This window comes from Canis lupus, chromosome 17 (assembly GCF_003254725.2).
Source record: "Canis lupus dingo isolate Sandy chromosome 17, ASM325472v2, whole genome shotgun sequence".
Classification (NCBI taxonomy): domain Eukaryota; kingdom Metazoa; phylum Chordata; class Mammalia; order Carnivora; family Canidae; genus Canis; species Canis lupus.
This window is the reverse complement of record NC_064259.1, coordinates 22,356,518-22,844,104: the sequence shown is the minus strand read 5'-3', so window position 1 is coordinate 22,844,104 and position 487,587 is coordinate 22,356,518. Positions and strand designations below refer to the sequence as shown.

The following is a 487,587-nucleotide window of genomic DNA, read 5'->3' as shown; positions in this document are numbered from 1 at the left end:
AAACCCTCCTACCTCTCAGTGTTTCTTGGATGTGTCCCTTGGGGTTTCTCTTCTTATTCTGATGCTGGAGCATGAGACCTGGGTGTCCGTACATTCACTCCATGGGAAGCTCATGCAGTCTCGTGGCTTTATTGTCACATACCTGTCAATACCAAATCTCCATTCTCCCCTTCTTCCTGTTTGTCTCATTGACATCTCACTACAACAATCACTGGCATGTGCTGGCCACAGGACCTTTGCTTCGGCGCTTTCCTTGCCTAGAACACTCTTCCAGATACCCACTTGCTAAGTTCTTCACCCCTCTTAGTCTATGATCAAATCTCACCTTCTCAATAAACCCTAACCTGATCATGTATTTAATTCTACAACCTACACTCCCCCATGCAGGCTCCCCATTTCCTTACTCCACTTTCCAACCCCTGTAAGTTACCACCCTCTAACATACTACACAGAATTTACTTATTCTTTATACATCGTTTTTGCCTGTATCTTTTAGAACATCAGCTCCTCAGGACAGAATTCAGTGATATATATAACAAGGAACTACATATCCCCTGGCACAGAGTTGGCAATCAATCAATATTTGTTAAATGAATGAATGTACCATGCTAAGAGACAACTTCCACAGAAAAGTGTTCTCACTACCAAGATCCAGTTTCTGACCCTCAAGCACCCCTCTGCACTACAACTTCCATTCAGAAACCTAAAAACTTGACCTCTACATATGTCAAAACACTTATAACCAATATAGTCATCTGTACTGAAAGAACTTTTTACAAATTAATCTCAAATACCACTATTTAGTATTCTTGCCCCAAAAGAAGAAAATTTAAGCCAGAATCTAATCATAAGAAAACAGACAAATCCAGATTGTAAAACATTCTACAATACAGCATAATACATGTGGAATCATTTAAATATCAAAATCATGAAACACAAAGGGAGAATTCCGATTAATATAGCAGTAACACAACCAAATACAATGTGTAATCCTTGATGATGAACGGAAAGTGAACTTTTCAAAATAAAAGGTTGGGGGTGAAAAACTAATCTCAGAAAAGATGACCTCAGCCACACACTGTTGTTGCCTGGACTAGTTGTTGAACAACATTGTGAAAAACACCCTGAACCAGAAATGTCTTTGGAACAAGCCTAATTAAGCCCTCGATGTCTAACCCAAAAAGTAATTAGGAAGCAATCACTACACCCTACAGCCTTCTACTCCTTCAGGGAGAGTAAGGTATAGTGAAATCAGACTCCCAGACCACAAGGCAGGATGCAGTACATGAGCATGTAGGTCCTGGAGACTGCCACTGCAGCCTCGGGCTGTGGAAACACCACCCAGCCAGTGGAGCTGCATCGAAATTCAAAGTTCTTGGTTCATTCACTACACTACCAAGTCTAGGGTTTCCAACAAATCCTGAGCACATTTACTTTTTAATGCTAGTGGAATAAAATTGCTTTTCTTGATATATTCACACAAGCCCAACCATATGGGCTGTGTTCCTCTACATATATCACAAGACAAGCACTGGGTAAAGATGAATATTTATTCACTTTACAAAGAGAATGGTATTAAATTGTCATAAACAGTTCCATTTATAGACAAATATAACTGTACATTACACCAGTAGCTGGCTCAAACTTACTTTCCCAAGATGCTTGTGTGGCTCCAGCTCTATGAGTAGAGCACAGAAATCTCTGTTCTGCCACTGATGTTAAAAAGTCCCTCAGAGATAATGGTTTTTGTGTTTTACATATTCACAGGTGGTAAAAATAAACCCATCTCCCCTGCCCTCCCTTAGAGTTGAGCTTCCATCTGCATGTTCCCTAGTGAGCACTAAACAAATACTGGCTCATTTAAAAAAAAACTGATAATATGAGGCTTTTGTAGCACACCAAAATACTTATTTATACATACATAAAAAATCTTGAGTCAGATTTATTATTTTAAAGGTAAACAGATATCCTAACACTGCCAAGAGTGGATAATGAAAAGGAAAACATTAAATTACTGAATTATAAAAATATTTTCTTTGGAAAAAAATTCCAACAAGGTTATCATTAATATCTAAAACCAAAGAGAAAAAATAAACAATTGTTCTTTGATCCATTAGTAATTTAAATAAAAATGAAAACCTCTTCAAAAGCAGCTATAACTGAATTCTTTAAAAAGTTGCAGGTAATGAGTACTTCTAAATCTATACACTGATGATTCTTTACAGGCAACTTGCAGTCAAGAAAAATCCTTAATATGGCTAATTCTTTAGTTTTTTAATTACCATAATTTTTTGTGTGTTTTAAAAAAATATTCCACATGACAGGTTAAAAAATAAGTGGCTGTTTGGGGGAAGCACTCCAAATATTCAACCTGACTCAAATCAGATCACCTCCATTAATAGATAAGCTAGGGATACTGATATTTAACTCTTAAATCCCAACCTTTTTTTACTCCAAATCTTTAGTTACCCTTTCATATTTTATGAAAATGTACTAAATTAAAAATTTTCACTAGTGCTGCTTCATATCTGGATCTGATGAAAGATACCAACCTGAGATAAGAGCTGACTCCTTCACAAAAGTCCAGTTCTTGAAACCCTACATGGGAAATGTGTGTCTTCACTTATGTCAATTCTTGCTAGAACCAACCATACTGGGATATTATATTATAAAAATATACCAAATATTGGACACTCATGTCAGTACATTGCAGAAAATGTGTCTATTTGCTGTGTAAAGTTTATTAACATTTGAAGGAAACACTCTTATTTACACAGTGAAGTCTGGGGTGCTCAGGACAGCGAGACGGCATAGGGACCAGCACGAGGAATCTGGATATGTGCAACAGTCCCTGGCGCCTGTCCCAGAGACAACCCTTCCCAGGAGAAGTCGGCAGCATGGGGGAAGGCGCGTGCCAGAAGTGACAGAGGTCCATCAGCTTGTTCTCCATCCTCATTCTTCTTCACTTTCATTTTCAGGATCTAAGTCAGAATCTCCATTTAATTCTTTCTCACTGGCCACATCCCTGTCCTCCCCATTCTCCTCATCTTTTTCCTCAGCATCTTCCTCTTCTTCTTCGTTCTCTTCATCAACATCCTCATCTTTTTCACTTTCATTCTCCTCCTCATCTTCATCCCAGTTATCCTGTTAGAAAGAGATGAAGCATAGAAAACATTCATGAAGCCCTTGTTCATACAGACTAGAAGGGTATAAAGGCAGATTTATGGACCAAAAAACAAGGTACTCACATCAGAGTCCTTCTCTGCAATTTCATCATCTGACTCCTCTTCAGAAGATTCTGCAAGGGGAAAAACTCAGCCTTAAGTATGTGATCTACTCTGCAGAGGGCAGAGCCCTAAAAACTAAATAAACAGAGTCAGATTCTTGAATTTACTTTTAGAAATATTACATTCAGTGATCATCCATTTAAGCAGTAACATTAATAATCTTATCTGCATAAAAGTCCATTAATTATTCCACCAAGATCTCACTGGGTAGGACAAAGTACCAAAACCCTAACAAAATCATCTTAAAAAACTAAGCCAAGGATGTGGAGAAAAGGGAACCCTCATGTGCTCTTGGTAGAAATGTAATTGGTGCAGGCATTACTGAAAACAGTATGGAGTTCCCCAAGAAATTAAAAATAAAGCTATCAGATGATCTGTCAATACCATTGCCGGACATATGTCAAAGGAAACAAAATCAGGATCTCAAAGAGATCCCTGCACCGCCCCCATGTTCACTGCAGCATTATTTACAACAACCAAGACATGGAAACAACCTAGGAGTTCATTGATGGGCTGGATGGATGGTTAAAGAAAATGTGATATACATTCAGCCATTAAATTCCATTCAGCTATTAAAAAAAAGGAAATCCTCCTATTTGTGACAACACAGATGGTGAGGGGACTGTACTAGGTGCAATAACTCTGGAGAACAATACTGTATGATCATACTCATGTGTGCAGTCTAACAACACCAAGCTTGTAAGACACAAAGAACAGACTGGTAGTCACCAGAGGTATGGAGAGTGTAGTAAAGGAGTGAAAAGCAGAAGGTACCAAGTTCTGGGGTACCTGGGTGGCTCAGTGGTTGAGCACCTATCTTCGGCTCAAGGTCATGATCTCAGGGTTCTGGAGTCCCATATCGGGTTCCCATGGGGAGCCTGCTTCTCCCTCTGCCTATGTCTCTGCCTCTCACTCTGGCTCTCTCATGAATAAATAAAATCTTTTTTTAAAAAAAGGTACAAACTTCCAATTACAGGTCAGTCCTGGGGATATAATGTACAGCATGGTAACCACACTTAACAATACCATACTGTGTACTGGAAGCTGTTAAGAGAGTAAAAAAAGTTCTCAGCATAAGAAAATAACCGCAACAATGAGTGGTGATGAATGTTGATTAAACATATTATGGTAATCATTTCACAATATATATACAGAGATCAAATAATTATGTTGTATACCTAAAACAGTACAATATTATATATAATTATATCTCAATAAAACTGGAAAAAGTCTAAGTAATTAATAATAAAGTCTAATTTAGGTATGCTTTTATGTCCTTCAGTTATGTTTTATCATGTTCTCTATAAAGGTTTTGTTTCACTTATATTTCTAGGTACTTCTAGTTTTGATTGCTGCTGTGAATGAAATCTTTTTTCCTAATATATTTTCTGTAATACATTACTGAGACAATCATACTACTGACTCCTTTTTGTGATCTTGGGATTCCAGTAAACTTGTTTATTTTCATCTCATTAATGATGGTGTAACTAGATTCTGCTTCATTTTCTAAGTTGAGAAGGATAACTGCCAAGTCCAATGTTCTAGGATTCACTTCTTTCATACAATACTAGGCAGGATATGCAAAAGTAATAAAAGGTGCATTATTGTCTAGTTCCTGACTTTGTGGGAATACTTTTAAACTCTGATAAGACTAAGGAAATTCCTTTAAATTCCTAAGTTGCTTGGATTATCAATAATAAGATGATGAAAGGCTGAATTTTATTGAATTCTTTTTCTGTATCTACTAACGTATATTGTTCCCTGTTAATTTGTTAATGTGGTAACTATATTTAATAGATTTCCTGCTAATTTGCCTTAGAATCTTTAAATAAATTCTCCTTGGTAATGACATATTCTTTTACACAAGCATTTCTATAATAATCAACTTACTATTCAGGATATTTGAAGATGACCTAAAATCTTATTTCCTTAACTATCATTCTTATTTGGTTTGACTCATAAAATGCATGAGTTGTTTATACAGGACAAAAATGAATTGTTCGTTGAAAGATTGACAAAATATACCTATAAAAACTCTGTGCCTGCTAAGGAGGGGACTTGATGGGACGAGCAATGGGTGTTACACTATATGTTGACAAACTGAATTTAAATAAAAAATTTTAAATAAAACTCTGTGCCTGACATCTCTGAGCAAAGGTTTTGATTAAATCAATTTAAGGCCACTGGCTTATTCTACGTTTCTATTTCTTTTTTCTTTTTTTTTTGGTTTCTATTTCTTTTTAAGTCACTTTTGGTCATTACTGTTTCCTAAGAAATTACTTATTCTCATCTAGGATTTTAATGTGCAATGTGCTGGCATAGAAGTTTATTCATAGTGTCTTCCTATTTAAATATCTTCCACACCTAGTGTGCCTTCTTATTTACTGTACATTTGCACCTTCTCTTTTACTGGATCATATTTTTGCCACAGGTTTGCCCATTTTCTTAGAAAAAGCATGCCATAGCATGATCTTACTCACATTCATATTCTACAAAATAAAGGTAACAGAACTCAACATTAAATAATGAATGTTCCAATTCTAAATTCCACACTCCCTTCAAGCCTCACCTTCCTCATACACCAATTTTGCCTTTTGCGCAGGACAAGTCATTTCCTTTGTTTTTTCTGATGCTGTAACCTGAAAGGTAATCAAGTGTTGTTAGGAAGAGTACAAGGTTATCTCAAGGATGGCAGCCACCACCATGCTCGCTCCACCTTCCCAAACAGTGAACTTGCCCTCAAACACTACGATGGATGACCTCAATAGGAATACAGACCAAATACAGGGCAAAAAATAAATTTGTCAAATACAAGAATAAAGAATTATTCTGTAAAAGTTGAACCTCTTAAGGTGATCAGAATTTTTCTGTGCCAAAACTGTAACTGAATAAATACCCTGTAACTTGCTATTCATAGTAGCACAACCATCCTAACTCTATCAAAAACTAAAATAGGATGCTGAGGGATCCCTGGGTGGCGCAGCGGTTTGGCGCCTGCCTTTGGCCCAGGGCGCGATCCTGGAGACCCGGGATCGAATCCCACATCGGGCTCCCGGTGCATGGAGCCTGCTTCTCCCTCTGCCTGTGTCTCTGCCTCTCTCTTTCTCTCTGTGACTATCATAAATAAATAAATAAATCTTAATAAAATAAGATAAGATAAGATAAGATAAGATAAGATAAAATAAAATAAAATAAAATAAAATAGGATGCTGAGAACCTTTGAGGAAAAGCTGAATCAGGCATAAGTTTACTTACTATCAAATATATAACATTTCCAAGTTAAAGACTGGATCCTGATTTATCAATTTTTTGCTGAAACATGGGGCTTTCAATGATCAGGTAAACATTCCTTATTCCTCACTCTATTCCTATCACATTCAAAGCTTAGCACAAAACAATCTGATTTACTCACTTGAGTGATTAGAAGAATAAGCTTTCCGTGAAGATGTGAGAGTTTCTGAAAAGTTTTTACTCTGCTTTCCATTAATTGGTATAGTGTTCCCAGCTGGGGTACCAGATCAGGCAACTGAGGGGAGAAAAGATATCTCATACTATCATGACAAAGTACAGATAACAACATACAAATCATGCTCAGATACACTCAAGTACTGAGTCACTGCATCACAAGCATCTATCTGCTACAGCTCCAGTGGCAGTGGCTGCTTGGCACATTACCTAGCAACATTTCAAATTTTTCATAGCCTATGTCCTAAAGGCAAAAAATAGTTTTTAAAAAATAATGATGGAGGGGGCACCTGGGTACCTGTTAGGCTGATCTAAGCCTGGTGAGTTCAAGCCCTGAGTTGGGCTCTACACTGGGCATGAAGCTTACTAAAAGAATAAAAAATAAAAATAAAAAATAAGGGAGCCTGCATGGCTCAGTGGTTGAGCATCTGCCTTTGGCTCAGGTCATGGGCCCGGGATCCTGGGATCAAGATCCCTATAGGGTTCCCTGAGGGAGCCTGCTTCTCTCTTGGCCGATGTCTCTGCCTTTCTCTGTGTGTTTCTCACGAATAAATAAAAAATCTTTAAAATAATAATTTTTTAAAGATTTTTTTTTATTCATGACAGAGAGAGACACAGACAGAGGGAGAAACAGGCTCCATGCAGGGAGCCCAACGTGGGACTGGATCCTGGGTCTCCAGGATCACGCCCCAGGCCAAAGGCGGTGCTAAACCACTGGGCCACCGGGGCTGCCCTAAAATAATTTTTAAAAATTAAAAATAAAATATTGAGGGAAGGCCAATGTAATTGAGACAAAAAAAAAAAAAAAAACCCACCACATATCTCTGGGCTTTCCTCTGAAATTTACTCTGATAATATCACATTATCTACCTTCTACCATAAGACCCTATCAAACTAAAGGAACGTTTTCACAGCTTCCAGAGAACAGCACTGACAGACCGACAGAGTACAAAGCTGACCTTAGAGTATTTCAAATATACTCCCTATTAAAGAACCCTCTGAACTATGCTTAAACAAGGAAGCCTGGGTGGCTCAGAGGTTTAGCACCACCTTCAGTCCAGGGCTGGATCCTGGAGACCCAGGATAGAGTCCCACGTCAGGCTCCCTGCATGAAGCCTGCTTCTCCCTCTGCCTGTGTCTGTCTGTCTGTCTCTCATAAATAAATAAACAAACATCTTAAAAATAAATAAAACAGCATACAGGCACAAAATGATTAAAACAAAGTTTAACATGATCACATTCCAATTGTCATTCATCTCTTTCTTTATCTGTCCCTACAGGGACAATAAGCTCCAGAAACAGGGATTAAGGCATCTGTCCATTACTTAAGCCTCAGGTTTAGCACCGTCCCTTAGCTTAGAAAAGGTAACACCAGATAAAGAGGAGGAAAGGAAGGGAAAGCACTGTCTGAGGAGAGAGAATTGCCCACCCACTCCCCCAATGGAGCCCTCTTCATAACATGCTTCTTTGATCTGTTCTGCCAGTATTGAATGTTTATACTACTACTACTCCAGCAGTTCACCCTTAGCAGTTGGTTCCAGAAGGGATTTCATTACAAGGCCTCCTTAGGCTCTTTTTTACTTGTAAGCATGTAAATGAGTTTACAAAAAAAAAAAAGTTTTGTCCTGTTTCCCACAAATCCGGATGCCTAGGGGAATTTCCTGTGCCCACCACCCACCACTCAGCCACTGCACTCACAGTTGCCTTCACCTCATCTCCCAAGATTCTGTAAGCGGGGAAACCCAGCAGCCATTCTGACCATCTTGTGTACCTCCCCCAATTCTAACATCTTGACGGAATTCCCTCCAGACTCATAGAACTGCTGGCCTCAAAGCAGGTTATCCATTTGTTTTCCCTATTTCAAACTACTGAAGGCAAAAGAAGTCTGAGAAAGAACAAGGAACAGTGACCAGGCTGAGCTGGATAAATGAAACTGTGTTAAGAAAGGAAGAGCAATTAAGAATTTTCTCCAACTGTTCACTATAACCTTTTAAGAAAATCTACTATAAGGTCCTAGGTAATAAAATTAAAGAAAAAGGAAAAAGGAAATTGTGTAATTTTATTTCTAGCTTAAAATATAACTGACTTAGTGGGCAAAGAGCCCAATTCATATTATGACATATAACACTGTGTTTTCTGGTGTTGCTTTAAAACTGTTTCCTCCTTTCCATTTGCATAGATAACAAAGAGCGACACAAGCCCCACAAAATGACATGTATTAAATATTTTAACTTCATTTTTACCACAAGCTATCTTTCATTGTCCTGGGACAAGATAGAAGAATGGGGAGATACATATTATATAAAAATAATTTTGCTAAACAGGTTATATATTTTTTAAAACACCTAAAGACTAGTATGCCAATGTTACTTTTCTCCTTTCTGTATTTCTCAACGTTTTCTATAGAATATATATTACTTCTAAAATCCAGAGCAAAAAAAAAAAAAAGGCCAATTTCCAAAGTCAACAATGGTGACATTACATTGCACCTGGGGTAAAAGAAAACCTTTCAAAGCAGTAGCTGACGGTTGAAGGGCAGGTGGAGGGAAGATGCTTTCATTAACACATCAGTTTCTAATCCTTATCAGAGCCACTGAGCAACAACAGCTGAAGACTTACTGTGGATAGATAGGATGCATGGACCGTTAACACACATTTGAGCCACTGAACCATTAACACAGCACTGAAAAAAAGAAAAAAAAAATCCAAGTAAACGAATATTCATGAATTCAAAATTAAATACAACAGAGCTGTAATATTAGAAAACTCAGGCCAAGTGAAGATCTATAAATTGTGCCTCGTGAAAAACAACACTACTAAATAAATCATTGACTTTGACAGTCTTCTCATCCCTTTATGAGTCTGAGATCTGTGAAAACAGACTCATCTCATGGGGAGGAGAGGGGGGTAATATGGACTGAACATAACTACCTTCCTCTAAAACAATTCAAGAATAAAACCCATGCTTTACTTCATAATTAACTGATACCAAGGCAATAAACTGAGGTCAAATCACTTGGCATTTTATGCCCACCATCTACTCACCATCAGGTACAAATAGCAAAAGATTTCCATGCCATGTTAAAAGACAAATATAGACCAAAATATGTGTAAGGAGGGCCTAATCAATGAATTCTCTGGCTTTTCTCTGTGAGTTCCAAACACAAATGGAGTCTATCAGGGGAAAAAACTTAGAAAAGAAAAACTAGGGGGGCCTAAGTGGTTTAGTTGGTTTAAGCATCTGCCTTCAGCTCAAGCCATGATCTCAGGATCCTGGGATGAGCATAGGGCTCCCTGCTCAGCAGGGAGTCAGCTTCTTCCTCTCCCTGTGCCCTTCCAAGTACAACCCCCACCCCATGTGCGTTCTCTCAAATAAATAACATCTTTTAAAAAAAAGAGAAAAAACAACTATATACTGTAGCACTGATAAAACTACACTGTCAGCTTAGGATCCATGAGATACCAACCCCCTATTCAAATACTTCATCATCAAAGTATTAATAAAAACACAAAATTCAGTCCTATAAAATATTTCCTTACAGTGTCTTAGCAACTACCAGAGGTTGGGGAAGTTCTACAAATGGCAATTTTACATCTGATTAGGACTAAATCATTAAGACTAATTCATTACACAACCTGATAATGAAAATGAAAAATTACACAGGAGTTTTCTTTAAAAAAAAAAAAAAAGAAGAAAGAAGAAAGAAGAAAGAAGAAAGAAGAAAGAAGAAAGAAGAAGAAGAAGAAGAAGAAGAAGAAGAAGAAGAAGAAGAAAGAAAAAAAAACTATAAAATCTTAGGATTAAGAGTTATTCACTCTTGGGCAGCCCCGGTGGCTCAGCAGTTTAGTGCCACCTTTGGCCCAGGGCCTGATCCTGGAGACCTGGGATCAAATCCCAAGTCAGGCTCCCTGCATGGAGCCTGCTTCTCCCTCTTGCCTGTGTCTCTGCCTCTCTCTCTCTGTCTCTCATTAACAAATAAATAAAATCTTAAAAAAAAAATAAAAGAGTTATTCAATCTACAGTAAGTGTGGGGAAAGCAGTATCTGACCCTTCTAGAGTTTTACCAATTAAGTGTGGAGCTATCCACTATGTAATTTCATGCTGTCAGAAAATGTTTTTAACAATCACCTCTAAAATATTAATAAAATCAAAGCAATATAAGTCCCCTAAATATCTTACCTATTAGGATGTCCCTGCAATCTCTTCGTAAGCTGAGGAGGAGAAAAACCGTATTAGTGACAGCACTTCAGAGACAGCCAATGTGCATCAATTCCCACAATACACACATCCAGGAGAACAAAAAACAGAAAAGAATATTAACAGGGCGTGCCTGGACATCCAACTCTTGATTTCAGCTCAGATCTTAATTTCAGGAGAAGATCGAGCCCCAGAATAAGGGGGCAGGGCAGAGAAAACCTGCTTAAGATTCTCTCTCCCTCTCCCCCATCCAAAAAAGACTATTAGGAAATCAATATTCCTAAAGAATTCCTAAATTTCCTAATTCCTCACTGTTCAAGGAACGTAACATAACCTAGGAACACATTCTCACAATAAGAGTAATTACCACCTGATAAAAATCTAAGCTACAAGTTATATAAATGAATGTTCAAAACAGGCAAACCCAGGGACAGAAAATAATCTGTGGCTGCCAGAAACTGGGAGTAAGGGAGAATGGTGAACGGCTAACTGGCACACAAATTTTTGGGTGTGACAACTGCACAACCTGTAGATTATTAAAGAAAAACACAGCACAATGCATATACATACTAAGAGTATATATTATGGTATATGAATTATATCTCAATAAAAAATACACTAAAAAATGTGGACTAGGTAAATTTTGAATAGATCTATTATCTACTCTAAGTACCCTGCTTGCTTACATATTACAAATCCATTTCTCTAAACACTAGATTTTCTCCTAACTCACAGTGTTAGGACCTTAAAATGAAAAGAGTACAGTTACCTCTTGTAACAATGGAATAACAGCATGCAGGGGCATCCTTAATACAGTCCTCTTAATTAGGTTTAAATTCCTAGTTTGAAGTACTTTCTGTGAGAAAATAAAAGAAACATAAAGATAAGTATATGCAGAAGCTAAAGACACTAAAGGAAAAACAGTAAAAATGGTATTTTTTCTTTTTTAAATTCAATTTAATGAACATACAGTGTACTATTAGTTTCAGGGAAAGAATTCAGCGATTCCTCAGTAGCATAGAACACCCAGTGCTCATTACATCAAATGCTCTTAATGCTCATCACCCGATTATCCCATCCTCCACCCACCTTCCCTTCAGCAACCCTCAGTTTGTTTTCCATAGTTAGAGTCTCTTATGGTTTGCCTCCCTGTTGTCTTATTTTCCTTCCCTTCTCCTATGTTGATTTGTTTTGTTTCTTAAATTCCACATAGGAGTGAAATCATATGGTTGTCTTTTTCTGACTTATTTCACTTAGCATAATACCCTCTAGTTCCATCTACGTCACTGCAAATGGCAAGACTTCATTCTTTATGGTTGAGTAATACTCCAGTGCATGTGTAAAACACTCCATTGTATGTGTCTATATATATGTATATACACATACATCTATAACACATCTTCATTATCCATTCATGTATCAATGGACATTTGAGCTCTTTCCACATTTTCGCCACTGTGGACATGCTTCCATAAACATTGGGGTGCATGTGCCCCTTCAAATCACTACGTTTGTATCCTCTGGATAAATATCTAGTAGTACAATTGCTAGGTGGTAAGGTAGTTCTATTTTTAACTTTTTGTGGAACCTCCATACTGTTTTTAGGAGTGGCTGCACCCATTTGTATTCCCATCAACAGTGCAAGAAGGTTCCCCTTTCTCCTTATCCTTGCCAACGGCTGCTGTTTCCTGACTTGTTCATTTTAATCATTTTGAGCAGTGTGAAGTGGTAGCTCACTGTGATTTTGATTTGTATTTCCCTGATGCCGAGCGATGTTGAGCATTTTTCTTGTGTCTGTTTTAACAACCAAACAATAAAATACCAACTGAATTTTAGTGAATGAAGATTGGAAGGGCTGACTGGAGAATGTTATGTTATGGTCTTTGGCTATCAAGAAAGAATAATCTTCAGGAATCAAGACATTTACTTTGATGAATGGAGTTTCTTCTCTACAGATTCTAAACTTTATGAAATTTTTACATAAAATAGAACACCTCTAGACATTTGCAGATATATGCCACTTTAGAGAAGCTATCAAACTGTCATTTTATGAAATCAGAGATATATCCACATAAGATTGAGCAAAACATACTAAAACCACACTTAGAAAGCAACAAATCTTTTAAAATTATCAACTTTTGATAAACTTTTAAGATAATTAAAAGATCATACATAACGAATGCTTGAATCAAAACCCTGGGAGAGTACATCAACTGGAGAAACCCAGTCTCCGCTACAGGGTACAGAAAATGAGAGAGAGAGAGTAGTCCTAATCCTGGCAGGCTTTTCAATGTCTCCAAACCCCAGATGCTTCATCTATAGGCAAGAGTGTGAAATACAAGTCCTTTCAGGTTCTCAAAATCTTCAGTCTCCCCTTCCTCTTGAACTTTTCTATGTATTTATTCTTTCCAAAGAGTTTAATTCCCAGAGGAACTTCCCTGATGATGGATGCATGCTGTTTTGGTGATGATTGGTACTCTAAAGGCCATGCTTAAAATATAAACAGAAGTACCAAAGGGCAAAATATAGAAGACTGATTATAGCCTATTTTAACAGCACCTTTTCAGAATTCCCTATGAATTTTATTTACTTATAAAAATATCTTTACACCAAGCCCTTTCAAATCCATCAAAAACTATACAAAAACTACCACTGGAATAATTGCATAGTTCCTCATACAAAAGAAAACTTTTTATAAAAGTGAGGAATGGACTGTCCTGATTAAACAGTTTCAATTAACCTAAATTTATATTTTCAAATAATCAGAATACAAGATTCAAAACAAAATATGTTGATCAGAACTTCAACAGTAATTCAGAAGATGCGTGATGATACTAAACATACCTCAAATCATGTTATTATAAATACCAGTTATCACAAAGTTTGAACGATGTACAGGTTATAGGGAACAATCTATCTGAACTAGTCTACAAATTACTATTTGAAATAAGACCCACTCTTGTTAAGGTCCTCAATTTTCACAAGATGTTCACCAAACTATCAGGTTTCATGGTCTTAACTGGCCAAGTAGGGTAGTAGCCCTTCAAGTCACGGGATATAAACTTGAATCTATTGTTGCACATTATTTATACCAAAAGCTTAGTTAAAAACAATATAGGAATGAGGGTTTAAAAAATATGTAGTTTGTGTAATCTCCTGGTGTTCTAAAATATAAAGTGATCATATAATTTGTTGTCTAAACTAGGACACATGACAATGAAAGTCACTATTAATTATTATACCAAGATAAGAGGTATAAACTAGAACTGTCAAAGGCCAACAAGAGTACATATGGCTTAGAGCACTTGGTGGCTCAATTGGTTAAGTGTCCATCTTGACTTTGTCTCAGGTCAAGATCTCAACAGGATTGTGAGAAGGAGCCCCACCTAATTAAGATTATCTCCCTCTCATCTTCTCTCCTTCTCTCTTAAAAAAAAAAAAAGAGTACGTATGGCCTAGCTGTTTAGAAGTTATATCAAACTGCTGGACAGAAGAATTTTTAACAAGCTCTCAAGTAATTCTTATGCTAACAAGAGGGTCTATGATAATTTTACAAATTAAGAGAAGTAAAAGCAAGTTACCCTAAACCAAAGTAAAGTGTTAATGGATATAGAAGTTAGCATTAACTTCCACTGAAAATATATTTAAAGAGACAACCCTATAAACCACAGTTGTAACTAGCCAAGAAAATATTGAAGGTTTTCTTTTACAAGTTTGCTACACTATAACTGAAGCATAATTAACAGTACACACTTAAATATACTATTTAATCAGTATGACATAAACCTTTACCAATGAAGCAAACACTATGATAAACATTCCATCACCTTCAAGCTTCCTTGGGCCCCTTAACATTCTAATCGTCCACCCTCACCCCCAGGTAACCACTGAACTATATATATTGGTCTGCATTTCCTAGAATTTTTATATAAATAGAATCATAAAGAGCATGTACTCTTTGGCTTCTTTCTCACAGCCTAAGTTTGAGATTCATCCATGTTGCTAATGTATCAATAATATATTCCTAACAGTGCTAGATAAAGAATTTGTTTATTTGTTCATATGTTGAGGAACATATGTGTTCTCTCAAGGTTACAATTATTTAAAAAATATAAAGTTGCTAGCATCATTCATGTACAAGTCTTTATATGAACATGTTTTTGATTCTCCAGGTAAATACCCATCAGTAGAATATGGCTGGGTCTTATGGGAGATGAATCTTTAACTTTTAAGAAACTGCCTAATTCTTTTCCAAAGTAGCTGTACCATTTTATATTCCCACCAGCAAGATATGAGATTCCAACTGTACCACATTCTCACCAACAGAAGGATCTTTTAAATTTTAATCAACCCACTGCAGGTATGTAGTGTTAGCTCACTGCCATGCTAATTTGCATTGGTGGTGATCCATGATATGTAACACTTTTAAATGCACTTACTGGCCATTTAACTTCTTTTGTGAAGTATCTGTTCACACCTTTACCAGATTTTTATTTGAGTTGAGTCTCATTATTGAGTCTTTTATATTTTCTGGATAGAACCCTTGTCTGATGTAAGGATTGCAAATATTCTGCCAGCCCACAGCTTACCTTTCCTTTCTCTTAACAGTGTCAAGTCATTTCAAGAGTAAAAGATTTTAACTTTCATTAAGTCCAAATGACCGTTTTTCATTAAGTCCAAATGACCGCTTTTTTCCTAGAGTGTGTAATGCTTTTTGTGATGCCATCAAGACTCTGTCCACTAATGTTTGCATATATTTTATCCTATCTTCTAGAAGTTTTGTAGATTTCGGTTTTACATTTATCTATTTTGAGTCAACTTTTGTGAAATAAGAGCTGAGATGTATTTTTTTTTCCAGATGGATATTTGGTTGGTACAGGATTAATTGTTGGAAAGATTTTACTTTCTCCATTAACTCAACTAATTCTGTATGGTCTATTTCTGGACTATTTTGGTTCCTTAATCTGTATTTATTTTTCACCATTATCAAACTATATTGATTACTATACTTTATCTTGAAATTGAGTAGGCTTGGGACGCCTGGATGTTTCAGTGGTTGAGCGTCTGCCTTCCGCTCAGGGCGTGATTCCGGAGTCCAGGATCGAGTCCTACATCGGGTTCCTTATGGGAACCTACTTCTCCCTCTACCTATGTCTCTGCCTCTTTCTCTGTATCTCTCGTGAATTAATAAATAAAATCTTAAAAAAAAAAAAAAGGAAGGAAGGGAAGGAGGGAAAAGGAAAAGGAAAAGGAAAAGGAAAAGGAAAAGGAAAAGGAAAAGGAAAAGGAAAAGGAAAAGGAAAGGAAAGGAAAGGAAAGAAAAGAAAGAAAGAAAAGAAAAGAAAAGAAAAGAAAAGAAAAGAAAAGAAAAGAAAAGAAAAGAAAAGAAATTGAGTAGGCTAAGTCCTCCAATTTTACCTGGAGATGCTGCTGAAATTTAATTGGGAATGTACTGAATACACAGAGAAGTATGGGGGGGGGGGGGGAATTCCTCGTTTAACAGTATTAAATCTTTCAATCATAAACATCACTACTCAAATCTTTCTTAATTTCTCTCAATTTTTGTAATGCAGAGGTAGAGGCATCTTTTATAGTGTATTTTACAGTAGAATTTATCCTACTGTAAATGGCACAAAATTATTTACATACATTTTTAAAAATCTAAAAATAGCTGTCGTCTGTGGATGCCATGAATTATATAAATGACTAGGCTTCTCTTCTCATAAGCTATAGACATTTTCTTTGAGTCAAATTTCCACCTTTCTAAAGCCACGAATTTAATGTCAAGTTTTCTATGGTAGGGATTCTTCTCACTTCTAGTCATATGATACATTCCTGCCACTGCTCATTGCCTTCTTTCATTTTTATTGTCCTCCTCCTATATTTCGTGTATAATCATAAGGTAACTTTTGGGATTAGAGTATTTTTAGGAGAAAAAAAAATATTGGGGGGCATAGTCTGGGTGGCTTAGTCAGCTAAGTATCTGCCTTTGGCTGAGGTCATAACCTCAGGGTCCTGTTCAACGGAGTCTCTTTCTCCCTCTCACTCTGCCTCTTCCCCTCCTCCCTGCTTGTGTTCTCCGCTCTCAAATAAATAAAATCTTTAAAAAAATTATATATATATTTTACTTATCTCTTTTTTTAAAGGGTTATTTTAAAAGAAGCTCTTCACTCTAACTTTTACAGGTCTTTTCCAGCACACAATGTTTCAGGATTCTAGTTTCCAATTACTTCTACTTAATACAATGTATCACCTAAAGACCTCTAATAATGAAAAAATCTTATGTGTACAACCCTTCACAATTTAAAAAGTGCTTCCAAAAAGGTCATATTGTTTCCTCAACAACTCTGTGATGTCTGATAAATACACTGTCACCTTTGAAGTGCCAAAAGATTTTAACCTGAATCTCTACAAGCTTTTAGATCCAACTACCAGTGTACAAGTAGTATGTTAGAGGAACATGTTAAATGATATCATTTACTGGATTAAATGACACAACAAAATGGAGTTTTACAGAAGGCAAAAATCCAGAATGTGAGAATCTCTTCAGGGCAAATAACATAGCTTCCCCAAAAACTTAACTGCAAGACACAGAAGAGGCATTATCTCCCCAATACTTTGTGTACTTCATGGGGATCCCATTTTGAAGAAAGCAAATATAAAAACTTACGAAGTTCATGAGACAATCAAGGAAATATAAACCTACTAACTGAATATTTGATGATTTCAAAGAATTGCTGTTTACTTTTTTAAGGTGTAATAATGGATTGTGGTTGTTTTTAAAAGGAGTTGTTACTGTCAGAGTTGAACAAGGATGTATTTACAGATAAAATGTCGTCTCTATGCTTCACTATAACCTAGGGGAGGCCTGTGGGCAGATACATGACACAATGACAAATAGATTGGCTAGTGCTGATAATTTCTGAAACTCAGTGATGAGTGCGTGGGGGGTCCAATGTAATAATTCTAAATGTTTTGAAATGTTTCTTTAAAAAAAATCGGTAGCTGATTTACTTGTATTACTGAGAAAGGTTTCAAAGTATAGTTAAGGAGACAACAGTGGCAGATAAATTACGTTACATTTTAAAAACATTGTCCATTGTTTTCTACAGCTTATTTTCATCTAGGTTTCTATACCATATAACTAAAATCCACCTTTCAAATTACATACACTCACAAACTATTTTACAAGTAATTTTACAAAAAATTTTAGGATGTGATTTCCCCTCGTTTTGTAAAATCACCTTAGACATAAACGATATTCACATTTAGATCAAAATATAAATCAGAAAGACGCTATTCATAGGTTACATGATTAAAGTAACCTATGAATAAAGTCACATCAATACTAAGTGGCACCATAATATTGAATCACTAAGAAAATGTAAACTGATTTTATCTAATCAGGCAGTGCTTAAATCCAATCTTTACATTAAAATGTCTCTACAGACCACTATTAAATTCTAGAATTTAAGAGGACCTAATTATGTAACTTCATACAAGCAGTCACCAACTTACAAACACAGAAATAATAAATACCTCCCTTATATAAATTTCTAGTACTTTTACCTCTAAATACTTCAAACATAACCCCCAACCCTCTTGAATTTTTCCCCCAAACCTCCTACCCATTGCCAAGGTTCCACCTCACCGCCCCCTCTCACGGCCAGGGGGAAATAAGTTTCTGGAATCCAGAGTAAAAACTCAGGAACGCATTTTCCTACAGAAAAAAATATAAATTGTGATCTAGAATGCTGAGTATTATAGTTCAGCTACACTATGTTTATAAAAGGCTTTTGTGAACTAAAGCCTAAGACCTAATAACAAGTCAGAACAATATTTCTATGAGAAAATGCATTCCAGGTTCAAAATAATTTAACACAATGCCTTTGTAGGTTGGTGACTGTCTGTATAGTGCCACCAAGTGATCTATACTTGACTACAGTCAGAAAATATTAAATTCAAAATAGCTATATCACAGGTCTATTCACTTGAGTGTGCTAGGTCAATCACTTTCTAAGAAAAATTAACTGTCTTAATTCATTTTAAAAACTGCTATAATACTTACATTTAGCATTTCGAAATCATTACTTTCTAAACCCTGTGTGAGAAGAACTGGAAAGCTATTTGTCTGTGGAAGGTCAACCTTTTCTTTCTTTGTATCTATATCCAGTGCTCCCAGGCGTTCTTCAATGCTAACCTGCAGAACAGAAATGATCTATTAATGTGAAACCAGACAAGGCCTAAAGTAGCTTGGTCCAGGGGCAAATGAGTGGCTCAGTCAGTTAAGTGTCTGCCTTTGACTCAGGTCATGATCACAGGGTCCTGAGACCAAGTCCTGCATATGGCTCCCTGCTCAGCAGGGAATCTGCTTCTCCCTCTCCCCCACCACCCACTCATGGCTCGCTTACTCTCTCAAATAAATAAAAATCTTAAGGAAAAAAAAAAAAAGCTGCAGAGACAAGTACAATAACCACAGGAAGGAAGGTCTAGGGAGCTGAGAAAAAATGAAATTTTATAAGTTAAGAGGTTAAAATGATGACCAACTATCACTAAACTAGCCAGGACTGCTCAGACAGCCAAGAGAAGAGGCATCACTGGAAGTCAGCAACATGCGAAACCCAATGGAAATCATCACAGCAAGTCCTGGCTTGATGTATTCAATTATGTGACCCAGCTGACCACTAACAAAGGCCAAAACAGCACCTTCTGTAGTTAGTACAATGTCTTCTCCATTAACAGTGGCCAAGTAAACATCTCACAGTCTACAATCTGGAATTTCAGGAACCTGTGCTGCTGGGGATGAGAGAGAGAGTTAACAGCAGCAATCTCAGTTCCTCAAGTTCCAAGTCTGGCTCTATCCGATATATGTGCTACAGTCTCAAGAGGAATCTCAAAAATCATCAGAGTGCGAATCTCAAACATCGTCAGAGTGCCTCTATTACCTCATTTTCCCCCAATTTCCTCTTGCTCTCTACTTCCTCAGTTTGTGGAGGAGCAGGCTTGATGGCTGCATGATGACCAGGCACCCCTGGCACCAAAACTTTTGCTTCAGAATTCATCACTGGTGTTCTCACCTGTTGAATAGGAACAGCAGGGACGTGACAAAAGAAATGGTGCCTTTGTCCTAGCAAGATTTAGCCCCAATGAGAAAACGAACTAAAAGATTCGTTTGCAAAAATCTAACATAACTAACTTAATATATGAATTAAAGATAAATTTTAACTGAATGTTGGCAAATATGTTTTTAAATTATAATCTGAAAGTTCAGTTTTACAGTTTTCAATACCACATTAGAGTAAAAACCAGGAACAATGTTTATAGATTACAGTTTACTTAAAAACATTAGACTATGTTTTGCAACCATCTCCAGTAATCGAACTTTGCCAGAAATGCTCAGACAGCCAAGAGAAAGGTGTCATCTCTGGAACTCAGCCAGAAGCGAAACCATATATGGATGTCATCATAGCATGTATTGGCTTTCCCTTTCTCATTAAACTGCCAAACATATGATATCTACATATAGACGCCATGTTATATTCAAAATAAAGCATGATGATGATGATTAGTGTATATACAGTGTTCAATTCCAGACCCATCATTTTAGGCTTTATTCCACCTTTAAATGTAAGATTCTTCTCAAAGTTATGCTCCTTTAAATATTGACATTGGTAAAATAATTTGATAAATATGATGTTTATTTAATGATCATACATGGGGGCAGAGGCTAACTCCCAGGTCTTCAACTTCTAGTTATCTATTCACTCATGCACTTAACAAATCAAGAGCACAAGAGTTTTATAATCTTGTTATCGGAGACCTAATCCCACAAACTTGTTAAAACAAAATCATAAAGAGATGGTATCAAAGAGTCTAAACATAGTATTACGTAACAATTCGACTCACCTAAATCTCATTTTTCTCAATTTCTAATATAAAATGCACTCACCTTTGTTATAGCCGTTTCTACTTTGGGGGCCCAGCAGTTTGAAATATCTCTTATTAAACACATATGAGGTTCTTTGGAACTTAAAGCCTGGGAATATAATTTTAAAGAGGAGAGGGTATGATGGAGAAAAAAAAAAAGTGTCAAATAAAGGAATTGGGAATAAAACATGAAAAGCAAATGCCTACTTGTGCATTTTTTATAAAAATACAAAAAAGCACAGAAAGCTTCCCCACAAAACTGAGCCACTCAGACTGATGACCATTCAGATTGACAGCAGCATAGAAAAGTGGGTCAGTATTAAGCATAATGTGTACTTTCTTCAGTTAGGAACTGCTCGAATTTTTCATGTGTATAGTTTTAAAAGACCAACTGGTTTTGTTGTTTTTTTTTTTTTTTTAAATTTATTCATGAAAGACACACACAGAGAGAGGCAGAGACATAGGCAGAGGGAGAAGCAAGCTCCCTGCAGGGGATCCTAGGACTCAATCCTAGGACCCCAGGATAACCTCCTGGGCCAAAGGCAGATGCTCAACCACTGGGCCACCCAGGTACCCCAGATCAACAGGTTTTGTGTTTTTTTGGGGTTTTTTCCCCCCATGAGAAACACAGGAAAGAGAGAGAGAGGGGGGCAGAGACACAAGCAGAGGGAGAAGCAGGCTCCATGCAGGGAGCCTGACATGGGATTCGATCCTGGGTCCTCAGGATCACGCCCTGGGCTGAAGGCAGTGCTAAACTGCTGAGCCACCCGGGCTGCCCGATCAACAGGTTTTTAAGTGTAACAGATTTTAAAGAAAACATTCCAGTTTGTCACCCCTATAAAGAATAGTATAGGCTAAAAAAGAATATTTCTATCCTAAAAAAGAATGTTTTTATCCTAAAATTTCCTACTGCTATATTTCCCACAACCAAGTCAAAGACAGCACTGCTGATGAACAAAAATGCTCTAGGGTCCACATCCTTGATGTGGTATCAAACGGTGGGAATAATCAGATGCTGCAAAGTACAGGTTACCCATAAGGTGTTACGGTTATATGTAATCCTCTATAACCACAGAACCAATTAGTATCCAGAAAGACCCCAAACAAGCAGAAACAATGGCTTTATCTGCAGAGAAGGGTTAGGGGGTCCACATACAGCAAGAAGACTTAGGTTTACAGCTTAACACCTTTCTCCTTTCATTAAACCATATCCATGTGTTAAGTTTTTAAAAAGCAAAGAATTAAATAAACTCAAGAGCTTAAATTTAAGCTTAAAATAAACTCAGCCGGAGTTTGCTTGGGCATGTAATATTCCACTCATCATCTCCCAGGGGGCCTTACTGAATAAAAGCAGTATAGGGACACCTCGGTGGCTCAGTAGTTGAGCATCTGCCTTCAGCTCAGGGTGTGATCCCAGGGTCCTGGGATCGAATCTCATATCAGGCTCCCCATGAGAAGCCTGCTTCTCCTTCTGCCTAGGTCTCTGGACAGAGACAAAGAAGGAATCCCTCTCTCTGTCTCTCATGAATAAGTAAAATCTTAAAAAAAAATAGCAGTATAAATGCAAGCTGAAGAAATCACCTATTGGACATGCTCATCACTTACCAAAAGTCTCCAAAGAAACTTCTATAATCAAAAGTTAAGTAACTGTACCACTCATTAAATTTCCACTGAGAAAATTCAGTGAATACTATTACCAAGGGCTCCTTTATTAAGATTTAGCTTTGGGAGAATTGGGCAAAATTCACTCATACCTATGCTGACCAAAATATTACCTACTAGGGACATGGAGGTACTTAGCATTTGAAATGAGGCTATTCCAAACTGAGATGTGTTTGTAAGTGAAAATATACACCAAACATCAAAGACATACTATTAAATAAAGGAGGAAAGAGAATAAACTATCTCAAATAATTTTCATATTGACTAAGGATTAAAATATTTTTGATATGCTGGGTTAAGTAAAATTATATCCATAGCTCTCACGAACTAAAATAAACCACCCAGTGAAAGGTCCTTCAGTTAAGGGAAAATATGTGACTTCTTTTTAAGTATTCCAATAAGCAGACCAATGAATCATTTCAAAATCATTTTCTTCCATGGCCATATTGATGTTGTATTGCTCTACCCCAGAGTAGCATCTACGTACCACTCGCTCAATGATGGGCTGAAACCAATTCCCATATACAAGCAACAATGACATTTTGTCTGAGCAAAAACCAGCTGCTAGAATAGGGATGGGTTTTGGTGTTGATTTCTTGCCTTTCCCAGGTGTTGCTATCTGAATTGTGCAGTTTGAAGTCAAAGGCTTTTTGCAGTATCTAGAAGTGAAAAAAAATTAATTAGAAAATTTGAGATAACATCTCATACGAATGCTTTGAAGTTGGCATTGAGTCAGAAAATGCAACCCTCCTGTGGCCTCCACACTACAACTGCAGTGACCAGGGTCCCCAACAGCACTAGTGTTGCTGTCAAGACCTTATCTATCATCTAGTAAGACTTCACCATCAAAATTTGCCTGGAGACCCATGTGCCCTCCTATCCCACTGTCAAGCTCCACAAGGGGCCCAAGCTCCCAGGTACTCTCTCACTGCCTTGAGCTTCAGCACCAGATTACTGACTATATCTGCTCCAATCAGCTCCATCTCCAATTGTTTCCAACCCCCAAAAGCCTCACTAGGATCTCTCAACACAGTTCCAGGAGCAAAATTTCAGCAAAATTTTATCAAAAGAATCCCATCCTCAATTTCTTCTCTCAGGACTTTCTTCACCTTCTTGCTCTATGCTGGCTCATAAGGACAGATCTCCCAGGTCATACCTGTTTTGCCTCCATAGCCTTTGTGTCAGCAGCCCTGGACAGGATTTAAGTGTGCTTCCTGTTTGTCACAAACATTTCAAAACAAGTAGTCTCTCCCTCTTTCACCTCTAAAACCTTGCAAAGTGTTGTCACCAGATACCAGCTACCTCCGTCTCCTGCTGTCATCCATTCATTTCTGGGTCACTCCCCTTTATTTCTTAAATATTTTAGTGGCTCCACTGTCAATCCATCCAACACTTTCTTAGTGGTCTCCATATTCACCACACAGCCTGATAATCTGACACATGGTCCTCTCAGTTCCATACCCTTGCCACCTCCAACAACCGTACCTCTACTGTGTCTCAGTCACTTACTCCTCACATCACAGACATCTTATCACCCACAAGTATACCACACTGCTCCTATCTTTCCAACTCACTCCCCCTAGTTATCTGGACTCCACAATCATCTGTCCAGGACTTCTGGTCTCTGCTTTGGCCTTTCACCCCTCCGTAGGCTATTCTCAACATATCAGACAGAATGGCTTAAAGCTTAATGTCTTAACACTTAGGTCAAACCTCATCAATCTTCTGCATAAAAGCCAATGGCTTACTATATTGCCCAAGGAGAAGTGCCCAAGTCCTCATTGCTGCCCACTACTTCCAGGCCCTCAATTATAATTTTTATTTATTTATGATAGTCACACAGAGAGAGAGAGAGAGAGAGAGAGAGGCAGAGACACAGGCAGAGGGAGAAGCAGGCTCCATGCACCGGGAGCCCGACGTGGGACTCAATCCCGGGTCTCCAGGATTGCGCCAAAGGCAGGCGCCAAACCGCTGCGCCACCCAGGGATCCCCTAGGCCCTCAATTATATATTCCACGTACATGCATGACTGTAAATAAAGGCCTCAAGTGTTACACAAAAAATGTTAACAGTTACCTCTAGGGAATAGAACTCAGTGGAGGGAGAATTATGCTTAATAATCAATTGTCTATATATCCTAAATAATGTTTTATGCTTTCATACACTATTTTATATTTAAATAAAGTCCTACACCAGGATTATAAAAGGAAAGACCAACTGACAAAAAGTTGAAATAACTTTAAAGTTTACATGACTGAGTTTTAGACCATGTCTATAGAGTATGGGTAAAGGTTGGCAAACTTTCTATAAAGAGCAGATAATATTTTAGTTTTGGGCACCACATATGATCATACTGATTTGACCCACAGGTCATAATTTACTGACCCTTGGTCTATGACTACTACACATCCCACCAGCCTCACTCCCCTCTACTCACCAAAACATTAGCATTGCCATGTTTCACTGACCCACGTATGTATTATCTAAGTTAGAAATTAAGGTTTTACCAAGTTCACAAGCAAAGTTTTCCAACCGAACCACTTTCTTTTAAAATAGATTATCAGAACTACTAACATTTACTAAGCATATTATTATAAAACTACTTTACTAACCACATATACGAAGAAATGGTCCATGATTCTAAAAACTTTTGAGTTCTCACTAAGAATATATGTAGTCATATGGATAAATAATAATGCTTTCAAAATAATCTAACTGAAAAGTAATCAAAATGCAAAGAATATTGAAGTGGGAATAAAAAAGAATAACAAATCAGGGAAAGAAAATAAACTTGAGAAATTTCTTACCCATTTAATATGTGTTCAAAAAGATGAACTTCACCATCTCTGCAAACAACAGCTAACTTGACAGGCTAAAAGAAAAATTTACTGATTATTCTAAGGGGTTAATACTTCAGTCTACTCTAATGGATAATTGCTTTAATACACTTATCAAATTTAAGCTGTTCTCCCCCAAACCCAACCCTTTAAATAACCAGAGAAGTTAGAACACCAAGGTTACACAATTGCTGCATTTAAAAATCATTACTGTCATCAAAATGACAATTGGAGTTTTTGTAAAGTTTAGAAATGAAAGTTTAGGGGAAGAAGTTATTAGTCAAGGAGAATACAGCCTGGAAGTCAAAGGAGCGAAGTCACCACTACCAAGTGCAGAGACTGGCAAAAGGGAACAGGTAGGCCTTGCATGTAAGAGCAGTAGGGATTGCTGAAAACACCTCTGCCTACAGTCCCCATCCCCCATCCATAAGCATTCACCACAGTGATTTACCTTGAACAGTCTAAGCTTACTTCAACAGTCTAAGATTTTTGTTGTATTTTGTTCTTCCTCCCTTGTGTCCCCCTCTTTGCCAAATCATTAAATCATCAATACACTAATTTTAAAAATACAATTTGCAAAACCCAAAAACAAATTCTCAAAAATCAGGCCATTTACCTCTTCTTTATTTTCTGACAAAGCCAAATCAATATACACAGGTTCATCTGTAACTGTAAAAGACATCACTGCATTCTTTTCTTTGTTTTCTGACCGGACCTGCCTAGATAACAAAACCAATGATTAGATAAAAAGAAATTTAAAAAACAAACAAAAAATCATGAGCACCTATGGGGAATCACAACATTAGATTCCCCACAGCTTTTGCATCTTTTCTACAGATCACACTCAGGGACACATCTGTGTCACTGCCATTTACCATGGATGATGCAAGGAAGAGAAAAAGCACTAATGCACTTACGGAGATTTAAACAATGAGTAATATTCTCTATTCTTTTCCACTATTATTTGCCTATCTTGATGCCAGTACCACATTGTATCAATTATTATAGCTTAACAACTCAGGAGATTAGGCAATGTGAGCTCTCCAACTTTTTCTGCTTTTTCAACATTGTTTTGCTCCTCTATGTCCTCTGTATTTTCATTTGAATTTTAAAATCAGACTGTCAATTTCTATAAAAGTTTCTTCTAAGATTTTGACTGGGTTCACACTAAAGCTACAGATTAATCTGAGAATTTTATCACACCACTACGAAGAAGAGAAGAGTCCGGAAACAGACCTATATGTGTATTCACCCAAATGATCCTTATTAATTGTTGATTCCTTGTTTAAGAATTTGCCTACTTGCTAAAATTTATTTATAAACCCCCAAATCAGTACTTGTGGAACTTCCATGGTCTTAACAGGGTATGCTCATAGCAGTGAAAAATAAGAATTGCTGACAATGTTAAACAAGGCTATCCTCTGACTTACATCAGGTCTCATACGACAAACTAGTATTATTAGTATTATTTAGAATACTAAAAAGATTTTTTAGTGCCATGTTTTTTGCTTTTATGCTTTTTTTGTTGGTGATTTTTTTAAGATATATTTATTTATGATAGACATGGAGAGAAAGAGAGGCAGAGACACAGGAGGAGGGAGAAGCAGGCTCCATGCCGGGAGCCTGACGTGGGACTCGATCCCGGGACTCCAGGATCGCGCCCTGGGCCAAAGGCAGGCACTAAACCGCTGAGCCACCCAGGGATCCCCTTGCTGGTGATTTTGCTTTTAAAATGTCCCCTATGAATGTACCTAAGAGGAAAAAAAGCTGATATTCCTTATGGAAAAAAATATTTGTGCTAGGTAAACTCTGTTCTGGCATGAATTAATCAACTGTGTGTCTGTATAATAAAGTATTATTAAATAGAAACACATAAGACAAGGTTATGTATTGATTAAATGACAAAGATGTGACCAACGAGGCTTGCAGAAACCTAGCCTTGTATTTCCCAGAGAAATAATAATTCAATCTCACCAATTCAGTGCTCATGAGGACTTATTATAACATAACAACTGCAAATAACCAGAACTGACTGTATGTGTATACCCATGTATATGTGCAAACACAGTTCACTGGAAATACTCTTTTCAACAAATGGTACTGGGACACTGAATATTTCCAATACAGAAACATAAATTTCCATCCATTCCTTGGGAATGCAAACTGGTGCAGCCATACTGGAAAACAGCATGCAAGTTCTTCAAAAAAGTGATCCAGCAATCGCATTACTAGGTATTTACCCAAAGAATACAAAACTACTAATTCAAAGGGATACATGCACCCTGATGTTTCTGCAGTAATAAATATCTACAAGAGTCAAATTATGGAAACAGCCCACATGTCCGTCAATTGATGAATAAAGATGATGTGATTCATACATACACACACACACACACACACACACACAAATGTTGTATTCAATTAAAAAAAATGAAAACTTGCCATTTGCAGAGATATGGGTGGAGCTAGGCATTGTGCCTGCAATTCTCTCCATCTCCCTCTGCCCCCCACATTGCTCTTAAAAAAAAAAAAAAAAAGGCATGCCCTTGTAATGAGCACCAGGTGCTATGTGGAAGCACTGAATCAGCATATTGTAATATTGTACACCAGAAACTAATATTATGCTGTATGTTAACTAACTGGAATTTAAATGAAAACTTTTTTAAGGGATGCCTGGGTGGCTCAACGGTTGAGTGTCTGCTTTTGGCTCAGGGCATGATCCCTGGGTCCTGGGATTGAGTCCCACATCAGCCTCTCCACAGGGAGCCTACTTCTCCCTCTGCCTATTTCTCTGCCTCTCTGTGTCTATCATGAATAAATTAAAATAACAAAACACAAAATTTTCCATAAATGGCCCTCTGGGGCAGCCTTTTAATGTGGGTTTTTAATTTTTCAAGTTTACTCCTCTGTTACCAGGAAGTCCTCAGACCTACACATACAATTTGAGGGATGTTAAAACAAAAATCAACTTCTCTTTTATAGAAGAAATTTTGTGCTAGAGACTTTTAGGTCTAGGGAGCCAAAGAGGTGAAGCATTTTTAAGACTAAGGAGGTTTTGGTGGCAGATTTTAACTTTTTGGCATTACTAATTTCTTAAGTAAGTTTTGAATCTTATGAAACTAAAAGAATTATCCCAATTGGCATGCCTCAAAAACTAGAAACAGGAGAGAAAACCAACACAATGTGATTATAAGAGACATAAACTATGGCTCAGCCAAAAGTTTGAAGGTGAACAGAAGTCCACATTAGGCCTTATGAACCTGTCTCCACCCAACTATGTCAAGATAACATATGTGATAAGGCCCACTTGTATCTGAATATTATGTAGCATAAATTCATAATAACTTGATATGATAGAAGAACACATTCAACTAATTTATTACTAGGATGAGAAAATAGTTTTTTTAAATCTCCACTTATTCTATCCATGAATAGCAGCTTTAAAAAAAAATTAAAAAAAGGTTCACTCTCAGATCTCATAAAATCCAAGAAAACTCTTATTTTCTTCAAATTAAAAATTGCCCGATGGCTATTTAATACCAAATTAACTTTTACTTTTTAAAGTAGTTCCAGGGGGCACCTAGCTGGCTCAGTCAGTAGAGCACATCAATTCTTGATCTCCGGGTTGTAAATTCAAGCCCCACATTGGTTCTAGAGATTACTTAAAAATAAAATCTTAAAAAAAAAAAAATTACGAAAAAAAAGGGGAGAGTTCAAAGGAAAGTTAATAACAGCAACTATTGCAAAAAAGGGGGTGGGGGAGCTACCTGGAGATTTCCAGACAAAGCCAAAGAATTAAATGTCCTCAGTGAAACATCCATAAATAGACATTACTGCACTAACCTAGAAGTCCTATTTCAACAAAATCAGAGATTAGCCCAAATTTTTAAAAGGTTATTTATAACTTGCCCAGTCACAAAAATATTTAGACCACTCTACCTCTAAACAAGCAAGGAGGAGGTTCTATTAAATGCTCTTAAGGTTTTCTTATACCTGTTTTTTTAGGCAGGCTCTATTCTTCGTTACAAGTAAACCTAACATTAAGTACAATCAAATAAGTCTCATATTTATCACTTATATGAACCGTACAGGCTGTGACATATTCTTTCAAGGCAATGCTACCTCCCAGATCCAAAAGACTACATACCAGACGTTGAGTAACCGGTCATGCACTGCTCCAGACAAGAAATAAAGACCTGTGATTCCATCAAACGGCTGGCTCTCATTAGGAGGTCTGATAGTAGTGAAGGTAAGTGATGAAACTGGCGTTGCATGGCCTGTGAAGTGCTAGAGAAAGTCAAATCTCATTTAGGAGAGGGCACAGAGCAGCAACAAAAATTAAGAGTCCATGTGGACGGACCATAAGCAATATATATGATCCATATCTGAAATCAGAACTCCAGGATAAAGGTAACAGCTAAATTGAATTCTAAGTAAGTGAGGTTATTTGTGCTGCATTCCTCTCACTTTTAAAAACTCCATCTGAAAATACTGAAAAATCACAATGTCCTTCTAACTCTCATGGCCCTACTCTTTCTTCCATTTTTGCATTAAAAATCCACTTAATTCTATGCATGTTTAAAGGGATGCCTGGGTGCTCAGACACAGCCAAGGAATTGTAGGTCCTCATTTTACTCTCAGTGAGTCGAAACCACAATTTTAAGGCATCATCACAGCACCAAAAGTACACCCCTGAGCACACTCAAAATGCAGTATTATATCGCTATAGTAAATTCTGCAAATGTACTAAATGCTGGATGTAAGCTAGAAATAAAACTATCATTCTATAGCAGAATAAAAAATTTTTAATTCAAACTCTACTTATTTGCTCATTTTTCAAATGCATTTGAAATTGACACATCTAACCTATTTAATATCAACAAACCAGATTTGGAAGTAACTGCTGTCTACAGATTCTACTATCTGATATGTGTGAAAACAACAAATCTATATTCTTAAAACAATATGCTATGGCTCAGACTTTCTGCCCTTCTCCACACTTACTCTAGATGACTATGAGGCTTACAACTAATTTGATTCACTCACTCTGTAGATTTCTTTGGTCTCCAAAACCCACAGTTTGATTGTTCGGCCAGCTGAAAGCAACATCTTTCCATCTGGGCTAATACACAGGGAGCTGACACTGCTATTGTCGCCTTTCCATTTGCTGTATTGTGAAGAGAAACAAAAACATCTCAATGAATTTGGAGAAAACAGAGCAAAAAGATAACAAAAAACAAATCAGGCATTAAAATATTACTTAAGGTTCAATGCCACATTGCATTCCCTAAAAACCTGTGTCAAGTGACTAACCACAGAAGTACACTAAGGTAAAGCCTGGCCAATAAAACAAATTCTCAAGAAGTAACCAGAAAATGTAAGAGTAAGAGTTTTAAAAATGTAAAATGAGAAGTTGTGCCCCCTGTGATCTATGAAGTAGATTTTGTGAATGTCCAGGAAACTCTATCAGGCTGACTGGACCACAAGTCCATCCTATCCCCACCATGGTTCCTGCACTCTGTGGAAGGGTGGCCTTTAGTTTACTTAGCAACACAAATTATTTCTCAAGCTACAGTCCAAAAAAGTTATTTCTATCCCAAATCAACATAGATATACCCCAATCTGACAGAGCAAAATAAATTAGGTCTAGATGATCCCCTTCCAATACTTTAAACATGAGTAGCAACATGAATCTTTGCAGGTTGTCACACACATTAATATATTTATACACAACAAGGAGCTTGGCTATTCACTTATAAAATCAAGAAACAACAGTAGCAATCTTCTCCCAAAAAAGGTTAGTTATAAAGTAAAAGAAAACATACTGCTCTGCCAGTCACATTGGAATATGTCAAATTACTCATTTGGAAAAACAAAAGTAGATTCCTCTCTTACACTACACACAAAAAAAAACTGATTAAACTAAAACTGATGAAAATTAAGTATTAAAAAATGTATAGGAGAGTGTTTTTACAATCCTGGCTTAGGAAAGACCTTCCAAAGCAGTTACAAACCATAAATCATAATGGGAAAAATAATCTGATTTAAATAAATAAAACTTCTGTACTACAAATCATATATTTAAAAGCAAAAGGCTAGAAAATATCAAAAATATAAACTATGAGAAAAGGATTAATATTCAAAATACATGAATAGCTCTTTATATTAAAAAAAATAACTCAAGTCCAAAAAAAGAACTCAAAATAAAAACACATGAAAGAAATAAACAGACAATTCATACAAGAAATACAAATTGTCAATAAACATGAAAATACTCAACTTTACTAGTAATCAAGGAGAGACAGCAGTAACATAGGAGACCTTTTCCTTTATCCTTTTCAGCTAACACTTTCAACAATTTCTCAGGAATTCCCACAGCTTCAACATTTTATATTCATTATTCCACACATATTCACTTAATATACATATTTAAAAAAAGACAGGGTCACCACCTGACAAGCTTCCTTGAATCTACCTTCCCACTCAGCACTGAAACAGTCACAGAACTACCAATGCCACAGCTCCCCCCTTCCACCACCAAACCCCACCCCCCCCATTAAGAGCTGTGCAACTCAGAAAGTAACCTCCTACACATCAGTATCACCTGAGAACTTATTAGAATTTGACTCCCAAACCCCACCTGGACCTACTGAATCAGCTGTCTGCGCAAGTAATTAACATGCACATCACAGCACTAAAAGATTTCTCTGTAGAAAATGTGACTGAGGGCAAAGTAATAACCCACACAATCTGACATTTGAAGGCTTCCTCATCACTCTACAAATGAAGCCCACAATTGGGCCACCCACCCACACAGGCCTTCCAATCGGCTTTTTAATATTTTATTTTCAAATAACAGGCAGCCAAGGATCCTCAGTCATTTGAAGAATGCCTTTAACATAGAAGAAGCTAAAATAAAAAATCACAACACATCTTTAAGAGGGAGATGATATAAGGAATAAAAGAAAAATACTTTAAATCCTGTAATTATTATCTTCAGAGAGTTAGAAAATATTATATCCATGAAGGAAACATGAAGCAACCAAAAGAAATATTAAAAGAACAAAAACAAAGCTCCCAGAAGGTAAAAGTATGGGTAGAGAAATTTAAAAATTGGCTACAAGATTGAAAGATGAAATAGGGGAAATCTCCTCCGTAACAAAAGAAAAGGACAAAAGGGAAAATAAGAATAAATTTAAGGGATTAGTCCAGGAGATAACATCTATGTAAGGGTAGGTTACACTAGAGAAAGGTCAAAGACAACAGAGGGATGAAATTGTCAAATAAACTGTACAAGGAAAAATGAAGAACATGAATACTCCCAGGGGAAATGGTCCCTTGAGTAATTCACTAATTAACTAAAAACACACTGGATATTTTAGAACATAAAGATAATTAATACTGAAAACTAAAAACCAATGAACCATAAATAAACAAATCAATGAACCAATGCTTCAAAATCCTGAGTTATTTCCAACCTAAAATTCTCTCTTCACACTAAGTCAACTGTGAGGATACAATAAAGTCGTCGGTAGATGCACAAAATCTCAGTAAATTTACTGTCCACATACTTGTCTTAGGAAGCTACCAATTAGTGGATTTCACAAAAAAGAGAAGAGTAATCCAACGAAGAGAAAATGGGATCCAAGAAATAGAGGTTCCATCTGACAAAGAGAATTCTCAGGATAATAATGAAAGAAAATCCCAGGATCATCACTGATCAGCAGAACCTGGAAGAAAGCTGAGAAGTCCTCCAAGAAATAGATGAACCTGGAGGGAAGCCTTCAGAAATAAATATAACTGGTATAACTGGTATGTCTGGGTGGCTCAGCAGTTGAGGGTCTGCCTTCAACTCAAGGTGTGATCCTAGGGGTCCTAGGATGGAGTCGGAGCCTGCTTCTCCCTCTGCCTATGTCTCTACTTCTCTCTCAGTGTCTCTCATGAATAAAATCTTTAAAATAAATAAATAAAAATAAATAAATATAACTGATTAACTGATGTGTCCCCCAAATAACATCCTACTGTGAAAGTGAAAATGAGCAAATAATAGGTATATACAAAACTAAGCAAACGAACAGTAAGGCAACTCTATGACCTAAGAAAAGCAGTTTCATGCCAAAAAATAATATAAACCTGGTAGAGTACAAGGCTTATCTGTAATATTTAATGCAAACAATGAACAGCCCTTCATCAAAAAGCTGTGATGTAACAATACTGAGAGAATGAAAAGAGGAGAGGCTAGAGGCTAAGAGCTAAATTCTCATCTTGCATAGTAGGAAGTCAACACATAATAACTAAAATGGAACACGGAATCTATTAACAGTAGCCTAAGAATGCCAATAATGAAGGTAGAAACACGGTATCGTATGGGACATAGTGGGGATGAGAGTTCAGGCTCAGATCCAACCTATTTCTGGGATTAAACCCAACACTGTAGAATGTGAACAAGAGCCTTGAACATTAGTAGCCCTTATGTGAAGCACATACAGTTGCAGGGGCCCCACCCAGACATAGTAGAGAATCTCCACAGGTATTTCTGACAGTCATCAGTGGGGAAAATACTGCCACAGATAAATGGAGGTACAATATTTATGGAACCTCCAGGCAGATGACCTGTTCATCTGCACCTCCTGCCCCAAGCCCTCCTTCAAATTCTAAGCCTCTATCACCACTCCACCTGCTTGACTTTCATGTATTATTTCAAATTCAACTTGTCTGAAAACTCAAAACCATTTTGCTCTTCTGGCTGTAATTTCCATGAACTGAACCACTACTCCCCTGGTAAATTCACAAAGCTGAAAAGTTAAGAGTTACATTTAACTTCTTTCTGTTACTTAATACCCCCTTCCATGTTACCCAAATGTTCTTAGTTAGTATCTTTTCCATTTTCACCTCTCACTTAACCATCCCACTCTTGAACTACTACAACCACCTGGAATCTGGCTCCTTTGCCTTTGAACCAGATCTTTTCCATTTATTCTACACAATGCTGGCAGATCACCTTTTCCTAAAGTATCATCTTGGTAACTTTATTCTTAAGACATGAAGTTCAGGGATGCCTGGGTGGCTCAGAGGGTGAGTGTCTGCCTTTGGCTCAGGTTGTGATCCTGGAGTGCCGAGATGGAGTCCCACATCAGGCTTCCTGCATGGAGCCTGCTTCTCCCTTTGCCTGTGTCTCTGCCTCTCTCCCTCTATGTCTCTCATGTATAAAGAAATAAAATCTTTAAAAAAAAAAAAAACAAAAAAACCCATGACGTTCAGTGGCACTCTCTCCTGCTTATGACATAGAATCTAGAACTCCAAGAAAACAACTTTAAAACAGCAGGAAAACACTGGGCCAGAATCCAAGACAGCAGGATAAGAACTTCTTTCCTGCCACTTACTAGCTAGAAGACCACAGGCTTCATTATCGTTCCTAGGGTCCTCATCTGCTTAAGCTGAACTAATTCAACATTTACTAAACATCTACTATAAAGCCTATCATAGGATTAGGTGCTTGAACTAGAAAAGTTGTCGGAGACTTTTATGTATGACAGGTAAGGCCAGACTCTTAAGATACTTTGGCCCATATCCTCTACCAGCCATTATTCCCTAGTATGTAAATCCTCTAAATCTTTCACGTCCCTTTCTCCTAGCCTTGGTCTTGCCATCTCCCCACCTTCCTCCCCTGCCCCCCAAAGGATTCTTCTACCCTCCTCATTTCAAATCTTACCTCTCCTAAAGGCCAAATCAAATCCCTTCTCTACCACCAGGCCTTGCCAACACTATCCAACTCATGGATATGTCTTATGGTACGTCTTGTGCAATTATTTTACTCTCATCTAACATTAATGTATTAAAATCTTACAAGCCTGATTAAAAAGTTCTTTGACAGCCTATAACCTCATTAGTATTTATCTACATTCTGTGTGTCCAAAATCAAACTTGACCTACAGCCAAGAACAGTCTTTGATTGGTCAACTCTAATGCATTTTCAACAATAACCAAGTTACCCCTCCAATAGCATGGAACCATCAACATTACTCACCACTTTACTTTGCATGTCTGTGTATTCCATTCCACAATATATTTATCATCTGAACAACTATACAAACAACCATTATCTTGATGCCACTGTATGCAGTTGACCTTGTTGTCATGTCCACCACTCTACAGATTAAAAAAAAAAAAGATTAAAAGAAAAAAAACACACCTGATATAATTACACATCCTGGAATAATTAATAACAGCCAATAAAAAAGACAGGCTTTAATGTAACTAAAAACACCCTAACCTACATCTACCCATTTCCAAAATCAAAAAAGAGATAAATCACCTATAAATACATCAAGTGTCAACTTTCCCTTTTTTTCTGGAAAAATATACTTCCACATCATAAGTCAAAGGATTCTAGTTCTAAATGCCACTTGCTTGACAGGAATGCCATCACTAAGACAAGATAAAATACTTTGTGTACAGTGGCAGTTTGTGACAATTGAGTGAATAGTCAAATCTCAGATTTTAAAGTCCGTATTTAAGATAAAAGGCATGTCTAGCCAAAACTATCCTTGAAAATTCTTTTTTAAAAAAACTACCAAAACCATCTCTCAATAAAGAAATCAGTTTCTTCAGGTAAACATTAAATATTTCCTCATGTTATGGAAGATACCATACCAACGATACTTTAAACATTCAACACAGCTAGATGATCACTCACTCAGCAGCAAACAGGAATGGAGACATCAACAGGGGAAGGGCAAGTTCAACTCTCCCACCAACCTCACACACATTCCAGGACAAACTCATTCAGTAGAATAAGGTTGTTACATCATCTAAACTGTGAGCAATTATGATTTTCACTTTTCTACTTAAATTCACATTACAATTAAATGAATACATGAATCACCATCATGTACTTATGTAAGCTAAGAATAAAACTCAAAATCACTACTTCTATTACATAGATTGCTCCAACCTCAAAAGAAAAATACTTCTATATATCAAGTTCAGCTATGTCCTTTCCCGAGAATGAGCTATCGACTCAAGGAACTAAGTCCTGTATCACTGACACAAAGAACTGAATAAAGGATATAAACAGGTAAATTCTGTAGAAAAAATTTAGTAAGAAAATAAGATTTTCCAAGTTAGTATACTATGCATAAAAAGCCTTAACATTTTGACTCATTAATTACAGATTAGTAATTCTGGGAATCCATGTAAACAGCAAACAAAATATTTAACAACAAAAAACTGGAAGACACTTTAATTCTCAGTAATTATTAAATCACCAAGGGATTATCTAATTTAGTAGGATTTTAGGCAGTCATTGAAACTAGTCCTTGGCATATATGAAAACTGCTCATGTTGTAATTTAATGGGAAATACCAGGAAATGAAATAGATGAGTAGAACTATACTGCTTAAACACATGCATAAAGAAACACACAATCTATTAAACATCTCTCAGTGATAGAACAATTTTTTTCCCTTTTCAACATTATGTAGTTCCAAATTATCTATGGAGAATGTTACTTAAAATAGAAAACACTTTAATTCATACATACATAAAGCATTCCTATATAAAACAGAAGCTCAGGGAACACCAAAAACATAATGTAATAGATAACGTCTGAAACAAATTATGCTACATTAAATCACTGCCCTGTAGTGCCAAACTCTCACTTTGTTCTGTGATGCTGAGGCTGGAACTCCAGACCACATTCCTGCTTCGCCAGCTAGGTGGCCAGGAGGCTCCACCAATAAGGCGTGCTAGAGGGAGATAAGGCTGAAAGAGGAACAAGGAACTTGTTCTATCCTGTCTACTAGTGTGCATCAGCCAGGTGTTTCTTTACCCTAGCAGAGAAATCCTTTCAGTAGCGGCTGAACCCAATATGCAATTGTTCTAATATCTGAGGAACTAGTCTCCTCTCCTCTCTTCAGAGACCCCCGCAGTCAGCTAGAGCTCTGTCCTCAGAGGTCTGGACCGCAAACCCACGGGGTCACTCCTCCACAAGAGACAGCAGCAAAGAGAGCAACACCTGCTCCTCAAAGGTCTGCATTTCAGCAGTGATCCCAACTGCCTCCTTTGTCCCCCAGCCCAAAAGGTGGTAAGCGCTTTCCTGCAGTCACAATTTGTGGTACCTAGAATTCTTTTTACCCTTTATTTTAAACCTCGTCATATAAATAAATAAATAAACAAAGCTCGTCAACAGTTCTTCATATTCTAGCCTATAATAAAGATTATGTTACCTATTATAGCTATTAACAAACATTACCACAATTTTAAAGGTGGGGGCAGAAAAATGCCCCATGGTGTAGATCCTGTAACATTATTCTGTTGTTTTTAATAAATCTCTAATAATCAGTTTCTTCATCATTTCTTTTATATACAATACACATACACACACACACATATCTATACTTACTATCAATTTACTGTGTAATTCTCCTTTCACTGTACTGTATAATAAAATACTACCAACTGCTGTACCAAGGGCCAACAAGTCAATCTGGTTACTCGTTCCTATAGCTTCTGATTTCCTTTTTTTCCTCTGGGGACTTTCCTAGGGGGGGAAAAAACAAATGGTTCATTTTGTATTTCAAACACAAGACATCATTAACACATAAATGTAAATGCCCACTAACCCACAAATGAAATGACCGCTACCAAAAGACACTTACCATAGAGGGGGAATGGACAACTCTGAAATGCTTTCTCACTATGGGGGGGGGGGGGGGGGGAGAGACACACTCCAATGGGAAGAAGAGCTTACAATTCTTTGTCCCTGTCTCCTACCTCTCTGGAAGGAACGGGACAAATAAGACATGCTCTTGGTATTCTCTTAAAAGGTCCAAGCAGTCTCCTTGATGCTTCTACTTCTCAGAAATGAACCACTCGTGACAGTTCCAAGTGAAGCCTCCACTCTCAAGCAGAGATGACAGATGCATACCAGAGCAATCAACACTTCCTTTTTGTGTTCCCTCCTCATCTTTGTGTTCTAGCTTCATTCTCAGGAAAGGGTACTCAAATGTTTTTATAAACATACATTTACTTCAGTTTCAGTCAAAAAATAGTTGTAACTAGTAGAGTACACTAAAGTTGCTATATCATGTGACAATTAAGGGTGGTGAGTCTGAGTGTTCCTCGTGGTCTTGGTGATCCCAATGACTTACGAGGCACAAGTTCCAACCTAGTGTCATAATGCCACAAAACTACTTTTGATTTACTTCAAAAATAATACTAACAACTCCTGTCTGTCCAAAGATAATCAAGATCACAACTTCAGAGTATTACATCAGAGTTTACAACGCTGAAAATTTGTAATTTCAGAACTTCTCTTACATATGATGTTTTTTAAATTAAAGCTTGCCAGCCTTTGCTTTAGCATAAAGCTCTAAGAAATCCGTTCTTTTAACATAAAACAGACCACTACCTCAGGAAAAAGAACATTCTCTCAATAGTGCAAGATCTTTGTTCTATAGTACAAAGCAGCAGCCCAGCCAGGATACATAAAAATTTGCCCAACCCAAAAATCGCCAATGAAAACTACGATGTTTCAGGTGTGTAAAGAATATCAAGAGTAGATTTTAAAGTACTCTCCATTTTTTTTCTCTTAGTTATAGGGATGTTGCATTTGAAGAACTGTATTCACTAGACACACTTAGGTCAACAAAAGTAAAAAGATTTAACAATAGTAACTTTTTACACATATAGAAAATACACATTTTGCAAGTCCAAAGAAATGTATCTACATTAATAATAAACCCCAAAGAAAAGTTACAATTAAAAGCCAAGTATAAAACTATCTGATGGTCTTATCAGCAACATTTAATTTACTTGAAACATTGAAACTTTAGCACAAGCAATGTCCTAGGTCCCACCTTCATTCAGTTCAATGAATGTTTAAATCTACCTCTGAATGATCCCACCAGGCAGATGAGGTTTCTGCACAAGGTTATGAATACAAACAACTATTTCAGGCAACAGCAGTGGGGGAAAGCATACCAACCTCCTACTATACTTCATCAGGTTCTAGAAATTACTTCTCCAACTCTTGGTTTTCCCAAATCAAGTTAAAAATGATCTCACACTGAGGTTTCTAATGTGTGAAACACAGGCTGGTCCAAATACGTGTGTTTTTCTACAGATATGAATTTGCATTAAAAAGCACATAAAGGGGTGTCTTCCAACTTCCTCAGTTGGAAGAGCACACAACTTGATCTTAGGTTGTGAGTTCAAACCTCATGCTGGGTGTAGAGATTTTTTTTAACAAGACAAAAAAATTAAATAAAAAGCACCAAGAAATTTTAGATATTAAACATTAACATATTCAAATCCTAATTTCCCTATCAACAAAATCTGTGTATTTTGGGAGAAGCAAGCAGAGGCAATTGGAAGAGCATCCACAGAACCTATGCTCAATTTTGAGGATCACTGGTCTAAGCGAACAATGCATCTCAAAGAACTACTGACATATTTTCTCAGAGTTGGACGATCTTTTTAAAAATCACTTTCCAGTTAGCAGGATGAGCATGTCTGAACAGGTCAACCAAGTAAGTTTATAAAAGCAATGTGCATTTTTTTAAAAAGATTTTATGTATTTATTCATGAGAGACATATAGAAAGAGAGAGAGGCAGAGACACAGGCAGAGGGAGAAGCAGGCTCCATGCAAGGAGCCCGACATGGGACTTGATCCCAGGTCTCCAGGATCACACCCTGGGCTGCAGGCGGCGCTAAACCGCTGCACCACTGGGGCTGCCTAGCAATGTGCATTTTAGTAAATCTACTATTTTAAATATTACCAAGAATATAGTGCTGACGATTATAGATTATGACAGACCTTTGCTGGCATTTTCTTTCTGAACTTGTTGGTCCTATGATCAGAAAGTTCAGTGACTCCCCAGAGAAGAATGAATCAATACAAGCAACTGTCTGGTATTCAAAAGCATCTGCAATTTGCCTCCAGACCACCTTTTCCAATCTTCTTTCCAATTCCATCTTTATATTACACTCCCTAATCACTAATACTTTCCCATTTTGCTTCTGCTTTTCCCTCAACTTGGAGGGACCTTTTCCTGCTCACTTCAATTTTATTTTGGTTAAAGATCTAGTATCCATGCCTCAAGGTCCACTGTCTCATCCCTCCACAAAAACTTCTTTCTCTTAAGGTATACATCATACTGTGCTTCTCACTACAGACACAGTATATCTGAATTGTCTATTTCTTCCCTAATGTGTCTCAGTCACATGCAATTTTACTTCCTCTGAAGTACCTAGCACAATGTCATGTACACACTCATTACACATGTAAATACATAAAGTAATGAAAAGGGTAAGCTAAAACTTTAGTTTACATTTGTGACTGGAAAATCTGGAGTTCCTAGAGGTACCAGGAGTGAAGACCCAAAAGTTGTGATTTCTCTCTTTTTTAAAAGATTTTATTTATTTGAGAGAGGGAGAAAGAGTGAATGAATAGGGGAGAGGGGAAAAGAGAGAAGCAGGCTCCCCCACTGAGCAGGGAGCCAAACTTGGGGCTTGATCCCAGGGCCCTGGGATTATGACCCAAGCCCAAGACAGACACTTAACCAACTGAGCCACCCAGGCGCCCAGAAATGTGATTTCTTAAAGAGTCTTTTTCAATGTGAAGAGTCTGACTAGGTTACGCAATAAAGAGTAGCACCAGTCTGAAAAAGTTTATCAGCACGTGATCCAGAAGGCAGTAAGAAGGCTGAGTGAGAATCTCAAGGGGCTAAGTGCATGATTTACAAAAGCAAGACATAGGGCAGATGTGGTGAAGACAGGAGGAAAAAAAAAAAAAAACCCAAGTGATAAATCTGAGTTTGATCAATTAGGCAATGAGTTTTTAGACTGAGTTCCCAGAGTAAGAAGAGTTTACATGGAGAGCCAATACACACACTCATAAAAACATATGTATATATAATTGAAACAGGCTCCACAAAAAACTTACTCTTTCCCATGCTAAATACACCATTTTTTTAACTCTATCACAAGCCACTAAATCTGTTTCATAATCTACTAATAGATCAAAACCTATTTTTGAAAAATCCTGACCTCTAGACACTGAAAATTATGCCCAAGTTTCAAGTTCCATTCTGCAATTAGTCTCCTACCCCTTTTCTTGGCCTACCTTACTGTCACTTCTCTGGCAAATGTTTAAGTTTCATGGATAACTGTGAACAAAATGTGTGCATTTTACATGTAATTACACAGTATTTATATTGAAAACAAATTCTGATAACCAGGAACTTCTATTCCTGCCAACAGGATCTCATCTGCAAATTTTCCCTTGTTTTGAGGTTTAAATACTAGGAAGACCCTAAGATAAAGCATCATATATTCACAAACACAACTGGACTGTACTATATCTCCTAGGGATGGGAATAGGAATACTCAACTCAGATTCCTCCTAGAAACATTCTTAACGCTACTGTGCTTGCCCTGTCTCATGTCTGAAATGCCATGTGCTTCGTTCAACAAGCACTAAGCTGTGTGAGATCATTTTAACTGCAGTGACAGCAAAGCAGCATAAATACATTTACTGTGGTAGCTGATAGTAGACAAGGTCTGTTTCTTCAGGGCTATAGCCCAGCTAGGAAAGGAAAAGTAGAAAAGTTTGATAGATTTCAGGGGGTGATGAAATAGCAGGGTCAGTGACAGGTGGCTCAGGCACTTACTGTGTGTGGCTTTGGCATATCAATTAACATCTCAGCCTCAGTTTACACACACACACCTGAAGAGCTTTAAAAACAGCATCCATCTATATAGTCCATCAATCTGTTTCCTTGCACTTTTCTTATCATCATTAGAGGTCCTCTCTTCCCAGGTTCCATCAACCAAATGATATGCTCATCTATATGATATGTACAAAAACCCTCTAAACACTATTATGGCATATATAATCATTCTTGGCCAAGAACAAGAAAGAGCAATTTGATTCTTCTAAACATTTAAGAACCATTGCTTTAACTCTTGTAACCCAAGCAACTCAGTACCAACTCCTTTTTCTCCACTCACAGGAGTGATGTCATCAAACTTTGTCCTTGGGTGGCAACTTGCCAATTACTGAACTAGATATAGGATACTCTTACAAAATGATTTACACTGAGGATTGTAGCAGTAAATTATAAAATGAGCCCATAGGGAATGGTCAATGAATCATTCAATAACAACATTTACTGAGCACTTACTACATCAATGATATACACTGCCTCATTTAATTATCTGAGAAGCCTGAAAGGTGGGTAGCATAATCTCCACTTCATGTTTGTTTGTTTTTAAATATTTTATTTATTTATTCATGAGAGACACAGAGAGAAGGTAGAGACATAGGTAGAGGGAGAAGCAGACCCCTCACAGGAGCCCGAGGTGAGACTCACCCCGGAACTCCAAGATCACATCCTGAGCCAAAAGCAGATACTTAACCACTGTGCCACCCAGATATCCCTCCACTTCATGTTTGAGTAACAAAAATCTTAAGGTGTTGGGAATACAGGATAAAATCCTTTCCAAGCCTGAAACTCTAATCCTCAAAGATGTAAAATAAAAGGGTTTAATAAAATGAGAGCATCTTAACATTTCAGTGGCAAGGATCATAACCCAGGGACCTGGGAACAGAGATGAAGCAGCTGCTACAAATCACTCACTTTCTAGCTTTAAAAAAGTCATGTGACTTTATAATTGTATGCCATAATATATGTGTACATTTAAGAGAACCACTTCTCTCTCTAATCTTCAAGTAAAATTAATGCTCTAGGATACATCCCCAATATGATGAAGACTGGATGTTCTTCCTACATTCCCCCCAACTCTCAATTCTATGACTCAAGATCTAGAGTTACAGTGTTAAGAACAGTAGACCAGAAGTCAGGAGACCTTACCCCTGGTGGTCACAGTGTCTTTATTGGTTATTAAAGCTTTGATGAAGTCACTTTGAACTTCCCTAGTGCTGATTCTCAGTTTTTAAAAATTTTATTTCAGGGTATTTCTTAGAGCTGTGTGGCTAAAATGAAAGCATCCAGATAAAATGATACTGAAACCTATACAAACCTTTTTTTTAAGTCAAACTCCTTTTTCAATGAGGCCCTTCAATGAGTGACTTGCTCAATGTGACAAAAGCAAGTGTGAATTGAGTTCTGGATATGAAACCAAATCCAGATATTTTTCTACTATTTCAGAGTGGTACATAATCCAAAACTATGACTTTCAAAAAGAAACTTAAGACGAAGCCAAAGTTTTGTTCTTGAGGCATATAATGTGACATAAGTCAACAGAAAGGCAAAGGGGGACAGGGCAACAAATTTTTGCCAGCCTAATATTAACTATTATTTGTTGTAGGTAATGGAGAACGAAGCTCTAAATACCCGGGTTCTACTCCTGGTTCTATTTTTGGGTTTTTTTTTTTGCAAGTTGCTTAATTTTCCAGAGGCTCAGCTTCTTCTTCAGAAGCAAGGCAAAAAGTTAGTCTTTATCTACCTTCCAGGACTAACCATACAAATACAAGACATTAATTTAAAAAATAAAAAATAAAATAAAAAACCTTGCAGCACTTACATACACCAATCTAAATGTTTCTGCATTATTAAACAAGTTCACCTTCACAACCACTCTATGAGGTGGGTTCTGTTACTCCCATTTTACAAATGAGGAACTAGAGGCACAATTACTACTATGAAGCCAAACCTAGATTTAAATGTAAGTGGTAGAGCTTGGATCCATGTATCTAATCATTGCTCCAGGTTTTCCCTCAGCATCAGTATCACCATCTCTTTACAGGACTGTTAAAACAGAAACATAGAAAACAACTTTAAAAAGGAAAAATATGCAGACTGCTGCAACTAACAATGACGACTATTTTTTTTAAGCCCAAGTTTGCCTTAAGAACCCTGAAAAGGTTAATTTATCAACTAAAGTCACTTCATCTAGAAACTAGGAAAATCTATCTTAACATCTGAAAAATACCTAAACATACTCATCCAAAGCATAGTTAGGTATACCCCTACTTTCAACCTAAAAATTTAGCAGTTCCCCTACGGTAGTCAGATGGGAGTTAAAAATCTGTCTTAAATACTAGCCTCTGAAGTTTTACACACGGTGTCAGCTAAACACTCACAATACCTGATGCTTCCGAATCACATTAGACTGATTCGGTGTGACTACCCTATACCTGCAGCCCCACGTGCATGTGAGTTAGAGCAGACGTGGTCGAGTGACTCAACAGCGAACGGCATCTTACCTGAGATGGGGCCCTAAGAGAGAAGCCTTCCCTAACTTGGCAACGTCCCATCTAAGAGAAACTTCACCTGGATTCACATTCATTACATTAAACCAGCTACTTCGCTTTACCCCCACATCCAAAAGCGGACTTCAGACTTAACGAGGGGGTGCATAAAGGAGGAGCTGAGCAGATGTTAAAAATGAAAAAGCATGAAGTTTCAAATGACTGAGACTGGAAACGAGTCTGAGAAATCAAGAGTTTCAAGAGTGAGAGTCCTACACACTGGACGTGGAAGACAACACGTGGTGAGCCTGCACCCAAGGGTTCTGGGGTGGGGTGGGGGGGTTGGGGGGGCTGTCCGGAAGCAAGGAAACAGGCTTAATTCATTGCAACCGCCTTAGGGAAAGTTGGTGAGCTAGAGAAATCGGAAAAGAGTAGTACAGCCCCAAGGAGGGGCTCTGTCAAAATCCAGGACACCGAAGAGCACATGTTGCTGCGCGAGGACTGGCAGAAGGAAGCCGCCCTGGGGAACCGGGGGCCTACGCGAACATGGCGGCCCCGGCGACAGCGGGGCGCGGGGCTCCGAGCGCAAGGAGCCCGTCGGCGGGGCTCCAGCCTACAGTCCCTCGCATCGGGCCGCGCCCTCTTTCGCTACTCTGCGGGCAGGCCGCACGCGGGACTCGCGAAGTGGACGAGTCCGCGCCGCCGCCGCCGCCGCCGCGCTCCGTGCCTCCTCGCCCCGGGCCTCGGAGGGCCGCGCGACACGCCGGGCCACGCGCCGTCGGGCCGGGGGTGCCGAGGGGCCGCGCCCGGGCGGACGCCCACCCCCCGCCGGCCCGCCCGCTCTACCTTGGCCTGCAGCCGCGCTGGCGCCCAGGCCAGGCAGGTGCAGGTACCGCTGAGGTGCGCGGAAGGCACGTACTCCTGGTGCAGCCTATTGTTGGCGGTCTCCCACACTCGCAGCTGACCGTCGGCAGACGCCAAGGCGAAGTAGGCCTGGTTCAGCGGGGAGAAGGCGCAGGGAACCCCTGCCGGGGACAGGGGGTCGGCAACTCGGCCGCCACCCGCCGCCATTGCTGCCCTGGCTCCGCGGCAGCCACGTGTTCGCCTGTGCGCATGCGCACCGGCACGGGGCGGGGCCTGGAGGGAGGAAGTGGGGCGGGGGGAGCGCAGGGAGCCGAGGGAGTGGCTCTTCGCTGCTCCAGCTCGCGTTGGGTGGGCCCGGCCTGTGGACGGTGGCCCGGAGGACCCAATGCTAGCTTGTTCTGGTTGGTTGGGGGAGGGGACGTGCGGAGGGACTGGACTGCAGGCTGGAGTGCAGGCCAGGTCCTTGAAGAAAAAAAAAAAAAAAAAGGTTTGGTGTTTTGTTTTGTTTTTTAATAACATGATTGAACGAAATGTTTAAAAAAAATAACCACTTATAACTTCATGATTGTAGCAATTGTTTGCATTTTTTCTCATCCACTTCCAGGCTATAACCATGTGTGTATGTGTGTATACATATATACACATAACAGTCTATTCAGTCATAATTGTGTAAAAGTAACGGTAGGATCTGCCATTCACCCCCTCCCTTATTTGGTCAGGATCAATCCCATGTTACTACATCAAATAGACCATTTGTAATGACGCGGTAATATTTCACTAAATCTATGCATTGTGATTCAAGAAATGCCAGCTAGCTATTAATATCAATACAAAATGTTCTGCTCATAGAATAATTATACATATATATATATGATAATATAATAATATTCAGCTCACAGTTTGTTGCCCAGCAGGAAAGACAAAAAAACACTACCCTCAGGAAGGGCTTTTACAGCCAGGGGGTGCCATGGTGACGTTTGCGCTTTAGATTATTTATAATGATAAACATTTACATTTTTTAGAAAGCTTCCTGGATTCCAACGGAGATGGTAAAAGGGTAAGAAGGAAAACCCACACGTGATGTAGCACAATAGTGAGTCAGACTCACATGAAAGCAGCAAAGGTCAGGACCCCTGGGTGGCTGTGGATGAGCATCTGCCTTCCACTCAGGATGTGATTCCGGGGTCCTGGGATCCAGTCCCCCATCCGGCTCTCCGCAGAGATCCTGCTTCTCCCTCTACCTGTCTCTGCCTCTCTGTGTCTCTCATGAATAAATAAATAAAATCTTAAAAAAAAAAAAAAAAAAGAAAAAGAAAGCAGTAAAGGTGAGGAGAAGTGCTCAGATTCCAGATAGAATCTGAAGTTAGAGTCAACAAGGCTTGCTAAATGATTGCACAGGGTGAAAAAAAGACAAATGAAGGGAGGACACTGAGGCCTGAGCAAACTAGTGAATGGTGATTCCATCAGCTAGATTGGGGAAACGAGTTTGACTGGAGTGACGATCAACTGTTTTGGACAGTTGAATATGATATGCCTACTGTACCTCCAAATTGAGTTGCTCAGCAGGAGTTGGCTACAGGAGAATAAGATCACAGAGATCACAGAGATCTAGTTTGGATGCACTAGCATACAGATAGATGTTATTTAAAACTGTAGGACTAGTCAGATCATGTTGGGCACAAGTATGGATAGAAAAGAAAACTTAGGGCAGCCTGGGTGGCTCAGTGGTTTAGCGCCGCCTTCAGCCCAGGGCACGATCCTGGAGTCCCAGGAACCAGTCCCACATCAGGCTCACTGCTTGGAGTCTGCTTCTCCCTCTGCCTGTGTCTCTGCCTCTCTCTCTCTCTCTCTCATAAATAAATAAAATCTTTAAAAAAAGAAAAGAAAACTTAGCCCAAACTGTGCAATATTAGAGGTCAGAAAGAGGAGGAAGATCCAGCAAAGAAGATTAAGAATGGGTAGGATGAATGCCCAGGAGAATGAGATGTCCTGGAAACCAAATCTTTTTTTTATATATATTTTATTTATTTATTAATGAGAGACACACAGAGAGAGGCAGAGACATAGGCAGAGAGAGGAGCAGGCTCCATGCAGGGAGCCCAATGTGGGACTCGATCCTGGAACTCTGGGATCATGCCCTGGGCATGAAGGCAGGCACTCAATCACTGAGCCACCCAGGCTCCTGAAACCAAATCTTTATAAGGATTTAGGAACCTGGACGCCTGGGTGGCCCAGCAGTTGTGTGCCTCCCTTTGGCCCAGGGCATGATCCCAGAGTCCCAGGATCGAGTCCCACATTGGGTTCCCTGCATGGAGCCTGCTCCTCTCTCTGCCTATGTCTCTGCCTCTCTCTGTGTGTCTCTCATTAATAAATGAATAAAATCTTTGAAAAAAAGAAAGAAAAGGATTTAGGAACCAAGACTTGATCAGAGCCATGTCAAATATTGCAAGATGAAGACTGAGAATGAACCAGATTTGGCAAGATGAGATCGTTGATTTAAAAGCATTTGAGGGATGCCTAACTGGCTCAGAAGGTGGAGCATGCAACTCTTGATCTCAGGATTATAGGTTTAAGCCCCATGTTGGATGTGGAGATTAATTACAAATAAAATCTTTTATAAAAAGAAAACACAAAAAAGCAAAACAAAAGCAGTTAGGGCGGGGGATTTACTTTAGAGAGGGGAAGAGAAAAAGAGATATGAGAAAGAGTAGAAAAGCGATTTTCAGAAAAGTTTTCAAGGGTTTTTGTTATAAAGGAACATATATGAGCCTGTATGAAGAAAAGTCTGAGCTATATAGATCAGTTAGTCATAAATATACAAATAAAAATAAAATCTTATTGTGCACTCACTGTATTTCCAGTACTGTTGTCAGTGCTTTATGTGCATTAATACATTTAGTCCTCACAACGGCCCTAGGATGTAGAAACTTTGAGTATCTCCATTTTTCAGATAACAAAACTGGAGTGTGGAGCTGAGCAGTGGAGGAGGAGCTGGATTTCTGACCTAAGTCATCTCTGCATATGAACAACTTGACCCAATGAGACTACATAGAGTTCACATAGATGACCCTTCAATACCCAAAACATCATTCCTTAACCTCCTCCCTTTCAATGATCTTGGCCTCTATACTACACCAGCCACTTCCTCCCATGGTCATGGCTTATTACAACAGCTGCTCCACCTTCATAATCTCGATTTTCACACACCATTCTCTAACCACTGACTTCTATCTTTCCAGCTTGCTCTCACTAAATTCCAAACTTTAGGCAATCTTATCCCACTTGACTGTCAAGCCACTGATCCTACAATGTTTTCACATGCCCTCACCCCTCCTCCTAGATGACTGCTATTCCCTTTTAATTTATCTTAAACTCAGGCAGCCCGGGTGGCTCAGCGGTTTAGTGCCGCCTTCAGCCCAGGGCCTGATCCTGGGGACCTGGGATCGAGTCCCACGTTGGCTCCCTGAGTGGAGCCTGCTTCTTTCTCTGCCTCTCTCTCTCTATCTCTCATGAATAGATAAATAAAATATTAAAAAAATAATAATTTATCTTGAACTCTATCATTACAACTCTCAAATCCCTTGCCTCTTTCCCACATCATCATCCCTTCCATGGTTAAACTTCAAGCCTGGTAAAATCTAACTTTCTGCCCAAAAGCAGCTGAAAGTAACAAGAGAAAAGTCACAGCCGCCTGTTCTGACTCTTACCCACCTTAAATTTATGGTCACAAACTTCACATGGGAAGTCAATGCTACCAAGTTATCAATTGTTCCTAGTATATTCATACTTTCACTCTCCAACACACTAATTTATATCTTTCTTCTCCTCCCACTTCAAATCTACCCCTCCTTTTTTGCTCTCAGTGAATGACTTTGATACCTATTTATTCAGAAAATAGAAGTAATCCCAAGAGAACTTCCACAAGCTCCCAGTACACAAACTCTAATCAACCTGTCCTCCATCACTCCTGGAACTACAGGTGAAAAGGCCACCCAGAAAAGGCCACCCCTCCACATAAGTTCTAGATTACATTATTCCAAAAAGTCTTTCCTCTCTCTACTGGCATCAATTTTACTTCTCAGCTTAATCCCTCTCATCAACACATAAATATACTGTTCTTTCTTCCTAAAACATAAAATTCCCTTTACCTTACTTCCTCCTACAGTCCCAGTCCCAGTATTTTCTTTCCTTAAAACAAAACAAAACAAAACAAAACAAAACAAAAACAGAAAAACAGGCTGTGGGACTCCTGGGTGGCTCAGTGGTTGAGTGTCTGCCTTTGGCTCAGGGTGTGATCCTGGAGTCCTGGGATCGAATCCCACATCTGGCTCCCTGCATGGAGCCTGCTTCTCCCTCTGTCTATGTCTCTGCCTCTCTCTGTGTCTCTCATGAATAAATAAATAAAATCTTTAAAAAAAAAGAGGTAGTTTAATTTTCTTAATCTCTCTCCTCTAATTTATCTCCTCCAATGGAACCTTCGTCCCAACCTACTACTACACCAAAATTCTCAGCAAGGCCACCAGTAACCTCCACATTGCTAAATATGTGTCCATCCTAAGTCTGCATCTCCTGTGACTTGTCATTAGCACACTTGTATTCCATGACATCATACTTCCCTGGCTTCTCTCTTACTTCTCTGGCTCCCCTTCTCAGTCTCCTCTCCTGGATCTTTCTTATCTCTCACTTTCTAACACCAGGGTTCTTGGGACACTTCTTTACCTGGGCATGTGACATTCCAGAATAAAAACTACAAAAAAAAAAAAAAAAACAAACTACATTTTCCATCTTTCTTTGCAAACTGTGAGGCCATGAGACTACTAGCCAGCACAAAAATATCCTTAAAGTGACAGGGTGTACTACTCTTCATTGCTTTTTTCTTAATTCCTAGAACTCAAATGTGATGGCCAAAAGTTAGAGCATCCACGATGGACTCTGAGGAGAAAATAATATGCTAAGAATAGCAGATAGAAGGATCTAGAGACACAAGCATGATGTATGACCTGGACCAACTTCTTGACCCTCTTTTACACAAAAGAAAATAAACTTCTCTTCTGTTTAAAACTACAGTATTTTAGGTTATGTTACATGCAGCTGAACCAGATTGTGCTCATTCTTTTATAACCTTTGCCCCAGTTGGTGATACTCTCAGCCATCCAGTTAGCCATTGGAGAAAGCCAGAAACCAGCCCTGCTTATTAGCCAATCCCACATCTTATTTCTGCCCAAACACATATGCACATTTGATCAATCATTAGATCCTATTTTATCTCTTATATAATTCTCTATTCAATTTCCTCACCTCCATCCAATTCTACCACTCTGTCTTTATCGGAGAGCCTTATCTCTCTCACTGGAGATAAGTGTCACCACTGTTTATATTGGACTCTCTTTCTCCATGCTTGCCCCGTAGTATGATCCTTGCAAATTATTAATCTGACCATTCCACTTCTCTACTTAAAACCCTTCACATGGGGCACCTGGGTGACACAGTTGTTTAAGTGTATGACTCCCGGTTTTGGCTCAGGTCCTGATCTCAGGGTTCTGAGATCAAGCCCCTAGTTGGGCTCCATGCTCAGCAGGCAGTCTGCTTAAGACTCTTTCTCCCTCTGCTCCTCCCCGTGTGCGCTCTCTCTCTCAAATAAATAAATGAATAAATCTTAAAAAAAAAAAAAAAACCACAAGCACAAGCTTTCTGGCACCTACAGAAGAGACTCTATGCTGCTCAATATATTTGGATTACAAAACAATCTGTAATCTGGTCCCTGTCAGCCTCCGCAACAACACTAATTAAAGCCTCATCTGCTTCTGGTTTCTTGTCCTTGTCATCCTTGTTATGGGTCCTGCTCTTTTGCTCTGCCTTTAATTTAAGCTCATCCAGTTCTCTCTCTGCCCCAATGCTAGCTCTTCATCAAACCTACTAACAATTCAACTGTTAACTAATTCTTTTTATCATAAAGTGATAGATCCTACAATCTCTAATCCTTAACAAAATATTTCAAAATCATGTATATATATATATATATATATATATATATATATATATATATACAAAAGATTAAAATCAAATGGGATTTCTTCCAGGAATACAAGGTTGGTTTAACATTAAAAAATAAAAAATTATAATATACCATGTTAACAGGATAAAGGATCAAAAATACATGATATTCTTGAAAGATAAAGAAAAAGATTTTAACAAAATCCAACACGCATTCATAATTTAAAAAAAAAAAACACAAATTTTGGGGGCACCTGAGTGGCTCAGATCATGATCTCAAGGTCCTGAGCTCAAGCTCCGTATCAGGCTCCAGACTCAGCAGGGCGTATCTTGAGATTCTTCCTCCCCTTGCTCTCCCTCCCTCTCTGTTCCTCTCCTCAGTTGCTCTCTTTCAAATAAATTCATGAGAGACACGGAGAAAGAGAGGCAGAGACACAGGTAGAGGGAGAAGCAGGCTCCATGCAGGAAGCCCGATGTGGGACTCGATCCTGGGACTCTGGGATCACACCCCGAGCCAAAGGCAGATGCTCAACCGCTGAGTCACCCAGGTGTCCCAAATCTTTTAATAAATAAATAAATAAGTATATTTTTAACAATGTAGGGACTTCGTTAAGAGAATATCCTCAACCTGATAAAGAGAATCTACAAAAAGCTCACATCTCACTTCATACTTAATGGCGAAAGATTGATGCCTTCCTCCTAAGACTTAAATGCTGTCCACTCTCATCAATTCTATTTAATATTTTACTGAAGTTCTAGCTAGTGCAATAAAGTAAACAATAATAATAATAATAATAATAATAGCATCCAAATTGGAGAGAAAGGAGTAAAAGTATTTTTATTCACAGATGACTTATAGAAAATTTCAAGGAACTCACACAAAAAAATCTAAAACTAACAAATTACCAACATCTCAAGATACAAGATAAACATTCAAAACCAATGGTATTTCTGCATTCTATTGGTGGACAATCAAAATTAAATTGAGAATGATTCCATTTTCAATAGCACCAGAAAGAATAAAATAATTGGGAAAAAATTAACAAAAGTTCGAGACTTGTTTTCTAAAAAGTTTAAAATATTGCTGAGAGAACTCAAAGGAGAAGTAAATAAATGAAAAGACATTGAGTGTTCATTAATTGATGAAGTTAATATTTTCAAGACAGCAATGCTACTCAATTTGTTCTGTAAATTCAATATAAATCATATCAGAATCTTAGCAGAACTTTTTGTAGAAATTGATTCTTAAATTAATCCTTATGCTAAGTGAAACAATCATCTAAAAGAAAAACAAGTTGATATACTCATACTACCTGATTTCAAAACTAACAATGAAGCAACAGTATCAAGACAGTGTAAGAACTTTTAAGATGTACTTTCCTAGCAACTTTCAAATATGCAACACAATATTATTAACTATTGTCAGCATGTTGTACATTACATCCTCAGGACTTACTTATTTTATTTTATTTATTTATTTTTTATTTATTTGTGATAGTCACAGAGAGAGAGAGAGAGGCAGAGACATAGGCAGAGGGAGAAGCAGGCTCCATGCACTGGGAGCCCGACGTGGGATTCGATCCCGGGTCTCCAGGATCGCGCCCTGGGCCAAAGGCAGGCGCCAAACCACTGCGCCACCCAGGGATCCCAAGGACTTACTTATTTTATAACTAGAGGTTTGTGCCTTTTCACATCCTTCAGTTGATTCCTCCAATTTCTAATACACAACAGTAAATCCTGGAGGAGTTCTACAGAATCCAGATTCAAGTTCAGTAGCAACTGGGGAAACAAATGAAAAGGCAAGAGAAAAGCAGTTATATTCTCAGATTTGGTTACTTTATCTTTCACTGAAATTCTAAAACCATTATGAACTCGGGCATCTGGGTGGCTCAGTCGTTAATGTCTGTCTGGCTTCAGTTCATTCAGGTCATGATCCTGGGATTGAGTCCCAAGTCAGGTTCCCTGCTGAGCAGGGGAGTCTGCTTCTTCCTCTCTGCCCCTGCTCATGCTCTCTTTCTTGCTCATCCCCTCTCTCAAATAAATAAAGAAAAAAAATTAAAAAATTAAAAATTATGAACGTCAACAGTTCTATTAAATTAATTAATTAATTAATTAATTAATTAATTTTTTATTGGAGTTCAATTTGCCAACATATAGCATAACACCCAGTGCTCATCCCACCAAGTTCTATTAAATTCTAAATACCTAGGGCGCCTGGGTAGCTCAGTGGGCTAAGGATCTATCTGCCTTCAGCTCAGGTCATGATCTCAGGGTCCTGGAATTGGAGCATTGGGTTTTCTCTCTCTGCTCCTTCCCCTGCTTGTGTGTGTTCTCTCACTCTCTCAAGTAAATAATATCTTCAAAAAAAATAAAATAAATTCTAAATACATGTAAAGATACACAATAAAATACACAACTATTAAATATATTTGAACTGTACTTGCACGCTGAATTATTCAGTAGAGGCACCTACATATCAGGACTGCTGGTTTTCTCATTTCCTGCTTTCTTCATTCATTTATTCAACAAATATATTTTGAGGATATATATGGTTCCAGGCACTATGACAAGTACTGGAATTATAATGATGAATTAAATACAGTCCTCTCTACAATTTTATCCTACTTGGGAATTGGTAAATAAACAACGATTTCATGTAATCTGACATGCACCGTCGGGGGTTGGTCTAAAAACAGGATATGTCAGGAGCACAAAGGAGAGGCATTTCTCTCATTTTCACCATTCTGGCAAAGCTGATACCTGAAGGATGAGGGGAAAGTATACAAAACAGTAGAAAGAAACACACACACACACACACACACTCACACACACGCACAAATAGGTAAAGGACAACATTTGTGGAATTAGAACTAGTGATCTACTTTTACTGGAGATTTTTAGATGGCAGCCATCAGCCATAGTACTTCTTGATAGCTATTTGGACTTTAAAGTAATTGCTTGACTAAATGCTACTAGAAGACAGTGTCTTTCTGGCCTTATAACAAATGTGACAAGTTGATGATGTCTCATATCCTCAGGTAATAGTTTCAGAGTGTAGGCTGACAGTTTCATAGGGGAGACAGAAGGAAAAGGAAAAGTATAACCAAAAATAAAAAGGCACACATAGTGACTTTTTTTTTTAGCTTAAATGCTTTGAAAGATCATGAATAAGGAATAATTATATTTTTCAACACATATTAATGTATTTCATTAGATGTGTATATAACAAAATATTTATAACCCCATGTCTTATTCAGAAATAAAATGGGATGCCATTTACTCCTTACAGTTTATCTTAGAAATCAAAGATATGTAAATTTATTTCCCATATTATCAATATATCTTCTCTTCGAGTCCTACTCCTTCTTAAATAACAGCCAAAAATCATTTAATCGTTTTTTTTTCTTTTTTTTTCATTTAATCGTTTTTAAGAGATAACAAATTAGGAATGCTAAATTTTAAAACCATTAGTAGGGCCTAGGAATCAGAAAGTTCCAACATGGGACGCCTGGGTGGCTCAGCAGTTGAGCATCTGGCTCAGGGTGTGATCCTGGATTCCTGGGATCGAGTCCCCCATGGGGCTCCTTGCATGGAGCCTGCTTTTCCTCCCTCTGCTATATTCTTGCCTCTCTTCCTGTGTCTCTCAAATAAATAAATAAAATCTTTAAAAGAAACCCCAACTCTGGCCCTTATTTGACAGTAATAATAAAAATGTTGGTCATAAAAACTTTCTTAAAAAAACAAATCGAGGGACGCCTGAGTGGCTCAGTGGTGGAGCGCCTGCCTTCGGCTCAGGTCTTGATCCCAGGGTCCTGGATCGAGTCCTGCATTGGGCTCCCTGCAGGGAAACTGCTTCTCTCTCTACTTGTGTCTTAACTTCTCTCTGGGCCTCTCGTGAATAAATAAAATCTTAAATAAAAATCAAAACCAGAAGTGAGACGTAAAGTCTGGGTGGAAGGAGAGCAGTTTGTTCACTTCTAGGCCTGAGAGAGAGAAATCCTGATAACGGAGTTTGTGGTGGCTGATGGTTTAGAAAGCACAGTTCAGAAAGCATTACTTTATGTCTTCAAAAGTAATAACAAGACTTATTTTTATCAAATTTAAACTAAGTTCATAGCCCTTTGAGCATATTTAGACTTTAAATTCAATTGTACTGTTGACTGGCCTTTGAGAAGGGGTGCTACAGTACAAAGAACATGGACTGCTGAACCAGACTGACCTAGGTCAGAAACCCTGCCATGCCACTTGTCAACTACCAGATGGTGCCAAAATCATTTACTCTCCCCGTGTCAGTTTTCTTATGCATAAAGCAGGAATACTTATTTCTAACACAGGGGTGTCGTAAACTTAAGTGAAGTAAATATCTAATGTGCTTGGTATTGTCAAACCCTCAATAAACTTTTGCCAAGTGAACTAATATTAAACATGTTTGTGATATTTAACGTCGGCTCTTTTGTAGTCCAAAGTCCTTTTTTCTGGTTTCGTTTTTAGAATGAAAGAAATGTATTTCTATTTAATTCTTTTGGGGTGGGGTGCCAAAACCTAGAGTAAATTATTTAAAAAAATATTATTTATTTGAGGGGGGTGGAGAAGGATTGCAGGGAGAGGAGCAGAGGGAGAGGGAGAAGGAGAAGGGGAGATCTATGTGGGCTCCATCCCAGGACCCTGAGATCATGACCAGGGCAGAAACCAAGAGGCATATGCTCAACCAACTGAGCCACCCAGGTGCTCCTAGAATAAAAGATTTTTTTAAGCAATCCAATAAAAAAAGAATCAGGGGTCCCCTGGGTGGCTCAGTCATTGAGCGTCTGCCTTCCTCTGATCCCTGCTTAGGTCCTGATCCCTGCTTAGCTGGGAGTCTGCTTCTCCCTCTCTGTCTCTGCCCCTCCTCCTGTTCGTGCTCTCTCTCTCAAATAAAATAAATAAAAATCCTTAATAATAAAAAAAAAAATCAGAAAATACAGGCAATGTATTTTTTTTTCCCTTCTTACACAACAAATTTATTTTTTCGCAGTTCTGGAGCATGTAAGTCCAACATCAAGCTGCCGGCAGGTTTGGTTTCTTCCGAGGCCACTCTGCTTGGCTTGTAGCTGGACATCTGCAGGTCCTCCCGGCGTGCCTGTGTTCTAATCGCCTTTCCTCCTAAGCACGCTCCTCACAGTGAATTTAGTCCCACGCTAATGACTTCATTTTAACTTAGTTATCTCTTTAACCCTATCCCCAACGGACGTACTGGGAATTGGGACTTCAAGGCATGAATCTTGAGGGGATTAAATTCAGCCCCTCCCTTTGCCCTGCAACCGTTTTAGCAAGGGCCGTGGCTCCCCACCCCCCCACCCCCGCCTTCAAGATGATTCTATTTAGTTTTAGGGGGTAGTAGATTAACCGTTACGTTTTATTTTAAATATCTTATTTATTTATTTATTCATGAGAGAGAGAGAGAGAGAGAGAGAGAGAGAGAGGAGCAGAAGCAGGCTCCCTGCAGGGAGCCCGACGTGGGACTCGATCCCCGGTCCCCAGGATCAGGCCCTGGGCTGCAGGCGGCGCCACCCCGCTGCGCCACCCGGGCTGCCCCAACCGCTGTTTTAACTGACTCAGAAACGACCGTGCTACGCAAGCCCCCCACGAGCCCTGTCACTCCCCGGGGCCCGTGCAGCCGGGCAGAGGCTTGCCAGGGCGGGCAGGGGAGGACTGCGCGGTCAGCGGGCAAGGGACGCGGGCTGCGGGCGGCCTGCGCACACGGCGAGGCTCAGGCGCATCCCGTGGCCTTCTCACCCGCGCATCTCGGGGGTGGCCACGTGCCGCTCGCGTTCCCGAGGAGCCGCGGGCCGGCCGGGGCCCGGAGCTGCAGTTTGTTCCGCGCTCGGGCCGGCCTTGCCCCTCCCGCGCCTCCCGTCCCCGGGCCGAGGCGGGTGGATCTGTCGGCGGCCGCTGGCTTCTCTGCCCACATTCCGAGGAGAAAACGTGCCGGTGCCGGGGAGAGGGGCTCGCTCTCGGGGTCCCGAGCGGCACCCCGCAGCCCCCGAGCCCCGAGCCCCCCGCGCGCACTGCCCCGCCCCTCCGCGCACGCGCACGCGCCGCTGCCGAGCTCCTCCGGCGGAAAAGCCTGCGGGTGCCCGAGGCGGCTGCGTCAGCGCGTCCCGCGGGGAGGGGGCCTCGCCGGGCTCACGTCACTCGTGTGCGACGTCGCGGGCGCCGCACACCATGCTGTCCGCCGGGCGGCGAGGTCCGGCCTTCCTGCGGCTGCGGCACCTCCGGAGGTGGCTGGGGCGCGGGGCTCCTCCGGCCCTGCGCGGCCTTGGGCAAGAGCCCCTGGAGACAGCGCGGGCGCTGTGCGGCGAACCCTCGGCTGCGCACGAGCCGGACGGGGAGGGACGGCGCGGACCGCCACGGAGGAAGGCTCCCGGCATAGAGTCGCCTCCGAGTCTCGGTCCGCGCGCGCCAGGCCCCGGGATCGGATGTCTCTCCTCCGGGGAAAGCCTCGGGCTGCCGACGCCGCAGGAGGAGCCACCCTCCCGGGAGCGCGAGGACTCGAGCGGGGGCCCAGGCCAGCCCGGCCCCGCCCCCCGGGGGCCCCGGGGGCCCTTGCCGCCCTCTCCGCCCTCTCCGGCCCAGGCCGTGCCCCAGGTGGAAGGGCTCCCGGGCCCCTCTCCCTGCTCCGCAGCTTGCAGAGAGGGGCCCTTTCGCGTCGGGGAGCTCATCTTGGCGGAGACTGGGAAGCGGGAAACACAGTTTAGGAAATTATTTAGGCTGAGTAACGCCGGACACTTAAATAGTAGCTGGGGAGCGGTCCCGTTCAGCGAGATCGTGGGGCGGCTTCCCGGCCAGAGGCTGAGGAGCTCCTCTGGTAAGCACTTCACGCTGAGGAGGCCGGCTTTGGAGGACTACGTATTGCTGATGAAAAGAGGCCCGGCCATAACGTACCCTAAGGTAATGCTACCTTACCTTAGGGAACTAGCTACGGACTGGCTCCGGAGCGGAACTGCAGTCTGAAGCGCATCTCAGAACGTTTAAGGTTCTTACTGCCCTCAGACTTAAAAAACAAACACAGTGCATGGGAGTTTTTACGTATTTTGTGATTGCTGATTTTAGGAGGAAAGAGCCACCTCTCATTTTTAGTTTGGGAGCGTAGATTCTTTCATCTGTAAAGTGAAGACACTGTTGACCTGCTGCATAGAGTTATGTGGAGCAACTAGGCACGTGAGTGCTCCTGTTTGTTCCCCATGACCCTTAAGTTTGCAAATTCAGGACTGGAGGATGTTCAACTCTTTTGGTACCGTTATGGAGATATTATCATCATCGTTTAATAATAAGGCATGTTGGGATCCCTGGGTGGCGCAGCGGTTTGGCGCCTGCCTTTGGCCCAGGGCGCGGTCCTGGAGACCCGGGATCGAATCCCACGTCGGGCTCCCGGTGCATGGAGCCTGCTTCTCCCTCTGCCTGTGTCTCTGCCTCTCTCTCTCTCACTGTGTGCCTATCATAAAAAAAAAAAAAAAAAAAAAAAAAAGTTTAAAAAAATATTTAAAAAAAAAAAATAATAAGGCATGTTGCTAGGGGTATATCTTGTCAATGATAGATATGTTACTGTGCTTTAATCTTTAGGGGAAAAATAGAGTTTTGTATTAAAACAGCTAACAACAACAAAAAAAAGCTAACATTAAACACGAAGCATAAGAGAATTCTTTATAATAAATTAACTGCCTAGTTCTTGTTACTACTTTATACTAATTGTCCATTGCTACTGGTTTATTTCACTTCTTAATCATAGTCAAGGTCCTTGAGTAGAGTGTTCCTTTGTAATTGTAACGACTCCTTCTATCCCCGGATGAGGAGTCGTTCATCATTTATTCAGCTAATAACTGCCTATCCTCTATATTCAGGGAAGGTATGGTGATGAGCCACAGTCCTCACTCTTTTTTTTTTTTTTTTTTAAGATTTTATTTATTTATTCATGAGAGACAGAGAGAGAGAGGCAGAGACACAGGCAGAGGGAGAAGCAGGCTCCGTGCAGGGAGCCCGATGTGGGACTCCATCCCAGGTCTCCAGGATCACGCCCTGGGCTGAAGGCGGCACTAAACCACTGAGCCACCGGGGCTGCCCCCATTCCTCACTCTCTACCTAGATGTTACACCCTAGAGAGGATGACAACACACAAGTAAATGAAAGAATAATTTCAGGTAGTGCTAAGTGCCAGGAAGACAAATAGATTCATAAAGACAAATAGGTTAACAACAACATGCTGGGTGACCTGGGGGAGAATACTTTGTCAGATGGTTAGAGAAGGTGTCATACTACCTTTCATACTGTCATACTACCTTTCATACAAAACCTAATTAAGGAAAAGCCAGCCATGCAAAGATCCAGGAGCCCAGTATTGTCGCACAGGGAAGAGTAGTGCAGATATTTTCCTATTAGGGCCTGAGTGAGGTGAGGGAGAGAGTGGTATGAGATGTGGTTATTCCATGTGCCTTGGGGCCTTGGAATGTTCTAAGTGGGAATCCAATTTATATTTTACGAGGTCCACCTAGGAACCAAGAAAACCTTTTTGGAGACATTAGACCAATGGGGTATCATAAACTCTTGACGGAAACTTTATCTTTTCTGACTGTTCAGTCTAGCCACAAAAAAAATTTTTTTTTTGTAATTTCATCTTGCTTCCCCACATCTTTTTCCTCCCACTAGACAAAACTGTAAGAGAATAGTTATATTTTATAAAGTTATAAAGATAAATCTTTAGTGCACTTTCTGCCTTTCCATTTGTCACAGATAAAAGTCCTAGTGCTCCATCTTAAGGAGGAATTTAAATACTGGATATGCTAACTGTTCATTTCTTTTTTCATTTCCCAAATGGTGGCTGCAGGAAATTTGACTTCAACCTTTACAACTTTGAAGTGCTTTTTAAGGTACCTCAATTGATTTGAAAGCTGGTCTCCGTGTTAGAATTACATAGTTTGTCTTAACAGTAAAAGTGGGTCTGTGGGATAATTTTATTTTATTTGTTTTTTTGTGGGAGTGATTTTAAATAAACTTCCTAACAGTTACTTGTGAAGAGTTGATATTTCACATTGGTCAGTATCAAGCACTTTTAGGTTTGGAGTAGAAATATAAAATGGAAAACACTCCCCCAATTTTTATTTTTTAGTTTTTTAAAAGGTTTTATTTATTTTAAGAGAGAGAGAGCAGGGGGCAGAGGACTCTGTGCTGAGTGTGGAGCCTGACTTGGGGCTTGATCTCATGGCTTGATCTCACGATCCTGAGATCATGCCCTGGGCTGAAACCAAGAGTCAGATGCTTAACCAACAGCCACTCAGGTGCTCCCACTCTCCAATTTTTAAATTAATCTTTTCTGCTGATGTCCATGATTGTAGCACTTAGAGAAGAACAACTGGGGAGTAGAAATTGTTGCAATTTAATGAACCCTAAAGTGCAGCCCACTTATCGAAACTTAGGGTGAGGATTAGATTTATATTAGTGTATTAATCTGGAAAGAGATTGGAATTCATGTTGAGAAAAAAATGTAAGTTTAAAAGGGTTGTTCTTTCATGAGATTCTAAAATGTGCAGAAAACTCAATAGTAGAATGATAGTCATAACTTTGGAGGACTCTCCCCATAGCTTTAAATCCCTTTTGGGAAGAGGCAGGGAAATGAATTAAGTGCTAATGTCCCACTCAAGTTTTGAACTGAAATTGCTAGGATGTATATAGTGAAATCCAATCTAGAAAACTCATCCCCTTGAGACCATCTAACATAAATGGCAGGAAGCAAAAGCTAAAGCATGCTAAAGTTTTTTATTTCGTGGTAGTAAGATTCTTTATCTTATGTGAATAATTCAAGAAAATAGAACTGCCTTCTGCAGGACATTTCAGTGATATGACTACTGAAGCTGCTTCCACTTCTGTATGAAGTTGTACTCCTCCCTGCTCTACCCTCAGGTGCCTGGCATGTAGGAGAGTATGTATGTGTGCAAGACTCAGTATTTGTGAATGAAACTTTTGGACTAATACAGCTTAAAAGTTGTGTGTCTGTGCATCATCCGGTCCAAGCCTTAGTCCTGCATTTCAGAAATACATTTTGGTTTCTAATTAGACAACTGTACCTGTTAAAATTCTTGTGCAATGAAACTTATATTTAATATAGAAGTTTCCGTGACTTGAAAGGGTTCTAGAAACCCTCCTCTTGAAGAATTTTCACAACAGCTTTTCCCAAAGAAGGAAAAGCTAGTAAAAACTTCCTAGATGTGCTGCTTATTTCTTAGCAGCTTTGAAAGGTTGGTTGCGGAGTGTTGAAATAAATCCTAATGTTAAAAATTCTCTGTATCACATCGTGGTCTTTTTGCGTTCGACATCTGTTCTTCTTCTGACTTGCCCACTTAATTCCTGGCTTTGTGACTTTGGGGAAATTACTTAACCTCTTTGATTTGTCTATATAATGGGAGTGATGATACTTTTCTTATATTATTATCCTGATTAAACAAGACTATGAAAGCAATTTGCATATTTAACCCTGGCACATACATGATAAAGTTTCAATAAATAGCCCTTATTACTATCATCCATGATATTCCTGTTAACAATTCTTTAATTATAGCATTTGTGAGATAGGTCCTCCTATATATTACTGGTATCCTAATCCTAAATAAGAAGTTCGTTTCCTTTCATGCAGAGATTATGTAATAACTTCCTAACTGGTCTTCCACTGGCCTCTAATTTTTCTCTTCTCTAGTATATCCTGCATTTCCCTGTCAGATTAATCTTCATAAAATGCCATTTATTACCTTTGTGACATGCTCCAGTTACTGACCAGGTCAAGTTCAAATGCTTTAGCCTGGCATTCAGTTTTCTCCTTTTCTCTTCTTCTGAGATGGGCAGACTGTGCTTATTGTACCTCTTTTAACACTGTTCAGGCCTTCTGCTGATATCTCTATTCTCTGAACTATTGCCACTTATTGTCTATAATTTTGGTATTTTGCTGTAGTGCTGCTTTGCTAATTGATTCTTGAATCTCTTATTTCACCAAGTAAAAGATCAACTCTTGGTAGGGCAGGCCAGATTTTAATCCTTTTTTTTTCACTCGTTTCTTCTCCGACTCCAATGTAGTGTTTGATAAGAGTCTGTACTTAGTACATATTTATTGGTCACTGAGTCACTCATACTCTCTTTCAATTATAGGATGTGAGTATGATACTGTTGATGATGGATATCCACCCAGGTGATACTGTTTTGGAAGCTGGCTCAGGCTCTGGTGGAATGAGCTTATTTTTATCCAAAGCAGGTAAGAGATTGGGAGAAATGAGCTGAATTTAGATGGGCAAAGAAAACACTCATAACAACAGAAAGTTAAGTGGATAAAGATGTTTTAGAAAATATTTACATAACTTTGTAATAGCATTCTCCTTGAAATCAAATGCAAGCAACTATTTATCCACCTTGTACGTTTATTCTAGTCATTCTCTCTATTCATCTCCATTTTCGGTGCTTTCTCTTGCTCCCTCCAGGTTTTTTAAAGCTGCTTCTTCTTCTTCTTTTTTTTTTTTTAAGCTAAACTTATTTGGACCTAACACAGCTATAGTTCACAGATCATAAGTATTTAGAACTCAGAGAATTTTTAACATAGTGACCATACTCAAGTAGTTATCACCCAGATCAAGACAGGGAATATTGTTGCTTTACAGAAACCTCCTCATTCTCCTTAGTCATAATCCTCCCCAAAGATAACCACTATTTTGCCTTTTATCATCATTGATTAGTTTTGCCTGCTTTGAGCATTGTATAAAAGGAACATACAGTATGTACTCTTTTGAATGTGGCTCCTTTCATTCAAAAATCTGTTTGTGAGAGTCAGCTATTGCATATAACAGTAGTTCTTTCATTTTAGTGGCTGTGTAGTTACTCCATTTTGTAAACAAATCACAGCTTATCCATTCTGTTAATGGGCATTTGAGTTGAATATTATAACAGTGCTGCTCTGAACATTCTTATATTTGTTTTTTGGTGCATATGTGTGCATATTTTTGTTAATAATAATTCCAGATGAATATTCAGTATGAGAGAAATAGAAGGTAGAGGGTGGTCAGCTGCTGGGAAAGAATCATATACTATTAAGGGCAAAGAATGATAGTTGGTGTTTATAAATAATCATAATATAGAACTATTAAAGCTAGATCATATAGAGTCTTCCTTTCTTTAAGAAAGTCTCAAAATTGTCAGTTGGTAAAAGTCTTGCTTGATTGAGGGTAGCACCTAACCAAAAATCAAGAGATGAACAGTAAACATAAATATCTGTTCATGTTCCCATCACTTGATTTCTGGTTACTTTTAATTTATTATTGCTCTCTTCCTTTGCCTACTTAATTCCTGTATGTGTTAAGGTTGCTTTGGCTGCTCTGGCTGCCTGTGAAATTGTCCTTCCTCAGCTAATGATAGACTGCTGAATAGTGACTGCACTCTCTTTGGGTACATTTTTTTTCTTTTTGGATCATATTGTTCTTTATTAGTGCATTATTTCTTAAATAATCAGCTTTGCTAGAGCTGTTGTATGTGTATATGGGTAGATTTTATAAAGAATACAAATAGAAGTATACCGAACTGAACTTAAACCTTTTGTTCTTTCACCTAATGCCATCACATACAAACATAATCCAGTTTATGCTAGGTCAGAAATTCATTCTGGCCTCCTCAAATCTTTTTTTTTTTTTTTTTCTTTTCTGTACATAGTTAAAGGCAGTCATTTCTTCACAATCAATGACTGAATCCTAAATACATTTAAGAGTGAATTTATAAAAATTTGTGTGAGCAGAGGAGTGCCCATATTTCTAATATCTGTAGTATCAGTGGTGTCATGGCATGAATAGTCCCAAACTATGAGTGATCAAGAAATTATTGCTATTTACCTTTGGGATGGATTTTTTTTCTCCATAATTTTCTTTTCCAATTATTTAGCTTATGCTATTGTTAACATTAATTTCTCTGCCTTGAGAACATGGTGAATTGCAGCTGGAGTTATATTTCAAAAGACATCCTAGAATTTAAACTTTTCATGAGTAAATAATAGATTTATTGATCTAGAACAGCTCCCAAATGATATCAAATCACCTCAAATAGAGGTGGCTGGAGAATTAATTGCCTTTAACTAAAATGCAAGTAGTCTTTTTTTTTTTTTCTTTTTTTAAAGATTTTATTTATTTATTCATGAGAGACACACAGAGAGAGAAGCAGAGACACAGGCAGAGGGAGAAGCAGGCTCCACACAGGGAGCCTGACATGGGACTCGATCCCAGGTCTCCGGGATCATGCCCTGGGCTGAAGGTGGCACTAAACCACTGAGCCATCAGGGCTGCCCTGTAAGTAGTCTTCTGTAGAAACTGCACTATTACTATGCTAAACAGTTTTTCTTTAGGCATATACAAAAATGCAAATATCTTTTAAATATATGAAATGACTAACTTCATCTGTAACAAAAGAAATGTAAATTACAACTAAATGATAAACTATTTTCAGTTTTTAGATTGACAGAGATAAAAAGTTTGAAAACTCTTTGTTGGAGAAAGTATGGAGAAATAGGTGCTTTACTACCTTGTTGGTAGAGTGTAAATTGGTATTATTCTTTGGGAGGAGAATTTGGTAATAATTTTCAAAATAAAAAATTCACATACCTCTTGAACTGGTAATTTCATTTTATTTTTTTTTTTTTTTTTTTTTTTTTTTTTTAATTTATTTTTTTATTGGTGTTCAATTTACTAACATACAGAATAACACCCAGTGCCCGTCACCCATTCACTCCCACCCCCCGCCCTCCTCCCCTTCTACCACCCCTAGTTCGTTTCCCAGAGTTAGCAGTCTTTATGTTCTGTCTCCCTTTCTGATATTTCCCACACATTTCTTCTCCCTTCCCTTATTTTCCCTTTCACTATTATTTATATTCCCCAAATGAATGAGAACATATAATGTTTGTCCTTCTCTGACTGACTTACTTCACTCAGCATAATACCCTCCAGGGTAATTTCATTTTAAAGACTTTGTCTTTTCATTGATAAAAAGGTTTAGGCAACATAATTTTCATTGCAATATTGTTTAAGACTAAAAACAAGCTAAATGTTCATCCGTAGGTGACTGGTTAAATAAACTATGACATAGCCATACAATGGAACATAATAGTTTTTTTTTTTTTTAATTTTTATTTATTTATGATAGTAACAGAGGGAGAGAGAGAGGCAGAGACACAGGCAGAGGGAGAAGCAGGCTCCATGCACCGAGAGCCTGACATGGGATTCGATCCGGGGTCTCCAGGATCGCGCCCTGGGCCAAAGGCAGGCGCCAAACCGCAGCGCCACCCAGGGATCCCACATAATAGCTCTTAAAAAGAACATAGTAGATCATTAATCACTGAAGTAACATTAGTAAGTATAAGGAAAGTGTATGGGATAGTATATATAACACATGTATGTTTTAAAGTATGTTAAAAATAGGGAGAGACACTTTGCACACTTATATAGGCACCAACTATCTTGTGAAGGGTAAATAACTGGTGATATGGTTGCCTCTGAAGAGGAAGATTGATTAAGGATCTGGGATGGGATAGTTTTGTAACCCTGAAGTATTTGAATTATTTTTTCACATCAGTGTAATACCTTTGTATTATAGTTTTTTACATTCTTTTACTTTTGTGAAATGAATCAATAAAATATCATAAATTCTTTTAATTAAGTTGGAGCACAAGGACGAGTCATAAGCTTTGAAATACGAAAAGACCACCATGAATTGGCTAAGAAGAATTATAAAAATTGGTGTGATTCATGGAAAATGAGTCATGTAGAAGAGTGGCCAGACAATGTGAATTTTATTCATAAGGATATTTCAGGAGCAACTGAAGATGTAAAATCTTTAATATTTGATGCGGTAAGTTTTCTAAAGTGGGTCCTATGGTATTATCTAATACTGACTACATAGAAAACAAGGATTGCACTTCTTTTGTATGGAAAAGGCTCTTCCTTCATTATTTGCCCTGTTTCTATTTGTAGAAGTAGGGAGGAATATTTTCCTTTAATATTATGGTAGAATTTAGAGCAGAGAGACATACTGAATCAGGTGCCAAAGCTGTTACTAAGTCTGGAGTAATGACCAGATAGTAAGAGGAATAGTTGAACATCATGAACCTCACCATTTCTAGGATAAAGGAATAATAATTTAGGAGCAGCATTGGGAGCATATTGATTGATCCCAGAGCCTGACCTCACGTTGTGAGATTTGGGGGAATAAATGGCCCTCATTTGTGAGGGAACCAGGCCACAGGCATCTTAAGACAGTTAACATGAAGATGTCGATGAGTGTTCATTTAAAATATTGAGGTTAGAGGCATTTACTATGAACATAGCTTCAGAAAGTGGAGTAGATGGATTTGTGAGGTGCAGGAATGGTGAAAGATTGAGCTGGGGAGAAGCAGCAGAGAAATATGAAGATAAAAGGATAGATGATGAAGGGATATTTTAGGCTGTGACCAATGATGGTAGAGATGTGGGACATGGAGGTATTAGTTGGCTTCAGAGTTTCAGAATTCTAGTGTAAGTTACCTTATCCTTGATGATTTCATTATCATTTCATAGCTTGGCACCAGAGACTGAGGTCTAGGTTGTCTTTGCTTTTTTTAATTGGCTGTTTGGAAAGTTGAATTACTTTAGGACATTTATGAGGGAAACTAGTTGAAAAATGAAGAAAGAGGAGACTTTTTTAAAATCAGGACTGGTTCCCATCTCTAATATTAAAGTCTGTAGTTTTGGTGACACAGATTCCTGGACACAAAGACCACAGTTCTTTTTCCTTATCCTTGTTTGGCTTGCATATTACAGCTCAGTAAGGGCCAGAAGAAAAGAAATTTTTCTACATAGGCCATCCATAAGACTGTTAGAATGTTACAGATCCCTGAGAGGTTAATTGATCATCTGAAATTTGCTTGATGATCATGAAGGACAAAAGAGGATTTTAATGATATTGTTGGAGCTTTGTAGAAACCTGCTGAATCATCCCTGATCTAAAAGAAAGAATGTGGGCAGCCCCTGGGGGGGGGGGGGGGGGGTGCCTCAGCAGTTTAGCGCCACCTTCAGCCCAGGGCGTGATCCTGGAGACCCAGGATTGAGTCCTGTGTTGGGCTCCCTTGTATGGAGCCTGCTTCTCCCTCTGCCTGTGTGTCTGCCTCTCTCTCTCTCTGTGTGTGTCTCGTGAATAAATAAATAAAATCTTTAAAACAATTAAAAGAATGTTCCTTACTAGATTTATTTGGGTGAACTCTCTTGAGTAATAGTGCCAAATAGTTACACATGGTTCTCAGTATGAGAAAACATAGGAGGATCCATACCCCTGCAATCCAAAATGATGGTGAACATAAAAGGTATTAAACCACAAAGGAGAACAAAAGGAGAAAAAAATGGCTAATAAAATATTTTTAACAAATTTTTAAAAGCCTAACCATCAGAAGATGAATGGACACGTGGAATACTAAAAATAGTATTATTTAACATAGTGAAATAAATGTACTGTATTTATATCAGTAAATCTCAAAGACATGGTGCTTAGTGGAAAAAAGCATTATAAAAGAGTATGTATGGAATGGCCATATATATCTAAAATTTAAAACTATGCAAAACAGTACCATGGTACTGTTTATAGCTATAGACATATGTCATAAAAGTATAAATTATTTGGGAACATTACCAACTTCAGGACAGTGATTATCTGAGGAGAGAAAGGGAGAGGGGAAGAGGGAACTAAGTTTTGTGGTCCATTCAGCCTGGTTCCCATAATAGCCAAGAAGATCTTGGATAAGTTACTTAAACTTTCTGTGCCCAGGCCCCTCACATATTAAACAGGAATGATGATAATATTTCATAGAGGTGTTGAGGATTAAATAAGATATTTCATATAAAGTGCATAGAACAGTACCTGGTATATAGTAAGCATTAAAGAAATATTAGCTATGATTTTCATCATTATTTCCTTCCTTCTCTCTACCTGTTTAAATTCTGTTTTCTCTTTAAAGTTTAGATCAAAGGTCATGATCTCTTTCATGAAATGTACCCTACTCATCTACCTGCTGGATTATCATCTATCTCTGAATTATTGAACTACTGTTTCTAATTCAATAAACATTTATTAAAGACCTGCCATGTGCCATGTACTATGCTAAGACGAAAGTGAATTTATACATTTAGCATTCTAGAAGATAGACACGTAAACAATTACTGGAAAGACTCAGAAGCATGGAACACCATGGCTGTAGAAATTGGGTATCATGAGATGAAGCTGTAAATGCAGTCTTAATCGTCTAGATAATGAAGGATATTTGTATGTATATTAAGCTAGGGCATAGAGACATTCATTATCTTACAGATAATGGGAACTGTTGATGAGTTCCTAAGTAGAGGAGCAGAATGTTTTAGATTCCTGTTTTAGATTCTTAGCAGATTCCTATTTTAAAGTAATTTTTTTTTAATTCCACTATCGTTAACATACCACAATTCATTTCAGGTATACAATGTAGTGATTCAGCAATTCCAAATGTTACTCAGTACTCCTCAAGATAAGTATATTCTTCCATTTTAGAGTAATTCTGGTGGAAGAATGAGGCTGAGTCTATGTAGAAAGCTATTGTAATGTTACAACAGGTTACAACAGGTTACAATGTTACAACAATGAGGTTCTGATCTAAGGCATTAACAGCCCGATGAATTTGAGAAATGCCAAATAGATAAGGTTTCTGGGGCTGGATAATTTTCCAGACAGAAACATCAAAACCCCAATGATTCTCAAAAGAGAATTTGAGGTAAAGAAAATGATGACCCCAACAAGTGAGGTTTGAGTGACTGGATGAACGGAAATGTTGAGAATATTCAAGAGGATTGGCAGGTTTCTTGGTTTTCTGATTTGTGGTCCTTATCAATAACATAGGCAAACTCTGTAGTTACAGCCAAAGAAGCCCATTTATGTTTATCATGTTAACCCTTTGATTCAGTCATTGAGATCTTTCCTTGAGATCTGATAAACATTTTAAACTCCTGTCCAAACCTGAATTCTTGATTATTTCTGCTAAGCCTGCCCCTCCCATAGTCTTTACCATTTCCCTCATTCTTTCAGTGGCTTAGGCTAAAAACACTGGATTCATCCTGACTCCTCTTTCTCTTTATCCTACAACCAATCCTAATTCTAATTGGTTCTACCTTTTCAAAATATATACTTATCACATCCAGTGCTATTTGCTATACCAGGTCACCATCATCCTTCCTCGCCTTCTCTCAGTCTTTTCTTTGTTTACATCTAAAAATTAAGTCAGAATGTACTTAATGCCACTGAATTGTACACTCAGAATTCATCTCTTATTACAATTTTCCCCCTTTTGTCTCCACTGCAGCGACAGTGGCCTTCTCAGACTCACCAAGTATCCTACAACCTCAGAGTATTTGTATTTGCTGTTCTGTCCATCTGGAGTATACTTCCCCCCTAAATTTCCACAGGGTAAGCTTAATCATCATCTTCAGGTCTTTTCACTGACTACCCTATGTATAATAAAATAGCACTTCCTTCCATTAGTTTCTATCCCTCATATTCTGTTTTATAATTCTATACTTGATGTCACTTATCCTCCAGTGACTTACATACTTCTTGGATTTTTGTTTAATGGTTGTCCCTTCATTAGAATATATGTTCCCTTGAAACAAAATGGAATGAAAGCTCCTGTTACATCCTTACTACTTAGCAAAATGCTTGGCACATGGAAGGTGCTCAGTAAATATTTGGTGAATGGATTAATAATTAATGATTACCCATTAATACTATTTTTAAAAACATAATGGAATAATTTCTAATTTAGTAATATGTTGATGTGCCAACTACTCTTAGCTTTTCAGAGTTATCCATCAATAAAAGCAACTTTATTTTCTATTTTGGGCATATTTGTTTTTGTTTTAAATGAATTAAAAAAATTTCACATACTCATTGTATTCATTTGACATCTTTGTGAATACACAGCCTGTATTCTGCAATTGGATGAAGAATAAAGAACTAAAGGTCAGGATTCTTGCATTTTAGAATCTCTCAAATTAATAACTTTCCTTTTGAACATAAAAATACATATTTGAAAAAATTTGAATTTCTGTTGCCAAAAGCTGAACTCTATCATTAAAATTTTATATATATGTATGCATTTGTGTATATTAGATGTAGCTGTAGAAAGATTCCTGTAGTGTTGATATTGCCAAGTGCACGACAAACCATTATGATTTTCCTGTAGTCAAGTACTGTGACATTTTGTATAATAATAAATACATCTTTTTGAGAGAGCAAAATGATGGTTAATAGTATTAGAGTTTAAAAATGAGAACTTTAACTGGGTAATTGCTTTCTAAAAGTTTTATAATAGTAAGAAAGAAGACCTGTGCTTTGTTTAAACAAAACTCTGCCTGATTTGCTTCCCCCTGACAGGTAGTTTTGGACATGTTGAATCCTCAAGTTGCTTTGCCTGTTTTATACCCAAATCTTAAACAGGGCGGTGTGTGTGCTGTATATCTAGCAAAGTGAGTAATGTGGCTATTTTTCTTTGTAATGTGATTTTAAACATACTTTTATTTTGACTTAAGGACTTGGCTACAGTGTTCATTTTATAATCGAATTAGGTGTATATGTCAATTTGTAAAACTTAAGAACCAATATATATCACAACAAATTTATATTGCTGTTTAAACCACTCTTTACCTGAATGATAAGATGGACGTTTCTTCTGACAGTTTAGAAGAAAAGTTTTAAAAGTATAATTTGAACAGTAATGTAAAATCTGCATTTTTTTACTTAGTATTCTATGAAATTGCATATTATGTGCTCGAACTTGCATGTGTATTTTCCCCCCTTGGTTTAACTATAGCATTTAAATTTGGGTTAAGAGGGCAGCCCTGGTGGCTCAGCAGTTTAGCATTGCCTTCAGCCCAGGGTGTGATCCTGGAGACCCGGGATCGAGTCCCACGTTGGGCTCCTGGCATGGAGCCTGTTTCTCCCTCTGCCTGTGTCTCTGCCTCTCTCTCTCTCTCTCTGTGTATCTCATGAATAAATAAATAAAATCTTTAAATAAATAAATAAATAAATTTGGGTTGAGAGGTATAGTGAACTTAAGTATCAAGTTATTATTTTAGTAGAAATTTAGAGTACTTTTTTTCACTTTTTCTAAAAGCATCACACAGGTTATTGAACTGTTAGATGGAATTCGCATCTGTGAACTTGCTCTCTCATGTGAAAAGATAAGTGAAGTCATTGTCAGAGATTGGTTGGTTTGCCTTGCAAAACAGAAAAATGGAATTTTAGCTCAAAAAGTAGAACCTAAAATCAACACAGATTTACAATTACATTCTCAAAAGAAAATTAGAATTGAAGGTGAGATGTTTCAAGAGGATGACCATGGTGAGTTTCAATTTTATTTCATATGTGTTTGCAATAATAAATGGAGAATAGCTTCGTGAGTGTATTGAACAATAATTATAAAACTATTTCTCAGGGATTTGTTCTCTTAGAGATATTGAAATATGGTATTTCTTCTGTGAAATTAAAATCTCTAAAGGACAGAATAATGACTTTTTTTGCCTTTTATGTAAAAGTTTGATACCTTTGAAGAATTGAGCTTTGTATGATATTCATATTTTGCTTGTATCAAAGCAGTTGGCTTATGCAATACTTTAAATATATTACAGGATATTTTAAATTTAGGTCAGTGATTATTACTGAAGGGAAAGAATTTAATAGGACTTGATATGCAAATAGCTAATATTCTAAAAAGCAACTGGAATTCCTCAGAGAACTAAATTTAGGTCCTTGTTGTATGTACTCATTATTTAGGATATGAACAAGTTTTCAAATATCCATTAATTGATGATATATGGGCTTATCCATTTAGTTATAAAACCATATATGTTTATCATTTAATCCTTGACAAATTGTTTCTGTAAGATAACTGGCAGAGTAGTTTCAAAACAAATGCTGAAAAAATGAGTTCTGAGAGAAAACCATAAAAGGGCAGTAATTTGTATTTTAACAGTTTTGTCAACAAAATATAAAATATTTTATGTAGCTTATAATATATATTTTGTTCTACAACAGAAGAATCGCATTCTGATTTTCCATATGGATCATCTCCTTATATTGCTAGACCTATACACTGGCAAACTGGTCATACAGGTGAGTGATGTTTTCAGGCCATAGTAAGTGATGTTTTTTTCTGGTTATTGTAATAACTTTACCTTTTTCTTTCCTTAAATTAGCTTTTCTTGTCAAGCTGAGGAAGTTTAAACCACAACCTGAGTAGTACCTCAGATGACAGCAACTGATTGGAAGATGAAAAAATATCAAAACAGAACTTTATATTGTGAATCACTACTTCCATAGATTGGAATTGTTAGCTTTTACTATGATTTGTATAACTTTTACGTATAATTTTGAAAAATAATAAAAGCTAAAGTAAGATGTGTAACATTTCAAAACTGTTTAAATGTCTCATTTTGACACTTGTCTTGTAGTTATTTTGACATGTTGTAGTTAATGATTCCAAATTGGTTTAGTTGAGCCATCTCACTCTTCACTTCCTGTAAACCACTCCATAGATTTGTCTTTCTTCATAAAATTAGTTTTCTTTTCTTTGTTTGATTGATGGTCATTGGCTACCAAAATAAAAAATGATTTTAAGACAAATTTTATATATCTGTTTATTTTAAGTACATATTTTAATGGCTTGTATGTATTTTAAGAAGTAAAGTAATCTAGATTATAGTAAATAATACGAAGAAAACTGATAATGATATAACCATCTTAAAAATTACAACAAAAGGTGTAATTCTTGAATCTCTTTTATCCTTCTCAAAATCATTTTAACTAATTTGAAAGAATATCAGAATTAGAGGTTTATTCATAGGCACCAATTACTTAGCATCTACCCTACATTGTTTTAAGAACTTATTATAATGTTTTTTCATTTAATATGTATACCTCATGTTTAAGGTTATCCATATTTTACAGATAAACAAAAACTTAAGAGTAGTTATTGTTTAAATAGATGTTTTATAGGTTTTAAAGGGTTATACCTGGGAGAATAAATGCTGCTATTCCTGAGTTTCTCTCTTAGGCTAGAGCTATTTAAAATAATATATATATTCTAAATAACACTTTACATATTTTTCAGTATGTGGAAACTTTTAACATAAAATCTCTGCTTTTTTATACTATCATCTAAAAAGAAAGTCTAATTAGACATTGAGTCATAACACAAATAGAAAACTAAAATTGTTATGAATGCTCCAAAGAAGGACAGAGTACTATAATCCAGGGTTTTACTTTGGTTAAGTAATTACCTATGCAAGTGACAATTGAGCTGTGATCTGAGTGCTAAGTAGAAGTTGATTATATGAGGGAAAATGAGAACAAAAAAGGCCAGTGATGCTGGGGTTGAGTGAAAGACTGGAAAAATAGGTAGGGGTCAGGCCATGCAGGACCTTATAGACCTCTTAAGGAGTTTGTCTATCCTAAGTAAAATAGGGTCTCACTAAAGGATTTAGTGAAGTGAGGGGTAACATGTCCAGATCTGTGTTTTGAAAAAAAAAAAAAAAAATCACTCTGGTTGCATTTTTAGGAACTGATGGAATCACAAGCAGAGTAGTCTTCTGGTGTCCTTTTTCTTTATGGTAACTATCTGAACACTCTTATAGTAATAATGGTTTTATTTTTCATAACATTGCCAGATATATAGAAGCTCTGAAGTATATTTTTAAGTTCTGTCCAGAACTACTTCTCTTTCTTCTGCTGTTCTATTTAACCAATAGTAAAATACTGTCCTTCATGTATTGTTTTGAATGCAAGCTCTAATTGTATTACTTGGAAAAAGAGCTGGTTTAAGAGCAAAGAAAAGTTGTACCTCCTACTCCTGTTTCTTTCTTTTTTTTTTTTTTTTAAGTAGGCACCATGCTAGGCATGGAGCCAAATATGAGTCCTGAATTCAGGACCCTGAGATCAATAACCTGAGCTGAGACTGAGTCAGACACTTAACTGACTGAGCCACCCAGGTGCCTCATTCTATTCCTATTTCATGTAGAAATTTAGTTTCTGTTCAGTCCACTGTCAATAGATGTTGAATTGAACAAAACTTGTTTAACAGTGTCCCTTCTAATATTAAGCTGAAATGAAAACCAAACTACATAAGCAAGTAAGCATTTATTTATATAGTTAAAGTCCAGCTTAAGCCTTTCTCCATGTCTCCACTGACCATTAAGCATATTTACAATCTTACTTATGGGACAGATGTGTTCTTCTAAATTTAGCTTTCTAAATTCACATCTGGCTCTCATCTACTATGCTGTAAACTTACAGATTTGTGACTGACTCAACTGTCAGTACCTTCCAGAAGTCCCACCTTTTTCACCTAGTAAATGGTCAATAAAATTGTGCTGATGGCTACAAGGCTACACTTGATCTGTATCTACACTACATCCATATTTGTATCTATACTACACTATATCTGTATATATCCTATTGACTTGGTTGTTCTAAGGAGAAATTTAGGCATGGACTCTGAGAGAATTGGAGTTAGAATTCTACTTCAGAGGCAGTAGGGACTCCTGAAGGTTCTATGGTCATGTAAAAGGAGGTATTTTTTTTTAAATTAGTGTGTAAATATGAATATTTAAAGGAAGTATCTATGAGTATTTAAAGGAAGGAAAAACAATTGAATCAGAAATTTCACAGTTAACACACGGTATACATTATGAGTTGATTGGTAGTAATATACAACTATTAGGTGAGGAAAAGGGGCAGATGTAAAAAATACTGTGAAGGAATAACCACATGAGCTGGTAATTCACTGAATATAGATTAAGATTTTAAGTTCTGCTACTGTATGATTAGAACAGTTGTAGAGACAAATAAATTCAGAAGAGGATCTTTTTTTGAGAAAAAATTATCTTAGATTATATAATAGTTGCAATGTCCCAGGCTTGCTCATGTGAATCAGTAATAAGGTTTGCTATATTGCTTTTTGCCTTTGGCTTTGCTCTAAAATCTGAGGCGTCCTCTGCATATTCATGTTTCAGAGGGATTAACTTAGGTGTCATAAGGCTTAAAACAGCATAAGGTACAGAGAGACTGTGTGGTTTAGTATAAAAATAGGCTATACATTCAGATAGAACTGAGTCCCATTTTGCTGTTTTTATTGTTGGTGTTGTTTTACCTTTCAACTGTAACTTTCCTTTGTCACTAAAATGTGTGTCATGATGCCACTTAAAGATTGCTTGGGGGGAGGGTCAAGTGTTAAATGAGGCTACCTTTATAATATGCCTAGAACATGACTGGTGACTGTGATGTATATAAATTCGTAAAGAATGCCTCATTTATTTCCCAGCCTTGTCAAAATGACAACTATTTTATTCCTAATAAATATCATAAACATGTTTATCTGAAACTTGTTTTTTGAATATGTTTTGAGAATTTTTAATGGTAGAAAAATAGGTTTTTTGTTTTGTTTTTTTGTAGGCCCCTAAGAAAACCATGTTTACTTCTCCAAGACCAATGTCCAGTCTACATCCATATAAGCACATACTTTTACATGGCAGTAATAACAGCAAATCTTCTATTTTATGCCTCTTTAATTGTTGTTATTGTCTGCCGTATTATAAGCATTTTCAAGTGGTAATAACACTTTCATAATTATGGTTCAGCATGACTGCATAAAACAAAATAGAAATTTTACCTGAAAAGCAAGAAGTTGCTTGTGTATGAAGACAGAAGCATTGAAAAGCATCTACTGCTATATTTTAGCATAAAAGCCTGGAGTAGAGCATCAGCTCTTTGTGTTTCTTATAGAATGATGAATTGAGTTTTCTGCAACCATAAACCATTAAGTGATTCCAACCACTTTATGTGGACTGAAGGAAGAAAATTTTGCTAGCAGAGGTCACTACTGGGAATCAGCAGCTGCTGAGGCAGTAAGACTCTGACCCCTGCTCCTGATAACCTTGTGTTACCTTTAAATGCTCTCACACCCCCAATTAGCTCACTTTCAATTAAGCCTACTGAGGGAAAATGAATGTATAAGTTTATTGGTCAAGTGTTTTTTTCCAACATATTGCCTACCCTCTGTCATCCTGAAACAAAAGGTTTTACATTTAACTTTAATACTCTTTAGTTCAGAGTAATGAATAAATACTTGTTCCTTCCTGTAGAGAATCTGTGTATATCCTAAACCAGGGATGGGATGAAAGCACAGTTTCATTTACAACTCCCTTAAGTGCTCCACTTCTCATCCACAGTCCCTCAAAGTCATGCTTTTTTTCAAAGCAAACTGGCAGAGCCCCTTCGTCCCTGGACGTACTGTGTTTTCTTGAGATATCAAAGTCTAAAATACAGTGTACTTGTTACAGGCGCTAGTATGAGTACAGGCGCTACAGGCGCTACAGGCGCTAGTATGAGTAAAACATAACTACTTGTGTTCTGCTTTCTATAAATATCTGTTCAAATTGTAGTTGGAATTCTCTCCCAATTCACTCCATACAATCTTTCATCAGGAACTTGGTTCTTAATACTTTCACCACCTCCTTAGTCCTCAGTAGTCTACTAAAAAGACTTCTGTGGCAGCTTTTTTTTCACCACCAATGGTAGGATTTCATCAAAGGGGGCAGTAGAGCATAATAGGAATTCAGGCTGTAGTCTAGAGTCAGACAGACCTGGGTTCAAATGTCGCTCCACCACTTTGAGCAAATGATTTAACCTCTCTAAGCCTCAGTCTCCTTATCTGCAAAGTAGAGATAATAGTATTTATCATAGGGTTGGCTGTGAACATTAAGTGAGATTATCAATGCAAAATGTTTAACACATTGCATGGAACATTTTAAACATCTAGTAAATCTTAACCTATTACAAGAATCAAAGAATGTAGGTAAAAGTTGCTGGGATAGAAAGGAGGGATGCTAAAAGGCAATTTTTATAATTTAGCCTAAGGTAGATCCTACTTACCTTCAGATGCAAGAGAACGAATAAAAACTATGGAGGTGTTGCAAGGGAAGAGACTATACTGTTAGTCAAATTTGTTTAGTGATTACTAAGGCCAGGGAATGGAACAATGACTGAAATGTGACTCCTACCTTGAAGAGTCTTAAGAGTTTAATTTCTCTTTTATTTTTTTTTCTCTTTTAATAAAACTTCAGTAGTCACTGTTAATCTCATAAGGATATAGCAAAAATAAATGCGATATTCTGAAATAATACAGATCTCATTGTGGAACTGAGGAAGAACCATAAGAAATCTGGCAGTCCTAAAGGCTTTTTAAGAAGTAAAAAGGATCACTGCTAGCAGAATATTACTGAGAATTGAGAAGTGTCAGAGATACCCTATCTTTATAATTTGAATGAAAATTAGAGTGGTTGACTAAAAGCATTTCCAGTTCATGATTGGTTACCATTTTTCAAAGTCCTCAAATCCCAACAAAAGTGAAATGTGCAAGTAAATTATGATACTTATACCATATCATGATTAAAAATCAGATTTCCAAAGACTACTAACATGGGGAAATGCTTTATGGTAGTGAAAAAAAGCAGGCCTAGACATAGTACGCTTCTATTTTTTTTTAAGTAGAAGATAGAAAAGTATATAGTATTACAAGATTATAGTAATCAAAAACAGTATGGTATTTGCATAAAACTGACCCATAGAGAAGTGGAACAGCATACAGAGCCCAGAAGTAAACTCAACGCATATAGGGTCAATTAATTTATGACAAAAGAGCCAACAGGTGGAACCAATAGCCTCTTCAATAAATGGTGTTGTAAAAACTGGACAGTATCATGCAAAAGAAATGAAGAGCGCTATCTTATACCATGCATAAAAAAAATAAACTCACAAAAGATTAAAGGCTTGAATTTAAGACCTGAAACCATAAAACTAGAACAAAGTGGGAAGACACTCATCTTGCCAATGGCTTTTTGGATTGGACATCAAAAATAAAGGTAACAAAGCAAAAATGAACAGTGGAATTACATCAAATTTAAAAACTTCTGTGTAGCAAAGAAAGCCATCAACAAAATGAAAAGGCAACCTATGGAATGGGAGAAAATATTTACTAATCATATATGATAAGGGGTTCATATCCAAAATATGTAAAAAAAAAAAAAAAAAACAAAACTACAGCTCAATAGGAAAAAATCCAATTAAAAAATGTGCAGGGAAATGAACAGACATTTTTTCAAAGAAGACAAGTAGCTAACAGTTACACAAAAAGGTGTTCAACATCACCAATTATCAGGGAAATGCAAATCAAAACCACAATGAGGTGTCATTTCATACTTATTAGAATGGCTATTATCAAAAAGATAAATAATAAGTGTTAGTGAGGAGTTGGAGAAAAAAGGAACCCTTGTACACTATTGGTGGTAATTTAAGTTGCTGCAGCCACTGTGGAAAAACAATATGGAGGTTCCTCAAAAAATTAAAGATAGAACTACTATATGATCCAGCAATTCTGTATCTGGTATCTATCCTAAAGAACAAATTCACTATGTCAAAAAGGTATCTGCACCCCTTTGTTCATTGTAGCATTTACAATAGTCAAAACATGGAACAATGTTAAGTGCTCAACTGATGAATGGATAAAGAAAATGTGGGCTGTTTGTGTAAGCATGTGTGTACAGACTATCATTCAGCTATATAATATCACAGGAATGGAGTATTAGTCAAAAATAAGGAAATCCTGCCATCTGTGACAACACGGATGATCTTGAGGGCATTATGCTAAGTGAAATACTTTAGACAGAAAAATAAAAATACTGTGTAACCTTACTTATATGTGGAATCTAAAAACAAAACAAGACAGAAAAAAATCCTCACAGATACAGAGAGCAGACTGGTGTTTGCCAGAGGCGGGGATACACAGTGGGCATAATGGGTGAAGGTGATCAAAAGATACAAACTTCCATTTATAAATCAGTCCTGGGGTGCAATGAACAACATGGTGACTATAGTTCACAATACTGTATTGTATATTTGAAGGTTGTGAAGAATATATCTTTTTTTAAATTTTTATTTATTTATGATAGTCACAGAGAGAGAGAGAGAGAGAGAGAGAGAGGCAGAGACATAGGCAGAGGGAGAAGCAGGCTCCATGCACCGGGAGCCCGACGTGGGATTCGATCCCGGGTCTCCAGGATCGCACCCTGGGCCAAAGGCAGGCGCCAAACCGCTGCGCCACCCAGGGATCCCGTGAAGAATATATCTTAAACGTTCCCATCACATAAAAATACATGTGGTGAGAGATGTTAACTTATTGTGGTAACAATTACACAATGTATCAAATCATTATGTTGTACATCTAAAACTAATACAATGTTATATGTCAATTATATCTGAATTTTTAAAAAGTGTATATAATAAAACCAGTACTTAATCACTGATAAAACTGGGGAGATCAGTATATTTATTTTCTTTTTTGAAATGTCTATTGAATAAAACATTTCAAAGAAAATGATTCAGGTTCTTCACATGCTTAATACTTTAAAATACTTGAAACCCATGGTATATTAGGTTTCAGTTTAACATAAGTCACACTAAAAATCTTTTAGTTTAGTTAAGCTACCACAAAGCCAGGTACTGACACAAGACAAATAGTAACTGAAAAGAAAACTTTCGATAGTAATTTAACTAATATTGTTCTAGTATATAAAATTAGTATGTACCCCTGCCTGTAAGGACTTACTACAGTTCAATAAATAACTCAGATTTAATAGCTTGCATAAATCTAATTGCTACATATTACTAAATCATACCTTGAGAATAGCTATAAGCTTGAGAACGATCAACTACTATGTCCATGGAGTTATGTGATTCCTGAGAATGTTTCTCCATCACCTCTACTGTATCACTGGATGAAGATGATGAAGATAATCCCAGTCTAACATATCTTCCTTTTTTACCACAGAGTGAACAATCTACTGGTGTGGCACTAGGTCCCCGGGGCAGTTGAACTTCATCTCTGTTGTAGTTTCTAACAGCTCCACTGTGATGCACAGAGCGTTCCCGTTGCCATATATAATGAGTTGGAGCAATAGCCATAACCTATGGTGGAAAGCTTTCTTTTAGAATTTTCGTAAGATTTTAAAATTTGGTAAGATTAAGTAAAAGAATTATGACTCACAGACAGCTATCTCTAAAACTAGACCTAAAAGCCTAAGTTACTGATGTTTAAAAAAAAGTAGGCCTCTCCAGATAAGACAGTATTACCTATAAAGTGATTCACTGCTTGGATTCTTAAGATAATAACTAACAAAGTACTGAAGTTACTTCAAATATTTCAACCTTCCAAGTTTTTCAATTCAGAATATTCTAAGTTTGGGATAGATAACACAATTAGTCCAGAACAACACATAATTCTTAACTTTGGAATGTATTGCGTTGAAAATAACATTGTTGAGGTTTCTAACTACGTTGTTAGGCTAATTTTAACATGCTTGCAATTATGGCAAGGGAAGTGGTGAGTAAGAAGATGGGTAAATTACCTAACCTCTCTGTGCCTCAGTTTCTTTATCTGTAATATGAAGAGAATAATAGAGTCTCCTTTAGAGGATTTTGCAAGGATTAGATGAGGAATTAATTATAAAACACTTAAGATTCCTTGTTACATGGTGGGTATTGTTCTCGAAGGTTAAATAAAATACTTCCTTTGGAGTCAGGATAGACTTAGTTTTTTATTTTTTTAACCTGGCTTTGCCACTTGCTAGCTGTATGATATTGGGCAACTTAACCTTTCTGAGGCTTAACTTCCTCATATTTAAAATGGGGATATTATCTGCATCATAGGAGGGTTAGATATGTATAAAATCCTTATCACAAAGTAAGCAGATGATAGTCACTGAAGAAGTCAAAGTAGGGAAATATACCTATATATGTTGACCCTATGATGTCTAAAATTTCTAAGCAGTGTTGGAATATTGCTTCAAAGCAAAAAATGTTTAGTTGCAGTTATCAATGACCAAAGTAAATAAGAATTATAGAATTTGAGAGTTAAGCAATTATTAATGCTTAAACGAATGATTTTCAACTTGTTTCAGGAGCTCTGTGTTTTCATAGATTATATTAGGTGTCCCAGAATGGGATATGGGAAGACCAATCAAGAAAAGAACCTCAATTTAGAGGATTATGTATAAAATTTTGCTTGGAAAGGTACTTTTGTGGTTAAAAATGAAAACTTAAAAACCCCAGACTGAGACCAGTCCACTTAGAAAACAGGGAACCTATGGCTTCTTCCAAAATGATATAAAGAATGCTAGCTATGCTAATTTTTTAAAGTATATTTTAGGATTGAATTTATTTTATAATCCACCTTTTAAATTCTCAAAAAAAGTTTTCAACAAACATGTAATAAAGTTACATATCTTCTAAAAAGTAGATGTAAAGATATTAATTCTAACAATAAATATTTTCATAACAATGTAAAACTAGGTTCAGAGCTATGTAAAGTGAGGAAATAGAATACAGAATTTCTTATTCCTTCCATATTTTTCTATTTCTTCCTCAACATTTGTACATCCTTATTTCCATTTCTGGAATGTCCTCTCCCTTTTGTCTTGGTATTGCTTTTCCTTCAGTGCTGAGCATAAGTCCCACCTTTCTAAAACTCCAGTTTTTAGATTGTACTGTTTTATTTTTAATGCTACGTAAGGACTTTTAGCATGTATCTAAAACTCAGATATATCTCTTTTTATGAATGCAATCTATTGAAAACTCTCTGTGCAGGAATATTCTCTCATATACCTCTCTATCAAATGCCTTCCACACAATATTATGTAGTCACTGTATATTTCTTATTGATAGATGAAAATAATTAAGAATTAGAGGCCACTGACATTATAAACTTCCAACAACATGATTTTTTTAAGGATCCTGTAGCAAATTCTAGTGAGAAGATCAGAGAAAAATAGGAAGCAAAAGGCACAAGATAGGTTTAGTAAACTGTTCTTTCTACAACAAACTAGCATCAGTCTCTCTACATACTAACCCAGCTAGAAAAATGCATGCACACATACTTGTGTACTTTTAAATATGTTTGCACATATTTTACAGATATTATTAGAATGTTATTATGATAACAACAGAGAATTACAAAAATTTTAAGAGGGTCAAGGAAGCAGGATTTTGGTCTTCTATTAGTTCTATGACCTTGGGCAAATTACATAACCTTCTGGGCTACAAGGTATCTTTTGCATATGAGAAAACAGGTCATTTACAGTCCTCAAACTCTATGACTTATGAAAGTAACTTCTTTGAAGCATTAGTAGCACTTGATCTACTAGAAATATTATGCTACATTTTATTTTACTCGTCATTTTTAGTGATTATTTTTGGTGCCTTTGATGGGTATCCCAAAATTTAATACTTGGCCCTATTTTTCTCTATATATTCTACTTCTCTGTGATCTCAAGATGGTATAGAGTAGGTGTTAAAAACAAGGACCCTGGAATCAGACTTCCTAGGTTTGAATACTAGCGTGCTGCTTGACTAATTCTGTGACCTTAGAGAAATTATTTAGCCTTTTTGTGCCTGTTTCCTCTTCTGGGATTACCTAGCTAGCTATAAGAACTGTTGTGAGAGTTAACACATATGCAGTACTTAGAACAGTGCCTGACAAGTGTCCCAAAAGTATTAACATTACGTTCACCTTGACTCTTATCTACTCTACCAAGCTTTAAATATCACTTGCATATGATGACTCATTTTATATTCATGCCTCACTTAATTATCCAAATATACCTTAAATTCATGTCTAATACCAAATTACTTATTTTTTCCAATAAATCAATTTGTTTCTTTAGTGTTTCCTATTTCCATTATGGAACACATTACGCTTTCTGTTCTATAGATTTGAAACTCTGAAAGCTCACTCTCCCATACGCCCTATGTCCAACTGGTCACCAAGTAATGACAACTATAATTTTATAACATTGACTTTTCTTTGGCATTGCTATCTTCAGCACTGTTTACACCTTCCTTCTGAACTATAGGAAGTTTAACACTTTCCAGTACCTTCCCTATATTGGGTCTCTGCTGCATTTAGTCATTGGATTGTTTTGTCCAAAACTGTTTATGTCACATCTCTGCTTTCTAAATTCTAATCTCGAATCAAGTAGTAGCTGACAGACAAATCAGCTATGATGATACTGTGCCATCTAGGCCAGAGTACATAACAAGAACAGAGAAAAGCTTCCTTTTGATAAAATTGCTATCGTCTATCATGTATAAAGGGACTGGAATTGGAGTCTAACTCTTTCTCATCAGATTGGCATTTTCCATAATCTGTAAAACAATCTAGAAATTAAGTTATCATCAACCTAAATAAATTCCACCTCAGAGGAGCTGATATCCAAAAAAGGTAAACTCATTATAAGATACTAAGATCAGAATAAATACGGAAATTGTCTTTACTCTTTTCTAGAGAAGCTCTGTATTTTTCAATATAATCATACCTCATCTCTTTCCAAAAAAGGATTTGAGGCAGCTGACAAAAAGTAAAAACAACAACAAAAATTTTCTAGGATCCAGAAGGGAAAATTAGGCTAAAGGAAGAAAGCAGACAGGCTGGTAGTAAAAGGTGATATAATTAATGTAGTTAGGGATAAAACTTGGCTCTTAGTTTCTTTGCAGCAACCAAGGTTAAAAAAGAGACAAATTTTTAAAATTCATACTATCTGAAAGGAGAGAGTAAGTTTTTTGACAGTGGTATGTAATGGAAAGAGTGCTAAGTTTAAGAACTAGCTGGTTCTACCATTTATTAACGACCATGGACAAGTTACAACCCTTCAAAGCCCCAGTTTGTCAGAAAAATGGACAAAATACTTATGCTACTTAATTCCTTTTTAAAATGCTTTTTAATTCCTGAGATAAAATAACATAACAGATATAAATTTGATTTCCAAATTAACCAATATAACCAGTGGAAGGTAGCTGTCAGAGAAAAAAAGAGAAAACAGAAAACACTGGGAAGTTATTAGATATGAAGTTCTGGGTTTAACACTTAATTGATGTATGGTCTTGAGTAAACCTCAATCTCCTTGGTTCTCAGTTTCATCAGATGTAAAATGAGAATTCTACAACCCTCATAGGTACTTTTATTGAGGATAAGATAATTTATATGAAAATATTTATGAATTTGTTAGAGCATAATGCAAATGTAAAGTATTATTATTGTAAACCAACTTGTAAATGCTATCATAACTTGGGTTTACTCTAGGATGAGACTAAAGAAATGGACTTGGCAGTATGTCAATACTGGGTTCTCAATAACAAATGCATAGAATATTTAAATTTCTAACATGTTTTGCCACTTAAATGCATCAAACTTCAGGGCAAGGATAATATAATCACTTCTTTATAACAACCCCCATAGCATTGAAGTTAAATGTCTTACTCATAAGTTAGCTATTGAATGAATAGTTAACAGAATAAAGTCTAGATAATTTCTGTTCCTATATACCACCATGATTCAACTGTTCCTGGCTGCAACAGTCCTAAGAAAGACTATCTATGTCCCCCTATTGTAAAAGGCAGTGCCAAGTCAGCTCAGTAAAGAAATTTTATAGTTTATTCTTTTTCTACTACATAGATAAGAAGGTATGAAAAAAAAATCGCAAGCTTTAAGTTCCATTCACTTTGTCAGTCAGCAGTATTTACTGAGTACTCTGTGTCACGCACTATTCTGGGATAAAAATAAAGATCATGGCCTCTTGGAATTTATACTCTAGCAGGGGGAAATAGACATTAGCAAGATAGGCAAAACAATATATTATATGATGGTTAAATGCTATGAAGAAAACTTGTTAAAGGAATACAAAGGAATAGTGGGAGGTACTACTTGTTATTTTAGCAGCTTTATTGGGGTATAACTCAAATACTATACAATTCACCCACTTATACAATGGCTTTAGTATATTCAGTTGTACAACCATTACCACAGTCAATTTTAGAACATTTTTATCACTCCATAAAAAATGAAATCATGCCCCATTTTCTCCCTCCCCTCAGCCTCTGGCAACTTCTAATCTACTTTATTATATTTTTGGATGTCTCTTTAGACAGTTCATTTAAATGGAATCATAAAATGTGTGATCCTTTCATAACTGACTTTTCACTTAGCATAATGTTTTCAGGTTCATCCATGTTGTAGCATGTTATCAGTACTTCATTCCTTTTAATTGCCAAGTAATCTATCATTGTATAGATATACTGTATTATTTATCCATTCGTTCACTGGACATTTGGGTTTTCACTTTTTGACTACTACAAATGTTGCTGCTATGAATATTCATGTACAAGTTATTGTGTGGATATAGCTTTCATTTCCTTTGTGTATATAACTAGAACTGGAATTGCTGGGTTGTAATGATAACTCTACGTTTAGCCTTTTGAGGAACTGCTACAGTTTTCCAAAACAACCACTATTTTAAATTCCTACCAGAAGTGTATGAGGGTTCCATTTCCTCCACATCCTTACCAATACTTGTTATATTTGTCTTTTTCACGATAACCATCCTAGTGGGTGTGAAGTGATATCTCATTGTTGTTTTGATTTTGCATTTCTCTGATGGCTAATGATGTTGAGCATCTTTCCATGTGCTTTTTTGCCCATTTGTATACCTTCTTTTGAAAAGCCTTTTCAGATCCTTACCCTTTTAAAAATTGAGTAGTCTTTTTATTGCTGAGTTGTAAGAGCTCTTTATCTACTCTAGATTCAAGTCCCTTATTGGACAGATAATCGGCAAGAATTTTCTCCCACTTGTATTTTGTCTCTTCACTTTCATGGTGTTCTTTGAAGGGCAATTTTTCAATTTTGATGATGATCTCTATTTTCTTTTGTTGCTTGTGCTTTTGGCATCATCTCTAAGAAACTTAATTCAAGGTAATGAAGATTTACCCCTATGTATAAAGAGTTTTATAGTTTTTAGCTCTTATATTTGGGTCTTTGATCCATTTTGAGTTCGTTTTTATATATGATATGAAATAGGAGTCCAATGGCATTCATTTGCATGTAGATACACAGTTGTCCTAGCATCATTTGTTGAAAAGACTCATTTCTCCATTGAATTTTCTTGGTACCCTTGTCAAAATTCAATTGAACATAAAAATGAAGGTTTATTTCTGGACTCTTCAATTTTATTCCATTCCAGGAGATACTACTAGATACAGGGTGGTAAGGAAAGGTTTCTCTGAGATTATAAATTTAGGTAGAGTCCTGAATAAAGTAAGGAAGTGAAGCATACTGATATCTGGGGGGAAAGCATTCCAGGTAAAAAAAAATCCTGAGGTGGGAATGTTCTTATTGTGTTTGAAGAACTGCAAGGAGGCCAGTGTACTTGGAGGGAAGTGAGACAAAGTAAAAAAGATTAGAGTTGGCAGACCAGTTAGAACCAGGGTAAGATTTTGCCTTAAAAAAAAAAAAATAAATAAAACTTTTATTTATTTGAGAGAGAGCTAGAGATAGCAAGAGAGAGCAGAGCAGGAGGGAAAGGCAGAGAGAGAAAAGCAGGTTACCCACTGAGCAGGAAGCCTGACTCAGGGCTTGGTCATAACCTGGGATCATAAGCTGAGCCGAAGGCAGAGGCTTAACCAATTGAACCACCCAGGCACCCCAGGGTTTTGCCTTTTATTCTATGTGAGATGGGAAGCTGTTGGGGACTTGTGAGTAGAGGAATCATGATTTGACTTACTTCTGAAAGATTTACTCTGGCTAGTGTATGAAAATAGACTACAGGATAGAGAGATTATGAGACTACTTGGAAAGTTATGGCAATAACTGAGGCACAAGGGGACAATCAAAGTAGGGCTTAGTAGTAGAGGAGGTGAGAAATGGTAGGGTGCTATATATTTTTTTTAAGGTATGGCTATAAGACAAGTATAGGGCAACAGTTTTTTGGCTTGAACAATTAGAATGATGAAGTTACCATTTATTAACATGTAGAAGATTGCAGGAGGAGTTAAGTTTGGAGTTCTATGTGAGGGAATCAGAAACTGGATTTTCAGCATGTTAAATTTGAGGTATCTATTAGACAATGAAATAGGATAGGAAATTTGATAAGCACATCTAGAATTAGGGGAGAGATCTGTTGTCAGTGTTGAAGCCTTGAGAGACTCAACTTTTCTATAAATCCCATTACATAACTGAGTTTACAGCTATCTAAAACTTTTTAGTCTTTTACATATACACCATTAAGCCATACCATTCTCTGGCTGCTTAAAAGTCTGATGCCAGTAACTGAAGTAATCCCAGCTCCAATTGTGTAAATTAAATTGCTGCAGTTATAACACTAGTTGTTCTATCTTAGGAATGGGTGGGGGGGGGAGACGGGCAATCTGCCATGAGGTGAGCATTACCTATCCCCGCCTCTTGCCTCTGGTACCCACTCCATGCTCTTAGCTAAATGCCGTGGGGCTTGAAGTGTTTACTTTGAAAAAAAATCAGAGTGTTCAAATAAGGCCTACTATCATGTCCAAGGATGGCATGGGTTCACAAATTACCCACTCCTGACCTGGGGAGGGAATGATAAAAAATAGCAATGCAGGGCTCTTCCAATGCCCTGTTAATTTAGAATGAATTGTTTAAATCCTTTAATGAGGATCCATTAATTTGGGGAAGGTGAGATACATAATCAATTTTTCGTATTTTCCTAATGAATTCAATCCTGAAAAAAACCTCACCTGCTATTCAGTCTTCTAAGTTGTTTTTGAATCCTTTCATTTCCCCAACATTCTACAGTCCTCTTAATTTAATCTACAATTATGCATGCTTTCTAATATCTTCATCTTATTAATAAATATAATTAACAAGTTTAATTCTGGGCATACCTTCAAAATATTTCCTGAAGTTTGACACTAATCCATTAATTGGCTTTTGGCCTATCATCATTTACTAGCTATGACTTTATTTTCATTACAGCATTATCTAATTCACATTTTACCAAACTTTACTAAACTAGTATTGGCTTACAATGATCACTGCCCACTATTTAATTTTCTTCTTTTTTCTTTTTTTTAATATTTAATTTTCTACTCTAGAATATTTCTTTAGATTGCACCATTAACATTTTTCTTTATTGGAAACCAGAACATTAGATAAAATAACCCATCTTTTGTTTCATAATTTTGATTTAAACTCAATTAACATATAGTGTATTATTAGTTTCAGAGGTAGAGTTTAGTGATTCATCAATTATATAAAACACCTAAAAAAAAAAAAAAAAAAAAAAAACACCTAGTGCTTATTACATCACATGCCCTCCTTAAAGCCTATCACAGTTACCACCCCGCCCCCTAACCCCTCTCCCCTCCAGCAACCTTCAGTTTGGTTCCTAGTTAAGAGTCTCTTATGGTTTCTTTCCCTCCCTGATTTTGTCTTATTTTTCCCTCCCTTCCCCTATGATCCTGTTTTGTTTCTTAATTCCACATGAATGAAATCAGATGATAATTGGCTTTCTCTGATTGAGTTATTTCACTTAGCACAATACCCTCATTCTATTCATGTCATTGCAAATGGTAAGATTTCATTTTTTTAGATGGCTAATATTCCATTGTGTGTATATATATGTGTGTGTGTGTGTATATATATATATATAGATGTGTGATATATATATATATATCACATCTTCTTTATCCATTCATATGTTGATGAAAATCTAGATGTTCCATAGTTTGGCTATTGTGGACATAGTTTGGCTATTGCGGACATTGCTGCTATAAACATTGGGGTGCACCAATGTTTGTATCTTTGGGGATCACCATGTTTGTATCTTTGGGGTAAATAACCAGTAGTGCAATTGCCGGGTTGTAGGGTAGTTCTATTTTTAAGTTTTGAGGAACCTTTACACTGTTTTCCAGAGTGGTTGTACCAGCTTGCATTCCCACTAGCAGTATAAGAGTGTTCCCTTTTTTCCACATCCTCACCAATATTTGTTGTTTCCTGACTTGTTAATTTTAGCCATTCTGACTTGTGTGAGGTGGTAACTCATTGTGGTTTTGATGTGTATTTTCCTGATGCCAAATGATATGGAGCATTTTTTCATGTCTGTTGGCCATTTGTATGTCTTCTTTGGAGAGAAGTCTGTTCATGTCTTCTGCCCATTTCCTGACCAGATTATTTGTTCTTTGGGTGTTGAGTTTAAGTTCTTTATAGATTTTGGATACTAGCCCTTTATCTGATAAGACATTTGCAAATATATTCTCCCATTCTGTAGGTTGTCTTTTGGTTTGGTTGATTGTTTCCTTTGCTGTGCAAAGGTTTTTTATCTTGATTAAGTCCCAATAGTTCATTTTTGCTTTTATTTCCCAAAATAACCTATTTTTTATTTTTAGTGTCTTTCTGTTTTATCTTAATAGAATCTGGCATCAAGAAAACTTACCTTATATATTATTCTATGTGAAAAGAGGTACCATTTTTAACATATTTAAAATTATTTAAATTTTATAGCATACAGTTTGCATTTCAATCTTGGGAACTTGAAATTTCACATACTTTGTTTAATGGAAATTATTATTCAGCTCCAAATGTTATTAACATATTTTGGAATATGCACACTGTCCTTTCCCAATTTATTTCTGATCTCTTAGACCAGAGAAACATACTAAAGTAGAAATACTTACTATAGAAGTAGGCTGCTCTGAAAAACAGAAATGACAATTTTAAATTATTGTGGTATATTAAAACATCAACATTGCAGTATACAAGTTGTATTCATGGTAACCATCAGGGTTAATAGTCTACCCTTACATATATAAAAAATGAAATATCAGAAGCACATTAAAAACAAGACAAGAGAAATTACATAAAGAGAAAACAGAGATTACCTATATAAAGTATTTAAAAAATCTTACCTCCTCACAGCATCGCCTGCTTACAATAGCCCTATAGTCAATTCTATCCCAGAGTTGGTCCCTTAACTTTAAGAAATTAGGGAACAATTTTCTCCAGTTTTTCCCTAAAGCCCATGGAAAAATTTCATATTTGGATTCTTCTTCATCTTCTTCAACTGTGTTAGCCAGATACCTAACAAAAAAGACCAATAACTCAAAAAAGAAATAGGAAAAGGACAGGAACAGGCAGTTCACACACACATACATACACAGAAAATCACTTGTAAACACATAAAAGATGTTCAACCTTACTCATAATTAAGGAAATGTAGATAAAAAATAGAAATACAGTGAATTTTACCTTGTTGAGTTCTGGATATTTTTGTATTCCTATAAATCTTGAACTTTGTTCTGAGATGCAGTTAAGTTACTTGGAAACAGTGTGATCCTTTCAGGTCTTGCTTTTATGATTTGTTAGGAGGATCTGGAGCAATGTTCAGACTGGGGCTAATTATTCCCCACTACTGATGTAAGACATTCCTGAGTACTGTACTCAATATCCTGTGAATTATGAGTTTTTTTCAGTCTGGCTAGTGAGAACAAGCACTATTTCCAGTCCTGGGGAAATGTTAAGCATTGTTCCCTCTAATCCTTTCTTATGATCTTTCCCCTCACCCAAGTAGTTTCCTTATAGATATATGGAAATCCATATCCTCCTAAACACTTGAGGGGGATTGGGCATATACAGAAGCAGGAAAACATGACCCAAAATAAAAAGAATCCTCAATCAAAACTGATACATGTTAGAAATAACAGACATTAAACAGACAAGGACATTAAAACAGTTGTATTTATTCCAGATGTTCAAAAAGATAAGGAGACACATTCAAAGTGTACTTCTAGAGATGAAAACTACATGTACAATGAAAAATACATAGAGTAGGATTAATAGACTAAATATTGCAGAAGAAAAGATTTGTGCACTGAAGGCAGCAATATAAACTATCCAAAATGAAACACACACACACGAAAAGAAACAAAAATAATAGAGCATGGTGAAACTGGAGTCCCTAATGAACGTTGGGTGGACAAAAAAATTTGAAGAAACAATGGCTGAAAAATTTTGAAATTTGATTAAAACTATAAAAATACTAAGAAGCTCAATGAAAAAAAATATGCTCAAAGCACAAAATATAAATAAAATTACACCAATGCACATCATAATCAAATTCTTCAGAACCAGTGATGAAAAAAATCTTAAGAGCAGCCAGGCAAAAAAAAAAAAAAAAAAGGAAAGAAAGAAAAAAAGTTAGATAACACAGAAACACAGATACAGATAGAAATTTTCCACTAGAAACAATGAAAACCCTATAGATGACTTTCCAAGAAAAATAGACAACTTACAATAAAAAAATTACAAAACACCTAAAAGAACAAGGCACCATCAACAGAAATAGACCCTGAAGTGTGAAGAAACTGAAGTAGACAGACATTAAAGGATAAAAGATCGTAAAAGCATAATAAAGGAAGGCAAATGATCCTAAGTGGAAAGTTTGAGATGCAAGAAGGAATAGTAAGCAAAGATACAAATATGTGGGTAAATCTAAATAAATATTTGATGTATAAAACAATGACAATAATATGTCTCTAACTTTTTGGAGGGCTTCCTGTAGGGCTTCCTGTAGAACTACAGAATTGTAAAACAAGAGAATATAAGTTGAGAAGGGGGTGACTGGAGTTAAAATACTTAAAGTTCTTGATTAAAAAATAACTGGGATAGAGCTTCCTGGTGGATGAACACATGGAGATCAGATACACTGAGAGGGTATGGAAGCTCTATGCCCTTTCCCCATACACTGCCCTATGCATCTTCAATCTGGCTGTTCTTGAGTTATATCCTTTTATAACAAAACTGGTTATCTAGTAAGTTAAAAAAATAAGTAATTGGGATAACTGCTAAAAAAACAGATATAGACTGCATAATTTCCAAACAAGTAGAGGAAAAAAGAATAAAAAAATAAAAATTTAAAAAAATCTCAATGAAAAAGATAAAAATGGAGTGGGAAAGAAGAAACAGAAAAAGTGGGACATAAAGACAAGATAGCAAGATAGTAAAAAAAAAAAAAGGAAAAAGAAAAAGAAAATATGTAAGCAATAATAGAATATTATTCTGCAGTGAAAATGAACCAGACCTACACACGTCAATATTAACAAATTTCAAAATCATAAAGCAAAAGAAGGAAGTTACAGGAGAACAGTGCATATGATTATTTTACATACAGATTAAAAACAGGAAAAACTAAACAATATATTATTTAGAGGTTTATACATAAAATATAGAAAATCAAGAAAATTACTATCTGTGGGAAGAAGCGGGACTAACTGGGAAACTGTACTGTGAGCTTCTAAGATTCTGGCAATGTTCTATTCTTAAGCTGAGTCATGGGTACACGAATATTTGTTTTGCCTTTTTCTTCAACAAACATACATATACATACTCCATACACTCCCTTTGTAGATTTCACATTAGAAATTTTTAAAAGGCACAGAAGTATATAGTACACTTCTATTCAGGTAATATATACACTAGGTCATGTACACAAAGTTATTTCTAGACAGATACATGTGAAACGTTAATGGTCCTCGAAGAAGGATGCTAAGGCCTTGAGATATGAGGGAGACTTACTTTAAATTGTATACTCACTTATGTCCTTTAAAAAAACTATATGCATATTCAATTTAGTTATATTAATATAAACTTAGCACCTATTACTTTAACTTCCCTTAAAATATCTGTACATATTTTAATATTACCTTAATATAAAGCACCTCATTGCTTAACCCATTCAGTTACATGAATTATATAATGTCCTCTGTGAAATTACATCAAGTAATTTCTTACTTTATTATCCCTGATGGGGCTTAGTTAAGGGTAGACAGAAGCCAGAGGTTGGCCTTTTAGCATGCCTGTTGACTAAGGGAAACATAGAAAATCTATAATCAGAACTCCATTGTGATTCTATTCTAGATTAACAATTTTTCAGGATCAGTGTGATAAAATATCTATATTGTATACATATAAGTCAACTTCTAATCTGAAATAGATTTTCTTGGAGCAGAGTCCATTTTTTTTTTGGTGTAATAGTTAATTATGTTTATCCAAATAAAGAATTAAGAACATCCATATGTTAAAGGGTGCAAAAAAAAAAAGTTAGAGACACATTCCTTGCTTTTAAGAAGCCTACAGTCAAGTAGAAGAGGCAACTAAGTATGGAACAAACAACTGTGCAAGAGAATATGGAATAATAACAATAAAAGTTCAGAGTGTTATAAGAATATATAGGAGAGAAAAGGACCTGAGTGAGAATTGTGGCTGAGAAAATACTTAATAAGAACTATTGAGTCAGGCTATAAAAAAAGTATGACTAGATACAAAATGGAAGTTATAATCCATGTTATTTTTAACACGGAATTTATTATACCATTTGCAATACAACTGCACATACTACTATATAGTGTAAGCTGACATAGTGCTTCACTGGTAATAACATTACTAAAACATCAAATAAATCCAATTTCGGGAATCTGGTAAGAATTAAAACTAAAGCTTCCTTTGGTTTGTTTTTAATTTTCAAGTGGGGAAAAAACTACAAAATAGATATTGCATGAACATTCAGATACAATATAATACTAAAGAGACATGTAAACAGCAATGTAACTTAGTGGTTAATCACTGAATTTGGCCATTGGCAAGTCACACCTGAATTTGCATCCCAGCTCTGCCACTACTAACTTTTGTAAGATTGAGAAGTACTTTTCTTCCTAAGTCTCAATTTCCCCAACTGTAAAATGAAGATAATTAAATAATGTATCTCATAGAGAAGATTTAAGGAGCTTATTTAAAAAAACATTTTTGTGGTGTCTTGCATATAACATTCAATATTAGCTATTACTATTATATTCTCCCAATTTATCAATCATCACCAAATTTTATAGAGTTCATTTTTCCTCCAGCATGGGGAAATGTGTCTTCTGAATAAAATTAGGGATCAGTTTCTTCCAGTCCTATTCCTTGAATCACACTTTGAGTCTGAATTAAAGACTGAGTTAAAACTCATTCATCACTACGAACAGTTGTGCTATTCACCTTATTTTTATATGTAGTTCCCTAGTTAAGTACTTAAAATTATATTCATACATTCCCAACTGCAGTTTTTTATCTAGGTAGTAGGTAGAAAAAGTTTCGAGATTGAGATAGATTTTCTTAAACTACATTGCTTCTAGTAGAATAGATCACAAAGCTAATATGAACTGTCTAACACAAAGTCAATACAAGAACTGGAAAACAAAACTATCTTCCTTGGTCAAAGTTCAGTGTGTTAAGTAAGAGTCAGTCGTTACTAAAGGTATCAGTTATGAATAACTTCTATGTTATAGGCATAAACCTACAATCAGTATGTCTACAGCATTTTCCACAAACCGTTTAATGTAAAAGGGCAATGATGATGATTTTTACTATAAATTTACTGGAAGTTTCAGAGAGACTATTTTGGCTTTTAAAACATATCTAAGTTCAAAAGGAGAGAATCTGAGATAATTTATATGGAGCACTTTGAAAAATGAAAAAGTACAATACAAACTTAAGTGGAATACTTAATAACAAATCTTAAGCATACAGCAAGATCAGGTCAATGAAAAGAACATAAAAATACCATATTAAATTAAAAACACTATATCTTCTACATATAAAGGCCTATACAAAGATATATATCAGGTTTTAAAAAGTCTGTTTTATTTTTTTATGAGTCGCAATGTTAACTTTATTTACTTATTTCTTTAAGTAGGCTCTATGCCCAATGTGGGGCCCAAACTCACCACCCCAGAGATCTAGAGTTACATGCTCTACCAACCAAGCCAGCCAGGCGCCCCAAAATAGCCTCTGTTTTAAATTAGATATCATACATATATTATGAATAAGTACCACAAAAATCACTTATAGAAAGCATACTTACAGAGCAATAAAGAAATTTATCCTGGTATGCTCATTTATAGTAAATTTAGCTCTCTTGAAATAAACAAAGGTCATAGCCAAAAGATACTATAGGGAAAAAAGTAAAAGTTAATATTAATGTTTTGTTTTCATAAGTAAAACTGCTTTAAAATAGTTATCTTTAAGATGAAGAATAAACTAAAAATAATACAGCATTATTTATCTTTATTACAGAATTACCTATTTATTTGGGTCCTTATTTTTTGACTTCCTATATGATACAGTGAGAAATAGTTCTGAACCATTTAACATGATTAAGATTAGAATGAACTCCTAAGTTTTATTATTGCCAATATTTTTTGAACCAAAATCTCAATTTTTTCTATCTTAAATTTCAAATCCAAAGAGAAGTTGAAATAATAATTACAAAAACCATACATCCTTGTCCTAGATTCACCAATTGTTAGTATGTTGCCACATTGATTTGATGTATATATCTCTACAAAATTTTTTTCCTGACTCATTAATTGTAGATATCCATACTCACTATTGATTGACTGATTGAAGGGGGAGCAATTTTTAAGTCGAGGTAAAACCGACAAAGTTGCTTATATTTAAAGTTCACAATGTGATGATTTGATATACATATATATTGTGAAATGAACATCAAAATCATAACACATCCATCATCACACAGAATTATCTTTTTTTCTTTTAAGACAACGTAGGATCTAGTCTCTAGCAATTTCATATACTTACTTTTTAAAATAATCTTTTAAAAATAACTTCTAGTCAGAAATTATAACATGGCTCTATTTTCATTGGAAAAAAATTGTTTTAAATGTGTTATTAGAAAGATTTATCAAGTTTGGTATTAGGACCCTATGCCAGGTTCTATCTGTCCAAATTAAAAAGGACTTATAGTACTGATGTATTTGTTTCCCTCTCATAAAATACCTATTTATTCTACCTTCATAGGATTGACTACAAAGGTGAGTCCAAGTTTTCAAGGTAACTTTCAGTAGAGAACTCTTGAAATAGTGTTTTAAGGTATGGTATGCTTGTTAGCTACTTTAAAAGCACTGCCCCCTGCTGTCCAGCAACTTTAATTACCGTAATGCACTTCAAGTTGAAAACTACAACTCCACATGCACTTAATCTGCATAGACAGATATTTTATATGACGGTGTTACTGTTAATTTTTTAAAATGTGACTTTGTGAATATATTTTATTTTATTTTATTTTTTATTTTTATTTATGATAGTCACACAGACTGTGAGAGAGAGAGAGAGAGGCAGAGACATAGGCAGAGGGAGAAGCAGGCTCCATGCACCGGGAGCCCGACGTGGGATTCGATCCTGGGTCTCCAGGATAGCGCCCTGGGCCAAAGGCAGGCGCTAAACCGCTGCACCACCCAGGGATCCCTGTGAATATATTTTAAAAGATCTCATATTTTAGAAGTATATCATGAAAAATTTACGGATAAAATGTTAGGATGTCTGAGATTTGCTTCAAAATAACCCAGTTTTGGGAAGAATTAGAAGAAACAAGCGGAGCCATGAATTGATGTTTATAGTAGCTACATGATAGACACATGGAGGGTATTTGTTCTATTTTCTCTACCTCAAGGTATATATATTTGAAATTTTCCAGAATTAGATTTCCAAAATCCGAAATTAAGAAAACCAAACTCTGATTTTATCTTTGTTACCTTAACTTGAAATAAAAAAGTTCCTATCAATATTAACTTGATGGGTATTTAATCATAAACTAGTCTTCTATTCATCCCTAGCCCATTGGTTGGCACATTAAATTTAAGCGTGATGTGAATTCATGCTGAATCTTCTGATATGACTACCTGGTCTAAGATAGCATTTGCAAAGCTGAAATCATAACTGTCCAGCCAAATCTAAAGAGAATGGAAATACCATGGTCCCTAGTATGTACATGAGCATCAAGATGATCTTTTATGAAACACTGATTCCTAAATAAAGAATATAATAAACTAATTTTACTCTACAAAATTATTGGAATTTGTTTTATCTAAGTTACCTACAAAATATTAAAATGTATAATAGACTTCCTTAGCAGAATGAATGTCAGAATGTTCAGAATATTCTTTCTCTACAGGCTGATAAAAGGTAGTAATTCTGATCAAAACATAGTAAGTCTATACTGATTCTTGTTTTCAATCAAACAAATATAGACTTAAGGTCATTTAAATCTAATAAATAATACTCTACAATTCCTCAAGTATAAAAATGAATCTCTAATGTATGCTAATTTCAAAAATTAATGTGTAAGGATTTCACTTGGAAGGAGCAACACAGGCTAGTTCTTTTCCTAACCTTAATTGATATGACCGAAAATTCTATAAGGTTTTTTAAAAGTTCTGATGGTCTAGTAACATAATAATGCTGTTTAATGATTACATTGTTATCTAATTTACCTTGTCTGCAATTTTACAGCAGCAGTCCATCCACAAGAAATCTTGAATTAAATCGTCATCTACAACAAAAGATAGCTATGACTTGTTTTTTAAAAATAGAATGTTTCCTTTTGAAGAATCAATTTCTAGATAGATTATAAATGATGCTTAGAAAGCAAACAAAAATGGCTGAGTAGTGTTATTTAAAACGCAGTTTGCATTTCTTTGGTGTATTTACCATTGCAAGCATTGCACAAAGAGCTACTGCTTTACTCAGGTTTCCCATCTGATTTGCTCAGAGTGAAGGGGATATGGTGGAATGGTTTGGTTTCCTGACGATCCCAATAGCTCTTAGAGAAAAATATCTTGGGTAATTCTAGATTAGCTCTTTATTACTTTCAAAAATCAACCTTTACTGGTGGAAATGGAACCTGATAAAAGATAATGCAGTTTTTAGTAAATAATGGCTTAATGAATATTATTTGTTTTCTAAAGATGTTTTACTCTTGGGACGCCTGGGTGGCTCAGTAGTTGAGTGTCTTGCCTTTGGTTCAGGTTATGATCTGGAGGCCATGGGATTGAGTCCTGCATGGAGCCTGCTTCTCCTTCTGGCTATGTCTTTGCCTCTCTCTCTCTCATAAATAAATATAAATAAAATCTTTGAAAAAAATATATGTTTTACTCTTTCTACTACTTTCTCCTGATAGCCTCTTATTTATCTCTGTCCAATTATCTATTATCCAAACGTCAATAAAAATGTCTATATAGGGATCCCTGGGTGGCGCAGCGGTTTGGCGCCTGCCTTTGGCCCAGGGCGCGATCCCGGAGACCCGGGATCGAATCCCACATCGGGTTCCCGGTGCCATGGAGCCTGCTTCTCCCTCTGCCTATGTCTCTGCCTCTCTCTCTCTCTCTCTCTCTGTGACTATCATAAATAAATAAAAATTTTAAAAAAAAGTCTATATAAAGAAGATTCACAATTTATTAGCTATTTATAATTAACATTTAATTTTAGAAAAACAGTATTGACAAAAGATCAACAAAAATATTTTTAAAATATGTAAAAAGTAGGTCAAAAATACTTATTCAATTTTAAAAGGCTAAAATATATAATCCCTAAATATGAGTAGTTGTCAGAATATAATCTGAGAAAATCTGCTTTTGCCCATTCCCCTCTTCAAGTTATATAACAAACAAAACATACTTCTTTACACTGATTTTTACATCCTAGAAATATCATCAATATGGTCAAATATATGGAAGGTTCCAAGAATAAGTACTCATTTTCTTAGACTAATTAATTTCTGCCTTAATTCTATTCTTAAAAAGAAAACTCTATGTCAAACGTGGGGTTGTAACTCACAATTCCAAGAGTCAGATGCATGCCCTGATTGAGCCAGCCAGGCACCCAACTATTTCTTAAATTACACACGGTAGAGCCAGGTATTTTCTCTTATTTCTCATGATCAGTTATGAACAATAAAAATGTTCATGGGTAATAGTTTTGCACTAGTCTTTTTTTTTTTAAAGATTTTATTTATTCATGAGAAACAGAGAAAGAGGCAGAGACACAGGCAGACAGAGAAGCAGGCTCCATGCAGTGAGCCTGACTAGGGACTCCATCCCGGGACTCCAGGATCATGCCCTGGGCCGAAGGCGGTGCTAAACCGTTGACTACCCAGGCTGCCCAGTTTTGCACTAGTCTTAAAGAGAAAAGGGAAACTTATATTAACAGCATTCTAGATCCTGACAGGAAACATCCTGGTAGTTCAACATTTTCCTACTTATACTACTTACATTTTTTTCTTCTCATCTCATGCTCTTATTTTGCTTTTCTTTAAATCTTAACCAGCTTGTTCTCCTTTTCCTTCTTTCTTTCTCTCTCCCCCCCCCCCCACCTTTTTTTTTTTTTTTAAGATTTTTGTCTTTTAAGCAGGGTAAACACTCTTGTCCCCAACTCTCTTTTTTTTTTTTTAATTATTTATTCATGAGAGACACAGAGAGAAAGACAGAGACACAGGCAGAGGGAAAAGCAGGCTCCTTGCGGGGAGCCTGACATGGGACCTGATCCCAGGACCCTGGGATCACCTCCTGAGCCAAAGGCAGATGCTCAACTATTCAGCCACCCAAGCATATCATGTCCCCAACTCTCTTAGACACTAATGCCTGTTACCTGGATCTAACAGACTATGATATCTGTTTGACTGGATTCATTCCTATGGATATATACCAGAATTCGTCTACCCACTCTTTAATCTGTCTACCTTACCTTAAAAAAAAAATCTAAAAAAAAAACCTTCCCTTTCTTGGCTAATGGAAGTAATATAAAGGGGAGCCTGGGTGGCTCAGTTAGTTAAGCATCTGCCTTTGGCTCAGGTCATGATCCCAGGATCCTGCGGTTGAGCCTGGTATTGGGCTTCCTGCTGAGTGGGGAATCTGCTTGTTGAAGTTTGTTAAGAATTTTTTTTTTTAAGATTTTATTTATTTATTCATGAGAGACACAGAGAGAGAGAGAGAGAGAGGCACAGACACAGGCAGAAGGAGTAGCAGGCTCCATGGAGGGAGCCTGACATGGGGCTGGATCCCGGTTCTCCAGGATCGTATCCCGGGCTGAAGGTGGCACTAAACCCCTGGGCCACCAGGGCTGCCCTTGTTAAGAAATTTGTCAGCAATGTCTTATGATGCTGTCTTACTGACATTCCAAATCACTGCTTATTATCTGAACAAATAAATTTAAGATCATTTTCATTATAGGAACATGATGATAAAGGGTAATTTTTAACAATATTCCCCATATGTGGAGTGCCTGGCTGGCTCAATTGGAAGAGCACGCAACTCCTGATCTTGGGGTCAGGTCATGATCCCGTAGTCCCAGGACTGAGCCCCACATGAGGCTCCCTGCTCAGCGGGGAACTGGGCTCCCTGCTCAAAGGGAGTCAGCTTCTTCCTCTGACCCTCCCTTCTCTTGTGTTCTCTTTCAAATAAATAAATAAAATATTTAAAAAAACAAAAAGCAACCCAAATAAAACAAAAACAAATTGGTTGGAGACAGAGAATCTAACATAGAAAATAACATGCTCTTAGATTATTATGAAAAGAATAAAGTAGATCTTTGGATTCTCTTATTTTTTAAGTACTTTACAATTACCACTATTAAAATATTTTAAACCTACCAAATAATTTAAAGAAAGCAGTCATTTCCTGACGCTGTATAACTAGACAGGGTCCTTTGGGGCGTTTAGACTTGTTGGTATTATGTGCATTTTTTTCAGATGCTGGCCAACTATCTTTAAAAATAGGACGCTTCAGGTTAATGGGTTTTTTAGGCTGATGTGATCTATTTGACCCTGATTTTACATGAACAGTGACAGTAGGTGGTGTCTTACAACACAGCTGATTATGTCTCATTTTGCTTTCCCAAGATTCCTGTAAAAACAAAACATGTAATTATTTACCACACTCTTATTCATTTTTATATAAAAACAACTAATTGGATGACATTACCAGATGCATTCATATAAAATGTTACTGAACTTGCTACTAAAATGTTATTTGTTACAGTGACCCACATAAGAAATTGCTTTTAGAATTCAGTGCTAAGAAATGCTGTTTCCTTTGGATAATTGATATACCTTCGCTTCCCAATAATAAGATCCTGTATACCATTTTGCTTTGACTAGGGACTCCTAAATCAAATTTGAAAGTTAATTATAGGAACTATGCTGAGTCTATAATATATTTGTGATATTCTTTTTTCCTAATATGTTTAATTTTGCTTCCATTGACATAGTTTTGTCTTATGGTTATTATATGCCACTTCAAATTTTTTATAGAACAAGGCAAACTATTTCCAGAACTAAATTATTATCATATCAAGTCTTATATTGAAAGCAATCCCCCCACCACACACAAAACATTTTTTTACTGGGTAATTCCTTGATATGTTACAAAATTCACTTATTCAACAAGCATTTACTGGTATTTACTGAAAAATCAAAGACATTTTTAGCAAAGAAATGTAGGGTATATGTCCTTTGAGAGATTCTTGTAAATTGATCACTCTAATTTTTAAAGTTGTGAGTATATGACCATATTATCTGAGTGACTGATTATAAGTGTATATGAATGTACAGTGTTATAATCCAATAAAATCAGAAACAAAATTAATTCATCAATATTTAACAATATGCACGATCACTACCATTTGGTGGTAATTAGTTCACATAATTACTAGTTAGTATTACTTTTGTGGTCAAAGTACTTACAGGTGACAGGAAATGGAGGCATGCATAGACAAAGCATGAAACTACTCTAAGACCCTAATGAGAACCTCTGAATCCATAACTCACAGTGACCCAGGCAGCCATGCCTCCCTTGGTGTTCAAGGAGTTAGGTACAGATTCTCCTTCCTGACCCTCAGAAACTTCCCTGCTGAAGGAAGGAATGGAAAGTAAGATTGGATATATAAGGGCTAGATCAGCAATGTCCAATATAGTGTGAGCCACATATGTAATTTTATATTTTTAAAGCTTCATTACAGAAGTACAAATAAGCAAAATGAACTGAATTTTAGTAATATATTTTATGTAATCTAGTATACCTAAAATATCATTTTAATGTGTAATCAACATAAGAATTAATGATATTTTACATACTTTATTTTTCACACTAAGTTTTTGAAATCTGGTGTGTATTTACATTTACAGTATATCTCAATTCAGCTGCTAAATTTCTAACAGAGTGAAATGTAGTCTTTTTTTTTTTTTTTAGTGAAATGTAGTCTTACCAAAACAGTAGTAAGTAAAAATATTTTACACTCTTTCAGTACTTTAAGTAAAAATTCTTCAGTTGCACCATCCACATTTCAATTGCTCATCAGCCACATGTAGCTAGTTGCTACCATATGAGACAGCAGAGGGCTAGATACTGAAGAACTAGGCAGAGGAAATTATATTCAATCAATTCTATAATTGCTTCTCCTCCGTTTCACTTCCCTCCCTCATCTTTCTTCTTAGATCCTAAGGTCCAACCAAACTGAAGACAGTTCTGGAGTCGGAGTTGGTGGTGTTACAAACTCCAGAGAAAAAGGAATGGGTGATAACTGAACCTTGAGACTTCTATAAAAACTTTCTGCTATTTCCAACCCACCTCCTCAGGGAGACAGCTCGAGGTCTCATCTGCATCTTCCCTCCCCCCCACCCCAAAGTAAGAGCAGCCTTATGATCTAGACGGAAAAAATTGATATCAGGCTTCTCAAACTGGGGTGAGGTGTCTAAGCTCGGGGGTGGGAAGTACCAGAATACAGAAGAACTATGGCATATCTCCCAGGAGGTAAGTTTTATTCAATATTAAGTAAATAACTTAAAAGTGTTATTTTAGACAACCATGGATATACTGTGAAATAAAATGCAAATATTATCATATAAATAGATATATATGTTCACAGTATAGGCATTACACTATTACACTAAACCCTTATGTGTTGGGATAGTTCACATAAAATTTGAAGAGATAAAGAACTGCTGAAATTCCCCAAATAGAGAGATTCATTGAAGTTAATCAGCAAACACTGGCAGGAAAGTTACAGAGGAACTTAAGGAGAGAAGCTATCAATGCTCTACTCTTGGTCATATTCTACCTTGAGGTAGTTTTAAATTTTGCTCTTTATTTAGATATACTGAGAGAATAGAGTTCTCATAGCAAGAGGAAAAGAATGCAAGGCAAATAAAAAATTATAAGCCATTACAAGAGGCACCTGGGTGGCTAAGTCAGTTAAACATCTGCCTTTGGCTCAGGCTGGATCCCCAGGGTCCTGGGATCCAGCCGTTCTTTCGGCTCCTGCCTCAGCCAGGAGGAGTCTGCTTCTCCCTCTCCTGCTGCAGCTCCCCCTGCTTGTTCTCTGTCTCAAGCACTCTCTCTCTCTCAGATAAATAAATAAATAAATAAATAGCCATTTCAGGAAAAGGTAAGAGAGAAGGGGAAACTAGGAGAAACTATGCTTATATGGCAAAATCCTTTAATGAGTTTTTACATGGGTTCCACCGACATGAAAAAAAATCATAACAGAATTCACACTTCAATAGGATGTCTGGGATTTTTTGTTTTTGTTTGTAAATAGACCACAGCCAATCTAGAAGCATCTGAAATAATTTCTTTTCTCTAGAGATAGTAACATAAAGAGTTTTAGGGGTGGTGGTCCACAGAATCATACAATAGAAGTAGTATTTGGGGACTCATCTGCCTATATGAAATATCTAATTGCAATATCCAATGGCAATTCAGGGCAGGAAGGGAAACCTTAAATTCCTTATAATTTTAGTCTCATAATGAGCACTTAATATATGCCAGACATTGTGCTAAAAGTTTTACATATTTTCTCATTTAATCCTCAGAATATTTCTATAAAAGAGGCATTATCTTATCCTTATTTTCTAGATGAGAAATTTGAGGTTTAGGGAAGAAGAAATTTGCCTGTGGACACATAATTAGCGAGTGATAAAGTTAGGACTTGATCTGGTATTGTTTGACACTAAAGTCCCATATACTCTAACCACCATTTTAAAATCAGGTTTGTTTTTTTTTATTTAAGATTTTATTTATTTATTCATGAGAGACAGAGAGAGAAGCAGAGACACAGGCAGAGGGAAAAGCAGACTTGCTGCACAGACCCCAGGACCCCAGGATCATGACCTGAGCCAAAGGCAGATGCTTAACTACTGAGCCACCCAGGTGCCCTTAAAAACCAGTTATAAAAATTAAGTGAATTCATGCGTAAAATACATGACACATGGTGAGCAGTCCAATATTACTGTCATCTTGCCAGGAAAACAAAGCCAGTTCATGAGCTTACGCTTTATAAAAATTTAAGTCTAGCATTTGCATTGTAAATGTGCACAATACATTGTGACTTAATGGTTAAATAAGCCATTGTTTTAGGGAAGACGGATGGGCTTATCACCTTTTTACTAAAATAAAATGACTCTTAAAAAAGGATCCTTATATTTTTAAATGACTACAGCATTTTTCTCTATCAGAACCACAAAATTTAAGTTGTTAAAAGAACAAGATAGCAAATTTAAGAAAAATATTCTGGCAAAATTGCTGGAAGCTTTGATGGGCTATTATCAAATCTCGATTATTTTGATGTTTTAGTTTTTTCTGACTTAATTTATCATCTAATGGTTATAGTATACTTTTAGTCTCAGCCAAGTACTAGGTGCTACAGCATTTGTAAAATTGTACGGCACAGCTGTTTTAACAAGAAATCCAAATCTAATTATAAATCCAACCCAGGGTGCCTAGGTGGCTCAGTCAGTGGCTCCCTTTGGAACAGGTCATGAGCCTCAGGGTCCTGGGATCAAGCCTTGCATCTGTCTCCCTGCTTAGGGAGGAGCCTGCTTCTCTCCCTCTGCCTGCTGCTCTTCCTGCTTATGCTCTTTTTCTCTCTTGTCAAATAAATAAACACAATATATTAAAAAAAGTTAAATAAATCCAACCCATTAGTGAATAAACCAAGTAGTTCAATGAAATGGTGGGAGTAAATGGAAACTAGATTGAACAGAATTATAGGAGTGATATGTTACAAAAGGATGTGCAGGAGGTGTGAACATACCCCCCCTCACCTCTTTTCTAAATGTGGTGACCATTAGAAGAAAATGAACAGCAGCTAAAAGGGACAACAGTCAAAGGACAATTTGTTTTCCTCTTTTCTTTTTTTTTTTAATTTTGTTTTTCTTTTAAAGACAGGATTCTTAAGTGTTCCTGAAGGCAGAAAAGAAGCCAGTTGGTAGCATATGTTAAAATACTGGAGAATAGACCTTTATTAAGACCTAATTCTGTCTAGCTATATGACCCTAGGCTATTCAAGTCCTGGGAGCACCCATTTCCTTACTTAGGATATTAAGATAATAGAAACACCTGTTTTCTTAGAACCTGGTGCATATTAGTATTCAATAAAATGACCTATTATTAGATGTTAATAATGCATATTTAGGGCAGTCCGGGTGGCTCAGAGGTTTAGCGCCGCCTTCAGCCCAGAGCCCGATCCTGGAGTCCCGGGATCGAGTTCCGCGTTGGGCTCCCTGCGAGGAGCCTGCTTCTCCCTCTGCCTGTGTGTCTCTGCCTCTCTCTCTGTCTCTGTGTCTCTCATCAATAAATAAAATCTTTTGAAAAATAATGCATATTTAGTAGAGTTAATGAGTAATGCCTCGCATAGTGCTGAATCCTTAGCAAAAACTCGATATACAGCAGCACTGTTACTGTATCTCTTACAGGTAAGAGAATCTTTCAAGCAAAGAAGAGTCAGAATATGATGGCCACATTTCATCTCCACCTAATAAATATCATTTAAGTGTTAAACTTTTATTGGTAACAGATCATAAGCACTTCAAGATGGGCTTTTTTTTTTTTTTTTTGTCAGAGAATAAAATTCGTTAACAGGCAGGACCTCAGTTTTAACGTAGCATGGGTGTTTTGGTCTATAAGCGTTCAATCCCTTCACAAGTTTCTTTTTTTTTTTTTTTTAAATCGAAGCTAAAAAAAAAATAAAAAGGTAAAATAAAAAAATAAAATAAAAAATCGAAGCTGGCTGGCCTGCAGCGGTGGTGGACGTGGAAGGGAAGGACACCTGGAAACTGAGGGAGAAGGGCTCAGGGCCGGGCACTGAGATGCACCAGCTCGGACCTCGGGACCTCGTGACTCTGGGGAAGGCGACGCGCTGAAGCGGATCCACGTGCAAGGGGCGGCCTCCCTCGAGATCCGACCGCGGCACGGCGCCGGCACCGGGAGGATAACGGCGGGCGGGTCGCCGAGTCCCCCGACCCAGCCCCACCCCCACCCCCACCCCCACCCCCACGCCGGCGCCTCTGCTGCCCGCAATGACCAGCCGCCCAGGCCCGCGGCCGACCCCGCGCCCTCGAGGCCCCCAGAGCGAGAGCGGCGGACTGAGGGGGCCGCGCCGGCTGCCACCACAGCCGCGCGTCGCCGTCGCCGTCGCCGTCGCCGTCGCCCCGGGCCGCCGGGCTCCCATCTCCAGGCCCCGGGCACCGCGAGGGCGGGCTCGCGTCGCGGCAGGGGCGCCTGAGGGGACTCACGGGCGGAAGCGTGTGGGCAAGGGGCCGCGACGGCCGCCACACCCTCACACACGGTGGGCGACGCGGCCCGCCGCCAGAGCGAGGGAGGGACCGGGCGCAGCCCCAGCTGGAGGGTGGCCGGCGAGGCCCCAGGCCGGGGCGCGAGCGGAAGATACCTGCGGAAACGTGGGGCTGGGGAGCGGGGGCAGGGCCGGCGGCAGCCTCCCTCGGGCGCTCCGGGGCCTTAGGCGGTTGCTCGCCACTCGCTCAGCCGCGCTACCGGCTCAGAGGCCTCCCGCCCACCCCATCGCGGGCCAATCAGCGTACAGAGCCGCCGCCGGGGGCGGGGCCTGCCCGCGTCTGCGCGCGCCGCCCCCCCGCCCCCAGCTCCAGCTCCAGCTCCAGCTCCAGCTCCAGCTCCAGCTCCAGCTCCAGCTCCAGCTCCAGCTCCAGCTCCAGCTCCAGCTCCAGCTCCAGCGCTCCTGCGCCTGCGCGCCGCCTGCGTGCCGAGCTCCCGCTACCTGCGGACCTTCTACCTGGCCTTGCTGACCCTCCGGGCCGGGTCCTGGAAGAACGCCACCACCCTCGCAGACCTCGCTGGCCCGCCAATTTAGCCCCTTTCCCTTGGACACTCTTGGGTTAGAGCCATTTATTTACGTTCCCGGGTTAGATGGAGTTAGATGGAGACGTCCTGCGGGGCTGGGACTTGAGGTCTTCCCTAAGTCACGTCCACCTCGCAGCACAAGCAGGACACCTTGCACACACGCTGGCAGGTACTAGATAGAGAGACGTCAATCGTACGATGACAAAGAATCAGAAGTGAACTTTGCAGCAGCCATTATAATGCCCATACAATTACTGCTATGTTTAACTATATAATCAGAAGAAGAGACCACTTAAACTAAAAAAGGTGTGAATACCGTGTTAAGGGTGATGTTACACTATTCCATTGAATCTGCTGTTCTAAGCAGTACATTTTTCTACAGGAACCTTTCCATTTTGGTCTCATCGAAGCCCTCGGCCAGGTGCCCGGGATGTAGTGGATGCTTAGTTAACACTTACTGAATGAATAAAAGGATTCTTCATAGCTTTTTTCCCCCTCCTGTGACATCCTTTCTTCACTTCCCTTCCACCACCTGTGGAAGCACGCCAGTATGACAAGATTCATCGGAGCAAGAAATTCTATTTGAAAGATGGTGTTATGTGTTTTGGAGGGAAGGACTATGTATTTGCAAAAGCCGCTGGTGATGCAGAGTGGTAAAATATAAGCTCGGTACACCATAAACATCAGTGGACTATATTACATATTGTGGAACATTTTTATTTTAAATATAGTCCAATACAGAGATGCTCAAATTTTAGTTCACTGTATGGAATTTTAAAAAATTAGAATTCTGATGTAGAAAAAAAAAAAAGCAAACATGCTTCCTCTCCCCCCACACCATTAACATATCATGGCCTTTTTTCCACGTTGCTGCCCTCTTTCTAAAGTCAGTTTTATTGACTGGGCAATACTCCAGAGTGGGATGGACCAAATTTAAATCATTTTGATATCTGGGTTGCTTCCAATTTTTCAGCTCCTACGGTTATTACACTTAAAAACAAATTTGGTAAAAAAAAAAAAAAAAAATTTGGTTTTGCCAATTTGTGGTATTTCCTAGCACTTAGTTACTCAGCAACCCGGAAGTATGACTTTGTTAGGTCCCTTCTTTCTTGGGCTCTCACACAGCAAGATCTGAGAGATGAGGGTGGTGTAGTCTGGGAACTCATTTTCCTTAGGAATGCCACCTTTCCCCTTGGCCCTTACATGGTGGAATGGACCAAGAAAATATCAACTGGTCATGAGAACCTGCAACATTTATGCTCCTAGGAAAATAACTGCGTTAAGCCTCATTCCTCTGGTTTCCCTGGATTCCTCTTTTATCCTCCAATATATTGGAGTCACTGTGATTATTACTTTCCAGCTTTGTGTATAGAACGTTTACAGGACTGTAAATGTTCACTATATGGAAATACAGACACAACTAAAATGTAAGGCACAAGGAGTTGTGCAACTTGAGATGCATATATAATGCAAAGATAAAGTAGTTAGTAGAGGGTACTCTCTAGGACCCCAAAATCTTCACACATTTTCTTAAGTAAAATGTATATGGAAAAGTCAGCAAATACACATAGATGTTAATAAAGCTACTGGGGAAGAGGCTTACCACTTAAAGTTTTGGCTTCAATTTGAGAGTTATGACCAGGCCTTCATGAGTGTTCTTGTTCTTGGGTTTTTCTATGTTGGGTCCATGATACAGAGGAAAGAAAATCACAGGTCTCGTTTGAATTCAAGTACTTTCACTTTTCCAGCTATATGAATGTGGGCAAATTCTTTTTATGCTTCAGTTAAGAGTAAATGTGGGATGTAAGTGTATGGGACAGAGTTGATACTGTGGTAAGCTGTTGAGCAGTGGACTAGCATACACAGTAGGTGGTTAGTTCTGTTCTTGCCTCCTCCATTTGATCTGGCACTTGGCTGATAATTCAATAAGCATTTCATAAGAGCCTTCATATTATTGCTTAGTCCTTTTCCTCTTTACATCCATTCTGTCCACCATCTCTAGTGCACAGCTTTGTTATCCCCTCACTAAAATGTTATTGATGATTGCCCACAGCCTGATCATTCCCTGTGCTGTCTGCATTGCCCTGGTTTGTTCTCATTCTACTAAATATATCTCCCTCCTATATCCAGACTTACTAACTAATATGCTTGCTTTTCTCAAAGCATGTCTTGAACTTTCTTCTTTGAGCTGGCATATAATGTGCTTTTTTTCATTTAAATTTTCTAATATCCATCCTTTAAAACCCAACTTAGGTCATCAACCCATCCTCTGAGTACTTAATAAGTGCAAGACTCTGTGCCATTCCTGAATTCCTGCAGCACTTTCTGAAGTTCTGATTTTTGCAATCTTATTAACCAGCTATCTTTTTAAATAAAAAATTATTTTTATTATGTGTACATATAGATACAATTTTACATAAATGGCATTGCATACATACTTTAAAAATGGAATGTTTGCTATGTACAAAAGAATATATATATAGTAACATATATGCAGGCAGAGCGTAATAAAAGTCGAGAAGCCTTGACCCACCAAAAAAGCATGAACCTAACACCCAAGAAACTACATAAGCAATTTTTTTGAGATCCTATATGTTCCTCCTCCTCCCCTTACTTTCCAAAAGAGGTGACTTTTGTTTTTCCCATTCCCTTTCCTTAAGATTTACTGTAAGTATCCTTAAACATAGGTTTTATTTGTAAATTTAATATTTTGTATTTTTCATAGTTTAAGATTTTAACATGCTAATGCTGAACACTGTAAATCTTTTGCATCGTTGTATAGAATTCTGTTCTACGAATATACTGTGATTGCTCCTGTGAATGGTCATTTGGATCAATTTTTGCTCCTGTGCATGTTATAGGCCATCTTGTACACAGACTTGATTATCAGCGGCTGTGCCTCTGTAAGACCGTATTAGTTATAGTTGGAAAGGTTCTGGTTAGTTGGGTGGTCTGATTGCTCAGTGCCCACGTTTCAAATATTCAAGTACTACTTCTGCTTGTATATGCCCCATGGTGCACACATGTAGTTTTCCTATAAATGCTTTTAAGTGAAAATGATGAGTTTTAGGATATGTAATTTACAGGATTATTAATTGTTGTACTAACTTTATCTATATGCTCAATGTAGGGCTCAAACTCACAACCCTGGGATCAAGAGTCACATGCTCTATTAATGGAGCAAGCCAGGCACCCCTAGTTGTACCAAATTTAAGAGTTCCCATTAGTCTACATCTTCCCAACTTTGTATTTTCAGACTTTTTGTGACCAGATTATCTTTTGAAGTATGCCATAAAGAACCTTTGGATTTTCTTTTTAGTACCCCTTTTCTGGGAAATATTCTACTCAACCTCCCAAGCCTTTTGGGGCAGGATAGCAGCTATATTCATACAGTATCATCTCTTTTCTTCCCTTGTTGGGAGTCATAAGGGCCTTTGATCCAAGCTAGGCCAAATTCTCTTCTTGGAATTTTTGTACTAGGACCCAAGAATTCAGCATGGTGGACTGCTTTATTATTTTAAAAAATATTTTACTTGACAGCACAAGCAGGGGGAGTGGAGGGAGAGGGAGAAGCAGGCTCCCCACTCAGCAGGGAGCCTGATGTGGGGCTCAATTTCAGGACCCTGGAATCATGACCTGAGCCAAAGGCAGACATTTTAACCAATTAAGCCACCCAGGCGTCCCTGACTGCTCTTTTATATGGAAGCAATAAAAACTCCTGAGAAGTATCAGGATAGAATCATCAATCTAACAAGATAAAAGGAGTGCATTAAATTTCTCTCTAGAATAGTTTTCTTCACTGTACCTTATTCTTTTGTTCCTTACTGAAAATATCTTGGTTATCTTCCTCCATACTTGCTTCTGCTTATGATATATCCTTATTTGTAAAATCAAGGTGAGAGTTTCTCTAATTTCAAGTTGAGATTCCTAATTTTAAATGCTCATAAATACTAGGCAACTTTTGAAAGACAAAATGTTACATATGTATCACTTTTCTAAAAATGTTTGTAGTAGCTCACAACAAAGGTTACCTTAAGGTCAATTAAACAAAGAACCATGGGGCACGTGGGTGGCTAAGTGGTTGAGTGTCTGCCTTTGGCTCAGGTCATGATCCTGGGGCCCTGAGATTGAATCTGGCATTAGGGTCCTGGTGGGGATCCTGCTTCTCCCTCTGCCTATGTCTCTGCTTCTTTCTCTGTGTTTCTCATGAATAAATAAGTAAAATAAAAAAGCAACAACAAAACAAACAAACAAACCAAAAAAAGAAAACCCAGAGAACCAGACTAAAGAAAGGGGGGGATCAACAAGGAAGGAATCATAACTTAGAAAGTTTGATTCTGAACAAGAGACAATTTCCCTAGTATGTTGTCAGGTGCTAGCTATGAAATCTTTCCTTAAGTAACTGGACACACTTCTCATATTTTTAAAATTAAATAAAAAAATTTTTGAGAGAGAGTAAGTTGTGAGTTGTGGGGAGGGGAGGAAGGAGAGAAAAAATCTTAAGCAGGCTCCACGTTTATTGCAGAGCCCCCCCTCCCCCCCCCCCCACCCTGAGCCAAAGGCAGACACTCAACCTCTGAGCCACCCAGGCGTCCCATGAAGAAACAGTTTAAAGAGAATAAACATAATAAAACTCTGCATGTATATTTACACTTAATCAGTTTATGTCTTATTTAACTCTTGTTCATTTTGCAAGGTATGCGGTCACTTTAAAATCCTTTTAACCGCTTCTTAGCTGTTTAAGGAAATTATAAAACACTGAAAACTATTTGCAAAGGGGACATAGTATTTCTAAGGGGATGCCACTGGTATAGTCAGGCTTTTTAGTGTCTTCTCAGGCACAGCTTTGATTAAGGGATGGATGCATAAGGAAACACAGAAGTGGATTAGGTCAAGGTAGCAAAAGCAGAGTAAACCTATTTTCCTTCCCTAAACACATTTTTAGTGTAAAGATGTGAAAGAAAATAACTGTTCTTTGGTTCAAGAATTATAGTTGCCAAGGAAACAAAGGAACATACCTGAACTTATACTATTTCAATTCCTTGGCTCAATAAATACACTTTCATATTCTTAAGGAACACATCTCAAGATGTTCCTGGCTTTCCCTCAGATGAATTATTTTTTTGAAAGGCATATATATTCTCTGAACACTTTCAATTAACCGACCACCTTTTTAAGCTTTAAAATTCCTCTTGCTGGTATTCTGACTCAACATTTGGCACAAACCAGGCTTGATGATCATGATTAAATTTGTCCTGAGGCAAAATTAAAACAATGAATGTTAAAGTTTCAAACACAAGGGTAGCACACTGTAGTTGATTCTTTCCATTCAGGAACAAATAAAAACGTAACCCAATACTCTGTGATCCATCACATCAGCATGTTTGATTTTAAACGTCATGACATTTGGATTAAACATAAATTTGAATATAGAAATCATTAAAAATCAGAGAGGAAGAATGATATAAACTAGTGACACTAGAATCACAGGATAATTTTCTCCTAAGAAATGAAGTTTTATTTACCTGAAGTAGCAGTGTTACCAACTAAGTAGTATTTGTAACACATTATATGACAAAAACTTTAAAGTAGTTTTAAGATCACCTGAATGTTTGTTTATTTATTTTAGTAATCTCTACATCCAACGCGGGGCTCAAACTCACAACCCTGAGGATCAAGGGTCATATACTCTCCCAACTGAGCCAGCCAGGAGTCCCACAGCTTGAATAATGTTTAAACATGATAAATTTCTACCCTTCAAATTTAGTGACCAGTACTAATTTGCTTAGTGATTATTTTTTCATATTCAACACTGACCTGGATGAATTATTATAAAAAAACCACAGTAAGTTAAATCCAAATTAATGTTCTAACACTGAGATTAATAAGACTGCCCTGTCTCTTACCAAAGGTTTATTTTTCTAGACTTCTTCCTATGACTACTAAGAGTACATCTAAAATTCTATTAGAAATTGCTCAACTTACACTCAGATTAAGAAAATATTTAAATCACATCACATAAAAGCCTGTGTAACCTAATACATCACATGTAGTACATGAACACTTCCAGAAAAGAATCAACTCAATGTATGTCAAAGACATTAAAATCTGTTTGAACAGAATGTGTTTAAATGTCTCATTGTAAAAGGAAAAAAAAAAAAAAAGGAATAAAGTGACCAGTCAGGCTTCATATCAATTAGACAACTTTTACTAAATGAGAAAACTACATTTAAAATGTGCTTTAAAACAAAATGGAATTAGAAAAAAAAAAAAAAAAAAGACATATGCATTTGAAAGAACTTTTGCACTGTGCTGAAAATCAAATCTCTTGCAGTAATACAATACGCCAATTCATAAAATGTAAGTTAACAGAATTCTCAATTGAACATTTTCAAAGACAATATTAAGGTCAAGAATTTCACATCAATGGTAGCACATATAGAAGGGCATTATAAATATGATGTCCATCTCTATGAAGCTTACAAATTTGACAATACTCAATAAAAGCTTTTAGAATCACATTCAAAAGGGTCTCATCCAAAGAATCACAAATCTGTGTCCTATAAGTTCTCCTTCTAAAATCTTTATGTTGACTCTTCTACTCCTTGTCATTTGTTAATACTAACCCTTTAAAAAAAGAGAACAGGAAAAGAAATGCTGCAATAAACCCTTGATCATGTACAGAAATTATTGCTACTATAGTTCACTACAAAGCATGTCTATACAATATTGTATGAACTTTGATCATGAAAAATCAGAATAAAAATCTTTAGTGACATAAGCCTTACAATCGTATACAACATTCACATGGCAATATTAGACAGTTAAGCACCCAATAACCATTTTGACAAAATGTCCCACTGACCAGCATTCATTTAAATACATCCTTCGTACAGAGGGAGGAAAAAAGAGATAGTGTCAGCTTTCCAAGGCTTGTCAAAAAAGGATTCTCATGTTCTGTGGGTCTAAAAACAAATAGCAACAACAACAACAACAAAAAAAACCCCAAAAAAACAAAACCAATGCAGGTGAGGGTGTTACCAGAAAGTTAAGCATGCCAAAAGGTGTTTCGTGCGAATTAAAACCTAAAGCCAAGGTACCACATAATCACATTACCAACTAGTTGGGTAATACTATATGAGCCTTATCTTAAAGTTAAATGAAATGCTACTGCACAATAGAGCATCAATAAGTTAAAAATTAGAGTGCACAAATCCAAATCAGTGGCAATTTCTGTAATAAAGCAAAATATTCACTATCAGCTGTAAAGTTTGCCCAAACTGTTTGATTCAATCACTGGATTGGATAGTTTGCCTGTTTTTTAAAAAATATCGATCTCTAAAATTCCTTTTTATTGTAATGAGGCATTAAGTTTTCTTAGTAAGATCAAACAGGTACATAAGTAAATAAGCAAGGGAAAATAATAGTTGGTGAATGTCTTTAAAGCTCTTCCCACATTTCACTTGTAAAAATGTTCAGGGAAAAAAATGTGAAATATTTGCCATTATTCTAGCAAAAACAAAACAAAACAAAACAAGCTCAAAATAATTAAACAACCAAGCAACACTAAAACCACATTACACAGATGGATCATCATGCTTTCATCTGGTTTAACTATCACATCTAGTTTAACTGGGATGCTTTCAACTTTAAAAACTGTGATACGTGAAGATGTAACTTTAATGGGTAATTTTGAATTTGGATTTAACTTTGCTGAATATTATAACAGGTATACTTATTAGAATACAGTGTAGCACATCTTTCTATTAGAAAAAAATTTAAGATCCTTTACCCGTCTCCTTAAGTTAAAGGTGTGACATCATAAAGGGTGTCAAATGGCTGGATGGTTTTACAGTGCACACTTATATATTATGAAGTATGTCCTTAACAAATCTGATGGTTTCTTTACAGAGTTCCTTTCTTCACCTTTTCTTCGGCGGATTAGCTGTTCGAGGTGGAGTGACAGGACGTCCTGAATTCAGTCCACCATACTGGTACTTAGCTTTCTTTTCAGATGGTTTCAATATCTTAAAGCAAATAATTTATTAATAGTGTTATTCTTTCAAGTGCAGTAAATTTAAGAAAATCATTATAAAAGTGGGCTTTTCAAGAAATAACAAATTATAAATATTTACATAATTACATAAATTGCAATTAAAATATAGAAAAAAACCCCAGAAAAGTTCCAAGCACATTTATCACATTTAAAGTGTGCAAATGACTAAATATTTGAATACTGTTATTATTTGTCATTCCCGATAATTAACAAAAGCTCAAGCACACAAATCCTATCAACTATCCAATCCTTTAAGTAAAAAGAAAAAATTATTTTCATTTAGTTAAATAATTTCTTTATTTTGAAAGAGAGAGAGGGTGTGTACATGGGGGTTGGGTAAAGGGAGAGAGAGAATCTTAAGCGAGGCTCCACTCCCAGCATGCCAGTTCAATCTCACGACCCTGAAGAGTTGGACACTTAAACGACTGAGCCACCCAGGAATCCCCAGGTGAAAAAAAAAAGTCTTAATTAATGTACCTCTGTGGTGAGGAAAGAACACTCAGTTTATAAGTCAAAAGACTAAGCTGGATAGACACATAAGATGCTCAACATCACTTATCATCAGAGAAATACAAATCAAAACTACGATATCTCACACCTGTCAGAATGGCTAAATTTAACATAGGAAACAACAGATGTTGGCGAGGATGCGGAGAAAGGGGAACCTTCTTACACCGTTGGTGGGAATGCAAAGTGGTGCAGCCAGTCCAGAGGTCCCTCAGAAAGTTAACAATAGAACTACCCTAAGACTCGGGATCCCTGGGTGGCGCAGCGGTTTAGCGCCTGCCTTTGGCCCAGGGCATGATCCTGGAGACCCGGGATCGAATCCCACGTCGGGCTCCCGGTGCATGGAGCCTGCTTCTCCCTCTGCCTATGTCTCTGCCTCTCTTTCTCTCTCTGTGACTATCATAAAAAAAAAAAAAAAAAAAAAGAACTACCCTAAGACTCAGCAATTGCACGACTAGGTATTTACCCAAAAGGTACAAAAATACTGAATCAAAGGAAGACATGCACCCTGATATTTTCAGCAGCATTATCAACAAGAGCCAAATTATGGCAAGAGATCAAATGTCCATTGACTGATGAATAAAGATGTGGTATAGATATACAATGGAGTACTACTCTAACCATAGAAAAGAGTGAAATCTTGCCACTTCCACATGAATGGAACTAGAGTGTATTATGCTAAGTGAAATAAGTCAGTCTGAAAAGGACAAGTATCATACAAAAAAAGAGAGAAGCATAGGGGCAAAAAGGGAGAGAAGCAAACCATAAACCGTAAAATAGATTCTTAACTATAGGAACAAACTGAGGGTTGATGGAGGGAGGTAAGCAGGGGTAGAGGTTAAATGAGTGGTGTGTATTAAGGAGGGCACTGGTTATGATGAGCACTAAGTGTTACACCTAAGTGACCAATCACTAAATCCTACTCCTGAAACTATTATTACACTGTATGTTAACAAACTTTGCCACTATTTATTTAGAGGGTAGTCACAACCTCTTTCGCCTTACTTTTTTACATGTAGATCTTTAAAAAAATTTTTTTTTAAGATTTTTTTATTTATTTGAGACACAGAGAGAGGGAGAGGGAGAGGCAAAGACACAGACAGGCAGAGGAAGAAGCAGGCTCCATGCAGGGAGCCCGATGTGGGACTCGATCCTGGGTCTCTAGGATCATGCCCTGGGCCAAAGGCAGGCGCTAAACCGCTAAGCCACTGGGACTGCCCCTTAAAAAATTTTTTAAATATATTTTATATTAAAGTCCAACTGTTTAAACAATGTACAAGTTGACGATTTTTAAAGTATTTACAGAATGTACAACCACTGCTATAATTAATTTTAGAGTTTTTGTCACCCCAAAAGAAATCTCTCCCATAAGCAATCACTCCCCATTTTCATTCTCTACTACTCTAACTCCCTTGAACTCCAAGGAAACACTAATCTTTTTCTATTGATTTGTCTTTTCTGGCTATTTCACATAAATCAAATCATACAATATGTGGTCTTTTGTGACTGGCTCTTTTCACAGAGATAATATTCTTCAGGTTCATTCATGTTGTAGTATGTATCAGTACTTCATTACTGTTAATTATCAAATAATATGTCATTTAATGGATATTCCACATTTTGTTTTCTTTCTTTTTTTTTTTTAAACTTTTTTATTTATTTATGATTGTCACAGAGAGAGAGAGAGGCAGAGACACAGGCAGAGGGAGAAGCAGGCTCCATGCACCAAGAGCCCGATGTGGGATTCGATCCCGGGTCTCCAGGATCGCGCCCTGGGCCAAAGGCAGGCGCCAAACCGCTGCGCCACCAAGGGATCCCACACATTTTGTTTTCATTTTTACTTAATGGACATCTGCGTTGTTTCCACTTTTTGGCATTATAAACAATGATCCTATGAATATGCACATACCTGTATTTGAATACCTGCCCTTCAATTCTTTTGGGCATACCCAGGAGTTGGATTGCTGGGCCATATAAAAACTTAATGTTTAAATTAACCTTTTGAGGAACTACCATACTGTTTCCAAAAGCATTTTACATTCCCATCATCAATGTTATGAAGGTTCCAACTTCTCTACATCCTCACCAATACTTGTTATTGTCTGACTTTATTGTATTTGTTCTGGTGGGTGTAAATTGAGTTTTAACATACATTATAGACAGAAAATTTCAATATTTACACAAAATGTGTAAAAAAGATTCATGAAGCATCTCTTAAAACTATTCAGAGCATCATAGTATCTCAGTGAAAAAGAAATTAATCTAATCCCACTATGTTAAAAGTTGAAGGATAAGGTCAAGTTCCTGTGCTTGTGAACAAGAATGATTTTAAATAGCACACTATAAAACCAGAGTTGGTATATTTCTTGCAAAAGGAAACAAAATTTAAGCTATTCGTTGAATTCACATTCTTTTAGTAGGTAAGCCCCTAAAGAAGTCATATAGGAATTTAACAATTTAAACACCTGCATCAAGAATGACTAACTTAGGGATCCCTGGGTGGCGCAGCGGTTTAGCGCCTGCCTTTGGCCCAGGGCGTGATCCTGGAGACCCGGGATCGAATCCCACGTCGGGCTCCCAGTGCATAGAGCCTGCTTCTCCCTCTGCCTGTGTCTCTGCCTCTCTCTCTCTCTCTCTCTGTGACTATCATAAATAAATAAAAATTTAAAAAAAAAAAAAAAAAAAAGAATGACTATCTTAGGTTCTCCCAAACTCTTAATATTTGATATGTACCAAAAAGTCTAGAATCTTTGTGAATAAAAACAGAAATCTCTAACAAATCTGTGATAATCACTTTTAAATAAAACTGATTTATATATAAATATAAACAAATATAAATAAATTATAAATAATTATATCATACCTGAAATGAACACATCAAAGTTTCATCCACACTCATCATTCCACCAGCATTATCAAACTCGCCACAGTAATTTGGGGCTGAAAATAGGGTTACCAATTGTCGTTTAGCAAAAAATTCATATCCATCTTCTACTACCTGTAAAAGGAAAGGTCAAAAGAAAAAACACACCTAATTATAGCTAATTCTCAACTGTCTATATTATTGAGATTAATATGACAAAAAAAAAGACCTAAAAATATACACTACTTTATTTTTAAACTTGTCTAAAAATATTAAAATTGGTAAGCCTTTTCTATAATGGTAAGGACTTAGCTTAAATGAAGTAACAGTATATTTGTGATAACTGAATATCTAAAACCATACCATACCATTTCCAAGGCATTACATATGCTAATCAGTATAGTATCTCCAGGAACCTTGGACATCAAATACTTCTTAGATGATGGCATTATATCACAACTATAGAATCCTTAATTCTTTAATGATTTAACATGATTTCTAGAATCTAGATAGCCAATTTCTGAGTGATTTAAACAATTTATGTTTCTCAGCTCTACAAATCTGAGAGATAGAGGCAATGACACAAACATTATATATTTATTCACGGTAGGCAATAATAATTTTTTGAAGTCTTTAAGCCATCCTTTGATTCAGCAAAATTATCTTAACAATACTTGCTAATAAGAAAGCACCTTCAGGGGCGCCTGAGTGGCTTGGTCAGTTAAGCACTGAATCTTTATTTCAGCTCAGGTCATGATCTCAGGGTCCAGAGACTTGAGCCGCGCGTCAGACTCTGCGCTCAGCTCAGTCTGTCCCTCTCCTCCCCCCCACTCATGTTCACGCTCTCTCTGAAAGAATTTTTAAAAAATAAAAAAAAGAAAGGACCTCCAAAATAATTTACCTTTATTATTAATTTATATATATATTTAAAGATTTTATTTACGAGACAGAGCATGTACATGTGCAGGGGGAGGAGCAGAGGGAGAGGGACAAGCAGACTCTGTATAGAGGCCCACATGGGCTTGATCTCAGGATCCTCAGATCATGACCTGAGCTGAAAGCAAGAATTAGACTCTTAACTGGGCCACTTAGGCTCCTCGAAATATTGACATTTTTAAATAATTCCTACCTTAGTTATCAGGCACACACTTCTAGGATTTAGATATTAACCTTTTCCGCTATGATCTTGGTCACCTTAGCTACCCCAGCTCAGCCATACATAATGTTTGGCACTCATATTCTTTGAATTCTTCAACAAGTTTGCTTGTTCATTTATTCATTCACACATTTACTAAATGAACAGGTTTATTTTAAAAGGATGTATTTGTAGTTTGTGGTGTTTCCCAGCATAAGTCTCTTAATTTTAGAGATAATATGTTTGAAAATAAGCAGAATAAGATTTTGCAAGTGTCTGGAAAAAGACTGTCCAAATAAACACAGTTCAACAACAACTTTTTTAAAAAATCATTGTCCATTCTTGAAAAGATCAGTGAATGGAAACCTAAGCTAAATCAATGGGTACCTTATTAGGAAACTTAGCAACTCTGCACTGTTACCTAGTAGTAGGTACTATATTAATTAGTTAAATCATAAACACAGTTATTTACCAAAGAAAACTTTGCCAAAAGCAGAGGATTTGGGGATGTGACTTCATTTCAACTCAACTAGGGAACTCTGTTAGGAAAAAGGCATGTGACACACAACATATGCAAAAAATGAGAAGCTAGTCATCTTTGTTTACCCACAGGATTACACAAAGTAGTAATCAAGTGCCATGGGTAATAAAGCCCCGTTCAAAAGGGAAGTGTTGTAGAATAGCATATACTTAATAAACCCTGCTTTAACAAAGAAATAAAACAAGGAATCTTTAAAAGTATTATACTTACAAATTTCAAACTTTTAGTACTCTCAAAAGTAGTGAGAAAAAAATTTATAAAGATACCTTTCAGTGAATTTACTTCATACCAGTTTTGTTTTAGGGAACAAGAGGACTTGATATGTTAAATCATTAAAATAAGCTTTGTTAATTCATTTATTTAAACACTAAACACACACAGTATATAAGTTTAAAAGGCAATAGATATTTAAAAGTCAACAAGTCTCAATCTCCTCCCTAAAGATTATACAATATAGTAGTGGTGGTAGGCATTAAAAACAAAACAAAACCAAAAACAAAAAAACCCAACGCAACCAAATATGTAAACCTAAACTGTATATAGAAGGTAGAGTCCAATAAACTCTCATTTACTTACCACCTTGATTTAGTAATTACCAGGATTCTGCTACATTTGTTTCATTTATCCTCCTTTTCTTTCTGCTGAGGTGTTTTTGTTTTTTTTTTTAAGTAATCTCAACACCAAACCTGAGGCTTGAACTCAACAGGCTGAGATCAAGAGTCGCATGGTCTACTGACTGAGCTAGCCAGGTGCCCTGCTGATATGTTTTAAAGCAAATCCTAGACATGTCATCTTACCTCTATATACCGGAGTATGCATTTCTAAAAATATGGATGTCCTTCTTACATAATAATACTATTCTCACAAGGTTAAAATAACAAACAATAACTCCTTAATATCTAATGCCCAGTCTATAACAATTTTTCCAATTGTCTCAAGTGTCCTTTAACACTATTGTCATTGGATTCTTATCTAAAATACATAAACATCATATTAAAACGGGATCAAATATTTCTAGAGAGCTTCAGACAAGCACCAAACAAATCTGTCAGCGTTGCAATATACTACAAAAATGTATTGGCTTGAAACATTTCCTCTCAGAGGGTGAGAAGGGTTAACAGCTCATTAGATTGTTAATTGTGAGATCAAGGTATAGGCATCATCTCACCTACTACTTTCCTTGTAGAATTAGCTTTCTTGGGTCTCATTTTCCTCAAAAACAAAAAAAGCAGATTTGTGTGATGTTAATAAATACTAAAATATTCAAAATTTTTATATTTCGTACCTGATGAGCTCGACAAATCAAGTCTAAATCATGACGATTCAGAAATTTACTGACTACATCAGCTCCAAAAGTGAAGGAAACACCACGATCATTTTCTCCCCAGCCTTGCACATCCTTATCTGGGTCAGACCACAGCAAATCACAGAGCAAACCTTTAAAGAATAAAAACATAGCAATGAAAAAACAAAGTTTGTAAACTGTATCACAATTTTTCTCATGCTCCCTAGTATCCCAGTCTGCCAAATTTAGCCACTCTTTGCTAACCCAATCATGTAACTGTAACTTCGCCTGGCTGAAAGTAGCACTTTCCAACTTTCCACATAGAGGAAATACATGTATGGCACACTCTAAGCACACAATACATAGAAAAGGCTGTTCACATTTTTTTTAAAAGATTTTATTCATTTATTCATGAGAGACAGAGAGAGAGAGGCAGAGACACAGACAGAGAGAGAAGCAGGCCCCATGCAGGGAGCCCGATGTGGGACTTGATCCCAGGACTTCTGGATTACGCCCTGGGCCGAAGGCAGGCGCTCAACCGCTGAGCCACCCAGGCATCTTGGCTATTCACCTTTTGTACAGTTTCTCCATATGGATAAGCAATTGACCCAGCAGCATTTCCAGAATAGAGGTTACTTACACTATTTCTAGGTGCCAATCTATTCAATTAATCTATTTCGTTTATTCCTAAGCCAAATAATATACTAAGGCTTTTAAATAATCTTTATATCTGGTAGGGGTAATATCCCAACTTAGTTTTCTTCAGGATTGTCTTGGTTAATTTCAATCCTTTGTTCTTCCACATACGTATTTCCCCAACAGTTTGTGTAATTTTGTGAACCCAACTGAGATTTCAAATGAAACTGTATTTAACCTAATGACCAATTTGAGGGAAGAAAACATTTTCTACAAAGACCTAGAAGATTTAAATGAAATATGGATGAACAAAATCAGAACAGATCCTTGGCTTTAGTTCCAGGCAAAAGAAAAGAGGTCAGAGCTAAAAATATTTATGAGTATCTTTGTCATACTCACTGTTGTATAAACCTTAGGAGGGACTCAGACTGCCTTGGGAATGTCAAGTGACAAGACCAGTACATGAATTCTGAGGAAGCAAATATTTAATAGAGGCAGAGGAAGGAGAAAGGGGAGTGAGCAAAAAAATATTGAGAAGGAATAACCAAAACAAAAGGAAGAGATTAATTAGAACAGCAGAGATCTCCTTAAAGGGGTAAAAATTATCCAGACATAGGAAATGGTTAAGATTCAGGTACAATGAATAAGTGGAACAGGACAAAAGGCAAAAAATGTGGCACTTAGAAGTATATCATCAAATCTTTACGAAAGTAGTTTCTTGATGGATGAGAAGAAAATGGTTAGAAGTCAAACTGTAGTGAGATGAAGAGGGGTGGATGTTGAGATGGTGATATTAAGTACTTTGGTAAGAGCTATGGTGCCAAGGAAAGGAGAAATCAGCATTAAGGGATGATTTGTTTTTAAAATGAGCCAGTTTTTTTTTTTTTTTTTTGACGATTCATAAACTTCATAATACAGGTTCTATCAGGAAAGGAGAACTTCGAGTCATGATATAGTCTGTCTTAATAGGAGAATTCTCGGGATCCCTGGGTGGCACAGCGGTTTGGCGCCTGCCTTTGGCCCAGGGCACGATCCTGGAGACCCGGGATCGAATCCCATGTCGGGCTCCCGGTGCATGGAGCCTGCTTCTCCCTCTGCCTGTGTCTCTGCCTCTCTCTCTCTCTCTCTCTCTGTGTGACTATCATAAATAAATAAAAAAAATAAAAAAAAATAGGAGAATTCTCTAAAAACACCTTGTAGAATTGGTGGTAATGTACTCTTAATTTCTATCACTATTTCCTACGCTCCTGCTATGATGATTTAAGAAGTCCACCAGCATACAAAATCCAATGAGATAGTCTCAATTTACAAGCTCTTTCTGATTTCTCAAGAACCACAAACTGATTTTTTAAAACACACACAGGCTAACCCCGACACACCACCAGTGCTCTATAATGCTATTTTCTAGTTTGTTTTCTAAAGTGAAGCAATGAGCAGGAAACCAAGATATTAATCTCCAATTTTAAGGTGACAATAAAACTAGAATACAGTTGCTTTCAGAATTATTTGGGAAATATGACAGTCTACATGCATATAAGATAAAATAATGGTAACAACAATGTGGATTTTTCAAACATAATGGAATCAAGGTAATCTTAGAGTCAAGATTTGGATATTTTATAATTCAAGTCCTAATGAACAAATATCACAATCATTTGGTTGTTTTTAAAAAAAAGTATGAATTTATAAATTAAACTTCTAAAGATTATAAATACCAAAGCCTAAAAGACCATTTTCAACATTTCAAAAACTTGCTTCACCCTTGAAACTGACTTATGTCTGAACTATACTAACAGAACCTGATGACTTGAAATATACATTTATATCATACCTTATTTAAAATATAAATTTTAAATAAATGGCCCATTATTTATTTCTTAATTCCATTATAGTTAACTTACAGTGTTATATTAGTTTCAAGTGTACAATATAGTGATACACATGCCCTATTATTTAAATACTAGTTTCTATTAAGTTTAGTCAAATTTATTCTAGAATTATAATCAAAATCTGGTAAAATCCATGCTTTTTTTCCCCTTTTGTACTCAATGTACTTGCACAAGTAAGTTATGAGACAACTTAACTACTATATGCAGTATGTTAGTGGCTTACTGACAAGTGGATCTCTATACCTGTTTATAATGGTTGATGTTTAATCATTAGTAGCATTTTGACGCGTAACATTATCAAGCTTTCAATACACTGAGCAAAACAATCCAAACACACTTGAAATAAAATAACCAAATGCATGTTCCTAACAGTTCAATTTAAAGGTTTAGCCATGTTTTGCTTACGTATTGGTTCATGAAGATTTTTTAATGACTATATTTTTAGGGATCCCTGGGTGGCGCAACAGTTTGGCGCCTGCTTTTGGCCCAGGGCGCGATCCAGGAGACCCGGGATCGAATCCCACGTCGGGCTCCCGGCATGGAGACTGCTTCTGCCTCTGCCTGTGTCTCTGCCCCCCTTTCTCTCTCTCTGTGTGTGACTATCATAAATAAATACAAATTTATAAAAAATTTAAAAAAGACTATATTTTTATAGACTCTTTAGATCTTATGAGTAGAAAATGGAGAAAAAAATAGGGAATAAACTTAGTAATCCATCTAGTCCAGCCCTATTTATGAATAATCAACTCCCTTTACAAAATTACCAATAAATAATTCTATCAGTAAGCTATAAGACCTCTGGTTTTTCATTTACAGGATGTTCTTAATATAGAAGGATTTCTAGACCTTATGGCAGTCTAAACAATCCTCATTTTGAAGATTTTCAAGTTTGTTGAGAACTGATGACTATAACACACAAAAGGTGGGTCTGATTACACAAATGATAATGAGATAATTAATCAAATAATGTAAATCTGTTTTAAAAAAAAAAAAAACCTGGTAGAAATTGAGAGAAAGGACAGTTTTGCTTATGTTAATGCCTTTTTTTCTCTTAAAAGTAGGCTCCATTTCCAGAGTGGAGCCCTACTTGGAGCTTGAACTCAGGACCCTGTGATCAAGACCTGGCTGACTAACTAAGCCACCCAGGTGCCCCTGTTAATGCTTTTAATAGTAAGACAGCTTGATATAATAAAGATACATTTGTTCTTTGTTCCCATTCCTGGCACAGAGCTCCTAATAACACCTTTGGAATTTCCTGAGTGACAGGGATATCTTTTGTTATTCATAAAGAGCCCCTTTCTACTAAACCTGAGTTTATGCTAATAAAGTGATCTAGGGGCTCCTAGAGCCCTTCAGGTTTGGGCCAGTCAACAGAAAGACCAAACACATGTTTAGAGGATTTGAACTTTCAGCTGCCCTCTCCCTCTGGAGAGGAGGGCTGGAAATTGAGCTCTATAAAAAAAAAATCTCTTAAATAAAAAAAATTTTTTAATAAATTCAATTTGCAAACATATAGTATAACACCCAGTGCTCATCACATCACATGCTCTATAAAAACTCTTGAACAATTAGACTTGGGAAGCTTCTGGTTGTTGAACACACTGATACCAAAGGATGTGGGAGCTATTCACCAACCAGTATACCCTCCTCTACAAATCTCTTCCATTTGGCAGTTCCGAGGTTGTATCCCTTTATGAAAAACTGACAAATATAAGTAAAGCATCTGAAGATGTGGTTGTGGGAATCCTAGAATTTTGGGCAGTAGTGTGGGTCTCCAGAGAACCCCACTGGAGGCTGAAAACCTAAGTGCGGGCGGTCTTGTGGAATGGACCCCTTAACCTGTGGAGTTCCAGCTAACTCCATGAGTTAGTGTCAGAATCAAATTAAAATGTTAAACACTCACTTAGGTGTTGGGAAAATGGGGTATGTTGTGGAAAAACCACATACACTCAGAGTCAGAAAATGCCATAAAGGAAGGTACTGATAGGCTTCAGCAAAAGGTGAACTAAAAAGCAGACCTTTACTGCATTTAATTCATAGGTTATCATAGCATTTTATGGTATGAATGCCAAGATTAGTATAGGTCTTAGTACACACACTGGCACTCGACTATGAATAATTACCGTTTAAAAGCCAATAGAAAACTAAGGCAACTGTGCCCAGAATTTATTTATAAAATTAAATTATCATTTGTTAATCAACAAAGAAATTTATCCTCAACTGGAATTTATTTACTTTTGCTTTGACTTGTTTTACTTACCTAGGAGTTATTTTAAATGTCTGAATAATTTTCATTATTCTTTCACAAATTTTTCACAAAACTCACCATGTATCTCTACAGCTTTCTGAGCTCTACAAATTTGAAATACAGAAGAGGCAAAAAAATAACAGAAAACTACTAGATAATTTTTAAAAAGTATTTTCAGCTAAGAAAGATTATTTTAATCAAAACACGTATCAATTTTTTTTAAAACCCGTCAAAAAAATTTTTTAAATTTATCTATTCTTTTTAAGTAGGCTCCATGCCCAACGTAGGATTTGAATTCATGACCTGGAGATGAAGAGTTGCATGCTCTAAGCCAACCAGGGGTCTTCTTTTTGACTAATTTTTAAGTTTTTGAAGGACATAACCAATATTGATATGAATGAAGTAATGCCAGGAAAGTAAGGAGGATCAATAACAAGATCTTTTGTGATAAGTTTAACAGTAACATACTACAGCTATATATGAAATGTAAAAGTATTGCACCTTGGGAAATAATTAGCGGGAAGTGAAATATATTACTCCAAATAATCTGTAGTTAGCTTATTCATGATTAAAAAAGCTCTATTATTTATTACATAAACCAATTCTACTTCTACTAAGTATATAATTAAGTTCAAACATGTCAACATTTTACATAAATCAACTAAGTTTCTCTATATACTCAACCTGTATCAGGGACATCAGTGGGTCTCATAATTCTCCGAATCTGTTCCATAGATTGCAGATCTGGTGACAGTCCTATAAATAAAAGAGAAGTTATAATACTGACATCTAAACAATATTCACTCAAATAAAGAAGCGTTTAGTCAAAGTATATTCACTACATAAAATTAAACATACTTAAGGTATCCTTTTTAATGTCACTTTTAATATACTGAGTTATTAAATAGAATCCCACTTTGATGTAACAGAACATTGTGATTATGAATTTGCCACTCTTCCCTACAAGGGAAATAAAATTCCCTTTTATTTCAAAAGATTTCTCCAGGAAAGAAATCTTACCACTCTTCTTTCTTTCCAATCATTCCCTGCCCTTCTACAGGAACATACCCAATTCCAATACTTCCTACCACTCTTTCCACTTTTTACCACCCAATCTTAAACATGTTTACTTCCATGTTTAATTGCCTCACTCTGTCTCATAAGGCCTTCCTACACCCTACTCCAACATGTTCATGACCTTCTTAAAAGCGTAAGTGTTGATCAGAAGGATGAGAAAAAATGAAAATACTCCGCAATCTTTAAAGTAGTACATAAATATAAGCTAGCATTTCTCTTTTATAAATTTAGAGTACCATCACATACTTTTTATATACATTTCTAATTTTAGTTAATGTTCAAAAACTATTTCCTAAATGTTTAGTATCTACTATAAAATATTTCAATTAGTATAGTGATATATGTTCTATCAGAGAATAAATCATTTTTTACCTCAGGCTTAGACAAATACATCTATCTTTTCAATACTTTTTTACCTTAATTCTTACTGTATATTGATAAAAATTAATTTTCTTAAAGTATTTTCATTAAATTACTTCCCTGTACAAAAATCCAATATGGCTTTTAAACCATTCAACAAACTCCTTTGCTCAGTACTCAAATCTCCATAATTTGATACCTATCATTCCCCAACATGTACTTGACATTCTAGTCAGGCCAGTCTTCACACATTCCTTGAACTAGAAACATAAAAAAACCTGTCTCAAATTCTTTTTTACCTCTCCAAAGTCTACTCATCCTCCAAAACCCACGCTTCCATAAACATTTGTCTAACAATTCTCTCCCTTTCCAGGCTTCATAAAAATCACTCCCTCTACAAGTACTTTGACAGAATTAAATCCCATTCATTACACAGTATGTTTTGAAATATACTTTTTAAAAAAAGATGTATTGATTTTAGAGAAAGCACACATGGGAGGGGGCAGGGAGGAGAAGAGGGAGAGAAGCAGATTCCCTGCTAAGTGTGGAGCCCCACATGGGGCTTGATCCCAGGATCCCAAGATCAAAACCCAAGCCAAAACCAAAAGTCAGACACAACAGACTGAGCCACCCAGGCACCCCTGAAATATACTTTATCTTACTTTTTTTGGAAATATACATTTTGTCAATAGGTTTTTAATTTCTCAAGACATCAGTTCATATACAATCTAGCAAGCTCAATTACACTTCGATTCTGATGAAAAGTATTTATAGTATAGGCAGGAATATAAACATGATCCTCTCATTTTTACCAATAGTAGGGCTATCTTTCTGTCAAAACTGAGGTAAAGGAAAGACGTTTATTGAAACAGAACTCTGGCTATCCTCTTCACACATGAAATTCTTTAAAGGTAAGTACTATATTTTCATTCTGTATAAATAATCATAAATTTCCAGTTACTAAAAGAGATTTTAATCCAATCATGAAATGGGCAAAAGACATGAACAGAAATCTCACAGAGGAAGACATAGACATGGCCAACACACACATGAGAAAATGCTCTGCATCACTTGCCATCAGGGAAATACAAATCAAAACCACAATGAGATACCACCTCACACCAGTGAGAATGGGGAAAATTAACAAGGCAGGAAACCACAAATGTTGGAGAGGATGCGGAGAAAAGGGAACCCTCTTGCACTGTTGGTGGAAATGTGAACTGGTACAGCCACTCTAGAAAACTGTGTGGAGGTTCCTCAAAGAGTTAAAAATAGATCTGCCCTACGACCCAGCAATTGCACTGTTGGGGATTTACCCCAAAGATTCAGATGCAATGAAACGCCGGGACACCTGCACCCCGATGTTTCTAGCAGCAATGTCCACAATAGCCAAACTGTGGAAGGAGCCTCGGTGTCCATCGAAAGATGAATGGATAAAGAAGATGTGGTTTATGTATACAATGGAATATTACTCAGCTATTAGAAATGACAAATACCCACCATTTGCTTCGACGTGGATGGAACTGGAGGGTATTATGCTGAGTGAAATAAGTCAATCGGAGAAGGACAAACATATGGTCTCATTCATTTGGGGAATATAAATAATAGCGAAAGGGAATAGAGGGGAAGGGAGAAGAAATGGGTAGGAAATATCAGAAATGGAGACAGAACATGGAAGACTCCTAACTCTGGGAAACGAACTGGGGGTGGTGGAAGGGGAGGAGGGCAGGGGGTGGGGGTGACTGGGTGGCGGGCACTGAGGGGGGCACTTGACGGGATAAGCACTGGATGTTATTCTGTATGTTGGCAAATTGAACACCAATAAAAAATAAATTTATTATTAAAAAAAAAAGATTTTATCTATGTTTAAAACAGTTTTAATGATCTGAGTTTTCAAACAAGCACTGCTTTGTTTTCCCATGGTGTGCATCTTAGTTACTATAGGTCTTTTCTAAACAATGGAAGGATAGTAAGAAAAACCCATAAAGCAAATTTATTAGTCTACCTCCATGACAACAGAAGATCTTTTCATCCACAATGGCAGCTATAGGCAGACAATTAAAACAATCGGTGAAGGTCTTCCACAATTTAATATTAAACCTTCGTTTGCCTATAAAAAGAATAAGCAAATAAATAAGTCTAAAACTATTTTCAGTTCTTATCTCAAAAACAGGATTATGGGTAACTTCATACAGCACTTTGTTTTTTCTGTATTATTTCTTGAACACTTTTAAAAAGGCAGTAAATTTAATAAACATTCAGCACCTTTCCATAAAGTTAAAAAAAACCCTGAAAGACTGTGTTATGTATTTTATGGAAAAATATATCAAACACTTTGTCTTTTATTAAAAATTTTTTTGACGTTTTTGTCTTTTAAGATCACTATAATAAAGCAACTTTGAAATAGTCTAACAGACTATTAGTTTATCTTTTGCATTCAACATGCACATTAAATACCTAGCCAAATATGCAGAAGTGAAAGGGGTGTCTCTAGAGACTGTCCATTTTGACTCTAATGCATTGAGTAACATAGCATAAATTTACTGCCAAGAAAGGACAATTTCCAAGTGCTTGACTGGTACTCACTTTTGAGTGAATTACAACTTGGCATTACAGCAAGTATAAATAGAGACACAAAGGCTATAATTTTCCTGTGGTCTAGCATAAAGAGCTACAACAAAGACAACCTCAAGCATATGTTCACCTTTTCAGAGTTACTTGATTTTCCTGAATTGGGCAGGAAGTTCTAAACAACTAACCCAAGGGAGGGAGGAAAGACATAAGCACTAATTTCCTATGCCATAACTTGTCTCTCAATGAAAAAGATTAACTCAAAGCAGTGTTTACAAGCTGTTCTCACATGCATTATTTCATTTCATGTCATTTCTATCCTTTAGGATATTCAAGCTCATGTTTTATCCTTAAGAATACATCTCTACTGATAGAGCTTTAGAAAAGTGGTTATGGCTAGATGTACTATAATCCACTTCTCGTCTACTGGTCTGATTTAAACAGTTGAAACCATACATTACACCTCAGAAATAAAAATGCAACATAAAATCAAATGTGGCATCATTCCTATTAGAACAGAGCTCCACAAGAACAGAGATCTGTCTTGTGGATAGCTGAATCCCTAGTGTTTAAAGTAGTTCCGGGTATATAACACTTCCTTATAAACACTTGTCAAATAAATGATCATATAAACCAAGGAGACAGGAGTTTGAAAAAGATTACCAAATTTAAGGTTGGAAAAAAAGCAAAAATAGATTCTAATGGAGAATTCAGCTCAAAAACCGGTAAATTCAATTTGAAAATCATTGTAACTGGTTCTAAATTATAATTAACCAAACATATGTTCTTTCCCATGCTCTAACAAAAGCAAAAGACCAAATTCGAATATAGTAATTTAGTAGTAACACTTGGAAACACTACTATAAAACACAAATCTGTGATTTCTTACTGATGAAAAAGTACAATAAGACATACCAGAGTAGTCAGTATCCTTATCTCTGTAGGTTTATAGGCATAGATTAAAATTCTAATAATAAACTTGAATTTTTAAATAATTTCATACTTCTCAGTATTTCTTGTGACACAGGGCCAATGAGAATTTCCATTATATCACAAGAACACTGAGAACTAAAACCTTAATGGACACTAGAAAACTAGAGGATACTATCTATAGTGACCTGTTTTATGTGGATATTTTACTCTGTAAACTAATTACAAGAGGAGCTTTCAGTTGAGTAAGCTGCAGTCAACCTGAAATAACACAACCAAGGAGATTCTAAGGAACCAGCTTAATTAGTAACATGTGTCCCAGTTTCAGGGCCCTCCTCCATGAAAGACTCTTCTTGGTCCTATGCTTCATATTATATTTTTTTAAAAACTTAAAGGAACTCCTTTGAACTAGAAAATTATATTAGGGAATATTAGGGAATTTTCCCATTAACAAAAAATAACTTATTTTTTACTTACATTCATCATAGAACCCATAAATGCGATTGATGCTAGCACACTCATGGTTTCCTCTTAAAAGAAAGAAGTTCTCTGGATATTTGATTTTATAAGCCAATAACAAACAAATGGTTTCCAAAGACTGCTTTCCTCTGTCCACATAATCTCCTAAGAAAAGATAGTTGGCTTCCGGTGGGAAACCTCCATATTCAAATAATCGCAGTAAATCTGTATACTGTCCATGAATATCTCCTGAAAACAGAAAAAGCCAATTTTAGAACATTTGGTTACTGTGGGAAGCAGCTTCAAATGATTTGCAATGTTTACACTCTTGTGTAATCCTCTCCCCTTGAATGTAGGCTGGAGCTGGTGACTAGCTTCTAACAGGGATGGGCTGTCACTTCTGAGATTAGGTTACAAAAGATCATGACTTCCATTCTGCTCGTATTCTCTTGCCTTTTCCCATTCTTGATGCTGAAGCCAGCTGCCTTATGGAGAAGCACACATGGCAAGTAACTGAAAGAGGCCTCTGGCCAACATCTCATTAGGAACCAAGCCCTCAGTCCATCAGCTCATAAGGAATGGAATCCTTTCATGCTGAACCTTGAGATGAATGCAGTACCTAGGTCACAACCTTGTGAGACCCAGAACCAGAGGACCCAGCTAAGCTGTGCTTGAATCCCTGATGCACAGAAACTGTGAGGTGATAAATTCATGCTATTTTAAGCCATACAGTTTTGGAGTAATATGTTATACAATAGATACCGAACATGATAACTATAAGCCGGTAACTTAACATTAGGTAACTTGTTATACCAAACAGTAAGACAAATAGCCAGAATTTAGAAATATTTAGTACAACTAACTTATACTACCCTCAAATTATTTCTATATCAAAGCATTTTAAAGAGTACCTTAGAGAGAATTTGAATCATCTTAAGATGTTATAAATAACTACATTTGATTTAGAGTCACAGAAGAGATTGATCATTTCCAAAAAAATGTTTTTAAAAAAATTTATTTTCAAGTAATCTCTACACCCAACATGGGACTCAAACTCACAACTCTGACATCAAGAGTTGCATGTTCTACCAACTGAGCCAGCCAGGCTCCACAAAATTTCATGCTACCTCTTGTTACACTAAGCTAATTAACTAATGAATTCAACAAACATTTTCTTAGCTAATACCTTTTATTAGCTAGGTACTGTACCAAGGAGCACCAAGCACATGACTTAATAAACACAAGAAAGAGAAAAAATTGTTTAAAGAGCACCCTAAGGGCAACCTGGGTGGCTAGTTTGGCGCCTGCCTTCAGCCCAGGGCATGATCCTGGAGTCCCGGGACCCATATCCGGCTCCCTGCGTGGAGCCTGCTTCTCCCTCTGCCTGTGTCTCTGCCTCTCTCTCTCCCTGTGTCTCTCATGAATAAATAAAATCTTAAAAAAAAAAAAAAAAAAAAAAAAGAGCACCCTAAACACCTAGAGTTTACAGGTATGAATGTGAATCACTAAGAAACATGCACACAGGACAATGAAAATTTTACATACAGAAATAATCCTTGATTGAGCAAAAGATGACAATTAAGTCCATAAAAGCTGTCATAATAACAGCCACTACAAGTTATCAAACCAAAAGCATTACTTTTGGATATTACTTACACTATTTCCCACTGTTATGTAAACTATGAAAAAATGCTTTCTGTACGATTTTTAAAAATATTTTCTTTATACACAAGAGAAAGAGAGAGGCAGAAGGAGAAGCAGGCTTCCCTGCAGGAAGCCTGATGCAGGACTCGATCCAGGACCCTGAGATCATGAGTTGAGCCAAAGGCAGATGCTCAACCACTGAGCCACCCAGGTGCCCCTTTCTGTACAATTTTTGTGGCTATGACGTGATTCACTCAACCTAAAGTTGTAAGTTTTTGTTTTGGGCCAAAAGCCACTATAAGACTTTTAAAAGAATATAAACTGTAATGTAATATAATCTTCAAAATAAACTCACAACAAAGGTAGAACACCATGGATAGTGCCAAACTGACCCCTAAAACTCGATTCTTGTTTTTTGTTACTGGTGTATCAGAATGCCTATTTCTCCACAACCTTGACAATACTGGATTATCAGTTTCTGACATTTTTTTCCCCTCCCAATCTCACTACATTTGGGATTTGTTTTTAAATTGCATTTCATTGATTTACTAGTGAAGCTAAGGATCTTACGTTTACTGGCCATTTGAATTTCTTCTAAAATCTGGCTTCAAAAAAAAAAAAAAACTTTCTCTTAGTCTTTCTTATTTGTTTCTAAGAACTAAAAAATATGAACAGTGATCTTTTTATCTGATGTATATGTAACAATCATTTTCTTCTTGTAACTTACCATTTTATGAAAGTTGCAATTTCCATATTTTATGTAAATCAACCTACCAATCCCTCTTATACATAAATATTAATATTAAAATGTTTTCTCTAGATCTACCTTCAATGTAAATAGGGGAGAAAAACTGATATTTAAAATAGAGCTTCCAACTTTACTCATTTACATACCACAAATTTTCAGGGGTGCTTCCAACTCCAAAAGAATAGGCTGGCTGAGAAAGATCTCCCGAGACTTGATACATAAGCCCCGAACTTCTGCTTCAGTCATCTGCACAATCTTTCCTGGACGACATCCTCGTACTGTTAAACAATAAATAAAATGGTCAGTTTTTAAAAATTTATCTATAAAATAATAATCCTTAAAAAAAAAAGTCATACCCATATTTTGGAGATCAGGAAAGTCACACTGTCAGTAAACTACCAGATACCCTGTTGGGTCCTATGACTAACAGTAAGATTATTCCAGGGATCTCTGGGTTCTATCTATATTGTTGCTGGTTCCTGATGATGCTCCTAAAGGCTACTGCCACAGAAACGCAGTCCTCTTTGCTCTCCAGTGGCCAACCTTGAAGCCCAAGAGACCCAACAGTTGCAGAGACAGCACCTTTGAGGACAGCCTACCCTCTCAGCAAGTCTTATATTTAGGAAAAGGCCAAAATACCATAATTAAAAACCAGTGGTTATGAAGAAAGGAAATTAAACAAAAAGTAGCTGTCAGCAGGTGATTTAGTTTCACACACTTCCTCAGAATATTATGAGCAGTCCTATGAATTAAAAACCTTCCTCTCCATTTTCTGATCAAAACGAAACAAAATTTAAAAGGTGCCAGATAGTTATTAAATTTTAGTGATTATGTTCATAGTAGAGCAGTAGCCAGTTTCCCAAAGTGGTTATAATCAATTTATAACCCACCAACAATGTTGCTCTACTTCTTTACCAACACTGAGTATTATTAGTGTTAAATTTTAGCCATTTTGTTGGGTGTATGGTGGTATTTGATGATATTTCAATTTGCTTTTCCCTGATGATTAATGTTGATTACCTTTTCATGTGCTTAAAGGGCTATTTGGATATCATTTTTTGGGAAGTTCATTTGTTAACTGTCTTTTAAAAAACGGATTTGTAGAAATTCTTTATATATACCAGATGAATCTTTTGTTGGATCCATGTATTTTAAGTATCTTTTCCCAGTTTATGGCTTGCCTTTTCTCTAATGCTTTTTTTGATGAACAGAAGTTCCTTAAAGACTTATTTATTTGAAGGAGGAAGGAATGCGCATGGGAGAGGGAGGTGCTGAGGGAGAAGGAAAGGGAGAATCTTCAGCAGACTCCCCACTGAGCAAGGAGCCCAACAACTGCTAGGCTCTATCTCATGACCCTGAGATCATGACCTGAGCTGAAATAAAGAGTGGACATTCAACCAAGTGAGCCACCCAGGAACCAAGAAGTTCTTTATTTTAATGCATTTAAATCCATCTTAATTAATTTTAATCAATCTTTTTTGGTGTGTTTTACATCTAGTTCAAAAAATTTTTTCTCCTCTAAAGGTATTTCATTGTGTTTCCTTCTAGATTTTTTACTGTGTTCACCTACCTTATATTTGATAATCCATCTCAATTGTGTGTCTGGTTTGAGGTAAAGGTCAAGTTTCATTTTTACCCACACAAATATCCAACTGATTCAGCATCTTTTATTGTAAAGATCACCTTTTCTCCATAGAATTGTAGGGGTAGTGTTGTAGAAAAATCAGATGACCATACATGAATGGGCCTATTTCTGGAAACTCTATATAGTCCCATTAATTAACACAATTTGTTTTTACATCAGTACTTAATCTAGGTTTTTACATTTTCAAGTATGTTTTAAAATTGGCTTTTCTATTTTCTGACACCCCAACCTATGGAAGTTTTAATTGGGAATGAGTATAGTCCAGGAAGAATTACCTTAATCAATAAACATCATATTTTGAGTCTTCCAATCCATAAACATCATATTTCTCCTTTTATTTAGATTGTCATTTGTTTCTCTCAGCAATGTTTTGTAGCATCTAGGTGGCAGTCTTGCACATTTTCATTAAATGGAGTTGAGGGGGCACTGCTTTGTAAATGTGTTTTCTTTTTCATTTTCCAGTTGTTCAGTATTAGCATACAAAAATATAACTGATTTTTGAATACTGACTTTGCTTCCTATTCTAACAGTCTGAAGATCCCTTTGGACTTTCCAAGTATACAATCATATCATCTCTGAAGACAGTTTTACTTCTCTTCCAATCTTTGTATCTCTTTATTTTTCTTCTTCAATGAATTGGCTAAGACCTCTACAACAATGTTGAAAAAAATGTGCTAATGATCTTGTCTTGTTTCTCAACTTAGAGGAAAAAGCATTCAATATTTCACCATTATGATAACTATAGTTTTACACATACTCACCTAGTTTGCTAAGAATTTTTATTATGAAGGGTACTAAAATCTATCAAATACTATATCTCATCTATTGAGATAATCATGTAATCCCACCTTAATCTGTTAATATGATTTATATCGAGTGTTCACCTTACCTTGGATTCCTAGAATAAACCCCACCAAATTTGACATTATCTTTCTTATTGTAAGATTCAATTTGCTAATAATATGCTCACAATTTCTGTGGCTATATTTATGAAAGATATTGGCCAGTAATTTCCTTTCCTTGGTATCTGCCAGATTTGGGTATTTAGGGTTCGGCTTTAAAAACCACCACCACCACCAAGTTGGGAAGTGTTCTCTTTTTCTGTTTTCTGTGAGAGACTGTATAAAATTGGCCTAATTTCTTCTTTAAATATTTAGGTTGCCAGTGGAACCAAATGGTCTTGGAATTTCTTTTTGAGAAATACTTCAAGTACAAATGTATTTTCTTGAACACATATAAGACTATTCAGATTTTCTATTTCTTGTGTCAGTTTTGCCAAAACAATTTTTCATCTAAATTATAAAATTTATTAGCATTATTTATAAAATTTTGTTGTCCTTCAAAATACATATTTTGAAGTGATTTTCTCTGGATCACTTGAGAATACATTGTATATATCATGCTCCTTTACCAGGATATTATTTCATAAGAATTATTCTCTTATATATAGCACAGTATAAAATAACAAGATTCAGGGAATTTATTTTTTAAAGATTTTATTTATTCATTCATGAGAGACACACAGAGAGAGGCAGAGACATAGGCAGAGGGAGAAGCAGGCTCCATGCAGGGAGCCCGATGTGGGACTCCATCCCGGGACCACAGGATCACACCCTGAGCTGAACGCAGATGCTCAACCACTGAGCCACCCAGGTGCCCCAAGATTCAGGGAATTTAACATTGATATAAATATTTAATGTTAAGAATATACTGTAATTTTAGTAATTCTCCTAATCATGTCCTTTATAGTATTTTCTTCCCCTCTCATACAGAATTCAAGCCAGGATTACATTACTGCTTTTATTTGTTCCATAACTTTATTCTCCATTACTAGTTATGTCTCCTGTATCTTTTTGATATTGGGAATTTGTTTCCTATTTCTACATTATTAGTCTTTCTAGGGGGGTTTTCATTAATCTTTTCAACAACTTTATTTTAAAAAATCATACATTTCCTTTTTATTGGATTTCTGCTTTTTATCATATCTTATATCTTTCCTTCTACTTTTTTTAAAAGATTTTATTTATTTATTCATGAGAGGCAGAGGAAGAGTCAGAGACATAGGCAGAGGGAGAAGCAGGCTCCTCGCAGGGAGCTCAATGTGCAACTTGATCCCTGGACCAGGATCACACCCTGAGTCGAAGGCAGAGGCTCAACCACTGAGCTACCCAGGCATTCCTTTCCTTCTACTTTTTTGAGGGTTATAATTTGCTTATTCTTCTCTTGTCTGAAATAGAAGTTTAATGTTCAGGCTCCCGACCCCTACACTAAAATATATAAAGTTCTACATCTCCCTCTAAGCATTGCCTTTTGCTACAATTGCACAAGTTTGACATGTATTTTCCATTATTGTTCAGGTCAACATATTTTTTATAATTTTCACTATTTCCTCATTAACCAGTAAGATATGTAAAAATACACTGCTTATTTCTAAATATTTGAGAATTTTCCAATTATATGCTACTGGTTTCTAGTTTATCATTACTGAAATCAGAGAATCTGAGGTCTCAGATTTACTGAGATTTGCTTTGTGGTACATCATATGGCCTATTTTAGTAAATGTTCATTCCATACTATTTGAAAAGTATCGTTGCTGGGTGAAGTGCTCTGTGTGTGTCAATTAGGTCAAGTTTACTGTGTTGTTTAAATTTTCTAGACCCTTACTGATTTTTTTCTTTGTTCTATAAGTTATTGAGAAAGGTCCATTAATTAATCTATATGATTGTGGTTTTGCCTATTTTAACCTTTGATTCTATCAACTTTTCCTTTTTGTGCTTTAGACCTATATTAAATATCTAAAAACTTTAAGATTGTTCTATTTTCCTGTTGAATTCATCTTTCAACATTATGCAATACTCTTCTTTACCTCTAGTAATACTTCTTGCCTTATTTTTTTAAGTAAGTTTATTTACTTTTTAAAAGATTTTGAGAGAGAGCGAGCGAGAGCATGTGCGACTGTATGCACAAACAGGGGAAGCAGCAGAGGGAGAGGGAAAAGCAGGTTCTCCACTGAGCAGGGAGCCCAACCCGGAGCTTGATCCCAAGATCTGGAGATTATCACCTGAGCCAAGGCAGACACTTAACTGATCGAGCCACCCAGGCACCCCTTAACTACTATTTCTGACATACAGAGCCAACCAGGTTTCTTTTGGTTAATATGTGCATGATGTATTTTTCCCATTCTTGTACTTACCCATCTGTGCCCTTAAAATTAAAATATGTCCCTTGTAAACAGTAGTTAGGTCTTCGGAGCTTTGCCTTGAGTTTTTACTTCTTTGATATTTACTATAATTATAGACAAAGTTAAGGTCTTCCATCCTGTCATTTGCTTTGTTATCACATTCTCATTCCTTTACTTTTCTTACATTTCTTTGAAATAATATTATTCCATTTTCTCCTCTATTGGCTTTTTAGTTATATATTCTTTTTCTTTTGGCAGTTACTCAAGAGATAATGCACTTTTGACTTAGGTACCGCTTTCTGGCCTTTTGTTCTATAGTCATATACCGCTTCCACACATTTTAAACCCTATGAGCCATAATTACTATTTTAAATAGTATTAATTTATATTTACACACATTTATCCTTATTGTTCATTTATTTCTGCCGTTCTGTTCTGAGATCATTTTCTTTCAACATGAACTTTAATATCTTCTAGTACCAGTCTATACCAATAAATTTTCTCAGCTTTTGTGTCTTTATTTTTTCTTCACTTTTGAAGGACATGTTTACTGGATTTAGAATTCTAGGTTAGCATTCTTTCTCTTCTTTCAGCAGGTGAAGAGACTTTTCTATTGTTTTTCTGGTGTCTGTAGTTCTAGGTGATGTATGTATCGACCATCACTGTTCTTCTCTGGCAGCTTTTAAGATTTTCGTTTTATTTTCAGTGGTTAACTCTATGATGGGTCTCAATATGGTTTTATTTGTATTTTCCTACCTGGAGTCCACTGAGCTTATTTAATCTGTATTTTGGTATCTTTCTCAGTTTTGGAAAAACTGGTCAGTATTCTTGGTCAGTATTTCCTCTACCTGTATTTCCTCTCCACCTGGGACACCCATTATGCATGTTAAACCTTTCCACTGTCTCCTGCTTTCTCTATTTCCCCCTCTATTTTTTCCCCTCAGCACCGCATAATTTCTACAACATTTTTTGTAGCTTACTACAACTCCTTCTGTTTCTAATGTCCTAGTAATAAGCCCAACTCTCAAATTCTCTTTTTTAGTTGTAAAGTTTCCAGGTCTTTGATAAATTTTTCCATCACTTATTTATCTTGAGCATATATATCTAATCCGTTAAAGTCTCTGTGATCATTCTAATATCCGAATTGTCTATGGATTTGTTCCCTTTTTTCCTCTTGATTTTTGGTCAATTAAGCCTGCTATTATTTCACTGAATGAAATATCTGATTATGGATGAAAATTGTGTAAGTTCTAGATGACATCTTCCTCTGTAAAGTGTTGTTTCCTTTTAGCAGCAGGGAGAATAACAATGACTTACATCTTCTTGAGGACTGCAGTCTACTTCAGTTTTGCTCTCCATCTTAGGGAGTGGCCATGATGGAATATCAGTGGAAAACTCACAGTGTAATACAGCCCCTCTCACTTGGCAGGCTTCGACGTTTGCCTCTCTGGCACTAAGGTGATGCTGGAATCTCTGCTTGGATTTTTAGCTTTCCAGCTTACCGTTTTCTTCTGGGTTTTCCTAGGATCTTGTCTTGCACATGTGTACCTTAGAAGTGAGTCAATGAGAAATGTGTGGGAAATAACAGAAAGGGAGACAGAACATAAAGACTCCTAACTCTGGGAAACGAACTAGGGGTGGTGGAAGGGGAGGAGGGCGGGGGGTGGGGGTGAATGGGTGACGGGCACTAAGGGGGGCACTTGACAGGATGAGCACTGGGTGTTATTCTGTATGTTGGTACTAAGGGGGGCACTTGACGGGATGAGCACTGGGTGTTATTCTGTATGTTGCTAAATTGAACACCAATAAAAAATAAATGTATTATAAAAAAAAAAGTGAGTCAATGACTTTAGGGGGACCTAATTCTGGGGTTAGAGTCTATGTGGTTCTCTCTTCTTTGGGATTCAAGTTTCAACTGTTTTAATCGCCTCAGACTTCCATCTTTCCTTTAGTCCAGTTAAGACTGCCACTTTTTGTTTGGGATCTATTATTCCTCTGTACCTCCAGGAAAAAAGCCAGTGATTGGTGAGCTTACTGGTGCTTCCCTTTTTACAGAGATCAAAACCCTCAAAAATTTTGTGTTGGTTGCTCAAGTAAATATAGAAAAGGACACAAAATATGATTATAATTAGCCATACATTATTCAGATAATTACATATAAAGAAATTTGAGGAATAATTTGCAAATGCCTAGATACTAATGGGTCATAACCCCCTATTTAACCAATTCTGACAGTATCAGTCACATAACTTTGGTGAAAGCACCAAAGTCTCCTACTCCTGATAGGTAATCTTTCTGCACAAACATGTCTACATCAGGAAAGGCGGAAAACATGGAGCTCTGAGGGTCAAATCTGGCCCAACTCCTGCTATTGTGAATTTTTATTTTTTAAAAAATTAGGGGGAAAAAAAGACACATAAAAATTATATAACTCTTCATACATAGTGTTCTTCTACCAGAACACAACTACTCTTGTTATTTATTTTCTTCCTCTCACCCCCATTAAATTATGTATTATCTATGGGTACTTTCATCATACAATAGCAGAGTACATTAGTTGCAACAGAGAGACACAGGGCACTCCCATCACTTCACACTGCTTCTCATGGTACTACAAATTGCAGAGATACCCTTATAACTCAACAGCATCTTGAGTGTCATGCTTGTTGCTGTACTGCAACAGTTCATTCTACTTTTATTACAGTGCATACTCATCATTTCAAAGCAGAAAAACAGAATGCAAATGTTATATTTTTAAAGCACAGTGCAGTGTGGATTATTATTCTGTTACTGAATCAGATGGCTAGGCATTGTAACATTACAGCTGTGCTCAAAAAATATGTATATATGTGTGTACACACAGGGGCGCATATATATTTACAGTACCAGACTAAGCACTCATCACAACATTCCCATCTCACCAGAATCAATAGAAAAATTTGAAAATTTTAAATGGAATTTCATCATAGAAGAATTTCTTCACAAAGATAAAATGAGACTGCAACCAAAGTTAAGTTTCTAACTGGCTTGTGTGTTAGCAAGAAACACCATTCACTAATGGTGAGTTAATGAAATCATGTTTGATTAGAAAAGCCAAAGAAGTATGTTCCAAGAAAATAAACTTGTTTAAGACTATTAACCTTCCTGTAAAAACTGTTCTTGAAGTGTTGAGGACAATGGGAACATCAATAATCAATCAAAAAACAAGACAAAATGATTTTGAGTGGTCTTCCTTGGCTCTTGGTGAGTTCACAAATATCACTGATACTTACTTAACTGTTGGCTTATTTGAGGAGCCAATATGAATTAATTGACCGAAGAGTTAATCTCTATGAACCATCGATGTGGAACTACAAACAAAAATATTTTCCAGAAGTTGAGAAAAACAAAACAAAAAATGATAGTGGCAAAAATACATATGGAGTGCAAAAAAATCTAGTTAGACAATTATACAAAGCTTGTGAAAATTTAACGTGTTTATACTGTATGGAGCAATTGCTCAGCAGAGAGGCATTTTATTTTTAAATTTTATTTATTTAAGGGGAGAGGGGCACAGGGAGAAAAAGAATCTTAAGCAGGCTCCTCATCCGGCTCAGGGCTTGGATCTCATGATCCTGAGATCATAACCTGAGGTGAAATCAAGGGTCAGATGCTTAACCAACTGAGCCACCTAGGAGACCCAACAGAAAGATATATTAATCTATCACATATTGTTGAGCCCCTGGTATCAATAGTGAACATCATTAGTGTTCATGAACTTAACCACTGCCCATTCCATGAGTATTAGAAATAAAAGCTAAATATCTCGAATTACACTACCACACAGTTTAACGGCCCAGTTGTGACAGTTTTATTGTGTTTTTTTGAGCTCAGAGCCAATACTGAAATTTTTATGAATGACAGCAATCATTATCACTATTATGGGGAGTTTTATAAATTAGATTTTGGGGCAAACCTGAGTTTCTTAATGATCCAATCTAAAATTCTAAGGCAAAAAAATACTTAAACACAAAACGTATACTGTGGTGTCATTTTGATAACTAATGCTGCTTGAATCACAAGCAAATGTCAAAGCTGCTTTATATACTCCCAGTGTTGCCAAAAGTTAAAGCAAGATCTTCATTTCCTCACAGATTTGCACTGGAGATATTTTCAAAGATCAAGCCACAATTCCAACAACATTCTTTAGATCTCAATGCTAGTACAAAATATATCAAAATCTACTTAACTGTGTAAGCTGAGTAGTTTCCACCTAGCCCTCTACCGGAATTGATTAGTGTGCAATGTGATGACACACTAAAAGGCAAATATCAAGAGAGGAGTAATAGAATTCTATAAACGCTTTCCAAATGCCTAAAATCATTAACTAAAATCATATGCTTGTGGACTGATATCAGTATTTGGCAGCACCTATCTGTGTTAAGATACCTTCCCAAGATGAAATACAGAAGACCTCATTATAGATCAGCTTTAAGAGGTTAACTCTTGCAACTGAGCTTCAATTAAACAATATGTTATCTTCTCCCCAAAGAAATCCCCTCTTCTCATGATTACACAATTGTATTCACTCATTATAGTTCAAATTTCATATTAACTTAAAAAAATTTTAAATGCAGGTTTGTCTTTTAAATTACAAACAGCATGTGAAATGCAGGTATTTTTGTGCATATGGTGTACATACTAATTTTGTTTCAATAACCACCTGTTTTCTCCAGCAAGTTTTTACTAGTAACTGCCTTCTCTAAAACAAAAGATGCCAAGAAAAAAGAAGCAACTCCACTATCATGTTTGCCCCGTGAAATCTTAGTAATCCTCATTAACCTTTAATATTTTAATTCACACTTACTCTACTCTATCCTACCCACCCCCAAACTCACTCAAAGTTATATATGAATCAATAGCAAAGTTAACTTAAATCCAGACTTCCTAAATTTCCTAATTTTTTTCTGTAGGATAAAATGGCAATTTTTCCATATTTAGCACATAAGTCTCCCTTTAAGCCACATAAAGTAATAAATAAATAAAAATCTTACAAGTGGCTAAAATGTGTAATTTTTGTTTTAAGTGAAACAATTAGGGAGCTGTCATACTTTCCATTTATCTTAAATCTGCTAATAGGAATAATTAATGTGGCCTTCAGGAGGTCTGTGTAATACCTCAAACCATAATAGTGTGTATTTATGTGAACATACATATTTTTCTGAGAAGGCCTATGGCTTTCATGAATTCTCAATGGGCCCTGTGAATAACCATAAGTCAAAAACTGATTCCAGATACACTAGTAAGCAATTAATGAGAAAACAGTAAGGAAGAAAAATAGCAGATACAAGTAAGACCCAGATGTTTCAGGAACAGAAGAAAAGTCCCCTAGTTCTGTGATTATCAAAGTGTGATCCCCTTCTCCACTATGTTGACATCTGCATGGTACAAAAGCAATAGTGGGCAAAACTGCTATCACCATAGCACAAACCAAATCAGTGGCACCAAGCTGTACTGGTAGTCACTGATGGCATTCACTGCCATGCACTTAAAGTGAAACACAAAAAAGTTAAGTGTCACTTAAGAATGCCCTCGAGTAGTAAAAATTATCAATTTTATTAGATTTCCATCGTTGAGTATATACCTTTTTAATATTTTGTGTAGTGAAGTGGAAAGTGTCCATTTCTGTATACCAAAGCACAATGGTTATCTTCAAGAACAGCACTCGTGTGACTGTTTTACCCACAAGCTCAACGAGGCACATTTTTCACAGAACATCTTTTTTACTGGAAAGCACAACTGACAAACTATAGTTATTTACAATTAGGTATTTAACAGATACTGTTGAAAATGAACAAAGTGAGTCTGTCATTTCATAGAAAACAACTGACAGCATTTGTGCTAATGATAAAACCCAAGCTTTCAAGTGAAAGTTAAAATTTTGGAAACCTTGTATCCAGCACACGAACTTGACAGCTTCTCCATACTTAAAAAAACTTCTGAAATCTTGTAGTACTAACAAGTATGATTTTTCTGAAATCTTACAGTATTAAAAAATACAATTTTTAAAAAAGATTTTATTTATTTATTCATGAGAGACACAGAGAGAAAGAGAGAGAGAGAGGGAGGGAAAGAAGGAGAGTCAGAGACACAGGCAGAGGGAGAAGCAGGCTCCAGGCAAGGAGCCTGATGTGGGACTCGATCCCCAGTCTCCAGGATCAGGCCCTGGGCTGAAGGTGGTGCTAAACCACTGAGCCACCCGGGCTGCCCAATATGATTTTTTTAAATATTGTGTAAGATGTGTTCAACATTTGAACATCCGCATAACTCAGTTTAACCAATATTTTCCAAATGGCCAATGCATGTTGCCAAGAATGTGTAAGATACATTTAAAGTGCAAGATCAATGCATTTTCTTGAAAAGTAACAAAAAAACTGATATTTCAGATTCCATATTACAACTAACGTTTATACTCCTTCATTTTCCAAATACCTATCTGTATGATTAACTTCTATAAAACCAGACATTACAGGGATTTACTTATCACATTTTTTGTTGCTTTAGAAAGCATTATTTATGCTAACATGTAATGGGTCATTATTATTTTTAAATGAACTAAAATTTTTTTAATTGTTTAATTTCTAACACAGTACCAGTAACACACATAAATAAAAGCTCTTATCCTCTATTCTTTTGAGGAATATAAAGTGGTCCCAAGACTCAAAAAGTTTGAAACCCACTGCTCCAGTGCCTAGCCAAAAGAAGGCATACAACAAATCTCCTTAAATTACCTTTCACCATGTTGTTCTGCCTAGAAATATCTGCCTCTCAACACCAACACTAGCATGTCAAACCAGATTACAAACTCTGGATGATGGAAATACGAAAGAAGTCTTTTACACATACATACACATATATGAGAAGAGTGGGAAAAAGAAAAGAGAAGAGTGGTTGTATGCGATTAATACAATGTGAGGAGGACACAATATGTTAGATCTTCACAAGGAATAGCCATCTCAAAAATTACTATGGGGAGTGAGAGCTCAGCAGCATAAAAAGTCCTCTATTACAGTTCAGATTTATATTAAATATTAATAGCAGCTAACATTTTCTGAGCTTTTATTATGTATTAAGAATTGTTCAAAGTGTTTTATCTCTTCAATCTTTACAGATGCATTATGAAGTATATATACTTAGTATCACCCCCAACATGCAGAAGAAATTGGGCCAGAGCTGAAATTAAAAACATGCGGAACCTGTACCTTAAACCAGTATAAACATCACCTCCCACTGTATCAATACTGATGAATCTTAAGTAAATACATTAACTGAGTAAACATCTGATTATCATTCAGGATTAATGTAACGCATAACTACGGAGTTTAGGCCTGATGTTCATAAAACACAGTCCTCCTTTCTGTCACTGTGTAATTTAGATCTGTCTCTCACTCAGAAGGCTGGGTATTTTCTCTGATTACTTTGGCTCAAATATCTGATAAATATTCAAATAACATAGATGAAACCTACAAATACCTATGAAGTTTCCTTTTCAATTTACTAACTGAAATAAAAAGTCATTATAGCCATAAAATATAACATTAAAGAAAGCTATATAATAGATGTCCTTAAACTTCTTTTTTTTTTTTTTTCCCTTAAACTTCTTTTATTATGAAAAGTAACTTTTGATTTCTCTCATCTTGAAATGGGAGGTAAAATTAGGGGAAAAGTCAAAGTAGTGTTAGATAAATACTCAGAGCAAGAAAATGCTTTGGTCAACCTGTAATGACTAGATGGGAATTTAGTAATATTCTGATGAATATTCTGGGGACAAAATTCCTTTACAGTGAAACAACCGTGTCAAAACCTCCAAATTACATAGTGTTGGCATATATCAGAACCCAAAGGCAATGCTCCAACTATTACTTAAAGACCTCTTGCCCTTGCACAGACACAGGTAAATCTGGGAAGGCAGAAAGAGTCCTGAGGCCAGGGATTTTGGGAAAGGAGATATATTTATCTGTCTGTCTATCTGATCTCATAAATCACTCTGCTACACATGTGAATAGAGGCAGAATAAAGGCCAACTGCCACTGTCCTTGTATTACTTTTTCTACTGCATTACAGATACCCACCTAGTGCAGGGACTGAATTCTCCATCACTAGGAAAAGACTGGCTACTGGTTATTTATACTTGCTTAACTTCAGAATGAGTTTCTGCATTTTTAGTCTTCCACCTCTAGCTGTAGAATAAAGACTAATTTCCATTAAAGCATTTTCAATTTTATTAACAGATGGAAAGTCCCTGTTGCATGGTGTATCTCAGAGAATGAGATGTAAAAAAAATTGCATTCCACCTACTAATAACCAAGACTTCAAAGGTAATCCAATTCAATCCTGGGGAAAAGTAGAGTTGTACAAGAGATGTGACCCTGATCACTTTCTCCTTCCTATATTCACTGATCCTCTATTTTTCCAGGAAAAGTAAGTCTTAAAATGGCTACTTAGAGCTGCTAGAAGGGAACGGATTGCTGCATAAGGGTATAAATTTGTATCCACTCAAAATTAAATCCTAGAAGATTCAATTGGGAATTCCCATCCTCCACCAGCAGCACTGCATTTACAAACCATTTCTTCTCTTAGCATCCCTATATCCCAAGTCTTCCAGAATAAGCTTTGTTTCAGAAGTACTTAATGATTTTAGTTATTGTTTCTAGAGATCTTGACATTCTTATTTACCTGTTAGAATTGAGAACACATGCCACACTAATGAATACTGTTAAACAGTAAGCATGGAAAATAAAAGAAAAAAAGCCTACTAGATACAATTTGCTATCTTCCCCATTAAACCTAAGTATTAATATAATCCTGTCTCTAGATTCAGATAGAAACAGATTTCTAAATCCCAATGAATTCTAATCTTGGATTTAAATATTTACCAGAAAATCTCTAGCTCCACATTCAAATAACAAAACAAAAACACTTATGGACTACTTCAAACTTTTCTCTCACTTACTGGAATGAATTAAGAGAAAAACAAACTTTATTTCTGAATCAGTTAAAAAAATATACCATACCTTTATATATCCTCTAGCTTCTCATTCAGGAAGAAGTTAGGAAAGTATCCCTCAGATGATCATCCCTATTCCTCAACCTGCTTTTTCCTAACAAATCTGGTTTTGAATCTATACACACTTTCCCTGCGGAAGCTGAGGTCGAAGCCGAGGTCACCAGGAGCACCTAGACTACTAAGCACTTCCTTCAAACTGCTTAACCTTTAGACTTTTGGGTCATAATTAAACAACTGAAATTGGGGTGGGGGGGAGAGGCTTTAAACAGTCTGGCAGTTTCTCAAAAGGTTAAACATATAGACTCACCATATGACACGACTGAGTTCCTAGCTGTATACCCAAGAGAAGTAAGTGCCCACACAAAAGCTTGTACATGAATGTTTATAGTGGTATTATTCGTAATATCCAAAAGGGGAAACTACCCTAATATTCTCAAGCGATGAATAAATAAAATGGGGTATATTCATACAATGGAATATTATTCATTCACAAAAGGAATGAAATACTGAGACATGACACAATATGCATAAATTTTTGAAACATCAAAAAAAGCCAATCACCAAAGACCACATATTATATGTTTTTATTTATATGAAATGTCTGTAACAGGCAGAATCCATAGAGACAGAAAGAATAGTGGTTACCTAGTGCTGGGAGAGGGATGAAAGGAAAAAGAGTGACGGCTAATGGGAACAGGGTTGTGTTTTGAGGGTGGGTGGTGGTGGTAAGAATGTCCGAAAATTGATTGTGGTGATGGCTGTACAACTGTGAATATACTAAAAACCATTGAATTATACACTTCAAATAGGTAAATTACACAGTATGTGAATTATATCTCAATAAGGCTTTTATTTAAAAAGAGAGCTTTAATGTGTTTTTATTAATCTACTTCATTTTCTCAAATCCGTTCTTTTTTAATCTTCAAAAGGACATATAAGAAAACTTCCTATAGGCTTAGTCTGTCTTAGCCTAACTGAATCTTTAGAGTACATAATCCACAAGAAAGGAAATGATCACAGAAGGTTCACAAATTTCAGGCATATATATACACATATAATATACACAATAAAATATGACATATATAATAAGCATGTATTCATTATCAACAGGTACAACCCAGTTTTTAAACACCTGGATCAAGTCTAGTTGGGAACAGAGCTAATGGGAAGCAATTTTTCACCCTATCCTCTTCACAAACACATCAATCTACTCATTTCACTTTACCTCCTCCCAAAATAAAGCAACATTTATAATTTGAATAAAGTTTGCAAGGGGATTATGCTATACTCCCACTGCCATTCTAACTCCTTTTGGAACTAATGATCAAAGTAAAAAGCCTTCGCTGGGTTTTCCAGGACATCCACAGAAACTAGATTTAATTTAAACAGTCAAGAGCACTATTATAAGCTACAAGAATGTGGTAACAGGGTCACCACAGGGGACAGCATGGTAGGTGTCTTTGGCTTTTAGTTCTAAGTAAAACTTAACCCAATATACTGGAGGGATATGCACTATTCACACAAAAAATTAGTATATGGCTTTGTATTAAATAAATTTTTAAATGTTCTAAAAGCGCTTTGAAAATATTATCAGTCATATGCCCACTCCAAAAAAGAAAAAACACAAAATAACTCATAAAATGTAGTTACTAAAAGCTGATTGGTAATTTGATATAATAAAGAAAAAATTGAGAACATGTTTTGGAATTATGATCAACATTTTAAAATGGGACGAAGTCCTAATTTCTCCCCCTAATGTGGACATTCTGACCAAATTTTAACTTATATGTTCATTTAATACTTAAAAAAAACCTAACTATAGTTATTCTGCTAGGCAGCTTTACAAAGTACCATCATTTGAATCTGAGTTAAATTTAACGAGCAAGTAATTATTACTGAAAACCAAGGCAGACAAAAACATTTTCTTTCGCTTAAATACTAAAAATAATTACTTTTTAGAAAATCCAAAACAAACAAACAAACAAAAAAAGAAAGAAAATCCAAGTCTGTCTGGATGTCTCTGCACAGGTCTAGATTTTGGAAAGGGAAAAGAGAAGGAAGCTGCAGAACCTAAGAATCCCAAGAAGGTACTGTCAAACTAAATATATTTCCGGGATTAAGAAGCAAGTAATGAGGGGATCCCTGGGTGGCTCAGCAGTATAGCGCCTGCCTTAGGCCCAGGGTGTGATCCTGGAGACACGGGATCGAATCGCTGCATGGAGCCTGCTTCTCCCTCCGCCTGTGTCTCTGTCTCTCATGAATAAATAAATAAAATCTTAAAAAAAAAAAAATGAAACTCTACTGATGGGAGGGTGTTGAATATATTAACTGAGAGGAGGGTGGAAAAGCCCAGAAATCACTTTAGACTGGGATCTCTTTTGGATAAAGAGCCTGTATTTTCTCTTTGGATTCCTGGTGACTAACCTAAAGCAAGTCAATAAATTCTTGTTAACTTAAAAGAGGAAAAATGTCTAGACTAGATTTCTCTCCAAAAAAAAAAAAAAAAAAAAAGGCGGGGGGAGGGTAAGGTGGGAGAGAAAGAAAGATGGTCCAAAGCCAGAACCGAACATTTAATTTGAATTCACAAAACTAATGGAATCACTCAGCCTTTTTCCTTCCATATCTTTCTTCCAATAAACTTGAACAAGCTTCTATTGAAGCTACTGATTATCTTTAAAAAAAAAAAAAGTGCATCTGACTTAAAAGGTTCAAGCTTAAACACTTAAAAACACATAAACCTACTGTTCTATGCCTATAAAGTATACAAATACGTAAGTGTATGAAAAGTAGAAATGAAGAAGCTGAGATACAAACATCAGGTTTTAAAAACAGTTAAATTTACAAACCAACTCTAAAATGGATAAAAAAAAAAAACTAGTGAGCCTGGGCTTCCCCAAAAAGTTAATGAGACATTAAAATGTCCTAAGTTCCCTCTTAGAACAATGCACAATTACAAACTACAATTCTTTTTTTCCAAAGTTAAGTATCTCATATACCCAGCAAGATAGTTCACATCTGTTAAAAAGTCCACCAAGTCTTAAGCAGTGAACGCTGACTACAGGCACCAGGGGGCCTCCCAGGAATAACTTGGTAGTAAAGGAAAAGGTAAGTAAGCGTTCCTGGTAAAACTTTACTCTTAAAAGACTGCTGGAAAGCTTTCACATCTGGAGCAAATAAACCGTAGTTTGTTACACAACGGGCACACACACAACGGATGAGATACCGACTGGGAAAGGGAACTAGCCCGCCCCCTCCCCGACCGTCCCCCAAAATACAAACTTCTTTGATGGTTTTCCAAACCTAAGTATGCACTGCGCTTCACCGTAGTAAACAGTTACCTTCAGGTGATCTGAAAGCAAGAAGTCAGCCAGTGCCGTATGCACTCCGACGTTTCCAACAGAGAAGACTAAATTTTTTTAAAAAGCCTGTAGCTTGTTTTCTACACACTTACAAAGCGACTAGCGGTGATGTAAATTTTAGGGGTAAAGGGATTCACAAACAGAAGACTTGCGATTAACTCTGAATATCATCCTGGCCTCTCCCATCTCTTTCTTCCCTTTCCCTCAATCCTCCATCCATAGAACTCTTCAATAAAAACAGAAGCACCCGGAAACTTCAAAGACTTGCCAATACCTTTTAAACACAGGAGAGGCGTCACCTCAGACCTTTCCTAAGTTTGTGCAGAATTTAAATCCTGCTCAAACCTGTTCGTGAATTCTCAGACCCGAAAGCCAATCCCGTCAGCAAACGCGTCTACCTATTTCTTTCCTGGGTGCACCTTCAGCTCGATCAGAGACTTCTATTTCACTATGTCAAAAAAAAAAAATTTTTTTTTAAATAAAAATAAATAAATAAGAGGTTCTCCACTCCCGCTAATGTTATCCTCTCTTTAATCAGAGTTCGTCCCGTAGGTAGCATCGTGTTAAAAGCGCCGAGGAGATCCAACAATGGTCTCAACGAGAAGGTTCTCATAAAATTCACTCCCCGGAACAAGAATCAGAGGCAGCCAAGGGCAATGCACAAAGAGAACAGAGAAGAAATACACGTTCCACGGGCACACAATGCACAGAAGCCCGCATCCCCGCGCCCTCGCACCCTCCTCGGGAAGGGAAGGGTCACCCGGCGCCCCTGGCTCGCCCCCCCCCCCCGCGGCCGGCGCGAGGCCGTGACGGTGCCCGAGGGCCGGCGGGGGCACCGCCCGCGGAGACGGCCCCTCTCGCACCGCCTCCCCCCGACCGTGTTCCCGGAGGCCGCTCCCCCCTCAGCCCCCGGCCCAGCAGCCTCCCGGCCCCCCTCTGCGGCCGCCGCGGGGCGGGAACCGGGGGCCCCTACGGGCTTGGGCGGCGGAGGGGACACGAGCGCTGAAGGGGGCGCCCCCTCCCCGCGGCCGGCCGGGCCCCGCACTCACCCTCCAGCAGTCGGGTGATGAGACTGTCCACGTTCAGCTCCCCGTCCGCCATCTTGTCGGCACCAGACGCTCCTTCCCGGCCGCGGGAACAAGGGCTTCACGGCGGCGGAGGCTGCGGCGACGGCTCGGCGCTCCCTCACCTACAAGTCACGCGGCGTTTCGACCCCGGCTCCAACTCCCCCTTTTCCCCCGGGCCCTCCCCCCCACCCCCTCCCCGCCAACTAGTGGAGCGCGCGTACCCTCGGAGGCACACAAGGTAAATAAATAAATAAACAAGTGGGGCCCCACGAACCGGGCCGCGTCAGACCCAGCCGCCACCTCCTCCTCCTCGGCACCGCCCAACTCCGCAAAGCTCACCAGCGCCGCCGACGGCCCCACCCGCAGCGCCACTCACTGCGCACCGCCCTTCCCCGCCACCGCGCCACGCAGCCCTCCGCGCAGGCGCACGGCGCACGCCTCCGCGGCCTCCCCCCGCCGCCCCCCCCCCCCCAGCCCAGGCCTTCGCGCAATCGCACTGGACTCGGTTCTCCCGCCGCCGCCGCCGCCGCCGCCGCCGCGCAGGTGCGTCGCGCTCCCTCGCCGCGGCCGCTGCGCCGAATCGCCGCGGCCACTGCGCAGGCGCCCCGAGGCTGGCGGGGTTCGCTGCGGCCCGGGAAGCTCCCTTTCCGCGGAGCGCGCGGGGGCAGCGCTGACCTTCCCGCTTCCCGGCTGCTCGGGCCGGGGCGCCCCGCACGCAGCGTTGTTGGGCCCTTCCCGCCTCGCTTTTCTCTTCTTGGCTTCCTTCCCTAGTGTTGCAAGCAAGTCACGTTTCCGTTCACCGGAAAACGTGGACCACACTACCCGTGGTGGAATCCCAAGTTTGCGCGTTTGGGGAGCCAGAAGGGGTTATACTATGCTGGAAAAGTTTGACATTGCAAATAAGGGCTATCGTACCCTATCGTTCCACAAGGCTAGTTGCCCAAGTGTCCCTGGATGAAATATGTGTTAAAGTGGGCCCTGGAACGGTCAGCAATAATATTTTACGTGGGAACCGCTCCCTACCTTCTGTACTCTGTTCCACACATCTTATATTTCTGTCCACTTTGTGCATACTATTTTTTTTTTATGATTTTATTTATTTGAGAGACGGGGGGGGGGGGCGGGAAGCAGAGGGAGAGGGAGAAGCAGATTCCCTGCTGAGCAGGGAGCCTGATATGGGGCTTCCCATCCTCCCAGATCATGACCTAAGCTGAAGGCAGGTGCTTCCGGTGACTGTGCCACCCAGGTGCCTCGTGCATACTATTTTTTCCCCAATGCTTTCCTTGTTCATACCTCCATTATATTGCTTAATCATCCTGCCTTGCAATTGTTTATGCATTTATCTCCTGCAATCGACTGTAAGCTTCTGCAAGGTAGACCCACCAATTATCTAGCATATAGAAGAGAGGGGCAAAGAAACATGGAAGTTCAGAAAGGTTGGTTGCCCAGGTGTTCTTTCTAACACATAATTCTGCCTCTAGAGAGGTAGAGGAAGAGTAGCCGTGCAAAGGATCCAGGCAAGCCAGAGTTTTTGGCCTGTTCTAAGAGGGTGGTCAGATCAGAGGTCTTTACTCATTCCTAAGGCGTTTGTCCAGAAACTCAAGACAGAATACTATCCCAAGCTCAAGCCAGTGCTTTTTCTTCTCACGTATCATTAATTCTAGCTAACATCGGGATTCCTGTATGTGCTCTGGCACTATTTTACATCTTCTACGTTATCTTATTTAATCTTTAAACTAGTCCTATGAGGTAGGTACTATTATCTCTGCTTTACAGATGGGATTAATTGAGGTACAGAATGATTAGATAGGTAGCCCCAAATTACACAAGTAACTGACAGATCTGGGATTCAAAGCTAGTCATCTAATGCCAGAGTTCGCATTCTTAACAATTGTGATATACTCCCTTTCAGTATATGTAAACTGAGATGCTTAAATATGCATGTACCATCTCACAAACTTGGAAAGTAGAAACCATAGGTTTTTTGTTGTTGTTGTTTGGTTGGTTTTTTTTTTTTTTTTTTTTTTTGAGGGGCAAGGAGGAAGCATTGTCCAATCAAGTGCTTTATAATGGCCCAGTTGACTTATTAGGGCTAAAACTTCCTAATGCCTTTTTCCCCCCTAACTTTTTCTTCATTTTGGGATTTTGCTTGTACGTAGAACAAGTGACAAGCTATAATGGTGATCCATTATAGAGTAGTTTTCACAGACTCTTATTTCCAGTTTGTCTCGGGGCTTTTAGGGGTAAAGAAATGGCTCATCACGCTCTTGTTCTATTAAAGAACACTTTTATATCAAAAGAAGGGATTTAAGATAGCTTATGAAAATACATGCAGTAGGATAAATTAAAAATAAGTACAGAGAAAAATAGAACAAAAGAAAACAAAGTGGGAAAGATAAAATAAAGCCACTAGTTTTGTATGCAAAGTGCATGGCATAAGGAACCCTTGGCTTGCTAGGGATAGGCCACAAATATGATTCTAAACTCTTTAGCAACCAGGGAAAAGATCAGTTGCAGTGGAGTAAATATACTAGATGAGTTGGAACTGGAATTTGAATACACCAGCTGTGGAGTTGGATCCCACTTTCGTAGATCTCTTCCATGAACCTCTTAAAGAGTAACAGGATGCTGGGAACAGTTAAATAAGTGACTGCTTATCTTCCATTTTTTTATGGGGCCCGTGAATCCTATGAAAAAAAAACCAAAACAACTTTGAGCCTTGTCCACGATTAGGGTTTAAATACATGCAAACATTTAATGAACAAGGGACGCCCAGAGGAAAATCTATTACACAAGGAGAAAGTAAGCATCTTGAGGGAAATCACCACAAGTGGTTCAGAGAGAAGCTAGTCTCAGCAGAGTTGTGGGAGTCAGAAGGGATTGAAGAGTGGTCCTGAGTACTGCACAGACATCCCCTTCTCCAGGTTTTCTAGTGCTTTGGAATCCTGAGAAAAAAAGGGCAATTATAAAAATGAAAGAGCTATATCATTAGAGGCCCAGCCAACTTTTCTACAGGATCTCTTTCCAAAAGAATTATATAAGAATTCAGATTCAGAATTCCTCAGATTTTGAAGTTTAACTGGTTCATATACTATATATTACTTAACACCCCAGCAGCTTCTGGGGCATCTCACTATAATCTGAAACACTATTTTTTTAAAGAAAATCATATGAATATTCACATCATGTAAGATAAGACTATATTATGTCTTATATCAGTACAAGTCAGATTTGCCATTAAAGCAGCTCCCTTTTCTTCCAGAATATAATGTAGTCATTGAAGGATACAAAGACAAAATATAAAAATCAGCTATAATTTCACCAACTATGGAACTTTCCTGTCTTATACCTGAATATAATCCTATTTAATAAAATTGGAAAAATAAAATAAAATAGGGATAATATCTCCTTTCCATTTTATCCTACTTTGTTAAGTGAGTTTTGGTGCCACATTTATGTGAAACTCAGTTTTCAAAGTTTATTTGGATTTTAAAATGTGGATAAGAGGGTCTCCTGGGTGGCTTGGTCAGTTAAACATCTGACTCTTGATTTCAGTTCAGGTCATGATCTCAAGGTCGTGGGATGGAGCCCCACATAGGACTCCATGCCCAGTGGAGAGTCTGCTTGAGATTCTTTCTCTTTTCCTGCCTCTCCCCATCCCCATTCATGTGCACACATGTGTGCTCTCTCTTTCAAATAAATAAATCTTTAAACAATGTAGGTAAGGTATTGAGGACAGAAGAAGAGGTAAGAGTTGGAGATCTGCAGGCTGGAAAAGACAATGTTACAGGCAGTAGCAACAGAGGCAGTTGGAGCCACCATGAGGTTCAAGGGTAGGTGGGTACCAAGAAGAGAGAAACGCCACTTGGCAGCTATTGACACTAAGGAGACTCTTGACCTGAATGTGAGCAGTGTCCTATTGGCAGAGTGGAGATCATCAGTTAGGGAAGCCAGCAGCTTGGAAGCAGAGACATGAGAAGGCTGCCAGTGGTGTAATAGACATTGGTTGGACCAGGCACTGTGGTTGGCAGCAGCCCTGTAGAGCACCCATACCTGGAAACCAGAAGACTTTAGAGCAGCGGACTGACAGGTAGTGGTTCTGATTGCATATAGGAAATTGCCTCTTTGTCTTTATGAATATGTGGCAAGAGTCAGGAAAGGGATTACCATGGTAAGGCCCTGTTCCTTGTTAGACTAGTGTTGTTAATCTCAGACCAAAGGGCAAACTGTTAAGTGGGACTCCCAGCCCAGTGGGACTTTAGATAGTGGTATGCTGGAACCAGCTTACTCTGACTCATGGGAGTCCATTGTTAATCTTTCAGGAATTCTGCAAGCCAGCTGTTAAACAGGGCCATTATTTAAAAATTATATAGACTTACAAATAAATTACTAGAAACAAAGGCAATGGTTATTCAAAACTCATCATATCCTATTTAGTTTGCTACGTTTTACTGTACTGTATAGCCTAGAGATTGTTTATATCTGTTGTATCTGTATGGGGGAAATACTATATGATACTGTATCTCTTTTCCAACTCCATGTTCAGTGATGTCATATTGGCCATGGGAGGAATATTTACATTAAGGAAATTAGCAAATGCTGTAAATCTAAAACTATTTCTGCTACATAGCTTGTTGTTAAACATTTACCAGTAAAAAAAAAAAAAAAAAAAAAAAAAAAAAACATTTACCAGTATACCACTGGGCTTAAGGAGACATTTGGGTTACACATGCCAATATCCTTGAGTAATCTCAGAAATGTCTGTGGAGGAAAGTTAGACTTCCTGATATCAAGGGACCTGGAGAATTATAATTTGGGGTATTTATAACATCATGATCTTATATGTACTTACTAACAGAAAATGTCTGGAACCCATCAGTGCCCATTAGACAAAGGCAGACCAGTGCTCAAAGGACTCCAACCATAACTCTACTGAGATCAGAGAGATGTCCCTATGGACTGTCCTCACAGGAGGAACTCTGGAACATAGTAAACAGCAGCCTCATTATTCCTTTTAGTTAACACAGCATGGACTTTCATAACAATGTTTTTATATGCCTTTCAAAATTGGCCAATAGCAAATAAGATGTGAAAATAAACAGATTTAGGTAGCAAAATGTGGAGACTGTGATAGTGATGTACAGCTCTTTGCTGCCCTGACTAACCCACACTAGCTTACAAATGAATGAATTGACATTCATTGGGCTGTCCTTCCATATTATGATTCCTCTTAATCAAGTCTTTAATAAGTCTAAAGTGGCAGCAAGTTCTAATTTTACTAGATATAGCTTGAGGGTATCGATTCTGTATATCAAATATTATAGGCTTTTGTAGTCAACTCAATTGAAGGATATTGAGAAACTATACAAGGACACCGGCATCAGAAGAGGAGCCACTCCTCAAAATACAGAGCCAGGCTGAGGTGGTACAGCAAGTCAGAGCCAAGATTTTTTTTAAGATTTACTTTTGGTTTCATGTCAAGACACGTAAGAGAGAATAAACAAGCCCCAAAGTTATCAGCGAAGTCATAAGGCATGTCCTCTCCTCAAATTATAAAGCCAGATATAACCAAATGCCTCTTCCCCTGCCCTTGGCCAATAACTGCACCCCTTCCAATTCTGACCCCCCCCCAACACACACATATGAACTCTCAGTGGAGCATCATCTCCTAAACTAAGTTTCTAGTATAACTTTCATGATAAAATGATTGAAAATAAATGCCTAGTAATTAAAGAAGTTAGCTGACTACATAGAACTGTTAACTGTAAGAGAGCTACCACAAAGGAAGACTATTTAATTTTTGAACAGTTGATCTGTGATCCTTATTTTTCTCTTGTAATTAGATTACAGGGCCAGCTGTCTATTTAGGTCACTCCTAGCTTGTTACAATAAAACCATGTCATCTGCATGTATGAAATTTTTTCTCTTTAGGGAAAGAGATCTCCCATCCTGCTTATTCAAGATACCAGGGAATAACAAAATGTGTTTGTAGGTGAAGAAAAGTATACAACATGTAAAATTTTGTTTCAAAGGAAACGATTTAAATGTTTTGTTTCTAATGATGGCTGCTCTTCTCATACAGCAAATCCCAATTATGTGTGAGTCAGCTTTTCAGTTGGAGAAGGTTTACAATTCTGAATGGATTCACAAGTCTGTTTCAGTTGGTAAATAAAACAAAGCATTATTAAGTTTTCTACTGTAGTTATAAAATGAGTAGCTCTTCTCTAAGACCATGTTAAAATTAATGGCATATATCTCCTAAAGCTAAACCTAAATGTGTCTGCGAGCTGTAAAAAAATTGATTGAACACTGATAGGTCCTGTTATGTAGGAAACACGGTTTAAATAGGACGTTAACGAGTTATTATTCAAATCTTTATTGAAACCAAATATGGTCTCTTATAAATACTATATATTCATGATTGAAATCTCCTAATGGTACTTGTTATTTAAGGAAATCTTACAGTGAGTGGACCTCTAAAGCAAAGTGAATAATGAACTAATTAAATATTTATTAAACATTTAGTGTATTTTATTTTCTGCCAAAGACATGATCTTCCCAACTTTGAAGTAGTTTACTGACTATGTGGGGGAATGACCACAAAATGATTTTGATAGTGGGAAAATCGTTGGCTTGGAGGTGGGTGACCAAAGTAGCTGAATAACCTGAGACAAATCTTTCTCTTTCTGAATCTTGGCTTTGTTACCTACAGAGTTAGTTAATTAATAGATGATCAGCAAAATTTGTTCCAGCTCTAACAAGTCTTTGATTCTAAGACACACAAATGAAACCAAAAATGTAACATAATATTGTACAGGCTGTCCCCAACTTAGGAACTGGATCAACTCCAAAAGGTCAATTGTTTGGAACACAGAATATATTTTCCCACAGAGATTGTGGTACAAATGGTGGTTAAATTCCCAGATCAGTCTGCAAAATCAATTTAATCCTTAATGTAACTGTAGGAAAGTATCCATGGTAATACAGAATCTAACCACCAATTATAACAAAGTTTATGGGGAAAAGCCACTGAGGATTCTAATTTGGCATGGCAGGAAACATCTATCAGTGTTTTCCACTATCCTGTGCAATAGGCATGAAGACAGTTCCAGTTGTAATTCGCAGGCAGCATGGAGAATGAAGGAAGCTGGGGTACCTCTGATCCCATAAGGGGGATGGATACCTCATAATGTCTAGGGGTTTGGTTGCCAGGAAGGAGTTGGTTCCAAACCAAAGGACAGGGAATGTAAGGGCAGGAGGAAAAAAGGGAATGAACATATGTGCTGGGAACTTTTTAAAAAATAAACTATTATTTTTTATCTCATTCACTTTGTGGTTGAGGAAGTTGAGCTCTGGAAGGTTAAATTACATTGTCTTAATAATGAAACTAAAACTTGAATCTGAAACTTATGATTTTTAGCCAAAATAGCTATCTATCTCTCCCTTCCCTCCCTTCCTTTCTCCCCCTCCCCACCTCCCTCCTTCTCTTGCTTTCTCTTTCTTTCTCTCTCTCTCCCCCACCCCCACTCTCTCTAACTTTTACTTGAAAGCAATAATGGCATTGTGCAAGGACCTACTCTCTTCATCCCCTCCTTCCTGTGTAGGAATCGCCTAGGACCATGTGCCTCCATGCCCATTCTCATTTAAGTGTTCATCCTCTGGTCTTCCAAGGCAGCCTGGTCAACAGTCAGCACAGCAGTTTTCTATTTTGCCCCAACAGTGCCACCAGCTCAAAGAATGACTTTTTAGTTGCTAAAAAAAAAAAAAAAAAAAAAAGTTGTTCTGGCCCTTATACATTTCAGGCCAGATAATGTGATTGAATAAATCTAAATCCTAAATTCTGATAACATTAGGATACTTCTAATAGTGATGCTTCTGTTACTGACAGAACCCAGACTGGCTGGGAGAGCCAGGTTCCCAATGCCCAGCTGACAGGCATGACTCCTTTGTCAGAAAGAAGGCTTCTGATTGGCAGTTCCTACCATGTGCTGGGAATTTTTACTGGCCTTATCATATTTAGTCCTCCTGAAAACCCTGTGAAGGAAGTATTTTCCTTTATAGATGTGAGGATGAAGGCTCAGAGGCTTTGGACAACTAGGCAGTGGGACTTAGAGGTTGGGGCTAGTTAGGGACCACCTCTGGTACACTGTTGTGACAGGAAGTGGGAAGACAGGAATGGAGGGATGGGCTGGGTCATTGGCTGCAATCTGCTTCTATAGCAGGGTGGGTTAGCTCATAGCAGGTTAGGCTTGAGCAGAAGGTAGATGATTTCACAATGGGTGGGAGTCTTCAGGGATGAGAAGGAAGGAGGAGTCATTCTCGGCCAGAGCCAGGGGAAGGTTAGAATGCCTGCCCTGCACACCTGAGAGGGCTCCCATAAGCAACCCTGATGTGTCCATACTCTTATGCCAGGCCTGAAGGCCTAGGGCTCAGAAGTGTGGTCCAGATCCTAAGCCTTTTAGAATTCCAAAGAGAAAGAGGGTCTTTGAGGTCATTTAAGGACTTTATAGGACAACCAGGGGACTGTGAACAGGGTGTGAAGTATTATGGGGAGTATTATGGAGTTAACTTCAGTGCCTTTCAAATAAAGTGACTATGTGCTTATTGTCAGGATCATCTGGGAAGCTTTTGCAAAATACCACTGCTGTTTGATTCCCCTCCTCCCAGCAAGGATGTCCTATTTAATTCTCAGCATTGGCAGCAGTGGGATACATATTTTGAAACAATGGCCTGGGAAATTCTGATAGGAAACCATGCATACCTCCTCCACTATTCATTTGTATAGATCTCAAAAAATAAAACAAAACATATCAAAGAGACCAACTCAGAAGAGCCAGGGGAGGGTTCTTCAGGCAAAGGAAATATTTCTGGTAAATTTTGTGAAAGTGTAGGGAGGCTGGAGTGCCTGGGGCAGGGGGGTGCCCCAACATAGTGGTAGGAATCAGTGTGGGGTAATTAAGATGGGCCAGCAAGAAGGAACTGGAATGCTGGGCCAGAGAGTTTAAACCAGAAGCTGTTTGAAAAAGGAAATGATTTATGTATTTACTTGTTCAATAAATATCTATTGAGCACACCTACTCTGTGCCAAGCACTGAGTTATATGCTATATAGCAGAGAACAAAAGAAAGTCTTTTCCTCATCAAGTTTATATTCTGGTACGGGCGGTATAGGGTAATCCATCCATCCTAGTTTACTTGGGATTTTCTGGATTCTGGCACTGAAAGTTTCTTGACCCAGGAATGCCCTGGGCAAACCAGGAGGGTTGGTTCTCTAGAAGATGGATTGGGGGGGGGGGGCGGCGGAGGGGCGGGGGTTGATGTTAAGGGTCAGGAAGAAAAACAAAGCAGGGAAAGAGGCTGGGAACAAAGAAGAATGCTACTTTACATAAGGCAGTCAGGGAGGATCTGTCTGTAGATGTAACAAATGAGCAGCAGTCTGAATACAATGAGAGAGAGAACCATGTACAGATTTCAGGGTGGGTGGCAGAGGGGTGATTATTTCTAGCAGAAAGAAGCACCGTGTAAGGGCCCTGTGGTGGAGATGTGCTTGGCTTAGATGAAGAACAGCAAGTTGGCAGAGAGGTTGAGAAGAAGAGTCAGATGCAGAGAAGGGCTGGATAGAGGGAGTCATGTCAAGGACCCAGGATTATATTCCAAATGTAATGGGGAGCCACTGGGTATTGAGAGCAGCGGTATGACCTAATCACTCTGAAGGTAGGGATACAAGAACAGAAACAGAAGGAGCATTTAGAAATCTTGAAGAGTTCCTTCTCAAAATGTTTGATTAGAGAAAGAGAAGGATACAATGCCATTTAAGTAAATTAGCCTGCTATCAGACCAGCCTGGGCAGGATTGGGCTGACCCAGACTACCCTACAGTGATGGCACTGGAAATGAAGAGGAGGAAGCATCTAGAGTTCCCTTAGAGATGGGATTAGCAGAAATTGGTAGTGTAGGATTTATAGGGGGATGAAGGAGAGTGGTAGATCAAAGATGATCACTAGCTAATCTTTCCCATGGTAGTTTTCCAGGTTTGCATTTCTCCCTCAGTTGTCCAGAGCCAAACTTCATGGAAGAAAAGAATGTGTTACACTCTTGTCTTTCAGAATGAGGAAGGTTCCAGATAGAGCAGCAAGAGCAGGCACTTGGGATCATACAGACCAGGGCTTACACCCCAGCTCCACCATAGTCGAGCCACACTGCTCAGGCAGCTCATCTAAGTTGCCTCAGTGTCCTCACTAGTAAAATAGGAATAACGATGTCCACCTTGCAGAACTAGTGAGGCGCACTGAATGAGGTCACACTCATAAAGAACCTAGATCAGGACTTGGCAAGCCCTCAATCTGGGTTCCTCCTCTCCCCTTGTCTACACCCTTGGAGTTCAATATGTATGCCTGCACACTTCTAGAAGTGATCAGTATTTTATATGCCATTTTGTGCTCTTTGCCCCCTTCCCCTTTCCCCAGCCCACTTATTCCATAAACACATCTCTGTGTATTGGCAGGGCCCAGCCCACATCATTTGGTCCCTCTTCTTCATCCTCACTGATACTGCCTCTGTGCAGATTGGCCTTTCTTTCCACTTGGGCAGCTGTAGAAACATCCCGGTCTCACCCCCCCACACACCCACACACTTTCACATCCTTTCGGCCCTGCACATCATCTTCAAGGTACAAGCTAAACAATAAGCAACACCTTGCACAATCCACTTGCTTCTGCCCACTTTGCCATATTCTGTCCTCCCTGATCGACTCCCACCTTTGGCCCACCCTCCATCCTCCACCCCTGCCAAATGCACATGTTCATTCTCAGTGCTCCTGTGGTACTTTGCACCTACTGCTACTTATCTCTCCATTATTTCTGTTTAAAAGGGCAATGATAAAAAAATAAAATAAAATAAAATAAAATAAAATAAAATGGTATTTTGTGCAGGGGTTCAGAGTTCATGCTCTGCAGCCACCCAATCTCCATCTCATTCCCAGACCTGTTACTTATCAGCTGGGCCTAATGAGCAGAGATTAAATTGAAAGACAATGATATTTCCCTATGCTGGAATACTAGAGCAAGTTGTTTCATCATTGTGCTTCAGGGATAATAATACCCACCTCACAGGTTGTTGTGAATAGTAAGAGTTAATACATCTAAAGCACTTAAATAGTACCTCCTACATAGTAAGCCCTCAAGACACATTGCCTATAATTATTACATCTATCTCTCTGAGTTTGAGTTCTATAAAGGATGAGACTAGATGTAATTCTCTTTTTAAAGAAATAATCTATCTCTTCTTAATAGTCATTTAAATGTTTGTTGAACAAAGACATAAGCAAATCTTTGAAAGACTTTTCCCCCCTTTACTTAGCTGTTTCTTGATGGCAACATTTGGGCTATGTCCAAACTTTTGTTAATAAAAAATGCAGTTGTTAATATTTGTGTAAATTTTTCATTTTCATTTCATTTCCCTGTAGTGTATTTCCCTAAGTGGAATTATCAGTTAATGAAAGGAGCAATTTTATTTATTTTTTATTTTTTATTTTTTTTTGAAAGGAGCAATTTTATAGCTCTTATACGTATTTACAGATTGTTCTTCAGTAAGACTTGTCCAGTGACAACGTAAATAGGAAACTAGTGAAACAGTGGTTTTATTTTTCTGTACAGAATATTATGCAGCAAAAATAAGAATGTTATGCAGCCATTAAATAACGTATTTCTCCACAATTTAACCTCACTGGGTTTTTATCATTTCCATTTATTTTTGTAAGTTTAATAGGTGGGCAGTGGTATATTAATATCATTTTATTTTGCATTTTTAATGAGCCTCTTCATTTTTCCAGGTGGTGATTTACTGGAATCAAATGTGCAAACTTTTTATTCATTCCCCTAGATTACTTAGGGAATATAATTACATATTGGTCATCCCTATATGTTATGTTCTGATGTATTGTGTTTTTTAACTTCATCTATTTTGTTTCTATCAGTGGCATCAATTAAATAAAACTTTAGAATATTAGGGCTTGGAGGAACTTTACTGTCATGGTTCTTATTCTTTCTATGGAGAGTATAGGAGACTATCTTAATGACCTTAGGGCAGTCAAAAACATCTTAAACAGGATATAGGGAAGCCTGGTTGGCTCAGTAGTTGAGCATCTGCCTTGGCTCAGGGCATGATCCTGGGGTCCTGGGATTGAGTCCTGCATCAGGCTCTGTGCAAGGAGCCTGCTTCTCCCTCTGCTTGTGTCCCTGACTCTCTGTCTCTCTCTGTCTCTCATAAATAAATAAATAAAATCTTTTAAATAAATAAATAAGATACAAAAAACATTAACCATAAAAGGAAAGATCAATTAAGCTGCACGTTATCAAAATTAAAAAGTTTTGTGAAAGGGTAGGTCATAGACTCAGAAGATATACATATATATATGCATATACAATATATAAGCATATACAATATATAAATATATATATATGTATCCAACAAAGAACTAGAATTCTACAAACCAATAAGAAAAAGACAAACAACCCAACTTAAAAATGGGCAAAAGACTTGAACAGGCATTTCATGGAGGAGGATGTCCCATAACATCTGAAAAAGCACTCAACATCATTAGACATCAGAGAAATGTAAATAAAATCCACAATAAGATATCAACGCATACTCTTTAGAATTAAAATTAAAAAGACTAAGAATATCAGGTGTTGGGGAGGATAAATATTAGAACTCTCCCACATTGGTGATAGGGACTGTAAAATGGTACAACCAGTTTGGAAAACTGGCACATCTACAAAAGCCAGATCTGAATACCCTATGACTTAGCAATTCCACTCCTAGGTGTATTCCCAACAGAAGTGAGTGCACATGATCACTAAAAAGATGAACAAAATGTTCATGGCAGTTTTATTTTTAATAGTAAAAATTTAGAAACAAGCTAAATATCTTTCAACAGGAGAACAGATTAATAAATTGCAGAGTATTAACATATTGGAATTTTAGACAGCAAAAACGAACAAAAACCCAACCCACTGCTACATGTAACAATATGGATGAACATCACAGACATCCTAATGAATGAAAAAAGGAAGACATGAAAAGTATTTACTGTATGATTCCATTTATATGAAACTCAAAAACAGATAAAACTAATCAAGAGTAATACAAGTCAATATGGAATTTACTTGTGGGGTACAGGGATACTGACTGGGAAGTGGGAAGTAAGAATTTTCTGGAGGGTTCTTTATGATGTCTAGATGGTGGTTAAACAAGATTATACTTAAATAAAAGTGCATCAGTATGTATATGTAAGATTAGTACACCTCATTCTCTCTTTCTCTGTATATTACACTTCAATGAAGAGTATTACAGGACATTTTCACTTTTTTCTTTTTGCTATGTGTTCTAAATGTTCTCACCTTTTCCTCAGCTATATTTTCCAAAAAATCTAAAATGAAGACATGATAAATTTTAACAAGTGAAAAATAGAAGTTATTTTTAAAAGCTAGAAGTGAATCTCAGCTACCTATCCAGATTTAGTGCCTCAAGCCCTGGACCCAGCTAAAAATAGCTCAGGGCCTCGCCAGCCTGTGACCCGCTAGCTAGCCAATGTTTAGCAGTCGCAGCACGCCAGTGAAACGGAGTGAGGCCAGGCAGAGCCTCCTGGGTCTGCAAGCGTGGCTCTCAGCAGGCTGTTTAGGTCATACCTTCCATCAGTTAACTACACCTGCTTCTTCTACTGAAGACCAACAGCTAGGCTCCCAGTTTACTGCAAAGCGGAGAGGAGAGGGAGGAACAAGAATCCATGCTAATTAGAAGGGGGAAAAGGTCCAGCGCTGTAAGCAGATTGGACATAAAGGAAGTCAGGGTAGCTAACCCAAGGTATACCGGCCTTGGCTCTTCCCCAGGTTAGACTTTTAACTTTTGTTTTTGCAAACGTGTTCATTTTTCTATGACTTGGTTTTAAATGTTATGCTTGAGTTTGAGGAAATTAATTGCAGAACTATTTAGATTGCTATGATGAGAGAAGCTCCCTGAGTGGTTTTGCTGCTGAATCAGCTTAACCTGAAGAATTGATTCCATTTAACCCCTTCCTTCACTGTGCCCATTTCAAATGCAGGAACAACTAGTAATTATCTGTTTCACAGGGATATTTTGAGGATTAATTAGTGTTTATAACCCGCTTTCAAGTATTCAGATGAAGAGAGAGTTGATAGGAATGGTGCTATTCTAAGTTCCATTTACAAACTCTGACAAGTTGCAAAAGTGGTGTATGATACTGTGCTTCCAAGTGTGCCAGTGTGGTGTCTCCAAGATCCCACCTTGTGTAATGAGAATCCTTATCACTCGGCCCATATGATTCCGGAGGACTTTATTTCTTTAATTCATATCAAGTGACAACATTTAGGGAAATGACTTTAAACAAGTTGGTATGTTGCTGTTGTCAGTAGACAGAAATTTAAGCCCCAAAGTAAAATGCAATCGAACTTTCAAGACAGAGCTAGGATGTACCAAACTCTGAGATCACATAGAAGTTTTAAGTCAAACACTGTAGATACCATTAGAAGCCTTCCCCCAAATAAATCCATCCTGCTGCATGATTTGAAATGACTTAAGGTGCTATCTTTTTCATTCTTAAAGAGCAGAAACCCTGATCCTGGGATTGAGCCCCATGTTCGGTTCCCTGCTCAGTGGGGAATCTGCTTCTCCCTCTCCCTGCTGCTCTGCCTGTTTGTGCTCTCTCTCTCTCTCTCTCTCTTCAAATAAATAAATAAACTCTTTAAAAATTTTTCAAAAAAGAAGCAGAAACCCTGAAATCTCATCAATGAAAAACAGTTTTGGAGAGGCTAATAAGAGTCTGTCAAGAGCACACTGTTCCTTATGACAGTAGTCAGTAAACTTGGCTTTGCTTGATAAAAAAAAAAAAATTAAATCTGTGATCAACCAGGAATGTAGTGGGCTGAATAATGACAGTGAAGATGGGAACAATAATGTTGGTGGTAATAATAACAGCAAGTATGTGTTGAGGGCTTACCAGGTGCCAGACACTGTTCTAAAACCTTTGCGTGTCTAAACTCACTTGATCCTGGCAATAATACTAGAAGATAAGACCTATTATCATCCCTGTTTTACAGACAAACTGAGGCTTGGAGAAGTTAAGTAACTAATTTAACCTGAATTATATAGCTGAATTATATAGCAAAAAGCGGTGTTTTTTTTGTTTTTGTTTTTTTTTTTTTTGCGGTGTTTTTAAAATATCAGTGTGCTTATGGTTTCCCAGAAAACTAGTTAAAACTAGCCCTGGGTCATCTAGGTCATGTTCCTAGCCCAAAACCAGAGACCAGAGATTTTGATTCAGAAGTGTGGGATGGGACCTAGAAAAATGCATTTCTTTTTTAAAAAAGATTTTATTTATTTATTCATGAGGGACATAGAGAAAGAGGTAGAGACATAGGCAAAGGAAGAGGCAGGCTCCTCGAGTGGAGCCCCCGTGTGGGACTCGATCCTGGGACTCCAGGATGAAGCCCTGAGCTGAAGGCAGAAGCTCAACTGCTGAGCCACCCAGGCGTCTAATGAACACACAAGGCAAATTTACTGAAGGTGGCCTTTTGACTAACCTTTGAGAAACAGTGGCCCAGACTTAGAGAAATGAGACACTGGGAGTCAAACTTTGCCAGTGCTGGAGAAACACTGTCCAGCTGAATAGTAGATCATTTGCCCAGCTGGGACTGTGTGTCCTCATAGTGAAAAAAGGCTATGTTAGGCTGCCATTCAAAACATCCAACTTGATTTGTTCAGCTTCCATATTTAACATTTAACCTTCTGACTTTAATTTGATTTCTTAATAGATTTTCCTACTAGGAAGAGTATGTACCGACCAACAGACATGAATTTCAGCTGATGGTTCTAGCTCTTACAGGTAATGAATAAATGGCATTGTGCCTTATTAATCAATCTATTATAACTGGTTAATGTGAATCAATTCCTGAATGAGCCAAGAACAATGGGTTTATGAACCTGCAAACCTCAGAGCCAACATACATTTTGAGGCCTGATTTATCCTTTCCTTAGCACACACACACATCACTAAGCTGGAAGGCACATTTTGAGAATGAGAATGTTGATACCAACATCTCCCCAAAAGGGTAAGTTTATCAAGTTGAATAAAACAATTCATAAAAAGTCATTCCCATGGTTTTTGTCTTGCAATTCATCAAAAATCATTCACATATCCTTCTATCCTTGGCTTTTAAACATCTGATCACTGAGATATTGAAGGCACGTGATGATGAATGTTCTACATCCTTGCCCTTTTGCTCTTCTCAAATGTCATTTGTCTGATTTGTAACAAGTATCACCTGGTAAATCTGGAAAAGATACACAAATGAGAATCAACCTGTATCACACCCACTTTTCCTTCTGATATATTTTTAAAATAGAGCAAAAACATGAGGCAGTGTAAAGCAGTTATAGTTTCCATGGTCGCTCTCCATGAGGAAATTATCAAGGTATTTGCCACACATTCCACATCCTATACTCTGGATAAGATGGTATTCCACTCTCCTCCTTGCTGGCCACGCTCCAGTTGCACTACCCTTTCCTTCCCGCACTCACCAAACCTGCTCCACCCCTTTGTCCCAGGCCTCTTTTACCTGTAATGTTCTTTACCCATATCTTGCTGTGATTGGCTCCTCAGTCTCTGAGGTCTCAGCTTAAACATTACCCTTCAGAGAGGACTTCAGTGATGCCCCATCTAAAGTAGTCACTATTACATTATTCAGTCTTATTCTCTGTATAGCACTTAGTGGTTGCTAATATTTTTCATTTATTTATTTATTTTTATAGTCTGTCTCCAACTAAAATGTAAGCCTCATTGGGTCAAGGATCTTCTGTTAGGGGCACTGGGGTGGCTCAGTCCATTAAACATCCAACTCTTGATTTCAGCTCAGGTCAGGGTCATGAGATGAAGCCCTGGGTCAGGCTCTGAGCTCAGTGCAGAGTCTGCTTGTCCCTCTCCCTCTGCTTCTCCTCTTGTTCTCTTTCTCTCTCTTAAATAAATGAATACAATCTTAAAAAAAAAAAGAATCTTCTATTAGATATTTTCACTCTTACATCTATAGTGCCCCAAACCATGCCTAACACGGGGAAAATATTTGGGAAGGAAAAAAGGGAAGACAGTGGGGAAAGTCACTTCTGATCTGAGGCTGATTCTGATTGTCAGAGACATCCAATTGGCTCTTTCTTTGCAAAATATTTTTACCCACCTCCTTTGGAAACAAATTAGAGATCTTAAAAATGTATTGACTTCATTGTGTAAGACTGTTTAACAAAAGTTTAAAAACCATGAGTTATGTTGAGAATCTTTGCTAGATATTTGTCATCATTAGCTCCATCTCAATAGTTATTAAAATATGAAATAAGGCAAAACTGTTTAGGTGCTTGAATTCAGGTAGTTAAGAGTCAAGACATAATAAAAACTGTTATACTATAAGGCTTTCTATAAGGCTTTCTTTCCAAAGAGCTCAAAGATACCTTGTTGGCAATCAATGGGATAATAGTAAAGTATCTTCCCCTAGAAATAGGAAATGAGAGTGCATCTAAGAGTTAAATCAGTAAGACACACACACACACACACACTCACATACACTCACACAGATTATGAGTCTGAAGGAGTAAACTGATAGGCAACCTGTGTATAACTGAAGACTTTGGAAACACCTATAACTTCAGCCAAGGTGACCTGAGGGTAATTTTAGGATGGCAAGCACCAGAATGTGACTAATTTAATTTAAAAAGTGTAAAATTAAAAAAAAATAAAATAAAAAGTGTAAAATTAATCAGTTGTTTGGAGAAAGCCTGGATGAATAGATGTGGTGGGCTGAGGTGCTGTCAGCCTAACATGGAAAACCTAAGCCTAAGAAGCCAGAAGCTGAGAGCACCTTCCCAAATACTGTTTAGGGGAGAGGGGACCTTGGCCCAAGGACTTGAGCTCTCAGGTCTCTGTGGCAAATAATAAGCCATCCATCTACCTCTCCTCACTCAGATTTCATGCTCTAAGTACAGAATTTAAATCATTTTGTTCCCTGTCTATAGGGAGAAAATGCTCCCCTCCACCCCTCCCCTCCAGTCTGCTGATATGAGGATCCATCTTTTTTTTTTTAAGATTTTATTGGGACACCTGGGTGGCTCCATGGTTGAGTGTCTGCCTTCGGCTCAGGGTATGACCATGGGGTTTGGGATTGGATCCCGCATCTGGCTCTTTGCGGGGAGCCTGCTTTTGCCTATGTTTCTGCCTCTTTCTCTCTTTCTGTCTCTCATGAATAAATAAACAAAATATTTTTTTTTTAAAAAAAAGAAAGATTGATTCTCTCTCTCTCTCTCCCTCTCTCTTCCCTTCCCCGCTTCACACACATGCTCTCTGTCTAAACAAAAAAAGTAAATAAATACAATTTAAAAATATTTTATTTATTTATTCATGAGAGACACAGAGAGAGAGAGAGGCAGAGACACAGGCAGAGGGAGAAGCAGGCTCCCTGCAGGGAGCCCAATGCAGGACTTGATCCCAGGACCCTGGGATCATGACTTGAGCCAAAGGCAGATGCTCAACCACTGAGCCATCCAGGCACCCCCTATGAGGATCCATCTGCTAGCTGGTTGCATTTATCATTAAAATGGAATACATTTTTATTTATTTATTATTATTTTTAAAGTAAGCACTAGGCCCAATGCAGAACTAGAACTCACAACCTTGAGATCAAGGGTCCTATGCTCTACCAACTAAGCTGGCCAGGCATCCCCAAAATGGAAATTTCTTTGGCTATACAGAATTTTCTGTGAACTTGGGTTAGTGTGAAGTTACTCCTGAGATAGGGTTTGAGAGCAAAGTGACTTGTGTTGGCTCCATGCTGCATGGCAGAGAGTGAACCAGAATTTATATTGCCTGTGACAGGCTGGCTCTGAGGAGATGAGGGCTGACCTAAGCTCAGTTCCTTCTCTCAAATTCACCAATCCTATACTTCACATGACTTTCTGAAGAGACACTGAGTGAGGGAAAGATGAGAGGCCAGGAGTATATTCCAGCTGGAGCATCCTCAAGAACTGCAAGTTCTCAATGGAGGAGCTACAAGTACTTTAGTCTATTGGGTCACAAACTTTTTCTGAAAAGGACCAGATAATGGACACATTGGGCTTTCCTCCTTGAGGAGACAGATGAGCCCAGAAAGGAAATACAGACTGGAGGGGCTGGGCAAGAGGTATCGCCTAGAGTACTCAGGAGAACTAGGGTTATCAGAACTAAAGTTGGGGGTTGGGCAGGGCAAGACTAGGCTTTCTAGAGAATGCTGAAGAGAGAATACCCTTGGCCAGAATGAGATGAGCTCAGGAAATTAATTGGTGGAAAGTATCAAATCCAAGGGATCTTTGAGACTTCTCATAGAGATCTCCAAAGCTACCCACTCACCCTGCTATGGGTCTGTAACTGATTGGTTCTGCTGGGTTGTCAGGTCTCTACCATTTATCTGGGGAAAGGGATCTTCCCCCAAAGCTTGGATAACACACCTAAAATGCACCCCAATGAATAGATGGACCTCATTTTGAAACAGGAGCCTCCAGCTACAAATGACTATCTGTTTCCTTGAGGGGGGAGCCAAGACTTAATTAACCAGCTTTGCTGTTTGGGTAAGTATAGAGACAGCCTAAATATATTTTTTTCCATGATAGCTTTTTCATTATATATTTTATTCTTTGGAATTTAAAGCATTTTTTTTTTAAAAAAGTTCTCTATGCTGTACTTTCTATCCCTGTGACTTATTCATTCCATAACTGGAAGCCTGAACCTCCCACTCCCCTTCACCCATTTTGCCCACTTCCCTACCCACCTCCCCTCTGGAATCTATAAATAAATTCTGCATTTAGAGCATGAAATCTGAGTAAGAAGAGGTAGGTAGATGATTTATCAAATTCAAAATATGCAGCTGAACGTATAAGCATAATTGACCAGAGGGGAAACTGGGATCATAGAGCAGTTGGGGAGTTGATGGCAGAAATGTAAATGGAGCCTGGGTTCCAGCTTCTAATCTTCTCTTGTCACTCTGCTACAGTGATTCTCAGATACTGCAATGGACAAGGATGGGTGGAAGCAGTTTTTCAAGCTGTGTAGTTTGAAAAAGCTCTTATGCCTTTTTACCCGCAGTTGACATTCACTGATCTACAATTCATCTTATGTTGCTTTGGATCTTCTTGAAACCTCTTCAAATAAAATTTAAAAAGCCAAACCAAAACAAAACAAACATGAGTTTTATAACTTGAGCTGGAGAATGGTTCTCCTTATTTAGAAGCAGCCAACAGAAGAGCTATAAAGAACAAAATGATTCCTGAATCAGCAAACCCCACAAGTTTGGATGATGCAAAACCAAGAGACTGTGGCTGGGATCAGTCTCATTCACTGGCAAGAAGCCACTCAATAGATCACAAGATAGAACCATTTTAAGGCCTCTCTCTTCTAAAATAGAAGAGGGGAGTGTGTCAGACTTGTATTTATTCCGAAAAGAATAAAGACAAGTAAATTCTTTTAGAATTTCAATCTGTGGCAAGTAAGTCACTCGAGTAAGATGACGAAACCATTCTCCACCAGATGAGGATAAACTGAAGGTGTACCGCACCTGCAAAACACACCTATATCAACACCCCTCCCACCAAGTGTCAGAGGTAACTGTGGGGCTTTAGGTACGGTAGTAACATCAGCAAAACGTTAAGAGGAGCCTGGAGTAGACTAAGACTGATCCTGGCATCAGCAGTATATAAATATTGTGGCTGCATTGGTGTAGCTATCAAACACCTTATCTGAAATAATAGGAAACCTAGAGTGGTCAAGTAGAATCATGTACATTTTGAGCTTGAATGGACCCTAGAGAAGTTGTCCAGATGGAGAAACTGAGTCCTTCCTCTAAACTCAAAGTATTCCCATTGAGTAGCCCCATTGTTTGAATCCTCTAGACAGGGCTCCTAGACCACAGGGACTATATTTTTTAATCTTTGAATTCCTAATGCCTAGCACAGTGTCTAGCACTTCCTAAGTGTCCAATTAACATTTGTTAAACCGATCAGAAGAAGCAAAAGTGTAAATTCTCAGGCAACAGGATAAAAAAATATAGAGGAAAATTGCTTCTCTGATCTCCTAGGGCAGAATCACCCAAAAAAGCAAAAATAAGCTTGACCTCAATGTATCTTTTTTTAGGTGAACACCTCAAGTCACACGAGCATTTGCTAGACCACCCAGAGCTATCACTTCTATCATTGCTACTAACAACATGGCTTGCTTGTCTTATTTGAGTATCAAAATGAGTTCATTCACAATGAGGTGCCCTGCTGTTATTATATCAGAAATAAAAATTGGGCAGACAGGTGATTTCCATTCAAGGATCCCAGAAATGTTTCACTTTTGGAACTGAAATATTAAGGGAACATCAAAACAGCATTGTTTGAAGTTAAAAGTACAGGTTACCTCCTCATGGAAACAAGATTAAGTGTAATTCTATCTGCCTTATGATTATAATCATTCATCAGATTTAGTAACTGTTCGGAAACAATCATATCTTTTCTGTATCTAAATTATTTGGTTCTTTTCTCTGAAAAGACTGAAAACACTATGAACCCTTAATTTCAATAGCACAAAGAATTGCATATTTATAAGGACAAAGGGAAGCCATAAAGAATTAAACATTACATACTCTTTAAGAAATACTTTTTCCAGTATTATATAAATATCTTTGCACTTTCCCATTTTCTCTTTGAAACCAAGTAACCCTTTGACATTTCAAACTGAAATAACTACACATGCAATTTTTATATAGAAGCTAGGATGACTTTTTTTAGAACCAAGTGTAATTAACCACACACAGCATATTATTCATTGTCCTATGACCTTTGTTATTTAATTTCATATTCTGAAAATGTTTGTTTCTAAATTTAGTCAGGAAGATGAGAGACTGTCATGGTTGCTTTGTCAGCTGTACGTTACAGTGGATTATACATAGAATTTTCAAGTGTGGATGTTTAGAAAATACATATCGTTTGCCTGCTTTGTCATGTGAAAGGTTTAATAAAACCTGGTAATTTGGATTTACAAGGGGACTCCTCATCCAAGGTCCAAAAACAATTCTAAGTAACTGTAAAGGACAGTGCCTAGTAAGGTCAAGGAGAGGAGGAGCAAGTCTGTTGCCATAGGGGCCAAGAGCCAGTGGCTCTTAATGTCCTTGAAAAGCACCATGGCAGCCCTCATGGTTTCTCTTCTCCCATTGCCTCCAGAGATCATGATGTGGCTGATCCAGATCTAGAGTTCAAAAAAAAATTTTTTTTAAAGTTGTACAATCCCTTCTTCTTCTTCTTTTTTTTTTTTTTTTAAGATTTTATTTATTTATTCATGAGAGGCACAGAGAGAGAGAGAAAGGCAGAGACAGAGGCAGAGGGAGAAGCAGGCTCCATGCAGGGAGCCCAATGTGGGACTTGATCCCAGGTTTCCAGGATCACGCCCTGGGCTGAAGGCAGCGCTAAATCGCTGGGCCACTGGGGCTGCCCAGTGTACAATCCCTTCTTTCAAACAAAAACAAAGCTAAGAACACAATCTACACTCCACATCAGGTGATGGGGAGCTACTGTGGCTAACCTGTGGTTTTGGGGTGGGAGTCAGACACACTTCAGTGGAACCCAGGGATACACGGATTGGAATTTTGGGATCACTGCTCCAGTGTGCGGCCACCAAAAGTCAGGTCACCTTTCCTGCTCTAGGGTGGGGGCCTCTGTCCAGGCCAGAGCCATATGAATGGTGGGACAAGTTGTGCCCTGTGCTTGGTGCCAGGACAAGGGGGCTGCTGAAGGCTATGATCCAGCCCTGGCTCCTCTTGCCACATCCAGTTCCCTGGCTCAGAGCTGCTTTGACAGGCAGGAAAGGGTACCTTTCCTGTTTCATTTGCCTGAAGGGAATTACGGTTTTCTTCCTAGCACAAGAGTCTTAGGAGTTAGCAAGGCTAAGATTTTTCTTGTGAGAGCTTCTGACCTATTCCTGTCCTGATCTTTCTGGCCTGCCTGTCCTTGGGGCTGTAGTTCTCCCATTAGGGTGAGGAGCTCCCAGATCAGCACCAAAGAGCAGTATCTCCTTGGCTGTCAAGTCCTGAGCGGGAGATTGTCTCTCAGCTCAGCAGCTTGGCCTCTGGGGCCCTGGGAAGTGGGATGGGAGGCTCTAAATTGGCCTTGCCACCAGCATTGGGAAGTGTGAGTGCCTGGGGTGCTTTCCTGCTTTGGGTTTTTTCCCTGCTTCTCCTCTCCCTCCTTTTCCCTCCTCTCTGCTTCTTCATTCTAAAGGAAAAGACTCCCTTTCCCATCTCTAAGGGTGTGGGGCATGGTTCATTTTTCCTTTAAGGTGAATTTTAAGTGTGCTCAGAGAATTACAACCATGCAGAGGAATTCCTGAAATTTTTGTTTTTGGAGAGAAAGGCATAGATTTGGGCCATTCCTCAAATTCCCCAGCTCATCCCTTATATTTGCTTGGATAACCCACTCAGGAGACAGGCCCAGCAAGGGCACAGACTGAGACCCACATACCCTATATCCACACATTGAAAAGTTGTACAGAAAGCTAAAAGATGTGGGCAGCCTGGGTGGCTCAGCGGTTTAGCGCCACCTTCGGCCCAGGGCATGATCCTGGAGACCCAGGTTCGAGTCCCACATTGGGCTCCCTGCATGGAACCTGCTTCTCCCTCTGCCTGTGTCTCTGCTTCTCTCTCTGTGTCTCTCATGAATAAATAAATAAATACAATCTTTAAAAAAAAAAAGAAAGCTAAACGATGTTAATTAAAATGTGTCATATTTTTCTGTCTTGACAAATCAATGACGAAATCCAAAAACATTTACAAAGCTATGGTCTTTATATGCTGAAAGTTGGCAATATGAGTTGTACCAAAGATGAGTACATTTATTTTGCACATGTCTGAATGAGCTAGCAATGTATTGTATGAGTAACAAAAGACAAATAATTCACAATCATTCACTTATTGTACAACATCTATTTTATTTTCTTCACTTCAGCAAAACTGCTAAATGTGTTGTTACATAAAGATTTTCATGTAATTAGTATTCAAATGATAGCGATAACAGATTACAAATAAAGTGTAATTGTTTAGAAAACATTTAAAAATTGAGTATATTTTTATTAAAATGTAAACTCAGGTGAATGGCATTTTCAAAATTATAGTTACTTTGTATATTTTCAAAAGTTACTATTTAAAAATATTTATATTATCTATTACAATTAAAAGACAAAAAAAATAATACATGAATGCACCAACATTTTTTTTTGCACCAACATTTTAAGTAAAAATTATTTAAATATGGCTGAACTGTTAAATCGAACTCTGAATATTTGGTGAAATCTTATTTATATACAAATTAAATTATCTCCATCCTAGTGTTTAACATCCATCTGGTTGTCAATATAAAGAATCAGCCTTATGGTTCATGTGGGCTACAGGTACATTTATGTATTTATATTTGAAGAGTAATATGAATTGTTTGCTATTGCAAAATATCCTCAATCACTGCATACAACTGTTGTGAATTTCATCTCATTCTCTAGTACCTACAGGACTCTGAGATGGAATACAAAGAGAAGCAAGAATAGGGGTGCTCAGCACTCTCAGATAATGATACTTCACTATGCAAGGGTATATTGCATTCATTCTCTTTGAGACAAAGGATTTGATAACTTAATTAATTTGTCTTTTCTTACCTAGGAGCTTCCACCACTCAAATTTTTCTAAAGCGGTTTTTATTTCTAATATCATCAGCAACACAGCCCATGAACCTTCTTTCATTTTGAAGACATAGGGCAAGAGAGGTCCAGCAGTGTTTCTGAGTCCTGGACGGTGTTATCTCAAGAAGACACGTTTAGGGTCATGAGGTGCACTGGGCCAGTGCAGGGCAGGAGTCTCTGTGGTCTGCATATCGGAGTGGTACTATTGAGAGGTTTGGGAGAAATCATCTTAAAAACCCCTCCAGGGTCAAAATTCAGAAGCAGATACACTTACGTGGTACAAATCCTGCCATCACAAGGAAAATATAGGGGTCACTGGGTGGCTCAGTCGGTTAAGCGTCTGACTCTTGGTTTCTGCTCAGGTCATAATGCCAGGGTTGTGAGATCCAGCCCCACTGTGGGCTCCACACTGGGCATGCAGCCTGTTTAAGATTCTCTCTCTCCTCTTCCTCTGCCCCTTCCCTCCCCCCACTTTGCTTGTGTGCTCTCTCTCTCAAAAAAACAAATTAAAAATAACAGTTATACTACAATTTTACTTCCCATTTTGCTGTGACAGTTCTTTTCTTTTTATTTTCCTTTCCTTTTCTTTTTTAATCTTCTCTTCCCTTCTGTTCTTTCTTTCTTTCTCTGTCTTCCCTCGATACATGGCTTCCTGTGAGCATGTATTGCCAGCACAAATCTAAACTCCTCTGGGATCTATCAATCAATTTGCATTCTGACCTTGGTACCAGATTCCTTCCTTCCTTCCTTCCTTCCTTCCTTCCTTCCTTCCTTCCTTCCTTCCTTCCTTCCTTTTTTCTTTTTTTACATTTTTATTTATTTATGATAGTCACACAGAGAGAGAGAGAGAGAGGCAGAGACACAGGCAGAGGGAGAAGCAGGCTCCATGCACCGGGAGCCCGACGTGGGACTTGATCCCGGGTCTCCAGGATAGCGCCCTGGGCCAAAGGCAGGCGCTAAACCGCTGCGCCACCCAGGGATCCCCCTTTTTTCTTTTTGGTTAATAGTCTTATTGAGATATAATTCACATATTATACACTTTATCCATTTCAAATATACATATCAGTTTTTTTGTATGTTCACTGAATTGTGCAACCATCATCACAATCAACTTTAGAACATTTTCATCATCCCAAAAGAATGATAGTCATAGCGATTACTAGACATTCTGTCTCCCCTTGAATGCCTCCCTGCTCTTTCCCCTCCCCTCCTTGATCCCAGGTAATCACTAAGCTACTTTTGTTTTTATACATTTGGCTATTATGGACATTTCATATCACTGGCATCCTCCAATATATGGTCTTTTGTGACTGGCTTCTTTCACTTATAATGTTTCCAAAGTTTACCCATGTTACAGCAGGTGTCAGGACTCAATTCCTTTTTGTTGCTGAATAATAATCCACTGTGTGGATAGACCACATTTTACTTATCCATTTATTCATCAGTTGATGGATATCTGAATTGTATCTACTTTTGGGCTCTTATGAATAATGCTGCTATGAACACTCATGTGTAAGTTTTGGTGTAGGCATACATTTTTTTTTTCCTTGGGTGAATACCTAGAAGTAGAATTGCTAGGTAATATGATAACTCTGTGTTGAAATCTTGAGGAATTGCCAGACTGTTTCCAGAGAGGCTGTGCCATTTTACATCCCCACCGGCAATGTATGAAGGTTCTAATTTCTCTGTATCCTTGCAAACACTTGTTATTGTCTGTCTTTTTTATTTTAGCCATCCTTGTTGGTGGAAAGTGTATCATATTGTGAGTTTGATTTATATTTCTCTAAAGGCTAATGACATTGATAGTTCTTTTTAAGTGGGTATTCCTGATGAGAAAGAATAAGTCTTTGTCAATGCCCTCACTCGGTGCCTTGCTTGTGGTGTTTAGAAATAAATCACCTCATAGGACAAACGTATTGGAGGGGACCTGGGACCCAGGGCAGGTTCCTGCTTTATAACACAGCTCACTTGCAGTGCTGGGTGTTTGCTACTTCCACTGTCAGAAAGTCCAGATCTTTCGTGAGAACTGCTTTTTTTTTTTTTTTTTTTTTTAATCTGAAACTTTAAGTCACTGAGTCTCTAGCTTTGCTCTCTCAAGCAAGGCAAACTTTCTCTTCACCCTAGCACCCTTCTCCTTCACTTGACTAAATCCATCTACATATTTGTAAAGACAAAGTGTTGGCAGTTCACTAAGTTGTTAACTTTTTCCTTTCCCTTTTGAGTTAATGAATGCAGCCGAGGGTGGTATGCAAATGTGACCACACTGCTAGGCTATAGCCACTCCATAGGGGTTCTCAAGGAAAGTCTTGCAAGACAGAGGGTCCAGACTAAATGGGAGGAAGGAGTGAGTAGAAGTCACTTGAAGAAACATCCTGAAATCACCTTGCTGTGTTTTTAGTTACTATATTGATTTTGAAATTCCAAATAACTTTACAAGAGGGCATGTGGATTTTGTGTTTACTGAAAGGGAACAAATGTGAAGAAGGTGCTAGAATGCAGTCTATAAAAACAGGCTTGGCCATCCTGTTTCCTGGATTAAAAAAGACATGGTTAGCTCATTTCCCTCAACCTGGCACACTTTGAAAAGGCAGCCACTGTGGTTGTGCTAGTGCCTGTGTATGTGAGTGAGGGCCAGCCCACCCGTCTCTTCCTCTCCTCCATAAACCTGATGCTCGTGCTCTACATTCTGTCCAGTTCTTCCTTCTCTCTCCTCAGACATCTCACAAGGATTCTCTCTCCTGTTTCTCCTCAAACTCTGGAACTCTGTGGGCAAAATACCCTAATTTCTCCTGTTTCAGATTTCCAAACCCCTGTACTTCCTCACCTAAACTAATGACATTCACTTAAGGACACTGTGTCCCATTCCCCTTTCTTAGAGAGACCCCATCCTGGAATCACAGGCCCTCCCTCCCCACAGAATTAGGGGTACTTTTTTTTTTAAGTTTTAATTTATTTATTCATGAGACATGAGGCAGAGACATGGGCAGTTCCCTCCCTGCAGGGAACCTGATATAGGACTCCAGCACAGGACCCAGGATCAGGCCCTGAGCCAAAGGCAGACACTCAACCACTGAGCCACCCAGGTGTCCCTTGCAAGGTACTACTTGTTTTGGTTCTAGCCCAGCGACCTAGCAACTTCAAGTGGCCTTCATGTGTGAGTGACTAGGTCCTAGCAAAGGCTCACAAAATTCCTTTCTTTTCCTGGAATGCACAGAGCTAATGCTCCACTGATAGCCTTTGCACTGGGCTGTTCCCTCTGGCTGGAACACCCTTCCAGGTGTTTTCCCCTGGGCTCACTCCTTCCACTACTCAGATTTCGGCTCAGAAAACAATTCCTCTGGACTTCTTCCCTGACGGCCCTCATGTAACTCAGCGACAGAGGGATTTCTGTCTGCTTTGTTCACGGCCATACTCCTAGCACCTAGAACAGTGCTGGCACATGGGAGGCACTTGATAAATACCTACTGAGTTACTAGAACAAAGCAGCTTCTACAGAAAGTATTGGGTTGCGTAAGTTCTGCCATTTTGTGGGCAAGACAAGGACTGAGGAATGAACAGAGAAGGGAGGAGCAAAGAAGAGAAGAGAGGATAGGAGCTCTTGCAGTGCAGAGGACAAACATGGATGGCTGGAGACAAAACAGGGCACTGGTTTTGAGACGCAGTCTCCACTTTCTCTGATGTGGAAAATAACCCCTGTTGTGATTAAATCCAAGTCCAGGTTTCACTTGCAGACAAGGACATTTCTGAAGATATCTGAAAAGGAGACAATCTCTCCTCCCATCCCTCCAGCCTCTCCTCCTCAGTTTCCAGGTTTTATCACCAAAATAAAAAAAAAAGGGGGGGGGGTGATGAGTGTCGATTCCCACTGCATCTTAGGTGAATCCCTAGCTAAAAATGTTAGTAAAAATGGGATCTGCGTTCAAAGGATGCACATTGTCTAAATGGTCTGAAATTTTAAAAAGCAGCTTCTTCTAAAGTGCATATTATTTTGTAAGACTCTTTAACCACCCGCTAAAAAACATCACAGTGTTTTTGATCGTACCTGAGCAAGTTACTTGTCATGGTAGAAACTGACAGTAAATAAAGGACGCTCCCAACCCAGAACCCTATTGTGCAATTATGCTTGATCTTTTTTTGTCAAACTGGATCTTCTGCTTCCTTTGCCAGCTGAAATCAAATGGATGCATTAGGTCATGGCATTAATATGAACATTTTCACACTTGTTTTTCTTTCTCCTTTCTTATCCACTTTTTATTACGTGGCACAAGTCACATTGTAATTATGAAAGTGAGGAACTCCAGCAGCTTGTAGCACACAGAGACTGAGCAATGTGGCCCATCTTGTTTCCATCTCTCTTGGTGAGAGCCTAAGGGTGTTAGTCATGTGGCTGTTTAGGATGTGCAACCAACCAAGCCTCAAATGACATCACCAGAATGAATTACTCTGGGGTTTTGCAAATCTACAATGCAGGATTTGCCAGAGAAAATGAAACCATCAGCTCTTTTTACTCCTCCCATCCCAATCCCCCAAATCCCCAAGCATGTATGTAGCATTCTTTTTCTAGTGGCTTTGCTTTTATGCCAAAGAGGAACTGGGTCCGTTTTTTCTTTCTGGTACATGAGAAGTCTTATAGAAACTAAGGCTTCATAGATGTGCCATCATTGCCACTTCAAATGCTTTACTTTTGTGTTTCATTGTAATTATCCGGGGCTTTAGACATCTGTGTGTGTGATGTATTCCCATGTCTCTGGATTTGGGTGTGTGATGCTTCCTGTCTGTCATGACCTTCTCCCTGGCTTTCATTTCAAATGACTCTTGCTACATGAATTTTGTTTATTTATTTATTTGGTTTTATTTTTAAGTATTCTCTACACCCAACATTGGGCTTGAACTCACAACCCTGAGATCAAGAGTTCCACGCTCCACTGACTGGGCCAGCCAGGTGCCCCTCCTCCTATGTGACTTTAAGTACATATATTTAGAGTTGTCACATTATCTCTGATGAAATAAAACCCTCATCAAAATGTAATGACTCACTTTCTCTCTAACAGTGCTTTTTTGTCTTAAACTCATTTGTCTGATATTAATAGTAACCACATTAGCTTTTCTTTTTTTTTTTTTTTGATGTTTGCCAGCTCTGTCTTTTTACATTACTTCTGTTTTCTGCCTTTTGCATCCTTAGAGTCCAGTAAATCTCTTATAAAAAAGGACACCTGGATTTGTAATGTTTTTTAATCTAATATTTTCTGTATTTTTAATAGACCAGTTTTTCCCATTTACATTTATTGTAATTACTGATAATTGATTATTTGGACTTATTGCTATAATCTCTTATTTGTACTGCTTTTTCTCTGTTTCCTTCTCTCCCACTTTTTCTAATGTAATAAATTTCAAATTGTGATTTTTTCATTTTTGTAAACAAGTTGGATGTGCTACTCATATGGGATGATTGAACTGGCAGGTTTGTCTTCTTGTTTCTTAGAATTTCTCCTTTGAACTAGGAAAGTAAGAAAATTCTAGAAGATATTTATGACTACTCATTGTATTATCAGGAAAGAATAGCTAAGACCTGGAGAAAAACTTTATCTCTTAACAATTCTCACTGGGGACTAAAGCAGTTTAACAGCCAGGTTGCTGGTTCTCAAAATGAGGAGTCCACATGGTATGTAATGCTGTATACAGAAAGATGGAATCCATGTAATGTGTCTGCTTCCAATGTGAGGATGGTACCTAGGGGCAATCCTTGAGAGTTTGGCATGCCTGTACTATCTGCTGTGTGACTGCATGAAGAAACAATTCTCCCATAATTTGTCTCTGTTGAATCTACTGCAAAACCCTCATTTATTCAGTATGCCATAATGGTATTTGGTCTTCTCTTGGCTAGAAATGCATCATAAACAAACAGAAAAGGGAGACATTAAATTGTGACAGGAGCCATTAAATTGTGTTATAACTGAATTGCTCAATGATCCGCGATATGCTTACATCGCTTTTTAAGATTATCATTTAAATATGAATACATATTTTTAACATACTTATGGCAAACTTTGCTTTATGGGTTTTTTTTTCTGGAAAAACAAATATATCATAGTAATTTAGTAGCCTGGAGCCTAGGGTTGGTTTTTCTTTTTTTAAAAAATATTTTATTTAAATTCAATTTGCCTGAAGTCTGGGGTTTTATCCTGATTCTTCCACAGACTAGCCATATGATCTAAGGCAAGTTACTTGGTCATGCTAAACCTCATTGTTCTTATATTCCCTGTGAAGTTAATAATGAAGCTACACATAGGATTGTTATGAGAATCTGATAAATTAAAACATAATAAATTATGAGGCCTTTGGCATAAAGTTAGTACTATAAATAGTAGCCATTATGATTTTTTTAAATAAATAAGGAACTTCTTGGAATCACTTCTTCTTCAAACCCCTGTCCCTCAGCATGAAATAATATATTTTGGGTTGAAGCTGGAACTGGGAGATGATTGATCTCTTTCCTTCAGGGATTTACCAGGCTGAGTATGGTGGAAATCTCTTTGAAGTTTAAGATGCTCTGAAGGAGGTCAATAGTGTGACTTATACCCTCATGTGTGCTATCCTGAGCCAACAAATATCAGGGGTGTTGGTAAACTCTGTTTCAGCAGATGTGTCCTCTTTGTTTTTTTTTTTTCTTTTTTTTTAAATTTTTATTTATGATAGTCACACAGAGAGAGAGAGAGAGAGAGAGAGGCAGAGACACAGGCAGAGGGAGAAGCAGGCTCCATGCACCGGGAGCCTGACGTGGGATTCGATCCCGGGTCTCCAGGATCGTGCCCTGGGCCAAAGGCAGGCGCCAAACCGCTGCGCCACCCAGGGATCCCAGATGTGTCCTCTTTGATAAGGCTGGCATGACCTTATACCCTCAATTCTTGATTTCCTCTCCAAATCCACTTAGAAAGCTATAAGGTACCACATTGCCACCAACCTTCTCATTCTCAGGAATCCCTATTTCAAGGGCTAGAGGGAGTCCTGTCCTAGAATACTGAGGTAGAATTAGGAATTCATTTTCCCATTGCATGTGATTATTTGCAGGTGATGTGTGCTATCAGACTCAGTACTATTAATAATGGGTAGAAAAAGACTTTTAGGACCTACCTGAGATTCTAACCTCCTTAAATAACATGTTTCCCGATAGCAAATGTGTTTTCAGTTCCAAATAACAGATTTACAAATAAAATATTGAAACATAAGCCATTAGGAAAATGGGGCCACAATCCTGTACATCTTTTTTTTTTAAGATTTTATTTATTTATTTATTTATTTATTTATTTATTTATTTATTTATGAGAGAGCATGCATGAGTGGGGGAGGGGCAGGGGGAGAAAGAGAAGCAGAGTCCTTTACTGAGTAGGGAACCTGATGTAGGGCTTGATCCCAAGACCCTGGGATCATGACCTGAGCCAAAGGTAGGTGCTCAAATGACTGAGTCCCCCAGGTGCCCCAGTGCTACACATCTTTAGTGCAGGAAAAGGAAGGAAAATTCTGCCAATAATCTGAAGTATAGGAGCACTGTGCATTTTTCTAAACTATAATTTAGACAGAATAGCAGATGAGAAGTTTGTTGCAAAGAGCAAGACTGGCTCCCTGGTGACTACCAATGATGAGGACATTGAATTAGGTTTCGTCCCATAGCCAATCCTGTTGTGCCCCTGGTATATCTGAATGCCTTATTATTCCTTGGAGAATCTTCCTTGGAGGAGAGAAGGCCACTCTCCTTCCCAAGGTTTTCTGGAAGTTTCTGAATATTGTCTATAGGGAGCCTCTGTGTTTATACTCCTTTACCCAAAATTGCCCTAGCTCTAAGCAGCTCCCTAAACTCTTTTTGCAAGATCATTCTGTATCCTTCTGTCACTCTTATCTCTGGTGTTTGACTGCCCTGGGCATGGATCTCTCACCAGTCAGTTAGCAGGTAGATGCCAAGAGTCCTCTAGTGCTCAGGATTCCTCTAGGCTCTGTGAAAGTACAGAAAGAAAAAGACAAGATCTCTGCTCTTAAGGAACTCATAAACTAATTCAGAAAGTAGAATATCCTAGATCTTAAAACACAGGCTTCAAATCAGGCAGCCCTGATCTGAGTCCCGGGTCTACCATTTCTTAGCTGTGCACTTAGGGTCTCAATTTTTTTTTTCACCTGTACAATGAGGATGGTAAAAGTAGCTCTCCCACAGTATTGTCATGAGGACTGTGCTGCAAGATAAAGCACTTAGGGATGCCTGCATAAAGGAAGAACTCAATGAACAATGTCATCATCATTGTTATTATCATTTAGAAAGTCTGAGATGGGGCATAGACTAGTCTGAGCTATGTAGAAACCTAATAACATTTTCCTTAGTGCCCTCCTTAGTCTTCCCACACCTGGGGGAGGAAATACTGCTTTGTGGCTTACAGAAATGGACAGAGATGGATTGGTGGGAGAGGGGCCTTGGGGACACAGTGAGGACTGCTGTTGACTTCCTGGCAAAGGTGGTCTGCCTGTCTTGGCTCAGTTCTGCACTGGGCATCTTGTTGGGCTTGGAAACTAAACAGGTGGAACTTCCTCTGCCTTTGAAGAATTTGCCAGCCAGGTGGAGATTGAAGATGTACATGCAAGATGCATATTTAGCATAATAATGAAGCAGCACCTTAATTAACAAGATATAATAGTTATGATAAATGTTTAAGGCAAGAAGGCTTATTGGTGAGTCTAAATTCTGGACATCTGGGTAAAGTTTTCTGAACATGTTAATACCACCCATAGCTCTGTGGCAAGCACAGCAGAGATACCCTTTTCTTCCTGTCCCCTCCCTCCAGAACCCTGCCTCTTTGTCCCCTGTGTTTGTGTTTCTCTCCCCAAACTATGATCTGGATCAGCTGTGAAACACAATTCTGAATCTTGCCCCCAGCTTTTGGTGTTTTTGGATGAAAGGCTGGCATGATATGCTAGGGTCCACCCTCATGTCTGCTTTCATTTTGACAGCAGGGACTGGAAGAGTGATGAATGATTAAAGCTCTTCCTTTCAAGGAGTATCATTGACTTTAGATGACTGCTAACTCTAGCCTTTGCAGAGGATAATGTTTGCTCTGCAGACTTAAGGACAGGGCTGGCTTTCTGGGAGTGTTGCAATGAAGAGATTCAAACAGAGGCCTCTGTGGACCTCCTCCCTAGCAAAGCGGCTCCAGCCGCCACAGTGAGGGTAGTTCCACTGAGTTTAGGGTTTGGGTGTGAGAGCCCTTTCTGAAGGTTTTTAGCCAAATGTCTGTGTGGTTTTGCTTTCTGGAGAGATGAGTGTGTTCAGCAGGAACCGTATCTCCTGGACTCATTCTCTTAGTGTTTATGAGATGGTGAGAAGAAAACAAAAATAAAATGAAAAACACAATTGTGATTCTCTAGTGATTAACAATATCCTTTGGAAATTTGAAGGCACCACAGAAATCATCTGCAGACAGGTAGAACTGAAGCCCAGAGAAGGGAAGTGTCTTCTTCAAAGTCACACAGCGAATGGATCAAGAGCAAACCCTGAAACCCAGGTTTTTGGCCCCTGATTCTGTTCTCTTTTTATTATTCTACTTCTGTTGACAACCATGGAGAGTTTGTTCTTCCTTTTGTTGGACTCTTCTTCCTTCCCAAACCCCAAAAAGAGCCAAGATGGTCCAGGAAATCCTAACTCACTTCCAAAGGCACTTTACTGTCTGTTGGCCATGCTGTATGGCTTGCTGTTTCAATTAAGGTTTTCGACATTTCATAGGAAAGTATGCAAATTACCACTGACTCTAAATAAGTCAGGGTTTATTCAGGGTTTATAAATACGGACAATCTCGCTTTCCTCTCATTTGCTCCTTTTCCTTGGCTTTATTCCCTCAACTCGCCTCCGTTAAGATACTTTCCTTTTTTAAGGCTTTTTAGTTGGGATACATATTTGGTGTAATCTTTAACTTTTCCCTTCCAACCCATCTTTATACAACCATCATTAATAATGACCAATGTTATAATAATACATATTTTGCAGAATGTTTTAGTATATTAATTTTGCGGTGTAACTCTCAACTTTTCTAATGAGGAGGAGGGTGTAGATAGGACTAGGTAGAGAGACTTTTGAAAATGTGGGCAGGGTGTTTGTGAATGTCTGGGCAGTGGAATATTTTTGTGGCATGGTGGGTGTTTTGAACTCTCTGGAAACTAACAAGCAAGCTCCACACATACACTTGATGGAAATCCTCCAGGCTTTGGATAACACGGGAGCCTTTCAGAAGTCTGAATTGAGTCCAAGTCAAATTACAGCCCAGTGTGCTTGTGAAAATGGGAGGCAGAGCCGATCAGAGGAAATGACACTGGTCCAGGACCCCCAGGAGCCCGGTGCTGGTTCTACCACCAACTCTAGTTTCCCTGTCTATAAAAAAGGATAATAATAGCTCTTAACCTCATGGAGTTCCTTTGACAATAAAAATATAATAATGTATATAAAGTGCTGAGCACAATGCCTGGCATGTAATAAGCATTTGTTACTTGTATGAAGTGCCAATGGGCTTCTGGGGAACTGACAGTCATCTAGAGAAGGCCCCCATTTAGGTGGGAGGCTCCAGGGCTGCGGCCAAAGGCTTTGAAGTTCGACAGCTGGGTTTAGATCTCAGCTCCAGCATTTTCCAGCTGTGCCATTCGGGACAAGTTACCTAACTTCTTTGGGCCTCACTACCCATCTCATTATATTATTGGATGGATTAGTGACACAGGCCACATGAAGCCCTTGGCTTAGCGCCTTGCACGTAGTAGATACCGAATAAATGGTGGTTATTGTTCCAGGTCCTTAGAGAAAGGGGCCAAGAGAAACTGAAGGCATGAGGCAAATAAGACAGTTGTCAAACTGGGAGGGGGGCAGTGTTAAAAGGAACCAGGAGAGCAAGATCAACTTCTTGGGGCCTCTATTAATCTTCCTGGCTGCCGCAACAGATTGCCACAAACTTGGTGGCTTGAAACAATAGAAGTGGATTCTCTCCCAGTTCTGGAGACCAGAAGTCCGAAATCCATCTCCCTGGGCTGAAACCAAGATGTTGGCTCCAGAGGCTCTAGGGGAGAATCCTTCCTTGCATCTTCCAGCTTCTGGTGACTGTTGACATTGCTCAGTCTGTGGCTACATCGCTCCAGCCTTTGCCTCTGGCTTCACACGGCTGTCTCTCCCTCTCTCTGTGTGAAATCTCTCTCTGATTCTCCTCACAGGAACCCTACAGTAGCATTTAGGGCCCACTTGGAGAATCTGGGATAACCTCTCCACTTTTGGATCATTAATTTAATCACACCTGCAAAGACTCCCCCCCCCCCTTTTTTTTCTTAGAAAGTAACATTAAGTTCTAGGGACGAAGACCTGATATCTGTGGGGAGCCATTATTCCGCCTCCACAGAGTCCAAAGCACCAGTGGCTAGGCAAGGATTCCAGCTTGCCTTTCCCTGGAGTGATGTAGCAGGGACTGGAGTGTGATGGGGAGGGGAGGAGAGCTGTCACCAGGGCAGAGGCAAGATGAAACAGGGCAGAACAGAGACGTGGGAGAGGCTGGTGGGGATCACATGGCCACAGGCAGGCTGACATCAGCCAAGCCATGGGGCAGAGTGGAGCTCAGCACCAGCATCTGTGCAGGGGCATGTTAATAGCCTCCAGGAAAAGGCATGAGTCACTTGGACACCCGGCCAAGGGAAGGAGGAGGCCAAGGCCTGCCTGATTGCACTGGTGGGCTCAGGGCCATGGTGGACTGCACTGGGAGCTGGGGCTCCTTGCCCAACCTCCCTCAACTGGGCCCAGCTGGACCACGTTGACCAAGACACAGTCCCTGTCTTTGACAAGCTCGCATCCTAATGGGGGAGGCAGGCATATCTCCATTTTCATAGGGCTCCACAGGCCTTCCCTTTGTGTTTTCTCTCCCTTCTTCCATGTGAATCTCTTTTATGGACATTTCTTGGATTTAGAGCCCACTCAAATAATCCAGGATGATCTCATCTCTGGATCCTTGACTTGATTACATTTGCAGAGACTCTTTTTTCCAAATAAGTCATATTCATAGGTTCCGGATGTTGGCATATCTTTTAGAGGTCATCATTTGATCCACTACACTTACTCCGTCAAAATTTACCTGCCCTCTGCTTCATTCCTTCAGGTTCCAGGGAAATGTTAAATATTCTGAGCAACAATGTTAATGACTTCATTTGTTACTTCTTTGCCTTATCAGAGAACTGGTGGAGACTTAATGCCTTTGTCAGGAGAATGGCTTTCTAGGAGCTGGAATATCAGGTTCCATTTGAGCCTCTGAAAAAGATGGCTCTGGGAAAAGCCTCATGTATCACCTACCTTCCCTGGGACAACTCACTGGATTTGCCCCTCTGCCCCAATCACAAGAAATCATGGGAGAGTGGGAAGCATGGTATCACCATCCCCTCTCCAACTTTCTTTCTTTCTTTCTTTCTTTCTTTCTTTCTTTCTTTCTTTCTTTCTTTCTTCTTTCTTCTTTCTTCTTTCTTTCTTTCTTTCTTTCTTCTTTCTTTTTTCTACTGGTTTTCTAAAAACATTTGCTTCTTTCTGTTCCTAATCCTTCCCATCAGCCCAGTTAATAGTAGCCCTGCACTGTCCTGCATAATTTGCAAGTATCTTTTTTGGGTTCTCTTATTTATTTATTTGAGAGAGAGAGAGAGTAAGTGTGCATGCACAAGCCAGGGTGTGGGGTAAGTAGGGTGGGAGCAGAGGGAGAGAGAGTATCTTAAGCAGGCTCCACATTCAGTGTGAAGCCCAATGCAGGGCTCAATCTCACAACCCTGTGTGACCTGAGCCGAAATCAAGAATCAGACGCTAACCAACTGAGCCACCCTGATGCCCTCAATTTATAAGTATCTTATTTATTCGTTACAACATTCCTGTGAGTGTCCCTATGAGTATCAGTATTGCACTTTGCAGAAGAAGACACTGAGGCTTTGAGGTTTAATGGATGAGCCAAGACTTAAACCCAGGCTCTAAATTCCATGCTCTTAGCTTCTCCCCTGAGGAAGCTCCTGCAGCCCTTTTAATGGTGCTGCTCTTGAAATTGGGCTGTCAGAAGCATGATGGCGTGGTCAAGGGAACTATGGTAGAGGGCAATGGCCCTGCTTCCAAGAAGTCAGGGTGCCAGACTGTGATAGTTGATGCTTGAGGCCAAGAGTGTGTGTGTTTATTTATTAACACCACCATGACTGAGAGACCCCCTGCTTTTTAGGAGGGAGCAGTCCCAAATCAGCAAAATCGAGAGGGACAAATGTGTGAAAGGACCACGCAGGATCCTCCCTAGTGGTTTCCTGTGAGCATGGATGAAGGCAAGAATGGGGAAGAAAATACAACTGAGAAAACAAGTCTGAGTTCATGGTAAGGTGGGATGCCTTCAATGCCCATAAAGATATTCAGTAACCCCACTGTCCCAGCCCAAGCAGGAAGAGCATTTGCCCCAGTAATGGTCTACTGGGCTTAACTACTTTACCTCTCAGGAGGGAAGGAAACTACATTTATTTGATTTTCAGACTCTTTCTCTTGCATTATTTCACTTAATCCTGAAATGATCCCCTGAGGAAGATGTTACTGCCCTCATCTTATAGGTAGTGCAACGGGCCTCAGAGGTTATTTGTGGTTTGCCCAAGTCACTTGATGAGTCAATGGCAAAACCACAATTTGAGCTTATGTCTTCTCACTCTAATTCCAGAATTCTGTTTTATATTTCAGCTTCACAGTGATTATAAAACCCTGGCAATGCTTGATTGCCTGTTTAGATGTGAGGAAGGAACCACTTGTTTATAGGAAGGTGAAATCAGAAAACATGCAAAGTCATGATTGGTTTCCCCAGCTGCCATGTGCTTCTTATCTCCCCACTGGACTTTGTCCACCTCTGCCTAGGAGACTCCTTCTGGAACTTTCAGTCTCATCTCTTTGAAACTTTCTAAATTTACCACTCTTTGGCCCCAAGTAGAATAACTGTTCTTTTTATATGCATTCCCTCAGACCCATATAGATATGTGTGCATTACTAATAGGCACTTTTTATATGCCAGCCTCCCCCACTAGGATGCGAGCTTATCAAAGACAGGGACTGTGTCTTGGTCAACATAGTCCAGCTGGGTCCAGTTGAGGGAGGTTGGGCAAGGGCCCCCAACTCCCAGTGCAGTCCACCATGGCCCTGAGCCCACCAGTGCAATCAGGCAGGCCTTGGCCTCCTCCTTCCCTTGGCCGGGTGTCCAAGTGACTCATGCCTTTTCCTGGAGGCTATTAACATGCCCCCGCCCAGATGCTGGTGCTGAGCTCCACTCTGCCCCATGGCTTGGCTGATGTCAGCCTGCCTGTGGCCATGTGATCCCCACCAGCCTCTCCCACGTCTCTGTTCTGCCCTGTTTCATCTTGCCTCTGCCCTGGTGACAGCTCTCCTCCCCTCCCCATCACACTCCAGTCCCTGCTACATCACTCCAGGGAAAGGCAAGCTGGAATCCTTGCCTAGCCACTGGTGCTTTGGACTCTGTGGAGGCGGAATAATGGCTCCCCAACAGATATCAGGTCTTCGTCCCTAGAACTTAATGTTACTTTCTAAGAAAAAAGGGGGGGGGGGGAGTCTTTGCAGGCGTGATTAAATTAATGATCTAGAAGTGGAGAGGTTATCCCAGATTCTCCAAGTGGGCCCTAAATGCTACTGTAGGGTCCCTGTGAGGAGAATCAGAGAGAGATTTCACACAGAGAGAGGGAGAGACAGCCGTGTGAAGCCAGAGGCAAAGGCTGGAGCGATGTAGCCACAGACTGAGCAATGTCAACAGTCACCAGAAGCTGGAAGATGCAAGGAAGGATTCTCCCCTAGAGCCTCTGGAGCCAACACCTTGGTTTCAGCCCAGGGAGATGGATTTCGGACTTCTTTATTCTCTCCAGAACTGGGAAAGAATAAATTTCAACTGTTATAAGCTTCCAAATATGTCATAATTCCTTATGGCGACTGCAGAAACTAGGCCAGGACAAGGCTTAGGGAAAACACAGGGAGGCACAGAGGGAAGGTCTGAGGCATATCCAGCTACAGGTTTTGAGCACCAGCTCCTGGAGATGGAGAGAGGTGCCCCTGGAGAAAGGCCCTCTTTCAGATGCTGTAGCCTCAATTTACTCCATCTCTGGGTGTTCTCACCCGGTTCATTCATGAGCTTCTGCTAATTTTGGCAATGGCAAGGACAAGTAGTATTTATGTAGCTCTTACTGGGGGCCTGCCAAAGGCTCTGAGCTCAAGGCCATGAACCAGGCAGGCGGGACCCCTGCTCTCGCATCATTCCCAGTCTGGTAGAAGTGCACCAGCGCCGGGCACGAGTCTTGGACTCTGTTCTTGCCGTGGCTCACACTTGGATTTGGCACTGGGGTTACAGACATTGAGTTCTGACCTTAACCTGTTGCTCTACTTGTTTTCAGCTTCTGCTATTTCCTGGTCCCTGCTCCTCCTCCACCGGCTCCTTTTCCTTTCCAGGATTGGCACTGGGCTCCTGCAGTATGCCTGGCCTAGCCTGGCACTTCCAGATCAGATGGCACTGACCGCTCCAGCCAGCCAGCACCCCATCCTGGACCCATCCACAGTTTGTGATTCTGTTTTCTGGCCTCATCTCCTAACTTCTTGCTTCGCCTTCTGAATGTAACTTCATAGTCGGTCTTTGGATTAAGTCACCACTCTTGCTCTCCTTATTCTGACCCTGAATCAAAAGGGTGTTAGTCATTTGTAGTTATTGACCTGCCTCACCTCCCCAGATCTAGGATGGTGGGGCACCCACCACAGTTAAAAGAAGGTCAAAACGAACTGAACAAGATTTTTATGTTATTGTGATTGTGATGACAGTTAAATTGTCAGGGTGCTTCCCAAGGAAGGAACACTCGACTATTTCTTCCTTGTGCATCACAGCTTAGCTCAGGTTAATAGCTTCACTTTGTAGATAATGATCTCCTTGTTCAAGGCAATCTGTTTATTTTGGTGCGTCTAACACAATGACCAGCACATATAGCTCTTTCCAACTTTCTCTTCAATTCATGCTTTACTCTTTCTTCTCTCTGTTTTTTTTTTAAATTTAATTTTATTATTTATTTATTTATTTATTTATTTATTTATTTATTTATTTATTCATGAGAGACACAGAGAGAGAGAGAGAGAGTGAGGCAGAGACACAGGCAGAAGGAGAAGCAGGCTGCCTGTGGGGAACCCGATGCAGGACTCAGTAACAGGGCCCCGGGATCATGACTTGAGCCAAAGACAGATGCACAACCACTGAGCCATTCAGGCATCCCCCTCTTTCTCCTTTTTAAAGATTTATCTATTTGAAAGAGAGAAAGAGAGAGTATCTCAAACAGACTCTCTCATGACCCTGAGATCACAACTCTGAGATCACGACTCAGATCATGACTTGAGCCGCAACCAAGAGTCAGGAGCCCCTCTTTCTTCTTTTTCTTAGCAAAGGGCAAGAAAGGGTGAAAGTGAACTTGTGAAGTCTTAAACAAAGCAATGTGGGTCTGGGGTTTTTAATAATCAAACTCTACCTCTTTTTAGAACACATGGATCTGAATGTGTCCTTCTGTTTATTTTTCTGCAGCCTCTGTGGCAAGGGATTGGGAATGTGGGGAGGGACAGAGTGGGGAACTGACTCTTACTAGCACCTGTAAGTACCAGGCACCTAGGTAGGTACTTTCTAGATATTATCTGACTGAAGGCTCACAATAATCTCCAGAGATAGGCATTATCATCTCATTTTATAGAGAAGGAAATTGAGGCAGAAAGCTCCCAAGACTTGCTGAAAAGGTCATGAGCTGGGATTGGGAGCTGGAACTTGAACTCATACACTGATGCAATTGCCTTAACACAACAAGAGTCATGATAGCAAAATGATTTTGAGTAATCAGCTGGGAACATAACTAAAACTGTAGTCCAAAACACTCAGGGCATGTTATCTCTTTGCTGAAAGGAGGGCTGACATGGGTTTCAGAAACCTTGAATTCTTTCTTAATGGAGGCTTTTAAGTATAAAAGGAACTGCAGTTGTAGCTGGAGGTTGCCGCCTGCAAGTCTGCTTTTTTAGACTGTGTCTTGCATTAATTAACATTCCCAGAGCTCTTCGAGATACACAGATAAGAGACATCATAGACATGACAAGCATGACTACAATACTGCCCTCAAAGCGAGGAAACATTCCAGAGACATTGCCAGGGCCTGGCCTATGTGTAGGTGGGTCCCACTGGCCTGCACAAATGGGGGAAGGCCCGTGCTTGGAATCAAACATCTTTGGAGGTGCACGAAAGGAAAATTCTGCAGGGAGAATTTCAGTGCTTGGGCAGTGGCTTCTGACCCTCGTTAAAATATAAATGCTCTTTGGCAGGTATTAGTGCTTATCTGTTACTTTCATTTGAGTGGGAAGGAATTTCGGATTCTGTCCAGACATCAGGTTAGGTGAGAAGGAGAGAAAAGCCAAAGACTTCATGCTGGGGCTGGGCAGAGGAAGGCTCTAGCAGGCTGAACAGACACAACACAATGAAGTGGAAAACCAGCTGTACCCAATCCTGTATTTTGCTCTGGGTTGGTCCTTGGAGGGAGGCAGTTGAGGGCCTGCATGCAGGCACAGATTGACGCACTAACTGCAAACAAAGGTTAGAAACTCAAAAGTAGTTGGAAACTTCCAGAGAAGGAAAATAGAAGCACAGAGAATGAGTGAAGGGCAGAAAGGTATTTCAGAAGTTGTGGTTGGAATGATTTCCCTGGGGGCGCAGGAGGTCAAGACAGGGGGTCAAAGCAATGAGAGACCCACATGTGGTGAGAAGAAGGTTTAGAAACATCTAACATTTCTTGTCTATGACAAGACACAGAAAATGGCTCCGTATTGGTGCGTTCGCCATGGTAGCTTTACCCTCCTGACAACACCCCTCAGGGACACTACTGTTATCCATTTCACCTGGGGAAACTGAGGTCCAGAGAGGGAAAGCAACATGTCCCAGGTCACCCAGGTAGCGAGTAGGACCCTGGATCCAGGTGTTCTGTCTCCCCAGCTGTGCCCTTCCCACCAGGCTGCTTCTCAGCCCCACTTCCCACATAGGTCATTAACAAAGTTGGGAGGAACCAAGAGACATGAATGGACACAGTGGAAAGAACCTGAGCTGTGCAGCCAGCACACCTGAGTCTGTACCTTGACTCTAACGCTCATTTGTTGCATGGCCTTAGCAAGCATTTGACCTCTGCCTTCTTTTCCCTAGTTGCTGAATGGGCCAGGAGCTCCTGCCTCCTCCATTTTTGGTGCCCTGTTCCTCTCACGCTGAAAATACAAAGCAGATGATGATAAAAAGCATAGTAGTTCACATGCATTGAGTAGTTACCGTGTGCCAGCCACTGTAGTAAGCACGATCCATATATTAACTGTTTTAACCCTTCCCATAACTCTGTGTGATCGAGATTACTTTTGTCCCCATTTTGCAGGTGAGGAAACTGACGCACGCTGAAGTTACTTTGCAGAACGCCCCATCGGAGTAAGTGCAAACAGAGAAACCTCTGAGACCGGGGATAGAGGGATCTGTGAGGACCAGGGAAGTGATGGCCTTGTGCCACTGGGGCCCCTCCAGCCTTTGCTCAAGTGGGAGCTCAGCGGGTCATGCCATCAGTGATCCGTTTCTTCTGCCAGATGCTCCCTGCCCTCATCATTTCCTCCAGCCTATTTCTACTCCATGCCGTTTGTCATCTGCAGACCTCGTGACTCAGTTTACCTCTCCTGTTAGGCTTTCTTTCCTCAATGGGTCTTGACTCCATCATCCCTCAACAATCCCCACCCCCACAAGACTCCCAGTTTCCTGTCTTTTGCTCCTCTGGTGTCTCTAGTTCCACGCACTCCATCACTTCCCTACCCTGGCTGCTTAGAGTCTGATCCTGGGAGGCAGCTTACACTGGCTTCTGCTCCCTGAACTTTGACCTCCAGGAGAACCACCTCCCTTTCCCCTCCTTCCCCCCAGTAGAGGCTCTAGGGACATCTGTATGCTAGAGTAGAAGAGGGAGGTTGGGTGTGATTGACCTTGACCTTTCAGAGAATTCTGCCTATAGGCAACTATTATTACCAAGGAACCCAGAGTTGGCATGTGCTGTTCCTGGCACAAGGAAGCAGAGTCCAAGGGATGAGTCCCTGGAGCTCCTGGTCACACGTAGCCCCCAGACCCAATAAGCTATGTGGCTTCAAGGTTGAATTCCAGGGGCAAAGCCGTCAATCTAAGGCCATACAAGGTAAACAGCCCTTATTGTTGGCTGTCTTGTTCCAATGCAGCTCTCTCCACTCCACACCAACCCCCGTCTCAGAATTGGTTTAAGAAGCTGCAGGTGGTGGGCACCTGGGTGGCTCAGTGGTTGAGCGTCTGCCTTCAGCTCAGGGCATGATCCTGGGGTCCTGGGATGAAGTCCCACATTGGGCTCCGTGCATGGAGCCTGCTTCTCCCTCTGCCTAGGTCTCTGCCCCTCTCTGTCTCATCAATCAATAAATAAAATCTTTAAAAAAGAAAAAAGAAGCTACAGGTGGTGGAAGTCAAGTCATTGGATGAAGTTAACAAAAAAAGCCATTTCAGTTACGCGGGACAAACCTAGAAAAGCAGAGATCCAGAAAGGCCACATGCCAGGGCCTTAGGACAAGATGAAAGAGTGACAGGAGCTCGGGGCACTGCCAATGTACCCAGCGCACAGCCACGGTGAGTGAGGACAGGTGCACGGCCAGCTCCCCCTCGGAAGCGGCCCAGGCCCTGAAGCCTCCCCTCCCTGCTGTGCTGCAGCCCTCGGACCCCCGGGGGCTTCCTGGAGGCGGAGGAGCGCCCCTCCCGGAGCCGCGGGGCAGGGCGGCCGAGGCTCGGTGCTCTGGGCGGGAGGGGGTAGCGACCTGCCTGGTCACGCCCACCTCCCCCAAAGCTCCTTTTAGCGCGGGCTGTTCCACTTTCCCTGTAGCTTAGCAACCTGAGCCTCTGACAGCTGATTTACTGGCAAACAGCTTGACTTTCTCGGAGCAGGTTCTCTTCCCTTCCCTTCCCTTCCCTTCCCTTCCCTTCCCTTCCCTTCCCTTCCCTTCCCTTCCCTTCCCTTCCCTTCCCTTCCCTTCCCTTCCCTTCCCTCCCTTCCCCTCCCGTCCCCTCCCGTCCCCTCCCGCTTCTTTCCTTCCTTGGTTCTTTTTTACGATAATCAAAACCTTGATTATAACAAGGTCTTTGTGAATTCCTTCCAGTGATGCTGACTTCGTTTACTTACTTACGTACTTACTTACAGGCGTGGATTCCTGCATGGACACCAGCTTTCTCCCTGGCCTTCCAACCTCACGTCCCACCGGAGTCCCTTCTCCACACTGCAGCCAGATTGATCTTTCTCCAGCTCAGTTCTGACAGGCTTCCTCTCTTACTTAAAAGCTTTCGATAGATCCCAGGAGAGATATTCTTGTGTGGCCCTCCAGCAGCCAGCCCTGTCTATCTATTTGATGCAACCCCATCATCTCACTGTCATACCCTCCGCCCCACCAGATTATAATTCTCTTTCTTGCCTCCATGTCTTTGCATATGCTGTTCCCTCTTACTGGAAAGCCCTATGTGGGCTTACTTAGCTGTGAGATCTTCTTTAAGATTCATCTTGAACATGGGCTCCTCTGTGAACCTTTCCTGACCACCCCCCACGGCAGCATGACCATCCCTTCCTCCACTTTAGTGGGTTACATATGGACCTGCACTACAATTGTCTCTCTCTCTCTCTCTCTTTGTATGGAATTGTCACTAGACTATTAGCTCCTGGATGGTAGGGATTAATTCTCATTGTCCAATATGTCCCCAGTGCCCAGCACAGGGCCTGACATATAGCCAGTTATTCATACATGATCAGATGAGTGAGTGAGGAAGGAAGGAGGGAAGGATGAAAAGAAGGAAAGAAGGAAGGATGGAGGAAGGACTATATGGTAGAAACAAATGGCTGAGAATCCAGAAACACCGTCCAAGGGGTTGGAAGAATGAAGCCCGGAATGGCATCTGGCCACTAGAATGAAGAAGCTGTTAGGTGGCTTCTCTTTGATTCCCAGGCCCCAGCCTTGTAGATCAAAGGCAAAGCAAAGTGGGCTTCTGGGGGCCTGGCTCAGGTAAATGGTAGGAGAAAATGAAAGGCCAAACCAGCCCATTTGCTCCCAGATCTGTTCCTTGCCTGTCTCTTGCTCTGAATCACAGGGAGCCTGACCACAGGAGGCTGCATGTCAGTGGCTTCTGGCTCTGCTTGACCACTGGACCAGGTCGTTGGGTAACTAGAGGGTGAGACGGGGCGGGGGCGGGGGGAAGTGAGGGTATTCTGATACTCTTTCAGCTTCGTAGCATTTCTTGCAGCAACTTTTTTTTTTAATTTATTTTTTATTGGTGTTCAATTTACTAACATACAGAATAACCCCCAGTGCCGTCACCCATTTTTGAGTCTCTGGTTCCTTCCTCTTTTTGTCCTTTGGGTCCTCAGGGATGGGAGTCACTTCCAGCTGCTAGGGGATGCTTCATCATCCTTTGGCAGATCCTCAGCTCCTCTGTCATTCAGGTAACTAAGTCCTCTCATTAAACACTCTTGAAAATATTAAGTGGTTTCTCTTGTTTGGACCCTAATTACCAGTTTTGTTTAGTGACCACTGTAGGGGGTTAGGTCAATGATATTACCTTGGAGGAAGTGGTATATTTACTTTTGTCTTTTTCTAGTCGATTATGAAATAAGGTTGTATGGTGTATATTTGTGTTTTTTTTTAAGATTTTATTTATCTATTCATGAGAGACACACACACAGAAAGGCAGCAACATAGGCCGAGGGAGAAGCAGGAACTTGATCCCAGGACCCCAGGATCATGCCCTGAGCCAAAGGCAGATGCTCAATCACTGAGCCACCCAGGTGGTGGCTATATACCCCTATGGTATATATGTTTAAAGCAGATGAGGGGAGCTCAGTACATTTATTTGGTCTGCCAGACCACATGCTGCTCAGTTTGAGGCTCAGAGGGCCCCTGAAGAAGTTCTGTATAGGTAACGGGCCCTTGGGCTTCAGTGACTCTGCGAGGGCCCTGCCTCCAGTCCCCTGCCCCTGGGGAGAAGATGGGTGTGGGGCCTCAGCTCCTGAGTTCCCTTTGGAATGGATCATAAAGAGGATGTCAGGGAAGCAAGGAGCTGGTGAAAAAATGAGAGATTAGGAGAGGGAGGAAAGGAAAGGGAAAGATGGGGAAGAGAGAGTAGAACAGGTGTATTTGTGTTTAGCACATTGTCTGTACATAGCAGGACTCAAATGATGTTTGTTGAACGAATGAAAGAATATAGAAGTGGAAGAACAAGTGGAGAGTGTGGGTAGTATTGGCAAAGATCTTTGGACCTTTATCTCCATTCCCAGTGTCCCCTTGCTTCAGGGCTTCCAAATAGCTCCCCTATGACAACAGCCTCCCAACTGGTTTCCTGGCCTCCAGTCTTCCTGACCACTGCTTCAGGGGACTTTTCCAAAATCACAATCATCGTTGCCTGAGCCAAAATGCATTAGTGGTGTTTTAGACAGGTAGTGATGAAATTCTGTTGAATACTTCCAAGCCTCACCTTCTAGTACCTACTTTCAGCCTGGACTCTTCACACATTCCCTACCCCTAGAGCATGTGGGAGCCCATTTACTTATAAGGGATGATCCTTATCTTCAGTCCTATTCCTTAAACCTGCTTCCTCAGTTTCTGTTTTTGTTCCCCCCCCCTTTTTAAAAAAGATTTTACTTACTTATTCATGAGAGAGAGAGAGAGAGAGAGGCAGAGACACAGGCAGAGGGAGAAGCAGGCTCCATGCAGGGAGCCCGACGGGGGACTTGATCCCGGGTCTCCAGGATCAGGCCCTGGGTCAAAGGTGGTGCTAAACCGCTGAGCCACCCAGGCTACCCCCCTACCTTTTTTTTTTTTTTTTTTTTAAGATTTATTTATTCATTTGAGAGAGAGAGAGAGAGAGAGAAGCCCCATGCGAGGTCAGTCTCAGGACTCATAAGACCATAACCTGAGCCAAAACCAAGAGTCAGATGTTCAACCAACTGAGCCACCCAGGTGTCCCACTATCTTTGTCCTTTTAAGGCGTGGGATCTAACTATGATTTGAGAAAGGGTTGGAGAAAATTGGAGAAAGGCAAGTTGGGTAACTGGGCTCAGATCTGGCCCTTGACTCTACTTCCTGCTCTTCCTCCTTCTGTAAATTCTTTTTGGCTCTTGAAAAGTCTGGAATGGTGGACCCAAGCCATCAGCATGGAGGTCACTCACAGTGGTTCCTACTCTCTGGGCTCCTGAGGGAGAGTGTTTGGGAAGCTTGTTTCTTAGTGCACAAAAGGGCCAAACATCCTCTACCTCTAACCAGCCCCCTCCCACCCCAGCAGGCTTTGTTCATGCTCAGAGTGGTTTCAGGATGCCTACTGCCAAGCTGGGTGTGTCAGAGCAGATGTGATGTCTGGCTCTGGGCAAGTGAAGAGAAGACAAATGAGCAACACGTGCTTCTCTGCTACCAGGTGGGGTAGCTTGTGACTGTGCGGGAGGCCACGTTGGGACTTGAAGATCCTTTTGCTGACTTTGCTGGGAGAGCTAGAAGATACCTAACTCAGCCATACCACTCAAATTCAATCCAATTAAGGTTTTCCAGTGCGTGTAGTGTGGCATGGGGGTTTTCCTACACACAGGCCTGGGAGTGAATCTCTGCTCTCCTACTGACCAGCTATGCAGATAAATTATTGAATCCCTCATTTTCTTCATTTGTGAAATAGAATGATAAATACCCACCTTACAGAGTTCTGAGTATTTTGCATCTGATAGGGCTTCAATAAAAGGACACTACTACTACTATATGTGCTATTTATTAGTTTATGAATTATATAGGACCTTTTGGGGCTGGACTCTGGGCTTGGCCTCAGGGCCGCAAGTGAAGGCTCAGAGGTAAATAAAATCTTGTTAGTACTTTAGGAAACTGACAGTATGGAGCAGGGATGGGCAGACTATGGCCTGTGGGTCAATTCTGTTCTCATGTCTGTTTTTGTAAAAGTTTTATTAAAACACAGCCATGCCCATTCATTTGCATATTGTCTATGACTGCTTTCATGCTATGAGAGCAGAATCAAGTAGTTGCAATAGAGACCATATGACCCACAAAGTCTAAAGTAGTTATTTAAAACATTTTTTTATTTGAGGGATGTCTGGGTGGCTCAGTGATTGAGCGTCTGCCTTTGGCTTGGGGCATGATCCCATGGTCCTGGGATTGAGTCCCACACATTGGGCTTTCTAAATGGAGCCTGCTTCTCCCTCTGCCTATGTCTCTGCCTCTCTCTGTGTGTCTTTTGTGAATAAATAAAATCTTAAAAAAAAGTATATAAAATTTTTTTTATTTGAGAAAGTGTGCATGTGCATGAGTGGGGGGAGGGGCAAAGGGAGACGGAGAGAATCCCAAGCTGACTCAGCTCTAAGCACAGAGCCCAAGGCAGGACTCAATCTCATGACATTGAGATCATGAGCCAAAACCAAGAGTTGGCTGCTCAACTGACTGAGCCACCCAGGCACCCCCAAAATCATTATTATCTGGACCTTTTATAGAAAAAGGTTGCTGACCTTTGGTCTGGAGGAGAAGACAGATATATAATCAGAATGAAGCCAGTTGCAGGTAAGGCGTGAATCATCTAAACTGAAGGCCCAAAAAAAGAAAGCATTCATTCTACTTGCGTAGGCATCAGGATTCTTAAGCCAGGCTCAGAGCCTTGGAGTGGGGAGGGGTGGGAAAGCATGTCAAGTTGGACCACAGAAATTTTATGGGAAGAGCATGCATATGACAATGGAAGAGACTAGAAGTTAAATGGCTAGTCCAAAGTCATACAGCTTTGAAGTCAGGGCCTGAACCCAGTTCAGGGCCTTGGAGAGTTTATATTACCTTATATTTAGATAGAATTTCATAGAATACAAAATGCATTTACCCATATTGTCTTATTAATTCTCACACACCCCATTAAGAGTAGGTATTACTAGTTGGGTTTTTCAGATGAAGGATGCTTAAAGGGATTAAGAATCACTCAGCTAAGAAGTGGCATTGCTCGGTCTTTGTTTTGTTTTTTAAAGATTTTATTTATTTATGAGAAATGCAGAGAGAGAGGCAGAGACATAGACAGAGGGAGAAGCAGGCTCCCTGCGGCGAGCCTGATGTGGGACTCGATCTTAGGACTCTGGGATCACAACCTGAGCCAAAGGTAGCTCAACCACTGAGCCAGCCAGGTGTCCCTGGTTGGCCTACGGGGTCTATGACTGTAGCAAGGGTACAAAGCTCACGCAGGCTGGAACTCTGTCACAGGAATGTATCCTGGTTCATTGGTGTATGGTATAAAGATTGACCTAAAAATACAGAGAAGGTAACCTTAGCGCCTACAGACCCTGTAGGTTATTAAAAATTCAGTGTCTTTATTAAAGATCTCTTATGTTTATGTACAGAACTAGATGCTGAGAGAGGAACCCAGAGATGTAGGATACAAGACCATACTGGCCTCCAGGAGTTGTGGGTTTAGTTGAGGACACAACCCTCAAAATCCCGCAATATCATGAGGCTGCATATGCCAGGTGACCAATGTGTGGTGCAAATAAGGGCACTGGAGTTAGAGGGTATATCAGGAAGGCTCCATAAAGGGTGTGGGGCTGAAGTGGAGCCAAAGGATGTTTGGCTGATCCTATGCCATGGGTTTACTCAGGTAGCCATCTTCTCACATCACAGAATCCTCATAAAAACCACAGAGCTTCAGAGCTGGAAGGGACCCCAGTTCTATCAATTTACAGATGGAAAAACTGAGTACCCAAGAAAGGATTGAGTTGCCTGAATCAGTACTGAGATGGAATTCAAATTCAGATTTCACTTGGAAGTTCAGGGCTCTTTCTCAGCATTGTTTTGCCTTTTGCTTCTCAATCAACCCCATAGACTTGGGTTTTCCCTTTCAAATTTAAACTATAGAGTGCTTGTAGAGGAACACTCCAACTTCCTGTGGGTCCGTGACACCCTTCTTTCTCTCCACTTCCTGCCTGCCCATTTTTAATATCTCCATGCTTCGTCAGGATAAAGACCAAGTCTTATCATCCCAAGAGGCTATTGAAGATAACAGATAAGAGTGAGATCTCTGGCCTCAAACGCTTTGGGTTTGAACTCCTGCTCTACCACTTAATCACTATGTGACTCTGGCAAGTAATATGACCATTCTGTGCCTTTGTTTCCTCATCTGTATAATGGGTATCATCACAGAAATTACCTCAGAAGGTAGTAAGGAATAAATGAGATAATTTGGGAACAAAACAGAGATTAGTCTAGTAGTTACTCAATAAAAGTTAGCTAAATTATTGTTATCAGCCTGTATTTATCCACCTCTGCAGTTGGACTCCAGCCCATTTCTCTGTCCTGGCTTCCCCAAACAGGTCTACTTACTGTCTTTTATTAGCCTTGTGCCATTTTGCCTCCTCAACTGTCCTTTCTGTTCTCCTTCTCTTCTCTGCATTAACCTCATACTCTTTCTACCTACTGTTTTATTGGATGCCTTTGAAGCCCCAGTCTCTGGTCATCTCTTCTCTCTTAGAAGTCCTACAGCCCTCAGTCTGAAGCTCTCCCTTGGTGTCCTGCTGCTGTTACTCATCTTGTAGGTCCATATTCAGCCATTTTAAGAGGACAGGTGTTCTGGGTTCACCTGGTACTTCACTTCTGACTTAGCACACGGCTGGTGGGCAGGCAGCCATTTAGGATGTCTTCATTAACTGAGCACTTATCGTATGAAAAGACCATTGTAGAACACTCGGGACACAAGACTGATGAGTCCCATCTCCAGCTTCACAGTGTGGAGGGAGATACAGACTCAAGGCTAAGTGCTCAGTGCTGGAATGGAAGTGGGAGCATAGCTCAGGGGAGCCTGTGGAGGGAGGAAATAATCATGGGATGGATGTTTGAGGCTGATAATGAACAAGGGTGCTACGACTGAAGAGGGAGATGCCAGAGTCATTGTACCAGAAGAGAGATTGGGTTGGACCCTGAGGGACAGGGAGGGGTTACAGCTGGTCCAGGGTGTTTCCAGTTAGGAACACTGATGGTGTCAGTCTGAGATGTACCCGAGCCTGGCCAGGGGTGCTGTGAGTGGTGAGCGGTGTGAGGACGTAGGACCTGGCTGAAGGGCAGTCTGCTACTCCATTGTCAGCCTACAGACATACTTGGAAAAGGAGGGAACCCATGCCTTGCTGGGACACAGGAAGAAGTTGGACAGGCAGGGAAGGGGTGCATCTGTGCATGGTGCTGGGGGAGGTGGCCCGAAGAAGAGGGAGGAGTGGCAGCAGCCAGGCCGGAGGGGAAACAGGCACAGTCAGGTGAAAGGGTGGCTCAGGAGTGGATTTGGAGAGTGCTCACTTCTGAGAGCACTTGAGGACAGGGGTGGGGTTTCCAGGGCCCACTCACACTGGAAAACAAGAAAATATAGGAGGAGGAGGAGAAAGAGTTCAGTTTGGATTGGGGTATTTGGGGCAACAGCATGCTGAGTCTGCGATGCTCTCTGCATGTACCAGCACCAATGCCCGAAGGCTGTTGGGAGATAGGAACTTGAGTTTTGGAGGTTTTGAGGACCACAACCTGGAAGAGATGGCCAACGCTGAAGGAATGGGTCCATCCTCGGAGGGAGAGACCATCAGGAAGGGAAGAGGGCTGAGGACCAAGGGGACTTGGAGGCTGGAGGGAGAGGGCCCTGGAGAGAAGTCAGAGTGGTAGGATGAGAACCAGAGGAGTTGTCTGGGAAGAAAAGCTGGGGTAAGACACAGCTTCCTTGGTTCAGGAGTGGGCCGATGTCCTGTGGAAGTTCTGAGCCAGAAGTCAACACGGGAGGAATGCCCGGCCAGTCCCTAATCAATTCACTTTATACCAAATGATAAACCAAGCTATTCAAGGTGAGGAGAGGTAGGAGGGGCCCATTAGGACTTGATAGCATTTTCATTCTATGCAAAGGTCAAAGCTGACCCACAGCAACATCACCAATAAAGAATCTCCCCAGTCTTTCAGTGGCCTTGACCCCTTGCTTTGTGAGAGGGAACAGGTGTGGATGGAACACGGATAGCAAGAGACTCGAGGCAATAAAAGCACCTTTACTGCCTGCAGATCTGGGCCTCAGAGAGAGAGAACTGGCCTCAGGGAGCTTCCAAAAGAGTGGAGTAAGTAAGGGAGGCCCCATACCAGGTCGAGTGGGACAGGTGACACCAGACAGGTATAAAATATCAGGTCATTTCAGGAGGTGGGGGGAGGGGGCGAGAGGGGGGGAGGGGTGGGCCAGGGAAGCCCCTTGGGGCATTTGAGACTGGCTCTGAGAGTGAGGGTAGGATTTCAACAGGTGCAGCCAGGGGAGAATGTTGTAGGCCGGGGACCAGCCTGAGTGAGGGGTGAAGCTGGAAAGGTAAACTTCAGTCACATGGTAAAGGGCACTAGATATAGGGCTGAGGAGTTCAAATAGGAGCTTGGCAGTGGGAAGCAGCCACTGAAGGTTCAGGGCAGGGGACACACTGACAATGACATGATTCAAATTGGCTTTTAGAGTTCAGAATGGAAGTCCTATCTACTGTGGATTGAGGTAGGGAGTGCCTGGCACCACGGAGGCCTTCTAGAAGGCTGTTGTTGCTACAGCCTAGTGATAGCCTGAACTTTAACATTTTCCTGAAAAGGACCTGGAGCCAGCTTGCTACCCTCCTTGCTGTGCTGACCCTCACTTGCTGTGCCAGACAGGGCTCCTGATAAGGTGGCCGGGTTATACAGGTGGGTCGGGCAGCCACAGTGATGGGGAGGATGTGTCATAGATAAGCAGGATCCTTTCTCGTGCCCTGACCTTATCCAGTCACTTTGGGGGGGTGGGGGGAGTATCAAATAGCCACACTTGGCTTGTCCCTTTCCAGTTAGCCCTCTACTTCAAAACTCAGGCTTTTTATGAGTGCCTGATGATAAGGGGGTCACCTTCCTTTCACATTACTTGTTCCTTTTTCCTAAAGCCCATGATATTCACGAAGTGACTTGTTCCTTTTTATTCACCAGGATTTGTTTACTTTCTTGTATTAGGAATTCTTGAAGTCAAGAATTTCATCTTATCCAACCTTGTATACCTCACACCATGCTTTGTACATAGCAGGCATGCAACACTAAACCCAGTTAAACAAACTCTCTTTAACTCCCCTCCCACCCCCCAGATTATTCAGTCCTGTCCCTAAGTACTCAGACAGATCCTCGCTTTGGGTAGCTCACACTACAGGATCTCATCAAGAGGAGATGGGATGATAATCAAATAAAAAATGTTCTCTTGGCATCAGCATTTTCTGAGGATAGTGGAGAAATTGTTCTCCCTTTGTGGGGTTTTGTAAAGGTATGTAAAGAGTTAATGGAATCTCTCCCCTGGGACCTGGCCATATAAAGGCATTCCACCCAGAAGGAATGTGGGAGTCGTGCTGGGAAGCAGGTTTCTCTCCAGGCTCTGGGGCCTGGAGTACTTGAGCCAAGGTTAATGTCTGGGGCCCTGGGCTGCAGACACAGGGAGACTTCAGGCCCCCGGGGGCCACTGAGAGTGAGGTGGTGTGCCTGGCTTCCTCTGCCTGGCCTCTGCCTACAGCAGGGGTGTCCCTGTGACCCCAAACTGTGATGTGGCTCCTGAGTAGGGAAGATTCAAAATCGGGATAATCATTATAGCAGCTGCTGTCTGCGGAGCACTCACTGTGAGCTGGCACGCTTCCAGGAGCTTTTCGTCTGCGGCCTCACGGCTACCCATCACTCTGGGGGCTAGTGGCTTTGAGGACATATGGCCATAACATCCACCTGGAATGCTGGCCCTGTTGGCCTGTCACCAGTCCTGGGCCTGCTCCACATCTATCTTTCTTTCTTTCTTTCTTTCTTTCTTTCTTTCTTTCTTTCTTTCTTTCTTTCTTTCTTTTTTTTTATTTTATTTATTTATTCATGAGAGACACACAGAGAGAGACAGAGACATAGGCAGAGGGAGAAGCAGGCTCCATGCAGGGAGCCCAACGTGGGACTGGATCCTAGGATCCTGGGATCACACCCTGAGCCAAAGGCAGATGCTCAGCCACTGAGCCACCCAGGTGCCCCTGCTGCACATCTTCTGTGTTATGTCATTCTCAACTGCATCCCCAGGACCAGGCCCATAGCAGGTACTTGTGAATGACAAATGTTCGGAGTCTTGTCTTGGCTCTGATTTGAGCATATAGGATAAAATCCCTTCAATTTCTCTGGCTCTGTGAGGACTGGTACCCCTTGGCTTGCCAGGAAGAAATATTTGTCTTTCTTCTCCTCTCTGTTGATGGATGCTTAGTTGCTATACTACTGCCCTTAAAAACATTTATTCTGTGAAGCATTCTGAAGTTCACTCTCTCAGATCTCCCTCACTATGTTTGTTTTTTTTGTTTTGTTTTTTGTATCACTCAAAGTTTTCTGTTTTTGTTTTTCTGCTCTCCAATCATTTCCATCTCCTGCTATAACGCCCACACCACCCCCAGGCAGCCTGGCCTTTCTGAACCTCCCACCCCAGGGAGGGATGTACATGGCAGGGCAAAAGAAGACACAAAGGCATCTTCTTGTTTTGGGACAGGATAAACTTTAGGATACCAGGGGGGACTCTGGGCACAGCCAGAAGGTCAGGAGGAAACATCTATGTGAGTACAAGAGAACTGAGCCGGGGTGGTAGAGAGGGCTGCTGAGAGCAGCAGGCCCAGAGAAAAGGAACCCCAGGCAGGTGGCAAGGCCCCCTAAGGGGACAATTTTGTGGTAAATCATTCAAGGCCTCACAGAACTTCCTTGGGCCTGCATGGCACAGAATAGGGAAATGAGTCCCCTGCCCCAAGGATGGAACACTCTGAAGGAGGACAGGAGCAGAGACAAGCTGGGGCACTTGCATGAGACACGTGGATTGTGGTCTAGATGTGTCAGTGAACCCCAGACCAACCCGAGCATGAGATGCCCCTTGGCGCTTTGCAAGCCCCCCAGACCTTCTAGACACCTCAGAGAAAGGCAAGAGGAATCACAAATTGACAGAACTTAGTTTTCTGCTCCTCAAGGAGGGGGACTCGGTGGAGAAATTAAGTCCTTTTGGGGGAAGAGAAGGGTGGTTAAGTACTGAGCCTCTGGAGCCAGACTGTGTGGGTTCAAATCCCGGCTGGCTGTGTGACCTCGGGCAAGCCATTCCACTTCATTTCTCTGCCCGTTGTTTTTATTTTTTAATCTCTAAAATGGCCAGCTCTAAAATGGTGGTTCATATAATTGGTAAGACAGACATGGGTTCACATCCTGACTCAGCCACTAACTAGCTGTGGGACTCGGGGGGTAGTCACTTAACTACTCTGTGACCACTCTTTCCTCACCATGATCCCTACTGAACTCATAGGCTTGTCATGAAGATCACATGAGAGGTATGATATTCCTTTGCCGGTGCCCTGTTGGGGAGTTAATGTCTAAACTCTAATATATTTTATAAATAAACGCTGATTATGATGATGATTCATGTGACTTGTAAGTAGATTATAAATAACTCGAGGGCCATACTGATTTTCAGCTGTGCTAAGAAATGGATGTGCCACTCCTGTGTCCCATCCTGTCCCAGTCTACCTCAGGACCCCATCACAGGGCAGTTCAGTAAATGCCTATTATTAATGGCATTATTAATGGGGGTTCTTAAGAAATAGATGTCATTTCATTTACAAAGAAGCCGAACACCAGGTTTGGTTCTGAGGGTCAGAAGAGGGGATCTGGTCAGGGATTGCTTGGTGGGGGCCAATAGAACTTACAGTTTTGACTTTGCTCTGTGCTGTGGCTAGTTTTCTAAGTGGGCCCGACCCTAGGGATTTCTCCCCTCTCTCAGTTCCCATATCCTGAGTGGTGTTTGCAGAAGCACATGGATTTTAGATGCAGATCTAAATCTCGACTCCACCCTGGAAAAATGTGATCTTGGTTGAGTTGCCTACTTAATCCCCTTCTATCTCAGTGCCTTCATCTATAAACTATAGCCAGGACCACCTACTTTATAGGGTTCCTGTGGGAAATTGAATCTGATCGTGCATGCCTGGCCCTTTGTCTGGTGCTGGGCACAGAGGAGGTGCTTCCAACATTACTTTTCATCTTCTCATCCCTTCTTGGGGAGCTGGGTTAGCCGAAAAACCTAAAAGCAGCAGTGGAGCTTTCATCCTGCCCTGAAAGGGATGGCACACATGATGTTTGCCCCTGATGATTTACTAGATTGGCAGCCACTTAAGGGATTTAAAAAGCTCTCACCCTCCTCTGGGGTCAGAGAAGGTCAGGCTTCTGTTTGAGAAGCAGCGTATTGTGTTCAGAAGACCTGATACACTGCGTCAATATTTGATGAGGCCTCAGGACGTGCTGTGTGCTTGGCTGGCTGATGGCTGTGTGACTACAAGCTGTCCTGTGCCTGACATGACATGCCCAAGACCTATGTCCTACAGGAAGGGGTGGCCCATTTGTCCTCTAGGGAAGACAGCAAGGATGATTGGTCTCCATAAAGGCTGCCTCTCATTTTCTTGCTCCCATTTGAGAGGAAAATAATAGTAATACCTACCAATTACTGACCACTTCTGTGTCAGGCACTAACAGGTCTTCTCTAGTCATCAGAAGGCTCATTTTACAGTTGAGAAAACTGAGGGCTGAACAAGTAAGAAACTTGCTCAAGGTCAAATAGCCATGATCCGAGGAGGGCAAGCTAACTAAAGAGAAATGGAGTATGGGCCAACTTGCCCTCAAGAACAGAGGCCTTCCGGGGCACCTGGGTGGCTCAGTCAGTTAAGCATCTGACTTCGGTTCAGGTCATGATCCTGGGCTTCAGTCCTGCATCAGGCTCCCTGCTCCTTGGGAAGCCTGTTTCTCCCTCTGTCTGCCACTCACTCTGTGCTCTCTCTCTCTCTCTGTCAAATAAATAAGTAAAATCTTAAAAAAAAAAAAAAAAAAAAAAAAAAGAACAGGGGCCTTTCAAAGAGATGTTTTCACATGCTTGTGGCTGTGAGGAGCTAGAGAAGCTGCAAAAAACAGAAAAGGGGTGGAGAAGCCTTGTTCCAAACACATGTAGGCCTGCCTCAGTCTTCCCACAAGGATCGTGGGATTGACCTTTATGCCTCCTTCAGTTTTAGCTTCCTTTTCCCCACTACTACTCTTGGCCTGGCCCAGATCTTTACCTTCGGGAGCTAATATGACACAGGAATTTTTTATTGTTTTTTGTGAGCTTGGAATTGTGTCTGAACTGCAGCCCTGAGCAGCTGCTCCCCACCTGTAGCCTGGCCTGGAGGCACTCACTGTCCCCTGGGGCTCTTAGGAAGTGTCTGCCTCTCTGCCCTGCCCCTTGGGACTGCTGCAGGTGGACTGTATGTCTGTTCGCATTGTGGATGTTCCCTGGTGAGGCCCATACACTTAGCGTGGCATCGTGTTTAGTCTGGCCATCTGTGGGATCTCTAGTCTGGGCAGAGCACTAGCCTGGCTGGGAAGGGGGCTGTGGAGTGATGGAATCATGTATGAAACAGGATCACGGGTGCAGGAGCACTCACCAGTGCTTGGCCTATGGCAGGTCCTCCATCTGCGTTATTGGAACTCACTTTAGAATGGAAGTATAGGATTTTATTCTGTAAAGGAACTTAAAACTTCTTGACTTGAAACCCACATTTTACAGATGAAGAAATTGGGCCCCAGAGGGTTGAGGTGGCATGCCCAAAGTCAGGGGGTGACTGGGTGAGCACCCTGGGTTCCTAGATTAAGAAGGCTTTACATAACAATAATGCCCTCCTTTTTGATTTGAGGTGTAATCAACATACATTATATTCATTTCAGGTGTATAACATAATGATGAGATATTTGCATGTAGTCCTAATGATTACCACAATAACTCTAGTTACATCATCTGTCACCATCCATAATTATAGAATCTTTTTTTCTTATGAGAACTTTTAAGATTTATTCTCTTAGTGACTTTCAGATATGCAATGCGGTGTTACTTAGAATAGTCACTGTGCCGTACGTTACATCCCCATGACTTATTTATTTCATGACTGGAAGTTTGCAGCCTTCTGACTCCCTTGTCCCATTTCACCCACCTCAATCCCCACCATCAATCTGTTCTCTGTGTTGCTGTCTTTTTTCAGATTCCACATAGACATGAGATCATAGGGTATTAGACTTTCTCTGACTTATCTCACTTAGCATAACGCCCTCAAAGACCATCCAAGTTGTCACAAATGGCAAGATTTCCTTCTTTATTATTGCTGAGTAATATCCCATTGTGTATACATGTGTGTGTGATTCCTTTATCCATTCATCTGTTGAGAGACACTAAAGTTATGTCCATGTCTTAGCTATTATAAATAATGATGTAATGAACAAGGGGGTATAGATATCTTTTTGAGCTAATAATTTCACTTTCTTCAGATAAATACCCAGAAATAGGAGGATTGCTGGATCATATGGTAGTTCTATTTTTATATTCTTGAAGAACCTCCATATTGCTTCCTGCAGTGGCTACACCAATATACATTCCTACTAACTGCACAAGGGTTCTCTTTCCTCCACATTCTCACCAATACTTATTATTTCTTGTCTTTTGGTTAATAGCCATTCTGACAAGTGTGGGGTGATATCTCATTGTGGTTTTGATTTGCATCTTTCTGATGATTAGTGATATTTTCATGTTCCTGGTGGGTATTTGTATGCCTTCTTTGGTAAAAAATCTATTCATATCCTCTGCCCATTTTTAAATTGGATTTTTTTTTTTTTGCTATTGCTTGTATGAGTTCTTTACATAGTTTGATTATTAACCTCTTATATACCAGAATCTTATTAGTTTGATATAACCCTACCTGTTGATTTTTGCTTTTGTTACCTTTGCTTTTGATGTCAAATCTAAAAAATCATCACCACGACCTGTGTCAGGGAGCTTACTGCCTATGTTTTCTTCTAGGAGTTTCATGGTTTCAGGTCTTGTGCTCAAGTCTTTAATCCATTATGAGTTAATTCTTATGTATGGTGTAAGAAAGTGGTCCAGCTTCATTCTTTTGGATGTAGCTGCCTGGTTTTCCCAACACCATTTATTGAAGAGACTATCGTTTCCCCAATGTGTATTCTTGGCTCCTTTGTCATAAGATAATTGACCATATATGTATGGGTTTACTTCAGGGCTCTCTATTCTGTTCCATTTATCTATGTGTCTGTTTTTATGCCAATACCATACTGTTTTGTTTTGTTTTTAGAAAGAAAGAGAGAGCATGAGTGGGGTGGGGGTGGGGAGAACAGCACTGGGAGAGGGAAGGAGAGAATCTTAACACTGGGCTCAGTGTCACACCCTGAGATCATGACCTGAGCTGAAAACAAGAGTCAGATTCTTAACCAACTGAACCACCGAGGTGCCCCAACACTATTCTATTTTAATTACTATAGCTTTGTAATACAATTTGAAATCAGGGAACATAGTGCCTACTGCTTTGTTCTTCTTTCTCAAGATTGCTTTGGCTCTTTGGTGTTGTTTTGTTTTGTTGGTGGTTTCTTACTAATTTAAAATCAATTTTCCTATTTCTGTGAAAAATGCCATTGGAATTTTTATAGGGATTGCATGGAATCTGTAGATTGCTTTTGGTAGTATGGGCATTTTAACAATGCAGTAATGCCCTTAGATTCCCCTCCTACCCTTGGCTCTAGAATTTAGAGGACTCCCACTACAACCCTCCTTCAACCATGCTTCTCTTTATGAGTAAGGAGTTCACAGGGCCAAGAAAATATGACTAACTAAAGTCCATGCCCCTCTTTGAGAACATTCTCTAGATTCCTAGGGAATCTTTAGGGAACCTAGAATTCCCTGCCCAAATGGCCTCAAACCTGCTTCCAGTCTTTTTCAGGCCTCTTTTCCATGTCTATTGCACTGAAGGCAGAGATCAAAGCCAGTATGGCTAGTCTATGCGCCCCTAGGGTCAAAGAGTGGCAAACTGGATGGCTATTAGTGGAGTGTGTTGATGGAGCTTGGACACGTGGTTTGGGACATGGGCAAGGGGAGGAGGGATAGGAAAAGGAGTCCATGAGCCCAGGGCTGAGCATTTGGGGACAGGCTCTCTCTGTATAGTAGGATTCCAAGAAGAAGAAGAGTTCTACATTTGAACTCTAAGTCATTGTGAATATGTATTTGTCAGGATAGGATGGTATAATGTATTTTGTTTGTTAGCTTTATCTGTAAGTTTTAAATATTAGACCTATGTGTATGGGCCTCCATTTGCACTCTTGTCCTGGGCCCCATAAATATTAGAGAGTGGCCTGCATCATGGTGATGTGTTTTGAGAGCCTCAAGGGAAACCCTGATTAAAAAGTCAGAGAATCACTAAATGAAATGACTGGGAGAACATGGCTCAGTGTTTCTTTTTCCTAATACCCTGTGGATGTTCAAACTTATCAAAAAGCACAGATACTAGTATGAGAAATGTGAACAGACTGTAAGTAGGACTAGAAGAATCATCTGTACTGTTGTGTTAACATAATATCTGTTCTTAAAAAGATCTGGTCTTCAGATCAATTTTGCTTTAAATTTTTTAAATTTCTTTTTTAAATTTGAGATTGAAAGGGAGAGAGCCCACAGTTGGGGGGAGAGACAGAGAGTGGGGAGAGAATCCCACACAGGCTTCACACTCCCACGCAGAGACTGATGAGGGGCACAATCTCATGACCATGAGATCATGACCTGAGCTAAAATCAAGAGTCAGATGCTTAACTGACTGAGTGACCCAGGCTCCCCAAGGTAAATTTTGCTTTAAGATTGAGGGAAGCTTTGAAAATGCTGTAAAGGTTTCACTTCCAGGCCTTCATCCAGACCAACAAGGCCTTTTATAATAAATAGTCCTTTATTCCCCATTCCTCAAAACCAGGGGTTCAGGGAGGATGTGCAGGTTGCCCTATGCATGTCTTCTTCCTTAGCCTTCTCTCCATGGATAAGTTTCTCAGACTCTAAAGGTGAGAGAATGGACACACAGGGCAGGGTGAGGTTAGAGCCTTCATTCAACTAAATGAAAGCCCTTTCCTTGTCCTGTCAGCTTGTCTAGAAAGTGGAGAAGCTGCCTGGCCAAAGACCTGCCCTCTTTCTATGAGGTGAGTGTGCCCTTGGCTGCGAGGCTGTACTGCCAAGGTTTATAGGAAGCTACGTCCTGGGCTATTGTGCTGCCATCACTGAAGGAAAGCCTCCTTCCCTCCCCTGGTGGCGTGTTCACTGTCTCTGTTTATTGCCCAGAGTCCAGTTCCCAGCTCTCCCTGGAGGATTCACAAGCCTCAGACAATGAGGTGTCTCATCTGGAGAGAAAGGAGGGGCACGGAAGTCACCGGAGTCCACGTGGACACTCTGACCTTGGAGTGGCTGTAGCTCCTTATTCTTGTTCACCAAAGCTCCCTAGTGCTCAGGGTCTGACCCTGTTACCAAAAAAAACGGTGCAGGAAGTGCTTAAGAAGTACTTTGGGGGAAGGCTAAGAGCTCATCTCAGAGGTCAGCTCCTTATCACACACTGTAGATTTCCCCCATAGCCTGAGCCAGAAGGACTGACCTTCAGCAAGAATATGAGGTCAGGCAAGATGGTGGTGGTCATGCTATCCTTTACTGCTTCCTCCCTGCAGAACACAGATGAGCACCTTGCTACTCTGGTCTGTCATCCAGCATTTGCCCATGACTTTCAGCAACCAGGGCTAATGTTGGGCTTCCTGCCTGGTTCCCATTGTACTACTCTCTCTTGGATTATATGGTTTCAATTCCTTGAGAGCTAAGGTTTGGTGCAGACAAGATTCCCTCGTTAGAATTTTCTCTTCCCAGAGCTCTAGTTACTAATGGGAGGCAGGGGAAGAGCTACTCTCCCATTCCAGGGAACAGTTGCTCATTTAAACCCTGTTCTCTTGTTCCCTAACTTCCAGGTAACATATATGGTGGTCCTTATGGCAGGCTGTCTGTGACAGTTCAAGAATATTCCAGGTAGGAACAGGCTCTGCTGGGTGGAGTTGAGATGGGATACGAGCCCTTCCTTGGCCCTTGCCTGGACACCATTGTGCTCTGGGCTGTCTCTTAACTGAATGCAACCCACAGGAGTAATTCTAATGGGAAGGATTCCAGACCCGGGAGGAGAGGAAAGTTTTAGGCACAGATAAAGCCTTAGAATTGTCCAAAGATCCTCTTATGAAGGCATCTATTTCACCGCCTCTGGTGCTGAAGGCTGGATATGTCTCACTGGCTCAGCCCCTGCTAAGTACCGAACATTTGCAGAAGCACGGATGCCCAGTATATGCGCACCTTTACAGTGGGCCACATTTTTAGGAACATAACCTTATTTGAGCAGTGATAACTTTGGGAAGTAGTAAGGGCAAGGATATTATACCTATATTTTTTAAAGATTCTATTTATTTATTCATGAGAGACACAGAGAGAGGCAGAGACATAGGCAGAGGGAGAAGCAGGCTCCCCGTGGGGAGCTCAATGTGGGACTCGATCTGGGACCCCAGGATCACACCCTGAGCCAAAGGCAGATGCCCAACTACTGAGCCACCCAGGCGTCCCTTATACCTATTTTATAGATGAGAAAACTGAGACTCAAGGGAGGTGAAGTGATGTGTACAGAGTCACTTGGCTGGTAAATGGCAGAGCTGGAATTACAATCCTCCAAATTTTACTGGTTCAACAACCATGGCGTGTTTCTTACCAGACAGACTCAGAAAGACCAGCTTTCTTCTTAATTTTCTAGAATGTACAAATATTTCAGAAGTCCTCCATGTGTCTCTAGACTATGGCCCATTTGTCCCCACATTTTCTCATGTCCTATCAGACATTTTGACTGGATTGTCCTAACGATATTACACACCTGTCTAGCACTTAATGTTTGGAGAGGCCTTTTCCCAACAGTCTTGTGAGGTGGGCAGGGCAGGTTTTCTGTGCGTTACAGATGAGCAAATGGAGATGCCAAGCTCACACACCCAGTTTGGCACCAACATCCAGGTCTTATCATTTTCAAGCCCTGTGAGCTTTCGGCTTCTTCATGCTGCGTCTTTTCCAGAGGGCCAAGGAAGCATAAGCAACTGCCTACAGGAAATATGCTTCCCTTCCTCCACAGACACAGCGTTCCAGGAGAACCAAACTCCATGGAAACAGAACAGAGAGGGTGTGTATGTGGCATTTCTTCTAGGCCCACTCCATGTCTTCTTAGAAGCTGGTGAGCCACTGCCTATTTTCCTGATGGGTCAGTCCTCATTTGTATCCTTCTTCAAAACAGACCAGAATAATTGAATCACAGAATATCAGAAAAGAAAGAGAACCACCGAGTCTTCTTTCTGGTCTAAAGCCTTCCTTCTATAGATGAGGAAATAGTTTTTTAGTTTAGTTTTGTTTTTCAGCTTTACTGGCAATATAAAAATTATAAGGTATCTAAAGTTAAAATGTGATGATTTGATATACAGATACCCTGTGAAAGGCTTTTCCCCATCGAGTTAATTAACATATTCTTCATCTCACATGTTTATTTATTTTTGTAAGAACATTTAAATTCTACTTTCTCAGCAAATTTCAGTCATACAGTGATGTTATCAACTACAGTCACCATGTTATATATTAGATCCTCAGACCTTATTCATCTTATGGCTGAAAATTCTGTTGTTGTTTTTTTTTTTTTTTTTTTATAGCTGAAAATTCTTACCCTTTTACCAACCTCTCCTTATCTCTTCCACCTCCAGATCCCTGCCAACTCCTTTTCCACTCTCCCTTTCTAGGAGTTCAACCTTTAGAAAAAAAAATTAGGTCCCACATATAAGTGATACCATTTGTCTATCTGTTGTCTGCTTTATTTCACTTAGCATAATTCCCTCTAGTTTCATCCATGTTCTTGCAAATGACAGAATTTCCTTTTTCTAAGGCTGAATAATATCCTACTATAGATATAAACCACATTTCTTGATCCATTTATCCACTGACACAGACTTAAGTTTTTTCCATAACTTGGTTATTGTGAATAATGCTATTGTGAACATGGGAGTGCAGACATCTCTTTGAGATATTAGTTTCATTTCATTTAGATATACACGTAGAAGTGGGGCTCATTTAGTAGTTCTATTTTTAATTTCTTGAGGAACCTCCATACTATTTTCCATAGCGGCAGCACCAGTTTACATTCCCACCAACAGTGGACAAGGGTTCCCTTTTCTCCACACCCCTGTAGCATTTGTTATCTGTTTGTTTTTGATACTAGCCATTCTGACTGGTGTGAGATGTTATCTCACTGTGGTTTTGATTTATTTGCATTTCCTTGATGATGAATGATGTCAAACACCGTTTCATTCACCTGTTGTCCATTTCTATGTCTTCTGAAAATTGTCTACTCAGATCCTTCTCTCATTTTTAAATTGGGTTGGTTTTTTGCTATTGAGTTGTGTGAGTTCCTTGTATACTTTGGACATGAACCCCTTATTGGAGATACGGTTTGCAAATATTTTCTCCTGTGTTACAGATTGCCTTTTCATTTTGTTGATGGTTTTCTTTAGATATTCTGTGTTCATGGACAGAAAGAATTAATACTGTTAAAATGTCCGTTTGACCCAAAGCAGAGTCAATGCAATCTTTATCAAAATTCTGATGGCATTTTTCACAGAAATAGAAAAAGAAATCCTAAAATTTGTATGGAACAACATAAGCCCCCAAATACCCAAAGCCATCTTGAGGAAGAAGAACAAAGTTGGAGGCATACTTTCTGATTTCAAACTACATTTCAAATCCATAGTAATTAAAACCATACGGTACTGGTATAAAAAAAAAGACACATAGACCAGTAGAATAGAGCAGAGCTCAGAAATAAACCCATGCATATTTGGTCAATTAATTTTTTTTTATTAGAGACAGACAGAGAGAGAGAGATACAGGCAGAGGGAGAAGCAGGCTCCATGCAGGGAGCCCGACATGGACTCGATCCCGGGTCCCCAGGATCATGCTCTGGGCTGAAGGCAGCGTTAAACCGCTAAGCCACCTGGGCTGCCCGGTCAATTAATTTTCAACAAAGGAGCCAAGAATATACTATAGGGAAAGGACAGTTTCTTAAATAAATGGTGTTGGGAAAACTGGACAGCCACATGCAAAAGAATGAGACTGGGTCCATATCTTATGCTATACACAAAGACCAACTCAAAATGGATGAAAACTTAAATGTAAGACTGTTGATAACCCTGGAAGAAAACATCGGGGATAAGTTCCTTGACATGGTTGTAGCAATGACTTTTTGGGTTCGACACCAAAAGCAAAGGCAACAAAGGCAAAAATCAAGAGGGACTACATCAAACTAAAAAGCTTCTGCCCAGTACAGAAGAGGAAACAATATGAGATATAAGAAGGACAGGTTAAGTGACTTGCTCGAGGCCACCCACCTAGCTATGGGTGGAGGAAATATTTCACAGTCTCTTGTTGAAGCTGCTAGCTTGAGTTCTGCCTACACGTATCCACAATCTGGAGATTAGGCCCTGGGAAAGGTGCATGGGGCTTGTCATCTAAAGAAGACGCAGGAGGGACAGGCTGAGGAATGTGGAATAGAAGGTTGGCATCTTCTTGCTTGCTTGCAATCTGAAGTCCAGGCTCAGTTGGCTTGCCCTGATTCTCTTTTACCTGGAAGAAAAATATTTCTACTTTTGTATGGATCCATGCCTTTTTGGTCCTAGACTTGTGCTCTACCCCTGCAGATTCCCACTTTTTTTCTGGGAAAAGTGCTTTCCTCAACACACATTTACAGAGCACTTATTTTATATAAGACCTTGTGCTAGACCAGAGGATACCCAATAAGCAAGACAAACCTGGATCCAGTCCTCAGTCTAGTAGAAGCAGAAAGGCTGCTTAAAATGATTAATCCTAGAATTACTTTAATTCTTTAATTAATTCTAGGAAGGAAAATTCATTTTTTAAAAGACTTTATTTATTTGAGAGAGAATGAGAGAGAGAGAGTGTGTGTGCGAGTATGAGTGTGTGAGCAATGGCAGAGGCAGAGGGAGAGGGAGAAGTAGACTCTCTGCTCATAGAGCCCCATGGGGGGCGGCCTGATCCTGGGACCCTGGGATCATGACCTGAGCCAAAGGCAGACACCCAACTGACTGAGCCACCCAGGTACCCCTAGAATTATTTAATTCTAAAATTAATCCTGAGAATACCCTGGAACCAGCATTCAAAACTTGGTCGGGATTGTTAGGTGGCTCCACCCACCTGTTCTGGATCATGAGCTGCTTTTCCCAGCCTTTGGATCTGTTCCCTGCTAGTTTCCTGATGCCCATCTTGGACTCCAGATCATGATTTATGGGTATCTACATGAATAACCCACACCATTGTGTTCTGCTTGGCCTGAGCACCTGAATTTATCCCTGTGCTATTTGTTGGGAATAGGATGGTAACATGTCACACATGGCTCCTGTTGTTAGGAATGCCTGCTGGTTCCTGGCCTCTATTCTTTGGCCAGAGGTATTTTTTTTTTTAAGATTTTATTTATTTATTCATGAGAGATACAGAGAGAGGCAGAGAAATAGGCAGAGGGAGAAGCAGGTTCCCTGTGGGGAACCTGGTGTAGGACTTGATCCCAGAACCCTGGGATCACACCCTGAACCAAAGGCAGACACTTAACCGCTGAACCACCCAGGCACCTCTGGCCAGAGGTATTAACGTTTTCCCTGTTCACTTGGAGCTGCTGAGCATTAGCCTTGACTCTATTACACAGAATCTAACTTATGTGTGTCTTCCCTTTGATCTCATGTCAATTTCTGCCCTTAAATGTTTGGGTTCACAGTAACTGTACATCGCCTTTCCTAATGAACTGACCTCCAGCTGTAATCCCACACACAATAACTTCCTGCCCCCATGGCTACCAGCTTGGCCTTCTTTCTAGTTCTGTCCCTACTTGGGCCACATCATCTGAGGCAACCCTGGAGCTGACCCATCCTAACAGACCCTTGATATATATTTATGAATTAAATCAACTCCAGGGTGGTTCAGACATTTCAGGAGCCTCTAAAAGAATCCAGAAGAGTTAGCAGTAGTCTAATAGAACGTTCCAAGTTGAGAACACCTCTTTTATTCCTGTGTTTCTCTGTGCTCCCGAAATTTTAAAGAAAGCAAAGAGAGTCTCACGGTGGGTGTGAGTCAGGGGGAGATAAGAAACTCTTCACACAGAACTTGTGTCTCTAGGGAAAGCTGGCCAGCTCCAGATAGTGGAGGTGTGGGACACAGGTGCTGCTTGTTACGAGCCGATCTGGGGAGTATTTTCTTCCCTCCATGCTTCCTCAGAACAGGTCTGCCCACACAGAAAGCAGAAACAAAGCTGACCTGTGAGATGCTTTGTTTTCTTTGAATGCCTTTTTAGATTTTTGCATGGGCTGTTCCTCTGGATTAGAAACCTTTGTTGGCATTCATGAAATTTCTTTATACTCACAGAAAGTAGATGCGGACAACTCACGTGGGCACGGAAGCTAAAACCTTATGGAACAGATGACCGGACCCTGCTGAGGGGCAGCCGTTGGCAATTATTTCTGCCATCTGGCTCAGTTCAGCACTGGTCACTAACTGGAGCCTATTCTAGTCCCTGCTTAAAGTGAGCTTGAAACTTTTCCCAAATTCTTCTTGTCTTTTATTGATTTCACTCCCAAGGTGGGAGAAAGATTTTCCCTTCTTTCTGAAGAAAGACATTCTGATCAGCAGCCTCCCAGATGGCCTCCAATGATCACCAGCTCCCAGGATCCATACTCTTATGTAATCCCCTCCCTTTGAATGCAGGTTGGAATTATTGACCTACTCAAAGAATCAGATTCTCCCCTCTCCATCTCTTCTCTCTAGTTTCCCCCTCCGTCTCTTGGATCAATTGATTGGGGGAAGCAAACTGCCATGTTGTGAGCAACCCTCTGGAAAAGCCCACATGGTGTGGCGAAGACCTGCGACCCTCAGCCCAGCAGCCTGTGAAGATGAAGCCTGCCAACACCCCATAAATGAGCTCAGAAGTGGGTCCTTCAGCCCCAGCTGAGTCTTGAAATGAATGCAGCTCCAGCTGACAGCTTTACTGCAGCATTATGAGGGACCCTGAGCCAAAATCACTCAGCTAAACTGCTCCTGGATTCCTGATTCACAGGACTATGAGCTAAGAAATCTTTGTATTTTAAGCTGCTAAGTTTTGAAGTGATTTGTTATGCAGCAATTGATAAATAATATACACCCCTGTATAGGAGCTCCAAATACATGGCTTTCACTCCTTTATTAGCAATGCATTCATAACCTTCTTGCCAACTGCCTCTGTCCCCACCAACACTGCTGCCAGCCCATCAGCCAGCTTTATCCCAGCTAAAAAGAGGGATGCGTTCCTAAAGACACTTTTCTCCCTTTGGCTGGAAAATTGTCATGAATGTCCACTCTGTGATGCCTAGGAAGGGAGTGGTGCCCTGCAGATGGGCTGCCTATGTGCAGTGCACCGTCTGCATCATTATCTGTAGTGACCCTGGACCTACTCCTGTGGAAAATCCTCCTTCCAATGTCATCAGTGACTTGCTGTTTTGCAAATTTGATGACCTTTCCCAAATTCTCTTTTTCTTTGATCTTTAAGTTTTGTGTGAACCACTTCCTCATCCTCGGTAACTTGTTATGAAGGAGACAAGACCAGGGAGAATAAGGATACAAGCGGTTTATTGCCCAGGAGATTGGCTATTACAACAAATCCAAGCCCCACCACAGCTGTTCCTGGAGCCCTGTGTCCTCTATGGTAATTCACCCCAGATGTTGCCTGGGGTCTTCCTGCTGTCATCCTCATGGGCACTTCTGGTTCCAACTTCCTGTCTCCAGTGAGTTCTTGTTCTCTGCTCTGGCTTTGGGCCTCTCCCAAAAGGACACACTACCAAGGTGTGCTAACATGGAAATCATCCTCTGTTTCTCACTTTTCTTTTTAAGATTTTATTTATTTATTCATGAGAGACCCAGAGAGAGGCAGAGACACAGGCAGAGGGAGAAGCAGGCTCTCTGGAGGGGACCTGATGTGGGACTCGATCCCAGACCCCGGGATCATGCTCTGAGCCAAAGGTAGATGCTCAACCACTGAGCCACCCAGGGGCCCCAAATCTCCCTTCTTTAATAAAGTTTGAGGAGCCAGAGGAGTGTGTTTTCCTTACAGAGTTACAAACAATGGACTGGAAGAAACCTTTATTCTTATAGGTTCTTTGGTGATTCTGCAGTGCTGCTGGCCCCCCAGCTCTGTCCTCTCCCCGGGCACCAGCACAGTTCCACTTCACTTTCTCTCTTGTTCACTGTCTCCTGCTAACCTGCGCCTCCAGTCACACCTGCCGCCTGAAGTGAACCCCCCTCCCACCTCGGCTCCATGGGGAATTCTGTTCCCAGACATAAAGCTAAGGGGTTTTTGTTTGTTTCGTTTTTCTTCATATGCCTTAGGTAAGTTGTTAAAGGGACCACAGATGAACCGAATGTTAAAGGTCACCTCCCCAGACTGACTCAAAGTCGAGGGAGCAGTTTGGAGACAGTGAAGATACTTTTCTAGAATTCTCTCCTCCCTGGGACCATTTAACCCCACTTTTCCTCGGCATCCCCTAACCCCCAGCATGCTGCGGACTTTTTTTACTCTGCATCTCTGAGTTTGTATAATAGCCCAGGAACTGCCTTCTGATTTGATGCATTCTCCAGTGTACTTCATGCACTCAGCCTTTTACTTGGAAAATGATTACAATGGAAGGGGGCCTGGGTGGTTCTTCACACAGGCTGGGTCTTGCTGGACATGACATTTGCTTTGATCAGCTTTGAAATACCCAATTTAGATGGTTACCACCCGCAGTTTCAGGCTCATGCTCTGTGCTAACTCAGAGACTCCTTTGTTATCAAAACAATTGGGCTAGACTTTGTTGAACAATCTCTCTCTCGTTGCCACTATCCAAAAGTCCCGAACATGTTGCAAATTCTCTCCCTGTTTCTCTTTTGTGACATCAAGTCTTTCCTTCTCTTCCCACCTCTCAAGCCAACTGTCTTTCTTTAGACCAGCTTCCTTCTTCTGTTCCTCAAAGGTAAGCCCTTTTGGCTCACTTTTTCCTCTTTCTCAGGAAACCTCACTTCCTCTTGGGGTTTCAGCTATTACTCTTAAAAGTTACTAGATATTTCCTTCCTTCCTGTATTTATGTATTTATTTCTTACCATCCTAACCATCTGTACGTGAAGAGCTCAGTGGTATTGAGTACATTCTCACTGTTGTGCAATCATCACCACCATGCATCTCTAGAACTCTTTTTTCAATTTTTAATTTTTAAAAAAGATTTTATTTATTTATTCATGAGAGACACACAGAGAGGCAGAGACACAGGCAGAGGGAGAAGCAGTCTTCCTATGGGGAGCCTGACGTGGGACTTGATCCCGGGAACCTGGGATCATGCCCTGAGCTGAAGACAGATGCTCAATCACTGAGCCACACAGGCATCCCTCTTTTCCTCTTTTTAAAACTGAAACTTTGCCGCCGCTAAGTCCTGACTCCCCATCCTCCCCTCCTCCCTCAGCCCTGGCAGCCACTAGTTTCCTTCCAGTTTCTATGAAGCTCACTACTAGGTCCCTCATCTATGTGGAATCATACAGTTTTTGTCTTTTTGTGCCTGGCTTATCTCACTCAGCATAAATTCCTTGTTGGGGAATGTTATCAAGAAGATGAGGCTGCTGATTGATCTGTGAACTGGACCCGGGCTCCAGGGTCCCCGCTCCTTCCCTTGTTTTGGGAATGTGAGTTCCCCTTGCCTTTCTTTTTTAAAGATTTTATTTATTTATTCGAGAGAGAGAGAGAGAGAGGCAAAGACCCAGGCAGAGGGAGAAGCAGGCTCCATGCAGGGAGCCCGATGAGGGACTCCATCCTGGGTCTACAGGATCATGCCCTGAGCTGAAGGTGGCGCTAAACCACTGAGCCACCCAGCTGCCCTCCCCTTGCCTTTCCTTTTTCCAGAGGTATGCTCCAAGGACACAGCCTTGACATGGTGATGCCATGTTGAAAACACCTTCCTGGTATATGTGACTGAACCGGGTTAGAGCCTCTTTGTAAACTTAAAATGTGGAGGATGGGTGCGGGGCTCTGCTGGTCTTCCTGCTGCCCAAGACAAGCCTCGAGCATAAACTCCCCTTGCTGTTACTAAAATTGCCACCTACCCACATGGAGCCTCATTCTTTGATCTCTCCCTGCCCTCCCTAATGGGGGTCAGTTTCATATTACCTGGGGGGAAGTTCCTGAGAGGTTTCTGAACCTACAGTCCTCAAGCTTCGCCCATGTGGCGGCATGGCAGCTATTACTTTTACACTAGTGATTTCGAATCTGTAGCTCCAGGCCTTACCTCTCCCCCAAGATTCACTTCTCCATCTCCAGTTCCTTTTGGGTTTTTAAATCACCTTAGTCACCTCAAAGTCCATATATCTAAAACCACGCTCCTCTGCCTTCTCTTCAAATCAGGATTCCTCATTTCTAGCTATAGATATAAGTCTCAATGATCTCCTTCCCTCTTGGGTCATATCTCTTGCTTCTTCCTCTGTTTCTCCACATCAGGTTACTTCACAGCAAACTGTTTATAGCTCCTTATTGCCTATATAATAAAGTCCAAAGTCCTCAGACCACTCATGATCTGGCTTTGAATTAGTTGGGATTAGGTTCAGTTGTGTCAGAAAACCCAAAATAATAATGGCTTAAAAATAAGATAGGAAGTTTACTTTCTCTCATGTGAATGAATTCTGGAGATGAGTAGCCCAGGAACAGTATACAAAGTGGTCAGAGATCCAGACCCCTTACAGTGCCCTGCCCTGTCATCCTAAGAACATTCCCATCCTCATGGTTTAAGATGCAGCTGGGGCTCCAGCCATCACATCTGCATTCCAGGCAACAGGATGGAGGCAGGGGTAAGGGAAAAGGGCACATGCCAATTGCTGTTTAAGGAGGTTTCCTAGAAGTATCCTCCCACCATTCCCAATTACATCTCATTGGCTAGAACTTAGTCACAGGGTCACATCCAGTTGCCTGGGAGGATGAAAAATATACATAGTGTTATTCTGTGTGGCCCTACATCAAACTAAAAATTGGGAGTTTTGTTACTAAGGAAAAGGAAAGACTATTGGGTAGGAGCTGCCACAGCCAACTATCTCTGCTTCAGAATGCCCTCTGCACACTCTTGTAACAACACATCCTGCTGGGATGGAATTATTTGACATTTGCTATCACTCCCACTAGGCTGAGAGCTCTTAAAGGTGGAGGATCTTGTGTGCTTCATTTTTGCAGTATGGTATTTGGGGCAGCGTTTGTCAAGGAGAAGAGGCTCAATAAGTGTTTGATGAATAGAGGTACCAGTGGAGAAAAAAGTATAGGAGAAAGGAAGGGCTCCGAGAGTATCCTCGAGGAAGGGGGGAAGCTGCTTGTGGGTAAATAATCCTGTCCTAGAAAAAATAACAGTAAATGCTAATGAGTCATGTCATAAGATGAATAATGTCATAATACATCATCATGCCATTTGTTATAACCTTATGAATTAGGACAGGTTTGTGTGTGTGTGTTCACCCTCTTAACAGAAGAAGCAACAGATTTGGTGATGTGGAGACACGGCTGAGGTCACACAGGCAGTGAGTGACTTGTATTCTTTCACTCCTGGTCCGGCATTCTCTTCTGGAGCATGTGGGAGGTCAGGGTAGGTGGCACAATCAGGCTACCTGCTGCGCACGAAGCTCCGTGGTTTTTTGGCTTTGGTAGTGAATGAAATACTGGAGGCTCATTGCAGACAGAACAGCATCTCAGGAGGAGGCCTGAAGAAGAACTTCAGAGAATGCCTTCCTCAGGTGGGGCTGCCCCCCATCAGGTGGCCTGGCCCCCTGTCAATCACAAGCCTTGTAAATACATGGGAGGCAGGCTAAGAACCTGGAATTTTCGGCTGCCGGGATTTCACCAAGAAGTGTGTCTTGCATCCATGATTTATAGTTTTCCGAGAACAGGACTTTCACCTCTTAGATTAGGTCTGTTTCTACGTTATCTTATTCTTTTTGGTGCAATGGTAAATGGGATTGTTTTCTTAATTTCTCTTCCTATTGCTTCATTTTTAGTGTATAGAAATGTCACAGATTTCTACACATTGATTTTGTATCCTGCAACTTTACTGAATTCATTGGTCAGTTCTAGCAGTTTTCTGGTACAGTCTTTAGGATTTTCTGTATGTAGTATCATGTCATCTGCAAACAGTGAAAGTTTTACTTCTTCCTTATCAATTGGATGCTTTTATTTATTTTTGTTGTCTGATGACGGTGGCTAGGACCTCCGGTACTATGTTAAATAAAAGTGGTGAGAGTGGACATCCTCGTCCTTTTCCTCATCTTAGGGGAAAAGCTTGTTTTTCTCCATTGAGTATGATGTTCTCTGTGGGTTTTGCATGTATGAGATCTTGCCATTCACAACAGCATGGGTGGAGTTAGTAGAATGCTAAGTGAAATAAGTGAGTCAGAGAAAGACAAATACTATGTGACTTCACTCATATGTGAAATTCAAAAACAAGCAAAGGAATAAACAGAGAGAGAGAGAAACCAAGAATCAGACTCTTAACTATAGAGAACATGCCAGGGAGGTGGGGGAGGGGGGTGGAGCGGGATGGGATGTGTGAAACAGGTGGTAGAGATTAAGGAGTGCACTTGTGATGAGCACCAGGTGATGTCCGGATTGTTGAATCACTATGTTGTACACCTGAAAACTAATATAACACTGTTAACTATAGTGGAATTTAAAATAAATAAAATCGATTCAAATACAAAAAAAGAAGTTTGTCTTGGGGCACATCCCAGGTGGCATGTTTTTAAAGTGCCATAAGTTCTCATCTAATTGTTGATTGTCCCAAGACAGGACCTCAAGGACAATATTAGAGCCAGATCTTTGCTTGGAATGAACAATGTCTTGTATTGGACAAGAGGGGAGAGCTGTTTGTGTGTTTTCCTATCTAGTTCCATCTTGGGTGCAGGACTGGCAGGTTTTGTAGGGTGGTGAATACTGCTGTGCCAAACACTCAGGCATTCACTGGCATAGTGGTTCTCCAGAGGTGGTCTTGGGGCCAGCAGCATCAGCATCACCTGGGAGCTTGTTAGAAAGGCAAATTCTTAGACTCCACCCAGGCTCACTAAAATGGATCCCAGCAATCCGTGCCTTAACAAGCTCTCCAAGTGATCCTGTGAAGCCCTGCTCTGGTAGGTGCCCAGGTAAGAGTGCAAAAGGGCAATAAGCACAAGCTGGCCATCTCTCTGGGTCGTGGTGAGTGTTGTGGGAGGGCTGGTGAGGTTTGTCCTGGCCTGTCTGCAGTGTGGGCTGTTTTTCTGTGGCACACTGATTCCTGGGAGAAGGCCCATCCCAAGGGAAGGAGCCGGGCCAGCCAGGGGGGCAACAGGTAAGGAAGCTGGTGGGCCCCCCTGTGAGGAGGAGGGCAGGGCAGCCAGTTGGAACTGCTAGTCAGGCACACCAAGGCCCGTGTGCAGGCTGGGCCAGAGCAGATACTGGTCTCTCGGCCAGCTTGCACTTGTGCTCCTGAGTACAGGCCAGAGATTCTAGGCTGCCTGGCCATCAGTGTTCCTGTTTCCTTCCCTATTCTTTGGTCGTGTCCTTTAGAGCTGCCTTGCCTGAGCAGACACTGCCAATGAGCAATGCAAGTTCTCCAGATTTGACAGTATGCCTGACACCTTTTATACTTCTCATTACCCGTCTATGGTGAAGCAGGCCATCACCTCCCTTGGGGGATGCAGTTGGATGTTAGGTCACAGGCACTGTCTGCTTGATTGGGCTTTTGGGCATTCATTTCACACCTTTACCACCCAGGGCTTTGTCATTCTGGTGATGAGAAGATGAGTAGGCTATCACCATGACATGTGGTCAGGGAGTAGCGTGCCTGTGTTAGATGCAGCATGCTAAAATCAATAAATCATTTCATGACAAGGTATTGGTGAAAAACCATTAATAGTCCCAGTGTGTGATTAAATCCCATAACCATGTTTACTGTCGGGCAGTGAAAGCTCTGTCCTGTGTGTTTTACACGTCGATGCTAAATAACGTCTCTGTTCTTGTAGCCAAGTCACCATGGGTGTCTGCTGTATGGTGAATGGTTCTGGCTCATGCGCTGGACTGGGTGGGATGCCAGGATCTCAGCAGTGGAAGTGGGTGCTGGGGAGGGGAGGGTGACCCACTTGTGGAGTTGGATTCTGGGGGAGGTGGCCCAAACTTGCTGTGTCCACATTAGTAACTGCATTTGACAAATGATGAGGGTGTGTTAGGGCCCAAGTGTGGGCCACACAAAGGGAAATCTCTGTGTTGATGAGAAGCAAGGGTAGGGAGGTAGCCACCTAGAAGTCCCTCGGGTTTGGAGCTGTGTGCAGCAAGGGCAGGGCTTTGTGTCTCGGATGGCCAAAAGGACAGGGGCTCCAGGCCTGAAATGGGAGCTACATAAGAAATCGGGTGGGAACTGTCTGACGTGGGTGTCCGTAGCAGATGTGTAGCTTACAGGGCACCCTGAGGCTGGTGGAGGAGAGGCTGCACACCTGCCACAGTTGGCCTATGCCGATGAGCGGTGTCAGGGCCTGCAGGAGGCAGGACTGCCAGCACCTGAGCCCCAATTCCAGTGCCTGGCAACGTGAGGTAGGTTATCAATTAGGTTCCCAAGGACGTCATGGATTTTCCAAGCTTCAATTACAAGCCTACCTTCCACCTGTATGGCTTCACCTCTGCCCTCCCCGAGGGAGGCTTCTGGAGTTTTGTTGGCTTTCTGAACACAGCAGGTTGTAGAGGGAAGCACTTTGGAGTCAGGTCAAGCAGGCCCTGGATCTTGGTTTTGCTGTATGAATCTGGGTGCTTCAAGGGAACTGCTCTTCATTTTACTGAGCATTGAGCATGGCTGTCCCCTTCTCTCAAATGGGATCCATCATACCTTTCTCATAAATATCATTGCAGTCAGGAGGATAAAGGAGGTGGAGCATCCTCCTCCTCCTCACGGAGCTTCTGAATCCACGCTCGCTCCCTCTCGTTCTCTGCCCTGTTCCTCGTTCCCAGCCTGCGTGCATCCCACAGTTCTCAAGCTCCTCTGTATTTTGAAAACGCAAATGACTTGGGTAAACACGCACGAGTTCATTTACGTCAGCTTTGTTGTAAACAGGGACTTGGGGAAAAGGAGTTTGTCTATATTTCCTTTACTTGGAAAGCCAGAGGCAATTTTCTTTTCCTTTTAGTGAGACAGAATTTATGCCAGATATCCTACCCTAGAGATCAGGTTCAGTCCTCTGGGGATGGAGTCACATAACATCCATCACAATCACAGGGAGGGTGGGGACCTGGGCCTCATCCACAGCCTTGATCTTGGACAAGGAGCCTAGCTCCGGTTGCGTGGGGGTGGGGGGGGGGGGAGCAGGGGGCTGTGGGCTCAAGTGCTTGGACTGGCCATCTGTTCAGTGCCACCACTTTGGAACAACCCAACATCTTCCTCTCTTTTGTAGGAATGAATTTTTAAAATTCCTGCCTCCTAGCCTGGATGTGCATTTGGATTATACTGCTGCTTGATCGGCTTTCCCTCTGTGCTTTCCCCCACACCCCAGAGCTTGAGCTGCGTTTGCTGCTGTTAGCAGAAAGGGGGAGGTCCCTTGGACCTTCAAAATCTCCTCCAGCTGCAGGGCTGCCTGGCACGTCAGAGCTTTACAGCTGCATTTAATCTTTGGGGAGCGGGGGCTGCTGGAGGCGTCCCAGCGTCCTGGCGCCTGTGGGCGAGTGGTTGGCTTGCCCCAGCTATGCATTTGAGCTGAAGAGTCTTCAAAAGGAAGAATCACGTTACAAAGCTATGCGTGTTTCTAAGTGCCCTTGTGTCAGAGGTATATGATGTGTGTGGTTTGTCATCCCGGCTTACAACAAACTCTTGAGAGCTGTTGGATCCCCAGTTTTAGATGCACAGCCTGGAAAATGTAGGTGGAGATTTTTGGAAGACCTAGGGGGAAAGTATGATAGGAAAGGATAAAGGAGGCCTCTTTAGGGCAGGACAATTCTAGAGGAAGAAGGGAGGAGAGGAAGAGCTAAAGGAGAGAATGGGAGGGCAGTTAGCCAGAACTGAGCAATTCAGTTCTGTGTACACATAGTATGTCCCTACTGTATGCACAGTACCAATTCTAGCACCTGCAGTCATAAATGCTCCTTGTGCTCTGCTGTTAACAGTAAAGGATGGATATCTACAGGGGAAGGTAGCTCTGGGCATCTCCCTGAATACAGCCAGGGAAGCACATGCCCCAGCAGACTGGCTATGACCATGGCCTTGACTTCCATTTCTTTGGAACACCCACCACCAGCTCTTCAGGACCTAGACTGTGCCACTGTTTTCTGCCCTGTCTCTGGGGTCTAGCATAATGCCTGCCATGAGCTAGGTCCATACTGAATATCTACTGAATGAGCAGGAGTGAATATTTAATATTATAGAAAAGCACACCAGGGACTAAAGGATTCTAAGTCAAGACCTAGCTCACTGTATTCATGTCCTTCAATTTTTTTTTTCTATTTTGAATGTTCTGCAGTCTTTGAAGATAGAGCAAGGAGTCTAGAGCTCAGGAATTTAGGTTGCCTTACAAATCAGAAAAATAAGTGGGAAATATCAGAAAGGGAGACAACATGGAAGACTCCTAACTCTGGGAAACGAACTAGGGGTGGTGGAAGGGGAGGAGGGCGGGGGGTGGGGGTGACTGGGTGGCGGGCACTGAGGTGGGCACTTGACGGAATGAGTACTGGGTGTTATTCTGTATGTTGGCAAATTGAACACCAATAAAAACTAAATTTATTATTTAAAAAATCAGAAAAGGCAAAGAAAGAGATTTCCCTGCTGGAGCCTCCAGAAGGAATGTACCAGCCCTACTGACACCCTCAAATATGTTATTCAAATGCTGACTCTGATTTAGTAGGTCTGGAGTGGGGCCCGAGACTCTGCATTTCTAACCAGCTCCCAGGTGATGGTCCTTGGGCCATACTTGGAGCAGCAGAGTATGTTTCCTAAGAGCTGGCCAGTCCTCCTCTGCCAATCTGACCTGGTCCTCCTCTGAGGTCAGAAGTAATGCCTCCCACAGGGCCTCACTGGATGGGTGTTAATAAAGGCTGAAGCCTGCTTCACCAGAAAGTAGAAGATTATAGGTTGGGACTCAAATAGAATTTTATTCCAGACCTCGTCTGCAGTCTGCTGAGCTCTGTGGTCCAGTAACCCCGGGACCACACAGAAGGAGAAAGCAGGCATTTCTGCCCCTCCCCCTGCGGGTGCCTTGGGTCATCTCTGCAGCTGAGGGGTTTGTTTGTACCCTACTGTCCCCACTGAGTACCCTTTGTGACCAAAGCCTTCCTAGACTCCAGAAAGGTGGTCACTAAGATTCCTATGGGCATGCGTGGCCAAGGGCCATTTCATTAGGGGTCTTTGGTGTGGTGCGGATCCTTTGACATTCAAGATTCTCTTTCTGGCTTGGCTATTGCTTCTGATGATTTCGGACAGACCCAATTATTCTCTTCTGGAATTCAGTTCAGCTATAAACAGCTACCATCATGTCCATCTCTACCACCATTGTCCCTGCCACTTCTGCAGTGGCTCCCTCCCCTAGCAGCACTATGGCACCACCTCTGCCTTGTACTCCCAGTGCCCTGGGTGCTTTTACACTGCCTCTCCATCAACCTATGGGGCGGGCACCCTTCTTTCCAGCTAGAAGTATAGGGGCCAGAGAAACTAAGTCTTAGGTCTGAGGTCTCCTAGTCAGGAGCAAGGCTGGGACTCCATGTTTTTTGATTCCAGAGCAATTGTTGTCACCTCCCATTACTGTCTCCTCCAAGGGGTCCCCGCATCCCTCTTCTACTTCAGTTTATCAATAGGCCTGTGGCTTTTGCCTTGGCAAGGGATGAAGGGAAGAGACGCTTCCCTAGGGAGAAGGGAAGAGTCCTCCTACCCTGGGCACAGTGCTTATCCAGTTGGAGAGGCAGCTCCAATCTTCCTGGGTCCAGTGGCCATCCCCTTGGGTTTATGGCTAGACTTCTGTGCCAAAGTGGCAGACTGAATGGGTCCCTTCACTTAAACTCTTAGTGGGGTGGCTGGGGGACATGGTCAGCAAAGTTACTGTCCCTTTATAACTTCAGTTTATAAAGTCAATCTTTGAAAGACCTTTGTATCTTAAAACCCTTACCCCACCCCTGTCCTGAGCCTGTAATGTGAGTAGAAAGGCACTGAGTCATAAAGTACTGGTGACAAATGCGTTATGTTGTTATGACAATGAAAACTTTCAAAGAGCCTGGAGTACTTTATTTCCTCTCTGTCCTTGTCATACCTCTTTTTAAGGTAGGCAGGACGGGTATTGTTCCCATTTTATAGATGGGAAAACTGAAGTTCAAAGAGGTTAAGGACTGACTTAAGGTCACAGATGTAGGTTCCGAACGCAAACTGCTCCCAATTCTGGGGCTCTTTTGGTCATATGCTGGTGCTGTAGTGGTCTCTTGACTTGGTTGGATACAGTGTCATCAGCCAGCAGAGACTTCAGACCGGCTGCTCTGTCCACGCCCTAGCAGATTTATTATCAGCAACTGTCATTCCTTATTTTATTACCAAAAAAGACAACCCTTTGGAAAAACAACTGCAAATTGACCAACAAAGTACTCTGATCGCTGAGTCCGCATTTAAGTGAGAACAGGACATGGAACACCCAGGGGAGGGGCAGGAATGCTTCTAGATGAAAGGGCTCAGGTACTGGGAGCCAGAAGGATTGAGGTCACACCCAGAGATAGCTGATTAGGGGAGCAACAGGCAAGCGTATGCTGCTTGGCAGGCTGGGCCCAGGTCTGGAAGCACCAGGGGCAGGAGGCCGGTCAGGCCTGATGTCTGGGTTTTAAGAACCCAGGCCCAGAATTCTGGAGGAAGAATGTCAAGGACACATGTCTGGCAACAGAGTCTGGATGAAAAAAAAAAAAAAAAAAAGGTGCCTAGGCAAGAGACCAAGAATACCAAGAATAGAGCCTGATACTTACTAGGGTTGCATAAAGCAGAAGCTGTTTTTAGACTTCCTGTTCAAGGTGGAACTAGGTCTACGTGTTTAGGTTGGTCTGATTCCACGTGGGAAAGGCAAGCAGGCTGATGGACTGTACTGCGAGAACCAGGAGGTGAACAGCAAGGAAGTTCCAGCAGACAGTTTTTGTAGAGCTGTATTTTCCAAGCCAACCTCCAGAATGCTGTTCCATAGGATGCTTTTGAGTGCGTCAAGAAGAAAGAGCCTGCACCTAATAAAGAAGGGACATACTGGATCAAATGAAGTTAAACAGGTTCCTCTTATTACAGGAGTTCTCAGTGCCTTTAATATGCAAATATGCAACGGGAATCCCTAAATGAGAGCTGTTGAAAACAGTTTTCCAGATTTTTTAAAAAAGATTTTATTTATTCATGAGAGACAGAGAGAGAGAGGCAAAGACATAGGCAGAGGGAGAAGCAGGCTCCATGCAGGGAGCCCGACGTGGGACCCGATCCCGGGTCCGCAGGATCAGGCCCTGGGCTGAAGGCAGCGCTAAATCGCTGAGCCACTGGGGCTGCCCCCAGATATTTTTGAACACTCTCTCCCCACCCCCTCTTCTTTTTGACCTTGCCACACCTGTTACATTTCCTGGAACACAGTTTGGGGAAACTCTGTCCTGTCCTCCTTCAGCTGGGCCAGTGGCCACACCTGCAACACTTTCTGCTTCCCACACCGGGACCCTAGCCCTTTTGCTCCTCTTGAGTGTGCTGGAAGGAGTGGTTAGGATTAGGAACTTGGGAAAATGCCATTGTGATTTTAAGATTAGCCCACGCCTTGGTCTCTAACTTGGCATGTTTTCTTCCCGTGCTTTTTTCCCCCCTATGCCTTTTTAAAGCTTGGTTATCACAGTCTGATACGTTTTAGACTAGTATTTAGTGTCCTATATACTGGGGTTGGCAGCTCTAACCAATGTATTTAACTCCACTGAAATTCAGAATAAAACTTCAACAAAGCCCAAGGACCTCACTCTGTTTCTGACCACCAGCATATAAGCTGCCTACCTTATTCACCCAAATGAGCAGGAACCAGAGGCAAAGAGTGAAGCAGGGGGACAGCCAGATCCTGTTGTCCCTTTGGCTCAGCCTTTGTCTTATGTGTGACCACAGCCATTTGGCCTGGACCCAGTAGTACTCCCTGATCTTTCTTTCTGGAAGCTGTTCCCTTCCTGTTTCTCCCACTCTGGCCTCAGCCCTTCTGTACTGGGAAGGTCCTTAGTGGTCACTGGCTTGCTATATTAGTTCTTCAGCCTGAACACATATCAGAATTAACTGGAAGGCTTTTAAGAACACAAATTGCTGGGTCCCACCCCCAGGGTTTCTGATTGAATAGGTTTGAGATGGAGCCTGAGAACTGTCATTTTATTAAGATCACACATGATGCTGAGGTTGTTGATGAGGGCCACACTTTGAGAATCTACTGGTCTATAGTTCCCACATCTGTGTATCAGAGTCAGCTGGGAGGCCTGCTTACATGGAGATGCCTGGAGCTCACATCAGCCCTACTGAATTGGAATTGCCAGGGGTCAGGGTCTTGTCTGCCTCTCCCTGGCTTGGCCTCTGATGTCCTACTTCCCTCTCTTCTGTACCAAATAGGGATACTGGGATGTTGGACCCTTCTGCAGTGAACTTTCTCAACTGCCTATTGCCACAGAAGCCCAACACCTCCAATGTGGCTAGGAAAGGTGAGAAGAAGGACTTGTATTTGCCATTTGATCAGTTTTCAGAAGGCCCTTATCTGGGTGTACTGTCTCTCTCTCTCTCTCTCTCTCTCTCTCTCTCTCTCTTTCTCTCGGAAGTGAAATTATCCTTGCATGGCATTTTGTCAGATGTTAATCTTCAATAATCCTGTGGAGTAAATATCATTTTACATGTAAAAAGACTGGCTCAGAAGTTTTAAGAAATTGGCTAATTACTCAAAGTCCCATAATTTCCCCATTATCCAGTGCTAGAGAGAAAGCTCCAGGTGAGTATAGACACTAGGATTTGGGGGGTAAGTGCCTCCCCTCCTTACCTGGGAATAGGTGTGTGGGCAGAATGAATCTGGGGGTACCACTGTGGTGAGCCCACGGGCATCAGGTTGCATCTAATTTCAGGTAATTTTTATACAAAGGCATCTTAATAGGGCTCTTAAATTAGAACTTCCAACAAATTGGTCTTCAGAATTGAGACTAACTGAATAAATGCAAAGTGGATATAATTAGGTGTACTAAATAATTTAACACTTTGTTTTCTTCCCACTTGTCACATGAAACTCCATTGGATGAATAGTCTCTTTTCTAAAGTGGGGAAACTGGACTCAGTAAGGTCAAATGATTTATCCAAGGGTTATGGGATTAACAAGCAGCAGAATTAGAATTTGAAGTCTGTCTGACTTTGAAAACTGTGCTCTTCAAATAGAGACTAACAAGTGTTGGTGAGGATGTGGAAAAAAAAAATGGAACCCTCATTACATGGCTGATGCACAAACAAAATGGTACCACCACTTTGGAAAGAAGCTTGGTAGTTTTTCCTAAAGGTAAATGTACCCTTATTATATGACCTAACAATTTCATTCCTAGGTATTAACCAATAAAAGGGAAATCTATTTGCAAAGACTTATGCACAGTGTTGATAGCCATTTTCTTCCCAATGGTCCCAAACTGGAGACTACTGAAATGTCCAATGGGTGAATGGGATAAATTATGATATATCCATATAATGAAATTCTACTTAGTAGTGAAAAAGAACATAATGAAAAAGAATCACAACATGGATGGATCTCCCCCAAAAACAAAAAACTAAAGAAGCCAGACATCAAAGAGCACCTACTCTGACTCCATTTATGTGAAATTCTGGGAAAGGCAAAACAAATCTAAAGTGGTACATGTGCAAGAGTTAGGGTATAAGACTTTTTAAATCTCCATTTTAGAGCTGAGAAAATGAGGCCTGAGAAGGTAAAAGGATTAAACAGGATGGTTCAGGATTACACAGCCAGTGAGTTACTCTTCTCTTCTCGATCCAGGCTGTCCTGCTTGCCCTTACTTGGGTTGCTGACTCCCTCTTCTCTCTGGGAGAGCGTCCACACTCAAAGTGTAAGCCTGGGCTTACTGCATCCCTCTGCAAGTAACCCCATACCCTGTAAGTTGGTATCACCGAACTTTTCTGCCCCTGGTCTTACATCTTTCTTCTCACTTTATTTTCTTTCTTTCCCCAACTTCCTAATGCTCGTGCTTGCTCTCCTCAAACCCTCTCTCTGGTGCTTATATTTTCAAAATGCCTGTACCAACCTCTCACTACTTGGGTGGAAGCTTTCTGTCTTGTTTTCTTTAGTGAGAAAGCTTAATTATTTGTCCCTCCCAATGTTGATAGGATGGCAGGATGCCCAGTTGAATCTGAATTTCAGATAAGCAGTGTTTTGTTTTGTTTTGTTTGTTTTTTGTTTTTTTTTTAGTATAAGTATGTCCCAAATATTGTATAGGACATACTTATTCTATGACATTATTTATTGCTTATCTGAAATTCAAATATAACTGAGCGTCTCGTAGATTATCTGCTAACCCTAGCTCCTCCTGACATGCTACCAATTTTTTAGGGAGGGACCTTTTGAGAGAACCTCTAAGAAGACTGTCTTCCTGGGAAGCAAAATAAAACTGGTCCTTCAGGGTTTTTCCACCCATGTATTTACCACTCGTGTTCTTTTTGCTTGAGCTTCTATCCCAAAGTGTCTCCTTCTGGTTTCCCTTGCTTTGCCCTGTCCTTCATCTCCTAGCTCTGGTCACCTTGCCTGTCTCCAGTTTAACCACTAACTGCAGTTCTTGTCATGTTGCTTGATGCAGCTTTTCCAGCCTTACCCCTGTGTCTCTGCTCAGCCCCAGCTTGTCTTTGCGTATGTCCCCTGGTATGTCCCCCCTGACATGGTCAGGCCTGGGCCCCTACATGTCAGAGTAAAAGCCACAGTGCATTCAAGATTCAGTGTATTCCAGAGCCCACTTGAGTCACAACAGAAACAATGACTTGGAGTCTTCACTCCTCTATCCATCTCTACCCCGTATGTGTGAATTAAACAGAGTAGATTCAAATTCATTGCCAGGTTTGAAAAAGGGCAGATGTCTGATCTGCTGCACTTTTTGTAAGTCACTGCTGGATAAAAGGACTGAGAAACATGGCCTCAGTTGACAAAGGGCAAAAAGGGCAAAAAACTTCATTTAGTTTATGTCAGTAAGATTTTGGCAATTGTTCCAGGAAAGAAAAAGGAAATCTTATGTTAAGCTCCCTAGTGAGATATTTCACAATTCTCCCTTTTGAGATTTTGCAGGCAGGAAACACACGCAAACCACTTGGTCTAGAGAAAACTAAATGAGAAGCTGTGAGAACAGTTGGTTTATAGTCACAGCATTTTTTCTCTAGATTTATGGAAGTATAACTGATAAATTGTAAAATATTTAAAGCCTTGATATATATTGTGAAAGGACCCCTCCCCATCAACTTAATTAACACATTCATCACCTTACATCTTATTATTTTTGGTGAGAACATTTAAGTTCTAATCTCTTAGCAAACTTCAATTACATAATACAGTGTTATCAGTTATACTTACTTTTTTAGACCTTAAATCCTCAGACCTTATTCATCTTTTGGATGAAAATTTTTACCCTTTTACCAACTTCTCTGTTTCTCTCACCTCCAGCCACAGGAATCACTTTTCTACTTTCTAGAAATTTGACCTTGAAAAAACTTTTAAGATTCTACATATAAGTGATGCCATGCAGTATTTGTTTTTCTTTGGCCTATTTCACTTAGCATAATGCCATCTAGATTCAACCATATTGTTGCAAATGACAAGGTTTCCTTCCTTTTTAGGGCTGAATAATATTTGAGTATGTGAGTGCATGTATCTCATTTTCTTTTTTTGTTTTTATTTTTTTAAAGATTTTTTTGATTCATGAGAGACAGAGAGAGAGAGAGGCAGGCAGAGACATAGGCATAGGGGGAAACAGGCTCCATGCAGGGAGCCGATGTGGGACTCGATTCTGGGAGTCCGGGATCACGCCCTGAGCCAAAGGCAGATGCTCAACCACTGAGCCATCCAGGCCTCCCTGTATCTCATTTTCTTGATCTGTTAATTGTCAATAAACACTTAGATTATTTCTATACATTGGCTATTGTGAATAATGCTGCACGAATATGGGAGTATACATCTCTGTTTGAGGTAACGGTTTTGTTTCATTTTGAAATACACTTAGAAGTGGGATTACTGAGTCATGTGGTAATTCTATTTTTAATTTTTTTAAAGATTTATTTATTTATTCATGAGAAGAGAGAGAGAGAGAGAGAGGCAGAGACACAGGCAGAGGGAGAAACAGGCTCCATGCAGGGAGCCCGATGCGGGACTCGATCCCGGGACTCCAGGATCGGGCCCTGGGCCAAAGGCAGGCGCCAAACCGCTGAGCCACCCAGGGATTCCTATTTTTAATTTCTTGAGGAACTTGCAAATTGTTGTTCATAGTGGCTGTACCAGTTTATGTTCCCACCATCAATGTACAAGGAATCTCTTTTCTCCATATCCTCACCAGCATTTGTTAGCTGTTGTCTTTTTGGTCATGGTCATTCTAACAGGTATGAGGTGATTGCTCGTTGTGATTTGATTTGCATTTCTTTGATGACTAGTGATGCTGAGTACCTTTTCCCATTCCTGTTGGCCACTTGTACATCTTTGGAAAAATGGCCATTTGGGTCCTTTTCCTACTTTTAAATTGGGTTATTTGTTTTGTTTTGCTCTAAGTTGGAGTACCTTGTACATCTTGGATATTAACCCTTTATTGGATATGTGGATATGTGGTTTGTAAATATTTTCTCCCATTCCGTAGGTTGTCTTTTGTTGATGGGCATCTCTGTGGGCAGTTTTCTAGCTTGATGTAGTCCCACCTGTTTGTTTTTGCTTTGTTGCCTTTGCTTTTGGTGTCAAATCCAAAAAAAATCATTGCCAAGGCCAATGTCAAGAAATTTACCTGCTCTGTTTTCTCCTACAAGTTTTATGGTTTCAGGTTTTCAAGTCTGTAATCCATTTTGAGTTCATTTGTATGTATGGTGTAAGGTGAGGGTCTAGTTTCTTTCTTTCTTTTTTTTTTTTTTTTTTTTTTTGCATGTGACTATCTCATTTTCCCAGCACTATTTTTTTTAAAGAAGTTATCCTTTCCACTTTGCATATTCTCAGTTCTTATAAACCATATATACATGGGTTTATTTTTGAGCTCTCTATTTTGTTCCATTTCTCTAGGTGTCTGTTTTTATGGCAATACCATACTGTTTTGATTGCCATAGCTTTGTAGTATAGTTTGAAGTCAGTTGTAATATATTTGAAGCATGATGTCTCCAGCTTTTTTTCTCAAGATTGCTTTAGCTATTCACGATCTCTTATGGTTCCATGAAAACTTTAGAATTGATTTCCTGTTCCTGTGAAGAATGCAATAGGAATTTTGATAAGATTGCATTGAATCTGCAGATCATTTTGTATAATATGAACATTTTAACAATATTAATTTTTCCAATCTATGAGCATGGAACATCTTTCCATTTATTTGTGTCTTTAATTTCTTTCATCAATGTTACATAGTTTTTGGTGTACAGACTTTTCACTTCCTTGGTTAATTAAATTTATTCCTAAGTATTTAATTTTTTTGATGCTATTATAAAGAGGATTGTTTTCTTAATTTCTCTTATAGTTTGTTGGCATGTTGAAACACAACCGATTTTTGTATACTGATTTTTTTTAAATCTTGAAACTCAACTGTATTTACGTTTTTTTTGTGTAGTCTTTAGACTTTTCTATGTCTGATGTATCATCTACAAATAGAGACAATTATACTTCTGTCTTTCCAATTTGGATGCCTTTTACTTCTTGCCTAATTGCTCTGTATAGGACTTCAGTATTATGTCAAATAAAAGTGGTGAGAATGAACATCCTTGTCTTGTTCCTGATCTTGGAGGAAAAGATTTTAACTTTTTTTTTTAAGTCAGCATTTTTGAATTATTATGGTTTTATTTATTTATTTGAGAGAGAGGGAATGTGAGCATGAGAGAGCACACAGATGGGGGCGGGGGAGCAGTAAAAGGAGCAGCAGATTCCCTGCTGAGCAGGGAGCTGGATGTGGGACTTAATCTCAGGACCTTGGGATCATGACCTGAGCTGAAGGAAGATGCTTAACCCACTGAGCCACCCAGGTACTCAAGATTTTAACTTTTCATGGTTGAATATATTATCAATGGGCTTGTCATGTATGGCCCTTAATTTTATTTTTAAAAATAATTTGAGAGAGAATGCAAGCTGAGGGAGGGATAGAGGGAAAGAAAATTTCAAGCACACTCTTTCTTGAGCATGGAGCCCAACACAGGGTTTAGTCTCATGATCCTGAGGTCATGACATGGCCAAAATCAAGAGTTAGACACTTACCTGACTAGGCCACCCAGGTATCCCATGGCTCTTAATTTTGAAGTATGTTTATACCCAGTTTGAGAGTGTTTACTATGAAAGGATGATGAATTTTGTTAAATTCTTTTTCTGTATCCATTGAGATGATCATAGGATTTTTATCTTACATTTTGTTAATGTAACTATTGATTGATTGCAGGTGTTGAACCATCCTTGCATTCCTGAAATGAATCCCACTTGATCATGGTGTGTGATCCATTTAATGTACTGATGAATTCAGGTTGCTAGCATTTGGTTAAGGATTTTTGCATCTACATTAATCAGAGATATATGCCTGTATTTCTTTCTTTCTCTTTTTTTCTCTCATATTATCCTTGTCTGGCTTTGGTATCAGGGTGATGCTGGCCTTATAAAATGACTTTGGAGGTGGCCCCTCTTCTATTTTTTGAAAGAGTTTGAAAAGGATTTGATATTAATTCTTTAGATATTTGGTAGAATTTACCAGAGGAAGCCATCTGGTCCTGGACTTTACTTTGTTGAGAGTTTTTTGATTACTGATTCAATCCCCTTACTAGTAATTGGTCGCTTCAGATTTTCTATTTCTTCATGATTTACTCTTGGTAGGTTGTATGTTTCTAGGAATTTATCCATTTTTTTCTAAGTTGTCTAATTTGTTGGCATACAGGTGTCCCCCAACTCCCCACCCTCCCAGCCTCTTTTTAAAAGTTTGAATTATGCCATTTTTGTTTTTATGAGAGGCCTACATTAGTAACTTTTTTGTTAACCAACAGAAATCTGAAGAGGATTTTCACTTTTACCAAAAAAAGGCAAAAAAGCAAAAATAGCATTCAGTGTTTGTTTTGTAGTAAGCCATTATAGAGACTGCAAGTACCCCAAGCAGTGAGAGTAGCACTGCCAAGCTCCTTCCCTGGGAACTGCACTCAGCATCACAGCATTAAGCTGCCATAACTTCGCACTGTGTTTGTGAGCATCTGTGCTTCATCTCAATTTATTTTGTGCATCCATTAGCAAGATGTCTTCAATAGTCTTAGAAAAGCCTAAGAGATGTTATTTTTTTGGGTCTGGGAATGCTCAGATTTTTTTTCAAATAAATTAGTGGCAAGTGATTTTTTTCCTTATAAATAATTGATAATTCTTTGCTTTATACCATTTTTGGCTTATGAAAGTTTTCATAGGAACACTGTTTTTAGATGGCAGAGGAAACTGTAATTGTTCATAGCAGTTTTTCATGATCCTTTGTATTTCTGTGGTATGGCTATAGCATTTTAGAGCTGACAAACATTAATATTTGAGGCATTTTTCCAGAGGTAAAGGTGGAATCAATCAGTCCATCATTTATAATACCATTGCCTTCTAAATATAGCAGTAAAAAACCCCCTATCCTCTTAGAGACATTAGGGAAGAAAAACACAAAGCAATTAGTGATGAAGATAATATCATGTGCAGTAAAATTAAGCCGCTCATCGGAAGTTAAGGAAATAAGCAAATTCAGAGACTGGAAAGGGAGCAGTGTTCCCGTCAGGGAGAAGCTGGAGAAGTCAAGAAGGTACTACCTGAAGTAGCCTCTGGATGGCTAAAAAAGTGTTTTATTTCAGAGAATGGAGGATATGCCCTCCTCCTGCCTTCCAGAGGCCCCTTCCAGGCTGGGAGATACTCAGAAGGAGGCTAGCATAGGCAACAGCATTGTTAATTGTTTTTGGCTTGGGGTCCCACTGAAAGATTTCTTGGCTGGAGGTTGGGGAGGGGGAACATAGTGGCAGAGTAACAAGCACATCTCTCTGAGGGGGCTGCCCTGCTAGCCCGGTGTGAAGAAGTTTCCAGGCAACTCTGCCTTTCAGTTCCTTGGCACAGATAACAAGGAACACAAAGCTCCTGATGGGTGAGGCCTCAGGCTAAACTACATTTAAAGCTAAATAAAGGGGAAAAAAATAAAGCTCAATAAAGGAATAAACTTGGGCGTGACCAAGTTTTCTTTTGGTGTAAGATTATAGGGGCAGCTGTGCTGTGCAGCCTCCTGGGTCTCCATTGTAGAAGCCACGACACATTAGACTATTCCCTCAGCCTGAGGGTGAGGTATGTGATTCAGGCTAGAGTGAGAAAAAGAGAGGCAGTGTGGTCTAGGGCAAGAGCACAAGTGGTTTTTTTGTTTGTTTGTTTGTTTGTTTTGTTTTGTTTTTTTAATTTACTCCTTTGAGGTGCTACAATGAACCCATTTTCAAACATACAGTTTAATAATGAGTTTTATCATCATCCCACCATAATTGAGATATAAAACCGTCCCATCACCCATAGTTCTCTCCCTCATGCTCTTTTCTACTCCATACCCTGCCCCCAGCCCAGGGAACCTGCTGTCACTGTAGATGTGTCTGACCCTTAATTGAATTTTATACAATGGAACCACAGAGTATGTATTCTTTGATATCTGGCTTCTTTAATGTTTTTGAAATCCATCCATATTGTTGTGAGGCTCAGTAGTTCATTCTGTCTCGTTGTGGAATAGTATTCCATTGTATGGATCTACTGTAATGTTTGTCTCATTCATCCATCGGGCTGTTTGGTAGTTTCCAATATTGGGCTATTATGAATAAAACTGTGATCAGAATTACCGTACCACTCCCTGTGTAGATGTAGGTTTAATTGGGGGAGGGGGAAGTACAGGAATATATTACTGGGTCATACAACAAGGGTACATTTAACCCGAGGAGAAACTCACACTGCTGCCTAAAATCATTGTGCTATTTGCCTGCCCATCAACAATGTATGGGAATTTTGGATCTTCCATATCCTTGCCAACACTTGTGGTTGTTAGTCTTTTTAATGTCAAGAGCACAGGTTTTAAAGTCAGATTTCAAATCCTAATTCTGCTACTTACTAACCCCATAACCTTGGATAAGCCTTCTGTTCTACTACAGTCCAGCTTCAGTATCACTTAAAAAAAATGAGACTAATAAAATCTTCATCATGATGATGTTGTGAAGATCAAAATGTTAGAAGGTAAAGCACTGGGCTTTGGCCACATGATGTATATAAAACATCAGAACGAGGTAAAGGAGAGGGATGGAAGTTTAGAAGGGGACGAACTAGACTGTTTCAACAATAATAGGTTTAAAGTTGGAAGAGGAGTGAACACAGAATTTCAAGTTTAAACCTAGAGTTTAGGTAACTATCAGGAATGCTAAGTTAGAAACATAATAACTTGCTGATATATCCTGTCTCAAGCCAATCAGTTATTTCATAAAAACAATAATGTACTTATTCTTAATTTTTAATATGTGCCTGAATTATTTGGGGGTGAGAAAGAGGCAGTGGGATGATGATACAGGGCAAAAAAAAATGGCTGGAGAGTCTGTTGAAATGCAAATTGCTAGAAATTCTGATTCTGAAGAAGGAGGGTGGGGTGCAGTAATTTGCTTTTTTTTTTTTTTTTTTTTTTTACAAGCTTTCTAGGTGATTCTGTTGTTCTGGAACTTGGACTATATTTGAGCATATCCTCAAGAATTCTGTAAGAGGTATCTAATCCTGTCTCACCTCTACTTAAAAACAATCTGTCCCTACCACCTATAAGATACTGTCAAATGCATGTTGGACAAAGTTCAACTCCTTAGCATGGCTTCCAAGTTTCTTCACAATTTCCAGACTCAAGTGCTAAGGAGGATAACACTAAGAGACACTGTTTCTTACCAAGGAAATCATAAAAAAAAAAAACAACTCCCATTTTCTTTCAAGAAAACACTGTACAATGTTAATGTAGGAGAGTACATTCTAGGTCCTTAAGAGAAACCTACTTCATCTTTTGTTCCTTTTCTTTTCTTTTCTTTTCTTTTCTTTTCTTTTCTTTTCTTTTCTTTTCTTTTCTTTTCTTTTCTTTTCTTTTTTTCCTTTTTAAAGTAGGCTCCATGCTGGGGAGCCCTATGTTTGTAAATACAAACATGTATATGGGGCTTGATCTCAAGACCCTGAGATCAAGACCTGAGCTGAGATCTAGAGTTTGATGCTTAACCAACTGAGCCACCCAGGTGCCCCAACTTTTGTTCCTTCTGATCGGTTCTGGATATCTTCATGTTCCCTAAATATTTCACCATCTATCCTGCAATTCTCCCATTGCTGTCTTCCTCTCACTGAAATTACACCCCTCCAAAAAGGCTTGCTCAAAGGTCCCATAGCCTCTAGTCTTCTTGAATTTCTCCTTATTTGATCTCATGTGGGTCTTTATGTGCCCTTTTCTTATAGCATTCACTACATTTATTTGTCTGCTTCTCCTTCTGGCTCAGGAGTTCTTATGGTTCATGCCTACTACCCAGGACAGACAACCCTGACCCCAGGGGCACTTCATGGTCGCGTCCCATTAAGCAGAAGTAGAGACCAGCTTTAACTTCAGACTATTCTTTCTCATTTAGGAAAGCACATCGCATTGCAAGAATACTTGAGAAATGGATTGTAGTGATAACTGTGGTATTCTGTTAAATCGCTCCTTGGGACATAATACATTTCATTTGAGAACTGTCCCCAAAGTGAAATATGTGAGATGAACCATTAGGATGTGGGGAAGAAAAATTAATTGCTACTTCTATGCCTTTTAACATAAGATATTAGCCTTCTTAATACTTTGAGGATTAACCTCAGTGTTAAATGTCACACATCACATACCGTATGAGTGGTGGCAGGTGGTGGCAGGGTGGATCCAGTGTAGAGGGATTGAAAGTGCTGTGATGGACATGATACCGTACATAGAAAAGCCAAAAGACTCCACTCCACGATTGCTAGAACTCATACAGCAATTTGGCAGTGTGGCAGGATACAAAATCAATGCCCAGAAATCAGTGGCATTTCTATATACTAACAATTAAAGTGAAGAAAGAGAAATTAAGGAGTCAATCCGATTTACAATTGCACCCAAAAGCATAAAATACCTAGGAATAAACCTCACCAAAGAGGTAAAGGATCTATACTCTAAAAACTACAGAACACTTCTGAAAGAAATTGAGGAAGACACAAAGAGATGGAAAAATATTCCATGCTCATGGATTGGAAGAATTAATATTGTGAAAATGTCAATGCTACCCAGGGCAATTTACACATTTAATGCAATCCCTATCAAAATACCATGGACTTTCTTCAGAGAGTTGGAACAAATAATCTTAAGATTTGTGTGGAGTCAGAAAAGACCCCAAATAGCCAGGGAAATATTGAAAAAGAAAACCAGAGCTGGGGGCATCACAATGCCGGATTTCAAGTTGTACTACAAAGCTGTGATCATCACGACAGTGTGGTACTGGCACAAAAACAGACACATAGATCAATGGAACAGAATAGAGAATCCAGAAATGGGCCCTCAACTCTATGGTCAACTAATATTTGACAAAGCAGGAAAGACTATCCACTGGAAAAAGGACGGTCTCTTCAATAAATGGTGCTGGGAAGATTGGCAGCCACATGCAGAAGAATGAAACTAGACCACTCTCTTGCACCATACACAAAGATAAACTCAAAATGGATGAAAGATCTAAATGTGAGACAAGAATCTATCAAAATCCTAGAGGAGAACACGGGCAACACCCTCTTTGAACTTGGCCACAGCAATTTCTTGCAAGATACATCTATGAAGGCAAGGGAAACAAAAGCAAAAATGAACTATTGGGACTTTACCAAGATAAAAAGCTTCTGCACAGCAAAAGAAACAGTCAACAAAAGACAACCTACAGAATGGGAGAAGATATTTGCAAATGACCTATCAGAGAAAGGGCTAGTATCCAAGATCTATAAAGAACTTATTAAACTCAACAGCAAAGAAGCAAACAATCCAATCATGAAATGGGCAAAAGTCACGAACAGAAATTTCACCAAAGACATACACATGGCCAACAAGCACATGAGAAAATGCTCCGCATCACTGGCCATCAGGGAAATACAAATCAAAACCACAACAAAATACCACCTTGCAGCAGTGAGAATGGGGAAAATCAACAAACAGGAAACAACAAATGTTGGAGAGGATGTGGAGAAAGGGGAACCTTCCTGCACTGTTGGTGGGAATGTGAACTGGTGCAGCCACTCTCGGAACCTGTGTGGAGGTTCCTCAACGAGTTAAAAATAGAACTACCCTATGACCCAGCAATTGCACTACTGGGGGTTTACCCCAAAGATACAGATGCAGTGAAACAGCAGGACACCTGCACCCCAATGTGTATAGCAGCAATGTCCACAATAGCCAAACTGTGGGAGGAGCCTTGGTGTCCATTGAAAGATGAATGGATAAAGAAGATGTGGTCTATGTATACAATGGAATATTACTCAGCCATTAGAAACAACAAATACCCACCATTTGCTTCAACATGGATGGAGCTGGAGGGTATTATGCTGAGTGAAGTAAGTCAATTGGAGAAGGACAAACATTATATGGTCTCACTCATTTGGGGAATATAAAAAATAAGGAAAGGACTAAAAGGGAAAGGAGAGAAAATGAGTGGGAAATATCAGAGAGGGAGACAGAACATGAGAGACTCCTAACTCTGGGAAACGAACAGGGTGGGCAGGGGGTTGGGGTGATTGGATGATGGGCACTGAGGGGAGCACCTGACAGGGTGAGCACTGGGTGTTATGCTATATGTTGGCAAATCGAACTCCGATAAAAAATATACCAAAAAAAAAAAATGCTGTGATGATTGTCCTCCGAGGTCAGAAAGTTAGCAAGTAATAGAATGAGCATTGAAGTCTGACAACAAGGTGTCAGATGAGTTAAAACAACAAGAAAAATATCAGGGCCAATAGCCCCTGACAGAAAGGGCTCTCCATAGCATGTTATGAAATACAAATGATGATCTCATCAGATCCGATGAGAAAACAAAACATTGAAATTATCAAAAAGTCTGTATTGAATATGGATTTTTATATACATCCCTCCCTAATGATGATAAACCCATCCCTAAGTGTGTACAGTACATTCAGATATAGGCTGATGATGTAAGCCATATGGATTAGCAAGATATTTAGAAACTAGGCATTTGGTACATGTCAACAAACCACTACACTTTTAAAAGCGATGTTTGAAATCCTAGGTTCTGAATTCAACACCTCACAAAATTCACTAAATGCAATGAAAGACATTTAGAGGTATTTTTTTCCCTTTAGTTTTCTTTCTAGCAGAGGCAAAGAGCCACATGCCATAAGGACTAAAATAAAACCAGGGAAACCACACAGCACAAAAGGAATAGGTACTTGTCTGCATACACTGTTGGAAGAGGCAGAGAAAACATTGCCAAGTGTTAGAACAAATTATGAAGTGTTGGGCATCTGGATAAAATAGGGATTTAAAAAAAACCAACATATCTTAGCCTATGGTATTTGTTGGATTATTTGAGCTTTATATACAGTTGCTGTGTGTGTGTGTGTGTGTGTGTGCGCGCGCGCGCGCGCACATGTGCGCTCATGTACCATTAAAAATGTATCAGTGAAGATATATTCTCAATAGAAAACTACTTTAATAAAATAATGCTTTGGAAAAACCATGGAAGTGTCCTCACACAAGTAGTTATTTCTTTGACTAGAATAAACATTCCTGGGTGAGAAGAATACAAATACAGCACCGCTGGTGAAATTCTTTCACCCTATCATTCATTGGTGAGCTAGTGCAGCAAAACCAGGAGTGCCCAAAATGAGATAGCCTATCATGAGTGTGATAATTGTTACAAAAACAAGATTTTAAAGTATAAGAGAATCTTTATAATGTTTTGTAATGAGCTGGGAAATCACCATGAAAGTATTTTGGCAACATGCTTTAAAGAGCCATCAAACTTGAAGATGAATTATGCATTTTTTTATTAATAGGCAACTGTTTCAAACTTGCTGACCTTTTGTATGATGACAATTGGTTGTCAGTAGGTCACCTGGCAAATATTTTAGGAAAAAAAACCCTCACTTTATGGAAAAGGGGAGAAAGTGATTGCTTTTCAAAAGTAACTTGTGGAATGTGGTATGCTAAGGTGCTTTTAAAAAACCTAGGTAGAAAAAAAAAAAAAAAAAACCTAGGTAGAGGTGGGAGTTGATTTGAAAACAGATGTTTGGTGGGGCACTTGGGTGGCTCCGTGGTTGAACATCTGCCTTGGCTCAGGTCATGATTCCAAGGTCCTGAGATCGAGTTCTGCACCAGGTTCCCCTTAGGGAGCCTGCTTTTCCCTCTGCCTATGTCCCTGCTTCTCTCTGTGTGTCTTATGAATAAATAAATCTTTTAAAAAAGAAAAAGAAAACAGATGCTTGGAAATGTGACTGTTATGTTGCTCTGTAGCTGACCATAATGAGCATCTAAAAACTTTGTAAGTTAAACAAAAACTAAGAAGTAAACTTTATAAATCCGTTTCTGAAATCTCAACATGAAGAGTATCTATGTGGTTTGAACCCATTTGTGAAAAATAGGACACCTTAGAAGTTGCTAGATAAAAAGATGGACATCAGGTAGAAGGATCTTTTATTAGTGACATTTCAACAAAAATCTTTGTATAACTGAATGAGAATCATGATTTAGTACAACTAACAAGGTCTGTCTTCCGTTTGGAGCTACCCATCTTTGCCAGATATTTTTTTTTTAGCTAGGACAACCTTTGAAAGCAAGTTCAGCAATGAAATTAATTCCAGACCTATGAATAGTTACATTACAGAGCTTTAAATCAAGATTTTTAAAAATCAGTGAAATTATTCAATCAAAACACTACCCCCCCCTCGAAATACTAGTATTTGCCCAAGAGCAAAATAGGTATTTCATTTTTATCTTTAAAATTTTCTATTTTTGTGACTGTCTTAAGATAGGTATAGTTAAATCTATAACTTACAAATAAGGGTGTCTACACTGGGGTCTATGTGCTAACATTTGTAGGTATGTAGTATAAAGGCACTACAGCAGCCTATAAAACCTTTGAAAGTGACCTGTGTCGTCCTCGTGGGGGTTTCCTAATGCCCTGCCCAGGACATGTGAGAATGGGGCTCAGTTCCATAGGCTGACAGGCTGGCTGACTGATTTAAGTGAATGAAGACACTTATTGGTGACAGTGTTTGTGTCCTAGAAATAACCTAAACATCAACTGGGGTGGGGTGGGGGTGAGGTGGGGATGGAAAGCTGGAATAAATAACCATTTGGCAGAGCAACGAGAGCAAATGAAATAAAAAACAGAGGAGCTTCATATGAATAATAGTAGTTAAATTTGTTGAGTGTTCATTTGGTGCCGGGTGATGCTCTGGGCTTGGCACCTCCCTGAACTCCCATAGCACTCGGGGGGATCCAGAGCCAGCCTGGGGCTGGCGTCACAGGTGCCAGTGAGGCCTTCTGGAAGGAGGACTGCCCTGGGGACAATTCGGGAAACTGCTTATGTTCTTGTGTCTCCCCAGGGGATTTGAGGCCCAAAGAGATCTTGAGCATGTCCCCTACTGTGTAAAATGAGTTACAAAAATAGAACCGGAAAAAAGGTCGAAATTGAGCCTCCATCTATAATGACGTTATCATTGATTTGCTGGTCACAGGAGATATGCTCTGAGCTATTTTTCTAGCAAGTGGAAAAAACCAAGCTGCCCTGTAGGCCTCCTTTGTGTGGGGCCTGCTCTGCTGGGCCATGGGGCCCTGGGCACCTAGCTCTCTGGGTGGTTGACACCCCATGGCTGCCTCCTTTCTCCTCCCCTTGGACAGGGGCCAGGGGTGCAGTGATGGTTTGTCACTCTGGCTTTTGAGAGCACAAGGCACTAAATGCTCTAGGGGCGGGGACCGCTTTGTGGGCATGTGACCTGTGAGTCACACAGGACCCCATTGCCAGAAGGGCCCTATGCTGCTCTTAATGCTCTGCTATCACCATCTTAAAATTGTTAAATTCTCAACGAGGGGCCTCATATTTTAATTTTGGACTTGACACTGAACTATGTAGCCAGCAATGCTGCTAGGCCAGGGTGGGCTGGTCCTGGGGAGAGATGGCTTGGCAGCTTGTTCCAGCGGCTATGGCTGTAAACCCCAGGCCCACTTTGACCTTTGAAGTAGAGGTTAGAAATGGACTTCACCTAAGTCTGGGCTTTGCCAGGGGACTCTAATATGCCAGAGTGGGCAGAGGAGGCAGCTGCTGCTCACGTGATTTGGGAACAGGTAGTGAGAGCCTGTTCCCCTCGTATCCTGGATCCTGGGATGTTCCCCAAGTGCAGGGCCAACCCAAGATGATAGCATTTGAGAGGAGACCATACCATCAGCCTTCTGGAATATCAGTAAAGACAAGTTAAGGTTGAATTTAAGGATGCTCTGAAAGGAAGAGCCGGAGGCCTGCCCTGGGGCTGCCTTGCTCACTTCTGAGGGTGGGACCCAGGGCTACAGCCTCCCCTTTGGTGCCAGCTCCAGACTGAGCCTCTGCCAGAAGGCCAATCCTTTCATTCCAGGCTCAGGTTGAGAATGTATGGAGAACTGGGGTAGGCGATGTGCCACCGAGGGCAGGGATAGTAGGACTCATGGACAGACATCCAGCGCAGGTCGTACACAGGGGAGGAGCATCATGCAGCTCCTGTTCATCAAGCAGCTCCTCTGCCAGAATCTTTTCTCACTTAATTCATAAACAGCCTTTTAAAGTAGACATTATCACTATTTGATTACAGTTGAAGAAATAGGGTTATTTCTAATAATCCAGGGTCAAACCCTGTTTGCTCCTGTCTGAACTCCTGCTCTCCTACCTGTTGCTTGTGGTGGATTCTTCAGTCACCGAGCCAGGCTGTGCTTGAGGCTTTAGTTGGTCATGAAGAATGCAATTCAAATGATGGAAGCATTGTCCGTGAGGAACATAATTAGGGGAAGTGTCTGTTCTCTCCCTACCTGTCTTTGTCCTGCCTTTCTTTCCCATACCTGCCCTGCCCCGCCACCCACCCCCTCCCACCGCCAACACACACAAACCATGTGAGAGCACCTGATGGCAGCACACTTGTCCGCCTGTCATGGGGTGGCATGGCCAGGGCCCCACAGAGGTGGACTTGGGGCCCCTTCAGGAGGGCACACATTCCCTTGTCCCTTGGTCTGTCACAGTGCCAGCTGCCCTAGTTGTGGAACTAGCTTATAGTGACAAGTCTTCTGGACATTGCACAGAGATACAGGACGTGTGCACTTGAGTGGCCTCCTCCTGCTGAAGCCTGGTAAGCTCTTGCTGCCATGCACGAGTGCCTTGTTGCTGGGGTGCTGGCCCCAAACCGGCCTGCTCCTGGGAGGCTGGGTCCATGGCCAGCTGAATCTGGGGCCTGCCCTGATGCAGGGTCCTTTTTTCCAGGGTCAAGTTTGACTTATGTTTCCTTTGCTGTGGCGACTTTGTGATGAATGCTCATTTAAGTTCTCTATATGACCCTTGGGAACAGCCTTTCCACCTTGGCTGGGAAAGTGGAAGTTTTTCTGGGTATGTCTTCAGGCTTGAAATCCTAAAATGGCTCCCTCCAACTGGTCAATGAATAAATAGGCAACTTAATTTAGCTCAGTTCTTGTATAAAACGTCTTCCTCAGTTTTTTAAACTCAAACATATGATGAAATATATATGTACAGAAAAAGTTGGAAATGCACATAAATTCAATTTAAAGAACAGTTATCAAGCAAGTTCACATTAAGAAGTCACAATTCTAGTGTCCCTGAAGTCCTCCATGAATCCGTCCTCATCACTATCCCCTCTTTTCAAAGGTAACTACTGATTTTTAGGATATTGTTACACTGATTTCCTTGATCATGTTCACTACCTGTCTCCATATTTAGGTAGAATCATGTTACATGTATTCTTTGTAAAACTTTCAACATTGTATGTAAGATTCACCCTGCTTTGATGAATGCAACTGTCAAGATTCATTTTTCACTGATGCATAAATGCTCTAGTGGGTTAGTATACCGTAAATTATTTTCCCAATCCGCTGTTGATGGACACCGATCTGTTTCCAGTTTCATTGTTCTTATGAAACACTGCTGTGAATATTCTCTCCCGAGAGAGATGTGTTTGCAAATGTTTTCTTTGGGAACTGTTACCTAGAGATGGACTTACTGGTGCGTCCATTCCCACTTGTTCAACTTTACTAGGTTTTTATGATACTTTAGGTTTCATACATTTTCTCGTAATTTTTAAAAAATTTGTTTTCTCATTAGTTATTTTAAAAGCCATTCCTTTTTAATTTTTAAAAAATTAAAAATGCTATTTTCATGCAACAATAGGATGAACACGTGTCAAAGACTTTCAGTAATTAATGTGAGAATCATTGAGATGGCTAAGCCTGGATCAAGGGAGAATTTGAGGACTGGAGATTTACATTGTTAGTTGGTCACAGAAATGCTGAAATGATATTGCTAATAGATACAAAACTGGTTAATGTCCAACAGGGTGATAAAACTGTAACCTTGAGGTAATCTTTTTATCATCAGTCAGAAATCCACAGTCAACAGAAATTTCATAGTATGTGGGCTCTAATCAAATAGTAAACAGCAAAGTCAAATGCAAGTATATTCTAGATAACTAAATATTTCTTAGATGAGTTTGTTAATAACCTCGACATGTCACTCTTCTGCTGTCTTTCCAAGTTTGGGCTATTTTTTCTTCACAATACTGTATTTTGCTTCCAAGTCTTTGTAAGGGTCAAAGGAGACTGTATTAAAGTGCTTTGTAAATTGTAAGGTACCAAATTTGTTTTTATTATCATGGTTGTTTCATAAAGCCCCTTGAATAAGCTATTAGAATTAATGCTATTAAAACAAAAAAAAAAAAAAGAATTAATGCTATTATGGGAAGGGAGTTAATTACTGAATACCTGTTTTGGAGTATTTTTTGTTTTTTGTTTTAAAGATTTTTTATTTTATTTTATTTTTTTAATATTTTATTTATTTATTCATGAGAAACACAGAGAGAGAGGCAGAGACACAGGCAGAGGGAGAAGCAGGCTCCATACAGGGAGCCTGATGCAGGGACTCGATCCTGGGTCTCCAGGATCACACCCTGGGCTGAAGGCGGTGCTAAACCACTGAGCCACCCGGGCTGCCCAAGATTTTTAATTTTAGTATTTTAGAGGGAGCTAGAGTGGTGTGGGGGAAGGGCAGAGGGAGAAGCCTATTCCTCGCTGACCAGGCTCTATCCCAGGACCCCCTCCCCCCAACCCCCCATTGTGACCTGAACCAAAGGCAGACACTTAACCAAATGGCCCACCCAGGCACCCCTTAATCTCATTTCATTCTTACAAAAAGACTGAAAAGACACAAATCTGTTTTAGTTATCTCTGTAGGGCTAATAGTCGTGCCTACCTCATAGGGCTATTGTCAGAATTAATGAGTAATAAAGACCGGCTGCTAAAAACAGTACCTGGTATACAGAAAATACACAAGAAATGTTGATTCACTGAGTGTTTGATCTGTTATTTGAATACTTCTACTGAAGTTTATTTGTCTTTAATACCAATATATTTGAGTCCTGGAAATTCTGTTGGTTCTCAGTTTCTGCCTTTAAAAAAAATGCCTTATTCTGGTTTCATGTTTTAAATTCCTTTGCCTTTAATCTTTCTAAACATGCTTACGGGCTGTCTTCAACACTACTGTTTTTTTATTTAAAAAAATTTTTTTTAACACTACTGTTATGTAAAATGTCCAGTTGTTGCGTCTATAGCTACTCACGGCCTTGTTTCTTCAATTTTTTTTTCCTAATTAAAAGATTTGCTCGCTGCTCTAACCCCACACATCCTCTAGGAAAATAAATCTTGGTCCTTACAGTTTAATTTTTTAAATCCTAGATTATTAACTGGAAATGGCAGGCTTCTTCAGACCAGTTGGAAGTAGAGAAACTCCTCGTGGTGTCATCCCAGCCTTGGGAGGATAATATCCCCCTGGGCTAGGTTTTTATTTTACAACACACTTATTTACAACTTGGCTTACTTCCCTTCTAGAATCACCTGTCCTGTATTTCCGGGTTGTTCCCCCAACCTGGACACCAGTATTCATTTGGATGGATGTCCATTTTGTAATGCAAGTATAACTCTAGGCCAGTTCCCACTTCCCTGAATCTGGGTTTTTTTCTCTTTAGTTGTTTTAAAGAGGAAAAGAGGAAGATAATAGGGATGTGAGGCTTAATGACCCTGTGCCATGGTGTCTTTCGTAGTGTCAGCACTCTGTCAGCTTTTACTGGTATTATTTTTCTTTGTACTACTCTTTCGTATAAATCCAATGCAGTCGGACAGTACAACCATTGCAAGAATTGAGTCGCTGTGAACTCCTTTCCATGGTGTCCCCTAATCCGGCTGTGTCTGGATCCACCAGCCTTGCTTTTCTGGCTTGTTATCCCCTGTGCACACCACACTCATTGGCTTCTCCATGTAGATGGAGTTTGTCTAGCCTAAACCCCATTCTTGGCTGCCTCTCACCAAGTCCTCTCCCATCCTTCAGAGTTCAAGTTTCCAGGTCCTTCATGGAGAAGACTTTTGATGAAGTTTAATCCACACCGATCTCTTTTGAACTTAAAACTCTCTGTGGAGAGCACCATGGAGCAGGATTTGGTGGCTTCATTCATGGTGCGGCCATGGGTGTTATCCCCACTAGATGGATCATTTTCCCAAAGGGGAGGAACATGGCATGCATTCAATGTGTATAGATTACTTCCAGGTACAAGTAGTGACTCACATATTTTAAATTTCTGGCTTTTTAGTATGTATTTGGGGGGGAATTTAGGGCCTGGCTCATGCTTATATCTCTGTTTCTGCCATGTGTATCCTTGGTCACCAGGCTAGGATCTTTTTTTTTTTTTTTGGTTAGTTTTTTAGACTAGGGGCTCCTGGATTACTCAGGTATCATAAATTCCAACCCAAGTGAGGACAGACTTGTGGTTATGAATTCCATGATTCTTGAGGTGGGAGCTATTGGAGGAATGAAAACTAGAGGAATAGGAAAAAAGGGCATGGTGGTGCTGGACTGTTGGAATTCATGGGTCATCTTTGCTGTTAACATGGCAAGCCAGGGGCAGTTGGGATGTGGCAGGTCACATATAGGACATGTATGATTCAGTCATTGTGTTTTTTGGTCCATAGAAGAAATGGGACAGGTATGCTGTTCCCAGAGACAGAAACAGAAATTGAAGCCCAAATGAACACTGGCCCTGGATCTAGGTTCTTTGGAGACTCTGTTCTGCTTGCCAAAGAGATAAGATGATGGAGGGAAGGCAGGCAGTCTTCATTAATACATTCCTGCCCAATTCCCAAACCCATCTCTGGACCTCTCTACTCCCCTGACGATCTGGATCCTATCCCAACTCTTCACAAAGGAGAAAACAACCCCCTTTTATGTGTGCAGTATTCTAGAGTTGCAGAGCATTTCCAGCAGTGCTGAGGCAAGCAGAATGACTATTCTGATTCCAGTCTTACAGATGAGCTATGAGAAACTGGCTGGTGATGGGGTTTGCTCTGAAGGCTACACATTCAAATGGTATGTCTGGGTTTGTTTGTTTCTTTCCTTCCTTCCCTTTTTTCTTTCTTTCAAGATTTTATGTATTTATTCATGAGAGACACGCAGAGACATAGAGGGAGAGCAGGCTTCTTGCAGGGAACCTGATGTGGGACTCGATCCCCAGACCCAGGATCACACCCTGATCTGAAGGCAGATGCTCAATTGCTGAGCCACCTGGCATCCCTATGTCTGGGCTTTCTAATGTTTTGTTTTGTTTTGTTTTTTTGTCATCTCAAGCTTTGGGATCAGAGAGGTACTTAGAATGCAGATGATAGTGAATTCTCTTTTGTGTTCTTTGAGGTGAAATACACACGACTTACAATTTGCCATTTTAGAGTGAACAGTTTGGTGACATTTAGTGCATTCACAATATTGTGCAACTAGCACCTCCATTTTTCCTCACTCCTTCCCTGGGATTTTGTGCAGCATAGAGAGAATCTGTGTAAGACATCCAGCTCAGGGCCTTGTGCCCTACCAGGGGCTTGATGAATGTAGCCTGTATTACTGGACTCTCTCTAGAGTATTCCCCAAATTCTGGTAGTGTAACAAGAGCAATTCTTTCCTAAGGTTAGCACTTGAGAAAATCAGTTAAATGAGAAAATTAAGTTTCATGTCCAATCCTTTTATTTTTTTTTTTTAAGACCTTTCAGTTTTTCTCTTCCAGATAACTTTCCTATGCTCAGAGCGATCAGACCTATTTACCTACCAGTGTACCAGAACAGCATTGCAGTATGCAACATGGAGTTTCTTGCCTTTTTTTTTTTTTTTTTTTTTGGAAGGAGTTTGTCTTCTTAGCCAGGTACCATAGCCTTGGAGGTACCACAGCGTTCCACATTATCTCGTGTCCCAAACGAGTATATAAAAGCTTCGTGTTCGATTATACTTGAATGATGGCCAGCCAGCTCCAATATTCTAGCCACCACCTGATGGCCAGCATTTTTCCCACCTTTTAAATAGTGGGTTCGGTGACGGAGGATCTGCTCCTGGGGTGCCAAGCCTGACAGAGGCAGGTCTGCACTCTGGTTGGCCATCTCTGGGGCAGCTCCAGCTGAGACAGGATAATGAAAGACTAGAGCTCGCACACCTGCGTCGCACAACAGATGGAAAGTGAGAGCTTCAAACAGGCTAACCCAAGAATAGAATGGCTTTGGCCCTTATTTAAATTTGGCAATTCCAGGAGCGTAGGCCCCAGGCCCCAAAGAGTCGTGACTGTCCCTTTGGCTTCCTATGTCACCAGGTGTTGAAGCTCTCTGTGGTGGCCAAGGTGGCTGAGGTAGAGGGCTGGTGAGGAGTGTGGCTGGGGAATTTAGGATGAGCACATGCATGTGGCTGGAGGCTTAGAAACTCATAGTGCGCAGGCTTATTGGAGGATTTTCCCTCTGGTGACCTCTTAAGGCTCTCCAGGCCATCACTGTGCCAACACCAAGTACAAGGCCGCCTCCTGCCGCCACAGGCACGGCCCAGGAGAGCACGTTGGGGCCTGCTTCAGAATGGTCTTGGAGGAGCTGGCTGTTCCTCAGGGTGTGGAGGTAAGGGCTCTCCTGTGGAGAAGGAGAGGGTCAGGGGTTAAGGGCCTCGGAAAGCCACCCATCTGCCCACATCAAGCTTGCTTAGTCCCTATCCTGGTGATGGTGTGATAACCTTGCATGTTTTCACATTCATCCCCCAGTTTGTAAGCCTCCTGCATCTACACTGTGCCCAAACCTTCTGAATGAGGATGGGTCTGCAAAGTGGTCAATACCTAGCTAGCCTCCCTCAGTTTCTCACCAGCATCTCCTCTCCTGTCAACCAGATTTTGAAAGATTGGGAACCAATAGGTGACCAAAGGAAGAGAGTCCTGGGGGCTGCAGAGCCCCCACCTCTGTTTCCTCTAGGCCACCACTGTGCCCATCCTCCCTTAGGAGTTCCCCAGGAGCAGGGACAACAGTCAGCTGCTTAGAGGACCAAGCATGAGGAAGGCCCCGAGGGGAGATGTTTGGTTCTGCCTCCCTGGATTCTCTCCTTCCTCCATGAGGAACATGATATGGAGCTCTGGTTAGGAGCTGAGAGAGTGCCTAAGGGTTAAGATGTGACCACAGTCATGGTCCCATTGGCCACGTTCAGAAATAAGCACATCACAAAGGAGCCTGGGTCATGTCTTTTGAGAGGTATAAACAGGAAAGAGACCAACATAGGTGTTTCAAAGGCAGCAGCAGTAGGCTGAGGGAAGGGAACAGTAGTCTAGTTGGGCAGCACCTGAGCCTGGAAGGCTGTGGCTGTCTCCCTTGGGCAGAGATGGGATGAGCCTCCAGGAGGAACAGATGGTGGGGTGAGAGAACAGACCTGGGAATTGTGGGCCTTGTCTGGGAAGCTCCCCTTTTTTCTAGGAACATAACATGTCAATGGCCATAGAGGAAGCTGGGCCTCCCCTCTGGATGCTCCTGTGGGCAGCTGGGACCAGGGAAGAGTTTCAAGCAGCCTTGATAAGACTTGAGTGACCTTCTATGTAAGCCACATAGTGCCTGGCAGTGGTCACAGGATGCACAGGAAAAGGAGGGAAGAGCTGGGGAGCATATTAGGAGCTTGGTCAGAAGTCTGGGTGAGGGTAGTAAGAGAGAATGTGTGGGGAAGGGAGGAAGGAGGAGTACAGGCTCCCAGGACAGGCACAATGTCTATTCTCTCTACACACCCCCCACCCCCCTGCTACTGCACCACTGCCCATTCATCTTCCTCTCATGAGTGCTGCACCCATGAGACCTATTGCTCTTTCTATCCCACACCCTGAGGAGCTGTGACGTCTCAGGGACAAGGATGAATGGTGAGATTTGAGAATGGTGCCAGTGAATGAAGTGCCTGATGTAAAAGCACCCAGGGACCTCCTTTGTGCCCGGAGGTTTTGGGGACCACCCCATTCTCCCAAGCATCTGTTTCACACTGGACAGGACAGGCAGGATGTTAGGACATTTACTCACAGGAGAGGGGCACTTGAGTTTGGTTCGGCTGTGGGTGAAGTTGTTGGAGGTTGTCTTCTGGCCCACTGGTTCCAGCTGAGGAAAGGAAACCATGATTTCCTCCACTGCAGGTAGACCTTTCAGTTGGAGGAGCATCTCTACCTGACTCCCTCCCTCTGCAAGGGTGGGTTGACACCAGCAATAAGTGCAAGATTCACAGCAGATCCCAACTGCCCTGGGCCAGAGCTGGACCTGACTTCTGGACCCTGAATATGTGCCCGGGATTGACCAAGGAGGACCCTGAGGCCCAGCAGACCGACCCTGGTCGGTCCCACCATAGTGAGTATGTAGGAAGGCTTGACCCAGAACTTCCATCTCCTGCTTCCTTTCTGGGTGGTTGTGGTTACAGACACACCACATTTGCAATTTTATGAAATGGTGGTAATCATATTTATCAACTCTAAGTGTGTGGGGCTAGTCACTTTCAGAAAAACTTTGAGAACATATTGGTTACTATTCTTGGCTTGTCAACCTTAAGAAATTGAAGTTTCTCCCTTGAGCTACTACCAGGTATGTTTTTCACATAGATATAGAGGTTTACTTGAAACATTCCTGGAGCAATTTTTGTTCAGAGAGGTTCTGCTTAATACTTTTAATCCTGAGATCCTCTGAGAGTGAGCTAGAAGCCACCGTTCACCCCTTCCCAGCATCCTTAGTCAACAGCCTGCCCGCTGACACATGGCCAGCACTGAGAATCCTGACGGTGTAGCATCTACCCTTAGAATCTGCTTCCCTGCCTGGTCCATGAGCCCCTCTGCTCCTGACCCCCAGGGACTGCCTGTGAGGAAAGTGAAAGGATGCTATGTCAGCTAATGACCACACCTTGCCCGTGACCTTGCTTTCTGTTGTCCCACAGCTGCTCTGGCCCTGAACAAGACACACGGTGACTGGCAGAGCAGTGGACACACCCCTTGGGGTCCTGGCTCTGCTGCTAAGAGCTGTGAGGTGCTACGCAGGCTCCCAAGCTGCCCGATAATCCACATTCGGCTGTTGCAAGCATCAGATGAGAAGATGAAATGAAAGCATGCTGAGCAGGAGTAGTTTACTTATGTATCATTTCTACTTTTTTCTTCTTTTTTTTTTGTAAGATTTGAGAGAGAGAGAGAGAGAGCATGAGTAGGGGGAAGGAGAGGGAGAAGCAGACTCTCCACTGAGCAGGGAGCCCAATGCAATGTGGGGCTCTATCCCAAAACCCTGGGATCATGACTTGAGCTGAAGGCAGATGCTTAAGACTGAGCCACCTAGCTGCCCATTCATTCATTCATTCATTCATTCATTCATTTATTTATTTATTTATTTTAAAAAAAGATTTTGTTTATTTATTCGAGAAAGACAGATGGGCAGAGACACAGGCAGAGGGAGAAGCAGGCTCCATGCAGGGAGTCCGACTTGGGACTCGTTCCTGGGACTCCAGGATCATGCCCTGGGCCAAAGGGAGTTGCTACACTGCTGAGCCACCCAGACGTCCCACACCCAGGTGCCCCTTGTTTCTACTTTCTTAGAGCTGAGGAGGCACATACTCATTGTAAAGGAAATGCTACCGAGTGACAGTATAGATGCTCAAGGTTGGGTTGGCTGATTTCCTGACATTCCACGAGCCCAGGAACTAACTGGCACAGAGGAAGATAAAGATCATGTGGGTTTGATGACTGCACTGATTTCTCTCTCCCCCTGCCCCCAAGCCTATTTCTCTCCACCACCTCACCCATCTACCCAATTTCCTTGACCCCAAATGGAGGAGTTCTCATTTGTTCCTTTTCTTTTGAATTCCAATTAACATACAGTGTAATACTAGCGTACAATATAGTGATTCAACACTTCCATACAACACCCAGTGCTCATCACAAGTACACGCCTTCATCCCCATCACCTAGTTAACCAATCCCCTTACCCACCTCCTTTTTTTTTTTTTTCCCCTCCCTTTTCTACTTCACCTAAAATCTATCTCAAATCTGACCACTTCTCTCCTTTTCCAGTGTCATCACCCTGGGCCCATCCACCTTCATCTCTCACCTGGGCTCCACTAGCCACCTCCTGATCTAATTCTACTCTTCCTTCCCTCAAGTCTCCTGCCACATGGCAGCCAGAGGGCAAACCAGATCCTTTGGCTCCCTTTTTGGAAGCCATCCAAGGACCTGGCCCTACTCTTACTCACCCCTCTGACCTTGCTCACTTCCCTCTAGTTACACTGGCCCTTATGCTGCTCAGGCACTTCAAACTCATTCCTGACTTCGGGCCCGCACAGGTCCTATTTCTTCTGCCTGGAACTCTGGCCCTAGACCTCTGCAGGCCTGGCAGATCCTTGATATTCAGTTCTCAGTTCATATGTCACTTGGTGATGCCTCCCTCTAACCTACCATTACTGTAACATTACCTGGCCTTTTTTTTTTTTTTTTTAAGCTCTGAATATAGTCAGACAGTCTTACTGATGTGTTGCATTTCGTCTGTCCTTTCCCCATGAGTGCAAGGATGTTCCGTTCCCCAGCACCTGGGGTAGTCCCCACTGCATAGTGATGCTCAATGGGTAAGGGAATGTGTAGAAGAAATGGAGTCAGAGTCCTCAGTGGAGAAGCTCAGGCAAGAAGGCTTGGGGCTGGCCACAGGAAATGAAGTTGTTTCTCCTGGAACCCACCTTTCCTAAGCCAGATACTGCAGATACCAACCATGTGGCAAATAACAGGGCTGGGGCAAGGTGTGGTGAGCTGGGTGGGCCTCTAGTTTGTTTTGGGGATTCAAGGAAGGCTTCCTGTAGGAGCTGGCACCTGATTTGTTTGTTTGTTTTGGCACCTGATTTGAATGTTCAAGTGGCTACGAGTTAGTGAGGAGAAGGTTGGAAGGGCAGTCCACAATAAGGGGATGAGCAAGAGCAGACCCACAGACCCATGAGATACCATGGGTGGTGCAGGAAACTTCACTCCTCACTAGACTGCCCAACTGCCAATCAGAGGGGTGTGGGAGTGACTGTTGGAGAGGTTAATTGGGGCCAAGTCTCCGAAGGCCTGGTGTGCTATGCTAAGGGGCCTGGCCTTTCCCCTTTGGGGAGGGGCAGGCCGTGGAAGTTTGGTCAGATATTCAATTAAACAGATTGCTGTGGCTGCCCTAGTGAAGAGATCTAATGCAGTGGCTTGTAAACACTGTACAATAATAATAATACAGGGGAGCTTCTGCAACCTACTGAACCCAGGTGCTACCCCAGACTAATCCAGAATTTCTGGAGATGACGTCCAGGCACTAAATAGTGTGGTGTTTGGGTTATCATTTTAAAGTCAATTTTTTATTGAAGCTAACTTATATATAGAAACAAGTATAAATCATAGATGAACAGCTGATAAATTATGGTAAAATGAAGGAACTCATGCAACCAGCAGCCAAATTAAGGTACAGAATATTACCAGCACTCAGAAGCTCCCCTCCCACTCTTTTCCAGTACTATCTTTCCCCCCACCCAAAGACCATATATTAATTTGCTTGTTTTTGAAATTTATAGACCTAGTTGCATTTGGCTAAAGTTTGCTTATTCTCTGTGCTGTAAGGTACTCCATTACATAAATATGCCACATTTTGATGATCCATTCTATTGGTGCACATTTGGGGAGCATCCTGCCTGGGGATTATGGATGGCGCTGCTGTGAAAATTCTTTTGTTTGAGCATGCATCTTTTGTTTGAGCCCACGTGTATGTTTCTGTTGGGGATACACACAGGGATGGGATCACGGGGTCAAAGGGAATCCAGATGTTCAGCCTTAATGGCTATGCCAAACTGACTGCCAGTATTAATAACCTCCGGATTATTCTAACCTCTAATCAGAGCTGAGCATCGCTGTTCTAATGGCATGGTTAACCATTAGAGTCAGGGTCATCAATTAGGAGGTCACTCAGCACCTAGAGTGATGCAAATGTCAGAGGACAGCAAGATTTTTAGGGAAGAAAAGGCAGCAGTGGGAAATAGGCATCAGAGAAAAGAAGGAAGAAAGGGAAAAAAAGAAGAAGAAGGAAAAAGGAAGATGAAAACACTGCCTTGTGCTACTGGTGTTTCTGGATTTGGCTTTGCACAGGTCTCCGGAGGAGGCATAATCTGTTGAGCAGAGGGGCAGGAGATGAAATAGTCTAGAAGTGTGTTTGTTGCTGCAGTAGGGTAGCCTGTGAGTGTTGGCCAAAGCCTGCAGACACTATGTCATCAGACTCTTGGAGTGAGACGTGAATTCACTGGTTATATATGTGCTGACCCAGTTGGGGGTGGGAAGGCTGGTGGGTGCTGTGGCCAGGACACTAGGAGATTTGACGTGGGTTCTAATCCCTGCTTGGCCGAGAACTGGCTGTGTGATCCCAGGCAAAATGCTTCAGCTCCCTAGTTCCAGAGCATTCTGCAAGATCTTCTCGAGTTCCAATGGCTTATCTATATGTCACTCTAGGGGTCACCAGAAGGAAGTGATCTGAAAAGTTGGCATGATGTAATAGGTTTATATCTGCGATGGTTTGGGATGAAAACACTGGACTATATAATTACTCCCCCAAATTATATGGCACAGGATAAAACACTCTTAGATGATTTCAATTTAGTTTTGCTTTGTTTTGTAAAATTAGGGGCATGGGTAGGACAATGGTGGCTGGGAGCCCTGGACTAACCGGTTGGGTAGTGTTACCAATATGGCTCCATGGCAGCGTTCACCTTTTGTTTTCCTACCTTATCCCCTCCCACTTGCCTTTATGTATAAAAGCCTCAGGCCTGGGCCAATGGGGAGAACCACCCAGCTGCTTTGGAAGAGGAGACTAGAGCTGTGTTGTTAATTCATGCAGAAAGAAACCAAGACCAATAGGCCTGACTGTGTTCAGGTCATTGATCTGGTCATCATGCCCCAGAAAACTCCTGGAGCACCAGGGCATTACGTGGGCTGGGAGTGCCGCAGGTAGGAAGACCACGCCTACCCTGATGGAAATGCTGAGAAGGAAAGGTGAAGGGGCTTTAGCATCTCAGGCCCTTCTTAAAATCTGTGGATCTGGGCAGCCCCAGTGGTGCGCAGTGGTTTAGCGCCGCCTGCAGCCCGGGGCATGATCCTGGAGACCTGGGATCGAGTCCCACGTCGGGCTCCCTGCATGCAGCCTGCTTCTCCCTCTGCCTGTGTCTCTGCCTCTCTCTTTCTCTGTGTGTCGCTCATAAATAAATAAAATCTTAAAAAAAAAAAAAAAAAAGAATCTGTGGATCCCCCTGAGCTCTTGGGGGGGGGGGGTACAAATCAGTGCACAGATACCCACTCATTGGGGAGAGGGATTAAAGTCATGGGACTCCATCAGTGAAGGACAACTGGACTTCAAAACTGCTCTCAGGAATGATATTGTGCAAACTTTGGAGAACAAGATCCCCGTGGAGGTTGGGTGGGAGGGAATTCAAAGATGTTTTGACTGTAGTTCCGAGTCCTGGGCTGACAGAGTGTGACGAAAGCTTTAGCAGTGGGCAGAATGTGGTGTCAACAGCAGGAAAACAAAGGGAGAGGAAGGCTGAGTCTGTGATTAACTGGGCCAAGGATGGAACCTGCTGGCATGCTGCTCTGGGGAGAGGAGGTGGTGTGGCTAAGGGGAAGGCAGCGCTGGGCCTGCCGGATGAGGCGGCAGGTGTGGGAATATTTGCACAGGGAAATCCTGGCAGAGAGGCAGCCAGCCCGAAACTGCAGTAAAAGCAAGAGTGTGGATTTGTTTAGTCACCATGGGAGAAATGGGGGAATGCAGGTTGGGGTGGGGATTGGGTTACCCGCTGAGCCAAGATCAAAAGAAGCCACTGGATTGGAAAGGCATTTCATTTGCTCTGTGCAACAGGATACAGCTATTGGGGTTACTGGTCAAGCTCTGTGCCAGCAGGGCTGATTGCAGAGGAGTGGCCAGCCCGAAGAGGCAGGGCACAAGGCCAGGTGGCCCCTCAGCTGTATGTGCATTTCCTACGGTCCCCATGATCCTCATAAGAAAAGATTGGAATAGGTGATAGCCTGGGGAAACAGGCTGGGTGGCTCTTTTCTTTTTGATGCTTAAATAATCATTGGGAACATGTTGAGACTAGGGTAATGGGGCCTGGCATTCTTTGAATGCTAAGGATTGTGTTGGGTGCTATGCACATGTTACCTCAATTTTCTGAGATCTGTGTCATTTTCACTTCTTTTTTTTTTTTTTTTTTTTAACAGATATTGATAGGATCAAAGAGAGAACATTTGCCCAAAGTCAGATAGGAAGGGGTTGAAGCCAATTTCATCTTGTTTATCTGACTACAAGATTGTCTACCACCACCACCACCCCAGTACCCCCTGCCCCAGTACTGGGAATTGCTAAAAAGTTGGATCTGTCAGGACAAATAAGTTGTGCCACCATTTCGAGCTTTGGGGAGAAAGGAGCCAGCAGGTTTTCTGTTTTGGGGAATGGTCAACACCCCTGGGTTGCCCTCTTGGACACGGCGTATGGGGCACTCACCATGTTGTTCCAGAGCGCAATGGCCATCTCGGCATGGCCCCGTTCTGAGAAGTGGAAACAGTCCTCTGAGAAGAAGGTGAGGTCAGCGCTCCCTCTCTGTGACCAAAAGCAAAGGGATTATGTTCCTGGGGAACAGAGGTACCACCACCCACCCCTGCAGGTGTCCTGGGCATTATTCCTTTCGATTCTGCTGCCACTTGGCTGAGATATTGATGGAAAAACTCCTCAATTTTGGAACTTTGAAAAAGACCTGAATTGCATCTACCCACAGTCCATCCCTTTTCCTTTTACATCCCTGCCCTAATACATGAGAAAAAAACTTTAGGAAGCTTTCCATTCTATCCAAATTGAGCAAATAGCAGGACCATGCCCGGGGAGCTGGGTCACTGTTAATTTTCTCCTTTTCTTTCCAACTACAAGTTCCAATCATACTAAAAAAAAAAAATAAAAGGAAAACAGAAAAAGCAACCCTTTGGGAACCCTCTTGGAACCATATGGTCAGAAAAAGCTCAGCTATAGAAGGAAGTACATCACCTAAGAAGAGCCTCTACATATGCGCCCTCCAGAAATGCCCGCAGCTTACACTGTTCAGGGGGACAAGAGTGTTTTGGAAGAAAGGCTGCACAACCACCGCAAAGTCCTCGCGCTGCAGGTACTGGGGCCAGTAGGACAACCTGGAGATGCCACTCTGTGGATGGGGAAGAGGTTCCTCAGCCCCTGGCAGGACTTGGCAGACGAGCTCTAGTCCTGCTGCCTGGGGTTGGTGGTGATGGGGGGACCCACCCTAGCCAGAGGTGACTTCAAGGGATCCTCTAGCGCACATGCATGTGCTCATTTCGTCTGCACCCAGGCATGAGCACCACCCATTCTGTTTCAAAGTCTCTGAGGCTCGGTCTGAGTGTGAGCAGACTGCTTGGGCCAAAGGTGAATGGATTATTTATCCCCTATTCTTGCTGCATGAAGAGCTGAGTTAGAACATGGGGTTCCAGTTCAGATCCAGCTCAGATGGGTAGCATTTCAACACCAGCTCCCCAAAATGCCTGTGAACGTGGGGGATGAGCGGCTGTGTCAAAAGGATAGATGTGCTTCTCCTCGAGAAGCTTAACAGTCAATCTGGAAAAATGAGACGCAGTGCAAAAAATATGAGAACCCTCTAGGGCTTCAGGGCCAGTGAAGGTAGACTGAAGCTGATATGGGGAGATACCTGAGGGCAAAGTTTAGTCAGGGGAAGCATCTCCGAAGAGACGGGAAGACATGCCCTGCACATGAGGTGGAGAGGTCACAGCAGGGCTCGGGGGAGAAGAGGGGGCGCTGTCAAGAGGGGACAGCATGAGCAGAGGTGGACACAGAATTGGGGACGGAGGTAAGCAGGGCTGGGCTAAGCCTTATGATCTGAGGAAGGGAGGGAAGGAGCCCAACAGGGCCGTGGACACTTCCCCTCCTTCCTCTGGGTGAGGGATGGTGCCCAGCCTGTGGAATCTACTCCAGTCCCCAGGGCTGGGAGGCAGGGCTTCTTGCAGCTTCCCCTTGGAGATTGTTCTCTTCACCTTGAGAAATGTTTCAGGGGCTATGATCTACCTTTAGGGAGCAGCCTTCCTCTCAGCAAACCCCTGCTCCCTGGGAATAGAGGGAGCCCCCAGCTGGGACAGGAACGGGGGAGGGGGGTACAGCTTCACCTGGAAGTTCCAGTTCATTTGCTTCAGTTCTTGCAGCTCCAGAGAATTCTCCTGGGAACGTCTGAGGCAGGTGCAATTGCTCCTGTGGACAGGTACCCGGTTGGCTGACTGCTGCTAGTACCCCACGTCCCCAGGAAGGAGGCCTGGACCCTGTGCTCTTTGCTTGGGAGGATGGCAAATACACAGGTGCCCCCACAACAGAGCCTTGGGTGATTCCCAGAACCAGGTCACAGTCTAATTCAGGGGCACTGGGGGTAGCAAGTGCATGTTTAAAGAGAAGGTGAGAGAGCTGGCACCTGATATCTGGGTCTCCTTGCCACCTGGCTGCTCCTGCCCCAGCCTGGGCTTCCTCCAGGGAAGGGCTGGAGGTTTGGAAAGACAGCCATGATAGCCTTATCTTCTTCCCATTCCTCAGACCTCCCAGCTCCATCTCCAGCAGCTTAGGACTTACTCTTGGGGCTCCAGAGTGGGGAGTCTCTTGGGAGGGTCAACTATTTTGAGACACACTGACCAGGGAGAATGGAAGATCTGAAGGTTCTGGAGGGACCATTCACCCCTCCCAGCTATTGGCTGTACCACCTGGTGCCCAACAAGAATGGGAACAGGCTGGTCACCTCTCCAGCAAATCCATTTGACCCCAGGTAGGACTCCTCAGCTCCCTTCAGAATCTCCTCTCCCCTAGCAACAGCCACAGGACTTCTGGGTGACCCTGTCGCCTCAGAAGATGGCAGCTTCCCTCCAGGATCACAGCTGAGCTTTAATAAATGCCAGCCCTCGCCAGAAATTTGTCTCCTGTACAACATACCTTAGACCCAAGCCTGGCTTTCAAGGCTGTTCTAATACTGAAAGGCTGCCCCACAGGGACCAAACACATCACATGCATTTCTTTCAATCCTCCCTACTCTGCAAGATTTGACAGATGATGAGCAAGAGGCCCAGAGAAGTTATGTAGCTTGTGCGCAATCCTGTAGCTCCTCAGTGGCAGAGCCAGATACAGACGTTCAGCTGTCTCCGAAGCTCATTGGTTCGAGGCTGTCTCTCAAACACGGAGCAATCACTGGAGTTTGGAATCAGAGACCATGATTGGGGCCTAAAGGATCATTGGTCTGTGCCTCTCACTTTACAGCAAAGCGAACTGGGGTCCAGAGAAATAAAGTGACTTGCATACAGTAGGCATTCAATACTGTAGAGGTATTTCCAAATGATTTGCCAGGCCCCTGGCTAATTGCCAAGGTCTGTCCTTTGGACAGGATCACCTGGCTAAGCCCGCAATGGTTGCCTATGGTGGCATCTGTGAGCCCTGCTGTCCCCAGGCGCCCTCGCCCTGGGACTGTGTACTTACTGAGCTGCCAGGGGCAGGTCACATTTCCCACCTTGGTTCTGGTGTAGGCCAGCCAACTCCATGACCTCTACCACGTTGATAAAAGCCCTTGGAAGCTGTGGGGAGCAGAGGGACGAGCTCTGTTAGTCCCCAGGCCATTGTGGGGGATATCAGTTACTACTGGAAGGAACCTAGGGCCTCAGCTACAATCAAACTTCCTCCTCCCCAGTTGTTTTGCCAATAAAGAAACTGAGCCACAAGGAGGGGATGTGACTTGTATTTGCTGTCTTCTTTAATGGCTCACTTTATAGCATGGGAAGCTGAGACACAAGCTGGTTGGCCCAAGTCGCATTGCTAGGAAGCCACCGTACCTGGCTCCAGACTCGGCCAGTTGGCTCCAGAGGCAAACTCTTCGCCACCCAACAATACAGTCTAATTCAGTCAGAATCTCTCTTACAGAGGAGTTTGGCATCTGCCCCGCCCCCTGCTCCCTTATCTCCCCTCCAGGTGTCTGCTCACAGGGGGGCTCTGCTCAGCATGTGTCTCACTGAACACAGCTTTCCTAGATGTACCCAGTGAGGGAGAAGGTTGGATGCTGGAAGGAAATGGGACCCAGACACCAGCTCTTGCTCTTCCCTACCTCCTCATAGAGGATGTCCAGGGCCTGTTTGATATGCCAAACATACTCCTCGGCTGAGCGGGTTTCCTGTGAAGAGAGCAGGGGGCTCTTGTCAACCCCAGGGTAGTGGTCTTATGACAAGTACAAGAGGGCTTGGGGTGATGGCACAGTGGGGCTAGGATGGTACCAGACAGGCTGAGAAGCCCAGCCCTTGTTCTGGGGGATACTGGTCTTCCTTTGACCCCCTACTAGCCACCGTGAATAATCCCCACCCCACCTCTATCCACAGTATCTCAAATGCAGAGGCAGACTCTGACCGTGCTGGGCCCTGCCTCTTCTCTGGTCCCATCTGTCACCAGCCTCAGGCCTCTGAACCATGTCTGTGCCCTGAGAAGTGCACACTCTTTCTTTTGGGCTAATGGCCCATGCTGGCCCCATTACCTCCCCCTAACTTCTATCCTTTTGACTTGGTTCAAGAGTCTCCTCCTCTGACCCATTTCTCGACTGGAGGCTGATTTAGCCTGAGTTCCTAAAACATGACCTGAGTTAATCCTGGTGGTGGTCTTCAGGTCTTTTCCACAAAAAGATGCTTTCAGGAGTACAAATCTGACTTTGCAGGAGGGGCTGGTATTCTGGGGATAGTAGAAGCATTTTCCTGTTACCAAGTGTCCACAGGCAGCTCTGGGGTCTCTTCTGGCCTCCTGGACCCTCTTGAGTCCAGGACACAATGGCATTTAATCCCTTGAGGTTGGGTCATTTCTGCCTCTAGAGGCTGGGCAGTAATGGAGAGGCTAGAGGGGAAGAGGCTACGGAGTGGGGGAGGGTAATTCTCATCCAGACTTCAGTAGATGGTCTGAGCCATGAGCAGTGATACGTGCTTTATTCCCCTGCCTGTGACTCCAAACATTCTACCGAGGTGTCTGAGTTATGGCAGCTGCTCTTTTCTGGCCAAATAAAATACAGGACATCCCCAACTTTGAACAAGATGTATTCCAAAAGTTACAGCTCCCCAAAGACTTTAAGTCTGGACATATTTCCCCATAGAAACAACATCAGGAATAGGTTTGTAGGCCGGCTGGCTGAGGCCGGTTTGCTCACGATGTTCTTGGGGCAACAAGCCATCCTACTGGGACTGGTTTAATTTTATCCAGCCTTGTCGATGACATCGTTTCAGCCTCTCCTTGCACATATGTGCACACGCACACACCATAAAAACATCAAAAAATGGGTAGGGATTCCAGCACATGTGGGGTGAGGCTTGCTAGTTACGCACTGGATACCAAAGAACAGTATTTGTGTACATAAGAGCAGTGCCTGAAGACTGGGTGCATCTAGACACTTCTGGAGTTGGGGAACCAATGCAGCCACTGTCCTAGGGGCCACTCAGCAGTGGGAAAGGCCCAGGTCTGCCCAGGCAGGGTGGGGTGCCTGGGACAGCAGGCCAGGGTAACTTCCATGGCGTTCGGCAGGGGCCTACCGGATTCTCGCAGTAATGACACATGTCGTTGCTCCCAATGAAGAGCGTGATCAGCTTCCAGTCACTCTCTAGGTCGATTTCCTGAAGGGACAGAAGGCGCTGAGTCCAAACTTTAGTAGTGGCGGAGGAGGGGGAGCATATGTAGTGATGGTCACCAGGCTAGACAGCACTGCTCCCCACTTCACCCTCTTGTGCCCCAGTGGAGAAAAGATACCAAGTAGAGGGTCTCTGACTTTCACCTTGGTGCCTGGCAAGGAGCTCCAGAGAGCAGGCTTCGTGTGTGCATGTGTGTGTGCCTGCTTACACAGGGGAGGATGACTATTTTTCCTTTGAAATCCTAAGAAAGCTGCAGTACATCATGGAACGTATTAACATACCCATGAAATGTGATCTAAATGCCTTCAAAGGAGCAGGAGGCAAAAGATGGAACTAGAAACACAAGCCCCGAACTGCCTCTTGGTAGAGCTCTTCTGGTCTGAGTCCAGGGAGAGGGGACTGGTGGAGACAGGAGGAAGAACCTGGCCTGGAGGAAGGGGTGGGGGGAACGGGGAGGCCCTCAAGGAGCCTGCCTTCGGCTAAGCCACCACCATAACAGGAGTCCTGCCAGGCGCTGAATTCTGAATTCTAAGGCCTAAACACAAAGCATTTTTACAAGTGCCAGTGAGAAATCTTCGAGGGGCTGGGTGAGCGGGAAGGAGGAAGGATTGGAATGAGCAGCCTATTTTTAGAATTCAGAGTTTACATAATAGGGCTCCGCAAAGCCAATTCTTGGGAAAGGTGGGAAACTGCCAAAGGCCAAGGCCAGCTCCGCTCTCTCCTGTGATGACCTCGGGGTGGGGTACAGAGCCTGGGTCAGGAAGGGGCAGCAGACAGGGTGCATCGGTGGTAAGGCCTGCTTCCCCAGGCTCATTTGATGCCTCTTCAAGACCAGCAGGGGCTTAAATGGTGCAGAGCGGGCCCTTTTGGGGCCAATGCAACCCACTCCAGATAGCTGGAAACAGCCCTTTCAGAGTGGCCCAGGGTCCTGTACTCACGGGGTGGTTTTTCATTCGCTCCACCAGGTCCCGGGCCTGGGCTGGCATGTCCCTAGATGAGGAAGAGAAAGGAACTTCAGAGCTGGCTGCAAAGCAAGAGCTCAGGCTGTAGGATTTGGGCCTGGTGACACAGGTGCTTCAAGGAGAGAAATTCATATAAAGCTTATTCCTTCAGAATGCATCCTAAGGCTTTTCGAGTCTCAAGAAATCTCAACCTAGTAAAAATTGAAGATTGGCCAGGGACCTCGAAGCCACACAGATGCAGACCCTGCCAAGGGCTAGTGTGCATCCAGCAACCTCCTTCTGCAGGCCTGGTCCTCCCCCACAGCCACTGGGGTTGGGATTTGGTCAGCTTTCCCGGAGGGATGATCCCTTACATTCCACTCAGCTCTTTCACTGCAAGCTGAGACTGTTCAGATCTTATTCGGCTGCCTGTTTTAAAAATAACCTTTTGTATATTTGAAAAAAGTCACAGCCTTAAATTATCCCTCTGCCTTTTTCTTTTCAGGCGTCATGACTCCTTAACCTTCACTTCTAAATCCCACTCTCTGTTCCTTTAATCCTTTTTTCTACTCTACTTACTTTGGACTTCTACACCATTCCCCATCTTCTAGATCTTTCTCCCTGCCAGCACAAGAAGCTGGGGGGAGGGGGCCAGGGAGACAAATCCGGACAGGATTAGCTTTCCCTTCATCTTCCAGATGTCTGCCACGAATATGGAAAATGAACACTCTGGGTAAGAGCTAAGCATGTTGATGGAACAGTACTCAGCAGTAAAGACGAATGAAGTGCTGATACACACAACATGAGTGCGTCTCAAAATGACTTGCCAGGTGACTGAAGTTAGGAGTACCTAGTGGAGGATTCCATTCACATAACATTCTAGAAGATGAAACTGATCTCTAGAGACAGAAAGCAGGTCAGTGGCTACCTGGGGCCCAGGGAGTGGGGTAGAGATGGGAGCAGCAGGAGGGAGAGATGGATTACAAAGGGCACAGGGGGGAAAACAAAACAAAACAAACAAACAAAAAAAAACGAAGGGCACAGGGAAACTTTTGGATGTGATAGGTGTTATGTGGATTCCAGTGATGGTTTAACAGCTATGTACATATGCCAGGCTTATCAAATTGTATACATTAAATATGTGCAGTGAAGTGCAGAGAAGTTATACTTCAATAAACCTGGTTTTTAAAAACAGGTAAGTATTTGAAAAGCTATGTCCGAAAAGGGGCACAGCCATTGGAGGTTCCTGTGGAAGGGGTCATAAAAGCAGTAACTGGTAGAAGATGGGTATTTTAAATCTTCGCCTGTCCATGATGAGCTGGGCACATGGCTGAGCACACATGGTACCTCCCCTGCCCCTATTTCTCATTTATATATCCAGAATCACAGCCCACGGATTATTGCTATTGATGCAATACATTGGGAAGCTAGAAATCAAGCCTGTCCCGGGTAAAAGGGACCCCAGAAGTGTCTATTACCTTCCAGTAGGCTCAAGATGTGAGAAGGGGAAGTCATGGGTGATAAGCCCTCATGAGTGTGAGGGGAAGTTAGGAGTGCCCACTTCCTCCCCTCTTCCCAGCTGTGTTCTTCACACCCTACAGGCTCAGAGCAAGTCCAACCTCCCTGGTGAACCTTCTCTCTCAGCACCTTTATCCACCTCTTCTATTTCCTTTTCCAGTCCTGGAGTGAAGAGCACTGCTCTGGAAGTTTTGGGTTCTCCTCCAACTTGGTGACTAACTTGCTGTGTGAGCTCACCCAGGTTACGGAACCCTGCTAGGGTCGAATTTCTTCATCTTTCAAATGAGGAAGTTGGACGACAGGAGTCCTGGGGTTCCCTCTGGGTCTGCACCTGTATTTGGGCTGCCCAGCTCACACATCACACTGTTCTCTTTCCTACTACTCGGAAATACAAAGTCACTGCAGTCTGCACTGTTGCCATATGCAACACTTTTTTTCTAAAAGTTACATCCTGTTTAGTCTCCTTAAACTAGACAGCAAACTCTTTGAATAGGCAAGGAATTCACCTTTTGATCCTTTTATATCTTTTAGTAACTACCTTGGGGCTCAGTCCTTTGCAGACTTCTGTGACTTTTTGCTTACTGAGTGATGGAAGTTAGATGTTGAAAAAAACTTTGAGACTAGGGATGCCCGGGTGGCTCAGTGGTTGGACGTCTGCCTTCGACTCAGAGCATGATCCAGGTCTGGGGATTGAGTCCCACATCAGGCTCCCCACAGGGAGCTTTTCCCCCTGTGTCTCTGCCTCTCTTTGTGTCTCTTATGAATAAATAAATAAATCTTAAAAAAAAAAACCTTTGAAACTAAAATATTCCTAATAATGACAAATATTTTTGGGGGGTACATGCATTAGATAATATACTCTGTATTTTCCGTAGGTCATTAATCTCATTTAATTCTTATGACAACGCTGAGAAATAGTACTATTATTATCTCAAATTTATGGATGAGGAAACTAAGACTGAGACGATAAGTGGCTTGCCCAAGGTCACAGAGCTAGCAAGTCTGTGGAGCCAGGATCTGAACACAGACGGTCTGACCCCAGGTCTCATTATCCCAGTTGCCCTTCTGTGGTATTTATCTTTCTCTTGAGGGGCACTCATCCTTATCTGGCACCATACTAAATGACACTGCAGAGAGAGGAGGGTTAAGAACAACTTTCAAACCTTGCTTACTTAAGTCAATGGCTTGCTCCCCTTTCCCTTATCACTGGACATCAGAGATGCTAGCAAGGAGCTGCGAGTCTCAGCTACCTCCCCTCCCTGGCTCCTGGTGGAGGCACCGAGCAGCACTCAAAGGAGCAGGTGGTAAGAGAAGTAAAGCAAGAAAGGGGCCAAATGTCAGCAGGCTGAGGAATCCGCCCCTGATTAATAGAGCCGGGCTGTGTAATTAATAGTAGAATGATGATGGTGGTGGTGGTGACAATGACAGCAACAACAGTGATGAGATGTTGATTTTATGGCCCTGTGAAGCCCAGCTCTTTTGCAGAAAAATAAGTTCTTCCTGCTTCTGACGTTGAGGAACTGCCCCGGCTTCCTGTGGCTCAGAGACTCACTCGGAGCGTGGGGCCCTCCTTACCACGTCGGAAAGGAACGCTCCGTGTAAACAGAATGAGTCAAGCCAGTGTCGTTTCCCTGGTGATCTGAGCGCAGCAATCCTTCTACAAAGCAAATACCCAGCACACTCTGTGCAGAAAAATCAATGAACTCTGTCAGGCATTCCAGCGTTAATTATCTGGGTTGTTGTCAACGACAGAAATCGGAGTGAAAACAAACAGCCACCATGCTGTTCTGGGGGCCTTAACATCTAACCCCCCAGTGTCAAAATACAGCTCTCTCAGACTCAAGGACTCTAGGTTCCGAGGTGAGGGTGGAGAGAGGGAGGGTGGCTGTCCATGGGGCCGGGCTGTGAGTTCTCAGCAGGCTGCACACTGGTTCCCAGCCTCCCTGGGGCCAGGAGGTTGGCTGGAGTCAGCAGGTGCTCCTGCTGCCGGGGTGACAGCCCAGGGGGCCTGTCATTTGGGCCATTTGGGAAACCTTCTAAGTCTCAGTGTCTTCCTGCTGGTAACCCCCTCAAAGGTGTGAGGATTCCGGGAGGTAACCCACGTGAGGGGTCGGGCACGCAGCAGGGCTCTGTGCACAGCCACTTTCATGGCCCATCTGGGCCCAGGCTCCCAGACAGCACCCTTCTCTCCTCCTCCCATTCCCCACCCTGATCTCTCAGGCTCTCCTCTGCCCCCTCCTGTACCCACAGCTACTCACCTAGCTCTGGCTCCTTCCATGGCTACATTCAGCCCTGCTGTCTCCTCTAGGGTACCGGTGGAGAACCCGAGGATGTGAGGGTTGAACTTCTTCAAAATGTCTTTTAAAAGGGTGAAGCAGACAGCAAAGGTGAGAGGGGAAGGGGGCCTTGGGGCTCAGGGGTGGGGTAGGCTGATTCTGGGTCTTTTCAGGGCTGGCTGACTTCCCTCGCTGCAGATCACTTCTCAGCCCTTGCTCGGGGTTGGGGGAGGCCCTGGCCCAGCTGTAGCAATGGCACTTCAATGTTGCTACTTACTGGGCAGTGTGGTGTGGGTGTCCAAGATGCCGTCCCCTCCAATGCTGAGAAAGAGAAAGCACATGAGTTAGGATGACCCTGGCCTGCCACTCCATCAGCCATCACATTTCCAAGTCAGAACATTTCTGAGTCTGCCCCCGGCATGTGGTTCCCACCATGCTCAGGACTGACAGGAGCATCAGGGAGCCTCCTTGCCTCTAGGGCCAGAGCCTGGGAACCCAGGCTCATCTCTGGAGGGGTGCCCAGGGGAACATCATCAATTGAAAATGAGTGGAGAACATCCTCACCTCCAAGAGAGTCCCCTCCAGGATGTGGATAGGTCGCTGGAGTTGCTTGATCGGGCTCTGAATGCTGTCTATGAAAGGCAGAGAGAAGCCTCCAGAACTGTGCTGGGCCCAGGCCCAGGCCAAAGGTGCTGAGAAGGGCCCCCAAGACCCTGGCAGAGCAGCTGGGACCTGGATTTATCTTTTCTGAGGATGGTACCAGGGTTTCTCCAGGCCATGTGATCTCTGCATTGTCTGGACTCCCCCCTCCTCTACACACAACTAGTACCTAAGGCCTGGAAGGACCAAGATTCTTCCCTCCCAACCTCTCGAGCTTCCACCCTTTCTTTTTGTCCTCTGTGCTACATTCCTAGGTGAGGCTCTCACCTCCTTGCCATGGACAGCACTCTGGCCTCCCACCTGACCCCACTGTCTCCATCTTCCCTTCCCACTGGAGTGCCCACCAGCTCGTCTGAGCCCACCTCTTTCTTTACATCCCCAACCCCTGCTGGGTTTTGCCTTTCAGTGGGTCTCTCTTACCCATGGGTCCAAGCCAAACCCTTTCACTAACATTCTCAATTCACCATAGTCTGGTTCCCATTTCCTTTCCCTAGTTCAGTCTCTGCTTTCTGGTCCACACAAACCCTCAGGTGTAAGCAAATCAATCTGAAACAGGAGGGCCTTGGACCAGCCCTACTCAGTTGCCACCCATTCTATCCCTTTTGTGAATGCTGAGCTCCCTCCTTTCCAGCCCTTAAATCTCTTCCTTCTCCCATCCCTTCTCAGTTTCTATCTCCTGTATGTAGCTTTCTCTAAATGCCTTAACTTAAAAAAAGAGAAATTCCTCTTTGAAACTTACAAAATACATATTCACCATAGCTAGTGAAATGATACAAAGATTCCTTTAAACATTAATAATCTACCCCTACCTTATTCATCTCACCTTCTGCCACAGGTTCTAGATCCTTTCCTTGCCCCTTACCCACATGTACACATCACCAGAGCTAATTAATGCTTAAGACCCTGGGCTATATCCTCCCAGAGCTTTCTTCACGTTTATATCAAAATTAACCATGTTCATACACACATGGGGAAGTTGTTTTTCTAGAAACAAGAACCCGATCTGAAAAGCCTATGTGTCACCTACATGATTACGTATCTCCTTCTGCATAAATTGCTTATTTTCCCAGCTTGACAAGTTTCTGAAGGGTTATGACTACATCTCAGAATTATTAGCAGAATGTCTTGTGTAGAGCAATAGCTACATAGTTGGCTAATATAATTCGTGTAGAGAAACTACACTATATGTAGGAATTGGGCTCCTTCTACTCCAAAGAACACATCTTAAAATGGGGTGGGGAGGCGCTGGGCAGTGTGTGGGTAATCTCCCACCCCCTACTCTGTGAGCCTGGGTAGTTGGAGATGATTTTCCTGATAAAGGCGGGCATTCTCAGATAAATCTGCCATAACATGCAGATGAAATGCTTGGAAACAGCGGGGAAGCAGGGATGGAGGGGCACAGTGTCATAGAAGAGTTGATATTTGAACAGGTCTGTCAAAGGGCAGAGGGAAGAACATTCTAGATTGCCCAGTGAGGTTTTGTGGCTGCCTGGTGGTATTTCAGTGCCTGACACAGGTAGGTTCTCAATCTTGTTAGCTAAATGCTGAACGCAGAGCCAGTGTGGAGAAAGAACGCATTCAGTGCAGGGCCTGGCTGGGTTCCGGGGTGCCCAGGGCCCGTCCCAGCTCAGTACTCACAGTCAGCGCGTCACCCATGGCAGCCACCACTTTGATGTCTCCTGGCCGGAGCACGTGGACTAGGGGAGATGGGCAAAATGACAGATGGTCATGGGGAGTCTTCCTTTTAAAGTATATGCTTGCCTAGGAGTCAGATTCTGCTCCAGTCCCATAGGCTTCTTTCTAACCTAAGGTTTAGCCAATTTGCCTCTTTCATCCGTTTGGAGCAACCAAGGCACTGAAGATAATGGGCTTGATGGCTACTGTCCATTGTGAGAGGAGCCACATTCATGCTGGGGTGGTCCAGGGAGGTGCTAGCTGCGGGAGTTGTGAGCATAGGCAGATGGGACACCATCCCTGACTGTACCTTCCCTGCTGGGGGAGGAGGCCTAGGGCCTGCCACGGGGACTAAACAAATGGAGACGAGAAGTGTGAGCTGTGGAGAGCCCAGGTGGTCACAGGCTTCTCGTGGGCTGCCCACGATCTGGGCTGCATTGCATGGGAATCTGCAAGTTCGCCTCAAAGCCCTGAGGTGTGTCTGTCAGGTGTCCCACCAACTCGACACTTAGCCAAGTCCTTAGCTGCAGGGGGTAATGATGATGTTTTCACTCACCTGAAGTGGGGACACTGTTGGAAGGAGTCCACTCTGTACACAGGAAGTCGCTGCCCCAGTTCTAAATTAACAGGAGGAAAGATACAATGCCCAGCACTCACTGCGCAGGGAGGATAGCTTGAGAACAAGGAGAAGTAACTAAGGAGTTTTTGGTGGAGGCTAGAACTACGCCCCCCTAGGGATCATGTGTGGGCAAAAACTGTTCATTATAGATGGTCTGAGAGGGGAATTAGGAGAAACTGGGCATCTGCCCGCCCCTATGCACAAAACACATTATACGTGGGGCACACGTATGCTGCTCATACAGCTTTTCCCATCTCAACTTACGTGGAGCTGGCAGCCAGAGCAAAGGGATGGGGGAAGAGTGAAGTGCTACATGGGTGATCTCCCAAAGGAATGTAGACCTGGATGCCTCATAGAAGATCACACATAGGTTTTGGTGTTGCTGTTTAACAATGAAGCTAATGGACACTGATTATAATGCTGGGCTGCAACAAAAATTGGAATATTTTTAGGAAAATACCATGAAATTTTTATAATTATAAAACTCCTGGCTTTTGCACATCTTCTATATACATGCATCTACGTTTTTGCGAGTTTAACTTAATAGCCAACCCGTTCCTTATGTGTGTATACGTTAGTGCCTATGTAGCCTGGATGCCTTTAGTCAAATTCCCTTGTCTCTGGGATGCAGAGCACATTTTCCAGGTACTGGAGGAAGGGATGAGGTGGGAAGCAGAGGCACAGAAATGACCGGTGTTAGTAAGTTGGAGGAGAAATAGAGTCTCTTCCCTAGAGTCCCAAATACTTGCATGTCCCCAGGAGGGGCTGAAGGACAAGCCCAGTGCTGAATGCACAGTAAGGCTTTGCAAGCAGGTGATAACTGTGCGACTGATTCTCTGGGGATGTGATTGCCAGAGGCTTTGGGAACTCATCTCTTCTGTTTAGTCAGAAGATGTTAAAGACAAGCCTTATCAAAAAGTCTCCTCCCTCCTCCCCCCCCCCCAAAAAAAGTCTCCTCTCCCAAGGGAGCAAATAATGAAATGCCCTTTAAATATTATTTGCTTGGAAAAATAAACAAATAAATATTATTTGCTTGGGATGCCTGGGTGGCTCAGCAGTTGAGCGCCTGCCTTAGGCCCAGGGCGTGATCCTGGAGTCCCGGGATTGAGTCCCACATCAGGCTCCCTGCATGGAGCCTGCTTCTCCCTCTGCCTCTCTCTCTCTCTCATGAATAAATAAAATCTTTAAAAAAATTATTTGCTTAATCTGATATACTTTAGTTTATTCCAAGAGATTGTTCAATTCATCAGGCTGATGTGGAAATTCTTTTGAAATCAAGAACACACTTGTGTGCAGGCGACAAATATCCAGGGAAAAGTAGTTGAAAAGAAAAAGTTCCATAGCCGTGAACATGAGAAGTATCTCAGATATCTGGTGAGCCAGAGACATGCACATCCCATGCAGATTAAGACACAGGCTGGACTTTGAGCATGCTCCTCTGTCATAAGGGGAGAAGCCCACCCTGTACTCTATAGCAGTGCACCTAAATCCCCTGGGAGGGGGTCTTGATGTTAAATGCAGATGCTGACTCCATAGTCTCCGGAGGTGAGGCGGTGCTCAGGACTCTGCATTTTTAACAAGTTCCAGGTAATGTTGATGTTGCCTGTCGGGGGCTACTTTAAATGGCAAGATGTAAGCGACAACACCTTCTCGGCCTGGGTTTTAACTCTTAGCAGCAGAAGTAAAGGTCTGCGAGTCTGTAAGATCTAAGAGGGTGGGCAGACACCCACTCTGCTCACCTTGGGTACCCAGCACTTGGCACAGTGCCTACCCCACGTAGGAACCCAATAAATCAATAAGAGGGTAAAGAAAGAAGTGCTGGATTGACAAGATGCAGCTGACATTTCAGTTCTAGTGGATTTGGTCCATGGTTTGCCTGGGACAAGCCCTCCACTGGGCTGAGAGAGGATCCAGGAAAGCTGGGCAGTGGTTTTACTTCAGCCATGAAGCTCTCATGGCTCATTCCCCAGAGTTCAGCATCTAACAGTCCTCCAATGGTTGCATATAAGTTAGTCTCATAGTACTCCAGCTGGCTTATAAAGCTCTGTCCTCAATCATTCCTGCTGCTCTCAATCCATTTTCCACACTGGTCAGGGAGATGTTTTAATAAGGTGTACCAGGTGGTGTCCCCCTCTCCTGGGACCTCCAGTGGTTTCCCACATCTTTCCACCTGAAGCCCCACCTTCTTTCTCAGAGACTGAGATTCCGTGTGACCTGGGCCTTGACAATCCCTCTGATCTCCTCTCCCCACTCTCCACCTTATTTGCATACCCACAAGCCACTCTGACCTTCTTTCTCTTCCTCTAATATCCCAGCTGAGTCTCACTTCTGAACCTTTGCACTCATACACCTGCCTGGGACTCCACCTCTGGCTCTCCAGATGGACAGAGTCTTCTCATTGTGCACATCCCAGCTCACATCTCCCCTCCTCAGAGAGACCTGACCTGCATAGCTCGTGGGAACTTGGCGTCTCTCCTTTGGCCCATCATGCTTTCTCCCACCACCTTCCTCACAGCTGTCCCCACAGCTGAAATGGTCATGTTGAGCTATTTATTGGATGCCTCTTCCAGCAGACTGTAAGCTCCTTGAGGGGTAGGACTCATCATCTGGTCTCCTGCTCTATCTCCCTGGAACACTGCCAGTATGATGACAGAGAAGATGCTCAGTATGGAATGACCTCTAACTTCCCAAGAATTCCCACCAGCCCCTAGCACGAGACTGTAAATACCATAGGTACTTGGCTGAAACTGTTGATTGAGCCCCTGTCCTGGTGGCTGACAGCTCTGGTCTGGAACGGGCCTGCACTGTAAGGCCTGGTGTGGCCCAGGATCTCCCAGGCCATCTTTGGAATAGCAGTCACTAAAGCCATGGGCTTTGCATCTTTTGGGGTTCCTCAGAGCTAGAATGGTTGACTTGAACCAGACAAGCCCTGGGACCCACCTGGGGATGTGTCAGCTTCCTACTGGGCCAAGAATGAAGATTCTTCCCATCAGTTTCCACCTTGCTAGAAGTTACGGCGCGTCATACCCACTGCCTCCCCCTCACCCCTTCTTGAAAAGCTGAGCTGCCTAATCAGGAATGAGTTCTGTGCAAAGGTTGAAGAAAACCAATCCACAGGCACTTCCTCTAGTTGGTTGCTGATCTCAGGAAGCACTTGAGAACATGTTAGGACAATCCTGGGATTTCATGGTTCAGGAATTTTTTTTTTTTTTTTTTTTTTTTTTACATTCCAATTTCTAGTACGTAAGAAAGGTACATTTCTGCTTAAGCTCTGTACCACACCCCTGAGTCACAGGCAGGTAGAAATACTTTGTTCCTGAGAGAGGCAGATGTGTGTCAGGTTTACCTCAGTGGCCGGCTTGGTAGGGTAGGTATAGTTGCTGTTCCGGAGAGTTCTCAGGAAGGGCTCATTCTACAAGAGAACAGAAACCGCAAGGAGAGGTTATCGGACAGCATCGAAGATTACTTAGGAAAGGGGACTAAGAATCCTGTCATCCAGATTTATTTAACATTTCTTTCTTCCTGCATATAAATAGTAAGAATCATATAAACATAATTTAATTCATTCTCTAGAGGGTTCTACATAACAGCTCTGGCAAGGGGGGCACAATAAATGGCCTCAGAAGTGTTCCATGTGTGTTCTACTCAGGGCTCTAGGGTTTGCCTTTTATCCTAGCAATGGAACATCCACCTAATCCTCAAAGTGAGCTGTTTTCTTCCCTTCACAGTCTTTCTGGCAAGAGATTCACATCATGGCATTTTTGTCTTTTCTGGAAAATATTATCTATATAATTTTTTTTTTTTTTTGCCTCCTCAGAACTCTGTGTCTTACTCTCTTTCAGGTTAGATTCATATGGTTGGGTTCATAGATTTAGGCCATGTTTTTATTGTGAAACATCTTCTTCGTTCCCTACCCACCTACTTCGCGATCGGTTTGCTCCTAAGCCCAGTCAAGATCAAGTCTATTCAGTTGCAGGGGAGGGTTAGTTGTAGTAGGAAGAAGGAAACGCAGGCAAAGGAGAAACCGGGGAAAAGCAAGGTAATGAGAAAATGTGAAAATGAGATGAAGCAAGAAAGCATTAATCAGACCGAGACCAGGAATCAGCAAGTGACCCTGGGCTGTCAGCACTTTGACAAGATGTGCTCAGTGTCTAACATTTGGGAATAAAACGGGAATGAGAAAGAAGAACTAAAATGTTGGAGCAGAGGGCACTGGGGATCAGATCCAGGACCTGAAAACTGATTGCCTGTGGGCTCAACCTAGGCAGGAGACATTTTGCTTTGTTCTGCTTTATTTGGGCCTGGTGTTAAAAAAAAGAAGGATGTGGTGGAGGAGGAGAGAAGAGTATGAATGCTTTAAGAAGTCTTCAGTTCTGGCCCTACCCCTTCCTCTGGTCCCATACACGGTGCTGTTCACCCAATCACGTTCCTGCCTGGCATGGCATCTGAGCTTGCAACCTGCCTCTCCCGAGAGCCCCCATTTTATAGATGGGGAGCAACTGAAGCCTGGGCTGGGGGAGGGGCCAGGTCCAGGAGAGAGCAAGTAGTAAGGGCCTGTCAAGTCAGACCTACTCCTCACACTGGAGTCAGGCCAGTGAAGACGCTTGTTGGGTAGGCAGAGAGGAAGAGGAAGAGAGGGGCTCAGCCATGGCCTTGGCACTCCCAGCCCGTGGCACAGGCCCTGGCTCCCTGGGACACCATCCGTCTCTCCTTTCCTCTGAGTCCTGGCCTTCGGAGCTGAATCTCGGGCCAGGGGAGTACTGAGGGCCAAGGGCGGGAAGTGTACAAGGCCAAGGAGCACTCACAATGGCATGTCACTGTGGCTCACTGAGCAGCCCCCGTGAGCATTCCCATGTGAGGAGGGCAGTGTGGGAGCATTCTACAAAAAACTGACCCATGTGGGTAAGCCCCCATGTGTTCAGGGCCCTGCCCCAGGTGCTAGAATAGAGGATAAAAAGAGGCTTACAAGCCAGTCGGGCAGCAAACATGAGATGCTAGGAGGCCGTGAAACCTTGGGGACCAGTGTGTCCAGTAAGTGCAGAGGAACAGCTACAAGATCTGGGGACATACAGATCTCAAATAGGAGACACGGTGCATGGAGTGTCACTCATGATTGTTCTCCCCCCTTGTCAAGGGAGCTCTGCCTGGGAACAGAGGGCTAGTCACAGAGTGGCAGCACCGGAAGAACCAGAGGGCCAAGACTCCCCCTGCCCTTCCAGAAGTGCTGAAAGCCAAACTGGGGAGTCTATCTGGTCATATGACCCAAGGGTTGGGGGAGGGGCCCTCAGAGAGAGGAGGCCAAGTCGAAGGGGTCAGAGGTTAGGGAGACACTGGAATGCTGTGGGGAGGGAAACCAGAGCAGGAACAATGAGAACAGGTCAAGGGCAGTGGCAGATAAGTAGTCCAGGGTGCTGGGGGTTTGTTTCATTGACCATTGGTTGACTCCATGGTGCATGTGTGAGTCAGAGTGGTTTAGAAGGGCCTAGAGTGGAGCAGTTAGAGTGGAGAAGAGATTCCAGTTAGTGTGAGTCTCCTAGGCTAGACCTGTAACCACCAGTAGCTAGAAAGTGAAGCCGATTGAATGCCAGCACAAGGAGTGTTTTCTACAAAGACGGTGTGGCCGGCCTGGGTGGTGATGGGTGGTGGGGGGCATTGCCAGGACAGCCACCTGACGTGAGTCAGCAGTGTGAGTCAGTGGCCTGTAACAGAGAAGGTCATGTTCATCTTGGCTGTGTTACTAGGTGTGCAGTTCTGTGGTGAAGGAGTGGCGTTTTTCCTCTGTTCTCTGCTGCTCAGACCACACTGGGAGGGTACAGTCGAGCCCAGGCACCAATCCCCAGGGAGCCTCCATTCCAAGGGGACATAGGTACTGCACGAGACAGGGCTTGGAAGGCTTGTCTGGGATAGATGGTTGAGGGCCCTGATAGGAAGGCGCAGGGGAAGGGCGGTGGTGGTCATGGGAAGCAGGCTGTAACGGTATGGAATGCCCTCTGACACTTCTCAATCCCATCCCACTCAAGCATGCTGGCTCATGATCTCTTGGGCTGATCTTACAATCTGTTAATGGGCAGCCCCTTGGCATTTTGAAAAACGCTGCTTTGAGAATATGGAAGTTCAAGTTTAAGACTGTGGTGAGGCCTCAGGAGGGATGTAGTGGAGTAACTCAGCTATTGCAGGACACACGACTCCAAGGCCCTCCCTGCTGAGATTCTTCAGGTCATAGAATTCTCGGTCCTTGGGATGGGAAGGGCTACGTGACCCTGACCAGTCAGCACACAATGTGATGAGGCTGTGGCCTGGGGTGGTGGCAGTAGGAAAGGGGCAGGGGACGGGTGGGAGTGCTAGGGGGAGTCCTGTCAGGGCACCTGACGTCCCATACCCGTGGAACTGTGGAAACCACCACCTTATGAACAGAAATAGGGAAGTCCTAAGGATCAGAGAATTTGTGGAGAGAAATGCTTCACTCCTGTTTTGACACTTCTTGTTCAAAAATTACTTTTTGAATGGCTGTTTGTTGAGTTTGGGGTGATGGTGGGGTGAGGCAGGATAGGAAAAATTTAGAAGTCCAAAGCATTCAAAAGGCAATAGTGTCCGCCCCATATGGAATGCAAAATACAAACCTTGCTACACAGTAAAGTCATACAAGACGAAAGACTGGGTGAAGCGGCACTTAAAGTTATCTCAGTTTCTCTCTTTCTCTGTGCCCTGCTCCCGATGTCTCCGTCTGGCTCCCTGCCGTGGCCGATACCCTGATAATGCATTGAAGCTGCCTCCTGGGCAACCTTGCACCATCCAGGGCATCTCAGGGGAACCTCTCTTGAAGGTTCGAAGAACAGAGCAGGCGTCTGAGAGAGGAGAGGTGAAGGCGCAGGTTGTGCGATGCACGGACATTCCCCAGGCCGCCGGGGAACCGGGCCCATCTCAGCGTGAGGGGACGCGGAGAGAGGGACCAGAACGGAGGTGGGACAGGACGCTGGGCGCACGCCCCATTGTCGAGACCAAGAGGGACAGCGACTAGGAGAGGAGCTCCATCAGCGCGGCAGGGCCTCTGCGACCAGCGGGGACGCATCTCAGGGAGGAGGGGTCCCCACCGACCAAGGCTCCCGAGGAGCAAGAGCAGAGAGAGAAGGCGTGGGCCTTCGGGTGGCTTCCTCTAAGCCCCAGGAGGAGCCGCAGCGGCTGCCGGGTGAGGGAGGGCGTGGGCAGAGGCAGTGAGGGCCGCAGGACGACGACAGCCACAGCGCACAGGCAGGCTCGTCAAAAGCTGGCTGGACGGTCATCGGTCCGACCTGAAAGTCTCACAGAGACCCAGGGAGCACTGTGAAGGGCCCGGCCTGGCCTGGGCCTAGGGCAGGGGAGGAGCAGGGAGGAGGCTGGGACAGCTCTCCGGTGCTCCCATCCGTCCGGCCCCCCTCCTCCCCGCTGGGTCCTGCCTGGTGCCTCTATGTTTAGACACAGCGAGGACTAAAATATGTGCTGCCTGGCCCCTGTCAGCTCACACGGAGATGCTGGTGGACTTTTATAGAGCTCTAAGGCGCACGGGGGGAGCAGATGGGACGGGAGGAACGCAGAGTGCTGCTCTGCCTGGCGGCGAAGCTGGGCTGGCCAACAGATGGAGCCTTTTGGAAGGGGGTTGCCTGGCAACCGCTTCTCCCGGGCTGGGCTTCTGTGGTTTCGGTTTTGAGAGGTTGGCTTTTCTCTCCTCTGCTTACCAGTGGCTCAGTCGGGCTCCGTCCAAAAGGAGGAGCAGAGCCTGAGATGCTGGTTGGAGTGGCACCTTTTTGGGGGCTCCTTGCCTGATCTGGGGTGGAGAGTGACCCAGGTCACCTGGAGGCCCACGGTGATAGGCCTCTCCCTGACCCAGTGCCTAGGCTCCAACCAGGTACTTAATGTTTATGGGGAGGAAGAGCATGGGACGGCCCCCTGGAGTGGGTTGTTCATACTTCGACTGTTTAATGGAAGGAGAATTGACAGATTGGAGAGGATTTTCCACGGCTTATGTTCACTCTGGCCATACGGGTTGTTAAAACACCCGAATACTTACCTCCAGTATGGTTTACAGCCACTGCTCTGAGTCCCCGAATGCCCCCCGCTACCCAGGTCACCTGGCCCCTCCCCTAGAAACTCCTAGACATGCTCAGGATCTAGTAATTAAACAGTCCACACCTGGCACAGTAGGGCCCCCTGGGACGCTGTCCCGGCCCTCTGGCCCCATCTGACCACTGGACTGGAGGCATCTATGTCACATCATTTAATTATTCTTTTGCTACAAGCCCTAGACCCAGCAACTGAGCCCTTTGCTACCACGGCCTTGACTTCTCCCTCCCTTCTTCCCACGGGCCCTGCTCTCCTGATGGTGCAGGAGGCTGGGCCGGGGGAGGCAGCGGATAGGAAGCATGGGTGTGGGCAGGGGTGCCCACTCTTTCTGGAGCCCTGGCAGACACAGGGGGGAGCTGCAGGTCCATTTCCGTGCTCAGCCAGGAGGGCGGGAGGGCTGAGGCAGGCTGACTCAGGAGGGAAACCCAGCCTCCCAGACGGGGTCAGGTCCTTCTGCTTTTTACTGCCGCTGAGGGCCCTCTGGCTTCGGCCTTATTTGGTTAAAAAGCCATTAAGACAGGGCCTAGGAAAGGGAGCTGAAAGCAGTGGGAACATGAACCTGCCCCCACCCTAGGCCTGAAATCAAGTTTAACAACCACTTACATTTTCCTCCTTAAAAGGAGCCCTGAGCTGAGTCCTCGCCCCCATGGCAAGGCTGGTCCTCCACACAGCTCCCTGGTGCCCTGTGCCGCTCTCCTCTTTGACCCTGTCCCCATGGGCAACTCGCCCTCCAGGCTCTAAGACCACTAACCACAACTTCAGAGCTAGCTGGCTTCTCACGGAGGCCTCTGACCTGCAGTCAGACGTGCCCACCGGCCCCAAGTACTGCTGCCCAAGTGAGCCTTCTTGCCACAGTTCCGGCTTCTTGGCGCCTCCGCCCCCGCCAGCTCTCTGCCTAATCCGCTGCCTCTGCCTGGGCTCAGGCTTCCCTTCCACCTGCTTCTCCCATCCTCAAAGAAGTGCTTCTTCTGCACCCTCTCCTCTCCTCAGTCCCTGTGGCCTTCCTCCCACCCTCTGAAGTTCTCCTGTGCCCAGCAGGGGAGCTGCAGTGCAGGACCAGGGCAGGGCCAGGTCTGAGCTCTGGTCTCTGGAGGGGGCGCAGAGCAGGTGCTCCCCCATTACCTGGGTGGGGCAGGAGAGGGCAATATTTGCTGTCAGGTCCAGGGTTTCCGTTTTCCTTCCCAGCGGTTCAAGCTACGGAGGAAGAAAGACAGACCAGCTGAAGTGAGCATTCCCTGGCAGCACCTTGGGGTGGGGAGAGCTCACACCTGATGGCAGGGGCTTTGGCCTCCTCTCCTGCTGTGCTAGGGGACACTGGGCAAGCCCTCTCCGCTTCTCCAGGACTGCATCCTCAGAAACTCCTAGGACTCGGCTGGCAGGGCTGGCAAGAGCCTTAGATAACATGGTTTATGTGGCCTCACCCAGCTGCTGGCACACAGAAGATGTTGAACAAGCATGAGGAGGTCTGCTGGCATTCTTCAGGGAGTCCCTCCTCCCAGCTCAAAGCACAAGGAGATCCTGGAATCCTAAGGACTCCATATTTTTGGTTCTATAGACTTCTACAGGGGTGCCAGCCACAGCTCCTTTATACCTTACTTGCAAAAAGAATCCAAGAACAAGCATCATTCCATAGGGGATGGTGCTCTGCTAGACTACAGCCCCCCAAACCCAGGGATATCCCACTTATGTTACCATATTGACCCAAAGGGCTCTGGAGAGCTGGGTGTGGAATTTCTGACTTGGGTGGAGACAGTCTGGAGCGAAGAAGGATGTATCCAGGCGTCCATCCTGAAAGAGAGAAATGGATTTCTTCACAATCCTGTTGGTACAGTGGGCAGAGAGAGGGGCCACAGGTGGTCAGCCTGACCCCTGGGATTGGCCACACAGTGCCCCCCTCCCCCTGGAAAAACTCTAAGTCACTGGAAGGTAAGAATAATCCCACAGACTAATAGCCATGGGTGACTGCAACCCCCCACCCTCCTTTCGGGCCCTATAATTCCCCTTTTTAAATGTTTTTAAAAAGCATCATATTTATTTTTAGGCACAGTTGTGCAATGCCCTAGCCATGCCACCATCCAGGGGATGAGATCCTAGTCCCTGAGGAAGTCTCAGCCAACCAGCAAGGAAAAGCTACTTCCCAGCCCTTGGCCAGCTGGTTCCAGTGGTCTCAGCGGGGACAATGGGGCAGAGCTCTGGGGACAGGCTCGGGCAAAGCTGACACCAGGGCAGCTGCCACCTTCATCTCTCTGGAGGTGATTGGGGTGCCCGAGGCTGCTTCTAGCTTCCATTCAACTAGGTGAGGCCCGTAGAATAGAGGCCCAGGTGGAGAGAACCAAGTCCCCATCCCAGCGTGCTCACAGAGCTCTTCTGCTCAATGTTGTCAAGGGGAGAACATGGGCAGGGGCTGCAGGGCCCCATTACCCTCTAGCACTTCAGTGGCATGTGGGTGGCAGAAAATGAATACATCTGAAGTTGGATATGTTCAAATCATGCCTCTCTGTCCTTTATTCCCTATATTTTTGAGGAAGGATACTTCACACCTCTGAACCTCTGTTACATGGGGCTGAAGAAGGTCATTGTGAAGACTTTGCTTAGGGCAAACACAGGGCTTGGGACGTGGTAGGTGCTCAACCAAGTGGAGGCTGCTCTCAGTGGTCATGGGAACATCCCACATCAGGCTGCCTCTAGGAGCATAGCTCAGGAGTTCAAGGGGGGCTGTGCCACCAGACCAGCATCTAGATAGCTGCCAGTGTCTTTCCCCATCGTAGTCACAGGCTCATGAAAGCCCTCGGCATCTCTGCCTTGAATTTCTTCTTCCTCCTTCCCAGGAGCCCCAGTGGGGAGGGCAGCAAGCATACCGCCAGGATGGGGAGCTGGATGTTGCGGAAGAAGGGCTGCAGAACCACGGAGAAGTCCTCCCGGGTGTCGTAGCGGCCTGACTCCACCAGGTCCCGCATGCTGTTCTGGGGACACACACAGGGTTATGTCAGCACTGGCCTGGGTAGCCTGAAAGCCCAGGGTTAGAGAGCCAGGGAGCAGTGGCTAGCACCCCTGCCCCCATCTTCCTAGACAAGGGGGTGACTCAGACCTTCCCCTGAGAATACAAACACATGTGATTGCAAACCTCTTTCTGGAGAATTGCAAACAGGTTGGTTCACCTTTTGGATTTGCTTTTAAGTGAACTACAAGCTCTGAAAGGTGAGGTAGGAAGTCCCACAAAGGAGAAGAACCTGGAAAGAGTCTTCAGAGAGGCCCTGGGGGTTCAGGACCTGCAACCTCCCTTATTTGCATCCTGCCTGTTGAGACAGGGAGGCTGGGGGAGCAGTGGAGGCAGTCGGGGCCCCTGGGGTGCAGGGAAGAAAAAGGCCAACCCCGGGAGTACCCAGAGCTACTGATCTCTTTAGGCCAAGCACAGGATGAAGCCACCAAGGGCACACAGGCCACAAAGGCTTTTCTACCTGGATTCCTTTGGGATCACTCTAACTGAGGCTCTTGAGACACTTCAGCCAGGTGGGGCAGAGGAAGGGCTCAGATGGTGACATCCCTCAAACCCTGACTAGCTCTTCCCTTCCCTGAGTGTGGGTGTGGTGATTGGGTAGGGGAGAGGTCCCCAAAAGGTGCCCTTCTTGGTCTCACCTGGTAGGCTTGGGTGATGGCCTCCAACCTGGCCAGCTCTTGGGAGCTCTCTCGAGGGGTCAGAACGCAGTTACATAAAACGCTGCAGAGATAGGGGGGTGGGAAGGAGGACCCAGGGCTGAAGCTCTGGTCAGAGCTGGAGCTCTGGTCAAAACTGGTTCTGCTGCGTGGAGTGACTTGCTTGAGCCCTGGCCTGAGAGCAACTGTGCACTGAGGCCCCGGTGCACAGTCTCAAGGGGCAGGTCCCAGGGGTGTGTGAGTGAGCTCCCCCTCTTACTGAGAGAGTGCAAATGCTGGACGGCAGGCTCTGGGCCTGCAGGAAATTATGCTGAACAAATAAACATAGGTGATGAAAGGTCAATGTTTAATTTCTCAGGATAAAATTAAAATGTATCCTATGGTATTGGAACTTGTATTTGGGGGTCTCCGATGCTCATGCCCTCAGATGCCTGCTTAGTTCACATTAGTGTCCCACCTTCATTAGGAATTGTCCATTCCTAATGAATCTGAATGAATTTCATCAGGAATTATTTCAGGCTCATGAAATATATCTAACGTTCAAACAGATATTACCTCTAGAGCCCTGAGAGTAGTGCTGGGCACACGGTAGTTTCTGTAAAACTATGTGTTAGAGAAATAAATGTACATATAAGGTATGAAGGTTAATAAAACACATACCTGTGCGCTTCTCACCCGACTTAAGAAACAAAACACCCCCTTTCTGAAGTCCCCAGTATGCTCCTTTCCCATAAAGCCAACTGAATGATGTGGATAGTTTCTCTACTTTCTGTTTCAATTTGACCATATACGTATACGACCCTATGTGTTTCCCCTTTTCAAGAGCTGGGCCACGTGGGGTCTCAGACACTGGCCTTTGTCCCCGTCCTGACCCTCTCCCCTGTGGCTCCCATGTCACACAAAGCTCCATCTCAGAGCTTCCTCCTGGCATCCTGAGGTTGGGTAGGTTGGGGCCCACCTCCAACTCCTCAGAAGGGGATGGTCCTGACATATGCCCCCCTTTGCAGACTTGGACACATGGATACACCAAGTCTCAAAGACCCCGAGGAGTCACTATGAGAGCTAGACCAGGAGATGGGAGTTTCTCTGGTTGGGGGCAGCCAGTCCCTGCCTACCTGGCCTGCTGCACAGGACACTTGTCTGGATTGCTCAGGAACACCTGTCTCAAGACGCTGGGGCTCATGAAGTCCACGAGGTTGACCAGGGCTCTGGGCACCTAAGGGCAAGGCTGCAGGTGAGAGAGGGGGCTCTGGGGGCTCCTTCCTCAAGCTGCCTTAGGATCCTGAGAAGTAGGAATTAGCTCTAGGGTCCCTATGGAACTCCAGCTCAGTTGTCCCTGAGTGGAGTTTTGGGAAGGCGTCTACACAGGATCACTGCCTACACAGGATCACTGTCTAGGGCCCCTGCAGGCTATGCCACCCACACTAGCTGCAGCAAGAATGACACCTCCTGGCATGGGACAATATGGCAGATGTGAGTCTAAATGCTGACAGTTCAGCTCCATTCAGCCATCAGTTAGTGAGCTTCAAATGTGCTGAGCTAGGTGCCCGATTTGCCATTTCCCTCTAGCCAAACGTGGACCATCTCTGCTGAGTAGGCCTGGAGACTCAGCCACCCAGAGAAGCGTGTGGGAGTTGGAGGGCTCTCCCTGGGCAGCTGGAACAGTTTGCCTAAGTCAGGAGTTGAAAAAGAATAAGCTCTTGGGAGCAGGACCAGAGAGGGGTTGCTCTAGATACAGTCCATGGCATAGTGTGGGGGGCCCAGCCTGGGAGCCACCCTGCTGCTGCCACCAGGGAATGTGTCAGGTCATGGAGGGGACAATTAGCATACCAGCTGCCTTCTTTTCATCAAGCCTGAGATCCTTCTGTGCTGATTCCAAATGGAATAGGCTTCCTTGGGCACCTAAGGCCCCAATCTTTGGAAAGGGAAGGAGTCCACACCCTTGGCTGTCTCCTTCAGGGGAGGGCATTTCTCACCTTCTTTCCCCAACCACCTTTACCCTCTACATGCATGTGTCCAGCTTGTCAGACCCTCTACCCACCTCTCTATGCAGGACATCCAAGGCGTTGCGGAGGTGATAAAAAAAGTTGGCTGCAGAATACAGATTCTGGAAGGGCACAGGAGGGAGAGGAGGAGCTGGTTCAGAAGAGGGAGCAGTGGGGCCTTCAACTTCAACCCCTCTGGTTCCATCCCAAGGACTTCTCCTCCCTCTGGCTTCTGGCTGTGACCAGCTCATCATGTTAGAACCTGAACAGTTGATTACTGGCTATTATCAAAGATGGGCCAACCAGAAGACTGGAACCTTCAGCCAGAGCTTTAGTTTAAGAGTTGAATGTGTGGGTCCTCCATCCTACTGCTGGGGTTTACATCTCCCCACTTCCTGAATTCTCAGAAATTGTAAGAGTGGAGCAGAAGCACCATATTTGCCACCTGCTACCTCATACCACTTGGGACATGGAATTAGAACCAAAAACCTGAGGGTCATGGGGTAAGAGGAGGCACGCGCACGTGCGCGCGCACACACACACACACACACACACACACACACACACACAGGCTTTGGACAGTCCCAGGGTTGGTTCTAGAGACTGTTCTCAGAGAGCACATCTAAGGTCTTTTGGTCAATATCAGGAGCAATGAGTAGGCCTGGCTGCCCCCCTTACCGAGTCTGTGCAGTAGTCACATAAATCACTGCCTCCAATCAGCACTGTGATAATCTTCCAGTCCTCTTGGAAATTCACTCTCTATATAGAAGGAGGAAAATGCTTGATGATTTCCAACAAACAAACAATGCCACAGCTCTAGGAAATCCATTCAACCCTCTAGGACTTCCTTGCCCACTCAAAAGAATAGAATCTGAATCTCAGAGCTGAAAGAATTTTAGAAGCTTATTTATGGACCACAGAACCTTAGCATCAGGAGGGACTTTCAAGATCACTGTGATCAAAGACAACCTACCCACCCACACCCCATCACTATGGACATAATCTCCTCCAGGGCCTCAGACACGGGCTGTCCTACCACAGCTTAAATGCCTTTTATATTGACAGTGGCTCACTGTTTTCATGGCAGAGCATTCCATTTGGGGACTTCAGTGGGTTAGAAAATTAGTGTTTAAAAATAACTATAAATCCGACTCACATGGTCATCTTTCATCCTCTGCACCAGAGTCTGGACTTGGCTCATAAGTTCCCTGAAAAGGAGAGGAAATTGGTCCTATTAAGGAATAGTGTCTGGATTTTTTTCTCCTAAAGGCTCTGGACTGGAGGTTTCCATGGTATTATCTCCATTGTGTGAACTACCAGAGACCCCAACAAAGAACTACTTGTCTGGTCCAGAGAGTTATTACAACAAACAACTCTTTGCAAAGCTAATTGTCTGTCCTGAAGCTGCAGTCGAGGGTACTGTCAATTGTACTTGTTACTCATGGTCTCCTTTCAAGGACTCCACATGCAACCTGTCTTTTAGGATTCCATGCTAGGAAACCATTCATCTCCTTTGAAGGACTGGTATAGATTATGAAAGTAGAGTCATGAAGTTTTAGCATGCTTCCTCTTTTTCCCCTGGCTGCCAGGAAGCTGACAGTTTGATGTTCAGGTATAATAATCACAAAAATGCTCATCTTGACCCACTCCCCACCACCACTGGCTATGATTTTTCTCAGTTACGTACAGGTTACTTCCATTGTTTTTTTCATTAACTTAGCCAGATGCTTCTTTTAGAAAGAGGTGGGGAATAAATATATGCTTACACATGCCTGCGTTTATAATTCATGGGAAGGTTAGGTCTCAAGCATCCTGAGCTCCCCACTAGTTCAAGCCCTTGTTATAGGTCTGGGTGAGATGGAGCCCTGGCACGGTGATTTCCTGGGACCTGTGGATGGGTCCATCTGTCCTCAGGTGTTTCTGCTGCCAAGAAGGGTCTTCCCAGGTTGGAGGAGCAGGTTGGAAAAGCTGTGCCCATCAGCTAGAAGAGTGTGGGCCTGGGCTGGAAGGTGCCAGCATGTTGGAGGCCCAGATGACTGGGCTTAGAACAAGGAAGCTCAGGCTGCTGGGGTGCTAGGAACAGGGTGAGGGACCTCCTGAGATCACCATGGGGAATTAAGTAGTCCTGCTTCAGCTGCTTCTGGGTTCTTAGTCGCATTTCCTACTAGCTCCATAACAGGGCTAGGGTCAGGCTATAACGTGTTGCCCCAGAAGCCTCCAGGGATGGAGATTCCCGCTTCTTCATTCACTTTTTGGCACTCCCTGATCTTTTCAGGGAACTGCCACTTGTGAGGCTTTGGAGAGCAAATCTCTCTAACACCATTATGCCATGGTGAGTATTACAAGTTGGATAAGGTTAGTAAGTTAGTTGAATGATTAGAACAAGCTGCCCATGAAGCAAGGTCAGGAGTTCAGCCTCTAGGGACATGCCTCCTGTCCCAGCTCCAGCCTCTCTGGCCGCTCTGCTACTGCCTTAGTCACAGGGGCAGCCAGGGAAGAGAGTGGCTCAAGACCTCTCAAATCATTGCTGCAAAGGGAGAAATGCCCCCTTTGCATATGGAGGTCAGTATTACAATCTTAAAGGGGACTACATGCCTCCCACTCTCTCCCCCACAGGCCCCCCTCCCCCAGATGACTTACTCAGCCTTTGCTCTAGGAACAGCCTGATTAAGGAATGCATTTGTGTCATTGGCATCACCCGTGCCCACCGCGTAGCCTGTGAGATTTCCATTAAACTTCCGAAGGATATCTGGAAGAGAAGGGGAGGAACAGGACACAGGGAATTTAAGAGGGAAGGGCAGGATCCTCAGAGTAGGCTTTACTACTAAGGACATGCAGCCAGGGGAGGTGGGGAGGGAGAGGGTGTGTCTGGCAGGAATTGGGGCTCTCTGAGAGGAAGTGACCTGATGACATGGTGGGCCAAGGCTGCAAGCCCCTCTCAGCTTCCCTCCTCAGCCCCTCCTGCCTTTCTTCCTCCCTTCCTTCACAGTACAGGGAATGTTCACCATCTCACCTGATGGTCTCTGCACCCTCTGGGCCAGTTGGAAAAAACCCAAGGCTCAGAGTATTTGGTGACTTGCTCTAGGTCACTTGGCAAGCACAAAGAAGAACCAGAGCTTGAACTCAGGCCTCAGGGCTCCAAAGAGAGTGTATATGATACCCACCTCTCAGTGAGCCTCTCCTCCAACTCAATGGCAGTATGCAAAGATTATTTCCTCCTTTCTTAGCTGAGAGATACTCTTAGAAAGGGGGAGGATCAGGTGGAACCAGTGAACAGACTCAAGCTCCTGGTGGGTACTTACTCGGTAGGGTGGTCACGTTCTCCAGGGAGCTGTCCCCTCCTGAACTGTAAGGAGTGAGCAAACCAGTGAGAGAGAGTTTATGAAAGAGCACCCCACCTTTCTTAGTGCCTATGCCATCCGGTGCCTGTAAGATGCACCAGACCCTCTGAACTCTTCGTATTGGAGAAACTCTAAGTATGAATTCCCTAGATGGCTAGTTCTGCCCAAGTCCAGAATTTGAAGGCAAAAAAGAGCTGCTTCTTTTTCCCACCGAGTCAGGAAGGAAAGCACTTAGCTGAGGATATACTAGGTGCCCAGCATGTACTAGATTCTCTACATTAGTTACCTAACCTCCTGACAAAACAAGCTTCTGATACAGATGCAACTATCCCCATTTGACAGAGGAAGAAGCTGAAGTACATTGGGGTTAATTAACTTTTGAAAGGTAACTGAAAACCAGCTTGAGCTGCAAACCTTTGGAAAATGGATTAGCTCTCCTCTGCCCAGTGGGGAGCTAAATTCCACTGGGAGGTTCAGGGGATGGCCTCTCATTGCCTTCCAATGCCCAACCTGATTTTATGTACTTGAATCTAATTTCATGGTGCTCAGGCTAACCTTAAGACACACTCAAAATTACATTTCCTTTCATGCATTTAAATTGAATACATATGGGAGGCCAGGAGAGAAGTATTTCTATTTTAACAAAGTCCAATGTTCAAATGTATTTACTGTTTTTCCTTTTTTCCTGCACTTCCCTCCTCAATGCCAGCATATTATTCCAGGTCAACAGATTTTGAGAGCACAGCGTTAGCATCCAGCCCACCAGTCTATACTGAGGACAGGGCCATGAATTGAAGTCATGGCTGTTCTTCATTCAAGGAATTGCTTGGAATGAAGACTGTTTTATACGAGGATGGTCAAGTCAGAGGTTCTGCAGCCCCAGGCGGTAGAGAGAAATAAGCCCGGTGAGCCCTGCCCTTATACCTCACTCAGGTGTCTCTCTCCCGTCTCCCATCCCATGTCTGAACTAACTTGGCCAGTGGTTGGACCTTTGTTTGAGCTTCTGATTCTACTCCAACTGTGCATGAAGCTTGCTGTGTTAGCTGCTTCCTAATCCTTCTTTCTTTTGACTAAGTGCTTCTAATCAGAACACTTTACACTTGAAAGGGAATTAGAAATCCATGTATCTTCTCCAATCACTGTGTTCTAACTCAGCCTCCTTTTCTTCTTCAATAAGCATATATACACAAGCATGGGGATATACCGAAACACACACATCAAGTACTTTGTAGTGTCATTTCTTGTCTAAAAGCATCTTTGTTTTAGATGCTGTAGCTGACCAAGACCAACAGGCTACAGAAATCTCTGAGTGAACATTTCTAGGAGAAAGAGAATTACACAAATAAATATGGACACAAAAATATTTAAGCCCTCATTTTGATTAGAACTATATGACATGTGAAAGAAAACAGACCCATATGAAACAGCTAGTTAGTATGTGATCCTTCTGATTAATGTAATTTATATTAAACCATGAGCTCAAAGCCTGGGTTTTGTTCATCTATTGTCATCTGTTGTGCACAGAGAATTACAGAGTAGATACTCAAGACATCTGTGGAAGGAATTTCAGTGAGATTGAACATGTAATTAATTTTTAAACATTTTTTTTTTTTGGTAAGCAAATTTTATTTTGGTCTTTGATACCAAAAAGGCACACTTATTTATAACAACTGAAGAAAAAGCAATGCTCTAAAGACCTCTGGGCATGCCACACAGTTAAACTAGCCAAAGCTGGCACCTGTCCCTGCTGTATGGTTTTCTCAGGTCAAGGAGCCTTGGAAATAGTCACGGCCAAGCCTCTTCCTACAGGTCCTGCTCATGGCAACCCAACTCCAAAGAATTCTGGGTCATCTTCCCTGTCTGACTCTATGCAGTCCCCACCTCTCCACTTTGTCTCCTTGGAGGAAGAGACTCAAATTATATTCTTAATTTACCTGGAATCACTCATTGCCTATTGTTCCAAATAAGAAACTTCAATGGCTTCAGAAAATTGCTTTTCTCAGGTCAGCCTACTAGATGGACATTGCCCAGGGGATGCTAATAGGTTTTGTGAACAAAGAAAGGATTAAGAGAAACATTGGATTAAACAGGTAACAATTTAAGCAGATTTCTTCAGGGAAGGCTTCTCAGAGCGTTAAATATGCTAACATACATGTGAGTTCTCCACAAGAAGGATATAGTGAGTAATGTTCCCTCCCCAATATGAAGAATCTTGCTCTGCTCAGGAACCTGTAGGGGGCTGGTGTTCCATGGAATACTCTTTGGGAAACACTAGTCTATTTCACCCAAGTGTCAAACTGTATCTCAGGCTCTGACCCAGTTTCCATCATTAACACGAGTGGATCTTGGGGCAGGTATCTGAAACGTTTAGAAAAAAAAAAGGGGGTATAAAGGCACAGCAGCCACTGAGTGGGCAAGGCTATTCAGTAAGACTTAGAACCAGAAGACTGAAACATCAGGCCTCACCTGGCCTCCCCTAGAGGGAGAAATAGAGCAAGGCTGAATGTTTCCATTGCAGCAGAAGACTGCCTGTTTGTATCTGAATCCTAGGAATCTGTCCCATTGGGCTGTAGGGTGGAGCATGTCACCACCCTTCCCCGTACCACACCACCAGGTGTGATTTCCCACACCATGACCTGAAGCCACCCTCTTCTCTAGGCAAAACCCAAACAGCTGGCACCAGCTCATGCTGTTTCTGGATTGTATGTCATAGCTCTGCTTTCTTTCTTCCCCTCTGGCTTCTTTTGTGCTCACAGCCTCAGTAATGTTTGAGGCAAGGTCCAGTTCTGTTCCAGCCCGTTTGAAGCCCTCAATCCAGCTGTGGGGATGGGGAAAGGTGGGGGCTGGGGAGCTGCTAGGACCACAGAGGCTGGTCCTCCTGCTACCCATGCCCCAGGTCCTCTCTCCTGCACCCCCACCTGGGAAGACCTTCCCCTCTGGGGCTGGCCTCAGGGTTGGCCAGAGAACAGCCATAGACTCAACCATCCCCACACTGTTCCTTCTCACTTTTCTGGAAGAAATGTTCCATTTGAATTCACTTAGCAGGAAAGGGAGGAGGCAAGCATGTTCTCTGGCTGCAAAACTTCTCAGCACTCTGCCCTCTCCTGGCTGGCCTTGTTCTACTTGTTTGGAATTCTGGGCTAATTGCCAATTACTGCGAAACCTCCATAAACACGAACTTCTTTGGGAAAGAAAGAAACTGAAGAACACCCACCCACAGCCAACCACTCACCTGGCTTGCCCTGAGCATTTCTACCTCCCACCTGGAACGCCCCTTTTCTCATCTATCTAATTGGTAATCTGTCAATTCCTACCTTCTCCGGGAGCTTTCCTACTCCCTCTGCTCTATTCCTGTAGCCCTCAGGCATCTTTTATTTTTTCAAGATTTTATTTATTTGAGAGAGAGAGAGCGTGCACATGAATGGGGAGAAGCAGAGGGATAGGGAGAAGCAGACTCTCTGCTGAGCAGGGAGCCTGTTGCAGGACTCGATCTCAGGACCCTGAGATCATGACCTGAGCTGAAGGCAGATGCTCAACTGTCTGAGCCACCCAGGCTCAGCACTTGCCAGTTGAGCATGAGCATCTGCCTATGTTTCCTGGACCTCGCCTCGCACACCTGCCTCAGTGTCTAGTCTGGTGCAGGCACCCGGGAAGGGCTCAGGGCTGGTGAGTCTGTCTCCGTCCTTTCCTCCTGAAGTGGTGTGTTGTATTTCAGGGTTTTCCAGACAGATGTGTACATATAGGTAAAGGCAGAGACGTGAGTACAGAACGACACAGATAAATACATATAGACAGCAGACAGACGGAGATCTTCACATGTGCATATACATGCAAACAGGCAGGTGAAGATTCAGAGGTTTGGTGTTTTTCGGGTGCATTTCATGTTGGATCTGTGGACCCAGGAGTCTGGCAATAACCCTGGTTTTCTTTTTCTGCACAATTAAAGAAAAAAAGTTATCCACAATAAAATACATCCTCTCCACTCACCATGTGGCCACATTTTGCAGAAATACATAGGTTTTCCTTTTGAAAGCCCCTTCCAGATCTGGTCATTGCTCTTTAATATTTATGCATTTACAAGAGACAACCCCTTCACCCAATTTTTGGGACCGAGCACTGGATGGGGGGAAGTGGAGGGTTAACATTACCTATATGACAGCCCCCGATACTGAGTGGTGACATCAGAAAGGTCATCTGGTTTGGAGCCAATTCCATTGCCAGCCTTTGAAAACACATCAAAATCCATAGGAAATTGAGCAAGTCAGAGGAAAGGGACGCAGGCAGTGCCCAACACACTCACTGTGCGGTGTGAGCAGACCCTGGGCTGGAAGTCAGAGACCAGGATTGCATTTCACCACACTCCCTTCCAGCTATCTGCCTTCCCTAAGTCTCAGCTGCCTCCTTACTGGGGACATGACCTGCTGATCTCATGGGATGGTACTGATGACCAAATTGGATCATAGATGTAAAAACAGCTTTGAAAACTCCAAAGTGCTTTGCACATGCGAGACACTGCCATATTATTACTACCAGCGTTATGCTCCTAAAGTTGCCCTAGAAGCATGAAGAAGGAGCCTCTAGATTAGAGTGGGACGGGAGTGGACAGACTTCTCAAACTTCACATTTCTCTTCTGTCCCTCGGGAGCATTCTGTGAAGCAATCTTATAGCCTTAGAAGTGCTGCCAGAAAGTGGTCATCTGGGATGATCAGAGAGTCCTGTTTTTTGGAACTTAGGAGCAGAGCTTTAGCCACAATTGTGGAGACTGCTGCTTCTCATGTAGGTGCAAAGCGGGAATATACGTGAGGCTCTGAGCTATTCTTAAAGCACAATCCAAAGGGAAGAGGGCACCCACACAGGTAGGTTTAGAAGATTTTTTTAAGTTGAAATGACATGTTTTTGTAATTGTTAAAAAAGTCTTATCAGGTGTTCAAAAACCCCACTGTCTGAGACAATTCAGTTCACTCATGAAAAAGATTTTCCCCTTGTACAGCTGATTGAGAAAGTGGCTACAAAATCAAACCACTAGATGGACAGACAGGATAGAGGGGCAGGGTAACGTGGAAGTCAGGGGTGCAGGCCCTGGAACTGGTACAGCCACTCCCACCCCACCTGGGGCCCAAGAGTCCTTACCGTCAGAGAATCCCCCAGAGCAGCCACTACTTGGATATCTGCTGGTCTCAGGGTGTGTACTGGAAAGACAGGGAGACACACCTGAGTCGGTGGGAAGCAACCTGTAGTCAGAGTCTAGAGCTTCCTACTTAAATAAGACCAGAAATGCAGCCCACAAGTGTGTTTGGGCCACAGAAGCAGATGTCATATGACGAGTTTTCCCATAAGAGACCCAACAGAGAGATCTTGGACCTATGGGAAGAGAGGTCCTGAGAGAGAGGCAGGAGAGGGGGTGGGTGGATGGATGGACAATAGGTAGGGCAGAGTGGAAGCTACCACTTCAGTGGCAATGGCTGTGTGGGAGGCTGCTGTGACCCAAGTGCAGGACCCTGTGAGAAATGGACCATTTGAGATGTGGTACAGGGTCTGATGTTCAGCCCATTTAGAACTGCATTCTGGATTTCCACCAAGAATCTGAGAAATAATCATGCCAGGACTTTCCCTGTCCCAAATCTCTTTTGAAGACTCCAAGGAACTTTCTGGTCCTACTGCAGGCAGCAGTAATTGCAGAGTCTGGGGCCACAGGACACCCTGCAGAGCTGGCTTGCTCTTGGGATTCCCTGGGCACCCCACTCCCGGCTCTGGGCCTCAGTGAAGTCACATCACTGGGCTGGGCCAATAAAGGGGAGCGTATGGGGACCGCCGACTAATAGGCTGAATTGAGAGGGCAGCAAACAGTTCCTGGCCTGGTCACCTTGGGTCCTGTGGGGTAAAGATGTCACTGCAGGGCAGAGGGGGACAAGGCAGGGACCTGTCCCAGGCAACCACTCAGATAGGAGGCAAGCACCAGCCAAGTCTTGTCAGAGCACTCACTGGTCTCTGAGTCCTTGCGGAGGGGCCGTGGGTGCTGGTGTATCATAAGGGGCTTACCTGAGGTGGGCATCGAGGCAGAAGGGGCTCTGTCCCTGCATGGCAGCTCGCTCCCATAACCCTGAAGGCACAGAATGAATCGTAGAATCTCAGGGTTGAAAGGGTCCAGAAAGTCTGGTTGGGCATCACACTCGCTCGGAGAGCTTTACCAAACAGATCGATTCCTGGGTCCCACCCTGGAAGGACACTTGTAGAAGCCTCCCTAGGTGATCCCACATGGGGATCAGCTGACCTAGTTCAGGCTGCCCCCCATCATCCAGCGCAAGAATCAGAGCATCAACACAGTGACCCCACCCCAGCCCCTGCCCCCTCTGCTTCTGCAGCAGCTTCATGAGGAGGAAACTATCTTCACCTATGTCTTTGAAGAGGTCTGACTGGCTGGTCTCCACCTGGGCTGTTACCAATATGGCTTATTCTGCCCACTGCCCGGTCAGAAGAGCATCAATCCCCCCGGCCGCCCATCAGGACCCTTGCCCACAATGCCACCCCACCTTGTTGGGCCAGTCCCAGCTCAGGTGCTGCCCACTGTGCTGGGTAGAGAGCCAAAAGGCAGAAACAAGCCCGTACCTGCACTCTGTTCCTGTAGGTGCTCAGAAACGGCCAGAACTGTGAGAAGAGGGCGATGAGCAACTCCAGCAAATTCCGCTTGCTTCCTGCACAACCCGTTGGGCCTCCCCTGCCCACATTCCCAAGCCCCTCCCTGCCAGGCTGACTGCCGTGGGCTCCCTCCCAGGATGCACTGGGCCTTCTCGCAGGAACAAGTAGAATAAATCCTGCAGTGGCTCCCAGGTGAGCCAGTCTGCTTTCCGCCTCCCACCCAGCTGCCTGGGGTCCCCGTATCTCCTCCCTCTCCTCCTTGCCCCTGCCTCTCCCAGCAGAGCACCGCTTTCTGCTTCTGTGTGTGTCCCCTTCTCCCTAGACCCCTTGCCACCCCCTGCCACTCCTACCCTGCCAGGCAAGAAAGTCAGGTGCCTTGATGTCCTGTCCCATGTAAGCTCCAGCTCAGAGGTTCCCAGTCTGATTCTGCTTTGCCTTCCCAGTTCATGTTGGCTTTCCTAGCTCTAGCTTCCATTTGACCAGCCCACACACTGCCCACCACCCCCATCGCCCTAGCAGACATTATTCCAGGTATCAGTTTCTTGCTTTTCTATCCTGCCATGGAGGCAGTGGCTACATGGAGACAGGGTGTCCTTCTGCTCCATCCCAGCCTTGATGTTCTCCATTACCCCTAGTCTCCAAAATGAGAGCTGAATGGTGCTTCCATTTTCCTGTGCCCTGCTAAGTGCAGCCCAGACTCGTGCTCGGGCTCCTGGGGACATGGAGAGGCAACGGGACACTAGGAACCACCAGCCACCGGGGGCTGTCACCCCTTACGGTCCAACCAGAGGGGTCTCTGTAGATGATTACCTGGAGTCTGGGGTGGGGGTGGGAACTGGGAGTGAAATGAGCTGAGAAACCCAAGAGACTTTAAAATCCTGGAAAAGATGCCTCAGGCCAACAGACCTATTGCAAGGACGCACTTGTCACACTACCTGGTTCGGACATGTGATATTGATCTTGTATTCAAAGTTATACTGTGTTGTCTTCTGGCCAACAGGTTCCAGCTAAAACAAGAAGTGGAAAAAGGGGGCAAGAGTGGAAAGGTCAAGGCTGGGGCAGTGCAGAGGGACACGAGGACTGGGGTTTGTCATCACTACGGTGCAGGGAATCACACGGCCTGAGTGTTGGGCCTCTGCCAGAGTCTTTCTTGAAACTCCAGAGGGCGAATCCTTCTCACCCTCCACCCCCACCCCAGTCATCTTACCACACTGTTCCAGAGGGCACTGGCCGCATGGGCATGAGCTTTGCTGCTGAAGTGGAAACAGTCAGGAGCAAAGAAAGAGTTGTCAGGCAACCCCTCCTGGACACAGGGCAGAAAGGAGGGGCCACGTTATAGGGACATCCAATACACATGATAGTGACACTCAGAGCTGACTGGGCACCATGTGGCTCCCCTTTACCCACGACGCTTGCTTTCTTTACCGAGTTCTTTGGCATGTTCACTTTCTCAAAGAATGGCTGCACAACCACCGTAAAATCCTCCCTTGTGTCATATCGTCCACTCTCAACCAGCTGGTGAGTCCCTTCCTGTGGGAGGCAAAGGAGGGTGAGGGTCAGCCCTGCATCTGCTCGGGCTTGGTGCAATCTCTTTCTCTGCCAAATAATTAAACAGAGTCTGCCCCTTGAGATCAATCTGTAGCAAAATCTCAGCTGATCAGGAACCATCTAGCTACTTTTTAGATCAGCCTTTATCTCAACACCTTGCCCAACCCCTACTGCAATTGCATGTATTTGACCTAGGCTTGGGGGGCGGGGGAGTGGAGAAAGATAAGGAAAAACCTAAGACCTTCAGCTTGATCTCCTTTTAGAGCTTCTGATTAAAGACTGGGGCAGGGGCGGGGCACAGGGTATGAATTTGATTAAATGTCTTTTAGGGATAATCCTTACATTCAATTTATTCTGTCCTACATTTGTTCAGAAAATCAAAGATGAATCAGCAATGACATTTAACACCCATTTATAACACGTGTGCATTGTGTGCGTGCGTGAGCATGCATGCTCCTGCATGCACTTCTTTGAGACTCTCACACCTGTCCAGGAGGGTAACAGAGCTGTTGCTCTCATAGTTCCCACTTGGACTCGGTTCCAGGAGGACCAGTAATCCCATTTCTGGCTCCAGGTTCTGTTAGCCTCTGCCATTTCACAGTTTACCAGATTTCTACCATTTGGGGTTAAGACTGGCTGGAGAAGGAAGTCAGGAGCATTAGTGGGGTAATTTCAGAAGGCACCATGTACTTTTCCCAGGGTCTGCCAGAAAGAAAGCACAAAGCCACTAAGTAGCTGTGTGACTTTCGGCAAGATACTTTCCCTTTCTGGACCTCTATTTCCTCATTTCCTGTAAATGAAGAATGTTTGGCAAGGCCTCGATGAGCCCTTACATCCCTTCCAATGCTACTGCTTACTCTGTGGATCAGCCACAATGGCTCACAGTGGAACCATGCACCTCCTGAGAAAAGAAATAGTGCCTAGAATGCCTGGCATCTGGTGATTATTAATAGCAATGATCACCTCCGCGGAGTGTGATGGGAGCCATAGCTTTTGCAGAAAGTAGGGAGAGGATTTTGAGAGCAGGCATGATGGCCTCCTGTTGCTGACCATGAACTTTTCCTAGATCTCAGTAGTAATGAAGATTAGATCTGGGAACAGCATTTGAATCCACTTCCTATGTTTGGAAAAACTCCACTATATAAGAGCAGCCTGCCCCCCACTGTACAGGGTGAGAAAGACAAATGCTGGCCTCTCCCAATGACCCTCACACTAGGGCTTAGGTACATGGCCAGGGGCCCTCCAGAACTAGTGCTAGGAAGATGGACAGCACAGAATCCTCTCTGCTGAGGGTGGCAGCTACATTTTGTTCCTAGAAGCAGGGTGTCTCCACTGAACTAGTTCTTTGTCCTGATTTTGATCTTCATGGCTTGACCTCTAGAATTTCATGATGCGGTGATTTCTGGTGGCACAGCCTCAGATCCAAGCTTTTTAACTCTTCCAGACAGTTTGCTTAAATAATACAACTGCTTCAATTCACTAGCATTGCATATGTTTTTGTTGTTTGCACCCAAGAACTTATTCCACCTGGAATAGGTTTGCTCTCATGGCCATCGCCTTGGCTGCCTTCCTTTTCCTGGTGCGGGTCATGGACTTCCTCACCAGAGGCAGAGAAGCTGGGGAGTCACCCAGAGTATTCGTTCCCCTGAGGCCTGACACCCCTGATGAGTGCAGTTGCCTCAAAGCAGGGAAGTGGTTCTGCTCCAAGGAATCCATGCATTTGAAGGATGGATCCACCCTGGTAGCTGTTTGTAGCTTACTCTAGAAGAGCGAGAAGGCTACCATTGCCCTCTTGAGTGACTGGATGATTATTTTTGGGGAAACTCAAGATAATCAAGGGAGCCAGCTGCTCTGGTCAAAGTGCACGGAAAAAGGCCTAAAATGAACAAACCACAGGATGTCTGGAGATCATCTGCTGACTCTCTTTCTCTCTGTGTACCTCAAAAACACCTGTTTCCGTGGGAGAAGAGGGCAGAGGAAATGCATGTTATCTCACTGAATCCTCTAGACTGTCTTAGGTGGAAAGGGTTTCTCAGCCAGGAGTCAGAAACACACACACATTCTCCGTGGACAAATGTTTTGTGTGTGTGTAAGGCCAGGAACTGAGATTTGGTGAAGTGTGTTCAGTGACTTGGCTCTACAGCTTGATGTGAATAAACCTGAATCACAGTCCCTGTGACTTTTCAGGGTGTCTTTAAATCTGCAAACTGGTCAGTGGTAACCTCACACCTCACACTGGATGGTTGGGGTCAAGTTAACATAAGCATGACCTCATTTTCTAACCAGTGCAATCAAACCACACAGCAGTTCCTGTTCAGTGTTAGGACACTTTCCCAGCTTACCTGATATTTCTTATTCACTTCAATGAGGGAGGCCAGTTCTGTCGAGTTATCATCAAATTTCAGGACACAGGGGCACAGATTCCTGCAGATCAAACCAAAGAGTAGGCCTTATGCTACCAAGATCCCCATCTGAATGCATGACACTGACTTGAGATTGAGAATATATTTGACTTGGAGGTATCAGGAGTCTGTGCTAGTGGAGGTCCCGGCTGGCTAACCTGCCAACTGTGCCAGGTGAAGCTGGAGAAAGTTCTCCAGAACTGCATTTTCTCATGAAAATGAAACAGTTACTTCTGACATCTGCAGGAGTGACTTACAGAGCTGAGTTGCAGAATGAATGAGGACAGACCATGCAGCACAGATAAGGCATACCTACCTTTAAATACTAACAGTGACACCCACAATCAACACAGGGGCTCACACATCCTAATGCTTACCATGCCAAGAGCTTTATAGGATTAGCCCCTTTAATCCTCTTAGCTATCCAAGAAGTTGTATTATCAACCCCATTCTATAGATGAGAAAACTAAGGCTCAGTGTGGTTAAGTACTTGCTCAGAGTCACACGGATACTATGTGTGGGAGCCAGGACTTGAACTCAAGCCTGTCTGGTCTGAACCTGAGCTCTTAATCCCTGGTTAAACTGCTTCTGTCCAGTCTGTACCTCTCCTCTGGTTGGCATCTTGCATATCTGGGCTTTGGGTCCAGGGGGTGGGTGAAGCGGGAGAGGTGATGACAGTGTGGATGGTTCAGAGTAGACTCGTGTCTCCAAGGAAAGCACAACCATTGAGACAGAACAGCAGAGAGGCAGCAGGACAAGGTGACCCTGAGGCTGCCTAACCTGACAGTCAGTGACTTGGCCATTTCAGAGCTGAGAACAGACCTGGCGAATCTGTTAGCTTTCTGAACCATTAGCTTTAATTGCCTAAAAACCCTGCAGTGACTGGTCGTAAGAAATTTTGGGGTAAGCTGCTCTGAAATGAATACACTGAACCCCCTGTGTGGCCCAGTGACTGGAGAAAGTGGGAGCCAGAGGATGAGTCAGCAGCTGAAAATATAGCACGCCTGACACCAGCTGCGTTAATAGGCATGTGTCATCCTGCAGCCATCCTCCTGCTCATGGTGTCCTCAGGCCTTCCCTGGGGGGCTGGGGGCTATGCAGTCTGGGCCCCCAGGTGAGGTTTGACATGCATCTTCAGGGTAGCAGCCAAGGTACCCCTTAATTTCCAAGGCAAATCTCTTCCTTGTGAATTATTCATTCATTCAGTCAGCAAACAGCCATGGAGCCCCTGTGCTGTGCTGGCATGACTCAGACAGAGGTCAGGGCTGTAGGGGAGAGGCACATGAATAATCACCACGTGGTGTCTCGGGGCTGCCGTGGGGGCCCGTAGAGGGCTACAGAGCTGGGGTGGGGCACAGCCATCGGGACCTAGGCTAACAGTCCACGGAAGGCCTTACAGGAAGAATGCTGATACGTTCGTGCTTGGGTTAGAAGGCTGTCTTGATCCTGAAGGTCATGGAGATGTGTAATATTAGAGAGGGAGCCACCTTTGTTTGGCTCTGGAGACTGGAGATGAAGAGGGCCTTTCAAAGGCCTTCCAGGATCAGGGCTCTCTGTCCTCAGGGAAGATTGTTCCCGGATTCCCATTTGACCACGCTCTCCTCTAACAAGTGACAATAGTCCTACAGTTGTGAGTGCCTAGAACATCCACATCAGAGAGGCTCCTTCTGTCCTGGAGATGGGCCTCTAAGGAGAGGGAAGCTCTGGACACACCTTGTGGTAGCCAGGGAGCCTGGCCCACACCGGCCCACTCCATTCCTCACACTTGACTCTTCCCTCCTGGGAGGATTGGACGGTGTCCTGAGCTGCCAGGACAATAGGAGTGCGATTGGGTTGTAAGCACGTACTCTGAGGGTAGCTGAAGCCCTCACCAGGGTCACGAAAACCCAATAGGCTTTGTCAGGTTAGAAAGTGCAGTGGTCTTAGCACTCTTCTCCCATCTGCCATTGGGCTTTCTAACAATCAAAGTTACTTTCTGCTAAGGGTCCCATGGCACTTTAGGCACCAGAGGGCAAAGCTTCCTTCTCACCTGAGGATCAGCCTTGGACAGTTGACTTTCTTCTCCTGGTACAGCTCCCTCAGGTTGATGATCTCCAGAACCTTTACCAGATTCACAAATGCCCGAGGAACCTGAGCAAAGGCAAGACCAGTCCCCAGGAAGATTGAGACTGGCAGCTCCAGTCTCTCATCTGGGCCCAGGGTCAGCCCTCCTGCTGGATACCAGATCTGCGGTGTTTCATGTGGTTCACTTCCTTCATCTCTCCTGCCTTGCCTCCCCCAGTTGACACCTATGTGTTCAGGCTTCCAGGACCAGGACAACAGCATGGTCAGTGCTGGCCTCCACAGAAAGGGAGGCAGGAAGCCAGAGCTACCTCTGGGCCAGGCCTGAGACCCAAGAAGGACTGTGCTTGAGCTGCTCAGAGGCCACACAGTCCAGCCTACACACCTCAGCATGAAGGATGTCCAGAGCCTTCCTGATGTTGTCCGTGAAGTTCTGGGGAGAATAGCGGACCTGCAGGAAGAGGAAAGGTCCAAAACCATTCACCACCCAATCTCTCTGTGGACCAGGGCCACTTCATGTCTTGGGTCCCGTCCTTCTTGATTTTCAGCCAGAATGGGTAACACTGAAACACAAGGTTTGCCTTTGGGGCCGCCAGCCTCCATACCAATCCCACTGTTCTTGTGCTGGTCATAGTTGTGACCCCCAGGGAAACCTTTTTTTTTTTTTTTCTCCTGCATAGTTATGGAAAGCTCTGAATCCACTTCACATTAACCAGATGTAGGGACTTAGCTAAAGCATATCACATCTCTGGGGCCCTCTAGAATGGGGTGTTAGAGCACAGGACCTCTAAGATCTCCTGCAACTTGAATGTTCTCTGGTCCTATGGCCTGAGCTCTTCTGCTTAGAGCCTCAAAAGCCTGGGGATCTACTGCCCAATTGAATCACTTAAGGAGATAATGGTAGGAGAAGAGGATCCTGTGAACCCCCTTTCCAAAGCATAAACACATTTTAATCATATTTCTTTGTATCTCCATACTTGGTGGCTTTTATTTAAGTAGAACCCTTTTCTCTGGCTGAAATCTAACCAAAAGCCCTGCCTACCAAGTGAATCAAAATTGTAGCATTCAAGAAGTGAGGTCCTACCTGCTTCGGTGACAGTCCCAGGCCCATGGTGAGCCAGTCACATCACAGTCTGAAAACCCCAGATTCTGGTGACTTTGATGCCAGGAGAGCAGGCTGTGAGGGGTCTGGGGGGCAGGATTGCCCCTTAGGGCAGAAGTTCCCAAGGCTCAGGCAAGACTCTCTACTTCCTAAATTTTGCTCTGCTGGTCCTCTTTCTGCTTATGTCCTCATTTCTAGCTCTAGTTGGAAGTTCTCCTGCTCCGTATACACCCCTGACTCTCCTCCCTACAAAACACCAATTCCCATGGCAATTCTTACTTCAGGGTTCTCTTCCATGAGTATCACTACAACCACACCATGACATTGTCCTTATCATGTTATGGTGAATTGTCTGTGTCTCCCTCTCTAACTGTGAGTTCCTTGAGGACAGAGCCTTGAGGCTTAGCTCCCAGTACAGTGCCTGGCATACTATACACACCCAGCAAATGCTACTAGGCATTAAAAACATTCTGTTTATCAGATAATTCTATAAACACAACTAAATGGAAAATAAGAATTAGGCAACATAGTTGAGAAAGTGTTAGTTTACTTAATACAAGGGGTTTTTAGAAATCAGTAAGAGAAAAATAAATACCTTAACAGAAGATGTCATATAGAATTAATCAGGAGAGATTCAAATGAGCATTAAACAAGTGAAATAAAGGTTTATTCCTCCTTAATCAAATAAATGCGGATCTTGAAAACAAGATACAGGTTTTTCATTTATTAGATTAGCAGCTATTAAAACAAATAACATACAAGGACAGATGGAGCATGAGGAAGTAGATATAACTGATACCAACATTCTGGAAGCAATTTGGCAATCCGTATCCAAAGCACTGAAAATGTGCAAAGTCCGCCCAGAATAAGATGGATGGATAAATATATGTTAAGTTAATGCAGCAAAATGTTAACAACTATAAAATCTAGGCAGTGGGTATATGGGCCCTTACTGCACAATTCTTTCCATTTCTCAGTATGTTTGGAAATTTTCATGATAAAACATTAGGGGAAATGTACATATTGTCTTGCTTCAAAGTCTTACTAAGAATATACATCAGGAAACAATCGTGGATGCATCTAAAGATGGATGTTTCTCCTGCTGTTATTTATAACAGGCATAATTAGAAGCAATATAAGCTAAGTATGCAATAATTGGGGACAGTTAAGCATAGCCAATATTGGTTATGGGCTACAGTCATTAGGAATTATTTTATGGAAAATTGACTACTGACATAGGAGTATCTTCCCAATGGATTGCTACTGAAAAAAAGCAGACCACCAAACAATATTTCCAAAATGACGCTATTTTTAGCAAACAATAAAGCAAGTTTTCCATTTTCACAGACACTTAACAAAATGTTAGCAATGGTATTTCTGGATGCTGTAATTATGGAAAGTATTTTTTTTCTCTGTGCTTTGATGTGTTTCTACTGTGCATTGCTTATAAAATAAAAAAAATTTTAAAAACCTATTATTTTTAAAGTCAGCTGAATTGAATGGAGAAGAGGTGCGGGCATGCCCAGCATAGGCAGAAAAGGCAGAAGTTATAAGAAGGCCCATCTGGGCTTAACAAAGAAACACTACAAAAAAAATTTTTTACCTGCTTATAATACTAATTAGGGCAAATTAAAAAGCTGCCCATCGCTGGGAATATTAAACAGCTAGAGTCTAGGAAAGGCATTTTCCTGCCACAGGTGGGAGAGTGGTCAATAGGGTTAGGATTTGTGGGGTTTCTTCCAGCCCAGAGATTCCAGGGTTCCAGGAAGAAGCACCACACCCACAGCAGCCTCGCTCTTGAAGTTCCCTTCGGCTTGGAATGAGTTGGCTCTGAACCTTGTCTAAATGCTTGCATTAGAAAATCAACTTTTCCATCCAAAATAGAGACAGTAAGGTAGGTCAGTGCCGGAAAAAGGAGCTGACTTACAATGATCTCTATGAAGATACACCTGATTTTCCTAGATCCTTGGAATGTTATCTTGATTTCTAGAATGATATGATCAGATTCCCTGTAATGAAACCTAATCAAAATCAATTTTCATAACCAGCTCTGTTGAATCTTTCAACAGAGGTGAATGCACTCTTGGTCTCGGGGTTAATCCCAGGCCACAAGCCCCAAGTCCCAACCCTGCCACACTGCTCTAGCCACCTGGTGTGGAAATCTCTCCCTCAGGGAATCTTGAGATAAGGGCCTGGAGACTCACCGGGTCACTGCAGAAATCACAGAGATCGTTGCCTCCTATGAACAGTGTTATTATCTTCCAATCTTCCTGAAAATTTATCTTCTGAAATGAATAGGAAACAAGTTAGTGACCTGCTCCAAAGTCAAGAAGACTACAAAGTGCTGAACACTGGCAGGGATGGGTGTTTACATACCAGAGGGTTTAATGGACACTAATATTTTCTATTCTTTGGCTTTGGGGTCCTGAGGTCATAGGTTACAGGTGCCAGATCCCTTGTTTCTTTTCTTTTTTTTTTTTAAACTTTTTTTTTAAATATTTTTTATTTATTTATGGTAGTCACAGAGAGAGAGAGAGAGAGAGAGAGGCAGAGACATAGGCAGAGGGAGAAGCAGGCTCCATGCACCAGGAGCCCGACGTGGGATTCGATCCCGGGTCTCCAGGATCGCACCCTGGGCCAAAGGCAGGCGCTAAACCGCTGCGCCACCCAAGGATCCCAGATCCCTTGTTTCTAAAGGTGGATTCTCTGGATATCCACGTGGCCTCATCCTTTACCCCAGGGCTGGCCCTGCCTCACAGATTTCTCTTGCTCACTCCCTCTTCCGGGGAATGCTACCTCAATCAGCCCCAGGTGGCACTTCCCCCAGAATTACCGTGTCATTCTTCATCAGGTCCACCAGCCTCCTGGCCTGAACAGGTAAATCCCTGTGGGCACACATGCAAAAACACCATGTGAGGAGCAGGGACTATGAAGCAGGGTCAGGGAGGGGACTTCAGAGAGATAGCAGGAATGAATATGTAGCAGGACAGCTGGACTGAAGGCCATGCTCCTGTCCCTCTGGAGGTGGAGGGCTGGGTGGGGGAATTGTGACTGTGATTTGGGAAGGGCTAAACATTCCGCCTATGAGGGGGTGACTTGGTGGATGTTTCCTCATTGGCCTACTGTCTCCTCTAAGCCAGGCTCATTCGGGGCAAACAGAAGGCTGCATGTGCATGCCATGCATGACATGAAATGGCTGGGTATGGGACTGATTCTATAGGTGCCACGAGCTTCACCTCAAGGGTACCTTCACCCTCAAGGTGACATGGTTGAGTCAGACACACCTGGGTCTGACATTTGGTTGCTTCCTGCTAACTGTAGGAATGTAACTTAAGTTCCCCATCCCAAAAAACTTCAAACATGGAGATAAACCTTTCTATCTTAAAGGGCCATGAGGAGCAGCAAATGAGAAGAGCAGAACAGCTGCATGGAGTAAGAGCCATGGTTGGTGTCAGGCAGCATGGGGCTGACTCCTGCTCCAGCAGTGAGACCTTCACCAAGTAGGTAACTTTACAAACCCTTGCTTTGGTCCTGTGGCAGATGGGGAGGGTAAGCATCCCTTCTTCACAGAGTTGTTGGATGGATTTAATAAAGAACCTAGAGCAGCATGTGGTGAGCATCCATATCAGAAATGGTCCATTGAATTACTTCTATCACCACCACCACTGTCACCACCACCATCCCTAGTCTCCGGCACCATCCCGGCAGGAAACAGTCATTGTCATATCTTAACTATTAGCCCAGCCGGCTTGGTCTTAGTCACAAGGGACTAGGTATCGGACCCCCAGGTGGGGATTTTGGGTAAGCCACTTAACCAACCGGAGTCTTGGTTTCCTTATCTGTATGTCTAAAGCCATCAGGGCACATGCCCTGGGGACCAGAGTCTGTTGATTACTTGACCTCTCTGAGCCTCAATATCAGCATTAAGAATAACTGCATGTCTCACCTACTAACAGTGACTGCACGGAACACAGGGCTAGTAAATATGAAGGTGCCTGGTATGTTGGACCCTGCTATTATGTACAAGGGCTTATCACGGGAGCTGGGGGGAGGCCTGCTGGGCACAAGGACAATCGGCCATGTGGTCAAGGTGATGCATTTGTTCAGGCCACTTTGCCTCTTTGTTCTAGTTTCTTCACCTGTAACATGGGAGTAATAATGTCTAACTCCTCCCTATGGTCCAAGATGTGCTTGGACAAATGGGTTATTTGCACAAAAGGGCCCTATGGCCTTGAGGAAAGCAGCAGAAATCCAGGGCCACACAAATCATGAATTTTATGTTCTCCACCAAGGTTTTCTAATTGGATGCCTCCCTGACCTAATCATGCTTAGAAATGCCCCTCTGGATACCACTAGCTGATGTATGCTTGGAAAAAAAGCAAAATTATGGTAACATTAAAGTCAAAAATTTTAGGCAGTCAATTGGTAGCTTTTGACCCTTCCCCCACCAAAAGGAAAACTTCAAAGCCACAGAATTCCTTATAAAACTGATTAGGTTTTGTAAAATCTCCAATTTGTATTATTCCGGTCATGAATAAATGAGAGTTATTCAGATAGCTTGTAGATTCAGGATGGTGTTGAGAGCTGGCCAGATGATGTCAGAAAATCTGGGAACCAAACACAGAATTCCTAGGGACTATATGTTAAGGAGGTTTGTGATTATTTTGGAAGAAAAATAGGATTAAGAAACAGAGATGATCTTCCCATATTTTTCCTAGATTGAGTGTGATATTCACTTTTCTCTGACCAGGTAGCGAATCTAGGAGCATCTCACATTTGGGGACCATGGAGAGAAATGGAGGCATAGGGCCCAGGAAAGCCTATCCTGCTCTTGGGAACCTGCCATCCAGTGTGCATGGACTGTAACATGATGGTTCCGTTGCTCATCAACAGTTTACCTGGGTAAGTCCTGCAACCCTGCTGCATCGCTGCTGGAACCACCATCCTGACCCAATAGGTGTATGTGACTTACAGGCCCCCAGAACTTTCACATTCAACATGACATTGAGCCTCATAACCACCCTGTGGGAAAGGTTCACAGCCAGCCCCATCTTGGAGGCTAGGGCTTAGGGAGGCAGGGGTGGGGGTGGAGTAGGACATGTACACCAGGGCTCAGACTCAGGGCTTCCTTCCCAGGAGTGCTCTTTCAATAGCCCAGGAAGGATGCAAAGTGTAGAGCTTGAAAAGACTGCCTGGAAAGTATGTCTGAGGAAGGGATGGAGAAGAAGACATAAAAGATGAAGCATTAATGGAGTAATAAAAACTGGAACTCCAAATGAGCCCTTAATACCACGGTCTTCTGTGGACATGAGATTTAGAGATGAGGCAAAGTAATTTGCTCAAAGTATATATCTGGCATCAGAGCAAACTGTGACTAGTTCCTGGGGTGGGGTTGGGCTAGTAGGTTTCTGTGTCCCACAGGGAGGGACACCCCAGGAGAGCCCACCCAGTGTGGTCTTTGACCCCCAGACCTTTCCCTTGGACCAAGCCCCCCAGCCTTCAGCCATATGCCCCAGGCCAGGCCAAACCCCTGGAGGATCACCAGAGGATCTGTGTGGTCACCCCCCAAGGCTCCCCTGCTCACTCGGCTCGGTCTCCTGCTACTGCCTGATTTAGGAAGGCTCCAGGACTGTTTTCTTTCCCAGTGCCAACAGAGAAGCCTCTCAGGGAAGGGTTGAATTCCCGGAGAATATCTGGAAATATAAAGAAGAGATATGCTTAGTAACTACCCCCAAATCATCTTCAAATTCTTTTGATAAGTGCCAGTGCATGTTACAGACAAGGAACTCTCACCCTTAAAACTTTTAACTTAACTCTTCTCTCAACATGGAAAGAAAGTGTCCAGAAGGCTGATGCTTAACCACATGGGCAACACACACAGGTGCTTAATGAATTATTGTTGAATAAACGTGAGCCTGGATTTGGTGTTTCTATCATGCATTTTTCTCGTTTTCTTTGCAAAGATTTTATTTATTTGAGGCCAGACAGAGAGACAGAGACAGAGAGAGAGTACAAGCAGGGGGAGAGCAGCAGAGGGAGAGGGAGAAACAGGCTCGTCACTAGGCAGGAAGCCCGACTTGTGGCTCAATCCCAGAACTCTGGGATCATGACCTAAGCTGAAGGCAGATGCTCAACCGAATAAGCCACCAAGATGCCCCTCTTTTTCTGTTTCCTAAATACATAATAGTTTTTTGAGATATAATTCACATACCATAATATTCACGAAGTACAGTTCAATAGCTCTTAGTATATTCACAGAGTTGTGCAACCATCACCATAATCAACTTTACAACATTTTCGTCACCCCAAAAAGAAACTGTACTCAGTACCAGTCCCTCCCCATTCCCTCCAACCCTGTGGTGACCATCAATCTACCTTCTCTCATATAGCCTTGCTTATTCTAGACATTTCATATAAATGAATTCATAGCACATGTCTTTTGTGACTGGCTTCTTTGGCTTAACATAATGTTTTCAGTGTTTATCCATGTTATAGCATAGATCTGCACTTCATGGCTTTCATTGCCAAATAAATCCCTCAAATGGATATGTCACATTTACCCATTCATCAGTTGAAGGATTTGGATAGTTCCTACTTTCCTGGCTATTATGAATAGTGATACTGTGAATGTTTTTGTACTAGTTTTTGTGTGAATCTCTCTTGGATATATATCTAGAAGCGGAAATGATGGATCATATGATAGCTTGATAGCTCTGTTTAATCTTTTGAAATATTTACAGATCTTTTCCCAAAGGATCTGTGCCAATTTACCTTCCCATCAGAAGCATATGAGGGTTTTAATGTCTGCACAGCCTCACCAACCTTCATCTTTTAAAAAATAACCATTCTGGTGGATGTGAGATGGTATCTCTTAATGGTGTGGTGTGCATTGATGGTTTCTAATGTTGAGCATCTTTTCACGTGCTTATTGGTCATTTGTATACCTTGTTTGGAGAAATGTATACTCAGATTCTTTGCCCATTTTAATTGGCCCAAATTGAATTATCTTATTTTTGAGTTATAAGAGTTCTTTTCTAGATACGTTTCTTATCAGGTATTATTTCCAAAATTTTCTTTCACTCTTCAGGTTTTTACTTTTTTTCTAAAAAGATTTATTAATTTATTTATGAGACAGAGAGAGAGAAAGAGGCAGAGACATAGGCAGAGGGAGAAGCAGGCTCCCTGCAGGGACCCTGATGTGAGACTGGATCCTGGGACTCTGGGATCATGTCCTGAACTAAAGGAAGATGCTCAACCACTGAGCCACCCAAGTGCCCCTCCTTTTACTTTCTTTCCTTTTTTTTTTTTTTTTTAAAGATTTTATTTATTTATTCATGAGAGACAGAGAGATAGAGAGGCAGAGACACAGGCAGAGGGAGAAGCAGGCCCCATGCAGGGAGCCCGATGTGGGACTCGATCCCAGGTGTCCAGGATCACGCCCTGGGCCGAAGGTGGCTCTAAACCGCTGAGCCCCCGGGCTGCCCTCCTTTTACTTTCTTGATGGTATCCTTTGAAACTCAAAAGTGTTTAATTTTGTCCGATCTATTTTTTCTTTTGTGCACTTGTGCTTTTGGTGTTATATCTAAGAAGGTTTTTTTTTTTAGCCCAAGGTCATGAAGATTTGTTTCCATATTTTCTTCTAACAGTGAATTTTAGCTCTTACATATAAGCTTATGACCCATTTTGCATTAATTTTTATATATGATATGAGATAGGAGTCCAACTTCATCCTTTTGCATATGGTTATATAATTATCCTAGCACCATTTATTGAAAAGACTATTCTTTCCCTATTAGTCTTGGTACTCATGTTGAAAATGAGTTAGTCATAGTATGAGGGTTTATTTATGGACTTTTAATTCTATTCCATTGATTTATATGGTTATCCTTATGCCAGCATCATGTTGTCTTAATTATTGCAGCTTTATAAATTTTGAAATTAGGGAGTGTGAGTCCACTGAATTTGTTCTTTTTAAAGTTTATCTTGACTATTCTGGGTCTCTTAAATTTCCCTATGAATTTTAGAATCAGCTTACCAATTTCTGCTAAGAAACCAGCTGGAATTTTGACAGAAATGATATTGAATCTATAGATTAAATTGGGTGATATTGTCATCTTAATAATATTAACATGGGATGTCTTTCCACTTATTTAGTTCTGATTAAATTTCTTTCAGCAATGTTTAGCAATCTTAAGAGTATAAAGGATACACTTAGTTTGTTAAACTTATTCCTAAGTATCTTTTGATGCTATTGTAGGTAGAATGTTTTTTTTTTAATTTCATTTTTAGGTTAACTGCCAATGTAGAGAAATACAATTAATTTCTGCATATTGGACAGCCCGGGTGGCTCAGCGGTTTAGTGCTGCCTTCAGCCCAGGGCGTGATCTTGGAGACCTGGGATCGAGTCCCGCGTCGGGTTCCCTGCATGGAGCCTGCTTCTCAACCTCTGCCTCTGTCTCTCATTAATAAATAAAATCTTTAAAAAATAATAACAATTTCTGCATATTGACATTGTACCCTGAAATCTTGCTGAATGCATTTATTCTAATAATTTTTAGTGGATTCCTTAGGATCCTATATTTAAGATCATGTCATCTGCAACTACAAACAGCTTTATTCTATTTCTAATCTTGATGCCTTTTATTTTCTTGCTCAACCGCCTTTTATTTTCTTGCTTAACTGTCTTGACTAGAACCTCCAGCATAATGTTGAATAAAAGTGGCAAGAGTATACATCTTGATCTCAGAAGGAAAACATCCTGCCTTTCCCCATTAAGCATGATGTTAACTGTAGGCTTTTGCAGATGTCCTTTATCAGATTGAGGAAATGTCCTTCCATTCTCAGTGTGTAGAGTGTTTTTACCATGAGAGGATATTAGTTTTTGTAAAATACTTTTTCTCCTCAATTGTAATGATTGTGTAGTTTTTTTGTCTTTTATGCTTTTTTTTTAAAAAAAATAATATTATTTGAGAGAAAGAAAGTATGAGCATTGGGGAGGGGCAGAGGGACAATCAGACTTCCCTCTGAGCAAGGAGCCTGACGCAGGGCTCAATTCTAGGACCCTGAGATCATGACCTGAGCTGAATGCAGATGCTTAACTGAGTCACCCAGGCACCCCTGTCCTTTATGCTTTTATACAGTGTCTTATATTATTTTTTTTACTTGAAACTAACCTTGTATTCCTAGGGATAAATCTCATTTGGTCATGGGCTATAATCCTTTATATATGCTGCTCTACTTTGCTTGCTAGTGTTTTGTTGAGGATTTCTGCACATATATTCAAAAGAGATACTGGTCTGTAGTTTTCTTTCCTTGTGATATCTTTGCCTTATTTGTTATTAAGAGAATACCAGTCTCATAGAATGAATTGGGTAGCAGTCCCTCTTACTCCATTTTTGGGAGGAGTTTGTTAAGAATTGATGTAAATTCTTCTTTCAGTGTTTGATAGAGTTCACTACTGAAGCCGGAAAAGCCTGGACTTTCTTTGGTGTGAAGTTTTAAAATTCATTCTCTTTGTTATAAATCTATTCAGATTTTCTATTTTGTCTTAAACCAGTTTCAGTAATTTGTGTCTTTCTAGGAATTTTACCATTTCCTCTAAGTTATCTCATTTATTGGCATACAATTGTTCAAAATCATCTCATAATCCTTTTTATTTCTGTAGTAATGTTTCCTTTTCTGTTCCTGATTTTGAGGTCTCTTCTTCACACCCCTCTTGATCAGTCTGGTTAAAGCCCTGTCATTTGGTTGATCTTTTCAATCTCATGCACTCTCATACCTTTATCACACTGGATCTACACTTGACTTTTCACTTTTCCATCTCCCCATCTTGGTTGAAAACTCCTGAGAGCAGGGTCTGTATACAACTCATACTCTCACATATACTCAACAAGTGCTCATGGACTGAATGAAAGATGACCCAAAGTTGAGGAAGGCTGGGAGATTAGCTGAAAGTCACAGAATTCCAAGCCAGAACTCTGCTCTCTCAGCCCCAATACAGGGCACTTTCCCCTACCTCACAATCTGCAAGGACATGGGAAAGGCATGTGCTAGGTTCCAGTCAGTATTCTCAGGCATCACGCCATCCAACAGCGTGCTTTTTAGAACCAAGTCCTGCAACAGGAGCTACACAACACATAGGCATTGAACTCCTTCCGGCTTTGGGGACATTGTATCCAATGGACAGAAGTTACTCTGATTTCTACTCAATAGAAAGGAGAGCTGTGAATCACTAGAGCAATCTGTAAATAATGGATTTGTCCGAGGTTTCCCATTGCGGGAGGAATCCATCACCGGCCAGCTAGCTACTTACCTGGAATATCATAGAAAGGCACCACACGTTGTTTCGAGTGAGAACTTGCTGGTACGTGCCATTATCTCTGCCAGGAATGTCCCATCCCCTTTCCTGACCTGATGAATTCTAGTTCTTAAAACCCCTTTTCAGAAGGCAGGGTTAACCACCTTCTTACTCATTTTCCCTTAAACGTTGTACATAGCTATAATTGTGGGTACATGAGTCTGTCTTTAGGGAGACAGGTCCCCAAAGAGACTGTGATGATGGCAGAAGGGCAGGGACCTTGCTTCATGCTCCTCTTTCCCAAGCATCCAGAACTGGAGTCTTTGCAGGATTAAACTGAAGCAGGAGTCAAACTGAGCTTCTGTTCTAACCCTATGTTCTTGTATGTTTCCAAACACATTTTAATGTAGTTATTTCCCTGGGGAATGTCCAGCCCCCTATGATCAAACTGTCTTTCACAACTCTAGTAAGGAAGCGTATGAACACATTGCTGGGCTAGGTGTGTCAGGGGGAGTTCACCTGAGGGGTGACACCGTCTCAGTCCTTTGTGAATCACTGTAGTGAAGGTCTTGAGCCATTTCCAATTGTCTTATCCACAATAATAGCAGGGGACTCAGCCCAGCAAGCTGTTGTGTATGCTGGGCCAGCTTGCAGAACCAATCACACTCACAGAAGCAACCCAAACCACCTCCCCTTGGCAATAAATACAGGGAGGACTTTTGCCATGGGACTGTACCCTACCTGCATTCAACAGGATTTGCAAATAGCAAAAACAGATAACCATTCATGAAGCCCCATCGGTCCCGCCAATGTGGAGAAGAAGCCGTCTCTATCATCAAAGTCTTAGAGCCTTAAACCTCAAATAACTTCTTAGCTTTTAAAGATATATTACAAAGGGATAATGACAAGAAAAGCAAATGAGAACGGGACCAGTTAAGTTTCTTAGGCAAAATTATTAGCTAGAAGATTTGAAGAGGAAATAATGTAATGATAACATTACGTGCATGTGTGCTTTCAGAACAAGCGCTGTGATGTGCATGCACTAAGGAGAATAAAAAGATGCTGAAGACCATTCAGAGAATGTATCTCAGGCTTCAAAAAAAAAAAAAAAAAAAAGCAAAAAATTCCCAGCAGGTGGCAGGTGAAGGAAAATATCTGACCCCAAACCCCACTGTGTGTGCACGGCCTGCGCAAGGTAATTCCAGCTCTTACTGCGGCAATAGCGGCCTTTCCTAAAGTGACACACAGGAACTCAACATCTTTGTATGCAGTGGTGCTTAATGCAGCCCCAGCCCAGATCAACACCTCCCAGAAAGGTGCTCTGCTCAGAATGACAGGCAAAGCGGAGATGGGTTCCCTTTCCTTCTTTCTGGAGTCATTTCCTATAATTAATTACTTTCCACTAAGAATTAGCCTGAACTCTCTTCTCCTCTTTTAGTCTCTTCCTTCCTTGGACAAATACAATTTCTCTTAAAAAAAAAAAAAAAATCATCCCTCCGAGCTTTCGGGATGCTCACCGGGCGGAGCGGGGGACCGCCTGGGGACGCAGCGCCTCCTGGCGAAGGCGGCCGAGCGGCACCGCCACGCTCCCTGCCGAGCCCGCGGCCGCCGCCAGGAGGCGCTGCAGAGCCGCGCGGGGCCGCCGCCGCCGCCGCCGCCGCCGCCCGCCCGCCCGCAGGAGCCGGGGAGCCGGAGCGCGGACTCACTTGCGAGGGTGATGACGCTGCTGAGGTTGTGATCGCCTCCTCCGCTGTGGTGCAGAACGAAAGAAAACGGAGGTTGAGAATGGCAGCGGCGCCGGAACCGCTCAGCCCAGCCGCTACGGAGACAGTCCTTGCTCCTCCTGAGACACACCCCCGGGGCCTGGAACTTGTGGTTCCCTCGTTATCTCAGTAGAAAAGCAAACCAGAGGACAGCCCCTCCCCTCCCTCGTCCCCCCTGCAAATCCAGCCAAGAAACGGATTTAAACAGCTCAGCAGACTTTGTTGATTTTTTAACTTTGAGCATTGACGTTGGGGGCAGGGGAATGCAGTGGGCCCCCTTCACCCCTCTTTTAAGGGGAAAGTGACCCTTCCCTGGATGCCCAGCCCAATCGAGCCCCGCCAGCCACTGCAGCTGGTCATGGGGTTGTCACTGAAAACAGAGTGCAAGGGTTTGCCCTCATCGCTCTCTTCCAGTTTGGCTTAAACGGTGTCTTCTAGAATGCAACCCATCTTCCAAGCTACTTCTAAAATTCCAAGGAAATCAGAGTTGGATGGGTTTCTAGGCATGAAAATATGCAACATTCCAGAGTTTATTGGATTCCCTGCTTTTCCATATCCACCCCCCTCCCGCCCCCCAACCCCGTTCTCTGCCAAGTATGTCTGGGAACGTTTTAAAGGGTCTCAGAATGTTTGGGGTTTAATTCTGTGCAGCGTCACCAGGGAGGATGCCAGGGATTCAACACTCAGGTTCAGTCTGGGGCCAGAGATGCCAGATTCCCGGCTGAGAAAATAGCAAACCTGCCCTCTCCTGCTTGGCAGGAGCGGGGTGTTCAAAGCAGGAGTCCTGCTCACTGCAGCTTGTGGCAGTCTGGATTTGATTACAGCCAGAGCAGGAGCAAGCCTGCATGAAGCAGTCACGATGGGGGGAAATGTGCCAGATTAGGGGTCAGGAACCATCTGCTCTACTTTTGCTCTTTTGCCATCTGGCCGTTTGATCTTAGGTGACGTGTCCTCTCTGCGCCTCACTTTTTCATCTCTAAAATGAAGGCCTTTCAATAATGATGCCAGCTACCATTTAGATCTGCTTTGTGTCAGGCACCGTGCTGGATGCCTAAACTCTAATCCTCATGAGGGTGCTCAGGCAGTATTATTATCTCAGCATCGAAGATAAGGAGACGAGCTCACAGAGGTTAAGTAACTTGCTCACAGTTGCACAGAGTCCAGAAAGCAGCTAGGCTCTGGTTTCAAAAGCCACTGCCTCCTTTTGAGCTTATGCCCCAGAGGGAGAAATGAAAGCTTGGGAAGATTTTCAACCCAACATAAATGTTTCTCCCCCAAAGTCCCCCTGCTTAGCTCTCAGTTCCTGTCCTGGGGAATATAGTGGTTTGGGGAAGATTTACGTTCCTTCCTTAAAGTGAAACAGAAGTGTCTCACTGAAAAACACTGGCTAGGTGGTTCATCTGTCTGCTAGAGGAATTGTTTTTCTGTGATGCTTAGGGGTCCCCCCCCTGCCCTGCAGCAAAGGGGTCATTTAGGGTCTTACCACATCTTCACTCACCTCCAGGACAGGCCTCGGTACTGAGTCAAGACATCCAAGATATCCCCAGGCTTGGATCCGGCCCCATTACCTGCCTGAGAGGGAATATTGAGGGGTGAGTCTCCCTGCTCGCTGGTCAGAAAGTTCTGGTTCTGGCTGGGAAGGCCTGGACTCTCTCTAGAATCTAGACATTCCCCTTTCTCCATGTGCATCCTGCCTTGACAGAGATGAGTGAGAGCTCTTGCTAGGAATCCTGGTGCTGTCCACACCTTGGGCTCACCGTAAGAAACCCTGCCCAGACCCAGATCAGGTGACACTAGGCTTGCAAAATTGCTCTGAAAATTAGACAGCCGTGTCCGTTTTTCCAAAGGATATATTTCAAGATCCCATTTGCCTCATTTTTAAAAGTTGTTAAACACATCATAAAAGGAAGCATATCACAATCTTTTTATATCACTATATCTCACATATATACAATTTAAAAAATAGTAAGAAAATAAAATGCCATGTCCCTGCCCTTCAATTGAAGAGAGAACATGGGCTTTTAAAACCTCAATCTGACATATCCTGCAGGTTCCTGTCCCTTGTCTAAACCTGTTATTTCTAAGCAGGACCATTGCAACAGTCAAGCTGAAGACCGGCCTCCCAGGCAGCTGGGGGGTGATGGGGAGGCTGGCCTCCATGAGAGATACCCCACCCCTGCGCCTGGGGTGTGACCCCTGCTCTCTGGTGCCCAATTCCTCTGCCACCTGCCATGTATGTCACATTCCAAATGCTGCCTCCCAGCAAGTCCTGAGGAGCTGTGCTGATTCTCGATGACTCCTTATCCGGAGAGCACTTCAAGGAGACCAGGGGATGGGGGGAACCAATAGGGGGCCCCATCCAGCAGGAAGTGGTTGGGAGAAGCAGTGCTAAGGACCAGCCTGCTTATCCTTCTGGAAAGTTACAAGCAGTAGCGTGGTTGGGGTGAAGAGTTGCTGAGGGGTCACGGAGGACACAGCTATAGTACAGGGAGAGGATTCTGGACTTGGGAGTCAGGACTGGGAGTGCTGGTGCTGGTTCAGCACCTGTGAGCTATGTGTTGCAGGCACTCAGTTCACCTGCACAGCTTTATCTTCTTTATGGGTTAATTTGAAGGAGAGTCATATTTCATAGGATTGCATTGATGATGCCAAATGAGATAGATCAAATGCTAACAGGCCACAGATGTGAAAGGTATCTGCTGGTCTTTGAGCAACATTCCACTGGAGGCCCTGAATTCTACTGACCCAGAGAACAGCAGCTGGGTCTGTCTATAATGAGCGGCTAATGAACAGAAGCTCATGTCTGGGAGCCTCTAGGAACCTCCACCCAGTCTCCCTAGAGCCTGATCCTGCTTTTCATGGATAGCACTTTGCAGGCCTGAGGGGTCACCACAAAGTGGCTGCAGAGGTGGGCTGGGATCATTTGGAGTACCTCCCTCTCTTCCCCTCATCCCTCCCCCTACTCCATTAGCATCTGCTCCTGTCTCATCCTCTCTTCACCCTCCTTTAATTTCCTCCCTGACAAGTGCCAGGTCTTGGAAGGAGCCCCACACTGTGGGGGAGACCTAGTCCAATCTGCCCACCACTGCCAGGCTGGGAGATCTGGGCTGAGTCACTTCTATCACAGCTGCTCCCTCTGAGGTCCCCCCAGTTCCTGCTCGCTCCCTCATTCCATCGCTGGGAGAGGAATACGGGGTTAGGACAGGCCTGGGGAAAGGTGATGGGTCACAAATGCTGGTCCAGGGGAGGCGGGCCAGACCAGAGAGGGGCCAGAGCTGAGAGTTCTTCTCTCCAGGCTCCCATAGGGGTCAAGATCTCCTCCCCAGTGCCCCATCCTTCCACAGTCGGGGTAACTTACCGTCAGAGAGTCGCCCAGGGCTCCAATTACCTTGATGTCAGCCGGTTTCAGCCTGTGAACTGAGATTACACTTGCGAGTTAATGGCAGACAGGGGTTCTTATCTCCTCTGAAAATGAATGAAGACCTTCCAGGAAAACTGAGAGAAAGTCTATTTGTAATGGCAGTTCAGCTTGGACAGAGATATTAAGAGCCCATCCTTGTCATAAGACTCAACAGTAGCAGCCATGGAGCAGCCTCCCTCTCTCTCCTTTGGTGCCTCGGGAACAAGAAGGCAAGACGTCCGACCCTCTTTCAGAGGGGAGTCTGGGGCCTTCAGTGAAACCTGATGCCTGAAACAGCCCCTGGAATGTGGTCTTGAGAGTAAGGCAGGAATTGTGGTAAAGATGTAACCAACACTTAACCTATTCAACACTTAACCAACACTTAACCTTATCTGTTGATAATTGGGAGAAAATCTAATATCACCCTATTAAAAAAATTAGCTTGGTTTTTCTTCCTTTTTTTTTTTTTAAGATTTATTTATTTATTTATTCATGATAGACATAGAGAGAGGCAGAGACACAGGCAGAGGAGAAGCAGGCTCCATGCTGGGAGCCCGATGCAGGAATCCATCCCCAATCCGGGGACTCCAGGATCACGCCCGGCCAAAGATAGACCCCAAACTGCTGAGCCACCCAGGGATTCCCCCAGTTTTTCTAAAGTGAAAAGGAACATGCTTTTCTACCAGTGACTTGTTTTTTAAAATCAAGGTGAAGTTCATATAACATAAAATTAACCATTTTAAAATCAACAATTCAGGGGCATTTAGCACACTTGCAATGGTTAGATGACTGTGACCTCTATCTGGTTCCAAAACATTTTCATTTTACCCCCAAAGGAGACCTGCACTTATAAAGCACTGACTCTGTGCTCCCCTGAGCTCCTGACAACCATGAATTTGCACTCTATGGATTTACCTATTCTGGCTATTTCATATATAATTCCATTTATATATGAAATTCCATTTGGCCCTTTTGTGTCTGGCTTCTTCCCCTTTGTATAATGATTTTGAGGTTCATCCATGTTATGCCAATATTTTATTCCTTTTTATGGCTAAATAATAACCTATTGTATGGATATAACCACATCTTGCTTATCCATTCATCTGCTGTGGGACATTTGAGTGTTTCCATCTTGTGGCTGTTGTAGTAGTGCTATGAACATTCATGTGTAAGCACTATTTAAATGACTGTTTTCAATTATTTTGTGTATATACAGAAGAGTGGAATTGGTAACCATAAGATAATCCTATGCTTAGCTTTTTGAGAAATCACTATACTATTTTTGACAGCCTGACTCTATTTTTTTTCATCTTTTGAGTTTGCACATGTACTATAATGTAGCCAAACAGCTATTTACTCATGACAAACATACCACCAAGCAGTGGCTGGGTGCTCTGGAGACTACGGAGTGATCAGAAACGGAGAGAGCTCTAAAGAAACTCGGAAGCTAGGGAAGAAATGAGAAACATCCCAGTTATAATTATTTATAAACTGATAAACTCTGAGAGATATAAAGTGATAAGAAGTTCTGAAGTTGCAGGATGATTTACCCCTGTGGGGTGTGTGGTTCAGAGCAGGCTTTACAGAGAAGGTAGTATTTGAATGTGCAAAATATGAGATGAGGATGGGGGGAGAGTGAGGTGGGAGATGGAGGGAAAAGCATAAAAAATGCATGTGGTATGGTAAAGTGTGTGATGTCTGTAAAGAATGGATAGTTGTACACTCTGGCTTCAGTGAAGGGTCTGTAAAGGAGACTAGCACAAAATCACATTGCAAAGGTGAGTTAGGGCCATGGGCCTTTTATGCCTGGCTAACAAGCTAGGAGAGCCACATGAATACTGCTATATGGAGAATTACTTGCATATATACACCTGTACGGTAGCTCTCTACCCCTCTACCTTATACACGTGTGAACATGAATCCATGTGCACTTGGAGGACCACAACTCTGTGGTCCTATGTTGCACTGAAGCTCTGCCCCCTCAAATCACAACTTACTCCCCACTCCCCCAGAGTACTTTAGTCCTGTAGTCACCCTAACTTTGCCTGGCTCCATCTTTCCTCTCCGATGTACTTTCAATTGTCTCTGGTGGTTGCAATACTTCACTAAACTGTCAGTTAACTTTCGTGCCTTGGGAGGATCTAATACAACATCCGTACCAGGGAGTGGCCCATGACTCCAGGGTGGGGGTGGGGGAAACCTGTTATCTCAGGGGTCTGTTGCTTAAGATGGAAAAATGTCTGCATGGAGGCCTTCTTGACAGCCCTTCCTTGTCAAATCATTTGGTAACACATCCAGCGAAACAGAACCAGATGCTTTTGACCCACTGGGCTATCTATCACTTCACCCATCAACATCCAAATCATGGTTTTAGAATTATACCTGCACAAGAAGCTGTATTAACCTCAGCGGAAACAATGTTCGAAGAGATCTCCAAGCCTTATCTCCTTCCGTGGAGACATCTTTTCTACCTGACTTCCATGCTGTCTGCAGATGGAGAGCTGTCACTCCCACTGAGGATATGCTCTCACTGGAAAAGTAAAAGTCCCTGCTTCTTCCTATGACAGCATGTAAACTAACACATACATAATTGTGAATGTGTGTATGCAAAATATATAGATTAGTGGTCCTCAAATTTGAGCATGCATCAGAATCATCTGGAGAGCTTGTTAAAACACAGATGGTCGGTTCCTACCCTCAGAGTTCTGCTTTAGTAGGTCTTGGGAGGGGGTGGGCTAAGGATATGTGGTTAGTAGAACAATATCAAATCACAAAGCCAGCTGCACACATTAGCACACATCCATGGGGTTGAGCCTGAGAACTTTAAAATGACCTCTTCTCAAAGAAATTGGGCTATGGGTAAAAAAGGCAACAAAACAGAAAATAAGACCTCCTTCCCTCAACTCTGGAGCACTTAAATTAGTTCCTGGTGATGACAGTCAATCACTGTATTCTTGTTGCCATAATGTATGATATACACAGTGAATACTGTGAACACTTGCTAGCGGGCAAAGGTTAGGGGAAATCTTTGAAGATGGTAAAATGTGGAAGAGATGGACAGATTTTCTCCAAAAGCACATTACAGTTTGCTAAAGAGGCAGCTGAAACTGGTCATCCTATCACCTAAATTTTTAGCTAAGGAAACATACACACATACATATGCACATGCATGTCCACATCCATGGGTGTGTATGTATGTGTAGACAGATTGATGGGGGGGGAGGTTCTCCTGTTGTCCTGAAGGATTTCCTTTGAGAGATAACAAACCAAATGATCCAAGCATAAGTGGGAGGAGTCTGGCTTATCTGGAATTTTATTAAGATAGAGCCCGACATGTTTCATTTGTTTAATATTCTGTAGACCTTGATTTGAGCTTTGTTAATATCATCATGTATGACAAAGACACAGCCTGGAAACACAGCAAAGCACTTCAGCAATTGCTCTCCTTGGAGAAAGAACTGTTTAGAGATAAGATTAAATTTATGTGAGCTGATTAGCTAAACATTATCTGGTACAAACTGTCCACTACCCTGAAAGGAGTTGATAAATACATCAATAACTCATCAAGATTTCTACAGAGGGGGGCCTCTTATTAGAAGGCCAAACTATGATGAAATGTCAGGAATAGCAAGGAAATAGTAGACTATAGAATAGGGAAAAGACTTGACACTCTGGAGTTTTGTCTGGTACAACCCAATAGCTTGAACCACCTGGAGCCATTATCTGAAAAACCAGCTTTCTCCTCATTGTTAGCTAAGACTGCCCAACCCATGTGCTCTCTCATTTTAAGGACTTAGGTTAAGCCTTCTGCAATGGTAGTAAATTGCTGGCACAATGTTAAAGCCTTGTTTCTGCCTTGGAAGTGCTTTAGTGTGGGTTTATATGAAAAAATACACACCTTGGATGTAGGAGCTCAAGACATGTGCTAAGCTGAATTATAGGCTAAATTAGAGGCTCTCTGTCAGAGCCTTTACTCAAAGCTTTAAATGATGGAGACTTCAGGGAAAGGAAATACTTATTCATCCAAGGGTCTTCGGGTGATTTTGAACTTGCTCAGTAGACTGGTCCCACCGAGGGACAAACAGGCTATTAATCCCTGTGGGGCATCATTACTTCCTAGTCCCAGGTTAGGTTACATACCAAGACCCATGAGCAGGTGGTGAAGATAGACTGCAGAGTCTACACTGGATGTTCAACTGCCAGCGCACAACAAAAGGAAACCCTTAGCGAGCACCCTGGTGCTGTAACTTGGCATTTTTCAAATCAACTTTTGAATAGCTCATTTTAGTCAAATGGGTAAAATAAATGACATCAAGGACTTAGAAAGGAATCAAGGTCTTCACTGAATGTAAATGAACTTCTGAATATATACTATTGATGACTGTGGCATCTCTATTTATGAATCTCTATTTTCAAATACTATGAATTTTTCCCTCTGCATGGAATCAGCAGCTTAGCTTCAAGATAGCCAACTTCCACAGATAACCAAGAACCATTGTCCTGGGTCCAGATTGCTACTCTTTGTTTGCAAAATGCTACTCTTTTTCTCACTGAGAAAGCTTTAGGTCAGCTGCCAGGTCCAACATATTTTCCTTAGTCATCCCAACTATGTTAGGGGCAGGCCATGGAGTAATAGAAAATGATGCAAGTATGTACAAAATTATAAAGCCCACAGGAGATAGCACTCAACAAAGTGCACCTATGCACTGACCGGGAGGAAAATTTGGTGGTTTTTATTTTTATCTGGCTACCAAATACCAATTAGGTATAAAAAAATCACATTAACTCTATATATCTCATTCCAAAGCCTCATAGATTAGTGGAAGAGGAGGTTCATCACCTGTGGGCTCCAGATGGAATGAGTAAGGCACCCAGGTTGCTGGGGGCTGTGTCCTGTTGATGAAGGCAGTACCTTAAGTTGAAACACCACTTTTGGTTAGCTCAGTGTGTCTGTAGGCTGTTGGAGAGAAACACTAGGGAAGATGATGACAAGAGAGGTTTTTGAAAAGAACTATGAAGGCAAAACAGTTATTTTATACAGAGTCTTAGTGAAAAGTTGTTTAAATGGAAGGCACTTTGATCTAGTAGGTTTGAAGATCTTTTTCAACTCAGAACTGCTGATTAGCTGAATTAAAAATACTTATTAAGATTAATTCAGTGAAGATTTACTGGGCTCATACTATGTGCTGAGTCATTGGAGGTATAAAGATAAGATGGCCTGCTCTTGTAGGTATGCATCAGATGCCATCACCTCAATTAGAAATCACAAACATGATCTCCAGAGGAGTGAATGACCTCACCAGATAAGTGACAACTATCAAGGAAAACCAATAAGGTGGCCCCATGCTACGTCTTTTTAACTACCCCAACAATCACAGGGATGGTTAAAATGTCCAATCACAGATCATGCACCTGTAATGTGTTTTTCATTATTGTCCAGTTAGTTATGGCCATTTTCCTAAATGACACCTTTTAGGCAGGACTTAGAAGGGTAGGCCCTCCTACTCTCATTCAGGAGGGCTGCTGCCCAGCTGGAGTGAGCCAGCATTTTGGTTCCATGTGCACTTGGTTAGATCAAGGAGACCTAAATCTATCCATTTGCTTACTCAGACAATCCCTATCACTAGAGTATCTTCCAATCTCAAGGTCTTAAGATTTCTCGTGCTTGTATCTTTACATGCCAATAAACACAATAATCCTCAGGGACAGGGAATAAAGAGGAGGTTCACATTTTATTTGGTTTTAGATGTTGACATATGTTCTAATGGATTGGTTATCATTGACATGACAGGAGCATAATTTGGACAGATTGCAAAATGCTTTATAGCTTATCCTCTCAGAGTGATAAGATTACAAAGGAGATAGAGACCATTTCTCTGTAAAGAGCATGGTGCTTAAATCATTCAAATTCTCCCTTTCTGTCTACCATACATGCACACGTATGTACAGACATATATATGAATATATAAATACATATATATGCATATATGTATATATATATACATACATACATGTTTGGGGGTTTTGCTAGAAGAAGGCCTATGTATGAAACTAATAATTTGTTTCTGCTGCTAAAGTTCTACTAGTAAACTAACAAACAGGAATGAGTTGTTGCCAAATATGAAGGAGGGAAAAATCTAAAGACTAAATATGTGTGCACATAAGAGCCTTATCACCTACTCCATTGTTCTGCAACTTAGAACAAGAGCTGGTTATATACTGAAGCTCTGGTACAAGCATTTTTAACATACTTGCCAGTCATACAGCTTAATTTGAGTGTGGAGAGCTAAGAATGCATGAAAGGGCAGGCTGACAGTTAGTTGTTCTACTAACACTCAACAAAAGGAAGTCTGACTAGAAAGATTTGCATCCCTGAAAGAGTCCTGCTAGGCACTGTGACATCTCCAAACCTAATTTTCCATCTTGGAAGACACCTAGGAAGCATTCAGCAATCATCTAATAAATGAATGAACAGACGAATAAATCAATGAACAGATGAGTAACCGTCTAGGACCAAGCATGGGAACCTATCGCACTGTTGCAGGAATGTTCCTGGGCTAATGTTTTGAGTCCTGCAGATCAACATACAGCACCCCTGACCCCCATGACTGCCCATAGTCATGCACATACAATCATCACTCTGAGGTTGGCTCACCTGGAGGAAAAGATTTAGCCCTGAGACAGCCCCCCTTTTGGGGAGGGTGTCTGCCTGGAACATTCCACGAGTCTCATTTTCATAGCCCAGCAACAGTCATTTTGGAAATACTGAGAAGCAGTGAGAACAGCATGTTTATAAGATGGCATGCTTTCCTGTTCTGTGCAGTGTTTGAGTGCATCCTGTATAAAGCTCTGACATGCAGTATGGACTGGTTATTTCTGCTTCCTGTTTAAAGATACTTTTGCTTTTTGGAAAACAAATTCACTTCATCAAAGCTTAAAGGCTGGGACAATGACAGCAGCTCACACAACTCACACTGGGTTCTTTACAGAATAAGACCTGGCACACAGTTAATGTTAATAAATGCTTTCTGATAATGGTGTTATCCTATTCTAGTTAAAAAAATAATCAAACACAAGAATGCACTTACAAATATATACCCAGAGCTCTCTCTGCCCTTGGAGAAAACCTCTCAGGTGTATCCCAGACTGTGTGGAAAGACTGTTAAAGTTGCTCTTAGGCTGATGATTTCAGGCATCAAATGAGGTTAAAAATCGCTTGATTTGAACCACATACCTGAGGTGGGAATCGTGTCGGAGGGGTCCTTGTCAGGGCACCTGATTTCCATTCCATCTCTCACCTGCAATGGGATGCACAGAGAAATAGGATCTTGGAATGTAGGAAACTAGGTGAGAAGCAGAGCCTCTATTTGGAAAACACTAGTCAACATAGAATCCTAGGTATCCCTTAAGATCCTCCCTCTCCTTCAACGCTCCTATCCAAGCGTCCATGACGTCCTTTCCTAAATGCTCCCCATCCTGTCCCCTCTCCTATGCCCGGGCCTGTGTTACTTTTGCCTAAAATACTGCATCATCTGCAGCCTTCAGAGCCCATAAAGATGACATTCTCTCTCCCCCAACATTAATACAACTGTGCCAGCCACCCCACCCTCCCATCCAAATTCTCAGTGAAAGCAGGGATTTTTGTCTGTTTCGTGTACTGTATCCTTATAGCCCAGAATGGTGCATAGTGGATGCTCAATAAAAATTTGTTGGTTGAAAAAAAAAAAAAAACAACACATTTCTTCTGCCTTGACATCAGCATGAAGTCCATTTTCCTTAGCACATCCCAAGAGGACCCTGACATTCTAAACCATCAGCTCTTGACCCTGTTCTCATGCTCTGTGTCTGCCCAAGTTTATCTCCATTCTCTCTTTCCTTTCCCTCCCTCCATGTTCCCATACTCCCATCCACCTGGTCACCTTTAGTCATCCTTCAAGGCTGGGGTCATTTGTACTCTTTGGGAAGCCTTGTCAACTCTCTCTGGTTGGTTGCTTCCTCTGTATTTCCAGAATACCCATGGATTCTTTATAGGACTCACTACACTATGTTACAATTGCTGGTTGGTTCCACTGGCCTGAATTCCTTGGAACAAGCAATGTATTTTATTTGTGGTTTTATCCCTTAAGCCTGGTACTCCTCCATACACCTACCCATTTAGTCATTCAACAAATAGTGACAAGGCACCTGCTCTGAGCCCCTGTATTCTAGTGGTACAGAGAAGGTATTCTGTAAATGTACCCCAAGAGAATGTGTTGCTCCCTCTTATCAGAGGACAATAATAGCAACCCTCTTATAGAACTCAAGGCAGAACAGATACTAGTAGATGTGCTTCATACTTATGAACGTATTATAATTTAATGACAACTCTGAGATAGGGCTGTGACTATCATTTCACAGATTTAAAAACACCAAGGAACAAAGATGCTAAGTGCCTTGCCCAAGGACATAGAGCTAGTAAGTGGAAGAGTCTGAATTTGAACCCAGAGCCAGTACTCTCACTTCATGGTGCCATGGTGCCTCCCAAATGTATCCTCATTGCTGAGATATTAGAGAGTATGGGACATGTTGATAAGTCAACAATCTTTCACATTATATCTCTCAGGCTTTGTGGTGGGAACCCAGGCTGTCAGCTTTGCCTTTGCCACCTGGAGTAAATCTCACCCTCTTTTATACAACAGGCAGGCAGGGATGGCTCTAGTGCAAAATTTGTCTCAACTTGCATTGGTCGCCAGGCCTCTGAGAATGCGGACATAAGCCTTCAAGTGTTTCCTGGCTCCTCAGAGGAGTGCAGGGTGCCCTACCTAATCTTGACAGGAAATATCAGAGAAAGACTCATGAGATAAGCACCAAGTGAGGCATAAAGTGGGAGGCGGCCCCCAGAAGGTATGCACCAACTTTTGGTCTCCATGCTGAGTGGTTTCAGACTTTACCACATTTCTCTGTTTTTTCTTAACTTTCTCCTCAGATTTAGGGTTCAGATGAGTTTAAAAGGACCTGTCAGAGATTTGGGGAAGACCTGAGGATTCTTGTTTTACATCAGCATAGACAGGAAGCAGGCATGGCTGAGCACCCCAATAGGCCTCTGAAGCCTCAGGATGCTGGTGGCTGAGGTGGAGCTGTGAGGCAGACCTTCCTCAAGCACCCAGGGGGCAGCCACAGACTTGACCCTTTACCATCTCCAGCCTGCTCATGGGGTTCCAGAACTTAGAGAACCACGTGGAAGGTTCCAAAGACTCAGCAAGGGGTACCGCCCCTGGTTCATTTGCACATTTTCCAGTCACAGAAAACATCACCGTACCTCAATCTTTTCATGAGATTTTAGCAGCCTGGGCCTGTAGTTGCTGTTCTTGTAGGTGAACAGATAGGGATTCTCCTGCAAAAGAAGGTAATACATTGTAACCATGACCTAGAAATCCATATCATTCAATCATCTTTATCATCCATTAATGGCTTTGACCAGTTTGGAACTTTTATACCATCCTTGAAATGAGGAGAAAACCATTCTCTGGCTTTTCTTCTCTGCACTGCTCATTAGTTCTCTGAAGAAACTCATTTAATGCTTTGAAATTGCCCATTTGCCACAGTTGACCTCTCTTGCTACCTGAGCTTCATGCTACCAGGCAAAGTATACATATTTCCATAAAAAGAGAACTTAATTTTAGGCTTCCTGGCAGCCAAGGCAAAGAGGGAAATGGGTGAATTATATAGTTCTTACAGCCCAGTAACAAGACTTACCAATTCAGCAAGAAAGCCAAAAATTTAACTAGCATTAAATGTAAAGGAATTCTCCTATGTTCAGTTTGTCTTTTCTCATCATTTATTCAGTAACATTAATTTAATACCTACTATATATTAGGCACATTATTTAAGACACCCATCCTCACATTTGGGACCAGGTAAGCTACGGCTTTGGGCCCATGCCCTCTACAGGTGTAGAAGGGGCCTCAGTTCTGCTAATATGGCTCTCCTGACCCACAGGTGTAAACCTTAGGTGTGTCAAGTACGTAAAGCTGTGCCTAGACCAGAAGAGCCAAGCCAAGACTCTAATGGGGATAATGTCTTAGCCAGGGAAGACCCATGTCACAGCAAAGCCCACTCCTTCGTGACCTCATCTCTCTCCCCAACTCAGCAAGAGACACCCTCCCCTCCCCAGTTCTGGCCTACCTGAGAAGGACATTTCACCGGCCTTCTTTCTCTTGCACTGAATGGCTCACCTTTCTGTCCTGCTGGCTCCATCTGGAAAAGGAAGTGATTCTTAGAGAAGTCTTGCAGAGGTGGCCACATCCTGGGGTACCACTGAGAGAGGCTCATTCATCCAGCACTTCTCCGAGTGTGACCCTCGGCCAGCAGGCAGCAGACTCCCTTACCGAGCAGGAAGTCTGATGTGGGGCTTGAGCTCAGAACCCTGAGATCATGACCTGAGCTGAAGCCAAGAGTCGGTCACTTAACTGACCAAGCCACCCAGACACCCCTAAAGTTCCTTTTGTTACCTCTAAATAGTCATTATACACATGTGAGCACTTAAAGGATAAGGTGGCTTTGAGAGAAGATGGTTCGTTTTGCATCTGCTATTCCACCACTTGGGAAACTCCTGATTCCTGTCAGCCCTACTGCCCACAGGTACTAGGCTCTTGTGCACCTTTGTTCCTCACCTCTCTTCCAATGACTTGACAAAGGACACAAAAGGCAGGAGGCTACCAGATGGAGTGCCCTGTCTGGCTCAGCCATGGTCTTCGCCATCCTCCATGAGGATTTTAGATCCTTCAGCAGTATCTTATCCTAGCATCTGTGCCCCATAAACAAGAAGCGAGGAGAGACCTTTACCCTTCTTGGGATTAGCTCCTCACCCAAATGGACAAAGTCAGATAAGAGAGTGTAATTAACTTAACCTTTTGGAAAAGGAGTGGCAACCCTTTAGCTCAAAGGCTGGAGGAGGAACTGGGGTTCCCACTTTCTTTCAGTTTTATTCTGAAGGTAGATACTCCTAGAAATGGGAGGTCCTACCCAGAATGTTCAAGGCTGCTCTCTGCAAGGGGGGGGGGGGGGGGGGAGGGAGGGTCCAGTGGACCTGTTGCCTTCTCTCCTCCAATCTTTCAATAATCTAATCAATAAGAGAGTCTGGAAAGAAAGTTTGGGAGAGTCAGGTTTTACTAATTCTGGTGGAATGGACATAGCGGAGTCTGTATTTTAAGCATCTTAACGACAGGAAGTTCATAGGCCTGAATTGACGCTTTCCTTTAAGAGAATTTCCCCAACTGTCTCTTTATGAGTCTCCTACTTCCTTCCCACTCGGACTCTCTGCCGTTCTCTGTGCTCAGAGAGCATGCAGAAAGATGTGGCCAGTGCAGACGTCCCCTCCACTGTCCTGCCTCCCACCACTCTGTGCTGCAGGGCACGTAGGCTCTGAGGATGGTGGGCACTGGCCCCCGTGCTCTTGAGAGCTCCACCTGTCAGCCCCGGAATCACCCACATTTCCCCACAGCCTCCCCACCACACTGGAGTTAACTGGAACGTGGGAGGGATGACCTTAGACATTGTCTCCCAGGAGAATTGCCACTCAGCTGAGCAGTTCCTGAGGGTTCTCAGCTAGCCCCGCCCCACCCCGCCCCCGCTCCAACACTTGGCAGGGGGCTCCGGATGCAGCAGGGTGGGGTGGAGGGGGGTCTGTGATGGCCACAAGGATCTGGAAATGGAGTTCCCCAAGGGCAGGTCTCTTCAGAACTAGCATTGCATAAGGATAATCAGAAATTATTGAGGAGGCAGTAGCGGTGGCAGAAGGGGCCAAGGGAATGAGTGATGTCTCCAACACAAAATCATCCAGCTTTGTGCCAGAAGCTCAGCCTCAGTCTGGGGGTATGCTGTGCTGGGGCGATTCCAGGGGTGTTTCAGAAGCAGGGCTGCTCACCCCGGCTCTTGCAGGTGTGTTGCCGGCCCTCAGAGCTTACTTGTACCCTGGAGCTTGGCTGGGGAGAGCAGATGCTGGATGCCGGTGCAAGCCTACACAGCACCCCCCTCCCTCCAAAGTGTCTTGAGGCATGGTAGGGGAGGGGAGCAGCAGAACTGGAGGCCCCGTGGTCACAGAGATCGTGTTGGCCTTTCTGTGCTCCCCATGGAGGAGAGTGGCCTTCTGAGTCAGTGAACCTGGCCTTGGATGGACATACCTCGCTTTCATCTCTGTGGTCTCAATGAAACCCGACACAGCAGAGACCGAAGGAGGTCGAGGCAGACACTCCTGCCCGCCTCATGCTCCTGAGCAGACACAGGGGCGAACCCAAGGGTGAAGCACTCATGTACTTTGGCCCAGCCCTCTGAGGTTGGCTGAGGGTCACCACGCCCCTTTGGCAAGTGGAGAAAATGGAGGCCTGAAAGACCACATGACTCACCTCAGAAACAACCAAAAACACAGCTGGAACCAGAGCTCAGGATTTCTGGCTCTTTACCCAGGCTGCTTTGGCTGGACCTGTTACAGTCCTAATTTCTTACGGATTAATCCTTGCCTGCAGGAGCTGCCCACGCACTCTAGCTGCGGCACTCACTTTGGGAGTCAAGGACCATCTGCATTGCGCCCCTGAGGGAGCCAGGGGCAGACACAGCTGGGGCAGCTCCCGCATCTCCGCTGGCCTGGCTGCAGGGACCTCGAGAGCTCTCACTCGGAAATGACTGGATGTTGGTTGGACAGGTCTGGAGGTGGTGGGGGTACCTGCGCACCCAGGAAAGCTGCCTGCCCCTCCTGAGCCCTCATGACAGCTAGCATGTCCTAGTCCTCTGGCTTTGAGTGTGAAACCTTCTGTTCCCATCTGTGCGCCTGCCCAGGCTCATCCTCGTCCTCACCCTCAAGTGGGTCATGGGGCACTGTGGTTCCATGTGCCTGTGTGAATGTGCAGGACGGCCCTCGGGTTCAGTCAGGGCAGTTCATTATCACTGCTGCCATGGCCACCAATGACAACAGCAAGATGAAGGTGTAATGGGGGGCGGTGGAGAGAGGTGCGGTGAGGAGAGAGGAATAGAGAGGAGGGAGAGGGGCCTTTTCTCTAGATCTGCTCTCTCTCTCTCTATCTGGCCTTCGAGGTGCTTTGTACATTCTCAGGGACCTGAGAATCTCCATGCTTCCTCTCTTAGCAGACCACCCTCATACTTAGCCTCTTGCTAATGCATTGACTCCTTCTTTTCTCCATGCCCTTTGCTCACAAAAGTCCTCTTGCCTGGGAATGTCCACCCTGACCTCCTCTGACACATCCTACCAAGCCCACCGGAATCCCATCCCCATGGGGCTTTCCTGATCTCTGGCCCACATCATTTTTGGGCACGTGGTCTAGCACATCACCGCTGGCTGAGTTCAAGTTTACTCTTGTTCTTCTGGGTTGCCTGACCCAGCCACAGCCTAGGTTCAGCAAGGGCAGAGGCCATCTGACATGTCTTTTGTTATCTTTCTCAGACCCAGCATAGGGTGGGGCATGTTGTAGGTGCCTTTCTGTTGCTCGGGAGAGAGTTGTCATAGGAGGAGGAGGAGAGAGGTTTGGCTGAGCTGGAGTCAGCCCTTCTCCCCTGGAGAGAGAATGGAGGGAGGGCAGTGCCTGCAGGAAGGGTCACATTCCTTTTTCCTGCCCATCCCAGAAGCAGACTGGTTTTCTGGGGAAATATCTCACCCAAGGGTCAGGCCCACTAAAGAGTCCTTATGCAAAGAAATCAAAAAGGAAATCGATATCTCCTCTAAGGGATGGTGTGAACTCACTGCTATGGGCCATCTGGGGACCCTGTCTGCTCTCCTTGCTCCTGGCTAATGTGTGCTGAATGGCACCTGCCCATGGTTCTTAGCACAGCACATCAACTGAGAAGGTGGAAGAAAATTTTCAAACCAAAGAGGAAGAAAACCAACTCTCTATCACTGGAATTCTAAAATAGGGCAACTTTGATGGCAAAATCAGGTCTCTGTCCAGTGCCCCGGAAATTTTCAGTTTTGGCGTTATATCCCACCCTCTGACTGACCCCAGCTGGCCCTAGGGGACTTTCATAGTCTGGGGAAAGCCTGTCACAGATACAGCTTTGGGTCAGGGGTTATGATCAGGGGTTTGTAGAAGGGATGCTGAGGCTCTACATTCACACAGCTTATGAGGGAGTGGAATTAGGCCTTGAACCCAGGTCTTCATCATTCAAAGTCCATGCTTATTATGGGCAACACCCTGGGGCCTTTGAGCCACAAGGTGGTGGAACTGCTATGTGAACCGGATCCCCAGTGCCCCACTCCAAGTGAAGTCACCTGCATAGACTCAGAGGAGCCACCCCTGCCTCTGGAAAGAGCCGGACTGCAGTGGCCCAGCCCTGGGATGAGAAGGTAAAAAACCTCAGGAGGTCAGAGCTGGGTTTCAGTATGAGAAGGGTCCTTGGTGGCCCCCAATCATCGTCTTGGGGTCCTGCAGGCACCCTGCAGCCCCTTCATCAGAGTAGTGGCACAGTTGGTATGGCGGTGGAGGTCTCTTGCTGTGTGTCAAACCCCCAGCTGGCACAGTGGCCCCCTGGGACCCCCAGCCACTCACCATGCTGTTCCAGAGATTCAAGGCGAGTGTACTGGGATCATGAAGTGGTTGCTCCTGAAAGAGAATCAAATAAGAATGCCTGTGCGCCTCTAAGGATGGGGTGACCTGATGTGCACTTTGAAGCTGTCCCTGGCAGAGACGGGGTGGCCCTGACTCATCCAGACTCTTTCTCAGCCCCATCCTCACCAACAATGGTAGGCACTTATAAGACCCTGTCTGGGGTCAGGGCTCAGAGGTGAGGGAGGGCCTGCAGAGGCAGGTCAGATGCCTGGCTGCTCTTTGTGATTGTGAAGCTGTACATATTGAACCAAACAGCAGAAGGGGGAGGTGCCAGGGAAGTTAATTGTGTGTGGTCTCAATGAGTGCGGGGAAGATGGGAACTAATATTCCTCCTCCTTTTAAACCACTATCGGAGCATCACTGAGGTCCTAGAGGGGACACAATGACTCCAACTGGCAGGATCCAGAAGCTTGGAGGGAAGGAATGTCACAGACACATGGTGCTAAAGCCTCAGAGAGAACTTGTGGAGCATGTGTGAACCCACCATAATGCTCATGGTCCAGGCAGCCCCAGTGGGGCAAGAGGTACTTGCCCAGTGACCTGGGGAATGGGGCAACTCCAAGTACCCTCCGTCCCAGGGATGGATGTAGAGTGTGCAGAGGGAAGAACATGGTGTGCTGCCCAAGAGATTCTATCCTGAATAGTCACAATAGCTGGGAGGGACTAAGGGCTTCCCAAGAACCAGTATTGCTCTGAGTTCCATATACGCATTTAATCCTATAATCCTGATAATCGCCCTAGAGGGAGAGAATATTAGCAACAGCCCTGGTTTTACAGATGAAGAGCCAAGGCACAGAGAGTGCAAACAACTTGCCCAAGGTCACACAGCTGGCCCTGGTTCCAGAGCCGGGACCTACCTGGCTCGAGTCCATGCCCTACCTTTGGGCTGCTCTGCCTCTAAGAACCTGCCTCATGGGGCTACCCAAGCTCCATGTGGAAATTGTCAAGAAGGTATAAGAGGATACCACAGCACTTCTCCCCCAGCACTGCATATGCTAGGCCTGGGGAAGCCCAGCCCGGCCGGGGCTTCTGTGGAGGTGAGGGTGGGAGGGGGAGCTTGGTCTAGGCTTTTCATGGCAACTCTCACTCACCAAAGGTAGGGTCTCATAGAAGAAAGGCTGGAAAACCACCACGAAGGACTCCTGCTCGTTGTACTTGCTGGAGGCCAGGAGATGGTTCCAGCTTTCCTGAGGAAGGGAGTATGGGTGTGTATCCAGAGCACCAGCAAGCCCCAGCCTGCCCCATTCTCTGACCAGGGAGTTCTGAGTGGCCCTGAGGTCAGAATCACTCATCTGTGCTGTTCTGAATTAGACACTATTCAGAAGCTCCCCCTTATCTCACACTTCTGCACCCTTTGATGAACTAAATCAGCTTTTCATTTTCCTCTGAAGCCTCGGCATCAGGTAATAGTAAAGATGGACCTGAAATATATTCTCTGGGAGCTCAAGAAATACATGCCAGGCCAGCACACACTAGGGCTCCCATGCTCTTCTCAAGGGCTAGGTTCCGTAGAGGAGGTGCTATTAACCACCCCAAAAATATCATTTCCAAAGTGAGAAGAGCCATTTACAGCTTCATATAGGACTTCCTTCTTAAATAAAAATAATCATGGTAACACATGTCAGGAGGAACTTGTGCTTTGAGTTGTTTGTGGACAGGGTGGACAGGATGAGGGTGTCACTGAGCCATCCACACTCCCTTGGCTCCCTTTCTCTAAACTGGAATGGCTCATCTTCTAGAATCTTGACTTTCCCAGGGGCTGTGGCCTGGGGAGCAAGCCCAGCCTGGGCAAAACCAACTCGCCAGCTATGGATACAAGTTACAGGTGGTGATGACAACCAAAAGCATTTCAGAATGAATCTGCAAAGTTCTTGACTTTGACTTTAGGTGCCACCACTGTTCCCCACCCGCACACCAATGTTTAGTCCCCACTTTACACAAGGGAATATCAAAGCATCGCTGGGAAATGAAGAGAGGCTCTCTTTGTTCCCTGACTCAGTCCTGAATTCAGTGGAAGAAGTCTGACATTAAGAAGCCTGCTCCCTCCTTGTTCCCACCATCCGTGTTCTCCTCCCGGACCACCCGCCCCTGTGGGCCAACAGCCAGTCTTACAGAGTGGGCTCACCTGATAGGACCACTGGGCCACCACTTTGGAAAGCTTCGAGGTCTCCCCTGAGTACCTGCAGAGCTCTGCCATGGGGCTGCCAGTTAAAGCAAACCAGAAATGAGAGCATGGGTGCAGTGTCTGTCATTTAGGCTGCCCATGGGGGAAGAAAGGAGCTGGGGGCGGGGGGGGACCCTGGGAGTTGCTTAAGGAGAGTAGAAGGAGAAGTTGGAAATCTTACGAGGTTCCAGAGAAGGAAGGAGGCACACGCTGGGGAGAATAAAGGGTAGGGTAGCCCTCATAGGATCGATGCACGGGAAGTGCCCCCTACTGTGCCTGACACATGGCAGTCAATGAACAAATGCTGGTTTCATTTCACTTCCTTTTTTACCTGAGCTGAGTCCCTTGGTCCCATTGAGAGACCACCAGAGTCTCAGAGAGATCCACCAGGTTCACAAATGCGTTGGGGACCTAGGAGGATATAAGAGAAAAGATGAGCATTTGCAAGGTCATCATTGCTTCCCCAAGAGCTTCTCTGGAACCCTGGGTTTGAGCCTTTTTGGTGTCTGGTTGAACACAGTTTGGACCTCTCCTTGGGAGGTGTTTGGCTGGAGTCTGTCCAAAGCTGCCAACATAGCCAGCACGGTCAGCTCTGTCGTTCAAAAAGGTGTCATTCACCATCCATCTGTCATGGTGGCAGGGCATCTCCCCACCACAGCATCAATAGGGAAGCAATATCTTGGTGGCAGTGGGACTGAGAGAAAAGCTGCCTCCCCAGGGAGTAGAGAGTGGGGGTGAGAGCTCCCCTGGATTCTCAGGACTGCAGTGCTCATCAAGGTCCCATTAGAAAAGGAAGGCCCTTGGACTGTAGGGGCCTCAGGAAAGGGGCAGGTCTCTGACACCCCAGGGAGGGACTGTGTCTCTCCCTTCTTCCTCCCTAGAAGTCTCGCTCAGAAATATTCTTGGATTATGAAGAGCTCTACACCTGACCCCTGGCCCACGTTTTCCTTAAAAGGTGAGAAGACAGGCTCCTTCATACCCTTTGCCTTTCCCTTGGGTCTTGGGCTCCCTCCCGAGTCCATTTTTCCATCTGCCTGTAGGCCATTGGAGAGTAAACTGGAAGCTGCCCCATCAACCCTTGAAAGGGCAGCTTCTTCCTGGCTGCCCAAGGTGTCTGCGTTGAAGGGCAGCTCTGGGCCTATGGGCCCTGGGCCCTGGGGAGTCTCACCTCCTGATGCAGGTAGTCCAGCACCCCCGCTAGCATGTCCAGGCCTCCTGCCGCGTGCCTCTGCTGGGAGAGGAGAAATGTGCTGAGTGCAGGTGGACAGGGGTACGTGGGGCCCAGGATATACAGGCTCCTGCCAGCCTGGCCCTCTCCTCTCTCTCCTCCAGCTGAGTCCTTAAATCCAAGAGTAACTGGGTTCCCCTTTGGGACCAGATTTTCCTCAGATAAAAGTGATTCCATTAGCCTTTGGGAATAAGTCTGATCCCAGATTTTTGTCCACTCTGTCCCCGACCCATCACTCACCAGGAAAAAAAAGACTCCCCCAAATGGCAGTTCCGTGTCAGGAAAGGGCAAACCAAGGTCAGGGCCATTCTAAAGCTCACCAGGAGGGAGGGAAGACCCAACTACTCTGGATTTAAGGATTTAAGGACACAGATGGGTTTCAAAACTTCTGCATGGCACCCTTTTATCAGACCTTCCCCTGCCACATGGGTCACCAGGGAGAGAAGGGTTCAGGGAAAGAATCTGAGCCAGCTTCTGTTACAGGGTATTTAAAGACAACTCCTACCCCACCCAATTATTTGTTGGTAATGAAAATAAACAAAGGAGAGGATCGCAAAAATCACCCTGGTTTACCTTCTCAGGGTAAAAAACAAAACAAAAAAACAAAACAAAACAAAAAAACAAAAACCCCTAATAATGAATTTTACAACGAGACAAACTCCTAAGCAGCCTGCAAACCAGCTGTCCCCTGAGGCAACTTGGCTCCGACAGGAAGACATGGGAGACTGAGTTGAGTTGCCAGTCTGTTCTGTCTCCCAGGGGGACACGGGCAGGGACTCGGGAGACAGCTGTCAATCACTCAGGCTGAAACAGCCACAAAGGGCAGCTCCCAAACCCGCAAAGGTGTCCTCTCAAGGCCACTCCAGCCTGCTTCATTGCCATAGCCAGCGATAAAGTCTTTTGTCTGTTTCCTGCAGCCTAAGCATGACATTCAGTATCACACTGTCCCTTCACAAGAGTCTCTGCCTAGAAAGGTCCTTGCTGCCCATCGTCCCCAGGAAACCCTGGGGATACCTGTGTGGTTTGACCCCAATGGCAAGCCCTGCTTTAGAAACTCCTTAGGTAGTGGTAAATGGGTATTTGAGCTTTGACTTTTAATGTTTTCGGGATTTTATTTATTTATTTATTTATTTATTTATTTATTTATTTATTGATAGTCACAGAGAGAGAGAGAGGCAGAGACACAGGCAGAGGGAGAAGCAGGCTCCATGCACCGGGAGCCAGACGTGGGACTCGATCCCGGGTCTCCAGGATCACGCCCTGGGCCAAAGGCAGGCGCTAAACCGCTGCGCCACCCAGGGATCCCAATGTTTTCTTTTTTAAGGCAAAAGCATTTGTTCATTGTCCAACTAAAAATAAAAGTGAATAGTGCATAATGCGTACATGCACACAGAAATGCGTCATGTAGGCAAGAATGCTTAAAGGCACATATACATGAAAGGACACAAGAATCCACATAGGAATGCTTGAATACAAGTAATGTGTATTTATCTTTAAGGAATCATGAATAAGTATAAGCATCAATGAATGCATTCAAACATTTGAAAAAACAAATGCTGGTGTAAACAAACTCCTTAAAATACAAGAGCACATGCCTGCATGTAAGAAGAGAGGATGGATTTATGCGTGAGTAGAAAACTGATGGATGGGTGAGTAGATATGCAGAGGGATGAAGCAATGCCTAGATGCTTGTTTGAGCACTTCAATGTCCGGATGCATAAATTCATGAATAAATGTTGGTGTGTATAGTGACCAGAGCAGAGAATAAACAGGGCGTATAAATTTCACTTGGTGCTGGAGAAAACAAGGAGTAAAGTAGGGAAATAAGGCTTCAAGGTCTATATGCTACAAACCCAGGAGATCTGCAGGAATATTGTTCCATGAAAGCTGGTCAGGGAACGTGGGCCTCCATCAGCATTCTCCCAGGACCCAACATCAGTAATGGAAGCGGGCAGATGATGGTAGGCTAGGAGTCCATGGGAACATGGGGCATTTGGGGGAAGGCAAGAGTTTATGTTGTGGGAGAGGGGCACAGGAAAGAGGACGGCACCTCCAGAAACCACCCAAGCCTGTGCCACGGCCTGGTGGCTGCCCTGGGTGGTGGCTGAATGCACAGGGGCAGTTAATTGGTCTGCCACAAGTGGCTTATGCACCTAAGGCTTCAGGTTCTTGAAGAAGGGTCTGGTGTGCCATTTATGTGCCACCATAACCTGGGTATCTAAGCCCCCCTTTATACTTTCAACTAATTCTAACTGGGACTTATCTCCAAGAAAGACTTAAGTCGTAGATAGTCACCTACATAAATAAAAAGCACAGCCACACATTTCATGCCCTGTTCCCAGGAATGCCAAAGGGCCTGGAAGTTACAGTCTACCTACAAAAACACTAGCTTCCCCTTATCACTAGAGGCCATTGGCCAACAGGTGACAAGAGCACACATATCCTGCTTTATTTCCCAAATTCAGCGCTTAGATACAATCAGGGTCATAAGAGGCAAAGGAGTTTTAACTAGGAAGCTGATTTTCCTTATCACAGAATGATCATTGACTCAGCCTTTCTATACCTCAATTTCCTTTTCCTGGTATGAAGGATGGTATGTTAAAAAGACTCTTCCTGTGTCTGGCTCCTTGAGCCTTTAGATATGGACACCTATTTATTCATCTGTTGTTCAAGTTCTGAAATAGCTACCACCAGGCCCAGCCAGACAGGTTGTAGACCAGGCAGGCTTAGGGTCACTCCTACTGCCCCCACCCCTGCACCTGCAACCCTCTGTCTCCCGGCTTGTGGTTTACCTGTTGGGCAGAGGAACAGAGGTGACCCTGGCTTGAGTTCTTGAAAAACACAGTGATGAGCTTCCAGTCATTTTGAAAATCAAGTTGCTGAAAAAAAAAGGGGCAAGAGCATAAAAAGAGGATGGTGAGAACTGGCATCAAAAGAAAATTTTCAAGTCGTTCAATTTCATGACCCATACCCATTGAACTGTATTTATGATTTTCTTTTCAAAAGAATAAGTAACACAGTAGGAGTCCAAAGTTGTAGAATTGACCAAGAAGGCAATTTGGCAAAATGAATCAACAATTATTTTTTAAGGGCACACCCCTTGATCTAATAATTCCGTTTCCTAACATATATTTTAAGGAAATGAGGATACATGAAAGTTTTAGTTGCAGTGATGAAGCCTTGTTTATAGGCATGAAAAATTGGAAACAACATAAATGTCCAAAATAGGGGACTGCTGTGTAGATTGTGGAATACTCATAAGATGTAGCTGTTAAAATGATGCTGGAAAATGTAATTATTGTCATGGGACATATTACATTGAGAAAAGCAGGTTATAAAAAGTATCCACGTCTAGTAACATGCCTGTTTAATAAAACATACACAGATATATATGTTTAGAAAAAATATGGAAGGAAACATGCACCAAGTTGTTAACAGTAATTATCTCTGGGTATAAGGTTGAAGGATGGTTTTAATATTCCTTCTGTTTACCTGTGTTTTCTGATTTTTTCCTCTAATGACCATGTATTAATTTCAGAACAAAAAATAAACTTTCATTTTGTCTCTTAAGAGGCAACATGCTGCACTCGAGGATACTTGGACTATGGCTCGGGCACTTTAGATTTTAGCTCTAAGTAGCTGGGTGGACTTGGGCAGGTCCCATGACTTCTGGGGACTTCAGTTTCCTCATCTGTAAAATTATGGGATTGAGTTCAGGATCTTGTAGTCATTTCCAGAAAGTTGTGACTATTCCAGAAATTCTGGGATCCTCTCAGTAGAGAGAACAGGTCTTGTACTCATCACTGTTCCTGGAGAACCTAGAATCACCTAGCTTTAACCTCTGAACTTTGTGATGAATGCACGGCTGGCTCATACAGCATCTGCTCTTGGTTCCGGAGGTCTAGGCTCAGGGCCTGCATACAGCTGGCTGGGCAGCAAGGCTTGCCTTCATTAGGTACTTGCCCATAAGGAGGGCACAGATGATCAGAGGATGCTTATTACAAACGTATATGATTTACCCAGTAAAGAGTGTCTGAACTGCTAGGAGAGCAGGTAACAAGGCCGCAGCCTGGAAGTTACAGGACTTCCACCTAAGAACTAAAACAAGTGTGGTAATAGCAGCAATCATCACCCCAATGACAGTGACAACCACAGGCTTTCACTGAGCAATGCTTTTGTACCAGGCACATCTGACAGCCCATTTTATCCTAAGTCTGTGCGGCAGGCTCTTTTATTGCATCCGTTTCATAAATGGGGAAACTGAGGCCTGGCGAAGTTAAGAGTCTTATCCAACATCACAGTTAATGGGCCGAGAATTCAGATTCACACTCAAACTGTCTCCCTCTGGACCCCCAGCTCTCGCCTATCTCCCTAAGTGAGAAGTTGTGTTTATCTGCTGACTTCGGCAGCATGACACTGGGAACATTAGGGGTAGTTCTGAGTTCTAATGGGCTCCAGAGAATCGCCATGGGAAGGGCATCTTTGGAGAGCCAGGCCACACTGGCTCCTGGGTTCAGGGTACAGTGGCAGCAGGGCCACGGCCGCGGTGGATGGGCTTGATCACCTCGCAGCGGCCACGGGCAGCCCCACGCCCTGTGAGATGGGTCCTCACCTGGTTCTCCTTCATGCCCCTCACCAGTTCTTCTGCCTGCACCTGCAAGTCTCTGCGTAGAGGGAGGGAGCAGAGAGAGAAATCAGTTGGACGAAACTTTGTTGAGGGCTGGAAGCTTGCCCCTGGCCCCAGTGCAGGTGCCAGTCTCAGAGCCTGGGGCCACAGTGTACCACCCCTGGCTCCTGCAGGGCAGACGCTGACCTATTTTTTAAATTAGGCCCATCAGACAGATTGAAATCCGTGCACAAGACGCATTTTGACTTTTATTTAATTCAGACCTTTATTTCTAAGCCTCTTTAACTCTGCCAACACTCGCCACCCCGCGATCTGCCCAGATGCCGAAGACAGGCAGGAGTACATGACCCCAGAGAAAGCCAGAGTGGGACTTACTCAACACCAGTGTGGGGTGCCACTCTCTTCCCAGGTGTGCACACAGGCGTCAGAACAGAGGGGTTGAAATATCTGATGATGTCTGAAAGGACTAGAGAGAGAGCTGCTTTGAGGCTGTGGTCCTGCTAGCTGGAGGAGACCTGTAAAGGCCGATGCCCGTGGGGTGAGGTGCCAGGGAGGCTGCCGCTTTTGCAGAGCACGCCTTTCACGACCACCATCAGCTGTGAAGTCAGCCTCGGAGTGGGGCCCTGCAAGCGAATGGAGCTAAAAGCTACCATCTATCAAGGGCTAGGCCAAGCCGGTGCCTTATGCGTGAGTGCCTTGTGTGAAAGGGAAACTGAGGCTGGGAGAAGCTAAGCAAACCACTCAAGGTCTCATGGTAAGTTGAAGTTGCTGGGGCTTGAACCAGAGCTTTCAAACACCAAGCTTTTCACTGTCGTGCGCCATCAACTCGTTAGGGAAAGTGTGCTGGGACGGGGACCCGGGGAGGCTGTCTCCCAGCCCCCCTTTCTCCTCCTGAGAGTGACAGCAGGGCGGGAAAGCTCCAGGGAACACACGTCCCAGAGCTGACAGCCAGAGGACCGCTAAAAATAGTGCTGTCAGGAGCAGTTAAGTTGCATCTTGCTCCCGAGAGAGGAGAGGGCAGAGCAGGGAGTGTCATGGAAAGGAGAGGCCTCCCCGCACCCCTTTCCAGTGGCCCCCATCCAGACGCGCCTGGGGCTTTGGGGGAGCAGAAGGCAGCCGGCCCTGTGCAGCGGCAGACAGGGTGGTGGTGGCAAAGCCAGGCAGGACGTCAGGAGACCAGTCTCTCGGCTTTGCCAGCCTGGGCGGCCACCTAAGCCATATGGGACTCGGGCTTTGTCCTCAACCCAAACTAATGAGCTTCCTTCCTAAGTCCTGACAACCTGAAGGAGGAGCCCCTTCCCACAGGTGGTGAGAAAACAAGAAGTTCAGAGGCCAGGGGCAGACGACAGGGACAGTATGTGCACACGCACGTGAATGTGCACGCAAGTAGGTGCCTGGGGAGAATCTGTGAGAGCAAATGACACACATCTCAGGAAAGTCATGAGAGCAAATGGCAAAACAGGATTCCTGGTGCTAGGTCTTTGGAGGAGAATTGCTTTCCAAAGTAGAAGTGTTTGTACTGTATTACTCCTCTGGGATCAGAGGTGACCGTGGATCTTTCTGCCTAAATGTTCCTGGCATTTTGTTTTAGGTCCTGCCGAGTGCCTCGTCTGTCCTTGTTGCCTCTCTCTTAGTTTCCAGTGGGGTCACAACAAAAGGCAGAGGCAGTGGGGCCAGACCACCTGGGTTCAATGGGACTGTGCCATGGACTCCTCCTATATCCTTGGGAAAGTCTGTGTACCTCCCCGAGACTCAGTTTTTCCATCTGTGAAATGGCCATGGTGGGAGAGGATGTGGCTAGATCTGAAGAAGGACAGACGGGCTGAGCCAGATGAAGTGTGGGCCCACCCAGCATACCACTGCACTGGCCTGGATATCGCTGGAGCCCCTTCTCCTGGGCAGACCAGGGGCTCCTCTTGCCTGCTCAGCTGCCCAGCTGAGCTCCCGGTCCGGCTCTCCACTCCTTCCCACTTTCCCTGAGCATTAGGTGGGCTGGAGGCACCAGCAGCTACAGGGGAGTCCTGCCTTTGTGAATATGCAGGTGCAAAATCTGCCCTCACCATCCTGCCTTTGGCGGCAGCTCTGGCCAGGGGACTCCTGGTCACTCCTTGCTGAATGAGGGGCAGTCAGGACTCGTTACCATGTGGACAAGGGGCTCAACAGTGGGGTCAAGTTGACAAGTCAGGCAAAGCAGCAGTGGTATTTGTGCTTCAGAGTCTAAACTACATCCCATCTTCCCAACCCCCCCAACCTCCCCACTACATTTCTTTTTTCCTACCATTGATAGGTAAATAGGGCCAAACCGAGGCAGAGCTGTGACAGTCACTAAGTCATTAAAGGCCTCTTTTGGGACGCTTTGAGCTTCTGCAAGAGGAACCTCTTGCCACTTTGGCCACCAATATCCCCTTCACCTGTCAATCAGATTCTGGAGGGCTAGATACCTGGCCTCAGCCTTCCCTGCTGGATGGTGAGGGCTGAGAGGAGGGGCAGTGTCTTACTCATCCCTGTCCTTTGCAGAGAACCTAATAATTCCTGGGCCCTTGGAGAAATTCGAGGGCGGGATTGACAAGACACTGTCTACCTCACTTGTCATTGTGCTCACTGGAGTGTCAGCTCCAGAGGCTTTTTGCTCTAATTATGAAGTGAAAGGTGATTTCCCTGTTCTTGACTCGTGAGCACCAGGCATAGGTGACTAACATCCCACTAGGCTAATTCAGCTGGCATTAGGGGCTTGGGGGTTTCGGAAAGACTTAATAAAGTCGTGAGGGACCTCTGATGGTAAATGAAAACCACCAGGCCACAGATTGCATATTCATAAGCCCATGTACATGTAAAAAGGCCAACGTGTTAACAATGCTCATCTCTGGGTGGTGGGATTACAGTTAATTTTTATTTTCTTCTTTTCATTTTCCTGAACTCAACTGACATATTTATTTTATAAGTAAGGGACTTATCTTGAAATGAAATAGACTGGAAATGAGACCTGGATCTTCATGGTGCAGGGACAAGGGTGGGAGAATGGTGGATGGTTTCCCTAGAGGAAGTGCTAGAAGTCTAGCCCTGTGGTCCTGGGGAGAAGGAGTCTCAGGACGCTGACACCCCTGATGTCTCCCACAGGCCCTTTAATCTAATGTCTCCTGCTTTCTCTTTGCTCAGAGATCCTCTGACACATTTCTCACACATCCTGGCACCACCCTGCCCCTCCCCACACCCTGCCCACCTTTTAGGGTATTTGACTTTTTATACTCAGACTCTCTCTCTGTCCTTTCAAAATGCCTCCCTACTTCTCAGGCTCCATGATGAGATGGGCAATAGGGTACAGTCTCTTCACTAAGCAAAATGCTGCTGTGTTCAGAGGGATCGGGACAATCTGGAATCTGGCCCTGAAGACACAGGACTCACCTGTCACCACCTCCATGCACACCTGCTGTGGCCTTGGGTCAGTCCTGCAAGTAAAAGCAAACATGCAAGCATCAGACTGCATTCAGCAACCTTCTCCCTCAACTAGTGGGGTCTAGTTCGTAACAAGCTGTGGCTCAGCGTTGCTCTGGTTCTGGATTTACCCTTCCCAGAGTTAGAGACACACTGCAGATGGCTATAAAGCCACCAAAGTGGAGTGAACAGCTTTGGTGGAGTTTCCTCTAGTCTGGCCCAGTGCTGGAAGGGGATGCAGCCCCTGGTGTGGGATGAGATAGATCCAGGTCCCCCAGAGCAGAGCCAGGAGACAGGTGGTAGGAAGCAAGAGCTCTGTGTTTGGTCCTTCCCATTTTTTCTTCCCAGTCACCCAGAGGACCCAGGGGGCTTTGTGGGCACAGGCGCGTTGGACTGGGAGGCAGGAGGCTAGATTCTAGTCTCTGTTCTGCCACCTGTTCCCAAGAATGCCTGGAGCAAACCATCTCCTCCCCAGCCCTTGGGTTTCCCCGTCAACAAGGCCAAGAAATGAGAAAAGATCCTATGTGAGGCCCTTCTCAGCTCTACAGCTCTGCACTTCCATGACAGTTACCAGTTTTGCTTCTCCAGGTTGATGATCCCGGAGTCTGGAGCCTGGAAGAGATAAGAAGTATGAACCACCCAGCCAGGGAAGGCAGCAGAGCCTGTCCTTGTGAGACACCAGTCGCCGGTCAGACCCTCCCTCCCACCCATAAAAGGGAAACCATGGATCCATGGATCCAAAGCCATGGATCCAAAGCCTAAATCTGCTGACAAATATCAAGTTTCCTCCACAACATGTTGTACCAGAACTTAGAGCGACCAGAGGTGTGTTTTCTTCAGAACAGAAGACAGGCACAGGAGAGCTTAGAGTTAAATGCAGCTACGTAGACTGTTAACCTCTACATAGATGTAAAATGGATTGTTTTATTGTATGACCATCCTAATATGAAATTTTATTTATTGCCTAGTTCCCTGACTCAAATGTAAGTGCCACGAGGGCAGGAATTTTGTCTTGTTTGTCCTGGACTATATTCCTTGGACCTAGAACAGTGCCTGATACATCATAAGTACTCAACAAATATTTGTTTGCTAAGTCTTTTTTGAACCAACAAAGTAAGCTTCTGGTTTCCTCTTGATAAAATGCTGGACAGCACAGGACACCATCTGCTAAAGAGGGTCCCTGGCTGTAGGACTGAGGGGAGACAGACCCTGCTAACCCACCTGGGGACTGTTTCCTCTACAGGGTCCTAGGGAACTTCGGAATCATGCCCAGTATATAGAAAGTATTCAGCATGTATTAACTATTGCCAGTATTTTCACAGGTTCTGACGTAAATTTTCTTTCTTGAAATTCCTAGAAGACAGTATCTCCAGGTGCGATGGTGACAGGTGACAATTGTACCCACACTGCCTACACCCATGTCTGCTGCTGCTTCTGTTTAAAGAGCCTGTCTGGCCTTAACGACCCAGCTCAAATGACAACCAGCCTATAAAACCGGGTCACAACTCTGGAGCCTTCTTGGGAGGTCAGGCTGACCACAACCTTCCTCTAAGTGGGATGTCGTATTTTACTCAATAAGCAGTTTGAAAGGCAAAATTTCCAGGGAAAGGCAGAAAGTTGAACAAAAATTGCACTACAGTGCTAGTCAGGAATCATAAGCCGAGATGCCAGGCAGGTGAGGTCAGGAGGGAGGATGGCTCCTGGGCTGAGGCAAAGTGGGACGGCCTGTGCCCAAGCAAAGGGGATCTGAATGATAGCAGAGCTCCTGCCCAGAACAAGCCTGTTGGGGCTGATGAGAGGAAGAAAAGGGTAGACCAAGAGGAACAAGGTGGGGGAGATGGGGGAAGGGCTCAGTGAGAAGTCACAGAAAAGGAAGGCTGGGACAAACCCAGCAGACTCCCAAGTCTCCATCTTGCCCGCGGCAGCCATACTCTTCCTTGGCTGAGCATGCTACGGTACTAGAGATGCAAACCTAATTAAGACACAAACTCTATCTTCGAGAAAGTTGACAGAGTGGATTGTAACCTCCTTGGCAGGGAAAATGTCTAGAGCTCTTAGTTGAGCAAACAAAGCAAAACAAAAAACAAGTCACAGATAGTATATTGCAGGTTAATCTTATTTTTCTCTCTCTCATCCTATATATTGGTGTGTGTGTGTGTGTGTGTGTGTGAGTGTACTGAGGCAGATTAGGTGATCAAACGAGATCTTTAATTTGTTATTTTATATGTGTGTGTGTATGTTTTTTTTCTTATACTGAACATATATCACATATGTTAGTTTGCAAATAATTTTTACAAGCATTTGCAAGTCTGATCTTTAAAGTTCTATGAGGAAAACATTGTCCAGAGCAATTAAACAAACATGTGCTACAGGCATAAGTAGGTAAGATTGTACCTCGGTTACAGAAAGCTCCAGGACCTTGGGACGGGCATACATACACACATACATAAGCACCAGCATTACTAATTCTTTTTTTTCCCCTAAATTCATCAATTTCCATGATTTTCCCCCTGTCTGATACTTTCTATAAACCAGGCTAAGTTCACAGCTGTGGTCTCTGGGCACATAGGAAGGCAGCCTCCTAGGAACCGTGCTCTCAGGTCTCACCCTGGAGACTGAGATGCCAGTTGTGTGGTGCTAACAATCTGGGATAGGGAGGCCATCGTGGAGTGGGGCTGTATTCGAGGCCAGGCCAGCTCACAGGAGGAGACAGGGGAGCTGAGGGACAGGCAGAATCCCTGGGGTCTGTGTCATTCATGAGCAAGAGAGCTCCTGTTGAGCTGTGACCAAAGAAGGGAAGTCACCAACTGTAGATGGCTACAACTATAGAAACCTGATGTGGTGGGCATCTCAGGGAATTCCCTACCCAGATGGCAGAGTGCTCCAGTCCTCCAGCTGGTGTCACCTACATTTCGGGCACATGGGGACACATGGGCTCAACAAACTCCATGTGCTATGACGTGAAGTCTCTTTTCTCCTTTACTTCCCCTTCCACATCTCTCCTGCCTGTAGACCTCCACCTTCACCCTCATCAACACAGCCTTACAGTCATGCTTAGCACCCATAGGGCAGATGAGGGTGGGAAGCCCTGCTGCCAGGTTTCACTGGGCCTCTGGTCTGTTTTCTAATGGCAAGTCTGGTTCTTTCTGGAGGTCTGGCACTGTGCTTGGGGAGGGGGATAGGGCTTGCAGGGAGGGGGCAGGTGGGACCCAGGGGAAGGGACGTGGGGTTGGACAGAGAAGATAGCTTGCCGCAGGGATGGAGAGGGCCACTGGGAAGAAGCCTGAGTAAGTGGAAGAGGGAGGAACACCCTGGAGAGGACTGGCGGGGTGGAGGGATGTTCTGGTGCAGGGGTGAAGTGGGGCTCTGAGGAGGAGCAGAGAACACTCGACTGATCAGTGTTGTGGTCAACGGGAGTGCTGGCACTGGGGCAGCAGGGCTGTGGACCCGTCCTGAAAGAGGCCAGGCGGGGCTGTGAGAAGCCAGCACTGACTTGGGAATCACATTGGCATTCCCCTCTGCTCTCCAACCCCCTTCTCTCCAGACCATCTCTTTCTGCTTATCCCTTTCTCCTCATTCTTTTTTTTTTTTTAATATTTTATTTACTTATTCATGAGAGACACAGAGAGAGAGGCAGAGACATAGGCAGAGGGAGAAACAGGCTTCCTGTGGGGAGCCCAATGTGGGACTGGATCCCAGGGCTCCAGGATCAGACGTTTAACCACTGAACCACCCAGGCGTCCCCTTTCTCCTCATTCTTTCCACCTCTCTCATTGCTTTCTTTCTCCTTTACCCGATCGTATAAAGTACACCACTTAAAATTTATTAGCAAAGATTTATTTACCAAGCAGGTAAGGATATTTTTTCTTTATCTCATAAATGAAGCTTAAGAAATGATTTTTAAAATTCTGTGTGCAAAAAAAAAATAAATGAATAAATAAAATAAAATAAAATAAAATAAAATTCTGTGTGCTCTTTGACTTAATTTATCAGCTGGTTTAATGTATTAATGAGAAACCCTGAACGTTTCCTCATCCTAATGTAAAGGGAGGCATTCATTTGATTAATAAAAAAGGACACAGACTCTAGATTTTAGAATGCCCCCAACTCAGAATATTTTTCTCTCTCAAAATGAAACACCCTGCCTGGCAACCAGGAGTTCTTTCTAAGGCTCCTAGTCCCAAAAACTGACTCCCACCTTCATCTCCTTGAAATACTTACTGTGTCCACATTGCCCATGGCTGCCACAAATTTAATATCAGAAGGTCTCACAGAGTGGACTGCAAAAACAAAAACCCATTTAAGAAGGTCAGATCTACATGAGCCAAAGATGCCAAATGGGAGGGCCAGACCCACATCCTCCAGCCTGAGGACAGATGCTGAAGATTTGTCAGCCAGGGCAATGGAAAGCTGAAGACCAGGAGGTCACTGGGAGCCATAGGAACCTGCTGGAAGGAGGCTCACTCTTCTGCAAGCCACAGGTGTCCCATGGAAGGTCTCTCATGGCCCTTCTTTCCCTCCTGCCTGGCCTTCCTTCTTCCTCTGGCTTCCCTCCATCCCTTGGCTCTGCATTTCTGGGCCCCCATTAATGAGGGTAGTAAGTTAAAACAAAAACCACCTGGATACAAAAGGGAGCATGTTAACTTGAAGAGTGCCAGAGAACACCACTGAAAGTCTGTGAACACATATAAACATCAGATGCAAGCTATATGCAAATTGGTCCTCCAGGAAGCCTCCGTGACCCACCCAGGCCACCAGCAGTTTTAGAATTAAGTCTCCCTAGAAACCACTGACCTCCTGATCATGTTACAGGGCCATTAAAAGTAAACCGCCTAAAGAAACCATTTCCTAAGAGGTATACCGATTTCTTTTTCTAGCTACACTCCTTATATAACGGAGGAGTAAGACTAGCACGCCTAACTGGAAACTCTGATAAGTTAGTGCAACGCAAGCATAAGCAAAGCCATTAAATGCGGTCTGTGATGCAGCCATTTCATAGGATAGAGCCAGAGAAGACAGCCAGCTCAAGAGCAACATTCATACTATCCAGGTGTTAGACAAATCCAGCCCATTAGAGAAAATGTCTATGGCATCCACTGCAGCTTAAATCCAGGAGGGCAGGTGAATGACCAAGCCCCAACCCACAGCTCCCATGGGAGCATCTGCATCCCTGGAGGTGAGCTCTGGGAGATTGCCCTCACCTGTGGAGCCGTGTTGGTTTGCTCGCTCCTGTCCCTCTACAGAAACGGCTGAGGGGAGAGGGGGAAGAGTGAAGGGTGGGGGCTGGCGAAGAGGCCCGAATGGCCAAAAGATGCAAGAGGAGTAGAGTCGGAACTTCTGCTGGCCACACCAGAGAGAAGATGCCAGCCTTCCAAGCTCATGGCTCAGGGCCACGTACCTGACTTTGGAGGCACACTAGATTCTGACTTCTTCGGGTTGCATGGAAATAGAAAGTTCTTCAGGTTCTGTAACTGAAACCAAATAGTAAAAACATCAACTGCCTTGTGGAGAAATATTGCAGGTCCTGAAAGCTCGGTGTACTTTGACCATGTACTTGTTCTCTCTGGGCTCAAAATCCAGAAGCAATCATGATTGCCCATAGTCATGTTCATCTAACTCCATACTCTATTCACCTAGTAAAAGGGGACAGGTGTCTATTGACAATGACCTTAGCAAGTGGCAGGTAAGGATGCCTCAGAGCAGTTGGGGTGAGGTGGGGGGGGCAGGGAGAACACAAAAAAGGATAAAAATCAATTCTTGAGATGATGAAAAAGATCTGGAGACAGAGAGTGGTGATGGTTGCTCAGCAATGTTATGGTCTTAATGCCATTGAATTATACACCCAGAAATGGTAAAAATGGTAAATTTTATGTTATGTATATTTTGTCACAATAAAAGAATAATTAAGAGACCCAGGATATAATAGACTAAAAAGTTTAAAAAAATCTATTCTTTGCTATCATATTTTTTTTGTATTATCTACTTTCCCTCTTTTGATTATCTACACAAAAGCAGGCATAGGAGGCATTATGCTTATATGCTGCTGGAAACAGTGAACTGGAAAATGGTAACTCTTGAGCTCCCATCAGATTAGGCTGCTGAGAGCAGAGGAGGGACTGGGTGACCAGTACTCAGGTCCTCAAGACCATTCGGGCCTCCTCAGATATTCATGCAAGTCCAGAGCAGCCTCTGTTTCTGTGAATCTCACAGAAAGCCTTGGGAAGGGAGATCATGTTTTCTCCCCAGAATCAAGAGAAGGAGGAGAAATATTCCAACAGGGGAAAATATGCAGTAAATAAAGTACTTGACCACATTTCACTGTCACAAGACACAAGTTAATTTCTCTTGAATTACTAATTTCTGTAAGAGATAAAGAATTTATTCTCAACTCTTATCTTATGGATGTTCTGGGAAGACCTCACCCAGATGCCTTCAGATAATTCATAGCATCTGCTTCAAAGTTCATAGAGATAACAAGCCCATTTATAACTCTCTGGACATTTCTCAGAACCACCAGCTCAGTCTGCAGAGTGATGAACCTCAAATTCCAGGAGATATAGTTGTGCCACCTCTGCTGTGCCAGGCAGCCCGACTATCCCTGGGGGTGGGGAGGGAGGGTTAGCAATTCATCCAGCCCACCCCCTCCAGGCTGCAGGGCGGGTCCTGCCAATTTGCATCAAGAATTGGAATTACCCACTAGAAAGGAACCACATTCCCCTCACTTCTCTTACCAGGACAAAGCCCTCACCTCTGGCAATAGCTGCTCTTCCAATGCGTTCTCTCTAGGAGAGGTATGGGCATGGGTAGGTCCTAAAAGAAAGCAAATATGTTCAGATTATGTAGTTGAAATTAACACCCACCCAGATTTACAGTTTCCTGTCCTTCCTCCCAGCCCTACCTATATGCCCAGGTCAATAATGTCCCTTGTGTTAGGAAAGTCCAGATTCATTCGTCCCAACTATCACTTTCATTGTCTGGGACACATGCTTCCATTAATGCAGCCTATGGAGACAGAATGCCCAGCTTGAAAAGCAAAAGTGTAAAAAAAAAAAAAAAAAAAAAAGAAAGAAAAGCAAAAGTGTTATCTGGGAGAGGTCAGTAATAACCCTGTATCACCTTATTATCTAGCACATTATCACAGATCATTTTATTGGTTCCTTAACAAAAAGCAGAACTTTTGAGGAAGGTAATGTTGGACATACCTGCTGTTGTTTGGGGGACTCTGGGACAAAAGAGGGAAGGCAAAGGATGGTGTGGACATTGCCTAAAGTGTTACATGAATTTAAGAGCTAACAGTGGGATTCCCAGTGGCCATGACTGTACATCTATGGCTGAACAGGAGCTGTCCTGAGGGGTCGTGCTGAGTGTGAAGTGGAAGGGAAAAAAAGGCAGGTAGAGAAACTACAAAGACACTATCCTCATCCCAGCTTACTTTGGGCCTGTCTTTTAAGATATTTACATTGTCTTTACCCTTTAAAAATATAATTTACATATAATAAAAGACTCATCTTAAGTGTATAAGCCAATAAGTTTTCATAAAATAAGGCAGCCTGGTTCAGTGGTTTAGCGTCTGCCTTTGGCCCAGGGCGTGATCCTGGAGACCCGGGATGGAGTCCCACATCAGGCTCCCTGCATGGAGCCTGCTTCTCCCTCTGCCTGTGTCTCTGCCTCTCTCTGTGTATCTCTCATGAATAAATAAAATCTTAAAAAAAAAGTTTTCATAAAACATTTTAAATACACAAATAACAGTGTAGTACAATGAATAGCACTCCAAGTAAAGGAACAAAAATTCACCCACCGTGCCGCTACCCCAATAACCAAAAGTGATTTGTTCACACGCCTGGGTATATCATCAGGTTCCGGAACAGGCACACTTTCCACTTCGTTGTAATCCATGTGGATGCAATCTTACTCCTGCCAGCTCCCTTTAATATTGTATTGTGAGCATTTTTCATGTTGCTATGTCATCTTCATGTTTACTTTATCAGTTTCAGGAGATATTTTATGATGCTGATAGGTAATCAGACATCCCAGTCCTTGATGTCATCTGACTGCTCCCTGCCCAGTTCTCTGCCCAGGGTGCACGCTCCTTGTCAGGGTTTACCATGAGAGAAATCCTGAACTGCATGAGATAGTGCCAAAGAGGCCCCTGTCTTGGGGGAGAGGGCTTGATTTTTTTTTCTACCTCCACCCTCTTCTGCAGCTTTCCTTTTTGACCCTGAAAAGAATTTATCTAAAGTTTCACAAGCAGCAAGAGTGTATTTCACTTCCTGCCCTCTGTAAGATTAGGCACCGATTTCCTTGTTGGAGCTTGTAGCAGGAATGATGGCTAGGACTTGCCCCCAGACTTCAGTAGCAAGTTTTACATTCCCAGAAGAAAGCTTTCTGGGCAGAAAGAGCCATATGATGGGAAGGCACAGAGTTGCAGATAAGCATGGTGTGCTAGAAAAGGCTGGAGCAGGTTTGTAACTGGAGGGAAGGGGAATGAAGAGCAGATAGAGGAGGGTAGAGGAGGGCAGCTGGGCTGTGGAGCTGTCTATGAGCAACAGGGAGCCACTCTGATATTCAGAAAGATGAGTGTTAATTTGTTAATGCATATTTTAAGATGATCCATCACTCTGGGAATAGTGGGGTTGATGGATTAGCAGGGCAGAGATGTGAGACTATTTTGATAATATTTTTTAAGCCAGGATAAAAATGTGTATGGCAGCTAACACTTATACGCAGCTTCTATAGGCCAGGCATTCTAAGCCCTTACATGAAATAATTCATTTAATCCCTACAACTCTATGAGATAAACGCTATTGTCTCCACTTTGTAGATAAAACAGGTTTGGCAAGGTTAAATGACATTTTAAAGATGACACAGTTAGCAATGGTGATAGCAGGATTTGAAAATGGGCAGCCTGACTCTGCAAGCTGTGTTCATAGCCAACAAGCTAGGTATAAGTCATGGCCAAAGATCCAAATCAGCGGTTGGCAAACATTTTCTGTAAAGGATCAAATAGTCAATATTTTAGGTTTTACAGACCATACTATCTGTCACTACTCAGAGACAGCTCTGGGGTAGTGCAAAAATAGTCACACACAATATGTAAACAAATTAACTTTATGGAGAATGAAGTTTGAATTTCATATCATTTTCATGTGTCATAAGATACTCTTCTAATTCTCCCAACCATTTAAATTTTTTAAAAAAACCTTTGTGGATATCAATGAACTGATTTTTTAAAGTTTATATGAAAAGGCAAAATAGCCAACAGAATATCAAAGAAGAAAAAGTCAGACAAATGACATGATCCAACTTCAAGACCAACCATAAAGCTACAATGCACTATTGGCAGAAGAATAGACAAATAAATCCATGGGACAGAATAGAGAGCCCAGAAATAGACACATGTAAATAAAGTCAACTGATCTTTGACAAAGAAGCAAAGGCAATACGATGGAGAAAAGACAGTGTCTTCAACAAACGGTGCTGGAATAAGTGGCCATTCACGTGAAAAAAAATCTAAAAATCTAAAATCCATTCTTGGCTCACAGGTCATACAAAAACGTTCATAAGGCTGGATCTGGCCCATCAGCCATTATTTGCCAACCAATCCCTGATCTGTACTGCCTCTGTGAAAAGATCATCAAGGTTAAACAGAAAAATGGCATCTTGAGATAGACATCCTTCAAATAGACAGAAGTTTGCTTTGAATCATTTTTCTTCCCAGTTAGATTAAGGTGATCTGCCCCCCTACCTGTCTGCCTTCATGAAGGAAGAGAGCACCATCTACAACATGAAATTATATTTCTAATGCTTGGCTTTCAATTTAAAAAAATTACCTGGAAACAATACCAAATAAACAGAAATCAAGAGAGATTAAAAAAAAAAACACCACCACCAATAGACAATAGATAGTGAAAAGTGGTAGACTAATAAATATGTAACATCCACAACTCTGTTAGCTTGGTGCTTTGTTTCTAGTTAGAGTAAGAGGTGAGCCAATCAGATATTTAATGGGGCAATCCAGGAAATGAGAAAGGTCAAAATATGCTCTTCACTTACTCCTGGTTAGCTAGAAATCTACATATGTTCCAGAAGGACCTGAAAGAACCCTAAGTGAAGAGAAATTTGAGAATTGATTGAATCTTTGTGTTCCTTCCCCAACCTACACACAGACCAATAAATAGAGACTTACAAACCCAAGGTGTTTGAGCATGACCTGTCCATGTCACTGACTGATCACTCAACTGTACAGACCCAGGGCTGGCTCCTAGGATGCCAGGTTAAAGAGATAAAAATAAGAAATTAAGACCTGATCAAAGACATCAGTGGCTACACACCATGAAGGAGGTCTATTCCAAAGTTTAAGTCTTGGCAAGTTACTAAAAAACCAACAACCCTCAGAAAACTCCAACGAATCCAGAATTGCAACATTTTATTGAACATTTGCAACCAAAAATTACCAGACATGCTATCAAACTGAAAAGTGAGTCTTGTACTCGGGGATGGGAGGGGGGGAAAGCAGTCAATGAAAAGCAGTTCTGAGTGGGCCCAGATGTTGGATTTTGCAAAGTTTTCAAAGCAGCTATTATATATATATGTTCAAGGAATTAAAGAAAAAAAAATAAAGATTAAAGACTCAACACACAGAAGTTATTAAAACAAAGGAAATCCAGAGCTGAAAAATACAATACCGAAAGATTTAGTCGATTGGCTCAGCCACAGACTTGAAATGGTAGGAAAAAAGAATTTGTAAGCTTCAAGATAGATGGAAAGATCAATAGAAGTTACATTTCTGAAAAATACAGAAGAAAAAAAAGATTGAAGAAAAATAAACAGAGCCTCAGAGATCTGTAGCTACTGCCAAACACAAAAACATAAAGGTAAGGAGTCCCAGAAGAAGCAGAGAAAGAGGCAGAAAGGGATTTGAAGAGATTACAGCTGAAAACTTCCCACATTTGAAGAAAAATATTGAGCCACACATCAAAGAAGCTGGAAAAAAAGAAAAAGCTTCAGGTAGGAAAAACACAAGGACAATTTTACCTAGATACTTTAATAATGGATGTGTCTAGGTGTAATTCTAAAGCCAAGGAAACCATTTCAAGAATAGCAGAAGCAAATCACGCACAGGAGACCAACATTATGATTAACAGCAACTTATCAGAAACAATGGAGGCCAGAGGACGACAGAATGACACATTCCAAATGTTACGAGGAAAATGACCTCGGATAGAAGCATGACAATGTAAGAAGGAATGAAGTACAGAGAGAGTGAATATGTAGATAAATCCAAAATAATATTGACTGTATAAAACAGAAGCCAGCAAACTATGACCCATAGGTCAAATCTGCCCACAGCCTATTTTTGTATGGCTCTCTAGAGAAGAATGGTTTTTTGTTTTTAAAGGTTAAAAAAAAGAAAAAGAAAAAGAAGAATATGTGATACAGACCATGTATGAGCCACAAAACCTAAAATATTTACCATTTGGTCACTTAAAGAAAAAAATCTGCCACCCCCCAATACAAACTATAAGAATAATGTAGTGTGGACTATAAAACATATGTAACATCTTGCCGTGTGGGCAGATTCAGATGGAGTAAATGGAGTTGCACGAATCAGGTTTTTCCTTTATCTGGGAAATGATGAAAGTAGTCATTTAATTAAATTTTAATAAGTCAAGGATGCATGTTGTGATTGTAAATGCCACAAGAACAACAAAAACACGTATAATCAGCAAGTTCATGTTGGGCAGGGTAGGGTGGTGGAAGTGAAACCGTAAAAATATGTAGTCCAAAGGAGGCAAGAAAGAAGGAGAAAAGATCACAAAACACATAGGACACATCGAAACATAAATAGTTAGATAGTCTATTTAAACACACTGGGGAAGACCAGAGAAGAAAAGCTGAAGAGGGGTGTATAAGACCTTCCTTTAGCATCTAAAGAGGGGCTAGCTTTATTCCATGTGACCCCCAAACCAGGAGTGGATCAGGGGAGATGGGTTGTCTCTTGGAGAATCACCAGAGCTACTGGAACAAGAATGGGCCCCTTGGGGCACTGGTCCAAGCAGAGGTGAGGGATCAGGGCAAGCAGATGACACACATACCAGGCGAATGTTAGGAGCTTGGTCACCCCCTGGTCTGGTCAGTCTGTCCATGCCTCTATTTCCTCACCTAAAGATGAGGTTTGATAACACTGGCCTTGTGGAACTGCCTGAAGGATTAAATGCACGGAAGCGTAAAACACAGTATCTGACACTGGTAAAAGTACAGTAAGCAGAAGCTGTGATTATTATAATTTCAGTATCAGAGAGATAGTCTGAAAAATGGTCTATACTAACTTCAATATTCTGGGATTTCCTCATATAACTACAGAGTTCAGGGTTTTTTTTTTTAAGATTTTATTTATTTATTCATGAGAGACAGAGAGAGAGAGAGAGAGAGAGAGAGAGAGAGAAGCAGAGACATAGGCAGAAGGAGAAGCAGGCTCCATGCCAGGAGCCCGACATGGGACTCGATCCCGGGACTCCATGATCAGACCCTGGGCTGAAGGTGGCACTAAACTGCTGAGTCACCCAGGCTGTCCAGAGTTCAGGTTTTTAACTTGGTGATCTGAACTGTTCATGGTTACTGCCAGGGGTCATGGTGCCCGAACTCTAAATATTAAATGTTCAGACCAGAAGACTCAGCTGGAAACTCAGGACCTCTGGGTGCTGTCCCCATTGACCCTGGGGTGACTTGGCCCTCTGCTTCCCACCAGCAAATGGGGAGAAAAATTCTTGCCTATTCCCATAGCACCCCAAGATATTGTGGAAGAAATTATCAAAGCACTTGTGGCATGATTGAACCCCATGGATTTTTCTCGTTTGGAAGGTTGTTTTAGCCTCAAGCTCATGGATCTATAAAGGGCTTTGAGCTCCCTGAATAACTCTCATCTCAAAAGGTCAGTAAGGGAAAAAAACATGTATTTTTCCACCCTGATGGGAATGAAAGAGAAAGACATCTGTGCACATGAGAAGAAACAGGTTCAGCTGTGATCAGTCAGCCACGTAGGAAGAGCCGTGACCAGTGGGGTCCTGGAACTAACAAAGAGCCATTAGAGCAGCAGGCCCCGCTAGATAAAGTCACACACAAGTCTCCTGAGGGAAGCTCCTTCTGAAGCAGAGGTTCTCAATCCATCACCTGCTGCCTAGCCCCTACCTCCCAAGACACACACTCAGGTTTGATATGCCTGGGGTGGGGCCTGGGTATACTGGGCACCAGCAGTGTTTAAGGTCCTTTGAGCGACGTGCCTTTGAGGTTGAGAGCCCCAATTCTTTGGGGAAACCCAAAGTGTGTTAGCCCAACAGCTGGCCAAGGGTTAAGTAGGGTGATTTCAAAAGCAAAATTGAAACAGCTCATGCTCTCTTAATTTATAGATTTCCTTCATGTTTTTCCACTTATACTGTGTCTGGGGCACAATTTTCCACCCCCATCCCTGCCTTGAGGAAAGACAGCCATCTTGTGACCTTGATCAAGAATTAATCTCTCTGAACTTGGACTTCCTCACCTATAAAATGTGGATACGACTGGTTTCCTGGCCTTCTTCTTGAGCTTGTTTTAAGGATCAAAGAACAGAAACTCCTGTGTGAGTAGGAGAGGGCTGAACTCATGCTACGGGTGACTTGTCTCCCTGGATGAAAGGAAGGCGCTTGCCCTGGGCAGTTGGGGAGCACTTTCATGGCCAACACATGGGGAATTAAGGTCACTCTTTAGTGTATATTAAATTCTCAGGCTCTTTGAAAAGTGTAACATCCTCACAGCAACCCTAGAGTATAAATCGTGGCAGGGTTTATAACCCTGTCAACCTTTTTACAGGCTCAGAGAGGCTAGGTGACTGTACCAGCTCACATGGACCACACCGGCAAGGGCAGGGGCTTGGCCCCAGGCCTGCACTGCCATCCTCGGAGCAGGGAGTGGTCCTCGTGACCGGGCCAAAGTCAGCCAGTATTTGTCCCCTGTACTGTTTGGACTGTAAGCAGATCTTCTGGGCTTTATCGGTCACTGCATGCAGCACTTCATTCCCATTCACACCCAAGGGCCTGTGGAATGCTGCTGTCACCTGTGAGCAAGCGCCACACATGACTACATGGGGGTGCTGGGTCAAAAACCAGGAGTCATGCTTGGTTGCTGCTCCAACCCCAGAATTCCCCAGGCTTTAAGGGTCACAGGATATCCTCGTCCTTCCCTCACTGTGTTGCTTTGGTGGTCACATGCCATAATCGGTGGAAGGTGACATTGAGAACCAGAGAATCTTTCTTCAGTAGCTAGACTAACCTCTGGATACTTACCTTAGAATGGTTGAGGTGGGCTGGTCTTTGATATCATCACATTGAATGTCTCAGGAAACTAAGACCCAGAAAGCTTAGCAAACTTGGCAAAGATCACTCAGCAAGTTCCTACTACAGCCAAGGCATGGCATTCAATTTTCCTTAACCTGGTCTGATATGCTTTCCTCGGGACGGAAGTCTTTTTGAAAGAAGGTTCTAAAAGGCTTATTGTGTTCTGTAGCCCGAGTTCTCAGTAGATGGAAATTTATTCTTTGGTCATGTCTATGAGACCAGTTTTGTGAGCTGCCCTAACTCATCAGTCAAACTCAATTTATCATGTGGATACCAAAGAATGATAGAGAACTAACGCTGTCATAACCTCTGGGCAGACACATCCCTCTTGTCTGATGACTGTACAAAACACACTAGAGATGATTTGGGAAGTCCCAAACCAACATTCTCTAAACACTCCCTGTTATGAGCTGGTGACCACAGGAGACACCACCACCCAGGACAGATTCCATCCCAGGGAGAGGCCAGGGGCCCCTCCCTGTCTCCACTTCCTGATGCCCACCGAGACCCAACATCATACACTCTGTGCCCCAGGAGAGGGGAGAAGGCTCAAGGGAGCAGTTCTATGAGGAGAGCCTATTCACAGTGGACTCGAGGTTTTGCCCCTGGCTCACTACAGGACCTCAGAGGAAGAATGCTTTGCTTGTAGGTTGTGTTTTCCTCCTCAGCTTCCTCATGGGAGCAATTGAGGTGGACCCAGAGCCAGGAAGAAGCACCTGAAGAAGAGGGCCCCATAGTGAAGGTGAACAAGTGATACCTCAGTGGCTGTGGGTCAGAGCCCTGACTCCTCCCTCCCATACTGCTCTCCTCCATGGTCACTCCCAGCCCCAGCCAGAGCTTTCAGGGGAAACAGAGACCCTCAGAGGTAGATGTGGGGATATAGCAGCAATTAGTGGGCTCCAATAGGAGGGGAATCTCGAGGAGCCATGTGGGGACCTCAGCGGTCCCTGCCCCTGCCCTGCCCCCCTTCAGGAAGGTCTTCTCCCAGAGACAACTGGGAGGTTCTGCTATGAAAAAGAGAGTGGCCCTGAGAACCACTGTCCTCATGGAGACGCAAGAACACAGGAAAGATGGCTGCCTGAGGCAGGAGAAAGGCACGTGGCCTTCCCAGAGCCAAGCAAACTCTGGGCCTCTTTCTTGGAGCCAGTCACATGAATTCTTCAGTGCGCTGCCTCTTTCCATGCATGACCTTTTATGTCTGAAGCTGGCAGACTCATCTTGCCCAAAATACCACTTGCATCAGGCCACTCCCCTGCTGAAGAACCTTTAATAGCTCCCCACTTCCCAGGATAGCAAATCCAAATTCTAGGCTTGCTGGGCGACCTTGGGCAGGTCACTTAACCTGCCCTGCCCAAGGGTTCAGTTTTTGTTAATATTAAAAAAGGGAGAGGGGGAGGGGGAAGGGGGTCAGAGAGAGAGAGAGAGAGAGAGAGAGAAACAGAGAGAGAGATTGGAAACAATCCTCTTAGAAGTCTCTTTAAGCCAAAAGACACTAGGATAATCTCTATCATTCTGGTCTTAGAATTTCAAGATCCTTCCCCCACACCAACTCTGCCGCTGCTCAGTGGACCTGCTCCCTGCCCCCTGCATGAGGTGTGATGAGCCCTGACTTTGCCTCTGAGGACACTGCTCCCCCACTTGCATGCCTGGGTTTATCTTGATCCCACACAGCCCTTGGAGCTGCACCCCCACCCCCACCACCACATGAAACTTCTCCAGCCCACATTCACCTCTCCGTTTTCCGAAGCCTGTTGCTTTTATTACAGCTGCTTCATCTATTTTGGTACTTAATTCTTCTCCAGTGATTTTATGCAAATCCGTGCTCTCTCTCCAGAGGGTTCCTTCCTTTGGTTTATTATCTACCAGCCAGACTCAGCTCAACTCTGGTACTTAGAGGGTGCTCAGACAGTTAACTGACAGTAGCAAAAATGCAACCTGATGAAAAGGATGATTGACAATAAAGTCCTTAAAATCTATAAGGTACAGATGACATCCCAGGAAAGGAGGACTCCTGAGGCCCCCCCTCGCCCCATGCCGAGAAAAACCCCTTACCTGGGCATGCTGCTCAGAGCAGGAATTTGGAGGCAAGTGAGTGGGTTGGAGTGGGGGTAGGGGTGGGGACTGAGGCATCTGATGTAAAAGAGAATCTGACAAGGGAGTTCCAGGGATGGCTCAGCCACCAACTAGATAAGGGACTCTAGCAAGTTCCTGCCCCTCTCTCATCAATAACTGGAAGAATCTGGGCTACCAGAAGTTCTCCAGTGTTGCTTTCTACCCTTATTTGGAAAGAGTATTTCTAGAAGCCTGAAAGTCCTCCAGGAAGGACTCTAGGCCCCTGGAAAACAAATGTCAACTAGCTTTACTTGTTCTTTTTCTCTTTCTTTTTTTTTTTAAGATTTTATTTATTTATTAGAGAAAGAGAGGGAGAGAGAGAGAGTGAGCAGGATGGAGGGAGTGCAGAGGAAGAGGGAGAAGTAGACTCCCCACTGAGCAGGGAGCCTGATGTGGGGCTCAAATCCAGGATCCTAAGATCATGACCTGAGCCCAAGGCAGATGCTTAACTGACGGAGCCACCCAGGTGCCCCTTTACTTGTTCTAATAAGGGAAGAGGTATTCCTTTCCTTACATGATGTGTCTACCCAGCTCCCACCTTTGGCTTAACAGTGACAGGCCTGGAGTGGGTACATACCAAGGCAAGGACAGTCTCCTGGGGAACCACTGACCAGTTTAGGAAAATGAAATTCTAGCAAAATATTATACTTTACTAAATACAGTGATCTCTTGCCAAAGCTGTAGTTTTGAGATAATGCTTTCAGTTTTATACACCCAAACTTTCATAAAAGGAACCTATTCCTATGTGTATTGTTTGTTGAGCCCATTTCCAAGCTTCAATGAAAGCCGAATTATGACCTGTAATGCAGGGTGGTGGGGAAAAGCGCTGGCTTGGGATTCAGTCTCAGGACTGAATTCTGGCTCCTGTACTTATAGCTAGATGACTTTGAGGGAAGTTATTTAATTTCTGAGTCTCAGTTGTCTTATCTGTAAAATGAGGAGAAGAGAGTATCTTTCTTAGAGGGAAGCTGTTGTATATGTACAGTGGTTACTGTGGGGCTTGGTTGGCTCTTCTAGAGAACCTCACCCTGTGACTTTCATTTGAAGGGATCCTCAAATGTCATTGTCCCCAGTGCCCAATGGAATGACATTTATATAGTTTCAGAAGACAGGCATATTCATCCTAGGTCCCAAAGAGTCTCACAGATAGTGTTTTGGAGGAGTCTAAGCAGCACACAATAAAAAAAGAAGTAAATGGAGACAGAAACAAAGCATCCGGGAGCAAGAAGTAGCAGGAAAAAAAATAGAGCAGAAACAGATCCAAGACTTTGGATACTGAAATTATCAGACCAAAATTATAAAACTACTATGTTTTTAAAAAAGAAAAGAAAATTTGATATTTATGGGAACACAAAATTACTTTAAAAACTAACATGGTAAATTTGGTACAGAACTAAATGTAAATTAAATTTGAAAAATAAAACCAATTTTCAAAATCTTCAAGGATCAGGTTTAACAGCAACAGAGAGAATGAATAAATTAGGGCATGTGTCACAATAAATTACTTAGAATGCAGTACAGAAAGACAGAAAAGATGGTACAGTTGGAAGAGAGGCTAAGAGACGTGGTATATAAAGAAAACCAAACAAACATTTAACTGGCACTACAGAAGGAAAAGACAGAAATAATGGAGTAGAAGCAGTATTTCAAGAGCTACTGGCTGAGAATTTTAAAAATTTCTAAAAGATATCAAGCCACAGATTCAAGATATACTCTAAACGCCATGCAAGATCAATTCACAGAAATTAATGAAATAGGAAACAAACATACAATTTCAACTGTGGTATGTTTTTCCGAAGATGGCTCTGACATTTTCTCCCAGCCTATATACCCCTTTGCAATGTGACTTTTGCTACTCCTCCACCCAAGCAGTGAAGTCTATTTCCTTCCTCTTATATCCAGGCTGGCCCTGAAACCTGCACTGACCAATAGAAGTGACAGAGATGACTTTTGGGCATTAAGAGTTAAGAGGCCCTGTGGCTTCTATTTTTGCTAATCTGGAGCCCTGAGTCACCAGGTACAGAAGCCCAGGCTCCCCTTACAGGAAGGCCACATAGAGGAGCTCGAAGACACACCAGGACCAAGTCCCCAGAACACATCATTATAGATCCTCCATGTCAGGCCCACACATGTAGAACAGGGAGAAAATGTCTCAGCTGAGGTCTTCCCAAACTGAAGATCCACTGAATTTTGAGCAAATAAAATGGTTGCCATTTGTGAGTAAAATTTAAGGTGATTTGCTCCACAGCAATAGACAACTATGACATAGATCAATAAAGTCAAAAATTAGTTCTTTGCAAAAAAACTAATAAGGTAGACAAACCTCTGACAAGAGGAATCAAAAATAAAGGAAAAAGTCACCGGTAGCTAGTATTGGAAACAAAAGGGGGTGTGACTATAGAAGCTACAGATATCAAAGAGTTAAAAACAGAAATTCTATATAAATTTACATAAAACACTTGGAAATTTACTTGAAATGGACACATTCCTAGAAAAACAAAACTTTCCAAAGCATATTAACAAGAAACAAAAGATATGAATTCTATAGCCATTAAAAAAAATTGAATCAGTAGTCAAAAATCTAGCAAAAAAGAATATTCCAGGCCCAGATGGCTTTATTTGTGAGTTCTACTAAGAAAACTATGTATATTTACCCTTTGGCCCAAAAATCTCAGTCTGGGAACTTATCCTAAGCTATACCTCCAACAACATGAAAAAGACATATGCACATGATTATTCATGACAACACTACTTATAATAGTAAAATATTGGAAATAACCTAATGCCCACTTAGGAGACTCATTGAATATATGGTAAGAGTGGAATATTCTACAGTTGGAAAAAAATGAAAAAGGTTTGAATGTATGCAACATAATTTCAGAATATATTAAGTGAAGAAAATTTAGATACAAAAATTATAAATTATTTTGTCTTCTTGCACAAATGATAAAGTATGTTTGCAAAAAGAAACACAGAAAGAATATGAAAATAATGAAATTGAAATTTTATGTAATTTCAATGTAATTGAAATTTTAAATTACTTAAAAGAATAGGTGGAAATGGGATGAAAGGAAGGGTGAGAGAATGGGATGGGACTTCTCTGAGTATATTTTTTCACCTTAATATGGTTCAAAAGTCACAACTATGTTTTATATATTCAAAAAATAAAGTAAAATCAACAAAAATGGGAGAAATTCTATAACAATATAAAAAGAAACAAACTATATGCCAAATAGATGATACAACCATACAAAGAAAACAAAAGAAAAAGAATTAATTCAAGTGATTTTGAAGAAACTATTTTGGTCATATACCCTGAGTGGGATATACTCTAAGGGCAAAACAATGGCAAAGAAATTATGGTGGTGCTGTTGTTTCTTCCTCCTCTTCTTCTTCTTTTTTTTTTATTTTTTTAAAGTAGGCTCCATGTGAGACTTGGAATGTGAGACTTGAAATTATGATCCTGACATTAAGACCTAGGCTGAAATCAAGTTCATCACCTAACTCACTGAGCAACTCAGATGCCCAACTGACTGAGCCACCCGGGTGCCCCTATTGTTAGAGTGATTCTAATGTTATATTGTATGTATCATAGGACTCAGTAAATGAATAGATTTATTCATGTTTTTGTAACCTTGGTTTGCACTGTGAGGGAAGGACAAAAACCAGTCTGAAATGAGGGAAGGAGATGAAACTCCAATTCTAACTAAAGTTAGAGATAAACTGTATACATTTTTTTTTACATTTGTTTTTTAAAAAGAAAACTGTACTTCCTAGATCTGTCCACTGAGTGAGCTTGGACATAATGACACTCCAGCAGCAATGAACATCCCTACCACCTAGATACCTGGTTTCTAAATAAAATTTTCCAACAATTGGAACCTTGAAGAAATGGCTAATTGCATGGCTAAGATAGGAAAAATACAAGATTCATTGGAATAGGTTGTTTCATATAGCTAAAAGCTTAAAAATGGATGGGACATAGGAGACAGTGTGAAGAGACTTCGCTGGCCAAATCTGTAATTACATCAAAATAATGAATAATGATTTGAATGGATTATAATGCCCTGATTAATAAAAGAATCCATAAATCCATTTTGTATTAAAAAGAATATAAAAAGAGTGTGATAGAGAATATTTTTTAAATAGGGAATGCAAACTATCAATATTAGAAGGAATGAGAGGTATTTTTAAATCACCATTTTACAGTCACTCTGGTAATAATCGATTAAGGCAAGAATCATCAGTGGATGGAAAAACCACTGAGTATAAGAAGAGTCACATAATATCACAGTATCTCCTTACAAATAATTTATAAATCACCTGGGGGAAGTTTCCTTAACAAGGGAGAAATCTGGCAGATGCACTTTAGCCAAGTTACCAATTTAATGCCACCAATTAGGGCATTTACCAACATCACCTGTATCCCCAGTGTACTACATCAAGGACACAACATGATCTATTCTGTATTTCTGCCCAAAGAGTTTAATCCGATTCCAGCAAGGAATAAATACTTTGGACAAATCCAAATTAAAGTGCACACACACACACAAAATAGCCTAAAGTTTTCAGTGACACAAAACCACAAACAAACCAAAAGACTAAAGAACTGTTCTAGATTAAAAGAGGTAGAAAAGGCAGGGCAAGCAAATACAATGTATGGTCTTCAGTAAATCTAGTAAGTAATGACTGAAAAAAATGAATAATGATAAGTCAATTTATCACATTAACACATTTAAAGGAGTCAATCATATAATCATCTCAATAAGTGCAGAAAAAGTATTAGGTAAAATTCAACATTCACTCATCATTCTTTTAGAAACCTCTTAAACTAGTAATAAAATAGATATTCTTAGTTTCATAAAGAGTATCTGCAGAAAAGCCTATAGCAGACACCATACATACTGACAAAATGTTAAACATTTTCTTTTTTTTTTTAAGATTTTTTTATTTTTTATTTATTCATGATAGACAGAGAGAGAGGCAGAGACATAGGCAGAGGGAGAAGCAGGCTCCATGCGGGAGCCGGACGCGGGACTCCATCCGAGGACTCCAGGATCGCGCCCTGGGCCAAAGGCAGGCGTCAAACCGCTGAGCCACCCAGGGATCCCCTGTCAAACATTTTCTTTTTGAACTTGGGAATAAGGATCACTTCCATGAAAAATTGTAGTGGAGCCAGTACAAGGAGGCAAAAGAAAGAAAAAGTATATAGATTGAAAAGAGAGCAACAAAACTGTCATTATTGGCAGGATTGAGTATAGAGAAAAATCCAAAAGAATATACAGATAACTTATTAAAATTTATAAGAATGCAATTGGGCTCAAAATCAACACATAAAAATCAATTCTATATACCAATAAACATTTCAAAATAAAAATTTTAAAATCCACCTATCATACAATAAAATATCATATGCCTAAGAATAAATTAAACAAAATGTATGCAAGACCTCACCAAAGAAACTACAAAACCTTGAGAAGCATTAAAGAAAATAGATCTAAACATGCTCTTGGTTTGGAAGGCTCAGTATCGTAAAGATGTTTGCTTTCCCCAACTTGATATAGAACTCAAATCAGTTTTGATCAAAATCCCAATTGTCTTTTTAGGGGTAGAAAGTGACAGTAAAATTTATATGGAAGTTCAAAGTCAAGTCATTTCTAAGAAGAAAAAAATAGAAAGACCTCTTTTCCCAAATAATAAAACTTACTATAAAGCTTAATTAAGAATTAAGACAATGTGCCATTGGCACAGGGGTAGACAAATGAATAAAGCCAAGTTTTGAAACAATTGCAAGCACATCCAAGCCCTTTGTATAGGAACAGAGGGTGCTCTTCACAGCAGTAGGGAAACAATGGACTTCTCCATAAATGGTGCTGGGATAACCTGTATTTTCATGAAAAAAAAAAAAAAAAGTAAAATTGGGTTCCCCTCTTACACTAGTCACAAAAAATCAATCCCAGATGTATTAAAGACCCAAATGAGAAAAGCAAATTTATGCAGTTTTAGAAGGAAATACAGGCTAATGTCATGATGTCAATATAGGAGAGGTGTTCTTAAGACATAAAGGACACACAGAAGGGAAAGACTAAAAACTCTTAATAAAAGGTGAAAGATTGATATGATCTGAAGAGAAACCAGAGCACAAGATTGAAAACTTTAGAAATAAAGAAATTAAATATCAAACAGACAATGGCCAGACCACTGATGAATGTGAACTCTGACCTGAACATCAGCAGCTGGTCAAGGAAGCTCAACCACCACCCCCACAGCTATTAGCCCAAAATAGTGAGGATGCTGTGTTTCCAGCTTCCCTACTTTTTGTCTCTGCTTTCAACTCAGGACCAAAGAAAGCCAAATATGGTCCCAAAAACAAATTGTGTAAGATGTCTAGCTAGAGTCAGGCTAATGAGCCTGCCTTCCTCTGTCCTTCTAGCAAAAACAAAGCAAAGCCCATAAAATAGTAGTATTCCCATTTTAAGGATGAGGTGAAATCAAGGTCCAGGGAGATAGAACTCACCCAAGGCCACACAACACAGAGAACTAGAACCCCGATCTTAGTGGTTCCTTGCTCCTATGGCTTTTTTTTTTTTTTTTTTTTTTTTTGCACCACTCAGCTACTGCCCATCAGCACTCCTCACTTAGCCCCAGACCTGCCTCTTGCCCCACAGCCATCGGCACTTGAACCCTAGCATTCCAACCTGCATGCATCTAACCTGTGCATGAGAAAGATATGTTCCTCTCTCAAGCTCTGTGCCTAAGCAACATGGGACACCAGCAGGTTGACCCACTGGTTGCCCTCTGAGCAAAAGGCAGACTTACCTTGCCCCAGAAGCAATAGTAGCCCCAGGAGGAAAACGTGTGGCTGCAGCCCCATTCCAGAATCCGTCAGGTGTCCCAGCCTTGGATGAATCATTTGCACAGATGGAGATTACCACTCTTTCTTGTGCTTTTATGCTTCTCTGTTGTCTGATAGCACACCTGTCATAAATTTTACTATGTTCACCTTTGAAAGGGGGCAGTGGCCAGCTGTAAATGATAAATATTAACATTTAGGCAGAAGATTTCTCAAAGTAGATAGGTCAAAGATGGGTAGCATGTTCTAGACAAAGGCATCAAAGGGCTGGGACCACATAGCCTCTTCAGTATGGCCTCCCAAGGTCATGAACATCCAAAGATCACCAGTGTCAGGGCTCTGGCCTGCTTGGAGGAGCTTAGGACTGGAAGTATAGAACTGGAATCCCAGATTGACAATAGCTGTGAGATCTTGGGTGAGTCCCTTAACGTGGCTTTGTTTCCTTCTCAGCTGTAAGCTATGGAGATAAAAGCCATAGGTAGAGTGAAAGTACTTTGTAACAACTGTAAACCCTAAAGTTCCCTCCTAAATGTGACATCTTATTGTGAAATGTGTTCCCACAGTGTCTGAGGAGTGCAGCTGGGTTCCCTGGTCTGTATGATTCAGAGAGGTTTGTTTCTGTCCTCACCTCCAAAGCCACAGGTGGCCAGGAGTGTTGGACTGATGTGTATGCCACACATCGATTGTCTGCATGTTGAATTGAGAGATACAAGCCAGAGGTGAGCCATTGGAACTCATTTGACAGAATTAGCATTTTGCTTTGGGCAATCAAAGTTGAAATGCTGGGAAGGGTCTAAACTGGGCAGAAAGAGTTGGAATTTAAAGCCTGGGTGCCAAAATACCTGAGGGGTGAAATTCAAATATTTTCCATAAATTTCAAGTAACATTTGCCTTTGGGTAATACGGACTAATATATTTAAATTATCCTTGCATTCTGGCCATTGTTAGGGTAGCAAGGCCGAGAGCCAGACTTCTGAGCTCCAGCTAGGAGTCTGGAGCTTGTTCAACCTCAGATCTTGATCTGCTGACATTTTTTCAGTATGTTTCAAATCATAGTTATACGTTGGTTGTCTTGAGTATAAAGTAAAATCTAAGTGGCGGCCTTTTGTTCCTGGCTCTCTGACATTAAGATGTTGTCTTCCTTTCTAATCTGTTCAATATAATGTGACTTGTGGGTAACCACTGATTTAGCCGTGCCAAAGCCTCAGCCTTAGAGCCGCACAGAGGGCTCAGGTCACACCAGGCATGTGTGGGCACTGCTACAATGGGCCCAGCTGGCCATGGGATCGTTCCAGAGCCCAGAAGAGAGGAATACATGCAGAGTATGTAAGGAAGAAAAAAATATACCCAAGGAGTGGTATGTAGGGGCCATTTGGGCACAGATGCTCCTGAACACTGGACACTAGTTATCTTCACTAATTGCCCACAAGCCCAACAAGAGACCCAAAGCTACAGACTCACTATTAAGGATGGTAGGAGTCCTTCCCAGCTCTATGCCACCAGCAGCTTTAAGGAGCATGCCTGAACCTACTTGGACTGAATGAAAGGTCACTGGCCCCCACTTAGCTTGGGCCAGTTGGAGGTGGGATGGGACACATCATGGGAAATGGGCAGAAATAGCTTGGCTTTACAATGCATGTATTTGTTTCCACCACTTAATGCTTCTCTGTACAACCACCATGGCCCAAATGGGTTGGCAAGCACATCAATCTCTAACCTCTTTTACATTTAGAGACATTGAGAAGTGACTTAAAAATACTTTTAACCTTTGCAAGGCATTTTGTTATAGGACAGACTGAATTCTCTTAAATATAAGAAATCTTCGAGTCCTGTCAACACATCAAAGAATCCTTATCAGCTGTGAGGCAGTGGGGGACTAACACCTCTTGGGCACCCTTTCCAGGCACTGTGGGTGCTCTTCACATGCATGAGGAGCTTATTTAGAGCAGATGCATCTATGTGATCTATTAGCAGCTGTGAAAACACAGGGGCCAGTACTTGTCAAAAGCCAGAAATAAGCTCCATCACTTTTTAACAAACATTTCTTCTCTGAGTTTTGCTACTAAGATGTCCTAAGAGGACATATCCCAGAGGAGGGAAGATGCTTCATTTCAAATGTTAGCAACAATCAGCAGATGTTCCTTTTGGGAAAGGCACAGGCACACGGATATCTTGGTGACTGAACAAGCCTGGTGCTTACAGTTGTCAAGAAATCCACAAGGGGGTGCTAGACCAAGCCTTGGCCTCAGGGCCCATGTGGATTAAAGCAGCAGTGGCTTCCGAAGAGTGTTTTCCAAACTGGGGTTACAACCTATTATTATCCCATGAATTTAATTTGGTGGACTCATCAGTAATTTAAAAAAATTAAATAGAATATAAAATACCTGAAGGCATTGCATACAGTAAGGGTAAGTGATGTTTTGGGAAACTCCTTTCAGTCACAGGCAGTGATGCAAAATGTATTTCTTAATATGGGCCATTAAAAAAGAAATTGAAGACCACTCCCTCAGACAGCAGTAGATCAGTTCCATAAAGAAATCCCTATGCTCCAAGAAAAAACAGGTTTGTTCTTCTCTCTGGTTAAAGATGCAGCTCCACCAAATTCCCTATGCTAGCAGCTAAGACAATGCCTATGATTGGCTCTGAGCCTTGGGAAGAAAGTACAATTCAAACTTTTTAGCAGTTGTGAGAAGAGAGTAAGTGAAATTGTCCTTTATTTATTTATTTATTTATTTATTTATTTATTTTTTTATGATAGGCACACAGTGAGAGAGAGAGAGAGGCAGAGACACAGGCAGAGGGAGAAGCAGGCTCCATGCACCGGGAGCCCGACGTGGGATTCTATCCCGGGTCTCCAGGATCGCGCCCTAGGCCAAAGGCAGGCGCCAAACCGCTGCGCCACCCAGGGATCCCTTTTTTTTTTTTTTTTTTTTTTTTTTAACGAGGCAAACCTAGACCCTGTCTCCTGAGTGAGCTCTGCCAATGTGATGGAAAGTATATGTTGGTGGCCTATCATCTAGGACAGGATGGGTTCTCATTGGTGCCTATTCTACAGAAGACCCACAGCTTGAAGGGGAAGGTACACACCAAAACTGTAGGAGGGGTGAAACTATCTATCTCAGAATAATCTGCACTGGTGCCAGTAATACCCTGAGAATTGTCTTCTCCAAATGATGGCTTTTCTGAAGTGCCTACTTGCCCTCACCATGACAGCCTTGTATCACTCACTACTTCTGTGTGGAAATAGTCCTATATCCTTGGTGGGATTCCTGAGGGAGAGGCTGGGCCTTTTGCTTATTGCCATTTGGGCACCTCCAGAACCTCTTCCTACAAGAACACCTAGCTCAATGTCCTATGCATAAGAGACCCTCACCTAATCTTTATTTGTTGGTTGAGTATTCTTCAGAGGTAAGAAGACAACTAGTTTAATCAAGGCTGTGTTCTCCAAGAGCCTTCCCAGGCACAGAAGTACAAGGAGGCTTGGCTTAGGAATCTCCAAACACAAATAACATCCAGATGCCAGTGTTCCTCTGTTGATACAACACAAGACCTGTGTGTACACACACATGCAAACATTGTCCAACACAAGTAACTGAGCTTGTTTAATTTCCTTTGGGCAGAGGCTTTGCTTATAATCAAACAAGAAGTTTAAGGAGTAAAAATAAGAGGCAAAATTAAGAAGGGACTAGTAACACGTATCTTAAAAAATTTTTTTTTCAAATATCCCAGCCTTATTAATAAAAAGAGAAAGAAAAACAGGGCAAATCCCAGCAGAACATGCATTCCATCAGACCTGGCCTTCTTGTTCTTTGCTATTCCCAGCAGCTAGTAGGTTGCCTGTGGTAGCAGGCATTCACTACATGTTGGATGAATAAATAAGTGAAAAGCAGAATAAAAGGAAGACACCAAGACTACTATAAAAAAGATCAGCTCAATGGGACAGAATAGAAAAGATGAAAGGGGTAAAAATTATGTTTTGGGATAGAAAACTGAGGAAAAAGGGAAGCACATGGACCCAATACCATGAAGCATGATGGAAAAAAACAACAGAGAAGTAACATGGAGGCTCACACTTGTGGCTCTTCCCCCAAGGTCACACTGTTATTCTCCTATGCAATGGTTCTCAATCTTGGCTGCAGATTGGAATCGCCTGGGAAGATTTAAGACTTCACCTACAGACATCCTGTAGATGTCATTTTTAAAATTCACTGATGGATTCCAGTGTGTAGCCAGGGCTGAGCTCCTGCTCCAGTGAAGCCAGGGCTGCCTGAAGCCCAGCACTGAAGGATGGAGAGGGCTACATCTCTGCTGTTGCAGACAAGCCAGAGGTCTACGGGGCATGGCCTGATGCCCGAACAGGCTACCACAGCTGACACAATTGGACTGACCAGGTGGCCTCTCCCGAGAAGAACCCCATAGGAACGCAGGGAGAGGGGGAGCACTGGGACTTATCTCTCAGAGGTCAGGGAGTAGATTGGAAAGAGCCAGATTCTGGTGCCTGGAGAGGCCCAGTCACTGACCACCAGGGCTAAAGTCCTGGATCAACCATATCACCCATTATCATCTGCAGCCATATCCTCTTCCGCATGTGTTAGTTTCCTGATCTGTGAGTTTGACACATACATTCCATTCACTGATGTACAGTGTGAAGAATAGGACCATGGCAGGTGGGGAAAGGGTAAGATGAGCTGTCTACTCAAGCATACAAGGTACTCTCCCTCTTGCAACAGTCATTTCTGCAAAATGGTAGTGCCCTTGACTGACCCCCATTCACAGATGGGGAGCTCACAGCCCGAGCTGTGACATCCTCTAAGTCACACAGCTACACTGCCCATTGCTCCCCTCTCTCACCTCTCCCATGATCTCCAGATTCAGCCCACCACAGCTTCCCAAACTTTATGTCTCCCCACACATGGATGGTGGTGATATTTGCACAGCACATAGGGTGAGCAGATAGGACAATGTGTGCCCTGGATAATTAGCTGGGGGTCTGGGACAGCCCCAGGCCCTGCTCCTGGTGGGCCCCTAGGGGGATCAATTTCTTTGCCCATCTGTACCCCTTACTACATTTACCTCTAGGTGAAGACTAAACAGCATTTGGTGAGAACCTACTAGGTGCCAGGAATCTGGCTAATTGAACTCATAAATGTCATCTTATTTAATACTAGCTATATTCCCCCAGGGGGTTAAAAGTCTCAGTTAGAGTCACTCAACTGGTAGGTTGTAAAAAGGAGTTTCTGATCCAAGTCTTCTCCCTCTATATCTATTAGTTTCTCTCTGCATGACAGAGATGCTCCTGGTGAAATGGTCTTAAGAGTCTCTTCTGGAAAGAAGCCCAGGTAAGGCTCTTCATTCTGCATTGGTGGAGAACAGCCTATGATTCATACACCAAGTCCGGCAGGAGAGTCTGGCAGTGTGACTGTTCCCTCCTAGGTGAGGAGTCTGAGTGGACCACCCCGCCTGACCACCACCCAGCCATGGCCCTCATCAACCTGTGGAGGAAATGTGGCTCCTCTTGGTGGAAGCACCATAGGCATCCTCCTTGGTACCACCTCAAGAGGACCAGAGAACCAAACAGGGATGCTCTGCTCCATCCCAGCTGCTGGGTCCCAGCCCAGCTGTGACCTCCTTTCCCCTCCCGAGGAGAATCCCACCCAGGGGCTGGAAAGAAATAGGGATGAGGTCAGAACTGGTCAGAGGGCACCTGTACCTTAATAGCCACCCAGTCAGTCCCCTCCACCCCTGTTGCCGAGAGGAGGAAACTGAGGCAAAGAAAGAGACAGGGCCTGAACTAGGTTTTGGATTTCCTAATTCAATTCTGGAGCTCTTTCCCACTCATCATGTAGCGCGGAATCACTGACCACTTGCAGCAATGAATTTTCAGTCCAGTTTTACATGTAAGAGACTAAAAACCCAGAGAAGATTAGTGACTTGCCCAAGGCTGCTTAACTACTGAGGGTAGCTTGCCCTTTCCATCACAGCCCAGCAGTGGTCAAGTTCAAGCTAGAGGGATTCCACACAGACCTCACTCTAGCAGATACCACGTAAAGCCCAGACATCTTCATTCTGGGAAGGAAGATTCCATGACGATAGGCTGGCTGGCATGGCCAGTGGACACTAGCACACAGGAAAAGCTCTCCCCTGGGTCTTCTAGAGCTGAGACCCCATGTAGCAGAGCTGGTGGAGTCCTCCGCCAACCAGGGGGATCTCAGGGAACTTCTGCTATGTGGCTAATCTTTCTCTTACTCAAATCCCTTTATATCCTGTCCGTGAGAGTTGTGATCCATTCTTCAAATCCAAAGGGAACAACCAAAGTCTCCCAGACTTTCCTGGGAATCTCTCATGTTTCAGACCATGCTGGAAGGCTCCTGGCTCCTGCAGCTCCAACCATCATGCATTGACCCCACATGCCTCCCTGACCTAGATTCAGAGCAGAGTATCTGCTTGGGAAGGCTTCTCCTGGACTAGGGATCCAGAGAAGGAAGACAGCTTCTCCACCACGTGCTAGGGCAGCTTATGAGCTGGGGATGTCCCTCCAACCACACTGCCACTCCAGAATGGAGCCTCCGGGCCTTTGGCTGTGGGCAGGGGATTGCTGTGGCATGGTGTCACCTGCTTGCTACCACACTGGGCTTTCAGCCCCACACCCACGCTGCACGTGGTGTTAATAGTTTGATAATGATGATGATGCACAAGTGTACTTGTTTTGCCAGGTCTCTGGGCAGGCCCAGTGTTTACCTTTGATTGCACCACTTGGGGTGAGGACTATGGCAGGGAAGAGAGTAAGGCTGGCCTTCTGTCTCAGGACCCTCATGCGTATGAGCAGGCTGGGCTGGGGTCATGGTGGGATCTGTGCTGAGCTCTGGCCATCAGGACAGCCAGGCTGGTCCAGTAGACACCTCAGCTTGTTTCCCCACTCCTCCTGAAGGAATACCTTTGTGTCTCTGCCTCTGGGCACTGCTGGCTGAGGCAAGCCAGCTTGTTGTTCCTTTCTTCTTGGGTTCAGGAATGGCCTTGTTCATAACTGGAGGATTAGCATCCAAAAGAGAAAACGTGAAGAAAACAAATTTTCATATTCCATATGTCTTATAACCCACAGAAATGTTTAGAAACTTGCCCCAGATCACACAGAGCAGGTGGTGAAGAGAGATTTTTAATACCAGTTTTTTTGCTCCAAAGGTCAGTTCCTTTAACCTGAGATGCTTCTTCATTTTTGTGTGGGTTTTTTGTTTGTTTGTTTGTTTTTTGTTTTGTTTTTTTTTTCAGTTCTTCCATCGACCCTGGAAGGCTTCCTAGGAGCATGTGTGACCAGGAACATGTGGGAATGTGGGACTTGATTGCAGGCTCTCTCAAGGGCAGCTGGAATCTTGGTGTGGTCTCTGTAGGAATCCTGGATGAATCCTTCCACTTCCCACTCACTTTCATCTTTGCTTCTGAGAGCCATTTGAGCCAAGTTTCCAAGTGTTCCTCTCTATTGACATTGAGATCCATGTTTCCTGAACCAGAGTGAGGCTCCATGTTCTTGAAATTTAACATCTCTTCCAGGACCAATCCCTGGTGGCTGGCCACCCCAATCTTTCACCCATCCCATCCCTGAGGTGAATTTTCAGAATATCTTCCACTATTTGGTCTCAACTCCTCACTTTGGTGTGGCTTCTCCTCCCACTGCTTTGCCAGAAATGTTCTATGGTCAACAATTTGTTCAACTCCATGGATAGCAAGGTCCTCAGATTTAATCTTACTTAACATTTCAGGAACATTTGACAGCCGACCTCTCCTCCTATTCTCAGAAAACTGTCCTTGGTCTCTATGTGTCTAGTTTTCTGGTTTCTTCTTCACAGCTGTGCCTTCTCAACCTCCTTTGCCAGCCCCTCCTCTGCTGCTGGAGCTCCTCAAAAATCTGGCCTGCATCCTTCTCTGTCTGCCTCTCGAGGCAATCTCACACATACACCCCATTTAAAATCATTTAAATTAAAATTCATTTAAAATCTATGTGCCCCATGATGTGATGAGCAATGGGTGTTGGCAAATTGAATTAATAATAAATAAATAAATAAATAAGTAAATAAGTAAATAAATAAAATAATATAAAATAAAATAAAATAATAAAATAAAATAAATCTATGTGCCCATGATTTCTACACTTCAATTTCCATCCAGGCCTCTTTGCTAACCTTCAAACCCTGCAAATTCATTCACTGATTCAACATCTTCACTTTGATGTTTCATATGCACCTCAAACTTGAGGAATTGAGAACTGAATATATGATCCTCCTCCACTCATCTGCATTCTTATAGGAAAGGGCAATGGGGTTGTAGGCAGATCCAAGAACAGTCCTGGAAAATTCCCTCTCCTCAGCCCTAACAGATATCATCAATTGCTTAGTCCTGTTGATTCAATATCCTAAATCACCTAGTGAACCTACTCACCATTCTCCATCTTCACTGCCCCTACATGGGCCCAGGCCACCATCTCTGCCCCCCTGAATGGCTGCAAGAGCTATTCCTAAGTCTACTCTTTTTTTCCTCACCCAGCAGCCTGATAATCTTTTCAAAGTGTGAGCCCAATGTCACAGCCTTGCATAAATCCCTTCAATAACACCCCACAGCATTTTGGACAATTGCCAACTGTCTTGATATGGTTAAGAAGGCCCTGATTTCCTCTTCCTCTCCAGCTTCAAGTCCCACTCCTGGTTTCTTCTCTGACCTCAGGTCCACTGGCCTCCTTTCACTTCCTTTTTTCTTTTTTTAATTAATTAATTTTTTTTTTTTCCTTTCACTTCCTTTTGCCACCCCCAGAGCCTTAATACAGGCTGTTCCCCCTGTCTGGAACTCAGGCCACCCCATTCTCCTCCCCATTTCTTGGCCTCACTGACTCTCCTTTCAGAATTAGTGTAAATACTTCTTCCCAAAATGTTTTCTCAAGTCCAGTTGATGTAAGGCCCTGTCTCATGCTCCTCTGGCCCCCTGTTCTTCTCCTCCAATACTCAGAACAAGTAATTCCAAGTGCGCTAAGTCTATCCTGTCTGTCCACCCATGAGTTCCATGGGAGGGCAAGGACCAAGTGGTTTCTTGCTGTGTCCCTTTAGCACAGGACCTAACATCAGCAGGTGCTCAACAATTGCTGCATGGAAGAAAATGCCCAGTCTTGCTCCAGTTACTTCTCTGGGGTCCCCAATGAACAGAATCAAGTCCTACTTCACAGTAAATGAACACTCCTGCCCTCTCTGGAGCTCCATTATACAGCTTACTTCATCTTCTCTGGTATTTAAAAGCTGGCCAGTTGGAGCTGTTTCTTTTGCTAAAAAGGGTATGACCTGTGCTTCATTCTCTTTGTACCACTTGCATGGTCCCTAATATAGTGGCTTTGCACACAGTAGGAAACTGTCCCAAGAATTGCACTCTTGGGATCAAGAGCAACACATGACTATAAAGGAAGGGGACCCTGCTTGGCCTCTGCCTGGGCCAGATAGCCTCCTATGCCCGCCAAAGTTAAGAAATCTCTTAAAATAGTCCTCCTAAAAGAACAGAAAAACCTGAAAATTTCCCAAGTCTTGTAAATTATGGATAGCAAGCCAATCAAGGACTGCCAAATGTCAATTAGAGTCTCCCCTGCTTCCAAAAATCCACCCCCCCCACACACACACATTAGTAAAATGCTTGCTTGCCAGAGACTATCAGTATTTCCTCTTTTTTTTCCCTCTGTAAAACTTACTCTCCTTTCAGACACCTTTGAACCCCTGCTGAAATGTAAGTGATTGCAGATGGTTCCCTTGTGGCTGTGAGTTTATAAATAAACAGCCTTGGCTAATTTTGTCTCTGGTCTTGTTTGATTTTTGGCTGTAATCTTGGTGCTGCAGCTCAGATGCAGCCTGACCTGCTTGTTGCCTTGGACCTTGGCTGTTGCCCAGGTGTGGTGCCCACCAAGGCCTCTTCAGCCTCCCTCTGACCACAGAACACTGACCACATCAACAAGCAAGTCTGCACTGTGCTTCAACTCCACCCTCTTTAGGTTGAGTTCCTTTGTTGTTTTATTCACTTATCAGATGGTAGGTATTGTTATTTAATTAATGTTCCCTTTGAGGTTTGTGTCCCTAGTGATTTGCTTCTCCCTGTCCCTTTGTTTTGTCCGTGTCCTTAGTGTTGTTTTGTCATGAGGAGGAGAATCACATCACGGCATAAAAGCATCATGCCTATAAGCTGTCTGTTTAAGGTGGGCTCATACACTGAAGAGTTGGCAGTTCTCCCCAGACCAGCACCCTCTGAGGACCAGTTTTGCTGTGGGTCACCAATAAAACCAGATGAGGTTGTCCTCTCATCCTGGCCATTTGTCCTAAGAGCTTGGTTTTGATTCAAAGAAGGCATTCTCTCTCTCTGATATATTCCACCTGCTGGGGACTCAGATGGTTGGGCTGTGTTCACGGGCAGCTGGCCCAAGACACAAGGATGTATGAACAACTTCAACTGACTAACTTTCAACTGATAGTGACCAAGAGCTTTCACATAGTCTAACCTGTGTCCTTCTCTGGGAAAAATTGCTTCTTACGGGTTCCCCTATTACCATACTTCTCCTAATAGCAGAATCCCACTAAAGATGATTTGGCCCTACAACGGACACTTTGAGGAAAAAATAATTGAACTAGAACTGCTCATTTGAGAGGATAAAAATATCCTGACTGAGAATCACAAATGCCTTTAACCATAGAGTTTAAACCCTGGTCTCAGCTAACTAAGAGCTATTGTCTGAGATTTCCCTAAACCCTGATTAAGATAGACACATCTTTACCCGAAGAATTCAGAATCTCTCAGGGGCCTATAATCCAATCTCAGCCAACTAATTGGCATGTTAGTAGGAAAATCAAATGCTAAATTATCAATGAGAAAAGCTGAATAGACCAGTCCAGGGCTAAACTTAAGGCATCCCACATGCATGTAAAGCCAGCAAGCTTCAAGAGAGCCCGGAAAACAGGTCAGAGTTTACTCAAAGTGACTTCTTGGACTTTCCTATAAAAATTGATTGGAATCAAGAGCATTAGAAGACAAGCCACAGACAGGGAAAAATATTTGCAAAAGACATGTCTGACATAGGATATCTCTATCCAATATATACAAAGAACCTTAAAACTCAACAGTAAAAAAAAAAAAAAAAAGAACAACCTGATTTTAAAATGGGCAAAAGAGGGGCACCTGGGTGGCTCAGTCAGTTAAGCGTCTGCTTTCAGCTCAGGTCATGGTCCCAGAGTCCTGTGATTGAGCCCCGCATCTGGCTCTCTGCCCAGCAGAGGGCCTGCTTCTCCCTTTCTCTCTGCCTGCCGCTCTGCCTACTTGTTCTCTCTCTCTCAAATAAATAAATAAATAAATAAATAAATAAATAAATAAATAAATAAATCTATCTATCTATCTTTAAAAAAAATGGACAAAAGAACTAAGCAGATACCACACCAAAGAAAATACATAGGTGGCAAATAAGCATATAAAAAGATGCTCATCATCATCTTATTAGGGAAATGAAAATTAAAACAATAATAAGATACCCCTACACACCTATTAGAATAGCCACAATCCAGGACACTGACAACACCAAATGCTGGCAAGGATGTGAAGCAGCAGGAACTCTCATTCATTGCTGGTGGCAATCACTGCTGGTGATGCAGCCACTTTGGAAGACAGTTTCTTACACAAGTAAACATATTCCTAGCATACATACTTGCAATCATACTCCTTGGTATTTACACAAAAGAGCTGAAAACTTATGTCCACACAAAAACCTGCACATGGATGTTTATAGCAGCTTTATACATAAGCTGCTATACATATGTATATGACATACATATACATGTCAAACTGGGAAGCGATCAAGATGTCCTTCAGTAGGTGGATGGAGAAATAAACTGTGGTATATCCAGACAATGGAATATTATCCAGGAGTAAAAAACAAAGAAGCTATTGAGCCATGAAAAGACAGAGGAAACTTAAATGAATATTACTAAGTGAAAGAAGCCAATCTGAAAAGGCTATGCACTGTATGATTCTAACTTTATAACATTCTGGAAAAGGCAAAACTATGGACACAGTTAAAAGATCACTGGTTGCCAGGGGGAAGAAGGAGGGAGGGGTAAAGAGGCAGAGCACAGAGGGTTTTTAGGGCAGTGCTACTATAATTGTGGATACACGTCATTATACATCTGTCAAACCCCACAGAATGTACACCAAGAATGAATCCTAATGAAAACTATGGACGCAGGGTGATCATGATGTGCCAGTGCAGGTTCATGAACTTTGGAACAGATGTACCTCTCTGGTGGGTGATGTTGATGGTGAGGGAGGCTGTGCATGGGGGCCGTCAGGGAGGGGGATGGAAACTCCCTGTATTTTCCTCTCAATTTTGCTGTAAACCTAAAATTGCTCTAAAAAATAAAGTCTATTTAAAAAATAACATAAAAATTATTGGAGCTTGATTCAGTCTTGTAAGTAGAGAAAAGATGAATCAAAAGGAGATTTTAGAGACAAGAAATGACCTTCCAATAAGGTTCAGGAGTCTGTTTCTTAGCTGTTGTAACAGCAATCCTCTCATCTCATTTTGCAAACAGGTTAAACCTGAAATCAGAGACCTGGTTTGCAAGCAAAAAGCAGAATGGAAGAGAGCCCCACTGTCTAAAACATCCGGCTAAATACTTTGAAAGGACTTTGGAACAGAAACAACACAAAACATACCCCCCCACAAAAAAAAAAAAAAAAGCATGACTTTGCAGATAAAACAATTAGATGGTCCTAATTTTAATTGACACCCTCGTTCCCACTGATCAAGATGCCTATAAATGTTGTAAACAGTAGGGACACTAGGGGAAAAAAAGACAGCTTATCTACAGTCTTGTTAGGGGGAAACCCCCTTCCTGGTATCTAACTCAGTTGCCTAGAGGTAGGTGTCCTCCCAGGTGACAGCTTCCTGCCCTAAATTCCTTGTGGTTTGGCTCAGACCTGGAATAGGTCTGGAGGCAGACTTGGAAACTGAAGCCTCCTGTTGGAAGCCCCTGGGCCAACTGTTGCCAAAATTATGGCTGAGACAGGAACACCTGCTCTGATGCTGAACCTCACAAGCCCTGCCAGCTCACTGCCTGCTGTCTTCTGGGCTCAATACTATCAGTTGGGTCCAAATCCCTGGGCCTCCCTAGCTGCCCTACATGGCCCTGGGGCACCAAACTGCTTTGCACTTGAGTTCTCAGGCACCCTCTAGAGACTGACCTCAGCCATTAATGGGCCAATTAATGGCTGAGGTCAGTATGGAAATAGGGTGGTCAAAACAGACATTGAAAGAGAATGTGAAGGATTGACTGCTCAAAATATGGCCCAGCCGTACTGGGGTCATCTGGGAGCTTGTTAGAAAGGTGGAAACTCAGGCTTGCCCAGACCCTCTGAATCAGTTTTGTGGGCACATTGGAGTTTGAGAAGCCCTAGTCTAGATCAGTGGTTCTCAGCCTGTGCTGCATATCAGAAATTCCTGGGGTGCTCTAAAAAAAAAATGACAGATGGAAGAGCCCTGTCCCAGACCGAAAGAATCAGAAATCTAGGACTGGGGCCCGGGCACTGTTTTTGTTGTGGTAGTTTATCTTTTGTTTGTTTTATCGAGAGTTCCCTGGGTGATTCAGATGAGCAACTAAGGTTGAGAACCTACTGGCATCCCACCCCTTTTTAGAGAAGGGGAAACAGAAACTTAGAGGAGGAAGTAGGCTTACCCTCTGAGAACACATCTGTGGTCAAACCCAGGGTTCCTGACTGCTAACACGTAGCCTTCCCCACCATCCTGGCTTGTCTCCTTTCATTACCAAGTAAGCCCCTCTTGAATCCTGAGACCTGCCAATGAAGATCTTGCTGCATTCCTGCCTTTGAAACAATGCATTCCTTGTTAAAATACTGGGAATATTTAAATAGTCCATCAGTGGGGGAATGGTTGAATGAGCTGTGGTATATCCACACTATAGAATACTATATAGTAATGGAAAGAATGGGGTGAGCCACACCTACCAACAACGCTTTTCAGGGTATAAGGTTAAGTGGAGAAATGAAGAAGCCAAAAGGTACGTACAGTTTTTTCTTCTAAAAAAGAAAAACAAAAACAAAAACAAAAAAACCCCTAAAAATACTTTATTTTTCCTATGGGAACCTACATATGTGTATATATACGAGTGTGTATATGTGTTAAATATAAATGAAAAGGCCTATATAGAGATTTTAAAAATCATACCAAGTTATCCTATTAGTACCACTGGAAGCTTGGTGGTACAAGGGGTCTTTATCATTACAGTTTTATTAAACTTTTTAATATAAATAATGTATTCCAGTAGTGCTTGTGTAACTAGAAATTATCTTAAGGGGGAAAAAGAACAATTGAGACCTTCTAGGAGATAAATTGACTTAAACATCCAAATTCTGGATTACTTATACCATGAGTCAGTTGCCTTCGGGAGTTTTCCCACCTCATCTGCCTTCAAGGTTGGTGAAAGACTTTATGAAAGGACACGAGGCAGTGGCAGTAGATTAGATTGAACATATTAGGTTAATGTCTTCTTCAAGGCTTCCATCCGAGCCTTCTCCCTCCCAACCTCTGCTTGTTCCTCTCATGCTCTGGACTCTCTGTACTTTCCTTATCTCCTGCTTCAACTTTTTTTTTTCCACATCCTTGCCTTTTATGATGTGCATGAAATAGGGAGATACTGGTGACTCTTCCTTTTGTCTTGGCATTTGGGCAGAGCTCTCACTCAACAGCCAAGAACAACTCAGTAGGTGCCAAACAGGCTGCTTCCTAACTTGAGGCCCTAGACCACTTCTGCTCTTTGTGAGAGTCAGATCAATCAGGCCACTATTAGCCCATGCCCCACCTCTAGGTCCTCCTGAGACTGATGGGGTGTGTTGCCAGGCTTTCCCCAAAGGAAAGTTATTTCTGGGTTGTGCATCACCCCCACTTCCAAGCCCAGGGTAGAGGGTCTCAAAGAATTTGACACATGTCCCCTGGAATTTGAGGAGCACAGGAAGTGGTATGGAACCCCTGAAAGCCTCAGAGTAAGCAGGAGTGACTGAGAGAAGGGAGGGCTGGCTTAGAAGGATGTGAGCTTCCAAGGTATTGGAAAACCTCACCTCTCCCTGTGTCTCCTTTACTGTCTATGCGACTATCCCACATTTCTGAAACCAGAGGTGGTGCAGGGATGTTCCCACACCAAGCAATTCCATGACACCAGTGAGGTGTCCTACAATCCAACTCCATTCTGACACTATCTACCTGCAGATAGATTCAGATTCCACAGGTTAAAGGCTCAGTCCTATGGGACAGCCTCCCCACCCATAGACAAACTCTGGATGCCAGAAAGTGCAGGTTGTCACTGTGTTTCTGCCCCCATCAACTAGGGATTACAGCTTCCAGCAACTCCCTCCCTGGGCTCAATGAATTTACTAGAGTGGTTCACAGGATTCAGAGAAATATTTTTACCTACTAGATTGCCAGTTTGTTATCAAAAGATATAACTTGGGGCGCCTGGGTGGCTCAGTGGCTGAGCGTCTGCCTTGGGCTCAGGGCGTGATCCTGGGATGAGCCCTGCATTGTGCTCCCTGCATGGAGCCTGCTTCTCCCTCTGTCTGTGTCTCTGCCTCTCTCTCTCTCTGTCTCTCATGAATAAATAAATAAAATCTTAAAAAAAAAAAAAAAAAAAAAAAGATATAACTCAGGGACAGCCAGACGGAAAAGATATAAAGGGCAAGGTTTAGGGAAAGGGCGTGGAGTTTCTACGCCTTGCCTGGACACACCACTTTCCCCAAATTTCCATGTGTTCACCAATCTGGAAGCTCTCCAAACCCCTCCTTTTGCTTTTTTTATGAAGGCTTCATGACACAGGCACCATTGATTAAATCATTGGCCATTGGTTACTGAACTACTCAGTCTCTAGCCCAGCTCCTCTCCTGGCAGGTGGGGCAGGGTGGGGAGGGCAGGGAATAATCACGGAGTTCGTTCCCCTGGCAACTAGCTCCCAGCCTAGGGTGACCTAGGGGCTTTCCAAAAATCACCTTATTAACATAACGTAAGATAACCCTGTATCTGCTCACATTACTTAGGAAATTCCAAGGGGTTTAGGAGCCGGGTGACAGGAACAGAGATGAACGCTAAACATGTATTTCTTATTATGAGTCATAGTATCACACAAAGCTTGGTGGAGCAAGGATGGGTATGGGGGGAGGGGGCAGTTAGGGACCCCCATAGAAGAGGACTGCGAAGGAATGAAGTCAGGATTAGTGGAGCCAGAGAGATCCTGTGTGACTGGCCAGGAGGCCTGGCCCCTGTCGGGAAACCATAGATAAAAGAGCTTCAGTGACAGGAGAGGCTCCAAAGTGACCACAGACTCCCCCACAAAGAGAACCTGGCTCCGCAGGCGGCTGGACCTGCAGGCACTGATGCAACACACAGCTGTGACATGCCAGGCAGGCTGTCCCCTGCTCTCCCCCTCCCCCTGCCCCCAAGGAACAGCCGCTCCTCTCCTAGAAGGGGGAAGGGGATGGAGGGCGAAGCCAGAGAACTAGACTCTTCCTCTGTGCCTGCAACTTCCTCTGCCTAACTGGGTGAGGGAGATGCTTTCAACTGAATGGAGCTTGGAGTTGTGATATCCCACTGGCAAGGTATTCACCACAAGACAATGACCAGAAAAGCAGTGGTTGCTGCCTGAGTTTCCCTGCAGGGAAGAATAGGTCCACAGAAAGGTTTGCAAGGCCTGACTGGAGAGACTGAAGGTACTTTCCGCTTGGGACATGGGCACAGCACCTTGGGCAAAGCATTCTCTGAGGGTTTTCACCTGTTTACTTGGGTTAGCAACCTGCACTTCCACAAATGTGAACCGAGTCAAGCCTGGGGCCTAAACTTGGCCTCTCTAGTTCATGATTCAGCCCAGGAGTGATCTAAACACTTTGTCCCTTGGAAGACTGTCAAACTCAGTGTCATGAATGCGCTTCACCAGCTCCCCAGATCCTCCAGGGAGCAGACCCCGGGAGCTGCATACCACCTAGGAGCCCAGCCAGCCTTCTGGAACAACAGCAACTGGCGACCTTTCCTTCCCTGCCCTGGCCATGCTGAGCCTTCACTCCTGCAGCCCTTCTCTGTCTCTTCAACCAGGAAGACCCCACCTGCTGCAGTGCTCCAAGGCTCCTCATAACTGTCCCAGTAGGCAGGTGTCTTGAAAGAAGGTGAGACTGAGTCTCTAGCATGTGGCAATGATTTAGAGAGAACATAAGGGCCACCCACCTTGTGATAAAGGCTTAAAGCAGGGTTCCTCTCTTCCTTTCTCATATTGCTCGGAAATAACTCTTTTCTCAATTCAAGGCCAAGTCCCTAGGCCATCATCTTCTTTCCTTCCCTGTGACCATCACCTCCCGGGAGCCTTACTCTGCCCCTTCACTGGCCTGGATGCTGGGCCCAGGTGTCCACACCATGCCTATCCCAGGAACAATGTGCATCTGCCCTGTGTAGCCTGCTGATCTGCCTGGAACCCAGGAGCATCGTCATCCCTGAGAAAGGCCTAAGGGTCAGCGCATATTTCCTGAGCTACTTCTATGTACTAGGTGAGGACCCTGGCCTCAAGGAGCTTATATTGTAAAGGCAGGCAGGAAGAGAAATATTAGTTTCACAAATGAATGTGTGGAAACATGTGCCCAGGCTCGCTTCAAGGCTCTGTGGTTAGGGGATCTCCAGGAATTCCAGGAAGGGAAAGGCCAGGGTGGGGGCGACAGGGACTGCAATGCACAGTGCAGGCAGGTGTAGGCAGGACAGGTAGGCCTTGGAGACGTCTGGGCCTTTATCCTAAGAGAAACCAGAAGCCAATAAAGGGTTTTAAGGGATGGGCGGGAGGTGTGTGAGAGGATCTGCTTCATGTTTTAAGCAGGTGTCTGATGCTGTGTGGAGAATGGATGGCAGAGAGAAATGGAAGGAGCTAAGGACCCCAACCCCGAGACTGCCCCCCACTCCCCTCTCTGCCTGGAGCAGGAGGGGGAGGGGGCTTGAAGCAGGCTGGCAGCAGTGGAGATGTGAAGATGTGGGTAAAGAGGTGTTCAGGATATAAAACTGATGGCTTGTGTGCAAGAAGGGAGGAAAGATGATGCTGGATTTCCAGCTGGGGCCGGGGCCTGGACGGCAGTTCGTGTTCTAAGCAGTGATCGCCGCGCAGGGATAGGGTCTGGGGAAGAATGCTGAGGGAAGTCACAAATGCAGATTTGGATGTACTGAGTGTGAGGTGCCAAAGAGGCAGGGACAGAGACAGATGGGAGACTCAGAAGAGAACTCAAGGCCAGAGCTCTGCAGGCATCAGACGCAGTCCTTCTAGCAGTGCTAGGCTGCATCTGCCCAGGAGAGGGGAGAGAGGGGGACAGAGAAAAATCCAGTGACTGCCTCTGGAGGAACTTTGATATAAAATGGCTGCATAGAGAAGAAAAACACCTGCAAAGGAGACAAGGAAAATCTGGCCAGAGAAGTAGGTTTGTGTCTTTGAGAGAGGCCTTTCCAAAATGGTGATGCTGTAGAGTTCAGCGTCTGAGGCCTGGGAAAACTGAGTGGTAGCAAAGAGGGTCATTGCTGATCACAGTGGTGTTTCTCAGAGACCCTGGGCACCTGTGCTCCACCTGAGACTGCTGTTTGCCCATCAGTGATGTCACAGGGTTGGATCAGCACCATGACCCCCTCCCCCGCCCCCCGCCTGCTGAGCCTCGTTCCAGAGAACCATCAAGGTGATCCATGCTTCAGCATCTCCCACGCCCAACTCCCTGCCTGCATCTCAGCAGGCCCTCCTGGTGGGTTTGGGGATCACACTCCTAGAGCCACAGGGCCCATGTGCAGGTGGAAGGGAATTCCCATTACTCAACAAGTGTGAGGCCTTGTGTGAACCAAATTTAGGATGAGGGTGTTACATGAAAGGAGAATATAAGATGTGGTCCTTGTCCTCTCTTTGGGGATATGAGATGAACATACACGAAAAACAAAACCTAGAAACTCAAAGTGAGAGGAGAAAATATATAGATGCACACACACAGCCAGTACGTGAGGAAGAGATTTTCCCATGAGGGAAAGTTGCCTGGAGTAGGCCGACCTTGAGCCAGTTCTGGAAAAAAATCACATTTGCCAACCAGAGGAGGGTGAGCAAAGGCCCAGAGGTCAGCCAGGAGTGGACAGATAAGGGCTTGGCCTGGCAGGTCTGACTGGGGGGGGTGGGGACTCTCAGACATGGGGTGGTATGGGCATGGCTGCTTCCATCGGGGCCCAGGGCACTGGCCCAGTGCATCCCCAGCACCGCAGATCCAACGCCACATAGGATAAACAAAAGCAGACATCATTCCATAGGAACCTGTTCCCCCAGAGTCACTTCTGCTTTAACCAAGAAACAGAAACATAGGCTCACAGATACATGGCAGGCTGGGCAGGACTGGGTCTGAGGGAAATACCTGAGTATCAGTGGTTTGATTCTCACCAGACTCTGTCCCTTCATCATCCCTCCAACCAAACCCACCAAGGTCATCTCTCACCTTGAGCATTCACAGGCCCTTCGTCGTCTTCTCCTCCGTCTTCTTGTCCTCCGCCTCCCGTTGGGCCTCTCACTCTCTTCGCTGAGCTGGGGGGTGCTGTGGGCCCCTCCCTGAGGTCGGGCTGCTGCACCTTCAGGCCAGGACAGGCTTCTCTGGGCGGCTCTTCTCTCAGAGACTCCACTGCCCACAGGAGGGGGGCAGCTCCTCCCCTTTCCTCCTGCCTCCAGCCCACATCTTCAGAGTGCTCTCCTTCTTCCAATCTTGGTTTGCTTCTTCCCTTCTCAGTCCTCACCTCCCATCTTTGTCATCGGGCCTCTTCCCTCCACTAGGGGGTTCCTGTGGCCTCTTGAAGGGGCACAGCCCCTGGCCCAGGCCCTCCAGGCCTTCCACAGTGAGCCTAAGCCTTCCCTCTGGCCTTATCTGCAAAGACTCCCCTTGAGCCACACCACACACTTCTGGTACCACACTGCCTCCGCATCTTTCCTCCTGTCTTCATCTGACAAGTTCCTTCCAACTCTCCAGATTCATCTCAGACCATCTGGCTCCGTGGCAGCCAAGCAAAACACGTAAGAAGAATATGCACTTTGGAGTAAGAGATAGTCTACCTCAATCTCTGGCTGTTTGCCAGCTCTGTGCCCCTGGGCAAGTCGCTTCATGTCTTCTGAGCCTGTTTCCCAATCTGTAAACGGAAGGGACGATCTGTTCCTCAGAGAGGTGAGGATAAAATGAAATCCTGTATGTGGAGTGCTCCATACAGCACCTGGCGACTGGCAGGGACTCAGAAATGCTTACTATCAGAGCTTGTTTCTGGTCCCCTCCCACCAGCTATGATCTCACTCTCCTTTGAAGCTCTAGAACATTTTGGGTCTTCTCTGTCAGCACCCAAACTGGCAGCAAACTCCTCTAAAGCAACAGCTCCCTTTTTTTTTGAGTCCTATACAAAAGAGATTTGTTGAATGGAAACTGTTGACAGACTTGTAATGACTTGTCCTAGGAAGAACAAACATTTTCCTGTGGCAGAAGATGCCCCAAAGCTAACAGAGGCCAGCACCTGACTCTCACCCTGGGACCAGCTCATCGTCTCATCCCACACCTTATCTCTGGGCATTGGACCACTTTGGCCCCTTCCTGGTTCCTCCTGTCTGTCCAGTACAATGACCTTGGGCAAGAATGGGCCTGGCTAAGCAGAGATGACCTCCAGCAATGCCCAGAGAAGAAGCTGTGCCTCGATGGATCCTACCTTACCAGCTTGGCCACTCAGCATGGCCTCATCTCTTTATATTCTGCAAACTGAATGCCACGCTCAGAGTTTCCTTCCCAAAACTCCTGATATTCTCTCCCACCACTTGACCTCACACGGAGCCACCTCTATCCATTAGAGATGTTAACATTGCCAATCCCCCACGAGCAGGGGGCAGGCTCCCAAGGCAGCACAGGGCCACTGACAACTGTCCACCTCCTCCCAGCAACCTCAAGCTCTGCCTACAAGGGAACGTGTGCGAAGGATGGGCCCACACTGTCTGGTCACACCCTTTCTCACCCCAGGACGATAGGTGTCTACTTACCGATGTCCATACAACTCGCAGCAAAGAGAATCTTCTCAGGGTGGTGAAGCAGAGTCTCTCCTCCTTCAGCCACCTTCCTCTGAGATGAGAAACCAAAATAACCAGACTGATCAGGGGTGTCCCATCTGCTCAAAGAGACAACGGTGAGCTCTTGTCCAAGGGAACTGGATCTTAATAGAAAGTTGAATGGGGGCTGAGTTCGTCAGCAGGCCAGCAGTCTCACCAGCCTAAAGGATTCCCTAGAACCCCAAGATAAACTTCAATCTGTGCACCTGTAAAACCATCCTGCCATTCCCCCAACCCTCCTTGGTGTCCCTTCTCTGGCCAGGCACAGTGGCACGCTGTGTCTTCCCCGTGACAGCACTTAGCTCCAGTCTTTGGCTGATCACAGATCTGTCTCAAAATGGAGGCAGAGCTCCTTGAGGGGTTTGCCTCCCAATAGCCCCTGTTGTCCACACGTACCTGCCTGTACATACCTGCAACTTTCTATTAAGATGTCTATTAAGTGTTAGAATGAATGAAGCCATGGATTAGAATGCAGATTAAGACTTAGAACTTAAAATTCTCTCATTGGTGTAAAGAGGAAGCAAGATGAGTCTCCTTTTTCTGACATCCCAAACTCTTTAATTCTCCCTGTCTTCCAGGCTCCAAACCTCTACCACCTGACCCTTTGTCTTCTTGTCTGTCACCTCCATGAAACCCTTCTTGACTACCCAGGTTCCAGGGACCATTCTGCTCGTGAACCCCTAGGATCTAGCTGCCTGGTCCCTTCAGCTGGTATTTGATCTGTCCCATCTTAGTTCCTAATTATTTGCTGGCATGATGTTTCTTCTCCCTATCCAGGGCTGTGAGCTCCAAAAAGGCAACAAGCCTGTGTTCTGCTTCTTTTCCTCTCCTAGAGAAGCAGCACAGGGTATGAGCCAAAGTCAGCATGTTACAAATTAGTAAAGTGACTGAGTGACTTGATGAATGATTTAATTTTCAAGGGGCATTCCACATTATCACACAACTCCATGCATACTTGTGGGGCACAGCATACCTCTTGTGTCTTCTCCAGAGCAAACTTGCTATGGGATATGGCACATGACACACGCAGTGTTCCACACATGCCTCCCTGTGTACATGGGACCCTCTGAGACTCCCGCATCCCCACACTTTTTGAGTGCCCTCTGCTCCCACTCCAAGTATATTCTTTCACAATCTAGTGTAGGAGAAGGAACTTAAGGACTAAGAGTAGGAGCCCAATATCATCTCAGCTTAGGTCTTGGCTTGCTCAGAGGTCTGGCTCAATATGCCTCACCTTCCCATGTCTGGGTCTTCTCCTTTGTCACTCTTATTGTCACTATAAAACAAATGTTTCAGCCTGGCATATAGCAGATGCTCTTGATGATTCTCTTTGCTTTCCCTCATGGTTGCAAAATGGTTGCTACATCTCTAAGCACCCCATTTTTATATAACAATGTCCAAAGGTAGAAAGAAAATGCAATTTTCTTCAATGTGTCTGTATGCATGTCTGTTTTTGTCAGAGGAAATTGCTCCCAAAGTTCTCCAGCCAACACTCTCTCATGAGGTCTCACTAGGCAGAACTGGGTCACATTATCACCACTCCTAAACCAATCATTGGCAAGAGATTACCATGACTGGCCTAGACCAAGCATGACTCACCTCCCAGGGCTGATACCGCCTTCCTTGGGCATATTGTTGATCAATATCTAAACAAAACTGAGATTCTACTCACAAGGTAGGAAGGAGGAATGGCTATGGGGAAGGCAGCCAGCAATGTCTCCCACATCACCGAGAGCTCTCAGGCCAGAGTAGACTTTGTCCAAAGGAGAGGGCAATAAAACCTGTTCAGTGGAGTTTTAGGCAGTTCATTTTATGTAAAAGATGCATTTTGAAAACCCGTACATTTTTAAGCTCATGTAAATTGAAACCAATCCTGACGACCTATGGTAGTAGTTTCTGTTTACTAGCTAAATTTGTATCAACCATGTGACCATAGCATAAACAGTTGACAATTTCCTCGGCCTGCCAGAGGTTTCAAATTATGTAATCTGTGATGAATTTTGAAAACTTTGGGGGACTCATGTTATTTCATGCATTGCTTATGAATGGAGGCTTTATTAATATTTTCAATGATATTTTGAAATAAAATAATAATCTTAACATTTTCATTATTTTATGTGAAATTTTCATTTTGCGTAAAATATGGTAATATCTCTAAAGTGAGTTGATCAGGCCAGTTGTCAGTGTGCAAGTGGGTGGATTGGGGTGAGGGGCCACCATGGTTCACTTTCTCAAGGTGCTGGGAGGATTATCTGAAATAGAGGAACCAGTGAACCAGCAGCAAGACTCCAGACAAATTACTCCCTGCTTCAGTTTACCTGATTTGACCAGATAGTTGGGTGAAACCTTCCTTCTTGTTCTAAAAGTCTGATTCTGTAGATCTCATAATGAGTCTAAATTATATAAGCAACTACTTTTTCCATGCCATTGCATGTTTTACGTCTGAAAACACATGAAACATTTACAAGTTCACTACTTTGCAAAGAGATAAGCAAACAGAGTCTTTGGGAAGGTGACTATGAAGTCACTCAGGAGGCTGGAGGCCAAGAAAGGCTTAATTTCCTCCTCCACCAACTAGTTGGTAGATACTTTACAAGCAGTAATGTTCCTGCCCCTTAGGGGGTGGGGGATTGGATTCCACTCAGAGCCTTCTTCCACATGGTATTGCAGGCTCAACTGCTCTTTCCACCTGCCCAGAAAACACTAGGTGTGAGACTCAGGCAAGCTCACTCGGCACAGAAAACATAGCTATTTTCCTGAATTTGGGCCTGGCTGCCCCGGTGCCTTGAGAAACATCTGAAGAACTGCACTAAAATGTGGGTTGACCAGTCACCAGGCTCCACCTGGCCTCAGTGCCCCAGCTCTGCAAGAAGAGAACAGGGGAGAACCGAGGGTCACAGTGGTTTGGCTTAGACTGAACACCGATGCCTCACATGATATTTTGAAAAAAGTTTTGAATTAGTTGACATTTAAGAATGGGATGATTCTATATTTAAAACTTCACAATTCTGGCTTTTTTTTTTTTTTTTTTTTTTTGAAAATCTGAATGATCTCAAAACAGTCAGGGACCCACATTCCTGTGTGGCAACAAGTGGCTTGAGCAGGGTAAATGCTTCCTTGCTTAGCTGGAACACGGGCCTCCCAGGCTCATCAGAGCCCCTTCACTCCCTCTCATCTCCCTGCAGCTGCTGGAGTCTGAGATAACCTGGTGCAGCCATTGGATATCCAGCTCTTCCTGAAGGGCTATCCACATTCCTGCACACCTGAGTCCTCTCGGGATGCCAGTTAATGTCCTGAGAGGGATGCGATCTGAAGGGAGGGATGCCACCCCTCCCACTCCTCCATTACTTACAGGTCTCTCTCCTTCTGCTCTGATGTGGATTGTTAATAATCTTGGGCAGCATTATTAGCCTCCAAGCATTCAGGTCATAGGAGGTGAGAGTCTCTCTTCTCTGTCCTGATGGCCTCATATGAGAAGTCTTGTATCCAATTCTGAAGGCTGGTGTTTTCAGAGAAGCATCAAACCTCTTAGAGACTTGCCTGTATCTGGAGAGGGACAGTGAGCTATGTGGGAAGGGCCTGGAAACCACACTATAACAGGAGGGACTGATGGAACTCGGGTTGTTTAGCAGATAAAGAGAAGCCCCAAGAGATGTGATTCTTTCCTTTATTTATTTATTTTTTATTTATTTATGATAGTCACAGAGAGAGAGAGAGAGGCAGAGACACAGGCAGAGGGAGAAGCAGGCTCCATGCACTGGGAGCCCGATGTGGGATTCAATCCCGGGTCTCCAGGACCGCGCCCCGGGCCAAAGGCAGGCACCAAACCGCTGCGCCACCCAGGGATCCCTGATTCTTTCCTTTAAACATAAAGGGCAGTCATATGAGAATGGGGTGATACTAGTTACTACTGTCAATAGCACTCATATAACCATTACTAATAACTCCAGTAAGAAATCTTTCATGCTTACTATATTTCAGGCATTGTTTCAAGTATACATGTTGACTCACTAATTTTGACATAAAAACTAAGAAACGGAGGCCATAGGAAGACAAATTTTGATTGTAGTCCAAAGATGGAAGTAAGTAGTGAGCTCTCTGTCTCTGGAGGAATGTAAACAGAGACCACAAACTGAAAGTCATCAAAGGGGCAGTTGTATTAAACAATTCTTAAGGTCTCTTTCACCCCTGACATTCTTTGATTCAAATATTTTAACTTCAAAGACCTCCCACAGGGACCAATTGGGAAAGTTGGGATGCTGGGTATAAAAGACAGAGAACCAAGGAATGAAGTGGTGAGCTCGGCTCTGTGGCTCTCAGTGTGCAGAAAAGTGCATGTGTTTGAGGTCAGCTCCAGGAGGACAAAGCATACATTTATGTAAATACACTCTGGAGTTTATATATGTGGATCTATAGGAACGGGTAGGTAGGCTGAGATAATCAATTGTGTATGAGCCTTCTTGGGATGCTTACACGGCTCACACCACGTGAGAACCAGACAGACCAAAGCTGACTAGCTTATACGGTTAGTAGTGTCTTCCAGATTACTCATTAGAACCCATTAGTGAGTTATGCAATCAATTTGATTGGTTGTAACTAGCATCAAAATGCATACACACAATAGAAAGGTATCAGTGTTCATCACAAGTAATCAGTACAAACTGCTCCATTAAAATTTGGTCTCAATAATGTGTGAGTATAAATATCATAGGTGTGTGTGCACTGAATGATGATGTAAAATTGGTGGGAAAAAAGTGTGAAAGCTACTTTGATAGAAACAGAATGGGAGCAACCCTGTTCTGTGGGCCAAATCCTGTCTCAGATTAATTTTATCTGGTCAGGCTCAGAGCAAGATGGTCACCAAGTGCAGTCCTGATTAGGGCAAGGTGACAGCTAGGTCCAGAACCAACCTCTGATGGGTTATGTTCCCAATTGAGGAGGCAGGGGCAGTGTACACAGGGAAGATCCCTGACTTTCCTCAGAAAGAAGCTGCCCATATTCTTGAATGAGATCATTTCCCTGAGAATTTTGCCACTTTGTAGACATACGGCATCATGATGGCAGCCACCATCTTGACCACACTACTCACCTCACCCCGGGATTAAGCCAGAAGCTTCTATGCCCCTTGTATCTATGGAATCTGCCCCATTACCAGATCTGTTTCATTGACTCTCCCATTTCAGCCCCAAATGTTTTGCCTAAAATTGCCTAAATGCCTGAATTATGCCAACGAATTAGCTCAATTCAAACCCCTCCCTCCAGCTTCCTGAATTACTTAACCTGTTGAATAGGCTTATTTTCTATTATCTGCAGACTAAAGGAACTGACCAAACAAAGAACAATGGTGCGACCTATGGCAGCGTTTGCTAAGCTGCTCTCCCTGCAGTAACTGCCTGCCCCTCAAAGACCTTTCTGGAAGATACCCCAACCATCACTATTTGTATGGCAGCAGTGCCCTATTGTAAGTCATCTAAGCACTGGAACAGGTGGTTTAGGTACCATTTTACAAAAACTAGAGCTAGGCCATGCCTTTTGAATTTCACTTTGGAATTTGTTCTGTCAAAAGCCCTTTTCCATCTGCTCTAATTTATGGTGAGTTCCCTGAATGGGCATTAAAAAGCAGGATGCTGTATAACTCATGTAACTTGACCCTAGGATGTGTCTGTCTTATAGTGAAATGCAAATAATAAATCATCAAAAACTCTTACATTTTTAATGATTTTTTGGAATAGGTATTATATGGATACATTACAAAATTCAGAGAACAAAAGGATGGAGACCTTTCTCACTGCAAGTGAAACATCAAGCCTCTCTCTCTCCCCCTTTCCCACCCAACTAACTCCTTGACTATTACAACGTGACTACTACTACAACCCCTTGATGAGGTACTTTTGTAAACTTCTCCCCTTTCATTCTTGGTGGGTAGAATATGAATTACTACTATCTACAGACGAGGAAATTGAGGTTTGAATCTGTTTCTCATCCAAGGTTTCACGCCCAATAAACAGAAGAACCAAAACTAAACCTGTATTTTTCTGACCCTAGTCTAATTCTCATTTCATACTTCCAAGTGCTGCTTGAATAGTTCCTTCAGAAGAATGCAAAGTTTGGGAGGAAATTATCAGAACAATGCCTGCTGTGGCTTTAATTTTGTTAAAGAGGCAGACTCACTGGCAGCCTGGGTGGCTCAGCGGTTTAGCGCCACCCTCAGCCCAGGGCGTGATCCTGGAGTCCCGGGATCGAGTCCCACGTTGGGCTTCCTGCATGGAGCCTGCTTCTCCTTCTGCCTCTCTCTGTCTCTCTCTCTGTGCCTCTCATGAATAAATAAATAAAATCTTAAAAAAAAAAAAAAAAAGAAGATGGAGACTCGCTAGACTCACTGTGAAAGATCAGTGAGGTGAAGCCCTTCCATGGCTCTCTTGCCTCACACACAGTTGAATGATGACCAGTAACTGCATTGAGACTCTGACATACAACCTCAAAGTAGAAAAGTTAACTTCCTCACATCAGAAATGAAGTTTACACTGACTATTTTCCTTGGCATTAGCAGTATGGTTTCTGCTGAAAATATTCTACAAGGTTGAACAGGCGCAGGTTTACTGGGAGGAATCCAAGAGATGACTTTTTACTCCAAAGGATGAGCACTGTTTTCTCTTCCATGCTCAGGCTCTGGAGTACTTTGGACTTTCTGTGGAAAACGTTTGGTCTAAATTGGATATTTGCTAGACTCTACTTCAGCTAGTTTTGTCTATATCCAACATCAAATCCACCAACAAAAAAACCATGATTTGTTGTCTTTGAGAGTACTCAAAACACATAACTCAGATTTTAAAAGCAATTCAAAGCAAAACAGTGTCCAAAAATATTTTGAATTGTGGCAATATTCCTCAGAGCTGTTCCTCAGAACTAACTGAAAGAATGGCAAAACCCATTTGGACTTAGAATTTCTGGTCTATTAGAATGAAGTTTCATTACTTTGTAGTCATTTCTTATAATAATAGCACTCTGTTCTATAATAATTCATTTTTTAAAAACATGTATAAAACCCACATTTATCATTTAGAAAGATTTTGGTTCTAAGCCACACAAAATCCAGTACAAACTGGTTTAAAAAACAAAGGAGAGATGCCTGGGTGGCCGTGTCCAACTCTAGATTTTGGCTCAGGTCATGATCTCAGAGTTGTGACATCAAGCCCAGCGTTGGGCCCTGTGCTATGCATAGAGCCTGCTTAAGATTCTTCCTCTCCCTTTCCCTTTGCTCCTCTCCTCCCTCCCTGTACTCCTCCATCCCACCCCACTCACAGGCATATTCTCTCTTAAAAATGGAAATAAAGATATTTCTTTTTGACCTGCTGCATCTTTTGAGTTCCCCTTAGGCTAGGTCCCCTATTAGTCCCCTCGTCACCCTCATCACATCCAATATGCAACAGCATCTCTACATGCCTCCAGCTGCTATGGATGAGCTGCTCATAATTCTATCTAAGGACTGGTCTCCACTTGTGCACAGGATCCTGTTTCTTCTCTCTCTCTCAACACACCAGTTATTTCCTCTCAACTATGCTCTATTTTAGCATATCAACATGGTATGATTTTTCCCAATGTCAAAAATTAAAACTTCTCTTGACTTCAAATCTTGCTCCAGCTTCAATCCCATTTTTCTTCTCTCTTTGATCATAAAAGTCCTTGAAAGAATTCTCCATGCTCCTAGACTCTAACTCTTGATTTCAGTGAGTTCTCACTCTACCACTTGCACAAAACAACTATTCTCAGGTTTAGCAATATATTAATATTTCATGTTGCTAACATATGATATATTTGAATAATATAATGTTGAAATATTTCATATTTCATATTGCTAAATCTGGTAGTCAGTTTTCAATATTTATCTTATCAGCAGCATTTAATACAGTTGACTACTTTGCCTTTTTTAAAAAATACTTTCTTAGATTGGACTTCAAGACAACGCTTATTTTATGTCCCTTACTGTCCACTCTTTCTTGATCTGCTTTGCAAATTCTTCCTCATCATGTACCTGGAATGCACCTGGGTTTGGTTGTGGGCTTGTTTCTCTTCTACTCATATCTTGATTGGTTTTATTCACTTCCATGACTGTACACCACCTGTACCCTGTCAAATGTTAAACTATTCCTTCCTGGAACTCCAGGTGCATATCAACTGGCTTTTCCACTTGGATGTCAATGGGCATCTCAAACCTGATGTGTCCAAAACAAAAATACTGACAGATCCAGTTCCAGGATAGCTCAATAAGCTTCTAGTAGACAAACTCCTGCAGATAACAATGACAAACTCTGAACAAAAAGATCAAAAAACAGGGCCTACCTGAAGGCCCTGGAGAGTGAACAAAACATGGAGTTTCTGGAGAGGAGTCAACACTTGGAAAAATGAATGCACAGGATGACTTTTCATTTTTTATGACTTTTAACCTAAAGACAGGACACAGTAGGTTCACACAGAGCAGATATAAATGATAGAAAACCTGCAGTACTTCTGGTCTGAAGAAGCAAAGTATAGAGTTTGAGGCAACCACAGTCTTTGGAAAGTGAGGGGAGGAATGTAGGCAAAGAGAGCCAGAAAGAAAGAACCACACATTCTGTATATAAACTCTGTGCAAATCTTTGGCCAATTTCTGAACCATGTGTGCATGAGTCAGGCTTAAGTAGCCCAGATAAAAATAAAAATACTGAATTGAGATTTGAGCTATGACCCAAGAAACAATTTACACTTTGATCCAACCAACTTGGTTGCCAGCTCAAACAAACAAACAAAAAACTGAAAGTCAGCCTTTGAGAGGAAACTATAACAGAATCCAGAGTCTCTATGACTTAACAATCACAATGTCAAGGATATACCAAACTACTCAACATATGAAGAAAATGGAATTTATGACCCATTCTTAAGAGAAATAACAATTAAGAGACTGGCCCTGAGATGCCCCAGATGTTAGAATTGACAGATCATAATTTTAAAGTAGCTATTATAACTACACTTCATGAAGAAAGGGATTACATATTATAACAAATGAAACAATACAGAACCTCAGTAGGGAAAGAAACTTTATTTTAAAAACTAAATGAAAATTCTAGAACTGAAAAAGAACATATCTGAAATTAAAAAATTCTGTAGAAGGTTTAACAACAGAGTGAAGACACCAGAGAAAAAGAGTCAAAGACCCTGAAGTCAGGTCAATAGGAAGTATCCAGTCCAAAGAACAAGGAGAAATAGATCTTGGAGAAAAAAATTAACAAAGCCTCAGAAGCCTAAGAAATGATCCCAAAATGTCTAACATATGTAATTGACTCTTCTCTGGAAAGGGAGAGACTACCAAACGGAAAAAAAAAAAAAAATTTTTTTTGAGGAAATAATAGCTCAAATTTGGTGAAAGACATGCATTTACAGATTCAAGAAGACAAGGATATACTAAATAGTATAAATACAAAGTAAACTTCCCTTAGGCACACTAGTCAAACTGCTTAAAACCAAAGATAAAGGGAAAATCTTGAAGGTAGGCAGAAAAAAATTACATTTCCTACGCAGGCAGGAAGAACAACTCAAAGGACCCTGACTTCTCATCAAAAAATGGAGACCAATATCTGATAAAGGAGTAGTATTCAAACTATACAAGGAACTCCTACAACTCAATAGCAGAAAAACAACCCAACTGAAAAAAATGGGCAAAGGACCTAAATAGACATTTTTCTGAAAAAGACAAATAGCCAAGAGGTACCTGAAAAGGTATTCAACATAGCTGATCATCAAAGAAATGCAAATCAAAACCACAATGAGATATCAAATCAACATGTTGTACACTTTAAATATCTTACAATTTTGTTAGTTATACCTCAATAAAGCTGAAAAAAAGAAAAGTACCAATTGAGGCCAGAGACTGTGGACCAACATTTCTAAAGAACTGAAAGTAAAAAGCTCCAAACCAGAATTCTATATCCAGTGAAAAAAATTCTTCAAAAATGAAGGTAAAACAAAGGGACTTTATTTCCAGATAAAGGGAAACTAAAAAAAAAAAAAAAAAAAATCACCATTAGCAAATATTCACACAAAAGATGCTAAAGAAAGTTTTCAGGCTGAGGGCAAATAATGTAAGAGTGAAATTTGGACCATTAGAAACAAATGAAGAACATAGGAAATGGTAAACAACAAAGTAAATACAAAACCAAATTTCTCATCCCCACTCTGCCCCACTCAAGCCTGCTTTTCTAGTAGATTTGCTTATCTCAGTGATAAAAACTTGATTTTCACAGTTCCCCAGGCAAAAAAACTCTTGGCATTAGTTCTTTCTCTCATATCCCAGCAAGTACTTTTAGCTCTACTTTCAAATCAATATATATTCAGAATCTGACCATTCTTCCTACCTCTATTTGCTTTCTTGGTCCAAGCCACTGCTATCTCTCACCTGGATTCCTGCAATAGCCTGCCAATCAATCCTCCCTATTTTAACCCTTGCTACCATATACAGTCAATGGCATATGATATAGCAGCTAAAGGACCCTCTACACCTATGTCAGTTCTTTCACTCTGCTGGTTAACACTCTCCCTTGGCTTCTCACCTCACCAAGAAACAAAAAAGAGTCCTCGTCATAGTCTACAAAGGCACCATGTGGTGTGGCTCTTAATACTTCTCTGCCCTTCCTCCCTCTGTCTCTTGCTCACTCTGATCTGGCCACCTTGGCTTGTCTGCTGTTCCCCAAACACATCATCATGCTCCTGCCTCAGGGACTTACCTCTCACCCCATTACTCTGATATCCACAGGGCTTATGCACTCAGTTCTCTGTCCACATGTTGCCTTATCCATTAGATCTTTCCTAACCATCCTAACAACACAATACACGTTCTTTTCCTTCCTCATCTTATGTTAGTTTTCTTTATAACACCTGTTGCCTTCTTATTTAAATGTTTGTTGAATGAGTGAATAAATGACACAAATACCTGTAATACAAAGCTGAAAGTTCAGATAAAGGTCTGTGAGAGCTTCAAAAAGGAAACTAGTATTTCCTGAGCATGTCCATTTCTAGCACTTTTGGCTATGCTATATCATTTAATCCTCATGACCATCCTGTTAAATAATTTGCTGCCATTAATTTACAGAGAGATGTTGAGGCTCAGAGAGGGCACTTGATTGCCAAGGTTGCATGTATAGTAAATGATGGCAGAATTCAAACCTAGGTCTTTATAATTTCATTTATATATTCGTTTCATCACACAGCTCCCCAAACCCCATCTGGTTCAGGTGAAGGAAGAAGGAAGGGAATATCTGGAAAGACTTTCTGGAGAAGGTGGCATCTTGGTTCCTACAAAATAATAAAAAATGTATGTATTAGTCTCTACCCCTGATTTCTGGGACAGAACTCCTAAAACCTTTGTAATTTCTTAAACGCATCTTTTGTTCTAACATTTGATCTTTGACCCTGGTTCCTAACACAGGGATCCTAAATCCCTTGGAATTTCCTTGGTGAGACAGCAATGTCTTTTGTTCTATTGAGGTGACCCTTGGTGGGCTCCTGGATGGGGGCTAGTCAGTAGAAAGACCAAACCATGATGAAGAAGCTTGGAATTTTCAATGCCCCCCAACCCACCCAGCCCACCATTCTCCAGAGGGGAGAAAGGGTTTGGAAATGGAGTTAATAACTGATTACACCCATGTGATAAAGCCTACATAAAATCCCAAAGTAGGGGGTTTGGAGAGCTTCCAGGTTGGTGAACACATGGAGGTGCTGGGAGAGTGGAGTGCTCAGAGAGAGCATGGAAGCTCCTCACCCTTTCCCACGTGTCTTGCCTTATGCGTCTCTTTCATCTGGATATTCATCTGTATCCTTTATCATATTCTTTTATGATAAACCAGTAAACAGTAAATAAACTGTTTTCCTGAGCTCAGTCTGTGGTCTGCTCGAGCAAATTAATCAAACCTGAAGAAAGGGTTGTGGAAATCTCTGAATTTATCTGATCAGTTAGAAGCGTGGATGACAACCTGGACTTTCAACTGGCATCTGAAGTGAAGGGGTGGGGGTAGTCTTATAGGACTGAGCCCTTAACCTAGGGGGATCTGATGCTACTCTCCAGGTAGACAATGTCAGAATTGAGTTCAATTGTAGGACACGCTGGTGTTGCAGAATCGCTCAGTGCCAGGAAAAACCCACACATCTGGTGTCAGAAGTATTGCAAGTTGATAGTAGCATGAGTAAAGAAGACACACAGTTTTTCCTAACATAGTTCCAAGGTATAAGCTATAAGAAGGAGGTAGCATCACGATTAGACTGTTCATGATTATAAGGGGTTAGATGGAGTATGAAGTTGCTAAAAGGAGGGATGCCTGGGTGGCTCAGGGGTTGAACGTCCACCTTTGGCTCAGGGTGTCTCAGGATCAAGTCCCACAACTGGCTCTCTGAATGAAGCCTGCTTCTCTCTCTGCCTGCATCTCTGCCTCTGTGTGTGCTTGTGTGTGTGTCTCTCATGAATAAATAAATAAAATCTTCAAAAAACAAAAAAGGAAAGGGACATTCTAAGACATGACAGAGGTGAGGTGATACCAAGTGCAACCTTTTCTGCTTTACAGTTCTGCCTGAACTTCCCAACAGCTAGAGCTGTCCCCAACTGGAGCCAATGACCTAGACAATAAGGATTGTGAAACGGAGTCAAGGGAATCTCATTTAAAATGGAGTGGGGGGGGATCCCTGGGTGGCTCAGCGGTTTGGCACCTGCCTTTGGCCCAGGGCGCGATCCTGGAGTCCCGGGATCGAATCCCACGTCGGGCTCCCGGTGCATGGAGCCTGCTTCTCCCTCTGCCTGTGTCTCTGCCTCTCTCTCTCTTTCTATGTCTATCATGAATAAATAAATAAATACATAAATCTTTAAAAAAATAAAAAAATAAAAAAAAATAAAATGGAGTGGGGCTGCCCGGGTGGCTCATCAGTTTAGTGCCACTTTCAGTCCAGGGCGTGATCCTGGAGACCCGGGATTGAGTCCCATGTTGGGCTCCCTGCCAGAGCCTGTTTCATCCTCTGCCTGTGTCTCTGCCTCTCTCTCTCTCTCTGCCTCTCATGAATAAATAAATTAAAAAACAAAAATCTTTAAAAAATAAAATAAAATAAAATAAAATGGAATTGGAAGGCCAGAAAGAGGAGCTCTCAAGGTGTACTACTCACACCCCTTTGCAGACCCAAAGGAAAAGATGTACCTTAAATTCCAAACCAGAAGAAGCCAACTTTACCATACTGAAAGAGAAAGGAAGATTTTCTCCTTGTCTGGCAACAACCCAGCCAATGAGAGACTCACAGCTTAGCCAGTGAAAAGGCACTACACTTCAAACCCCCAGTTTACTACAATGGACTTTTCATTTATAACAAGCCCCTCCCAACAACCCCCCTTTTACTCTATAAAGGAGGATTCCTCTCCTATGTTCTGCCCACTTACCTAGGGCTTTTGTTGTAGCTTGCTTGTTCTGAATGGCAATTCCTCCATGGGTCCTCAATAAACTTATTTTGCTGGGAAGAAAACCTGGCTGTTGTAAGGTCAACAGGATTATAACCTAGTGATCCTTTATCGGTATGGAGGACTTAAGAGTTCACAAAGTACTTGCATATACCTGTGACCATTCTGTAACTAGGATAGGGCAAGTATTATTTCCCCTATTTATATATGAGGAAGCAAAGGCTCAGTTATTAGACACCAATACGGGTCTTTTGACTTGAGGGTCAGTGCTCTTTCAAGGTAGTGAGATCTCCAGCCTTGAAGTGTTTGGTGGAAAATATAGGACTCCATGTCAGATTGGGGTGTGTTTGTGTTGGGGGCTGGGGGGGTTGTGCATGTGTGTATGAACAATGGTGAAAGAACAAGTTGAACTCTGTGGACTTTATAATCCTGATTCAATCAGTTTTACAAAAAAAGTTTTTTATGATAAAATATATATAGATGGTCCCAGACTTATGATAATTCAACTTATGATTTTCCTACTTCATGATGGCATGAAAGTGCTACACACTCAGTAGAAACTGTAATTCAAATGTTGAATTATTGATCTTTCCTCAGGTCAATGATGTGCAGATATCCTCTTGTGACAATGAGTACTGACAGCCAGCTATAGCTCCCTGTCAGCCACGGGATCATGAGAGTAAACAATCAACACACTCACAACCCTCTGTAAGCATACAAGTGTTCTGTTTTTTTACTTTCAGTATAGCATTCAACAAATTACATAAGATATTCAACACTTTATTATGAAATAGGCTTTGTATCCAATTATTTGCCCAACTCTAGGCTAGTGTAAGTATTCTGAGCACATTTAAGTTCAGCTACACTAAGCTATGATGTTCAGCATTTTCGATTTAGGATATTAAATTTTCTTTTCAAGATTTGTTCATTTGAGAGAGAGAGAGAGAGAGAGAGTGAGAGAGAGAGCAAGAATGTGCAAGTGAGGGGAGGGGCAAAGGGAGAGAATCTTAAGTAGACTCCACACTGAGCACAGTACCTGATGCGGGACTCGATCTCACAACCCTGAGATCAGGACCTGAGCCAAAACCAAGAGTCCGATGCTCAACCGACTGAGCCACCCTGGTGCCCCTTGACAGGATATTTTCAATCACAATGAGTTTATCAGGACATAATCCCCTTGTAAATGGAGGAAGATCTGTGTAACATGACATTTAACATTTTAATCATTTTTAAAGGTACAGTTCAATGGCATGAAGTGCATTCACAATGTTGGGTAACCATCACTACTATTTTCAGAACTTGTTTGTCATCCCAAACTGAAACTCTGTGCCCATTAAACAATAACTTTCCATTCCTCAGCCCCAGCCCCTGAAAACCACCATTCTACTTTCTGTCTGTTTGAATTTAACTACTCCAGAGACCTCATATGAGTGGAATCATACAATATTTTTCCTTTTGTGTCTGGCTTATTTCACTTGGCAAAATATTTCTGAAGTTCATTCATACTGTAGCATTTAACAGAATTTTACTCCTTTTTAAGGCTGAATCATTTCCATTATATATATATACTCACATGTGTGTGTGTGTATATATATATATATATATATATATATATATATATATACTCACATGTGTGTGTGTGTATATATATATATATATATATACACACACACACATAGATACACACACTCCATTTTGTGTATCTATTCATTGTGGCCATGGTTCAATCTTGCTGACAAAAGATAGCAGCCTCCTTCATCAGAAGTATTTTTCCTTTTAGCTGCCAGTCCCAAGATCAAAACATACCAGCATCCTTTTTCCTTACCCCAGGGAGGCTGCCCCCGTGCACACAGGGCTGTCTGCACAGAGAACTACCTCCTTGGATCAGATCCCTTTGTGAGGACCAGACTTCCTAGAAGTTTCTGGTCTTCGAGACTGTGTGAGCGCCAGGCACTAGAACTTTTCCTTCCTTGAAGAACAAATGGCAAAATGTTCCAGGTCCTCTTCCTTCCCCAGACTCAGAAATGTAGCTCAACTGTTCCAGTTGCCTGGGCAGGGGAGTGAGAGAGAGGTGGCCCATGGGGAGCAGCCATAGTTTCTCCCTTGTTCACTCATACCACCTCCCAAGAACCCTGTCCTGCTGTCCTGCGTAGCCATTGTCTACCAAAAAACAAAACAGGGTGCTGTGGCCACCTGTTGGGCACTGGAGGTGGTGCAGCCTTGGGGTGCAGAGAGGCCACAAGGCCCATCACTGGGGAAGGGAAGGACTTGCAGGCTAAACGTGCTTCAGGAGAAGCTAGACAAAAGCCAAAATAAAAAAAAAAAATAAAAAGCCAAACCAAACCAAAAGCAGCCCCTACATCCGGACGATGGAATTTAATTCAGTGCTAAAAAGAAATGAGCGATCAAGCTGTGAAAAGACATGGAGGAAACTTAAATGCAAATTAGCAAGTGAAAGCAGCCAAGCTGAAGAGGCTACATACGCTAGGATTCCAAGGATAGGACATTCTGGAAAAAAATCAATTGTTGCCAGGGACGGTGGGGGCAGGCGGAGAGAGGTTGAACACAGGGTATTTTTAGGGCAGTGACACTACTCCGTATGATGCTGTAACGATGGATACATGTTGTCATACATTTGTCAGAACCCATGGAATGTACAGCACCAGGAGTGGACCTTAACGAAAACTGCGGATGTGGGGTGATCATGATGCATCAATGAGGTTCGTGCACTGGATCAGATGCACCACTCTGATGGGCGGTGTTGCTGGTGGGGAGGCTGTGGGGGGGAGGTTGGAGGGGCTATGTGGGGCCACAGAGTATACAGGAACACTCTGTACCCACTGTTCAATTTTGCTGTGAACCTAAAACCACCCTAAAATATAAAGTCTACCAAAAACAAAACAAGACAAAACAAGAACATCGCCAGATTTGCTATCTGGCTCCTCGCACCAATGACGTGGTTCCAGGCTCAGAAAGCTCTGCTCTTCCCCAGGAGACCTCACAGCCCCTTTCTCTCTTCTGATGCTTCTTTTTTTTCCCCATGGGCAGAGACAACTGCTATGCCTTTGCCTTTTTAGTGAAGTAGGGAGAAGCTCTCTGGAATCCTGCAAACTTCCACTCCAGCTTAAATGTCCCCTCCTCAAGAGGTCCTCCCTGAGCACCCTAACCCCCAGCCTCCACCCGGAACCACCATCCCATCCGGCTTTCTGCCCAGCACACATCACTGCCTGAAATGAGCTACTTGCTTACCTATTTCTTTGACACATTCTACTCCAGTAGAATGTAAGCCCCGCCAAGGCAAAGACTGTCCCTGGCGTGGACAACAGTGGGTGTCACAGAGTAAGAGGTCAACAAGTGTTTGTTGATAGGCCGAATAATTATGTTCCTGACCAGCTGAGTAACCTGGGGCAAGGCAGTTAAACTTCTCTGGACCCCAGCTTCCCCATCTTAAAATGGGCAATTAGACTTAATTGCTCTCCTCTTGCCGCAGTGCTCTGAGTGGTCCGGCAAGTGGCAGGATGACCCGAGGGTTTCTGCTAGGCCACTGGGTGGTACTTAGGGGAAGAGAATTCCTAGAGAATTCCTAGCACCGCTGACCTCCTAGGCTGGGTCTGTAGGTGGAGGCAAGAGGTCCAAACGCATGCTGGGTGGACAGGGAGGCGGGGCAGCCCCTCCCCTAGAAAGTGAGCTCCAAGTCAGCAAGATCTTGGGGGTTTTTTGGTTGTCTATCCCACAAACTGAGAACAGGGCCTGGCACACAGTAGGGTAACCGAGGGTGCGAAGCACGCACAGCTCTAGCATTTCCCTCCTTGGGTGAATGTTGGTTGGGTCATGTGTGGTATGAAAACAGCAATAATCATCCCTTGCATTGGTAAAGCTTTCCGCAAAGTGTTTGCACATGCATCATCTCATGTGCTCCTCATGACAACCCCGTGAGATAAGTCCCATTAAATGTCATTATCCCCAATTTGCAGATGAGCTAACTGAGGCTCCAGGCATTTGACCTGCTCGCGGCCACATAGCTGGTAGATGGCAGAGGCTGAGCTCAGAGCCAGGTTTTCTCCGGTTCCAGGCCCAGGGCCTGTGTGCGTTGCTGGTGGTGCAGAGCTCTGAGCGTGAGCAGGGGGAGGAGGCCTAGTGTTTGAGCCGGGCCCTGAGGAGAGAAGAGGAGGGACAGAGAAGCGCTGCCTGTGCTGGAGGCTGCCTGGAGCTGAGCCCATGGCTGCTGGCTGGGGGTGGGGGGCCAGGCGAGCAGCGGGGGGCGGGGCAGAGACGCCCCTCCACTCCCACGGGGCCGCTGACCCCTCGAGGGGAGATGTAGAGAGCCGGCTAGCCTCACGTAGGCACCGCTGCCCGGCAGGCCCAGACACGCACGGCTTCAGACAGGTCCTTCTCAGGACGCAGAAGCCAAGGATGTGGGCAAACTGGTTTGAGGAACACAAAAGCCAACTGGAAGCTTCTTCCCTTTCCTGCACAAGGCACGTTCCTGCCCCTCGCCCCTCCGCCAAGGAAAACTCTCCAACATGACATTTACCCGGCTCCAAATCTTGCTGACTTCGCTAGAGTCACTTACATGTCATCCCGGATCGTACCTACACACAGTGCTACGCAGAGTCCTCCCTGTGGGAGCCCCTGTCCTGCCCTCACCCACCTCCGCCTGCGGAAACCTTTTGTCCCCGTCCCGCAGAATGTTCTCTGCTCCCTGGGCCCAAGGCGCCCTCCCTCTCCTGCACTCCAAAGCCTGCTGCAGGCCCTCTGACCTGGCTCTGACCACTGGAGCCTTCCGCCCGCCCGGACTGCTTCCCTCGCAGCTGCCAACTCCCCTAGGGTAAAACTCAAGTCCTGTACTGGGCCTGACCTGGTGCAGGGGTCACAGGAGCTGCCAGCTTGCATCAGCCCACGCCCACAGCAGGGAGCCCTGGGTGGAGGGGAAGGGGGGGCGGGCAGCAGCCATCGCACCGCCCCCAGGCCTTGCCCCCAGGAACCACGAGGCAGCGATGAGGAAATGAAGCGGGGAGGCAGGGAGGTGGGGTAGAGGCCAGGACAAGTGGTGGCCCACACACTTGCCTGTGTTCGTCCCCGAGGGTGCCCAGCAGAGCAGAAGTCATCTTGAAAGCTGGTGCAAACCTGGGATCCAGTCCTGCGTCGGGCTCCCTGCATGGAGCCTGCTTCTCCCTCTGCCTGTGTCTCTGCCTCTCTCTCTCGCTGTGTCTCTCATGAATAAATAAATAAATTCTTAAAAATAAATAAAGCTGGTGCAAGCGGGATAGGTGGGAAGAGGGAGGACCCATCTGCAAAACCAGTGGGAAGAGGCACTGGGTCAAAATGTCCTCTTGCTGGAGGGGCAGTTTGCCTTCTGGACTCCCCAGCAAGGCCTGAAACAGCAAGGTCTGATCAAGCACAGGCTGATATTCTGGGCTCGCTCCATCAGTCAGGGCGCGCCGAGCCCCAGCACCTGCCCTCCTGCTATGTGCCGGACTTCAGAACTTAGACTCCACCTTCCTGCTCCTTCCCAAGAAGGAGCTTGGGATGCAGCTTTTCCCATCTTCCCCTCTAAGTGGGCCCCGGAGCTCAACGAAACAGATGGTGATTACTGCCGAGTGTAGCTAATAGTTATTTATTGATCACAAGTTCGTTGATTGCCTACTCTCCCAGGCCTTGTGCTCAGGACTTCACACGTGTTCGCATTTCCTTAATGGGGTGGCTCCCAGAGATGATTCTGGTGGCTACTGTGCGGTGGGGGCAATTCTGACCTGGGTGGGGTGACCAAATGCCCTGACTTGGCCCGCGCAGTCCCGCTATGTTTGTTGTCCCAGCAGCACCATCAACAGAGCCCCCTCTCAGTCTCAGAAGTGACCTGGTGTGGAAGATAAATGATAGGTGTGGGAATTCTCCCCAGGCAGGTGCGGGGCAGTGGTATGTGATGGACCTGCTTGCCCAGAGGGGACCGGGGCCTCGAGAGGCAGACACTAGAGGGCACCAGTCAGTTGTGTTTGGCTTCTGAGTCTCCAGGTGCCTGGCAGCCCTGGGCTTGGCCACTCTAGGGAGCAGAATCCACAGGTGAGGGGGTGAGGTGTGAGCCCTGCCTGAGGCCCTTCCTGGCCTAGACCCAGCCTGGCCCAGCTCCTCTCATGCCCCCCATCCACACAGCAGAGCTCCTCAGCAGGCACAGCCCTCTCTTCCCAGGGACCTGGAAATCCTAGGTGGGAAGAGGCTTCCTGGCATTGGTCCCTTCTCCACTACAGCCTGGCCAGGCCCCTGCCAGCCTTTCCCCCAGGATCTCGGGCACAGCATGGCTCACCCCTGGGTTGGAGACCTCTCAGACCACAGGGCCTGCTGTCCTGATGGGTTGGGATTGGGCTGTAGGTAGCTGTTCTGGGGGAAAAAAAAAAAGATAGGTCAAGTGGCAAGGAAACTCCACAGCCCTCCAAAGGGTGGGTGTGGGAATAGAGAGGGCAGGAGGCAGGGGGTGGAAGGGCTGATAGAGCACTTGGCTAGGAGCAGGGACCTGCCTTCTCCCCCTGGTCCACCCTCCCTAAGCCTTGAGAACTCAGACACAATGCTCAGACCTCAGCGTCCTCTCCCTTAGAGGGGCCATAAGGCTTGTGACCCTGAAAGAGCCCACTTCTCACCATCCTGGCCTGGCCAGTACCCCACACAGCACTCTGCCCTGCAATCAGTCGGACCCAGGATTGGCCTCCAGAGGGGCAAACTATTCCTGTTTAGACAAAACCCTGGGGCTGGGGCCATCTCCCCAGAGGGGAGATGACTCCCCCCAGCCATGGACCTGAGATCACTGACTGGGGCATCGAGGCACAGAGCAGAGGCGAGCAGGCCTGCTTCCTTTAAACAGGACGCCCTGGACCTCTGTCTTCCATGCTCTCTCCAAGAAGGCTGTGCCAAGGGCAGGGCTGGGAACTATTAAAAGTGCTTTGGTGTCCAACAGACTTGGGCATGGGTTGCAGCTCTGACATTGGTAGCTATGTGATGTTGGGCACATCATCTAACTCCTCTAAGCCTCAGGTGACTCATCTGCAAAAGGTAATAAGAGTATCTATTTCGTAAGGTTGGTGTGACGATGCGAGGCAATAAAGAACAGAAAGCGCACAGCTCAGCGCCTGGCAGCCAGGCGAGCAGCATTGAGAGTGGAGGAGGCTCCGAGCAGCCCCAGCATGGCCTTCAGCCCCAGCTCTGTTGTGGGAGTCCTCATCTGCAGGAGAAAGACCGAGACAGGCTTTAAAAGGCAATATGGTACACGTGGTACACGCAGCAGAATCTTCTACTGGACCGTGACACTAATGGATGTAGGCAGCCCTAGATGCCTCAGTGCCAATAGTTTCAACCTGTTAAAGAATCATTCATTCATTCATCCCAAATTACAACTGTTGTCCTGACACAATTATTCATAGCCTCCTTTCACTCTTGAAGTGTCCCAGTTTGGATGATAAATTATAGGATCACCCTACTTACTGTGCCAGATCCTATGCCAGGCACTGGGGACTGGGAGAGGGATGATGTACACAAACCCTGGCCTCCGTGGCTCCCCTCCAGGAAGACACAGGAATGCAGTGTGAGAAGGTGGGGCTGGGGTGCTGCTGTGTGGCCAACTAGTGTCCCCCTGCCCCTTAAGAACCTACCAAGGGGAACGCCTGGGTGGCTCAGTGGTTGAATGTCTGCCTTTGGCTCAGGGCATGATCCTGGGGTCCCGGGATCAAGTCTCACATCAGGCTCCCTGCATGGAGCCTGCTTCTCCCTCTGCCTGTGTCTCTCTCTGCCTCTCTCTGTGTGTCTCTCATGAATAAATAAATAAATAAATAAATAAATAAATAAATAAATAAATAATCTTAAAAAAAAACCTATCAAGGATTGGGGTGCCTGGGTGGCTCAGTTGGTTGAGCATCCAACTCTTGATTTCAGCTTAGGTCGTAATCTCGGGGTCATGGGATCGAGCCCCGTGTTGGGCTCTATCGTCAGTGGGGAGTCTGCTTAGAATTCTTTCTCCCTCTGCTCCTCCCCTGACTCATGCATGTGCTCTCTCTTGCTCTCAAGTAAATAAATAAATAAATAAATAAATAAATAAATAAATAAATAAATAAATAAATAATTTTGAAAAAAGAATCTACAAAGAAATATCTTTTGATTTATCTACCTTTCTTGTGTTTATTTAGTTTTACTTATTTACAAACCAACCCTTGGGGGTCACTTCTTGCCATACGTTTTCCACCGGATACATGAGGTAGGATCTTTTTTATTTGTCATAATATTATTTTTTTCTCAGTCTCAGAAGCTGCCTTCTATTCAAATATTTGTGGTATTTAAAAAAAAAAAAAAAAGAGTTACAAACATCCCATCTGTCCTATGATCCTCTAAACACCAACTTTCCAGAAACAGGATCTCAATTTATTTTTTTCATTCTCATGGAAAAGTACATGACAGGAAACGGTGGCAATCTAGAGGAACTCTCTGGACGACCAGCCCTCATTACTTATGCCGAAACACACATGGACAGTTCACGAGATTGGGGCGGAGGGGGTTGTATCTTAGGGAAAAGGAAAGGAGGAGCAAAAGGAGACAAAAGGAATTAAAAGAGGTGGTGAGGACGCCTGGGTGGCTCAGTAGTTGTGCATCTGCCTTTGGCTCAGGGCATGATCCCGAGGTCCTGGGATCGAGTCCCACATTGGGCTTCCTGCAGGGAAACTACTTCTCCCTCTGCCTGTGTCTCTGCCTCTCTCTCTCTCTGTGTCTCTCATGAATAAATAAATAAAATCTTAAAAAAAAAAAAAAAGGAGGTGGTGATGTCTTTGGGGTTGGCTGGGGCTCGTGACTGGAACAGTCACCTCTGACCTCCCGCCTAGTCATCTGTGTTGGGTTGGGGGAGGATTGCCCTCTCCCAAGAATGGTAGGCAGCCTGGAGTGAGAGTGTGGGCACAGGGGTGGGTACCCCCTCCACATCCATGCCAGAACCAGAGATGCCTTAGAATGGGGAGGACTTAAGAGGCCAAAACCTTCTGCTAGGTTCCACGGCTCATGTCAAACCTCCTCCTCCTTCCCCCACCTGGCTCCTTCCAGGTCCCCCCTCTGTTAGCTGAAGAGCATGAGAGGCCCACATCTACAACAGGCTCTGTGTCTGTCCAGCCCTAGGTGTCCCACGGAATTCTGTCTGTCCCACCTCTCATCTGGGGATTGATCTCCAGATGCTATCACACCATTACCCGAGAGTCATAACTGGGTGAAAACCATGACAATACACGGAGCCTGGGGGAGCATTGCCTTATTTAGATGTGCCGCCCCCGGAGAAGGAAGAAAAGGAAGGAGGGGGAGGGGCCAAGAAGCAAACAGGAGCAAAAGGAGAAGAAAGAAGAAGGCATGGGTGATTCTGAGAATTGAGGGTAGCTAGTGATGTCATCATGGGGAGCGTTTCACCCGGGTCAGTGGGTGGGGGCAAAGCATGGTGAGTGGGTCCCTGTGACTCAGTTATGAGCCTAGCCCCTGCATCCAGAAGTCATTCATTTAGTAAGTCATTAATTCCATCAACACATGTTTACCGAGCTGTTGTTATGTTTCAGACACTGGACCATGCAGCAGGGAGAGAGAGAGAGAGCGCTGACGCTGACGGGGCCCTGGGTGCTTGTGGCCTGGCAGGAAAGGAAGTTCCCCTGCAGAGTGTAGGTGTGCAGGGGGCGGGGGAGGGGGCAAGCCTCTTCTCAGAGGGAGCTGCCGGGGAAGATGCCTGGTGAGGGAAGGGGAGGGTGGGGAAGGGATGTCGTCTGGGATAAGTCTCCGTGGGAGGAGTAGGCAGGAGCCAGACAGAGGGAGGGGAAGGAGGGAGGGGTAGGGAGTTTCAGGCAGAGGAGATTCGTGCTCGAAGGCACGGACGGTGACAGGGGAGGTTTGGGGAACTGTAAGTGGTTCCTGAGAGGGTGAAGGGAGAGATGGCAAGAAAGGAGCTTGAAGAGGTGAGGGAAGCAGGTCTTAAAGGAGTTCAGGGCTATCTGCAGGTGGTGAGGCCCCCTGAAGGGGAGAGCCCAGGGGAGTGTGGTCAGATCCCCCCACCCCCGGGAGTGGACACTCTTCATGTGGTTAAGCAAGTGATTGGAAGACGGATGCCCAGGTTGCTCAGGAGACGAGGGTCTCAGGGATGGAGCGCTCCAGGGGCCTGGCCTGTGCTGGAGGCGCCACCACACATCACCCACGCCACCCTCCAGCGCCCCCTCGGAGGTAGATCCAACATCCCTCGGTGGATGGGTGGAAAGGCTGAGGTGCAGGAGACAGTGGAGTTTGCCAAGGAGCGGCGGAGCCAGAATCAGAAGCCAGGGCTGTCAGAGCTTCCAAAGCCGGCCCAGCAGGCCTCCTTAGGACCTCCGGCTTGACCTCCCTTCCCATGTTTTACAGCTCCTCTCTGGCCACAGCCAGTTTCACGGGGCGCCTTTAAAAACCGCCAGGCTTCACTGTGAAGTGCGGCCCCAGCCCGGGGCCCTCTCGGCCATGCCCTTTCTCATTCCATGGCAGGGCCAGGAGCCCGGCTCCCTGAGTCAAGGGCTGGGCAGCTGCTAGCTGTGTGCTGTCTCCCTGCCTCAAACCCCCATGTCTGGGCGAAGCTCCGGGGCTCTCTCCCGAGGGAGTTGAAGCCAGGTCCTCCTGCAGGCCGCAGCCCTCCAAGATGATGAGGGCTACCAGGAAGGACCCTCCCCCCTGGAATTCTCTTTTACAAATAGGAGACCCAGGTGAGAACCATGAGGATGGGTCCTGGATACCAAGAGGTGGCTTCCCTGTGGGCCATAGCAGCATCCCTCTCGTTCAGGCCCACGGTGGTTTCTGTTCACACAGAAGGAAGGAGAGACCATTTCCACCTGGCCTGAGGTGCCAACTTTGCCAGTGTTTCCTTGCTGGCAATAAATCCCTAAACATATTTTTTGCTTCTCCCTCTAACGTTTAACCTTGTATTTCAAAGGAAACGCATTCTGCCGCTTCTGATTCATACCCGCTGAGCTCATCAAAACCAGAATTATTTGGTAATAGCTGTTGGGTTTACTGGATGTCCTCTGGGATCTGTAAAAATCTCTGTTCCTCAGAAACAGGAAGTTTCAACAGGAGGAAAGAGGCTGGTTACAAAAATCAAAATTTGAATTCTCTCTGCCTATCTTTTTTTTCTCTCTCTCTCTTTTTTTTTTTTTCTCTCTGCCTATTGGAGAGGCCCGGTGTTCACAGCATTTCCTTCCTTCAGTGGATCGACACACATGGATTTGGTGCCTACTGTGTGCAGCGGCTAGGAGCACAAAGGTGATTTTTTAAAGGGGCTCAGAATTCATTTGCAGGGCTTCCATAACAGACCAGATGGCTTAAACACAGATATTTATTTTCTCACAGTTCTGGAGAGAGACATCTAAGATCAAGGTGTCCATAGGGTTGGGTTTATTTTATTTTATTTTATTTATTTTCATGAGAGACACACACAGAGAGAGGCAGAGACACAGGCAGAGGGAGAAGCAGGCTCCATGCAGGGAACCCGACATGGGACTCTATCCCGAGTCTCCAGGATCACGCCCTGGGCTGAAGGCGGCACTAAACCGCTGAGCCACCCGGGGTGCCCAGGGTTGGGTTTTTTTTTTGTTTTTTTTTTTTTTAAAGGCTCTCCCCTTGGCTTGCAGATGGCTGCCTTCTCCCTGGGTCTTCGCGTGGTCTTCCCTACATATGTGTCTGTCTCCCCATCTCCTCTTCCTATAAGGATACCAGTCACATAGGATTGGGGCCCCTATGACCTCGTTTTAACTTAATTTCCTCTTTAAAGACTCTATCTCCAAACTTGGTCACATTAGGACTTCACCATATGAATTGGGAGTAGGGGGACACAATTCAGTTGATAAGAGGCTCTGATCTCAAGAAGTCGTTCTCCCATGACAGTGTCCCTTCAGTCTCTATCTGAGGTTAGTATCCGAGGTGAGGTGGTTTAGGATGTACTCCCCATGCTGTAGCAGACTTTCTGAGGCAGGATGATTCAGGGGGAGCAAGCGTTTAGCTGTCAGATCTGGATTCAAGTTCTGCCTCTTTCACTTACTAGTTGGATGATGTTGTCCAAGTTATACAACCTCTGAGGTCTCAGTTTCCTAGTTTGTGTAATGAGGATACTACTACCTGCATCACGGGGAATTTTTGTGAAGATCCAAGAAGATAATTCATGTAAAACAGAACACAACGTCCAGGGGCATTGTAGGTGCTCAAGAAATGGAAATTTCTTCTCCAGGTGTGCTCTCTGCAGGGTTTCTTCTTCCAGGGAATGAAGGATGTATTACAACCATTCTCTGGCAGGGGGAGCGTGCCAGGGAATGTAAGAAACCCTGGGCACAGGGTGCCTTCCACTTGTCACTCCCTTGGAATACATTCCACCCCTCAGGCAGCCAAGACTCAGAGCTGGAGGAGGGAAGAATGATCTGGGATTGAACCTCCTCAGGAGCACCCACCGCTGGGACCTCTGTGAGAGCACGCTGTGAGGAAGTGGGGAGGACAACTGTTGGGGTCCAGGCCAAGCCCAGCTGTGGTAAGCTGACCTTGCGGGAAAAGCAAGTCCAAAGGCTGGTCAAGACCTCTGGCCAAAGGAAGCCCTCGGCGTCCAGAGGTGTAGGTTCTGGACTAGTCAAGGCACCTTGGTTCTACTCCCACTCCTGGCTCTCCCAGTGGTGGGACGTTTGCACTTACCTGACCTCTCTGAGCTTCAATGCCCTCAGAGGGACAAAGGAAACAACGTGTTAGAAAATTGTGAGTTCATATATTATTAACAAGTCCAAAAGTCACCGTACCAGCATCCCTCGTCTGGACTACCCGACTTCCTCAGCTGCCAGAGGCAGAAGGGGGATGTCCCTGTTGCTCTGGTTTCCAGTTTCCTTAAACTGCCAGCGTTGACACACACACAGTCCACACATTAAAGCAGATTGAAGATGCATCCCTGTCTCAAAAAGAGTAGCATTTCCAGCTTTGGAGTAAGAAGGATGAGGGCTCGTCTGGGCTGCATTGCCTCTTCGACATCTCCCACCCCCACCTGGGAGTTCTCCCCCTCCCCCCATCCCTGAATTACTCACACTCCTGGAAACATGACTGATGACTTCAGGATGAGTAAGAGGCCGAGCACGTCATGGCCCAACTGCTGGCAGGGTGAATGAGTTCAATGCTCCCTTGAGCAGGGCCGTTTAGCCATGTGCCAGGAGTCTGGGGAGGGGGGCCGTGGGACCCTAGAGATGAGCTAAGCTTTATTTAGGGATGAACTAGGAGTCCTTTGACCATTTCCTCTTTTCCAGCCCCTGAGTGGTGATGGCCTTCTCAGCTTGGGGGTACTGCCCCAGCACCTGTCTAGGAGGCCTGGACAGGGTGCCAGGGGCTCTCACTAAGCTCCAGGACACTGTGTTTCTCTGACCCAAACACCCCTGGCCTCACCCCAGCACGGAGTGGCCCAGGGCAACTGAACTTGGCAGCCTAGCCTTGACTCCTTTGAAAGGGCCCTAATCCAGGGCCTGAACTGCAGGGTGCGTGTGCGGTGGGTGTGTGTGTTTATACTCTCCTGTATACCCTAATCCCTGGTGCCAGTCAAGCAAATAATTTTGGTCTGTTTTTCATTTTCCACGTGTCCCATTTCTGAGCATTTGGCAGAAATGCAATCACAGCAAAGGCATGTATTAATTCCATGCATTTTGAAATGCCTATTTTTACATTCTTGGAGTTAAGGTACAGGCTGAACATGCTAATATAAGCATAACAACACGCAAACTAGACTGTCTTGGCACTTAATAAATAGGGCTGAAGCATCAGTTTCCCCATACCTAGTATGGGTGTGGACAGGACATAGATGGGACGGAAAGAAACGCCAGGACTCTGAAGGCTGAGGCAGCCCCACCTCAGTGTCCTCTGCAACCAGGACAAGATGGTGTCCTTGCTCTGAGCCTCAGTTTCCCAAGCAATCACTCCTGGGTGGGGACCAGGGCTCATCCCCCAAGATTTGATCCATGAGGATACTGAGGTATTGCTTGGGACCCACCGTGTTGTTCTTCAAATGGCTCAACAGAAGAGTGATGCATTAAATGTAAGGACTTCATCAAGGTGTTTCAGGATGGAGGAACTAGAACTCAGAAGAACATACTGTAAGGATGACTTGTTTGATCAAGTCTGACATCCTGAAGGCAGGAGCTGGAACACAAGTAAGGCTGGCAACCCAACTGGCCAGGGCCCCCCAATCCCTTCCAGAGAGTACTCTCCCATTAGAAAGGATGGATCCCATCCACCCCATACTCTTTATTAACATTAGACTTAGTCATTTATTTTTTTTAAGATTTTATTAATTTTTTTATTTTAGAGAGAGAACATGGTGGAAGGCCAGAGGGAGAGGGAGAGAGAGAATCTCAAGCAGACTACATGCTGGGTGCAGAAGTTGAGCCCTGCCTGGGGCTCCATCTCACAACCCTGAGATCATGACCTGAGCTGAAATCAAGAGTCGGATGCTTAACCAACTGAGCCACCCCGACACCCCATCATTAGGCCTAGTCATTTAAATGTAATTTTTTAGAAGATCCATGTAAAGCCAAAATAAGTCTTAAGCAGCAAACTCAGTGGTGTTTAAGAGCTATTTCTTTTCCTGTAACTCAGCTAAGACACCTTTGCCCCGACAGTAGCAGAACATTAATCACAGTCGATTCATGACTCCTCTCCCTTTTCTTAGCATCAAGACTGATTTTTCTGGAGGTTTACAGAGAGCCAAAACAGCTGGGGTGACTTTCCTCAGGGCCACTTGTCCAAACCTCTGCTCGGATGGCCATTGTTCCAACTAACAATTTCAGGATTCAGCTCTCTCCAGGCCACAGTAAGGGCCCAACCTTTCTTCTGCTGCTCCTAGGCTATCAGAGATGGGGGTGGGGGGAGAGTTCTGCAAGGCTTCCCCATGCCTCCCTGAGGTCCCCATGGTTCCTGAGATCCTGACCCTGGATTTAGGGGTGCATAGTTGCTCTGATTCCTTCTATACTGTCTAGGAGATTTTTCTCTCATCTTAGAAGTGCTGTTAACTGGAAGTTGAGGGCAGGAAGGGAGGGGGTGTGCTCGCTAGCATGCCATTTCCCTCAAACTTTATGTCTCTATTCTCCTAAGGACTTAGGTTTTCAAAACCAAAGCCAGAAGGCACCCCTCTTTTTTCTGCCCTGCATCTTGGGATTGCTCTCACATCCCTTGGCAATTAGCAAATGATTGCTTGAGTGGTGAAAATGGCCAAGGATACATACTGGAGAGAATGGGTTGGTATTTCAAATACTCGCTATCCCATAGATTTCCACTACCTGATTTAGGGCTTACAGTAAGGCTACAGTAATCAAGATAGTGCAGTATTGCCATAAGAATGGACAATGGGATCAAGGGAAGAGTCCAGAAGTAGACCCACATGCATGTGGTCACCTGATTATCATCAAAGACACCAATGCCATTTGATGGGGGAAGGAAAGTCTTTTTAATTTTACAGGAAATTTATTAATTTTTAATATCCAAGCAACTGGATTTTCAGCTATTAAAAAATGAGCATTGGCCCTTACCTCTCATCATACTCAAAAATTATTTTGAAATGGATTGCAGACCTAAACACACAACCTAAAACTATATATAGCTTCTAAAAGGGAACAGAGAAGAAATTTTTCATGAGCTCACAGCAGGCAAAGTTATCCTGAAAGGTCGCAAAACCACAAACTATTAAAAAATTTGATAAACTGGACTTCATCAAAATTTTTTAAAATCAAAAGACACTATTAAAAAAAAAAAACAGACAAGCCAGCCTGCAAAGAAATATTCACCAAATAGATATCTGACAAAGTTCTGGTATCCAGGATATAGAAAGAATACTAACAAATCAATAACAAAAAGACCAAAAAACAAAACAAAATCCCAAAAACAATAAATGAAAGAGAGCAAAAGACTTGACCAGACATGTCACAGAAGATTACAAGTGGCCAATAACCGAATTGAGAATTGCTCAACATCTCTGTGTTAGGAAATGTGCAGTAACATTTCACACCCACTGGAATGGCGGAACTTAAAAAGAGCAACAATACCAAATCCTGGTGAGGACATGGAGCAACTAGATAGAACTCATACATCGTTGATGGGAGTGTAAAATGGTACAACCATTTTGGAAAACTGTCTAGCAGTTTCTTATAAAGTGAAATATACACGTACCTGATGATTCACCAATTCCATTCCTGTGTATTTATCCAAGAAACAAGAAAACACATATTCATAAGAAAAATCATCCAAAAATGTTCACAGCAGTTTTATTCATAATAGCAGGAAAACTGGAAATGACCCAAATATCCATCCATAGATGGGTACATAAACAAGTTATGTTATCTTTGTATAACAGAATACTACTCAGCAATGGAAACGAATAAACCAATCTATTGATAGATACTACATGGCTGAGTCTCAATATTATATTATGTTAAAAGACAAGCACACAAGGGTACAAATGGGATGTTTCCATTTTTACGAAGATCTAGAACAGGCAAAATCAATCCATGATGATAGAAATCAGGACATTGGTTGCCTTGGGATGGCAGTGGGGGGATTGACAGAAAAGTTCTGGGCGTCTAATGTTCTGGGAATCATCATCACATGGTGACTATGATTATACTTAAGACTGAAAAACAAAATTTTTTAAAAGGGAAATATGACAACATCATGGGGTGATGGGAATATGCTGTATCTTGATTGGAAATGAGATTACATAGGTATATGCATCTTTCAAAAGTCACCAGATTTTACACTATGCATCTCACCGTATGTAGAATGTATTTCAATAAAAAAAAAAAAACAGTTGCCAGGGGCTGGGGAGAGAGGGAATGGGGAGTTCTGTTTGATGGATATGGAGCTTCAGTTTTGCAAAATGAAAAATTATGGAGATTGGTTGTACAATGTGAATATACTTAGCACTACTGAACTGTACATTTAAAAATTATTAATAAGGTAAATTTGGGGGGCACCTGGGTGACTCAGTTGGTTGAGAATCTGCCTTCAGCTCAGGTCATGATCTGGGGTCCTGGGATGGAGCCCCACATCAGGCTCCCTGCTCAGTGGGGAGCCTGCTCTTCCCTCCCACTTGTCTTTTCTCTAGTTCTCTCTCAATCTCTCTCTCTCTCTCAAATACATAAAATCTTTTTTAAAAAAATAAGGTAAATTTTATGTTTTTTTACAATAAAAACGAGCAAAATATGCTATCACAAACAACCTAACAAACCTTGTACTACTGGGGGAGAGAAGTTCTAGAAGGACTTCCTGATGAATTTCATCCTAAGGAGCCTGATTTCTTGTGTCTCTGTATTGGGTCTTTTTCACCTCTGCTCTCCCCCACTCCCACCCTGCTCCAGGGGCCAGATATCACCTCACATAGTCAAGGAGTGTGGTTCAAAGTGGAAGGTTCAGGAGGCCTCTCTCATGAACTCATTTGCTGAGAACAGGGCCCTGCAAACCCAGCCGGTACCCTAGAGATCTGCTCGTACCAAGAGGAGAAGGCCCTGCCTTGGGTGTGTGTCAGGTGTGGTGGGGCCCAAGGAAGGCAGGTGAGGGTGCCATGATGAGCCTCAGCAGCCTCAGCCTGAGAGCCTGGAGTCCACACATAGTACCTTATGTGGCCTATGCCAAGTCGATCATCTGTTTTTAAAAAAGGGGGGGTATAGGAACCAGGAACCAGCTCAGGACTTTCTACCCTGAGTCCCTCAGCACTGGCTGAGATGCCCTCCCTGCCTCTGCCTGTTCAGGAACCAGACTGGGGCAGGGCTGAGGGCCCAGGGAGCCGAGGAGAGCTGATCCCCCAATCCCCCAATCCCCCGCATGCGGCTGACGTCCAGGCTTGCCGTGTGGCTGAGGAGTGATGCAGGCGGTGGCATGGGGGTGGGAGCAGCTGTGCGGCCCAGATGGGAGGAAGGCAAACAGCAAGGGCACCCTCGAGAAGCAGCGAATCATGAATCATGCTGTTCATTAACTCGGGCTAATTAGGAGGCAAACATGAGGGCCGCGGTGCTGGGCAATTTGTTAACACCCGGTTTTCACAATCCCCACCACCCCTGCTGCCGGGTCCCCCACCTCCTCATGGGTCCTGAGTGCCCTGGGGCAACTGTGTGTTTTGGGGGCACCTGGAGTGGACAGCTGCCTTGTGGGAGAGGGTAAAGGAGCTGGTATTTATGAAGCATCTCCTACATGCCAGCTCGGTGTTAAAGCTTTTGCAATGGTTATATCACTTGGTCCTCCCAGTACCCTGGGAGGTGGACTCCATCATTCCCAGTTTGGAGATGGGGAAATTGAGGCTCAGGATGGAGAGTGGACTTGCCTAAGTTCTCGGGCTACATTAGGCATAGCCTCTGCCCCTCTCACCTCACTGAAGGCAGTCTTACAATTAAGATTGGAGATACTTCTAGATTTTCTATTCCAACCCCTCCAATTGTGGCTGTCTCCTGCCCTAACAATTAACCTCCAGGTTCTGACAACCCCCTTCCCTTGCTGGAGGTGGAAGCTCCCTCCACAGAGACAGATTTCAAGGGCTTGGCTGAAGTTTGCTCCCCAGAAGAGGGAAGGTGGGACTTTTAACTTTCTAAAATAAATCTGAAAATAGAGGTAAGAGGCGCACCTGGGTGGCTCAGTGGTTGAGCATCTGCCTTTGGCTCAGGTCATGATCCTGGGATCCTGGGATTGAATCCTGCATCAGGCTCCCTGCAGGGAGTCTGCTTCTCCCTCTGCCCGTGTCTCTGCCTCTCTCTCTCTCTCTCTCTCTCTGTCTCTCATGAATAAATTATCTTAAAAAAAGAAAGAAGAAAGAAAGAAAGAATAGAGGTAAGAACAGTAACTACAGTGTGTTGCAGAGATGGAAGTATGAGCTTAGAATGTCCTAGAGCCTGAGGGGCCATGATGTGGGGAGTACAGGGACTGAGGGAGGGGATGGTGGGGGACAGGAAAGAGGTCTACACTTTACTTCAGCAGAGGTGATGGTGTCCACCTGCTGCCTGTGGAGATGAGGTGAGCAGTGTCAGGTGCGCAGCCCAGCAGGATCTAGGGCTCTGAAGAGAGATCTGAGCTGGAGCTAGATTGAAAGTCGTACTGGCAACAGCTCCCCAAAGGAAGGTTTGGTCTTGGCCCCTCAGAGCCCCCACAGCGAGCTGCGAAGCTATTTGATGAAGGAGATTTGAGCAGTTGTGCTCCCTGGAGCCCAGGCGCCTGTGATACTGGGAAGAGAACCCAGAGGACAGACCTCTATTCTGGACTCCACCCCTGCACCCCCCCTCCAACCCCATGCCACACAGAGGTCTTGGGGCTCCAGATTCTCACCCTGGGCTGTGGGACCCAGAGGCATCCACCTGAGCTTCCAGAGGCCGTTTTTACCACCTCAGCTCTTCGGGCTTGCCTGCCTTCGGTCTTCCCCGCAGCCAGAGGCCCATCGAGGCCTCGGATTCCCCAACCCCGTTGCTCAACTGGAGACCCCACAGTGAACAGCAGGACCCCGAAGGCAAGGCTGCAGAGGCAGACACATGTGCTTCGGCTGCAGTCCTCCAGCGACCCACTCCCACACACCCACCAAACCTGTGCTCAAAGGCACTGGACAGGGGATCCCCGGGTGGCTCAGTGGTTTGGCCCCTGCCTTTGGCCCAGGGCGTGATCCTGGAGACCCGAGATCGAGTCCCACATCAGGCTCCCTGCATGGAGCCTGCTTCTCCCTCTGCCTGTGTCTCTGCCCCTCTCTCTGTGTCTCTCATGAATAAATAAATAAAATCTTTTTTTTTTTTTTTTTTAAAAAAAAACACTGGACTTGAAAACAGCACGGTGTCTTGAAAACAGCACCGTGTCCCCTGAAGACACTGGATGGCAAACTGCGCCTTGAGTCCACCCGGTCGTCCCTTGGAGGACCCATTTGGTCCAGACTCCGTGAGCCGCCAGAGCTGGGTGCCAGCCCCTGAGCGGACCCCGGGCAGGCCCGGGAAGCCCTCCACAGGGCAGGGGGCCGAGCTGCAGTTGACTTTTCCCACAGAGACAGGACAGAGGTGTGGGGGTGGCCAAGGCTGAGCCCCGCCTGCCCACGACTCCCCAGTGACTGCAGAAGCCCCTTGCTTTTGAAAATCCTGGGCAAGGGGGTTAGCTGAGGGAGACCAGAACCCAGGAACAGTTTTCGCGTTTTACCCTTTGTGTATTGCGCTGCAAACCCTACCGATTGCATCACCTCTCTTAAGACAATAGATCTAGGGGTTAAAAAGTGTTAGCCTGATGTTCTTTAAATATGTAGAAATATTCCCCACCCTTGCCACCAAAGATGAGTATTTGTTTTTTAAAAATAAACACTTGGCAAAGATGCCATGCGGTGCCCCTCGCACAGGTGACTGTTGTGCAAGCCGGCCCGCCCACCGGCCGTGGGTGGGGACCTGCCCACAGCTGTCACCCCGCTCCTAACAACTCCTCGGGGCACACCCTGCTCATTAGGCCCCAGCCCCGCCCCGCCGCCCAGACTCCTGGTCGAACCAGAATGCCAGGAGCGGGCGGCGGCTCCTTGAGCCCTGAACAATGGGCTGTGAGGAGTTAATCCAGGCTCAGGCCGCGAGACCTGGGTGCTGGAGCTCAGAGGCTCCCTCTGCTATGCCTAGGATGGGCCCATGGGGCCTACACACTGGCCGGCTCCGTCTCCTTGGGGGCCAGGGAGCAGCAGGGGCCCCCGGAGGGAGCCAGCAGAGCTCTAGGCAGTAAAAATAGACGTGTGTTCAGACGCTGCCTCTCTCAGTGGAGGGCTGAGCCTGCAGACATTATCTCACTCCTGCTCAATGTCCCTCCAGGCAGGTAAGGGATGGGACTTGTTCCTGCTTTATAGCTGGGGAGCCCAAGCGGAGAGGACGGGCAGGCAGAGAGAGGAGGCCCCAGCACAGCCTAGCCTGGGCAAAGGCCCCTGCCGGCCCATCTTCCTGCCCCCCAAGATAGGTGCTGCCCCCTGGGAGTAGGGATGTGCCCCCTGAAACAGGCTGACTTCTCCCCCTAGCCCCACCTCAGCTTGCAGCCCCCCAGATCACCCAGACCTGGCTCCCCTACCTCTAGCCCGCCCCTCTGCCTTGTTTGCAGTGCTGCTGGCCTCCGGGCACTGTGTGGCATGAGGAAGGCCGGGGCTGCCCAGCCCGGCCCCACCGGGGAAGTACATCTCACAGGCGCTTCTGCTAACTCAGGATAAACCGGATTGGGGTTAGGCAGGTGGCAACATGCTGTTATTTGTGGAGGCTCCTGGCCTTTATGGTCCCATGACACCGGGAGGGTGAGGGTGGCAGTCATCTCTGCCAAGTCACGGACTCGGGCCTGCTGGGGAGCCCAGATGGAGTCCAGGCCACAGGCTGGAGGCACAGCGTCTGTGCAGAGCCATGGAAGCTGCCAGGAGAGAGCCCTGGCCTGGGACACAGGAAACCCCAACACAACAAACACAGAAACCTCAACCCAGCCACTACCTGCCTAGGGCAGCCTTCCCCTCCTAGGGCCTCATCTGTCCAATGAGGGGGTTGGATTAAATGAGATGTTCTCAATTCATAATCCCTCCACTGTCATTAGGCTGTGTTCCCTGACTCTTAGTCCCTCCACTGTTTTTCTCAATAAAACCGATTCAAGTTGGGGAATTAGAATTAATCTGTCTAAATTAAAGGCTAGGCAGGGAGCCATGGCAGAGGCTGGGCAGGTGCAGCTCTGGCCAGTCAGCCCTGGGGCCTCCTGAGAAGAGTAAAAAGCCAACTATGAGCCAAGGGACCTTGCCTTGCACCTTCTGCACAATCCCGACACCAGACCTTGATTTTGAGAAGCTTACCCAACTTTCTCCATGTCTCCAAAGCCAAGGCTAAGGTACTTGGGCCAGAGTCCTCCCTGGAGATGTGTATACAGAGGCCCTGTAGGGGTCATGCAAGATGGGAGCCATGAGCCCTCAGTAGAGAGCCCCTCAAGGTGCCAAAGACCAGCCACAGGCTTGCGGAAGCATCAGAAGTCCTCTTAAAACCAAATCTGCCCTAGACATTCTTCCACTAGGAAGGCCCAGACCAAAGAACCTCCAGGCTCTACAAGCCCTTTTACCAACCACTTGAATTGGGTAACCATTTGAAGAGTGTGTTTTGGTTGACAAAGCATTTTCCTATACATGATGTCATTTGATCCTCATAGCAATACAATGAGATATTTTCCAATTTTACAGAGGGCAAAACTAAAGCTCAGAGTTTAAGCAACTTGCTTAAAGGATCCCAATCAGGAAGTGGAAGAACCAGGACTGGGCACCTGGTGGTCAAGTTCTGAGAACAGCGCTCTTTCTAGGACACCGTGTCCTTCTTTCCAGCCCTAGGGACCCAGAAACACTCCACTGGGACTCGGACAATAGGCTGAGGTTCTCCCAGCTAGCAAGGCTATGCATCTGCTACGTGTCTGCTCTGTGTCTGTAGTCCAAAGGGCCTAGAGGACCACCATACTGTTGCTCTGGACCATACCCGGGTCCACAGAGAAGGACAGTAATGCAGTTTCTCCGTAGCATGTCTGAAACTGAGGGCAAACCTTCCCTGAGGCTTGTAAGGACTGGATTTTCCTCCTGCTAAACTCCATGATGTTCTTTCTCAGAGGAAGTGACTCTGACGCTACCTTCAAATCTCTGAAAACGAACCGGGAATGGCCATCTTCTGTGAGAACTATGAACAGAAAAAGAAAGAAATAGATGGAACACAGTGTAAGGAAGGACCATGTAAAGATGAATTCTACAGCCATGAGAACTGCCTGGGGGTAAATGGCTACTTTGTAAGATAGGGTCCCCATCACTGGAGGAGTTCACACAAAGACTAAGTAGCCATTCTGCCCTAAAAATGTTATATAGGAAACTCAGCCTAGAAGGCTGTGGGAAGAATGGACCACATGATATCGACACTTCATACCGAGAGCCTATGATGAAATGGGAATTATTTCACCTTCTATTTGCATCCCAGAATTCCCCTAATGAGTGCCATTTTGGATCAAGACAGAGTTTTTGCTGAGTGTTTCTATTGCCTGCTATGAGACACTAGGAAGAAATGGAGGGAAAGAGTCAAGAAGTAGGGCTGGGAGTGAGTATGGTGGCCCCCAAACCATAACAAGGTCTGCCATGGGAAGGTTCTTCTGGACCTCCACACTCTGAGGGGTGAGTGTATTAAGGCCATGATTATTTGCCCTCTCTAGAGGTAACTGGGGCATTCTCATTGATTTGGGCAGCTAGCCACAGACCTGTCTAAGCCTCATGGCAGCTGTCCCCTTTGCCACAGTGACCAAAATGAGTTGTCAGGCCAGGTCAAGGCAAGCCCCGCCTTGGCCATGAGTGTTGGCCAGCTACCCATATCCAGGAGATAGCTGGCTGAGTCATTGGCCATCTCTTTTTTGCAGCCGTCCTGGATCTTTCATATTGAAGAGTTCCCTTGGGACACTTGAGTATCTGGAATGTGGAATTGCAGGTGGAGAGATTTGGCACTAGCACCCCATGACTATCCATGGAATACCCCAAGCTACAGAATTGTCTGCCACAGTTTCTGAGGGTTAGGAGACACAGACTATCCCCCTCCTCCAGAAAGTCTCCCAGGATTGTGCTCAGTTGATGAATAGAGGGCGGTACCTTCCACCCCCACCATCCTCTATGGCCACTCACTGCCTGCTTGGTTTTTGTTTTTTCCCTGGAGGCATGTACTGCCAACCTGGAGAGGTTGGGGGTGGGGGCGCCGAAGCTTGGTCCAGCCTGACCCATGTTCTTTTAGGAATCCTGGGAGCTGCTCCCACTCCTTCAATTGATCCATGCTTACTGAGCTGCCATGTACCTACAAACCGGAAAGAACAAACACCTCATAGAAAAATGGGCAGAGTCTATGGACAGGCAATTCCCTGACCTGGCCTTGCCACTTACTTGCTGTGTAAATTTGGGCAAGTAACTTAACTATTCTGTGTCTGCCTTTAAAGGGGCGATTAAGGTAAAATGAGACCATTAGGGTAGGACTCTAATCTAATCTGACTGGTAGCCTTAGAAAAAGAAGAAGAGACAAAAAGATGGGCACACAGAGAGAAGATCATGTGAAGCGATAAGAAGAAGATGGCTATCTGCTAGCCAATGAGAGAAGTTTCAGAAAGAACTAACCCCGTGGGCACCCTGATCTTGGACTCCCGGCCTCCAGAACTCTGAGAAAATAAATTTCTGTTGTTTAAGCCACTCAGTCTTTGGCATTTCATTATGGCAGCCAGAGCAGACTAATACACCACCTCAAGCACCAGAACAGCATCTGACATATAGTACACTCTCAGTAAATACTAATTACTACCATAAATATTATGGTTTATCTCAGCTGCATACAACCACATTAATTTCCTATTGCTGCTGTAACAAATTGCCACAAACTTATTGGCTTAAGATAGTACAAACTGAACATTAAACTATCAGGAGAACCACAAAAAAAAAAAAAAAAAAAAAAAAAAAAAGATAGTACAAACTGGGTGGGTCAGTGGTTGAGCATCTGTCTTCAGCTCAGGTTGTGATCTGGGGTCCTGGGATCGAGTCCCACATCAGACTCCCCTGTAGGGAAGCTGCTTCTCCCTCTGCCTATGTCTCTGCCTCTCTCTCTGTGTCTCTCATGAATAAATAAAATCTTTAAAAAAAGATAGTACAAATTTATTATCTTAGAGTTCTGTAAGTCAAAAATCCCATTGGGCTAAAATCAAGGGTTCTGTAGAGCTGCATTCATTCTGGAGGCTCCAGAGAAGAATCCATTTCCTTGCCTTCTCCAGCTTCTGGAAGCAACTGGCCTTCCTTGTCTGGGTCTGTTTCCTCTAATTTAAAGCCAACAGTGTAGAATCTTCAAATCTATGTTTCTCTGACCCTCCTCCCTCCCTCTTATAAAGGCCCTTATGATTACATTGGGACCACCCAGATGATCCAGGATAACTTTCTTGTTTCAGGGCCCTTAACTTAATTACATCTGCAAAAGTCCCTTTAACCATAGAGGGTCACGTATTCACAGATTTAAGGGATTTGAACATGTACATCTTTGGGAGAAGAGGCATTATTCTGCCTACCACCTGTACAGTCTATTATTAAGCGACAAAAGCAAGCCACAGAACAATGCGTATGGGTAAATCTCACATATGTAAGAAAATACTAAATCGATTTATACAGAGAGAAACACGAAAAACTATTAACTATAATATTTTCTGGGGAGGGACTTAAGGCTTATGCTTTTTGTATACCATTTTTTTTTACATTATGTGCATATTCACAAATTACTTGTGGAATTTTTAGAAATTTTAAATAATTCAAAACAAAAAGGAAGAGATGTGTACTCATCCTTGTGTACCTGGGTCTAGAGACATCAAACAAATCAATAGCATCAAATCTTCTCAGTAGGTGTTCTAAGAAGTGTGAGCCAATGGTGGCAGCTGGAGTGAGGGCCCCTCAGTGACACTGCTGTAAGTGACACCTCTGCTGAGTTCTGAAGAAAGAGAAGGTATTTCCTAGGAAGAGAGGAGGGAGAGGAGTGTCACCCATGATAAGGGGCTTCAAGGTACACTACTCGGCTGCATGGCTGTGGCCAGATCCCTGCAGAGGTGATGGGTAAAAGGCAAGGAAGCTCACACCTGTTGAACTCCTACCTGCTGAGTCCTGTGCTGAGTGGTGTTGTGGGTACCTCCTCATGGGATGCAAGGGGACCAAGGCTATGTATGTTGAAGGGTAAGAGGATCTGGACTGGAGGAGAAAGGACATAGGAGAAGGTGGCAGGGGGCTGGGCAGGGTCTGTTCCTGGAGCAGTTGATACAGAAAAGGAGGCATGAAGGAGGGGACAAGTAGGGCCAGTGCTGGAGGCAATAACTTCCCTCACCCTACACCTTATACTTCTGGGTGCCCCATTCATATCCTCAGCCCCCAGGCAGGTGTGGGTTGTAGGTCAAGGTCTCAGGCAGCCTCTCTAGGGGTGGAGGGTGCTTCCAGGCCTGACCCCAGACCTGCCACCTCAGGGCTGATTACAGGTCTCCACGTGGTACCCGAGGCACCTGGCCACAGACCTGGCTCAGGATAACCAGGTGACCACACTAAGCCACTTCTCTTAGTTCTTTGGGGCTGCCATTAAGAAAATGTCACAGGTAGGTGGCTTATGAGCAACAGAATTTCTTTCTTACATTTCTGGAGGGTGGAAGTCTAAGATCAGGGTGCCAGCATGATGGGTGAGGGCCCCTCTCTGGTCTATAGACTGTTGACTTCTTCTTGTGTCTTCACATGGTAGAAGGGGGATGAGGGGTATCTCTGGGGCTGCTTTTATAAAAGCACTAATCCCGGGATCCCTGGGTGGCGCAGCGGTTTAGCGCCTGCCTTTGGCCCAGGGCGCGATCCTGGAGACCCGGGATCGAATCCCACGTCAGGCTCCCGGTGCGTGGAGCCTGCTTCTCCCTCTGCCTGTGTCTCTGCCTCTCTCCTCTCTCTCTCTGTGTGCCTATCATAAATAAATAAAAATTAAAAAAAAAAAAAAAAGCACTAATCCCATTCATGACCTAAATCACCTCTCAAATGCCCCACTTCCCAATACCATCACCTGGGCGGGGTTAGACTTCAACATATGAATTTGGGGGGGACACAGGGATGAGGCTGGATCTGCGGGCGGGGGAAAGCAAGCCGAGGGGCTTCCATCCATGGCAGGTGCTTGTCCTGACTTGCAGAGAGAACGCAGCTGTGTCCTGAGGATGTCACTGCAGACACGACTTGAGACACCTGTCAGTGGCAGAGGGGAGAGGTGACAGGGGAAGTGGGATTAGATTAGAGGGTGGCCAGTCCCAGTATTCAAGGGGCATGCTGGCCCAGATGCTGGACTCAAATCTCTGCTCTGCCAGTTTCAAGCTGCGTGACCTCAAACAAGTTACTTAACCTTTCTGGGTCTCAATCTCCCCATCTCTACAGTGGGGTAATGATAGTATCTGCCTCATAGATTACTGTTTATTAGGTGTTTGGAACAGCTGGAGCCTAGGGAGGCCTGTTGCATTAGTGCTCATGGTCATTCCTGTGGACTCTCCATGGATGTCCCAGCTGGGCCTCGCAAAGAGCCCCTGTAGGGTCTCCACACTACCATGTCTCTACCTGCAACCAGCCACTGGCTCACCCCTGCTCCTGGGGCCCATGGGGTCACCCTGGTAGCAGCACTGCTAGCACAGGAAGGGAAGGGAGCGCTGGCCCTGGGGGCAGGGAATGACAGTAGCCATGGCCCCTAGGGTGGGAAGAGAAGGAGGAGGGAGGGTTCCAGAGCAGCAGAGACCCCAGCAGGGAGGATTGCCCAGGGCAAAGGCTGTTGGTCAGTAAATGGAGGGCACTGGGGTATCAGAGAAAGCTTTACAGGAGCCAGAGCTCTGTTTCACAGTGCCGAGGTGTGTCAGGATCTCGGCGACTATTGTGAAAAATTCCCAATAGAATTATTTTCAATTCACTTTAACTGGACAGAAGATCTGTATGTCAGGTAGCACTTTTGAGAAGGTGGGGACGGGTGTCAAGTCAGAGAAATGCTGAGGAGTCTGTGTCCCCTCGGGAAAGGCAGGGTGGGAGGTTGGCTGCAGGCAAGGGGCTTTGGAATATTAAAATCGCACGAGGAGAGGAGGGGTGTCTTGATCCCTCGGAGCCCAGCTATCTTCCACAAAGTGAAGCGGGATAGAGCCTCAGTACAGAGGAGCTCAACAAAACCACCCTGGTTCGCTAAGGAGTGGCAGAGCTGGGAAACGGTAGCAGCCTGCAGTTTTCTGATTCCATTGCCCAATGAGAGTGAGGGGCATTGTTCAGGTGTGAAATGCAGGGATCAATTCACCCGTGGGTTAGGGATTCTAAGAAAAGGCTTGACCAAGGCCGGGGTGGAAATGATCGTAGAGGAAGCTCGTGCCCACTGCAAACTGTGCAGCCTTGAATGACTTGCTTCTACTCTCTGGGCTCCACCTCCTTGATGTCGTAATACAGAAGGATGGCTGCATAATGATCCCATTCATCGTTACGCAGGGCTTACTACACCTGAGTCACCTTATGTACATTATCTCACACAATCCTTCCAACAACCCTGGGCTGTAGGTATCCGAATCCTCATTTTATGGATGAAAAATGGAAATTCGGGGAGGTTAAGTAACTTGTCCAAGGCCATTCAGCTAACGAGAGACCCGGCATGGGAAAGCCTTGAGCACCTGCTAAGGCCACACTGGATCCCTCTGGGCCAGCTCTGTACTCCATCCTCTGCATGAAAAGTCAGGGGAAGCCACCTGGATTCTTGAGAGGCCATAAGGGCCAGGCTCGGAGCCAGGAGGGCAGAGAATGGGCAGGGATGGCCCAGACTACCAGAGTGAGGGGCAGAGGTGGGAGCCCTGGCACCCTCCATAACACGCACACTCTGTTCTGTTCTCACAGGCCTAAGAAAGGTGGCTGTCTTGAGTTTACCCTGAGCTCCTCTTTCCGAGCTTACACACATCCTTTACACAGCAGCTTCTCACTCTTCCACTTAATACAATAATAACTTCTATGGAAACCTCTACAGAGGAACTTGGCAGCCAGGGCTCATGTGCTACTCACAACCACCCTGGCAGGGGATGTCATCACCATCGTCATCATTTCCACAGTCAACTGAGGTGGAGACGTGGCCAGGAGCAGGGGCTGCAGCGTCACTTATAGCTCTGTAATGACCAATTAATTGCATGGCTTTGAACAGGTGACCAGTGTGTCAGAGCCTGAGCTTCCCCATCTATTGCTTGGGGATGGTTAGAAGAACTAAATACAGAGTGGATGGGCTGTGCTCAGCACCCTGCTCATGCAGAGTCAGCACCCAGCAGTGAGAAGTTTTTCTTTTTCAGGGCCCTTTTCTTTTTTTTTTTTTTTTTAAGATTTTTTATTTATTTGTTCACAGAGAGAGAGAGAGAGAGAGAGAGAGAGAGGGAGAGGGAGAGGGAGAGGCAGAGACACAGGCAGAGTGAGAAGCAGGCTCCATGCAGGGAGCCTGACGTGGGACTTGATCCAGGGTCTCCAGGGTCATGCCCTGGGCTTGAAGGCAGAGCTAAACCGCTGAGCCACCCGGGCTGTCAGGGCCATTTTCTAAAACAATTTTTTTATAGCAGTTTGAGGTTCACAGCACGACTAAGAGGAACACGCGGAGATTTCCCATATAGCCCATGGCCCCACACAGAGCAGTACGACTGACTGTCCACGAACCTGCGTTGGTCACGTCAGCCCACAAATGACACATCATTGTGTAAACCCCAGTGTTTACATTAGGGGTCACTCTTGGTGCTGCACATTCTATGGGTTTGGACGAACATAGGAGGCCATCTCCCCATCATTATGGTATCGCACAGTGTAGCTTGGTTTCCTCGAGACTTCTGTGTTCCTCCTAGCCAGCCCTACCTCCTCTCTAACCCTTGGCAACCACTGATTTTTCTATTATCTCCTTAGTCTTGCCTTTTCCAGAAAGCCATGTAGTTGGAATCATACAGCATCGTAGCATTTTCAGTTTGGCGCTTTTTTTTTTCCACATAGTAAGATGCATTTAAGATTCTTCATGGCTTTTCATGGCTTGGTAGCTCATTTCTTTAGCGCTGAATGATATTCCATTATCTGAATGGACCACAGTTTGTTTTTCCATCCATCAACTGAAGGATATCTTGGTTGACAATTATGAATAAAGCAGCTATAAACACCTGTGTGCAGTGTTTGCAACTCCTTTGGGTAAAAACATGCTCGCTTCGACAGCACATATACTAAAATCCTTTGGGTAAAAACCCCTAGGAGCACCATGTCAGGTTCATAAAGAATATGCTTAGCTTTGTGAGAGACTATCAAACTGTTTTCCAAAGCGGCCATGCCATTTTGCGTTCCCACCAGCAATGATTGTGGCTTTTATTTTTATTCAGAAATAAAAAGGGCCTTGCTTAAGAGTACACAGCCATTAGTTGGCAGGACAGGGACCAAAAAGTAATCCTTCTGGTTCCACACTGTGGGCGGTTTCCCTTTGACCACATTGCCCATCAGCCAGACAGGCCAATCTCCTGCCCTCACAAACACATTCACACTTACTCACCATTGCTTTTGAAACCTGATTCTTTTTTTTTTTTTTTTTTTTTATGATAGTCACAGAGAGAGAGAGAGGCGCAGAGACACAGGCAGAGGGAGAAGCAGGCTCCATGCACCGGGAGCCCGATGTGGGATTCGATCCCGGGTCTCCAGGATCACGCCCTAGGTCAAAGGCAGGCGCCAAACCGCTGCGCCACCCAGGGATCCCTGAAACCTGATTCTTGTTGCAGATGTATCCTCTTCTGTCCCATCCAGGAAAGCCCACTGTCTGTCTGGTCCCTGTATCTGAGAGGCTTGTGATGATCTTGCACGACACCCAGGTACATACAGGGGCCAGCATCCAGGTGTTCCAAGCTTACCTGTACCTGGAGGAGAACCAGGTGGCTCTGGGAAGCCCCTTCTCCTTGAAGAGCCGACTCAGCCAGCCCTAGAGTCCTAGGAGTCACCATGCCCTCATCAGGGACTGGCAGAGGAAAAGAAATGGTCCCCACACCCACCCCTCAGTCCAACTCCAAGTCTGCCTGTGCTTGCTTGCTTCCTTCCTTCCTTCCTTCCTTCCTTCCTTCCTTCCTTCCTGAGGTGAAATTCACATAACAAAATTAATCATTTTAAAAGTGTACAATTCAGTGGCATTCAGTATATTCAGAATGTTGTGCAACCAACTCTACCCAGCTTTAAAGAATTTTCATCACCCCTCCACCCAGAGAAAACCCTATAACCACTAAGCTGTCACTTTCCCTTCTTCCTTCTTCCCAACCCCTGGCAACCACCAACCATTTGCCTCTTTGGGTTTACCTATCCTGGTCATGGAATAAACAGAATCTGTGTCCGGTTCCACACACGTCTCAGACCACACTTTCTGTAACTTCCTGAGGAAGGAAGAAGAGTAGAGACCTCTCTGGCTGCCTTTGCCTCTGACCCTGCCCCACTGTCCACAGTGCCCTGTGCCTTCTGCCCTTAGTGTCTGTGATCCAGTTAATCCATTCTGTGCCATTTCCTATTTCTATTAACTGTTGTGAACAAAGGACTTTGACAGTTCCTAATTCATTCAACAAATTGTTCATGAGCTAGCAGAGGAGATGGGGAAACAGTCCTTACAACCGTGTGATCAGGCAATGGTATGGATTTTTCAGAGAGGCAGGGAAACTCATAGAAGAGATGCATAACCCAGCCTTGGGGTGAAGGAGGTCAGGAAAGAGAACATGAGGCCCCCAACTGTCTTCTTCACCTGTTTCCTCCGGACTTAGTACAGTCCCCAGCACATGGAACAGGCTGAATGAACAGGTCAATCAACCAATTAATGCAGCTAAGAGCTAAGAGCTGAAGGATGAATGCAAATCTGCATAGCATATCTGAAACCTCATAGGCAAAGCTTCCCTTGCTTTAGTACACTGAAGGACATCTCCGTCTAGATAAATGTTGAAGGGAAGGGGGAGGCAGGTGAGAAGAGACGAGACCAGAGCTTTCAGGGCCTTGGAAACTACACGACAGAGCATGGCTTTCACCTGGGTGCAAAGAGGAAGGGCTTTAAGCAGATTCACATTCAAGTTACTCATCTTTCTAGTCAAGAATAGAGATTATGATGATCTGATGATGTGCCAGGAGGACAGAACAGACATCATTCTTGTCCTCTAGCTGTTTCAACGGAAAACAGAGGTACTTAAAATATCATTTAAAATAATTAACTCAGGGATCACTGGGTGGCTCAGCAGTTTAGCGCCTGCCTTTGGCCCAGGGTGTGATCCTGGAGTCCTGCGATCGAGTCCCACATCAGGCTCCCAGAATGGAGCCTGCTTCTCCCTCTGCCTGTGTCTCTGCCTCTCTCTGTGTGTGTGTCTCTCATGAATAAATAAATAAAACCTTTAAAAAATAAAATAAAATAAAATAATTAATTCAATAGTCACAAGGGCATGAGGTATTCTGAGGGATGCCATAGGTCAGGGAAAGCCTCCCAAAGATGGTGACTTTTAGATTGAAACTTGAGAAATGAACAAGATTTGGTCAATTAAAGAGAGGCAAAGAGCTTTCCAGACTACACAAAAGCTTAAAAGGAGGGTCCTGAGCAAAATGTGCTGAAGGAACTAAGAAAAATCTAGTGTGATTGCTGCACACAGTATGAGGCTAGGAGTTTGATCAAGATGGGGCTGGGAGATACGTGAGGTTCAGACCCCAAAGAACACTCTTACACATTTTGGACTTACCCTAAGTCAAATAGGAAGTCTTGAATGATGTAAGCAGGATCGTATTTTGAAAAATGGAATAACTGGCATTTCTCTTCTGTGTTTCTGTTCATGTGACCTTCCTCCTGGTCACTGCAATCATCTGCTTGCTTTGGAAGTGAAGTTAGGATTAGCAAAGAAACAAATGCAAAGGAGACAAGTAATATTTAGCTTCTGACAGCCAAAATAGATATTTTTTCAGCCAGACAGAAGTCTTGAGAGAGACATTCACTGGTTAAGAAACAGGGTATTCTGGATGTCTTTAACTTCCTCTTCAAGATATCAATTGAGAAGCAAGTCTGACAGGACTGATGGTAGAACTTTACTTCAGGAAGAAAACAGAGGAGAAAGCCCCGCTCTTAGGTCTGAAGGATATTGGGGAGGAGGCGAGAGAGGAAGCAGGTGTGGGAGGAAGTCAGGTGTGTGTCCTAATCACCCATCTTCCATTTGAAGTCCCAAGCAGACGTGTGTTAGATGGGGGTGGGAGGTGATTTCTCTACATATCTATCTAGAGGTCTTCACATCAAAGTAAGCTTCCGTGTGGTTAATCACAGGGAAGTTTTGAATTTAACCTTATCTGTTGTGGTTGTGAGTTCAAGCCCCACGCAGGGTGAATTTAGTCTTCTCAAGCCACCCTGGGTTTCCATGTTAAAATGATGGCTGCATTCAATCTTTAGCTGTGGGTTTTGTATAAAAAACTAACCAGAAGTAGATAGTTTGAAAGCCTGCACTTTCAAAAAATAAAATTCACTGAGCAAGTATTGGCCATGGCCTGTCATTTAACAGCAGGTTCCTTGTGGCCTTGTCCCTGGGCCCCAGAACCTACAGCAGCAGCAGGTAGACTGTGAACTCTCTGAAGCTCCCAGTACCCATTTCAAGCATAGCTGTGGGGGATGACGGGCCAGGAAGAACCTCCCAGAAGGAAAAGCCCAGAGACAGACAATGAATGAAAGAACTCTTCCCAGAGATGAGAACAAGGGCTGCCAGAGGGGCTAACCAAGCACTGTACTCCACTGCCAGGAGGGAGGTCTTTATTCCTCCAGCATTAGATGGTTTTGATGAAACAGCTCATGATGTGCTCCCTTTCCTGAGTGAGGGTCTTTACTGTAGTGAACACGTTCCCATTCCACCCGGTGTAGAGTGGGGTCTTTTAGTTTATTGTTCTCATGTGGAGCTACACCTGAAGCCCATGGAGAGGATTGCACGTCGCCTGATAATCCCAGACCTTGATCTGCATGAGTTTTGGGGGTTGTCTCACCTGGAGAAGGAAAGATACAATTCAATGCATGGGAAAAGGGGAGGACATGAATTTTCAGGTGGCCAGAGGGCTGACTACGGCCGAGACTGCTAGTTGCCTACCCTAGTATCTGTCTTCCCCTCCTTTCTTACTAACACAACGCCCAGTTTTATTACTGAGATTGTATTTAAGGTTGCACTTCTCAGACTCTCTGGAGCTAGCTCTGGCCTTAGGAGTAAGTTCTAGCTAATAACATAGAAACAGAAGTTCTAGCTAATAAGATACGAACATAAGGTTTCTCAGGGAAGGAGTCAAAATAAAAGTGTGGGGGGTTGCCTGGGTGGCTAAGTCAATTAAGCGAGCAGCTCTTTATTTTGGTTCAAGTTGTGATCTAAGGGTCGTGAGATATAGCCCCATGTCAGGCTTCACGCCCCGCTGGGAGTGGAACCTGTTTGGGATTTTCTCTCTCCCTCTGCCTCTCCCCGCCCCACCCCTGCTCGGGTTCTCTCTCTTAAAAAAAAAAAAAATTGGGGAAGAGGATACTCCTCTCCCACTCCTTCATACTGCTTCTTAGAAAATGAATATAATGGCCAGAGTTTTCTGGAAATTGGGTCGTGGGAATAAAGCTCACACCTTGGGAATAGACAAGAAAGGACAGCTGGAGGACCCTGGCCCCTGACAACTTCGTGAAAGTATCAGACCAGCCCCTGACCTCTGGCTCCAGACTTTTGTAGGAGGGAATAAAACCCTGTGTGTCCAAGGGTCCGTTCATTTGGGTGCTTGGTTACAGGCAGCTGAAAGGAATCCTAACTGATACATCTCTAGGCTAGGCTTTGAGCAGCAGACTTACGTAACTGGGTGGTAGGGCCCCAGATCCCGCAGCAGCAGGAAACAGGCTGTGAACACACAAAATCAGTTTGGGCAAGAGTGTGCAGAGTGGGGGTGGCTGTCGTTGTCCCGGGAAGGGGATGGCAAGTGCGAGGATGGTGGAAGCAGGAGGGCTGGCTAGAACATTCGGAGTGGAAACCCGCTCGGGAGGGGAGAAGGACCGGGCCGTGTGCTGCCCCGAGGCGGTCACACGTGGGGAGAGGGAGACAGAAAGACAGAACGGCAGACCCCAGAGGGAGCAGGGAGCAGGGCCAGCGGCTGTGCCACGGTCAAGGGGAGGCAGGTGGCCGTGGCTGGGATTCCGTCAGGGGAGGCAGTGGCAGGGCCCTGGGGGTGCAGCCAACTGCGGGGGTGGCGAGAAGAGGGGGTGAGGAAGTGGCCCAGCGATGGAAGATACCTCCTCCAAGGCCCTGCCAGGCCGGGCAGCCGCACCAGGAGGGGGGGCCGGGGAGCTTCTTGGCATTAAGATGGGTAGGACTTCACCTCGTTTAATGCCGGTGGGAAAGCAAGGGGCCCTTGGGGAGGTAAAGGTTCACCACAGAAGAGGAAGAGGAGGACACGGGCTCCCGGGGCTCCCTGAGAGCAAGGGCCGCGTGGCCCCCGCAGCCCCGGGGGGGGGCTGTAAGCCTGGGGGAGCAGGGGGGGGCCTGGCTGCTAAAGCAGGGGCAGGACGGAAGGCGGCCGGGCTGATAGGGCTGCAGATTTAGCGATGACAGGCTGAGGAGATCCCCTTCTGAGGGCCTCCGTTTTCTGCGAAGTGGCCATGATGTCATCGTGGTAAGTGAGGGGGTTGGCGAAGATCTGAGAGAGGAGCCCTTGGAGCGCCCCTTCCCAGGAAGGAGAGAATTGGCCAGCAGAGCACTAACGCGCAGCACGGCCGGCCTGGAAGCAGGAGCGGCGGTGGCCGCAGTGTGCGAGGCTGTGTGTGGCTCCTCTCCAGGACGGCCCTCGGCCGCGGCTCGCCCGGGCTCCACGCCGCAGGCCCATCTTCGCTCAGCAGAGCGTCCGCACCTGCCAACCCCGAACGCTCCCGAATTAACATGCCTCCCTGCCCCTACCCCACTCCTCCTCTGTGACCTCTTGCTCCTCTGGGTTTTACTCCTGGAACCAGATCTCTTAGACTCCCCAGGAGCACCTTCTTGCCATTCTGACCCCACTGCAAGCTCTGGCTGGCTTCCAGAGGGCTGTGGGTGGGGCCTCCTCATGGACCCCCACCCCCACCCAACCCCTCCCAGCCTCCTTCCTCCCCTTCACCACCCACCCCTGTTCTGTACCTCTGGTGCATTCAGCTTCCTAGAGTGAGATGTCACCTTGTCACTCCCCATGTAATACCGCTCTGCAGCTCCCAACACCTCAAAATAAAAGCTCTCATTTCTACTTATTTTGGGGATCTTGGCTTAAATGCCACTAGTTTTGGGAAGCTTCCCTAGATTAGGGAAAATTCCAGTGGTGCTTGCACTCAGGACACTTTATAAACCTTCTCACGTTTATAGACTCAGTAATTACTTGAATCCCTCCTCATTAACAGTGGCAGGGTGTGTGGGGGGCATGCACCCACATACAAGCCCACACTTCCTTATCACCTCCATCTCCCCAGCATGAGGACTGTTGCCTGCCTGACCAACTAATGACAAGAGCCAAAACTGTCAGGCCCTCAGGATCTCAGGTTAAATTTCCATCATGCCCTAAAGCCGCCCATGCTTCAGATGCTAGGGACTCCATTCCAGGCCCCAGAGCTGCCACCCACTTTCCTTTTGCACCAGGAAGTGTCATTACTCTGAGGGCTCCCTCTGTGCCTGCAATCATGCGGCATTCAGACATGGGCTCCCTCTTTTAGCCCAGGGCCCTTCCCCTGCCGACTCTTCTCTGAAACCTCCACCTGCCACAGCCAAAACCCAGAACCTCTGTGTCCAGAATGCCTGCCCTCTCCCCATCCCTTCACTCCCATCAGGCTAGAATCTTGAGGGAAGCTTCCAGTTTGTAGTTAATTGACATATCACATGACAATGCTTGTAGCGCAAAGAACTGCCTTCTATGACACCTGTATAGTGTCCTATACAGCTGTGTCCCCGGTGGTGACCTTCATGGGGTCCCACACTTAGTAGGGACACACATATTTTTAAATGAATAAGATATTTTCTCCCTCATATCCATAGAAATATGGTCTCTGTCTACATGTCACTTTTGAGAATTAATTTAAATGCAGTTGTCCTGCATGCTTACATGAAAAAGATGTCTGTTTTCACCAGTGAACAAAGTCTGTCTTTTTAGGTTTATTCCATCTTTACTTGAGAAACAAATGCAGGCCTTATGCAGCAGATCAAGGTAGGGACTGTGTTCGCCAGTGTACCAGACACGCCACTGCGTAAGGCAAAAGGAATTTCTCCTGGAGCTGATAATTTCCAACATGTTCAGTAACATTTGTCTCTTGGGCTTCTGAAAGAGACCTTGAGTGTGGAGCCATCTGAAACCTATGAAACACTACAACAAGGAGACTATATTGCTATTCATACTTACTAGTTTATTTTCCATGCTGATGTTTCCTGATTGTTTTCTAGTTAAGAAAATAAGTCATTTTGATTCTGAAAAATCCTGCCTAACTATAAATCCATGGAGACAGAAAAGTAGATTGGTGGTTGCCAGGAACAAGGGGGCATGGAGAAATGGGGAGAAATTGCTTGATGGATCCTTTTGGGGTTCCTTTTAGGGTGAGAAAAAGTTTTGGAACTAGAGAGGAGTATGTGTTGCACAACACCGTGAAGGTAGGAAATGTCGCTGAGTTGTTCACTCTGAAAGGGCTGCTTTTAGGTTATGTGAACTTCACCCTAACAAAAAAAAGTCACATGTGACTTTAAATACTACTGAATGCTTTTCTGAATGTCCTACAAGACAAGGCAGTGCTGTATTCCTGAACAGCCCAAATCCAAGGCCCCACCATCCTGTACCTGGCCTTTGGATAAGGAATGGGGTCCCGCCATGTATAAGCAGGGCCATGTCCTGTGAGTGTCCTCAGAGACACTCAGCTGAGCACCATTACAAACAGGCCACACGCTGCAGAGTGTTTGTGTTTTCCTTTGTTTCTCCTTTGGCTGACACCAGGACTTGGTAAGGTGTGTTTAGTTTGATGAAGGACTTCTCTAGTTCCAAAGGTGGAACCTGTGGTGGATTTTATTTTTTCCTTTAAATGAGTGGAATCTTCCAGTGACAACAACCCACAGACTGTGGATAGAATCTCTGGACACTTGACTGGGCCATCTGTCCACCAGGGCCCAGTGGAGAGGAAAGAGAAGGAGCCTGGGCACAAGGCAGAGTCATGGGCTAGCAGTTTGTCTCCATTTGTGGTAGGTTCTATAAAGGCAAAGGCTGACTGTATCAAGGGTGGGGTAGACTTGTCCTAACAGCTGTGTTGTCTTGTCCAAGGTGGAACAGACTATCTACCAAGGTGCAAGAGCAGCATCGTGGATCGGGAGCGAGGCTGACTGGGAGGGGAGGCCATTTGGCCTCCTTCTTGCTGGGGCCTGGTGGGGCTGGGCTGCCTGTGCACAAATATCCCCTCCATCCTTTAAACACATGGGGCCCCAAGGGAAATTGCACCCTTCCACTTCAAATGTGGCACTGGAACCCAAGAACCCAATGGCTATACCTATAATCAGGTTACACCAATCAACTTTATAACCAAGGTCTATGGGTTTTAAACACTTATGTTGCCTCCTGATTTCAGCACTTTGTACCTTCTCATATGCCTTCACATACATGGTGCCATTCAGGAGCCCAAGATACAAATGCTGCTGAATGTCTTGGAAAATACTGGCTCCAGGGAAAATTCCTTTCCCTTTACGTAGTGGCAGTGCCATGAACAGAGAAAGCCTGGTGACAAAGTTCTGTGCGCCTGGAGACCTCTAGGTCCAGGAGAGTCCCAGGAATCTGTCACCAACATATTTTTCCAGGGGAGAGGATGCTAACTAATCCTTGAAACTCCAACTTTGCTGGGCATGTCATCAGGACAGCTTACTATCAACCCAAGTCACTCAATAGGGTTTGAACCAGGATAGCCTAGATTTAGCAGTGACTACAAAATTCTCCCGCAGACCCTGGTAGGTCTAGGGACCCAATGGTGGTGGCCCCTTACTGTTTTTCTCAAAAAAAAAAAAAAAAAAGCGGGGTGGGGGCACCTGGATGGCACCATCAGTCAAGCATCCAACTCTTGGTTTTGGCTCAGGTCATGATCTCAGGGTTGTGAGATCGAGCCCTGCATTGGACTCTGTGCTCAGCACAGCGTCTGCTTGAGACTTTCCCACTCCCTCTGCACCCCTTGTTCTTTCTCTCAAATAAAGCTTTTTAAAAAGATTTTAAAAACCTGAAAATCTGTCCAGATGTTTTTAAGGCATTTATAGCTGCCCAAAGAGGCATAGGACTCCACCTCGTAAGTGCCTGCAATCATCGACCTCTCTAATTGCCATGTGGACAAAGAGGTGGAAATTTAAACGAGGGAGGTTTTGAAGTCTTAGTGGAAGATGGAAGGTGTCATGGAAGTGCCAAGGCATGAGAGGCACGCGGAGACATGTGAGCACAGGCTGCTCCCCAGGCAGCATAGTCCCTGAAGCCGACAGAAGCGTGTGAATGTTCCCAGCAATCCTTGACACTTCTGCAACCGGGGGACACAGCCTCCGTGCAGAAAAACACAGACACGTCTTTCCGTGGTGTCTGCTTGGGCAGAAGAAGTTCCTAGAAGGCCGGGCACTGAAACTTCTGAGTGCCCTGTCCCACAGGGCCCAGCCCTCTCAGGAAGGAAAGGAGGGGCTACCCTCATCCTCCTCTTATTGTACCTTCTTTACCCTCCCCCCTTCCAGACATGGAGACAAAGGCTCAGAGCAGTTAAATGGCTTTCTTCAGAACTCAACAGCCACTGAGTAGTGGCCACAGGCTGGGGATTTAGGGCTCATCTGATTCCCAGTCCCATGCTCTCAGGTCCTCCAGAGAATGAGGCCCGCACACCAAACTCCTCCGAAGCAGATTTGCAGTGACCGGTGCAACGTCAGGGGCCAGTTCTCAGCCAGCTGCCAACCGCTACAAGCATGAACTCACGATAGCTCTGCCTCCCTATCATCTACGCTGCAAGGGAAGAGCGGCCCTGAACAGATGTGCTCCCTTTACCCTGGGCAATGGGGTCTGGGCTGACACCTCTCAGTTCCTCATCTAACAACCTGGGTCTCTTCAGGAAGAAAATCTGGAGATGGGATCATCCACTTATGTGCATGCCTCCGTTTTTTTCAGAGGCCCTTCCCGCACATGATCTCATTTGCTCACCTGGACAATCTTAGCGATACATTTAATTGGTTCTTTGAAGATCCTTGGGTTTCCAGAGCCAACCTGTTTGAACAAAATACCCCCAGGAAGGGACAGGACCTTGAACTTTTATTGGCTCATACCTTGGCAGTAGTTGGCAGCTAGCTGAGAGGCCCTGAGAAGGGGGAACAGGATTAGGAGGGGTTGAAAGAGGGTCAAGGGGACAAGCAGGAGAAAGGAGTCGGGGCAGCATTACATGCCAACCACTGGCCCACCTCACCCTGTTGCAGAAAGAGGCTCCAGCAGAGCCATTTCCCTGCTTTGCCCATCCACCAGAGAGACCAATTCCATCCCCAAGGCCAAAAATAGAAAAGTCTAGAAGAAAAAGAGAAGTGACAGGAGAGGTGGGGGGGGGGGGGGGGGGAAGGATGGAATAAACCAACCATCAGAGGCTCTTCAATCTTAATTCATTTTATTCTACAAAAACTACTCAATTGAAAGTGGAAAAGCTAACCAAAAAAAAAAAAAAAAAAAAGGTTTTAATATGTTCTTTCTTCCATAGCAGCAAGCTTTGTCTAACAAGCTTTCTTTAGTGCAAATACTGTAGGCTTGTATTACAGTAAAATAACAAAACAAAACAACAACAGAAAACACCACCAGAAATGCTTCAGAGCAGAGCTACTCCTCAATTTTCAAAGCTATACAAAGACTTTTGAGCTTGTGGTCCTGCTTGGAGAGGCCTATTTGGAAGCCTTTCCAATGGAACCATTTCACCAATACTTAAAGAAGAAGAAGGAGAAGGAGAAGAAGAAAAGAAGATGCTCAGAAAGGTAATTCAATTCCCCGTAGAGCTATAGGAATCTTGTACAACTTGTTTGCCTCCAGAATCTTATAGCAGACTTTACTCCACATCATTGACATATCTCAAATACAGATGCACAGAGCTTATGCTTTTCCACTATATACCAAAATACGATATATACATCTCTCACTGCTGAAAAGACACCCTGATACCTATTCTTTATACAAAGGCGAATATTTTCTTCCTCCACATCAAGTAACCACAAACTAAAATAAATGGAATAAACTTTTAATCATACAGAGAAAATAATTTTTGAGGAACAGGGCAGGATCTTTCCTTGTATTCTCTTACAATGTAGACTTTTTGGTGACCACTGTCCCCAGAGGAATGACAATCCATCTTTAAAAACAGAACCATTTTATACAGTTTATACAGCACATGTCACAAATCATTTTAGAAACAAAAAAAGCATCATTAGCCTAAATTTTTTTTAAAAAATGAAGAAAGAGAGGGAGAGAGGAACCGAGTATTTTAATGCTGTTTCTCATCAGGCTTGGTACAACACAAAGATGTAAACATTTTAAATAAATAATAAAATAAATGTCAATTTCTTCTCCCCCTCCCCTTCCTATCCCCCACTCAAAATTTGACCCAGCCTTTCCTGAACACATCAGCATTGGAAAATGAAAGCCCTCTGTTGATGTATGGCCAAAACACTAGAAGCATGAAAAGATGTCAAATTAGTAGTGGGATGACTGAATTTTTAAAAGTAGCAAGAGGCACACCTGGAAATGTACACACACATACACACACACGCACGCACACATCCAACCTGTCAATAAATAGTGAGATGCTGGCTTTTAAGATGAATGCCAAGAAGACTCAACAAGCAGAAAGTAGCAAGACCCCTTTACTTAAGTTTTAAAAAGAAAGTTACACACGTCACATATCCTATTGGTCCACAAATTCTATAAGGACTCAGATTACCCCTCCAACCATCTGAGGAGTGCAAAGGAGCACATCACGAGGGAGAGGGAACAGAAGTCTGGAGGCAGGAGGATATGGGGAGGGGGGTGTCTTTGAGAACCAACCTCAGATTGAAGGCAATCTTGCCTCAGATCTTTGAAGAAAGACCTTTTCACCTCCAAGTGTTTTCATTCATCCATTACTTGGGGGCCTTAAATAGGGGATACCCTCATCCCTTAGTCTTATCCTAAAGAGGGTATATTTACAAAAAGTGCCTAACACAGTGCCTGGCACAGAGTAGGTGCTTATTCCTTTCCTTCTTAAAGGGGCCATGTGATATCTGATCCAGAAGGAGACCGACCGGAAAGAGAAATGGTGAGATTGCAGAAGCACTGCTGGTCCATCAAGGTAAGGGGAGAGAAGTTCCAATGCTTATGGGTTGAGCCCTCCCTTCGACTCAGAGCCAAGTGGGAGCAGAGCAGAGACTCTTCCCCAAAGCCTGAGAAAAAGGAAGCAGTAGCCTCTGATGGCTCTTGGCTGAGTTGTTTGTTTGACTGGCCATGGTGGACACACCTGGCCTTTCTCACAGGCAGAACAATGATTTCTTTCTGAAAACTCCCCCCGTGAATTCTCTGCTTACAGCTGGCTCCAGCAGTTGCCTAAGCTTCACCTGGGATCTCCTCTCTTTCCTGTGTCAGCAGCTGTCCCCAACCACTCAGCCAGGAAGAGGACTGATCCCAGAGAGGCCAGCCAGGTGGCAGAGAGGACTGTGTGGTGCATACTAGCTTGTCAAGGAGTGCCTGCCCTATGCCGTCCCAGAGCTGCCTGCAGCCCAACTGGAGTTCACACCAGCTGCCTCACGGCTGGGAACACAGGAGAAGCACAGCAGTTTCCAGCCCAAGCACAAAGGCACCCCCACTGCAGCTGTTCCTTTAGTTGGAGCCACGGAGGAGAAAGCAGCAGGCCTGGCGTCTGGTAATTCTGAACAATGGTGTGTGTGCATGAACTCAGAGAACAAGCCAGAAGAAGAAAAGAAAGACGTGCTCATGAGTTAAGGGTGAATATTCAGCCTTCCCCAAATAACCTCTGGCTTTGGGGAAGCCAAACACTACCTCCTAGAACAAAGCCAGAGAGTCCTGAAGGGGACAGCTTAGAGGCTTCTAAAGGCCTATGGATTGGTAGATTTTGGCCTTCTGCTGGTCCCAAAGCCAACACAGCTTGAAATCTGAACAACAGCCAAACTGTCTCAGGAATGTCCAGCCTGGCCCCGAGTCACAGACTGTGTCCTGCCTTGGGATCAGTGCTGTGCAAAGTGGGACACAAAGGGTCTTTTAGAAATAAAACACCAAAGCAGCTTCATTTAAGAAATATGTATACATATATATGCAAATATATATGTATATATATGCAGAAAAGAAGCAAATAGCTCGCAATTGGCCACAAATACCTCTTGAGATGATTAAGCCTTTCAGAGCTGAGCACACCCCGGTTTTCTTTGCCCACCTCCTGCTATTCCTGGCTGACTTCTGTGTCTTCAATTAATCAAAGATGCCAGAAACTCAATTGCCCAATCTAATAAGGAGTGCCCCTCCCAGAACCTCTGGGAAACCTGGAGGGCAGCCTCATAGCCAAGGAATGTGGGAAATAACATTTTTAAGGGATTTTTGGACAAAATCCTTTTTTTTTTTTTTTTTAAATCTCCACTCTCTGCATGGCCTAACCTTCCAAGCATCCCTTCAGGTCATAGCGGGCTGTATATCTGGAGCATCTGCTGCTCCATTCCGTGTTCCATTCTAGTGCATGGAGAGGGGATGGGCAGGAAGGACCAGCTCTGAGGCCTGCTAACGCGTCACAGCGCTCTCTCAATCTCTTTCTCTCTCCCCTCCCCCAGACGAACTTTGAAATTTAACCCCCACTGGGTTTGATTTAAATAATATCTATATAATTTTAAATTATCATACAATGATCTCTAGAGCTGAATCACAACAGCGGGGTCTCCCCCAGGGCACTAGCCCAGCAGAGGCCAATCCTAGAGGGTCAGCCAGAGCTATGCCCTCAGGAGGGAAAGGCTCAGAGGGGTGGGAAGCAGGGACCATGCTGAGCTGTGCTCTTGCAGGAGGTCGGGGACTCCCCACTCCCCACCCCACAGGAAGGGGGCACCTCTCCAGCAGTGGGAAGCAATACATCTTATCTGATTTCAGCAGCCCCCAGGAATGGCATGTAAGCCCCAAGCCTTAGCAACAGCTCTGGGCCAGCGGTTCACAGCTGGCTGGCCGGACCTGCAGAGCACTGTGGGGGACGGAGTATATAAAAAAGAAAGCACTCCATCAGATTGTAGGGGACCACAGAAGGTAGAAAAGGCCTGGCATCTCACTGAGATGCAAATCCCACTCTGCCTCCCTCCTTCCTCCCCTACCTTTCCATCCACTGCAAAAGTGCCTTTGAGGCTTCCGGAAGGGCCACCTGGCAGCAATCTGGGGAGGGGCCAGGCCCACGCTCATTAAATCTCCGTGGGTGGCGTCACCCCGAAAGCCAGGCTGGGGTAGGGCAGAGCCAGTAGGGACCTGGAGCGACATGTGGTTCCTAGGGAGGGACGCCTCCCTGGTCTAGAGAGAAGGGTCCAGGGGCAGGATGGCGAGGCAGTAATTATAGGAGACGTCCTGCTCAAGACACCAGGTAAGGGAAGCTGCCTAGGACACCTGCGTGGCTTGTTGGCACTATTCCTGCCCTGGTAATTAGGCATTTGGCAAGCCCAACCTGCGCCCCGGCTGTCTCACTCACACCCTGTTTTCTGGCCAAGCCGCTCCTCCAAAAAGTTGTCTCCGAGGATGGGGAGGAAGGGTCCTCGGAGCCTCCCAGCGGTGGCAGCATTTCCTTGAGAGCTCAGGGAGCCCTGCTGGTGGTCCTGGAGATGGTGGTGGACCGAGGAGTGTCAAGGGAGGGAAGGTTCTGTATTGCACATTGACTGTCCCCTTCTGGACAAGTCAGCCCCAGCAGAAGAGTCCGTCACCTGCTGCCCATCTCCAGAAATGAAGAGCTTTAATATTCAGACCACCCAGATGAAATGTCATGGCAAATTTGATAAAAACCAAGAGGAAGTGAAATTGACACTGGGGGGGAGGAAGGGGTGAAGAGAGGGAAGGTGAAACCAAAAGGCACTGAGCATGCCGGGCAGGGTGGGGAAGGACACCGTCACTCCAGAGATGCAGCGTAACAATGGCACAGGATTGGTCCACACCCGCTGCAGGCTCTTCAGAAGCTGGAGAGATGCCTGAGTCCACCAAACCAAGTTCTCCAAGGCTTTTCAAGAAACAGGATTTGCTTTGCAGGATGCACGAGGGAGGAGGTCCTGTGACTTCTAAGAGATTGCTGAAGCCCTCCGGCGCCTCACCACCAAACCCACCTAGGTCTCCCTCAAGCTGGGAAGCTCTCTGGCAGGGTCCCCCTCCTGGCCTCACGGCCCTGGAGCACTTGAAGGTGCTGGTCCCTGGGAAGGAGGCAGAGACGAGGACCCCCTGGGAGCTGGGTTACAGAGCCAGTAGGGTGGGGGAGTTCAAGGAGTCCGATGACTGGTCCCCACTGCTACTGCTTCTGCGATGAGCCTTGGAGCAGGACTCGGAGGGTGACGCAGGCGACTCCTGTTCCAAGACGCTGGGGTAGGTGAAGACGAGGTTCGAGGTGCCCGGAGTGATGGCAGGCGTGGAGGTCACCACGATGGGGGTGTGCAGGGGCTCCTCCCCGTAGAAGCCCCCAGCAATGCTAATGGGCTTGATGACAGAGCGCTGGGCCTTGTCTAGCCCGGCTGACGAGGATGAGGGGCTGTCCTCTTCCAGAGGCTCCTGTTTCACCACCACGGCACCCACTCCACCGCCCCCACCACGCAGGGGCTGCAGCCCAGAGGCAGGGGGTGATCGGCGCTCCTCGGGGCTGATCTTACACACGGGCCCATGGGCCACCAGCATGAACTCCAGCTTTTCCTTCTCCTTCTGCAGCTCAGCGATCTCTTTCTGCAGGCCTGACTTCTCCTCCTCCAGCTCCTCTGTCTCCTGCAGGAGGGGAAAGAGAAGTGTGTGAGGGACAGGAACTGGCCAGAGATCTGCTAGGGGTGGGAGGTTTGAAACCAGCTGAGAAAGGGAAAACCATAACTGTGCTCAGAGGACCAACGGTGAAAGCAGCCAGCTCACAACCCTGGCCACAGACCCCACTGCTTCTAAGTGACCTGGAGGCTCAAGATCACTTTCATGTCCAAAGCTCCAGACTGAGAAAGGAGGAAAGTCGGCTCGGAGGAAGGATGAAACAACAAATAGCTGCCACGATTGAGGGCTTACTTTGTGCCAGACACCGCAGAACAATCCTCCAGAAGATTTCTGAAGCAGATATTTTCCATCATTTTCAGACAAGGAAACTGAGGTTCAGAGAGGTTTAGTAGTCTGCCCAACGTCACAGAGCAAGCAGGTAGGGCAGCCCAGACTTGACCCCGACAGATCTGACTCTAGAGTCCATCTGCTACCACGCTCTGGTACCTCACTGCCAGAACTGCCCCCCAGCTACCCTTGAAGGGTTACAGTGAGGTGTGGGGTAAGGGAGCATGGCATGTAGTTTCAGCCCTCTCTCCTTCTCACACTCCTTCAATCCCATCCAGCCTGCCTGTGGATACAGAAACACTGAACTCTAAGCTGCACACACGAGCCAAGGACGGCGCCAGGCTGGCAGGAAGCACTCCAGCAGTCCCGGCTAAATTGTCATTGCCCCACTTCCCTTTTTTGCTCTAATTTCTGAAGCATGTGATTCAGGGCACACAGAACCCTCAGAGAACATTCCGTTCAGTCCCCGCGCTTTAAAAGATGAGGAACCCGACAGGCTCCGAGCAGGCACGTGAGGATGGCAGGGTCCCCCCGCAAGGAACCTGATCAGCCCCTTCCTCTGACGCAAAGCCAGAGAGCAGCAGCAAAAGCACGTGGAGGGAGCAGGTATGAAAGATGCAGAGGTGTGTGTCACAGGCCTCCTCCCACTTTTCCCCGAACACAGATTCCTGTTCAAGAATGCAATGATATGGGCCAGAGCTTCACGAAGCAGTGTACAGCATATTCCACAGTGAAAAAAAGTTTCCATCTGTCTCAAGGGTCTGACGAACGTCATGAGCTTCTGAGAGGTTTCCTGTGGAGGATGTGGCTCAGGGGCCTGGGTGGCTAGGGCGGGTGGGGCGGCGGGGGAGTAGGGTGTGAGGCTTCTGGGGGAGGGAGGGAAGAGGAAAGCAGGGCGCCCTGGAGGAGGGGCTATTCTGGGGCTAGTGTAGGGAGCACCCAGGCTCGACCCAGAGGACCTGGCTCCTTAGAAGGTAAGTGGTGGGAGGACTCCACTGGGGGAGTCTACCCAGGGATATCTGGTCACTAAGGGATCTCTTCACCTAGTGACAGAGAGCGTCTGCTTGCCCTGCCAATGCTCAGACACACACCTCCACCGGACACTCCCGTGGGCCACGGAGAATTCATGCAGTACATATTCAATCCCCAAGAGGGAGGGCTCCGAGTCCCGGATGGACCAAGGGAAGCTATAAGCAGGTGGATGGTCCCAGGAGCATTCAAAGTCACACAGGAGGTGCAAGGTAATTTGTGATTTCCAAAGCCCCTCCCAGGCCTGGTCACCGTAAGGACCGTCAACAGTCTCTCTCATGTCCTTGCTTTGAAAACATTCCACCCAGAAGAGTCAGTCCTGGCTTTGGGCTTCCTCCACACGCCATTCAGCCCATCCTAGGGCTAGGCCCTGGAGGGAGTTACGTGAAGTTGGTCAGGTCAGGCTTTTAAGAGGGAAAGGCAGGGCCACGGCCCCCAGGTGTGGGCAATTAGGCAGCAGGGGAGAGTGACTCACATGGGCAGAGTGAGCTATCAAGGTGACAGCTTCAGGCTCATAGCAGAGGTGGGGAATCCTTCTGCCCATGAAGGATATGAGAAAACCCCAAGACAGTACCACTCAGCTGGCCCAAGTTCACTTCCATGAGACCCAGAGAGCTTCAAACTCCAGCAGAGGTGCAAGAGGCCCAGACAGCAGGTCTCCCCCTGCCCAAACTGGATCACTCTGGATGATCTGGCCACTCCTGCTGGTGGTAGGGATGGGGGCAGCAGGAACCATGGGAAACAGCCCTGGAGGGGGTAGGTCTGGGACTGCGCTGGCTCCCAGGGCCTAGCAATGCCAGCACCCTCTACCATCTGACAACCATGGGCCCCAGGAGGTCCGAGAGCAGGGACCGCTCAGGTGCTCAGTAAGAAAGGGTGCTAGGCCCCAGGAGGCTGTTGAGTCGTTAAGTCGGTTCCCTCCCTGGGCCCAGGCTGGTGGGCCCTCCCTCCCTCTCCCCTTCCCTCTCTCTTCTTTAATCGGGGTGGTGCTAAACCCATGTGTTCAAAGAAGGGCTGTTTCTGTCCACCCTGACTCATCTCTAGGCCACTAGTGGACAAGGAGAGGGTGGGAGGCCAGGAGCCTCAGGTCTCTTGCTCTTGTCCACCCAGAAGTGCTCCCACGCCACGCAGAGCTCCTCACCGCCTGCAGCTTTTCCGTCAGCTCCCGCCGTCGGTTCCGGCACTTGGCTGCGGCCAGCTTGTTCCTCTCCCTCCGGATTCGACGTTTCTCCTCCTCTTCAGGGGATAGCTAGAGGCCAAAGTCAAGGACCATGATTAGGTTTGAGTAAATGCTCCACCAGCTTTTGTTTTCTAACTGTATTTTAAGAAACTCTGCTGAGAGGCACCTGGGTGGCACACCAGTGATCTCAGGGTTGTGAGATCGAGTCTCACTTTGGGCCTTGTGCTCAGGGTAGAGCCTGCTTGGGATTCTCTCCCCCTCTCCCTCTGTCCGTCCTTCTCATGTGTGCACGCATACTCTCTCTCTCTCTCTCTCTTTCAAATAACTCAATAAACCTTTAAAGATACAAAAAAAAGAAACCCTTCCTTTTTTGAGTGTGCAGGGAGAAAAAGGCGAGAGGAGGGTGGCTGGCATGAGCAGTTCCAGAATACGTGGCTCACTGCTGTAGCCACCAGGGAGGACACTTAGGGCTGAACCTACCCTGGAAGGTGACATCCCATGTTTGAAGGGAGGCCAGGGCGGCCATGTGTCAGGGACTAATCAGCCTAGGCAAGATAGTAGCATTTATCATGCCAGCCCTGATTCAGTGCCAAGGCCAGAGAGAAGAAGCTGGGGCCTCTTCCCCAGAGTCCCCTCATACCAGCCAGGCCTGGCCCCACCCATTTAAATAGCTTCTTCCAAACCCTGGCTAATTACTCCTCCCCACCACCCTGCCAGCTCTGCAAGCCTCATTATCCCCATTTGGTTAAGTAGCTAGGCCCACAGTAAGAACCACCCTAGAGAGGGGGGGAATGTTTTACTGCCAGGGGGTAAGCCAAGGATGCCACCCCACTCCCAACTTCCTCTGCCTTCCCTAGAGTGCCAGCTGCTCAACGTTCAACCTGGGGGACTCGCTAATGTGCCTGGCACAATGCTAGGCTAGACAGGACAGGCAAAAGGAGAAGGAGCCCTCAGGCACATTCAATCCTGCTGCCCACCACATCCATTCATTCAACAAATGAGAAACTTCTATGTGCCAGGCATGGTTTGAGCGGTTGGAGATTTATCTGAGAACCAAATGAACAAAAATCCCCCTGCAGAGTTTACAATCTAGCTCCTTACAAGGAGGCTGGATAGAGGCCTGTGACTCATGCCCTAGGGCAAGAACTCTGCTCCTCGACACAGTGCTGACGCTCTGTTTACATATAGCCCTTCCTGTGACCCCAGTGCCCCTCGCTGGCTGAGGTGACTCGAGGAGATGGCTGTGGGCCAAGGCAGAAAATAATTCCAAAAGAAAGGCCATCCCATGCAGTTCTCAGACAATGACAGCATACCTACTATGTGCCAAGCACAGTACTGGGGGGCTTAGAAGATTGCATGTGGGATAAGATCTGGGTCCTACCCTCAACGGACAACATGGGGGGAAAAAGCCAAAGCCACTTTTGGAGGAGGTGAGAAGAGGTGCCCCAATGAGAGATGTTGCCTCACTGCCAGCCACCCCCTGAGGGAGGGAGTCGTGGCCCTGGCTGGGCCCAGGTCAGAGTCCACAGTGCTCGCTACAGCCTGCAGTTCTATTGCTGTCATGTCCAAGATGGCAAAGCAGGGCACAGCATCAGAGAGGACGATCCCCACCCTGTCTACACAGAGGAAACTCCGTGGCCCCAACCAAGATGCCAGAGTCTTACATCAAATGCTCCAAACATTGGCATGGAAGCAAGCCAGTCAACTAACTGTTCAGAAAGAACCTCTCTCTGAGGCATCAGGCCACCAGAGCATAGAGAGAGGCTCACCTTGCCTTCCCAACTTTCAAATCCACCCCCAGCCCCCATGTGGCCCCCCCGAGGTGGGGGCAGGAAGCCTAGTGGGCTATAGGGAGACCTACCAGCTTCCCGCGACCACCAGGAAGGTCCCTGTCTCCCAGGGCTTCCGCTGTGTTCCTGCCTTGCCTTGTCCTGCGTCTGCCTCTGGGGCCTCCTTCACTCCCGGGACACCTTCCCCATGCCCCTTCACCACCTCCCAGATGGCACCGCAGTGGGCTTAAGAGCCAGGCCCAGCTCAACCCTCACTGCCTCTGTTGTCACCTGCAGTGGCCTCCAGCTGGGGCACAGAGAGCCCGCCCAGTTGGTAACGGCCCTGTTAGCTCCCTGGCCCCTTCCAAAGGCCTGCTCTTAGAGCCCATGTTCGTCCTGGCTCCACCTCCATCCTCAAGCCCTGTCTTCAGTCCCAGCCTCGGAAATCCTCCACCTCCCCCCAGAAAGCCAGAGGCTCCACATCCTCTCTTCTGAGCAGTCCACGGCGGCCTGAGAGCAGAACACAGATACGACGTTTCTGTGTGGCTGTGGACAAATCACTGAGCCTCATTTCCCATTTAGAATATGGGATTGCGGAACACCTAGGTGGCTCAGCAGTTTGGTGCCTGCCTTCGGCCCAGGGCGTGATCCTGGAGTCCCTGGATCGAGTCCCACCGTCGGGCTCCCTGCATGGAGCCTGCTTCTCCCTCTGCCTGTGTCTCTGCCTCTCTCTCTCTGTGTATCTCTCATGAATAAATAAGAAATGTGTGGGAAATATCAGAAAGGGAGACAGAACGTAAAGACTGCTAACTCTGGGAAACGAACTAGGGGTGGTAGAAGGGGAGGAGGGCGGGGGGTGGGAGTGAATGGGTGACGGGCACTGGGGGTTATTCTGTATGTTAGTAAATTGAACACTAATAAAAAAATAAATTAAAAATAAATAAATAAAATAAATAAATAAATAAAATCTTAAAAAAAAAAATATGGGATTGCTAGGACCTGTCCTATCTTCCAAAAAGTTTCTGTCTTGATTAGATGAGATGCAGTGTGAAAGCCCTTTCTACTAGAAAGTGCTGGAAGGGAAAAGATATAAATCAGAGGTCCCTTTGCCGATGCTTTCTCAGAGCCCTGAAAGAGTCCAGATGAACTGGAGATCCAGAGTTCACCCACTTGGATACCTTTTGCTCTGTGTGTGGGTTGGCTGCCCAGCTGAGGTCATGAGGCCACCTGGCTGAGGTCCTAAGTACTTGCTCCTCCTAAACCTGTCTCAACCTGAGCCCAACAGTTACCAAGAGAGCCTGCTGGCCCTGCTGCAGTCCTGCATTTGAGCAGTCCTGGGTTCTCTACTCAAAGGTCTACCAGGGCTCCCCTTGAGGCCCAGAAAAGCCCCTCATCCTTCACTGACGATGGGCAGAAAAGATGAAGAGATGGTTGTAGTACATTTTAGCTTCCCTTCCCCCTTGGCAGCTTCCGGACAACTTCTGGCCTCCTGATTAGCCTAGAAGTCTCTCCCCTATCTGTAAGATATGAGGCAGCTAGCGGGAGCTGTCAGCATAGGAAGTGTTGAGGGGTGGTGACACCAACAGAGTTACAACTCTAGTGTGTCAGTGCCACCACGTACCTACCCACAAGCCACACACTCTCTGCTCCCCACCCTCTCAGTCGCCACCACTGGCCTCAGAGGAGCCTCTGGGCAAGCTCTGAGGAGGCTAGCGAGGCACCATGATGGCTCTGGGTAACAGGCTCCTCTCCCTGGCAGAGGTCAGGAAGGCGGAAGTCTGCTTCAGAGGAAGACCCTCAGGCTAGGAACCCAAAGAGCCAAGGTTCCAGGATGCTACTGCCCAGGTCTCCTGTGAGCTGCTGGATGATTGTCTGAATTCCTAAGTGATGTGGGATAAAATGCTCCTGGCTCTCTCCCTCCCTCTCAGAAAAGGAAGGAAATTCTCCAGACAGATTGTCTTAAGGCACGCCTAGGTGGTATGCTGGGAAAACCACAGGGCTGAAGGTCAGAGGAGGTGGATCCCAGCCCCGGCTCTGCCACTAACTCACGGTGTCACCCTAGACGGGACCCTTCTCCTTTCCAGACCTCTGTGTCCTCATCTGTAAAATGGGTACAGAGGGGAAATTGGAAAAGCTGGTCTCCTAAGTCCCATCCGGATGCAAGCTTCTAAATTTAGTGTGAGCTTGGCCCAGAAAGGAATGGAGAATGTTCAGCACATCGTACGTTTTGTCCTGCTAGCTCGAAAGTCCCTCACAAAACTGGCTCTCACCTAGGGGTCACTTCCATAACATGGTACCAGCTCATCAGTGACTGTAAAGCTTGACACCTTGGGCTCCTGAAGGAAGCATATTTTATAAAGGACAGTATGATTACCATTACTGCAATGTTGACAACTACAATTCTGGAAAGTAACAGTGGGGGAGAGGGGGATATCGGCCACTTGCCGCAGGAGCAGAAGCCCAGCAACTGCAAGCAGCAACTATTAGAGTGTCCACAACTCTCCACATCACCCTGTGGGGTCCTGCCATTAACAGAATAAACCAGTGTGTAGGGGATGCAAGGCCCAGCTTTGTCCTCAGAGGAATGGAGATCCTGTGAATGCTTCCAGTTCCTCAGAGTAGGAACCCTTGTGATCTTAAGCACCCTGGGGACTCTTGGCCCTGGATCCATGATTCTCCACAGCAGCCCATGTGCAAAAGGTTTTTGTATTGGGAAACTGTGGACCTGGGATCCCAGAATGCAAGTGGATGGTGGTAACTGATAAGAGTGATTTTCCAGGCTAATATTTCATTTCAAAGAGGGATCCTACTGCTAAAGTATTTTCCCTTCCCTGGATCCATGGGGGCATGGTACTGTAGAAAGAGCACCGCACAGAGAGTCCAGGGAACTGGGTCCAGACTTCCTCACTCTCTTGCCAAGTGGCCCCAGGCAGGTTTGTCTAGGCTCTGGTTGCATCATCTGTGAAGGACGACAGAGGCAGCTTTTTGAAGGCTCATCCCCTCTTATTATGCAGGACTCTGATTTCCGCTTTTGGGAATCAGGGGGCCTGTCGTTATCTTGGCTCACTACTGACACAGATGACATGCTTTTGAGTATGTAGACAGTATCTAGAGAGCAGCTTTCTGGTGTCCCTCCCTGCCAGGCTGACTCTTTCTCAGAGCGGAGCCCTTTGAGGGGAGGACAAAGCTGATGTCTGACCTGCCCCCCATCACACGCTGTTAGCTGAAGCAGCTGAGCAGACTCCAAAGACCCCTGAGTTACTGCACTTCTAGGACGGGCATTCCAAGTATTCAAAATGGGATCCTGCTCCAAGCCAGAGGCCTAGGAAACCAAGCAGGAATGCCAAGGACGGTGGGCCTGGAGGGTGACCCTTTGGGTCTGCGGAGTGTTTCACCTGCACAGATACCAGGTGACAATTAAGGACCAATCCACCAGAGCTCCCGGCCAGAATTTGGTTGGCCGCTTGGCCTGCAGCCCCTCTGCCACGGATCAGGGAAGGACACAGCTGTAGGCAGGCCCTAACAATCCTTCCCATCTGCTGACACCTTACCACATACAGTGTGTGTTCCCACATGTGATCTCATCCGCGTGGTAGTAAGTCCTGTCTGGCAGGTACCATTATCCCCATTTTGCGACTGAGGAAGCTGAGACTCTGGGATGCTAAGGGACATGAGCAAGATGACAGAGCCAGGCCTGAGTCTTGGGCCTCCAGCTCTGCTTCCAACAATGAGGGTCACGGGCCCCCAGTCCCGAGCTCCCTCTTGTCCTCAGTGCTCCCAGGACACTGCCTCAGCCCCTCACCGGTACACGGAAAGACACTCCATGTTATGAGGCTCTGAAAGCCACCGAGGTGGCTCCTTCACCCTGACCTGAGCTGTACCTGCTCATCTCTCCTCCTGCGGCCCACGGTGGTGCCAATGGTCTTGATCACGCCGGGTCTTGGGAGTGCCATGTGCCCGGGGACAGAGGCCAGGCCCGGCAGGGGGCTGTAGGGGTGTGAGCGGGGGTACGGGTTGGACATGGAGGTGATCACTGTGGGCTGCACCATCCACTGCAGGTCCTGGCTGGTCGTGATAGCGTTGATGGTGGGGATGAAGGCGCTGCCTGAGCCAGGCATATCTACCCGAAATTTCTGAAATGAGGAGAAACAGAGTATTGAGTCAGTAAGTACCCCGCAGAAGAGGACAAGCAGAGCCAGGAGGGAGAGCAGAGTCAGTGCCTGTGGGGCCAAGCTCAGAACACTGGGTGGGCTTCCCTGGACATGCAAGAATGAGCGGGATCTTAACTATTCCTGAGGCCCCATGTCAAATCTGTTCCCCTGAGGGCCTCGGGACCCCATTTCCAGGTGGCTCATGAGGATGTAATCATATTACAGCTTTGGGACAACGAAGATCACCAGGAAGCTTATTATACCTGCTTTTGTTACTTCCCAAATAGGTGTAGGATGGAGCTGTGACCCGATCCAGGGTGAGGCCAGGTCCACAAAAAGCTGCCTTTCAACTCATGAGACTGAAAAGTGGTAGCATTTGTGGCCAGATTTCCCTCTAAGTCCTTGTCCTCCTCCCGGCCCTTGACCACCATGTTGCTTAGAGTAGACACACTCTCTCTCTACCTACATATCTGTGTTCATAGATGTGTCTGTGGGAAACATCAGTGCTGCTAGCTCAGAGTTTTCTCCTGTCTCTCAACTTATGCCCAGATCATGTTGCAGAACTCTCCGGAACATACTGCAGGAAGCATTCTATTTAAAATATAAGATGATGACAGAGTACAAACACTAAAATGGGTCACGCTCCTTAGCAGTTGGTCTCGGCCTTTTTTCAGGGCAGGCTACTAGAAAGTGAGCCAAAGAAGGGAAGGACCTCCCTGCCCCCACACACACTCCCTCTCAGGTTTCCAGCTTTTCAGGGGAAAGCTCCCCTCGGGGAGTGCTTGCCCTCAGGTGATTCCCGTCTCCACATAAGGGTTCTGCAAATTCTTTCTTCCCTAACCGGGTGGGTGACATGATGAAAGTCAATGTCACTTACTAAGCACTTACTAAATGACAGACACTGTGGTAGTGTTTGACCTCAATTATCTGATTACTTCTCACTCTGAGGTAAGAACTACCATTATCTCCTTTTTAGAGGCAGAAATTTAGGCATAGAGAGATTAAGTAGCTTGTCCAAGGCCACCCTGCTCATAAGCATGGGGGTCAGGATTCAAACACAGTGCAGCTTGATAAAGAGGCCAAGGTTCCCAAACGTGGTACAACACAAGCTGCTGTGCATGGCTTTCTTCTTCCTCGAAATCCAGGCCCAGGCACTGGTACCAACCCCAACTGCCCTCAGAGCATCAGCTCATCCCTGCCAAGAGCCCCTACAGACCATCCCTCTCACCCAGAAGGCCTCATAGGCCCAACCCCAGATAAAATCCTGCCATCATTGGCATGGGTGCTAGAGCATCCCCCCTATTTTGGCCTGGTCAGACCCAACCAGGAGTAGAAGTATTAACAGCAAGGCCAGCTGCCACCATTGTTTCTGTCCTTGGTGACGACACCTGGATTCCTGTTGTGTTAATAGAGTGAAGCTTAGAGCACCTCACAGTAACTGAGGGACCTGGGGACCCTTCCTTGCTCGTTCCCCTCCTGCCAGCTGCCTGACCATCTGGGTGGTGGAATGAATGTCTCTGCCTCACTTCTCAAACCGCCCCCACCCCCCAGCCCAGGAGCCCCAGGGCAAGGGGCCCAGTGAAGAAAGCACAATCCAGAACCAGAAGTTCCAAGATTCCACGAGGAGAGCCACCTGTGCAACGAATTCTGGGATTCTGTGAAGTTACCCATGCAACAGATTCTGGAATTCTAAGAGAAGTACAAAAGATTCTGAGTCATCATGGAAGGCAAAGACAACTCGGCTTTTTATCAGGAGCTGAGCCGTGTGTGTGTGTGTGTGTGTGCGTGTGTGTGTGCGTGTGTGTGTGTGTGTGTGCAGGAAGGATGCACTGAACGAGGAAGAATCCAAGTGGGAAATGATCTTCAAGGAGAAAACGCAGACAACCGAGCCAGGCCTTGAGGGGGCAGAGTGTTGAAGGCACGTGAGCGTGGCCGAGTGTGCAGAAGCACCAGAGGCCCAGACGGCTACGTTTCTCCTGGGCGGCGGGATGGGAGGCGAGGACGTGGCGGGAAGTCAGCGCCGTACCTGGAGGCAGGAGACCTGGATTTGAGGCCTTCGCAAAACCACGGAGGACTGTCTGCCTGTCTGTGAGGGAGAATCCGAACACCAAACTCACTGCACTGTCATTACAAGCAGCCCCTTATAATCACCGGCCATAAAAGCACACCAGTGGTTCTCAACCGTGGCTGCCTATTAGAACATTCTGAGGAGCCTTTTCAAAACACCAAAGCTGGAGCCAGCCTCACCATTAGAGTTCTAAAATAACATGTCTGGGGTGGGGTTCTGATAAGGTATTTTTCTTTAAAAAATGCCCGAGGAGATTCTAACGTGCAGCCAGGGTTGAGAAACCCCGCGCCAAACAAAGGCCGCGGCACCATCCTCCCCTGCCCGCCGCCATGATGGCGCGTCCCGGTGTCTCCGCGCTCCGCTTGGGGTGGCTCCAGGAAAAACCGCCAGCTTCCCACTCCTGGGAAGCACCCAACATTTTTATTCCATCTTCCTCCCCGAGTTAGGTTAGGTTCCGGGTATGAAGAACACCTGAGGCATCCAGCATGCGGGTTTAATGTGACCCTGCACCTCTGCGAGGGAACTGTCAGCTTTTCTCTCAGGACACCTTCCAAGAAAATTCACTCCCTCCGCATCTCCACAAACAAGAGCTCCTGTTTCAGCCTAAAGGAAGCAAGCAAAAAGCCTGAAGCACAGCGCGGAGGCGAAGGCCCCTGGGGACTAAGTAGCCGGCTCTCAGTCCCTCTGGGGCCTCTGCAGGCCCACCGCGCTAGGTCCATAGAACCTGCTCCCGGCCTTCAGCCAGACTCCGTGCAGCTATGGCTTGGTCTAGACAAAACAAGACAGCAGTAAAAACAAGGCACTGGGTAATGACTGCCTCTAAGTGCAGGTACAACTTGTTTCAGAGAGAGGTAAAGCCATCTGGGTAACACACTGGCTCTAAAAAGTGCAGAGAAAAATGTCCCATCCCCAGAGGGGCCTGGGGCTGTGATCCAGAAGGCTTCTGTCTCCTGGAGGAGCCTCTCTGAGACGCTCCCACAATCCCGCAAGTTTAAAGGAGATCTAGCAGCTGTGCCTGGTCTCAGCTCCAGAGGTATTACCCAGAAAGCTACCCTGGTGTAGGAGAGAGGAGGTGAGGCTAGGAGTTTCTGGTCCTGGGAGTCAGCCCGACACTCTTTGACAACAGGCCCAGAAATCAGTCGAACGTCATGCTGGGATAAGTCATGGTTCTCTGTGGAAGGGTCGATACTGAACAGACACCAAGATGGGGTTTCTCTGCTGAAAGCATTAGGGTAGTGGGCCCTGCCGCAGCACAGGTGTGTCCTGGGGGCGGGGGTAGGGGTGGGGAGCTAGAGGAGGGGACCCTGGACCTCCCTGGCACCCCCTGGGGCCCTCCAGCCCCCTTAGAAGGAAGCTCTCCCCCTCCAGGGACAGGATGGAAGACGCCGGGTGGCCAAGTGGCATTCCAGCCTGGCAAAGCCTCCAAATGCTTTATTTGACTGTGTCATCCTGTTGACTTCTGGGTGGGCAGGGATGCCTATAAAAGGACAAAGTGGCCCCCACCGACCTCCTCGAGCAGAGTTTGACAAAACTTTGGCTGTAAAAGGCCAGATAGTAAATATTTTGGGCTTTGTGGGTCACGCGGTCTCTGTCGCAACCGCTCAACTCTGCCGTCTAGCGTGGAAGCAGCGGCGGACAGTATAAACAGGTGTGTCTGTGTTCCATGAAACCTTATTTACAAAAATACCTGGGCCGCGCTTTGCCGACCCCTGTTCTAGAGGACCATGCCCTCTCCTAATGCTCAGGTCGGGGAAAAAAAAAATAAGAAAGGAAATAAGAAAGCCAGAGAGAGAGAGAGAGAGAGAGAGAGAGAACATTCTCTTTAACTCAGGGAGTCTCACTCACCAGTTTGAATCTCCATACCCTAAAGCTGAAGTCTGAGCCCTTATAAGCTTTGCTGTGGGTCTGTGGGCATCATAAAAACCCTTCTTTATCCTGAAGTCCCTGGATGTAAGGGTGCCATGGGCTGTTCAGTCCTGTTCTCACAACCTATAAGGAACACAGCTCAGAACACAGAGCCCTAGAATCACCCACCTTCATCAGGTCAGAACAGTCCCTACAGCCTAACACTTTTTGATTTGGGAAAATGACCTTCCTGAACTTGACAGCTGGGCCTTGGATTCAAAAATAAGGGTCACAACCACAGTCTTTTCCATCAGGATCTAGGAAGTAGGGTTTGGGTTCCCGTTTCCTACAGACATGGGCAGGGCTTAGCCCCAAAACTCCTGAGCTGGGCAGAAATGGCATTTGAGGTGCACTGAGGATCGGTGTTCTTGGCCCATCCACTCAGCCAGGCATTTTGCCATCACACTGATTCTAGACTGGGCCCTCAAGCTCTCAAGCCATGAACCCCATGAATATCTGTGACCTGTCTCAGCAGGCAGGCAGGTATGACTGTGCCTGTCTGGAAAGGGACTGGCTTCTTTCTCCTAAGAACCCCTTTTCAAAAATTTGCAGCATTGGGCATCTGGGCAGCTCAGTGGTTGAGCATCTGCCTTCAGCTCAGGTTGTGATCCCGGGGTCCTGGGATCAAGTCCCACATCAGAGCCCCCGCAGGGAGCCTCCTTCTCCCTCTGCCTATGTCTCTGCCTCTTTGTGTGTCTCATGAATAAATAAAATCTTAAAAATAAATAAAATAAAATTTGCAGCATGGGAAAAGAAAAGCTCCAAAATCACCAGAGATTGTCTCGGGGGAAGAGGAGAAAGGACAACTGCTGCTTCAAACACCCCAGGACACCCAACCAAGGTCCAATTTGACTCCAATGCTATTTTTTAAACCGGGGATGTTCTCCAAAGCCTTCTATATGGAATTCAACCAGTCTTCACAGATTCTGCATTGGGTATCACTTGGACCTTTCCTAGCTGAAGAAAGCCACTTGTGTCACAGTGGAAATAGCTCCTAAGAACTCATGATTTCCCCCAAATTTTAAAGTACACACTCTCTCAGGTGACCAGCCTCCTGTCAGCTTCCTCTCTTTCCCAGCTTCTCTCGGAAGAACCACCCTCTCCCCCTCGTCCTAACTGCCAGGGTGAAGCAAAGCAAGGAAGAAAAGAAAAACAAGGGACGGAACAAAGTGGATGGTACGGAGTTACCTCCCAGCTTCCCCAGTTTCTTTCCGGCCAGAAGCCCAGCTCTAAAGCATGGCAGGGGAGTGGGGGGGGGGGGGGGGGTTGGGGGGGGTGGAATTCTCACTATTCTGGGTACCCTCTTCTGCACTCAGTGCAAGGGCATGGCATCTGATCTTCCCTTCAACCACAGCAGGGTGAGCCTGGCCAAGTCACTGCCAGGGAGAGACGGTGGTGGGCAAGAGAATGCCTGTCTTCCTTCTCTGGCCCAGTGAGTCAGAGGGATAGAGTTACCGAGTGGGGTTTGGAACAGATCTATTCGCCTCAATCAAAGCAGCTGCTGTCCTGTTGAAATGTAGTGACCATCAAAAGACACCGCATGCAACATGTCCACAAAGTAATGAGGCTTTTTTCCTCCCTTTCAACAAATAGAGCACAATGAATTCTCAAAACCAGTACCTTAATTCCTGTTTAATAGAGGGGGGAAAAATCTAAAGTATGGATGGCAAAAGTGCCTACTTTGCTGTGCCTTGTCTTGGTGACTGCTCTCCCAGGCGGACTCTTGAAATCAAGATCAAAATGCCTCGGGGTCCCACTGTGCTTTGGACCCAGCTGGATCACCAGTGCCTTCTATGTCAGACTCGATTCCTTCTATGTCCCATCTTTCAGTAACTTCCAAATATCAAAATTCACCCTCAAAAGGACAAAGATTTGTGAGTAGGGACGGTTTTTGAAGGAATCTGCTGAAGGCGATTCCAAAAGAGGGGCGTTGTCAAACGTGAGTCTGACAGAGCCACAGCAGTCAAAGAAGTGGTTAGGCTCCTCCAGGAATAATTACAAAGAGCACCACAGTGACCTGGGTGTATAAGTTCTGGCGTGTTTGCATAAGGTAGGAATGAAAAGGGGCACCTGAGTGGCTCAGTCAGTTAAGTGTCTGCCTTTGGCTCAGGTCATGATCCCAGGGTCCTTGGATTGAGCCCCCGCATCAAACCCCAGAATCCAGTCCCCGGCTCAGCTCCCTGTTCATGGGGAGCGTGTTTCTCCCTCTGCCCCTCCCCCTCCCGTGTTTTCGCTCTTTCAAATAAATAAAATCCTTAAAAAAAAAAGAGATAGAAACAAAACAAACAAAAAAAGAGGCTCCTAACTTGACACCTTGAACAATAATGCAGGCAAAAATAAAGCAATGGAAAATTCAACAGCCACTCAGACAATACATGACTGCTACTTTACCCAGTTCACTTTGATGAAAAAGTGACACTGACTTCCACCAACAAGAATCAGTAGAACAGACAAATTCCTGGGATAACATTTCGTTTGATCCTAATCTACAACATCTACAAGATCAAAGACAAAAAAAAAAAAAAATGGGGGGGGGAGAGGGGCACCAAACCCTTAATATCCACCTCCCACCTTCCACCAATTCTGAAGACCCCCCCTCCCAAACAATCCCCAGGGTCCTAATACAAACACGTCAAGAAAACAAGCCTTGGGAAGTTGAAGACATTGTTCCCGGCACCCTAAAGAATAGACCAACATCGAAATAGGGAAAGAAAAAAAAAAAAAGCACTCCTTTTTCAACCAGGTTTTATTTAGAACAAATTTTTTTAAAAAACTGCATTTCAAAGTCTGGCAGTTCCTAGCGAACCACTGTTAAATATATGGCATTTATTTATCCCGAATTAAAAAGAAAAAAATCCTAAGAATTCCGAAAACTCACCAAGTTAACACTGTCTGAGGCTGGAAAAATACCTTCCCCAGACAGCTCTTCCAAGAATGTCCCGTAGGGGGCACTAAAGAGGTGTGATTGGGACAGACTTGGGAATCACAGTCATTTCTGGTAAAAGTTCTTTGATGTGAGGAATGTCCCAGCCTGGTACAGTTGGCAAAAGTTCACTCCGGGGAATTTTGTGTGTGTGTGTGTGTGTGTGTGTGTGTGTGTGTGTGTCTGTCTGTCTGTCTGTCTCTTGGGAAAGGGCGGTTGCCGAGGACGAGAGCTAGTCTGGTATTCCTTGATTCCAGAAAGGAACGGTCCCTCTTGGTTTATTTTCACAAGTTATCTGAGGAACAGACAAATGGCAGCCTTGGAAAAGTTCTGGGTCTTGTTTTTGTTTTGTTTTTTCATTAAAAGGGGGCCCAGCTGATGAAAACAAGTTATGAAATGACCTGTGTTTGTGTAACTGGCTGATTGCGTAATGCTCAGGCTCTGAAGCGGTAATAGTCGAGCAGCCAGGCAGGGCATATATCTGGGAGGTGTTTTCCTAGGAAAGTTAGAAGAGAGAGAAAACAACAACAATAAACAGAAAAGGCCAGGAGGGGGAGGTGTATGCAACTATTATTGACAAAACAAAATCGCCAATGACCAACCTTTGAGATTAAAACTATAACTGGAACAGGAAATATTTTTCATGCTTCGAGTTCCTGCCATATACAAGAAGAGTGGTTTTAACAAAGAGTTATCTGCCCCCCCCCCACCCCTCCGAAGTCCCTGGAACTAATGGCCATGTGTTAAAATCAAGCTTTATTAAGCTAAGAGAGAAGAAAATTCTGGGTTGAGTACACAGCAACAAACCTATCGGGAATATGAGGCCCCACGAACAAACAGATCAGGAAAAAATTATATTCACTGGCCCAAGGGAAAAACCAGAGAACCCTCTCTCTTCTACCGACTGGTCCACTGAGAGGCCACAAAGGTGGAAGGCCCAGCCCTAAATGCCAGGAAAGCCTCCCCTTCAAGGAAGCAGAGAGAAATAAAGTGATTACAAGTTGTATCTGGTATGTAATAAAGTTACCTTGAGCCCCAGATCGGGTGGGGTCCTAGCACAGACTTGGGAAGTTAACAAAAGCCTCTCAAGTCAATCCTGAGGACCACAGAACAGCTTTGCTCCAAGTTGGAGCCAGGATGGAAAAACCTCCCCCCCGCTCCTCCCACCCCCTTCCCTAGGAGTGGACAGGCTGAGAAACTTGTCCAAAGCCGCATTACCTTGCCAATCCCTCTGGTTTGAAAGGCACCTCACTCAAGCTGCCGGGCCAAGCAGGCAGGCGTATATGCGAGAAGCCCGTGCACTAGTTATTACTAATTGCAAAATCCTCATGTGTTACAGCATGCTAGGAATTAGCCCACAGCTGCTTTTTGCTTCGGTAATGAGGCCCCATTACACCCTGCTGGACTGAGTTCTCTTCCTTCTTCCTAGCACTGGTTTCCTGTCTGATTTTCTTCCAAAACAGGGAATTGCCTCCGCTCACATCCTGGGCTCAAAGCCCTAGTGACACAGATTATTCAGTTGGGCCACTGATGTCCGGTCTGACTTCCCATTCAGGCCCCAGGGTCTGGGCAAAGCCAGGCAGCAAGATTGTCATATTACAGTGATAACTGCCACAAAACCAAAATAAAACAAAACAACAACAACAACAACAACAACAACAACAACAAAACCCCACAGCAGCAGAGGGACAAGATATCTAATGATCTCTTTTGGATCCAGGGAAGAGAGGGATGTTTTGGCAGCTTGTTGAAGAGTAAGGGAATGGGTATAAATGACTCCAACCCATTGCCTAATGATATTTGGATTCAATTAAAATCACCAACAGGACTGGAAAGCAAACAAAATCGCTTTTAGGACAAGATTTAAAACTCATCACCTTGGTGCTCATTATTAAAGGGGTGCTGAATGCACCCCCTCAATGCACAGACTAGGTTCTCTAGAGTGGGCGCTTATGGAGATGCAGGAACATAGAGAAAAGCCATTCAGGGGACTCACCAAGTATGGGGAATCACTTTGGAACAAGGTATCCCTCTTCAGATCCCAAAGAGAGCCGTTTTTCCATTTTATTTTCTGGCAGGATCCACCCCACTGGGCTAAGCCCACCCCAGCCCCTCCTGGCTGGCTGGCTTCTAAGAAGCCAAGGCCACTGCCTTACCAGAGCAACTCTTGGCTGCAGCCAACTTGGCTAGAGACTCACTCCGCAGATCCTGACCAAGATGGGCTTCAGGTTGTAGTGGCCGTGTTTGTTAAGCCAGCTCCCTCTGAAACCTGGGGGGGGGGGGGGGCGGGGGCGGGGGGCTGCTACAGAGGGCAGACACCCCACCAGCACCACCACCCCACCAGCACCTTTCTGGTATTTATAGACACAGATCGCAGGCACAATCCTTCCAGTGCAAACCAGTCCGGCTGCTTTAGAAACGAGTTGTTTTTCCGCTTCCAGAACCACCCAGGAGCCTAAGCAAAGGTCTCGTCACCCCTACCCCCCACTTCTCTCTGCAGGCGTCCTTGCCCCAGGTACCCCCCCAGACCGTCAAGGTGCCCCTTCTGGCGGCAGCACAAGCTCCTTCTCTGACCCTAACAAGGAGAGAAATGGGCGCAGGGACACAAAGGGGCAGGCCCCGAGCCTCTCAAGGCTGACCTCCTCCTCCCCTGACCTTCGCACCCTATTCCCAGGGCGACAACCCTCGCCCTCACTCTGGATTACTTGAAGGAGCCCAACCATGTTTCCGAATCCCTAACCTCTTTCAGAAATTAAGACTGATGGAGAGCGGGGTGGGGGGGGGGGGGCGAGAGGGCTTTCCCACAGGAATAGTGTCCTTGGATGTCGGGAGGGGCCAGTGGGGGCAAAGATTTGTTTCGCCCACCGCGGAGAAGTGGGGGGGGAAGGAGGGAGGGGTTTCTGGGAGCGGAGTTACCAGGCTCCTGCGAGGGCGACGCTGGGGGGGCGGGGGTTGGAATTCTAGGAGCGAGTCTGGGTAAATGTAGTGTGAGGAAAAGAAACGTTTTGCCGGCTCTTCTAGCCCACTCCTCGCTCCAGTTTTGTTTTTTTGTTTTTTGTTCTTTTTTAAGTGGTGGGAGAAGAAGGGTATACAGGACAACAGGAGAATCCAAAACTCGCAACGGTGACCCGGTAGGAATGTTCTCGCCACGCCAAAAACGGGGGGAGAGAGAGCAAAGGAGGCCGTGGCGGCGAGGGGAGGGCGGGGGTCCGCCCGCGCCGCCAGGTGCACCCGGGGCCCGCACCTACCTGCTGGCCGCCGCCGCTGCTGTAGGACTCGGCGTGCGCAGGAGAGCCGCTGCTGCCCCGGGACGAGGTGTCAAAGTTCCCGGGATAATCCTGGTACATGATCCGCGGTGGGGGCCCGAGAGGAAACAGGGTGTTTTTCTTCCCCCGCCCTCGCCGCGGCCGCGCACCGGCTGCTGCGCGCTCGCTCCGCGCGGCCGCGCCTGGGGCTCTGGTCTCGGCTCCCCGGCGTCTCCCCGGCGTCTCCCCGGCGCCGGCGGGTGCGGGTGCGGGTGCGGGCGCGGGCGGGAGGCGGCGACAGCCCGGGGACCGTGCCTCGCGAGGGCCTCGCGCTGCGCTTCTGCTCCCGGAGCGCCGCGGGGCCGGCGGGCCACCCGGTCCCTCCCTCTAGAAGTCCGCGCGTCCCCCGGTCCCTCCCCCGCGCCTCCCGCTCCCGCGCGCAGCCGGAGCCCAGCCGGAGCCCAGCCGGGACGGCCGGCCCGACCCAAAGCTGGAAATCAGAGGGAAACGGCAGCCCGGCGGCTCGCGCCTGCCAGGTCCGGGGGGCCCCCGACTTCAGACAGGGCGGAAAAAAGAAAAGAGCGAAAAGAAAGGCTGCCCGCCGGGAGAAACTTCTATTTCCTCCTTTCAGAAAAGGAGCTGAGAATAAACTTCCTGTGGCGGAGTCGCCGCCGGAGTTTCGGAGCCGCTCGGACACTTGCGGGGAGAAGGGAGCCCGCGCCCGGCGTGCGGGGTGCCGGCTGCGCTGCGAGGAGGACGCGGCCCCCGCTGCCCGTGCCGCCGCCCCGGCGCCCCACCGCACCCCTCCCCGGCGCCCAGCTCCGGACGGGGCCGCCTCGCCCGGCCGCGCCTCTCTCCCTCTCTCCCGGGCCCGCCGAGCGCCGCTCACTTGCTCGTCGCTGCGCTCGGAGCCCCTGCGCTCTGCCCGAGATGAGTCACTACAATGGCACGAGTTCAACTCCACACTCTTTATTCTCCAGCCCCTGTACCATGTGGATTCACTCACGTCAACCCCAGACTCCACCTTGCAGGGAGGAGCGCGCGGGGAGGCGGGGGGGGGGGGGGGAGGAGGAGGAGGAGGAGGAAGAGGCGCGGGAGGAGGCGGGCGCAGCGCTCCCCTCGGTGCCCCGGCTCCCGGCCGCGCTGACGCCAGCCGCACAGCCCGCGCGGGGAGAAGGCGGTGGCGGGGCCGCAGCGGCCGGGCGGCGCGGCTCGGGGGCGCCGAGGCGGCCCCCGCCCCTCCCCACCCCCGCGCACCCCCGGGCCCAGCGCCCTTGGTCTATTCCACTGGCGCACGTTGCCAAAGATGGTCATTTGCGTTAGAGGACGCGAGTGCGGGTTCCCTCGCTTTCGGGTGACGTGGAGGGAGAGGGATTCCCTCGCCGGCTCCCGAGCGCGCCGCGGCCTCCCCCCTCCACCGCCCTGGGAAGGGGCGCGGGGCGGGGCCCCCAGAGTGCGGCCGCGCGGGCCCGGGCGCCGGATTTTACAAAATAATCACAGCCTGCACAGCGAGACGGGCGGTCCGGTGCGGCGCCACCGCGAGGCCGGGAGCCGGGCGCGCAGAGCCGCTCTCAGGGAGGGCGCGGCCGAGCGCGGTCGTCGGCGCCCTCCGCGGCGCCGCCCGGTGCAGCGAGAGCCCTGGGCGCGCAGGGTACCCGCGCCGCCCTGCGGCCGGGCCTTGGCGGGGCGCGGCGCCGCCGGGCGGGGCCGACCTGCCTATTTGTCCCTACGTGGCTGGCTGCCCACTGCTTCCCTCCCCCAACCCCGAACACGCACACACATACTTTTTTTTTTTTTCCCCCTCCGGCCCTACAATTAATTTGTTAGGAGTAGCCCTGAAGACGAAATTAACCGGTCGAGATATTCCGGCCTCCCTCTGTATGGGACAATTAGGACGCATCTAATAGTGATCGGGCGTTAGAAGCGAACTTCGACTGCTAGGAATTAAAAAAAAAAAAAAAAAAAATACAAGAGGAAGGGAGGGAGGCCCGGGAGAGGGTGTGCCCCAACGAAGTCTTCAGCTGTTTTGGAGGGAAGTTCTGGGAGCAAGGAGTCTGGACTCCTGGGTCTTCCCGCCTCGCCTGGTGGGGCGGGGCGAGGTGCGGGTTAACGAGCACAGGCCTCGGAGTACGAACGCCAGGCTGTGCTATTTACGAGCTGTGCGACTTTGGGAGAGTCCCTTAACCCTTCTGGGCTTCGGTTTCTTCCTATAAAATGAAGGGGCCGGGAAAGGTGACCCTCTAGGGCCCTTGTCAGCTCTGGAACTTCAGTTCTTCTGCAGAGACGATCGGGGGAGCACTGGACTAGGAGTCAAGATGCTTGGGTTCTGGTCCACGCATCGCTTTACCCAGCTCTTAGCGGCGCCCTCTGTACCCCCACAGGGTCCCCGTGAAGACCCGACGGGAAGATGTGCGAAGACCGTGAACTCTGTGAAGCGCTGTGCGTTGTAACACGTCACAGATCCGGTCCTCAGTTTCCTTATCTGTAAAGTGGGGGAGTTGCTAGGAAAGAAAAATAGAGCCGGGAACTCAAAGCTTTCCCGGGGCTCTATATAAAGCGCTGGCGTTTCCGGGACGGCTGGCGGCATCTGGCCGCCCCACTGGCCCCAAGATACGGTAATCCCAAACAATACTCGGGGTCATTGTTTACAGCTATAAAACACATTCTGTCCCGAGCTCCATCCCCAAGGACGCGCGAGGCGAGGCTGGCCAGACCCCTCGCACCTCCGCCGCCGCCGCCCTGCGGGCAGAGTCCCCAGCTCCGCGGGCCCGGAGAGGTGTGTGGCCGGCGGATGTGCACCGCGGTCGCGGGGACGGGGCGGGGGGTGGGGGGGGGGCGCGGTTGGTTTTGTTATTGTCGTTTCATCCTTGAGTCCTGCCTGCCTGGGTGTTTACGCGCCTCTCCCAGCAGGACTGAGTAAATGCAGTTCTTTGACGCAAAACCGATCAGCCCTTTCCCCAGCGGCAGTGGCAAAACCAGAAAACTGGGGGTGGGGACGGTGCCGGGGAGAGCGCAGGAAAAGAAATCGTGACACTTTCTCACTCGCCTCGCCGTCCTCTCCTGCGCCGCACGGCCCCCAGGTGCCTCAGCGAGCTCCCGGGGGTGCTGCAAAGCGAGGCGCGCCCGGGACCCTCCCGCCGGCAGCCGCGTGCCGAAGCGGCACGAACCGAAGATGCACTTTTGGTTTTCCTTTGAGCACCGGCGGCTGCCCGTCCCTCCCCCACCCCGCGCTCGAAAATCCGGGTGCTTCTGGGTCTCTCCCACACAGCCCTTCCAGTAATGCGGGGGGAAAGGAGGAGGGGGAGAGGGAGCGGGAGCTTCCTCCGCGGCCTCCGCCGTCCCGGGCGCGCCCAGGCCCCTGCCGGCGCCGCCGGGAGCGCGCGGGCGGGCGAGCGCACCCTCGCGCCCTCGCCCTCGCCCTCGCCCGCCCCCGCCCCCGCCCTGCCTGCGCCCCGGCCCTTTCCTTTCTTGTGGGTTCCCGTAAAGCCCAGCAGCACCGAGACGTCTGCAGAGCATCACGGAATCTGTGCTGATGCAAGTCGCTAGCCTCCCTTTGGTGCGCCGGGCCTGCCTCGGGGCGCTTTGATGCCGGTCTTCCCCAGCTCCAGAGCTTGTGCCTCTGCCCGCCGGGAGGCCTGCGCTCGGCGGCCCGTCCTCACCTCCTCAGTCCCCGAAGCCAGAGGAGCAGAGCTGCGCCCTGCTGCTGCAGGGACCGGCCCCCATGGTCAGCCTGGTGTCTCAGCCAAACTGTGAATGTCAAACCGAGAATTCAGCCTCCGAGGCCAGTTTATTGCCTCCTTCTTGCGGAATCATTTCTGATCACCCAGTTAGAAAGGGGCCTCTGGCTCCTTGGGATATAGCATACGAGAGGAACAGAGGCCTCCCTTCACTGAGCCCTCAACCAGAGTCAGGCATCAGGCTGATGACTTTACAGGGATTGTCTCATGCAGTCCTCCCAACAAAACGTTTGAGGTGGCTACTAGTCCCTGGTTGCAGAGCAAGAAAGTGAGATTTAGTAACTTGTCCAGGAGATTTGGTCAGTGGGTTAGTGATCCACTTGGAAATGCAGCGGAGCCTCTATAACACCAGGCTCTTCGTTTTTTACCCAGGACGCTGCATGTCCTGCCTCCTACTGGTCTGTCTTTTGTTTCTCTCTTACTGGTCCTTCAGAAAGCATGGACTTTATTTGGTGCATGACTTCTCCTGCACTTAGAGGTGCTCCTTCTCAGCTGAATAAATAAACAGCCTCACACGGAGGCTCAGAATAGGGGAAGGTCATGCCGGGTGAGGGAGGCAGAGGTGAGAGAAAAGGATAGGGAGAAGAGGATCATCGCTTGAGGCTCTCTTCTCACTGTCTCTCTGGGTCCCTGGGACCTCCCTGCCGGGCAGTGGCAATTGCATCTCCTCCTCTGTCCCTCTAGCACAAAGCTTGCTCCCTGACTCAAATCCGAATGACTGCCTGCTCTGGGCTGCACTGGCCCACACATCTGAGAGACGGTTCACAGGACCTTTCACATACATGGCCTCACTTGTCCTCACACAGCAGCCCTGCCAGGGACGCGACAGCAGCGGGGGTGACTCCGGATTGCCAAAGAGGAGGCAGAGGAACAGAATGGCAAGGCAGCCTACTCAAGATTTCCCAGCCTGTGGGTGTCAGAGCCTGCTCAGAGCCGTCCCACCTGACTTTACACCCAGCGCTCTGCACATCACCTCTGCTCCCAGCCTTGACAGGTCAGAGGCAAGCTCCACATCTTCATGATAAATGGTCCTCTATACATCATACCTAAGCAAATCTGCCAGTATTTCTCTGTGGTACACCATACATATTGGTGATCTTTGAACATTTCTGAAAGGCAGTGCATCTTATAATCGATGGCTATTTAATATGGAAGCGTTTGGGTTTGTCTGAAGATCTCTGCATCAGTCAGGAGTCTATTAGGACACAGACTTCAGCCCAGCTGGCTCAAAGGAAGGGCTTTTTTTAAAGATTTAATTTATTTATTCATGAGAGATACAGAGGCGGGGGCTGGTGCGCAGAGACACAGGCAGAGGGAGAAGCAGTCTCCATGCAGGGAACCCGACATGGGACTTGATCCTGGGTCTGAGGATCGCACCCCAGGCTGAAGGCGGCGCTAAACCGCTGAGCCACCAGGGCTGCCCAAGGAAGAGGCTTTTATGAAGAATCTCCATATAGAGATGGGGCCAGAGCTAAGACAAGGGGCCTTGGCACCCAGAGCCTAGTAACAGCTGGAAACTGTGACCACCCCTAAGATTGAGAAGGGGAGGAAATAGTGTTATTAGAGCCCGGTGTGCACTGTGCCATGGAAGAGGGCCAGCAAGCAGCACAGAGGGAAGTAGCCACAGCCAGAGAGCCCTGGAGGGGGTGGGGTCAGGGAGGGAGACCAGACCCCTCTCTCTCATCCCTGTACCCCATCTCTAGCCAAAGGCAGTCCACTGAGGGCAGCCCCCTGACCAGGACATATAGAAGGGCAAAGAAAGGTGAACAGTGGGGATCCCTGGGTGGCGCAGCGGTTTGGCGCCTGCCTTTGGCCCAGGGCGCGATCCTGGAGACCCAGGATCGAATCCCACGTCGGGCTCCCGGTGCATGGAGCCTGCTTCTCCCTCTGCCTGTGTCTCTGCCTCTCTCTCTCTCTCTCTCTGTGACTATCATAAATAAATTTAAAAAAAAAATTAAAAAAAAATAAAGAAAGAAAGAAAGAAAGGTGAACAGTGGATCTGGTGGGTGTGGGGGAGGCACACACAGCAAGTTGGGGAGTAGCCAGTATTAAGATGCTGTTAAACCCAGGTATGTCTTCTCTTAGGCGGCATTTCAAGTTGCGGGGTTGGGGGAGGGATGCAAGGCAACCAGTGGGTCCCATGCCTCACCCTGAGTGGGGATGAGCATCAGAATAACTTGCACCCCTTTTTCAAACTGCACCTCCTCCCCCCCTTTAAACTGTACGGAGGCACTGAGTCACTAATCCTAAGGGAATGTGTCCTCTCCCTCAGGTGTGGGGGGCAGAAGACAAGTTGGGAACCACAGATCAAAAGATATGAGTGAATAAACAGTGCCGACTCCCTCCCCTGTGGCCTCCTTTAAATTCCAAGGAGGACCCTCCCAGCTTAAGTGTTCTGAGATGTGGCACGTACCTCCACCCACCACAATTCCCATTTCATGTACAGGACATACCCTAATAGAAGAAATGAAAACAAGAAGGTCCAGAAACCCTCACTCTAGAGGCCGTCAGAATAGTAATATTAAAACTGCAATGTGCTGCATCGGGCTGATGGTCATGGTCACCTGTTCAAAATTCATCAAGCTCTACCCTAAGGTTAGGGCACTATATTTTTGCCTTCAATAACACACAAAAGCAAACAACAACAAAGCCTTTTTGTTGCCTCAGACCACATTTGAAGTTATACTGAAGTTTGTGCAAGACTTTTCAGAAAGCAAATGCAAAGGAGGCCTTTCTGGCCACCTGCTTATGGCCCCAGGAGACTTGAGTAGTCAATGCCTCCAGAAAGACTCAGGCAAGAAAAGGATACTTCCCAGGTGTTCGTTTTTTTTTTTTTTTTTTTTTTTAAGCCGGTACATTCCAGAGATAGAGAGCCCAGTGCTATTATTCAGAAATATCTTTAGGAGTTAGAACAGAAGTTACCACTGGTAGGAATGTTTGTGGGGTCTGCAGAGGAGGAACAGGACTTCTATCATTTATCATTTCAGGTCTCACTGCTGCACAAGGAGAGGCGGCTTAGTGTTGGGGTCCCAGTTGGGAAACGAGGTCCAAGGATGACATTGCTACACCTGGCTGTGTGACCTGGAGTTAAGTCTCTTAATATCTCTGGACTTCTGCTTCCTCATCTGCTGCCAAGAAATTGGACTGAACATAGGGTCTGTCTTAGGGTAAAGGGAGTTACAGAAGGCTAAAGGGGAAGCCTCCTTCCCTGCCACTCACTTGTCCAAAATGAGTCTGTTGGGCATCTTCAGGTTCTGCTTGGAACATAACTTTCTACCCTCTTGTTCTAAAGACCCAGAAGTCCAGGAGAAAGGAGCTATTCGGCTGCAGCGTGAGGGTTTCCCCTTCTGTGCCATGCCCAGGCTGGAGGTTCCAGGCAAGTTCCACCCACTTCTAATCTGGTCAGAGCCCAGGACCCTGCCAGGCTGTCATAGTCATCCTTGGCCAGCCCCAGGGTTCCCCTGGCTGGTGCTGGGAAAAGGAGGAGGAGAAGAGAAGCCTGAAGACTGGATGGGCCCTGCCCGCAGGCAGCTCCCAATCTAGTTAGAAGAATAAGGAGCAGCACACATAGTTTTGGGGGAACCACAGTAACAATGGTGACACCTATAAAAACCTTTTATAGGGCTTACCTTGCACCAGACAATGTTTTAATTAAGTCATAGATATTAACTCTGTTAATATTCACAAGTACTCTATGAGGTAGTCATAATTATTATTCCCAGTCAACAAATGAGAAAAATTGAAGTCAAGAGAGGTAAACTCATCCAAACTTTCAGAGCAAAACAGAAACAGAGCTGGGATTTGAACATGTGCATCCAGGCCCCAGACTCCTGGTACAGAAGATGTTAATGAATCTTGCTATTAGCTTGGCACTGGGCCATTACACACCATCCATCTCTCCACACACGGACACATCACCCGCTAGGGTTTTATCTGATCTTCTCAACAGTCTGTGAAGCAGACAGGGCCCACGGTACTGGTCCTATCTTCCAGATAAAGAAACTGAGGTGCAGGTAAGTCATAGGTTCAAGGTCACACCAACCTTGAGTGCAGAGGAGGGGTGTACCCAGGGCTCCTGACTCCCTTGGGCCAGGCTTTTTGCTTTTCTCCTCCACATACTGGGGCTACAGGGGATAGAAGTGGAGCCCAAAGAAAAGCCAGGAACAGGAGACCCGGTTGCTTGTTCCAGAGCAACTGAGTTGGAGATCTGTAACTTGCCACTAAGAGAGTTAATGACATACCTATGAGCACATAAAGAGCACCTACTGGTAGCACTTACTGTTTGCCAGACATCTCAAGAAAAAGAAAGACAGGTAAAGAGGTGGCTGTCCTCCAAAAATTTGGAATCTGGTGAGGGATGAGAAAGATCCTCAAACAGCTTTATAAGTCATCACACAATTAGCACAAGAGAGCTCCTGGGGTCCTCTAGTTAATGCAGAGGGTGAGAATGTAGCAGATGGAACACATCTGAAAAGTCCTCATGAGGGTGGTGGCAGTAACACTGCCCACAGGAGTCTGATGGGATATTGCCAAGGTGAAGGTCAGGGAGGGTGCAGAGTAGACAGCATTGGAAGGGTCAGGCTCAGGAAAGCATGCCTATGCCGGAGCAAGAAGAAATTGATGGGATTGACTGGGCCCAGGGGAATGGCCTAAAGTGTAGAGTCCAGGCAGGTGCTCCAAATATCTCCAGGGATTCCCTGTGGGAAAGGAGCTAGGCTTATCACTATGCCCTGTGGCCCCAAAGGATGAGGCAAGGATTAAGGGCTGGTGTTGGGGGAGGCAGGACTGCCTGAAAATATCACGGGAAGTTTGGGGAAGATGTTCAGAAAGAGGCTGGGACTCTGTAGGTGTCATAAGAGGGATTCAAAACCAGATAGGAATCTGAATCAGCTGACCCTGATGACTCTGTGAGTTCCACACCAGACTTGGAAATGGCCTGTGGCTGGCCGTGGAGTTTGGATTTCGTTCGAAGGCCATGCTGACACACACCAGTTTGTAGAACAAGGAAAGGAGGCAGGGGCAGTGATGGGGTCAGAGCTTCACCAGGATCTGTGAAATTGCTTTTGTACATACACAATTTGGGGTAGTAGATGGAAAATAAACGGGGCCCAGGACTTTTGTCAAATTGTTTTAGGTGGGATGGTGACATCCATTGTGCTTCTGTAAGATAATATCTATGTTTTTAGATACATATTAAAGGACACAGGGATGAAAGACAACATTTTGGTTTGGAGTTAAAATATTTCAGCAAGACACTGGTGGTGAGTACCATGTATAGAGCTGTTGAATCACCCACTATGGTGTACACCTGAAACTAATGTAACCTTGCATGTCAACTGTACCTCAGTTTTATTTATTTTTATATATATATATTTATTTATTTATGATAGTCACAGAGAGAGAGAGAGAGAGAGAAAGAGAGGCAGAGACACAGGCAGAGAGAGAAGCTCCGTGTACCGGGAGCCCGACGTGGGATTCGATTCCGGGTCTCCAGGATCGCGCCCTGGGCCAAAGGCAGGCGCCAAACCGCTGCGCCACCCAGGGATCCCCCTATACCTCAGTTTTAAAAAATGTTCTTAAATATTTCAGCAAGGGGAATTATGTATTTTTCACACACATATATATGTATGTGCACATATACACAGGTATATATCTATGTACACACATGTAAATACATGTGTATGCATGTACTACACACACGTACATAATTAGCAAATATAATGTTGATCAAAAACAACCGGAGACAAAATGATCCTGACTGTATGGTTCCATTTTATAAAGGTTTTTTAAGGCACAGTGAGTCTATGATGTTAGAAGTCAAGACAGTGGTTGCCCTCACAGGGTCAGGCAGGCTGGGGGGCCTGAGGACCCCTGGTACTAGCCCGGTTCTGTCTCTTGGCTGGAGCAGACTTACAAAGGTGTGCTTGCTTTACAAAAACTCAGTGAGTTGTGCACATCATCTGTGCACTTTAATGGGTGTATGTTTTGTATTTCAATAAATTTACCCCAAAATGCCACCCCCCCACACACACACACGTGAGAGGAGGAGAGATTGAATTGTGATATATATGAGACAGAGAGCAATCTGAAGTACACAGGACTCCTCCATTGGCAGTTTCTTGAGGAGAGAAGACACGATCTAACTATCTAACGTATGCCTTAAGCATGAGTTTTCCAAACAATTTTGAATGCTACCCTCGGGGTAGCCCCTTTTTTCTCCCCATAAATCAAGGGAAACATGTGTGGGCTGCAGCCCTGAATTTGAAAAATCTCATGAAGCTAATCACCCTGATGGCAGGGTAGAGGATGGAGAGGAGTGGGAAGGACCCAGGGCAAAGACCAACAGGAGAGAGCCAGAGAGGGGGACCAGAGCAGGCCAGGGGGTGGGAAGGCCAGGTCTGACTTCAGTGCTTCCATCTGAGTGGCGCCCATCACTCCAGCTCTCTGGGGAATGCTCAGGTGCAGGGGCAGACCTGCACAGACCCTGCCAGACACCCTAAGTACAACACACACAGAATGAGCTGGGTGCCACCAGAACCCCTACTGAGCACTCCCCCTGGGTGTCAGCACAGGCCCCCCCCTGGCACCCCACAGATCAGCTGCCCTGGGTCACCGGGCATGTGGGCTGCCTTGTGGGACCTGTGCCTCTAAAGACACACTGAGCCTGGGGAGTGGTGGCTCTGTTATCTGCACAAGTGAGCACATCATGCAATTTCCTGCCTGGGACATGAAAGCTCTTGAGAGGGTAGGAGATGTTCCTGGAAAGAAGGAAGCAGAGGAGGGAGGGAGGGAAAAGGGAGGGCGGGAGGGAGGGGGGAAGGGAGAGAGGGAAGGAGGGAGGGACGCCACTGATTTCTGTTTTGAGGCAGCTATGATGCTTCCAGAAGCGGCCCTAGGTTTGTAGACAAAAGACAAGGTTTGATTCCTGGGTCTGCTACTCAGAGCTGCCAAACCTCGACAAAGTCACTTCATCTCTAGACACCAGAATTCACTCATCTGCAAAGTGGGGTGAAGACTGCTGATCTGTGCATGGCTCAAGGTGACAGAAAGGGCCATGGGCTTGGATCAAAGAAACCTGGGTTCAAATCCTGCTTCTTCTGAGAGCCAAGGGACCCTAGCAGTTACTGAATCCCTCTGATCCTCACTTTCCTCCCTTGTGATGTGGCAATGGTAATAAGCTCAGGGCCATGGGGAGGGTTGTGCGTGTATGCCTTTATATAAATATCCACCCACCATCTATTTATTTACGATCTGCCTTACTCCCAAAAGGGTTTCTGAGGCTATGGGGAAGATTTAGTGAACAACACGGGATGGGCTGGCATGGGTTAATGCTGGCAGCATAGCATTCCCTTCTTTGCTAGTCTCACAAGGCTGTGGTGAGGCTCCCATGGGATATTTCCGAAAATGTCTCCCAAACTGGGAATTTCCATACAGGTGGGAGCTAGAGAAAGTGGCAAAGATGGGAAGGGTTTAGGGAAACTGAGGCAGGAATGGACATCTAGCCACCACCAGAGGAAGAGCTTGAGTTCTTGGGGTCCAAAGGTCTTCCACCCAGCAGCTAGGGGCCCATACACTTAAAGCACAAAGCAATTCCACAGAGGGGCACCTGGGTGGCTCAGTGGTTGAGTGACTACCTCCCTGTAGGGAGCCTGCTTCTTCCTCTGCCTGTGTCTCTGCCTTTCTCTGTGTGTCTCTCAGGAATAAATAAAATCTTAAAAAAAAAAAAAAAAGCAATTTCATGCTACAGGGTCCTGTAATGTCAGAGCTGGAAGGAACATGAGATCATTGGCTCCACCCACCCCTCCCCACCAGCCATTATACAGATGTAGACACTGAGGCTCCGAGAGAGAAGTAGGCTTGCCTCAGGTCACCCAGGGCAGCAGAGGCAGAGCCGACTGGTTTTCTGATGCCAAGTGCAAGGCACCATGTCCACTGCCCCAGGAACTCCGGAGCCAGGTACATTTCCCTCACTTCAATCTGGGGTGCCCCTGAGGCTGGTCTGCAGGAGCCTCACTTTCCTGGGTGAACTCTAGGAGCTTAAGATGGGAAGGCTCGCTCCCTCCCCTGGTAAGTATGCCTGGGCCCCGCCCTGCATGACGTGCGCTGAGGCTCCTGAGAAGTAACTATAGCCAATGAATATAACCCACAGCCGAGGGCAAACACAGAGTCTTATTGTTAGGGACACTGATTACAGCACTGGGTTGGGCATGTATTTATTATCACATCTATTTCTTTTCACGAACAGAAGGCAAACATTCCCCACCCCAGTAACTGGAAGGCTGCTACCTGTACCAGAGGACAGATGTCTCTCCAGGCTGGGCTGGGAGGAGATCCAACCTATACCTTGTCCTTCCATCAGATCCAGCTCAGGCGAGGGTAGGAGAGACTCAGGCCAGACTAGAGGGAGAACTGTCCGCACCATCAGGATCCTGAGGCTGCCTTGCTGAACAACCTCAAACACTGTGGGGTAGGACTGGGAGCCAGACAGTGCTGGTCCTGTCACTGCTTTGCCTCTTGACTTTTATCAACCTACTAAATGTCCCTAGGCCCCAGAATTTACACCAGTAAAATTTTAGAGTTGGTGAGGATTAAGTCCTCTATGTGTGAGAGCAGCTAGCATCGTGGCGAATACACGGGCACTTAATAAATAGTCCCAACTCCGTCGGAGAGCATGGTGAGCCTGTCAGCTGATGGGCTCTGAAGGTGGATCCAAGCCCCGTGGCCCCTTCTGGGATCTAGAAAACAGGAGGGGATGGAGGCCCAGGTGTAGCTCCCCATCCTCTTCCCCGACCAGGAGCACCCTTCCCTGGGGAAGTGCAGATTGACATTTTGCTCTCATTACATAAGATCCAACTTCTTTGAGATTCCCGCCCCCCCCCCTCCCCCAGCAAACTTAGGACGGATTTCATTGGGACCTTCAGCAGAAGCTCCTGTGCAAGAGCTTGGTTAAGAGGTAGTGTTCCCCAGTTGGGGAGGGTGGGGGGCCACTGAGCGGGTGGAGTCTGAGGTCCAGGGGAGGTCTGGATCCTGGGGGTGAGCAGAGATGCTCCTTCCTCCCCTGGCTTCCTTCCTCCCGCAGGCCCCGGTCTCTCAGCGGTGCCAGGCAGGAGCCAGAGAGGCCCGGGGCCCCTGGGAGGAAGCCATGACCCATGGCCTGGCCTCCACCAGCTGTCTGCGGCTTGAGGGAGGGGCCTCTCATGTTCCAGATTCTTGCCTCTCATCCTGTAATGGATCGTGTTGTTACCTCCCACAAAACGTTTAGCAACAATTCTGGGGATGGGAACCAAAGACCATGAACTTGAACTCAAGGGTTTGGTTGGCCTTCCTTTGTGGACCCCCAGGCATTGCAGAGACCGGAAAGCAGCCCGGAAGTTCTGCAGGGTGATAAAAGAAGATGGTAGTTGATAAAGGGACTCTATTTTCAAATTAGTTTGGAAAATATTGGCTCAAATGGGTGTCTCTACTCAGGGCTTCTTAGAGCCTTAATATGCCAGTGTGAGTTTTGAATACCCAGGATGCATTTCCCAAAGGTGTCCCATGGAAATAGAAGATGGGGCCAGCTCACAGGCATTCTAGAGAGGAAACTGAGGAACAAGGTTCTCAGAACAGAGCCACCAGTGAGTCTAGGTCTCCTGACCCAAGAGTCTACATGCTGTCCCTGTCCTTTAGGACCAAGTTGGCTCATACTTGGTCTGAGTTTTGTTTTTACATTGTGGCTGGGGGCAGGGGGTAGTAGGAATAGCAATTTTATTTAGAAGTATTTTATGTGCTCTGAAGGCCAGAAGTAGGGCCAATGGATAGAGGTTCCTCCTGAGCAGGAGTTCAGCTCCACACAGTAAGAACTTTAAAATAATTAGACCTGTCTGGATGTGAATTGAGCCAATTCATGAGGTAGTGAGCTTCCCAGCACTGGAGGTATCCAAGCTGTCTTTGGCTGACTGACCACTGGAGAGGGTTGAATGGTGGTCCCCCCCACCTCCCAAAAGAAATCTCTACCACTGAATCCCTGAAAACTGTGAATGTGGCCTTATTTGGAAAAAGTGTCTTTGCAGCTGTAATGAAGTTTAGGACCTCAAGAGAAGGAGGTCATCCTACACTATCTGGAGGGACTTGAAATCCGATGACAAGTGTCCTCATAAGAGTGGGGCAGAGGGAGATGATACATAAGCAGGGGAGAAGGCAATGATGTGAAGTCACCAAAGCTAAGGAATGCCCACACCACCCAAAGCTGGAAGAGGCTGTGCAAACATTTTGATTTTGGACCTGATGAGGTCTACAGAACCATGAGACAATAAATTTCTGTTGTCTAAGATCACCAAGTTTGTGGTCACTTGTTACAGCAGCCACAGGAGGCTCATGGAGAGGGGGATGCTGTCAAGGGGAGTTAAGCACAGGTGGTCACAGGCTGCATCACTGAATGGTCCTCAGGTCTGTCCTGACCCTCTGCCCACCACCAGTCACCACCCCGCATGACACCTGTGATTCCATGCTAGGAAGGCTGTGCCAGGCTTTCCCATCTGTCCCGGGGAGGGGAAGCCCCCCACGTGTAAGATCCAAGATAGGAACAGCAAACAGAGGGACGCCTGGGCGGCACATGGTTGAGCGTCTGCCTTTGACTCAGGGTGTGATTCTGGAGTCCCGGGATCG

The 487,587-nt window shown here is 43.7% G+C and overlaps 6 protein-coding genes, 5 long non-coding RNA genes and 3 other non-coding genes across 33 annotated transcripts; 6 read left to right on the top strand and 8 right to left on the bottom strand.

The window, feature by feature from the left end:
• Positions 1-1,536: 1,536 nt before the first annotated feature.
• On the bottom strand, positions 1,537-45,719 carry WDR43 (WD repeat domain 43). The gene is made up of 18 exons (XM_025454286.3): positions 45,439-45,719; positions 37,779-37,916; positions 35,403-35,524; positions 30,422-30,542; positions 29,523-29,662; positions 25,992-26,094; positions 25,346-25,410; positions 23,027-23,198; positions 20,900-20,986; positions 19,896-20,027; positions 19,019-19,150; positions 11,720-11,806; positions 10,933-10,964; positions 9,372-9,435; positions 6,700-6,813; positions 5,857-5,926; positions 3,249-3,298; positions 1,537-3,144 (listed from the first exon to the last, which is right to left on the bottom strand). Exons 1-18 carry the CDS (start codon positions 45,661-45,663, stop codon positions 2,953-2,955), a joined length of 2,046 nt encoding a protein of 681 aa, XP_025310071.1. The 5' UTR covers positions 45,664-45,719; the 3' UTR covers positions 1,537-2,952.
• Positions 19,518-19,593, bottom strand: LOC112665131 (small nucleolar RNA SNORD53/SNORD92). The gene has a single exon (XR_003140238.1). It is a non-coding gene; the product is annotated as a small nucleolar RNA SNORD53/SNORD92 (small nucleolar RNA).
• Positions 20,343-20,422, bottom strand: LOC112665130 (small nucleolar RNA SNORD53/SNORD92). Its single transcript, XR_003140237.1, has one exon. It is a non-coding gene; the product is annotated as a small nucleolar RNA SNORD53/SNORD92 (small nucleolar RNA).
• LOC112665132 (small nucleolar RNA SNORD53/SNORD92) lies at positions 29,970-30,054 on the bottom strand. The gene has a single exon (XR_003140239.1). It is a non-coding gene; the product is annotated as a small nucleolar RNA SNORD53/SNORD92 (small nucleolar RNA).
• On the top strand, positions 34,569-37,524 carry LOC112664591 (uncharacterized). Its single transcript, XR_003139837.3, has 3 exons — positions 34,569-34,911; positions 36,319-36,452; positions 37,294-37,524. It is a non-coding gene; the product is annotated as an uncharacterized LOC112664591 (long non-coding RNA).
• Positions 45,720-54,013: 8,294 nt separating the features above from the next.
• Positions 54,014-73,164, top strand: TRMT61B (tRNA methyltransferase 61B). Its single transcript, XM_049095347.1, has 9 exons — positions 54,014-54,020; positions 57,107-58,380; positions 62,620-62,722; positions 69,848-69,951; positions 70,465-70,503; positions 70,918-71,009; positions 71,657-71,883; positions 72,577-72,654; positions 72,738-73,164. The coding sequence occupies exons 1-9, from the start codon at positions 54,014-54,016 to the stop codon at positions 72,779-72,781; spliced, it is 1,968 nt and encodes a 655-aa protein (XP_048951304.1). The 3' UTR covers positions 72,782-73,164.
• Positions 72,470-107,140, bottom strand: SPDYA (speedy/RINGO cell cycle regulator family member A). 4 transcript variants are annotated; one of them, XM_025454293.2, is made up of 7 exons: positions 107,003-107,140; positions 100,929-101,181; positions 97,777-97,835; positions 95,349-95,434; positions 90,358-90,529; positions 80,271-80,559; positions 72,470-73,133 (listed from the first exon to the last, which is right to left on the bottom strand). In XM_025454293.2, the coding sequence occupies exons 2-7, from the start codon at positions 101,161-101,163 to the stop codon at positions 73,045-73,047; spliced, it is 930 nt and encodes a 309-aa protein (XP_025310078.1). In that variant the 5' UTR covers positions 101,164-101,181; positions 107,003-107,140; the 3' UTR covers positions 72,470-73,044. The 4 variants fall into 4 exon arrangements, with proteins under 4 accessions (XP_025310078.1, XP_025310079.1, XP_025310080.1 ...); XM_025454294.3 differs by lacking the exon at positions 107,003-107,140 and adding an exon at positions 106,848-106,980; XM_025454295.3 differs by lacking the exon at positions 107,003-107,140 and adding an exon at positions 102,021-102,143.
• Positions 107,141-113,622: 6,482 nt separating this feature from the next.
• PPP1CB (protein phosphatase 1 catalytic subunit beta) lies at positions 113,623-153,241 on the bottom strand. Of its 5 annotated transcripts, none has more exons than XM_035700998.2 (9): positions 153,175-153,241; positions 152,660-152,799; positions 134,526-134,657; positions 132,006-132,236; positions 130,033-130,137; positions 127,275-127,346; positions 121,818-121,969; positions 118,857-118,991; positions 113,623-115,457 (listed from the first exon to the last, which is right to left on the bottom strand). In XM_035700998.2, the coding sequence occupies exons 2-9, from the start codon at positions 152,709-152,711 to the stop codon at positions 115,353-115,355; spliced, it is 984 nt and encodes a 327-aa protein (XP_035556891.1). In that variant the 5' UTR covers positions 152,712-152,799; positions 153,175-153,241; the 3' UTR covers positions 113,623-115,352. The 5 variants fall into 5 exon arrangements, with proteins under 5 accessions (XP_035556891.1, XP_025310076.1, XP_025310075.1 ...); XM_025454291.3 differs by lacking the exon at positions 153,175-153,241 and adding an exon at positions 153,017-153,132; XM_025454290.3 differs by lacking the exon at positions 153,175-153,241 and adding an exon at positions 152,899-153,051.
• On the top strand, positions 122,002-267,041 carry LOC125752806 (uncharacterized). Of its 6 annotated transcripts, none has more exons than XR_007403147.1 (8): positions 178,624-178,683; positions 190,704-190,849; positions 192,907-193,067; positions 195,937-195,986; positions 235,187-235,275; positions 259,533-259,740; positions 260,318-260,511; positions 265,632-267,041. It is a non-coding gene; the product is annotated as an uncharacterized LOC125752806 (long non-coding RNA). The 6 variants fall into 6 exon arrangements; XR_007403144.1 differs by having other exon boundaries at positions 192,907-193,123; XR_007403149.1 differs by lacking the exons at positions 178,624-178,683; positions 190,704-190,849; positions 192,907-193,067 and adding exons at positions 122,002-125,264; positions 168,506-168,576.
• On the bottom strand, positions 257,216-394,687 carry PLB1 (phospholipase B1). Of its 6 annotated transcripts, none has more exons than XM_025454299.3 (59): positions 394,003-394,664; positions 374,424-374,630; positions 357,872-357,933; positions 356,522-356,594; positions 355,345-355,403; positions 351,695-351,735; positions 351,094-351,137; positions 348,067-348,157; positions 347,677-347,728; positions 345,857-345,943; positions 343,005-343,067; positions 342,168-342,247; positions 341,798-341,873; positions 340,764-340,859; positions 339,613-339,666; positions 335,243-335,314; positions 334,377-334,451; positions 332,313-332,376; positions 325,037-325,095; positions 323,177-323,250; positions 321,622-321,665; positions 315,203-315,311; positions 312,452-312,503; positions 311,823-311,903; positions 308,902-308,967; positions 308,485-308,585; positions 306,396-306,477; positions 303,931-304,035; positions 303,713-303,808; positions 303,441-303,512; positions 302,476-302,514; positions 301,909-301,969; positions 301,000-301,058; positions 300,017-300,090; positions 295,830-295,873; positions 295,168-295,276; positions 293,684-293,735; positions 293,206-293,286; positions 292,584-292,649; positions 291,658-291,758; positions 290,525-290,606; positions 289,747-289,851; positions 288,581-288,676; positions 288,011-288,082; positions 282,138-282,203; positions 278,729-278,789; positions 278,137-278,195; positions 276,403-276,470; positions 276,116-276,159; positions 275,821-275,920; positions 272,042-272,093; positions 271,008-271,088; positions 269,552-269,617; positions 268,933-269,027; positions 267,591-267,672; positions 266,498-266,602; positions 265,915-266,010; positions 259,423-259,497; positions 257,216-258,012 (listed from the first exon to the last, which is right to left on the bottom strand). In XM_025454299.3, the coding sequence occupies exons 2-59, from the start codon at positions 374,515-374,517 to the stop codon at positions 257,809-257,811; spliced, it is 4,419 nt and encodes a 1,472-aa protein (XP_025310084.3). In that variant the 5' UTR covers positions 374,518-374,630; positions 394,003-394,664; the 3' UTR covers positions 257,216-257,808. The 6 variants fall into 6 exon arrangements, 5 of the variants coding, with proteins under 5 accessions (XP_025310084.3, XP_035556890.2, XP_025310085.1 ...); XM_035700997.2 differs by having other exon boundaries at positions 343,005-343,064; XM_025454300.3 differs by lacking the exons at positions 374,424-374,630; positions 394,003-394,664 and adding an exon at positions 358,922-359,059.
• On the top strand, positions 275,843-314,516 carry LOC118351261 (uncharacterized). The gene is made up of 3 exons (XR_007403150.1): positions 275,843-275,949; positions 313,006-313,122; positions 314,373-314,516. It is a non-coding gene; the product is annotated as an uncharacterized LOC118351261 (long non-coding RNA).
• A 54,569-nt stretch (positions 394,688-449,256) lies between the features above and the next one.
• FOSL2 (FOS like 2, AP-1 transcription factor subunit) lies at positions 449,257-474,140 on the bottom strand. Of its 3 annotated transcripts, XM_035700475.2 has the most exons (7): positions 473,207-474,008; positions 472,115-472,227; positions 470,561-470,614; positions 470,360-470,454; positions 462,793-463,044; positions 457,104-457,211; positions 449,257-454,615 (listed from the first exon to the last, which is right to left on the bottom strand). In XM_035700475.2, the coding sequence occupies exons 5-7, from the start codon at positions 463,027-463,029 to the stop codon at positions 454,097-454,099; spliced, it is 864 nt and encodes a 287-aa protein (XP_035556368.1). In that variant the 5' UTR covers positions 463,030-463,044; positions 470,360-470,454; positions 470,561-470,614; positions 472,115-472,227; positions 473,207-474,008; the 3' UTR covers positions 449,257-454,096. The 3 variants fall into 3 exon arrangements, with proteins under 3 accessions (XP_035556368.1, XP_025310087.1, XP_025310086.1); XM_025454302.3 differs by lacking the exons at positions 470,360-470,454; positions 470,561-470,614; XM_025454301.3 differs by lacking the exons at positions 470,360-470,454; positions 470,561-470,614; positions 472,115-472,227 and having other exon boundaries at positions 473,207-474,140.
• On the top strand, positions 455,841-457,455 carry LOC118351131 (uncharacterized). The gene is made up of 2 exons (XR_004805989.2): positions 455,841-456,174; positions 457,073-457,455. It is a non-coding gene; the product is annotated as an uncharacterized LOC118351131 (long non-coding RNA).
• On the top strand, positions 472,896-482,692 carry LOC112664601 (uncharacterized). Its single transcript, XR_003139849.3, has 3 exons — positions 472,896-473,089; positions 477,747-477,934; positions 479,928-482,692. It is a non-coding gene; the product is annotated as an uncharacterized LOC112664601 (long non-coding RNA).
• The last annotated feature ends 4,895 nt before the right edge of the window (positions 482,693-487,587 follow it).

Bases quoted from the DNA above. Each gene is read 5' to 3' on its own strand.
- TRMT61B (XM_049095347.1), top strand. The intron at 70,504-70,917 runs GTCAGGATTCTT...TCCCCCTGACAG, and splicing joins TGAAGAATAAAGAACTAAAG to GTAGTTTTGGACATGTTGAA. The intron at 71,010-71,656 runs GTGAGTAATGTG...TTTTTCTAAAAG, and splicing joins TGTGCTGTATATCTAGCAAA to CATCACACAGGTTATTGAAC.
- PLB1 (XM_025454299.3), bottom strand. From the start codon at position 374,517: ATGATTCATCCAAGGCTGGGACACCTGACGGATTCTGGAATGGGGCTG. The intron at 356,595-357,871 runs GTGAGGGCTTTG...ATTTGGTTTCAG, and splicing joins AAGAGCAGCTATTGCCAGAG to TTACAGAACCTGAAGAACTT. The intron at 308,586-308,901 runs GTGTGTAGGCTG...GCCTTTGCTCAG, and splicing joins TGGACATCCTTCATGCTGAG to GTTCCTCGGGCATTTGTGAA.
- SPDYA (XM_025454293.2), bottom strand. From the start codon at position 101,163: ATGAGACATAATCAGCTGTGTTGTAAGACACCACCTACTGTCACTGTT. The intron at 90,530-95,348 runs GTAAGTATGCTT...CTTTTTTGTTAG, and splicing joins ATAAATTTCTTTATTGCTCT to GTATCTGGCTAACACAGTTG. The intron at 73,134-80,270 runs GTATGATTTAGT...TTATTTTGGTAG, and splicing joins AGCTTATAGCTATTCTCAAG to CCAATGACCATCAATCAAAC.
- WDR43 (XM_025454286.3), bottom strand. From the start codon at position 45,663: ATGGCGGCGGGTGGCGGCCGAGTTGCCGACCCCCTGTCCCCGGCAGGG. The intron at 26,095-29,522 runs GTATGTAGTCTT...TTTGTTATCTAG, and splicing joins GACCGGTTACTCAACGTCTG to GCAGGTCCGGTCAGAAAACA. The intron at 20,987-23,026 runs GTACGTAGATGC...TTATATTCCCAG, and splicing joins AGCCCATCATTGAGCGAGTG to GCTTTAAGTTCCAAAGAACC.
- FOSL2 (XM_025454301.3), bottom strand. From the start codon at position 473,305: ATGTACCAGGATTATCCCGGGAACTTTGACACCTCGTCCCGGGGCAGC. The intron at 463,045-473,206 runs GTAGGTGCGGGC...TCCTCATTTCAG, and splicing joins GCAGCGGCGGCGGCCAGCAG to AAATTTCGGGTAGATATGCC. The intron at 457,212-462,792 runs GTACAGCTCAGG...TTTGGCCTCTAG, and splicing joins GCAGGAGGAGAGATGAGCAG to CTATCCCCTGAAGAGGAGGA.
- PPP1CB (XM_035700998.2), bottom strand. From the start codon at position 152,711: ATGGCGGACGGGGAGCTGAACGTGGACAGTCTCATCACCCGACTGCTG. The intron at 127,347-130,032 runs GTAGACTAATAA...TTTTATTTATAG, and splicing joins GATCTTCTGTTGTCATGGAG to GACTGTCACCAGATCTGCAA. The intron at 118,992-121,817 runs GTACGAAATATA...TTCCTTTTACAG, and splicing joins TGATTTGTCGAGCTCATCAG to GTAGTAGAAGATGGATATGA.